The sequence below is a fragment of the Carcharodon carcharias genome, chromosome 12 (genome assembly GCF_017639515.1).
Source record: "Carcharodon carcharias isolate sCarCar2 chromosome 12, sCarCar2.pri, whole genome shotgun sequence".
NCBI lineage: Eukaryota > Metazoa > Chordata > Chondrichthyes > Lamniformes > Lamnidae > Carcharodon > Carcharodon carcharias.
Window position 1 is genome coordinate 58,448,295 of NC_054478.1, and position 576,716 is coordinate 59,025,010.

A 576,716-nucleotide genomic window follows, 5' to 3' on the forward strand; every position below is an offset into this window, starting at 1 on the left:
GTGGGAATGCTGCTGTCATGGAGATGCAGTGGAGGCCCTAATAGTCAATTGCTCGCAGGAGGGTGATGACAACTTGCAGTCAGGACACTCCATAGTCTGGTTGAGGGCAGCTCGCTTGTGTTGCATTATCAGAGTCATCTCAAATACACAGCCATGAAACGCATCTGATGCTGTGCCCGTCTTCAGCACCTCATCCCTTCAGGAGCTGGTGCACAGCATCACTGGTCGCAGATGCTAGTGTGATGGGGGCCAGCCCCACCTTAAAGGTGCTGAGAGAGCACAGAATGAGACAACTCTGTGGTGCCTGCCCACTACATTCTAGCAGCAATAACCAGCACTGCCAAGGTGCAGGCATCAGTAATGTTTCCAGGGAGTGTGAGGCTGGACCATCACTGTGGCCTGAAGGCTGCACAGAGCACAGGGAAGATGCTGGGCTGAGACACCTGCCTTTTATCTTGTGCAGAAAGGTTTCACATTTAAAATAACAAGAACACTGCTCATCAGAACAAGGAGCCACAGGCAGGGTGACATTCTTAGGAGTTTATTGACAATAGTGAACCATATGTACAAGTGATCAACACCTATGCCCAGGCTATGTAGCTACTTTTATCTGCCGCTACGTCTTGGTGCTTCCTGGACATCCACAGCGGAGGTGGAGGCAGCCTGCTGACTGCAATGCCCTGTCTGTGATGACTTTGGGTGTCCACTGGAGGGCCGAGCCTTGGAGGGCCCCAGCCTGCTTTCGGCAGCCTGCTGTGAAGCAGTGGCACCCTCCTCGGTCTGTGAAGTTGGAGCTGCAGAGGTCACAGGAAGATGGTATTTCGATGGGCCAGTCACTCTCAGAGTTACCTGGGTGGATGGCCCCGGAGTGTGCACCTGCTGATCCTCCTCCCTACGGGTGCCCGAGGGCCCCTGGCTGATTCGGTGAGCAGAAGAAGTAGCGGGAGTGAAATCGAGCTGCCCAGAACCCCTCTCGCATTCACACTGTTGGGAGGCCAACAATGGCATCAGCAATGGAGTTAAGCCTGTGCAGCAGTGCAGGAGTGACGTCCTGGACCAAGGTCTCCATGGTGGCCGCCATCCTGCCAGTGTTGACCTTGGTGCATTGTAATGCCAGTGTTATCACCTCAGCCTGAAGACAGACAGACTCCTCTATCGTGCCTTGCAATCTGAGGAGTGCAGCAGACATCCCTTCCTGCTGTTCCCTAGCTTGCCTTTGCAGCTTCAGTAACTGTGACATGACCAAGTCCAGAGACTCAGCATCTGACTTGGACTCAGCAATTTTCTGGCCTCCAGCAGTCCTCCAAGTGCCGGGGACTTAGGAAGTCACTGCCTCCACCTGCTGTGGATCAGAAAGTGCAATGTGCTCTCCAGATTGTGATCCCGAGGCTACTCTAAAGCTAGGTCCCACTGAGGTGTGTGTCTCTGCGCCAGTGGATGGTGTGGGTGAGTGCTGTGACGGGACTTCAGGGAGGGGCCTTCAGATTCTTCTTCAAAGGTTTCTTCGGGGCTTGATTGGAGACTCTGGGTCATGGACTCTGTTGGCTGTTTGACAGATGTGCCTGCAAAAGCAAGGAGAGATAATTAGTGCATGGCAGTGGCCTGTGAAAGAGGACACATCATTCATGACATTGTTGTCTGATGGATGTTGCACTGCTGGATCTTCACATGGTAGAGCAGCGCCGACCTCACGGTCAGCACAGGACCAGTCCCAGTCATTGCCGGCCAGCTGGATGGCTCAGTTTTCAAATTCTATCAGAACTTTGATCTCTGACATCCCTCCACCTGTCTGCAACATTTCCCTCCGGTTGTGAGCCACTTTTTCCTGGCACAGACAGAGATTGAGGAAGTGTATCAGGACGCCATCCAGGCCAGGTGGTAAGTATGCCTGGCGTATGTGAGTGGTGAGTGGTCCCATGGATGGGATGAGGACAATGACAGTGCGTGTGAAAAAAGTGAATGGTGATGTCACTTGCACTGGCAGTGAGTGTGGGCCCTGTGGATGTGTGGTGGGTTTGTGAGTGTGTGAGTTGAGAGTGATGAAAAAAGTGACTTACCCTGGTGGTACAGAGATCATTCAACCATTTGCAGCACTGGCTGGCTGTCCTCCTCCGCAGGGCATTTGCGCTGACCGCCGCTGCCACCGCCTCCTAAGCCAGGTTGGTGACTTAACTGCCCATCCTGCGGCGAGAACAGGGGTAAAGCACATCCCAGCAGGCCTCCATGGCATCCAGAAGTCGCTCGAGGGACCTGTTGTTGAAGCAGGGAGCTGCAGTCTTTTTTCTTTTACTGGCCATGTCTCCTGGGCAGCAGTGGTGATCTGGCGGCGATGAGCGCTTTGCTGGCAGCTGACTTTTAAAGATGGTGGCCAGCGTGATGCAACAGCGGGGTGATGACGTGCAGGCGAATGAGAGCCCGCTCGCAAGAAACGGCGTGTTTCGTGGGAATGAATAATGAGGCCGGCTCGGTATGATACGGCGTGCAAACCCTCCATTTTCGTCGGCGGGTAGGACTCCATTAGACCTGCTGAGTTTTTGCAGCATTTTCTGTTTTTGTTTCTGGACTCCATCTTACCCGCCCGCTCCCACACTTAGTGCAATTCTGGGAAAATTCTGCCCATTAAGAGGGATTTTCTGGTCCCGCCTGCCATGGGGCCGGAAATTTCTGCCTGAAGTCAACGGGCCTCTAACTGGTCTGTCAAATTTTTTGTCCCGCTGCGATGGGCCATTGAAGCTGTGATGTCAGAGACTTGGCGTAGATGAGGTAGTATGTAAATATATGAATGTAAAAAAATATTGACAAAGGCTTGGGGGAAGGTCTAGTATTAGGGTTCATAAGGGGTTAATGTGTGGGACTGTATAAATAGCACCTCCCATAGTGATGACATAAGAGAAAACATGAACAGGAGTTAAGGGGGAAGAATATTCATGGCTTCAGCAGTGCAACACCTAGTCGTGGATACCTATACATAGTTTAGTTTTATATAATAACCCAGTTATTGTTTGGACATTTCAACATCTCTGTAATCATTCCAATGCTAGGGGAACCAATGTACAACACCTGCCAACACCACCCCGCTTTTGGCCCCAGCTTGGCTCTCAGCCCTGGTCTTCCCACTGTCCAGCATCAGTGACTCACACAATGGATGCAGCACCGAGAAGATAGCCCAGCGCAGGATGGCACTTGGCAGGCTGCACATGGGAGCAGCAGCTACTGGCGGTGTGGTCTCTTCTCCCAATAACAGAAAGTGACTAAATGGCAGATCAGAATTGGCAGCGGATGAGAGGAGGACTGAGTGATGGCTGTGATGGAACAGGTGGAGGGTGGAAAAAAAGTAAAAGGGCGGAATTCCAGGATCTAAAAGTCGAAATTCTGCTAAACAGCAGAAATCTCTCATCGCTGCTGATTGGTAAACAGCAATCTTTTGAATATAAGTCCTGAATGGCACTAATCCCAGAACTCAACAGATGAAGGTGGTCTGGACATTGTTTTCCACAAAATACCTTTTGTTTTTTTTGCCATCTGCATTTCCTCCTCCTCATTAATGTTGTGTGTTTTCTGTAGAAGGAGTGAGTGATGTTGGCACACCATTCCATAATGGAAAGGGGTACGTTCAGAAGATGCTAACCTCAGCATAGCGCTGCATCTTTCTGCATTGCAGAAACAACAACTTTCTGATCATAAATTCTGTGTTGACCTATTCCACCATGTCGTCCTATGCAGTTCCACCTTTTGAAAAGGATGCACCTTCAGCTCAAAGACTGCTTCAACCCTCCTTAGTCTCTCATCCCTGATTATTACCTACAGAGCTCTGTCCATATAAAAGTAGCATTCCTCCATTCTCCCTGAATCCTAGAAATCTCCTGGAACGTTATCATAAAATGATTGCCAAACAGTGAACTTCACCAACACAAGAAGTAGAAATGCTCCTTTAAGTTACAGCTGATGTTTTTTCATGTTGAGGGAAATGCTGTGAGGTGAACTCTCCCAATCATTATTGGATTGTAGGAAAACACATTGCAGAAACTAACAGGTACATAGGAGCAGTATGCCAATCAGCCCAGCAAGCCTGCTCCACCATTCAATACAATCATGGCTGATCATCCACTTCAATGCCCTTTTCCCACACTATCCCCATATCCCTTTATGTCACTGGTATTTAGAAATCTATCAATCTCTGCTTTAAACATACTCAATGACTAAGCTTCCATAGTCCTCTGGGGTAGAGAATTCCAAAGATTCACAATGTTCTGAGCAAAAAAAAGAATTCTTCTCATCTCGGTCCTAAACAGCTTCCCCCTTTTTTGAAATTGTGTGCCCTGGTTCTAGACTCCCCAACCAGAGGAAACACCTTATCTGAATCTACCCTGTTTATCCCTATAAGGATTTTGTAGGTTTCAATGAGATCACCTCTCATTCTTTGAAACTCTAGAGAATACAAGGCCAGTTTCCCCCATGTCTCTTCATAGGCCAGTCCTGTCATCCTAGGAACAAGTCTGGTGAACCTTCATTGAACTCTCCCTATGGCATTTTCCTAAGATAAGGGGACCAAACTGCACACAGTACTCCAGGTGCGGTCTAACCAAGGTTCTACACAATTGAAGCAAGACTTCACTACTCCTGTACTCAAATCCTCTTGCGATAAAGGCTATCATACCATTCATCTTCCTATTTGCTTGCCGCATCTGCATGTTCCTCCTACTTAAGTAGATAACTTCACATTTTTTCACATGATATTCCATCTGCTGTGTTCTTGCCCACTAAGTCTATCCAAGTCCCTTTGAAGCATCTTTGCATCTTCCTCATAACTAACATTTCCACCTAACTTTGTGTCATCTACGAACTTGGAAATATTATATTTGGTCCCCACATCTAAATCATTGATATATATTGTGAACAACTGAGGCCCAAGTACTCATCCTTGTGGTACCCCACTAGTCACAGTCAGCCAACATGAGAATGACCCGTTCTACTCCTACTCTGTTTTCTGCCTGTTAACCAATTCTTTATCCATGCCAGTATACTACGTACTATCCCACGTGCATCAATTTTGAGAATCAACTTCCTGTGGGGGACTTTATCGAAAGTCTTCTGAAAATCCAGGGACACTACATCCACCAACTCCCCTTTATCAATTCTGTTAGTAACATTCTCAAAAAATTCCAACAGATTTATCAAACATGATTTCCCACTCATAAATCCATATTGACTATGCCCAAGCAGATCATTATTATCCAAGTGTCCATTTATCACATCCTTCATAATAGATTCCAGCATTTCCCATACTGCTGATGTAACAGGTCTGTAGTTCCCCTTTTGTTCTCTCCCTCCGTTCTCAAATAATGGGGTAACATTTGCTACCTTCAAATCTGCAGGAACCATTCCAGAATCTATAGAATTTTGGAAGATGATCACCAATGCATCCACGATCTCCACAGCTACCTCTTTCAACACTCTTGAATGTGGAATATCAGGTCCCGCGGGGTTATCAGCCTTTAGGCCCATTAATTTCTCCAATACAACCCTCTTACTAATATTAACTTCCTTCAATTCCTCATTCACCCTGGTCCCTGGAATCTCTAATTCTGGAAGATTTCTTGTATTTTCCTCAGTGAAGACGGGCACAAAGTAATCATTTAGCTTCTGCGCTACCATTTCTCTATTCCCTATTCCTGACTCTGCAATGGACTATAATGTAATAAACAGCCGCTGATTCGTCCTATAAATAGTTCGCTATTAAAAGCAAATATCTATATTACCTTAAAGCAATGGGACAATAGTATTATTCATAAGCAAATGGAAATGATGAAACTGCTTTGATTTGATGAAGGCCCCGCCCCCAGCCGGTGGGACCTGCCTTTCCGCCATTTTGTAATCCTGGGAGTCGGTGAAAACCTGTCAGCTGGAAAATGTCCGCGGGTCAGGGCGGAGCGCGAGGGAGATATATATATATATAAAATATAGACAGACGGAGAGACAGAGTGTCAGAATGAGGGATTTTACATCTATATATATATATATATCTAGGGATAGAGAGTCAGTATGAGGGAGAGAGGCGGGACGGGGCCGAGGTCGGTTTGAGATGCCCTCGGCTCTGGGCTCACCCACCGTGTGAAGATGGCCGAGTGTGGGCCGGTGTTTGTGAGGTTTTTGTGCCGGGGGGTGGGGGGAGATCCAGGAGGGGTTGTCCGAGGCCGCTCCTCCGGTGTCTACTTCATCCCCGGGGCCGGGAGAAAGATATCCCGTCAGCATTGGAACCGAGGCCCGGTGAACCTGGGTCTGGAGGGCGGTGAGCGGCTCCTGCCTGGGCCTGACTCCTCCCGGTGATTTAAAACCGAGGAAATGAGGCTGTGCGGGCCTGGGACTGGGGTGTTCAGCTGCTGGAAGAGGGCCTGACCGCTGAGCCCCCCCGGATGTGGGGGCGCTGGGCACCAGAGCTTTTGTATTTAGGCAAAGCCCAGGACCACACTTAGTGCCAGGCTGGGAAATGGCAGTCAACGTGGTTATTCTCAGGAGTTGTGTCCACGGTAAGTAAGGTTAGCTATTAAACTGGAGTGAGTAAAATGTAAGTTTAATATCTTGGCTGTGGGTTACACTGGAATCAGTATTTATTGACTATTTGAGGGCATTAAATCACTTAATTCCGAAGCCGGAGTGTTGCCCAGGAGCTTTCCACGTGGCTAACTGGGAATCACACACCATCCAGGGCATTTTATCTCTACGCTGGGTGTGTGTGTTGGGGGGGGGGGAGTGTGGAATGCATGTGCACTTTAATCTTTTTGTGCTTTTTTTTTGGTAAAATGAAAATCTATGGGAGTACTTTTTGATAGTGGGTTTTTTGGTTGAAACTATTTTGCCAATGCTACTTCACATGCTTGTAGTAACTTTTCTTGAAATGCGCATGCAAAGCATTTTCTACTAAAAGTGTAGCCGTGGCCACCGAGTCAGCAATTGCTGTCGGACAACGCTTTTACTCCAGTGCCATGACTACAGTGGTATTTATTCCACATTACTGATTTATCTACAATGGCATTGTGTACCAAATGGATAATTTTAGTCCAACCCATCTGATGACAAACTGACGCGGTCGGATCAGTGAAAAGGTTTCAAGCTGATCTATTAAATGGGAAGTAACTGGGCAGGTTATGTTTAAGAAAGTGTCTTGGGTATGAGTTTAAGGGGATGCAGGAATGATCTAATAGGTTTTGTTTTCATATTCTTATACTTAGCAAGCTGAGGAATTGGGAGGTGCAAAACTAAGGTATTGGTGGTTGACTATTTGTTATTTGAGTGTCTAAGCTGTAAGTAACTTCATTGTCTTCTGTGGGTGCTCTCATGACTGAAGTGTCTGATACAAAATTGGGTTGGATATCCACAGAACTGACAGTTAATGTTGGTGCTTGGGTGAGATTCTGCAGCTGTGCCACATCTGGCCTTCCCTGGCCATGATGGATGTTTCAAGTTTGCCAAAGATAGTTCTTAAAGCATGCAGAACCAAATTTATTGAATCTTGTTTCCCTGAATGAGGGTATGGATGCTTGGAAGTATAGTTTAGCTATCTAATCATTGCTAGTTGCAAATGTTAACTGGAACCCTCCAGTCTAAGACTGACTTGCGAATAGTAACAAGTTTGCATCATACGTGGAGGGAAGATAAAATGGAAGATACCTACGACTGGCCATGTTTTGTTCCGTAGACTGGCTGGTATACACTAATTCCAACAAATTCAGTCTTCATGAGCTGCAGTTGTTTCGATTTTAAATAATGTTAGTAGCATTCATTAAAGGGATTGAGCAGAACAACACCCTTCAAAGGCATTTTCTGCAATCTACCTCTTTCAGTTTCTTTGGTCACACCCCATACCTTCCACTTTTGCATCAACACCTTCAATCAGTTTTTGTAGCTTTGAGGATATTTGTTACATGAAAGGGGCTATATATGTGAACAAATATATATGAATGATAATACAATGCACTGGGGAATAAAAAAAATTAAACTTCCTTAAGCCCTCTGTGCCTTTCCTCCTCTAAATTTCTCCTTAAAACCTTTTTTGAGCAAGTTTTTGTTCAACTGCCATAATATTTCCTTATGTAGCCTTAATGTCAAATTTTGTTTGTTCCTGTGAAATGCCCTGGGATGCTTTATTACATTAACGATGCTATATAAATGCTTGTTGTAATAAATTGTAGTCATTTGTCTGTAAGAGTATTGCAAGGTATATTCAGGCTTTTTACATTTTATTTTAGTGTCTGAAGTCACATTTTGAAAATTAGTGTCTTGGCTTTACTGAAAAGGACTTCCCTCTTGTGATATAAGCCAAACTTTGGTAAGATTCATTTTCTGTGTAGCAATTGTGATTTTTGATAATACAGTTCTTAATTCAGGCAAGCAATTGAATCTAGCACAATTTACTGAGTCACGTAATGGAATTAAGCAATCTTTTAAAGCTGTACAATTGTACTGGTGTACATGGCTAAAGTTTTTCCGTTCTAATTAGGACGTGTCTTGGTTGGACTATTTTATAGTTACTAATTATAAGAATTTAATCCATTATTCCTCTTTAAGCAGTGCTTTTGAGGGCACTTTAAGACTGTTATTAAGGATCCTCCCACAAAGGCATGCTTGTATTGTTTTGCTTGCAAGCTTGTAAGAAACGGAGGAATATTAAGTGAATAGATGCTTTTATAATGGACTATATTTTTGTAAATAGTTCATCCTAGTGCATATTCATACACTTATAAAAACGCTTGGAATAATTAGTTTAAGATGAATATTCTCCTATTTTACAGGTGCAGATGTAAAATCGGAGTCATTACCTTTAATGAAATGAACCCTGAAAAGTCTACTCATTATTTTGGTATTTGCACAGAAAAGCATGATGTTTGGAGAATGTAGGCTTCACTCTCGTAACTTCTCAGGCACTAAACATCTGTTTCATGACAAGAGATTTATATCTTGAAGAAACTTAGCATTTTTGCGTTTTGATGTGAATTGCAATATAATTGCATTCTGGAAAAATAATGGATTTTTAAAGCTATAATTTGTAATATCAGTTGAAATAATGCTCTTTGTTGGATTCTATTATGCCTGCCTGTCTAAAATAAACTACTGCAAACATTTTTCTTAAGTGGTGTAATAATTACCTGCAGATAATTCTAAATCATTTATGTATACATTTAAAAAATATTCTATAGTTTATTTTAGGGAAAAATTCTTTTCCAAATATACAAATGAACATTATTAATATCAGTTTCTTGTATAATACTTTGCTAGGTAAAGTATATGAAGGAACATTAAGACATTTGACAAAGTACCACATAATCGGCTTGTCAGCAAAGTTGAAACTTGTGGAATAAAAGTGACAGTGGAAGCATGGATATTAAATTGGCTCGGTGACAGGAAATAGTAGTGGTGAATGGTTGTTTTGGACTGGGGAAAGGTATACAGTGGGAGTCCTCAGGTTGGTGCCAGGACAATTATTTTTCTTGATTTATGTAAATGACCAAGACTTGAGTGTACAGGGCACAATTTCAAAATTTGTAAGTAACAATTTGTAAATATTGTAAACTGAGGAGGATAGTGATAGACTTAAAGAAGGCATAGCTGGTGGGATGAGTGTACATGTGGCAGATAAAATTTAATGTAAAGTAGTGAAATGATACGTTTCGGTAGTAAGAATGAAGACAGTATATTCTAAAGGCTACAATTTTAAAGGGAGCGAAGGAACAATGGGACCTGGTATATGCTCTTTTGTAACCAATGAAATTAACAAACTAATAACCAAATTAACAACCCCTTAAAGGGGACCTAGTGTTATATGTGCACAAACTATTGAAAAAGGATGCACAGTTTGAGAAAGTGGTTAATAGGACATACAGGATCTTGAGCTTCAGGCATAGAGTATGAAAGCAAGGAAGTTATGATTAACCTTTAAAATGGGCTTGGTCTCAATTGAAGTATTGCATTCAATTCTGGGTGTGAAACAGATCTGTTTCAATACAATATGTGGCCCTCAGGTGCCTCATTACACTCACAATTACAGGTTATATTTACAATATTCATTTCATGTTAAACTTACAGCCTAATAGGTTTACATGTTTTCCAGCCCCTCAGTATACTATGGCAGGAGGACCTTGGACAATGACCTTTTCCCATTGAGCCTTTGTGGTGGCTGGCCAAGTTTTAATCCATCCCCCAACATGGAGCCCTGGATCTTGGAATTTGCCAGTCTGCAACACCTAGTTGTTGACAGTTCTTCGTACTTGGGATTGGTCAGCAAGTGCTGCCCAATCACAGAATCGTGGTTCATTTACACTTGTTAGAAGTGATATATATTCATACACTGGGACCTGTTACCTGCAACCAAAAGAAATATGTTCAAGCCTTGTGCTTTTTTTGAATTACCCAGGCACTCAACAGAGCCTATAGTTCCCCAATGCTATTTCCATGACAACACCTTGGCCAATCAGAGTTGACTTGCTAACCAATCAGTACCATTTTCTTCTGTAGTATAAATTATGATTGTTTGAAATTTGACATTCTTATAACATCCCTACAAGCGTGAAAAGAAAAGCTTCTGCAACATGTCTCTCTTCAGCAATATTCAAGTTCTGTGTTAACAAGTGACTGTTTTGGAGGAGACTTGGAGATAGTTGGATCTGAAAATAGGCTCATTCACCTGGTATCAAGTTACACACATGTTTTGTGCAGTCTCATTAGAATACACCAGAACCTAAAATGGCTGTAAATTAGCGTAAACAATTGGGGCCTAAGGATAGAGCTAAATTCTCATTATATACTTTAAATATGAATTAAGTTTCAACTCCATTCAGACATGTTCATGAATCAGCAGTCAGGAAAGCATCTCAATTTTAATATGACTCCACAAACATGGATTCAAAGAAACCAAAAATACAACATATCCTCAGGGTTTTTTCTTTAAATCGCTCAATATTGCAACAAAACACCAGAAAAAAGCCTTGATTGTCATGTGCAAAAATTTGTTTGCAAAGTTAACACTCCACAAATTTATGGTCATCCAAAACTTTCCTGCCTGTGTCTGAACTCAAGTGCTGTTCCCCTATCTTCCCTGTGCTTTCTGACCTAAATTGGCTCCCAGTCAATCAATGTCTTTGGTTCAAAATTCTTATCCTTATTTTCAAACCCATCCATGGCCTTGCCCCTCCCTATCTCTGTAATCTCCAACCCCGCAACCCTCCCAAGATATGTTGCTCCTCTCATTCTGGCCTTTTGTATTACCATAATTGCTCCATCTCTGGTAGTCATGCCTTCAATTACCTAGGACACAGGCTGTTGAACTTCGACACTACACATCTCTGTCTCTATACTTTTCTTGCCTCCACGTCATAAAACCTACCTCTTTGACCAGCTTTTGGCCAACTGACCTGATAGCTCCTTGTGTGGATAGATGTCATACTTTGTTTTATAATGCTTATGAAGCATTTTGGGATATTTCATTGTGTTAGAGGTGCTATATAAATATAAGCTGCTGTTAAGAAAAATTGTAGGAATTTATGTATAAGGTTCTATAACTTCAAGAATTAAATGATGAAATGTGCTTGTGACATGAAAGGAAAAACAGCATGATATCTGTAATCAGCTTAAATAAAGGACCAGAAAGAGCATTGATTGGAATCATCAAATCAAGTGATGATTGAAGAATATATTCTGTGGAGAATCTGAGTGAAGATCATGGGTAGAAATTGTCAGTTTTTATGCTATGGAGGATGTAGAATAGGAAACAAAGATTTTGTATTGTCTAGTTCGGCCTAAGCAGCTGGGTACTATATGAAGATACTAAGCATTGATATTGAACAGTTGATAATGAAAGCCTTAGAAGAATTCCCATGCAGTGCAGAGAATGATGTCCACCTGTTCTTGTTTTGGATTTTCATGTTGGTGACAAAATTGACTCAGTGGCAGAAGGCAAATGGCTATGGTCAGTGGGTGCTTTTGTAACTGGAAGGATGTTCCGGTGGCCACTGCAGGGCTCAATACTGGGTAATTTATTGTTCATGGTGTGTATCAATGATTTACAGTAGGAGGCATGATTAAGAAGTCTGTAGATAATACAAAAATTAGCCATGTGGTTGATAGAAAGCTGTAGATTGCAGGAAAATACCAATGGATAGTCAGGTGGGCAAAAAAATGACAAATGAAATTCAATCCAGAGAAGTATGAGGAAATGCATTTAGGAAGGACAAACAAGGTAAGGGAATACAGAATGAATGATAGGATTCTTGATAATCTACACCCCAGGAAGTGGCCATGGGAATAGAGGATACGTTGGTTGTCATCTTCCAAAATTCTGTAGATTCTGGAACAGTTCCCGTAGATTGAAAGGTGGCAAATGTAACCCCACTGTGTAAAAAAGGAGGGATGGAGAAAACATGGAATTACAGACCGGTTAGCCTAACATCAGTAATAGGGAAAATGCTCGTCCACTCTAAAGTTGTGATAACACTTAGAAAATATCAACAGGATTAGACAAAGTCAGCATGGCTTTTTGAAAGGGAAATCATGTTTGACAAACCTATTGGAGTTTTTTGAGGATGTAACTAGTAGAATAGGTAAGGGAGAACCAGTGGATGTGGTGTAGTTGGATTTTCAGAAAGCTTTTGATAAAGACCCACATAAGAGGTTAGTGTGCAAAATTGAAGCACATGGGATTGGGGGTAATATATTGGCGTGGATTGAAAATTACATGGCCCTGGGGTTTATGACAGGGAACCAATAGGAGAAGATGCCAAGAGACAGGAATGTGCTACTGAGCTGAAGACACTGCTACTGGAATCTTCTAAGTATCAGAGTATCTCTTGTCTCAAGGGCATCCAGACCCTCCCATGACCAGTTTGCACAGCTGTCTGGTGTAGCTCACCCTCCTCATCAAGAGTTATTATCAGAGGACAAGGCTGTCTCCATCAATCCCTCCTCTGACAGACCAATGGTCTACTCAATGAAGGCCTGGGCATAGCATAGCAATCATGCCCACGTTCAGGCTCTGTCCATGGATCCTTTACTAGAGTCATCAGCCATATTTTTAACCGGTATCCTTTATCACCGAGCAGCAAGCCATCCAAAGCTTCTGGGCTGGTAAACGTCCCTGGCACCTGGAAGTGTCTAAAGGTGTATGCGTCATAGCTACTTCCTGGGTAACAAACATTATTCTTTGATTATGATCACATACTATCTGAACAATGATGGAGTTCATCTGTTAATGAATACTCCGGCTGCCCAGTTGGTACTTTTATGCCTAAATGTGTGCAATTACTCCTTGTATCAGCTATTGGTGCAAAGCCTCTGGCTCTTTCCACTTGACTTGCGTTGTCATGTAAAAGAGATATACTGATGGGCACAGCTTATTATGGCATCAGTGAAGACCTTAATCCAGTGATGTTCTGCAGGCTGGATGATGCCACTAAGGTCTTTACATGCTACCCGGAATGACCCAGAGGCAAAGTAATTCAATGCCACAATCACTTTTAAGGCCAGGGGTATCAGGTAGCCACACAATTCAAAGCTATCTCACCGGTAAGTATGTCACAAAAAAATGTGACAATCTCTTGATAGACAAAGGCGGTGGAAACAGCAGAGATGGCGGCATAGTGATATACAGTCGGGAAGGATTGCCCTGGGAGTCAACATTGACTCCGGACCCCATAGAATTTCATGGAATCAAGTTAAACATGGGCAAGGAAATCTCCTGCTAATTACCACATTCCACACCCCACTCCATCAGCTGGAGAAAACCACTTGCAGGAAGCATTGAAGGTGGTAAGGGCGCAGAATGTACTCTGGGCCACGGACTTCAATTTCCGTCACCAAGAGTGGCTGAGTCCTAAAGGACATGGCTGCTATACTGGGTCTGCAGCTGTTGGTGAGGGAGCCAACGAGAGAAAAACATACTTGACCTCACCAACCTGCCTGCCACAGGTGCAACTGTCCATGACAGGAATGACCACCCCGTAGTCCTTATGGAGACAAAGTCCCGTCTTCACATTGAGAATACCCTCTTTCGTGTTGTGAGCCACTACCACCATGCTAAATGAGATAAGAGTCCAAACAGATCTAGCAACTCAAGCCTAGGCAACCATGAGGCACTATGGGCCATCATCAACAGCAGAATTGTACTCAATCACAATCTGTAACCTCATGGCTTGACATAAACCCCAAACTACCTTTACCACCAAGCCAGGGGATCAACCCTGGTTCAATGAGGAGTGCAGGAGGGCGTGCCAGGAGCAGCACTAGGCATACCTAAAAAAGAGGTATCACGATGAAGCTAAACACAAGACTACTTGTGGGCCAAACAGCATAAGTAGCAAGTGATAGAGCTAAGCGATTCCACAACCAACGGATCATATCTAAGCTCCGCAGTCTTGTCACATCCAATCGCGAAAAGTGGTGGACAATTAAATAACTCACTGGAGGAGGCTCCACAAATATTCCCATCCTCAATGATGGGAGAGCCCACCATATCAGTGCAAAAAACAAAGCTGAAGTATTTCCAACAATCTTCAGCCAGAAGTGCTGAGTCCATGTCCAAATGCAGCAAGACCTGGACAATATGCAGGCTTGGGCGGAAAACTGGTAATATTTGCGCCACACAGTGCCAAGCAATGACCATCTCCAACAAGAGAAAACCTAAGCATTGGCTCTTGACATTCAATGATATTACCGTTGCTGAATCCCCCTCTATCAACATCCTGGGGGTTACACCAGAAACCAAAATGGACTAGCCATGTAAATACTGTGGCTACAAGATCAGGTAAGAGGCTAGGAATCCTGCAGCAAGTAACTCACCTCCTGACTCCCCAAAGCCTGTCCACCATCTACAAGGCACAAGTCAGGAGTGTGATGGAATACTCTCCACTTGCCTGAGTACAGCTCCAACAACACTCAAGAAGCCTGACACCGGCCAGGACAAAGCAGCCCACTTGATTGGCACCCCATTCACTCCTACCACTGATGCAGCAGTATGTACCATCTACAAGATGCACTGCAGCAACTCACCAATGTTCCTTAGATAGCACCTTCCAAACTCACAACCACTATCATTTAGAAGGACAAGGGCAGAAGACACATGGGAACAACCTGGAGGTTCCCCTCCAAGCCATTCACCCCAGGGCCTGAATTGGAAATATATTGCTGTTCCTTCACTGTCGCTGGGTCAAGATCCTGGAACTTTCTTCCTTAAAGCACTGTGGGTGTACCTACACCATATGGACTGCAGCGGTTCAAGAAGGCAGCTCACTGTCACCATCTCATGGGCAATAAATGCTGGCCTAGCCAGCGACGCCTGCACCTCATGAATCAATAAAAAAAGTCTTCAGAGGTACTGTTGTTCCATCATCTGCAGATAAGACATCCTGACCCTGTACTCCCAGGTGGCAGGGTCGGGCCTTTGCCTACCTGCTGCTGCAGTCCCTGTTCTGCAGCAAGTTGTCCACCTTTCTGCACCTCATAGTGTAGCTGACTCTGGCCTCCGCCTCCTCACTGGAATGGTGCCTGCAACAGAATGGACATTTCCCATATCAGACAACAATTTGCAGCACAAATGGTGCAGTGCTCAATGTTGATCAGGATATTTCCTTTTTGACCCCTTTCCTGAGGAAATGTCCTGATGCAGATGGAAATGTTATGAAAACCAAAATTTGCAAACAAACTGGAAAAATCAGATTGGCAGTAGTAACCTGGATGAGGAGATCTTAGAATGCTTTCAAGTTAGTTTCTTAGAGCAGCATGTTCTGGAACCAACCAGAGAGCAAGTTATGTTAACCTTGGTATTGTATAACATGACAGGATTAATTAACGACCTCAGAGTAAAGGCACCGCTAGGTAGCAGCAACCATAATGTGATTGAATTTTACATCAACATAAAAGGGAGAAGAGTGGGTCTAAGACTAGTATCTGAAACTTCAATAAGGGCAACTATGTGGGGATGAAAGCTGAGCTGGTTGAAGTGAACTGGGAAACTAGGCTAGAGGATAGATCAATAAAGAAACAATGACAGATATTTAGGGGATATTTCAGAGTATTCAGAATAAGTACATTCCTACTATAAAGAAAAATTCTAAGGAAAGGTTGGAAAGATTGGGCTTGTTTCCACTGGAGTTTAGAAGAGTGAGGGGTGATTGATTGAAGTATACAAGATCCTGGACGGCCCTGACAAGGTAGATGTCAAAAAGATGTTTCCTCTCCCTTCCAGAGCCAGGGGGCAGTGTTAGAAAATTAGGCGTCTCTCTTTTAGGACAGAGATAAGGAGAATTTTTTTCTCTCAGAGGGTTGTGCGTCTTTGGAATTCTCTGCCTCAGAAGGTGGTGCAGACAGCATATTTAAGGCAGAGGTAGATAGATTCTTGTTAGGCAAGGGAATCAAAGTTTATCGGGGTTAGATGGAAATATGGAAATCAAAACACAAGAAGATCAGCCATGATCTTATTGAAGGGCGGAGCAGGCTCGAGGGGCCGAATGGTCTACTCCTATTTCTTATGTTCTTATGCAACACTGCCCAAGACTCACAGATTAAAGTCAGGCATAGTCCCACTTGCAGCCTTTATATCCTTCTTTTCAACAGTCCCTTAAAAAATAGTTTCTCCCACCGACTTTCTCATGCACCCACAGCATTACGGCACGGGCAATGTTTTTATTCCAGTCAACCGGCTTCCAAGTAAACTTCGTTGCTAGTTAACGAGGTTTTTAAAAATTGCGGGCAATCTGCCAATTTTGGCGTCCGCCATCCTACTGTATTTTGGGCTCGGCGGGCGCGTGCGATTGGCGGGCCTGGGAGCGGACCGTCCCCCAACCGCGATCGATGCCCACCCGCAATTTCACACTGGCTGGCCAATTAACAGCCAACCAGCATGAAACATGCCCTGAGAAAGGCTCAGCTCAGCACCACTGGTGGGAGTGGGTAGAGGGCAAGTGCCAACGTCACTGTGGGTGCTGATGAGCACTTCCACTGAGCTCCCTGAAGGCAGATAGGTGCCTCAGGGAGCTGCAGACCTCCAATTAATAAAAGAAAGCACAAAAATGCTGCAAAAATGTCCATGCAGCATAATTAGGGACCTGAAAGCATAGCTAATTTTAAAAAAAGCCCCCAGATATTTGTTTTTATTTTAAATCCTAACAGAGATTTCATCCCGCCCTTGGATGAGATTTCATCAAGAATGTGAAGGCCACCTGGCCGATTGGCCCATCCACCAACTGTAAGGTTGGACAGGCCATGAAACATCGCTGACAATCAGACCATTAATGAGCTTAATTGCCTGCTTAACTGTCGATGGGTGCACGCAAAAGTCGAAAGCGTGCCCACCTGCCGAGCAAAATATCGTGCAAGTGCACAATGACGTCGGGGCGCTCACCCGATGCCATCTCGCACTAATTTACATCAATTTGCCCACAGGACATAAAATTCTAGCCATGGTGGATCAGTGTGACGACATCAGGTTCCTGGCCCTACATTATCACACCAGATTTTACACATCCTTGGGAGGACAGCATGCCGAAAGTTAATCCAGACCCTAAACAAAAGCCTCATGGGTAAAATTTTCACCTCGGCAAGCGGGCACGAGGTCGACCCACTTGAGTGTGAAATGACCCGTGTTGACATCGGACGAGTGTCCCGACATCAATGTGCAGTCGCTTGATAGTTTGCTGGGCATGTGCGCGCGGGAATCGGCAGCATGCCCACCAACAATTATAAGACCTGTTAATGCCATTAAAGTATCAATTAACTTAAATTTTCTGTTGTCCGTCCAACCTTAAGGTTGGCCGGCAGGCGAAAAAGCCAAGGAGCCTTTGCAATTTTTTTGGAAACCTCATTCACGGGTGGGACGAGGGTTCCAACATCAAATAAAATTAAAACAGTTTCAATTTCACCCATAGCATGACAACCTCTGTCACATGAGGGGACATGTTTCATAGCATTTTTCAAATTTTTTGTTTTGAAAAGGCTTCATTTCCCTGAGGCAGCACTGATGCTGCCGCTTGCGTTTCACGCTTAATTGACCCACCAGCATGAAATCGCCTTCCAGCCTTGATCGCGGCAGCAGCCAGCTTCCCAACTGCCACCACCCACCAAGACAAATTTCTGTCCCTTGAAATCTATATGCACATCAAGGGAATCTCTTTATTATCATTTATTTATAATGTCACTATTAGCACATCCTTTAGCTAATATCACCACCGTCAACACCACTTTGTCCAGAAGGCATTTGACAAGGTGCCGCACAGGAGGCTGTTCAGTAAGATAAGAGCCCATGGTGTTAGAGGCAAGGTACTAGCATGGATAGAAGATTGGCTGTCTGGCAGGAGGCAGAGAGTGGGGATAAGGGGGTCCTTCTCAGGATGGCGGCTGGTGACTAGTGGAGTTCCACAGGGGTCAGTGTTGGGACCACAACTTTTCATTTTATACATTAATGGTCGAGATGAAGGAACTGAGGGCATTCTGGCTAAGTTTGCAGATGATACAAAGATAGGTGGAGGGACAGGTAGTATTGAGGAGGTGGGGAGGCTGCACAGGGATTTGGACAGGTTAGGAGAATGGGCAAAGAAGTGGCAGATAGAATACAACATGGGGAAATGTGAGGTCATGCACTTTGGTAGGAAGAATAGAGGCATAGACTATTTTCTAAATGGGGAGAGAATTCAGAAATCTGGAGTGTAAACAGACTTGAGAGTCCTAGTCCAGGATTCTCCTAATGTTAACTTGCAGGTTGAGTCGGTAGTTAGGAAGGCAAATGCAATGATGGCATTTATTTCAAGAGGACTAGAATATAAAAGCAGGGATGTGCTGCTGAGGCTTTATAAGGCTCTGGTCAGGCCACATTTAGAATATTATGAGCAATTTTGGGCCCCGTATCTCAGGAAGGATGCGCTGGCCCTGGAGGGGGTCCAGAGGAGGTTCACGAGAACGATCCCAGGAATGAAAGGCTTAACATATGAGGAACGTTTGAGGACTCTGGGTCTATACTCGATGGAGTTTAGAAGGATGAAGGGGGATCTGATTGAAACTTACAGAATACTGAAAGGCCTGGATAGAGTGGACGTGGGGAAGATGTTTCCATTAGTAGGAGAGACTAGGACCCGAGGGCACAGCCTCAGAGTAAAGGGAAGACCTTTTAGAACAGAGATTAGGAGAAATTTCTTTAGCCAGAGAGTGGTGAATCTGTGGAATTCATTGCCACAGAAGGCTGTGGAGACCAGGTCATTGAGTGTATTTAAGACCGAGATAGATAGGTTCTTGATTGGTAAGGGGATCAAAGGTTACGAGAAGTCGGGAGAATGGGGTTGAGAAACTTATCAGCTATGATTGAATGGCGGAGCAGACTCAATGGGCCAAATGGCCTAATTTCAGCTCCTATGTCTTATGGTCCTTTTGTCTATGACATCTTTGGCAATCTCTTCTTTGCCTCCACCTATCGCTGGCCCTCTATCCAGCTCTAACTGTCCCATTCCCCTCAACCAGCTCATATTCCACCTCATTTCTATTTTTACTTAGTTCTGTTGAAGGGTCATAGGGACTCGAAACATTAACTGTTTTCCTCTCCGCAGATGCTGTCAGACCTTTTGAGTTTTTCCAGCTATTCTTGTTTTTGTTTCAGATTTCCAGCATCCGCAGTATTTTGCTTTTATCTTTATTATTCAGTGCTGTTAATTCCTTCAGTTTCCAACCCTGTTCCTCTTAATGAAAACCCCCTCTCTGCTCTACCAAGCAGAAAATACTGCATAGACATGTGTCAGCTTGCACACCGAACATAATTCCTCTCCCTGGACACTGAATCCGGGTAACTCAGAGCCCCACCCACCGCTCACTGTCCCACCCCCACCGCCGCCACGCTCACAGCCCCGCTCCAGCCTGCCCCGCCCCCTCACAGCCCCGCCCTCTCCCGCTCACTGCCCCACCGCGATCACAGCCCCGCCCTCACCCGCTCACTGGCCCGCCCCACTCACTGCGCCACCCCCTTGCCCTCACTGCCCTGTTCCCCGCCCTCATCCTCTCTCTGCCCTGTCCCTCGCTGCCCCACCCTCATCAGCTAACGGTCCCGCCCCGCGAGACCGCCTCGCCTCTGTTTACAGTTCGGAACTTCCAGTTACACTTTGACCTATGCCGGAGTTTATTACCGGCAGTACTGTAGTGGGTTATACCACCATGAAACCATGGGGTTTATAGAAACACCATGCAAACTTCAGAGGCATTAACGCCGACCTGATTAAAGATGAATTAGATTTCCACATGATTGCTTGTGTTGTTTTAACAGGAGTAAGACAGTGAGAGGACTGCCTTGCACCTACCCCCCCCCCCCCCCCCACAGATTTCACAGACTTGGTACCTTCCAGTGGAGGCGCGCCGTTGAAATTTGAAAACAGGAGAGAGCGCGAGAAGGAGAATCACTGAGAGGTGAGGAGAGTAGGGGGGGGAAAAGAGGGAGGAAGGGGAAGAGGCATTGAGGGAGAGGAGAGGGGGTGGGACAAGAGTGTTGAATTTGTACTCTGAAAATTGAATTTGAGCATTGTACTCCTCCATGGCTCACAAAAACAATCTGTGCTGCTGCTGCTCCTGGAACCCCTCTGCTTGTGTTCCCAACTCTGCAGTTCATTTTGCTGATGACATCTGCAACCTGATTTTCTGTTCCACCTGGGGAGTTGGGTCAAAATGCACTCATTCTTGACACCCTTCACCACCCCCCCCCCCCCCACCATTTTTTCAATGTTTTTAAAAATTACATTCATTCATGGGATGTGGGTGTTGTTGGCTACGCCAGCATGTCTTGCCCATCCTTTACAGCCCTTGAGAAGGTGGTGGTGAACCACCTTTTTGAGTCGCTGCTGCCCTTGCAGGTTCACCCTGGTGCTGTTAGGGCGGGAGTTCCAGGCTTTTGACCCAGTGACACTGAAGGAATGGTGGGGAAATATTTCTAAGTCAGGATGGTGTGTGTAACTCAGAGGGGAACTTGCAGGTGGTGGTGTTCCCATGCATTTGCTGTCCTTGCTCTTTGAGATGATAGCTGTTGAGGGTTTGGAAGGTGATGTCAAAGGAGCCTTGGTAAATAGATGGTACACACTGGTGGTGAAGGTAGTGAATGGGGTGCCAATCAAGCAGGCTACTTTGTCCTGGATAGTGTCAAGCTTCTTGAGCATTGTAGAAGCTGCACTCATTAGGCAAGTGGAGAGTATTCCATCACACTCCTGACTTGTGCCTTGGAGATGATGGACAGGCTTTAGGGAGTCAGGAGGTGAGTTAGTCATAGCAGAATTTCGCAGTCTCTGACCTGCTCTTGTAGCCAAAGTATTTAAATGCCTGTTCCAGTTCAGTTTCTGGTCAGAACTCCCAGTATGTTGATAGTGGGGGATCCAGTGATGGTGATGCCAGTTGAATGTCATGGGGAGATGGTTAGATTCTCTCTTGCTGAAGATCATCATTGCCTTGGTACTTTTTTTGGCTCAAATGTTATTTAGCACAATCAGCCCAAGCCTGAATGTTGTCCAGGCCTTGATGCATATGGACACTGACTGCTTCAGTATCTGAGGAGCCATGAATGGTGCTGAGCATTGTTAATCATCAACAACCATCCCGACTTCTGATATTATATTGGAGGGAAAGTCATTGATGAAGCAGCTAAGATGGTTGGACCTAGGACACTACCCTGAGGAACTCCTGCAGCAATGTCCTGGGACTGAGATGGTTTACCTCCAACAACCAGAACCATCTTTCTTTGTGCTGGGTATGACTCCAACTAGCAGAGAGTTTTCCCCCTGATTCCATTGACCCCAGTTTTGCTATGGGTCCTTGATGCCACACTTAGTGAAATGCTGCCTTCACGTCAAGGGCAGTCACTCTCACCTCATCTCTTAAGGTCAGTTGTTTTGTCCATATTTGGACCAAGACTATAATGAGGTCAGGAGCTGAGCGGCCCTGACGGAACTCAAACTGAGCTCTGCATTAAGACTGATGTCCAAAATTAAAATGGGTTGCATTATGGGGAAAGATTACTGATGCACAAGGGAGAAGTACATCCCAGGGCCTCTTCTGTATGATTCCAGATCACTCCTGTACTAATAAATCAGTGTGCTTGGCAATATTAATTGTCTTAATCACCCATGTTCTAAAGTATCTGACTCTGAGTAATGTCATAAGAAGTTTGCCAATGTTTTTGCAACAAATGACTTTGAACAGAGCATTCTTTCTTAAGGAACTTTGGAAAGGGGACATGTCTTCACAAGGTATCTTGATCAGGAGCGGAAACTCCAATGTGTTGCTTCAGGGAGTTGTAAATGTGCTGAACAACGCAAGTGCATAGGATCTAATTTGATTTGTGTGCATAATTTTGCAGGTATCTGAACTAATGGTTGTTATTGGTATGTTTTCTATTTATGATCCTTTAATAACCCATCTTTTATCTTGCCTTGCTTTACAATTAAATGATTAAAGCAACACATTGAACCTGTTTTTAATTTATTTAAAGCAGATTATAAGACCAAGTAACACAGCACTATGTCAAACCTCTAAATTCTGCACGGTTTGCCATGCATAGGGGACAGTATAACATCTTAGGAAGGGATCAGTCATTTCCCACAGGAATTGTCTTTTATTGATTGAAAAAATGCTCAGTTCTTTCTGAAGTTGTTTGACAAATCTCAAGTTCTATAGGAGACCCCTATTGAAATGCCATTTTAAGAACGTAAATAAATGCCTACAGATTGACTTTACTGCCAAGAAAAAGTCTTATCTGAATTAATCCTCATGTTGTGAGGGTTAGGTAAGGATTATATTGATTCTGGAATAGTTACTTTAGTCTGTCAGCTGAAAGGTACACTCCCAGTTGTTATGTGTTCACCAACAGTGTTGCAGTCCTGAAAGTTTTAAGCTTCACCAGGCTACCCAAGGTGCGTGAGTGTGCTGGTGATCTGTCTAATGTTTATTCTTGAACTGCATTTCAGTTCCTGCGAGAAATCAGTTGTATAACATCTAAACAAATGACCACAAAGGAGGAGGTACTGTGATCACTTAGGCAGGAATGATTCCTCATCTTTTGGTTTGAACACATATAGTAACCATCATTCTACTCACTTGCCTAAAGGTAAATTTTCTCATTTTATGCCTAAGAAAGGGTCAGGCTTTTTGCTGTTGGATCTTTCATGCCCAGCCCCTGCAAAACCTGGCCATTTTTGCAGGTGAGTCCTTTACATAAATGATGCAAAGCATTAAATCCCAAAATGGATACTTTTCACTGGATTGGTTCATAATATTATGATATGGCTTGCATTACTCCAGCTGAAAATCTAGAGAAAATAATTTTATGAAATGTATAATTTTGTGTTTTCCCTATTCTCTTCATTACCATTCATTGCCTCACCGCAAAAGTATATAATAATCATCCCTCATTATATCAAAGGTGGAAAAGGTTTAGTTAAGTCTTTTTAAAATGTTTCACAGTAACAAATTATACCTTGTGTAGCTATGAAATTGCTTTCACCCTCCAAGATTAAGCTTTTAACTGAATTCTTTTAAAGCGTATTGATACCAATGTTTTTTCTAGGTTATTGTAATAGGGTGAGCGATCTGGTAACTGCGTCTGTATATCTTAATGTGTATGGACTCAATAATTATTTAATTCCCTTTTATTGTGTGCAGGTGTGAAGCATTTTTAACATTGTGAATAATTTGCTATAGATCGATGGATATCTTCAAAGAAGATGCACAGTGTCAGCTAAATGAAAAGCTAAACGAAACCAGGATCAAATTTTTGAGTTTGTGGGAAAATTATAACCCAGCAGGATTTAAACAGAGATACAGAGAATCTTTAAAAATCACAGAAGGTATGTTTATAGATTGTAATTTTATCTGCTACTTATGAAATTAAACTGTGTAATTACAAATTTTGTGAAATCTGTAACTGAAATGAAGGTGAATAGAAAAGGAGAGTGTTCTATACGCATAAATGTAGCATTTATGCTGCTTTCAAATCGGTTTATCTGTTTTTTTAAAAAAAACTTATGGACTTTACTGGGAGAAAGTTAGAGACTTCCGCAATGTTATCTCCCTCTGTGTAAAGAAATTCCTAACTTCCCCTCTTTTTCTGATGTGTTCCTTAAATTATCAGTGTTGACCTGATCATTGTCTTTCATGAACTCGAAGATTCTGTTGAGTTCAAACAAAAGCTGATATGATAAATGTTTTGGTTCAGCCTAAGTAACTGAGGAGTTTGGAGGGGTAGGGGGGTGGAGTTGAGTTAGTGGTGCAGGTTATGGAATTTGTGCTGGGAGCTGAACTTGATGCCTTTGGCCTTTCCAATGCTTAGCTGGAGGATCTTTTAGTTCATCAAAGATTAGTTAATGAATAAGCAGTTTGGTAGCACCACAGCAGTGAAGATGTAGAGCTGTGTGGTAATTGGTGTACAACGGAAGCTGACCCTATGTCTGGGTATGATGCCACTGCCACTGAGCGGCAACATGTTGATGAGGAAGAGGATAGGGCCAAGGATTGGGACTGTAAAGGTGATGGAGTGGGAAGAGAGTTGACCTTGTTATGTGCATTCTATTTCTGGTCACTCACCTCAGGTTTCTGGTTATATTTTCAATGAACTTGTTTCACGGAAGTAAATATTGTTAGCTCGAGGCTAATCGTTTTAGTAGCCATTGTTAACCATGTTTGCGATTGGTTAATGTACTTACAAAATATTTATCAATGTATCAAACAACAATGCAAAAGTGCGTTTTGAAAACCTTGTAATAGAGTATTGTGTTAACAACAAAAGACAATGGTAAGTTAAGAGGCACAATGGCCTTCAAATTGCAGTTATCTGATCATATATACACTTGCGTATGGTTTGCTGGTTTTAAAGTGTCTCTTATATGAACATCTAAAATGTATATTTAGCACCTAGGGTTAAACTCCATTATCACATGGAAGCATACAAAAATTAAGTTGTGAAGCTCTCTGTCAAAAGCTCAGATTGGGTTTGTTGCAATATTTAAATGATCTTGTTTGAATTTATGGTACTGCCACTTTAGTACAGTATTAAATCTATAATTTTCAAATGGCTAATTTCTAAGAGTCAATTTGCTATCTTTAGAGAAATATCATAATTGTTAATACTTTTACAGGAAAATGCTTAGAAATATATGAAGAGGAGAAACAGATGTGTGAAAAAATCCAATTAACCAAAAAAGGTATTTGTTAATATACTACTTTACTGCAATTCTATACTTCAGCTGAAACAACTCACCACTAATAGGAAATGTCACTTTTCTTGCAGTTATTGCTGAGCAGAAAGCATTCATAGAACAAACACGCTTAAATATGGAAAGTGTCAACAAAAATTTTGAAAATATTGAAAGACAAAAGCAGGAAGTATCAGAAAAGATTAAGAAGCTGAAAGAAGGACTTCTCACAAAACAGGAATGTATGTATAATGTGATTCGTTCAGGGAGAAGAAAGGGTAACCTGATTACTTTTTATAAAATCATAAGAAATAGGAGTAGTCCATGAGGCCCCTCGAGCCTGCTCCACCATTCAAAACAATCATGGCTGATCAGCCTCAACTCCACTTTCCTGCCTGCTCCCCATATCCCTTGATTACCTGAGAGATCTCAGCCTTAAATATATACAGCAATGGAGCTTTCACAACCCTCTAGGGCTGAACTTTTGATTTCAAAGATTCACACTATTTCGATGAAGTAATTCCTCAGCCAATGTAATCAACCACTCAGTGTCTACCCTGTCCAGCCCCTTCAGAATCTCGTGTTTCAGTTAGATCATGATTCACCTTCTAAATGCCAGAGACCATAGGTCCAATTTACTCAGCCTCTCAACATAGGGCAACCCTTTTAACCTAGGAGCCACACTAGTTAAAATTTACTGTACTGCCTCCAAGGCAAGTACATCCTTCCTTAGATATTGAACCAAAACTATGCACAGTCCTCCAGGTGTGTATCACCAAAGCCCCATATAATTGTAGCAAGATACTTGAACCTAATGTTGGTTTAGACACCAAATGGATAAATTGGTCCCAGTTGCATATGCAATAGTATATATTGTATAAGATATTAAATTGTTGGTTATCATGAATTTAGTGAAGTTTGCTCTTCTAATAATTCATAAATAATTGGAACTACTTGATTCTTTAAAATTGCTGGGGTTTTTTTAGTCATGAAAATAATTAGTTCTTCCTCCATAAACAGTAATTTCTACACAAAAGCAAGAAAATAAAGCAAAGCTGAAAGAATTAAATACATCTGCAGAAATGTTTAAGAAGCGGATGGGACTGGAAATTAGGAAGGTGCACGGTAAGAACAAGGAATTTTTTTTAAAGACTTGAACTTTGAGTTGCAAAGTTGACAGTTTTCTTTAAAACTTGTGCAGATTTTAAAAAGTAAAATATTTTTGCCTAGTGTTTTGTGCACAAAAATGCTGCATCCATATACTTCTAATATCTTTAAACATTTGCCTCGATCAGCTGTTTTCTACTTTATACATTTAGCCTAATTTAATCCATTGTTTTCTAACTCGGGCATGATGTGAGATAGGATGTGACTCTTTGGATTGAATTTTGAATTGTTCTTTATGATATGTTATTTGAGTTTTGTGATGTAAAACTAATTTAATGGTTCTTCAAAAGGGGAGCAACTGCAATTTATCTTCAAATGCATCAGCCATAAAAATCCCAAGCAGCCATTTACATTTCTGCTGAAAATCAGTGAAGAAGGAAATTATGAAGGTATGGCATTTTGAAAACTGAGATGTAGGACGTTTCTAAGAGCATAAGCATGCAATGAGACAATAATTTGAGCCCTCCATAAGCCATGACTTTAATCCTACTTACTTATCTTTTGAGGAAAAGTTCTGCGTAAATGCTTCCTGATCTCCAAAAGTAACTAGCTCCATTCTTGCTCTGTTGAGCTCCAGATAACACTACCCTGTCTTTTTTTACCTCAACAGTACTAGAACCAGGTATTCCTTGGAATATTTGATGTTTGCAGCCTGTACCTAAACGATGACCAACACAGCTACATATTTATCTAGCATCTTGCCCTCGGCAGCTTTTGCTGTATGTTTGTTCTTAATGTTAACCACTTTGTAGATGTGAAAGTGAGGAGATTTCATCCAATGTTTAACAATGTTAACTTCAACCAGTGATGTCTATAATATGTTCATCATCTGTTGCACCTGTGCCATCTATATCTCTATGGATAGTTCAACTGACCTCCAACCAAGTGCTGAAGTTGATCAAAAGACATGTATTGGAGCATTTATTTGTACTAAGGCTTCTGGCTCAAAGTTTGGCAGTTAACCTCATCAGTGGAAATGTGATCATACACATGCACGTGGTGGGGGGTAGATTAAAGGTCCTTGTAAAGATGGGGCGGGGGGGCGTTGGTGAGTATACATGCTTTGAACATTGCACTCCTTAATGATCTGTGTTCTGATGCTTCTGGGATGCACTGGAATTTTCAATTGGAGGACAAGATGATGGGGAGGGGGTGGGTGGGAAAGAGTTAGGAACCCACTCACTTCCAATTGATGGCCTGTTAAAGCTCCATGAAGAGCTTGTTAGCAGGCCAGAAGGCTATTTTCAACTTTTAATTTACCAGCATGAAGAATGTGGTGCGTGTGATGCAGAGATGTCGGGTTCAATGCAAGGAACATGTAAGTATTTTTTATGATGAAAAATCATAACCACTAGGGTTTTCAATGAGAGATCGGTGCAGTATGTTTTTATTGGCTGTTTGCCATTTTTCTGTGCAGAAAAGCTGCTGGCCCTTCAATGTTCTGACTTCTCTCTTCTGCAAGACATAGTTGCTGTCTGCTTTTGACAATTGTGCTCTGCAGACAACATTGTTAATTGGGTGCCTAGCTTGCCTCTGGCCCAATTAGGGCATTTATATTCAGACATAGTGTCAAATGAGCGGTACAGATGTGACATCAAACCCTTGGTCTCTGGATTTATACCTATTGCCCATCCATAGCTGCCTTGAGAACATAGTGTGGACTGTAGCCATGTGCAGGCTAGACTGAATAAGAGTTGTTCCTTCCCTTTGAAGAACATTATGAACCAATTGGGTGTTTTCAACAATCCACAGCTTCATGGTAATTGTTAAAAATTATGGTGCTAGTCCACGCATTTTTTGAATTTACTTTCACATCTTGCATTGATAAACGATGACCAACATAGCTACATATTTATCTAGCATCTTGCCCTCGGCAGCTTTTGCTGTATGTTTGTTCTTAATGTTAACCACTTTGTAGATGTGAAAGTGAGGAGATTTCATCCAATGTTTAACAATGTTAATTTCAACCAGTGATGTCTAGATAAGATGCTAGACAGATAAGAGGCAAGATGCTAGATAAATATGTAGCTGTGTTGGTCATCGTTTATTAACGCAAGATGTGAAAGTAAATTCAAAAAATGCGTGGACTAGCACCATAATTCTTAACAATTACCATGAAGCTGTGGATTGTTGAACTCATGATCTTTGGGCTTTGGTCCAGTGATCCATACAGAAAAAAGTCCTAAAATGTTGAATGTACAACAATATTATGGATAGTATGTTACTTGAATGTATCAATTTTAGCTAACTAATTGTTAATTTAGCTAATTGTTTTCCTTTGCATTTTCAGTCACGTCATGTGAACCACCATTGGAATGTATGCCTTTGTTGCAGGAAAAACTCAAAGAAACCAACAATTTCTCTGCATTTCTTGCAAATGTCAGAAAAGCTTTTACAACATTAGTATAGTTCCAGATTGTATTCCTGGTTTTTGTATTTAGTATAGCATTTTCCCTTGCTGTTTAAATGTTTTCTTATCTTATGAACCTATGTTAGTAACTGGCTATGTAATATATTGGTTTTCTAATTGTAGTCTTTTTTTTAAAAAAAGAAAAACTTGTTCATATCTGTTTCTCTTAGACTGCTGCCAGAATTATTTTGTTTGTTATACATGGGCATAAATTAACATCATGAAATGTTCCTATTAAGAACATAAGAAGTAGGAGTGGGTCATTTGGCCCTTTGAACTTGCTCTGCCATTCAGTAAGATCATGGCTGATCTGATTGTGGCCTTAACTCCCATCCCCTGATAACCTTTGATTCCCTTGTAGATCAAGAATCTGTCTGTCTAGTTCAGCCTTGAGTTCAGTCATTGTTTCTGACCTGAACACAAGATGCCTCCTGTATAATAACTGTACTATAGTTATGATTAATAAACATTTTCATCAGCATTTTATGTACAAGGTGTTATTTAATTTTTCAAAATAAACAGGTTTCATTAGAATATTGGTAACATAATGATAGAAATAGTCAGGCTCTTGGTTTCATTCTTCACTAATTTCTGAGCCACTGCTTGGCATCCATTTATATGTGCCCTGTAGGGCAGATTGGGATATTTTATTAAGTTAATGGTGTCACACAAATGTAATTTGTTTAGGTGCTGTGGATAGTGGTGTTGAAGTAGCAATTAGATATTCCATAAGAAGCTAGAAATACCACATCTGGATCAAGCATGAAATAACTTTCTGTAGGCTGTTCTTCTTAGGTATTGAAGACATACGGCTGGAATCAGGTTACTTACTATACTATTTCCACAAGAATGTAAATGATATTGTAATGTTTTTAATTGTAGTTATGAGCTTAAATTATTATTGGCTTTGGTCCTCACTTTAAGTCACCCTGCTTTCAGTTGTCTCATCTGCTTACATATGCAAAAACATTTATGCAGGTTACTTATGTTTTGTTTCGACAGTAGGAGTTGTTGAATGATGCCCAAATAACTTCCAATTGATTAAAATTGTGTAACTGAGCACAAAAAAAGCTGCTTCCAAGTAAACAGTATTAATGGAGTGATATTTCTCTTAAGCGTAAATCTTATTTTGTGATTGGCCTTGGATAAAACAACCATCAAGAACGGATTGACATGTTTTTAAAGCATTTTAACGGCTTTGTGTGTTTAAAAAAAAAAGACACTCAGCTTATAAGTCACTGCCAGGTAAAGATTTGCACTAATCCTGCTGTCCTTCTACTTAAGAACCATGGGTTCATGAATTCAGAGTAGGCATATGTTAGTAATGGACCATTATTTACTGTAAAAGTAACTGAGGCTAAAAGCACTCGCTATCATTCATGTACAATTTTCACAGCAACTTCAGCTAAGCACTGACATTGACATGGTTAAATGTGAAAATTCGTGATGCACCGCTCCTCAGTAAGCTCCTCAAAAACATCTTGCTGTCTGCTCCTCCATTCAAATATGTTGAATAGCATAATATTATACTGTACTTCCATGGTAAATACAGACTAAACATGCCACAAAGTTAGGGCTTGTCAATTTCAGTCTAAATACCTTTTTAATTGCATGATAAGTCTACTGACAAAGTACTACTGCTACTGAAAATTAACTTTTACAGTTGTCTAATTCATTCAGAATTTAATTGGAGATTTTTTCTCTCAATCCAATCTTTTTTGCTTTCAGACTGCACTGCCCTTCAATCTGATTGGTTAAGGAGGTGCAGTTGCTTGCCCTGTTTATATAGATCCCACATGTCCTGTAGAGGATGCTGTTTCCCTCTTCCATTTACAGTAACACCAATGTAAAAGCGTGTAGAAATTGAAAGGCAAATCTGTTCGCTGGCTCCAGTAAATTCTGGCCCATTAATGTGTTTACTTTTTAGTACACATGCATAAATTATGTCAGCATATTCATAATGTTATAAAGGTCTTTGTCCAAAATATGAATCAACTTTTTGACTAGTGCAAATCCACAACATTGTATTGAAATTTAATTCTTCAGCGTCTTTTCAGCATTTTGCCAAGCCACCTTGTCTTTATCCAAAAATCAGTGACACCAAGGGTTTGCATTTTATGCCTCCGCTGAGCTGTTTTTTCTCACTTGGAGTAATTCTTCTACATAGGTAGCTGGGAAAATGCCCTTCTTTCCTCGCAAGCTGCCAAACCACCATCCAGTCACATCCTTTTTGTGAATAATAAGTATGTCACCTACAGTAGAAAAAGAAATTGAAAGTCAATTTGTATCCAAGAAAATAGTATTTTATGGTTATTGATTTTTGCAGTACTCCTGTGATGGTTGCTGCTGCCCAGTGCTGTTGCTTCCATTACTGCATAAACTGTGATCAACTAACTGTAAATGCAGAGGTCTTTCTCAATGCTATTGTGGGTGAAGGTGCACTTTGCTGTTGGAGACATCAAGAAATGATCAGTTTAATTAGAATCACATAGAAGTTACAGAAACTTGTTAATCCCAGCCATGTACCAGTGATAAGAGCCCTTACCTTGCTGCATGTTAAGTTCATCATCTCTGGCAGCCTGATAGTCGTACAGAGCTTTACATGTTCCAATTTCCTGAATAGGATTGGCTACTGTAGAATGAAATAAGAATGTTTTAAAATAAATTTAAAAGGTATCAATATATGAACAAATAAATGAATGTTTCTCCTTGGCCTATAAAGCTACTTGTTTAAATTGTCATGTTTGGATCAGACTTCACACAACAAGTAGAAATCGTCGCAATTTAGTTCCATCAAAAGGGTCTCAAATGTAGCATGCATTTTACCACAAAATCACAGGCCACACAACTCTTCTATTCAAAGCCCTTCTGGCAGCATTCACATTCTACCCATTGTAAATCTTTGGGGTGTGAAACTAGCCTTTGAGCATTTTAGTGCTGCTAACCATGACTTGGCAGCACGTTTTCAACTGTCCTCCATTTTCTTTTTCATTGACTGCCAATTTGCAATGAGCACATTTCAAGCTACTGATAAAATTCAATTTCATCCCCTTCACCTCGTCAAGTGAGACTGACAATTAACAGGAAAACATCATCCTGCATAAGGTGTGATGGTATCCTAAACTTCGAACTATCTTGGAACATATTCCCAAGTGTCTGATTCTGCTTACTATACAGAAATTTGATAGTATCTTATTGCTTTCCTTCTCTTTTAGCCTGATGATGGAGTCGGGGGAGGCAGGATCTTTTAACTGGACATGTTAATTGCGAGCTATGAAATTGATACTTTATTGACCAATACAGAGCAATATCATAGCTATCACATCTCATGAATATGCCCATAAGTGAGGATGCTTGGATAAGTGCTGAAATTATAAATTACCTCAGGTCACCCTATACATGGCAACCTAATATTTTGTTTACATAACTCACTACCTGCAAACATACTTCACTATAATTGATAAAAATTTTCTTAATGATGTCATAACATTTTTCTTATATTGCTGAAAAGGGAGACATGCTGTCGAAGCTTTTTGCCTTGCTGCGGCTGAGGGTTGACAAATCTCCAGGTCCAAATGGACTTCACCCTAAGGTCTTGAAAGAAGTGGCAAGTGAGATAGTTTATGCATTGGTTTTAATTTTCCAAAATTCCGCAAATTTGGGGAAGGTTCATTAGATTGGAAAATAGCAAATATAACTCCTTTAGTCAAAAAGGGAGGGAGACAAAGCAGGAAACTACAGGCCAGTTAGCCTAATATCTGTCACAGGGAAAATGTTATAAGCTATTATTAAAGATGTTATAGCAGGGCACTTAGAAAAATTCAGGGCAGAGTCAACATGGTTTTGTAGAAGGGAAATCATGTTTAACCAATTTATTGGCATTCTTTGAAGGAGTCATGTGGTGTGGATAAAGAGGTGGATGTACTGTGCTGAGATTTCCAGAAGGCATTTATTAAGGTGCCACATCAAAGGTTATTGCAGAAAATAAAAGTTCATGGCGTAGGGGTAACATATGGCAAGGATAAAAGATTAGCTAGCTAACAAGAAGCAAATTTGGCATAAATGGGTCTTTTTCTGGTTGCCAGATAAGTGATGAGTGGTGTGCCACAAGGATCAGTGCTGTCTACTGTTATATGTGATTTTGGGAAGCACTTGCTGACCAATCCTGAATGTGCTAATAGCTACACTAACAACCAATTTAAGATAATCAGCTGAGCTCATAGTGTGGCTCATCGACGCATTTTTGTATTTGTCCTGATGAGTGCAAAATGAAACATCTCTCTTTTCAGCAATATTCAAATCACTGTTTGCATAAAACTGATCAGAAGAATCTTGCAATCATTTAGACCAAAATTAACTTCTTTACCCAAATTACGATAGCCCGCTGAGCTTGCATCCTCTTCTGATTGCTCCACTCCCAGCTCTGAATGATTTGAATTAATTGTATGATTACTGTATATGGGTTCAGATATCTGCTGGGAGCTGTGTCTGTGGTGATCTCTTCTGCTATTTGAAGATAACGAGTTTGTCAAAGTTCTGTGAGCCTGCACATTTTTTATTTTCGTAGGACGTGATACCTGCACCAAACTGTGATGATGATCCTGCCAAATTAAAGTTAATAATTAAAAATGATTAAAAGTTATTAAATCAACTGAGGAGCTTTGTGTGTGACATCACATGTTGTCCATTATTATGCAACCCAATGCATTTCTGTGGGATATCTTATGGTTCAGATCTACTGTTCCCTCAAGCACTTTGATTTGGTAAAGAAATTATGATGCTTAAAGTTCCCTACTGAAAAGATACAGTGTTACACTGAGAGAATGGTCCCCAGGACTGCGGTTCCAAAAGAGCCAGAAATGATCTTTACAACTTCCCAGCATATTTCCAATAACATCGTCAGATACTGGCTACAATAACTGCATGAAAGTAACTGTCTCCCCAGAAATGTAACAACTTTGTGTTGATATGATTCTGATCTGTCTGCTACCATCCCACTTCTGCAAAAAAATTCTAAATTATTTCTCTTCATTAATAGTTAAGTCCTTTCTGCAATGCCTCAATATCCTTCTTGTACTATATTGATCATTTCCGCCAACTCCAGCATGATGCCTCCACCAAACACATCTTCCCTTCACCCCCACCACCCCTCCGGTGGCATTCCATAGGGATCATTCCTTCGGTGACATCCTGGTCCACTCCTCCATCACCCCCTACTCTTCAACTCCCACCTATGGCACTTCCCCACGCAAAAGATGCAACACCTGCCCCTTCACTTCCTCTCTCCTCACCGTCCAAGGGCCCAAACACTCCTTTCAAATGAAGCAGCATTTCACTTGCATTTCCCCCAACTTAGTCTACTGCATTCGTTGCTCCCAATGCGGTCTCCTCTACATTGGAGAGACCAAATGTAAACTGGGCGACTGCTTTGCAGAACACCTGTGGTCTGTCCCTAGGATTTAAACTGTATCCCCCTGACTATACACCCCAAGATTCAGTTAGCTTTCCTTAATGCTGCACACTGATTTTGACTTGAATGAGTTTCCACTAGTATTCCCAGCTTCCTCTCCTGTGTTGTGCCCTGTAGCTTAAAATTAGTTTATATTCTCACTGTTTATTTCTCTTTTCTCTTTGATTAACTTACAACTGTCCACATTAAATAATATTTCACATTTATTGACCCACTTATTCAGATCTTACAAATACATCAAAAATCAACAGGCAAGAAAAGATCAGCTGGTCGATCAAGCCTGCCTCACACCATAATAGCTGGACCATCAGGGATAAAATCTTTCCCACTGCCCTGCACCAACTAACCCCACCCCCAAAAGCCATGCAATCTTACATGAAAGAAAATTTTTTAAAAATCCTTTTGTATCTGGTTTTGCCTCTTCCGCATCGTTTGAAACCCTCATTCCCAATTTGATAGCATTTTCAAACTTAGACTAGTTTCCATCCCAGGCTCCAACTCATTTATATATTCTAAATAGCACTGGTCCAAGCACTAGTTAATTAATTATACATTTGAATTATTTTACAGGCTTCCTGATACTTATGTTTTTAAGCACAAAAAATGAATTACCAGCAAAGTGAGAATCTAATGCTAAAAGAAAATTCAGAAAATATTTTGATTTGACAACTTTGACCAGACCCTCAAAGGAAAATGTAGGTTAGTCAATTATACTGAATAATTAATTATTTTATCAATTAAATGTAGCTAAAATTCACTTTTCAATTTACTTGTCAAAAAGAACCTATACAAATATCTTGTGGCATGATAGCTTTGCTAAGTAGAGAAATTAAGAGACAAGTACTCTGAAAGTCTAAGCACAGTGCATTTAACTTAAAACTTGGGATGCACCTTATCTTTCCATTTAATGATGCTGTCACTTAATGGATGGGATGGTTTGGGATTTCCTTCTAATTCCGCCACAGCTGATGTAATTTTGTAGAAATTTAATTCCAAGAGAATCAATTTCAGTGTTGCCTAGGAATAGAAGTTAGAATATTATAATTCTTAAAATGGAAAAATGATGTACAACAATTATAACATTGGCATGATCTCATTTTCTGATCTCAAATTTGTGATGAACTGATTTCTGATATCCATTTTAATTTAACCACATTCTTCTGAAGAAAACAATTGCTACGATGCTACTTTTTAAATTCAAGATATATTCCCATCATAACCATGAAATGGTTTCTCATCACATCAACTATGCAATTAGAGTGTAGGGTATAAGTTTTTTGAAATGAAGGGAGGTACACAATGCTGTTCCCCAGGGTGCAGTACTAGGACCAATAATGTTTTTATATACATTAATGAGTTGCACCAGAGGCACAGGCACAACTTTGAAGCTTGCCAATGACACAAAACTTGGAGGTACAGTAAACAATAAGAAATATAGTAATAGATTTCAAGAGGACAGACAGACTGGTGGAATGGGCGGACATATGACAGATGATATTCAACACAAAAGCATGAGGTGTGTCACGACTCACTGGGGATAGTGCGCTGTGATGTCAAGCCCCACTGTTCCATGAGCCATGACAAATGTGAGAAGTTTGATTAGACCATCAGATTGTCCCAATTCTAACTGTTTAATTTATGTTAACAATACAAGCACCATGTTTGTAAACTTAATAAGTAAATAACTGTTTATTAAACACATTGTTTGTAACCAGTGGCAGAAAGAGAAATATGAAGTGCTAACTTTTAACTCTATAACTTAAACTCTACCCCTTTTTAACCCCTAAACACAAACAGACACACACATATAAGACACACAAACATGGATTTTATGGGTGAGATAAAACAGTTCAATAGCACCAATCCGGAGCACAGGATTAGATGGGTTAACTTTGATTGGTTTCTTCCAAATTCCTTGCAGGTTGTTGTGGCTCACACGAGGTGGTCTCCCAGCACTTGCAGCCTGTGGTTCTCTGGTTGAAACTTGCTTTTAATGTCTCTACCTGTGATTTTTCCCCTTTTCCTCCTGACGGGCTTCTCAAAGAAAGCAGGGGTAGCATTTTCCCCCCGTCACGGGGGTTGCGCAGGTGCATGTGCGCAAAAGACAGCACGGATCTCCCTGAGGCAAAGTGCTGCCTCAGGGAGCTCGGCTCAAGTTTGAAAACTTTATTAAAGGGAGAAAAAAGTATTCCTGACCTATCCCCTCATGTGCTACTGTCACATGAGCAGGGACATGTCAATTACTTTTATTTAAAAATTGTACATACATTTTAAATCCCTCATGAAACCTCATCCCGCCTGTGGATAAGGTTTCATGTTTTTTCTGAAGGGCGCCTGGGCTCTTTGTCTGCCCGCCAACCTTAAGATAGGATGGGCAAGTCCACTAATTGGGTTAATTGGTTTTTTTAAAGGCCTTAAGTGGCCGTTGACAGGTCAGCGGGCTTGCAGCTGACTCGGCTGCGAGCCCGCCAAACTGAAAATCTAAATGACTCCTGGTGACGTCGGGACACATGCTCGACGTCACCAAGCAACATTTTGTGCGTCGGTGAGCGGGCCCTGTCCCCCAATCGCCGACAGGAAAATGCTACCCCAGGATAAGGCAATGTAAGGAATACCTAGCTAGCTACTATGGCAGGATTACTGGAGTCTTACAAAATACAGGCTAGGAGCTGATCTACTGCACTATCCTCACATATAACCTGGCCACCTGGTCAGGAGTCAATCAAAACACATCGCTACACAGGTCCCTCTTAAACCAGGTCTCCTTTCCAGCACCATTCTGTCCAACCTGGCACACACTGTTCCAGGAAATGGCAACATTGTATATTTTCTTCTTCCTGCTCCAGTGAAGATCTCTTTTAAACTGCAGCCATGGTATTTTTTTTAAAGCCACAATCCAAGAAAAAATAAAAATGTTCTTTACAGGTGATATAATTTGATAGAAAGGATGAGAGAATACAAGCTAAATGTGCAATTTTAAAAGGGCACAAGAACCTGGGGATATTTGTGTACAAATCTTTGAAGGTGGCAGGTCAAGTTTAACAAAGCAGTTAATAAAGCTTTTGATCCTGGGCTTTATTAATGGAGCCATGGGATAAAAGAACCAAGAACTTATGCTAAAATTACATAAAACACTAATTCAGCCTCAGATGGAGTAGCGTATCCGATTCTGAACACCACATTTTAGGAAGGAGGTGCAAGTTTGAGAGATAGTCCAGAGGGATTTACTAGAATGATTCCAGGGATGAGAGATTACAGTTACATGGATAGACTGGAAAAGCTACAGCAGCGAAGGTTAAGAGGAGATTTGATTGGTATGTTTTCCTGCAATATCTAGATAGAGAAAATAAAGAGAAAATGTTTAAAGTGCTTCTAATAGTTGAAGGGTCGATAAATGGAGTGCACATATTTAAGGTGGTCAATAAAAGAAGCAGACACAACATGAGGAAAGAAGTGTTTACATGAATGGGTAAGATTTGGAACACAATGTCTGACAGAAATAGTTGTTTTATAGTACAGAACTTCTGAAAAAAGATTTTTTGTCGGAGCTTTTCAACTTGCACTCATCAGCACAATTTGCAAGAAAATACCAATGTCACGGGAAGCAACACATTTATACTGGATGAGAAGAGAGTGCTAATTGGTTAGCAAGTGACAAAGCCTTTAGCAATCAGAGTCCACTTGCCACACTCTTCTCATACAGTATAAATATGTTGCTTCCCCTGCGAATTCCTCTTGCGAATTGTGCTGATGAGTGCAAGATGAAAAGCTTAAACACAAAATGTCTCTTTTTTCAGCGATACTCAATGTCTGATAGGGTAGTGGATATAAATTCAATAGCAGCTTTCAAAAGGGAAATGGATAAATACTTGAAGGGGAAAACATACAGCAACATGGGAAAGAGCTGGGAAGTGGGACAAACTGGATTACTCTTCAAAAGAGCTGGTGCAGATTCAATGGGCCAAATGGCCTCCTGTGTTGTATTATTGGACTCACTGGCATGAAGCAGACCAAGCCTTCCTGGAAGTGGTAGTCTCACTCTGCTTCCCTCAGTTTAGACTTTGACATCTGACCTACTCTGAATTTAGCAATTTGGACTTCACACCAACAGTAAATTTGTGGAGTGTGAATGGATTGTCAACTTTACAGTTCTTAGGGAAATGTAGGGCCCAATTTTAACTTTAAATAAATGAATGGGATTTGAGTGAGTAATATCACATTAGGGGCAGAATATTCTGCCTGTCAGGCGGGCCCGACCCAATCTCCGGGGGGCGGGGAGCTGATCCCCGCCGGAGAAGCAGGCCCCACCACCATTTTACGTGGGCGGGCCAGTTAAGACCCGCTCAGCGTGACGTCCGGCGGGAAGCACTATGCGCTTCCTGTGCGGGCAGGGGGGATTCCCCAGAAGCGAGAGTGCGCTCTTTCACGCATGAGATGAGACATGTACATAATTTACACTATAACTTTATTAAACTTTTTAAAACCCTACCTGAAACCTCATCCCTCCGGTGGATGAGGTTTCATGCTTTTTCTACTTACCGCCATGGCTCCTGGCCGACCCGCCAACCTTAAGGTTGGACGGGCAGGTCCTTTAATTGTTTAAATGATCCTGTCAATGGCCTCAATTGGCCATTGACAGGTCGGTGGGCCCGCAGCTGATTTTGCTGTGTCCCCGCCTTCCTGAAAATTTAAATGGGGCGGGATAACGTCGGGGGTTCCGCCCAACGTCATCCCGCATCATTTTATGCGTCGGCAAGCAGGCCCCGCCCCCCCGCTCGCCGACGGCAAAACTCTGCCCAGGAGTAAGTAAACAGAATCAAAAATTAAAACCATTTCAAAATAGGGTATTTTGGACTTGTGAAAAAACACAATTTTCCCAATATTTACTAGAAGGCCTACATTTTTCCTTCACCTATAATTATCTTTTATCCAATAATTATATAGTGTTATTCACTCTGTTAAGTCTTGGAACCACTTAGTCTAACTTTTATTGAAACGCCAACATGATAGTAAGTGATTTACCTCATCCAGCATTGAAAAAGTTTTTTCTTCAGTCTGTGGATCTGAAAATGATGGACTTTTTAAACTTGTTCTAATCATCTTCTCTAACCCTGAAAAAGCAACCAAAATATTTCTTATTAGAGTTTTAAAGCTAACGTATTCACATTAAATTAGGTTGTCTTTTTACAGAAAATTTAAGGTGCAACCCTACCTTCTTTATCCTTATTTACTTTGGTTATATCATCTTGAAGTCTTTGTAGTTTCAGCGCTAGTGCAGTCTTCCTTCTTTCCTTATCCATTGTGTTCTTGCTATCTTCTTCCTGTTAGAAGGAGAAAGATCGCACCTTTCACCAGCTCCAGGACATCCCAAAGCGTTTTACAGCCAATGATATATAGCCACTATTATAATATTAGAAATGCAATGGCACTGTATTCAATTTTGTGTTCAAATGCTCCTTCAAATTTTCTGAATGCAGATCACTTCTAAATCAGTAATAGGAATGTAGGCAAAGGCTCCCAATTGAAATATTGATTTATGTTTCTGCTGCTAACTGACTTGTTGCATGCTTCCAGCACTTCCATTATCTAACATATTCTAACTCCTGTTAACATTATTTTGAATCTTTGTTTACATAAAACTATAGGGCAACTTGCAAGCATTTGATATTTTGCTTTTGGTACTATACTAACATACAAATGAACAGTGAAGTATTTAATAACTTAAAATTATAGCATTTAAATATCTACTTACATAATAATCTGTAAGCAGAAATTCTATTTTGTTTTCATCTGATAAAATAGATGTGTTGTCCAGCAATGTCTGGATATCTTCCTCAATGTTGACATTTTGTACAGCTTCATGAATTTGCTTTTGACGCTAAAGATAACAAAAATGTATTTCATTCCATTATATAAACTCAGATTTAAAAATACTTGAGCATCAATATTGCTTAACAAGAGTCCTTCATTTAATTATTGGAATGAAGTGTACTGATGGCACAATTCTTACTTCTATGAGTGTTCTTCCAAAACAAGTGATGTGGTCGCTGTATTTATTCAAGATATCACATAGCAACTTTATTTTTTCTTCTTCCAAATTATGTATTACCTGTTAGAAAGCAGAAAATAACCATGAATAAACAATGCTCTGGGACACTTATATGTAAATCCAACGGATAAAGACACAGAATCTGATGGCATTTCCATATTAATTAACCTGATGAAACAACTGAGGACAGGTTTAAATTGTGGAACAAAGGAACAGTACTATAACAATGAGCTATACCAGATGTTTCCAGTTATATATTGCTGGCTATAGTAACAGATAATCACAGCTATGTATGTATTTTGGAGTTATTCATCTCCTTGAGATTAAATTAAAGAAATCCTCCACTTCAACAAAGCATTTAAAGAAAAAAAACCTTTGCCAGTTTAGGTCATCCAAACACCATTCTCTGACTTAGATGACCTGGATATCTGACTTGGAAATTGATATTTGGTTTGGTTTTTTGCTGCTACCATATTAAAGAAGAATAATTTGAAGACACTCAGGTGACATGTTTACAGGCCTCTACTAATACCTCTCCATATCTGCCACTAAGAGATATACAAGAACAACATAGGTTATGACATAAATAGCAAAATTTCATCCTCCAACCAGCTGCAGTTATTTTCCAGATACATTGAGCTGAATAATGAAGAAACTCACCTCGTGATTAATATTGTCATAGAGTTATAAATACAGCACAGAAACAGGCCCTTCAGCCTATCGTGTCCATGCTGGTCATCAAGCATCTATCTATTCTAATCCCATTTTCTAACACTTAGCCCATAGCCCTGTATGCTATGGCGCTTCAAGTGCTCACCTAAATACTTCTTAAATGTTGTGAGGGTTCCTGCCTCTACCATCCCCTCAGGCAATGTGTTCCAGATTCCAATCACCCTCTGGTCGAAAAAAAACTTCCTCAAATCCCATCTAAACCTCCTGCCCCTTATCTTAAATCGATGCCCCCTGCTTATTGACACCTCTGCTAAAGGGAAAAGTTTCTTCCTATCTACCCTCTCTATGCCCCTCCTAATTTTGTGTACCTCTATCAGGTCCTCTTCTCTGTTCTAAGGAAAACAACCCTAGCCTATCCAGTCTCTCTTCATAGCTGAAACGCTCCAGCCCAGGCAACATCCTGGTGAATCTCCTCTGCACCCTCTCCAGTGCAGTCACGTCCTTTCTATTGTGTGATGACCAGGACTGCACACAGTACTCCAGCTGTGGCCTAACTAGTGTTATGTTTGCCATTTCACTTCATTGTCTCTGGGTCAAAATCCTGGAGCTCCATACCTAGCAGCATTGTAGAAATGATTTCACCACGGGGCTACTGCAGTTCAAGAAGAAAGCTTACCACTACTTCCTCAAGGCCAACTAAGGGTAGGCAATAAATACATACGAGCATACGAATTAAGAGCAGGAGTAGACCATTTGGCCTCTCGAGGCTGCTATTCCTTTTGATAAGATCACAGCTGACCTGATTGTGGCCTCAACTCTAATTTTCTGTCTATTCCCTTTACCCTTTGGTTCCCTTGTCAATCAAGAATCTACCTAACTCAGTTTCAAAAATATTCAGTGACCCTACTTCTACTGATCTCTGGCGAAGAGAATTCCACAGGCTAATGACCCTCAGAGAGAAAAAAAAATCTCCTCATCTCCATCTTAAATGGAAGACCCCTTTTTAATGCTATGTTTAAATGCCAGCTCTGCCAGTGATGTCCATTTCCCAAGATGTAATTTTAATAAGATTCCCTTTGCTGTATTTTATTAGTGCTGTGTCTGATAGTTCGTACCCCACCTAAGCTGTATGTTTTTCCTTTTTCAGATTATTTGGCTTTTCAATTAGCATTTTAGTGGCTAAAATATATGTGCATTTCAGATCAAGCCAAATTTAGCAAATATTTTCTTGGTGAATAAACATGTTTCCTGATAATTATATGAAGGGACAAATCTGCAGTGAACAAGAAGTGGGAAACTGACTGTTTTCTGTGGCTAACAACCTATTAGCTAAATTACTGTTTCAAAAATTGCACACTTAATCCAAAGTTGCATTTTTAATAGCAAATCACTAGTGATGGAGATGAAAGAGTTTGTTAAAAGGAGCTGAATTCTATGCTGGGGGTTCCGCCCCACCCAAGCCACAGACAAAAGTTGGGAGCAAGCCCACCCCTAGTTAGCCAGTTCACCTTGCAGATATTTAACAGCCATTGGGCCATTAACTGGCTTGAAGTGAGACTTTTGCCCTCTTCGGGGAGAAAGTCCTGCCTCCAAGAGTTACTAGTCGAAGAATAGCCAACAGTTCTCTGGTCCCAGCAGTGCCACCTGGAGTGGCAACCACTGCTGGGACTGCAATAAGCCCCAAGGGAAGCATGTTGCAATGGAGCCGGACCTGAGGTGAGACTGAGGTTTTGCCAGGGCCAAGCCTGGCAGACTCTGGTAAGGGGGGGTAAGGAGGAGTGTGGGTGGCTATGGTGGACAGGGCAGAGGAGAAGGGAAACATGTTTTGGGGGGGGGGGGGGGGGGGGGGGGTACATTAGCGGGGACTCTCATTGGCCCAGCCATCAGTACACTAGGTTTCATTGAACTGTCTGTTCTCTTGGCTTCAGCCTCCTCCACTGCAGGTAAAATCCCAGCAGCGGTGGAAGGAGGCCCTTAACTGGCCATAATTGCTCCATGGACAAGCGGGCTGCCCAACGCCTTACCTGATGCTGCTAAAAGTGTGGTGGGGGTGGTTAGGCACCGGGAACAGTGACGCTGGTTTGTCAACCAATTTACAGCCACCATCCCCCCACCCTATCGCCTGCCATCCCACCCCCAGGAGCCTGTAAAATTTAGCCCAAGGAATTTTTGGCTCATGTTTATGTAGCACTTTCTATCACAAAGTTAGCAACATTTGATGCTAGATCTGAAAGAAGTGAACTTCTACCTCAAATTATAAGAAGCAGCTTCTTTTGGTTTCTAAAAATACTCTATATAAATCATGCAAACCTTTAAGATAGTTTTCTACAAATACCTTTAACTTGCCTGATAAGACTGCTCAAACATGGACTCCCACTTTAGTCTGACGTCCTCACCAGCCCTATTTAGTTCATAGTACTGTTGATCAATTTTTGTCAGTATCTCTGTTGACTTTTTCAGTTTATTCAGCAGCTATAGGATCAAACCATTAACAACAAACATTGGTTACAACAAACATTGCTTACAAAATAGGTTACAACAGCCCAATGTATAAAAAATATACCTTCACTGGATAGTAACTCACATTAGAGCATATATGGTATCAAGTCTGTCAGGTTAGGTGAATGATTAATTATACTAAAGATAAAACAAATCAGGGTTCTGATTAAAGGTCATACACCAGAAATGTTAACTCTCACTATGGGTGTTGCCAGAACTGTTGAGTATTTCCGGTATTTTCTGTTTCTATTTCAAATTTCCAGCATCCACAGTAATTTGCTTTTGTATAAAATAAAGAGAACTCGTTGACATTAAATACATGCCTGTAGGCTTACAGAATCCTGCACTACAGAGTTGATTCCCTATAGTCAATTCCTGATCTTCGCTTGGTGATTAGGGGTAAGAGTTAAGCTTCATCCTGAGGGGAGTGTTGGAAGAGTAAGCCACTCCATTCTCATAGAACTGGTGGTAAAGAGCTACTAGAAATGCAATCCCAATCTATGAACTTCACATGCAAATGTTTAAAGCACCCATACTACATTCATGTGTACACTACTTTTATGCATGCATTAGACTGTTTTAAAATAACTGGGTTAACACCAGCACAAAACCAGCACATACACATTTGCCAATAGGAATTTCTACTCCATAAACTGTCAATGTCCCAGGCTGGCTGTCTTGTACTGTGGAATGCACTGCATGACATGAAGGGAAATCTAATAAAGAGAAAAAAATACAACAAATAGGGGAAGACAACTGGCAAAAAATATATATGTTGTGCCATAATCTTGTTAACGCTAGCTTTATGAATTGGTAGAACTGAAAGACGAGTAATGAAGTCCTGATAACAGGGTTTTACAAAAATATACAAACATCAAACACAGTTTAGTATTAAGCATAGGAACAGGATAAGAATCAGCAGTTGCAAACAAAACACAAGTGAAGGAAGAGATCATGGTTACTTTCAGATATTATGTCTTTCAAAAATTCTGCTCTCTATTGTACGTCTTATTAAGAAATCAATAATTCTGCACAAACATCTTCCTGAAATTACACTTGATTTTGTTCCAATTACTCCAGAGTTGAGATTTAGGAGAAAATAGGCAAAAAGGACAAATTGCATTGAAAACATCTGGATTCACATGCTGTTTTGTGAATGGTTCCATTATTAACAATGGATCACAGAATCTTATCTTGCTGGTTAATATCCCTGGTCTTAACTCAACTAGTATAAGTGCTATATATATATATATATTTACATACATTCATGTATATCACTTTTCCACTGGATGCACTATTCATACAAAGGAAGATTGAACTGAATAATAAATAAGTATTTAAGATAAAAAAGCATATTTCATGGTTGCATTCATGGATTGTCTAAATATTGTCATACTCAGGCTTACACCATGAGTAAAGGACACTATTTTATAAGCATTGTTTACTTGTTTTAATCTTATGGGAACTTTAGGGAACATATATGAAGTGGCGAATGATGTGAAAAGACTACACTCTGAAACACCATGGAATGAAAATGGAGCTGGAGAGTTACAGAAAGACACCTGTTATCACCTCCTATGCAAAAGAGCTTCACAGAAGACAGACAAAATGGGAAGACAAAAGCCATCATAAATATAAAACAAAAGAATCTAAGAGAGTGAAGTTATGAGAGATTATTAGTGATGGCAATAATATAAATCTGTAATAATGTAAAACAGGGGTGGGGGGGGGTCTCTGAGATCTGGAAGAAAAGTCATATTCAACACAAAACATTAACTCTGTTTCTCTCTCCATAGATGCTGCCAGACCTGCTGAGTATTTTCAGCGCTTTCTGTTTTTATTTGAGAGAGATCTGGACTAGTTTCACTTTCCCAAGTGATCACATGGTTCTGGACAGGTAGGAATAGCTGTATTGTGATCCACTAGGGATAACAACTATATGGGCCAAGCTAAATGGATCAATAGGACTATGTTGCTTCCATACGTTTGAAATTCCTGTAAATGATTCTGAAGTGAACTACATTCTTGTGGTGGCTCTGATGTATATTGAGGTACCTTGAATAATTTTTTTGCACTTTAATGGTGTTAAAAAAATTGACTGTACCATTCGTTATTTGGTTCTCCCCACCTCCCCTCCCATTTGTTGAACCCAACAGGACCTTACCTATAATGTCTAATGCGACATAACCCATCACTGTCAATTTAGTAATGAGTAACCAAAACGACTGAAGAGAATGAAAATCAGCACAAAGATGAATAGCCTAAAATCTTTAATGACAGGATAGAGGAAATATTATAGCTGTTCAATGTTAAAGGGCCTAACGTACTGCCAGCCTATAACCAAATGTTAAGCATATACTTTCAATAAAATATTTTAATTTCAGTGCAGCTCACTTAAGATCAAACAGCAGTGCTACTATGAAAGTAAGCTATTTTAAATACTCCAGTCTGAACAACCTTTCTTTTCTCTTTCTCAGATACTATTTGTTTGTTGTTTTCCACTAAGTCAAAGACAGCTTCATGGTCCTTGGTTGATTTCATCAATTTCTTTTTACTCTGTAATCCAAAAGTATTGCAACAAATTATAATCTGAATTAGAAAGTGTTAAATAACCAAGATTTCCTATGTGATAATATTTGATAAAGCAAGAAAATCACACGTTTTTAAAAATATTTTTAATGCCTTTGAACCCAAAATCAAGGTAGATATGCAATACATTATCTATCTAAAACTATACTACCGGTTTGTAAGCAAAACAATTTCAGTAAAATTATTTCTGCGCTTTTACAAGATATGCTAAAAAATTAGTAAAATGATTTTCAAATATTGTGCTTTAACATTGAATAGACAGTCTAGAGTACAATATTAGCAATGCTAAATTCTACCTTAATTTGTTGACTCCAGTTGTCTATAACAAGCTTTGAAGACTTTTCGACTGCACTATCCACCTGATGCACAAGTGTAAGATTGAACAGAATAGGAAATATTATGTAAAAGTAAAAAAAATAGATTTATCTAAAATACAGAAAAATTATGTTATTTTTGTAGAATGCACAATACATACTGACTTTCTCCTTTTAGTGTGCTCATTCAGCATTTGACGGATTGGTTTAATGGCTTCTTGCTGAATGGTACTGGCTAATTTCCTGTTTAAAAAATAAAACAGGAAAAAATTAAAAAATAATTATTACATGTGGATTTCAATGGACATTTGAAAAATATATCATGCTGCAACATTGTTTTTCTATGGATATTATCACCAAAAGTACTTATAAAATGTGAAAAATTGCACCTGTAAAGTGTTCTTCAGAATGCTTTGGGAGATGTAGCTACTTAACAGAGAGTAGAGGGATTTAGGGGAACCAGAGGATAGCAAAGATAGGTAAAGCTTTTCAGGAGGTTTTTGAAGACAAGGGAGGGAGGAATCCTGAGTGGCTTTAGAAGAGTTTTCTAGGCATTGAAAGGAGCAAAGGGATTTAGGTCAAAACAAAAACAGAATTACCTGGAAAAACTCAGCAGGTCTGGCAGCATCGGCGGAGAAGAAAAGAGTTGACGTTTCGAGTCCTCATGACCCTTCGACAGTTCTGTCGAAGGGTCATGAGGACTCGAAACGTCAACTCTTTTCTTCTCCGCCGATGCTGCCAGACCTGCTGAGTTTTTCCAGGTAATTCTGTTTTTGTTTTGGATTTCCAGCATCCGCAGTTTTTTTGTTTTTTTCAAAGGGATTTAGGTGTTCATTATTCAAACTATTAAAAATTAGCATACAGAAACAAAATGTAATCAAAAAGATTAGTGGTATGTTTGCCTTCACCTCAAGGGAGCTGAAATACAACAGTGAGGACATGAGACTTGGTCAGACCCCATCTGAAGTACTGCATTCAGTTCTGGGCACCAAACTCAGCAAGGACATAATAGTATTGAAGATGGTATGAGGCAGATTCACCAGAATAATACTGGAACAGAAAGGCTTTACTTATGAAGGCAAGTTACATAAACTGGATTTGTATTCCTTAGAGTTCAGAAGATTGAGGGCTTATCAAATTGAGGTGTTTAAAACAATAAAAAGATTCAATAGGATAAACACAGAAAAACTATTTCCTCTGGTAGGAGAACCTAGATCAAGAGGATTTTTTTTTAAATTGAAGCTTGGCCAGTTATGAGTGAAATCAGGAAGCACTTGTTAACACAAAGGGTAGTGGAAATCTGAACTCTCTTCCCCAAAGGCTCTGGATTCTGGGCCAATTGGAAGTTAACACTGAGATTGATAAATATTTGTTAGGTAAAGCTATCAAGGATGTGGAGAAAATGTGGAAAAATAGAGCTGAGGTAGAGATCAGCCATGATGTGATAGAATGGCAGAGTGGATTCAAGGTGTTGAATGGCCTCCTCCTGTTCCTGTTATGGCTGCAGTCAGCCTCTGATGGTGGAACAGAAGAAATGGTATAGCACACATTAATCAAGTTGGAGGAAATTAGTACACCACCATTTAAGACTGAAGAAAACATCCCAGATAGGGTGGAGTGAGGCCATGGAGAAATACTATAATAGTGATGTTGGCAGAGAGGTTGAGTAGGGTGGCTTAGGATACATGTAGAAGCTTACTTTATGGTTATGGCTATTAGAGAGTAGATGATGACGGGGTACTTTGGGCACACCATGATTGACTATATAGGACATGAGAAGATAAATTATTTGAGGAAACACACAGTAGTGGCTACATCTGAACCAGGACAAGAATGCTGATGCAGACAGGTGCCATATAGTTTAATTCCAGAAGAGGCAGTATAATGGAATGAAATGATCAAGAGTTTCTGAGGCAGCAGCAAGAGTGAGTAAGAGAAATGGGCACATGAAGCTGCAGTCTTAATCTCACAGACTGCCACCAGTGTCTTTCGCCAGGCTGGTCAGACAGGTTGAAGTGCAATTCCTTTTATAATTAAAGCATGTTTGCCACAAAGGATATTATTTACAAGCAGGAGCTGACTGATTCAACATTACTCAAAGAGTTTGATGAATCTGTAAACGTGCTGCACAACTTGGCATCATGTTCTTAGCATTCAATCAAACAATGTCAAATCCTCCAAACACCTTCATTCTCATGTTTCATGCTGTGGGCTTAACCTGATTCTGCATTGCTTACTCTGCTGAAGATGACTGTGAGACTGGTTCGGTTTTAAGTAACGTAGCTGCCATGAACACATATAAGATATACAGTGAAGGGACTTCAGGCAGTACACAGACAGGGATTGTGACAGCATCATCCAGGCTGCAGAAAAGTGATATGGTTAGATTTTGATCAGTTTTGAGAATAGGTTCCACTGGGAAAATCTACATTGTAACAGCCAGCACAATCCTGATAAAGTGCTGCCGAGGGAAGATAAAGCATCCATTCGATTTAACTGGAAATCAGTTGTTAAAAACCTCACCTGCACGGAAGAAGAGAACAGAAAATGGTAGCCCCACGATGCCAATCTAAGCTTTCAATTGCTGCATTCTAGATAGTCAGAGATTATGATATTGAAAAAAATATATTTCCAAATAAAAAAAGCCACCCACTTGCAACTAATAGATGCCAAACAGTTAAATGTTATAGTTAACAAAGTTTCTAAATTCTAAATTTTGCAAGGCATGAAATGCTGCAGGGGTTATATCAATAATTCATAACAAACGAACAGGCAAAAAACAGCTTAGATAAAAGGATTTTCTATGCAGGACCAAAAGGAGCAGAAAATGGCACAGACCTGATTTTAGCCAGATTTGCCACCTTGTCAATGAAAGTCACTCAAGTCCTCGGATTCTGGAAATGTTTTTTTTTAGTAGTTTTTGAATTTTCTTCTAATATTCCTCAGCAAATGAATAGGGTCTCTAAAAACTAAGCTGACTTCCGGCAGGTACACATGCCCAGTGTGAGCAGTTACTGGCTCAGTGGTAGCATTCCTGCCTCTGAGTCAGAAGGGACCAACTTCAGACAGCCCTGGAACCCCAGCTCTGGATGCTGGTTGAGGTCCAGTGGTGCTACATATATCTGGTGGGTTTGTGTGTCCTGCCCCATCATAAAGTGCAGTTGGGGTTCTTTAACCTTGGTGGCAGCCCATCCAGCAGAAGGCATAACAAGGATAAAAACCATGAGGAAGGAAAAGGCAAAGCTGTTCTTCTCTAGACAGAGGCTCAGGAATCTCATGGGCTGAAATTTCACCCCGTTGGGGGTGAAGTTGAAGGGTGGGCGCACACAGGCGCACTTCTGATCAGCGTCCCCATGGGCGGGCCAATTAAGGCTTGCCCAGCGTGATGTCCGCACAGAAGCGCTATGCGCTTCCTGTTTGGGCGGGGAGAATCCGAAAATCGAGAGTGCACTCTTTCGCGCATGCGCACTAAAGAGCGCACTCATCTCCCTGAGGCTAAGTGAAGCCTCAGGGAGATCGACTCTAAATGTTAAAAACCTAAAAATAGAAAAATAAAATTTCCCTAACATGTCCCCTCATGTGACAATGGCACATGACTTGGGACATGTCCATAATTTTTACAGAAAGTTTATTAAAATTTTTAAAAACCGATATGAAACCTCATCCCGCCCTTGGATGAGGTTTCATGCTTTTTTTAAGTTCGTGCTGGGGCTCCTGGCCTGCCCGCCAACCTTAAGGTTGGACGGACAGGTCCTTTAATTACTTAACTGACTTGGTCAATGGCCTCAATTGGCCAATGACAGGTCGACGGGCGCACAGTTGATTTCGCTGTGCCCCCGCCTATCTGAAAATTTAAATAGGGTGTGGTGAGGTCGAGAATTCTGCTCGACATCACCGCACGTCATTTTACGCATCGGCAAGCAGACCCCACCTCTGCTCGCCGACTCGTAAAATCCTGCCCCATGTGCGTTGAGTTACGACCTGCCCTGTTGAACAGATCTCTAAAATCTTTGACCATTACAGTCTCAGCTATTAGCATTATACAAAACACAGCTGGATAAAGTATAATAAAAATCCTTCAATGCTCAACTTCACACAATAGTCAAGTAGACATGGTTCCAAACTATTTCTATGACATAGTGGCTCTGATTCATCCCACGCAATCAACCTATACACCCACCCGTGCAAATCCGCTGTAAATGTCATTTCTTGAGAGACGCAGTTCCACCCATCAAAAATAGGGCTGCAAAGAAAAATGATTGTTAAATAATTAATAACATGAAGTTATCAATAAGTATATTGAAAATAAACTTTGTTAAAAACAATCATTTTTGACTGTCCAAAATTACTCTGATAAAAATATAGTTGAAGGATGGCAAATATTTTTCAAATGTCACTTTGCTGAGGTGGTGGAAATGTATAATCGCTACAGAAACTTCAACAATTGAAGATCACAAAATATGTGGACTCAAAGATATAGGTTTCCATGGAGACTGTAACACAATCAGTTCTTTATTTTTGCTGCCAATTTTCTCCCTTCACTGTCACTCCTAATGACATTGACTCCCAGCTGGGATACAATTCCTTGAATGCCAGTTACCATCTGGACATTATTCATGTGTGAATCCTGCCACTGAGGACTAACAGGCTATTTAAACACACACAACTTCATCGCCAAGTCCGACCCAGGCCTCACTTGATGTTTGCAACTCCATATGTTCAGCAGGGGCTGCTGTACAGTGATCAAGAATAGTAAACCTGGCTCTTTTTCCCTTCCTATCTAGAGGTGCTGTGTGATTCAGCAACTGTACATAACCTCACTGAACAACTAGCAGATTTGAATATTAATGCTTAACCATTTGTAAATGAGTATATACTTTATACATACAGAGTTCCATTTCATGACATGCCACTGGAACTAAAAGTGACCACATTAAGATTGCAATAGCTAAGACATATCTATGGGACGCTACAAATTGTCTGGCTTAGCAGTTCAGAATCAATATTTTATGGCTTAAGAAACAGCTCCTAGAAATTGAACAAAATACTATGGAGCTGATTTACGAAGTTGATGAATGACCTGGCCCACTAATACTAGGCAGAAAAGCACCACTGTCCATTCAATATTTGCTTGCCGCAAAATAGGAGGGGCGGGGGGTGGGGTGGGAGCAGCGCTTAATGCTACTTTGTACTTTAATCTCAAATCAAGGTGGATTGGTGTTAAATGACATTTTTATTTTTGTATGTTAATTCAGAGCAATGTTTGAGCCAAGAGCAAACCGAAATTTTTTTTTTCTCTGAAGTACAATAGTAACTAATGTTTTTGTCTTGTCCCCATTAAGGCGGGAGGTGGGGGAGCAGGGGGAGTCATTAACTGTACATTTGTAGTAATCCTGCAATTCCTGGCTCCACATTCAGGCAAGTATTATTTTAAAAAGTTTAATTTTTGGTAGCAGCCTCTAGTGGTCCCTAAAAGGATCAGATTTCCTTGAACATCACCTGATGCTGGCTATGTTCAAGGCTGCCCAATTTTACAACAGGGGCTACAAACAGGTGTTTGCGTATACCTCGAGCACAGACTCCTGGGTGCTTAGGTATCAGTTTTCATCTGAAAAATGATGTGGTATGAATTTTTTAGATTATGGCTTCTACATTGACTTTCAGTAAAGAATGAAATAACCCCTTTTAAATGCGTCAGTCGCAAGAAATGTGGCATTATAATTAGCTCAGAAAATGCCTGTTTTAAGAGCCATTATTCTGATTGAAGAGAGACTGAAGGAGGAAAGCCACTGGTAATTGTTTTGATATTTGAGAGCATTAGCACCACCTGTCCCATACCTTTGTTGAAGGAGTACATGAAATTACAAAAAAAAGTCAATTCAATCTAGACACTGGTCATAAGACACTTATGACCGGACTGGGGGAGTGTGCAGTTGACGTAACCCCACTACGATGCAGGTCGCATTATTAGTTTAAAAGTTTAATTCACTCACCAAAATACCACAAGCACGCACACATGGGGGACGGACACACACACACACACACACACACACACACACACACAGACACACACACACACACACACACACACGGTCTCTGCAGAGACGGGAAACTGAAGAGTAGACTTCATGAAAAAAAGGATAAAGCTCGCAGGGTTTTGATACTGTTGATCTGGGGTCCCCTTGTGTGAAGACAAGATTACAAATCCCAATAGAGGCCTGGAGGTTCTCACCAATGGAGCTTTGATGTGGAGAAAATAGTGCTGGACCAATCTTTCTGGTCTCAGCCGCTCGGGTTTCCAAAGACAGGCCAGTTCCATTGAGATAAGGACTCCTAGCTGGATCCTGATAACCACTCTACTTCAGGCAAGGCAAGCAGAATGTGAGCTGGCCAGCTTTTTGTCTTCTCAGTTCAGTCTCCAACCGAATTGAAAAAACAAGTTCAAAACTTAAAACTCTTCTGTTTCATGTGAGTTCCAGTAAATTACCAGCCATTGCCTTTAAACCAATTTCCATCAGTTAAAATAACTGCAGTGCAAACCAGCAAACAGCACTCCCCCAACAAGTGCCATACTGGTCAGCTTAATTCTTAGAAAAGGCTCCCAACCCAAAGGTGAACTTACGAACTTTTTGTAAAAATAAAAATCCAGGTCAGCTTCCAAGTGTCCAGATAATGCAGTGTCCTTCCATATTTTTTTAAATAGTCTTTGAAGACACGCATCTAACACACAATCTACCCTGCAAAGTCCTCCTCACTAACATTGAGGGAATTGTGCAAAAATTGGAAGAGCCGTTCTACAAGTCAAGTCAGGCCACAACCCAACAAGATTATACTAAGAGAATCATAATCTCAGCTCAATCACAGGCTTCTTCATCACCATCCCTGGGTATTACCTGTCCTAACAGCAAGACAGATCTATCTGAGGTGGCAGCACAGTGGTGTACAGTTGGGAGGGAGTGGCTCTGGGAGTCATTGAATCTGGACACCATGCTCAGTTAGGGTTTTGTCAGGACAGTTCAGACTCAGACCTCATTACAGCCTTGGTCTAAACATGGACAAAACAGCTGAATTCTAGAGGTGAGGTAAGAGAGGCTGCCTTTGATATCAAGGCAGCATTTGACCAAATATGGCATCAAGAAACACTAGCAAAACTGAAGTTAATGAGAAGCTGGGGGGAAACTCTCCAATGGCTCGAGTAATGCCTAGCACAAAGAAGTATAGTTGTAAATATATGAGGCCAATCATCTCAGCAGAAGGACATTGCTACAGGAGTTCCTCAGGCATTGCCTTAAGCACAACCATCTTTAGCTATTTCATCAATGGCCTTTGCTCCATTATAAGGACAGAGGTGGCGACATTTGCTAATAATGGCACAATTTTCAGTACCATTTGCATCTCCTCAGATACTGAAGCAGCCCATGCCTGCATGCAGAAAAATCTGGTCAACGTTTAGGTTGCTGATAAGTGGAAAGTAACATTCATGCCACACAACTGCCAGGCAATGATCAACTCCAACAAGAGAGGGTATATCCACCAACCCCTAGACATTCAAACACTGAATGCCCTGCCATCAACATTCATTGACCAGAATCTTAACTGACCATAAATACTGAGGATACAAGAGAAGGTTAACAGCTGGGAATTCTGCATCAAGTAACTCACCTTCTGATTCCCTAAAGCCTGCCCACCATCTAAAAGGCATATGTCTGATGGAATAGTCTCCACTTGCCTGGATGCATGCAGCTCAAGTAACACTGACGAAACTTAGCAATATCCAGAACAAAGCATCCGGTTGGGTTAATACCCCATTCACCACCTTAAACATTCACTCCCTCACTATTGGCACACCATAGCCACAAGTGTCCCGTATACAAGATATACTGCAGCAACTTAAAGGTTCCTTCGATAGCATCTTCCAAACTTGTGACTTCTACCACCCAGAAAGGCAAGGCAGCAGACATATGGGAACACTACCACCTGTAATTTCCCCTCCAAGTCACACACCATCCTGAATTGGAAATAAATGGCTGTTCCTTCATTGCCATTAAGCCAAAACCCTGGAACAGGAATCCTGGAACCTAACAGCACTGTGACAGCATTGAAACCACTTGGACTGCAGTGGTTTAAGAAGGCAGCTCACCGCCACCTTCTCAAAGGCAATTAAGACAGACAACAAATACAGCCTTGCCAGTGACCCCCACAAGCTATGAATGAATAAAAACACCTAAACAAATTCCTACAAAGAACATTGCCATTGCCTAAATAACAAAACCTTTTCTTAAGTACTATTGAGGTTACAAGTAACATCACAGAAATAGCTGTAAATCATGAAATGGAAGGTAGGGAAGAACTGAAGGAAATTACAATCTCCAGGGATGTGGTACTGGGAAAATTGTTGGAGCTGCGGGCTGATAAGTTTCTGGATCCTGATGGACTTCATCCAAGGGCCTTAAAAGAAGTGGCTACTGACCTAGTTGATGCATTGGTTTTAATTTTCCAAAATTCACTAGATTCAGGTGACATTCTATCAGATTGGAAAATAGCGAATGCAACTCCTTTATTCAAAAAGGGAGGGAGACAGAAAACAGGAAACTACAGGTCAGCTAGCTTAACATCCGTCATAGGGAAAATGTTACAAGCTATTATTAAAGATGTCACAGCAGGGCACTTAGATAAATTCAAAGTAATCAGGCAGAGTCAACATGGTTTTGAGGGGAAAATCATGTTTAACCAATTTATTAGCGTTCTTTGAAGAAGTAACATGTGCTGTGGATAAAGGGAACTGGTGAATGTACTGTATTTAGATTTCTAGAAGGCATTTGATAAGATGCCGCATCAAAGGTTATTGCAGAAAATAAAAGCTCATGGTGTAGGGGGTAACATATTGGCAAGGTTATAAGATTGGCTAGCTAACAGGAAGCAGACAGTATGCATTCTGGCTGGCAGATGTAACAAGTTGTGTGCCTCAGGGCTCAGTGCTAGGGCCTCAACTTTTTGCAATCTATATAAATGATTTGGATGAAGGGACAGAAGGTATGTTTGCTGAATTTGCTGATAACACAAAGATAGGTAGGAAAATAAGTTATGAAGAGGACATAAGGAGTTGGTGAATTGCATGGACAATGGGACGTAGATAAAGTGAGTGGGCAAAGATTTGGGAAATGGAATATAATGTAGGAAAATGTGAAATTGTCCATTTTGGTTGGAAGAGTAAAAAGAAGCATATTATCTGAAGGGTGAGAAGTTGCACAGCTCAGAGATAGAGGGATCTGGGTGTCCTAGTGCATGAATTGCAAAAGGTTAACATGTAGGTACAGCAAGTAATTAGGAAAACCAATAGAATTCTATTGTTTATTACAAGGGGAATTGAATAAAAAAGTAAAGATGTAATGCTTAAGCAATACCGAGCAGTGAAGAGACCACATCTGGATCCTGAAGCACCATGTCATTGCCCACTGGGGCAGCATCATGACTTCCATTCCTCCCTCTAGAGGGACTGTGCACAGATATCTCCCTGACTCTTGACACCAACTCCTGCACTCAGTGCAGTGCCCTTTACCCTGTGCCACCAACTCTACACATGCATCCCCCCAATGTGTTGGTATCTGAATTGGAGTTTGAGGTTGTTTGATGTGATGCTGCCTCCTCGGACAGCTCTTTCTCCTCCCAATGGCCGAGGGATGATCAGGCCTCAGGGTTGAACAAGCAGATCTAGGATCTGTGTGAGACAACAAAGGAGTTTTTTTTAGGTATAGCTCTTCTCATTACGAAATCACACTGAATCATGCCACTGCCATAACCATTTCCACTCTGTCCAATGCAACCCCATCCTTGCACTCTCTCATGCCAAAATCCTCTTGTGCTCAGTGAAGTGACAACATGATCTCCGCATTACTACCATGTTCCAAGGTGCATTTACCACCACCTTTTATCACTTGCTATTGGTGATTCACCATCACCAACAGACAGCTGCTCAAGAATACTGGCAGTCTCCATGGCCATTGTTCAGCTGAGCGAATTGTTGTCAGCCAGGTTGACCCACCCCCAGTCCAGACCATCTCCTTGGCATTGTTTGCCCTCTTCGACTGCAATGACAACATGATTTCATGTTAAAGACAAAATACTGCGGATGCTGGAACTCTGAAACAAAAACAAAAAATGCTGGATAAACTCAGCAGGTCTGACAGCATCTGTGGAGAAAAAGACAGAGTCCATATGACTCGAAAAGTTGTCCAACCCATCTCACGCACCTCTGCCCTCACACCTTCCTCTCCCTCCCAGCACCATGATAGGATCCCCCTTTTCCTCACTTTTCACCCCATCAGCCTCCGCATTCAAAGGATCATCCTCCGCCATTTCTGCCAACTCCAGCATGATGCCACCAGCAAACACATCTTCCCTTCAACTGTCCCCCCCCACCTCTAACTGTTAGCATTCTGTAGGAACCCTTTCCTCTGGGACACCCTGGTCCACTCCTCCAACACCTCCAACACCTCAACCCCCTGCCACAGCACCATCCCATGCAATCGCAGAAGGTGCAACACCTGCCCTTTACTTCCCCCCTCCTCACCATCCAAGGGCCTAAACACTCCTTTCAGGGGAAGCAGAGCTTCACTTGCACCTCCTTCAATTTGGCCTACTGCATTTGCTGCTCCCAATGCAGTCTCCTTTACATTGGAGAGACCAAATGCAGACTGGGTGACCACTTTGTGGAACACCTTTGGTCTGTCTGCAAGCATGGCCCAGACCTTCCTGTCGCTTGTCAATTCAACACACCACCCTGCTCTCAAGTCCACATGTCCATCCTTGGCCTGCGGCAATGTTCCAGTGAAGCTCAATGCAAACTGGAGGAACAGCACCTCATCTTCCAACTAGGCACTTTACAGCCTTCCGGACTTAACACTGAGTTCAACAACTTCAGACCATGAACTTTGTCCTCCATCCCTACCCCTTTCTGATCCTCCCCCTTATTTCTTATTCATTTTTATTTTTTAATTTTTATTTATTTTTTCCCCACTTATTTTCATCATTATTATTTCTAAAATTTATTTCAATTTTATTCATTGTTTTGTCCCCAGCTTTTAGCCTTTTTGATTTTTTTTTCCACCACCATTCCCTCCACTCATCCCACCCCTAATCGGACCATCTGTCATTTTCCAGAGTGCTTACCCTGGTCCTGCCATTAACACATTCTGCTTTCTACTCTTAATGTCACCATTAGCACTTCCTTTAGCCAGCACCACCACTATTAACAACCCTTTGACCTTTTGTTTATGACATCTTTTGCAACCTCTCCTTTGCCTCCACTTATCACTGACCTTCTATCCAGTTTCACTTGTCCCGCTGCCGCCACCGCCCCCCCCCACCCCCCAAACAGTATACATTTCACCACATACCACATTTCTACTTCCCTTCAGCTCTGAAGAGTCAAACAGACTCGAAACGTTAACTTTGTCTTTCTCTTCACAGCTGCTGTCAGACATGCTGAGTTTTTGTTTTATGATTTTATGTTAGCCTGATATATTGTGCGTGCAGGGATCTGTCATTACCGTGTCCGTGCATCACAGTGCTCATTCACATCTGTTCTGTGAGCAGCTTACACATACAAGCCTCAATGCTGTAGCAGAGGTATGTGCCAGGTCTCACACCTTAGCTGAGCATGCAGATGTGACCCTTCCCTTGGAGTTGTGTGCGGATGAGCTAAGCTTGCCAGAAGGCAGCAGGTCGATGAATCCATGGATGCTGATGGTCTCCTGCTGTGCTCACCACAGCCACAATTTGAATCCAGACCTTCTTTCTGGTGGCTGGTGGATTATGCTAGCCAAAAGGGTACGGGATTGGGAGCCCATAAACCAGAGTGGATGTGGAAAGGATGTTTCCTCTTGAGAGAATCTAGAGCTCAGGGTCACTGCTTCAAAATAAGGGGTTGCCCATGACGAGGAAAAAACTCTCTCCCTCAGAGGCATTCTCTTCCTCAAAATGTGGTTATGGCAGAGTCCTTGATTTTTTTAAGGGAGAGGTAGATGGATTCTTGATAAAGCAAGGGGGTGAAAGGTTATCGGGAGTAGGCAGGAATGTGAAGTTGAGATTAAACTCAGATCAGCCATGATCTTATTGAATGACAGAGCAGGCTTGAAGGGCTGAGTGGACTACTGCTCCTAATTCATATGTCTATATGTGGGACTGCTTTCCTCCTTTGGGCCCCATCGCCTAAAACTTGCAGGTTGTAATCTTAGAAACATGGAGCAGCTGGGTCCATCCCTTTCCCTGTCTCATGTGTGTGACATTCTAACAATACAAGTGTATGGCAAAAAGGGTCATGAGCCATTTCGATTAGAATGCTCTCATTCATTTTCTTGTGCTTGCATACAGTAACCATTTTCAACATATCATCAGTGATTACTGTTAAGGTATGGTGACAAAAATAGTTCTGCAAAAGTGCTTGGCACCATGTGTGCTATGGCTGCGGCTGCAAGGTAGCATGCTGTGTTCCACAACCACTGGCAGCCCTACTGGTTTACTCCTCTTAGTCACACTGTTATGCTATGATAGTGTGTATCTGTGAGGGACCTGGACAAGGCTCAACTGTGTGAGTGCATCCTGATAGATGGGTGGTAAGAGGGAAAGATGATGGAATAATGTCCATGGTACTGTTCAACATTCATCCACTGAAGCACAGCAGCTAACTACATTACAGCAGAATATCTGTACAGGTAGTGGTGCCAAACATGCCATCTCCATAGCTGAGTCTTGCAATTCCACTCCATGATTTCAGTGCTTCAGTAAAGCCCACTTTGAATAGCCAGCAATAATGATAACTTTTTCCCCTGGGAAAGCCGATGATGCACCATCCAATCCAGGTGCAACACCTAACAGTTGGACAACATTTATAGAGTTCCCACTCACCTGACAAGTCAACGACATCTCCTTTGAGGCACAGGGACTTCACTACCCTCTTCTGACCTCTCAAATGGGCCTTCCTGAAGGTCCACTTTTTATCTGCGCCCAAGACACCACACCCACACAGGACTCACCTCTGACCCCTCACTACCTCAGGGGTCGCTGCCCCAACTTATAAAACAGCCCATCCATCCCTAGACCGAAAATCAGATGTTTGGAGCCACATTTATAGAAGTGGGGTTCATGGAGATGGGAATTCTCCCAACTCTGCACGTCCAATGCACGGACGAAAATCTAGGCCATAGTATCTGTTCCATGCGTTGGCTAAAATGTCTTCTGTCTGAATCCTTTGCCCATAAAGGAATGTCAGAGTCAATGATCCAGAGGTCACATGACTATGGCAAGCTGAAGTATATTACGTGCACAGTGCACAAACACAAGGGCATTTCTCCAAACATTGCTCTAAACTGTTTTTACCAAGTATCTCATCCATTTTCCCACTACCCTTTTGAAGTCAAAACATTTTTCTGATCTTTGGATCTTGTTAGTTTTGCACTTCTACCCTCTTGCCCTATACACACAAGTCAAAAAAACTTGTTAACACCCATATATTCTATTTTACAGATCCAGATAACATCCCCCTCAATAATTTTATCTGTGAAAACAGGTTCAGTCATGCAAGTGCCTCCTAAGGATTTAAGTCCTGGGTCTTAGAACTATGACAAAAACAGAATTACCTGGAAAAACTCAGCAGGTCTGGCAGCATCGGCGGAGAAGAAAAGAGTTGACGTTTCGAGTCCTCATGACCCTTCGACAGAACTGAGTGAATCCAAGAAAGGGGTGAAATATAAGCTGGTTTAAGGTATGTGGGGCGGTGGGGGGGGGGGGTTTGGGTGTGGGGAGAGAAGTGGAGGGGGTTGGTGTGGTTGTAGGGACAAACAAGCAGTGATAGAAGCAGATCATCAAAAGATGTCACAGACAACAGAACAAAAGAACACATAGGTGTTAAAGTTGGTGATATTATCTAAACGAATGTGCTAATTAAGAATGGATGGTAGGGCACTCAAGGTATAGCTCTAGTGGGGGTGGGGGGAGCATAAAAGATTTAAAAATAATGGAAATAGGTGGGAAAAGAAAAATCTATATAATTTATTGGAAAAAACAAAAGGAAGGGGGAAACATAAAGGGTGTGGGGATGCAGGAGGGAGCTCAAGACCTAAAGTTGTTGAATCCAATATTCAGTTCGGAAGGCTGTAAAGTGCCTAGTCGGAAGATGAGGTGTTGTTCCTCCAGTTTGCGTTGGGCTTCACTGGAAAAATGCAGCAAGCCAAGGACAGACATGTGGGCAAGAGAGCAGGGTGGAGTGTTAAAATGGCAAGCGACAGGGAGGTTTGGGTCATTCTTGCAGACAGACCGTAGGTGTTCTGCAAAGCGGTCGCCCAGTTTACGTTTGGTCTCTCCAATGTAGAGGAGACCACATTGGGAGCAACGAATGCAGTAGACTAAGTTGGGGGAAATGCAAGTGAAATGCTGCTTCACTTGAAAGGAGTGTTTGGGCCCTCGGACGGTGAGGAGAGAGGAAGTGAAGGGGCAGGTGTTACATCTTTTGCGTGGGCATGGGATGGTGCCATAGGAGGGGGTTGAGGAGTAGGGGGTGATGGAGGAGTGGACCAGGGTGTCCCGGAGGGAACGATCCCTATGGAATGCCGATAGGGGGGGGTGAAGGGAAGATGTGTTTGGTGGTGGCATCATGCTGGAGTTGGCGGAAATGGCGGAGGATGACCCTTTGAATGCGGAGGCTGGTGGGGTGATAAGTGAGGACAAGGGGGACCCTATCATGTTTCTGGGAGGGAGGAGAAGGCGTGAGGGCGGATGTGCGGGAGATAGGACGGACACGGTTGAGGACCCTGTCAACGACCGTGGGTGGAAAGCCCCAGTTAAGGAAGAAGGAGGACATGTCAGAGGAACTGTTTTTGAAGGTAGCATCATCGGAACAGATGCGACAGAGGCGAAGGAACTGAGAGAATGGGATGGAGTCCTTACAGGAAGCGGGGTGTGAGGAGCTGTAGTCGAGGTAGCTGTGGGAGTCGGTAGGCTTGTAATGGATACTGGTGGACAGTCTATCACCAGAGATTGAGACAGAGGTCAAGGAAGGGAAGGGAAGTGTCAGAGATGGACCACGTGAAAATGATGGAGGGGTGGAGACTGGAAGCTAAATTTATAAATTTTTCCAAGTCCCGATGAGAGCATGAAACAGCACCGATGTAATCATCGATGTACCGGAGAAAGAGTTGTGGAAGGGGGCCGGAGTAGGACTGGAACAAGGAATGTTCCACATAACCCATAAAAAGACAGGCATAGCTGGGGCCCATGCGGGTACCCATAGCCACACCTTTTATTTGGAGGAAGTGAGAGGAGTTGAAGGAGAAATTGTTCAGTGTGAGAACAAGTTCAGCCAGACAGAGGAGAGTAGTGGTTTTCCGCCAACTCCAGAATGATGCCACCACCAAACACATCTTCCCTTCACCCCCCCTATCGGCATTCCGTAGGGATCGTTCCCTCCGGGACACCCTGGTCCACTCCTCCATCACCCCCTACTCCTCAACCCCCTCCTATGGCACCACCCCATGCCCACGCAAAAGATGTAACACCTGCCCCTTCACTTCCTCTCTCCTCACCGTCTAAGGGCCCAAACACTCCTTTCAAGTGAAGCAGCATTTCACTTGCATTTCCCCCAACTTAGTCTACTGCATTCGTTGCTCCCAATGTGGTCTCCTCTACATTGGAGAGACCAAACGTAAACTGGGCAACCGCTTTGCAGAACGCCTATGGTCTGTCTGCAAGAATGACCCAAACCTCCCTGTCGCTTGCCATTTTAACACTCCACCCTGCTCTCTTGCCCACATGTCTGTCCTTGGCTTGCTGCATTGTTCCAGCGAAGCCTAATGCAAACTGGAGAAACAACACCTCATCTTCCGACTAGGCACTTTACAGCCTTCCGGACTGAATACTGAATTCAACAACTTTAGCTCTTGAGCTCCCTCCTGCATCCCCACACCCTTTCTGTTTCTTCCCCCTTCCTTCTGTTTTTTCCAATAAATTATATAGATTTTTCTTTTCCCACCTATTTCCATTATTTTTAAATCTTTTATGCTCCCCCCACCCCTACTAGAGCTATACCTTGAGCGCCCTACCATCCATTCTTAATTAGCACATTCGTTTAGATAATATCACCAACTTCAACACCTATGTGTTCTTTTGTTCTGTTGTCTGTGACATCTTTTGATGATCTGCTTCTATCACTGCTTGTTTGTCCCTACAACCACACCAACCCCCTCCACTTCTCTCCCCACACCCAAACTACCCCCCCCCCCCCCCCCCCCCCCCCATGTCTGCCAGTGACCCCTGAATAAAAAAAACCATGTTGCAGTTCCAGGGAAACTTACACCTTGTTATCTCTGAGGAGCAACTAACGACCACCTCCAAACAGTACAGCCCAACTTCAAAGGGCTGAAGGCCATTAGTATTTGAGAACCTAGTATGGCCAGCGGAGACGGAACGGCTACTAAGACAATGGCCTCCCAAACATACCTTTTAACCCATAATTCATATCAGCCTGGAACATAAAGCCAATTTCCAGACACTGCATAAACATCATTCATTTTATTTTACAGTTTATATTTTTACAGAAAGCCGTTTCTCCAAGTTGTATCTAAATTGTGTGAACAGATCTTGACTAAAATCCAGAAATTCACTGGCCCCAGGTGGTACTTTTTACATTTGTCATCCTTCTTTTGACAAGACAATTTTCAATTCAGTAACTAAGACCTTCTTTACAAGTCATATACATAGACACTGACTTATCAAGTGTGCTCTCCAAATTTAAGAAAAGTATCATGATGAACCCCGACCCTGCATTCCCAGCAGGAAGTGGTGAGTGTCAGATGTACATTTCTGCAAATCCCATGTGCATAACCTATGATTTTCTCTCTATTAACGTAATGAATGGAAAATCATGGACTAGATGCCCAAGATTTCCAAAAAGTTCATTCACCGTGAAGATCATTTCCTGCTGAGAGCACTGAATCATGGAATCACCCCTTGTATCCTTGGTTTAGTTATTTCCCCAAAGAATTCTAGTAGATTACTGAGGCATGGCCTATTACTTTGAAATCAATGAAGTCTATTTCTTATGGTGTTTGTTCTTTTGAAATGAGCATTGATTCTATGTCCTGTAATACTAGTAATCCTTTTTTCTCTACTTCCAGATTTTAGACTAACTACTCTATTCTGCAATTCTGTTTTTTTTTAATAAGTTAATATTTTCTATTCTCCAGTCCAAAGGTAGAGCACTTGTTTTTCGACAGATCTTCTAAAAATATTAATGGTGTCTTTGCCTGAGGATAAAGAAAGCTTTGACACTAAAATAGATACTTGGCGTCATTAATTAAATGAGTTTCTCTGCTTGTCTAGTACTTATCATTTGGTGTTCTCATCACTGTGGCCTGGGTTTGTGTCCTGGGTCAGGGACTTTGAAATTCTCAATTTAAAGTTAATGAGCATTTAGAAATACTAATCAAAGAAAGTAAGCATGGATTTATGAAAGGCAAGTTGTGCTTAACAAAGTTAATGGTTCAAAATTTGCTGAGAAAATGATGGCGTGTGAACAACGCACGTCATTATTAATGTGAAAATTGGCCAGTAACTTGTGGCGAGGAAGAGAAACATTGTCCCAGATGCCTGTTGTCCCTGCTGCCTCATTATCAGCTCACGCTGCCAGCAAATACAAGCTTGTACACATTTAGCTTTGAACAAGTCTAAATAACAGGGCACACCCTGCTCCAGCAAAATCTGAGCCAATACTTTTTTTTTTAAAAGTAGTGACTGACTGAAACAATAAAGGGATGCAGTAGATGCAGTGGGTAAAGATTTTCATACAACATTCATAAGCGGCATGTTAAAAAAAAGGCATATGTTATGAGGTAGCGTAGACAGAAAATTGGCTGATGGTTGGCAAACAAAGAGCTACAATAAACATTATTGCTCAGATCGGTGAAAAGTTGAAAATAGTGTACATCAGGGTCTTGGTGTATGAAGATGATTTGGACTTGGCTATACTGAATAAAAGCAGAGGCTGTGGGGAACAAGAGAGGCAACAGGATTAATTTTGATTTTTTCTAGCAAAGAGCTGGCACAGAAATGACAGGTATAGATTTAAAGCAACTGGCAGTAGGATTAGAAGACAGTTGAGAAGAAAACATTTTACCAGGGGTCTTAAGGATCTGGAACTCACTACCTGAAAAGGTGATGGAGGCAAAAATCCTCAAGGCATTTAACAAATACCTAGATATTAATTTGAAGTGCCAAAACCTACAGGAACCAACCAAGAGTTGGCAAGTGGGATTAGACAGATAGCGTTTATTCGTCTGGCACAGACAGGATGGGCCAAACATGGCTTCCTTCTCTGCCACAACTTTTCCATGGCTCCATGTTAATGAAAAAAATTACGAGGTTTTCAGGCTTTGCACCAGCACCTCTTAAAAAAAATTTATAATTTTCTAAATTACCATTTCGATATCTGAGTCTTTCACCCATATAAACCAGACTTAAATCACCCAGGACACATCAATAATCTCTCCATTCAAGTCAGGTGTTTTTTTATCCTTATTATTTAAACACAAAATCTTATATTTCAGGTATGTTACTTACTTTTTTATGATGTTGGTGGATGCTTTGGTAATTTTGCTTGCCAGTCTGAGGAGTCCTTTGGCGTACTTCTTTTCTAGGTCAGCTCTTAAAAAAATACAATTAAACCGTTATGTGATGTATAGTAGAATTGTTAAAACTAGAGTGCTACACAGTTTTCCTTTTTTTTTTGGTGCCTGTTTATTGATGCATGCTTTTTAAAACTGCAATGCTACACAACTGCCTTTTTTGATGCAGCAGCCTGTGCAATAAAAAGCTTTTGCCTGCAGTAAACTATTGAATTTGTATATCTGTCATACCTGATAGGAGCAGACATCTGAATTTAAATTGTCTCCCAAATTACATTACAGCAAAAAAAAATTCTTCCCAAGAAACATGCTCCACCACAAGTCTCCAGGATTCTCAGTTATTGCATCCTGTATAATTATACACTGGAGAGAGTCCAGCTACAGGAAGTGGAGGAAGTATCATGGGAAAGGGAGGAGAATCTGGATGGAGATAATGATCAGCAAAAGAATGAGGATGGCTAAGGAAGCCACCTTGTCGCTGATCCAAGAAATGTCAGAAATGCTCTGATGTACGAGAAAAAGAAATGAAATCTAAGCAAATTCATAGACACACCCAAACCCCTATATTTATTATCCGCATCATTTCCCTATCTCAAATTAAAAATTTCTGTAATTTTCCAAGCATACCAAGGTCTATCATATTCTAATCTCTGGTATCTGTGTTAACAAGGAGCGAAAAAGTTAAAAATACAATTTATTACAACATATCATGCATAAGCTACATATGATCTTCAAAATAACACCATTGTGCTTCCCTCTTGTATCTCTACATGCTCAACCACCAGTCTCTAAGCAAGAACATCCAGGTGCTACTTGAGCCTCCAAAAACATGCCTTAAACAGCTGCTGGTTTCACATTGGGCCACATAGAATTGGGATGGTTGTCGTATCCAGGAACCACTGTCCTAAGAGAGATCAATGCCAGATTGCATCTCCAAATCAGACACCAGTCCTACTGATTTAAACCAGCATGTTAAAGCATCTGGGGGTGGGTCCTACTGGACCTGCAGTCCTGAGAAGATGTTAGATTCTGACAGGTTAATCATGCCTGGTACATTCTCTGAGGGGCCAACGGAGCAGCTGAAAAAGATTGAATAGTCTCAATCAAGGGACAGAACCCTCTGTGGTTGCTTTTCATCCAGTTCAGTGAGGCCAATTGCCTGGCTCCATTCTTACCTATCTAGTAGTAGGAATCCATTACCACTCCTGCACCCTAACTTCTGACAACCCCCAAAAGACTATCCTTGGTTTCCTCCTATTTCTCATCTACATGCTGCCTCTCAGCGCCATCACCTGGAAACACAATGCCAGGTTCCACAAATAGCTGACACCACCCAGCTCTACCTCATCGCCGCCTCTCTTGACCCCCTCCACTACCTCTAAATTGTCAGAGAGTTTGTCTGACATTCAGTTCTAGAGGAAGAGAAATTTCCTCCAATTATATATTGGGAAGGCTAAAACCATTGTCTTTGATCCCAGCCACCAACTGTCTCTGACAACTGTCTGAAGCTGAATTAGGTTGCTCAGAACCTTGGTGTCATGTTTGAGCCTGAGATAAGTTTCCAACCAGATATTCACATCATCACTAAGATGCCAATTTCCACCTCAGTAGCATTGCCTGACTCCATCACTGCCTCAGCTCACCAACTGCTGAAACACTAATCCTTGCCTTTCTGACCTCTGGACTTGACCATTCTAATGCAGTCCTGGTCAACCTCGCACTTTCTACTTCCACAAACTTGAAATCATCCAAAACTCATGTCCTAACTTGCACCAATCCATTCGCCCATCACCCCTCTACTCGCTGATGTACATTAGGAGCCAGATAAACAACGTCAATTTTAAAATTCTCATCTTCATTTTCAAATCCTTCCATGACCTTGCTCCTCCCAAACTGCTCCTAATTCTTATGCTCTCTGTATCTCTGTATTCTCCTCTAGCCCCACAACTTTCCAAGATACCTGTGCTCCTCTAATTCCAGCCTCTTGAGAATTCCTTATTTTAATCATCCCACCATTGACAGCCGCAACCTAAGCTCTGGAGTTCCTCCCCTACACCGCTCTGCCTCTTGACCTCAGTTTCCTCCTTAAGACCTAGCTCTTTGACCAAGCTTTTGGTCATCTGACTTAATATCTCCTTATGAGGCTCAGTGTCGTATCCTGTTTTATAATGGCCCCAAGAATCACCTTGGGATGCTCAAAGCACTATATAAATACAAGTTGTTGTTTTTATTGTAAGGTTTCATGGAAACTGGAACTAACATTACTCCGGAAGCCTTGTTTGTGGTGATGGCCTGTCAACTTTTTTGTAGCTGCCACCCTCTCCAGGGACTTCTGAAGAGATAGAAACTCTCCCTGATGGCAGACTTCAACAGCTAAGCAGATAGATGTAGCACCTTCTGGGAATCAGTCCCATACCTGCTTGTGCATGAGTGCGATGCTCTGTTTGCATCCTTTGAAAGCATGGTCCACGAGATTTATGTTTACATACAAAAACTCCTCAGCCAAGGCTTTACATACTTGGATCCTCAGATCAGAGACAACATTGTCTTCTTCATCCATCCTCCCTTCCCCTGACCACTAATGTATTGTGTATCACACAGTGCTGTCCCATCCCGATGCCTCTGGCTGCCTATTTCTGGACTGATGCTTGGGGCTGATGGAATGAATGGCTGGTGGGCGATGGGGTGTGGGTAGAGAACTAGCTGGAGCAAAATGATTGCTCTTCTTTCACTTTTTGCTGCAACGAGAATGCAGGTGACGTTAAGAGTCTCTCTGCTCATGTGGGAATTTGGCAGAGGACAGAATAACTGCATGATTACTGGAAGACTCAGGACTGTGGATGACTCATGACGAGGGTAGGATTGATATTTAAAGTTTCAGTGGTGAGCATGGGAAGGGGGAATTGGTAATTATGCAATCTCTTTCAGTGTTGTCAGACTGCTAATTGTATGTGTGAGAAAAAGTGTTTTACAATGGCCTGACTGCTTGGCCTAAAAAGTGGTTATGGTACTGGGTTTGTAACCCCAAGATCAAGAGTTCAAATCTCACAATGGCAAACTATGAAACAATGTAACTTCATCTGAATAGGAACAGATGGAAACATGTTTGTACTCGAAAGAGTTACAATGGCCTGACTGACAGTACATGCAACTCTAAGGCACTGGTTGCACCAGCATAACCATAAGGCAAATGGTATATTTTATGCTGCCTATCCTGTTCAAGTTATTTTATTTTATCCTGCATTATATTGTTGATCTGGGGGTTGGGGTAGCGGCACTCACCACTTCATTCTCTTTCTCCCTCTACTGTACTGTTTGAATTGTTGAAATTTTCCTTATAAGCTGTTTTAATACCTGTAGCACCATGTTGATTCCCACCTTGACGGGTGATTGAGGCCAATCACTAACTGGTCTCTAGCATGACTCTGTTGACAACTATGCAAATATTATGATCCTGGTAAATTTGTTAATGCTGGAAATGTGGCTCAGAGGTGGGTAGACATGCATGGCCACTACACTTCTGCCAGTGCAATGGAACAGAGGGAAACCCCTAGGTCTCTATACAGAATGGAAAAGTCATTCCCAATCAATCCTGTAAGTGCCCCTCATTAAATGAATTTTAAACCTCAATCACCCCTTATCTTTCTCTCCTCCAGTTTCCATCCTGAGGATCTATAACTGAATCAAATGAGGTCTGTTCAGTGCTCTCTACAAATAGTAGAAGTAATCCCTTTCTTTTATATTCAAAACTTATGAATCCAGTACTTCATTAATCTGCTTGATTGCATTTTACATATCCGAGTTAATTTATGTACCTCATCCCTTAAACCCAATATTCATTTATTCCACTCGTGTTTCACCATTTATCCCCATCTGCTATTCCATTCGAAGTGTACTACTTCATATATCAAGTTGTTGAACTGGATCTGTCCACTGCTTTGCCCAATTGCTTAATCTGCTTTAGGCACTTTTATAGTTTTGTGCTCTCTCATTTGCTGTTCATGATACCATTCTAGCATAGTAGATATACTCCCCTTTATTCACCAATCCTGACCACCCCCTGAGCAAGGCGACTGTTAATAATATTTTTAAAAATACCTCTGAGCACAGGCTGTTTCCCTGGCCTCTACCCTCCAGTGGCGCCCTTCCTGGAGGCTGGTATGGCTCATCTCAGCCAGCAAACCAGCCTCCATTGTGAGGTTGGGCCCTTAAGGACCCAGGAACTCTCAGTGTAGGCTATCTCAACTTGCAGTCCCACCTGTCTAATATGCTTAGCCTTGTAAGCAGCAGAGAAATGCCAACTGAGATTTCCCAGCTAAGATCAGGATCCAGTTTGTCTAGCCTCTGTCTGACCTGTTCCATCAAAGTCCATAAGAAATTTGATCCCCTGTTTCCCCATCCATGCCACTACTTTATGTACTTCAATTTTAGATAACATCAGTCCCTTAACAAATATCTTCCGTAAATTCACATATGCATCATTCATTGATCCTTCTCTATTGCCGCCTCAGTGATTCTGTTAAATAATTCTATTAGGTTAATTAGGAATGGCCTAGCTTTAATTGTACAAAACTAACACTCATTAATGAGCTGTGAAAAATAGTCAGGGTAAGTCTCATTTCATGCCTTTCTGTTGCTAAAACTTAATCTCCCCAGCTGCTGCTGGCCTTCGCTTCCCAAGTTCAGTACCTTAGATTCCAAGTGCTGTGAACTAAAACTCTTGGAGAGCAGTGTGGAGATTTAGTACGCAATCCCCTTAAGAAGCAGGCTCAGGAACTTTGTGATTATATCATTTTCCTAGGGTGCAAACCGACAGATTTTAAAATCCGGTGGTATCTTAAAAGGGCAGTGATTGGGTGTCTGGGACCTCATAGCTGGGTTGCATGTTCTGATATGTCAATTTTATCATGGAAAATCTGCTACTGGCATGATTTTTAAAAAATCATTCAGGGGATGTGAGCTTCGCTATCTGGGCCAGCATTCATTGCCCATCCCTAGTTGCCCTTGAGAGGATGGTGGTGAGCTGCCTTCTTGAACCGCTGAAGTCCATGTGGTCTAGGTACACCCACAGTGCTGTTAGGAAGAGGGGTTCCAGGGTTTTGACCCAGTCACAGTGAAGGAATGGCGACATATTTCCAAGTCAGGATGGTGAGTGACTTGGAGGGAAACTTATAGGTGGTGGTGTTCCCATCTATCTGCTGCCCTTGTCCTTCTAGATGGTAGTGGTCATAGGTTTGGAAGGTGCTGTCGAAGGAGCCTTGGAGAAATAATCTTATCTGTTCGTTTTTGTTCTTCATGGATTATCTACTACAAAGGTGTTCAAGTTATTACGCTGGCATCGGGGTTTCAGGATTGTTGCTGACCTCTACATTTTACTTCTTGGTTTATTAGCCACTAACTCAGGGGTGGAGAATAGAGGTCAGTGCTGTCTGGCAATTTGAGTGTTCCTGAAATTCACCTCTGATGAGAGAACCATTAATAACTCCATGATAGTTATGCCTCATAGAATGTTTTGCTGACAGAAAGAATATTTTAACAATACAAAGAACAACATAAGGCAAAAGCATTTTAGCAATACGCAAACCTCTTCAGCAGGAAGAACTCTTCAGTGAAGAGGAATATGTTTTCTGATATTTTGGTGACTGAAGAACATGATTATGATTTGAAAATTGTTTCCATGCAAAAAGCATGTAAACAAACAAAAACACTTCTGTGATGGAGAAATATTTCAGGGAAAGAACATTCAAGTGAGAGAAGCATGTTTGACTAATACAGGAATTTTCCAATAACAGACAAGTGTTTCAGCCACAGGAGAACCTACCAAGGATAGGAAGTGCATCTCACTAATAGAAAGGTTACTTCAAGGATAGGAAGAAACTGAGTACATTTTAATAACTGTTAATTTTCTTGTCTTTAACCCTACATCATAAAAAATTGATGGCTGCAGGTTTAAAATCTGTTTTTATTAACAATTTTTAACATTATTTACATTAACCTTTTCAATACTTGCTTTCTAGCATTGACATTATGATTTGAATGTGTTTGGTGTAAGCACACATAACCAATGTCTTATTTAATAATTCTGTGAGCCAGAACAAATACTAATCACAGTTAAATATATACTAAATCACACTGCTTTGTGAATACACTATGATGCATTGAACAATATAATTAGACTGAACCAATAATAATGACGTAGCTACTGTGTTTAAAATTACTCAAGCGGATACTGGTAATCCTTTTATTCAGCAATTATTAGCTATTTAATTATTTTTTCTCACCCACCTGAATATCTAAGTAATCTAGGTGGTGCCCCACAGCGTCTTATTGTGTTTTAATGCTTATTATTTATCTCATTGAAGAATAATAGGATTCACATACACAAGATCATACTTTGTATTGCAGTAATATGGATTGGCATTGGCAGACATAAAACCTCTTTTCAATGTTCAGAAAAAGTGACCATAGGTCAACTTTTACAATAGAATTACTTTGTGAGTTTTGTAAAGATATTCATCAAATTTATTGTACCTCTGCTGAAGGACAGATATGAGTTCTTTGCAGTAATTGTCACCATTTTTGGCAAACTTCTTGATATGTTGATATATTCGATCATACTGAAACCAACAATATGACAGTTAAAATTCACATATATTCATCTTTTCACCAAAATAAATGGAAATGTAAAATTTTACACAAGTCAGGACTAAGGTTGTCAGAAAAGAATAAAGGAGGCATATGAATCCAATTTATATCATTTATTTCTCATGAAGAATTTACTGAGTACCTACTTACAATATTGTCATTTGAAACATAGGAATAGCAGTAGGACATTCAGTGTCTTGAACCTGTTCCACCATTCAATAGGATTATAGCTGATATGTATTTCAATTCCATTTACCTGCTTTGATCCATAAACATTGATACCCTTACCTTATAAAACTCTATGGCTAGTTTTCAATTGAGCCAGCATCCACAGCCTTTTGCAGGAGAGAATTCTACATTTCCACTGCCCTTTGTGCAGAAAAGTTCATCCTAATTTCATTCCTGAATGATCTAGCTTTAATTTTAAAATTAGGTCCCCTTGTTCTGGATTCACCCACAGAGGAAATACCTTCTTTGTATCTACTGTATCAAATCCTTTTTATCATTTAAAGCACTTCAGTTAGATCATTCCTCAATTTGCTAAATTTGAAGGAATATAAATTAAATTCAGTCAACCTGTCCATATAATTTATCCTCGAGCCCAGTACAATTCAAGTGAATCTGTGCTGTACCCCCTCACCTATGTTACCCACCACAAGTGCAATACTCCAAATGGGGACAGATTCAAACTCTGTACAATTGGAGCATCACTCCACTTTTTTTCCAATCCACAAAAGATAAAAGTGAACATTCCATTAGCCTTCACAATTAATTTTTGTACCTGTGCACTACTTTTTTGGGATTTGTGCACCTATAAACTCAAATCCCTTTGCTCCCCCCCAGTTTAGTCTTTTGCCATCAAGAACATTTTCCAATTTGTCTTGGATCCAAAGTAGATTAGCTTACATATCCCCATATTGAACATCATCTGTCACAGTTTTGCCCACTTAATTATTCTGCATGTGCCCTTTGTAACCTCCAGCTCCCATCTACACAATTTACAGCTACTCCTAACTAATTCATCTGCAAATTTGGATATATAACTCTCTATTCCTGTACTTAAGTCATTGTTAAGTATAATGAAAAAGTGATGCCCTGGCACAGATCCTTGGGAAGCAACAAGCAAGAGTTTTATTTAACCTGTTACGAAAGTATAATAATTTTCATAATATTTTTCTGTAAAAATATTTTTGTTGTAAAGGAGGTTTTATGGGTGTGAGTATAGATGGTTCTGTTTGTGTGATTTAATTACCTTGGAGTCAGTCAGGTAGACTGCAAGCTTGAAATTATCAAAAGAAGCTAGGTGTAGAAATGTACTTGAAATGCTAATGAGTAAAGGGATGCTATCTTAGCATGTAAGGTATGGAGGGAATTTGCATTTTTAGATAAATTAAGGGATTATTTGGATTCCAAAGGGATGTTAGTCTGTTTCAAACTAGCCAGATAAGCAAGGCTAAGGAGTGTGTGAAACACCCTTCAGGAAAACTCCAGACATTTGTGCATAAGTCTGCTGTGTCCAGTAATTGAAGTTGGAAAAAAAGTATTTGGAATTCCACTGTCAAGTCACTGTGTTAACTGGCTGGGTTTTTAAAAAAAAATCTAAAACCCATTTTGGACTGTTGCCTTAAAGAGGGTGGGTAACTGGGAGTCAGATTAATTAGGAATTTTAGGAGTTGTTATAGTATTATGTAATTGTAGTCTTACGTATGTGCTTGAAATTTTTTATTGTGTTAATAAATATTTTAATTTAATCTTTAAAATCTCTAAAGGTCTTAGTGGACTAATTACTTCTGAATTCAGTGCACGCATCTTCTTGTAACAAATACAAATTGCAAAACTGTTATGATAGCATGGCCAAGTTTCCCTTGTGGATTTGATCTGCCTGGCACACATCATCTGCCACATCATAACAAATAGCAAAAAGCAGTGGATTTGGGAGGTTATTGTATTAAAAAAATCAGAATCCCAATCCCAATCTCCTCCAACCAGCTCACTTCTAGTTTTAACAGGGGCTGTCAGCCTTATTTTGACGCGTGGCTTCAAATTTAAAATCAGGCCAGCTGGATTTCCTGAATCTTGGTAATCCTGGCAGCTGAAGTAACATGAGGCCTACTGGATCCAGGACCCCGTGCCTTTTTGCCTAACCGTTGGAATTAACTTACTTGCCTCAGCAATCCCCCAACCCTTCTTACCTTTCACTGACCTCCCCAACTACAGGCCAATTAGCCTAACATTTGTCATAGGGAAATTGCTAGAATCCATTATTAAGGAGGTTATAGCTGGATACTTAAAACGACAGTGTGATCAGACCAAATCAACATGGCTTTATGACAGGGAAATAGTGTTTAACTAATTTATTAGAGATTTTTGAGGAAGCAGAAAGTAACGTGTTGGAACTCGTACACATGGTGTACTTAGATTTCCAAAAGGTACTTATAAGGTGCTACATCAAATGTTACTATATAAAATAAGAGAACATGGTGTAGGGGGTAACATATTAGCATGGATAAAGGATTGGTTAGCTAACAGGAAGCAGAGGGTAGGGATAAATGAGTCATTTCAGGTTGGCAAGCTTGTAACTAGTGGAATGCCACATGGATCAATGCTGGGGCCTCAACTATTTACAACCTTCATCAATGATTTAGATGAAGGGACCAAATGTATTGTAGCTAAATTTGCCAATGACACCAAGATAGGTAGGAAAGTAAGTTTTCAAGTACAGGTAGAGAGCGTGCAAAGGTTTCCCGACCTCAATCCAGCTTCCCAGTTCCTTGCCCATTTCCAAGCAAAATTCAGCCCCAATTTCACATTCAGTCAAAAAGAATACATTTTCCCTGCTGTCTCCTACCTCTGAACCAATTATCAAATCATGTGCCAAAGTAATCTCCAATCCCATGCACTCTCATTTTTGCTAATACTCTCTTAGGCTGAACCTTATGAAGTGCCTAGAATTCCACACAGACAATACCTATAGACGTTTCCTTTTACATCTTTTAGTAAACCGTTCAAAGAAAAAAACAAGATTAGTTAGACATGACCTACTCTTCACAAATCAGTGCTGATTCTTCGATCAGTTTATACTTGTTTCAATTGCACAGTCAGTCTCAGTAACCTCCCTCACAGCTCATGTTGAACTGACAGGGCTGGAGTTTCCTGGTTTCTCCCTCACCTAAGCAATGGGTTCGCTGAATAAATTCTCCAATTTAACGTGCTGGCCCTCAAGTTCATTCCATACCGAATCCGTTCAGGCAATACTGAATTACCTCACAATTTATTAATTTGATTATATTCCACATCAAAGACCGCATACACATTTTCCTTAATTGTGTTCGGAATACAGTTAACACTTGCACAAAAAAAACACCAGTAGTCACACTAATGTACCTTTTGAAGAAGAATGTCGTAAATATCAAAATTTAAAATAAGCAGTGAAAGTCAAGTTACACAAAAAATAAAGTTCTCGTCCTGATAAACTCTTTGATAAACACTTTCTTTCTCAAACTAAGTAGCATGTCTTTAAATGTTTTTATTTTCAACTGTATTAGCAACAAGCTTGAACAAGGAGTACTGAAAAGAAAGTTTTCTTACTGTACACCCGCTCACTGGATCTCTCATTTTGCCTTTCTTCAGGGATCTCACGTACCAGGAAAATGAGTGGCGCTTTCGAGTTTGCACTTGTACTTTGAGCAGTCATCTGATAATGTAGCAGCAAAGACAAACACGTATCCCTTGGGTCCTAATGCCCATATATTAAAAAGCACTGCCAAAAACAAAATGAGCACAATCTCTTTAGATCTTCGTTTACAGGAGTTGTGCAGAAAGTGCATTGAAGTCAGAGATTTACCGGAGGCCTTTGCATATCAGGAGATGCCACAGTAAATAGTAACTCTCACTGTTCCAAATGTCACTTTCATCGACTTGAACGAAAGAGAACACAAAGACGGGTCAGGGGCGTTTCCATTTTATTTAATATATCAGTGACTAATTTTCTTTATAGCAATCCCCTCATCAGACGAAGTTGTTGCAAATGGTAGTGCAATGATTCATTGATTTATACATATGTTACCTATAAGAAGATTCTCAAAATTGTGCGAAGATCTGAATTCAAGTCAGCCATTTCAAATGTCAATGAGGGAGTGACCTTGGACGATTAAAGTATAAGTGAAAGGTAAATTTCACGTGGCACAGTGTCCCTTTCTGGTTTGAATTACTCATGGGAATGCAATAGTTTATAAATGGGTGTACACCTCTATTAAATGAAATATTAGAACAAGATTAGATATGCATGCAAATATATGCTGCACTGAAATGCTAAAAGTTATTGTCATGCTTTTATTCAGCAAGATATAGGTCAAGCCAAGCATGCAATCATGATTGATAAATAAAGTAGCATAATACAGGTACAATAATCTAAATAGAGGTGACAGCTTTGAGAAACAATAAAATTGGCAATTCCTACAAGGAATGGCAACATGTAAGCCCTCCCATTTCATTTTCCATGTATGCTGCAAGTAATCTACCCAAATTTAAAAATCATCTGAACAGGTAAAATCTTATGGAAATTGGAATCAGAAGGGAGGATGGTCATTGAACTCCAAAGTGCTGTGGGAGCAGAGCACGTTGGTGTAAACTGTTGCCGGCAGTTATCAGCCTGAACTTCAATAATTCACAAAGGGAAATATTTAGTTTCTGGTATGAATATTGAACTTGTTGAGAATATCTAGTATATAGAATGCTCTTACTCACATTTCTATGTTCACATTTGCAATAGACTTTGTGTAAGAATGAAATCTGATCCTTGGGTTCACTCAAAGTATTTTCTGAAATGTTTTTTCAATTGTAATTTTAATCCTAATAACTGAAAACTCTGTTAAAATAAAAGTTTAAACAAATCAAAATATTTAAAAAGTGCATATTTCATAATAACATTATGAAATGCATCCACTTATTTGTCTTTTAATGCTTTCATTAATATTTTTATTTGCAGTTGTCAGCTTCTCCCAAAAACTTAGCCTTTGACTTAAAATTATAGTCTAGAGCTGTGATCTGTAAACTGAATTTATATTGTGCCATGTACCCAATTTCCAAATAATTATTTGCACCATTCAATCTACAGTATTGATGGAATATTTTTCTTCAGTTTCTATCACTTTCTGCTTGATCCTCAGCAGCCCATTTTACACTGTGGCTGGTTTCCTGTGCACTGGAGCTGATGATTCACTATTGCCCATTTTTCACTCTCACCAAAGACCCATTTCACCCTTGTTCCTCCGGATGAAGACACTACTGCGGCAAGATATAACCGGAGAGAATGATGAGCAAAGATCCATCTCTCTCAAGAAGGCAGAGAAATTGCTGTCCTTGGCTGAGTTCTCAGAGGTCCAGCCTTTAAGAAATCTATGAAGCTGAAGCATAGATATGATGTATGGGTATGGAAACAGTTTCTTCTCTGGTGGGACAGAAAAGTTGGAGGATTCCACAACTCACATCTAAGATACAATGCCAGAATATGACACTTGTGAGGAGAGGAATGATGGCTGTGACAGTCCAGGAGAACAATGCAACCTGAAGACATCAGGAAAAGTTTTATGTACAAACACTTGTCATGGTAATAAGAAATATCCACTGTAGTAGGTTCCATGGAAGGGTCAAGGTGATAGTTAACATTCAGTTCATTTGTGATTTTTTACGAAGACTAGCACAGGCATAATGGACTGAATAGCTTCCATCCATGTTGTAACTTCTATGACTTTTTTTTAAAGCTCCCAAATTTTTAAAATCGTATTTTAAGAAACTAAAGTTTCACAACCCGGATCACACCAAAATTGTTGGTAAAGAGGAGATTTAATTCTTGTAGAAATAAGTAAAGGGCATATTTGTAAGCTTAGAGTGCTTCCATGGGCAACCAGGGAATAATATGTTTGGCCTCAAATATCATTAGTTGTACCTGACTAATGTAGATGTGTTTAAAGAACCTGTTTGTACTGAACTACTTATCAACTATATCTGGCATTCCATTTCCTTTAAAAACTAACAAACACTGCATATGTAAATTTGAAAGATTTTACTGAGCAGATAAGTATCATGGTATTTATTTTTTGCTGATAATAGCACATTTAACACTTGTACTTTTAATGTATCACTGCATTCTTGTCAGTGTGAATGTTAAGTACTGCAAAATTATACACCACAGGCTTGCAGGAAACATAGAAGTCAGGATATGTTACTTGTTATTATGTAAATGTCTAATTTTGAGCACTGTTTTTGGATGTTTTTCAATTAAAAAGTGTATTAGTCCTGTGAATCATCAATAATGTTGTTCCCTACTTGTTTTCTGTTTCCCTACACCAAGGCTGGAATTTCCCATTGAATCGAATGGAAATATGTAATTAACAGCTAAGGACTCATTTCCTGAAATTATTTCTTTATGATTCGAAGTCCAACTTGTACTTCCTGTTGACAGTTTGCATCGCATTCTCTAAAGCAATCATTTTATTTTTATTCTGAAAATATTTTGTTTTTTCCTCTTGACTTGAACTTTTGAATTTCATCATGGTGAGCAAATTATCATCATTATATTCATCCTGCTCTCTTTGACTGTAATCTGCATATCTTTGTGCATTCCCACAATATTGAAAATAAACTGAGAAGGCCCTTTTTACTGACAAAACTAAGCAATACCAGCTTGTCAATTATTTAGCAGAATGAAATCATTCAATGCAAAGGAGATTGTGTTGAACAGAATTGAAAATAACTTTCTTTGAAATTGATAGACTGAGAAAAGCAAAGAAAAAACAAAATTTGTGCCGGATGTTGATAATTTTAGCTGTACCATATTAACATAAAAAGTTAACGTGTTTGGATGAAATTGATTTGCTTGCAAGTTAATACAGATAGCTTCTCTCCATCAATTGAGGTGCCGCTCTGGGGCAGAATAGACATACCTCACTGGTCCTGGTCCACTATACCAGCCTTGAAATTATGAGAGGTTGGCTACTTGACATCTACAGTGGTATTGTGCCAAACTAGGGCAAAGTTTTGCCTAGGACGGCTCAGCTGCAAAATCAGAATGTTAATTCGTTTCAGCCAGGGGAAAGCCATGCTATGTGAGTGCTTCTACTGTAAACAAAGCTTGAGTATGAATAGAACATTGGACACCTGGCCCTTGCAGGTGTTCCTTGTGCCTGCTGTCTAAAGGATGTAAATACTGGGAGTGATATTGGAGGTGTGCCCTCTGCAGCTGAATCCAGGTTCTGGTAAATGGAAGGTCAAGCAATAGGAGGTAGTGGAATGAATAACTAAACAATATTCTAGCCCTGCCCTTCCAGTGCTGTTGAAAAACTGTTGGGTTGGCCAGGAAATCTGGCTTTATTAAAAACCTAAATGGCTTCATTAAAATGGTAGACAAAATAGTTTCATACAAACTCATTAAGGGTGGAGGATTCCCAGGCAAGGGGAGGTAGTTTAGGTGTGTATTGGGAGTTAATAGGTTCTCTAAGAGTGACATGTCAAGATCCCAAAATCATCCCACCCTTTTTTTAAAGTAAGCAAGCACAAAGACTGCACCTGGTCACTGAGTGCAGCTAGTCACAGAGTTTGAGCTTGTCACGGAAGAGGTGCAGGGAGGGAGGAGGTGCTATTCACATAAGCAGCTACCTTAACTTTGAGCTGAAAAGAGCACAGAGAGCAGCTGACCAGTTTAAAAGTTATAGGGGGCTCAGTCTGTGGACGGGTCGCATTGTAAGAAAAATTCAAAGTGCGGCATCACGGGAAATAAGTAAGAAATAGGCTGTTGAATATTTTGCTCATTTGTCTTCTTTTTTATTCATTCATGGGATGTGGGCTTCGCTGGCTGGGCCAGCATTTATTACCCATCCCTAATTGCCCTTGAGAAGGTGGTGGTGAGCTGCATTCTTGAATCACTGCAGTCCATGTGATGTGAGTACACCTACAGTGCTGTTAGGAAGGGAGTTCCAGGATTTTGACCCAGCGACAGTGAAGGAACGGCGATATATTTCCAAGTCAGGATGGTGAGTGGCTTGGAGGGGAACTTCCAGGTGGTGGTGTATCTGTTGCCCTTGTCCTTCTGGGTGGCAATGGTCATGGATTTGAAAGGTGCTGTCTAAGGAGCCTTGGTGAATTCCTGCTGTGCATCTTGTACACACTGCTGTTGCTGTGTGTCGGTGGTGGAGAGAGTGAGTGTTTGTGGATGTGGTGCCAATCAAATGGACTGCTTTGTCCTGGATGGTGTCCAGCTTCTTCAGTGTTGTAGGAACTGTATTCATCCAGGCAAGTGGGGAGTAATCCATCACATTCCTGACTTGTGCCTTGTAGATGGTGGGCAGGCTTTGTGGAGTCAGGAGGCAAGTTACTCATCGCACAATTCCTAGCCCCTGACCTGCTGTTGTAGCCACAGTATTTATATGGCTAGTCCAGTTCAGTTTCTGGTCAATGGTAACCCCCAGGATGCTGATAGTGGGGTATTCAGTGATGGTAATGCCATTGAACATCAGGGGGTGATAGTTGGATTCTCTCTTGTTGGAGATGGTCATTGCCTGACATTTGTGTGGCACGAATGTTACTTGCCACTTGTCAGCCCAAGCCAGGTCGTGCTGCATTTGGACATGGACTGCTTCAGTATCTGAGGAGTCGCAAAAGATGCTGAACATTGTGCAATCATCAGTGAACCTCCCCACTTCTGACCTTATGATGGAAGGAAGGTCATTGATGAAGCAGCTGAAGATGCTTGGGCGTAGGACACTGTCCTGAGGAACTCCTGCAGTGATGTCCTGAAACTGAGATGCCTGACCTCCAGCAACCACAACCATCTTCCTTTGTGCCAGACATGACTCCAACCAGCAGAGAGTTTTCCCCCTGATTCCCATTGACTCCAGTTTTGTTAGGGCTCCTTGATGCCATACGCAGTCAAATGCTGCCTTGACATCAAGGGCAGTCACTCTCACCTCACCTCGGGAGTTCAGCTCTTTTGCCCATGTTTGAACCAAGGCTGTAATGAGGTCAGGAGCTGAGTGGCCCTGGCAGAACCCAAACTGGGCATCAGTGAGCAGGTTATTGCTAAGCAAGTGCTGCTTGATAGCACTGTTGATGACCCCTTCCATTACTTTACTGATGATCGAGAGTAGACTGATGACTGGTAATTGGCCATGTTGGATTTGTCCTGCTTTTTGTGTACACGACATACCTGGGCAATTTTCCACATAGCCGGGTGGACGCCAATGTAGTAGCTGTACTGGAACAGCTTGGATAGGGGTGCAGCAAGTTCTGGAGCACAAGTCTTCAGTACTATTGCCGGAATGTAGTCAGGGCCCACAGCCGTTTGCAGTATCGAGTGCTTTCAGCCGTTTCTTGATCTTTCAAAACTCAAAAGTTTCTTATCTTTCAAAACTCAGGTAATTTAGTCATAATTGTAAGGTTTTATTAATAGTTGTAAGGTTTATTAGCAGTAGTAATGTTTATTAGGAGCAATAGAGTCTAGGTTTCCAGTCTCCAGGTTTATAATTAATAGCCTGTAAAATTAAGACATGGCAGGGCAGCTCAGCCACATGAAATGCCTGTCTTGTGACAAGCAGAATGTTGTGGACACTTCCTGTAGTCTAAGCAACCACATGCGGATGACTCAGCTACACATGAGGGGAGAAAGAAGAGTGGAAGAGCAATAGTGGTAGGGGATTCAACAGTTAGGGGAACCTACAGACATTTCTGTAGCTGTAGACATGACTCCAGTATGGCATGTTGCCCCCCCACTTAGGAGGACCGGTATCAATATCCTCACTGGGACATTTGCTAGTACTGTTGGGAGGGGTTAATCTAGCTTGGCAGGAGGATGAGATTTAGAGAGGGAGTTCATTTAGGAGAGAAACAAATCTGTTAATGGTAGGAAGAAAAGTAAACAAAATTGGAAGGCAGCGGAAACAGAGACCAGCATCAAATGGGGTCAAAATACAGAAAAATGTTAAAGAGGCTAATTAATCACTCCCACTCCCAAGACAACAATAATCCATAGAGCAGTATTTTTCACTCGGCATGCAGGCACGTGCCTGACACAGCCAAGCATGAAATAAAGCGCGTTGACGTCAGCTGAGCATGCCGACGTCAACACGAACTCTCACCATAGTTTGGTCGGCGTTCGCACGCCTATTAAGGCCATTAAGTTAACAATTGTGCTGAATTATTCACTGCCCATTCAATCTAGCTGTTGGTGGGCAGACGAAATGGCCAAGCAGCCTTCACATTTTTTTAGGAAACCTCATCCACGAGGCAGATGAAGTTTCCTAAAGCAAATAAAAATTTTACACTTGAATTAAAAACATGTTCCTGTTAATGTGACAGAGTCACATGAGGGGACATGTTTTATGATATTCTTATTTTCTTCATGAGCTTTTTTAAATGGCGCTTATCTCCCTGAGGCAGCTCCATGCCTCAGGGAGATTGAAGAACTCTTTCGTGCACATGTGTGAAGTTTGCGCTAGGCCCACTTGCCCCCCTCCCCCTGCCCGCACAGCAGCGCTGAGCACTGCCACTCGTGTTCCATGCTGAGCGGGACTTAATTGGCCCACCTGCGTAAAATCATGATGCGCTGCCAATCGTGGGTGGTGGTCGGCTTCCCAACTGCCCCCGCCGAGCACCCTCGTCAAGGGCAAAATTCTCCCCATAGACTTTAAACAGCCACCAGGCAAAGCACATTTGACCTTATGAATTCAGAATGAGGTTCCTTTCAATTTGTTTCCTTTGCAGACACAGTTGTTGGCTTGCAGTCTGATTAGATCTTAAATGCTTCTGACTTACACACACAAACTCCTTTCTGTTTATACCCAGCTTTTCCTTTAAATGTAAATTTTCTATTGTATTACTGGGTTTTTAATTTTACCTCTCTTAACAATAATATCCTTTCATTCCACCAATTTTATTAGTCATATAAACACATTGCTTGGCATCTCCCAGCTAGGTGCAAGATTTTATCAATTCTTTTGAATGGTTTATTCAACAAATGCAAATTTACACTTTATCTTCTTACATTTATCTAATTGACATCTCAAAACTACTGTACATCAAAGCACCCAGACCAGCTGGCTTTAATCCAATTAAGACGCACACAGCCACAAACATAGACACAGATCCCACTACAATTCTATTTAAAAAATAATTTCCAGTAACAATATAAACATTAATATCTCCTCACAACATGCCCCCACACCCACCCTGGGCTACCTCCCTTTCCTAGTACAGTCCTCGCCCTGTAGACTCTTCCCTTGTCTGAGGCCATTTCTCTCTCTTCCCCAAGCAAGTCCTAGCCTTGCAACCATTGAAAAGCTGGTCTGGTAGGTAGAGACCTGCCTGTGAGTCCCGCTAAAAGTGGTATGGTGGTGTTTGTGAAGCCTGGTGCTGCCAGTGCTGCCCGAAGCAAGGTAGGCAAACAAACCTCGAAGTCCTGAGCAAAGTGCAGCTTGCCACGTGCAGGTTGCTGATGTACAGTTATGAAACATTTGCATGCCAATATGCCCGGATGATCCAGCATTGCGGGATGATTCCAGCGGGCTGAGCTTATAATGATATGCAAATACCTTACAATAAGGGTCTCAGCGATCGACGGCAGGAAAATTGGCCCGCCATTGATGGGCAGAGCGGATGATTGCAATCTGGTTTCACGACATCTTGAAGCTGATTTTTGGCCTCCTCCCCATATCGTCCGCTTACGCCACTGAACATGCACAACGCCAGCGGGCATGGAAAATTCTGCACTGTGTGTCTTCACGAAGGAAGATATCAAAAACCTCCCAGAAATACTAGAGAACCAAGGGACTAGTGGGAAATTAGACACTGAAAGAATTGGAAAAAAAAGTAAAAGTTATGCTAGAGAAATTAATAGGACTGAGAGTTGATAAATCCCCTGGGCATGACGATCTACATCCCAGAATATTGAAAGAGGTAGTTGAAGTGATAGTGGATGCATTGGTGGTCATCATCCAGAATTCTTTATATTGTGGAATGATTCCTGCAAATTGGAAGGTAGCAAATGTCAGCCCATTATTTAAGAAAGGATGGAGAGAGAAAACAGGGAACTACAGACCTGTTAGCTTGACATCAGTACTGGGAAAATGGTAGAATCTATTATAGAGGCTGTGATAACTGAACACAGAGTCAACATGGATTTATGAAAGGCAAATCATGTTTAACAAACCTGTTGGGAGTTTTTTGAGGATGTAACAAGCAGAATAGGTAAGGGGGAACAGTGTATGTGGTGTATTTGGATTTTCAGAAGACTTTTGATAAGGTCCCTTACAAGAGGTTGGTAAACAAAATTAGAGCACATGGGATTCAGAGTAATATACTGGCATGGACTGAGAATTGGTTAATGGGTAGGAAACAGACAGTTGGAATAAACAGGTCATTCTCAGGATGGAAGGCTGTGACTAGTGGGGTACCGTAAGGATCAGTGCTTGGTCCCCAGATTTTCACAATATATATCAATGATTTGGAGGTGGGGATTAAATATAATATTTCCAAGTTTGCTAAAGACACCAAAACTAGGTGGGAATGTGAGTTGTTAGCTGAATGCAAAGTGACTTCAAGGGAATTTAGATAGGCTAAGTGAATGGGCAAGAACATGGCAGATGGAATATGATGTGAAGTTATCCAGTTGGTTAAGAAAAACAGAAATGCAGATTGTTTCTTAAATGGTGAGAGATTGGGAATTATTGATGTCCAAAGGGATCTTGGTGCTCATGAGCCACTGAAAGCTAGCATGCAGGTGCAGCAAGCAATTATGGAGATAAATGGTATGTTGGCCTTTATAGCAAGAGGATTTGAGTACAGGAGTAAAGAAGTCTTGCTGCAATTGTATAGAAACTTGGTGAAACTGCACCTGGACTATTACATAAAATTTTAGTCTCCTTATCTAAGGAAGGATATAGCTGCCAAAAAGGGAGTGCAACGAAGGTTCTCCAGACTGATCCCTGGGATGGCAGGATTGTCCTATGTGGCGAGATTGAGGAGACAGGCCCTGTATTCACTAGGGTTTAGAATAATGAGAGGCATTCTCATTGAAACATACTAAATTCTTACAAGGCTCGACAAGATAGATGCAGGATGTTTTCCCTGGCTGGAAGCTGTCTAGAACCAGGGGATATAGTCCCAGAATAAGAGGTAGGCCATTTAGGACTGAAATGAGGAGGAATTTCTTCACGAAGAGGCTGGTGAATCTTTGGAATTCTATACCACAGATGACTGTGGAACTCAGTCATTGAATATGTTCTAAAAGGAGATTGATAGATTTCTAGATAGTAAAAGTAACAATGGATATGGTGATATTGTGGGAAAATGGCATTGAGGTAGAAGATAAGCCATGATCTAATTGAATGCTGGAGCAGTTTGAGAGACTGAGTAGCCTATTCCTGCTCCTATTTCCTAAGTTCCTATGTTCTTTTTCCAGGTTTCATGCGGCAGGTTTAAAGGCAAGCAAGAAACCCATGCAGCGGTCATGTAAGTAATCAAAATGATCAGATAGTTCATTTAGTACTGTTTTGACTCCCCAACTTATCCACAACTTGCTGGGGTCACTGAAGTAAATGCGTAGCGAGAAGAGTTTTTTCAATGAAACTGACAAGGTGGAAAGGCTTTGGTCAGTGAAAATGAAGAGTTCCAGCCACGGTCATTGCGAGGCTGCTGTTTGAAGCACTTCTTCTCTCTGAGCGTGCTCTCACTGCTTGACAGGGGATTGGAAGCATCCAGCAAGGCACTCCACCTGTCTAGCACTCAACTCAGCTTCAGCTGCACTCCCCTGCTGCCAGCCTTCAACATAGCATGGGGGCAGATTATGCAGCTCCACCTTCCACCTTTGGTGAGGGGCAAGAGCAGAAGTCACACCGTCGTCAATAGCAGCAGAAAGAGCAACACCAGCTGCATTTTCATCATCTTCAGGCCCCTCCATAGGACAGAGGGGATGGACACCAAAGTCCTGCTGAATGGAGGTGAATGCCAACCCCCTCGCCTCACTCTGGGTCTACATGTAGAAGATTTGATTTAGTCAGTGGTCAGGGACAGGAGAGTGTGACTGAAGCTGAAACAGGTAAGGGGACCCAGTGGGTAGGAGCTTGTCAGCCTCTGCAATTGTCCAACAGGTTTGAGGCTCCTTCAGCTTGTTTGGATGAAATTTGGGGCTGCAGGGTGGATAAGCTGGCTGACCATGGCACAGTGGTACAGGAAACCATTCAAGTTGGGGGAGCAAAAAGAAATGTAATGGTAGTAGGACACAGGAGAGTGAGGGGGATTGTCACTGCTCTCTGCAGCAAAGGGCGAGACTCCAGAAGGCTGTGTTGCCTGCCTGGTGCCAGGATTTGGAACGTTTGCTCAGGGCTGGAGAGGAACTTACAATGGGAGGGGGAGGGATGATCCAGTTGTCATGGTCCCTGATTGGCCAGGAAACGTGGAGGCAGACCTGAATGTTAATAGCTATAGGACATTTAGGGAGGACAGGAAGTGAGGAAAGATGGAGGGGTGGCTATGTTAGTTAATATGGTATTAGCACAATAGAGAGGGATAACCTAAGTACAGGAAACCAGGATGTGGAAACAGTTTGGGTGCAGGTGAGAAATGGTAAAGGCAAGAAGTCACTTGTGGGAGTTGTGTGCAGGCCCTCTATTAGTAACTACATGGTAGGGTGGAGCAAAAAAGAAGAAATAATCAAGCTTATCAGAAAGACACGATGATAACCATGGGAGATTTTAAACTACATATAGACTGGAAAAGTCAAATGGGCAAAGGTAGCCTGGAGGAGGAGTTCACAGAATGTTTCCGGGATAGTTTCTTAGAACAGGATGTTCTGGAGCCAACCAGAGAACAGGCTATACTAGACCTAGCAATGAGATGGGATTAATTAATGATTTCATAGTGAAGGCGTCCCTAGTTGGCAATGACCATAATATGCTTATATTTTATATACAGTTTAAGGGAGAGAGAGGAGTAGGTCTGAGACTATGTTTTTAAACTTAAATAAGGGCAATTATGAGAGCATGAAAGCAAAGCTGGCTGAAGTGGATTGGCAAATTATGTTAAGGGGTAGTTCAATAGAAATGCAATGGCAAACATTTAAGGGCATATTTCAGTATACACAAAATAGATATGCCATTTGTGGTTAACTAGGAAGGTTAAAGATAGTATCAGACTTAAAGAAAAAGTATATAATTGTGCAAAGATAAATGGAAGGCCAGAAGATTGGACAGAATATAACAGCAAAGGATGACTAAAAGATTAATAAGAAGGGAAAAATTGGAGTATGAGAGAAAGCTAACTAGAAATATGAAAGCAGATAGTGAGCTTCTATAAATATTTTAAAAAGAAACGCGTTAACAAATTTGGCCCTATAGAAAATTGGAGAATTGATAATGGAAAACAGGGAAATGATAGATGAATTTAACAGGGATTTTGCATCAGCTTTCCCTATAGAGAATGCAAGTAACATCCCAGAAGCAGCTATAAATCAGGAAATGGAATGGAGGGAGGAACTCAGGAAAATTATAATCGCTGGAGAAGTGATACTGAATAAATTGTTGGAGCTACAGGCCAACAAGTGCCCGGGTCCTGATAGACTTCATCTTAGAGTCTTAAAGGAAGTGGCTAGTGTGATAGTTGATGCATTGGTTTTAATTTCCTGAAACTCCCTAGATTCGGGGAAGGTCACATTAGATTGGAAAATAGCAATTATAACTCTTTTATTCAAAAAGGGAAGGAGACAGAAAGTAGGAAACTACAGGCAAGTTAACTTAACACCTGTCATAGGGAAAATGATAGAAGCTATTTCTAACAAAACTGAAGCTAAAGCAGGGCATTTGAATGAGATCAAGGTAATCAGGCAGAGTCAACATGGTTTTGTGAAAGGGAAATCATGTTTAACTAACTTATTGGCATTCTTTGACAAAGTAACGTGCTGTTGATAAAAGGGAACCAGTGGATGTACTGTACTCAGATTTTCAGAAGGCATTTGATAAAGCAGAAAATAAAAGCCCAGTGTTTGGGGAGTGACATATCAGCATGGACAGAAGATTGGCTGGCTAACAAGAAGCCGAGACTAGGCATAAATGGATTTTTTTCAGGTTGACAAGATGAAGCAAGTGGTGTGCCACAAGGATCAGTGCTGGGATCTCAACTATTTGCAATTTATATAAATGACTTGGATGAAGGGATGGATGGGATGGTTGCCAAATTTGCTGATGACACAAAAATAGGTAGGAAAGTAAGTTATGAGGAGGACAAAAGGAGACTACAAAAAGATTTAAATAGGTTAAGTGAGTGGGCAAAGATCTAGCAAATGGAGTATAATGTGGGAAAATGTGAAATTGTCCATTTTGGCAGAAAGAATAAAAGAGAAGCATCTTATCTAAATGGTGAGAGATTGCAAAGCTCTGAGATGTAGAGGGATCTGGGTGTCTTAGTGCATGAATCACAAAAGACTAGCATGCAGGTACAGCAAGTAATTAGGAAAGCTAATAGAATGCTATCATTTATTGTGAGGGGAATTGAATACAAAAGTAGGGAGGTTATGCTTCAGTTATACAGAGCACCACGTGAGACCACATCTGGAGTACTGTGTACAATTTTGGTCGCCTTATTTAAGGAAGGATGCCAATGCATTAGAAGCAATTCAGAGAAGGTTTACCGGACTAATACCTGGGAGGAGCGGGTTGTCTTATGAGGAAAGGTTGAGTGGCTTGTATCCACTGGAGTTTAGAAGAGTGAGAGGCAACTTGACTGAAACATTTAAGGTCCTGAGAGGTCTTGACAGGGTGGATGCGGACAGGATATTTCCTCTTGTAAGAGAACCTAGAACTAGAGGTCACTGTTTAAAAATAAGGAGTCGACAATTTAAAACGGAGATGAAGCCAATTTTTTTCTAGCAGAGGGTCGTGAATCTTCGAATTCTCTTCCTGAAAAGGTGGTGGAAGTAGAATATTTTGAATATTTTTAAGGCAGAGGTGGATAGATTCTTGGTAAGCCAGGATGTGATAGGTTATCGACGGTAGGCGGGATGTAGATTTGAGGTTACTATCAGACCAGCCATGATCTTATTAAATGGCAGAGCAGGCTTGAGGGGCCAAATGACCTGCTCCTGCTCCTTGTTCGTTGTTTGTTTGCTAATACCATGGCTCAATTAAAGAGTTTTGGCACAGCCTACTCCAGCTGTCAAAAAATGTTCCAACCCACAAATAGTCCAGGTCTTTGGCCATGAATTAAGTTGGCAAATTTTTACTCCAAATGTCTGTAAACTAATCTCAGTTTTCAAGATAAGGCCATTTGTTACAAATTGTTAATTCTGGTGGGACAGATGAGTTTTCCTCAGTTAAAGACAAGTTGGAATGCTAAAGGAGTTGATCTATTTTACTGCAGGCTTTTATTTCAGATTTCCAACATTCGCAGTATTTTGCTTTTATTATACTCCATGCTTTTGTTATGGTTGTTCCTAATGTGACTGGACATGCCTATGTTGAAGAGCAACACACCATAGAGCACTACTGGTCTTCTTTTCTTAAGTTATTTTATCATGCATAAAGCACTATAGCGATGAAGGAGCTAGAGTAGATATGAAGGAACTTATCAAATAGGTGACAGGTTTTCTTAGTCCAATAACCTGGTCTGCAGGAAGAATCGGTAGAGTCACAAAAGCTAGAAGCCATGATATTTCATAAATTCAGAATTATGAGCACATATCCAGAGGATTTCTAAACCTATGAGATTTTTTTTGTATTCTGAGCAAATACTGGAACATCACAGTTTTTCACTATCAATCACAAAAAAGTAAGTCATTTAAAGATTTGGTCAGTGAAGTTTTATATTATACAGGAATCATCAATCATCTTGCCAGAATAGAAAAAAAAATGACATCACCATCGTTTCTTTTAGCAGCATTTTTGTCAGTTTAGTGGATTAACCTGACCAACTTGAATTTGAATATTTATAGATCTATCTTTCCAATCTTTTTAACATTCTTTACATTCTCCATCTTTAGGTTATGAGCTAAGCAGCATGAGTCCTGTAGGTGAAAGCACTAATCTCAAGTGCATATTCAAATATTTTTTAATTGTGATGAGAGTTTCTGAATCTACCACCCTTTCATTGGCAAGTTTGAGAAGCCCACCACCGTCTCATTGAAAACATTTCTCCTCAACTCTTCTCCATTCCTTTTACCAATTACTTTAAATCCATGGCCTCTCCCCATGCCTTAACAAGGCCTTTAATTAATGGCAGGCGTGGGCCTAAGTATCTTAATGCTGCACGCTGATGTCGGGATGCTCGTGCAACATCAGCACATGACATTTTATACGCTGACAGGCGGGCTCCGCCACCCACCCGTCAGCCAGAAGATTCTGCCCTATATGTTTCAATGAGGTTGCCTCTCATTCGTCTAAACTCCAATGAGTACAGGCCCAACTTACTCAACCTTTCCTCATAAGAAAATACCTCCATACCTGGGATCAACTTAGTTAACCTTCTCTGGACTGCCTCCCATGCCTGTATATCATTCCTTAGACAAGGGGACAAAACTGTTTACGGTTTTCTAGGTGTGGTCTAATTAGTACCTTGTATAGTTTTAGCAAGGCTTCCCTATTTTTATACTCCATTCCCTTTGAAATAAAGGCCAACATACCATTTGCCTTCCCTATTACCTGTTGAACTTTTATGTTAACTTTTTGGGATTCATGCACAAGGACACCCAAATCCCCTTGTGTTGCAGCTTTATTCAGTCTTCCCACATTTAGGTAATATTCAGCTCCTCTATATTTACTGGCAAAGTGCATAATCTCACATTTTCCCACATTATATTCCATCTGCCATGTTTTTGCCCTCTCACTGAACCTGCCTATATCCCTCTGTAGACTCTTTGTGTCATCCTCACCACTTGCCTTCCCACCTATTTTTATGTCATCTGCAAACTTGACGATAGTATATTAATTTCCCTCATCCAAACCCATTAATATATATTATGAATAACTCTGGCCCCGGCACTGATCCTTGTGGCACTCCACAAGTTACAGGTTGCGACCCTGAAAATACCCCACATATCCCAACAATCTGCCTTCTATTAGTTAGCCGGCCCTCTATTCTTGCTAATATGCCACCCCCAACACTATGGGCTCTTATCTTATTAAGTAGCCTTATGTGTGCCTTATTGAATGCCTTTTGGAAATCCAAATATATTACATCTACTGGTTCCCCTTTATCTATCCTGCTTGTTACCTCCTCAAAGAATTCTAATAAATTTGTCAGGTATGATTTCCCCTTCATGAAGCCATGCTGATTCTGCTTGATTATATTAAGCATTTCTAAATGCTCTGCTATTACATCCTTTATAGTAGACTCTAACATTTTTCTAATGACTGATGTTAAGCTAACTGGCCGATAGTTACCTGCTTTTTGTCTCCCTCCCTTTTTGAATAAGGGTGTTACATTGGTAGTTTTTCAATCTTATGGGACTTTTCCATAATCTAAGGATTCTTGGAAGATTACTACCAGTGCATCCACTATCTTTGCAGCTATTGCCTTTAATATCCTAGGATGTGACCCATCAGGCCCAGGTGACTTATCGGCCTTTAGCCCCATTAGTTTCCCTAGTACTTTTTCTCTAGTGATAGTTATTGTATTTATTTTCTCCCCTTCTTTTGCCCCATGATTATTTAGTATTTTTTGGTGTTCTGTTAGTGTCTTCTAGCGTGAAGACTGATGCAAATTATTTATTCAACTGCTCTGCCATTTCCTGGTTCCTCGTTATTATTTCCCCAGCCTCATTCTCTAAGGGGCCTATATTGACTTTGGCCTCTCTTTTCTTTTTTATATATTTAAAGAAGCTCTTACTGTCCAACTTAATATTACTTGCTAGTTTACCCTCAAAGTTTATTTTCTCCCTCTTTATTATTTCACAATATTAGTGGTGTACTCTACTGCCAGCCTGTAACCAGTAGAATATAAATGCTCAATACTGTAAGATATCATAAGCATGTTTCCTAAAAGTTTTCTTCATTGTGCACGGGCTATTTATTTCAATGTGCAGTACCTTCAAATTTTTGTGCATGACCATGCATACTCAGCTAAGGTTGCCAACTCTCCTGGAATGGCAGGGAGACTACCAGATTCACCATCACTCTTCCAGCAGCTATTAAAAGCAACCCAGGACCTTTTAAAATGATAATCCTGTGATTCCATTCTGTAATTCATAGTCCCTGGCCACAGTCCATTGATGAATATTAATGATTGCAGCTACACAGGCGCAGCATGATGACAAAGAATGTAACTGATGTGACCGTGCATGTGTACTGCACTCACGAATGTTGCTGCTGCCGCTGCCTGTTCCTTTCCTGCTGGTGCTTTCTGAGTCTTGGGTTGATCTCGAGAGAGATCGAGAGAACTAAGAAGGAGTCAGGAGGTAAAGGAGCAAACAATTAAGCTTGGGGCAACTACCTGAGCTTTCAACTGCCCCTGCCTGGAAAATTCATACCACCAGTAGCCAGCCTGGAAAGCTTTATACTCAGCTGAAAGGAAGTCCCTGGACTCAAGCTAAGAGGGAGAGTGCTGCTGCCTGCATGCTGCTGGGCTAGAAAACTTGCATTGATTAGAAAGGCCTATAAGGGTCACTTGTTTCAAGACATTGTAATCAGCGAAGCTGCTGATTTAGTAACATTTTGTTTCTGAGGTTACATTCATTTTGTTGAAAAAATGTTCAACTTGGGGTAACTTGTCGGGGCCTAGGACTGAGGTGAAATGGCTGTGACCAAGTGAGAAATGACAACCTAGGCTCTACTTAAAATCTGGGCCTTTCCTGCACCTGTATCAGTCCTTAAGATTTGAGTGCATTACTTGAACCCCGAAGAGACAGTGGATGGCAGAGTCACTTTTTCAGTCTCGTTTCATTTGTTTTCTTATAACCTTGGGATGTTGAACACCACTCATGTTAGAAGTCAGAATTAAACATTTAAATGACCCCAATGTGGTTGTTATGGAAGACAGAAAGGAGAAACCATAAAGAGAAATAAATGTCAACAAACTGAATCTGTGAGAGTGGCCAAGGGATATCAGTGGGGATGAGAAATTGGACCAGTGAAGAAATTCACTCACTTGCACCACACCACCATGATGTCACTTCCGCTGACATCTCCCGAAATATGTCTAGCCAGAGTTGGCAAGCCTATACACAGTACCTTACATGGAACTATTTTTGAGCAGCCTGTGTGGTGCTTTCCATCTGCGCATCTAAGGATGTATAAAGCTTAGGGAGATCGCTGCTCATAAGTGCCAGTTGTATAGTTGGCTGAAGCACCGTATATTTTTACTTGCTTGATACTGCCTCAGGACCAGTTCCATAACATGCCGTATCTGAATTCTGATGAATGGTCATAGACCTGAAACATATTCGGCCTGATTTTTATGGGAATCAAGCAAGTCTTGCTGCCGGGACTGAAAATTGGTCCTGAGCCCATGTGGAAGAACAGTGAACACGGGCTGGGTATTACCAGCAGCAGCCAAATAAGCGGCCGATGTCACTACTGGAACCACCATCCAGTTGAGGATGGTGGTGCACCTCCCATAACTACCGGTGGTCTTGGTAAGCAGCGCCATTGATGGAGGTGACCGTTGCTGAGGCTGCAGGGAGAGGAGGGAGGCACCTCCACATTGAGGCATCCTCGAAGGCAAGGTTTTTTTTTACAGTGCTGGGGCCAGGCAGGCCCCAGGGATTGGAGGGATGCACTCTATTGTAGCTGCACCGGATTTGTTGGGGTGGCCATTGCTGCCAGCTGACCTCTTCCATGGGTCATTGCGCACCACGAAAGGGAGGCCCACTCCCAGGAATCTACTGAGTCACTGCTACCTGGTGGTCTTCCCAAATGGTGGGGGCCCATTCTGACGTCAGTAAAATACCAGCAGAGGTGAGAGGAGGCCAATAGTTGCCCAATTAGTTGGTTTAATTGGCTGCCTGCCTCTGGGTAGTGAATGGCTGTGTGTAGGTGTTCCTACCATGAAGAATATCCAACATCAGCAGGAAGATGTTGGGTTCCAGTCCGATGCCTTATGTCATCATTATATAAAGCCTGTCTTTAGAGGCCTGTTAAAATTCAGCCCAATAACTATGTTTCTCTCTCCATGGATGCTCCCAGACCTGCTGAACACTTCCAGCTTTTTCTGATTTTATTTCAAAACATTCTGTTTGGTTAAATGGGCCATTGACAACTTGGAAAGCTGTTGAATCCAGTTTTCCCTTTTCATGAGTAGAGCTAAATGGTACAAGGTAGCATTACAGTGCTGGCTGAACTTTTTTATCCCCAATTCCTAGAACTTTTACAAAATGTGATAAAAGCAAAATGAATCATGCATAGCTAGAAGGTTACTAGATGTTTAATTATCAGAGCTCCTTAAGCTGTGAACTAAGTAGAGAACTGTAGAGAAAGTTCCTGTATATTATTGATAATTTGTCATTATTACACAGTGATGATCTAAGCTTTCTCAGTTAACCTTTTTAGGCGTGTACTTTATTTTATTTATTATTACTGATAAATGTAACTTGCAGTTAGTTTGCTTTTGTAATCAATTGCTGGATAGTTTTATATTGACAATATTGACAATATTGGCATTCTGTGATGTGTCTCGTACAAACCCTGTTTTTCCTATCCTGTTTCTTTTGGTGCTGTTACTGAAATTCGTATTACACAATGCAGTCTTAGGAGCAATTTTCAATAGTCTATTCAGGAGCTAAAGAACCTCCGAGGTGGAATCTTGAATGGAAACGACAGTTTAGCCCATATTTAGTGAAAAGTAAAAGGAGTTGAAACTTGCGCTGGGAATGGCTGCCTGGAGGTGCGTTCATAGACTGATTGCTACTCGCCTTGCAGCGCTCATTAATGAGGCTGCATGGCATTTTGAAAGGGCATGACCTGACATGCCTCCCTGACAACAACCAACTAATTGGGCGTAAACAAGTTGTTACTGAGGATTTGGGGTGCTGTCACATTTCACTGTTCACTTACTGTTGGATGTTTGAAGAGGTCTTTTGAAACATGTCAGGACACTTTCTGAGGCAATGGGCTGAATCATCTTCTGGGCTTGGCAAAACCCGACCTGTGTACTTTCGCAGGTCAAAAACTGCAGACCCGACCCATGTATGACTTGACATGCCATTTTTGTCTTCACACACTGGGGTTGGGTTTGAACCAGAGCAGCAGGAGTGTGGATTTGGAGGTGGGATAGCTAGAAGGCCTGCCTTGGTTCTCCAACATGGCACCCCAGCCCCCAGCAGTGTTTAAAGAACCCCTAAACCTCACCCCTCACCTCCCTCACTCCCATTCACCCCCATGTCAGCCCATGCCCCCTCAGATTACCCATACTACCTCATGCCAACCTATTCCCCGATGTATCCTCCATGCCCTGTCAGATTGCCCTATGTAAAGATTGCAAATAGCCTTGTTTAATCTGAGATGGAAGTTGGAAAGGGGAATGAATTCTGTGACTAGGGTACAGAGTTTGTGATCGGAGCCAAAAACAATGGCCTTAATCCTCTCATATTTAACTGGAGAAAATGGCAGCTCATCCAAGAAAGCTGGACAAGCAATTGAAACAGTGTGTAATTTCTGTGGGTACCAACATTCAAAGGGATGTGCAGGGTGTTAGAGCAGTCCAGGAATCTGTCCTCCAACAGATTACACCAGCCCAAGGGGAGCAATGGTTCCATGGAGCTCAAGCCTGCTATCCCTTCTTAGGATGACCGCATTTGTCCTCCCACCTTTCCCACTCCACCAGTGCCCATGCTGTTACTTGTTAGTCAGCCAGCCAGCCTAGATTGCTGCTGCCCATGCCAAGGTTGTACAGTGTGAAGCCAGGCCCTCTAGGCCCTGAGCTACTCAAGGCTATCCTTGAAGGCCATCTTAAGTTTTACCCACTAAAAATCAACAGTCTTTCACTACTTAGGCTGTAGCTAGTGGGGTAGCACTGTGTTAGGAGCACCAAGCCAGGCAAAAGCACAATGGAGACAGACACTGAGAGAATGCACAAGGGTGATTAGTTGACTTTTGTATGCAATATGGCATAGTTTACAATTTGCTTTGGAATGTTCATTGTAGTATAAGGGCTATCAGCAGAGCAAGGGTTAATGTGGGACTGGAGAACAGCACCACCTGAAGTATGATATATAGAGTCACAGGATAGTAGACTGTAGGCAGAATTGTCTGCCCCCATTGACAGTGACGATCATGGTGGGTCAGCGAGGACAACATGGCGGGAAGGTCAAACATTGGTTTCAGCTCGCCCTGAGACCAGTGTGCCATCATCTGTTCCGCCCATCAATGGCAGGCTGCCTTTTCACTGTCCAACATTGGAAATGTAATTTCAATGCATCTGCATCTCATCATCTTGTCTGCCCCACCCCACCACGTCGAATTTACCTCCCACGTTGGCGTGACTTCAGAACGACGTGATTCACAACGGCATTTAAAAGGTGTGCACCTGGCGAGCTGAATTACGAGGGAAACTCGGAGGTGAGTGCAGACTAATGTTGCGCAGTGCTCATGAGGGTCACCTGTTTGACTTCAAGAAAGAGATGCTGTGCATTCAGGCAAGGGCACAGGCAAGTCGGGACAAGGGCAGCACTGTGGTTGGGGTGAGGTGTGGGAGTGGGTGGGGGAGGCAGCAGCTCTGATGGTAGTGCACAAGCACATGTGGCGGGGGGAGGGAAGCAGTCACGCATTAGGAAAACCTTCTATAAAGTGAGCATTCTTCCGCAGCTGAGACAGTTCAGGCGCAGCTACATTGACATACTTGGAGTTGGGCCTCTTACTTATCTGCCCAATCAAGCAACGCAGAGGCATGAAAGTGCCACCAAATGCTCTAGAACATTTTACCCCTTGGGTGCAGACTGCAAATTAATGAGCGTTTTAGGGGGCTGAAGAACAATTGGATGACTGCACACATTGTACAATCTCCTTGTGAAAGCTGGCCTTGGGGCAGTCACTGATGGAGGCGCTCACCACCCTCTTGCAATGGTTTGGACTAGTCTCCTTCATGGTTCAAACTAACAGCGCAGCCTTGCAACGTCAGTTAGGAGAATACCTGTGCCTGAGCTGAGAGCACAGCATGCAGTCCAGTGGGCAAAGCTGCCACCAATCGGTCAGGTAGAGTGAGGTGGAGGTTGATGGGGTTTCAGACAGCCATGCAGCGCACTGAACTCTGGCTATCCAAGTGGTGGCCAGCACTCTCCAGGATGCATTAAGGGGCCTTGAGACTGAGCTGGAGCCGCACACATAATCATGAGAGGTCCCTAGGAGGCCCATGCTAACCCGTGCACCTTTCTCTTTCATCCTGCAGGAGCAGTACATCGGGAGCATGAAGCATGGTGACCTAGCTGTATGCTTCGTGGCGTACAGAGACCAGAGACGAAGGAGAAAAGGGCGACGTGGTGCCTGGTTGGGCAGAGGGAGGAGTAGCACCCTCAAGATGAAGGGGCGGCTGGAGTTCCTGCACACGCCACTGAAGGGCCACAGTGAACTGTCATGGGTCATCGCCTAGCTAGACCAGGGTCTATAGACGGCGCTTGTCATTCCTTCAGATGACCAAGAACCAGCGTTGCCGAAAACTATGCACATCCAGGGAACAAGACCATCACATATGCCACATGCTGAAGGATTTGGCGCCACGTGGACTTGGGGGCATCCACTGCCAATTGCCGTGAAAGTGACCGTGATGCTCAATTTTTACACCAGTGGCTCCTTCCAGGACTCCACAGGTGACTTCTGTGGGATTTTGCAAGCCTCCACACACAAATGCATTCAGGAGGTCACAGACGTCATCTTGATGAAGGCACGCAACGTTGAGCATTTTGACCGGGATCAGACAAGCCAGGATGCAAGAATGCTGAGATTTGCGCAGATCTCTGTTTTCCCACAGATGCAGGGTGCCATCGACTGCACTCACATGGTGCTTAGATCTCCATGGCAACAAACTGTGCAGAATCTGAACCGCAAGGGCATCGCTGAATGTTCAGCTGGTTTGTGACCACAGCAAATGCATCCTGCAGGTCTGTGCACGATTCCATGGGAGCATCCACGTCTCCTACATTCTCAGTCAGTCTTAGATCCCTGCATCTTCCAGGGTCCACAGAGGCTGCAGGGTTTGGTCCTTGGGGACAATGCTATCCACAGAGAACATGGCTGAAGATGCCCCGTGCAGTGGCCTCAGACTGCAGCAGAGAGAAAGTACACGAAGGCTCGTGCTGCAACTCATACTTTGGCAGAGCAAACTGTTGCAATGTTGAAAATTAGGTTCCAGTGCCTGTACCAGTTTGGTGGAACCCTGCAATACAGCCCACAGAGGGTGTCATGCACCATCGTCACCTGCTACACCGTACAAAACCTGGAACTGCAAAAAGGGTAGGGGAGCTGCTTAAGGAGGAAATGGAGGAGCTGCACACTTCCTCCAATGAGGAGGACGTCGATGGGGATGAGGATGATGAGGTAATTGGATTGTCTAAATGAGGCAGGCATGCTCGGGTGGCCCCCATAGCTGCTAGATTCATGGAGGATGATGACGACACCAAAGATCCTCACATTGCCTCTGTGAATGTTTGACTCCTGTCTGGTTGATGGCAGTGCACATACCCTCTATGATAAGGCTCCTATCATGGAGATGCAGCAGAGGCCCTAATAGTCATTTGATTCCAGGAGAATAATGATGACATGCGGTGAAGACAATTCATAGATCCTCACACAGCTTTTGCGAATGTCTGACTCCTGTCTGGCAGATGGCAGATCGCTTGCACTCTGTGAACAGAGTCATATAATGGAGATGCAAACTTTAACTTCTCCGGATCCTATGGCATCCTTTGTGAACTGAACCCTTCAGGATGACATGGTCACCAGACACAGATGCTGATGAGATGGGGGCTAGCCACACCAAAAGGCATTGAGAGCACACAGAGAAAATGACAGAACTCTGTGCCATCAGCCCAGGACATTCTGGCAGTATTATTAAGCCCCATCGAGGTGCAGGTATGACTGATGTGACCAGTGACTGTGAAGGCACACCATCAGTGTGCTGGGAAGGTTGCACAAAGCACAGGGAAGAGGCCCTGGACTGAGACACCCACCTTTATCTTGTGCAGGAACCAAACTTTCACTTCAGACTGACACAAACACTGCTTATCATAACAAGGAGCCGTTGACAGGGTGACATTGTTGGGAATTTATTCACAATAGTCAACATTATGTACAAGTGATTAACACACATGCCCACACAGTGAAACTACATTTTCCTAACCTTCCTAACCCTGCCTCTTGTCTTGGTGCTCCCCTGATAACCACAACAGAAGTGGAGGCAGCCAGTTGACTGCTACGCCCTGACTGTGATGGCCTTGGCGGGCATGCTCTGGAGGGCTGAGACCTGGAGGGCCCCAGCCTGATTTCAGGGTCCTGCTGTGTCGCAGTGGCACCCTCTTTGGCCTATGGAGCTAGAGCTGCTGGGGTCACAGAAAGAGGGGATTCAAATGGGCTGAATACTCCTGGAGTCACAAGTGGATGGGTCTGGAGTGCGTAACTGCTGACCTCTCTCCCCTATGGGTGCCTGAGGGCCTTGGCTAACACCTTGAGGAGAAGGGGAAGCTGGAGTGAGATTGGACTGCCTCGCTTTCCTCTCACATTGACACTATTGGAGGCCAACTATGGGCATCAGCGATGGAGTTCAGCCTGCGCAGCAGCCCAGTCCTGGACCAAGGTCTCCATGGTTCCCGCCATCCTAGCAATGTTGACCTCAATGCATTGGCATGCTGGGACTATCACCTCAGCCTGAAAACATATGGAGTCTTCCATCATGCCTTGCAATCTGAGGAGTGCAGCGGACATCCCTTCCTGATTTTCCCGAGTTTGTCTTTGCAGCTTCAGCAACTGAGGTATGACCGAGTCCAGGGACTCCTCTTCTAACTCAGACTCAGCAGATTTCTGGCCTCCAGCAGTCCTCTGAGTGCCAGAAAACTGGACCAGACGGTGCGATGTACTCACCAGATTGTGACTCTGAGGCTATTCTAGAACTAGATTCTACTGAGGTGTATGACTCTGCACTGGCGCAGGGTGTCGGTGAGCACTGTAACACATCTTCAATTAGGGTGTCAGCGGATTCTTCTTCTGAGGTGTCTTTAGGGGTGAGTCGAGGACCTGGCTGAGGGAACTCCTCGGCTGCTTCCTAGATGTGCCTGCAAAAGCAAGGGGAGATAATTAGTGTCTGACAGAGGACTACAGAATAGGGGAACTCATCACAGCATGGTTGTCTGATGGATGTTGCACTGCTGCATCCTCATTTGGTTGAGCACAACCAACTTCACCGTCAGCACAGGACAGGTCCAGATTGTTGCCAGCCAGCTGGATGACTCTATTTTCAAAGTCTGTGAGGACCTTGATGCCAAGCATTCCCCCACCAGCCTCCAAACTCTCTGTTTTGTTGTGTGCCAACTTCTCCTGCATGAAGACAGATGGAGACAGTGTAAGCAGGCTCCTGCCAGGCCAGATAAGGAGGATGCCTGGCATGTGTGGGCGGTGAGTGGTGCCTTGGACAGGGTGAGGACACGATCTGCAGGGCAGATGAAGGTGTGTGTGAGAGAGTTAATGGTGATGTCCTGTGAACTGGCAATGCATGGGATCCCTGTGGATGTGTGATGGGCTTGTAAGCGCACGAGTTGAGAGTGATGAGAAGAGTCGCTTACCTCTTTTGGCACTGAGTGGCTTCCCTCTCTTGTAGGACATTGGCGCTAACCACCACTGCCACCGCCTCCCATGCTGAATTGGTGGCTTGGCTTTCTGGTCTTCCCCCAGAATGGGGGTAGGGGCCTCCACTGCATCCAGCAGGTGCCCCAGAAAGGCATCACTAAATTTGGGGGCTGCTATCTTCTTTGCCTTGGGGGCCAGTCTGGAGCAGTCCTGGGCTGAAGACATGAAGTAGGCATGCGCTCTAATGTGCTTAAAATATGGCGCCCGGAGCGAGGAAGCTCTGAGGTCATGGTGTGATGAACAATCCTGAGCCCGCCCGCCAGCAATCCAGCATGTTCACCGTGAATAACTAATTAATGAGGTGGGACACACTGGGAGTGGGATGATACAGCACAAAAAGCCGCCATTGTAGCTGGCAGGTAAAACATCCTTTTTCCCATCTGCTACCACACTTTGTGCAAATCTGGAACAATTCCACCCTGTGTGTGTGGCAGAGTCTGAAAGGAGCCAGCATGGAGATAGCACCCATGCAGGCTGTACCTTGGAGATGTATATAGTTATGGATTGCCAATGAACAGTTTATGTTTAACCATACAAGCCTCCAGGCTTCTTAGTGAGACATGAAACAATGTTACAACATTTATTATGTGGTGGTTTTTATTTTGCATTGCGGCCAAAACAATTATGTGACATTCAGTACCAGTGGGAAGGTAAACTACATCTCAGAGTTTACATGCGATGGCCACAAAACAATTTGCAGGCAGTCAATTGCAAACTGCACTGTGGGGAAGCCTACAGTCCTAGTGAAGCTGCATGCTCAACCCACCCACTTCTCTCTGGTGAGAGAGAATGAACTGATGTTAACATCCCTCTAAGAGATAGCATCAGTGACCTCCCTCATGCAATCATGGAGGACAATCTGTGAGATGTTACAAATATTTCCAGCAACAGCCTGAAAGGAGCCATAGAAACTCAACACAATCACTTTCACAACCACTGGCAATGCTTTCTTTGTCCTGCTCTGAGGCTGTGGCAAGTAACTGATTTCAGTGGGGACCTCACACATTGTTCCTTGCTGATGTTTATGTGGGAGAGTTGCGACTTGAGCACAGTGTGTGGATATAGCTGTCTCCTGAGAACTTTTTTCTTTTCTCCTCCTTCTTCTAGTAACTTGTCCTGCTCTTTGACACCTCTACTCAATCTCCCAGTCATGCTCTATTCCACGAGGAATGTCTACTAATCCACACATGTCTGAGAGCATCTGGTTTGTACCAAAGCCTTGAATTCAACAAAATGTAATTCAGCACCTGCCACACCACTCCCTGTAGCCTTTTGAAATTTGAAACAACTATTGAAAGCACCAAACAGTTGTAGTATTATTGCAACAGTCATCAAAAATCGACCAGCAAGTAGCCAGTGACCAGCTGGTGATTCATTTAAACAATGCTGGTGAGTTCCTCATTTCTCCTTATGAAGCTTTCAAGTGGGTGCACTTAAAAGTGTGAGTTAGCTGGAACATTGGGTTCCAAAATGGCAAAATTGACATTAAATCAGCATCACACACTGACTAATGTCACAATCTGCCTGTTTTTCATATTTCCAGTGGTTAATCAATGTGTGTGACATAATATCCAAACCAAGATGACACTGACATGGATGGCATCACAAGTGCGCAGGCAGACACTACTTTGGAACTCTGCATTAAGGACATTAATTGCGCCCAAAAAACAGGTGCTACTGAGCCCAGTTTTTTGCCTAGTTATCTGGTTGGCACCTCCTGGCAAATTCAAATTATGGTAATTGCCAAGTAGAACCAAATTTGTGGCTAAATCTGGACTTTGAAATAAGCTAGTTTTATCAGGGCTGCACCATTTAGTGTTTGTTTGCACCCTATGGTCAAAATGGTCAACCCTGTGTGTTTAAACTTCAAAGGTTGCAAAATGCAAAAATCACTGAAGTGGCTCTGAGAAGCTTTGAAACCTACAGGCTTCTGCTTTGCAAAAAAAAACACTAATTAGGAGGAAAGGAGACAAATTCCACAGGACCAAATGGCCAAAGACTGCTGAGGCAGTTAGAAAGGACAGGACACATCAGAGGCACACAAAGCCTCTAGAGGGCCCGCGACCAGTTACACTGGGAATGCACATTCCAATTATTCATAAAACCAAATGAGATAATTGTACCTGGTTTTAATCATGGATAAACTGAAAGCAAATGGACAACTGTCCATCACTGAGATCTACTTACTAATGAGAACTAGCAATGACAGAGACAAGGGGTTGATTGGACAAAATAGGACTCTTCTCTAACTGGTACTTATGTTCCAACTTACGTTCCAAGCAAGACCCATATAAAAATAAGACATTGGGGCAGGTCTGGCACTGCAGCGAATGAGAGCCTAATAAAGCTACTGCCAGAGGAGAACATCGCACAACAAGAATAATCCAAGTGTCACGTGAGAGCTGATCATATTGCTTCCTTGATATTGATAGTTTGGTTTAAATGCTGTATGGATTGTTTGATGCTGTCCTTAAGCTTATTTAAATTGTTTTGATGCTGTGTACAATGTTAAATGATTAAAGTAACTTTACTTAACATATAGAGGATTGTAATATGCCTTTAAGGGATAGCAGCATGCAATCACTAGAAGGGAAGCATGTCATGTAATCCAGCTTCAGTTTCACTTTGACCTGTGAGCAAAATGCAGCACACACAGCCCTGCTGCTGATGCCTTCAAGCTTTATACCCATGTGCCAATTTACACAATCCCATATAAGTGATTACCTTTATATCATTATAAAAAAACACATGGTGTTCAGTGGTGACCAAACACCGGGGCAGCAAGATTAAGAACACATAGGACATGGTGAATGGCTTCAGATTATGCCAAATGGCATGAGACAACCCTTGACGTTTTGGTCAGACCGCAGCGTTGGAGACTATTGAAATCACAGCATGGTGACTGCACATAAAAGCTTTGGAGATACAGAGCAGAGATATTGTTCTACAAAGAGCTGGTAAGCAGGTGGACCCCTTGTGGTGAGTGGGGGACAGCATGTCAAGAGGACCAACACTGGGTTAACTCAGTCAGGGAAGGTGAGTAACCAGGGCGTGGACAATATCGATAGCGAGTGAAGGAGAGTCAAAAAAAAAAACAAAACAAACAAAACCGTCATAAAATTGGACCGGAGCAGGTTGCGATTGTAAAGGGTGATGTTGAGACTTGCTGAACAATTAATTGAATAAAACAAGGAGGAAGGTCAAATGGGTGTTCTTAAAATGCCCACAAAATTCCCCAGCTTGAATTGGGATGCAGCTGACCTACTACCCAAATTCAAAATGTGTAAGCAGCGTACAGAGCTATAGGGCAGAATTTTTAGGTTGGCAGGCAGGTGCAATTGGCGGGTCTGGGATCAGCTGGGGAACGAACTGCTGACCGTGATTTGAGCTGGCTGGCCACTTAAATGCCCACCAGCGTGAAGCGCACATTGAAATGCTCAGTGCTGCTGGGGTGGTGGTGGGAGGAGGGCAGACGCTAATGTAAGTGTGGGCGAGCGCTGATGAAAGCTCCCTGAAGGCAGAGAGCTGTCTCAGAGAGCTGAAGACTTGAAAACAATTTAATAAAGTTTTAAAAATCAGGAGAAAAATGTCCAAGCGTCACAATCAGTCACCTGAACATATACATGATAAAAATGCTGCCCATAGATTTTTATTTTTTAAATTTAATAACGGAAACCTCATCCCACCCTTGGATGAGGTTTCATGAAAAATGCAAAGTTTGTCTGGTCGATTCACCCATTCGCCAACCTTCAGGTTGGACTGACCATGAGAAATTGGAGACAACTTCAACTTTAATTACACTAATCGGCCTTTTAATTGTCGGCGGGCGTGCTTCTGACTTTTGCGTGCACCTGCCAACCGACATATTGTGCGAGTGTGGGACGATGTCAGGACATTCAGGCGAGCATCCTGATGCCATCCCATGTGGTTTTGCATCCGATCGGGTCGGGCACCTGCCCACACGCTGACCTAAAAATTCTGCCCATGGTTTCTTGTTTCAGGTGTGCCTGAATCAGGCAAGCAAGCCATTAAATTATTAAATTTGCCTAGTAATTGAGAATGAAGGTATACACAGGCTGGATCCCCAAAAGATATGGACTACATTAGAAAATCAGCTCAGAATCAGTTTAAGCTTCCGTAATCATCAACTAGAGTTCACGCCATTTCAGCAACAGCCTACAGAATCAATAGACTGCTTCATCAGTAGATATAGAGAAAAAGGTATGTACTGTGATTTTTTCAAACATAGAGCTAGCAGACAGAATTGTTGACTTGGTGATCACATCAACTTCCATGGAGGCATTCCAGAAATATCTGCTAGACAAGCCCAAAATATATAGCATCGAAGAACTACTCAAGAATGGACATAAGTACAAAGCAATCCTCTCAGGTTTATGAAGCTTACACATCCTAAGCACAACCCCAATTGTTGACACACTTACTAGAATACCCAAACATAGCTTTCACAACTGCATATAAGTAACGGCAAGGTGACAGTATGGTGGGTGAATCAGAGCCTGCCCACCATCGAAACAGCATGTTTCCCAGGAATGCATAATTTATGAGGTGGGTTTGGGATGATATGACATGAGAAGCTGTCATTGCGCCCAGTGGGTAAAATGTCATTTTACCCACCCGCTACCACACTTAGTGCAAATATGGGATGCCTTGCCTCTAAAGTGCAAGTACAATTAATCTTCTTGGGTGCCACTGATGTTCTACATCATGGAGACTAAAGTCCTGGCGATTGCAGGTCTACCAGCATGCCGTGACTTCGCTCTAATGACAATTTATGGAATCAGTCAGACCTCATATGGCAGATCAACCTCAGAATCTACTCCTATCGCTTTGGTTCATAACATCGAAATATCCAGCATGTTTCAACAAAATTGGCAATTTCAAGGGAACTGCAACATTACACTTGCAGGAGAATGAAAATTCGTCAATTGATCCACCATGAGTGCAGCATCCACTTATGAGACAAAGTGAACGTCGAACTAGGCAAAATGCAAAAAGCCTGAATCATCAGAACAAGAATACACAGATTGGTGCAGTTCAAGCACTTGCGTCATAATGAAGGACAGATCATTGAGAGTATGCCTCGATCCATGACATTTAAGCAAAGCTTTGAAATATTGCTCTTACAAAATACCCACATTAGAAGATTTGTAGATGCAAAATTATTTTCGAAGCTTGATGCCAAGTATGGCTATTGGTCAGTACATCTCATGGAAAAGTCCCAAGAACTTTCCTAGCTCATTAAGACAATACTGTACTCAATGACTTCCGTCTGCACTATCTGTTAGCCAGGATCTCTTTCAAGTTCACATGGACTGCATTACATGCACTGTGCCAGGGTGCATCTGTATTGTCGCCGATGACATTGCTGAAGAGTAAAGCAAGAATGTAACCATAACCTGCACTTATTGATGTGAGAGACACGTAATGAAAGATTGGTGTTCAACAGTTTGATTTTTTTTTTATTCACTGGATGTGGGCATCACTGGCCCACATTTATAGCCCACTGGCCAGCATTTATTGCCCTCATTCAGAGTTTTTAAGAGTCAACCACATTGCTGTGGGTCTGGAGTCACATGTAGGCCAGAGCAGGTAAGGACAGCAGATTTCCTTCCCTAAAGGACATTAGTGAACCAGATGGTTTTTTTACAACAATTGACAATGGTTTCATGATCATTAGATTTTTAAATTCCAGTTGTTTGTTGAATTCAAATTTCATTAGCGGGATTCAAACCAGGGTACCCAGAGCATTATGCTGGGTCTCTGGGATGCTAGTCCAGTGACAAAACCATTATGCTACTGCCTCCCCAAAGGAAGCAGATCAATTTTTTTGGCTCTACTTTTCCAGTGCTGGCATATGCTCTGGTCCAAATAAAATAGAAGGTAATAAAGCCATCCCAACTCCTCAAGGACAATCTTCGAAGATGTCTAGGTCTCTCTAATTTCTTGTCTTCATACATTCCCAATTTTGTTCAAAAACCTTCATCGCTAAGGGGATTGTTGAGAAAGGATGTGCCTTTCCTGTGGCACAGAGACCACGAATACTTCTTCGAAGTGCTGAAACAGTCATTATCAGAGGCATCAACATTGCAATTTTATAATCCTAGCGAGATAACTACCCTGGAGATAGATGCCTCACAGAAAAGTCTGAAAACATGCATATTACAAAAAGGCAAACTGATTGGATTTGCTTCAAAACCTCTGTCCATAACACAATCCAATTAACCCAACATTGGGAGGGAAACATTAGCTTTAGTGTTTGGAATCGTGCTTTTTCATACCTATCTATCTGGCAAAAGATTGATGGTAGAGGCTGACCACAAGCCACTAGAGATGATTTGGTGAAAACCATTGACCAACACTCCACCCAGATTGCAATGTCTCTTGATAAAGATTCAAGGTTATGACTGTGAGATTACATACAAACCAGGTAACTTGATAGTCATACCAGATACACTTAGCAGATTGCCTAACCCAGCAAAAAACAGAAACTATACCCTTGAGGCTACAAGTTGACTTCATTGACATTGAACTTGAAGATGTTCTCCAAATTGATCTGGTATATTTTGCACAACGAAGATGCTAGCAGTTACAAGAAGAAACAGTGCAAGATTCTATAGAATAGAAACTGTGGAAAACCATCATCAAAGAATGGCCTGATTCAATTCAGCATGTTCATGAACATGTAAGACCATTTTGGCCTTACTGAGACAAGCTAGGCATCTCCAGGGCAGTCATTTTTAAAGGCAGGCATGTCATCATACTGGAATCTTGGCGACCTGATATGCTTCAACAGTTTCATCACTCGCACGTGGGCATAGATCAGATGAGAAGACTCACAAGAGAGACAGTCTGTTAGCCAGGTATGAACAATGACATTGAAGTCGTCATCAAGAAGTGCAAGGCATGTCAAGAGTATATGCCAAGTCAGCACAAAGAACTACTCATTCCACATGAAGTTCCTACTCATCCTTGGTGCAAAATCACATCCGGCCTTTTTCACGTCAATGGCACTGACTTCATCGTCACCTGCTTTACCAAGTTCCCCATTATTCAGCAATTATACCAATATGTCAAGCACAACTGTCACACTCAAGTGCTATTTTCAATTTATTTGGTGTGCCAAGAGAGATCATTATGGATAGTGGTCCTCAATTCATTGGTAAACCTTTTCAGGATATGTGTGAGAAGTGGAATATCAATCACAATACTTCTCCTCATTACTCTAGATCTAACAGCCTAGCTGAATAAATGATATGTATAGTGTAACCCAATTGTTAAATGTTGACAGACCAAATAGGATCTACACTTTGCAATGTTATACCTGAAAGCGACACATTTAAGTGCAACTATTCTATCACTGCCAGAGTTCATGTTTGGCAGACCACTGCATACCAATTTACCTACTCTAACACATTCTACTCTCTCAGAAACTAAACAGCAACTCTTAAAACTACAAGAAGAGATGACCATATGTATGATAAAAACAAGGGTACAGGATTGTTAGGCAACATGTTTGCATCCAGTATCCCACAGAAGGTACGTGGCAACCAGCTGAGATGACAAGGATTTTTTCAGAACATTGGTCCTATGAAGTCATTACACACAAAACATAATGGTGAGGCATAACCAAGGGCACATCAGATCCATTCTAGTTTCTCAACCATCGTGCAGTCCTATTGCATCTGGGACAAGATCCAAAATGCAACCACGAACAACACCCAAGAATGAAAATCCCACAGATCTTTGGAAGGGGGAAGCATCTTTAAAAATAAAGGGGGTGTTGTAAAATGCCTTTAAGGGTAGCAACATGCCATCACGAGAAGAGAAGTGTGTCATGTGATCCAGCCTCAGTTTCACTTTGGTCAGTGAGCAGAACACAGCACAGACAGCCGTACTCCTGATGTCTTCAAACTTTATGCCCATGTATATCTGTTCTCATGTGCCTAGTCTTAATAAATGAACCGATAACATGTTTCCATAATCCTTTATGAGTGATTGGTGCCTTTGTGTCATTATAAAAATGTGACATAGAATAATGTGGCTTTCTTTGGCTGGCTACTCCTCACTCTGCGGCAAAGTCAAGAAAAGTACCAGGAACTGCACCAACCATTGTACATGGCCTTTTTTGACCCCTGAAAGCCTTTGATTCCATCAACTGTGAAAGCTTATGGAATTTCCTCCCCAAATTTGGTTGCCCTGAGAAATTTCGCACCATCCTCCTCCTACTCCACGATGATATACAAGCTGCAATCCTCAATAATGGAACCATCACAAATCCTATCTCAGCAAAAACTGGGGTCAAACAAAGCTGTGTCATTGCACCAACCCTCTTCTCCACTTTCCTCACTGTAATACTGCACCTCACCTCCAATGTCCCAGCTCAGCCTTTGGCTAATTAAGGTAACGAGTATTTGAGGACCAAGGTCTAAAGCCCGAGACTAAGGTAATCGTTTACCAGGCAGCAATGTTCACTTCACTGCTATGTGCTTCGACGGCATGGGCAACCTACAACAGACATCGCAAAGCATTGGAGAATTATCACCAGTGTTGCCTTCATGTGAAACTCAAATCTGATGGCAAGAGAGGCAGTTCAACAGCAGCATCCTCCCCCAAGCCAACTTGACCAGCATTGAGGTGCTAATCACTCAAAACCAGCTCCATTGGACAGTACATCTGACACCAGTCTACCGAAGCAATTGCTCTACTTGGAACTCAGTTGCGGCAGGAGAGTCCTAGGCTAATGACTGAAACGCTTTAGGGATGTCCTTAAAGAATCCCTGAAGATGTCAAACTCACTAATGACTTATGGGAGACCCTGACCTGTAACCAATGACCTGTAAAGTGGAGAAAGCTCATTCGGGAGGGCACCAAATACATCAAAATATTTCATTGGGAATGTTCAGAGGCGAAGTCAAGGTGTTGGAGGGAGTGAACAAACCTCCAAACAACTTATCTACATGGTCCTTCAAGCACAGCTACCATATGTGGTAGAGTCTGCAGGTCATGCCTTAGACTTATCAGTTATTTCAGAATGCATCAAACTGTAGTGGACACAAGTCATCCTCGATTCTGAGGGACTGCTTAAGAAGAAGACTGTTCAGATCCATGAATCACTGGAATATCTGAATTCCTACATTTAGGAATAGTAGGTCATTTAGTTCCTTGAGCCTATTCTGCTGCTCAGTGAGATAGTGGCTGACCTGTGCCTTTGCTCCATAACCCTTGATATCCTTACCAAACAAAAATCTATCAATCTCAGTTTTGGTAGCTCCAAAGAAGTGAGAAGCAAGTCCAATTGAGTCTGCCTTTGACAACATTGCTTTCCATTCTTCTCCATTTTGAACTTACTGATCCTCGAAAACATTAGCCTTCTTTGCCCCTCCATGGATGTGCCAATAATCATTACCTGATTAAAATGAGAACCAAATAAGTGCACCTTTTCTTTATGATGCTAAACTCCAGGAGTAACAAAGCATGAAATAAGTGCATATTTTATTTTATTACAACAAAATACAAAGAGAACACATACTAGCCTATTTCACCCGATCACTGCTGTCTCTGGATAGCTACACATGCCTTTCTTTCTATTCTAGTGCTTGTTGTTGGGACAAACTGAGGGCCAGTATCAATAAAGGTGGTTATTTCCAGCCTAGCAAAGAACAAAATAGTGACATTTTGCATTGATGTTGCACAGAAAGAAGGTTTTTTATTTATCAGTGTCACAAATTCAAAGGTGATTGGTTTGTTCCACAGAAAGGTATTCAAAGTAATCTTGCTATATAGTTTAGCACTTTGCCTCAGGCATTCATTTTTTTCTTTACTTTCAATGGGGACAAAATGGCCTTTGTAAATATCATAGTAATCTGAAAGGAAATAATTAAAAACACAAAAAAAGCACAGAACATATCATTACCGCTGGCTAAACCACAGTACTCGAGAGCTGGAAGTGGCCTACAGTATGTGACAGGGCACAAATTACAGCAGATTGAGCTGTGCATAACATAATTAATCCAAAATGGCTTTTACTCTTCCCAATGAATAAGTAGTAGAGTAAACCAATGAGAAATTCCCTTTTTCCACAAATCTCAAACATATAAAAATAAATAATGTAATATACAAAGACAATACATATGAAAATACCATTCCCATTGAGTTGGACTACGTATACACACATAGCATGCCTACATGTACATAATGTTTATTGTCATTCGTTCTCATACAGAAAATGGCAGTGCACTGTCAGAATGTTTGATATTTCTAAACTTTCATCTGATACTGAGATAGATGATAAAATGCATTCAATAACACATTTTGTGAAATAATTCCAGAATCAAATTTTCAGGTTGTCCGTGCCTTACATACAATTAATAGGGTTGCAACACTATATAAGTACTTCCCACTCAAATTGCTAATGTTCTTCTGAATAAACACCACCGCTTAAGTATCCATTTGTCCCATTGGTGGTGCTGTTATGTCCACTTTTTGAAGTAGAAGGTGGTGAATCTTCTTCATCGGAGCTGGTTTCAATGTCACTTCGGTCATCCTTTGATACCTGACATTCAAATTGGGAAAATAAGTTAGCGATCACAGCAAACAGAACAAGTTTTGTTACTGAAAGAAACCGCAAAGCAGACATGCAAACCAAAAGCACATTCAGGAAGCTCAATTTAACATGGAAGCTGAGAGGAATGGGTTAGATCAAGGTTGTACGGAATTGTTAAGCATGAAGTTAAGATTTATGAACATTGATTTAAAGAGAAAATAAATGAGAGTTAAGAGGCTATAATCTAACAGGAAAATAAAAATAAGAGCTTACAAAGCTGGCAGTCAGGCTCCGATGATTAGGATGGGGGGTCATGGAGCACCAGTGGCACTCTTGCTGTGAGAGTAGTCATCGTTTCAGGGACGGCCCTCTGTGGCCTAAGGACAGAAACTGCCTCTGGAACTTTTTGGGAGGTGGCCATGGTTTAGCTAGCTGTTTCCCCAACTGGCGGCAGGCCCTTCTGACATGGGCAAAAGGCCTGCGGACCTAAGAAATAGCTCGTAATTGGCGCCCTGGCTGAGACAGCAACTTTCCCGCCTTTGGCAATGTGCCATGGGCCCCCCTCCTGTTACCTCCTCCTGCCATTTTGCTAGCCCTCCTGCCTCCCAGCCAAATGCCAATGGGCAAGGAAAATTCTGCTTGCTGCAGATCATCTGCATGAAAAGCATTTTGATAGAATTTGCTGTATAAACTTACATAATCTGTGATTTGACAGTGCAAATTCATGATTATCTGTCATCAATTGAATCTCAATCTGGACCTCAAGTGGCAGATATATAAATGAGGTACAAAAATTACAGTTGAGAAGTGATTTTAAATGATATTAACAGAAGAATGCTTAATGTTTTTGAATGGTATTCCTCTGTTTGTAATGCTAATACAGGTGTTGATCTTTTTATTTTTATACCTCTGTTAAATAACAAATAGAGTTCTGTCATGTGGGTGCCTAGAAATAATTAATAATGGCCTTCTTCCTTTTCAGGTTGAATATTCAATAAAAGTAGCAAGACAGAACAAAATATTAACAGCTCTTATGCGGCAGCTTTAACCTCACCAGCCTGGTTAGGCCTTCCATTGAAGTCAATGGAAATTAAAATTGAGCTGGATGCATCAATATTCCATCAGGCGGTTTGATTATATTACTCAATTTGTCTTTTCTCCAAATCAGACATTGCTATTGCTCCTGTAATTGCTTTTGTCCAATTGAAAATTTATTCTTCAGTTTCTGAACGAACTTTTCTAACAATCTAAAAGATCTCAGGCCTTGATGAAACCAAAATAGGATTTTCTTCAAATGTTATAAGAAAAATAAGTAGAATAAAGTACCAGCCAGATAATATTGGAAATATATAGCATGTCACCATGTGATATTTTAAGGTTTTGGGCATGATCCATTAAACTTTATTCGATCTTGGAATTACTGGCTGATTAATTTTGTGTTTCAAGCATTTTCTACCTTTTAAATAGATTCTGAGATCTTTAGCATTCACTGCATTCTTTTATACCTGGAGTACTCAGATTCTCACCATGCTGAAACATTTCAGCAATTTGGACAAGGTTTGCTAAGTATATCCTGTGGCACCCAATATCTTTCCTGCAGAGGCTGTGTTAGCAATTAAAGAAGCAATTAAAATCCAAACTGCAGCAAGCAGAGCTTTTAATTATGACATTGCTGTCAGTGCAGGGTCACCTGTAACCTTCATACTCAGAACAACTCCATGTTGACTACTTATTCTTGAAATGAATATATTTAGCATGCAAAGAATGAATCACATTTAAAATGAAATGTGGCATCTGTGAGAGCATTGAGATAGATCGCATCAAGGATTATGGGAAAGGAGTGAAAGTATTATTCCAATGGTTAGGAAATACTTTTGTTGAGTTTAACCTGTGAAAGTTACATGCAAAGGATTCCACTTCCCAGCCTTTCAAGTGTGCACGAGGAAGAGATTAAACAGGCAGAATAAGAGAAAACATGGTACGGTGTGACATCCTGTGTTCCAACTATGTTCAAAGTTAATGAGCTACAATAACAATACTGGCTATTAATGTACTACAGGATTTTATGCTCCGCTACCAGCTTTGAAGGCAGCTGGCCTTCCCACCACCTAGCCACCTGCCTCCGATTTGTCTGAAATTTTACGGGAGGTGAGGGAAGCATTAATATTGTAGGTGAGCTCCCCCAGCCCCAACTTATTAGCCGGGGTCACGTGGACCATGGGGACCACGGCACCCTGTAAAATCCAGCCCATAATTTCCCGGTTGGGTGCAATGACTTCTCCTCAGCTATTATAGATAGGAACAAATAACAGGAATTGCCATTCACTTAAATCATGGCTGATCTGTATCTTAACAGCGACTACCCACCTTGGTTCTGCAACACTCAATACTCTAGGTGGACTCTTGTGTAACCCTTCCCACCCTTCCCTTTGCCCCACCATTGGTGGCTGTATTTTCAGTTATGCGGGCCCCACGTTCCCTCAACTCTTCAGCCTCAACACCTCCCTCTCCTCCATTAGGAGCCTCCTTAAAACTAAGCTCCCTGACCAAGGTCTTTTCATCTGATTACATCTTTGTGAAGCGCCTTCATTTTTTTGTTTGTTAAAGGCTCCAAACAAACGTAAGATGCTTTTCTCTTTGTTGATGATCAATTGGTCAGAACTGGAGCCTTTTGCTAGTCAATCTAATTCTAATTTTAGTCTGCACATAATATGTAAAATGAATACAAACACATGTCGTTAACAACATAGTTTAGTTGTGTGCTGTCAACAATTTTGGAAATGTGAAGGAGTTACATATTACAATTAGTGTCACTAAAACTTTAATTATTTGTCTGAGCAATCTCTCTGTTTTGTTTTGTTTTGTTAGACGATTTACTGATTTGATCTTTCTCTAACATTGCCAAGATCCAAAATGAACAGCTGGGCTATCTCATTTGGTACACTGAGTACAGCTGCACAGTGAGCTGGAGATCATATTTAAAAACATAAGCTTTACCCGGCTGTTAAAAAAATTCAATTATGATGCTGGAGAATCAGAATGGTAAATATCTGAACAAAAATATTTTAATTTAGCACTTTTTATAGCTCACAATTTCTTTCAAACAAAAGAACATTCCCCAGGCAAGAAGGGAGGTAAGAGGGTTTCAGTGAAAGAGAAATAGGTTGTCTTTGGGAAAACATAGCCCCGATATTTACAGGGGGTGATAGAGGGGGAGCATGGTTGTGGCAGTGCGAGGTGGGGTGAAGTCCAGGAATGTGGGTGTGCTGCCAAATTTAACAGCAGGATTTCAATGTCATTATTTTATGCTGCTTCCCGTTCAGCTGCTGGCCAAATTGACAGACTGGCCAGCTGCCAGGTGTAAAGACCAATGGTAGAAGGACACAGCTGGGGATTATCGGGGATGTTCCACACCGATTCAAAAGATTGGTTCTTGGTAGGAGGAGCTTGGAGCACAGCATTCGGGAGGGAGGAAGGCAAAGATTGGGGATCGGTTAACCACAGCAAAAGCAAGAGGCTGTAGCCGGCAAACAATTTGACAGAGGGTCTGGAGGGAAGTGCTCCTGCTCTTCCTGGCTCACAGGCAGTGGTATAAAAATAATAACTTAAGCATAATCCACAACTACCGTTTCTATTTATCTGCTGGAGTTCTCTTGGGAAACCTTGCTGCCTAGTGTTTCAGTTGTACATTTGATTTCTGACTACAGACTTGAAGATCAGTTGCAAAACTCCTATTTGCTAGGGCTCCAATGCATTCACGGTACCACAGCATGAGTCAAATTTTGTTCTACTCTCCAGACAAAATCGCATAAGTTAGCTTTCAGATGACTGGAAGTAACTGAGTTACAAAGGTAGTAACTTTATTGAATACCAGGGAAAAATATATTGTAACATATAGCAGGTCTCCTTCGCAGATTTAAGAGATTTCTAGCATCCACAGTATTTTGCTATTGTGTTAAGGAGAACATACCTTTCCTTTAGCAATAGCTCTGCAAGTGATCCTTATGATGAGATATGACCAGAAGCTATGCAACAGCTGAAGCAGCAACAAAAGCAAGTTGAAGATCCACCATGATGGATATGGACCAACAATCTCCCAGCTTTCAAATAAGGTAGTATTTAATATCCTGAAACAAAATACACTTTGTTAGCAGAGAATGCATTTATAAATCTAGTTGCAAATACACAGAGTATGGCTATTTAAATGTTTACTTTGGAAAAAAATCTAATACACCATTGTCTTCAAGAGCACATTATCAATAAGCTCATCACTTTGTACAATACAGCTAGCACAACAAACCATTAATAGCAGCTTGCTTTATCTCCTGTCTCTCAGAGTCAGTGTCAATGCTAGCTATATATTTGCTCTGCAGAATATATAATTGCTTCTAGCCTTTTATTGAGTTATAATTTGTTTGCTATTCATTGGACTCTACCAGTCCAATAAATTACTTTTTGTAAAGCTTTTGGCGAGTAGAAATTCTTTATTTTTTCATTTATGGGATGTGGGTGTCATTGGCTAGGCCAGCATTTATTGCCCATTCCTAATTGCCCTTGGCAAGGTGGTGGTGAGCTGCTTTCTTGAACCACTGTAGTCCCTGTGCTGTAGGTACACCACGGTGCTGTTAGGGAGGGAGAACCAGGATTTTGACCTAGCGACAGTGAAGGAAGAGGAATATATTTCCAAGTCAGGATGGTGACTGGCTTGGAGGAGAACTTCCAGGTGGTGGTATATGTCTGTTGCCTTTGTCCTTGTAGATAGTAGTGGTCGTGGGTTTGGAAGATGCTGTCTAAGGAGGCTTGGTGAGTTCCTGCAGTGCATCTTGTAGATGGTACACACTGCTGCTCCTGTGTATTGACGGTGGAGGGAGTGAATGTTTGTGGATGGAATGTCAATCAATTGGGCTGCTTTGTCCTGGATGGTGTCAAGTTTCTTGAGTGTTGTTGGAGCTGTACTCATCCAGGCAAGTGGAGAGTATTCCATCAAACTCCTGACTTGTGCCTTGTAGATGGTGGGCAGGCTTTGGAGAGTCAGGTGGTGAGTTACTTGCTGCAGGATTCCTAGTCTCTGACCTGCTCTTGTAGCCACAGTATTTATATGGCTAGTCCAGTTCAGTTTCTGGTCAATGGTAACCCCCCCCCCCGCTGTTGATAGTGGGGGATTCAGTGATGGTAATGCCATTGAATGGCAAGGGACAATGGTTAGATTCTCTCTTGTTGGAGATGGTCATTGCCTGGCACTTGTGTGGCATGAATGTTACTTGCCACTTGTCAGCCCAAAACTGGATATTGTCCAGGTCTTGCTGCGTTTGGACACAGGCTGCTTCAGTATCTGAGGAGTCACAAATGGTGCTGAACATTGTGCAATCATTATCCAAGTTCCCCACTTCTGACCTTATGATGGAAGGAAGGTCATTGATGAAGCAACAGGAGATGGTTAAGCCTAGGACGCTACCCTGAGGAACTTCTGCAGTCATGTCCTGGGACTGTGATGATTGACCTCCAACAACCACAACCATCTCCCTTTGTATTAGGTATGAATCTAACCAGCGGAGTCCTCTGATTCAGTTTTGACTTCAGTTTTGCTGGGGCTCCTTGATGCCAAATGTTGTCTCGACGTCAATGGCAGCCAGTCTCACCTCACCTCTGGACTTTAGCTCTTTTGTCCATGTTTGAATCAAGACTGTAAGAGGTCAGGAGCTGAGTGGCCATGGTGGAACCCAAACTGAGCATCAGTGAGCAGGTTATTGCTAAACAAGTGCCGCTTGATAGCACTGTTGATGACCCCTTCCACCACTTTACTGATGATCAAAAATAGACTGATGGGGCGGTAATTGATCAGGTTGGATTTGTCCTGCATTTTGTGTACAGGACATACCTGGGCAATTTTCCACTTTGCCCGGTAGATCACTGAATCGCAGAATCACACAGTGCAGAAGAGGCCCCTCGGCCCAGTGAGTCTGCACCGACATGTGAGAAACACCTGACCTACCTACCTAATCCCATTTACCAATGCTTGGCCCATAGCTTTGAATGTTATGACGTGCCAAAAGTGCTCATCCTGGTGCTTTTTAAAGGATGTGAGGCAACCCGCCTCCACCATCCTCCCAGGCAGCGCATTCCAGACAGTCACCACCCTCTGAATTAAAAAGCTTTTCCTCACATTCCCCCTAAACCTCCTGCCTCTCACCTTGAACTTATGTCCCCTCGTGGCTAACCGTTCAACTAAGGGGAACAGCTGCTTCCTATCCACCCTGTCCATGCCCCTCATAATCTTGTACACCTCAATCAGGTTGCCCCTCAGTCTTCTCTGCTCCAACGAAAACAACCCAAGTCTATCCAATCTCTCTTCATAACTTAAATGTTTCATCCCAGGCAACATCCTAGTGAGTCTCCTCTGCACCCCCTCCAGTGCAATCACATCCTTCCTATAATGTGGCGACCAGAGCTGCACACAGTATTCCAGCTGCGGCCTCACCAAAGTTCTATACAATTACAACATGATCTCCCTACTTTTGTAATCTATGCCTCGATTGATAAAGGCAAGTGTCCCATATGCCTTTTTCATCGCCCCACTAACATGCCCCTCCGCCTTCAGAGATCTATGGACACACACACCAAGGTCCCTTTGTTCATCAGAACTTCCTAGTGTCATGTTGTTAATTGAATGCTTCCTTGTCAAATTACTCCTTCCAAAGTGTATCACCTCACACTTTTAAGGGTTAAATCTGCCACTTATCTGCCCATTCCACCATCCCGTCCATATATTCTTGTAGCCCAAGACGCTCAACCTCACTGTTAACCATCCGGCCAATCTTTGTATCATCCGCAAACTTACTAATCCCATCCCCCACATAGTCATCTATGTTGTTTATATAAATGATGAATAATAAGGGACCCAGCACAGATTCCATCACTAAAGCATCCTTCTGTCATCACCCTCTGCCAACTACAACTAAGCCAATTTTGAATCCACCTTATCAAATTACCCTGTATCCCATGTGCATTTGCCTTCTTTAGAAGTCTCCCATGTGGGACCTTGTCAAAGGCTTTGCTGAAATCCATATAAACTACATCAACTGCACTACCCTCATCTACACACCTGGTCACCTCCTCAAAAAATTCAATCAAATTTGTTAGGCATGACCTCCCTCTGACAAAGCCACGCTGAATATCCCTGATCAAACATTGTCTCTCCAAGTGGAGATAGATTCTCTCCTTCAGAATTTTATCCAATAGTTTCCCCACCACTGACATGAGACTCACTGGCTTATAGTTCCCTGGCTTATCTCTACAACCCTTCTTAAACAGCAGAACCACATTAGCTGTTCTCCAGTCCTCTGGCATCTCCCCCGTGGCCAGAGAGGAATTAAAAATTTGGGTCAGAGCCCCTGCGATCTCCACCCTTACCTCCCTCAGCAGCCTGGGACACAAATCATCCGGACCTGGAGGTTTGTCCACTTTTAAGCCTGCCAACATCTCCAATACCTTGTCACTGCCTATATCAATTTGCTCAAGAACCTCGCAGTCTCTCTCCCCGAGTTCGATATCTTCATCCTCATTCTCTTGGGTGAAGATGGATGTGAAGTATTCATTCAACACTCTATCGATGTCCTCTGGCTCCACCCACAGGGCCCTACTCTTTCCCTGGTTATCCTCTTCCCATTGATATACTTATAGAATATCTTGGGATTTTCTCTACTTTTACCAGCCAGAGCTTTCTCATATCCCCTCTTTGCTCTCCTAATTGCTTTCTTAAGCTCCACTCTGCACTTTCAGTACTCCACTAATGCCTCTGCTGATTTGCTTCCCTTGTACCTGCTAAAAGCCTCTCTTTTCCTTCTCATCGTATCCTGAATATCTCTGGTCATCCATGGTTCTCTGGGTTTGTTACTCCTTCCTATCATCCTAGAGGAACATGTTGAGCCTGTACCTTCCCCATTTTCTTTTTGAACGCCCCCCACTGCTCCTCTGTAGGTTTCCCCACAAGTAGCTGTTCCCAGTCTACCCTGGCCAGATCCTGACTTATTTTACTAAAATCCCCTCTCACCCAATCCAAATAATTTTTTTGCAACTTGTCTATTTCTTTGGAAAAACTCAGCAGGTCTGGCAGCATCGGCGGAGAAGAAAAGAGTTGACGTTTCGAGTCCTCATGACCCTTCGACAGAACTTGCGTTCGAGTCCAAGAAAGAGTTGAAATATAAGCTGGTTTAAGGTGATAGACTGTCCACCAATATCCATTACAAACCCACTGACTCCCACAGCTATCTCGACTACAGCTCCTCACACCCCGCTTCCTGTAAGGACTCCATCCCATTCTCTCAGTTCCTTCGCCTCCGTCGCATCTGTTCCGATGATGCTACATTCAAAAACAGTTCCTCTGACATGTCCTCCTTCTTCCTTAACCGAGGTTTTCCACCCACGGTCGTTGACAGGGCCCTCAACCGTGTCCGGCCCATCTCCCGCGCATCCGCCCTCACGCCTTCTCCTCCCTCCCAGAAACATGATAGGGTCCCCCTTGTCCTCACTTATCACCCCACCAGCCTCCGCATTCAAAGGATCATCCTCCGCCATTTCCGCCAACTCCAGCATGATGCCACCACCAAACACATCTTCCCTTCACCCCCCTTATCGGCATTCCGTAGGGATCGCTCCCTCCGGGACACCCTGGTCCACTCCTCCATCACCCCCTACTCCTCAACCCCCTCCTATGGCACCACCCCATGCCCACGCAAAAGATGCAACACCTGCCCCTTCACTTCCTCTCTCCTCACCGTCCAAGGACCCAAACACTCCTTTCAAGTGAAGCAGCATTTCACTTGCATTTCCCCCAACTTAGTCTACTGCATTCGTTGCTCCCAATGTGGTCTCCTCTACATTGGAGAGACCAAACGTAAACTGGGCGACCGCTTTGCAGAACACCTGCGGTCTGTCCGCAAGAATGACCCAAACCTCCCTGTCGCTTGCCATTTCAACACTCCACCCTGCTCTCTTGCCCACATGTCTGTCCTTGGCTTGTTGCCTTGTTCCAGTGAAGCCCAACGCAAACTGGAGGAACAACACCTCATCTTCCGACTAGGGACTTTACAGCCTTCCGGACTGAATATTGAATTCAACAACTTTAGGTCGTAAGCTCCCTCCCCCATCCCCACCCCCTTTCTGTTTCCCCCTTCCCCCTTTTTTTTTCCAATAAATTATAAAGATTTTCCTTTTCCCACCTATTTCCATTATATAATTAAAAAAAAAACCCCCACTAGAGCTATACCTTGAGTGCCCTACCATCCATTCTTAATTAGCACATTCGTTTAGATAATATCACCAACTTTAATTTTAACACCTATGTGTTCTATTGTACTATTGTCGTTGACATCTTTTGATGATCTGCTTCTATCACTGCTTGTTTGTCCCTACAACCACACCACCCCCCCCCTACCTCTTTGTCTCTCTATCTCTCCGCCCCCCACACACACACCTTAAACCAGCTTATATTTCAACTCTTTCTTGGACTCGAACGCAAGTTCTGTCGAAGGGTCATGAGGACTCGAAACGTCAACTCTTTTCTTCTCCGCCGATGCTGCCAGACCTGCTGAGTTTTTCCAGGTAATTCTGTTTTTGTTTTGGATTTCCAGCATCCGCAGTTTTTTTGTTTTTATATTTGTCTATTTCTTTGTCCATTACAAGCTTAAATTGTAAAATGTTGTGGTCGCTATCACTAAAATGCTTTCCCACCACCACCTCAGCCATCTGTCTGGCTTTATTCCCCAGAATTAGGTCCAGCACTACACCGTCCCTTGTTTGACCCTCTACATATTGACCTAAAAAGTTCTCCTGTACACATTTCAAGAAATCCACTCCATCCAAGATAGACACTATGTCTATCCCAAGTAATGTTGGGAAAGTTGAAATCACCTAATATAATTACCCTATTGTTACTGTTTTTACACACCTCCGCAAATTGTGCACAAGTTTACTCCTCAATTTCCCGCTAACAATATGGCTGTCCCTTTTTTATTCCTAAGCTCTACCCACAAAGCTTCATTCGATGCCCCCTCCAAGATATCATCTCTCTTTATTGCAGTAACTGACTCCTTAACTAATCATGCAATGCCTCCTCCTCTTTTACCGCCTCCTCTGTCTCGCCTGAAGATTCTATATCCTGGAATGTTGATCTGCCAATCCTGCCCCTCCCTCAACCAGGTCTCAGTGATAGCTACACAGTTCCACATGTTAATCCTCACCTTTAACTCATCCATTTTACCTGTAATACTGCTGGCATTAAAGTAGAGGCCATCCAGACTTGCCTTACTCCCTTGAAATTAATGCAGCTGTACTCTCTCTGACTTGATTGTTTTACTGTATTATGATGTGTCCCTATTCTGCTAACATGTGTCCCTTCCCCCTGCCAAATTGGTTTAAACTCCTCCCAACAGCACTAGCAAACTCGCCTGCAAGGATGTTAGTCCCGCTCTGGTTCAGATGTAGACCGCCCCGCTTGTACAGGTCTCACCTTCCCCAGAAATGGTCCCAGTGATCCAGGAATCTAAAACCCTCTATCTTGCACCAACTCTTAAGCCACATATTCATCTGCGCTATTCTCCTATTTTTGAGCTCGCTAGCACGTGGCACTGGGAGTAATCCAGAGATTACAACCCGAGAGGTCTTGCTTTTTAGTTTACTGCCTAACTCTCTGAAATCTTGATGCAAGATCTCATCCCTCTAGATGCCAGTGTTGTAGCTGTCATGGAATAGTTTGGCTAGGGGGGGCTGTTAGTTCTGGAGCACAAATCTTCAGTACTATTGCAAGAATGTTGTCAGTGCCCATAGGCATTACAGTATCCAATGCCTTCAGCCGTTTCTTGATATCATGTGGAGTGAATTGAATTGACTGAAGCCAGCAAAAATGATTTACAAAATACAATTAACAAGTTTGGGGTTACTAAAATCAGATTCTTGCTGGGCAAGAATCTGTGTCCTGAAAGGGAAGTCAATCTATCTGGAAATACCATGGATAGGACAATATTAAAATAATTTTAAATTGCAGATGAGAGACAGCAACATAACTTCTGGTTAATTACTTTTAATTTGAACTTGCAGATATAAATATGTAAATCTTTCCTGTGAAACAAGGTGCTAAATACATTTATTTGCAGTTAATAGAATTAGATTTGTTGTTCTGAAAATAAATGGTGCAATGCCTGTGCTCCAAACTGCTTAATACATTACCTCCTGGCCAGAGCATCATTAACAATGGTTTCTCTACCTGTAGCTGCCTCCTCGTCTCCCTAGGATCTTTCCTCGGTCTCTTGTCCATCCTCATACTGTCTATTGAAGGCATGAGAGGCAAAATGGTCCATGTGCGAAATAGGCTTGCAGTGAATTTTCAGCCAATTTTTCACTGCATCAGTTTTATTATCCATTGGCTTGGAAAATATTGCCAAGATTTTTAATTTCAATTCAAATAAAAGCAACAGTGAAACTAGGAAACGAGTCTCCAAAAAGAGTTTGAACTATTGTCAAATTGCTTATTCAATATCCAAAATTTGGATAAGCCAAAATTTTCTTCAGCTAAACACTCAAAAGGTTTAAGCCGTTGTTCCAAATTAAATTTCATACATTTTCCATTGATTCTATCTTCTCCAGCCACTGTTGTAGATGAACTAGGCTATGTGCAACCTCAGTATCCTATTTGATGCTAACCTGAGCTTTCAAGCCCACATGTTCTCCATCATATAGATCGTCTAATCCACCTCTGTTAAACTGGATATATCGACCCCTAACATAGCTCAATTGCTGCAGTCACTGGCATCCATGCCTTTGTCATCTCCAAACTCTCTTGGTCATCCTCTCATCTTCTGTGAAGCTCAGTTCATCCAAAGCTCAGCTGTTCCTATTCCTTCCTACTCCTATTCCTTCCTGCTCCAGGTCCCAATAAACCATCATCCCATACCTCGCTGACCTACATAGCTACTATCCATACAATGTCTTAATTTTAAAATTCTCACCGTCACTTTTGAATCCCTTCATAACTTTACCACCACATCCCTCCTTCTTTGTAACAATGCCATGGAACTCTCAGTCCTCTTACTCTGGCCTATTGTTCCTCCACCCATGGAGTCTTACCATTGCAGTCATGCTTTGCAGTGCCTCAGTCCTACAGTCTGAAATTCCCTCTCTGCTGTTCATTTTAAGAGTCAACCACATTGCTGTGGGTCTGGAGGCTAGACCAGGTAAAGGTGACAGATTTCTTTCCCTGAAGAGGATTAGTGAACCAGATTTTATGACAATCAGCAATGGTTTCGTAGTTATCATCGATTTATTTTTAAGTGAATTCAAATTTCACCATCTGCTGTGGTGGGATTAGAACCTGCGTCCCCAGAGCATTACCCTGGGTCTCTGGGATACTAGTCCAGTGACAATACCACTATACCATCACCACCATCTTACCCTTCTTTAGATTCTAAATAAACCATTCAGGATTATTATAGAATAGACGGGAATTAACAATAATTATCATCCTACATTATTTACTGAAATGCCCAAAGTTGAGTCTAGAGGTAACTAAGGCAGAGATGAAGGTTTCAGGAGCACATGAGCTGAAGTGTCGCAGAGTCGAGTGATAGAGAACTGTATATAAGTGGCCCTGTGGTTTGTGGTCAAAAGCTCATCTCGGGATCAAATGTGACACCAAGGTTGTGAACAGTCTCGCTCAGCTTCAGGAAGTTGCCAGGAAGAGGGATGGAATTGTGATTGAGGGAGTGGAAAGTTTGGTTGTTACCAAACGCAATGGCTTCAAGCTTTCCAATGTTTAGCTGGAGGTAATTTCTGCTCATCCAGAACTGGATGTCGGACAAGCAGTCTGACAGTTTAGAGATAGTGGAGCGGCTAAGAGAGCTGGTTATCACCAGTACAAAAACAGAATTACCTGGAAAAACTCAGCAGGTTTGGCAGCATCGGCGGAGAAGAAAAGAGTTGACGTTTCGAGGCCTCATGACCCTTCGACAGAACTAGGTGAATCCCAGGAAGGGGTGAGATATAAGCTGGTTTAAGGTGGTGGTGGTGGTGGTGGTGGTGGTGGTGGGGGTGGGGGGGTGGGGGGGTGGTGTGTGTGTGTGTGTGTGATTTGGGTGTGGGGAGAGACGTGGAGGGGGGGTGTGGTTGTAGGCAAAAGCAGTGATAGAAGCAGATCATCAAAACATGTCACAGACAGCAGAACAAAAGAACACATAGGTGTCAAAGTTGGTGATATTATCTAAACGAATGTGCTAATTAAGAATGGATGGTAGGGCACTCAAGATAAAGCTCTAGTGGGGGTGGGGGGAGCATAAAAGATTTAAAAATATTTAAAAATAATGGAAATAGGTGGGAAAAAGAAAAATCTATATAATTTATTGGAAAAAAACAAAAGCAAGGGGGAAGAAACAGAAAGGGGGTGGGGATGGAGGAGGGAAGTCAAGACCTAAAGTTGTTGAATTCAATATTCAGTCCAGAAGGCTGTAAAGTGCCTAGTCGGAAGATGAGGTGTTGTTCCTCCAGTTTGCGTTGGGCTTCACTGGAACAATGCAGCAAGCCAAGGACAGACATGTGGGCAAGAGAGCAGGGTGGAGTGTTGAAATGGCAAGCGACAGGGAGGTTTGGGTCATTCTTGCGGACAGACCGCAGTTGTTCTGCAAAGCGGTCGCCCAGTTTACGTTTGGTCTCTCCAATGTAGTGGAGACCGCATTGGGAGCAACAAATGCAGTAGACTAAGTTGGGGGAAATGCAAGTGAAATGTTGCTTCACTTGAAAGGAGTGTTTGGGCCCTTGGACGGTGAGGAGAGAGGAAGTGAAGGGGCAGGTGTTACATCTTTTGCGTGGGCATGGGGTGGTGCCATAGATGGGGGTTGGGGAGTAGGGGATGATGGAGGAGTGGACCAGGGTGTCTCGGAGGGAACGATCCCTACGGAATGCCGACAGTGGGGGTGAAGGGAAGATGTGTTTGGTAGTGGCATCATGCTGGAGTAGGCGGAAATGGCGGAGGATGATCCTTTGAATGCGGAAGCTGGTGGGGTGATAAGTGAGGACAAGGGGGACCCTATCATGTTTCTGGGAGGAAGGAGAAGGCGTGAGGGCGGATGCCTACAAGACACCCTGGTCCACTCCTCCATCACCCTCTACTCCCCAACCCCGACCTATGGCACCACCCCATGCCCACGCAAAAGATGTAACACCTGCCCCTTCACTTCCTCTCTCCTCACCGTCCAAGGGCCCAAACACTCCTTTCAAGTGAAGCAACATTTCACTTGCATTTCCCCCAACTTAGTCTACTGCATTCGTTGCTCCCAATGCGGTCTCCTCTACATTGGAGAGACCAAACGTAAACTGGGCGACCATTTTGCAGAACACCTGCGGTCTGTCTGCAAGAGTGACCCAAACCTCCCTGTCACTTGCCATTTCAACACTCCACCCTGCTCTCTTGCCCACATGTCTGTCCTTGGCTTGCTGCATTGTTCCAGTGAAGCCCAACGCAAACTGGAGGAACAACACCTCATCTTCCGACTAGGCACTTTACAGCCTTCTGGACTGAATATTGAATTCAACAACTTTAGGTCTTAAGCTCCCACCTCCATCCCCACCCCCTTTCTATTTCTTCCCCCTTCCTTTGTTTTTTTCCAATAAATTATATAGATTTCTCTTTTTCCCACCTATTTCCATTATTTTTAAATATTTTTAAATCTTTTATGCTCCCCCCACCCCCACTAGAGCTATACCTTGAGTGCCCTACCATCCATTCTTAATTAACACATTTGTTTAGATAATATCACCAACTTCGACACCTATGTGTTCTTTTGTTCTGCTGTCTGTGACATCTTTTGATGATCTGCTTCTATCACTGCTTTTGCCTACACCCACACCACCCCCCTCCACTTCTCTCCCCCACCCAACCCCACCGGCCAAAACCCCCCCCCCCCCCACCCCCCCCCCCCCTCCCCCCTCCACCACCCCCACACTCCCACCACCTTAAACCAGCTTATATCTCACCCCTTCCTGGGATTCACCTAGTTCTGTCGAAGGGTCATGAGGACTCGAAACATCAACTCTTTTCTTCTCCGCCGATGCTGCCAGACCTGCTGAGTTTTTCCAGGTAATTCTGTTTTTGTTTTGGATTTCCAGCATCCGCAGTTCTTTGTTTTTATCTCTGTGGTTATCACCAGTATGCTGGCGCCGTGTTTTTGGATGATGTCACTGATGGGCAGCATGTAGGTGAGGAATAGCAAGGGCACAAGGAGAGATCTTCAGGATAATGATTGACTAGGGCTAATAGTGTGGGGGCAGGAATAGAAGCCATTGCAAGTGATACTCTCACCATGACTATATAGAAAGAGATGAAACCAGGTGATTACAATCCTAGCCAGCTGGATGATAGTGGAGGGATTCAAAAATGGAGTTCCAAAAAAGATGACCATGGATTTAGGAAGAGACATCAGGTTCAAGGATTTTGGAAAGGAAAGGGAGGTTGGAGATGTGGCAATAATTAGCAAGAATTCAAGGGGTCAAGGGTTGGCTTTTTGAGATGGATGATGATGGCAGATTAGGAGAGAGGAATAGTACCTGAAGAGAGAGAAAAGTTAACAATATTCTAACATGGGGACAAGGGACAGAAGTTGGATAGTAGCAGCTTTTTGGGGACAGGATGAAGAGAACAGGAGGTGGGTCTCATGTACAAGATGAGCTAATGAGAGAGCATAGGAGACATAGGAGAGAAGCTGGAGAAAGATAGGATTTCAGGGTTAAGGCAAGGGGAACTTTGGAGGAAATTTAATGCACTGGGCTAGTGAAAGGGAGGAGAGCAGCAGTGGTAGCTGATCAGATCATCTCAATCGCTGTGACAAGGAGCGCCTGCACTTACTGTTGCAGTTGAGGCTGGAGGAGACAGGAATGAGGGTTTAAGAAGATGATTTTTAATAAAGAAGAGAAGCTGGGGGCTGGTTTTGTATCCCAGGATGTTGCTGCAGGATGAAGACTGCGTTCCTAGGGCTTAAGGGAGCAGAAATGAAGGCCATAACTCGGAAACTGTCACATTAAGAGAGACAGTAATGGTTTTAATAGGGATTAGGGCATTAAAGCTGGAGATGAGTGTGAGGTTGAGTGTACTGGAGCTGCAGAAATATCATAATGAATGGAACCCGCAGAGTAAGAAGGATCTTTGCGAGCACAACTGTAAGCGAATAGGAACAGAGTTTATTTCTGGGCCAGGCACAGAAGGAAGCACAGTCAGGAGGGCGAAGGAGAATGTGGGTGTAGAACAATATGAGGAAGAGTTCAGATATGGCCTTATCTTGATTGATATGATGTGAGTAGCGAGGCCACATAAAATAGTAAGGTGAAGGGGATAGCCATGAATATGGGTTGGGGAGTTAACATAGAGGGCTCAGATTAGGGAGGATAGGAACTCAGGGGAGAGAACATAAGATAGAGGTTGAAATCTCTGAGAATGAGAACTCGCTCAATGCAGAGGCTGTGAGAAGAAAGCAGCGATGATATCGTGGTGACAAAATTTTATGATGCTCATTTGGGTGGTACAGCATGAGGATTTTCAATGAGGGATGAGAGAGGTGGAACAAGATGAGATGCTCAAAAGTGGAGCAAGTGCCAGAAGAGTAGGGGTTAAAGATATGATTTTGTGAAAAAAAGCCACTGCAACATCTGGGCAGGGCAAGTGGTGAAAGGTGTAGCCAGGCAAGGGTGGGGGGGAGGGTGGGGCATCGGTCAGGGGAAAGGTGGCATCACCCAACCCTCTGCCAAGTTTCTGTTAATGCCATGATATCGGTGCAATCATCCACAATTAGCTCATGGCAAGGGCCTTGTTTACAAGTAAACAGACAATGTGAAGGGAGAGGTGGGGAGGGGCAGAGAGAGCTGATCGATTGACAGAGCCACAGGATCAGCACTGGGAGGAATGATAAAAACAAAATACTATGGATGCTGGAAATCTGAAATAAAAACAGAAAATACCAGAAAAACTCATCAGGTCTGGCATCATTTGTGGAGAGAGAAAAAGAGTTAAAATTTTGAGTCCGTATGACTGCAGAAGGGTGAGTTTCTGCAGTGGCAGCATGGGAGGGAAACAGGGCACCCCGATGTCCCTCCAGATGCTCCTTTCCCTCAATGAGTCAGGCCAGGGCCCTCGGGCACCCAAAGGGAGGAGGAATGGCAGCTGGACACCCCTGGGTCATCCAGTCAGAAAGCTCAGAGGCTGTCCACTCCCTCAGAGTCCTCTTTACCTGTGAGCCCCTCAGCCTCATCCTGTCACTGCAGAGGGAACAGTCGATCCACGAGTGATTCAGGGGGGAGAAGTGTGTGTGTGTGTGACAGGGCCTTTTGGATCCTCGTGCATGCATCCTTCCCGTATCACGCTCATCTCAATGTCCTGAGCATTTTCAATGCTGCCTGCTGGGGTTCACTTTCAGTTGTCCATCTGAGCTAACCTGCAACTCCACCCACCCACTGATCACACTCCCATGCAGCACCTGATCTCGCCCATCACGACTCTCATTTCACTTTTGATTTGGATAGCATGGTGCTAATCCTGTTTTACTTTTGTTCCCCCGTCTTTTACCCTCTCCTAGTCACCAATTTCATTTCCCCCATCACAGTTGACCCCCCGACATCATCTGGCACCACCCCTCCATGACCAACCAGCTACAACCCTTTCCCTTTGGGGATGTCCTGGTGAACGTGCCCATTCCCTTCCTTCCCGAAAATCCCATCCCCAACTACATTAAGCTCTCCGGCCTCCTCCTTCCCACCCCAGGATCCATGTCTGCCTTCGGGTCCCCACCAACTACACTCAATGTCCCTTCTACTGCTGCCGTCAAACCCTCACCCTCCCACCCTACCACCTCATTCTGCCCTCGGTCATTCTCACCATTTCCTCTTTTCATGCCCACCTTCAACTCGCTCTCCAGGAGGCAGTCGTGAACCCTACAGACTCCTCCCTTGCATGTTCACCTGGACAGCCCCCCCATCCAGACTCCTTCCCTCCTCTGCACCCCTTCCTCCACCCCTCTTCCCCCGGAACCCAGGAACACCGGGGAGGTGGTGACACAGTGGTATTATCACTGATTAATATTCCAGAGGCCCGGGATAATGCTCTGGCAACCTGAGTTCAAATCACGCCATGGCAGATGGTGAAATTTGAATTCAATCAAAATCTGGAATTAAAAGTCTGATGATGACCATGAAAATATTGTTGATTAACGTAAAAACCCACCTGGTTCACTAATGCACTTTAGGGAAGGAAATCTGCTGTCCTTACCATGTGACTCCAGACCCACAACAATGTGGTTGACTCTTACATGTCCTCTGAGCAAGGGCAATTAGCGATAAATGCTGGTCTAGCCAGCAATGCCCACATCCCATGAATGAATATAAAAAAACATATCCCCCCCCCTGAACTCCTTCCCCTCCAGTCCTTGCTCCTCTGCCCTGCTTAGCCTCCCCCCACCTCCCCCCCACTTCTTGACACCTCAGACACCCCTACTTCTCCCCTCTCAGCACTGCTTCCTCCCCATGGACTCCTTCCCTTACACGTCCCACTCCCCAGGTGTCATCTTCTCCTCTGTACTCCCATCACTCCCAACTTCTGCCCCAACACCTTCCTTCCCCCCTTCCAACCTCACCCCCACTGACACCTTCATTCGCTCCCTCTCAAACTTATCTCCCCACAACCACCCCCCACACCCACCTACACCTTTTCCTCTCCCAGTCAACCCAGCCAAATCTTCTCCCAACCCCTCGACCATCATCCGTTGTGAGCATCAACAGTGACTTTCCAACTTCCAGGAGCCAGGGGTCGGGTGGGGCGGATCAGTCCAGCAGGCAGGCTTTAATAATATGCAGATGTATTACCATGAGGTTTCCAATGTCTGACGGTGGGGAACGTGACCCGTGATCGATGGACTGAGCGGACGATCGCAAACTGGCTTCACAAAGTTGTGAAACTGACTTTTGGCCTTCTTGTCATATTGTCCGCTCATGCCACCGAACACACCCAATGTCAGCGGGCAGGGACAATTTCATCTAATAGGTGGGAGTCCACAGTTAAAATCAGAAGTTTTGTGGTGGGATAAAGCTGACGTACATAGACCAGATGATGTCAGCATGGAGCATCAATGAACTGTAGTCCAAGCTTGGAAATAGATGTGTCAGGCGAGTGAACTCCCGGAGCTATGTGAAGGCCAGAGGTTCGGAGCACACTGATGCAGGAATTTTTTACAGGAATGAAGATCCAGGAGGTGTGCAGGATGGTTAAGGGCAGGAAAAAATGATAGCAAAGGTGGACATTATCAAAAAATCCAGAAGGGGTGTAGGAATGTGCTTCAGCTCAAGAGAGTGAATCTCTGGCCAGTTACCAGATTGTAGCTGAAGCTGAAAAACCAGTGGAACCAACAGACCAGTCACAGGCTCAGCAGGAAACAGCTACAGTGGGGGGATGGGCTGCAAACTGATCAAAATTACTTTAAAATTTAAGCAACAGAGCAGCTACACAGCAGCTGTGCCTTAAGATGTATTCCAGTGCAGGAACAAACTCCTGCTGTCTTCAGAAATCCAAGAATTTTGAGGTCAAATCTGAGAAAAGATTGTGTTCGATAAGAAAGGCAGACAGCAGATATGATCATGGATGGGCGGTGACGGTTTCAATTTGTAGTTAACTTGCATTTGGGCTGAAATACCCCCCTTTTAGAGCCAAGACAACTTGGAAAATGGAAGAAAGGAGATTGGGGCCCCCCCATCAGGGGCAGGAAGGGCAATGGATGGTCGTAGATAGCCAAAGATAGAGGTGCATGCAGTAAGGAGCTCTCTAAAGAGTTGACTACTCAGCAGTCGTCTTGACAGATGTCAAGAAATTGTTGCCAAGGAGATCCTCTGAACTCCATGAAAACAACTAGGGCACCGCTGCTCTGGTTTCAGCACCACCTCCCCACACAACTCTAAACTTCCTTCCGAGAATGGAATTCCTCTGGACCTATCCTCCAACTACAGGTATTATGACGGTTTAGAGCTGGCAGGCCACCCTTTCTCTACGACAGCCAGCCAGATCTACGTTGATGAGTCCCAAACCTCAAAATGCACCAGGTGTGCCATTTATACTATCCCAGGACAGCAGGCCTACATGCTTCGTAAATACTTAAAGTCTATCCCCTTATTCTGGCATGCAATTCCTGTCAATGCTTTCAGTTCTAAATTTGCTTGGTAGTACACAATCTGAGTGTTGCTGAAAAAAGAGACATGCTGTCAAAGCTTTTCGTCTTGCACTCAACAGATTGAATCACAAGAATACCAAATTTCAAAGGGAACAACAGTTAAAGTTGCATGAGGAAAGGGTGCTGATTGGTTGACAAGTGGACTCTGATTGGTAGAGGTATTACCATAGAAAATGCACTATCCCCCAAGTTTTTATTTAAATTCAAACCAGGTAAGTTGACTCTGGTTGGTCAAGGTATTGCCCTAGGGATTGCACCAGGGATCAGTTTCCCCCAAGCTCGACATATTGCCATGGGGAATGCACCAGGGATCAGTTTTCCCCAAGCTTTTGTTGTGTTGAAAAAGGCACAATGCCTGGACATGTTCTTTTTGCTTCCAACAGACAGGGTCCTGTATATGAATATATGTAGCTTCTAATAAGCATAAGTGAGCCACATTATGAGCCCGACTGATAATCTTAAATGATCTGTTAGTGTAATTGTTAGCACAATTGGGATTATTTTTGTGCTCCAATCCCGAAATCACAGAATAATGTTGGATACCACGTTCTGAGTTTTGCAAGCGTAGGTTGGTTCAGAACGATCATTATCTGGCCTATTATGAACAACCAAAGAGATACGCTGTTTGATACGCTCCACCAGACATTGGGACATATGGCCTACAAGCCTTGCATCACATTGGCACTAAAATTCATATACCACACTACTTGTTTGTGTGGTAGGCAGAACATCCTTTTGGCTTGACAGTAGTATCCTGTTACAGGAGAATACCACTCATCTTGCTACTGCATAGTAGCAGCATGAAATGGCTAGCTACACCTGTTGCTCAAATGTTTGAGACATTTACCCTTCCAGGGTAATCTGAGGTAGGCTGGGCACTTTTCAGGACCAAGCGTGGTGGCTTTAGGTCCATTGATGAGATTGCGTGATACAAAGCAAGCAATGATCTGATTGGGATAGTCATTATCCAGCAGGATAGCTGCGATACGCCCTATTTCAGCAAGGCATTTTAAATGCATTCTCCTAGGAAACTTTGTTTTGAAGGCCACGAGGCAGGGGAGTGCGCTGGTGATAAGGGTGTAAAACGTCTGCAGCAATCCTTGAAGAATTAATCAGCTTTATCCTACAAATTACTGATGGCTTTTTAATGAATAATCTCTCTTCATCTGGCTAGAATTAAATAGTAAGGAGCATGGTGCAACTTGATGCAAAGAAGAGAATATAAACAACAGAAGCAGAAATAGCCCATTTGCCCCTTGGACTGCTCTGTGTGATCTTTTTCAAACTATGCATTTCCATTTACTCAAAATTTATCAATCATTTCTGGATACTTTCTTTTGAAAGACTCAACTTGTAATGGGAAGGTTGTGAGCCTCCTGATTAATTTGTGGCAGTAGATACCACAATCGAATCTACCATATCTATTACAAAATGAAACATTTTGTCTCTCCATTTTATAAATACTCTATACTCTTTTGCTTTGTATGCATCTAAAGGAACCAATTGGCTGAAATACTTGGAAAGAATGGGTTAACTCTGCATGCAGTTGCATGCTCTGGGTGCTACTGTGAAGCAAATTTGTGGTTTTTTTCCTCAACTCCAGTGTTAACTGGAATTTTTTTCCACCATAATTTTCCCCGCAGGTAAGTTAACTTTGAAATTGGGCTTGAAGTTTAAATTTCACTTTTTAAGTTTATATGCATCAATAGCAACCCTTTGGATATTCTTGTTTCTCTTGTCCTTTTGTTGGTTATCAGGAATTTCAGTTGGGAATTCAACACTCCTTACCCCCACAGATTGTTGTGCTGACTGTCATGGCTTCTGCTTGTGGCCTGGTCTGCCTCTGCTCTACCTCCTTAAAGTTACTTGAGCCACCTCTCAGTGAACGCTGATCCATTGTGTGCCTACAGTTGCCTGCCATGTCATTCAGTTTTATTATTTGTGGCGTCAGTCTGGCTTTCTGTCTATCTCCCTGTCTACTCCCAACTTTAACACATTAGCCGGAACTTTTCGCCTCCATTGGCATCGGGCGTCATGGGTGGCACGATATGGCAAGAAGGCCAAAAATCAGTTTTACGCCATTGTGAAACCAGTTTGTGATTGTCTGCTCTGCCTGACAATGGTGGGCCGCATTTCCCGCCGCTGGAAATGTCACTTTAATGCATTTGCTTCTAATTATAAGCCTTGCTCGCCGGAATCATATCCCCACGCTGGATCATCTGGCAACATCGGCATGATTGCACGCAGACATGTTTCACAACGGTACATAAGCAACAGGAACCTGGTGAGCTGCACTTCACTTGGGACTTTGAGGTTTGTTTGCCTTCCTTGCTTCGGGCAGCAGTCACAGTTATTGGTGCCAGTGCCTCCACGGCATCCAAATTGGGAGCATAGGGATGTGTCACTCAATCGGGTGGGGGCAGGGGGGTGGTGCACTCTTCTTGGCTTTTGGGGCCATGTCTTCGGCAGTGCCCTCCTGGGCTGCAAGCATTGAGAAGTGTGCACGCAGCTGCAGTTTATATAAGGCACCCTGCATGAGGAAGCGGCGAGGTAACGGCATAGTGGGCAAATTGGAGGCCGCCCACCAGCGAGATGGTGTGTTTCCTGCTGCATAATTGATGAGGAGGGAATGGGATTTTATGGCACAAAAAGCTGCCACTGCGGCCAACGGGTAAAACATCAATTTTCCTGCCCGATGTTGCACTTAATGCAAATTTGGGATGATTCCGCCCATTGTCTAATATCTTGTAGCATGCAGGCCATTGCCGGCCTCACTTATGAAATTGTTGCCTGCTTTTGACCTGAGTGTCCTTCAGCAATAGGCCAACTATCCTCCATCCTCTATCTGTATTTGACCAGAAAATTAAACTTAGTTTTGATTCTCCATATGTAATCACAGGAGATTGACTACTAATGTTTTATTTTTGCCAAATCAAAAAATCCCAAATAATCCCTGTTTCATGGCAAATTAATAATAGAAATTGATTTTGACATTTCCTAGGGTAATGTTCTGTGATTTTGAATAAATTGCGCTGGGGAAAATTATGCTGACCATAGTAAACAGCTATTCTTGGTAGATGTACATGATCCACTGAAATCTTGGCCACGCCTCTGTTTGCAGTACTAGCATCACCTTTCAGCACCCGCTCCCTCCCATCCCCAGCATTATCTTTATGGAATTTTACAGCCCTTCCAAAAGCAGGGGGGCAGGAGGAAATTGGGTTCCATGTGGCAGCGCTCTGCCCATCACCAATGCACCTCCACTGGCATTTTACCTGCAGTGAAGGAGGTACTGGGCAACTTGCCCCTGGGCCAGTTGAGGCCATTAAGTACCCAATTAATAGCTACTTAAGGGTCTCCCCCCACTGCTACTGGTATTTTACAAGGGGCAGGAGGTATCCACTCAATGTGCTGTGGTCACCAGGTGAAACCTGATGGCTTTTTGCAGGTGGAGGGGATTTTCCCTTCTATTGGGGCACCAGGTATCCTTCTTTCCTCTCTCACCCCCGACGTAATGCACTTTGGAACGTCTTGTGGTTGTGAAAGACAATATATGAATGCCAATCTTTCCTTTTCTCCATGTGACATCTAGCTCTTGCCTGCATCTCTGCTCCTGTCAATGAGTTCTGTTGCCGTTCCTGCCAATTTCAGGAGGGAAACAGAATTTCCAAATGCTAACAAGACCCAGAATTTAAATTGCCTGGAAATCTTGTTCACTCTCCATGGTTCACCCCACACCCTGCACACCCTGAAAGTACTGAGTTAAAATTGGGGCTTACGTGTCAGAACTTGACCTCTTCTTCTCCTGCTCACCTCACAGAAAACGTTAATTGTGACTGTCTTCTATTTGAAAAGCCCTCAGTCTTCACTTTCATTTGGAAGAGAATACATTTATGAGTATTTCAAGTGTCATGGAGGCTATCACTCCAGTAGAATTATAAAGTGATTAATGGAGCTCCTTTCTGTTGCACACAGGCTCTGGACATTTGAATCCCCAGTGATTTATCAACTCCAACATCAATGTTCAGTTTTTCAAACAAGCTCTTTGAACTACTTGAACATCATTATCCTCCAGGATGCTTATTTCGCCATCACAATCCTAAGTTTCCATACACTTTTTTTTTAAATACAAGACCATTATCTACAAGGAAATATTAGTGACCTCTAAGTCTTTCCAATTGTGTATGCTCTAAAATCATGTAACTATTGATGGTTACATAAAGAGTTACAGACTTGATTTGGGATTTGACAGCACAAAGTCTGATTTGTAGCATTGATTTTTCAATCACTGTCTTTACTAACATTAAACAAACTGTTCTTTAAGCTCCCAAGGTTTTTGTTCTGATAGTGTTATGCTTGAAGGACTGTTTCAGCATTGAATAAATCCATGGGGCATCACAAATTCTTTCACAAAAAACTCCACAAGAACACAAAATAATTGTGATCACACAGCTTTAAGGATATACATATGCAATTAATTTACAGTAAAAGTTTCAATCATTGCACTTACAATATTCACAGAATTTTGAAATTCCAAATTTGAAATAAACCATCATGTTTTGAATTTTAAGTTCTAGTCTCTGCATGTGCTGCATTTCAATAGGATTCATTTGCCCCCAAAGCTTTACTTAATCAACTTGGTAATGTCTGCACCAAGCTAATAGTTAATAGTTTGAAGCTAAAATCATGCTGAAAAAATGCTGCAGCTTTTTAAATTTTCACTAAAAATCACTATAAAGTGTAATGCAATGTATGTGAAAATAAATGGCCAGCAGTAAGTTAGAGCAGAAAATCAATTGAACATTTCTAACAATGTCATAAATGTCAGTGGAGGCGAATGTTGAATTGCTGTTATAAATTCTCTGACAGCTATTTTTGTTCTTTATTGTGCTTCATTGAACAGAACAATCTCAAGGCTGGAAGCCTCAAAATTGCCGGCCAGAACTCTGGATGACCACCTCAGGGTCTTGTCAAAGATAACGGCCGCTGCTACACCTGCGTAAATGAAGTGGCAACTGTGGTTGCTGAAGCAAATTAAAACTGACATTAGCATGTTCATATATCTTTTTAAAATGCTTTTAAAGGTAAATTTGGATTTCATTATGTGGTGAGAGGAACTACAGCATTCAAGACTACAACCGATTTCAAGGCAAATTAGTCTAAGTCAAATACCACTGAGGTCACACAAATAAAGCGAACATTGTTTTTCTTCAGTAAAAAGAGTCCTTTGGCACTCTTACACATAATAGGATGTATTTGAATAAAGCATAGGTTATTCAAAAGGTAAATTTTAATGGAGTACAATTGACACATTATTAATTTAGTTGCCATTTGCTTGGACGCTTCCATGACCCACAGATTATATACAACAGATACTTTCTTGTCAGCTACTTCATTCAATCTAAAATCAGTGATAGGAGAGAACAAAAAAAGCATGAAAAGAAAATAGCAAAAGCAAAAGAACACAGCAAATTGGGTTAGGAAAACAAGATCAACAACTTGCAGTAAAGAAAAATGCCCTTGTTTAACAGAAATGCAGTCAGAGAAAAAATTGATGCTGAGACAAAAAAAAAGTATTGACAGGCTGAGAAGAGAAATGAAGGTAAGGGGGCAGCAGTAGGAGGAGGGGTGGGGAAAGAAGCTTGAATTGAAACATTTCCTGGATACATACAAGTAAAAATATGCCAAGAATTATGTTTACACTTAAAGTAACAGAAAACAGAGAATGTTTACAGCAAATGGGAGCACCTTTGATGACCTGCCTTCCCACCAGTAACATGAAAATTCAGATCATTTCCTATTTCATTCTGAATTTATACAACAGAGATGAAGTATTTGAAAGATACTGCAAGGCAACAAGGCATCTGAACAGTATCTTCTCATCAGTGAGACCCTAACACTAACACCAGTCTCAATTGACATTTGATTCAGGCTTCTCTTTGTTGCATAATTTGCTAGTTTTGGGTTGGGCTACCTGGGGCTAAGTGGGGATAACCTGGTCAAGGAAAGGGGTGTGTCCTTTTTACAAGAGTCATTCCATGTAGTTAATCAACTGTAGTACAGCAATGGGGTAACAATGTTCATAGTAATTTTTAGATTCATGGATCATCCCCCAATAGAGTAAGTAATTTGGAAATAAAATATTTAAAGAAAGAATATGTCAGCTATTTAGAGAAATAGCCACAACAGGAAAATAGCAGTTTGCAAAACAAAATAGTACTTCATAATCATAATTTTTAATAATCCTCAATGGGTTAGGAACAGTAGATATTTTATTAATATTTTATTCCAATTCAACCTCAGGAGTTATGTCGTAGAGGTGCCCCATTTCTGCTGTAATTACATTCTTATTGTGCTTGAAAAAGTGCGAACAGGGAAGTTGTTGTTAAATAAATTGAGCTATCTGATTGATAGTTTACTCACCATATTGGGTAAAGGCCAAGCCTTGTACTAATGAAGAGTAAGCCGAACATTACAAACAGAAGGTCACACAGTCTTTGACACTTGGCGTAGTTTGCCATTTTAGCTGCCTGTGAATTAAAAAACACTGGGTTTGGATTTTCAATGTCTGATTAATATTAGCATGTCTTTAATATGCTACTATCCAGAAGAACTTTGATCTAGATCAAAAGTGATCCAACAATTCATTAACCTGTTTCTAGTCACAAATAATACTACTGTACCAGGAACATTAAATACAAGGAATCAAAATACTTGAAGTATTTTCTCACCTAATTAGGATCTGCGCACCTTTCTCGTTTATGCAGTTACTGACATGTTGATTTGTGTTTAATTAGTTAAGTTCAGCAAATGGAAATAATGCCAATGAAATACAAAAAAAATCAAGAAGCTAGCTAGTACATAAACATTTTTAAAAAGAGCAATAAATCATTCATGTGCTTGACAACTGGCAGACCAATTAGTCTATGGATAACTCCATTCATGACATCAAATTAATAATTAACAATCATTTAAAAAAAATCTACAGACAAAGGAACATCTTCTGTGGAGCCTATTTAAGGCAATTGTCTTGTAATAACAAATCTAGTTGAAAAACGCAATCTGCCATAAGTGAAGAAACTGACAAAATAATTATCAAGTGTGTTGTTTTTGAAATTTTGCATGTCTATTTGTAATGAGCACATGGGTTGAATCTTCCTCGGCTCGCAAATTGCAAACTTGACCCTTGTGTGATTTCACATGCCATTTTTGACTTTTCACACTGGGGTCACGTGCGCAGTGCAGTTTGCAAGCTGCGAACCAGTGTGGGAGGAATACGGGTGTGGAGGCAGGCCAGTTTGAAAGGCTGCCTTGGTTCTCCAACACAGTATCTCAGCTCTCAACATTGTTTTTAAAGGCCCCCTAAACCTCACCCTCACCTTCCTGGTCCCCACCCACCCCCAAGCCAGCCCATGCTCCCTCAAATTGCCCATGCCGCTTTTATTTCCCTGCATATATCCTCCATGCCCCCTCCGATCACCCATGCCACTTCTATATCCCCATGTATCATCATAGCCACTCACCCAGTATGTGCCATGTAGAGTCCTCAGTTTCCATGCAATATCAATAGAAATATTTCATACTCCTTAATCTCTCATTGTCTAATAAAAGCCTTCATATCACTGACTCTGAGAAAAATGCATTCTGCATGTGTAAAAAATAAACTGAAATACTTGTAATCTATTTAGCTTGCATCAAAAAAGCAGGAACCACATCAAAGGAATAATCTGTTACTACAAATTCATGGAAGTGTCACATTCATTCTCAGGTGAATGGAACACTTACTGAGCTGGAACATATTAGCACTGGAAACTCAGCCAAACATTCGTAATGGCCACAGCTTTCTAAACAATAGACTTGTCTCTGGGAAGGAGAGAACAGCAAGTGCTCATTTCAATTTCAAAGCAGTGTGCCTGTCAATCAATGTAAGGTAACAGGTGGTTAGATTTATTCAACTGTCAAAAGCAGCTTTTTAAAAAATTAGCAAGAGCCATTTAGATCACAGAAGAAAAGATGACAGCATAGGCTGATGGGCCATTTTGTAACATTTTTGCATTGTAGCATTTTTTCCATTGGAAAAGCACTGTGATGCATGTAAACAAATACACAATGGGCAGGATTTTTAGTTCGGTGGGTTTGTGCTATCAGCAGGCTTGGGAGCAGCCAAGGAAAGGACCTCTAACCACTATCGGCCCCCGACCGCAATTTCACGCTGGCTGGCCCACTAAAGGCCAGCCAATGTGAAAGGTGCACTGAAATGCTCAGCACCATCGGGATGGGGGTAGGAGGAGGGCAGGCGCTGACATAACGCGGGCACGGGAGAGCAAAGAACAAAAGCTCCCTGAAGGCAGAGAGCTGCCTCAGGGAGCTGGAGCATTTAAAAGCAATCAATAAAGATTTTACATCCAGAAAAAATGTCCACACATCAGAATCAGTCACCTGAACATATAGATAATGAAAATTCTTTCCAAGCATTTTAAGTTATTTTATTTAATAATGAAAACCTTATCCTGCCCCTGGATGAGATTTCAACAAAGGGTGGAAGGGTAGAACAGAGGTTGGACATGGGAAGCAAGCTAAAGGGGGGATGGGGGGGACGCTGCCCAGGGAAGGGAGATGTTGTCTGTGGCAGGGAAGGAGGCAGCGAGGAAATGTGAGGGTGCAGTGACATAGGATGGAGGGAAGGGCCTTGCTTGTTGGGTCTGGGGGTCATGTGGTTGGGTGGGAGAGGGTTTTTCTGGTCAGAGATGGTGATAGAGACGTGGTCCTAGAGGGCGATGTTGAGGCTATCTACAGTGGGGTCCTGGGGGTTGAACTGAGGGTACTGGGCAACAGAGGGAACAGTCACAGTGAGAGATGAGAAGTGGGATGTGGCAGGATGGCAGGCCCTGGGTGATAGTTGGGTAGCTGAAGGTTTCATGGGAGTGTCACAGAAATGGACAAAACAGGTGGCTTGGATATTGGGAGGGGTCAGGGTCAAAGTGAACATGGGGATGGTAACTGGTGTTGGCACAAAGGGGAGAGAAGGCACGTGGAGGGTGATGATTATAGGTATAAAGCTAACCGGGGAAAGTTCAAGGGGGACAGAGGGGAGAAGAATGGTTACATTGGGTGGATCAAGGGGATTGGGGGAAGCTGGTGGGTGACAAGGGGAGGACAGAAGGTGGTGGCGCAAGTCTTGAATGTCACAAATACCATTTTGGGATTCTCAGCCACGCAACGCTGTCGCTCTGAAATTGCGATCCCTCGAAGTGGACGGAAGGTCTATTCAGATGGGGGAAATTCAAGGTGAGCACAATTGGCTGACTAAAGGGATACCCTAATAATCATGAGAACCATGCTCAGTTACGTTCTCCTCTGTGGGTGAAGCCCACACAGCAGCAGGGCTGTTCCTGACTCATGGGTCTCATAACATTGAGATCCTAGCAAAATCAGGAGCTGCCGTTCATTCCATGCCATTTGTCATCTGCTGTCAGAGGAATGAAGGGAGGGAGGGTGATGGATGCCTCCAAGGGGCACGATGGTGGATGGCAGCAAACTCACGATTCCAAAGCTCCATCCTCCCAGGTGATGAATAAGGGCTCATACAGTAAGTTTTCCTACACTGCCAAGGCAATGGTCTCTCTATAGTCTCAAGGGTAGTGGAGGCAAGCTGAATTGTGTTTGAGGGAGGGTGCTAGCACATGGATGTCATTACCCCAGTCAAAAAGCAATGTCTCCATGTACTGTCATGTATGAACTGCAGGAACACTCATTTCTGTTCCTCCAGAATGTCCTTCATCTGTAAAAGGTGGGATGGGGATGCCATGTCTAGATGGAAGCCAGACACAGGGCTTAGCACTGGCTGGGTGGCTCTGAAATAAGGGCAAATCTGAAAAGAATATGCGCACTAGATTGATTATTGCAATTCGTTCACAGATCCACTGAGGCCTAGATGATACAGACTCCAGGTAACCCTGCCTTTGTACTGGCTCTCACCCAGAAGAGGAAAAGGTACCAGCCCAGGTTGATACAGGGCTATGTGGCCTTGAGAGCTCCCTGGCAAAAGCCAGTCACATCCATCAATACAAAACCTTTCCATTCTTTGAAAGTGCAGCTTGTACGTGACTACAGAAGGCAAATCCCGCATGATTGCTCAGTTCCTAGGGACCTCTCATGACACATAAATTTTGACCCACTTCCAGGTACTGCACATTTTTGAAGGGCCTCAGCGATTGCAGGGCTGGCTCTTTGGGGACAATGGATACTCCTAGAAGACCTGGCTGATGACAGCAGTTTGTTGTCTGCAGGATGCTGCTGAGGAGAGCTATAATGTCGCACATGCCTCCACAGGGCAAACTGAGCAGACAAAAGGCCTCCTAAAGATAAGGTTCAGAAGATTGTACCACTCAAGCGGGGCTCTCCAAAACTCACCACAAGGCTTGTCCCGGATCACTGTCATCTGCTGCGTCCTGCACAACCTCATGCCACAAAGAGGGGATGTGTTGGTTGAGGGAGACATGGAGAACTGTGATGTCTCCTCTGATGAGGTGGATTGTAAAGGTGATGGCGCTGACGAGGGCCAGGATGTTGCAGAGCCATCTGCAGAGGCCATTGCAAAGGTACAATGTGGCAGAGAGGCCTGTGGCTATCTAATAGCTAACAGATTCCAGGCAGAGTAAGCTGCTGAGACATTTCCTTTACTATTTGGTTTTCTGACCTCTGCTGACTGGAAGGCCCCAGCTCCTTTCTGGTTTCAGACATAATACTTAGCTCTAATTTATGAGCTGAATTAAATTTCACTACTTAACATCTGCCCTACTGATGGTTTGTTCCTTTGCATGTGCCAAACTGTGCTCATATACAGAGCCCTGTCGCTAAATGTGCACATTAGAATTCACAAAGCACTCTGTTCCACTGAGACCTCGGGCACCTATAAGTAGAATTGAGATTTTTCCCATGCCCTAACAAAGTTTGTATGCACGGCAACTTGAAAGAAATATCAAATCTTGCCTTGGCAGGGATGCACTCATTTTACCCTCACAGCTGCTGCTGATGGGGGAGCAGACTTTGCAGAGAGTTCTTTCAGGTGAAACCAGATATATGGGTCCACAGGGAGGAGCAGCATGGGAGCACCATTTGGCCCCTTGAGTTCACTCCTCCATGCCAATTGATCAGTGAAGATCATGTTCCTGCCCCCGATCACCATTTGTCCATTGTAAACACATATCCCTTGACATCTTTCTCATGCCAAAAAGCTTTGAGTTTACTTTGGAGTCCACTCACTGAGACTGCCCCACCTGCACTATGGGTTGCTGAGTAGCAAGCACTCCGGACTCTCCAGCTGCAGAAACTCCTACAAGTCTCAGTCCTAGATGGCCTTAGTTTTAGTGCGAGACTGTGATCTGTCATTGTGGACACCCCAGCCACGGTGGCCCAAGCCTAGAGGATCCAAGCCTGCTAAGGGCCTCCTGCTCAGGTGCAGGTGCACCCTCCTCAGCCTTATCTGCTGGAGGTGATGGGGTCACTGGCAGATGGGTGGTAGAGCAGCAGAGAACCCTTGGGATACCCTGAAATAAAGCCCTGGGGTACCTGGCTGGCGTTTCTCCTCCTCGTGAGTGCTTGATGGCACCTACCTGATTCCTTGAGGAGAAGGGGCACTTGGAGGGAGGTTGAGGTGCCCCGTCCCCCTCTCGTCTAACCACTGCTGCACTGCACACATGGCCACAGCGAAAAAGTGCAGGTCTAAGCACATATCCGGCAGCTCCTGTGCATTCTGCTGGGCCTGGGTCTCCAAGGTGGCCACTACCCTTTCCAAGGAGGAGCCAAGCGCTCACATGCCAGAGCCACAACATCCTCAGAAGCAGCACGCACGGACTCCTCCAACCTTCGGTCCTGTCTGCGCTTGGCCTCATGCATCACTGCCTAATGTTCCCTTGCCTGTCACTGCATCTCCATCAGGTCTCTTGTGGCTGAGTCCAGAAGCTCATCATCTACATAGGGCTGAGCTGGGGCCTGATCTTCAGCAGTTCTCCAAGCATCAGAGACCTCAGCTGTCACTTTCTCCACCAGCTGTGGACCCGTATTAGATTTTGATCCTGAGCTTAGTCTAGAATGTGCACCCACTCAGGTGAATGTATCTGCCCTGGTGGAGGGTGCAGGTGAACACCGTGAAGATGCATCCTCTGAGGCATCATTCTCAGAGGTGGGGTTGGAGATGGAGCTGTGACTGGTCTCTGTTATGGGACTCTCCCTTTTCTTACAGGTACCAGAAACGGGGAAAAGAAAGATTTAGTGGATGCCTAAGCAGGCTCCTTAATTAAAGCAATTTGTTATTCTGTAGGTGCATCTGACAACTGCAGAGTGGAGGCTTCCACATTGGCTTCCTGGGAGAGTCCTATCTCGTTTTCCACAAAGGCATGGTCCTGCTCCTCCCCAGCTATCTTGGTAGCCCTGCTCCTCAAAATGAAGAGGACTTGAATGTCCGGAATGCCGCCTCTAGTCTTGTCCTGTTCCTTCTTACTGTAGGTGTTCATGCCTTGCAGACAGATAGAAAGATTGAGTGTCATCCCAAAGAGTGCATGAGCAGTTTAGGAGCAGGCATGCCCAAGACAGCTCCTGAGCCCTCCCCAATAAGTGATTAACAAACAGGATGTCCTGCAACTGATAGAACATTGAGAGCATGAAGTGAATGGCACACATGGAGCGCACATGTCCCATCTGCTGCTGAGTCCTGCAACTCAAACTCCTGTCTGACATCCCTGTGCACTCACACACTTATACTGCCTGATGTCCTTATGAGTGTCAGTTTGCAGTGAGTAGACGGTGCCACTTACCCTGCCAGAACACCGGCCAATGCAAGCAAGATTGCGCGCGGTCAGCCCTCCTGCCCCTGCCCCACAGCAGGAATCACTCCCACTTCCGCACCTGCCACCGAACTTGGACTCCAGAATGGAAGTTTCCGGCCTATGATTTTTAACTGTGAGATAAAGTGGGGCTGAACAACTTCCCCAACTAAATCATTGCTTTTTTTTAAAACAGCTTTTTCCAAAAGCATAAATAGAGAGAAGCAAACTGACCTGTTTAAGTTAATCACATTGCTTTACATACCAACATTAGGAGCAGGAGTAGGCAACTTGGCCCCTCAAGCCTTCTCCGCCATTCAATTACTTTAATGTATTAAAAACAATTTGGTGAATCTTTATGTTTGGCATTGAGGCAGGGTTTTTAGCCTCACTGGGGTCAGGAACGGATGTGGGCTGGCACAGAATTTCATGGTGCTGACCTGTGTACTGGTTCCCTGGCTCCATCCTGTCCCTAGACAGAATTTTTCCATCGGCATGCAGGGGGAGGATGGGGGTGGGGGGGGGGGGGGGGGGGGGGGGGGGGGGGGGGGGTGGTGGCAGGACCCACATGCCGATGCGTAAAATGACACGGGGTGACGTCGGGCAGAACTCCCGACATCATTTACGTTTTCAGGTCGGCAGGCGCACAGCCAAATCGGCTGCGCATCCGCCAACCTGTCAACGGCCAATTGAGGCCATTAAGAAACCAATTCAGCTTATTAATGGATCTGCCCATCCAACCTTAAGGGCTTGTAAAAAACATGAAACCTCATCTACGGGTGGGATGAGACTTCATGAAGGTTTTTAAATTTTAATGAAAGATTGCAATAAGAATTATGGACATGTCCCAACTCATGTGACAGTATGTGGCGGATGTCACGCTGGGTGGGCCTTGATTGGCCCGCCCATGTAAAATGGCGGCGCGCCCCCAACCAGGGCTGCCGACCTGGAGCCTGCCTGCTCGTGCCCGCTCCTGCTCTTCCCCCCCCAACAGGGGGATAATTTTTCCCCTAGGCCAGCAGCAGGTAGAGCATTCAGCTAATTAAAATTCTATTGAGGGAGCTCAACTGGGATTTTTCAGTCAGTCTCCAAGTCTCCATTGGGGTTGGGGAGCAGTATAGCTGCTTGAACGCGGCTTCCAGATGGCAGACTGGGGGACCAGCGCTCCAAGCTCTCTCTGCGTTTCTGGGTTCAGCAGCAGCCACAGGCTGCCCTGTGGAGGGGCTTCCCTCCACAGTGATGCCAGGCTGCTCAATCGTTTTTTAAATATGATTTATATTTTAAAGAAGCCTCCATTTTGGACGCCAGCGCTCTCACCTACCTGTGATAGTGTCCTACCACTGCTTTTAAGTTAGTAGACCTCTGATTGGCCCTCTAGCTTCAAGAGCCCATCTGACGTCCCTAATTGGATGTCAAGCCTGCTCTCTGGCCAGTAATTGCTCAAACTGGGAAAATCACAGGTAATTGTTTCCCACATATTGTGGACTACTGACCTCCATTTGAGCATTATGGCAGGGTTCAGAAGCCAGCAGGAAAATCCTGCCCTGATGTAGGTGCTAGGAAACGGAACATTCTTCCTCTTTTACAGCCAGTACAGGCCTTCCAGTTGAACAGGGCACGGGTCAGAAACAGAGTAAAAATCTCTCTAATTGCTTCAATAATCTGCTTTTACCTTGTAATAGAACTGTACCTGTATTGAACTTTCCACTTCTGATATCCTTCTTATTCTGTCCCATTTGGACTGTTAACTTGCAGAACATTATATTATTGGCGACTTTATGCTGTGAAACTGCATAAACTTAGCTTAAACAAAAACAGAATTACCTGGAAAAACTCAGCAGGTCTGGCAGCATCGGCTCTTCTCCGCCGATGCTGCCAGACCTGCTGAGTTTTTCCAGGTAATTCTGTTTTTGTTTTGGATTTCCAGCATCCGCAGTTTTTTTGTTTTTTTTTAAACTTAGCTTACTTTGTTTTCCTTCAGGTATCAAACAAGGAGACTTTCATTCCATCAGTATGGGCTAAACTTAAAACCAAAAACCTAAGATAAACAGATAGCTTGCTAGCACAGTTCTTTTGAGCTTAAGTTTTTTAAACAAGTCCTTAAAGTCCGAGTTTCTCTTTATCAAATATATTCAATATGCCACATAATTTCCATTCATTGTAATTATTAAGATCAGGTTCTAAAACCTTTGACCTAACCTTTGATCAGTTGGACCCTCTAACATTCATTTTTGTTGTAATTGTGTTATTTCTTGGAGAACATCTGCTTTCCTACCCTCAACCTGAATCAGATAATGCATGTTTCCCTGGTGACTCAGCTCAAGGCAGCAAGGAGCTGAGCCACAGAGATCAAGAATGTGGTGGGTTTGATTCCCTGGTCTGTATTGAATTAACTGGTTCCATCCAGAGGGGTTGCTGAAATGCTACAACTGATCTCTGAACTACTGCAGTACAAAGTTGGCAATTGGTCAGTGTTCCTGCTCCCAATCTTCCGGCTGTTAGTGCATGTGTGCATATGTTGGGATGAGGTTAGGATCAGAACATGGTCGGCATTCATTATTTAGGCAAGTGAACAAAGTATGACTGCTTAAGCAATGGCAACTTGTGCCTTACCAAGGAGATACTACCTTCAGGACAAGAGGAAGAGAGAACATTAGTTTGGAAGAAAGAAAACATTAAACATCAATTTCTAATTACTTCTTGTATCTAAATTGAGAGTGTCTTATCAGTACAATTAACAAGATTAATTTAGCTGATTTCTTATATTGGATAACTCATTAAGGGTAAAGGTCAAGCAAAGGCAGATGGTAACTCAATAGGAAGGAGCTTATCTACAGTGCATTGAGAGGTTCGAAAGGCAGACAATAATGGGTCGGAGAAAAGTAAAAAAAAGAGTGGGACTATTCTAAAAAAATTTTGTAATGTCTCTCTTTGCTGTTTCATGTCGCGTTATCAGTGCAGATCCTCTGAAAATCTTTTCTCTAAAGTGATGCGTGATGCTGTCCAATTACATTGCTATAAGGAATCATTAAAGGTGATGAACACTTTCCTTACCTCTAACAGAAAATCAGATGCATCATGAAGACACATGACCAGTGTTCCTACACGCACCATATTGTTGACATATGAAAATGTTATAAGTGCTATTGTTGCAAGGTGATGCACAAACATAATGGCAAAGTCCTAAAACAAGAAGAAACAGCTAGGTAACAGTTTAATGCAAACTTCACATCAACTCTCCAATACACTACATGGTGTACACTTACAAACGTAATATGAAAATGCTAACGTAAGATCAGACTTTCAAAATTCATTTTTGGCTGAGTATCTGTTAGAAAATAATGTTTAATGAAAGTCTACACTGATTACAAACTGTCCTACATGGCACTCTTCAACTTTTCTCAAAAAAATTAATTGATGAAACTTCATTGTTTTAATATTAAAGATTAATTGCACATGGCGTGTGAATTGATAAGGAAAACACAACAAGGAGACTAATGTGCTAACTAAATTGTTCTAAGTTTCATCATGTGCCATACATATAATACTGAAGAAATCTTCAATTTCAGTATATCTTCAAAGGATACTAAATTATATAACTGGGCTGATCTTATCCCAATGTCTCAACACCAGCAGGAAAGTAGTGTGTACAAATTTGTCCTGGGTAGTTTTAAACGGCAACATGTTTCACTGTGTTTAAAAAAGAAATTAGCTTCCATATTAAAGCCATTGTATAATGAGTAAGTGAGTGGTGGCCTTAATCTTTTTATTCATTTATGGGATGTGGGTGTCGCAGGCTCGGCCAGCATTTATTGTCCATCCCTAACTGCCCTTGAGAAAGTGATGGTGAGCTACTTCTTGAACCGCTGCAGTCCCTGTGGTGTAGGTACACCCACAGTGCTGTTAGGGAAGGAGTTCCAGGATTTTGACCCAGCGACAATGAAGGAACAGCGATATATTTCCAAGTCAGAATGGTGAATGGCTTGGAGGGGAACTTCCAGGTGGTGGTGTTCCCATGTGATTGCTGCCCTTGTCCTTCTAGATGTTAGCGGTTGTGGGTTTGGAAGGTGCTGTTTAAGGAGCCTTGGCGAGTTCCTGCAGTACATCTTGTAGATGGTACACACTGCTGCTACTGTGCATCGATGGTGGAGGGAGTGAATGTTTATGGATAGCGTGTCAATCAAATGGGCCATGTGTATCATGAATAATGAAGTGTAGGATCCTCTGCTTGATATTATACTTTGTGTATTTAGTTGTTCTCACTTATTAAACCCCTTGGTTTCACAACCTAATTCTCAGTCTCACTGCAAGTGTGCTCAGTTCATCTTTCAAGGAGAGGAGAACCATGTGGCCGTGTCATAGTCCAGTAGTCAGTTTACTGAGTAAAAATTCTTTGTTGTTTCTCGCTATAATTTCTCAGGATGCTGGGCATAAAAAAAACAGGTACACTCTAAACTGAGGAGACATGATGCCTAATAATGAGAGGACAGCAGGCTGTGCACGGTGCACAAGCAGTTTTATCACTTGGCTTTGTGATATTGCGAGCAATGGAGATCAGAACTCTACTCATTCTCCCAACCTCAGTGTAATACTTATCCTCTCCATTTAGTTTCTCTTTTTTTTAGTATTTTATAACCAGAAAGGGCGTTTTATTCAGAAAAAAATACAATATCCATTTTCACCTAGGTAGTTTTCTTTAGCTTTATCTTTTTCTATGGCATGCACTCATTCCAAAGATAGAAACATAAAAAATAGGAGCAGGAGGAGGTCAGTTGGCCCTTTGAGCCCACTCCACCATTTAATATGATCATGGCTGATCCTCTATCTCAACGCCATACTCCTGCTCGCTCCTCATACCCCTTGATGCCTTTAGAGTCTAGAAATCTATTTCCTTCTTAAATATATTCAGTGACTTGGCATCCACAGCCCTCTGTGGTAGGGAATTCCACAGGTTCGCTACCCTCTGAATGAAGAAGTTTCTCTTCATCTCAGTTCTAAATGGCCTATCCCGTATCCTGAGGCTGTGACCCCTTGTTCTAGAGCCCCCCAATCAGAGAAAACATCATCCCTGCATCCAGTCTGTCCAGCCCTGTCAGAATTTTATATGTTTCAATGAAATCCCCTCTCATTCTTCTAAATTCCAGTGAATACAGGCTTAGTCGACCAAATCTCTAATCATATGACAATCCTGTCATCCCAGGAATCAGTCTGATGAACCTTCACTGCACTCCCTCTATAGCAAATAAATCCTTTCTTAGGTAAGTACACCAAAACTGCACACAATACTCCAGGTGTGGACTCACCAAGGCCCTGTACAGCTTCAGTAAGACATCCTTAATCCTGCACTCAAGTCCTCTCGCAATGAAGGCCAACATACCATTTGCCTTCTTAACTGCCTGCTGCACCTGCATATTTGCTTTCAATGATTGGTGTACAAGGATACCTAGGTCCCTTCATACATCAACATTTCACAATTTACCACTATTTAAATAATACTCCGCTATTCTGTTTTTCCTACCAAGATGGATAACTTCACAATTACCCATGTTATACTGCATCTGCCATGTATTTGCCCATTCACTCAATTTGTCTAACTCACCTTGAAGCTTCCTAACATCCTCTTCACCATTCACATTCCCAGCTATTTTTGTGTCATCAGCAAACTTGGCAATATTATATTTGGTTCCCTCATCCAAATCATTGATATATATTGTGAATAGCTGGGGCCCAAGCACTGATCCCTGTGGTAACCCATTAGTCACCACCTGCCATTCCAAAAAAGACCCATTTATTCTTACTCTGAGAAATCAATTTCTAGTCAAAAAATAGAAACGGTGAAAAGATATTAGTGAAAAAATTGAGCAGTCAATCAGGCATTGCGATTTTCTATAACATTTTAGTATCAGTCATGTGCCATCCATTAAATAGGTGTACAAGCAGTTGTATAACTTAAAATCCAATGGAAACAACATTTTCTAAAGTCTAGTTCTATATCTTAAGCCTTGAAAAAAATGTAAAGGATCTTGTTTGATTAAAGCAATGCATTGGAATGTTCTACAATATTATGCTTGGCTGTTTGGAAAAAGTACAGCATTTGGATATCTATTACCAGTGACTGCAATAGAAGGTTATTCTGATAGCATTAGATGAAGAGGGATGGAAGAAGGATCAGGTGAAGCATAAACACTAATGTGGACCGGTTGAGCCAAATGGGCTGTTTCTGAACAGTACGTTCTACTAACCATTTCTCAATCCATGCCAATATATTACCCCCAATCCCATGTGCTTTAATTTTGCACACTAACCTCTTATGTGGGACTTTATCAAAAACTTCCTGAAAATCCAAATACACAACATCCACTGGTTCTCCCTTATCTATTCTGCTAGTTATGTCCTCAAAAAGCTCCAATAAGTTTGTTAAACATGATTTCACATTCATAAATCCAGATTGACTTTATCAAATTCTGTTAATATTTTCTAAGTGTCCTGTTATCACACCCTTTGTAATAGACTCTAGCATTTTACCTTACTATTGATGTTAGGCCAACTGGTCTGTAATTCCGTTTCACCCTCCCTCATTTTTTAAATAGTGGAGTTACATTTGCCACCCTCCAATCAGCTGGGACTATTTCAGAATCTAAAGAATTTTGGAAGGTGACAACTGACGCATCTATTATTTCCATAGCCACCTCCTTTAGTACCCTGGGATGTAGATCATCAGGCCCTGGGGATTTATCGGTTTTCAGTCCCATTAATTTCCCCAGCACTATTTTTTTAATAATGCTAATTTCTTTCAATTCCTCCTCCTCACTAGACTCTTGGTTCCCTCGCATTTCTGGGAAGTAAATTGTGTCTTCCTCATGAAGATAGAACTAAAATAGTTGTTTAATTGCTCAGATATTTCCTTGTTCTCTGGAGTGTGGCTTTGGGCTGCATTAGAATGCATAAGTTGGCATTTGGTGAGAGAGGGAGTTCGGTGAAGAGGGAACCAGGTGTTCCTTTCATTTTCTTTAGAAAGAAGAGCCTTGGTAAGGTAGATTTGGTGAGTATTTCTTCTATCTTTAACATTCTTTAAACTGGAGGAAGTAAAAGTAAAGGGAGTAATTTAAGGATGAGTCATGGCAGGGCAGCTCGGCCAAGTGGACTGCTCCTCCTGTGTGATGTGGGAAGTCAGGGACACTTCCAGTGTCCAGGGTGACCACATGTGCAGCATGTGTCTCCAGCTGTAGCTACTCAAAATCCACATTTCAAATCTGAAGCTACAGCTGAAGTCACTGTGGAGCATCCGCAAGGATGAGATCTTTGTGGATAGCACGTACAGTGAGGTGGTCACACCACAGGTAAAGAGTGCACAGGCAAGAAGGGAATGGGCTACTGCCAGAGAGAGTAAAAGCATTAGGAGGTAGTGAGGAATCCTCTGATCCATCTCGCTCTCTAACAGATTTTCCATTTTGGATACTGCTGGGGAGTTGGTTTCTCAGGGAATGTAGCAAGAGCCAAGTCCATGGCACCATGAGTGGCTTAGCTGCACAGGGTGGGAGAGAAAAAAGAGCAGGGGAACAATAGTAATAGGGGATTCTATCTTAAGGGTAACCGATCGATGTTTCTGTTATGCAAATGTGACACCAGCATGGTATGTTGCCTCTCTGGTGCTAGGGTCAAGAATGTCACTGAGTGGCTACAGGACATTCTGAAGGGGAAGGGTGAACAGCCAGAAGTCCATATTGGTAAAAACGACATACGTAAAAAGGGGGGTGAAGTCCTGAAAGCAGAATATAGGGAGCGAGGAAATAAATTAAAAAGCACGCCTCAGGAATACTCCCAGTGCCATGTGCTAGCGAGATCAGGAATAGAAGAATAGACCAGATGAATGCATGGCTGGTGTAGGATGGAGGGACTTAGATTCCTGAGGCACTGGGGAAGATGAGACCTGTACAAGCTGGATGGGTTGCACCCCAGTCAGACCGGGACCAATATCTTGGCAGGGGTATTCGTTAGTACTGTGGGGGAGGGTTTAAACTACAGTGGCCATGGGATGGGAACCTGAGCAGGGAGATACAAAAGAAGGAAACAAAGATAAAAATGAAGGACAGAAAAATAGAAAGCAAAACTGAAAGGCAGAGAAAACAAGGGCTGGCAGCAATGGGGCTATAGTACAAAAAAATGTGTAACAATGTTAAAAAGGCAAGGTTAAAAGCACTGTATCTGAATGCACGGAGCATTCGCAATTAGGTAGATGAATTAACAGTGCAAATAGATGTAAACAGGTATGAAATGATTGCGATTACAGAGACGAGGTTGCAGGATGGCCAAGACCGGGAACTGAATATCCAAGGGTACTCGATATTTAGGAAGGACAGGCAAAAAGGCAAAGGAAGTGGGGTGGCATTGTTAGTTAAGGATGAAATCAGTGCAATAGTGAGAGAGGGTATTGGCTCAGAAAATCGAGATGTAGAATCAGTGTGCGTGGAGCTAAGAAGCAACAAGGGGCAGAAAACAGTAGTGGGAGTTGTCTATGGGCCTCAAAAAAGTAGTGCTAAGGTAGGGGGTGGCATTAAACAGGAAATTAGAGATGCATGTAGCAAGGGTGCTATAGTAATCATGGGTGAATTTAATATATATATAGACTGGGCAAATCAAATTAACAATAATACTGTGGCAGATGAATTCCTGGAGTGTGTAGCAATGGTGTTAATGTCAAGGAACCAACTAGGGAACGGGCTATCCTAGATTTGTTATTGTGCAATGAGAAAGGGTTAATTAATAATCTTGTTGTGTGGGATCCTTTAGGGAACAGTGGCCATAACATGATAGAATTCTTCATTAAGATGGAAAGTGAAATAGTCCGATCCAAAACTAGGGTCCTAAATTTAAACAAAGGAAACTACCAAGATATGAGGTGTGAGTTGGCTAAGATAGATCGGGGCACTTCATTAAAAGGCATGATGGTGTATAGGCAATGGTTAATATTTAAGAAATGAATGTATGCATTGCAACAATCATGCACTCCTTTCTAGCACAAAAACACAACTGGAAAGGCGGCCCAACCATGTGTAACAAAAGATATTAAGGATCATATTAGATCCAAAGAGGAGTCATATAAAGTTGCTAGAAAATGTGGCCAGCCTGAGGATTGGGAGCAGTTTAGAATTCAGCAAAGGAGGACCAAGAGATTGATTAAGAGTGGAAAAACAGATTGTGAGAGTAAACTTTCAAGGAACTTAAAAGCGGACTGTAAAAGCTCCTATAAATATGTAAAAAGAAACAAGCAAGCATTTCCATAGAGGCTGGAGACTTCAAATTCCCTTTAAAATGCAATAGAGCAGATTTTCATGCCCTGCTTCTGAAGTTATTGGAACACCTGGAGACAACCAGAAAGATTAAAAATGGATTCAGAAATTGTCTGGCTCCCTTATGGGCATGTGATCCTCTCACCCAATTTTTTTCAATGTTTTATGTTTTATCTAACCTCAAATTTTGAGTGGCAATTTAAGTTTGTGCATCTGTTTTCCATTTTTGGCAAGACTGAGCTTTAGGTTTTCTGCACATGCACGGACAAGTGCACATGTGCAGAGGGTGTTGGCAGCCATCTTGACTTGGCAGAAGACACAGGGTGGGCAGCAACAATGAACTTGAGATTTTTCACAATTTACCCCACTGCCTTTCCTGGGGAGGGGGGTGGAGGGGGGGGGGGTGGTGGTGTTCAAATTCACCCTCCTGCTCCTATGGCTATGAGAGCATCAAGTGAGTGGTGGCATGTGGCCTGAATCTCAAAATCTTCAGGAAAATAATTCACCCAAATTAACCGTCTTGCTTAAGGAGTCAAGCAGAACAAGGCTGGGGTCATGGGAGACTGTCCTGGGCAGTCTTCTTAGGACAGCTGAATGGGTAAGCTATGTGTGTAAGGGGAAGCTTGGTATTAGAAATATGCCCATAGTTTGTGCCTTACTACCCAATATTAACAATGAGCCCTACCACTTTGGACAGTGCTGCAGGACACCATTGACTGCAATCTTGATGTAACGGGCAGGATTTTAAAAATTCATTTATGGGATGTGGGTGTCACAGGCTAGGCCAGCATTCATTGCCCATCCCTAATTGCTCTTGAGAAGGTGTTAGTGAGCTGCCTTCTTGTACTGCTGCAGCAGTTCATATGATAGGAACACCCACAGTGCTGTTAGGTAAGGAGTTCCAGGAATTTGACCCAGTGACAGTGAAGGAACAGCGATATATTTCCAAGTCAAGGTGGTGAGAGGCTTGGAGAGGATCTTCCAGGTGGTGGTGTTCCCATGTGTTTGCTGCCCGTGTCCAGGCAAGGAGGGTGTATTCCATCACACTCCTGACTTTTGCCTTCTGGAAGGTGGACAGGCTTTGGGAGTCAGGTCAGTTACTCACTGTAGGGTTCCTAGCCTGTGAACTGCTCTTGTAGCCACAATATTTATATGGCGAGTCCAGTTCAGTTTCTGGTCAATAACACCCAGGATGTTGATAGTGGGGGATTCAGCGATGGTAATGCCATTGAATGTCAAGGGGCATTGGTTAGATTCTCTCTTATAGGATCATGACTCAAGGGATGTGGCACTCCAGGCTTTGAAGCTATGAATTCTGTTCTTAATTTTCTGCTTTCAATTTAAATTCAGGGTAATAGAAGCATGGAAATCTTTATGTTGGATATATACCTAGTGGAATTGAAGAGGTATGAAATGTTTATTGCTTGGTGTGATGGCCACTCTAAATGTGCCTCACAACTTAAGTAACGTATTTACCAAATATTTTACAAATATATTACCAAGTGAATTATAAAAATTACATGTTGAATAATATGTGCTCGACAAATTAAATAGTAATGCTGGTGATTTATTTTGGATGCAAGGGTGGCATCCTGCCAAACAAACAACAGGAAGATGTTATTTGTTTGGCCGATGCCAAATCACATCCAAAATAAATTCATCAAGCTTTCCTGAACATGGTATTAGGTAAGTAGAAGATTCACTGTGCACAAACAGAACATGAAGAGAGATCTTTATCTGCAGCATCTCTCACAATCCATCGCATGCCTTCAAGCCATGGTTGAAGATCCCATCTGTTCATTTGGTGTAGCAATGTCATAAGTCTTTTTAGTAAACATGTTTATAATTGCTACCTAGTTCATGAAGGAAATACTTCCCCATAAATATTTAGAAAAAAAAAAACATTTGGAGAATTTTCATCTTTCATAGAATGCAGCGAGCCATTCCTGAGCTAGCAACCTCAGTATATGAAGGTAACAAATAGCCTCAAATAAGTCATAAGTCAAAGAAAATCTGATATTATGCTGGCATCACACATACTATTAAATAACATTTGTACTCAATGGGGCCCTTTCTCTCCTCAGTCTATTGCACAAGTCCTGACATAAAGTTTAGGAGGTAGAAAGTGATTCTTGTTCTTCGGAGTGAAATGCCTCATGTCCGATCTGACCCTGCATGACAGGCACTGCTGTCTTGGTAAAGGATGTTCTGAGGTGTCATAGACAGTTGTCAACAACAGGCATTAGTGACCCAAAGGTGAACTTAATTTTGCTGGCTGTTGCAATATGCCTTTCAGGGGTAGCAGCATGCCATCACTAGGAAGGAAGTGAGACTCAATTTCATTTTGGCCCGTGAGCAGAACACAGCAGACACATCATGCTGCTGATGTCTTCAAGCTCTCTACCCATGTGTATGTGTTCTCATGTGCCTTGTTTAAATAAATTAACCCACAACATGTTTAAACAATGAGTGATTGGTGCTTTTATATCATTATAAAAAACACAAAATGGTGTTCGGCGGTGTTCAAGCAGTGAGGCAGCAAGATTAAGCACAAGTACGACATGGTGAACAACCTTAGCGCATGCTACATGGCATGAGATGACCCTTGACATTTTGGTTGGATCACAATGAGTTTGCGGTGTTGGAGAGCCTTGATATCGCAGTGTGGTGACAGCACAGAAAAGATCTGAAGACACAGTGCTGTTATAGGCTCAGATAAAGAGCTGGTAAGCAGACAAATCCTTTGAGGTTGCAGTGCATAGCCTGTCTGCTCAGTGAGTGAGACAACACGTTGAGAGGACCAGCACCATGTTAGCTCAGTCAGGAAAGGTGAGTGATCAGGGCATGGACCAGATCAATAGCAAGCGAGGGAGAGCCAAACAAAGAATAGAAACAAACAAAACTGTCATAAAATCAGGCCAGAGAAGGTTGCAATTACAAAAGGTGGATTTCAGGAGTTGCTGAACAATTAATTGAATAAGACAAGAGGAAGGTCAAAGGGATATTGTCAAAATGTCCACAAAATTCCCCAGCTTGAATTGGGATGTAACTAACCTACTATCCAAATTCAAAATGTTTAAACAGTGTACAGAGTTACAGTTTCTTGATTCAGGTATTTCTGAACTAGACAAAAAAGCCATAAAAATTCGCCTAGCAATTGGGAATGAAGGTCTACACAGGAAGAACACGTCAGGATTAACAGCAGAAGAGCTAAAGGATCCCTAAAAGTTATGGGACAAGATTTTGAGGTCATCGGCAGGCATGGTGGGTAGGCCCAGGAATGGCCGGTAAATGGTCCTCCGCTCACGTTCGGCCCCTGACCATGATTTCATGCTGGGCGGGCCTTAAATACAGCTCATCACTGGTTGGGAAGGCCCAAGCGGGGATGGGTCCAATGGTGACTCGGCGACCGGTTTAAAAATGGCCCAAGCAGCAATGGAAGACCATCTCCTCTGTGTCTTTGTCATGAAGCTATTAATGTATATAATATTATTGGAAAATATTTTTCTTTTATAATAGAGCTTTAGCCTGTGGGTGTGTCTTAATTGATTAAAGCCAGCGAGTCTGGGTGCTTTGATGTGTACTAGTTTTGATATGTAAGAGAGATAGAGCATATTTGCATTTTTTGAATAGAGCATTCAAGAAGTGTGGTGAAAACTAACACCTATCTAGCAAATACGAAGCAATATGCTTATATTACTAATACAATTGGTGCTATGAAAGAGGTTTTATTATTAGTAGCGGCTGGTGATATAATGAGAATTTATATTCAATGAGAGGTGGTGGGTATAACTTCAGCAGTTTTCAGGTGTGCAGAGCAGAGGCAATGTAAGATCAAAAGGCAGCTGCAAGCCTCCAACTGTCTCCGCAGGAACCAAAGTGAAAAGAATCTCATTTTGAATCCATTAGGTGAAAATGCCTTGCCTGGTGTTTGGTTAAGTCTATGGGTTGCTGTTGCCTTAATGGAGATTAGTTTGGGAATTTGTTAAAAGTTATGATAGTAGTAATTTGAAACCACGTATATATATATTTTAACGTGTGTAAATAAAATGTTTCATTTAGTTTAATGTAAAACCTCGAGAACTGGTGGTCTGATTCCTGAATTTAGAGTTACATCGCAAACATAACCCATAAAATTATGGGTAATGGCAGTTGTTTAAAGATTCCCTCTGGGAATTTTAAATAACTCAGCTGTACCAACTGGTACATAAAAATTGGGTGCTCGTCCTGGATAAATTATATTTCTAATTCCTTGATTGGTTTGGAATTGGTGAATCTTAAAGGTTACGAGCACAAGGGGCACTTTGAATTCAGGGCCAAGATCTTTAGGTCGGCTCGTCGACGCATAAAATGATGTAAGATGATGTCGGGCGGAACTCCTGACGTCACCCCGTGTTATTTCAATTTTCAGGTTGGCAGGGGCGCAACCAAATCAGCACTGTGCCCGTTGACCTGTCAAAATTAAGCTCATTAATGGGCCTGCCCGTCCAACCTTAAGGTTGGTGGGCAGGCAGGGAGCCCTGGCGGGCTTCAGAAAAAATATGAAACCTCCTCCACGGGCGGGATGAGGTTTCATGAAGGTTTTTAAAAATTCAATAAAGGTTAGAGTTAAAGTGATGGACATGTCAGGGAAATTTTGTTTCTGCTCCTTGACCACTTTTAAATTTGGAGCTGATCTCCCTGAGGCACCACTTAGCCTCAGGGAGATGCGTGTGACTCTCGGCTGAGGGATTTCCCACGTTCCCCCCCACCCCTACCAACTCCCACCCGCACATAGCGCTTCCTGGCGGATGTCACGCTGGGCGGGCCATAATTGGCCCGCCCACAGCAAATGGCGGCGCGCCCCCAACCAATCGGAGGTGCACCCGCATGCACCCGCTCCTGATGGGGGAAAATTCTTCCTCAAGAATTGGTAAGACTTGTCTGGGAGTAGAAGAGATAACTGATTGGGTTGGAGAAAATAACCAAAAGTAAGTTAACGGAGCTGGCAGATAAGTTAAAATTGGGGTTGCCTGAGGGTGCTAGGAAATCAGATATAGTTAAAAGTATAGCACAGCATCTATAGTTGGAAGTGAAACCTGACACTAGTGAGACACAGCTGGAAGCAGTGAGACTTCAAATACAAATGAAGACCCGTGAATTTGAACAAGCAAAGGAACTGAAAAAGCTTGAATTTGAAGCAAAGGACAGAGAACTGGCTTTTAAAAGGGAATTAGAAATTGTGAAGATAGAGAAAGAGGAAAGAGAGAGAGAGAGAGAATTCCAACTGCAAATATTGGCAATTAGAAAAGAGAGGCCAGTAGATGAGGAAGGATTTATCTCTAGAGTAGAACCGAGTGGGGATATGTTTAAATTTATACAAGCTCTTCCAAAGTTTGAGGAAAAAGATATTGAAGCATTCATTATTTCATTTGAGAAGCTAGCTAAACAGATGGAATGGCCACAGGAAAGCTGGATATTATTATTAGGGCACTTGAAGTATATGCTTTACTTTCAGAAGAAATGTCAGTGAAAAAAGCTATTTTGGTTCCTGAAGCATACAGGCAGAAAACAGCCTGGGCAAACTTATGCTGAGTTTGAAAGAGTAAAACAAAATAATTTTGACCAGTGGATACGGGCGTTAAAAATGGAGGCAACCCATGTAGCTCTTAGGGAAGTCATTCTTTTGGAAAAATTTAAAGATTCAATCCTTTCGGTAGTGAGAACTCATGTGGAGGAACAGAGGGTTAATTCTGTAAGACAAGCAGCAGAAATAATTGATGATTATGAATTAGTTCATAGAGCTAAACCTTTTTTCCATCACCCTTTCAAATTGGAAAAGGATAAAAAGTGGGATAGTGAAAGGAAGACAGATAGTCAGAGAAGAGAAGAAGTAGCTGGAAGTTCCCAGGAAGTTTTTTTCTCAGAATAAAAGGGAAGATGCTGAAGGTAGAAGTGACATTTGAAAATTGAAGTGTTTTCATTGTAATAAAGCGGGGCACATGAAGTCAATGTGTTGGAGATTGCAGGAACAATCTGTAAGAATTGTCGAGGTGCAGAAACGCTCTGGAAGTAAAAGTACTGTGGATTCTGAGGTTCAGGGACAGAAGAAACCAATGGTTTGTGTACAGGTGAAACAGGGAGAATCAGTGAAAGGTAAAGAAGTGGGAATATGTTCACAGTTTACTCAAGAGAATTCTGAAGAGCCAGTTGCAGAAATGTTTAATGACTTTGTACGTGAAGGGAAAATCTTTCCATGCGTACAGGGTGAAGTAGGTAAAGATTTTAAAATTTTAAGAGACACAGGGGCTAGTCAATCCTTAACGTTGTGGGATAGTGATATTTATTGTTCAAAGGGAGTGTTGCAAGAGAAGGTAATAATATGTGGGGTTTATGGCAATGCTAAATCTATTCCGTTGGGGAAGGTAAAATTAAAGAGCCAATGGGAGAATAGTGAAGTTGTAGTTGGAGTGGTGGGAAAATTGCTCATTGCAGGGGTTCAACTTATTCTGGATAATGATATAATTGGATCGCAAATGTGGGTGATGCCTGTGGTAGTTAAGCAGCCTGTGGAAGTGTTTTCAACAGAGGTGTTACAGAAGGAACTTCCTGGATTGTTTCCTGATTGTGTTATAATGAGGTCAAAGGTTCATTGGGAAGAAGAAAACAAACAAGATAAGCCGGCAGTGCAAAGGCAAGAAGAAAGTGTTGAAATCCAATTAGCTGGCACTGTATTTGATAACATTGTTCAAGAGGAAGGAGGGCAGGACAGTTCAGTTGAAATGTGTAACTCAAAGAGGTTAGTGGAGTTACAGAAAAATGATTTGCAATTAAAACAGCTATATCAGAAAGCTTATTTAGAAACTGAAGCAAAATGTATTCCAGAATGTTATTATCTTCAGGAAGATATCCTGATGAGAAAATAGCGGTTGGATCACGTCTTAGCAAAAGAAAATTGGAGGGAGGTGCATCAGATTGTTATCTCATTAGGGTATAGAAATGAGATTCTGAGGATTGTTCATGAAATTCCAATGGGGGGACATTTAGGAATTAGGAAAACACAACAAACGATACAGAGGTTTTTTTTTTGGCCAGGATGTAGTCAAATTTTGTAGAACCTATTATACATGACAAATAACAGGAAAACCACAAGCAGTGATTAAGCTGGCGCCTTTAATCACAATGCCAGCATTTGAAGAACCTTTTACTCGGGTCATGATTGATTGTGCAGGACATCTCCCTAAGACTAAAAGTGGAAATCAGTTCTTATTGACAATAATGGATGTGCCTACCAGGTTTCCTAAAGTGATACCTTTAAGAAATATTACAGCTATGAAGATTGTGGAGGAGTTAATTAAATTTTTTACAAGATATGGTTTACCTAAAGAAATATAATCAGATCAGGAGTCAAATTTCATGTCACAGCTGCTTAAGGAAGTTATGAACAGTTTGGGGATAAAACAGTTTAAGTCAACAGCTTATCATGCAGAGTCACAAGGAGCTTTGGAAAGATGGCATCAAACTTTAAAAACTATAAGAACATACTGACATGATTATGCACAGGATTGGGGTATAGGAATTCTATTTTTGTTATTTGCTATTAGAGATGCTTCTAATGCATTGACTGGTTTTAGCCCTTTTAAACTAGTTCATGGTCATGAAGTAAGGGGGCCACTGAAATTAATTCATGAGAAAATGGTGGGTTAAAATTCAGAAACTGCTCTCCTGGATTACATATCAAATTTCAGGGAAAGATTGAACAGAGCATGTGAGCTGACTTGGAAACATTTAAAGATATCACAGCAAGTGATGAAAGTGAAAGCAGATAAGGAGGTTAAAATTCGCAGTTTTGTTCCTGGAGCAAAAGTACTAGTTTTGTTACCAGTTACTAGGTGAGTCATTAAATGCAAGATTTAGTGGGCCTTTTAAGATTGAAAAGAAATTGAATGAAGTAAATTATTTAAACATACTCCAGATAGAAGAAATAAGCATAGGGTGTATCATGTAAATATGCTTAAAAGGTACTTTGACCAGGAAGAAGAACAAAAGGAGATATTAGTAATATTAGTAATCGTGGATGATAAGAAAGAGGTAGAAGTGCAAGACTCTGAAATTGATTTTCCTCTAAATAAATTGGATAATGAGGGGGTGCTTGAAAATTTAAATTAAGTTACCTTCCAGCAAATGTCAAAGCTATTGGAAAAGCTATTGCAGTCACATAAACCTATTTGTGGAATTAAGTTGGAAAAGACACATTTAGCTTTACATGATGTACTTATAGGGAGTATCATCTTAAATAAGGCAACAATCTTATAGATTAAATCTAGCACAATTATCACAAGTACAAAAAGAAATTGATTTCATGCTTCAAAATAATATCATTGAGTCTAGTTGTAGTAACGAGTTCACCTATCGTACTGGTACCAAAACCGAATGGAACACAAAAACTGTATGTGGACTATCAAAAGTTGAATGCAGTGACAAAAACAGATTCATATCCCATACCCCAGTTGGAGGATTGCATTGAGAAAGTGGGACAATCAAAATTTATCACAAAAAGTGACTTGCTAGAAGGATATTGGCAGGTACTGTTATTGGAGAGAGCAAAGGAGATGTCAGCTTTCGTAATGCCAAATTTCAAAAGTTAGGGAGTCGACTGCGGCTGGAGATGCCAGGCAGAAGAGCAGGTCGGGTGGGCACTCGGGCCCCGCTTTTTGGATGAGTGCTCACCATCCTGCTGGAGGTGGCTACCAGGAGGGACACCCTTGTCTTCAGAGATGGGAGGAAGAGGCCACAGCGCCTCACCAAGAGACATGGGAGGAGGTGACAGCACTGGTGAGAAGTCATGACATGGTGCGGCGCACATGGGTGCAGTGTCAGGAACACTCCAATGACCTGCTGCACTCAGTAAGTTTGAGTACTGTGTTCGCATGGGTCAGTGTGCAGAAGTGTTAAGGTGTGGCCATCCCCCCATGGACCTCAGGGGTGTTAGACCCTGAGTGCCAACTGTCAGTGACACCAAAGCTTGCCAAGAGGGTAAGCCCTGGCTGCTTGGACTGAGTGCCATGTGGCTCGAGGGCTGTGATTCTGATGTGCCCTATGAGATGTTCCTCAGCTGGGGTTGGCTAGGCTGCAATGGTGCTGCAGGTAGAGAGTGGACTAATAAATGCTCCTCTGTCCTTTCAGGAGAAGAGCTCACGTACAGGTGGAGGCCCGCCCAACTTCCTGCTGCTTGGCAGGTTCAGCTAGGGCACCCTTGATATTGAGAGTCGGCATGCTTCCCGTGTAACCGGGTGTGGAGAGGCAGGGGTGCCAGATGAAGGTAAGCGTGCAGTGCACAGAGGTGAGAGTTTCGGATTATGCAACCTTTCTAGTGTAGCCCCTTCATTGATGGGAGCCTCAAACCTGGAGCCCCCATCGATCATTGAAAGATAATGGCACTGTCTCATTGTCTCACTGGGGTGCTTGGCATGCACAGTGACAGTGTGATGACTTTAACTAATGACATGTCCTTGTTCTCCCTTTTAGTTTCAGCAGCAAGCAATCACTCTGTGGACCCCAAAGAGCCACCGCTGAGGCCGGAGGACCACCGGGCTTCACTTGCACCTGCATCACACCCGCTCTCTGAAACAGGCACCAGCACAGGTACCAGCACCTCTGTGGGCATTAGATCGGCAGCTAGAATGTCAGTGCACATTGGTGAGGGCACTTCACACGCACTTGAGGAGCAGGAGGAGGCAGAGAGTGCCCAGGGCGACAGCAGCCAGAGCTCTGCTGGGGACCAGGGCAATGCTCAGTCAAAGGTAGATGATGAGCCTCTGGAGTCGTCCATTAGGTGGATGTCCAGCGAGATGTGTGCGAGGATCTGGCAGAGATCCATGAGGGTATGCGTGCCATGTGGTGTAGTCAATGCGGAACGTGAGCACTGTGTTGACCCTCATGGCCGAGTGCACTGCCTCCTCCATCGAAAGAGTAGTGACTCTCATGGAAAGGCAGCTCTGGGAACAGAATCAGGGGTTCCTGGGGTTGTGTTTGTACCTGCAAGCCCTCACTCAAGCACTAACCTCAGGTGGTCAATGCCAGTGTGGGAGATGGATGAGCACCCAGTATCCCAGCTAGGTACCCGTACATAAATGGTGAGCAGGAGGTCCAGAGCGATCTCAACATTAACGCATGAGCTGCTAGTTGTCTCTGCAGGGTCCTCTCAGGGTGCTCTGGATGATGGCAGCAGCTCTTCTGCCCCTCCGCCAGTGGCCATCGCATCTGAAGAGGCTGCAGCAACTGGGGAGGTGGCAGCCATGGCACTGTCCACTCCTTCCCATGTGGAGCTAGCACAGGCTCTGCTGGCCAGAGGACAAACGCCAAGGTCATCAAAGCCAACAAGAAAGCAGAGTCAGCAGGCTGCCTCCAATGGGGGTGGGGTGGTTGTGTGGGGCACCAAGACATAGCACTCGCAAACGAAAGTTAAAGGCACCATGAGCACAAGAGGGACAATTCACAGGTGATTTTCGGGTAATGTATGTTTGGTTTATCTTTACTGGTCTGGGAATGAAGACCAGAGAAGGTTACGTACTTTTTTTTTGCTTTGTCAAAATGAGATGAATTTTTTTTTTGTCATAATGGCCTGACTATGCTTCACCTTTTTTTTTTGGTGCAGGGTACACCAGTATGTAATACTGGACATGAGTGACTCTAAACTCTATTGCACAGGCACTGAGTAGACTTTGGGTTCAAATAAAAGGATCATTTCAGACAGCCAGGATGGAGGTGGCAGCTCTGGCATGTGGTTGAAGCTGATTTTTGGTAGCCTAGCTGAAGGACCATTAGATCAAGGTGTCCCTGCCTCCCTAGAGGTTACTGAGGTCTGCCTCCATATCCTCAGCATTCTCCTCACTGTGCTCCTCTTCCGACTCACTGCTGGACTTATCATCTGTGGCCTCTGCAGCTGCGTCAAAATCCTCTTCCTTCTGTGGGCCCCCCCTTGCCAGTGCCAGATTGTGGAGAGCGCAGCATGCACGACTATTGGTGACACCCACTCTGGGAGATAATGTAGTGCTCCACCTGAATGGTCCAGGGATCGGAAGTGCATCTTGAGGAGACCTATGGTCCTTTCTACCACTGCCCTTATGGAACCATGACTTGTATTGTAACGTTTCTCTGCCTTTGTTCTTGGGTGGCACAGAGGCATCATGAGCCACCTCTTCAACGGATAGCCCTTGTCACCCAGCAGCCATCCATCCAGTCACGCTGGAACACCGAAGAGCATCAGAACCTGGGAATGTCTCAGGATATGGATGGGAGCTGCCTGGGTACCTTGCACAGACTTGCAGAATATTCATTTTGTGGTCACACGCTATCTGCACGTTCATGGAGTGGAATCCCTTCCTGTTGACGAAGGCACCCGGCTGACCCGCTGGTGCCTTGATGGCCACATGTGTGCAGTCAATTGCAACCCGGGTGCGGGCAAACCCAGCAATCTCCGAAAAACCCTCTGGCTTGCTCAGCCTGGCTGGCCTCGTCCGTATGACAAAGAATAAAGGTCAGTACCCACCTGAGCAAAGCTTCTGTTAACAGCTTGACGCAACTGTGGACAGCTGATTGAGACACTCCACAAAGATCCCCCACTGATACCTGGAAAGTGCCGAACGCATAGAAGTTGACGTCCGCTGTTACCCTCAGAGCCACTGGCATGGGGTGTCCACCCACACAGTCGGATCTGATATCAGGCTCAATCATCTAGCAAATAGAGGTCACAGTCTCCCTTGAGAGACGGAGCCTCCTTCAGCATTGCACCTCATTCATATTGAGGTAGCTGCATCGCCGCCTGAAAACCCTGGCAGTAGGATGTCTTCTGCTGCCCCTTCCACCTTGCACTTCCTGCTGATCCTGCACCCCTTGTGCCAGCGCCTCTCCTTCCAAGAATCGCTCCACTGGATGCTGCATTGGGACACTGGCCTCCTCTCCCTTCTGCCCTTCTCTTCCTCCTCAGAGGAGGTGCCACCAGCAGAGACCACAATCCCCATTACCAGGGTAAGAGAAGGCTGTCAGACACCTGGAAGGGTCCATGTGGTCTGAATCTTCCGGGGGCCTTGGAGACACCAAGGAGTCCTTAAATGAAGCCTGCAAATGCTAAGAATGAAGCCCTGACCAGAGATGAAGCTGCCAAGTACCACTAAGTCATCAGCAGTAAACTATGTACCAAACTCACCCATTTTACCACTTTTTTTTAAAATTGTTGGCTGGCTGCCTGCCCGTTTTGCCCATGCGATGAGTGCAAAATTACATGGAAAACAAAAAATTACTGTCAATTGGCTTTTTAATGGCTTTAAGTGGCCTCTTAATTAATGGCAGGTGCGGCTCCGGCACCTACTTGTGTCCACTGACCGAAATATTGCACGAGTGCATGATGATGTCGGGACACTCACCCGACATCATCGCATGCTATTTTATGCTCGATCAGGTTGGGCACGTGCCTGCCCACGTGACGTAAAATTCTGCCCCATTGACTATATTGGAAGACTGGCTCAGTATCAGGTTAAACTTCTGTGCTCATTGACTAGAGTGCTTGTCATTTTGACAACAGCCTACAGAACTCATAGACCACTTTGTCAGCTGATGCAGAGAAAAGGGTATGTACTGTGATTTTTCAAATGTAAAACTAGCAGACAGAAATGTTAAGTTGGTGATCGTATCAACTCCCGTGGAAGCATTCCAGAGAGATCTGCTAGACAAGCTCAAAACATATAGTATCAAAGAACTACCCAAGGATGGACTTAAGTATAAAGTGATCCTTGCAGGTTGACGAAGCTTATAGGTCCTAACTACAACCCCAATTGCCATACATAGCAACACATGTGGAAGGTGTGGCCTTCTGCATGCACCAAGGAAATTCCCAGCTTTTAATCAATTTTGTAAGGCATGTGGCACAAAGGGCCACTGGCAGCAGCTGTGCACTAAAGCCAGGGAAAGACCAACAGTTCACTAATTCCATGTGCAGGATCCATAGTTCTGGAGTGCAAGTACAATCAAACCTCCTGGGGGGCCATGAATGTTCTGATTGTCGGTCTACCGGCATGCTGTGACCACATATTAGTGACAATCCATGGAATCAGTCAGGCCTCATACAGCTGGTCAACCTCAGAAACTGCTTCTATCACCTCAGTTCACGACTTAACACCAAAATATCCAGAATGTTTCGACAAAATTGGCAGTTTCAAGGGAGTTGAAACATTACACTTGCAGGAGAAAGCAAGTCTGTCAATTGACCTGGTACATTTTGCACAATGCCAGCAGCTACAAGAAGAAATGGCGAAAGATTCTACATTACAGAAACTGCGGAAAACCATCATCCAAAGATGACCTGATTCAAATCAGCGTGTCCACGAACACGTGAGACCATTTTGATCTTATCGGGACAAATAGGCATCTCCAGGGCAGTCATTTTTCAACGTGGTCAGGTCACCATACAGGAATCTTTGCGACCTGATATTCATCAACTTCTTCATTTACAAATGGGCATAGATTGGATGAGAAGACACCCAAGAGAGAAACAGTATACTGGCCAGGTATGAACAATGACATTGAAGTCATCATCAAGAAATGTGAGGCATGCCAGGAGCATATGCCAAGTCAGCAAAAAACACCCTTTATTCCACATGAAGTTTCTACCCATCCTTGGTCCAAAATTACATCCAACCTCTTTCATGTCCATGGCAGTGACTTCACTGTCTTCACCGACTATTTTACCAAGTATCCCATTGTTCAACAATAGTACAATATGTTAAGCACAGCTGTCAGGCACATTCTAAGTAGTATTTTCAGGTTATTTGGTGTGCCTAGAGAAATCATTAAGGATAAAGGTCCGCAGTTTATTGGCAAGCCAATTCAGGATATGTGCAAGAAGTGGAATATCGATCACACTGCTTCTTCCCTTCATTACCCTTGACCTAATGGCCTAGCTGAGCAAATGATTTACATGATGAAATCCCGAATTCTCAAATTTAGGCAGGCAAAGCAAGATCTACACATTACAATGTGTAAAGAACATATCTTTTTTATTTCTGTTGGACTGTGGACTAAAATTACAATGGCTGCAGTTTGAAAGACATGTCTACTGGAACGGTGTGAGGGATATATAAAATGTTGCTGTCCTGGAATAGAGTGTGCCATGAAAGACAGGATGGTGCCAAGGAAGAGTCCAGTCTATTGGGGAACTGCCTGGCAACAACATTTTAATTGGTCCCTGACCAGGTGACCAGGGTTTGGGTGAGGGCAGTGCAGCAGAATAGCTCCTAGCCTGCAAAGAAAAAGAACTAAAACCTCTTGTTCCTGTGTATGTCAGATTCCAGTAATTCTACAATACTAGCTAGTTGGCTTTTTGTCCTCAAGTCCTCTATAACTTGCTCCCTCTCTGTAAACCCCTATCAAGAGGCAAAGGGGAAAATTACTGTTAGGGACATTGAAAGGCAACTGCTCAACCAATTAACTAAAAACTGAAAGTGCTGGGAAGACCACCTTGTGTCATCAACAAAGAACTGAAACTGGAAGACATTGACCAAAATCAACCCATTGAATCCTGTACTCTGGAATTGGTGCTATTGAACTGTTTTATCCCACCCTTAAAATCCATGTTTTTGTGTGTCTTATGTGTCTTGTATGTGTGTGCATAGGGATTTAAGAAGGGGTAGAGTTTAGGTTATAGATTTAGAAATTAGCAATTCATATTTCTTTCTTTTGTCACTGGTTAAAGACAATTTGAACAATAAGCAGTTATTCACTTATTAAGTTTACAAACTTGGTGCCAGTATTCTGTTAACCTAGATTAAACAATTAGGTCCTTTGATCAAACTTTTCACATTTGGCACAGCTCGGGAAGCAGCGGGGCTTGATACTGCAGCACACTATCCCCAGTGAGTCGTGACAAATGTTACATCTGAGAGCAACGCCTTTAAGTGCAACTATTCCATCACTGGTAGAGCTCTTTGTCAAACCAATGAGTACCAATTTACTTACTCTTACCCATTTTACTCTCTTAGAAAATAGGGAGTAATTTTAAAACTGCAAGACAAGATGACCAATGTGCATGATAAAAAACACAGGTACAGAATTGCCAAGTTTGAAATTGGGGAATCAAGTTCTTATCCAGGAGCCCACAGAAGGCACGTGGCAATCAGCCGAGGTGATGAGAACCAGGGTCCTAGAAAGTTATTATACATAAAAATGCAATGGTGAGGCATAATTGAGAAGTAATCAAATCCATTCCAGCTCCTTAACCACAGTACAGTCGTACTGCATCTAGGGCAAGGCACTAAATGCAACCAGGAACAGCATCCAAGAATGGCAACCTCCACAGATCACTGTGAGCAATTAAAGAAACGTCCAGACAAGGTTACCATCACAAGATTTGGGCGCACCAGCAGGTTACCTCTACACTTTAAAGACTCACAGATTCATCATTTCTATAAATTTACATAATGGTAACTAAACATCAACATGTATTGTAAATAATTCTACTTCTTTGGAAGAGGGAAAGTATCTTTAAAAAGGGGGATGTTGTAATATGCCTCTAAGGGATAGCAGCATGCCATCACTAGAAGGGAAGTGTATGATGTGATCCAGTCTCAGTTTCACTTTGGCCTTTGAGCAGAACATAGCAGACACAGCCCTGCTGCTGGTGTCTTCAAGCTTTCTATCCATGTATAAATGTTCTCATGTGCCTAGTTTAAATAAATGAGCCCACAACATGTTCACAGAATCCCTTATGAGTGCTTTTATATCATTATAAAAATACGACACGGACAAGCTGCCTGGAGATGCACAGCAAGTATGGAAAGCTCACTGTACTATTAAAATGAGGACCGAGGACCAATATTGATCTTGTTTTGGGAATATATATTCCAGCACAAGGATCATTTGCTGCACCTAATCTGGGTCAGCCTAACGATGCTATCAAATTTTAACCCCATGATTTATTTTCTTTGGGCAGAAGAGATATAATTGATAAATGCAAAAAGAAATCATCGCATTGCAGCTTTGGGTGTGTTTGCACTACAACTGCAGTGATTGTGTGAAGTGGTTTCGCTTCACTGTGATGCCCCAATAACAGCATAAATATAGCATGACCACACTGATAGGCAGGAAGATTGTCTGGAGAGCGTTTGCTTCTGAGTCAGTTTATATTTTTACACCTAATGCACATTATGCAATTTTAGAGTTAATGTGAAGCCAAAACCACTTTGCACCAATGCTAAATCTGTAAGGTCAATTGACTCTTAAAATAATGCGTCTTCAAAATCAATCGAAAAAAAGTTCTCTTTTTATAAGAGCTCATTATTTTCAAGTGCTGTTGAAATACTTTTTTAATTAATGCAAATTATATAGTTAATGCCAATTTAGGTAATTAATTGAGTTTACCTTGATCATCGACCTTCCTATATTAATTAGAATTTCTACTATTGTTGCTTTAAAACCTTGTTGGTGCATAAACAACTAAAGTATTCGTGCTCACTGAAGTAATTAAGTAATTCCCGAGTGCATTAATATTTAAAAGACAATTAAAAGAATTTTCCCCGCAATGCATCAAAAATACCCCATTAAATTAACTGTTAGAACTGCAATTGGAATGTGAAGGACTCTAGAGTATAGAAATTAAGCAAGAGATAGGAACAGAGAGCAAGCAACATACTGTATTTGACTGGTGTGCAGTGATGAAAGTCTCCACAGTGAACAATTTATGGATGGAAGAACTAAAGGGAAAAAACACAAACACAATGTACATACAATCAGCAGGCACTGTACAAGGAGGGTACCATGAAATGTAACAAAAAATCAAGTACTGTAGGCCTCAGTCTGACTGTATAAACAATTCATTATATGAACTCTTCAAAGAAAGAAAGAATTCCTCATACATCTCAAAGGTGGCATGATACATTAATAATGGGTTTAGTGCAGAGATTTATTGCAGTCTCAGAATGAGTCAGAAGATGGAGCAATGAGCCCTGCCAAAAGGAGAACACACTGAGATCACAAATACATCAGTCCAACTTTCCGACAGCTTTCAAAGTGCTTCTGTTTACATAAGGATCATGAGACCCTCTTTTAAAGGCAAATAATATTTAGTATATTAAATATTCACCGTTTTAACCTTATCATAAAATAGTTAATTTAATTGCATTTTCGTCATTATAATATATATTTTCAGGTAGGAATATAGTTCATGATTAATTATCATTTGTACAGCTGGACCTCCTCGTTAAATTTAATAAATACTTGGGCCTGAATTTTCAGGTCGGCGGGCCCGGGATTGGCCGGGAAATGAACCGCCAACCATGATCGGCCCTTGACCGCAATTTCATGCTGGCTGGCCAATTAACAGTCAGCCAGCGTGAAATATGCACTGTAAAGCTCAACACAGCCGGGGTGGGGACGGGAAGAGAGTGGATGAAAACACGGGCGCGGGGCAGCGCTGACAGAATGCTCCCTGAAGGCAGAGAACTGCCTCACGGAGCTGAAGACTTGAAACAGCAAAAATAAGGCTTCAAAATCTGAAAAAAGTGTCCATGCATCATAATCAGTCACCAGAAAATTTAGCTTATGAAAATGCTGTCCACACAAATTGATTTACATTTCATTTCATCATGGAAATCTCATCCGCCCATGGATGAGGTTTTTTGAAAAGTGCAAAGGCTGCCTGGCCATTTCGCCTGCCTGCCACCCATAAGGTTGGACAGACTATGTAAAATAGCAGGAAACTGCACCATTAATGGGCTTAATTGCCCTCTTAATTGTTGGCAGGCACGCTTCCAACTTTTGCATGTGCCCGCCAGCCAAAATATCGAGTAAACGCCTGATCAACGTAAAATGCTGCCCTTGGGTTTTATTGATGGAAATGGACATTCCCTTGGACATACAAGCAAGTCAAAGAGCGCATTTCAGAGATTGGCCTATATTACTGACAATTAGAAATACTGAGCTTGAGTCTCTACTTGTTAGCAGTTTTAATGGATGCTTGTTGCTAATACAAAGGACTAATAGTCAAGCACAAATTGCTATTATATTTTAGTATCCACAAACTGGGATTGGCATTTATTTCCATTGCAATGACAACCCAGTATTTTCAAAACCATGTGACCAGGCAACCAGAACAGAAACCATTCTAATTGTACTCTGACAGCATGTTTGGGAGTATATGAGCAGAATTTTGCCGTCGGCGAGCGGGGGCGGGGCCTGCGCGCCGACGCATAAAATGATGCGGCATGACATTGGGCGGAACCCCCGACGTCATCCTGCCCCATTTAAATTTTCAGAAAGGCGGGGGCACAGCAAAATCAGCTGTGCGTCCGCTGACCTGTCAATGGCCAATGGAGACCATTGACAAGGTCATTTAACCAACTAAAGGACCTGCCCGTCCAACCTTAAGGTTAGTGGGCAGACCAGAAGCCCCGGCGGCAAATAGAAAAAACATGAAACCTCATCCATCGGAGGCATGAGGTTTCATGCAGGGTTCTAAAAAATTTAATAAAGTTTTACTGTAATTTATGAACATGTCCCATCTCATGTGACATTGTCACATGAGGGGGACATGTTAGGGAATTTTTTTTTCTATCCTTAATCTTTTTAAAAGTGGAAGCAATCTCCCTGAGGCAGCACTTAACATCAGGGAGATGTGTGCTCTTTCATGCGCATGCGCAAAAGAGCGCACTCTCGCTTTTGGAGAATCCCCCCCCCACACCCCCCCACCCCCCCCCGCACCTGCACAGGTAGCGCATAGCGCTTCCCGCCGGATGTCACGCTGGGCAGGCCTTAATTGGCCCACCCACTTAAAATGGTGGCTCGGCCCGCTTCACCGGCGGGGATCAGCTCCCCGCCTCCCCACCGGTGATTGTAAACTAGATTCGAAATTGGCTGTGTGGGAGAAGACAGAGAGTGATAGTGGATGATTGCTTCTCAGACTGGAGGTCTGTGACTTGTGGTGTGCCTCAGGGATCTGTGCTGGGACTATTGCTATTTGTTGTCTATATCAATGATTTGGATGATAATGCGGTAAATTGGATCAGCAAGTTTGCTGATGACACTAAGATAGGAGGCGTTTTGGACAGCAAAGAAGGCTTTCAAAGCTTGCAGAGGGATCTAGACCAAGTGGAAAAATGGGCCAAAAAATGGCAGATGGAATTTAATGCAGAAAAGTGTGAGGTGTTGCATTTTGGAAGGACAAACCAAGGAAGGACATACACAGTAAATGGTAGGGCACTGAGGAGTGCGGAGGAACAAAGGGATCTGGGAGTTCAGATACATAATTCCCTGAAAGTGGTGTCACAGGTAGACAGGGTTGTAAAGAAAGCTTTTGGCATACTGGTCTTCATAAATCAAAGTATTAAGTATAGGAGTTGGGATGTTATGGTGAGGTTGTATAAGACATTGGTGAGGCCAACGTTGGAGTATTGTGTTAAAAACAAAAAAACTGCGGATGCTGGAAATCCAAAACAAAAACAGAATTACCTGGAAAAACTCAGCAGGTCTGGCAGCATCGGCGGAGAAGAAAAGAGTTGACGTTTGGAGTATTGTGTGCAGTTCTGGTCACCTAAATACAGGAAGGATATCAGTAATATTGAGAGAGTGCAGAGAAGATTTACTAGGATGTTGCTGAGTCTTAAGGAGTTGAGTTACAGGGAAAGATTAAACAGGTTAAGACTTTATTCCTTGCAGCATAGAAGAATGAGGGGAGATTTAATAGAAGTTTACAAAATTATGAGGGGTATAGACAGAGTAAATGCGAGTAGGCTCTTACCACTTAGATTAGGAGAAATAAACACGAGAGGACATGGCTTTAGGGTGAAAGGGGAAAGGTTTAGGGGGAACATTAGGGGGAACATTAGGGGGAACTTCTTCACTCAGAGAGTGGTGAGAGTGTGAAACAAGCTACCAACTGACGTGGTAAATGCGGGCTCACTCTTAAGTTTTAAGAATAAGTTAGACAGATACATGGATGGGAGAGGTCTCTAGGTGCAGGTCAATGGGACTAGCGGAATAATATTTCGGCACAGACTAGAAGGGCCGAATGGCCTGTTTTCTGTGCTGTAGTGTTCTATGGTTCCACGGTTCTATGTTTCACGCTGTTAGCATGGAAAATTTAAGTTTACATCTTTTTTAAGATAAATTAACTACTGCAGAAAGAATGACTCCTGCCCTGTCAAAGACCAGAATTATTTCACAAAAGATGATGTTTTAAATATTTTTTAAAATAAAGGCTAATGTTATGGTGCTTTCACTATCTCATCAAAGGCTTTGCTGTGCACTATTATTGATGTCCCTATGCCATCTAGTCTTAGATGTTTCCAGAACAGTGAAATCTATTGCTCCACAATATGTCAAACTTGAATTTCTTTGCCCATCTAAGACTGGATGGGAAAACCCACACCACTCCTAAAACATAAATGAGTTTAAAGAATAGTATGTTGTTTTCATTTTTAAAAGAAGTATTTTCCATTCCCTTTTTTCAATAATCTCCTCTGTCAATGTCCTCTTTTCCTGGGAGTCTCTGCTGCTTTTCAGATCCAAGGACACTGGCACCGTCTAGCAGCGTGCACAAATGGCCATTTTTCACATGAGTTTTGATGACGGCGGTCATGCAATGTCAGAAGGAGGAACCCCAGTTAACTCTCCACTCACTCACCCAGGAGTGCTGAAGCCAACTGTTACCATCCCTAATGCCATCCTTGCTGCGACTAAAATCAAATTTTAGACTTTCCTGATCTGTATAGGTCAGCTACTCATTGGAAAATAAATTGTTGAGCCTTCAAGGGGCTCCTAAAAGTAGTTTGCTCTGCTGCTGAAGATAGAAAGTCAAGCCCAATGTGTCTTATTATCACTGACTGCTGGGGGGAGGGGGATGGAGGCTTTCGAATTCCTATGATTTCTGTTTCAGTGTTTGAAGTAAGCAGATAACACATAAGCATAAAGCTGGACATGATTAAACATAGGCCGGGATTTTTTGGCCTAGCCGTGGACGGTCCTGACAACTGGTGGAGCTGGAAAATCCTGGCCACAGCGACAAGAGAATAAATATATCAATGTGGTTATTCTCTGGGACTTTTATTCACAAAAATGAGGGCATAACTTTAAAATGAAATTATGTTCACCTACTTTGTAAATATAACTGAAATCAGTTTTTGAATTAAGTATAAATGCAATATAAAACATGAAAAAGCATTGCCAAGCCTACAGTATCCAGTATTAACATAATAGCAAGAAAGAAAGGTTTGAAATAATTACAGTATTTTACACTAGTGCATGCAAACAAATGATATTAAAAGATAAGAAATGGTGCAGAGCAGCCAAGCATGATTAAGTGTGACTTCACCAAGCTGCAAGTTTGCGATAAAGTTTTCAACAGTGGGAGGAAATGAAACACACTGTGATGGTCTTTGAGAAAAGCCCACATATGTGTCCATTATTTTTAAACAAAGTTATTTCAGTTTGAATGAACTTGGAATTTCAAATAGATTTATTTTGTTCTTTTATATCCCACCTGCTATCTTTGATGTTTATGGTATAATTATCTCCAAAATTACTCTTGGGACCTGATGGGGCAGATGTTGTTCCAGATTCTATTTGACTTCCTGTTTAATGATAACTTTCACAATACAGTACTAACAAATTGTAATGAAGCCCTGGAAGAAGTCAAGTCATTGTCTTTTCTTGAGATATGGAGAAAAACCTTGATCAAATTGTTGAAATATCAAATAGGTATATTATTTAATCTCACCTTGCTTTCACTCTGTTATATTTCTCATTGCAAACATAAACCTAATGCCAGGATCAGTGCAAAGCATTTGATTTTTTTAAGTATCCCAATTTCTGGCTGTTTGCAAAACATTTATCACAATATTTCTCAATGAGTTTGAAAATGATGTACATTAGTCTGAAACTAGAGTATTAAACTTAAATAAAACGTAGGCATTGAGGGGTAGTTGGCTAAGGAAGATTGGGAAATTAGCTTAAAAGGTATGATGGTAGATAAACAATAGCAACCATTTAAAGAAATATTTCATAATTCGAATTTTTTTATTCTTTCGCAGGATGTGGACATTGATGACATGGCAGTATTCATTATCCATCCTTAATTGCCCTTGAGAAGGTGGCATTGAGCCACCTTCTTGAAGGGCTGCAATCCATTTGGAGGGGTACACGTAGTGCTACTCGGAAGGGAGTTCCAGGGTTTTGATCCAGCCACTGTCAAGGAACGGTGGTATAGTTCCAAGTCCGGATGGTGTGTGGCTTGGAGGGGAACTTGCAGGTGTTCCCATGCATCTGCTGCCCTTGTCCTTCTAGCTGGTGGCAGTCACTGGTTTGGAAGATGCTGTTGATGAAGCCTTGGTGAGTTGACACATTACACTGCTATCACTGTGTGTCGATGGTGGAGGGAGTGAATGTTGAAGGTGGTGGATGGAGTGCCAATCAAATGGGTTGCTTTGTCCAGATGGTATCGAGCTTCGAGTGTTGTTGGAGCTGCACTCATCCAGGCAAACAGAGGGTATTCAATCATACTCCTGACTTGTACTTTGTAGATGGTGGATAGGCTTTGGGGAGTCAGGAGGTGAGTTATTCATTGCAGAATTCCCAGCCTCTGACTTGCTCTTACAGCCACAAAATTTATGTGGCTGGTCCAGTTCAGTTTCTGGTCAATGCTAACCCCCAGGATATTGACAGTGGGGGATTCAGTGATCATAATACCATTGTATGTCAAGGGGAAATGGTCAGATTCTCTCTCGTCGGAGATGTTCATTGCTTGGCACATGTGTGGCGTGAATGTTCCTTGACACTTATCAGCTCAAGCCTGAATGTTATTCAGATCTTGCTGCATATTGTCATGGACTGCTTCCGCATCTGAGGAGTCACAAATGCAACAGAACATTGTGTAATCATTGGCGAACATCCCCACTTCAATCCTTATGACTGAGAGGAGGCCATTGATGAAGCAGCTGGGGATGGTTGGGCTGAGGACATTACCCTGAGGAATTCCTGCAGCGATGTCCCAAGATTGACATGATTGACCTTCAACAACCACAACTATCTAACTTTGTGCTAGGTATGGCTTCAACCAGTGATGAGTTTTCCCTGATTCCCTTTGACTTCAGTTTTGCTAGTGCTCTTTGATGCACTTGGTCAAATGCTGCTTGATGACAAAAGTAGTCACTCTGACCTCACCTCTTGAGCTTAGCTCTTTTGTCCATGTTTGGACCAAGGCTGTAATGAGGTCAGAAGCTGAGTGGCCCTGGTGGAACCCAATCTGTGCATCTTTGAGCAGGTTACTGCTGTGTAATTGCCATTTGATAGCACTGTTGATGACTCCTTCTATCACTTTGAGAGTAGACTGATGGGATGATGATTGAGCGGGTTGAATTTGTTCTGCTTTTTGCAGTATGCAGTACCTTCAGCTATTTCTTGATGTCACATGGAGTGAATCAAATGGCCTGAAAACTGACATCTGTGATGCTGGGGACCTCCGGAGGAGGCCGAGATGGATCATCCACCTGGCACTTCCGGCTGAAGATTGTTGCAAATGTTTCAGCCTTACCTTTTGCACAGATGTACTGGGCTCCCCTGATCATTGAGGGTGGGGATTGCTTAGCTCTGTTTATCACTTGCTGCTTCTGCTGTTTGGCATGCAAGTAGTCCTGTGTTATAGCTTCACCAGGTTGACACCTCATTTTTAGGTATGCCTGGTGCTGCTCCTGGCATGCTCTCCTGCATTCTTCATTGAACCAGGGTTGATTCCCTAGCTTCATGGTAATAATATAGTTGGGGATATGCTGGGCCATGAGGTTACGGATTGTGGGTGAATACAATTCTGCTAGTGCCGATGGTCCACATTGCTTCATGCATGCCCAGTTTTGAGTTGTTAGGTCTGTTTGAAATCTATCCCGTTTAGCATAGTTATAGTGCCACGCAATATGATGGAGGGTATCCTCATTGTGAAGACAGGACTTTGTCTCAACAAGAACAATGCAGTAGTCATGTCTAACCATACTGTCATGCACAGATTCAACTGTGACAGATAGACTGATGAGAGCAAGGTCGAGTAGGTTTTTTCCTCCTGCTGGTTCCCTCATCACCTGCCATGGATCCAGTCCAGTGGCCATGTCCTTCAGGATTCAGCCAGCTCAGTCAGTGGTGGTGCTGCTGAGCCATTCTTGGATATGGACATTGAAGTGTCCCAAACAAAGTACACTCTGTGCCCTTGCCACTCTCAGTGCTTCTTCATCAGCTGATATGAATGTAAACTAGCAAAAAATATAAAAATGGACTGTAAAAGCTTCTATAGGTACGTAAAAAGGAAATGTTTGACTAAGACAAATGTAGGTCCATTACAGGCAGAGTCAGGAGAATGTATAATGGAGAATAGAGAAATGGGAGAGAAACTAAATGATTACTTTGTGTCTGTCTTCACTGAGGAACATACAACAAATCTCTCAGATATGGAGATCCAAGGAACTAGGGAGAAAGAAGAATTGAAGGAAATTTGTATTAGTAAGAAGGTTGTATTGGAGAAATTGGGCTGGAGGTTGATAAGTCCCTGGGACCTGATGACCTACATTCCAGAGTGTTGAAAGAGGTAACTATGGAGATAGTGGATGCATTGGTGATCTTCTTCCAAAATTCTGTGGATTCTGGAATGGTACCTGCAGATTGGAAGATAGCAAATGTCACCCCACTATTGAAGAAAGGTGGTGGGGGAGGGAGAGAAAACAAGGAACCTGTTAGCCTTATATCAGTAGTAGGGAAAATGTTATAATCTATTATAAAGGATGTGATAAATGGACACTTGGATAATAATGATCTGATTGGGAAGAGCCAACACATATTTGTGAATGGCAAATCATGTTTGATGAATCTGCTGGAGTTCTTTGAGGATGTTGCTAACATAGTGTACTTGGATTTTCAGAAGGCTTTTGATAAAGTCCCCTACAGGAGGTTGATTAGAAAAATTAAGGCACATGGGATATGAGGTAATATCCCATACTGGCATGGATTAAGGATTGATTAACAGGCAGAAAACAGACAGTAGAAATAAATGGGTCATTCTCGCATTGGCTGGGTGTGACTAGTTGGGATACTGCAGGGATTAGTACTCGTGCCCCAGCTGTTCACAACATGCATCAATGATTTGGGTGTGGGGACCAAATGTAATATTTCCAAGTTCATGCATGACACAAAGCTAGATGGAATTGTGTGTTGTGTGGAAGATGCAAAGCAGCTTCAAAAGGATTTGGTCAGACTTATTGAGTGGGCAAGAACATGGGAGATGGAATGTAATGTGGAAAAATGTGAGGTTATCCAGTTTGGTAGGAGGAATAGAAGCGCAGACTATTTCTCAAATGGTAAGAGATTAGAAAGTGTAGATATACAAAAGGATCTGGGTGTCCATATCAATAAGTCACTGAAGGCTAACATGCAGGTGCAGCAAGCAAATAGGAAGGTATGTTGGCCTTTATTGCAAAAGGGTTTGAATATAAAAGTAGTGAAGTCTTGCTTCAATTATATAGAGCCTTGGTTAGATTGCACCTGGAGTACTGTGTGCAGTTTTGGTCCCCATGCCTTAGGTAGGATATTATTGGCATTGAGGGAGCGCAACGAAGGTTCAGCGGACTTATTCCTAGGATGGTGGGGCTGTCCTATGAAGAGAGATTGGGGTGATCTCATTGAAACCTATAAAATATTTAAAGGGGTAGACAGAGTAGATGCAGAAAAGATGTTTCTCCTGGTTGGGGAGTTTAGAAACATGTAAACTAGGAGCAGGAGTAACCCCTTCGAGCCTGCTCCGCCATTCAATATGATCATGGCTGATCCTCTATCTCAACGCCATATTCTTGCTTTCTCTCCATACCCTTAAATGCCCCTAATATCCAAAAATTTATCAATTCCTTTCTTGAATATACTCAGTGACCCGGCCTCCACAGCCTTGTGGTAGAGAACTCCACAGGTTGACCACCCTCTGAGTGAAGACATTTTTCTTCATCTCAGTCCTAAATGACCTGCCCCGTATCCTGAGACCGTGGCTCCTGGTTCTATATTCCCCAACCAGGGGAAACATCCTCCCTGCATCTAGTCTGTCTAGCTCTGTTAGAATTTTATATCTTTCATTCAGATCCCCTCTCATTCTTCTAAACTCTAATGAATAAAGGTCCAGTCAAACCAATCTCTCCTCACACGACAGTCCTGCCATCCCCAATATCAGTCTAGTGAACCTTTGCTGCAGTCCCTCTATGGCGTGTATATCCTTTCTTAGGTAGGGAGACCAAAACTGCACGTAATACTCCAGGTGTGGTCTCACCAAGGCCCTGTATAACTGCAGTAAGACATCCCTATTTATGAACTCAAATCCTTTTGCAATGAAGGCCAACATACCATTTGCTTTCCTAATTGATTGCTGCACCTGCCTATTTACTTCCATTGGCTAGTGTACAAGGACACCCAGATCCCTTTCTACATCCACATTTCCCAATATATCACCATTTAAATAATAATCTGCCTTTCTGTATTTCACACCGAAGCGTATAACTTCACATTTATCCAGTTATACTGCACCTGCCATGTGTTTGCCCACACACACAACTAGTCTAAATCGCCCTGAAGACTCCTTGCATCCTCCTCACAATCCCGCCCAGTTTTGTATCATCAGAAAACTTTGAAATATTGCATTTGGTTCCCTCATCCAAATCATTTATATATATCATGGATAGCTGGGGCCCAAGCACAGATCCTTGTGGTACACCATTAGTCACTGCCTGCCACCCAGAAAAAGTCCCATTTATTCCCACTCTCTGTTTCTGGCCTGCTAACCAATTCTCAATCCATGCCAATATATTACCCCCAATCCCATGTGCTTTAATTTTGCCCACTAGCCTCTTATGTGGGACCTTATCAAAAGCCTTCTTGAAATCCAAATACACCACATCCATTGACTCTCCTTTATTTATTCTACTAGTTACACCCTCAAAAAACTCCAGAAGATTAGTTAAGCATGATTTCCCTTTCATAAACCCATGCTGACATTGTCTAACCCCACTAATGCTTACCAAGTGTTCTGCTACCATGTCTTTTATAAAAGACTCTAGCATTTGCCCCACTACTGATGTCAGGCTAACTGGTCTACAATTTACTGATTTTTCTCTCCCTCCTTTTTAAAATAGTGGGGTTACATTTGCCACCCTCCAATCTGTAGGTACTGCTCCAGAGTCTATAGAATTTTGGAAGATGACCACCAATGCATCCAATATTTCCAGGGCCACTTCCTTTAGTACTCTGTGATGTAGATTATCAGGCTCTGGGGATTTTTCAGCCTTTAACCTTATTAATTTCTCTAGCACCATTTTTTTTACTAATACTGATTTTCTTCAATTCCTCCCTCTCACTAGACCCTTGGTTGCCTAACATTTCTGGGAAATTATTTGTGTCCTCTTTTGTGAAGACAGAACAAAAATATGTGTTCAATCCTTCTGCCATTTCTTTGTTCCCCATTATAATTTTGCCGTTTCTGGCTGTCAGGGACCTATGTTTGCCTTCACTAATCTTTTTCTCTTCACATATTCATAGAAGCTTTTACAGTCAGTTTTTATGTTTCTTGCAAGTTTACTTCCCCTTCTTGATCAATCTTTTTGTCCACTTTTGCTGAATTCTAAACTGGTCCCAATCCTCAAGCTTGCTGATTTTTCTGGCAATTTTATAAGTCTCCTCTTTGGATCCAATACTATCCCTAATTTCTCTTGTAAGCCATGGTGACCCACCTTTCCTATTTTATTTCTGCGTCAAGAACTAGGGACACTATTTCAAAATAATGGAGAAGCCTCTTGGTACCTAGATAAGAAGAATTTTTTTTTTACTCAGCGGGTTGTTAATCTTGGGAATTCTCTACCCCAGAGTGCTGTGAAAGCTCAGTCACTGAGTATGTTTAAAGTAGAGATTGACAATCCCAATATCATGCCGCCCACTCTTGACTTCAATGGCAGTGAATGGGAAGAGGTTTGGATCCATTGGGATTGTGTACAGTGAGAGTGAATGGGAAGGGGTTTGGGTCCATTGGGATTGTGTACAGTGGAAGTGAATGGGAAGGGGGTTTAGATCCATTGGGATTGTGTAGAGTGGGAGTGAACGGGAAGGGGTTTAGGGCCATTGGGATTGTGTACAATGCGAGTGATTTCTAAATACCAATGATGTAAAGGGATATGGGGTTAATGTGGGGGAAAAGGCATTGAAGTTGATGATCAGCCATGGTCATATTGAATGACAGAGAGGGCTCAATAGGCTGAATGGCCTATTCCTGTTCCTATGGTCCTGAGGGGTGGGGGGGGCAATCAGATGGAGACTTCCTGATGTCAGGTGACTTCATGGGGTCTGGAGTCAACGTTGAGGACTTCTAGGACAACTCCCTCCCAACTGTATACCGCTGTGCTGCCGCTACCAACGAGACAGACTCAAGGATGGTGATCTGTGTGGGACATTGTCTGTAACATATGGTTCCGTGAGTATGCCTAAGTCAGTCTGTTGCTGGCTAGTCTGTGAGACAGCTCTCTCAATTTTGACACAAATCCCCAGATGTTAGTAAGAAGGACTTTGTGGGGTTGACAGGGTTGGTTGTGCCATTGTCATTTCCAGTTCCTCGGTTGATGCCGGGTGGTCTGTCCAGTTTCACTCCTTTTAGACTTTGTAGTTGTACAACTGAGTGGCTTTCTAGGCCACTTCAGAGTCAACTACATTGCTATGGGTCTGCAGTCACATGTACGGCAGACAAGGTCAGCAGATTTCCTTCCCTAAAAAGCGTTAGTGAACCAGATGTGTATTTATGACAATCGCTTCATGGAGACTAGCTTTTTTTAAAAATTCCACATTTATTAGTTGAATATAGTTTCCACCAGCTGACATGGTGGGATTTGAACCCGTGCCTTCAGAGCATTAGCCTCGGCCTTTGGATTACCAATCCAGTGATGTTACCGCCCAGATGGAGGTAGGAATCTGGAACTCACTGCCTGAAAGGGTGGGAGAGGCAGAAACCCTCATAACACTTAAGAAGTATTTGGATGTGCACTTGCGATGCCGTGGCATACAAGGCTATGGGCCTAGTGCTGGAAAATGGGATTAGAATAGTTAGGTACTTGTTTGACAGGCACCAACTCGATGGGCCCAAGGGCCTTTTTCTGTGCTGTAGACCTCTATGACTATATGACTCTATTTTTTTTTTACCTGTCCAGTAGGAAACACAAAAACATCTGAAATAATGGGTAATGGAGGGTCTAAATTCAGATTTTGGAATCATCTCATTGGATTTAATAAAATGATGACATGAGAATGTAGGAACAAAAGGCCAGTTAGCCGATATCAATCATCAGGAAAATGTTGGAATCCATTATTATAGATGTGGTAACATGACACTTATTAAATTATTTAATTAGGCAGAGTTAGCTTGGCTTTATGAAAGGGAAATCACATCTGGCAAATCTATTAAACCTTTTTGAGGATGTAACATGCAGAATAGATAAAGGGGAACCAATGTAGTATATTTGGATTTTCAAAAGCCACGCAATAGGGTGTTACGCAAAGGTTGTTACAGATTGTAAGGATTCAGGGTGTTGCAAATAATATATTAGCATGGAAGGAAGATTGGTGAAAGGACTAAAATCAGACAGTAGGAATTAAGAGACATTTTTAGGTTTGCAGGCTGTTACCAGTGGAGTGCTGTAAGGGTCAGAGCTGGAGCCTCAGTTATTTACAATATATGTTAATGGCTTAGATAAAGGCACTGAGTATATATCCATGCTTGCTGCTGAGGCAAAGTTAGGTGGGAAAGTAAATTAAGAGGAGCACATAGAGGTCTAAATTTTTTGCAATGACAGAGAGGGTTTCCGGCTTAGCTAAAATGGCGCCAGAGGCCCAACTCTGGATGTTCCGCCCCCAAACCTGACACCCATTATTTTCACTAGGTGCAGGGGGTTAGGGAGAGGGAAACAGGGGCAGGTGATAGTTCATGGAGTCAACTCCACACATAAAAGTGCAGCTGTCATTAAACAGATCCAATTTTCGGTAGCGGGATGTCTAAAACATGACTTGTGGGCTTTACACTTTTCAAGAGAAGATGCAAACTTACTGGAATTATTTGGTGAGGAAGGGCATCCTTTTAGAGAGGTAAGGTACCCTTTTGGATAGGTCCAGGGACACCGTTAGGACAGGTCAAGTGCCCTTTGGGGGTGTGGGGGGGGTCAAGTGCCCTTTGAGATTGTTAAAAGTAGACATGAAGGTGAATAAACTCAATGGAACTGTCAAGCTGTCAAGATATTTAAATCCATTTATAACTGTCAAGCTTTCAAGGCATTTAAATCTTCTGGCCCGGTGAATTAAAAAAAGTCAGAAGTTTATAAAAAAGATCAGTATTTGCTATTGCATTTTGTCTATTGACATAAGCTTGAGGATTATTATTATAGAAGTTGTGAATCAAGACTGATTCTACAACCTATCATTGTGACAGTGGAGTATCTGTCAGTTCACAACTTCAAGTGCTTATAAAATCTTTGCTATGGGGCTACAAATAGAAATGCTTGTTTGAATAAGGGATTAAGTAGTTGAAGGAATTTAAATGTAGTGAATGGATTTTAATCAATAAGAATTTTTTAAAAATAGCAATGTCTTCAATAGACACATAGAACTTCATTTCATCTCAGCATGCATCCTGAGGTCTGCCCATTGTGATACAGGGTGAGTTAGCATGGAAGGTGAAAGGGCAAAGGGTGGTGGGTGGTCATGAGCTGGCACTAAGTGACCATAGGATTATAAAGGGCCATTGGGGTCAGTAGAGGGGCTTAGGATAGCATGGGGGCATGAGGGGTCATGGGATTTCAGTAGAAGGGCATATGTTGGCATGGAGGGCATGAGGGGCTATGGGGAGTGAGTGACGACATGAGGTGGCATGGGTTGTCATGGGTGGAAATGAGGAGTGTGTGGAGAATGAGGGGTGAGGGCTAAAGGACTGGTTTTTGCTTTCTTGTTTTTTCATGGCTGGGGCAAAGTGCCGGAGTAACGAGGCTGATCTTTCGGATAGTCTGCCTACGCATGTGGCAACTCCCTTGGATGCCATGGTAATGTTTCCAGGGTCGGCGGGTCAACTCCCCCCCAGGAATGAAAATCAGATCACCCGGGGCACTTTCTACTGGGTCGGGTCTGTGGAGTTGGGAATTTTGTCGACTCTGCGCTCCTGACTTGAGAGCGAAAATTCAGGCCTCAGTCTGCAATGGAATGTAGACAGGTTAAGTGAGTGCAAGGAGGTGGCAAATGGAGTATAATGTTGGAAACTGTGAGGTTACTCACTTTGGTAGGACAAATGAAAAAGCAGGATATTTTTAAATTATAAGAAACTAGAAAATGTTGGTGTTCAGAAGGACTTCAGTACCCTTGTACATGAAACACAGGAAGCTAACCTGCAGGTGCAGCAACCAATGAGGAAGGCAAATTGTTTGTTGGCCTTTTCAGCTGTACAGCTCTACAGCTGTACAGGGCATTGGTGAGACTGCACCTGGAGTACTCTGCACAGTTTTTATCTCCTTACTTAAGGAGGGATACACTTGCATTGGAAACAGTTCAGAGGAATTGGTTCACTTATGAAGAAAGGTTGAGCAGGTTGGGGGCCTATACTCATTGAAGTTTAGAAGAATGAGAGATGATCTTTCGGAAACAAAAGTTTCTGAGGGAGCTTGGCAGGGTAGATATTGAGGTGCTTCACTTCTCAGGGGAATCAAGAACTAGGGGACACAGTTTCAAAATAAAGGGACTCACATTTAACATAGAAACATAGGCCAGAATTTTGGTCGGGCACCGAACGAGCGTAAAATGATGTGCAATGACATCGGGCAAGCGTCCCGACATCATCACGCACTCGTCCAATATTTCAGTCGGCAGGCACGCGCAGGAGAAAGCAGCACACCCGCTGACAATTAAAAGGCCTATTAGGGCCATTAAAGAGGTAATTGAATTAAATTTTTTGCTGCCCATCCAACCTTACGGTTGGCAGGCAGGCGAGAAAGCCAAGCGGCGTTTGGATTTTTGCGAAACCTCATCCACGGACAGGATGAGGTTTTGATCCGTCGTGAAAAAAAACAAATTTTCAAACTAATTTCTAACAGGTCCCTGCTCATGTGACAGCATCACATGAGGGGACATGTTGTTAACATTTTTAAAATCTTTCTTTCCTCTTTTAGGAGATCTTGGTCTCCCTGAGGCAGCACTGCAGCACACATTTCATAACTGGCCCGCTAGTGTTAAATTGCAGTCAGGCCCCGATCACAGGCGGCGTTCAGTTTCCCAATCACTCCTGCTCCCCACCACCAGCCCAATGAGGGCAAAATCCTGGCCGTAGAAAAATAGGAGCAGGAGTAGATCACTCGACCCTTCGAGCCTGCTCTGCCATTCAATATGTTCATGGCTGATCCTCTATCTCAACACTGTACTCCTATGCTCTTCCCATACCCTTTGACGCCTTTCAAGTCTAGAAATCTATTTCCCTCTTCAATATATTCAGTGACTTGGCCTCCATAGCCCTCTGTGATAGAGAATTCCATAGGTTCACCACCCTCAGAGTGAAGAAGTTTCTCCTCATCGCAGTCCTGAATGGTCTACCCCATATTCTTTGATTGCGACCCCTTGTTCTAGACCACCCCAGCCAGAGGAAATATCATCTCTGCATCCAGTTGTCCAGCCCTGTCAGAATTTTATATGTTAGTGAGATCTCCTCTCATTCTTCTAAACGCCAGTGAATACAGGCCTAGTCGGCCCAATCTCTCCTCATACAACAATCCTGCCATACCAGTAATCAGTCTGGTGAATATTTGCTACACTCCCTCAATGGCAAGTATATCCTTTCATAGGTAAGGAGACCATAACTACACACAATACTCAAGGTCTGGTCTCACCAAGTCTCTGTACAGCTGCAATAAGACATCCTTGCTCCTGTACTCAAGCCCTCTCGCAATGAAGGCCAACATACGATATGCCTTCTTAACTGCTTGCTGCACTTGCATGAGACAGAGATGAGGATGAATTTCTTCTCTCAGAGGGTCACTGGTCTTTGGAATTCTCTTCCCCAGGGAGTAGTGGAGGCTGGGTCACTGAAGATATTCAAGGATGAAGATGGAATTGTCCCAGATTTGCATCAAGTGTAGTAGTGAGCAGGAAAGAGGACGTTTTACTTGCTGGCCATAATGGTGGCTTTTCACGCTGTATCGTCCCAGTCCTGAGCAACCTGCCTCATTAATAATGCATTCCTGAGAAACATACTGATTGTTACTAGGGGGGCCTCTGATTCGCTCACCCCACTATCACCTCAGGCCTTCAATAATCCGGACTTCATATCTGATGGGCGCTCCTACACAGAGCTAGCGCACTCTAAGGGATTGGAAGCTGCTGGAAAGTCATGGCTGTAAAGGAAGGAAACATACTGCCACCAAATTTAATGACGCCTCCCTCAGGTACATAGCTGATGCTATGGAGACCTGCTGTGAAGTTCTTTACCCCCAACTCTGGGTAAAGGCGAGCAAGTAAGGTCACCAATCCAGCATGGGAGGTGGTGGCCAGCGCCAACACCCTGCAAAAGAGGACAGCCACCCAGAGCAGAAAGAGGATGAATGGTCTCTTCCGTTCCGCTGGGGTAAGTCACTCTTTTCATCACTCTCAACTCACACTCACAAACAAACCCATCACACATTGACAGGGATCTCTCACTGCCAGCTCAAGGGACATCACTGTTTATTCTCTCACACAGCTTCATCTGCCCTGCAAGTCCTGTCCTCATCCCATCCCACTCACCACCTACACATGCTAGGTATCCTTATCATCTGGTCTGCCTGGCCTCCTGCTTACACTCTCTCCATCTGTCTTCATGCAGGACAAGCTAGCACACAACAAAAGGGAGAGCAGACCGGTGGAGGAATGCCTGACTTTGAAAATAGAATCATCCAGCTGGCCAGCAATGACCTGGACCGTTCCTGTGCTGACGGTGAGGTCGGCGGTGCTCAACCAAGTGAGGATCCAGCAGTGCAACATTCATCAGACAGCCATGATATGAGTCAGTTCCCCTGTTTCACAGTCCCCTGCCGTGCACTAATTTTCTCTCCTTGCTTTCACAGACACATCTGAGAGGCAGCCGAGGAGGTTCACAAGCCAAGTCCTTGACTCATGCCCCGAAACAACTCGGAAAAAGAATTTGATGACACCCTAATAGAAGATCCACCATAGCGCTCACCCACACCCTCCATCAGCGTTGATAGACACCTCGGTGGAACCTGGTTCAAGAGTAGCCCTGGGGTCACAATCTGGTGAGCACATCGCGCTGTCTGATCCACAGCAGGTGGCAGCGGGGACTTCCCAGCTTTAGGTACCTGGTGGACTGCTGGAGGCCAGAAATTTTCTGAGTCTGAGTCAGATGATGAGCCTCTGGACTCGGTCATACCTCAGCTGCTGAAATTGCAAAGGCAAGATCAGGAACATCAGGAAGGGATGTCAGCTGCACTCCTCAGATCGCAAGGCCTGATGGAGGAGTTCATCTGCCTTCAGTCTGGGGTGGTAGCGCTGCATGCCAATGCACTGAGGTCAACACTGGTAGGCAACCGCCATGGAGACATTGGTCCAGGGCGTCTGTACTGCTCCATGGGCTAAACTCCATCTGAAGCCATAGTTGGCCTCCAACAGTGTCAAAACAAGAGGGGTGCAGGCCAGCTTGATCTCACTCCACCTTCCCCTTTTCCTCAAGGAGTCAGCTGGGGGCCCTCAGGCACTCATAGGGAGGAGGGTCATAGGTGTACGCCATGGGGCCTTCCAACCAGGTGACTCCAGAATGTCTGGCCCATCTGAATCCCCTCTTTCTGTGACCCCACCAACTCTAGCTCCACAGGCTGAGAAGGGTGCCACTGCCACACGCAGGATCCCGAAAGCAAGCCGGGGCCCTCCAGGTCTCAGCCCTCCAGCGGACACCCGCCTTGGTCATCACAGACAGGGCTACTGGTCATCAGACTGCCTCCACCTCTACTGTGGATGTCAGGGGAGCACCAAGACACAGCAGCAGGGTTAAGAAGGTTACAAGATGTAGTTGCACAGCCTGGGCACGGGTATTACTCACTTGTATTTAACGTTCACTATTGTAAAGAAACTCCCAAGAATTTCTTTTTGCCTATGGCTCCTTGTTGTGATGAGCAGTGTTCGTGTCACTCAGATGTGAAACCTTGGACCCTGCACAAGATAAACACAGGTGTCTCAGTTGAGGGCCTTTCCCCTGTGCAGTGTGTAGCCCATGGAGCAGTGCAGATGCCCTGGACCAATGTCTCTGTGGCGGTTGCCTACCAGTGTTGACCTCAGTGCGTTGGCATGCAGCGCTACCACCTCAGAATGAAGGCAGATGGACTCCTCCATCGGGCCTTGCAATCTGAGGAGTGCCGCCGACATCCCTTCCTGATGTTCCTGATGATCCGGCTTCACACTCATTGGACATATTAGCGATGCCTGCATCTCGATGGTGCTTAACCTTGCTGCCAGAATGTCATGAGCAGGCGTCACAGATTTCCGTCATTCACTCTGTGTGCTCTCAGCACCTTTGAGGCGTGGCTGGCCCCCCCATCTCTTCAGCATCTGTGACCGGTGATGCTGTGCTCCTGAAGGGGTCAGGTGCTGAAAGCGGATAAAGGATCAGGTGCATTCGAAGTTTCACAGCTGCGACTCCATGATATGACCCTGATCACAGAGCGCAAGCGAGCTTCCCTCAGCCACACAGGAGTCAGAAGTTCATAGAGGCAATGAGAAGGCCTATGGAGTGTCCTCACTGCATTACGTCATGATCCTCCTAGAATCTAGAGACTTTTAGGGCCTCCGCTGCGTATCCATGACATGGGCCTGAGCACCGAGGGTGTGTGCGCTACCCTCGGCCACACAGGAGTCAAACGTTCACAGATGCAAGGTGAGTACGTCAGGACTGTCCTCACTGCATCTTTCCATCTTCTTCCATGAAGCTTGCAGCTACAAGGGCCTCTCAAGCGCGCCTGCCTCGTTTGGCCAGTGCCGGCATCCTTGCCTTCAAGGACATCATCAACTTCATCTCCTTCGATGTCTTCCTCATCGGAGGATACGTGCAGTTCCTCCATCTCCTCCTCAGCCAGGTCCTCCCCCCTTTGGAGCGCCAGGCTGTGGAGCATGCAGCAAGCAAGGATGATGCATGACACCCTCTGGGGACTGTATTGCGGTGCTCCACTGGACCTGTTGAGGCACAGGAACCTCATCTTCAATATGTCTATCATTTGCTCCACCAAAGTCTGGGTCACAGCATCAGCCTCCTTGTAACTCTCTGGTGTACTCTCCGTGATCCTAATGTTCTCCTCCTGCAGGATCAAAGAGAGAGACGTGTGGGTTAGCAAATCTGTCCTGAAAACCTCTGTTGGTTGAGTCTGAAGGCCCATTCATGCATAAAGGAAAGTGCTGGCCACCACTTGGATGGCTAGTGTAGTGCACTCATTGGCTGTCCATACCCAGCCATATCTGCCCCACTCCACCTGACCGATTGGCGGTAGCTTTGGCCATTGAACTGCATGCTATGCTCTCAGCTCAGGCACAGGCATTCTCCTAACCTGCACTGCAAGGCTGTGCTGTTAGCTTGAACCATGATGGATACTGGTCCAAATCTTAACAAAGACATTGCAAGGGGCTGTGAGTGCCTCCACCAGTGACTCTGCCATGTCCACTTCTTGCAACTTGCCCAGTCGGCCAATTGCTCTGCTGACGCATGCAGCCTGCACCCGAGGGATGAAAAATTCTGGAGCATATGGTGGCACTTTCATGCTTTTGCATTGCTTGAGTGGGCAGAAAAGCTTCAGAGGCCTGGCTTCAAGCAAGTCACTGGAGCTGCTGCTGAACGGTCTCAGCTGCAAAAGGATGCTCACTTTTGACAAGCTTTTCCAAGTACGTGGCCACTTCCCTCACCTCCCCCCCACCGGCGCCCCACTACCACCTCCAACCCCTGGCATGTGCTTGAGTATTTCCTTCAGTCTCTGCTGCCTTCCACCCCAACCCCCATCCTCGATCTGACTTGCACTGGAGCCCTTGCCCCGGCACCGAACTGAAAGCTAGCTGGGAAAAAGCGACTTGCTTGTGTTACCCGCGAATGCATGGTGCCTCTTCCTTGCTGTTATACGGGCATTGCTCGTGACCGCTGCGCAAGATTGCACGCACTTACCTCTGACTTCCTGTTGAAGTGCAGGTCACCAGGTACTGTCGTGAAGCACACTGTTCTGAAGTCACGCCAATGTGGGTGGTAAATTTGACATAGTGGAATGATTCTGGTGAGCAGGGCTTATAATTAGATGCAAATGTATTAAAATGATGTTCCCAACATGCGGCAGGAAGATTGAACCTCCATGGGGGATCCCGAAATATAACAAAGTTACATCTCGGGTGAGAAGGAACCCTGTTCTGAAGTCTGGCACCAACACCGCCCCCCCCCACCCCCCCCACCCCGCCCCACCCCCCCCAACCACCATGGCGCCCGATGCCAATGGGGTCAGAAAATTCCAGCCTGAGTTAGGCAGATTTTTGATTTAAAAGGCAGTCAAGTGCTGTTGAGGGCAGGCATGTAAGCGGAGTTAAGGCCACAATCATATCAGCCATGATAGTATTGAATCGCTATGTAGGCCTGAGGGGCTGAATGGCTGATTCCTGCTCCTATTTCTTATGATTTTAAATACTCAGTATTATTCTATGATGAGAAGCAGCTAATGTAGTTTAAAAGGTATTTCCATCTAACATTTTCTTCATTTTAATTGAACAGGGTCTCCTTATTGGTTTTCCCAGGGTTAGCAACATTCCATGACATTACCCAGTTTTTACCATTGCATCATTGTGACACGAGAGTTTTTTATTCTGGTTATGCATTCCATGAAGGTTGACATGATTACAGCCAACTGAATAGTCAATAGCCATGGTATGAACTACACACCACACCATAAAACATTAATACTTGTCCTGTTTGAGAAAGATTTCTCCAGAAAATTTCACTGTACAGATGGTTACAAATCACAGTGGATACAGTTATGTCATTTTTCCGAAGTACCTCTCACAACTAGGGAGCTGTGATGACAACAACGTATATTAAAATGATAGCTTGTTTGATGTCCCAAACATTTTGCAGAATCAAATCAAGGCAGAAATGGGGGAGGTAACCAAAGTTACGGTCAAAGATGTAGTTTTGAGAAAGCTTTTGAAGAAGGGAGAGGAATAAGAAGGCAGTGGAGTTTAGGGACAGCGTACCAAAATGCTGAAGGTTCTGTGACCAATAGTGGAAAAGGAAGCATGCAAAGGAGGCTGAAGACATAGGAGTGATGGGTGCATGTGAATGCATAGGCTGGAGGAGCTTGGCTGGAGGGCAGCTGGTGCAAAAATATGGATTTTGAAATGTAATACATCAGGAAGAAGAGGCCAGTGGATGTTAGTGAGTACAGGGCAATTGGACAGATGAAGTTATGCAGGATAGGATGTGTGCATCCACGTTATAAATGAGCTTGGAGGAGTAGGACTTGGGTCTTGCAGGAGGGCATTAGAGTAATCATGCTGGAAGTGATGAAAGCATGAACAAAGGTTTCAACAACAGTGTGGATGAGGTAAGGGTGGATGTATGTAGTTGGGGGTGCTGAGCTGTGGGATTTGAATGTTAGTTCAGGGTCAACCAAAATCTCAAGGGCAGAATTTTACGGCCCTGTTTCGGCGGGGACGGGGCTGTAAAATGCGGCGAGACATCCTAAACCTCATTGGCTTCAGCGGGAACGTAAAATCCCGCTGCCGTAAAATTGCGCCCCAAGTTTGCACAATGTTGAGATTCAGCCTAATGGGTAGCTAAGAGGAATATAATTAGAAGCAAGGGTGCACAGAATTTGCTGGAATCAAATGGCTGACTTTGGTCTTGCTAATGCTGATTGGAGGCGGTTACTAGACATTCACAACGTGATGTTAAACATACAGTAGAAGTCACAAATATAAGGGATGTACCAGAGATGTATAGCTGGATGCCACTGGCATGCAAATGTAAGCTGAACCAGCATTTACGGATGATATTGCCAACAGGCATCATGTAGACAAGCAAAGGATCAAGAACGGAAACTCAGGGTACACTGGAGAGGAAAAATCACTGTAGAAGATCTGACAGCCACATTGGGACAGGTTGGAGTAGAACTGGCTGAAGAAGTATTATGGAGGTGGAGTATGGAGGCGAGATGCTAGAGAACAACTTGATGGTTAATTGTGTTGAATGCCATGAGAGTTCAAGGAATATAATGTGATATAGCGAACCATGGTTGTAATTCAGAGTACAGAGAAAACAGTAACTATATCAACAAATTTTCTAACATTGTAAACCATGGTATAGAGTAATTAATGTACCATTCTGCAACTTAAAAGGCAGGCAGGTGATCTGTTCCAGGGACTCTGCCTGTGTCTCTTAATAACCTGATGCTAATGTCCGGGGGAACACTCAGTACTAATTTGACATTGTGGAAAGGACCTGATCTTCTTTTGGCACCTTAACCTGATACCCCAAGCAAATTTAGGAATGTGACATGTAGTAAACATAGGCAAGATGTATCTCTTTGGGGTTGCACATAGGTACATAGATGGTGTGTGCCAGTAGCCTGTTTTGGATCAGGCTCTAAGGAACTAAGCTGCCAATAAACTTATGATGGCAGAAATTGAGTATACCCTAGGCATTGAACATTTTATAACAACCTGTTCCAAAGATGGTTTAAGAAGCACAGAAAAGGTTTAAGTTAGTCAGGCCACACAGCAAGCATGAACTTTGATAATCTTTTAAATGAAAACCAAATCAACAAAATTGGGATAAATCAGGCACAGCCCCTAATTCAGGTCAGCTGTAAAACCAAGAACAAAGTTTAAAGGAAACTTACAAACTTTAAATCAAAATGTGATTAAAGGGGTCAACAAAACACCCCAGTCCCCGCGGTGCCCACCGAGCACGGAAGGCATGAACTTTGATGGAGCAGAAACGTCTGTGCTAAGCCAATGAATTTTAACAATCAGGCTTAAGTGAATCATAAGTTAATTCAGCATTCAACAAGATGAAAATGTCAATTCAATTTACATAATTTGTAACACCTGCTGAATTACCTTATGGGTGGTGTGCTATTTAGATTTATGCTAGAAGCTGGGAAATAGTCAATGAGTGAAGAAGAGTCTTATGGACTCGAAACGTTAGCTCTGTTTCTATCTCCACAGGTGCTGCCAGATTGCTGAGTTTTTCCAGCATTTTCAGATTTTTTTTAATATTAGTCAATAAGTATATTGCCTACAATGTACTGTCATTTTTAAGATGGGCAAGTTTGCTGCTTCTCAGGCGAACATAGCTGGAAACCTCTGCAGCCCAGTTAATGAGTTTCTGACCAATGAAATGGGTTAGGGATGCAGAATTTCTCAGCATGTGCTCCTGGTGTGTGGAAGGAGCAGTGAAGTGAAACATTTGCCAGAGAATTTACAGTAAGTGTGATAAAGCTGACACATGATTAAAAACTTAAAATGTGCAAGCAGGAGAAATGGATAGCTAATCCTACAATATTATCTACATGATATTATCATGTATCAGCATCTAGCATTGTCATATAAATACTTTGAGTGATCAGTGGTTGAGAACTACAGAATATAATACTGCTGAATATAAAAAGGAATGATTGAGTAGCGTTAGACTAAGTTTGATTTTAAGTCAGTCATTGAACAACGTATCATTATAAAGCATGTATTTACTGCAGGTATTGATCAAGGTAAGGTACATTGACAGGAACGTTATCATACTAGCAAATGTTAATTTAGCTCTTCCTGTCACGTTTCAATCTTTCTTAAATGCTACTTATTTCCTCTGCTGACCTGAAGGATAGTGCTATTTGCAGTCAACATAGTTTTCTACATTGTATAATCAATAATTGTTACAAATCCTCCAACAACATTGCTTTAATAGTTCTCAAACACTTAAATTCAGCATAACCAATAAAAATGGTGAAATTTCCAGGTGTGAAGGGCACAAAGTTTTTATGAAACCTGGTTGACACACCAGGCCATTGACATCTTGGTTGACAGCTGGGTGCCCCACAGGGTTCCTATATATTTTGCTGGTTGCTGCCTTTAATAGTCTACTCCAGGTTAAGCATCATCCTGTATCATTAATTATTACATAAAAGTAAGATATTGCCGTTATAAATGGATACTAAGAAGTTTCAATTCACTGCTTATCAAAAACCTATCATTGTTTCTTCTACTCACAGCGTATCCTACGGCTTGTCCCATGCTGACAGCCACAACCTGACTTCTGCTGGCAATCACAGGATGCCATCACCATTCAGGCTGTGTTAGGAATTGGAGTGGGCTGGAGATTCAGTTCAGTTGCAGCTGCCGCCAAGAGTCACATTGGGTTGGTGCTGCAAGTGCAAATTGGTTCACCGATCCCAGTTTAAAGCTGGTGAAGTTCACAGCTACATCTGTCAGTTCTCCTGTCAGGTTTTGTACGTATTCTACCCTAAGTAAAGCTGCAAGATTTGTTCCAGATTGTCCTTTATCAAAGATTTTACAGCACTTAAAATGTAAATCTTTTATTTTGTGATAATAATACGATATTACTGTTTTTATTTGTTTAATTATGTCTACCCTATTGTATTTTATCCAATTGAGGAAATTATAGTCCTAATGGAGTAACAGAACAAACAACTTAATACATTTAAAAATTACAATAAGGCAGCAAATAAACAAAAATAACTATACAATTGTTATTCATTGGAGTTTTCATAATATCAGTGTAAATCACTTCTTGTTCACATAAATTCTTGTGTGGTAAGAATTCTGTTCAAACTATGTTTCATTCAACATAATCGCCTGAATTTTTCAGGTGGCGGGGTCTTGTTTCCCGCCATCTGAAGAGTCAGCAGGGAACACAACCCACCCTCTCCAACTACCCTGCAGCCAAGTTACACTCCAATGGGTGTTGACTGGCAGAAGGCGAGACTTCCACCACCACCCCCTCCTCCGCCCACTCAGAAGTCCCGCCTTAGAGAGCTACTGGCCAATCAGATTGACCAGCAGCTCTCCAGTTCCCGCAGTGACAGAAAAGTGCTGCAATGGATAGAAAAGGAAGTTCAAGAAGACGTTGGAGACTAAGTCTGGGAACCGGAAGCCCAGATAAATTGAAGGGGTCCCAGGGCGGGTAGAGAAAGGGATGGGAGGGAAGGCAAAGGGGGGCAATTGGGGTCTTGGGGGAGAGGTTGGGGGGGATGGAGTGGGGGAGGTCCGGAGACCACCAGACCTTAAGCGGGGTGGGGTGGGGTGGGGTGGGGGGTGGGGATGGTGCCAGACTTCAGAACAGGGTTCCTTCTCACCCGAGATGTAACTTTGTTATATTTCGGGATCCCCCATGGAGGTTCAATCTTCCCGCCAGCTTAAAAAGTTGACGTTGTGTGCGAAATAGTCCTTAAGTGGCCATTAACTGGCCACATAAGGGCCTCAGTTCGGGCAAGGGTGGGCTTCCTGCCTGGGACCTTGCCTGCCCCAGTGCAAAAACCACTGTGTGGTCAGGGCATGGAGGTAATCCCGTCCCTTCAATTTCATGCTCTGCTCCCGACTAAAAACCCGTTGGTGGGGGATTGCAAAATTCTGGCCAATCAATTTAAAGTAATGCTGGAAAGAGACCAGAAACTATCAAAGTTAAAAATGCTCAACTGGACAAGAGTTAATATCAGTGATTTCACAAGTACAGGTAGATTGGAAAAGGCAATTCCAGGGTAAAGCAGTAACAAAATAATGGAGGGCATTTTCAGGGAACAGTTCAGGTACAAACTAGGCATATTTGTTCAAAGGGAACAAAAAAAAATACAAGATGGGCCGAATGGCCTCCTTCTGTGCTGTAACTTTTCTTTTCTATGGAGAATACAGAAAATCTAAAGCTAATGTGCCCTGAATGATAAAGGCGATAATAGTTAAAAAAAGGCAGAAACAGGGGCCATATAACAAATATCAGGGATAAGGTTTAGTTAATAACCAGAAAGATTATGGAAAGCACAGGAGGGAATTCAAAGAAATTTAATATGGGAAACAAAGAGAGTTTACAAGAAAAGATTAGCAACAACATTAAAATTAGCTCAAACACTTTATAAATACAAAGTGCAATCAGATAGCTACGAAAAGGTCGGGCCTATGAAGAACCTAAGGGGAAATCTTCCTCTAGAGGCAGAGGACTCTATATAAGAAATGCTTATTTTGCATTCGTCTTCAAAAAGGAAGTGGATGATGTGAAGGTAACACTAAAAGAGGAGAGGGGGATTATGGACTGAAAAATAATAGAGTAAGTGCAACAAAAAGACTATTATTACTGAAAGTTGCTAAGTCAGCAGATGGAATAAATCCTATGTTGCTGAAAGAAGCAAAGGTAAAAATAATAGAGGCATTGGTCACAATCTTTCAAACTTCGTTTGATACAGGAGTATTGCCAGAGGACTGGCAATAGAACTATTCAGGAAAGGGAATAGGGAAGAACCTGCAGGCCAGTCTACCTAACATCAATTGGTAAGTTATTAGAAACATTATTATGGAAAAAATAAAATTTCATTCAGAAAGACGTGGGTTAATGAAGGAGAGACAGCATCAATGTTTTAAAGGTAAATCATGTTGACTAACTTGATTGAATCCTTTGATGAGGTAACAGAAAAAGTTGATCAAGATAGTGCAGTGGATGTCAATATGGACTTTTGGAAGATATTCAACTAAGTACTACATTGGAGGTTTATTGTGAAAATGGAAGATCACGGAATTAAGGAGAAAGTGGTGGTGTGGATTCAAATTGGCTCAGTGATAAGAAGCAAAGACTGGTGACAAACGGATGTTTTTCAGACTGCGAGGGAACAGCACTGCAAGCCCCCCTAAGGGTTAGCTTTGAATTAACTGCTCTTCATAATTTTAGTAATGACCTAGGTTCGGGCGGAGAGAGCAACTTTACAAAGTTTTCAGATAATACGAAACTTGGCAAAGTAGTAGATTATAATGCACATAGCTCTAGGCTTCAGCATGACATGGTTAGGATTGTGAATTGGACAGAGGTATGGCAGAGGAGTTCAATACAGAGAAGTGTATAGTAATTAACTTTGGGAGAACTAATGTGGCAAAATACTGAAGCTTCTTTCCTAAAAGCACTGTGGCTGTACCTACACCACATGGATTGCAACAGTTCAAGAAGCCAGCTCACCACCACCTTCTTAAGGGCAGTTAGGGATGGACAATAAATGCTGGCCCTGCCAGCAATGCCCACATCCCATGAATGAATGAATATTAAAAAAAGACAATAAACTATAAATGGCACAATACAGAAAAGTGTGGATGAGCAGACAGATCTTGGATGGAATCTTATCACTTTAATTCTTGGTGGAGTGTCGGGATCATTTTTAGGTCCGGAACTCAAACATGAGAATAGTGGGCCTTCTGCTTGTTCTTTCTGGGAGATGAACAATTAGGAAAGTTGGGCAGGATGATGTGGCCATTTTGCCAGAGGAATGATTTATCTTTAAAGGGGCCATGGCATGTTGCAGAGAAGCTTGCCAACAGTTGTGTTTTTTAGGCTGCAGCACCCACAGGAATGGAGGGGAAGCCTGGGAAGGTTGCTCCCTAGGTCCCCCATTCTTACTTGGATGTGCAGCTGAGAGGCTGCAGTGAGGTGAGCTATCCAAAGGACATGAGGAAGTGTCTAAGGAATTGGGAAGCTACAGTATGCTCCCCCCAATCTGAAGACCATGTACCAAGAAGATCTAGGGCCTCAGGAGGATGGGAAAGGTGAATGGCATATCAAGTTCTGCTGCCCAAGCCCAACACACTGAATTGCCCAGCAATCTCGTCCACAATGCACTGGAGATCAACACAGCTTACAGCTCCACTCATTCCTCTCCCTGCAGATACCTTACATTCCCATCTGAGCAGGCAAGACTCGCACTCATCCTTGCGCTCATGCCTCACAGTAACCCTCCACAAATGGTGACCTTCTTGCTTCTGCACACAAACTATTATGAACAGTCACACATCTCTACTTTCTCTCATTGCAGAAGAGAACACACAACTTGGTGAGAGGCAGAGGTACGTGGCTGAAGGAGGCAGGGGAGGGGTTAGGCCTCCTATCTCAGTCACCTTGTCGCTGGTAATGTGTGTCCTCCCTGCGAGCCTAGCACCAGGAAGATGCAGATGTTATCTGTGACCAGGAAGGGCCAACCCCTTTTCTCTGTAGACATGCATTTGGCTGAGAAGAAAGCAATTAGTGCTTCTGCTCGTGTTACTCCTGCTGCAGTTGGAGCACCTAGCAGTGGTAAGCCCCCTGCCCTAGATCCTCTGCAAGCGTGGCCAGTGGAGCAATATTAGTTGCTCCCAGGCTGCTCTGAACGCTAGTGGTAGGGAAGTGCAACTGAGGATGGTTGCAATGCTGGTGTCTTCTAAGGAGCTGGCAATCACCTGTCACACAGTGATAGCATTCTCTGACAAATGCAGTACTTATCAAAGCAACCTTTCAACTGGCCATATCTGCAGCTCTTCAGTGTAGCCGATCAAAGCCCAACACAACTTTTCAATTACACTGAGGAAGTCTCTTCCACTGTGCTCCCATGTTCTCTATGTTGCAGACACAGCATGGGACTGTTGGGAAAGAGGGAATCTATATACAAAATCCCTCTGAAGTGCCTGCTTAACAACTTTGATTGCCTTCCCTCAGCTGTGGGGGTTCCCAGATTCATCTCCTGTCCAATCCAGGGAAGATAGAAGGAGATGAAAGCATGTCAGGATACTGGAACGGTATTTTGTGCACTTTCCCAGTCCTCTTCCCCATCTCCATCAGCCGGGGAAAATTCCACCCCCTCCCACCCTTGGTGTCTATTTATACACATCCTTATAAGTAGAAGGGCAAGTTGATATGTTAGCTGTAAAAAGAATGTGGGTTACTAAGGTTTTTAAGTAAAGGAGTAGAATTTAGCAACAAAGGCATCATGCTAGAAATTTATAAATCACTCAGTAGGCTGCAGCTGGAGTATTGTAGACAATTCTGGGCACCACACTTCATGAAAGATGTGATGGCATTAGGGTGGGTACAGAGATGGGTTTTCATGATGTTCCTCAGGATGAGGAACTCAATTGTGAAAAGAGTTGGAAAAGTCAGAGTATCGTTGGAAGCTAGAAGGTTAAGAGGTGACCTAATGAGGGATTTCGATAGAGGAAATAATGAAAAAATATTCCCTTTAGTAATTGGGCGTAAAACTAGAGGTCATGGATTCAAAATCATTGGCAAAAGATCGAGATGGACGGTGAGAAGAAATTTTTTCACTCAGTTGTTGGGATCTAGAACATTCTAACTGAAAAGGTGGTGGAAGTGGAAATCATAAATAATTTAAATGGGAGTTGGACAGGTACTTCAGGATGAGGACCTTAACGGGGTTATGGACAAAAAGCAGGGATTGCAGGACTAAAAACAACTGGTCTTTCAAAGAGACAACACAGCCATGACGGGAAAGATGGTCTCCTTCTGAGTTGCATGGTTGTTTGAATCGATGATTCATGTGCAATGTTCTTACCTTTCTTTTGATATCAGTAAACTGAGAGAACATTAAAGACCAGTAGAATGCCAGCTCCATGATGTAATAGTAATGGAGATCAGAGGTTAGAATCTGTAAAAAAAAAGGAAAAGCTGTTAATATGTAGTACTTAATGGATGTATCAGGGTCAGCAATGCAATCCAATAAATAGCTCTACAATTAGGGCTGACTGCAAATTTCTTGAGTGACAATCTCTTACTTGGGTCAGGGTCAGTCTTATGAGCACAGATATTTAGCACTTCACGATATTGGCTATTGTGTTTTGACATTATTATGGTGTATTTATATAGTTCAAGAAAATCAGTGAATTTGCAGTATGATGACGGACTGAAGCATGTTTCCGCTGACATTTCATGTGACAAATCTATAACTTGCTTTATCAAATAGGAATAAACATAACTGAATTTTAAAAATATTATTTATGACTTCTGCTGATTAAAGTTGTGCTAAGGTTCACTCGCCATATTGGAAAAATTGCTTTCCTAGAACACTGAGTGAAAGCATTTCCCAAGTTGGAGAAATGTGTCATGAGAAAAAAATATTTACTAGGGCAGTGTGAATGGGAAAAAGTTGAGATCACCTTAGCAAAGACAATAGCATGAAAGCAAAATGTTTTTGACATTTTCAATTTGAATGAAACATTTAAAAGGAGCACTATTAATTCAGTATTGCCCCATTTTATATAGGAAAATCATACTCACTAATACCTGGTTAACAACTTAAAAAATAAACCCAGTTTGTTACCTGCAAAAAGATTTCAAAGAATTTTAACGTGGTCGAGTATATGAGCTTAGCTGTGGGTGGGTTGAAAGCTAGGCAAAATGCAGGCACACTAGGAAACTGGCTCTAACCTTGTAACTTCTCCATTCCATTCCAGCATGATATAGGCTGTATGGTACACAAGCCCCATCAGAAGAGCTGTCAATTCCAATGTTAGTCAATTACAGTGATATCAACATGGGTCTTGCACTTTACCTATGGCTTCATGGGTTTCCTAAGCACCCTGGAACTCGTTACTAAAAGTAAGTGAGAAGACAGTGGCAATCAAGGGGACTGAAGTCATGACAGGGGCGTATGTCAGTGTCTACTCAGTACTCATGCTGCTTTCTTTGTTGCTTGCGTGAAAGAGCTCTTCACAGTACTTGTGTTGAGAGGTGACTTCACACACTTTGGAAGTGTCGTCTACAATTTGGAGGTTTGATCTGCTGGATTGTGGAGCTCTGATCTCTGGGTGTAGCAGTGTTATTTTGGACCTCAGATGAGGACCAAGGTAACCAGCAGAAGCAGCAGGACCTGCACAAACAACAGCCTGCTGCTCAGAGATCTTCAGCTCCGAAGGAGGGTGGGCATGAGCAGATGGGGGCAGCATGCAGGAGGCCATTACCAGCACACTTGAGAGGTGAGTCACCAGATGAACATCCAGCTCATTGCCTTACTGGCCAAACCAAAATTTGAGTATCTAAGCTGGTACAGGGCATGCATTAGTCCTGTGATGGTCCAGAGTGTATGACTTCCTCTGGAGAATGATCACTGCTGTCCATGATGTGAACCACCACCTGTGGGATGTGTGAAGGCCCCATGGGAGATATAAGATGTTAATGAGTATTATCAAGGTAAGAATACTAGAAATTATCAAATTATCTGCACATTATCATATTTCACTCGCTGTTGACATCAAGTCAACATGATTGTGTTGTATGCTCTGCAGCACTTGTTAGCTGTGAGATCCACTTGCAGTTCTCTGTCTCTCCTCTGTGTTCTGTACTCTCCTCTCCTGCAGGGAGGGAAAGAAGAGGAATATGGAGAGAGTAATGGCATGTGTTCACCCAATGGATGCAGAACATTTGTTAACAATGAGAAATAGGCATGATATTGCATAAGGGTGAGGGTCAGAGTCAATAGTGAATGGTCAGATGAGAATGTGAGTAAGTGCATTGACAGAGAGGGCTGAGTTTACATGCAAGATAAGTTGGTGTGAGGAGTGATGTGCTTTCGAAGGCTGAGTGAGGGGGTTGAGCTAATATGCAGGGTGTTGCTAAATATGACGTGTTAATCACCTTTCCTATGCTACTTTGGTCATTGAACCACTTTTTGTATCGCATCCAAGAGCATTGCACCATGATTCTGCTGCCAACCTATTGTGCAACCACTGCCGATGCCTCCTCAGTGCCCTCAGCTGGCTTCTTCCTCCTGTTGCTGGGGAACAGCATTTCAATGTAGGCCCTCACAGTCTGGAGCAGCAAATCCAGGGAGGCTTCGCTATAATGGGCTACAGCCTTGGACCTTTTAGATTCCATTCAGGCATAAAAGTGTCTTTGGCTCCTGATCCCAAATTCCTTCAAATTGTATGTTTGGGCTGTCCCTTTAAATTGTGGAGTTGATATCACATCATGCGGATCTTCCTGCAGGCACATATTGATCAGGAATCTGGAAATCATATGGTAATGCAGTGAATGTTCAAAAAGCCACTGCAGTGTCTTCCACGTTTTCTGCATGTTCCCGGACCCTGACTCCTACTGCGTCGTAAACATAAAATTGCTCTGCTCATGTCAGGTCTCCCACCACCCCTCACTCCTGGTCTATTCCATAATATAATCCCAAGTGACCCTGAACAGCCCCAATGGAAATAATGGCAGGGGTTGGGCGGGGCGGGGGGCAGAACTATACATCAGCCTGGGGGTTAATTTAGATAATGCAGACAATGCAAAACTGGGTGGAATAGTTAAATTTGAGGAAACAGCAGCTCATTTTCTACAAAATGAAATGGACAAAATGTGTAATGGGAGTCAAACATTAACAGATGAAGGTTAATATGAACAGATGTGAGGCATTACATTAGGGCCGAAGAAATGAGCAATATTGGTACTCCAGGAACATGTTAAAATTGCTAAAGGTGGAACTAATAGAGAACTAGGAACTTTGGTAGATTGAATGCTTGACATTTTCTCCAAATGCAAAGCAACAATCAATAAAATGAACAGACTTCTGAACAATGTAGCCAATAGCCAGATGCTCAAACTGCACAGTGCTATGACTGATTACATCTTGAGTACTCTGTCCAATTCTAGTGATATAAGGTAGATATTCCAATACTGGTGATATAACAGTACATAGAAGAACATGAGGCTATTCTCTAGTCTTACATATTGAAGTTTTGAGGAAAAACTGGAGAATCTTAAGGATGTCAGTCTTGAAAATAAGTCTCTGAAATGTCATCTCAGAGGTATACAAGGCAGTCACTGGTATGGAGATATGCAAATCCAGAAGATCATTTTAAACTAAAATGCAGCAGTAGAACAAGGGCCCAGTATCAACCAGTATACATTAGTTTAGGATTGATTATCATAAAATCCTTAACACAAAAGGACCTAAATTTGAAAATGAGAGCAAAGTGATCAAAACTTTCAGTTGTCCACCTGTTCTTATGGGCACACAGGCCACACTAAATTTGTCCTGTGTCTGTTTAGCATGAAATCAGTGAGCTGTCAGTGATCTTCACTAACAGTTCTCCTAACAGAGGAGGTGTGGGAAATCGAACATCAAAAGCATAAGCTAAAGAGGAGGTGCGCTGCGGCTACAAACATTTTCATCTGAAAATTCTTAAAGTTTTTCTGAAGATGCAACTAGTAGGGGAGATAAAGGGGTGCTATGTTCTCCTTTTCTTTGACATAAATGTAGCAAACATGCACAATGATTGGTGGGTTCTTTATTCGAAGACTATATACAGATAGAGTTAACTGGGAGATTATTATACATGCATCTCACTCCTAGGCCTACTGCTGATAGTCTGACTACAAATCATGGGACTACTACATCATATCCTGTTGATTGACAGCAGTTTAAGATACACACCCTCAAAGGTGCACACACATCATATTACAATACCTTCTTTTTCTCTAACTAAGGTTTACCCTTAAAGAATCAAACTATTTACATGGCAGAAAAAGAAAATAACATTTTGTCTGCATGTACACAAAGCAATAAAAATTTACAAGTTTCTGCTTATCCATCCAGCTTTTGTTATGAGGACCTTTGCTGAAGGCTGCTGTTCATTTTCAGAATGCTGGTCAGTGTTGCTTTGTTTGTGTTGTGTCTTAAATCGTGTTCTGATCACAATATGACTGCTCGGTGCTTCTGATTGTGGTATTGTTCTGATTTGGCATCTGTTTTGTCGCACTGTCATGTCATTTGGTGTTCGTACTTGATATAATTTTGGTTCTGGGCATATGCTGACAATTTCTCCTGGATTGCAGGTGCCATCAGTTGGGTGATGTACTCAAATTTTCTGCCCAAAGTTCAGGTTGGGTAATTCGTTACCTGCATGCCAGTCATGGGCATCTTTCATCTTCCCCTGTTTTTTGAGTAGTTCATCATGTACTCCTGGGAATATCGATGGGTGATGACTCAGGAGGTCTATCTGCACATGCCTGCTGAATAGTAATTTTGCAGGATAAAATTCACAAATTCGGAATGGGTTCAAACATTGTCGTGCAGTCTGTTGGCTGATGATCTGCACTGTAGAGTTAGGTGACTTTTCCTAGTGTAAAAATGGGGTTTTCGATGGTGCCTCCTGGGGTCTTCCGTCTTCATCATTGTCTTGACGATACCATGTGTGGTGACCAATGACAGGTTCTTGCATGCCAGTAGGCCTGCGATCACTAGACCTGTGGTGTCCACAACATAAAATATTTGGAGTGACCAGGGTGAGTTTTTGTAATGATACTTGAGTGTATGGGTCCCAGGTACTGAACCTCCAAGCCATTGTATGTGGTGAGTTTGGCTTTGATTGGTTGAATCATCGTTGCCATTTCTGTGGATTCATACATTTTATTGTACAAAATGGAGGGATGTTTGCACCTGCACCAGTATCTAGTTTTGCATACAGATTATGCTGATCCTTCATCTGTGGACATATCATCTGGATAGTGGCAAAGGTTTCTATTGGTATCACTGTGCCAATACATTCTTTGATGTTCACCGTGCTGAATGTCCGACCACCTTATGCATCGATGGTGTAGTCATCCTCATCACTTAAATATACAGCTTTGCTAGCCATTTTGTGGATCTTGTCTTTATGCTGCTTGGTACACAGTCTTGGTTAGTTAGAATGCAGTATCTGTCTGGTCTCTTGTTGTCGCTTCTCATGATGTCGAACCACTTATTTTGGCCTTTGTTTTCTGTATTGGTGCTTCTAATGTTCCTCCAGGGTCTGGTAACTGTAGGGCTCCTTCTGCTCCTCAAATGTCTGCAATGTGAGCGAAATCCTAACGGTGTCACGACTTATGCATGTCACGCTTGTCAAGACATGTTCTGGACCGGTGTGTTTACCCACAGACATGGTCAGTAAATTTGACATGGGGAGATGATTCTGGTGAGCAGGTAAGATGATGAGGAGCAAATGCATTGAAAATAGGCTCCTGGTATTGGACGGTGGGAAAGGCGGTCTGCCATTGAAGGGCAGAGCTGACAATCACAAACTGGTTTCACAATGACGTAAAACCTTGGCCTTCACACCATATTGTCCACTCACACCCGCCTTGACGCCTGACGCCAACAGGGGTGGAAAATTCCATCCTAAGTTCTACGCACAAAACCGTGATTTTCGTGCAAAATGGAGCTGCCTGCTTCAAAGGGAAAGTGAAACAGTGAGAAAGCTTTTTTACAGTCTACTTCTAGCTGTTAGGAGCAGCCCTGCGTAACCTGTAACCTCAGCCCTTCTGTTCCCCACTTCTCATCACCCTTCTCGAATTATTGAAGCACACTTCAGTACCTCCTTGTACTGCTGCTCCCCTTCTCTGCAAGTTTCTTGTCATCTTGTGCAATTTATTAAACAGATAGGCTTTTCTTTTCAGCCCAGCTTCAGCAGTAATGAATTCTCCTGTCTGTGGTGTTCTACTTAAACTGAAACACCTGCAGTCGGCTATTTAATTTCTGTTCCTGCTTAAACTTCACAGCAGATAAAATTTTACTATCTAAGCTCTCCCAAATGCTAACCACTTACCAAGACCCAATACCTATTGGGTGAGCGAGGTACGATCCCAGATTAGAGTTACAGTGTGTAGAACCCCTACAAAGCTGCAGAACCCTTACATGCAGTGAGTCTGGTTAGTTTTTTCACTTTCCCACCAGCTCTTTTCTTCAGTTGCGTGTGAAGGATTGAAGCTTGTATATTTGTTCAGTCAGATCTTCAAAAACCATGCTGCCACCATGTTATGTTCTGCTTGTTTTCGACATAAATATATCAGTTATATACAAGGATATGGGTTCTTTCTTTGAAGATAAGACTATATTCAGGTAGATTTACTGGGAGGCTAAGTTTGGTACATCTGATCTCTGCCTGCTACTTGCCGACTGCCGACAAGCCATGGGACTTCATATCCTGCTGAGGTGGGTTATTATTGACAGCTGTTTATGATGTACTCCCTTAAAGATGCATGCACATCCTATCACAACAGAGATAACCAGTAAATGATTTCCAAAAGGCACTCAAGGCAATCATATTAAAGCTTAATACACAAGGTAGGGGCTTATGGAGTTGAAGGTAATATATTAGGGTAGAGGATTGGTTAATAGACAGAAAGTAAAGAGTAGCGATGAATGGGACATTTTCAAGACAGGATGTGACTAATGGAGTGGTGTAAGAATCAGTGCTGGGGCCTCACCTATTTACAATCTACATTAATGACATGGGCAGGGACTGATAGTAATGTATCCAAGTTTGCTGTAGGCTGTGAAGAGAACACAAAGCGGCTGCAGAGAGATAGAGACAGGTTACTTGAGGGGGCAGCAAGGTGGCAGATGGAGTATAATGTGAAAAAGTGTGAGGTTATTCACATTAGTAGTAAGAATAGAAAAGCGGTCCTGCATTATACCTGTAACCTCAGTCCTTCTCTTCCCCACTGCCAATCACTCTCCTCGAATGACTGAAGCATATGTTAATATCTCTTTTTGCTACTGCTCCGCTTGTCTGCAATTATCTTGTAATCTTGTGCAATTTATTAAACATATATTAAAACAGAAATTGACAATTAGGCATTGTAACTGTTAATGGATTAGGGTCATTCCAGGCAAGCTTGAGCTATTGTAAATAATGTGTATTAGAGGCTGAGACATCCTCTCCATTTTCTTGAATGCAAAGTAGTGTAGTTCTGCTTTGAATAAATTATTAACTCTTATCAGCAAGTGTTGCTATGGAAGTTTTATCAATATGTTATTATTCATACTTGAAAGGGTACTTAGCTCCTGTTTTATGTACTTTTTAAATATTTTTTCAAAGTGAATCAAACATTGCTACGTTTTTTTCTCTATCATAGTTTTTACTTTGAGTATTACAGTGTAAGACAGATATTAAGCTAAGTAAAATAAGCAAATAGTGCATACTGCTTAACCAGATAAAACTCGTACAAGTATCACAAGTCTGCTCAATGTGCACTTTAATATCTTAATTCAAATAATGTACTGCCCCCAGTCATTGTATACCAGCCAAAATTGTAGTCTGATAAAACATTTAGCTTTCACATTCTGATGTATGTACTAACTAGCAATCACAGTCTTGGAATTTTTAATGACCCCTTTGTAAGATGGGGCAGTATCTCATTGCACAGAATGTAATTACTTTAAATTTTATTTTTTTTAAAATTGGCTGTTTCAAAGAATAACAGCTTGAGGAATCTGTTACACTGTCACAACGATGCGCAATAAAAAAATTACAAATGATCCATGGATGTTATAATCATAACTTGTTACTGAATTACCAAATAGAGCAGAATTCACGATGGCAGCTCTCTGCTGCAAATATTAGTGTAATATCAATGATTTACCATGAAACTTTGCCTATGTAGCATATATTTCAGGCACAATAAATGAAATAATTTACTGGAATGAACTCAGACTCTTGATCAGACCATAAAAAAGTAATAAATGATCATTCTTTTTGGTGCTTCCCTGTATGTTGTTCCCGTAAGATTCCGGTAGACGAGTTTATCAAAGGCAAACTATGTTCTGACTGTAAACTGGGACTAAAAAGCTTTATTTTTATTGCCCTGACCATATACTAGTTGATGAGAGATTATCATCAGTACAGTTGTAAAGCAAAGATTTATAATATTCATGTGAATACAATAAGAGAGGATCAATGTTTTGACTATGAAATAATTTCAGGGTGAAATAAATGGTGCAAGAGGATGGCAGAAACTGGTCATACTATTTACTAAATCATGTTTCTCAAGTAATAGCTGGGACCATCAGCATTTCATATAGTCTTTCACTTCCTGCCTTTGCGGTTCCCATTCAATGCTTAGAAGGCCAGGGAAAAAAGGAATCCATTCCCAAGGCGATCCTGGGCCTCTGGTGGGTTCATTACCAACAAGAGCCACTGCCTCCCTGGTGGTCCTGCCAATCAATGAGGAGCTGCCAGCCTCTAATGGGTTCTCAACAGAACCGCAACCCTTCCTCCTTCCTCAATCAGAAACTGAATGCCTCTGAACAATGGACCACCGTGTCCCACCCCACCGGAAAGCTGTAAGTAACCCCGACAAGATTGGTATAATCCCGGCGGAACCATCTGAAGTTAGCAATTTAAACTGCATTTTCAAATGGTTCCCAGTGCAGCGCAATTGTCCGGAAGAAGTGTGCATTTCTGGGCAATTGCCATGAAAACCTTTACCTGGGGACTTCCCAGAGGGATTCCCAAGCGTATCTTCGGGGTACCCCACAATCCAACACTGGGGAGCTCGGAAGTTACGGACCATTATGTATGAACAGGGTTTGCAATAACAAGGCTCACCTATGATTTTTATACATATATTGCTTCTTTTAAATAAAGGCAGTATACTTTGTACATAATGCAGAAAAGCTGATGACACTGTTCATGACACTACATTTCAGTTAGCCAAAATAACAATGCCTAAAAGAGGTACATGTTGTATCTCAGTTAATGTGTTACCTGGTAGGGATAGCTGTACCAACAGTGCCTTGTTTCCCATAACCAAGGAGCCTATGGAAAAAACAGAATAAATCTTAAGAAACAATAACAATGCTGCATCAATCTTTGGCCATAAATACATATAATGAGTTGTAAATGTCAATCTCTTAAAAAATCTATGGTAAGGGGGAATGCATGCCTCTCTTTTTCTAACCTTTTTTTAAACTAGACATTTGCCTTACTTGCTTCACTGTCTCCTATTTGAAGAAGTTACTTTGATTCCCCACTTACAGCTCCCATTTGGGTTTCCTGCTAATTATCAAAGTAAGAGATAATTACATTTACTGTATTTGAGCCGATGGACCCAAACTCCTTAGATAAATGGAACTGCTCTGCAGCATTTACAGCGCAGTCTGTTTCATTTATTGAGCATTTCCACTTGTTTAAAGATGATTGAATAACATTTCCACTCAAGTTGTGTAAGTCTAACTCGCTCAAACTGGAGAATCTGTAGCAAGGTCTGGGCTTGGAATGGGAGCAAAAGCGCAAAACAGTATTGAGAAGTAGTCAGAAGTATGGAAAAACATGAAAATCAACAGGAAATGTGTAGAAAGGAGAAAAGTCCATATTTTCTTGATGCACTTTCATACAAATCTAAAAGCACATGACCGTGAGATGAAAACATCCTACTGCCGTTTCCATATTTATCTGTGCCATTTTTCAGTGCCACATTTTTTTTTCTTCACCTTGTTTGGTGTGATTTCTATCAATGCTGCTCCACAATCAGTGACAGGTACAGTAGTTCTGTTGAAGGGTCATGAGGACTCGAAACGTCAACTCTTTTCTTCTCTGCCGATGCTGCCAGACCTGCTGAGTTTTTCCAGGTAATTCTGTTTTTGTTTTGGATTTCCAGCATCCGCAGTTTTTTGTTTTTATAACAGTGGTGAGGCTGCTGTTTCAATGCCTTCTCCCCTTAAAATTAGAATACTCACTGCTGCATTACACTCCATCTAGTGGTTCCGCCATGAACTGGCACATTGTGTTCAGCAAGTGTTCAGGTGTTCAGGTTCTACTTGAGGCTGGCTTCAAACTCCAAGACTTGCAAATTGTGATTTGAATGAACAATTGATAGAGCTACTGAGTCAAAAAAATGCATTTACAGATTCACTAAAACATTGTTGTAAGAAAAAAAACTTCTCAAGTGCATTACAACGTGGCTAATTTCATTTCAAAAGTAATTTATTGGCTGTAAAGCACTTTGAGATGTCTGACGATCATGAAAAGAGCTATATAAATGCAAGTCTTCCTTTTCTCTTTTTAAATAAGAGGGGGGCCTTACAGCTTTGCACAAAAAAAAACCTAGCTGGGTTTCACAGGTTCAGAGTTTTGACTTAAATCCTGAAGCACAGTTAGTCACTCCCATAAACAGTCTTAATATTTTGTCTTTTGGGACATGACCTACTTGTCCAATTTCTAACTATACAATAGCATAACAATAGCATATCCCTGTAACGTGAATCAGATATTCAGATCTTTCACAAAAGCAAAATACCGTGGATGCTGGAAATTGAAAATAAAAACAGAAAACACTGGGCATACTCAGCTGGCCTGACAGCATTTGTGGAGAGAAAAACAGAGTTAATGGGCAGAATTTTCTGCCTACTGGGCGGGCGAGCCCGACCTGATCTCTGGAGGGCGGGGAGCCGATCCCCGCCGGAGAAGCGGGCCCTGCTGTCATTTTAAGTGGGCGGGCCAATTAAGGCGCTGCTCCCTGTGCGGGCGGGGAGGATTCCCCAAATGCGAGAGTGCGCTCTTTCACGCATGCGCATGAAAGAACGCACGTCTCCCTGAGACTAAATGCAGCCTCAGGGAGATCGCTGACAGTTGTATAAACAATAAAAATAGAAAAAAAAAATCCTTAACACGTCCCCCTCATGTGACAATGTCATACGAGATAGGACATGTTAATAAATTTCACTAAAACTTTATTCAGCTTTTTAAATCCCTACATGAAACCTCATCCCACCGATGGATGAGGTTTCATGTTTTCTCTAATCCCCGCTGGGGCTCCTGGCCTGCCCACCAACCTTAAGGTTGGGCGGACAGGTCCTTTAATTGTTTTAATGATCCTGTCAATGGCTTCAATTGGCCATTGACAGGTCAGCGGGCCCGCAGCTGATTTTGCTGCACCCCCGCCTTCTTGAAAATTTAAATTGGGTTCCCCCCAACGTCATCCCGCATCATTTTGTGCGTCGGCGAGCGGGCCCCGCCCCCTGCTCATCGACGGCAAAATTCAGCCCAATGTTTCAGGTCAATGACCTTTCATCAGAACTAGGAAAAGTTAGAGATGTAACAGGTTTTGAGCAAATGAAGGGGGTTGGAGAAGGGTGGCAAAAAGAACAAAAGAAAATGCCTCTGATAGGGTAACAGGGGAGGATGATAGGCTTCCCCTTGTCCTCAACTTCCATCTCAACAGCCTCTGTAGTCAATGGGCCATGTTCTGTTATTTCTATTTTCTCTCCACAAATGCTGTCAGCGTGATGCCACCACCAAGCACATCCTCCCCTCTCCTCCTCCTTCAGAATTCCAGGGAGCATTCCCTCTGTGACACTCTGGTCCACTCCTCAATCATCTCCAAAGTCAGAACCCTTCCCATGGTATTCTTCCATGAAAGCACAGGAAATGTAGCTCCTACGCCACCATCCAAGGCCCCAAACACTCCTTCCAAGTGAAGCAATGATTTGCCTGTACTTCTTTCAATTTATTTTACTGTATCTGCTGTTCATAATGCGGTCTCTTCTATATTGGGGGGATTAAACGCAGACTGAGTGACCATTTTGTGGAACACCTCTGTTCAGTCTGTAAGCATGACCCTAATTTTTGGTTGCCTGTCATTTTAATTCCCCACCTTCTTCCCACTCTGACCTCTCTGTCCTCAGCCTCCTGCAGCGTCCCAGTGAAGCTCAATGTCATCTTGAAGAACAGCACCCCATCTTTTGATTCGGCACTTTACAGCCTTCTGGATTCAAGATTGAGTTTAACCATTTCAGATGGCAACCTCTGCCCCTATTTTGCCTCCTTTTCCTTTGCTAGTTTTGCTTTTTCTATATTTTTTGCAGCTGTTCATGATAGTGCCATTCACACCTCCTCTAGATACATCTTTTGTTTCTTTACTTATCCCATTACCACTCCCTTTGACTTTGAACCATCAATATTCTTGTCATTTAATTTCTTCGGCCTCCCACGCTATCACAGACCTTCACTTCTGTTCAGTTTCCCATCCTTACCCCCTTTCCTGCATTGTTTGTTTGTAATTCATATCTTTCACATTTCACCTTCTTCAATCTCTTTGAACGTGCAGCAAGAAAATATTTGGTGGAATAGGGCAAGATACAAATCATGAAGCATCCATGATCACTCAGTCCATTCAGGACAACATAATGCAAGGCTATCAATGGACCATTTCATTTGACTTGGACAAAATTGATCCTGACTGCCCGCTTGCATGATGGAACATTGCCCAAACTTACCTTTACAGATTTCACTTTGAAGACCTAACTGACTAATTGTATCACTTGCTTAATAATTTTGTATAGAGGGTGGGTGAGGCCAAAAATAATTTCATGGTCTGAAAGTGTCAGTAGTCATCAGAAGGAAAACCAGGTGTTCGTAGGTAGAATGGCAAAAAATAAAAATTCACAGGTGCAGAAATCGCTGGTCAAACCCTTCAGGTTCCAAAACCCCTCATTACCATCTGTTTCAGCTGATCAGGTAGCTGCTTTGCCTAATACAGCTCAACCTGTTAACCACCGTACATTAGGAGGATAGAACTACCAAACCCAGAATTGCAGTGCCACAAGCCCTCAGGCTGACAAGTAAATGAGATCAGTCAGCACTTGGTGGGCAGATAATAGGAACATTCAGAATGTGCACAGGGAACTCGGGAGAAGTGTTTTAATGACAGAAATTGGAAAGAAACAGCTTCTGGCAATTATACTGCCTGAGAAGATTTCCTGTGCCATTTTTGCACTGCAAATGTGCTAAAAACAGCCAGGAAATTCACTTTTAGCATAAAATTACAAGAATTCCAGATCATGCTGTGATGCTGTGCCAATGTATCTGTTAAGTTACAGTATTAGAAAGACAAATAAACAAATCCTGAATCCAGTTGCTATTAGTCATGAGTGTATAAAATTACCCCTAATTTGGCACTAATCTCTCTTAAAGCTGCCACAGGATGGTTGGTGTGGGAAATGAGAAGCCACCTTACTAAGATGGTTTGCATTGCTCTTCTGAGGTTGGGCCTGAGGCAGGTTGGTGCTAATGCTGGAATTCAGAAACAGGGAAAGGTTCCATTCCACAGCACTAACAAGTCTCAACTTAATCAGTTCAAAATTCTCTCACGTACACACATACTCTCTCTCTCTCACTTACTTGCACCACTCAAGCCTGTAGGCACCATAACTCCAGTCAGAGTGTGGCAGCTAAGCTTTTGACTTTGACCTTTTAAGGGGCCAAGAGGACACCGGTGGCTGCTTTTTAGCAGAGGGTGAATTTCCCTTCTGATCTCAGACACTTCCACTGCAGTATCCAACCTCCTTCATGGGCAGATGCCCAAAGTGTGCCCAGGGAGGGCAAATGCTCATCTAAGACATGTTTGTCAGGGTCGATACCAGAGGTCTTGGGCAAGCACATCCCTCACATTATACTAGGCTGCAGCTACTGCATACTTTCAGCCCCATAATTTTTTTTTCCCTAACAAATGGCTAATTTGTGGCATCTATCTAAAAGCAAAACTCTTAATATGTTAACGTTCCATTAAAGTAATAAATAATGTGGTGCAGTTTCTATATGTTAACTGTATTTTACTAAAGCACCATTTGCATCATACTTCCATGAACTTCCAGTAGGATATTATCCCCCAATACTTTAGGTGCTAAAGAGCCTTTGAGGTGGACAACATACGGTCTTGAGGTGAGATGCCAGTTCAGCCTGTTTTTAACACAGGTCATCATTGTGATAAAGGAGTTGTAATGTGTGCTAGGAATAGCTCCCCTGAATATTGTTAAGGTTCTGATTGACAATTAATTTTTCTGTTAGCACTTATTAAAGAGGCTGCAAGCCATTTTACAGGCTTGTGAAATAATGAGCAACCTCTCCTGATAGCAACCAGTTGCATGAATAGGAGTAAAGAAGGTGTCGCAGAAGATTTTGAGTGTTACTTAAAGCCATGCTCAGCTTTCACTTGCTGCTGAAGATCAACTGCCTAAATTGTATTTGATGAGGACTTTTGAGACACACTGGGAGACTTTCTGGTATACTTTGTTAAGACATCACCAACATATGATATTTTTTCCTCGAAATTCTCTAAAGACTTCACCTAAAGAGAGTGAATGAAGTATCTTATTGGAGATCGTATACGATTCGCCTGGAGAAAGGCAGTTCTTGGTCGTGGACATCTTGCTATGTGGTCTGGGGGAGGAATGGAAGGAGGAGATGAGGCCAGGCCAGGCAGAGTAACACCAGCTTCTGGAGAGAGTCATGCAGTCAACTAGGGCTCCAGAATCATTCTACGCCTATCACAAATATGTAGTTTTGATATTGTAGATTCTTGTAAAACAGCTAATATTCCTTTATAAATGACACAAGCCAGCCTTAAAATAGCTGACAAAAGGCACCTGACCTTTTTCAACAGCAAGGTGGTCAAGCTCTATAAGGCTCCAAGTGGTTTGCAGGTAGACATCTCAAGACATGTGAAGACTTCTGAAAATTCAATTTTTAAAAAATTCATTCATGGTATGCACACAAAAGGGTGTTGACGGTGGTGATATTATCTAAGGAATGTGATTCACATTCCTGCGATAATATCACCACCGTCAACATCCCTTTGTCCTTTTGTCTATGACATCTTTGGCAATCTCTTCTTTGCCTTCACCTATCATTGGCCCCCTATCGAGCTCTACCTGTCCCACCCCTCTCTACCAGCTTAAATTTCACCACATCTCTCTATTTCCTTAGTTCTGGTGAAGGGTCATACAGACTCAAAACGTCAACTGTATTCCTCTCCACAGATGTTGTTGGACCTGCTGAGTTTTTCCAGGTACTTTTGTTTTTGTTCCCCAGAGCATTACTCTGCATCTCTGGAATACTAGTCAGTGATAATACCCTATGCCACCACTTACCCTTTGCATTTCCACAAAGATAAACAGAAACTCACTGTGGCTTCACTGGAAGTGTGAATAGGTCTTTCATATCTCCTCAAAACTGGGAGAATGGGAACCATTCAAGTTAATGGCTCAGACATTTAAAAAGTCTAATTACCTTGACCAAAAAGATAATGGAAGGGACTATGCCTCCCCCAGACTGGGGCTAACACAATACCTAAAATGGAAGCATGATTCAATAGTTTGGGATAGCAGCCATTTTAAGTTGGCTGTATTTGCTGCCAACTCGGAGCATGCACAATTGCACCAACATGATGTCATTGTGAGTCACAAGATCCATTTGCTGGTGACGTCTGTGTACATCACACTCCTGATTTCACTGTTTTTCAGTGAAGGCCCCTATTGTACTTGCAGCCATTCAAATTTAAATTGTCTAGTCTTAGCTAAAAACTTCGAACAATTTACTTATGGGATTCTAATTTCCATCTGATTCCTAACAGCAATGCAGTCGCAATCTGCCCTCTCACGCATCACAAGAGGCTGACAAATAAAATGCAAGCAAAGACAGAACCCAGGGTTATTTTCCCTCGCAAACACCAAAATGCCTATTTTTTTCTTGTTAAGTGTAATGATACACTACACTGCTCTGATTGTGCTACATATGTACGTGTATTGTGAGTTTCTTTTTCTTCGTTATTTGAAACAAAAATAAGGCATAATACATGAGAAATGGGTTGAGCGCTGGACTGATTTCCATGCATATGTGGCAAAGTACAGTCTTAAACACCCTGGTGTACACACACACGCACACGCACACACACACCAGAAACTGTGCCAGAGGGACAAGGTCAGGAGCCAGAAGATACGAGAAGGAGAACGTTGAGGAGGAAGACAAAGGAGGAGCCTGGTGGAGCATCTGAGTGTTGCAGGCAGACGACTCACATCTAATGAAATGCACTTATGAGCCACATCCTTCACCATCAGACTCCGGAGTACCGGTTACCACATGCCTTACCTTCCATGACTGAGGACCAATCAGGGAGCTTACCATTGGCACTTAACTTTTTCAATCTCTTCCCCATGAACACTGCAATAAAAGAGACCACAAATTCCACCACTATCCAATCACCATGCTCACCCTTTATCTATAGTAAAACAAATATTAACCCGGCATACTCAATAGCACTTAAAAATCTTAAATTATTCATCTTGCTGTTTACCCTTAGTGGCTATCTAAAAGTGGTCTTCCTTACTTTGGTGCTTCTATGAAGTGCATCTCCAGCACATGAGGTAGACAGCTGCTGAGATTCTGAAGACACTGTTCAGATGACATCCTGTGATGCCTTCGAGAGGCTGTAGGTGTGATGGCCTCACATGCGGCTACGCCATCTCAGCATGGGCTTCAGCAGCCTGAGCCACCTGTTTGACAGGCAACTGTAAGAGTAAGTGGTAGCAGGAGGCGTAACAACTCTGGCATCCAGGGACAGGCCAGGAAGTTCCTGCTCTGAGATTCTCATGCAGCCACAACTTCAAGGTGTCTGTTCAGCCAGCCTGCTGGGGGGCTGATCTTTGGGAATTGGAGATTTCTGCGGGCCTTTTAACTGAGAAGCCCAGAGTCACCCTGGCAGATGCCTGAGCTTCAATTGCAGCACTTCACATTCCAAGGAAGATGCAAGTAGTGCAATGAAAGCTGTTTTGGCTTCCATTATAACACTTTGTTTCATGCAAGCTGTTTGGCACTTTATGAAAGTTGCAATGACTTCAGTAGAAGCTGCAACCTCAGTCAAGTGCTACATGAATTTAGGGTTCACAGGTCATTGGGTGGAACTGACTAGCCTCTCCATACTGTACAGGATGGGTTCCAGGCTCTGCATCAAGCCATGGAGCAAGCTGGAGGTTGACTCTCCATTTGCTCAACCCCAGCCACAACCTGTAAGCTTTCCGACAGGATGTTCATTGCACCAAACATTTGGTTTATCAGATCCATCAGCCTTTTTCTGAAGCTTGGTCCTATGAGGTCCTCATCTAATTACTCCACAGCATCCTGTAAGGTAATCTCTGTGGTGTTTCTTCCACCCAGTTTGGTTGCTGCCCACTAGTGCCCATTGCCTGCATTACACATGGTGCTGGTCTCTGAGCTGGTGCCTGCGAAAGTGGTAGCAATTGATCAGTGCATCCTTCCTTTTCCCTCTCTTCTTCTTTGGGGGATGGGGGAGTGAAGTGGATCTTCCATTTCCTCTGGATGGCTAGTTACTGAGGTGGATCTTATATCTGGGAGTTGGCAGTGATAATATTGGAAAAGTTAACGTGGGTTAGTAGGATGTGTATGGTGAGGCCATATGGATCTTGGGAGTGAGGAGTGCTTTGGGTGATTGTGGATCTTTAAGGAAGCTGAAGTATACATATATCTCAAAGTGCTTTGTTCCCTGCACTGCCTGTGCCCATGGCCTCTCCCATTCCCCTCACGATCATGTCCAGCACTGCCTCCTCAAGGGGAATGATACAGTTGTGCTTCCCTTTCCCCTGTCAGATCCTGCAGGTGCCTTACTTTGTCCAGCAAAAGAGTTGTGGTTGATGAGTGTACTGACAGGTATGTTTGTGTGTGATGCCTCACATACTTGAAGAGCTGTGCGACATGTTTGAGGTCTGAATAGTGCCCTTGCAATGGTGTGGGGTGTGTGAATGTCAGTGTAGAGTTAGATGAAGTGTGTTGATATTGTGATGCTGGCGCAATTCTTGAGCAGTGTGTTTGTGAGATGGTTTGATTCACATCATACCACTCATATCTAATGGGCCATCTCTTCCCACATCTGCTACATTAGCTACCTTTGTGGCCTCCCTTGGTTCCTAAGTCATTCTAAAATATTCCATCGTCTGTCTGGCACTACACTCCACAACTTTAGTAGAAGTGGGTGCTTGAAGTCTGAATATACTATACAAAGAAGATTGCTTTCAATTGGTGCTTGAGCATAAGTATGCAGGTGCCCATTTAAACACATCCAGGTACATTTAAATTGTGGTAATCATCAATTAGCATCAAAACTGCAAGCTAAAAGCAGAATTTCAAAGAGGTGTGTCAAACTAGCAGAGCACTATTTGCATCTGTTTTCCCCCTTTCCCCAAAATAACCCTGTAATATTTTATGAGTATCTACCTAAGATAGCAAAAGCAATATATTTTTTAAAGCACACTCAGCAAAGCAACTCAGAAATGCTCTGTCATTTTAGGAGAAAGTACACTGAATAAAGTATTTACTGAACTGAGGGCCCTGCATTAATTCCATGGGCCATAAAAGCCAGCATACTGACAGAAGCAGAAACATATTGAACAGTAGTGAACACTGGTTATTACTCACACCTTCTTAAAATCTGTTTGAGATGTTTTAAAAATTGGCAGTCCTTACACAAGTAGTTGATTATTTTGACAGCTGTAGAATTATAAAAGCAAAGTTTACTTACATTGATATTTGAAAATTTTGCAGTCTGTTTGCCTATTAATCTAAACCAGTAATGCAACCCTATGTAGCATATCCTTGTTTTTAAGTAGGTTATGATCTGATTTAGACAATATGAACCATGGATAATGGGAACCTTGTTCACTAGTTCTATTGTTTCTTAGTAATGCATTCATTAGTAATTGTAAATACATTTACATACAGCAAATTAGAGAAGGTGCAGAAAAGATTCACGTGAATGGTTCCAGGGACTAGCAACTTGAGTTGCATGGGTAGATTAGAGAAGCTGGGGGTGCTCTATGTAAAGAAGTGAAGGTTAAAAGGAGATTTGATAGAGTTGTTGAAAATCATGAGGAACCTGGGCAGAGAAAATAGGAAGAAACTGTTTCCATTGGTGGATGGATTGAAAACCAGAGCACACCGATTTAAGGTGATTAGCAAAGGCGACTTGAGGGAAAACACTTTTATGCAGCGAGTGGTTGGGATCTGGAATACACTGTCTGAGATTGTGGTGGAGGCAGGGTCAATCGCAGCCTTCAAAAGAGAATTGGATAATTACCTGAAAAACAAATTCAGGCCTGCAAGGAAAAGGTGGGGGTGTTGGACTAGGTGAGTTGCTCTTGCAAAAAGTGGCACAAACATTATGAGCTGAATGTTGTCCTTCTGTGCTGTAAACATTCTATGATTTTATTTTATATACTGTTGCACTTTTTTTTAAATGAGAGCTGCTACTGCACAGAGAGCTGGTAAGTGAGGGAATTTTAAGGGTTAATTTCTATCCAAAGTCTAGCTTTTTTCTTCAACCTAGCAATAATCTAAAAATACTCCTTAAGTTAAGAGAAGTTAAGTTTATTCCAGCCTTAAACAGAGATATACAAGCTCTCTGAGAGCAGCTGCAGCTAGTTAATTAGGTAACTAGCTTAAACTAGATTTTCATAAACTTGAATCAGTTGTTTGTCAGAAAGTATAAAATCAGGGCCTCCTCAGTGCTATTTGGTCTGCAATGAGAGCTGTTTTAAGTGTAACAGAGTGTCAAGCTTGGAGTTTGGTGAGTGAGTGAGTTAGGTGAGGGGGGGAGGTTCTCCTTTAACCTAAAAATATGTTCTTCCACCCAGACTTGGCATCATTGTAACGTCAACCTTTCAAAGCAAATAAGCAAGCTTTGGGACTCTCATGAGCTTCATCTAAAGTACAGCGCATTAGTCCCTATAGAAACCACAGCATCAGCAACAGCATCATGGCATTTCTAATGCTATCTAACTTTAATTAGACCCTTTGTACTTCATGTGCATATTAATTAGAAGTCAATTCTCATTAAAATTCAGTTGAAGGCCATCAACTGACTCTCAGCTGAGAACCAATTGGATTTACAAGATAGTACATAAAATGCCAGGTAAATGAAGGAAGCCTGGGCAATGAAGATTATTCCTTTCAGCTATCATAAGTAAATCTTTCTAAGTTTTCTGTTTAATTTGGAGTGTATTTGATTCATAGCTAACCAAATTAAACTCAGTTACTATGCAAGAGTCTTGCAAAGAACAATGTTTATTTATATGTCCCAACTAAAAGAGAAACTGAATCCCCTTCTCATTCTTGCCTTTTTTTTTGTAGAATGTTTTAATTTCAGTGCTTTTTAAAAGATAAATTTGAATTTAAATTTTGATTTACGTTAAAATCTCTTCCCCTCACTCACCCCATCCTCCGCATCCCGGGGAAGAATTTTCCCCCAATCGGGGGGGGGGGGGGGGTAATTCAGGAGCAGGCGCGCCTCCCATCGGCGCTGTGCCGCCATTTTATGTGTGACTTTAAGCGCTCCCTGTGTGGGCGGGGGTGGATTCCCTAAGCCAGGAGTGCGCTCTTTCACGCATGCGCACGAAAGAGCACACCTCTCCCTAAGGCTAAGTGCTGCCTCAGGGAGATCGGCGCCAAATTCAAAAATGTGAAATATTGACAAATAGAATTTCCCTGACATGTCCCCTCATGTGACATTGCCACATGAGTTGGGACATATCCATCACTTTTAATTCAACTTTTATTAAATTTTTAAAAACCTACATGAAACCTCATCCCACCTGCTTTCTCTGAAACCCGCCAGGGCTCCCGGCCTGCCTGCCAACCTTAAGGTTGGGCGGGCAGGCTCTTTAACTACTTCAATTAGTTTTTAAATGGCCTCAATAGGCCTTTGACAGGTCGGTGGGTCCACAGCTGATTTGGCTGCGTCCCTGCCGACCTGAAAATTTAAATGACGCGGGGTGACGTCGGGAGTTCCGCCCAACGTCATCCCGCCTCATTTTACATGTCGGCGAGCAGGCCCTGAACAAAATATCCTGCCCCCTGTTTCTATATTCATACATGGCAAAGTGGCTGGGATGAGTCTGGCAGTGCAATGCAGCTGAATTAACATATATAGCTGAAAGAGCAAGATTAATGAGTTGATTTGGGTAATTGATTATCCACTGATTCTGCTCCCTTGTAATGTGTAGCTCCTGGCAATGGCAACTTAAAACTCAGGTCAACCTTCTGTGATCGACTTGGCAATCTAACCCTTGAACCTGATAGGTCTGCAGTACATTGGGACATTGTTAACAATTAACAGGCATCCTTACTCTCTAATGGAACCTGGTGCGGTAGATCTGCCACTATGGGCCAGGATTCTTGCCACTCAATTCCAGGTATCACTTAAAGTCAGTATCCTAACAAGTACAGTAGTCCTCACCACACCGAAACTCTGATTCACTGTGAAATTAGGCACATTAAATTCCACCAATATGTCTACAAACTGTGAGGGTCCCTAAGCTTTAGTTCTGCAAAACAATGTCTCTGAGCTTGGATCAGTGTGATGTGACCCTATAAAGTGAGACTGTGCACTCCATGTTGGGCAACCAGAAGTGGTACAAGTGAGTGTAATTTCTCAGTAACTGGCTTTGGAGGCTTTTAACAGATTGTAGACTGTAATGTTTCATGTCTGGAATCTCGAAATCTGGAAACATCAGGGGCTACATTTTCTTCCCTATGTCTGTGTCAGAATGGAGGCAAGTGGGGTTTAGAATGGCAGCTGGTACCTGATTCTGGGATTCCTGCCTGCATTTCTGTCATATGGGATTTTTATGGCCCTGGATTAAGGATGTGGGTAGGGAGCTTGCACAAAGCAATCCTGCCGTTGCCTACTCAATTGCAGGGGTGGGCATTTTAGGTGCCTCGCTATTTTCATGAAGTCAGGTCCACTTTGTTAGGAGATGCCACGGCACCTCAGAGAGGTTGTAAACCTTGAGGACGCCTGGTATGGAGTCTGGAACGTTTCGAAGAGAAAGTTTAATAGGTCTTGCTAACTTCCACTGTCATAATTAGATACTATATGACAGGTTAAAGATGTCTTAATGCAGTGATTGATCATAGGGATTTGCCTAGCATTGTGTAATTGTTCACATGTATTTTCTCCAGTACAGAAAGGGCTTTTATGTATTTAACATTATTGAGACTCATATATTAAAATGCAATCTGGACCCTGTGCTTTTTATCATAATATTGATTTAAAGTTCAGACATCTGTTGAACCTATGAAGCAATCTTCCAATATCCACTACGGGCAGAACTTATGACCCCCATTATAATACTGGGAAATCTTTGAATGCTCATAACACAGTCAATATAAACAAACCTCGCCATTCAAAATCATCTTGAAAAAAGGCTGATCTTATTAATTGTTCATAAAGCTGTCAAAATAAACAAACAGGCATTCAAAAAAATTAATTGAAACATAATCCTCTCCACAGCTCATAAAACTGTCAATCAAATAAAGTTCACAATCCCCTTGACAGCTGTGTAAACAACTCCTACAGAGCTGTATCCAATGAGTTTCCATTGTACAAGTGTATCAACAAAGGCATAAAGTGAATACTTAAAACCTTTGAAGCAAGCTAAACAGATGGCCATCTGTTGGACAACTTCAGAGGTTGAGCAGATGACCAACCTGTCAATTAAAGAAGTCAGCAGTTTGTTGAGCCAGGTAAGGAACGTGTTCCAATTGCGCCTAATGAAAGAAATCAAGAATGTTAATTGATCAAAGGAAAAGGGATATAACGTGACCAAAAAAATGGTAAGCCTGAGGATTTGGAGGATTTTTGAATTGTGTGAAGGAGGACCAAGGAAAGGATCAAGAAAGAGAAAATAGAATATGAGAGTAAATGAGCGAAAACATTAAAAAAGGACCGTAAAAGCTTTTATATGCAAAAAGGGAAAGATTAGCAAAAACAAGTGTGGGTCCATTACAAGTGGAGTCAGGAGAATTTATAATGGGGAATAAGGAAATTCCAGAAACTAAACAGATACATTGTGCACAACTTCACTAAAAACCTCCCACAAACAATGGAGAATCAAGGGACCAGTGTAAACGAGGAACTGCAAGATATTAAAATTAGTAAAGAAAAATTGAGAAATTAATGGGACTTAAAGTAGATAAATCCCCTGGACCTGATGATCTACATCTCAGAGTGTTGAAAGAGATGGCTGTAGAGATGATAGCTGCAGTGGTGGTCATCTTTCAAAATTCTATAGACTCTGAAATGATTGTTGCAGATTGGAAGATGGAAGATGTAACCCCACTATTTAAGAACGGAGGGAGAGAGAAAACGGAGAACTACAGACTTGGTAGCATAACATCAGTAGGAAAATGCTGCAGTCTATAATAAAGGATAACAGTCCTTAAAAAATAACGGCAGGGTTGAGCAGATTCAACATGGATTTATGAAAGAGAAATCATATTTAACAGACCTGTGGGAGTTTTTTGCGGATGTAGCTAGCGGAATAGATAAGGGGGAAACCAATGGATGTGGTATATTTAGATTTTCAGAAAGCTTTTTATAAGGTTTTACACAACAAGTTAGTAAACAAAATTAGGGTACATGGGATTGTGAGGAATATACTGATTAATGGACAGAAAACAGAGTAGGAATAAATGGGGCATTTTCTAGTTGGCAGGCTATCACTACTGGGGTATCACAAGGATCAATGCTTGGGCCCCAGCAATTCACAATCTATATGCATGATCTGGATATCAGGATTAAATGTAATATTTCCAAGTTTGCAGATGCCACAAAACTAGGTGGAAGTGTGACTTCTGAGCAGGATGCAAAGATGCTTCAAGGGGTTTGGAGAAGCTGAGTGAGTGGGAAAAACTTGGCAGAATGGAATACAATGTCGTGAAATGTGAGATTATCTGCTTTTGGTGGGAAAACAAGAATACAGAGTAATTCTTAAATGGTGAGAGGATGCAAAATGTTGATGTTCAAAGGGACTTGGGTGTTCTTGATCATGAGTCACTGAAGGCTAACATGCAGGTACAGCAAGCAATTAAGAAGGCAAATGGTATGCTGGCCTTTATTACAAGAGGATTTGAGTATAGGAGTAAAAATGTCTTACTGCACTTATATGGAGCCTTGGTGGGACACAGCTGGAGTTTTGGTGCAGTTTGGTCTCCTTACCTATACTTGTTATAGAGAGCGTGCAGCGAAACTAATTTCTGGGATGGAGGGATTGTCCTATGCAGGAAGTTTAAATTTATTCTCTGGAGTTTAAGAGAATCAGAGGCGATCTCATTCAAACATCCAAAATTCTTACAGGGTTCGACAGGGTGGATGCAGGAAGGCGTGTCCCCTGGCTGTGGGGTCTAGAACCAGGGGCCACAATCACAGAATAAGGGACATGCCATTTAGGACTGAGATGAGGAGGAACCTTTTCACTCGGAGGTGGTGAATCTTTGGAACTTTCTGCCCCAAACGACTGTGGAAGTTCTTACGTTGAGAACGTTCAAGACCGAGATCAATAGATTTTTACATGTTGCAAACATCAAGGGTTATGGGGATAGGGCAGGAAAATGGTGTTGAAGTAGAAGACCAGCCACGATCTCATTGAATGGCTCAAAGGGCTGAATGGCCTACTCCTGTTTCTTATGTTCTTATAACAGGTTCTTATAAACTGCCAACTCAACAGCAAGCTTAGGTTGACTTGCATCCATGGCCCCATTGCCCCAGAAATGTCTTTATGTCCTCAGGAAACAAGTGCTGAGGAGAAGGTTTGAGCAGAAAAACTGGTGAGAGAAAAATACATTACAATCAGACTGTTAAGTATCCTATTGCTTCACATAATATTTCAATTTCTTATTCAAAGTAAATAGTTAGCATCTTAAATTGGTGCCTTCCATGGTCTTAGTTTGTCAACTGGGAATCAAAGCAATTTCAATAAAAAGGGGCAGGATTTTACGTCCTACGGCTGGACTCGTGCCCGACCTGATCGAGCATAAAATAGCGTGTGATGGCGTCGGACGAGTGTCCCGATGTCATCGCGCACTCACGTGATATTTCAGTAGGCAGCCCACCCGCTGACAATTGAGAGGCCTATCAAGGCCTTAATCAATTAATTTAAACCTGTTTTTTGCTGCCCATCCAACCTTATGGTTGGCAGGCGGGCGAATCAGACAGACGGCCTTTTGATTTTTTAGCAAACTTCATCCACAGGTGTGATGGGATTTCCATAATTAAATAAAAAATAAATATAAACCTTTGGGAAGGATTTTTATTCTGCTGATGTTAATGTGAGTGAGTCCTATGTGGGGACATTTTTTCCAGGTTTTAAAAATCTTCATTTTTGATTTTAAAATTGTTCAGCTCCCTGAGAGAGCTCCCGGCCTTCAGGGGAGCTTTCAGTGTGCGCTCCCTGCGCAGGTGCAGACTTTTGCACTCGCACTCCTCCCGCCCTCACCCTGGCAGCACTGAGGTTCTCAGCGCGCGTTTCACACTGGCTGCCCGTTAATTGGCCAGTCAACGTGAAATCACAGTCTTAAGTCAGTCTCTCTCCGTTATTGATAGTGAGCATCAATTAACAAGTGTACATGAAGGCGAGCAATTCAAGTTTACTTGAATAGTGAACTCAAAGGGCAGAAATTTTCACTTGGTGGCCGGGTGCGCCCGATCTGCTCGAGCGTGAAATGATGCAGGTTGATGTCGGCTGAGCGTGCCAATGTCAACGCACAGTCGTGCAATAGTTCTGCCGTGGGTCCACCGACAATTAAAAGGCCTGTTAAGGCCGTTAAATAATAAATTAAATTAAATTGGTCGTTGCCCTTCCAACCTAATGGCGGGCGGGCGGGCGAAAAACCAAGTGGCCTTTGCATTTTTTTGGAATCCTCATCCATGGGTGGGATGAGGTTTCCAAAAGCAAATAATAATAAAATAGAAGTTTTATAGTTTAATTAATAACATGTCCCTGTTCATGTGACAGAGTCACATGAGGGGACATGTGTTATTACATTTTTATTTTCCTCATTTTCTTTTTTTAACAGCGCTTCACCTCCCTAAAGCAGGTCTGTGCCTGAGGGAGATTATGCTGTGCTCACTCGCGTGCATGCGCGAAGTGTGCGCTTGGCCCAGTCACCCTCACCACCCAGGCACTGGCAGCACTCAGCGCCGCCGCTTGTGTTTCACGCTGGGCAGGCCTTAATTGGCCCGCCAGCAGGAGATTGCAGTCTGGTCCTGATCGTGGGCAGCAGTCGGCTTCCCGACTGCCCCCACCAAGCCTGCCCGCCAAGGGCAAAATTCTGCCCATGAACCCAAGGCACAAAACTGGCGACAAGGATGAACATAGCAAAAAATAGCACCCTGAGTAAGAATCCACAAGACAGGTAAGCAGAACATTAGAAACAGTATCTACATTTCAGTTGTAAAATAGACGGCAATCAGAGCAGAAAGCAGTGCTGCAGTTTAACATTTGAGAAAAAAAACCCTGCAGAATCACAATCGCAGGTATCCCACCAAAACTCAAAGAGCGTGAAATCCAGCACAGAAAAGACGACAGCTGCAGACACGGAGTTGAAAAAAAAGGTGACTGATCTTAAAGCAGCAATACATTTAAAGAGGTACATGCAAGAAAAATGGCTTTGTACAGAAAATTATAAGAGACCCCAGAGAGAGGGCAGCTCCGCAGAAGGCAAATCACGAATCGTTCGACGGCAGTCAAGAAAGCCACGGTAAGCCAAACACCTGAATTCATCATCAACTGGGAAGCCCATCAAAAGCGCAGTCCCCTCGCAGTCATTCACAATGCCGCAGTTCAGGTGTGTCGATCCTTTCAACCCCATTTCAGATGACTGGTCTCGGTGTGTCGAACGCCTAGTATTCTTTTTTACCACTTATGACATCACGGGGGAGGAAAAGAAGAGGGCAATTCTTTTGTCCGCATGCAGGAGCAAACTGTACGGACTGATCCACAGCCTCGTGTCACCTAACATGTCTGACTTGAAGACTTTTGACAAGTTAATAAAAACTGTACAAAATCACCTGAGATCAAAGCCCTCAGTTACTATGCAGCACTTCAAGTGCAATTCAAGGAATAGGCTTCCAGGGGAGACAATAGCCATTCTAAAGGCATTAACTGAACATTGCAAATTCGGAACATCCATTAATGATATGTTGAGGGCCCGACTTCAATGCGGGATTGGAGATGATACTATTCTAAGATGTTTGCTAGCCGAAGCTAATCTAGACTCAATAAGGCAAGAGAATTAGCCACAGCCATGGAGAGTGCTGTTAGAAATTCAGAAGCTATAAGAGAGGCACAAAATGACACCATCCATCTGGTAGGGTGGGACAGACCGGCAATGAAATTGGACCCCACAGAAAGGTGGGAAGCACCCCTTATATACAGATCAGTAAAAAACAGCAGTACCACAGTCAAAACCCACAAAATGAATGAGAGAAGTGCAACCAGGCATCTAGTGGATGATCGACAATTCAAGCAAGTCAAATGCTTTTCCTGTGGTCACATAATTTTCTATGGGCACATAAGGCAGAGATAGCCTGAGACAGCATTTTAAAGACAAAGGGAGAAATCGTGAAATATGTCTCATGGAAGAAATAGAATCAGACATTCATTCAATATATAACCTGAAAGTGGGTAGAACAGAGCCAATCCAAGTAGTCATTATAGTCAATGGACAAACCATTAAGATGGAAGTTGATACTGCAGCGTCCATGTCCATCATTGGAGAATAGACATTCAGATACTTGAATAAAAGAACCCATCCTTTATGATTGGAAGTTTCAGACACTAAACTGAGAACGTACACAGGTGAAGAAATATGTCTGAAAGGGATTTGTCAAGGTGCAGTATGAGGAACAGTCTGCAAAATTGCCCCATTTGTAATGTCAGGCAGGGGACTGAGTCTCTTTGGAAAGAACTGGCTGGGAAAGATAAACCTTGAGAGTCTGCTAAGTTCCCAACTGGAAACCAGGAGCACTACTACAGAAAAAATGAGTGCGCAAAGACCCAACAGGAGAAGCCTGTAGAAGTGTTCCACTGGGTCAGAGTTCAAGCTGAAGTCAGCATCTTTCAAAACAAAAAAGAAAACCTATTAAAGGGCTTTTGTGCTACAAAATTCAATCACCTTGCAATGTGTGCCGCTGGAAAGATATGAAGGAGAAAAGGGAAAGTTAACTTGTCTCTGGCCGAGTTAAGAAACAAATTGGCTGAGAAGGGGCAATGATATGAGATTCTGTATGAAACTATTAGTGAGAATAGGAAAGAATTGAAAAGCTGAAGCAGCAGTTGTGTAAGAACTGGAAGGCTCTGAGTTCTCAGAAGAGCTGTCAGAAAACCCAACTGAGTCTAGTCCAGCCAATAGAGAAATTAAAGAGAAGACCAAGATACAGGCCAGTGCAACCAAGAAAAGGACACGCAGGAAGAAAAAGAGCAATTATTGGCAATCCTCAAAGAACAACAAAAAATGTTTTTCTCGCTGTTGTTGAACTGCGATGCTCAAAACGTCTGAGAACGCTTCCTGAGAGACTTGATTTGTAAATAGCTATTACTGTAAATTGTTTGCATGTTAAGTTTGTCAATTGTATTTTTTAAGTAAAGGGGGAGGGATGTGGTAAAGTGGAGTACCATGTACCTTTAAGAGAATGCAAGTGGACTAACCATGTGACAATACTGACCTATCAATGTACAGCGTGGCCTACTAGTTAACTGTAAGTCTAGAGTTGGAGATGGTTGGGGGAGCACACAGAGATTTAGTACTCTGCCTTCTGTTGCAATAAACAATCATGGTTTGTTCTTAAGTCAGTCTCTCTACGTTGTTGATAGTGAGCATCAACTAACAAGTGTACACAAAGGCGTGCAATTCGAGTCTACTTAACTAGTGAACTCATGGACTCAAGACATAAAACAAAGCTTATAGATGCTTTCAGTATAACAGAACGAATGGTGACTTGGGAATTATTGTGCTTTGTAGCCGACAATAATGAGACTCACTAATGTTAAAGCTGTCATGTGCCGCATACATAGTCATTTAAAGTACAGAGTTGAAATGCCTGATAATGAAGGTATGTATGGGGATCTGTTTCAAAGGTATTCACATTTCTGTGTGTAACTGGAACATCACAAATACTGTGAGGTAGAAATTGGACCTTGTGGTGCCCATTTTACTCATGCACAATGAGTGCAACAAGAACCTATTTCTGGGACTTATGCCCAAAGGACACATGAAAGACCATTGACTTGATAATGGGTCTGGCCATTGTACAAATGTATCTGGTGCAGTTTAGAACAGCTGTCAGGCCCTTAAATATATTGATGAAGGGTCTAATGCTTGTTTCAGGCCCCCTCTGGAAATTGGGATATTGCAGAGCAGAGTAGGCCTGCTCCATTCAAGATTATTCAGTGTCTGCTGAGACCTTAAGCGTTGGCTGCCAACAAAAGGGAAAATAAAAAAAAACAGTAGAAGTTTTGCTGTGGAGCCTGGAGGAGAAAAGCAGCTCCCTAAATTCCAGATTATTTTGATCGGAACCACCCATTCCCACTTCCCTCTATCTTCCAGGACTTCTCAAATCGGTGGTAGCAAGGCCAGCAGTCTGATTTTTATTTTCTTCCAAATGGGCAATCTGCCAGTGGAGACACACGTGGTGCCTCGGGCCTCACAGTCCAGGTGCATATTGCAGCAGCATCACTGTCTTCATGTCCAAAACTAGGTGTTGTCAAAGCCCTACCTGTGTTCATATGTAATATTGGTATGATTTGGCCATATAAGTGTCTGATTCATTGGCCAGGATACACTGGCACTGCAAAATGTGAAAGATTTGCATGAACAAAATCCTATGACAGAAACAATGTTTAAAGTGGTAAAAGCATTATTAAGTTATGGAGGATAGAAGCACGTCAAATACTAAATAGAAATAAATAAAGCAGCTAGCGATTCCTAGTAGAATGGTTACATAAAATCTAATTCCACAGGACACAGACCATATCAACAGCTCAATCTGGTTGAATTCGAACATGTGTTCTAAGGGAGTGCTGCTTCATTATGTATGTTGTATTGATCCTTAGCTACTGAGTGGTTGTCAGTGTGGAAATGAAGTGATCCTGAGGGGTATAAACAAAGGTCGATGTGTTATTATCTGCCAAGGTCTTCAGTTCTTATGTGGACATCCAATTCTAGTGTTTCAGTAGTATAAAGGCATTTTCTTTAAGCCCCATTGTTTCCAAATTATTCAAAACTTCTATTGTTCCATTAAAACTTCAGTCCAAGCAATATTTTTCTTAGTTTTTAACTAACTTTACAGTGTTGTTTTTCAAAATCATTACAACATGAAGAGACATATAGGGTTGAGTTTTCCCTCAGGGCCAGGTTCAGAGATACTGAACCTGGCCCTGGGGGTTACAGTCACCCATCGTGATTTTTATGGGGGTATCCCTTAATTGGCATTGGCGGAGCCTCTACAGGGTGGCATGTGGTTGCCCCTGAACCCAGGCAGACTGGAAGAGCCTCTAGGCCTGTTTGGAATGCTGCCTCCGCCACACCCCCCCACCCTGGCCCGCCACCAGGCACCCACCTCCAGGCACGGAACCTGGCCACTGGCTCCCACTGCCTGTAGGGACCTGGAGGTCCATTGGAAAATTCCAGTTGGTCTCCTTTTATTGGCCTCAAGTGGCTCTTAATGAACTTGATTTTCTACCTGATATGTGCAGGTGACTAACCCAAACCACACCCCCCCCCACCACCCCCCCACCACTCACACAATGTCACCTCTGCAAAATTGGCCTGGAGGCAGGATAGAGCTGGGAAGCTGGCAGGATAGAGCTGGGAAGCTGGCAGGCCTTTTTTAAGCTCTTGCCACTGGCATTGGCAGGGTGCAAAAACCCAACCCATAGGGTGCAATCCTAATCTTCAGGATAAGTGCGATTGGACGGAGGTTAACATTTCACAAGCGGGAAATGTGACCATAACGCAAATTGCATTTATATTGTGCCTTTAAAAAAATCCCAAGGTATATTGCATAAAAATTGACACTGAGCCCTATAAGATGATGTTAGGGCAGGTGACCAAAAATTAACTCAAGGAGGTAAGTTTTAAGTATTGTCTTAAAGGAAGAAAAAGAAGTAGAGAGGCAAAGAGGTTTAAGGGGAAATATTCCAGAGCTTATGTAGTTTTGATGATGAAGTGGACATGTGGCGAGAGGTTCATTTTAGGGAGAAACAGGACACCAAGGTTGCAAGTTGTCTGCTTCAGCATCAAACAGTGGCCAGGGAGAGAGATGGAGTTACTGGATAGGGAATGGAGTTTGTGGCAAGAACTGAAGACAATGATTTCTGTCTTCCCAATATTTGGCTGGATGAAGTTCCTGCCCATCCAGATGTCAGCAATGCATTGTGAAAAAACAGAGATATTGGAGGGGTCGAGAGTGGTGGTGAGATGGAGCTGGGTGTCATCAGCGTACATTTGGCACCTGATGTTGTACTTTAAGATGATGTCACTGAAGAGTAGTGTTATATGCGAAACAGGAGTGAACCAAGGATAGATCCTTGCAGGGGCTCCAGAGGCAACAGTGTCAGATGGGAAGAGAAACCACTACAAGTGATTCTCTGACTACAGCTTGATAGATAAAAATGGAACCAGGTGAGGGTAGTCCCATCCAGCTGAACTACAGAGCAGAGGCACTGGAGCAGGCTGGTGTGATTAAACATGTCAAAAGTTGTAGGCAAGATGGAACAGATAGGGAGGAATACTTTACTATGATCACAGTCACAAAAATGTTCAGGTTTGCATCCCGTGGACTTAAAGGTCACCCCAGGGGGAATGCGCAGGGTGAGTGATGGTGACAAGGGCATCAAAAATGAAACAAAAACAAAAAAAGCTAGAAAAACTCAGCAGATCTGACAGCATCTGCGGAGAGAAAGGCAGTTAACCTTTTGAGTCTGTAAGACTCTTCTTCAGATGCTGTCAGACCTGCGGAGTTTTTCCAGAATTTTATGTTTTTGTTTCAGATTTCTAACATCCACAGTATTTTGCCTTCATCAAAAATGAAGCTGAGCATGTGACTGCACAGGTTGGTAGCTGCAGACAATTGGGAATTTGGGAAGTGTTAGCTCCAATTTCTAGTTTTAACTGAGATGGTTGGGGGTTGGGATTTGGTGGGGGGTAGGGGGAGCCCAGACAACAGGTAGAATTTTACATCAGCGGGATTTTTCGGTCCCACCGAAGACAATGGGCTTTTGAATGACTTGCTGCATTTTATGGCCCCTCTCCTGCTGAGACAGTGTCGTAAAATTCCACCCAACAAACCTGCTCTTTGGAGATGAGTCCTTAGTTTAAATATTTTAATGAGGCTAGGTGCCTCACTTTTTCCCTGAGTTTCTGATTCAATGCTAGTGGGCTGGGTTTTTCAGGCCTCGGGAAATGCGAAAGCTGAAGGAAGGGATAGATTCAACAAGCCTTGTCAGTACTGTTTGTGGGCCAAGAGGAACAAGCGTGCTATTGCGGGATCAAGAAAGCAAATCTGTAAATCTAAATACATTAATGTCCACTCCACTGCTGAGATTGTACCCTTCACCCCACCCTACCTCCACTGAGATCAACCCGTGCCTTTAACTGGCCCCCCGCGATTGAACCCTCCACCTCAACTCCCAATGCCAACCCCCACCCCACCCCCACTGCTCATGACCAACCTGATGTCCAATCCACCTACCTCTCCTAACCAATCTCATTGGGCTATTCCACCACCCTAACCAGCACCCCTACCCCCACCCCACCACCAAACCAACTACCCCCAGCCCTACCAATGTCCTTCAACCCACAATTTTTTTCCTCTCCGCTCCTCAGCTGCAGCCTGGTGCCAAAGCCCTTCCCACCCAACAGCCAGCCAATCTTTTCATCTGGTGACGTAGGAGCTGGGAAACTGAATCCAAAAATTTGGATCAGGTCCTACTGTTAAATTTGGCAGCACCCCGGGATGCCCTTTTTTCCCAACTTTCCCAGCTGCTAAACTTTCCCGCACCTGCACCAACCTGGTCGGTACCAGGGATACATACACTGAGTGGTCTTTCAGTTGGTTTATGGTAGATTCCTCTTTAGATAGAACGGAATACTCTCTCAAAGAAACTCAATATGATCTGCAATAGTCAAGTTAAATTAATCCATTCAGATATCATTGGGAGTTATTCATCAACTTAAAGGTCTGAAGCCAGAAGCTCAGTGATTACATCCACATTTGCCTCAGGTACTTTACCAGTGATCCTCTGAGTTTAGTATAATCATGAAGGATTTTACACAACACAGCGTGGCACAGAGGCACAGGAGCAGAGAAAAACTGCTTTTACCAAACTGAGTCAGAAGCAAATTACATAATTATATTACAATCTGTATAAAATGCCAAAGGATTTCTTTCATTTAGATATAATGAATGTAACAGAGCTCCAAACCCTATGTTGTCTAGGAATGGACATTTATTCTGAAAGACCCAAAGTATCAAGTGCAGCAGCACAAACAATATATCCTCAAACTATCCCTTTAATGAAGCCTGATGGAGCCTGCAGGCATCCATCCCTGTTTTATTAAAGTCAGCTTGATCATTTGCGTTGTGGGTTGAGCAGTTATTCCTTATCGTTTATCACTTTCACACAAGCAGCCATTAAATGTGTTAGGACTGGGATCTCAGCAGCTGAGCAAGTGTTGACATAATCAGCCTCCTCGCGCAACTGCCTGATCTGTACACCATTAAATCTCTCTGCTGCTACAAATTGATTTGAAGATTCCTCTCGTTGCTTTCCAACCCCTGCATGGACTCCCCCATCACATGTTCAAGGATCTCCTCTAGCCATACATTATTGCCAGAAGTTTGGTCTGCACACTGGCTGACATGATTAGAAGCTACTGCTTCAGCCATTACACCCCTGCTTTCTGGACTACTCCACCTTGTTGACCCACCCCCAGTTTCAAAGATATCCTTTATCTCATTTTTGTCAGCCACCTTGAAGGACGCTTTGAGATGTACATTTGTGAAGAAAGCAATAGAAATCCAAGTTGTAAACCCAAATGCAAAAAAACCCCTCTGGATTCTAAAGAAGTTGCGGTAACACAAAAATACATACAGAACTAATTTGCAGTTAATTTCACCTTTATCTTTTATGAAGCAGTTGCCCATTTACCCTTGTCAGAATGCAGATCCTGGCTGAATGCATCTACTCTGAACCCCAGTGTCATTTCAGAACTGGAAAATCTACAATTGATACAATCTTCTCAGTCTGCCAGTTGCAAGAGAAATATCGTGAACAAAGAAAACCACCATATATTGCCTTCATCAATCTCACCAAGGCATTCAACAATGTGAGCAAAGGGCAGAAGGGATATTTAAGCTGATTGGAGAAAATTGGCTGCTGCTGAAGCTGCACAATGTGATTCGTCTATTTCCATGACAGCATGATGAGTAAGGTCAGCTACGAGGGGGCAACACCCAAACCCTTCGAGATCTGCAGTGCGGTCGAACAGCACTGTGTTCTGACACCAACGCTTTTTGGCATATTCTCTTCTGCTGTCATATGCCTTCAGGTTATCTACAGAGAGTGTCTGCTTACATATCAGAACTGTTAGAAAGCTGTTCAACCTTGCTTGTCTGAGATCCAAGACAATGATGCATCAAGTGCTCATCAGATAATTGCTCTATGCTGATGATACCATACTAACATCCCATACCGAGGGGTACCTTCATCGGCAAATGGACAGACTTTCTCACACCTGTAAAGGGCCTAGGTTTGACCATCAGCATCAAGAAGACAAATGTCACTGTCCAGGATGTGTCACCTGTCAGCATTGACCATGTGACATTGGAGGTTGTTGATAGCTTCATATATCTAGGCTCCGCAATCACCAGAAAGCTGTCACTTGATGCTGAAATCACACATTGCAAAAGCTGCACTGTTAAGTCCAAACTGAGTAAGAGAGTGTGGAACAAAAGCTACTTGACTGAGAACACCAAACTGCAAGGCTACCAAGCCTGCGTCCTCAGTGCACTCCTCAATGGTGGGACCTGGACAACATACGCTGGGCAGTATAAATGGCTGAACAGTTCCTACCTTTTCTATCTTGGATGTATCCTCAGCATCTCTTGGCAGGTCAAGGTCACAAATTCAGAGGTCCTGGAGCGTGCTAGTTCCATCAATACACAATCATTCCTAAACCAACAACATTTACTCCGGCTCAGCCATGTTCATTGCATGTATGATGGAGTCTACTCAAAGACCTTCTGTACAGTGAACTGGCCACTGGGTCCTAACATCCTGGGTGTCCATGCCTCCACTACACCTGTAAGTGAGATATGAAGATGATGGACATTGACACTGACAATTGGGAGACAGTGACTGATGGCCACGACCTCTGGAGGCTGAGTATTTGGAAGGGCATTGGAAGAGGCGAGCAGAAACAAAAAGCTCAGCTTGTTGAGAAGGCCCAGAGAAATTAGAGGCCAGCAAATGGTGCACCTTCTCAGCCCACTGTCTTCCTCTGTAGCAAATGCAGCACAGACTGCCATGCCAGAGCAGGGTTCCTGAGCCACACCAGGCGATGCTTAACACAGAACTGACCACCACAGCGCAAGCCATCATATTGTAAGACAGAAGGCTGTCTTAACTATCTTTGACGTACATTGATTTGAATTTCATAGAATAATTTAAATTTCACAATTAAATGATGCTTTAAATGTAAAAGACCTGTAAAAGTTGGAGAACAATGACAAAAGCCAAGGTAACATTTATGCAATATAAAAGTGCATCTTTATTGAAGAACTAAGTTACCCTTTCTCTCTGTGCCTTATATAGATATTCCATACTGCTTCACTGATTGTATATTGATGAATTTAAAGATAAAAATTGCTTTACTAGTTTTCTGATTATAAATCAAGTATTTTATTTCTGCCAACATATTAATGTGGAAATGAGAAAAACTATTCAGCCCATCTCTGATGCTTTGCTGTTCAAACACATGTACACGACTGTTATGATCCCAGCTGATGTTAATACTGGACAAGTCAGATCCCAGAGTGATCCTAACTTTTTTTTCAAGGAACCGTGGAGGTCAATTACTGAACACATTCATACAAGTCTGCCAGTATACTGCTAACACAAAGAATAAAACCTTTATTAAACAAGAAAAAATGAATTATGTTACACTAGACAAAAAGGTTGAAAAGAAGTCAATGCAGATATTAGAAAATGATTCAAACTCACACTATTGCTTTTATCCTAGCAACCCTTACAGACACAAAAACCCAATGAAGATTTACACTATCTCAGCACCAAGGTTTCTGCTTTGTGTTTTCCTGACTCTGTGTGTCTCTGCGCCACTGTCACTAAGCAACAGCTCAGTTTTTTCTACTTTATATTTTTATTAATTTCACTAAATTACTAACCCCTTGGTAACCTATCTCTTCACTTCAAGAGTTGTAAAACCTCAATAAAAATGTATGTTAAAAAAACAAGGCCCCAGACGTCCTGGCATCAGCTGGTGAATTTTCACCTGAACTTTTTGTTATTTTTGTATTTTACTTAAATTGATTGTAAACTTACTTTAATTCAGCTTCTAGCTGTGACAGGAGTTGACTGAAAATAATCATTAATAATAGTTTGCAGGAAGGTGTGAAGAACTAGCAAACATTCAAAGTGAAAAATATCTGAAGGCCACGGGAAAGAGTGGGAAGAGTGGAGACTATAGTTTGATAGCTCTCGAGGGCTGAGTGGCTGCCTCCTGTGTCATTGTATTCTTTCTGTGGTTTCAGACGGCCAGCGTGCCCCTGTCGGTTTCTGTGTTTGTGTGCAGACTTTCAATGTCCATTATTTTAAAAATGAAACTAAAACCAGGTTTCACATTTCTTAACACCCAAATACAAAATATAAATTCAACTTAAACCAAATATTGTTCCTAATACGGCACACTGAGGCTAATTTAATATAACTGCTTATAATATTACACATAATATGACAAGCTTATAATATTACACATACCTTTTATGACATTACCACTAATTTCTCAGTCACATTTATAATATCTGCATTTGTTTGTGATGAAACAATGAAAGACTCACTACAAACCTATTTCTGTATTGCCATTACTGGTCTGTAATAGCTTCAAATAATTGACGATTTTAATATTAAATGTTATAGTTCTGATGGAGCAGAAAGATGAGATACCAATCTCCATCGAACAGAAAAATACCTGGCTGAAAACAGAGCCACCACAGAGATCACTTGGAGACACAACAATGCCCCCAATTTCTTCTCTTCACTTCTGGACTAGATACCTCATGGGTCTCAACATTTACAGGACACAATGTTCACAGCAGGGTTGAGGGATGGGGGTGGGGAGGTGGGTGTGCGCTGTGCAGGACATGTCATTTGTATGCCTGGCATCAGTCTCTTAAGGAAATTCTGCTGCTTGGAACTCGGTCATAGCTGCAGACTCCCAGGGGGATGGTAAAAATGCTTTAGGAATGTTCTCAAATCATCCCTGAAGAGGTTAAACACCCCCATTGACTCATGGAGGTCCCTGGCCTGTGACTGACCAAAATGGAGAAGGTTCACTCTGGAAGGCACCAAACACATAGGGATGCTTCATTGGGAACACGCGACAGTGAGGTTGAGGCATTGGAGAGAGTGCACAAACTTCCAAATAACTCATCTGATGCTAGGTTTTCTCTTCCATAGCTCAGGTTTGCTGAGGGCACCTTTCATGCTTCCTTTCACTGGCTTAAATAACAAACTCATCGCACCCCATGGATCAAACCTGCAACCTTTTTAGTTATATGCCTCATTTCTAGATCATGTGGTTCATTTACCAAATAATATTCTAAGAGATTCTTCTCTGACTAGCAGCATCTTCAACAAACTACCTTTTCACTTAGAAAATGGAGCTTTGTCTTCTAAGCTATGCGATAGTCTATGCTTTATTGTTGCAGAATTTACAGAGTTATTTATATTGAAAGCACTTTCCCTCAAACACATCTGCTGGCTCAATGAGTTTATATATTAAGAGCACAGGTAAACCAGCATGGGGCAGTTTTAGTTCCTGTTTTGTCCTGTTAGTTGGACAAACCAGGACAACAAGGCTATTGGAGCACTCCTGGGTTAGGGAAGAGGAAAATCTGAAACAACATTCCAACTTTTGATGCCTATCCAGTCATCCCTTTTGGAAATGCATTTTGGTGAATGTCAGAATAGGATCCATCTCAGCTGTGATAACTGCTGCAGTTGTTTAGCCTACAAACAGGAACACATGCATTGCGTAGTCAAGTTGCAGTTCTTGGGTATCGGGAAGAAGAAAGGCACAGGAGTAAGGCTGTGGTAAGATGAGGGGGGTGGTGGGGGGACGAGCAAAAGATGCATGCTTACGCCATCTGCAGCTTGTACATGAGGGGAGATTGTGGGCTGTGGAGTAAGTGCAATGTGAGAAGAAAGGTTAGATATGAGGATACTGCCATCTTTGATGGTTTTAGCCTGGCCGCTTGCCTCGAGTCCAATGATAGTAACTGCCATCTTTTCCATCGGGGTATGGATATGCAGTCACACCTGTCTCCCACTGATTTTCTCCTGCTGCCTCTGGTTATGCACCACATTGTCCTGCAAGAGAGAGGAAAATGTGCCAGTGAGTTTGATGCAAAGTGTTTGAGTGATGTAGCTGTCATGGTTGAATAGCTGACAGCATGTGTGAGGGTGAGGCGAAGCTATAAATAAAATATAAGCTAGAGATTGTTGGTGGGTGAATGATGGGGATGTGGTGCATTGAGCAGTGTGTGAGGCTAGTGGTGGAGCTGGTGGGCTATGGCATTTGAAGATACAATCACTGACTTAGCCACGTGTGTGAGGTTGTTGAAGTTTTTGTGGCACTGCATCCAGCTCCTCAGGGCTTGACTCCTGCCATTGACCGTCATGAACATCTGGTCCTACAGCCTTCACAAATTTTGTCTGGAGGGGTTCCTGAGCATTTATGTGACTAGATCACATCTCTCCTCCTCTCCACCTCCTGCAGTAAAGGCTGCAGGACAGCACCAGCAAATCTTGGAGCCCACACTCTGGCATGTTGTGTCTTCGCCAGGTCAAAATTACTTTTGGTACAACTTTCAGCACTTGCTCCAGCTCACAGTGTCTCCCCTTTAAGAGGATCAGGCTTGCTTTAAGTAGTTCAGGCCAGTTTTAACTCATGTTAGCCAGTCATAATTTTACACTCCCCTGCTCAGGCGCACAGTCACTATACAGCACGCACAGCACTGTCTGCTTGCTACAACAATTTAAATTAGCATGCAGCACAAACTTTGCATCAGAAGCAATGGACATGGAATAATCCTCTGTCCCCACTCCCACACCCTTTTTCAGGCCTTGTCCAATTTTGCACTCTATCAAATACTAAACATGTCCCACAGCTCTGCAAAAAATTTACAAAACAAGATCTTGCAAATAGAATAAAGAATGCACTGCTAACCTGTCTATTTTTGCTGTTGTTTGAAGGAGCAATGCTAACAGGAAACCTAGATATTGCTTGATATAAAATGTAAAAACTTTCTTTCGATTACTAATGTTTCTCACAACGCATATGCAAAAACTGAGTCCAAGAAATAGGACAAAAGACTGCAATCCTTAAACTGGCTTATAAAGGTGTTCATGGTTGGAACAGACTTATATAAATGCTGCAGTTGTGAGTTCCTGAGTGTTTACTGAGTGCTGATGGAAGCAAGATTTGATTTCAATAAAATGCAAATTTTGGAGATTCGCCTCCTAACTAAAGTGAACAGTTCTTTTTGAACCTGGAATGATGATGCTGATACTAAAGTATTAATTATAAACTATTATATAAAAAAATGAGAAAAATAAAATACACTGTCCATATACTTGTTCTTATATAAATTACAGTTTCCAGGATACCATAAGCTTGTATTCATTGCCATTCTGCCGTAATTGATTCTTTGTTGTTTTCCTCAAAGCATTCTATGACAGCTTGACATGCTGCTGCTAGGGAACAAATTGGTGCACATTTAGAAAATAACTTCTATTATTTTGTTGACAGCAGTGTCAAATAACTGTCTTCTTGATCAGAACAAATGCAAACTTATTTTGCAAAATAAAAATAGGTTCACTTTTAAGCTAAAATCCAAAAGAATAACTTCACATAAACAATATTTCCACAGAACTTGAAGCCAGGGAGTCATCTCCAAGAATAAGCTCCACGTAACTTCTGAATTTAAATTAATCTGGATCATTGTAACCTGGATTTATTCTAAAAAAAAACTGTTGACCCAAATTAGTGATGCATAATCATGCTGTAAGACATTGATATACAAACACAATGAGGTCGATTTTAACTCTCAGCAGGTTTCGAGAGGGAAACCACATTGGAAATCAGTTGGTTCTGACTCAGCTGGCAGCAGATTTGAACTGCCAGGCATCATAACCATGCTGCTGGACCATTTTCCGCCTGGAATGGGCAAGAAGCAGTTGCCGGGCTTTAGAAATTCAAGTGGCCCATGGTTGGTTATTGGCACTGAGCTAAGCATAAGGAAGCAGAGCTAAAGAATATCTTGGGAGAAAAAGGAAAGCACAAACTTTTGCTGACTCAGCAATGTTTAAAGGACTGCAGCTTGTCTGTATAAGAGAATTGCTTGTAATTTGTCACCAAAGGTTGGAAACAAATTTGGCATTGTCATATTTACTGTGATGAAGGTTCTAAAGGCTCCTGCCTTCAGCGATGGTTTGTCAAAGGCAATGCAGCAAGACCTTCAATGAAGCATGGTAAGCCTATTGGATACATTTCCCAGGTGCAAGTCCCATGGATGAAGGTTGCTGACAGAGTGAATGCAATATCCCACATCTACTACACCTAGCAGCAAAAAAGGAAAAGGTTCAGTGGCATCAGGATAATATCAAACTAAATGCAATGACCTTTGTATACACAAAACCTCTTCCTTCATACAGGGCATAATGCTCATCATTTGCACCCTCAAAAGAATACGCTGCAATGCATGAACAGAGCATTGACTATTTTTAATTACAACATCCCCTTACTTAACACAAACTGTACAGTACATTTGCACTGGAGGAAAATACCACCTTACATGTAATTCTTCACACGTAATCCACAAAAGTTTATTGACAGAAAAAACATGATGTAAACTAGTACAAGATAGCCTGACACGGGAAGAAAGCTGGTCAGGACAGAAATGCTATTTGGGTTCTTCAAAGGTTTGATAGCATCTTGATAAATGCACACTTGTTTACAGACCAAAGTTATTCAAAGCTACGAGAAAGGAATCAAGATAGGCTGTGTAATACTTTTGGTTTTAAGGAGAATCTGAGGTTACCAGTATTGCTACTATTTATCAGTGCAATTTCAGTGATTTATTGGTGGAATTAAGTTCCTTCCACCACAATCTTTCCCCTATGATTCCCTTCCCCACCCTTGGGGCAGAATTTTCAGGTTGGGCCCGGCCCACTCGCTGATGCGTAAAATGATGTGCGGTGATGTTGGACATGTGTCCGGTCGTCACCGCATGTCATTTAGATTGTCAGTTCAGCGGGCACATGCCTCAGGGAGATTTCTGCGCTCTTTTGTGCGCATGCCCCGAATCAGAGAATTCCCCCCACCCCGTCTGCACAGGGAGCGCACAACGCTTCCAGGTGTGCCGATCGGGTTCGTGCTCACTCCCACCGGCCCCTGCACAACCCCCCCCGACGGGGGTGAAGCTCAGCCATTGGTTTCCCCTCCCCTGCTCGTGGTTAGCCTCCTGGTTCTGTGAATTTTCACAAAGTAGCTGTTTGCGCAATACCAAGTGCAAAAGATAGTCAATATCAGAGAACCCAATCTTTATGAGGAACAAACAATAACACTTGCAGATGTCATGTAATCTGATGTCATGTGATCAATCCTCTAGCAATGCTTCTGACCAGGTTTTGGCATTCCGAGATGATTTCCTCCATCTACGTAGCCTAGCAGCGGAATGTTGGTAAGGCATGGACTGGTCAGGTTGCTTTTTTCAAGCTTTTAACATATCTACTTTCTGCAGCCAGACATCACCACAGCAACAGCAATAATGAATATAGCACTAATGTAACAAGCATCTAAAGATGATTCAGTTACAGGCATGAAGAAAAGGGACAATGAACCAAGAAAAAGGAGATGAGGATGGACAGTTGAAAGTTTTGCTGAAGAGATAGATTTTGAGAAAATTTTTAAAGCTGGAGAGGAAGAGGAGATTGGGAGGAAACCACGAGGAAATCAAGAAAGAAGGACATTCAGTCACCATGATGGGGTGAAGGGAGATGGGATTCACCAAAGGCTGGAGTCTGCGGGATGGAGTACCCAACATTATAGTTGAGACTGAAGATCAAAACTTGGGTCAGAACCCTGATTCCATCAGGATTCCATTCTGTTCTTTTAGCTCCAGTAATTTCTGGTGGGGGGTTGGGCACTGAGAGATCTTCGGCAAACCCCTTTCATATATGTCAAAGAGGTATGTCCTGTGTACTATCCTGAGAATTCTTCCCCGTACATCACAACACCACAATGGAGTTCTCAGCAGCTGATGTCCCAGAAAAGGCCCTGGGAGGGATTTGATGAGCTTTAATGTCTTAATTTAGGTTCCTTTTAGAGCCAGAGCTATTAGGCATTTGGAAGGACTACAGGGTCATTCTTGCACAGCACCTTTTGGTCGCTCCACTGCCAAGAGGCATTAACAGCCTATCTTAGCAACGCAGCTGAACTGATTGTGCAATTTGGGATAGGGTTTGTGGCTTTGAGTATCGGTGTAATTTTGATTCACTCTGTAACAATTTACTGGTGGAATGGTCCAATTGGAACTTTGGCCCTGTAATGCTCGGGGTGAGGAGGAGCAGGTAAACTGAAGGAGATTGCAGAGCTCGGTAAGTTGAGGCCACAGAGGATTTAAAGATGACCACCGGAATTTTCACCAGATGTCATCAGGCCTCATTTTAATCGCATTGACCCATGTGATCCCAGTGGTGTCAGGCAACCTGCCCCAATTCGAAAGCAGAATCTCCAGTAGGTTCATTGCTCATTTAAAGTATAAATTTATGGCTGGCATTTCATTCCATTCATATTGTCTTTGAGAAGATTGTGGTTGGTCTTCTTCTTCAACTGCTGTAGTCGTTACAATATATTAGTTCTCTCATAATGCTGTTGGGTAGGCAGTTTCAGGGTTTTGGCCAAATGACGATGAAGGAATGGCAACATATGTTCAACTTGGGATGGTGTGTGACTCAGAGAGGAACTTGGAAGAGACAATGGTCCCTTGCACTTGCTGTTCTTATCTCTCTAGGTCGTTGGGTTGAGGGTTTGGTAGGTGCTGCTGAAAAATCCATGGCAGCTGACTGCATCCCGCAGATACTTTCCACCTCTGCCATGGTACGCTGGTGGTCAATGAGGTAGATGTTTAGGCTACAGCATGAAGTGCTGATTAAGCGGACTGCTTTGTCCTGAATGGTTTCAGTTAGACAGGAGAAAGTACAGTTTTATCAAATAGAATGGATGATCCAAACCTCAGTGATTGGTACCCAAAAGTTGTTCACAAATAGACAAGCTGACTGATTTCTCTGCATCCCTTTTTGTTCCACAGTTCGTTCACAGAAAGCTGTGCTCTGGGAACATGGTTTAAAATCCCACCGTGGCATTTTGTGGAATTTAAATTCAATTAATAATTAATCATTCTGGAATTATTTGGTAAATTTTGACCATGAAACCATTGTTGATCATCATAAAAACCCATCTGATTTGCTAATGTCCTTGATGGAAGGAAATCTGCTATCCTTACCTGGTCTGACCTACATATGACTCCAGACACACAGCAATATGGTTGACTCTTAAATGCCCTCTGAAATGGCCGAGCAAGCCATTCAGTTGTATCAAACTGCTACAAAGTTTAAAAGGAATGAAAGCGGATGGACCACCTAGCATCGATCTAGGTACCAGAAACCACAACAGTACACCCAGTCTTGTCAACCCTGCAAAGTCCTCCTTACGGACAAATGGGGGCTTGTGCCAAAATTAGGAGAGCCGTCTCACAGACTAGTCAAGCAACAGCCTGACATAGTCATACTCACAGAATCATAGGTTACAGACAATGGTCATAATTTCCCTTCCCTGTTGGGTGTCATGGCGGGCACAGGCAGACAATATGGCGGGAAGACCTAAAACCGGTCTTATGCTGTCGTGAAACCAGTTTGCAATTGTCTGCTCCGCCCATCAATGGCGGGCCGTGTTTCCCACCACCGCCATCTGGAACCTAATTTCAATACTTCGGCATTTCATTAAAAGTCCTGCTCGCTGGAATCATTCTCCCACGCTGGATCATCCAGGCTCTTCAGCGTGATTGCACCTTGCTTGTTTCCTGTGGCTGCGTAATTAATGAGGTGGGGAGCAAACGATATGGCACAAAAAACAACAGGTAAAACATCTTTTTGCATGCCCACCACTGCACTTAGTGCAAATCTTGGACGATTCTGCCCAATGTCCTAGACATCACCTTCACCATCCCTGGGTATGCCCTGTCCCACTAACAGGACAGATCCACCAGAGGTGGCAGCACAGTGGTATACAGTTGACAGGTAGTTCCTCTGGGAGTCCTCCACATCGACTCCGAATCCAATGAAGTCTCATGGCATCAGGCCAAACATGGGCAAGGAAACCTCCTGCTGGTCACCACCTGTTCCACCCCCCACACCCCCACCCCTCCACCTGCCCCACCCCCCGTGCCCCAGCTGATGAATCAATACTTCTCTATGTTGAACACCACTTGGTAGAAGCACTGAAGGTGGAAAGGGCACAGAATGTACTCTGGGTAGGTCTTCAATGTCCATCACCAAGAGTGGCTTGGTAACAACACTTCTGGCACAGCAGGCCAAATCCTAAAGGAAATAGCAGCTAGACTGGGTTAGTGGCAACAATCTTCAACCAGAAGTGCTAAATGGATGATAGGTCTCGGCCTCTTCCTGAGGTCCCCTGCATCACAGATGCCAGTCTTCAGCCAATTCAATTCACTCCACATGATATCCAAGAAATGGCTGAAGGCACTGGATACTTCAAAGGCTATGGGCCCTGACAACATTCCAGCAATAGTACTGAAGACTTCTGCTCCAGGACTAGCCACGCCCCTAGCCAAGCCATTCCAGTATAGCTACATGGCATCTACCATGTGGAAAATTGGCCAGGTATGTCCTATACAAAAAGCAGGATAAATCGAACACGGCTAATTACCGCCCCATCAGTTTACTCTCAAACATCAGCAAAGTGATGGAAGGTGACGTTGACAGTGCTATCAAGCAGCACATACTCAACAATAACCTGCTCACTGATCCTCACTTTGGGTACTGCCAGGGCCACTCAGCTTCTGAATTCATTACAGCCTTGGTCCAAACATGGATAAAAGAGTTGAACTCAAGAGGTGAGCATTTGACCGAGAGTGGCATCAAAGAACCCTAGCAAAACTGGAGTCAATGGGAATAAGGGGGAAAATTCTCCACTGGTTAGAGTCATTCCTAGCAAAAAGAAGGTGGTTACGGTTGTGGGAGGTCAATCTTCTCAGACCCGGGACATCACTGCAAGAGTTCCTCCGGGTAGTGTCCTAGGCCCAACCATCTTGAGCTGCTTCATCAATGACCTCCTCTCCATCATGAGGTCAGAAGTGGGGATGTTCTCTGATGTGATTGCACAATATTTGGCACCATTTGTAATCCCTCAGATACTGAAGCAGTTCCTGCCCATATGCAGCAGGACCTGGACAACATTCAGGCTTGGGCTGATAAGTGGCAAGTAACATTCACGCCACACAGGTGCCAGGCAATGACCATCTCCAACAAGAGAGAATCCAACCATCTTATCTTGCCATTCAATGGCATTATCATCACAAAATCCACCACTAGCAACATCCTGGGGTTACCATTGCCAGAAACTGAACTAGTCTAGATATATAAGTACTGTGGCTACAAGAGCAGGTCAGAGGCTAGGATTCCCGCAGTGAGTAACTCACTTCTTGACTCCCCAAAGCCTGGCCACCATCTACAACGCACAAGTTGGGAGTGTGATGGAATACTCTCCACTTGCCTGGATGAGTGCAGCTCTAACAACGCTCAAGAAGCTCGACACCATTCAGGTCAAAGCAGCTGCTTGATTGGCACCCCATCCACCACCTTCAACATTCACTCGCTCCACCATTGACGCAAGTGGCAGCAGTGTGTACCATCTACATGATGCATAGCAGTAACTCACCAATGCTCCTTCAACAGCACCTTCCAAACCTACAACATCTAGAAGGACAAAGGCAGCAGATGCATGGGAACACCACCGCCTGCAAGCTCCCCTCCAAACCACATACCATCCTGACTTGGAACGATATCACTGTTCTTCCACTGTTGCTGGGTCAAAATCCTGGAACACCTTCCCTGTGGGTGTACCAACACCATATGGACTGCAGCGGTTCAAGAAGGCTTAAGGGCGGTTAGGGATGGGCAATAAATGCTGGCCTAGCCAGTGATGCCCACATCCCGTGAATGAATAAAAAAAGTACCAGAATCACCTCTTACAAGTTCGGGGACAAGATCCAAGCTAGTTTATTAGATTGAAAGCAAAGATTTAAATAATTAAACCAACTGATACCAAATATAATGAGAGCAATAGGCCAGTGTCAAATCTTGGAGAATAAAAACAAAATATTACTAAACAATTTATGTTATTTTAGTTAAATGCAGCTATTCCAAACTAGTGAACAAAACATGATAAAATATCATGATGGCATTCCGACCATTGCTGCTGTTCGGCGATCTGAAGGAGTTCACAGTTGTCGCAAGTGGAACTGTCATAAATTATACAATACAAGGTATGTGGTTTATGACTATAAAAATTCCAGTACGATATTAAAGTGTGCTTTGCTCCAGATTAATGTTACAAAGTATTTTATTGCAGTATGCATGTCTGTTTCAACTTCCAGGTTAAAGCTTCACAGAGTGACCTTAGATGTCATAGAGCCTGGAGTAAATGGGAGGGGTTAGTGGTGATGAGGAACAATGTTACACTGGATAGAGTTCACCACAAATGGATCTACAGAAGATACAGAGATACTACTAAATAAACGAGCACTGAGGACAGACGGTAGAAATTTAAAGTACATCTTTCTTTCAAAAAGAGTAGAAATATCTGAATTCTCATCCTATCACCAAGGGTTGTCTGGTGAAATAATGATTCTTTCTGTATAATACAGTATATTGGGGAGGCGAGGTGCATATGTTACAACAATAACTTGCATTGATTTTAATGACTTTTAAAGTCGTAAAACATCCAATGCGCTTCACAGGAGTATAAACAGATAAACATTAATTTCAGTTAAGCTATTTTACTAGAATCTGATCCTCTGTATTTCTGTGCTTTGTCAGTATCGTTATGGATTTTGCTGTGAAAGAGTGGCACTGCAGTTTTCAGGAGGCACACGAGGAGGATGAATAAAATTACACTTAAAAATAAAGTCGAAATTTCGACACATTCCTTTGGCATTCAATGGAAAGTTATAAACATAAGAAATAAGAGCGGGAGTAGGCCATTCAGCCCTTCGAGCCCATTCCACCATTCAATGAGATCATTGGTACTTTGGTAACTGCATGATTACATCACTGATTTCTGATCTTACCCATGATTCTTTGGGAAATGGGTCTTTCTTTGACTGGTAGTTTTCAGAACTATGACTAATAGTTTTAAAGCAGCGTTTTCAAAATGCACACAGCTATCACATAGGCCAGAATATTGTTGTCGGCGTGTGGGAGTGGGCCCGACACGTCGACGCACAAAATACGTCAAGACCGTAAAAGAACCAATTAAAGTTGTTTGCAACACTGCCCATCCAAACCTTAAGGTTGGCAGGTGGGCGGAAAGCCCAAGCGGCCTTCGCGTTTTTTAGGAAACCTCATCCACGGGTGGGATGAGGTTTCTTAAAGCTTTTATTAATTAAATGAAAAAAAATTCCTAAATATAAAAACATGTCCCATCTCATGTGAGAGTGTCACATGAGAAGATGTTTAAATAATTTTGCATTTTATTTGTAACAAAATTTTTTTCATCAACTTAATCTCCCTGAGCAGCTCTGTGCCTCAGGGAGATTGCTGCGCTCTTTTGCGAAAGAGCGCAGGCCCAAACTCTTCCTCCTCCCCCTGACTGCACAGGTAGTGTTGGCTAGAATGTCAGTGCATAGCATTGAGGGCAATTCACACTCGCTTGAGGATCAGGCAGAGGCAGAGTGTGCCGAGGGCACCGGCAGTCAGAGGACTGCTGGAGACCAGGACGATGCTCAGTCAAGGGCTGATGATGAGCCTCTGGAGTCATCCATTAGGTGGCAGATGCTGGATGTCCAGCGAAATGTGTGGGAGGATCTGGTGGAGATCCAGGAGAGCGTGCATGACATGGTCTCTCTTGTGGAGGAATCTATGTGGAGCATGAGCAATGCGTTGACCCTCATGGCCGAGTGCACAACCTCCTCCATGGAGAGAGTGATGACTCTCATGGAGAAGCAACTCTAGGGACAGAATCAAGGGTTCCTGGGGTTGCACTCTGACCTGCAATCCCTCACACAGGCAACATCAGGAGGTCAGTGTCAGTGTGGAAGATGGATGAGGCACCTAGTATCCCAGCTAGGTGCCTGTCCATCAATGGTGAGCAGAGAGGGTCCAGAGCGACCTCATACTGGTACAAGCTGCTTGTCGTCTCTGCATGCTCCTCTCAGGGCGCTCTGGATGATAACAGCAGCTCCTCTGCTCCTCTGCCAGTGACCATGGCATCTGATGAGGCTGCAATGACCGGGGAGATGCCAGCCATGGCACTGACCACTCCCTCTCAGGTGGGGCCTGCACAGGCTCTGCAGGCCAGAGGACAACCGCCAAGGTCATCGTGGCCAAGAAGACACTGCCAGTGAGGTGGGTGGCAAGAAGACACAGCACTTGCAAACATAAGTTTAAGGCACCTTGAGCACAAGAAGGACTGTTCACAGGTAATCTTCTGTTCTGCCATATTTTATGAATATGTTTTCATGTTGTGACCATTAACACCTTATATTGTTATGTTAATTTGATCTGAGTGTCAACATGACATAAATTTTGCTTTGGTCTTAATGTCGTTTTGTAGGTGCAGGACACACCAGTATGTAACGCTGGACGTGAGTGGCTCTAAACTTTATTACACAGGCACTGAGTGGACTTTGGGTTCAAAGGAAAGGGTCATTTCAAACATCCTGGCATGAGGTGGAAGCAGATCTTTGGCAGTCAAGCTGAAGGAACATTGGATCAAGGTGTCCCTGGTGTCCCTGCCTCCCTGAAGCATACAGAGGTCTGCTTCCATGCCCTCAGCATTCTCCTCACCGTGCTCCTCTTCTGACTCATCACTGGATTCATCATCCGTGGCTTGTGGAGCTGCCTCAAGATCATCTTCCTCCAATGGGTTCCCCCTTGGGTTGCGGAGAGCACAGTACGCAACCACTATCAGTGACAACCACTCTGGAGGGTATTGTAGTGCATTCCAAGAACAGTCCAGGCATTGGAAGCGCATCTTCAGAAGACCTATGCTCCTCTCTATCACTGCCCTTGTGGAGGCATGATTCCTATTAGAACGCTGCTCTGCCTCTGTTCTTGGGTGGTGGAGAGGCGTCTTAAGCCACCTTTTCAATGGGATAGCCCTTGTCACCCAGCAGCCATCCATCCAGTCGGGCTGGAGCAGTGACCAGCCTTGGCACCTGTGAGTGCCTCAGGATGTAAGCGTCATGGGAGCCGCCAGGGTACCTTGCACAGACTTGCAGAATCTGTGTCTTGTGGTTACAAACTATCTGGATGTTCATCAAGTGGAAGCCCTTCCTGTTGACAAAGGCACCCGGCTGACACGCTACCGTCTTGCTGGCCACATGTGTGTAGTCGATGGCACCCTGGCTGTGGGGGAACCCAGCAATCACTGCAAACCTTCTGGCTCGCTCAGCCAGGCTGGCCTCATCCGTACGGAAATGAATAAATGTCACTACCCGCCTGAAGAGAGCATCAGTCACCAGTTTGACACAACTGTGGACAGCTGATTGGGGCATTCTACAAAGATCCCCTGCTGAGCCTGTAAAGGACCGGAGGTATAGAGGTTGAGGGCCACTGTGACCTTCAGAGCCTCTGGCATGGGGTGTCCACCCACACAGTCGGAGCTGATCTCAGGCCCAATCATCTGACAAATGGAGGTCATGGTATCTTTTGAGAGGTGGAGCCTCCTTCAGCTTTGCACCTTGGACATGTTGAGGTAGCTGCATCACCACCTGTAAACTCTGGCAGCACGATAGTGGCATCTTCTGTGGCCCCTTACGCCTTGGACTACCTCCTAGCCTTGCACCCCTTGTGCCTGCACCTCTCCTCCCACAGGTTGCTCTCCTGGATGCTGCATTGGGACACCTGGCCTCCTGTCCCTTCTGCCCCTCTCTTCCTCCTCAGGTGGGGTGTCACCAGTGGAGACCACAATTTACCAAGGCGCCTTAGACAGCACCTACCAAACCCATGACCACTACCATCTAGAAGAATAAAGGCAGCAGATAAATGGGAACACCATCACCTAGAAGTTCTCCTCCAAGTCACTCACCATCCTGATTTGGAAATATATCGCCATTCCTTCACTATCGCTGGGTCAAAATCCTGGAACTCCCTTCCTAACAGCACTGTAGGTGTACCTACACCACATGGACTGCAGCAGTTCAAGAAGGCAGCTCACCACCACTTTCTGAGGGGAAACTAAGAATGGGCAATAAATGCTGGCCCAGCCAGTGAAGCCCACATCCCATGAATGAATTTAAAAAAACAGGGTAACAGAAGGCTGTCTGGTGCCTGGAAGGGTCCACACAGTCAAAATCCTTTGGGGGGGGTGGGGGGGAGGCCTTGGATACACCAATGAGTCATGAAATGAAGCCTAGAAATGCTAAGAATGAAGCTCCAAACAGAGAAGGAGCTGTCAAGTTCAAATAAGCAACCAGCAGCAAACCATCTCCTGAACTCTTCACTATTCATAATGCTGCAGATCCATTTTTATCCCGCTCTTGGATGAGGTTTCGTTAAAAGTGGATTGCCTACCTGCCCGTGCGACAAGTGCAAAATTGCACAGGCAATGTAAAATCTGGATCAATTGCCTTTTTAATGGCCTTAAGTGGCCCGTTAATTGTTGGCGGACATGGCTCCGACACCTGTGCGAGCCTGCCAACCTGAAGATGGTTCACATGTGGGATGACATCGGGACGCTCGCCCATCTTCATCTTGCGTGCCGACGTTATCTTGCGTTATTTTATGTCCGTTCGGGTGGGGCACACGACCACCCATGAGACATAAAATTCTGGCCTATGTCTTTTTTCTCTGCACTGTCCATAGTTACATTGTCTGTTCAACGTCTGATTAGCATATAGCCCCACTGTTAAAGTCCATTAACATTCTCAAGACCAGCAGCATGTTGTTTACAATGACAATGAAGCATTCATCTTCAGGCCTGTTTCTGGGCATTATTCACATATCATAAATTCTCCATTCCTTCATGCATTTTAAATAGTAAACAGATATGAGCATAAAGCAGTGTTCTTTATGTTATGTTTCCATCAACCTTTGTCATTAAAATTAGTAAATGGGATAAAAGAACATGTTTCAACATGGTAAGTCTTACCTTCTTCAGGAACCTTACACCATAGGAAAATATGTAAAGGTAAAATGTAAACTTCCACCTGTAGAGGAAGAAAACATACAATAATCATAATGGAGCAGTTACTCATTGCAATTTATATCAGAGATTTACAAAATCAACAACAGTAACGTTAGAAGAACATGCAACAGTTATGAAAGTCAAGATTTGCTGCAGAACAAATCTGAAAAAAGCTCGAAGTTCAGAGTGGGCATAGGTTTTGTGCAAATATATATCAGGAGTAGCAAGCTTGGTTTTCTGAGTTGTTGACCAATAATGAACAGGGCACTGTATTCCTTGTTGTGAATGACCATTGGTCTGAGTTCTGGGTGCAGGTATGTTGAAATGACACTGGAATCTTCCTGCTTTCACTTAACAAATTTACTACTTCTTAGCTTGACTCACAGATGAAACACTCATAGCAGCTTCAACCTGTCTGATAGTAATGTAAACTGTATAGTAATATAAACATCAAAAAAAGAAATTTAATTAGTTTAAAAAAAAACTTGTTAGTTAATGCTATTACAGTCCTTTTTCTAGTAGTATAAATTTGTTCAGGAATAAACCTTTGCCTGTCATGTGGTACAATGGTATAAAGCTTAATTTGGCAATGCAATGTTGGCAGCTAGAATTGGCAAGATATAAGGGAGCTAAATTAGATTTCACGCTGCCTGCTCATTTCAAGTATTTCAATGCCCAGCCAGCGTTTACCACACTGTTGATTGGTTGGATACATCAGCAGAGGGCCAGTATCGTAAGCGGCTAGCATTACTTAAGGCAAGCTTGCACTGCTTAAAGCTAGCCTGCACCTCTTAAAGGGGAGATGCATTTTGGCTGGAGCAGGTGCTGGCAGTCATGCAGGAAGTGATATTGACATGGGAAATATTGAAGAATGACACAATGTAAGGTAGAATGGGCTCCAAGGCTCTTGGAAACTGCCCTGGAGGTCTCGGTGAACTAGGTGGAAAGGAGGAATGATGAACTGTATTCATGGAAGGTGAGGAAGCCCTCCAGACACTGAGAAGGCAGTGAGAGCAAGTAGCCATGGAGGTCAATGCCTGGATCAAGCCCTGAGGACATGAATGCAGTGATGCAAGAATTTCAATGATCTTACAGGAGTATCTTCAAATGCTACATCCTACTATCTGCACCAGTTGACTCAGCCACTACTAAATTCACCACACCCCCATTACGCACAAAAATCTCTATCAATCAGGCCACAAATCTGACATTCATATGCTAGCTATTCAACCAGGCTGCATGGCACTCAGTGACACATTCCGTTCTCTCTTGAAGGACAAGGTGCTGCATAACTGGAGATAGCAGGAACTAAGTGGAGGTGGAGAGATGCCCTTGCGTATCTCAATGTTCACGGAGGAGATGATTATTGGATGCCCATTGCTGAGACTGTGGCAAGCAGCAGGACTGAAACCACTGAAAATGACAATATTCTCATACCTAATCCTTTTTTTTAAGTCAGGAAAACTGTGGTGAAGTGATAATGTTACTAGACTAGTAATCTAGAGGCCCAGACCAATGCCCTAGTGCAAAAATAAAAGATAAAAGCACAAAAACTGTGGATGCTGGAAATCCAAAACAAAAATAAAAATACCTGGAAAAACTCAGCAGGTCTGGCAGCATCTGTGGAGAGGAACACAGTTAACGTTTCAAGTCCGAATGACCCTTCAACAGTGGGCTCAAATCCCACTGCAGCTAGTGGAATTTAAATTTGATTAATACATTTTTAAAAATCTGGAATTGAAAGCTAGTCTCAGTAATAGTGCCACAAAACTATAATTGATTGTTGTGAAAATCCTTCTATTACACTATAGTTCTTTAGGGGAGGAAATCTTTACCTGGCCTGGTCTTTACCTGTGACTCCAGGAATGTGGTCAGGGCTAAAAGTAAGCTTTATGGTCTGGTATCGCATTCCGGTAAGAAAGAGGCTGTGCATTTTCACATTTCCAAGTATCTCCATTTGTAACTGTTGATTTGTATTTCTGATTGGGTTGAATAGATATAAGTGAAGGAGCGTTTTTTGACTTGTACTGCTGCACAATTTGTACTTTCATTATTAAACAATCAGAGGAATTGCCATGAGAAATCAAAGTTTTAGGAGATTTCTGCAGGAACATCAGGATGCCAAGGTCACAGAACAGTAAGAGGAAGAGGTGTTTATGATTCCATTGAAGGCTCCCATTTTGATTTGGCCAATCACCTCAGTGTCTGAAGCCCCCTCTCTCTCTCACACATTCACTCTCATCAGCTTCTTCTGGAGCTGAACTAAGGGAGTTTTCAACACAGTTGGTTCTGGTATACTGTGCTGATCCTGGTGACATCCCCAGCTGTTCCTTTCCCAGTTATTCCCTTGTGAAGTGCAGTACAGATCAGCTGTCTTTCTGACTTTTCAGTGAGTGACCAAATGAATGACTCCCGGCAGCAACACAAACAGCACTAATCGGATGTGAAAGGCTCTGATTCTGTGCTTTCTGATTTGGGAGTTTTATTTAATGATTATCACTGTTTGACTGGAGTGGAGGTGGCAAAAAGGGTTGCAATACGGCCATACTGGTAAGAAATTTACGTTACTTTGACCCCCGAATATGGTTGAACATTAACTGCCCTCTGAAATAGCCTAACAAGCCACCCAGTTCAAGTACAATTAGGGAAGGGCAACATGTGCCAGCGACACCCACATCCCATGAAAAGAGTAAAAAAAAATCCACCTCACCCTTGTCCCAAACTCCCTTCTGCAAATGGTATAAATATGCACCTCATATTTTTCACCACTTCCCCACACCATAATATTGCCTTTCTGACTTGCTCCCTTCAGATACCTAGGAAGTGCAACCTGGTCAGGCAGTGGAGTAACAAGAAGATAGTGATGACCAAGCCGCATGTGTCTTTCAATTTTGCACACACAACCACCAGCTCAGATACCAATGCCTGCTGCCCTTTCACCCCTGCCACTCTGCCAGTGCCCTTGCTGTTGTCTGTCAGCTCGCCAGCCTAGACTATTGCTGTCCATGCTGAGATAGTGCAGTTCACAGCAGGGCCTTCGAGAAGCACTGGGACATGCAAAGGCACACAGAAGACAGGCACTAAGGGAATGCACAAGGGTAATTATTGACTTCTGTAAACAATATGGCATGATTTCATTTATAAATCTGGTTTGGAATGTTTATTTTGTGGCGGGTTTTATTTTGTATTTCGGTGAAGTGGATGCTGTGACGGTCAGTGACGGAGCAGAGATAAGGGGCAGAATTTTTCGCTCGGTATGCGGGCATGTGCCCGAGACGTTTGAGCAAAAAATAACAAATGATGGCATTGGGCATACATCCTGATGTGCACTCGCAAAATATTTTGGTCAACGGGAGCTAGAGCCATGGCTCCTATTAATTAAGAGGCCGGTAAGGTCATTAAAAAGTTAACTGACGCCGATTTTTCATTGTCCATGTGATTTCATGCTCGTCACACTGGCTAAACAGGCATGTGGTCTGCTGACAATTTCAAAAAGCTCATCCAGGGACTGGATAAAAAGGGTCAGCAACATTGCCAGTGTGAGTAGTGAGGAGTTTGATAGAGAGTTTACTGCTGGTGACTTATTGGTATATGGCAGCTTCATCTCTGTTTGGGGCTTCATTGTTAGCATTTCCAGGCTTCAATTCAGGTCTCCTTGGTGTCTCCAAGGACCCTGGAGAATTCAGACCATGTGGACCCTTCCAGTATCAGACAGCCTTCTGTTACCATGGTAATGGGGATTGTGGTCTTTGCTGGTGGCACTTCCTCTGAGGAGGAAGGGAGAGGAGGCCAGGTGTCCCAATGCAGCTTCCAGGGGAGGGACCTGTGGGAGGAGAGGCGCAGGCACAGGGGGTGCAGGGCCAGCCAGCAGTCCAAGGCGTTAGGGGCCGCAGAAGACGCCACTATCCTGCCGCCAGGGTTTACAGGCGGCGATGCAGCTACCTCAAAACGTAAGAAATTCAATGCCGAAGGAGGCTCCGCCTGTCCATGGAGACTGTGACCTCCATTTGTCAGATGATTGGGCCTGAAATCAGCTCCAGATGTGTGGGTGGACATCCCATGCCAGTGGCTCTGAAGGTCACAGTGGCCCTCAACATTTATGCACCTGACTCTTTCCAGGGCTCAGCAGGGGATCTGTGTGAAGTCTCCAAATCAGTTGTCCATAGCTGCATCAAGCTGGTGACAGAGCTCTGTTCAGGCAGGTATTGACTTTCATTCATTTCCATACGGACGAGGCCAGCCAGGCTGAGCGAGCCAGAGGCTATGCCGCGATTGCTAAGTTTGCCTACACCCAGGCTGCAATCAACTGCACACATATGACCATCAAGGTGCCAGTGGGTGAGCCCGGTGCCTTCATCAGCAGGAAGGGCTTCCACTCCATGAACGTGCAGATAGTGCGTGACTATAGGATGCAGATTCTGCAAGTCTGTGCAAGATACCCTGGCAGCTCCCATGACGCTTACATCCTGAAACACTCCCAGGTGCCGAGGCTCTTCAGTGCTCCAGCCCGACTGGATGGATGGCTGCTGGGTGATAAGGGCTATCCATTGAAAAGGTGGCTTATGACACCTCTCTGCCACCCAAGAACAGAGGTAGAGCAGCGGTATAACAGGACCCATGCCTCCACAAAGAGGCACAAAAGAGCCTACCACAAGAAAGCACCATAGGTCTTTTGAAGATTCACTTCCAATGCCTGGACCATTCAGGGGGAACACTACAATACCCCCCAGAGCTGGTTTCACTGATTGTGGTTACATGCTGCGCTCTGCACAATCTGGCACTGGCAAGGGGGGACCCACTGGAGGAAGAGGATCTTGAGGCAGCTCCACAGGCCACAGATGACGAATTCAGTAGTGAGTCAGAAGATGAGCATGGTGAGGAGAATGCTGAGGGCATGGAGGCAGGCCTCTGTAACCTCTAGGGAAACAGGGAAACCAGGGACACCTTGATCCAATTTACTTTCTGCTAAGCTGCCAAATAAGCACTACCACCTCATGCCAGGGCTGCCGCCTCCACCCCAGATATCTGAAAAGACCCTTTCCTTTGACTCCAAAGTCTACTCAGTGCCTGTGCAATAAAGTTTCGAGCCACTCACATCCATCATTACATACTGGCATACCCTGCACCACATTAAATAAAGAAGTTGAAGCATACTCAGGCCATTATGACAAAAGGAAATTTATCTCATGTTGACAGTCAAAACAAATTAACAGAGCCTTCTCCGGTCTTCAACCCCAAACCAGTTAAAATAAACAAAACATTGCACAACAGAAGATCATCCATGACCAGGCCCTTTTGTGCTCATGGTGCCTTAAAGTTACATTTGCAAGTGCTACATCTTGGTGCTCCCCTCTCGCTGGCACTGGCATTGGAGACAGCCTGCTGACTCTGCTGTCTCATTGGCCTTGATGACCTCGGCAGTCATCCTCTGCCCAGTAAAGCCTCTGCTGGCCCCGCCTGGGAGGGAGGGGCCAGTGCCACACATAGCATCCTTCCAGTTGCCACAGCCTTATCAGATGCCACGGTCACTGGCAGAAGGGTGGAGGAACTACTGTCATCACCCAGGGCGCCCTGAGAGGAGCCCGCAGCGACAAGACAGCTCATGCGCCAATGTGAGGTTGCTCTGGACCTCCCTGCTTACCAATGATGGACGGGCACCTAGTTGGGATACTGGGTGCCTCATCCATCTCCCACACAGACACTGACCACCTGAGATCAGTGCCTGTGTGAGGGCCCGCAGGTCTGAGCGCAACCCCAGGAACCCCTGATTCTGTTCCTGGAGCTGCCTCTCCATGAGAGTTGCCACTCTCTCAATGGAGGAGGCAGTGTATTCGGCCATGAGTGCTCATACTCCGCATGGTCTCCTCCATAATGGAGACCATGGCACACATACCCGCATGGATCTCTGCCAGATCCTCCCACACATCTCACTGGATATACAGCATCTGCCACCTAATGGACGACTCCAGAGGCTCATCATCTGCCTTCAACTGAGCATCGTTCTGGTCTCCAGCAGTCCTCCAACAGCCGGTACTCTCTGCCTCCACGTGTACCTCAAGCGAGTCCCCTCACTACTGTGCACCGACATTCTAGACGAAGATCTAACACCCATCAAGGTTCTGGTATCTGTGTTGGTGCTTAGTTCAGAGAGCAGGTGTGACGTAGGTGCATGTGGAGCCTGGCGGTCCTCTGACATCAGGGGTAGGTTTTGGGGTCCTGCGATTGGGTGCGTGGTGGAAAACCTAAGGGAGGACAATGACATGTTAAAGTCATCACACTGTTACTGTGAATGCCAGGCACCCTGGTGAGACCATTGAGATCTGCATCATGGTGCCATTGTCTTTCAATGATCAATGGGGAATCTCGTTTTGACGCTCCCATCAATTCTGAGATTACACAAGGATGTTTGCACCATCCGAAACTCTCACCTCTGTGCACTACACTCTTACCTCTATTTGACACTCCAGCGTCTGCCCAATCGTTTGGCCGAGGTGTGTGGCCCCTCTCCAGCTCCAAGGCGTCCTGCTCGTATCTGGATAGGATTAGGAGGTTTGGGGGCCTCCACAAATCTGTGACCTTTCAATCTTCTTATGGGTCATCATCTCCTGAATGAACAGAGGCCCAATGATTAGTTCACTCTCTACCTGCAGCGCCATTGCAGCCTGGCCAACCCCACCTGAGGAGCACCTTGCAGGGCATATCTGAGTTGTGGCCCTCGAGCCGCAAGGCACTCAGTCCAAGCAGCCAGGGCTCACCCCCTTGGCCAGCTCCTGCGGCATTGATAGTTGGCACTCAGACTCTAACACCCCGGAGCTCCAAGGGGGCATGGCCAGCCCTTAACAGTTCAACACACTGATCTATGCCAAAATGGTACTCACCCTTCCTGAGCACAGCAGGTCAGTAAGCCCCTTGCGACACTGGATCCAGGTGCGCCGCACAACATCATGGCTCCTGACCAGCGCTGCTACCTCCTCCCAAGCTCTTTCTGTAAGGTGCGGAGGCCTCCTCCTTCCATCATTAGGGACAAGGGTGCCCCTCCTGGCAGCCACCTCCTTCAGGAGGACCGTGAGGCACTCATCAGAAAACCAGGAAGCCGAGTGCCCACCCTACCTGCTCTCTCGCTTGGCGTCTGCAGCCGCACTGGTATCCATAATTTTTAATCTCCTGCTGACAACACTGAAGATGTCTTTGTTGCCGGCAGCTTTCCAAGACCTAACTGTGCCGGTTTTAAAGCCAACAGGCCCCTGCCTCTGCCTTCCCAACAATTGGGGAGCTGCCATTCACGCTCAGCGGGCCTTAACTGGCCCGCCAGTTTGAAATCATGGTCGAGGGCCGATCGCAGGCAGTGGCCCATTTCCTGGCCACTCCCAGACCCACCAACTATGCCCGCACGCTCAAAATCCTTCCCAAGGTGTGGGGATGTTGATGAATGGGAAAATAAGGCTGTGGCTATTGCTATTACTGTCAGATGAATTCTTCCCGAAAGCCCAGCTAGAAAGGGGCAGTCTAGGTTTCTCCTCCAATCTTCCTCCTCATGTTCCTGCTTCTTAGCTGCTCACTACTTAGCTTGTGGCAAGGGCTGTGCCCTTATGATGTTGAGGGTGTGCAGCATGCAGCAGCCCATCGTGAGTCCTGACACCTGCTCTCTTGAATGCTGCAGGGTTTCTCCAAAACAGTCCAGGCAATGGAAACATTTTTTCAGCTTACCATTTGTCTGCTCTATTACCTTTCGTGAGGCAGTGTGGCTTTCATTATATGCTCAGGAGTGCATGGGCTGCGCACCGGCATCAGTAATCATCTGGCCAGTAGACGGCCCTTGTCACCCACTAACCACCCTTTGGTTTTGCATGGTGGCTTGGATACAGCTGGCATGGGCTGCAAGTGTTGGGTAGAAAGCAAGTCATTAAAAACTCTTTCAACAATTGCCATATCACACCCTGTAGTATTTTGCAACTTTAAGGAACCATAGAAATCACCAAACAATTGCAGAATGATAGCAACAGCTGGAAGAAATCAAGCAGCAACAAATCTGTAACAGTTGTTGATCCCTTTAACCAGTTCGGGCTGGGGCTCCTTTCCTGCTACTGAACACATGTTCAGCTGTGTAAAATTTAAAGTAGGATATAGACTGGGGCATTGAGCTCTAAAACAGCACCGCTGGCGTCAAATCTGTGATGCATGTCAATTGGCATCATGATCTAACTGCTTTATATAACGCTGGTCAATTCTCACCGTGTGCAGCATGCCCTCACCAAAATGGCTCGGGATTTTGAAAGGTTCGCGGGGTCGGGACCCAGTGTGCGGGCTGTAAAAATCACAGTCTTGGAGGTCATCAGCATCCTGCTTCTCTGGGACAAATTTGAATTTTCAATGGGCTGGCGTTGGGGAGAAGAGAAGGCCCTCAAGGAGCTTGTTGGGGGGGGGGGTCTATCTGGAATGCAGTGAAATTTTCAAAACTTTTCGTGGTGATTCTGAAGAGTCTGGTGCACACTAGTGTCAGTTTCACCACGGGGCCTGAGTAAGCTTCTTTGGAGATGGTTTTGAGAGGAATTCGTGGGACCAGTTAGTACTGACATGAGGGCTTGCCCTTACCTTGTTGTGGAAAGTCGCTGTCTGTCTCATTTGACCTCCTGGCCTTCCAAAGAGATGTCTGCTGAAATCGACAAGGTTGCAGCAGCTCCTAACATGGCTGCTGCCACCTTTGCGGCTGGAACAAGGTAGGCAGCTCCTGCCTCATGAAGGTGCTCAATGCACAACTTGTCTGCTGGCCAATTGGCCATTTGAACTTGAAGACAGCTCAGGACATGGGATCAGGGCCCCAAATTCACCTGTGTGTCAGGTTTCAAATTCCAGATTGAAAATCTGGCCCTTGTGCGTGGGTGTGCCTTGGACGATATTTTAAAGCCCTAAGGGTACCCAAAAAATGGACACATGTGATCCCACTTTCTCACTCATTGTTTTAAATAGCAAAACTGTAACACAAATATCATTTACAGTAAAATTAAGACAGCGGCATGTTTTAAGGGTCAGGCATCATTCACAAATTGCTGCTTTGTCACAATTCAGGAATTCTTCAAGGTTTTCGAGTTAGTTACAGTCTTGCCACAAAATCTCAGTTAGTTTTCTTAATCAGTAAAAATTCCTGTGCTATGTACAGATCCAAACAAAATAAACTGCAAATGAAGTGCATCAGCAAAATTCAAATGGAGCCGCTTATATATTTTGTAATGAAAGTATTTAAAAGTCATGGTGGGAGTTTATGGGGGAGGTATTGATTTTGCTTGTTTGGTTGAAGCTCTGGTATGATGGCTCTTTCAGAAACCATTTTGTATCTGCCTTAACCATAATCCTTTTTCCTGGGTCAGGACTCATTGCAGGTGCATGCTGAGCACGTGGTGGGGTTCCTGCCATTTAGAAAGGGCATCTCAGTTCAAAGGCATAGAACGCTGGTGATGCAATGTGGGGATGCAAGTGTATCACTGGAAGAGGCAGCAAGTGATCTTAAAGAAGGAGAAGGACCCTGAAGACTGGAAGGTGGGCTTGGTAATGCCACTACCATCCCTCCTGACCCAACACCCCCAGAATGATACCACAGAGAGCCAGGCAGAGGACCAACTGGAGTGGGAAGAGAGATATAAGTCAAATTGAGGGGGGATAAAGCAGGGAGATGTGCAGGGTTAGGAGGCAGGAGACTGCGCCTTGGGGCGGAGAGGAAGAATTGGGGGCTTGGGCACATGGCAGAGGAAGAGAGTGGGCACTAACCTAACACTGCCGCTTTTTTCTCTAGTTTAAATTGAACTGCGTACCTGTTATTCTTTCTTTAAGACACTATGATAGATCATGTGGTACACATTAGCCTTGTCGATTGGCTGGGAGATTGCTGCTAAAATTGGCAGAAGGAAAATCTAAAGGTTCCCACGCGTGCCTTTAAATTAATAAACAGAAGTATTACTGGTAAGTATTTAATAATCAAACACAGTCTGAAAAACTAGGATCAACTTTACATGAGGCCTATGAAAAATCAGGGATTTTTTGGTCAAAGGTCATGAGGGTTGACTTTAATATGTATGGTATCTAAATATCTGGATTTTCATGCCTCTTGTGCTATAACTATGTGCTGCAAAGTTTGGCTAAAATAGACGAAAGTGAAACTACTGGACCTAGAAATACATTACTTAAGCAACTTTAACAGTGCACTGTAAGGAAGAGCACAGACAGAGCCGCCTCTAGGGTATGTCAAATCGGGGCTACCCAACCCCATGCTTTGGGGGACCTCACGCTTCAACATCGTGGTGACAGATGTAATACATCTTGTAGTACTTACCAGCTGATTCGCTGTCTCTTGCACCCCATACTCAAAATGAGTGTTTACTGGTGGATATATGTGAATAAACAAAGCAGGTATCCCCTCTCCAAACCTCATAAAAGGGTGGAAGAGAAAGCAGATTAAATCGAAATGAACTGGGATAAATCCCTGTCAAGACAGCAGATCGGGCAAGGAAGAGCTGTGTGAGCCCAGCATCGTCTGTCACCTTTGGAGATGACCTCAGCGGCAACGATGGAGCAGCTTTTATTCCAACTCTCATTTACCACAGGGGGACAAGATGGAGTTTCCAAACTAGTTATCTTCTCTAAAGCCAGCGTATAGTGCACAGCATCCAACCTGCAGGGTAAGTCACTCACTTGCTGTGTTTATTTTCGGTCCCAAGCAATTGAAACCCTCAGCTTTTTATTTTACTTTTCTTCCAGTACGCATTTGCAACTAACATTTGCTTAATGTTGGAAGATGGACAGTCATTTTTCTTTAAAAAGTTGAGGACTGCAATACCGGTATTTACAGAGGTGGGAGAGGGCAGAAGCAACGGCAAGATTTGATTAAAGAAGGGTAAGATTTTTAAAATAGAGGCATTGCTGGACTGGGACATATACAGGTAAGCAAGCACAAGAGTAATGAATGTGCAGGATTTGGTACATGTTAGGAAACAGACAGAAGAGTGTTGGAGGAGTTAAAGTTTATGGAGGGCGTCAGGAGAGCATTGCAATAGTCGAATCTGGAGCTAACAAAGGCATGATAACTTATTCATGTAAAGTAAAGTAATTTCAATCTTGAATTCATTTTACATTTTTACTTAAACATTTGTAATGTTCAGCAAGTTAACAGGAAACCACAGGGTACATTTTATGTGGCAGCAGTGGGGGGCCTATTGCCCCCCCCCCCCCCCCCCCCCCCCCCCCCCCCCCCCCACCGCCACCACCCCCGCCACCCCCACCCACACCCACATGTACTTTTTGTATAGTTTACAAACAAAACTCCAAAAACATATGCAATTTAAGTAATATCAGTAAAAATATTTCACTGGCAGGAACACAAATGATCAGAACATTTGGAGGCTAAAACATGTGTGGCCCTGAAGTAAGATGTGGTGAGATGTAAAGTATTATAAATTCCTAAGGACAACCTTTAACTTTACTCAAGGAAGCACAATGTTTCCATTATATAATGCATCATCTCAAACTGAAAAGCAGATTGAAGCTGATACTAATCAGTAGGTCTCCCTTGCACAACACAACGTGGTTTCTCCTTCCTAGCTATAATCATTTCTAACAAGTACAGCTTGCAATTAAATGTCAAGCTATTTAACTTTTTCAAAGCAGACGATTAAGACAAGTGTCATTATATCACAGCAGTATCTAATGTTTGTTTCCCTACTTATGACCTATTTGGCAATCAAATCACACTCTTACCAGGAGCACAAGTCTAAATATGTCTCCAAGTAATATGTCTGGTAATAGAATTGTGTGCTGAGATACTTTAAGATCAAAATATATTACAGAAGTAAAATATGGTGCTACAGTTATTAATGAAGGGAAGATCTTGTGCTGCAGTGGGTAATGTCTGCCTCTGAGCCAGAAACTCTAGGCTCAAGTTCCACTCCAGGACTTGATGGCTAAGCAAATCATGTTCATAGTGCGATCAAACAGGTTGAGCAGCAACTTGTAAATCCTTCCAACATATGCCAATGGCAGCAGTAAAAGCAGGAGAGATTCCTGGTCAGCTATGTGATGGAAAGAAAATTGGAGCCCCTGTCATTCATAGCTCTGGACTACAACATGCATGTAAAAGTGCATGCTGCCACTGCCACAACAATTCGTATTCCATGAGGGTTGGTTGGCTGGACAGCTGGTGTGGACCAGAGTGACGCCAACAGTATGGGATTCAATCCCCATTCCCACTGGGGTAGATTCAGGACCTGCCTCCTTGCTCTACACATGGTAGAGATCACGGCGCTGTGGGTCAGACCTGCCTTCATCCAGAGAACTGAAGAAGAAGTTGTTAACAAAACCTGAAAGTACATACTACTGTAGCATCCTATATATATTTATGTATAATTGTGCTTGTAATTGAGGGTAATTATAGCTACATCACTGTATCTACATAGATGAAATTAGGTGACCTATTAGATCGATGCCAATAAATAGACCTCTTAGAATTTAGTAACATTCAAAACCACATTTGAATATATTACTATAATATTGTTACCAGTGTAACAATGAAAACAAACTCAGAGAGTAAATTATTATGCTGCCTTTAACTCAGCAGCAGTGATACCTGCCACTCAAACACCTTGGTAACATCGGAGCAGCTGAAATTAGCATCAAACAAAAATGCTTAAGCTGTGGTGCAATTAAATGTAGAAGGAACAAACTGGAATTATGTAATATACAGAAAATCCTACAAGAAAAAGGACCAGGAAAATGAAGTCAAGAAAAATCTAATTAAAACTAAAGGCACAAAAGGAAAGAAAGAATATCAAACTGCAGAAAATATGTTAATTCACAATATAATATGCATGCAATGCTTAAATATTGGGCAGCTCAAAAATTGTGATGGGAAATTTAATTGGGAGGGGGGATGTAAGGAGAAACTAAATGTTGACAAATTGCATTATCAACCTTTATGGAAGACAAGGTTGGGGATTTTTGTGAGTTGGGTATCATCAGTGTGGAAATATTGCTCTAAATGGTTTTAATTACTATTATAACAAAGCACCAGGGTAAACAATGTAGATTCAATGGAAGGACAACAAGATTTCATTATGATTTAACTGAAATTTTTAAATGCCTTCTAGATTTGTCAGAAATTCTTGAGTATTGGAAAATGCCAAACTTAATTCTCATTTAAAAATGGTGAAAAACCTCAAAATTGATAGTGATAACCTACTGCACCTCCTGACCCCTTTCAGCTTAACGGTCCTGATATCAACTGTCAGATTTCCATCAGGCATACTCTGCTCCTATGGCTGTGTTCATAGACAACTAAATCATTCAATAAATAGCCACGATGAAACTTGATAATGCAACATGGGAGAGAAAAGAAAAACATCAACAGATAGTAGGAAAACGAAGTGATGAGAGGAAGACACTCCAGTTTGAACTGAATCAGTTCTCTTTGAGTTAGATTTACAATAACCCACCAAATACCATTGGCCTAGCAAGTACACAGTGTTCATTAGAAACTGGCACTCAACTAGCTTTTTAAAAATCATATAGTTACACTACTTCATGAAATAAAAGGAACACCAATCCAGAACCTGGTGTCAATGTTCTGTACTGTAAGAAATTTAATGATAGTGACAGAAGAAATAGCATTTCAACAAAGAGGCTTATTCTGGTAATTACAAGTGTGAGTGCAAAAGTATCTCCAGTATATTATTAGTTCAATAATATTTACTGATTTAAATAACTTAAATGTGACAGTAATAGTTCTTTTCCACTGGGTTGCAGTGAACTGCTTTCGAATAAAAAGGCAAATTTGATGCACTGCTTTAAGAAATTCCTAGCACAGTATTCCTAGTCTGAACCAAATGAATTATTCATATTTCTAGCCATTGAGCACAGACTTACTGCTAAATCAATAAAAAAAAACGATATATGTTGTTATCTTTATTGTCAAAAAGCACAGTATTTCGAGCATGGTACAAAGTTTATTTTGCAGAAGGAAATTAATAAGATTGATTAAAATGAGTTCATGTGCAAAATTCTATCAAGGTGAAGTAGGTTTGTGTTCAGGTGCGAGCGGGGGTCAAAGCCCTGAGAAGTGGAGTTGTGTTGGAAACCTGACATGGTCCCAACCATTTCCAGGTTTAACTGGGGCTGGTTTGGAGATGAGCAGGAAACCCCTATGCAACTGCTGGGTTCAGCATGGGAATAGGCAATCAGTTGTGAATGTCACCCAATCGTCTGGCTTTAACAGCCAGTGTGCTGGTTTCCCAAGCTGTACGGAATTTAGGATTAACAAGGCAAATGTATAGTGAGGAGTTACTGTTCAATGAAACTGACAGGCTCGAAAGTCTTTGAAGAGTAAAATTGCCTATGTTAAAGGCTTGTGCTCACAACATTTTTTATGACAGCTTGATTTCACTGCATCAAAGGTGATTTCCAACTTTTCAAAAGTCATTTCACCTACCATGGACTCTCCTCACCCTGATCTGTACTGCCTTGCTGTCAGCCTTTACTGCAACATGGGGGCAGCTTATGTGGCTATAGCATGGACCTCTGATAAGGAATGAGAGGAGCAGCAGCACCACTATCAACAGCATCAGGACCCACACCAACAGATGCAGCACTAGCAGCAACAAAACCAACAGGACTGCCTTCCCTTCAGCTACATGGTGCTCCATAATGGATGGACACACAACACTAGCTTGAAGGAGGTGATAAGCCTAGTAAAGGGCATATAGAAGAGGGTCAGGTGGGCACTATGGCCAGTGGCCTTCAAATTCATAACAGCCCTGAATTTCTTCACTTCTGACTCCTTCCAGGAATAGACGATGTGTCCCCCTCGAGCCTGCTCCATCATTCAACACAATCATGGCTGATCTTCTGCTTCAACTCCATTTTCCTGCATCAATCCCCTTGATTCTCTGAGAGAGCAAACATCTGTCTACCTCAGCCTTAAATATACTCAACTATGGAGCATTCACAAGCCACTGGGATAGACAATTCCAAAGATTCACAACTCTCTGAGTGAACTCTACCCATCTCAGTCCTAGATGATCGGCCCCTTAACCTGCGAATGTGCCCTGTGTTCTAGATTCCCCAGCCGGGGAAAGCAACCTCTCAGTGTCTACTCTGTCAAGCCCCCTCCCAATCTTATATGTTTCAATGAAATTACCTCTCATTGTTCGAAACTTTGTGGAAAATAGGCCCAATTTACTCTGTCTTTCACCTTTGGACAAACCTCTCATCCCAGGAACCAATATAGTAAATATTCACTGTCCTGCCTCCAATACAAGTATATCTGTTCCAAGTGGTGGATGAAGTGCTCTCAAGCCTTTATACATCAAGGATGATATCAAAGGTCTCATGATTGTGGCAAGCCTTTGGCCAAACTGCACAAAGGCACTTTTCCAAACATTCCCCCTCATATAAAAAAATAACCTGCATAAGCTATAACTTACAGTTACAAGTCAGGTACACAAATGGTCTACAATGAAAATCATCAGGCATGTGCAGAAAGCTGGTCATACTAGTCTGATCCACTTTCGTCTGTCCCTACACATGCATTGCACACATAAGCCTTAAAGCATTCAGATTTTCTAATGGTATGCGTGTGGGTTATTATTGGCCATGCATCTGGTGTCTGCTCATTCCTGGAGTGATGTTGCCTAATTGGGGAATGTTGCTGCTATGGTGAGTGTTGCTGCTGTGGTAATTGTTGCTGCTGATCCAATGCCTTTGTTGGGGAACAGTTAACCTCTAGAACTGATGTTCATTCAGTTCGTTGTGTGGTTGGTGAACTCACATCTTCATCTTCAGCTGTCTGCTGTGAAAGATCAGTTTCTCCATTCCACGTATATGTCTGCGGTTATGATGATATATCTGGTTGTTCACTTTCACTGTGTATGATCAAGGTTACAACTTCTCTAAGTTCTCAAGTTATCAAGGGGCTGACTTTTGTTGACAGCATTGAATGTTGCACTCTGCCCAGCTCTCCAATTCTCAGCTCTGGCAATGATTTGGCAGCTTTATCTAAGTGAAATTTGGTTTCCTGTTGTTTCACTTTGATTTTGTCACTCATGCCTATTGCTACTTCTGACTTCAGTAGTGTTTTAGCTATTGGCAGAGTAGTTTGGGTGTGGTGTGACATTAGTCACGGAACTGGACTGCTTCCCATGCCCTCAGTTGGTGTGTTTCTCCACTCTAGAATTGCCTTTACACAACCGTGCTGGATCTACTCGATTTTTTGATGACCCCTTTTGCAATTTTCACTGCTGCTTCAGCCTTTCCATTGACTGGGCAAAATGTGAGGATTAAGTGTAGTGCTGAACTTCCCAATCTTTTATGAAGTGCCTGAATTCTTCATTTGTGAACTGAGAGCCATTGTTACCCATCACACTTTCAGGAATTCGGTAACTACTGAAGTGTGCTTTCAGGCATTCTATGATCTCACTGATGATGGTTGATGTCAGCTTGTTTAACTCACACTAGTCTGAATAGTTGTTAATGGTGACGAGATAGCCAGATCCAAAGAGAGTGAAGAGATCTCTTCCAAGGTTCATCCATAGTCTGTCTGGAATGGCATGAGCCATGAGCAGCTCTTTAGCTTGCTTAGAACAAAGCAGCCCACTTGTTTGGCACCACATCCACAAAAATTCATGCCCTCCATCACAGATACACAGTAGCAGCAGTGCGTACCAACTACAAGATGCACTGCAGGAACTCACCAAGCCTCCTTAGATAGCACCTTCCAAATCCACAACCACTACCACCTAGAAGACAAGGGCAGGATACACATACCACCACCTGGAAGTTCCCCTCCAAGACACACACCATCCTATCTTGGAAATATATCATCATTCCTTCCCTGTCGCTGGGTCAAAATCTCGAAACTCCCTTCCTATCAGCACTATAGGTATACCTATATCAAAGGAACTGCAGTGGTTCAAGAAGGCAGCTCACCACCACCATCTCAAGGGCAATTAGGGGTGAGCAATAGATGCTGGCCCAGCCAGCGATGCCCATATCTCTTGAATGAATTTAGAAAAGGCTTGATGTTTATTACAAACGTTGCATTGACTGATATGGTCCTTGACCTCATTGCTCATGTTGGCCAGTAAAGCACTTCCCTTGCCTTCCTCAGGCTAGACTTGATGGCTTGCATTGATGCGCTTCAGCATCTCTTTCCTCATCTCCTGAGGGTTGATGACTCTAGTTCCTTTGCACAAGATGCCATCTTGGGCAATCATTTCATCCGTACATGCTTAGTACTCTTATAATAGGTGTATAGATGGTAACCAGCCATCCCTTCATCACCAAATCCTGCAGCACTAGGAGAGTTGCATGTCATTGGGTAGTTTGCTTGATCTGAGTAAGACACTTGTCTGTCAGATTCAATGTTTCTGCCGGGTTTACGAGTTCCAGGGAATGTCATGCTGTTGCTTCTCGTTGAATTTGGAGGATTTCACAGTCAGTAGTACCATTATCAACTTTCTTCAAAGAGAGTGCAGCTTTTGACAGCATGTAGGCAATGTACATCTGCTTCCCTTGCTTGTACTTCCAAATGATATCTCTGCAAACGAAGTAAAACCCTTTATAGATACTTTGGAGCAGATAGAAGTGGTTTAAGAAGATGCTTTGAAGTGGCTTGTGATCAGATTCTACCATCACTTTGTCTCTCCCAAACAGGTACTGACTAAAATGCTCAAAAGCAAAGACGATAGCCAGGCACTCTTCCTTAATCTGGGTGTAGCATCATTCTGTTTGCATTAATGCTCTGGATGCAAACGGAACTGGTTGCCCTTGCTCAAAAGGGTTGCTCCAAGTCCTGTCTCACACGGCAGGTGACCTCATCGTTAACATCATGTACCTCAGCAATTATGTTGTCAACACTAGTTGTTTAAAGTGAGTGAAAGTGGCTTCTTGTTCTGTGCCCCCAGTACTACTGAACATCCTTTGCAGTGAGCTTGTGTAGAGATTCACAGTCCAATGAAAAATTGGGCAAGAACTTTGCTAGGTAGTTCACAAATCCAACGAATCGTTGCACTGCCTTCAAATCTGTTGGCTGCTGCATTTCTGCTACAGCTCACACCTTATCAGGATCAGGGCAAACTCCTTTTGCTGTCAGTACTTGACCTATGTACTTGAATGCCATCTTCTTCAGTTGCAGTTTTTTTTATTCCGCTTCAGGTTTATCAGGTGAGCTCTCTCTAGCGATCTGACTGGATTCTGATCATGGCCTGTGATGGATTCTTCCATCGTATCTCCAAATACATAGACTAGAAGATAATTAACAATCACTTCCACTCCTGGAAGATCACTGACTTTCATCATGGATGGACATCTGTGCAGGGAGATTTGCTAGTGCTGTTGGGGACGGTTTAAACTAGATTGGCAGGGGGGTGGGAACCTTCGAGGGAGCTCAGATTGGAGGGAAGCAAAACAAGTAACAGGAAGTAGGAAAGTGGAAATTGAAATTAGAAGGCAGATGAGGTAAAGGCAGGCATCAAACAGGATCAGAATGTGGAATAATGTTAAAAAGACAAGGTTAAGGGCACTCTGTCTGAATGCATGCAACATTCACAATAAGGTAGATGATTGGAAGGCACAAACAGAGGATATGATTTAATTGCCATTTTAGAGATGTGGTTACAAGATGACCAAGACTGGGAACTGAATATTCAAGGATATTCGTCATTTAGGGAGGATAGACAAAAAGGAAAAGGAGGTGTTGTAGTGCTGTTAATTAGGGTCATGATCTGTACATGAGTGAAAGAGGATCTTAGATCGAAAGATCAAGATGTAGAATCAGTTTGGGTAGAGCTAAGTGCAGAAAACAGTGGTGGGAATTGTTTATAGCCAACAAATTGTAGTGCTAACATTGGGCACAATGTAAATCAGGAAATTAGAGCTGCATGTAGCATTGGAAATACAGTAATAACAGGTGATTTCAATTTACATACAGACTGGGTAAACTGAATTAGCACTAATGCTGTGGGGGATAAATTACTGGAGTATGTACGAGGTGGGTTTCTGGAGCAATATATTGAAGCACCAGCTAGGAATCAGGCCATTTTAGATTTAGTATTAAGTAATGAGAAAGGACTAATTAATAGCCTTCCCATAAAGGAGCCTTTAGGAAATAGTGACCATAATATGATAGAATTTTACATTAAGTGTGATACAGTTCATTCTGAAACTAGGGTATTAAATCTGAACAAAGGAAGCAATAAAGGTTTGAGAGGCAAGTTGGCTATGGTGATTGGGAAAATACACTAAAAACATTAACTGTAGATAGGCAATGGCTAGTATTTAAAGATGTATGACACAGTCTACAACAAATATACATTCCACTAAGACACAAAAACCCAACAGGAAAGGTGAATCAATTGTGGCTAACAAAAGATGAAAATGATTGTAGTAGATCAAAGGAAGTGACTAATAAATTTGCCAGAATAAGTGGTAGGCCCGAGGATTGGGAGTAACTTAGAAACCAGCAAAGAAAGACCAAGGGCGGGATATTCCCGTCGACGAGCAGGGGGCATGGCCCGCTCGCTGATGCATAAAAGTGACACACGGTGACATCTCCCAACGTCACCATGCCACAATTAAATTATCCAGCAAAATCAGGCCATTGACAGAGTCATTTAGCCAATTAGCTAATTAATGGACCTGCCCGTCCAACCTTAAGATTGGCGGGCAGGCCAAGAGCTCCGGTGGGAATTAGAAAAAGCATGAAACCTCATCCACGGGCAGGATGAGGTTTCGTGTAGGTTTTCAAAACTTTTATTAAAGCTTTTGTAAAAATTATTTTCATGTCCCAACTCATGTGACAGTGTCACATGAGGGGACATGTAAGGATTTTTTTTTTCCATTTTTAATATTTGTCACAGAACAGCCAACCTCCCTGAGGCAGCTGGGTGCGTTCTTTCATGTTGCATGCGCGAAAGAGCGCACTCTCGATTTTGGGATTCCCCCCGTCCGCACAGGGACGCTTCTGTGCGCACATTGCGCTGGGTGGGCCTTAATTGGCCCGCCCACGTAAAATGGCGCCATGCCCCCATTGGGGGCGCCGATTGGAAGCGCGCCTGTGCGTGCCTGCCATTCAACTTCGCTCCCGATGGGGGGAAAATCCTGTCCCAAGAAACTGATAAAGAAAGGGGAATAGAGGATATGAATGTAAGCTAGCGAGAAACATAAAGGTGGACTATAAAACTTCTTTAGATATGTGAAAAGGGAAAGATTAGCTACGACATATGTAGGTCTATTACAGGTGAAGACAGGAGAATTTCCTGACACCATGTTCCAAGTGATAGACGAAATGGCTTCTGCCAAGCCTTTCTACACCAAGGATGATATCAGAGGTCATATGACTATGGGAAGTCTGTGGTTACACTGCAGAAAGGCAATTTTCCAAACCGTATCTCCCCTTAACTACGAAGACCAAAACTGCACACAAGACTATTTAACATGGGTGACCATTGGAGGAACACAAGAGTCCTTCAGTGGGCCCAATATTTATAATCCAGTTGGACTCAGTTAAGAGACACACTCAGGTGTAGTCTCACTAAAGTCCTGTGCAATTGTAGAAAGACTTCCTTGTTCTTGTACTCCAATCTCCATGCAATGAAGGCCAATATGCCATTTGCTTTCTTAATCGCTTCCTGTGGCTGCATACTAACTTCCTGTCTTCCTTGTACAAGTACATCCAAGACCCTCTGAACATAAACATTTAGAAGTTTTACGCCTTTTAAAAAATACACCATTTTTGTATTCTTACTGCCAAAGTGAATAACCTCACACTTCACCACATTATACATCATCTGGCACGTTGTTGCCCATTTGCTTAACCTGCCTGTACTTCTTTGCAGCCTTTTTGTATCCCCCACACAGCTTTACATCATCATTACTCTCGGTCTCTATAGTAGTGTTTCCTCAATAATAAACAAACAACTTAACAATGAGAAATCCGCTAATTCAAAACAAGTGTAGCTGTTCTCTAGGGCAAGAAAAATTATTTTTACTGAAAAAATTGCAGTTCTTATGTCAAGATTATCAATAAATGATGGAAGACAGAACCAATGTGTTGTTTTAGTTAAAATTACCTCCATGATCATACTATAAAATGAAGAATAATTATGGATCTAAACTTGAAACAGTGCAGCTTTCAGCGAGTGAAAAGTGCTGCCGAGGCTCAAAGAATTTTTCACAGAATGTTACCGTTCAAGGTTTGTGTAGCACAATAATATATTGATGAAACAGTAAAGTCTGTAGACAACCACTGTGATTAGAAAGAATAAGAAAAATTTTAAATAGAAATATCTGACTGTGTTTTGTTCTCATGAATCATTCAGTAAAAAGCAATAATTGTCCTTTATAAATGTATAACTGTTTTGTTTTGACAATGGCGTTAAATCACCAAAGAGTTTGCATATATTTTAAATGGATCACCATGCATAAACATATTGCTTAAACTAAATTTATGTTTATTGGAAACTTTCATCACACCAGACTCTTTTCCACATTTGCTCATGTTTAAATTTTATTTTTCTCATTCCAAGTTGCATTGTCTCATTGCAATCCACAAAAAAAAAATCTGTCTTTCAGGAAGTCATCAATTTAATGGGACCATTTAACTTGGGTGAAAATCCGTTCTGCTGAATCTCTGCCGATTTTGCTCTCCCCATGCATTTACATAACAGGAGATTCATAATAATGTGTGAAATAAGACTGAGTGCCAGTATTTCGATATACATCTAGTTTTCTTATGTTCTAGCATGCACTGAGGGTATCAATTTATAATGGATTTCCAGGGTTGCTTGGCACTAAGTAGTGTATAGGGGTTAATTTAAAGTGTGTAACAATAAAATTCATTTTAAAGTTTTAATGCCATTTCTGCACTGTTTTTCTTTTGTTTTCTTTTTATGTTCCATTTTTCTTTGAACTGTGTAGAATGCTAAAACACTGGTAGGTATAAAAAACAGAATATAATTGCATTAAAAGCAGTTCAGAGAAGGTTCACTCAGCTGATTCCTGGGATGAAGGGATTAGTTTACGAGGAAAGGTTGAACAGGTTGGGTTGACATTGGAGTTTGGAAGAATGCGAGGTAATCTTATTGAAACATATAATATTCTGAGGGGACTTGACAGGATAGATACCTGTTAGGATGTTTCCCTTTGTGGGGGAGACTAGAACTAGAGGACATCATCTAAAAATTGGGGCCTCCTATTTAAGACTGAGATTTGGAGAAGTTTTTCTCTCTGAGAGGGTCATTAGTCTGTAGAATTCTCTCTCCGCCCCCCGCCCCCCCCCCCCCCGCCTCCGGCAGAAAGCAGTGGGGACTGGGTCACTGAATATATTCAAGGCTGAGTTAGCTATATCTTTGATCAACAAGGAGGCAGACAGGAAGGTGGAGTTAAGGTCATAATCAGATCAGATCAGTCTGAATGACGGAGCAGGCTCGAGGGGCCGTACAGTCTACTCCTGTTCCTAATTCTTGTGTTCTTGTGTTGTGTATTAATGTTTCAATTCATCTGCTTGACTGACCCATTTTGATCCAAAAATGTGATTTTTTTTCATAGGAGACAAACTCTGCTGGGCTTTGTTAACACATTAATACTGTTTAGAAGCTGAAAACAGAAGCCACCTTATGTATACAAACATGGAGCAGAGTAACCATTTATTAATCTGTATTCATGTACGACATTTATTCCGTCTTTAACTATCAATATACTGCAACAACACCATGACATTTTTCACACAATAAAAACATATTCAAATTCCCATCTCCTTCCTACTCTATTAACTTCTGTAAAACAGATTTACTTTCTATTCTTACGCTTGAAGCTGGAGATTAAGAAGAAGCTATCTCGGCCACCATCTTGCACTGAAATCAGTACAATTAACAGCATGTTTTATAGCATTACTCATCTGCACACTTCCCGTCATCTACAGGCAACTACCCAACTAACTCTATTTTGTCAGACTGCTTGGCCAACGTCAAGTCATGGATCAGACACAACTTCCTTTGGCTGAAAATTGAGAAGATCAAAGCAGCTACTTTCAATCCCTAGCATAAACAATGCCCTCTTGCCATAGGCTCCCACCCTCTTCCTAATTCACTTGCTTTGGTTGAACCTGACTGTGTAAAACTTGGGCATCCTAATCAACACAGTCAAATTATCAAGCTCCATAGTCTATCTCTCACAAACATTGCTCATTTCCACTTCTGCAATAAAGCCCATCCCCTCCTCTTCTCAGCACCTCCACCACTGAATCTTCATAAACTGACATACCCTTTTCCTGCACTAATTCCTGCCAGCCCATCATTATCTTACCCTGCTTTTGTGCCTTGGCTGTCACCCAAGTCATCTTCCATTTTATCTGGCAATTGAAAATGCACCATGCCCACAGGAGCACAATATAAAAATCTCGAGATAGGAGGGAAAAATGATGCAATGTATCCTCCATCCTGATGGACACGTGTGTGGCTGCACCAAGCCTTGGTATGCAAACATCAAATGCCACTATGTATTGTCCCAGTTTTGCAAAGGATCTGGCCATGCTGCTGTGGAATGTTCTATTCAGTTGGATTGTGCCATTCCACCTGTCCCTTGTGGAAATGTTTGTTCAGAAAAACACCATTGACCACAAGTCCATCAGGCAGTGGTCTGCACTGTAAAGTCATCAAAGTCCTGCAGGATAAGGAGACAATGGATCGGGTTGGGTGGTTCCTTGAGCAAACTGTCAAAGTCATTTGGCAGAATGCCTCATCACGAGAATGTTAAAACAAGCACCAAGACATAGCTTTGTTGGTGGTGAGATGGCCATACCCATCAAATCCTTCACGTACACACAGAGTCACTGCAAGCTGTGCTTGAGATGGCTTTGGTGGGGAAGGGACTGTCACCCATTTCCTTCTGGAATGTGTCTTTGCAATAATGTCTGGAAAAGGATGTAGTGGTTTTTGTGATTGTTCCCGTTGAGCAGCTCTCTAATGCTGAACTCTGTGCTCTATGGGCTGTTCTCAATGATGCACACCGGGGCAAACATCAATTGCTGATGGAAGACCATCAACCTGGTGAAAGACACTCCTTGGTCTGCCTGAAACTTGTTGGTGTTCCAGTGCGAGGTGCTGCCCATGAGTGAGTATTGTAGACAGGTACATTCCAGGTCCAGGACTACGTGCTGAGGGGCACACTAAAATTTGGGACAGCTGCTGGAAGGGCTCAATGAGGAATGGCCACAGTCTAGAGTCCTCTTGAAATAGTACACTGAGAGGCTGAAACCCATGTAAAACCCTTTGGGCCATATACGCCAGAAAATATTTTAAATGAAATGTCAATAAATTATAAATACAACATTTACAATTGTAAATACTAGCTTAGCATACCAGGTACTGTACTCAGAGAAATTAATATGCACTGCACATTATGCAATGTCAATTAACTGTTCTGCAATGTACTTTTACAAATTTTATGAATAAAGTGCATTTTTTGAAAAAAAATCACTCTCCTCTATGCTGACCTACTTTGAGTCCTAATTCATTAAATTCAAAACATTCATCAAAAATCACTGTGGTTTTCCTCACCCTATCTCTGCAATATCTTACTGCCTTATGATCTCTCCCATACCCTTCAGTTCTCTGTCTCTGCTCTTTAGTACATCCCCATACATTTCTAACACCTTCCGTAGGCCCTATTGTCTGGAACTCTGCCTTTCCACCTTTTCTCCATCTTGACAAGCCTCCTCAAAATCCATCTTTTTGACCAAGCCTTTAGTCACCCCGCTGAATCACTGCCTCCATCGGCTTGCCATCCATTCCCATGTCTATTTCCAAATATGAAGTGACTTGAGTATTTTTTACATTAAAGATGCAATGGAAATGCAAGTCATGCTTTATTTTACTATGAGTTATTACAGATGCAAAACAGTTTCACTATCTCAGCGCTGAATCGTCTGTGCCCGCTAGCAGCGGGTGTGTTTGATGGCGTGAGTGGACAATATGGTGAGAAGGTCAAAAATCGGTTTCACGACTTCATGAAACCAGTTTGTGTTCGGCCACTCAGATTGTCGATTGCGGGCCGTGTTTTCTGCTATCGGACATCGGGAACCTCATTGTAATACATCAGCATATCATTATAAGGTTTAGCCCTCCTGCTGGATCATCCACCCACATCAGCGTGATTGCACACCAATGTGTTTCACAACATCATGTGTAAGGAGTGCATTTTGCGGGCTGCACTTTGAAGGGAAATCGGTGATAAGTGCATAATAATGTTACACAGCACTCAAGAGGGTCGCCTGTTGGGCTTCAAAGTTGAGGCGCATTGGGGAGGGGGGGGTGCAAAGACTGCCCTGAGGTTGAAGCAAATTGGGGGGGTGGTGCAATGGCTGCCTTACGGTTGAGACAACTTTGGTGGGGGGGGGCAGGCAAAGGATGGGGGTGGGGGGCCAAGGCTGCCCTGCAGTTGAAGGTAGTGCACAAGCACATGAGGGGTTGTGGGGGAGGGGTGTGGTGGACTGGGGAAGCAGCCACGCATTAGGCACACTTTGTGTAAAGTGACCATGCTCTGCAGCTGAGACAGCTCAGGTGCAGCAACACTGATATGGTTGGAGTCAGGTCTCTAGCCCCCTCTAGCCCTCTAGCTGCCCACTCAAGCAACACAGGGGCATGAAAGTGCCACCAATTGCTCCAGAGCTTTTCACCCCTAAGGCACAGACTGCAAACTAATGAGCATTTTAGTGGACTGCAGAACAGTTGGACAACTTAGTATATTCTACAATCGCCTTGCTAAAGCTGGCCTTAGAGCAGTCACTGCTGAAGGCGCTCACAATCCCTTGCAATGTCATCATCCTAGTTTAGGCCAGTCTCCCCCTTTACAAGGTGGTGCTGGCTGTACAGCTGGTTGAGGAGGAGATGCTGGAGTTCTCCTCTGATCAGGAGGACGTCGACGGGGATGAGGGTGAGAAGGTCCTCAAAGGTGATGGTGACGGCAATGAAGCCCTCACACAGGCTAAATGAGGTGTGTGCACTTGGGAAGCCTTCATAGCTGCTAGATTTGTGAAGGATGATGATGCATGCAGTGAGGAGACACCATAGATCCTCACAGAGCATCTATGAACGGTTGACTCCAGTCTGGCTTAAGGCAGCACACATAACCTCTGTGATAATACTCCTGTCATGGAGACACAGTGGAGGCCCTAATAGTCGCTCCATTGCAGGGAGGATGATGATGACATGCAGTGAGCACACGCCATAGATCTTCACACAGCCTCTGAAAATGTCTGACTCCTGTCTGGCCAAGGACAGCTCACTTGTGCCCTATGATCAGGGTCATATCATAGAGACGCAGCCATGAAACTTTAAAAGCATCTGATCCTTTGTCTGCCTCCAGCACCAGAGCCTTTCAGGAGCACAGCGTCAGTGATCACAGATGCTGAAAAGGTGGGGGCCAACCCCACTTTAAAGGTGCTGAGAACAAACAGTGAGAATAACAAAATTCTGTGACACCTGCCCACGGCATTCTGGCAGCAATGACAAGCACCATCGAGGTGCAGCATCAGTAATGTGTCCAAGGAGTGTGAGGTCAAACCATCACTTTGGTCTGAAGGCTGCACAAAGCATAAGAAAGAGGCCTTGGACTGAGACACCTGCCTTTATCTTGTGCAGGAAGGTTTCACATCTGAGTGACACAAACACTGCTCATCAGAAAAAGGAGCCATAGGTAGGGATACACTCTTGGGAGTTTATTGACAATGGTAAACATTATGGTCAAGTGATTAACACCCATGCCCAGGCTGTGCAACTACACCTTCTTAACCTTCCTAACCCTGTTGCTACATCTTGGTGCTCCCCGGACATCCACAGTAGAGGTGGAGGCAGCCTGCTGACTGCCATGCCCTCTCTGTGATGACTTTGGCGGGCGCCCTCTGGAGAGCCAAGACCCTGGCCTGCTTTCAGGGGCCTGCTGTGTGGCAGTGGCACCCTCCTTGAGCTGTAGAGCCGGAGCTGCTGAGGTCACAGGCATGGGGGATTAGGATGGGCTGGGCACTCCCAGGCTTCAAAGAAATCTGTCATTGGGAAAATGTTGGAGTTTACTATAAAGGGTGTGATGGCAGAGCATTTAGAAATACATAATATCATCAAGCAGAGTCAGCATGGCTTCATGAAGGGAAAATCATGCCTAACAAATTTATTGGAATTCTTTGAGGAGGTAACAAGCAGGATAGATAAAGGGAACCAATAGATGTAATATACTTGGATTTCCTAAAGGCGTTCGATAAGGTACCGTACATAAGGCTACTTAATAAGATAAGAGCCCAAGGTGTTGGGGGTAGTATATTAGCATGGATAGATGATTGGCTAACTAATAGAAGACAGAGAGTTGGGATAACGGGGGCATTTTCAGAATAGCAACCCCTGTAACTAGTGGAGTGTCACAGGGAACAGTGCTGGGGCCACAATTATTTACAATATATATTAATGACTTGGATGAGGGAAGTGAATGTACTATCACCAAGTTTGCAGATAACACAAAAATGGTGTGCTGAGGATGACACAAAGAGTCTACAGAGGAATATAGACAGGTTAAATGAGTGGGCATAAACATGGCTGATGGAAAATAATGTGGGAAATGTGAGATTATGCAACTTACATAGGAAGAATAGAGGAGCTGAGTACTATTTCATTGGAGAAAAACTGAAGAAAGTTGCAGCCCAGAGGGATTTTAGGGTCCTCATGCATGAATCACAAAAAGCTAGTTTACAAGTTCAGCAGGTAATAGGGAAGGCAAATGGAATGTTGGCCTTTATTTCAAAGGGAATGGCGTATAAAAATAAGGAAGCCTTGCTAAAACTATACAAGGCGCTAGTTAGACCACACCTAGAATACTGTGAACAGTTTTGGTCCCCTTATCTTAGGAAAGATATATTGGCATTGGAGGCAGTCCAGAGAAGGTTCACTAGGTTAATCCCGGGTATGGAGGGATTTTCTTATGAGGAGAGGATGAGTAGTTTGGGCCTGTAATCGTTGGAATTTAGAAGAATGAGAAGCAACCTTATTGAAACATAAGGTTCTTAGGGGGCTTGTCAGGGTAAATGTTGAAAGGTTGTTTCCCCTTGTGGAAGAGTCTAGGACCAGAAGGCATAATCTTAGAGTAAGGGGGTCAGCTATTTAAGACAGAGATGAGGAGGAATTTCTTCTCTCAGAGGGTAGTGAATCTGTGGAATTCTTTACCACAGAGGGCTGTAGAGGTTGGGTCATTAAGTATATTCAAGGCTGAGATAGACAGATTTTTAATTGGTAAGGGAATCAAGGGTTATGAGGAAAAGGCAGGAAATTGGAGTTGAGGATTATTAGATCAGACAAGATCTCATTGAATGTTGGAGCAGGCTCGATGGGCTGAATGGCCTAATTCTGCTCCTACATCTTATGGTTTTATGGCCTTATGGTCACCTGGGTGGATGGCTCTGGGGTGTGCACCTGCTGATCCTCCTCCTTATGGGTGGCCAAGGGCCCCTAGCAGACTCCTTGAACAGGAGGGGTAGTTGGAGTGAGATCGAGCTGCCCCACGCCTGTCTTGTATACACACTGTTGGAGGCCAAGTATGGCATCAGTGATGGAGTTCAACCTATGCAGCAGTGTAGGAGTGACATCCTGAACCAAGGTCTCCATGGCGGAAGCCATCCTACCAGGGTTGACCTCAGTGCATTGGCATGCCGGCGCTATCACCTCCCCTGAAGGCGGACAGGCTCCTCCATCATGCCTTGCAATATGAGGAGTGCAGCAGACATCCCTTCCTGATGCTCCTAAGCTTGCCTTTGCAGCTCCAGCAACTGTGACATGGTTGAGTCCAGGGGCTCGTCATCTGACTCAAACTCAGCAAATTTCTGGCCTCCAGGAGTCCTCCAAGTGGAGGACACCAGTGAAGACCCTGCTGCTGCCTGCTGTGGATCAGGCAGTGTGATGTGATCACTAGATTGTGATCCTGATGCTTTTCTAAAGCTAGGTCCCACCAAGGTGTGTCTCTCTGCGTTGGTGGAGGGTGTGGGTGAGCGCTGTGACAGAACTTCAAGGAAGGTGCCTTCAGATTCCTCATCAGAGGTTTCTTCCTGGCTTGATTGGAAGTCCTGGATCATGGACACTGTTGGCAGTTTGGCAGATGTACCTGTGAAAGCCAGGAGAGATAATTAATGCATGGCAGTGGCCTGTGAAGCAGGACACGTCACGCACAGCATGGTTGTCTGATGGATGTTGCACTGTTGGATTCTCACTTGGTAGAGCAGCGCTGACCTCATTGTCAGCACAGGACCAGTCCAGATCCTCACCAGTCAGCTGGGTGGCTGTGTTTTCAAAGTCCATGAGGACCTTCATTTCAGGCATTCCTCCACCGGTAAGTGACCTCTGCCTCTTGTATGCCAGCTTGTTCTGCATAAATAGAGGTGGAGAGAGTGTAAGCAGGATGCCTGCCAGACCAGATGATAAGTATGCCTGGTGTGTGTGGTGGTGAGTGATCCCATGGATGGGATGAGGACAATGAAGGTGAGTGTGAAAGAGTGAATGGTGATGTCCCTTGAACTGGCAGTGAGTGAGATCCCTGTGGATGTGTGATGGTTTTGTAAGTGTGTGAGTTGAGAGTGATGGGAAGAGTGACTATACCCTGGTGGAACGAAGGAGATCATTCATCCTCTTGCGACACTGGGTAGCTGTCCTCTTTTGCAGGGCATTGGCGCTGACCACCGCTGCCACCGCCTCCCAAGCCAGGGGTAGAGGACATCAAGGCGAGCCTCCACTGTATCCAATAGGCATTTGAGGGGGCTACAGTCTTCTTACCTTTCGGGGCCATGTGTTCTTTGCAGCAGTGGTGGGCTGGGAGCATTGAAAGGTGTACACACAGCTGGACATTAAATATGGCGCCTGGCATGAAAAATGCCAAGGTGGTGGAATGGTGGGCAAATGAGAGCCCGCCCGCTATGGAAACAGCGTGTTTATTGGGAATGCATAATTAATACAGTGAGATAGGGATGATACGGCGTGAGGAACTGCCATTGTGGTCGCACTTACTACAAATCTGGGACGATTGCCCCGTCAATGTTTTCATGTGAAGCAACTTTCGTCTTTTTCCAAAAACTTGCTTAATCTAAAACATCTTAATATAAATTCTTAAAATAAGCGTATAATTTTGAGACCCTTAACACAGATATATTCTCAGCTTCAGTTCTTATTGGGTTAGCCATCTTGCGATAGATTTTTTTCCTTAATTCTATTGTGTCATGGAGATTTAAATTTAAATCAACACCATGATAAATTATTAGAGCATATTCTTTATGGAGCATTAACGGAGGCAGTTCTGAGCACTGATTGCAGCAGGGCATTACTCCCAGTCCACAGGAATAAATTATATAAATGAAACACTGATGTTGAAAGGCTTTCAAAAATCCTCACTGCCACACTGTAGTCGTCATTTATACCTTGTATGGTTTTGCACTTACTGGGCAGAATTTAATGCTGCCCTCGGGAGGGGGCTAGGAGGTGGGTGGGGGCCACAGAATCAGGAGAGAGGATGTTAAAGGGAGGGGGCGGGGGGAGGGGGCAGGAAAGGTCAGAGACGGTCCACTTAAGGATTTATCCCGTCACCACTGGTATATGGGCAGGCTGTATGCCATGTGGGGAGGCCACCCAATATAAGTTGGCAGCCTTCTTGCAGGCACAGGCACCCTTTGGCCCATTGAGGGTCTTTCCCAACCCTAATGGCAAGGGCCACCCTGGCAAAAAAAACCCTGCCATCTACAAGGACCCCCACCCCTTGCCAAGGCCAGCCCGACTGATAATGGCAAGCTCCACAAACCTACCTTAATTCTGGGGCCTCCTCGGTCTTCGCTGCTCGAGGCCTGCTGCAGTCCCAGCAGTGGTCACTGCTCCCAGTGACTCAAAAAATGCTGCCTTTACTTTGAAATTTGAGGAGTGTGGGCTCAAAAGTGTTAATAAGTTTGGCAACTGCAACCAATACGTTATTTTTAAACAACAGATAGTGCGATTTAGTTGTCAGTAAATGAAGGGAATAACATCTGGAACTTAACCACTGACTTTCGCAATATAGAGATAAAACAAGATCACAATGAAATTGTCAGAATGGAACTTGCCCAGCAGTTGCTATTAAAGATGTTGATATTTTGATACTGATAATTTTAGAGATACTGATATTTTTAGAGATACTGATATTTTGATTTTGATATATTTTTTTGTTTGTTTCTTTGATCCACTTTTTGAAATGATGTATGTACTGGTTTTGTTTGTAGAAGTCATACCAAACGTCGTGTTAGAGACTGAACAATGTATTTTTAGTATAACACAAAATGGTTGCTTGGTGGACTGAGAGCTGATGAGAAGAGGGTTAGGTTGAGGACAGACAATGACCAGAAGAGAGAGAACATGCCCAGACATGTAAGCAGAAACTAGTCAGACTGCACCCACACACAACCTTGGAGCAAAGGACCAGCCCAGCATGGTTCGAATGCTACAATCAGGATGTGGGCAGTTGTGATGACCCCCAAGGACCCATCATCTCATTGGAGGGTAAATTGAGGCTGAAAGCACTGTGCCAAGGAGAAAGCGACATCACTGAGAATATAGTATGCAGGTCCGACAGAAGGGTATAAGAGCCGAATGTTCAGGAAACTCGGAGGAGAGGATAACCTGGTCAGCTATCAATGTAAGTTACAGAACAGGACGGCTCAGCCACCTGATCTTGTCTGTCTCTCAAGAAGCCAGCCAACCAGATTGTGGGTATACATCAGCAGATATTTGTATCAGTATTGTTGCATTGATATTGATTAATATGCTAAGGGATTTAGGTTAATAAAAGTGTTACTTGTAATGCAAACAAAGTGTACATGAGTCATTGATATCCAGAGTAGACTTCCAAACCACAAGGGTTAAGTAGCTGACCCACGGAAGGACATAGCATACAGGATGAAACCAATGCAAAATTAACCGGCAATGCCTGCGTGGGAAAGACTCTGAGATTGTTATTGTGTTGAATTACTTTCTTCTGACTCACTGCATTTGGAGCCCAGCAACACATGGAGCTCATTCTTTCCAGCATGGAAGTGATGGCGAACTCCATTGTCTGCACTTACAGATCCAGCCATGATGCAGCATCTGATAGCCGATGTTTTAGCTTCCATTGCAGAACAAGCAGAAGCCACGCAACATCTGAGTGCTGCGGTGGAAGCACAGACAGAGGTCATGAGATTTCAGTTTGTTGTCAGGCAAACCCAGCTTGGTGCCATACAAAGATGAAACAATGGAATGCGGTGAGAGGGAGAAATAAAAGATAAGAATAAGAGCCAAAGCCAAATGGAGAGGTACACAAAAAACAACAAGGGAAAGCCGAAGAGGGGCACGGAGAAATAAAGTGAAAGACATTGAGTGAGAGAGAAAGTGAATTAGAAAACGTGTGACAAGCAATGACAATTACAGAAACATAGAACTATATATTATAGAGATATATTTGTTTTTAATGCCTTTTGTAAATAATGGCATGGGGATTTAACTTAGTAAAGATATAGGACTGTAGTTTAATTTGCCTGGAATATCCCTGGCGATGTAAAGTGCTTCACTTGTTTATTTGTCCCACTGTTTATATCAGTGAGTGTTGGGTGATCTTGAATGTATCTATGGAATAGATTTACATGTGTTTGCTCCCATTGGGTGGGAAGTGGTCAGTGCACTCACCCATTGGAAGCAGTTGGAGGCCTAATCAATCTCAATCATGGAGCTCAACTCACCCAATTTAGCTAAAGATCCATGAGGAGTGCCATGAAAGGTTTAGCATTGGGATGCCAACCTGAATATCAGTGGAAATGGGGGCGGATGGGGTAAGACCTGGTATTTTAATTGTGCTGCCATCCTGTTCCTACCTGCCAAAAGGGTTGACGAGCGTCTCATATAACTCATTCTGGTACCTACATTTTGTAGATGATGAGGACCCTTCACATTCTCTGCATGTTTCAAAGCACTACATAATCAATGAATCACTTTTTGAAGTGCTATCACTATGGTTATGTCAGAAAACAACAAATGCTGCCTACACTGTTATTAGATCGGCAAGTAAAAGTGAATTAAGTGCATATCAAATGAAACATATGCTTTCCATCCATTTTAGTCAATAGTGCAAAACATAGCCCTATAAATGATTAAACTTACAAGGTTCCTTGTCATCTCAACCAGAGCTGCAGGGCATGGCCAATAGATACGTAACTGCCTAAGATACAATTATCATGTCAAAAGTTTACAGAAGATAAATTAGTCAGTAATGAAATGCAATTTTTTTCTTCTAAACATGACCAACAATGCGACTGATAATTGAGTGAAACATTTGTGTTGCATTTCTAAGTAAAGAAAGGAGAATGAGCATATTTACGTAGCACCTTTCATGGCCTCAGAAAACATCAAAGTGCACGAGAGCCAATGAAGTACTTTTGAAGTATAATCACTTTTATAATTTAGGAAAACCCAGCAGTCGATTTGTACAGAGCATGGTCCCACAAGCAGCAATAAAAAAGTGACCAGATTTTGGATACACTTAAAATAGAAATTTTAGCTATAAAATAAACATTCAATCCTCACTTTGGACTGGGGGCAGGGTAGCAATCAATGAGGGGGGCCTTTGGAGGGTCGTATGTCCTCATTTAGGACATTATAAAAATGATAGTCACTGCTATTAATTATTTTCACGGATTGGCCATCTCTTACAGTTGAGGAATAAGTTCAAAACAAAGAGCAATGCTTTGTGGTAGTTATATAAGCACTAAAAAAAGATGTGTCAGGCTCCCAATAGAATCTCATTCTTAACTGACTTCACTGATTTCACTTTTCAAAGCTGCTTTTCAATTTACTAATTATTCATATTAAAGTGTTTTTGAAATGCTTTAAAAAAAACCTGCTTGTGAAAGTCAGCAGTTCATTTTAAGTCATTTAATTTATTGACTGAATAATTCATAACATTAGGGCAAAAGGGCTTTTACATCTTCCTCATTTGAGGATTGCTAGTTAAGCAATATTTTCAATAGATTAATGAATAAGCTGCATTCAATGTACTTCTTGAAAACCCCACAAACCACACTATACAAATAGGACTGCTGAAAATATCTGCTTTATTAAAATTAACTGCTCAAATATAAACGCTGGTGTAAGGTTATTACACTGACTATTACAGTGCCTTTATCAAATGAAGATTTTATAATACTGGAGGCCTGCACAGCTAGATGAATTGCAGTAAGAAACTAAGCCATATCAATCATAACATCTGCTGGTGTCATACTTGGACTGCAGCTCCCAAAAGTATTATTTCTCCACTACTGTATCATAAAAAAATTATGGATTACTGTGTTTTCTACTGGGCAAAAAAGTACATCAATCTGAACTATGTAACACACTGCTTGAGATCTGTATGATTGGAATGTACATCTGTTATCAGCTCACGCTTACCTATTTCTAATGCCAAGTTTAAATTGCTCTGTAAGTAATGGTATGACGCATCTGGCTGGGCTTATGCCCTGTCGGGGCTGACAAAATGATTAGGTTAGCAACAATTTCAGAATTTGTTGTGTGATATGTTAGCCCCTACTCCACTTCTGTCACCAGAAATAGAATAAATTTCAAATCTCTAAAACATATTCTAAGAAACCATAAATCATGTGAAGTGACAATGCCACAAATGGGTTCTAATACTTCTGTACTATACAGGCAACTTAAAGTATTTTTTCAACAGCATATATAACTTAAAATATATTGAGATAAATATCTGTATGTATTAAATATCTTCATCACTAGCGACAGACTATATGTTCTTTTACTCACATTCTATGGGTCTCCTAATCTTCATGAGGTCTCTCCTAACTGATACAGTGAGGTAGACCAAAGTGATCAACTTCTCCAGCATATCACAGGATTTGGAAAAAAGGCAGGTTAAATGGAGTTCTTATGTTGCTGTTTTCACAACGCAATTGGTTGGACAGACTTATTTAAAAGCAAATTTAGGAAAGCAGGAATCTGTCCAGAGGTTTATTAGATTGAGACAAAAGTATTATTTTTTATTCATTCATGGGATGTGGGATTTGCTGGCTAGGCCAGTATTTATTGCCCATCCAAAGTTGCCCTTGAGAAGCTGGTGAGCTGCCTTCCAGAACCGTTGCAGTTCATGTGGTGTAGGTACACCCACAGTGCTGTTAGGGAGGGAGTTCAAGGATTTTGACCCAGCAACAGTGAAGGAACAGCGATATACTTCCAATTCAGTATCATGGGTGACTTGGAAGGCACATTTCCCTTGCAAGGATGAATCAGGAGCGGGTTGTCTACCACATGGCATTAGACAACCAACGTAAGAGATCTGGTGTTGTAAAAGTAGAAAAATGGCTTTAAGAGTTCAAACGAAAGTAATTGTTATTAGGGTAGATGGTGATGAATATTGTAAGTTCCCAAGTTTTTGCACTTCTTTAAACAGTGTCGTGTGAAGGGTTAGCTATGTAATTCATAATATGGAAAGTAAAGTTGATCAGGGAAGAAAAGGGAATGTGGCTAGCCTGTTTACTTTGCTTGTTATTATTGATTCATTGAACACTGGGGCACTGATCTGTCAGTGAGAGGTTTGGCAATTAGTACCTGTTTCATCTTCTTCCATGTGGCTCTAGGCATCTTGTTCCAGTTGTCTTCTATAGGGATCGTTTGGTAAATCTCATTAAGGAAGTTTTGAAAAGTCTGTTTTTTTGAACTGTGTTCTTTTCTCTTGTAACATTTGGCAATGTACTTCCCCATCTTTTTCTAGGTCTATCAGTGCATTTACCTAAAAGTCAACTTGTTGAGCCAAGGACTTTCCCACATACCCCCTACTCTTTCACTCTTCTGCAGCAATCTGCATTCAAACTTTTAAAGATGGCACTCTAATTTTACATGAGAACCACCAAATATGGTGAGATTAATCACACTGAGTCTACAGAACAGTAACAGGCCATTTAGCCCAACAATAGTTTATGCTAGCATTTATGCTCCAAATGACCGTCCTCATAATGCTACAGAGCACTGGTGATCTAAAGACTCAACTCAATGTTGGAGATCTGGAACAATTCAGATCCCTGTATTTTTGTGGTCTGTGAAATTTACTCTGAAGTAGTCTTCTGATCACCTTTCTTATACCAATTGGTATTGTATGTCTATATAAAGTCAGCTGCCTCCTTTCAAGGTTAGAGGTCAAACTTTGTCCAGTCTTCCTCATTGCTCAACACGCTGAAAATAATGGTGGTTTATTTTCTCTGACCTACCATTATGGTTTCATTATCTATGTTCGAGAATTCAAGATGTGATCTGATCAGAATACTGTGGGGCTTGAACATGACTTCCGCTGATCTGTACACTACTTTTTTGGCTATATAAGTCAACAATTCTATTTACAATGTTGATTCATTTTCTGCAACAATTATACACATTGAGCAACAATTCTACTAAAATTTCATGGGCAGAATTTTACGGGCGTGCACCCGGCCTGATCAGGCATAAAATAGCGCGCAATGATGTCGGGTGAGCATCCCGACGTCATCGCGCACTCGCGCGATATTCAGGTCAGCAGGTGCACACGAGAATCGGCAGCATGCTCACCAACAATTAAGAGGCCTATTAAGGCCATTAATCAATTAATTAAAAGCTATTTTTCGCTGACCGTCCAACCTTTTGGTTGGCGGGCAGGTCAATCAGCCAGGCGGCCTTTGCATTTTTGAGGAAACCTCATCCACAGCGGGATGAGGTTTCCACATTACTTTTAAAAAAATAAAAATGCTTTGACAGAATTTTTACTGCGTCTTTTATCATGTGAGTGAGTCCTATGTGGGGACATGTTTTTCTCATTTTCAAAATCTTTATTCTTGATTTTAAAATTCTCCAGCTCTCTGAGGCAGTGCGTTCTCCCCCCACACACTTTGCAGTCGGGGGCCAATTGCGGGCAGCGGGCGGTTTCCTGGTCACTCCTGGGCCTGCCCGCCACGCCCGCCCGACAACCCAAAAATCCTGCCCCATACCTTTCAAGTATTTACAATTTCATTTGTTCCCAATTTACTGACTAATTGTGCTCCCCTTTTTTCTTCCATTGAACACTACTTTACAGCTGTCCACATTAAATTTCATCTACTATTGCTCTACTCACTAACATATTTCATCTTACAGTTCCTGAGATTCAGAAATTCCTCCTAGTTTGGTATTGTATGTGAACTTGTTCAGCTTGCATTAGGTTTCTGAATCCAAGCCATTGTTATAATTTACAAAACAGTGCACTTCCTTCCGAGCCCAAAAGTTACAAGTCCCTGCTACTTCGTGTCCTTTAGTTAATTGCTTGTCTACTCCCAAGATTTAGCCTACCATTTTAAGTATAAGTTATTGCCTTTTAAATAATTATCTTTTGTGCTACAGTATTTGTCAAAAGGTTTTTTTTAGATGAGAAGGGTCATGTTGTAGGGTTGTAGTGACTGAAATATCATTTCCATAATAAAGTCAAGGAGGTTGGGCCATTAGAATCTTCTCCTTCTGAATCAATGCAGGCTGCTGTTTCCTACATTGTGATTATATAAATAATTTACATCTGATACCTTATTCCTAAAGAAAAACACAGGCCGGAATTTTCCAGCCCAGTTGGCATCAGGCGTCATGGCGGGCAGGCAGGGAACGATATGGGAAGAAGGCCAAAAATCTGTTTCACACAGTTGTGAAACCAGTTTGCGATCGTCCGCTCCACCCATCAATGGTGGGCTGCATTTCTCACCACCGCATATCAGAAACTTAGGGCGGAATTTTACCCTTGGTGTGAGGGGTCGGTGGGGGTGGTCGGGGAGCCGACCGCCACCCACAATCAGCAGCGCTCCATGAATTTAAGCAGGGGGCCAATTAAGGCCCACCCAGCGTGATACACAGCCTGGAATGTGTGCGAAGGGGCGGGCGGGGGCATGATGTCCGCCAGGTCCAATCAACCCGGTAGCCGATTCAAATGCGGCCTCAGCAGCCTCTGGAAAGCTGCCACTGAAGGATGCAGAAGTGTTGCAGATGGACACCGTAGCGGGTGGACACGGCAGGTAGGAGGGCAGGTTGGCGGTGCAGTTAGCCACACATTTCTCCTGGAGGAGGTGGCAGCGAGGAGAGAAAGGCTTGTCCCCAGGGACGGGAGGGGGAGGCCCCGCCACTTCATTAAAAAGGCCTGGGAGGAGGTGGCATCCGAGGTCAGCAGCAACGTTGTGGTGAGGCTCACATGGGTGCAGTGCCGGAAGTGCTTTAACAACCTCCTGTGATCGGGAAGGGTGAGTACCGTGTTGGCATGGGTCACTTTGCAGAACAGGTGAGAGCTGCCCATCCCCCCAAGGACCTCAGGGGTGTTACAGTCTGATTGGCAAATGTCAATGAGGCAGAATCTGGCCAAGAGGGTGAGCCCTGGCTGTTTGGACTGAGTGCCTTGAGGCTCCAGGGTCACGAATGTGCTGAGTCCTGTGAGGTGTTCCTCAGGTGGGGTTGGCCAGGCGGAATGGCACTGCAGGTAGAGGGTGGACTAATCAATGCTCCTCTGTCCTTTCAGGAGAAAACATCCCATAACAATGCAGGGAGGTTGCAGACTGAAGGGGGACCCCCACACCACCTCATCCTCTCATGATAAGAGCAGGGGGCCCTGGAGCTGGAGAGGCTCCATGAATCTTGGTCAAGCAGCCGTGCTAAGGTAGGGGTGCCAGGGGGAAGTAAGAGTGCAGTGCACTGGGATAAGAATGTCGGTTATTGCTACCATTCCAGTGTACTCTCTACATTGATGTGAGCCTTGAACCTGCAATCCCCTTTGATAATCAAAAGACAAGGGCATCATGGTGCATTTCTCTGTCTCATCAGGGTGTCGGGCATGCACACTGATAGCCTAATGAGTTAAACTAATGACATGTCCTTCTTCTCCCTTTTAGGCTCACCAGTAGTTTGTTATGAGGAGCCTGAAGGCCCACCCCTGACCCCTGAGGACCACCATGCTCAGCACGCACCTGCGTCACACCCTCTCTGTCAAGCAGGTACCAGCACTGATACCAGCACCTCGGTGGACATAATATCGCCATGTAGTCTATCGCTGAGGGCATTTCACACTCAATTGATGTGCAGACAGAGGCAGAGAATGCCCAGGGCATCGGCAGTCGGAGGACTGATGGGGACCAGGGCAATGCTCAGTTGATGGCTGATGATGAGCTTCTGGAGTCGTCCCTGAGGTAGCAGATGCTGGATGTCCAGCAGGTGTACGGGAGGGCCTGGCGGAGATACATGAGGGAATGCGTGCCATGGTGTCTGTTCTGGAGGAGTCCATGTGGAGCATAAGCACAGCATTGACTCTCATGGCCGAGCACAATGTCTCCTCCATGGAGACAGTGGCAACTCTCATGGGAGAGGATCCTCCAGGGATTCAAACAGGGATTTCTGGGGATGCGCTCGGACCTGCAAGCCCTCACACCGGCAATGACCTCAGCTGGTCAGTGTCAGTGTGGGAGATGGATTGGGCACCCAGTATCCCAGCTAGATGCCCATCCATCAATAGTGAGCAGGGAGGTCCAAAGCAACCTCACTTGGCACATGAGCTGTCTGTGGTCTCGGCGGGCTCCTCTCAGGGCATTCTGGATGATGGCAGCAGCTCCTCTGCCTCTCTGCCAGTGACCATGGCATCTGATGAGGCTGCACCAGCTGGAGAGATGCCAGCCATGGCACTGGCTGCTTAAATGCCCTCTGAACAAGGATGATTAGGGATGGGCAATAAATGCTGACCTAGCCAGTGATGTCCACATCTAATGAATTAAGAAAAGTGCGCAACTAAAGTTTAAACATGGCGCCCTGCATGAGGAAAAGCTGAGGTAACGGCATGATGAGCAAATTGGAGGCTGCCCACCAGTGAGACAGCATGTTTCTGTGGCTGCTTAATTACAGAAGCGGGAATGGGATGAAATGGCGTAAAAAGCTAAAATGACTTTTTTCCTGCCTGCTACTGCACTCTGTGTAAATCTGGGATGATTCTGCACACATGCTTTCAAAGCTTCTCATCTTGCATTTACCAGGACAGAAGCAAGAATGCCAAATTTCAGAGGGAACAACAATTTAAATCACAAGAGAAAAGGGTGTTCATTTGTTAGCAAGACAGCTTGGATTGTTCGAGGCTTTGCCATACCTATCCTTGCAAAGCTTAGAACATAATGACTAACGCTAGATATTATTCTGCAACTGGGCAGCACTTGCTGAACAATCCTGAGTGTGCTAAGAATTTACACTAACAACCGATTAAAGAGTATCAGTCAGGCTCACGATATAACTCACTTTTGCTTGCTAGAAGCTAAATATATTCATATGCAGGGACCTATCCTCTGCAGGCAAAAGGAATATGTCCAGGCATTGCATCTATTTTGAATAAACAGAAGTATGGGGGCCTATAGCTGCCAGTGCATTTGCCATTGTAACACCTCAACTAATCGGGGTCGATATGCATACCAATCAGCACCCCCATTTCTCATGCAGTATAAATCATTGTTCCCTTTGAAACTTGTCATTCTTGCATCTGTCCTGATGAGTGCAAGATAAAAATCTTCGTCAGCATGTGTCTTTTTTCAGGAATACTCAAGTTCTATGCTAGCAAGCCACTTCTCTATTCCGTTAGTTTAGCCTATATTAACAATTCACATCATGTTAGTTTCTTTACCACTGCATTTTCCAAAATAGCAATCTCAGTGAAACAAGAGTACTCATTTGATTTTTATACTTTATATCCCACAGCAAAATCAAAACTGCATTGGTAACATAGGTTAATACCTCCAATGCTGAAAGCAGAAGAGTAACTAACAAAATAACTAACTTAATCACAGCAAATGAATCCCCTTTTAATACTGTCAGATTACAAACTCTCTTTAATTCTAATGAAGTAAAACACAACAGATTAAATCCGTACATGCTCTCACAAAATTTGGTAAGGGTGCTGGGCTTCTCCTGGTTCCTTCGCTGTCGAAACCAACGCTGAATTGTGCGGACATCCCAATCCAGTTGTTTGGAAAGCCCTTCCAGTCTCTTCTCATCCGGATGCTAAAAAGAAGAAATCAGCCAATTAATAAATTCTTCTTCAACAACAATGACAACTTACATTAATATAGCACCTTTAGCATCGAAAAAAATCCCAAGATGCTTCACAGAGGCGCCATCAGAAAAATAGGCACTCAGACAAAGGGAAATGTAAGAAAGATTAAGGGGGGTTTAATCAAGGCCTTAAAGGAGGAGAGTGAAATGGAGAAGTTTATAGAATGTCACTGTGTGGTTTCTTTTCACTCCCATTTTCTTGAAATGAAAATGAAATGCCAATATCTTTTGGTTTCATAAGTTGTTTATTTCTGATTAGCTCCTATTTAAATTACTCTAAATTCCATGCATTATTAAACAGAAAATTAGTACAACTTAAAATCATGCTGCATCTTTTATGTAGAGGTAGAATGTTAAGGATTCCCACCAAAACAACAATTTCCAAAAATAACAGGAATCCTAGCTGGAAGGGTGTAATCCACATCTGAGAGTGTAAAAGTACATTTTCTAGCTGCATTATCAACATTGCTGCTCTGAGAGGGGTTTTGGCACTATCATGGCACCTATCGATCAAAATGGGTGGATTTATGAAGATCATGAGGGAGTAGTGCAGCTGTTTCCCATCCTTTTTAAAATGCACTTTTCCTTTTGAATAGTGTTCACATCACCATGGAGAGTGGTAATGCTACAGATATTCCTGTCAAAGTAACAACGAGGCTAATGTCTTTCTCTATTATCAATATGAAAATGCTACAGCAACTTCAGGTGAGGGGTACAAAAACAAAAATAGCTGGAAAAACTCAGCAGGTCTGACAGCATCTGCGGAGAGGAACAGAGTTAATGTTTTGAGTCCGAATGACTCTTCATCAGAACTAAAGAAACATAGAAATGTGGTGAAATATAAGCTGGCTGAGGGGTTGGGACAGGTAGAGCTGGATAGAGGACCAGTGACAGGTGGAGGCAAAGAAGAGATTGCCAAAGATGTTCAAGACAAAAGGACAAAGAGGTGTTGATGGTGGTGATATTATCTAAGGAATGTGCTAATGGGGACATGAAGGGTAGAAAGCAGGACAAGCAAGTGAAAGATGGCGCTAGCCGGGGTGGGGTGGGGGGAAGGGATCAAAATGGGCTAAAAGGTGGAGATAAAACAATAGATCGAAATAAATTTTTAAAAAGGTGGGAAAAGAAAAATATATTTAAAAAATATAAATTATTGGAAAAGGGGGAATCGGAAAGGGGGTGGGATGGAGGACAGAGTTCATGATCTGAAGTTGTTCAACTCAACGTTAAGTCTGGAAGGCTGTAAAGTGCCTAATTGGAAGATGAGGTACTGTTCCTCCAGTTTGCGTTGAGCTTCACTGGAACATTGCAGCAGGCCAAAGACGGACATGTGGGCTTGAGAGCAGGGTGGTGTACTGAAATGGCAAGCGACAGGGAGATCTGGGTCATGCTTGTGGACAGACCGAAGGTGTTCCGCAAAGTGGTCACCCAGTCTGCGTTTGGTCTCTCCAATGTAGAGCAGACCACATTGGGAGCAGCAAATGCAGTAGACTAAATTGAGGGAAGTGCAAGTGAAATGCTGCTTCACTTGAAAGGAGTGTTTGAGCCCTTGGACGGTGAGGAGGGGGGAAGTAAAGGGGCAGGTGTAACACCTTCTGCAGTTGCATGGGAAGGTGCCGTGGGAGGGGGTTGAGGTGTAGGGGGCAATGGAGGAATGGACCAGGGTGTCCCGGAGGGAATGATCCCTGTGGAATGCCACCGGGGGGGCGGTGAAGGGAAGGTGTGTTTGGTAGTGGCATCATGCTGGAGTTGGCGGAAATGGCGGATGATGATCCTTTGAATGCAGTGGTTGGTAGGGTGATAAGTGAGGACAAGGGGGACCCTATCATGGTTCTGGGAGGGAGAGGAAGGAGTGAGGGCGGATTCGGAAGAAATGAGCCGGACACGGTTGTGGGCCCTGTCAACCACCGTGGGTGGAAAACCTCGGTTAAGGTGGAAGGAAGACATGTCAGAGGAAATGTATTAGAAAGTGGCATCATCAGAACAGATGCGATGGAGGCAAAGGAACTGAGAGAATGGGATGGAGTCCTTACAGGAAGCAAGGTGTGAGGAGCTGTAGTCGAGGTAGCTGTGGGAGTCGGTGGGCTTGTAATGAATATTGGTGGGCAGTCTATCACCAGAGATTGAGACAGAGAGGTCAAGGTAGAGGATGGAAGTGTCAGTGATGGACCATGTGAAAATGATGGTGAGGGGTAAATGTGTGGTTAAAATTCAAAACTCCATGTCCACTCTGCTATTAGCTAGGAAAGGAAAGGCACATAGCTGCCTGCCTCACCAGTGAAATGCATTGAAAGGTGTGAAATTCCTGTAGTTGCACAGTACAGATGAACTAAACTCATTTAAAAAGTTGTCAGTGTTTACTTGCACCACAAGTGGGTTGGACTAGATTTCTGATTGTTGCCCTCAAAGAACAAGGCACATCTGAGAGAGTTTTCTGGAGTACATAATTTGATGCTGTCTCCTGCAGTGTCATCAAGGTATTGCATTGTGCAATTTGATCTAGTCATTGTCAGGCACACTCCAAAGCTCACAGTGATAACACTACTGCTTTCAGAGGCTCACCCTCCCCTGTTTGGAGTAAACAGAGCACCCACCGTACCGGGTTCAGATAACGTGAAGCACTGACACCTCTGAGTTCAGGTCGCTCACAGTCCTGATATCAGGTAGGGAGGGGTGAGGAATGGAAAGATTTCAACATTAGGAGGGGAACTTTAAAATTCTGATGTTGCTCAGTGGTGAGCCAATGTAGGCCAGCGAGCATAAGGTGATGAGTGAACAGGACTTGCTGCAAGTTAGGATACATGCAACCAGGTTTTAGATGAGCTCAAGTTCATTAAGGGTGGAAGATGGGCCAACACTGGAATGGTGAAGTCTGGCCAATAACATATAAATGCAACATAATGCGTGTTTGTAGTAACATAAAATGTGTTCTCATTTTTAGGAGGACACCCTCAGCTTCTCCGTCTATGCACATACCTGAAATCTTTCTTTCTTGGAACCATTCTACTATATTTCCTTTGTACCCTCTCTGAAGCCTTGACATCCTTCCTAAAGTGTGGTGCCCAGAATAAACCACAGTGCTCCAGCTGAGGTTTAGCATAACTTCCTTGCTTTTGTATTCTATGGGCAGAATTTTCTGCCTGTCGGGTGGGCGGGCCCGACCCAATCTCCGGCGGGTGGGGAGCCAATCCCCGCTAGAGAAGCGGGCCCTGTCGCCATTTGACATGGGCGGGCCAATTAAGGCCCACCCAGCGTGACACCCGGTGGGAAGTGTTATGCGGTCCCTGTGCGGGCGGGGGGGTGATTCCCCAAAAGTGAGAGTGTGCTCTTTTGTGCATGCGCATGAAAGAACGCACATCTCCCTGAGGCTAAGTTTAGCCTCAGGGAGATCTCTGACACTGTTACAAATATTAAAAATAGAAAAGAAATTCCCCAATACGTCCTCCTCATGTGACAATATCACATGAGATGGGACATGTTCATAATTTACATAATAACTTTATTAAACTTTTTAAAACTCTGCATGAAACATCATCCCGCTGCAGGATGAGGTTTCATGTTTTCCCTATTTGCCGCCGGGGTTCCTGGCCGACCTGCCAACCTTAAGGTTGGACGGGCAGGACCTTTAATTGTTTAAATGACCCTGTCAATGGCCTCAATTGGCCATTGACAGGTCGGCAGGTGGACAGCTGATTTTGCTGCGCCCCCGCCTTCCTGAAGATTTAAATGGGCTGGGATGACATCGGGGGTTCTGCCCAACGTCATCCCGCGTCATTTTACGGGTCAGCAAGTGGGCCCCGCCCCCTGCTCGCCTACGGCAAAGTTCTGCCCTATGTTTCTAATATGAAAGCCAAGGATCCGGTTATCCTTTTTATAGCCTTCGCTGCTTATCCTGCCACCTTCAGGTCACTCGTTTCTTGCTGCCCATTTTAAAAATGTATCATTTACTTTATATTGCCTCTCCTCATTCTGCCTACTTCTCCACCATCATCCCCTTCCCACCCCCACAACACCCCCAACACCCTCATCTCCGAGTTCCTAACTGTGTTTTCCACCCCACCCCCTGAGTTCCTGGCTGTGTTCCTAAGCACTTCCCCTGAAATCCAAGCCTTCTTCCTCCCTCCTACCCCTACTATTTTCAGGCTTTCTTCCTCCCACCACTACTCCAAGTTCCTAGCCGCCCCACACCCACCATCTAAGTTCCTGGCTTTGTTCCTTTTCCAAGTTCCAAGCCTTCTTCCCCATAGCCTCAAGTTCCAGGCCACCCCCTCTTCCACTTTTTAGCTAATGAAGTAATTTTGAATTGTAGTCACTTTTATAATAAAGTAACTTTTTAACAATGCGATAGCTATTAACTATTACCTTTCTGGCACTGAAAAGTGTGGAGTCTCATTCCTTCAGGTTTTAATGCTGTTAAGAGATTATAAAAGTGTCTAATTTAGAATTTTTTTCCACTTTCCTTTCTGTCTTTTCCTTCTCCCTCTGTCTCAATTTCAAAGTTTGCAGATGATACAAAGCTTGGGAGTGTTGTGAACTGTGAGGAAGATGGCGTAGAACTTCAAGAGGAGAAAAACAAGTTGGTGGAGTGAGCAGATAGGTGGCAGATGAAGTTCAATGCAGAGGAGTGTGAGGTGATGCATTTTGGTAGGAAGAACATGGACAGGCAATATAAAATAAGAGTTAGAATTTTGAAGGGAGTGCAGAAGCAGAAAGACTTGGGCATATATATTCATAGATCTTTGAAAGTGGCAGGGCAGGTGGAGAGAGCAGTTAATAACGCATATAGTATCCTGGACTTTATTAGTAGGGGCATAGAGTACAAAAGGAGGGAGGTTATGCTGAATTTATATAAGGCCCTCGTTAGGCCTCAGCTGGAATACTGTGTACAGCTCTGGGCACCATATTATAGGAAGGATGTGAACACATTGGAGAGAATGCAGAAGAGGGTTTACAAGAATGGTCCCAGGGAAGGGAAACTTCAGCTATAAGGATCGATTGGAGAAGCTGGGACTGTCTTCCTTGGAGAGGAGGAGGCTGAGAGGAGACTTGATAGAAGTTTTCAAAATCATAAGGGGGGCTGGACAGAGTAGATAGGGAGAAACTAATACACAATTTCCTTTTTCTATGGACACCACACATTACTTGTGCACCTTTATCACTGAACAATTACTATCTACAAGCTATGCTGAACACCACTTGGAAGAAGCAGTGAAGGCAGCAAGAACACAGAATGTACTGTAGACTGTGGCATATAAGTTGACACACTGTATCAGACAACCCCATATTTTCTGGCACCAAAAATCATGTTTAGGCCTATATTTGATGTATAAGTTGACACCTTACCCCTACCCCTACCCCACGTTTTTCTGCTAAGAAATTCTATACTCACATGAGTAGTTGGCCTCATTTTTTCACCACAGGATGGGATTTACTTAACCCTACAAGTCAGCTCATGGTACTAAGCAGGTTGATACAGTCCATGTTGCCAAGAAGATGTGCAGGAATTTAAGACACCCCCACACAGCACAGGCTGCGAGTGGCGAACGACAAACAGAAATGGGTTCTCCAGCAAAAAGACTGAAGTAAGAAGTCAGTTTCAAGCTAAAAGCCATGACATTTGCTAACTCATTAAATAAGGCTGCAGCGACGGAATTCAGTGAAAAACTGGTGCGAGAATAGAAGAAAAAGCAATCTGCCTGAAGAAGATATCCAAGGCCTAATGTGCCATGAGAACAGGGACCAGCTACTGGCCTGACCTTGAGAAGCATGTATCAGAATCAATCCTTGAAAATCATCAGAATGGTTTCATCATCACCAGAACTGCAATGCTTACATATGCACTTAAATGGGCCAAATCAAACCCTGAGTCCAGCAAAGATTCACAGCAACAGCTAGCTGGTGCAGCCACTATATGGAATGAAAATGTCTAGTGTTGTGGCAGAAGGCCAAGATTGCTCAGAGACTACAAAAGACCTCTCTGCCAAAATTATTAGTTTCCAGTGATTCATCATCAGACAGCAGCAAAAACAGGGCATCCATGTGGCGATGTGGGCCATCAGTAATTACATTAAGCCTCAATCTGTACCTCATGGCCAAATATATCCCCCACTCTATCATAGTCAACAAGCTGGGTGACCAACAATGGTTTAATGAGGAGTACAGGAGGGCATGCCAGGAGCAGCACCAGACATACCTAAAAATGAGGTATCAATCTGATGAAACCACAACTCAGGACATAGACAGAGCTAAGTGATCCCAGAACCAACGGATCAGATCAAGCTCTGCAGCATGGCCACCATCCAGTTGTGAGCAATGGTGGATAATTAAACAACTTACAGGAGGAGGGGACTCCACAAACCTGAATGATGGGGAAGCCCAGCACATCTGTGAAAAGAACAAGCTAAAGCATTTGCAGCCATCTCCAGCCACAAGTGGCAAGTGGATCTATCCCAGCCAGCTCTAGAGGTATCCATCACCATAGATGCCAATCTTCAGGCAATTTGATTTCCTGTGAGTGAGTAATATGGCTGAAGGCACTGGATATAGCAATGGCTATGGTCCCTAGCTGTAATGCTCACGGCTCATGCTCCAGAACTATCTGTGCCCTTGGTCAAGCTGTTCCAATGCAGCTACAACACTGGCATCTACCCGACAATGTGTAAAATTTCTCAGGCATATCCTGTCCTTAAAAAAATGGACAAATCCAAGCTGGTTAATTATAATTGTCGTGAAAATATAATAATTTTCATAATATTATTGTGATTTATTGTAAAAATAGGTTAATATGGGGTTTGTATTAGTTTCTCTGTGTGCGCTTGTATGTGGGGGGATTTTAATTGAATTGCGGACAGCTAGTCTGGAGCTTTTGAGTTATAAAAAGAGAAGCTGGGTTTGAAATGCTAAATATGTAAACATGGCTGAATTTTTAGGATGTGAGGTGTGAGGAACATTTGCATTTTTAGATAAACCAGAATCATGAATCTCAAAGAGATGGTAAGGTGTTACACTTGCAACAGAGGTTAAGCCAAACAGTGTGTTTATTTTTCCCTGAAATTACTGATAATATGAGTACTAGGGAAGTACTATGGAAAAAGTAAAGTTGCAAAGACATATTGGGACAATGGAATTTACATTAAAACAACCTGTATAAAGGAGATGAGGTTATGTGTAAGGGGAAGGATTTCTAAGAGCTTACAAGTGTGAAAAGACACCAGCTCCAGTGCATCAAGTTGCTGCCTACAGGAACCAAAGCTAAGGAAACTCATTGTGAATATCACTATCTAGGATATTGTGTGCTTTGCCTGGGTCTGTTGAAATCTATCTTATTTTACTGTTGCCTTAATGGAGGTGTAACTGGGAGCTTGATTAATTAGACGATTTAGGAGTTATTTGCAATTTGTAGACCTATGTGCTTAAAATCTTTTCTTCTATTAATAAATGTTTATTTAGTTTTGTAAAAAAAAAACTCTAAGACTCAGTGGTCTTATTACTACTGAATTCAAGGCACACATCTTGAAATAAAAATACAAATTGCAAAACAGTTGTGGCAGCTGTTTCAAGTTTCCTTCTGAGATTTGAGCAGCTTGGCATTTACCATTCGCTGTGCCATAACACAGTGTTATCAAGCAGCACTTACTCAGCAATAACCTGTTCACCGATGCTCGGTTTGGGTTTCCCAGGGCCACTCAGCTTCAGCCCTCATTACAGCCCTGGACAGAAGAACTGAATTTCAGAGGTGAAGTGAGACTGACTGCCCTTGACATCAAGGTAGCATTTGACCAAGTGTAGAACACCAAGGAGCCCTTGCACAAAGGAAGATGGCTGTGGTTGTTAGAAGCCAATCATCTCAGCCCCTGGACATCATTGTAGGAGTCCCTCAGGCTTGTGCCATGGGTCCAGCCATCTTCAACTACTTCATCAATGAAATCATCCTCCACCATAAGGTCAAAAGCGGGGATGCTGCTGATGTTTGCACAGTGTTCAGTATCATGTGTAATTCCTCAGATACTCCAGCAGTCCATGTCCACATGCAGCAAGAACTGGACAACATTCAGGCTTGGACTGCTAGGTGGAAAGTAACATTTGGACTGCCCAAATGCTAGACAATGACCATCTCCATCAAGAAAGAACCTAATCATCTCCTCTTGACATTCAATGCTGAAAGCCCCACTCACATTCTGTGAGTTACCACAGATCAGAATTTGAACTTGATCAGCCATATAAATACTGTGGCTACAAGAGCAGGTCAGAGGCTGGGAATCTGTAGTGATTAGCTCACCTGCTGACTCCCCGAAGCCTCTCCCCATCTACAAGGCACAAGTCAGAAGTATTAAAGGATACTGTCCACTCACCTGGATGAGCACAGTTCCAATAACACTCAAAGAACTTAACACCATCCAAGACAAAGCAGCCTGATTGATTTGAACCTTAAACATTCACTCCGTCTACCACTGATGCACTTTGGCAGCTGCTTGTACCTACTACATGATGCATTGCAACAATTCACCAAGTCACCTTCAACAGCACCTTCCAATCATGCAGCCTCTAATACTTAGAAGAACAAGGGCAGCAAGCTCCTCTCCAAGTCACACCCCATCCTGACTTGGAAATATATCACTGTTCCCTCACTGTCACTGGGTGAAAACTCTGGAACTTGCTCCCTAACACAACTCTAGGTGTACCTAGACAACATGGACTGCAATGGTTCTAAAAGACAGTTCAGCACCAAGTTACTAAGGGCATTTAGTGATGGGCAATACATGTTGGCCATCCTCATGATGCCCTTTGCCCGTGTAAGCCTCACTGGCAATGTCAGCGTGTATTGCCCATCCCATGAATGAATAAAAAAAAATGTATTAGATCAGCTCCCAGTGAATTAAAGGAATGGGATTAGCTCCAAGTGAATTTGTGGGCGCTTTATAAAAAAGATTTGGTTCAAGCCATAATTACACAGAACTGGGAACTCTGGCCAGCCCACCTACTGGCTTCAATTCAGCAATGAATTTTCAGGGAGTGGCTGCTGATACAGAGCTGGGCTGGAGATCAATGGAGACAAGAATTCAAAGGTCTGTGTTCAAATATTTGCAGAGTAGGAGTAGTAAAGCAATCGCCTTGTAATGCATGGCTCTACCAGGGCACGACTGATATTCTGGAGTAGTTTTGATTGCCTATGAGGAATTTACCAGATATTTTTTCCACAAATTGAACTGAATTTTTAGCTCAATTTTACCACTGGGTGAGGTGAGAAGTCTACATATTGTAATGAAGAAGGTTGTGTGGGCCAGGCTGGATGGAACAGAGCGTCTTTTTGTGTCTGTCTTTATCTGCACATTTCAAGAGCCAAGCTATTCCAAAGATTTAAATGTGATGATTAACATCTGGAAATAAATGTGGAGGGAATACTAACTGCATGTTTGCTGATTTATGCATAGGTCATAGCAAAAAAGAAGGACGAGAGATGAATCCTCCACTGGGAGGTTACAGAGTGGAAATTGTTCCTTGGTTCAGCTTCTGCCTGGCTGAATTCTCTACACCACATATCAGGGCAGACCCAGAGATTACCCCTAGACCGCATATGCAAATGTACAAAGAAGGCAAGGAAAGACTAACAGGCCCAGCAAAAAGACAGCATAACTTCATTATCTGCCATGTCACTTCCAAGTAAAGCTGTCTCTTGAAGCATACCAAGAAAACTAGCCCATTCAGGGCATATTCTGTGGAATTCCACTCCAGCTCCCTGAAATTTCTGCAGACACACATCATAATCTAAACAATAAACTTGCTGGCCGGAATCGGTTGCGCACTTGCTGAACTGCCAAAGGCCTATTAAGGCCATTTAAAAATTAATTAAATTTATTAACTGAGCTGCCCATCCAACCTTAAGGTTGGCCGGCAGGTGAAGAGCCCAGGCAGCCTTCGCATTTATCATGAAACCTCATCCATGGGTGGGATGAGGTTTCATGAAGGGTTTATAAATTAAATATATTTTTAATTAAAATTAATTGACATGTTCCAGCTCACTTAACTCTATCACATGAGGGGACATGTCTTAATTTTTTTTTCTTCATTAAAATTTTTAAAAATCAAACTAATCTCCCTGAGGCAGCTCTGTCCCTGTGCCTCTGGGAGATTTCTGCGCACTTCCTTTCACGCGCATGCGCGAAAGGGCGCAGGCCCTGAATCAACCTACTCTCCCCGCCCATACAGGGAGCGCTCAGCGCTTCCGGGTGCGTGTCACGGTGGGCAGGCCTTAATTGGTCCGCCCATGCAAAATGGCAGCACCCAGCTGATCGCGGGTGGCGATCGGCTGCGCACCCGCCCGTGCCCATTCCCGCTCAATTCTCCCCCTTGTAACTGGACATATTCTCTCAGAAACTTATCAAGTTTCCTTTTAAAGAACACAACTTACTTACATTTATTCCTGAAAATGATGACTCTATGACAAGTCATACCATCTGGTATCTATAGGCATGGCTTCCAGTCCTTCTTCATTTCCCTTTGGTAGTCCTACCAATACTGCAACAACAAGTTAATTTTGATAGTGCCTTTAATGCAATAAGAAGTTCCAAGGAACATTAGCCAAGAACCAAGCTTCACAGGAACATTACAAAACAACATTTGACCTTGAGTGCCTATGGAGATAATGGTCCTGATTTTCCTGTCAAACTAATGGTGATGGCAATTGCGCTGCAACTTTAGGCGAGAAAGAGATGTATGCTTAAATTCAAAAATCCACTAGTTGCTGTCTGAATTGCACTACTCCACTGGTAGCTTCACAAAAATGGCATCTGGTTGTCTGCCACATTACTGACATGCCTTGAGTGGCATGAAGTTGCAGTACTTGCACAATAGACATGAACTAAAACTGCCACAGAAAGTTGTCTTTTTCATTCCAGTTTAATTGCCCTAGTAACAATGTAATAACTATTAATTGCTGCCAATCAGCCCCTCTGGCAATTAAAATTAACTACTGCAAGTGGATTCTTACTTTACAACAATAATTTGTATTTTTATAGAGCCTTTAATATCATAGGAGCATTACTGAACAAAATTTGACACATAAGGAGAGATATGGGCAGATGGCTAATAGCTTTGTCAAAGTGGTGTGTTTTGAGGGGCATCTTAAAGAAGGAAATAGAGGTAGAGAGGGAACTTCAGATCTATACCCCTAGGCAACTGAAGGCTCAGCAACCAATGGTGGAGCTCTTTAAATTCTTTGATGGGATGTGGGCATCACTGGGAAGGCCAACATTTGTTGCCCATCTCTAATTGCCCTTAAACAGGCCATTTCAGAGGGGAGTTAAGCGTCAACTACATTTCTGTGGGTCTGGAGCCACATTTAGGCCAGATCAGGTAAGGACAGCAGATTTATTTTTCCCTCAAGGACATTAGTGAACCAGATAGGTTTTTACAACAATCAGTGATAGTTTTGTGGCACCATTATTGAGACTTGCTTTCAATTCCAAATTTAATTAATGCAATTCAAACTCCATCAGCTATGGTGGGATGACAATTTTAAAATGGAGTCATTGCTTAACTAAGTGATGAGCATAGGAATGGGTGAATGGGACTTGGTGGAGTTAGAACATGGGCAGCTCAGTTTTGGATGGCCTCAGATTTGCAGGTGGTAGAGTGTGGGAGGCTGACTAGAGTGCATTGGGATTCAAGTCTGGAGGTAGCAAAGGCATGAATGACAGTTTCAGCGGAGATGAGATGAGGCGGGTGGAGTCAGGTGGTTACAGAGGCAAAAACAGACAGTCTTAGTGATGGCATGGAAATGTGGCTGAAAGCTCACCTCGAGGTCTGATATGGCACCGAGGTTCAACCTCAGACAGTTGCCAGCTAGGGAGTAGAGTGTGTGGCAAAGACCAAAGTCAATTGCATCAGTCTTCCCAATATTTATTTGGAGGAAATTTCAGGTTCTAATTATTGGATATTTTAAAATGTGAAATTCAAAATTTAATTTTCTTTTACTTTTCGTTGTCTTTTTTTCTCACTCTTAATCCAATCTCTCCTTTCCTCTCTTTCTGTACTTGATTTGACATTGAATTTATCCACCTTAATATACACTTCTCAGTCCTTGCAGTGTGAATTTCACAATCCTTCAATCGGATTGGTTAAGGAAATACACTATTGTTTGCCCTATTCACCCAGAGCCAGGTGCCTGATTTGCCTCATTGCAACATTACCAGGTTGGACTTTCAGCAATTTGCCATGGAAAAATTCTAAAAACTTAAAAAAAATCTGACTAACAGAAGTCTGTAATTCTGACCAATGGCAGACACTATTAACTTCGCTCCCACAGCAAAATCCAGCCCAATATTGGAGAAAGGAATAAGATTGCTGAGACATTTTGGGTCTTTTCATCTTTATTTTTATTTACCAAGGTAATTTTGAGATTGATTTACATTTAAGAGTTGTGTTTTAAAACAAATTGACTTTGCAGTTTAAAAATGAAAGTCCATTGGCTACAGGCATTGCAGTATGTGTTTTTGTCTTAGGGCAAAATTTTCCAGTCCCACCAGTGGCAGAAATTGTGGTGGGCGGGGGCAGTAAATTTGGCGTGAATGAAAAAGGCAGTTTCCTGCCATCCGAAAATGAATTTGTACTTTTGTCCTCCCGAATTTGACAGCCAGTTAAAGGCAAGTTGAGTTTCCCACTGAGTAATGTCGAGAACCACAATTGCATCTCATGAATGATCAATGAAAGGCCAACTCGCCGAAATTACATTCCCCCTCCAAATTAAGTGCCCGGCCAGTGGACAATTAGATTGATGTGATTTACAATTGTATATAAGTGGCGCCTGGCGAGCTTCAGTTCATCCATAACTTGGAGGTCAGTAGACGCTGCTTTTGCCTTCCTTTAATTGTGAAATATCGGATGCCTGTAGCACAAGCTGTGCCATGTTGGGCACGGGGGCCATGTCCAGTGGGGAGGTTGAGAGGGAGGCAGGAATGGGGAGGGGGGATGGAACTCAAGAGGGGAGGGGTGAGACGGAGGCAGGACTGAGGGGGCGAAAACATGCGAGGACAAGGTGAGAAGGTGGCAGGACTTGTGGGAGGGAAACGATCAGGGAGGGGTAAGATGGAGACAGGGCTGGGTGGGGAGCACGGTAGGGGAGGGGTGAGATAGAGACAGGAACTATTGTGATGGGAACGTGGCAGGGTGAGACAAGGGTGGTCGAGGAACAGAGAGGAAGAGTGAAAGACTTTCCAGGGTCAAGAGTCAAAGACTGTCCTGGGGTTGAGGACATACTGTCAGGGCATATATCAGAGACGGTCCTGGGGCTGAGGCCACACTGTTATACGTACATACGAATTAGAAGCAGGAGTAGGTCATTCGGCCCCTCAAACCTGCTCCATCATTCCATAAAATCATGGCTGATCTAATTGTGGCCTCAACTCTGTACTCCACCTACCCAATAACCTTTGACTCCCTTGTTAGTCAAGAATCTATCTATCTATGCCTTAAAAATATTAATTGACCCTGCCATCGCCGGTCTCTGGGGAAGGGAGTTCAACAAAATCACGACCCTCTGAAAAAAGAAAATTCTTCTCACCTCCATGGTGAGACCCCTTATTTTTAAACTGTGTCCCCTAGTTCTAGTCTCCCCTACATGGGGAAACATACTTTCAGCATCCACCCTGTCCAGTCCCCTCAGGATCTTAAATGTTACAGTAAGATAACTTCTCAATCTTCTAAACTCCAGTGATACAGGCCAACCTTGTCCAATTTCCTCGTAAAATAAACCCCCATCCCAGTTATCAGTCGAGTGAACCATGCCTGAATTGCTTCTAATGCATTTATATCCTTTCTTAAATAAGGAGACTGAAACTGTGCACAGTACTCTAGATGTGGACTCAACAACTGCAGCAAAACATCCTGACTTTTATATTCCATTTCTCTTGCAATAAACAACAACATTCCATTTGCTTTCCTAATCACTTGCAGTACCTGCATTCTAACTTTCCCTAATTCATTTATCAGGACGTCCAGATCCCTCTGTACCACAGAATTCTGTAAGGTCTCTCCATTGAAATAATATGCTGCTTTTTTATTCTTCCTGCCAAAATAGACAAGTTCTCCATTCAAGAGGAACTGCCATTGATTGTTTAATTGTATCACAAGGAAGAGTGGAGAATGCAGGCTGCAGGCAACGCTGTCTTGTTAATAGCTATGATTAGAATGAGGAGAAGAAGGGCCTATTGCTGATTGACACAACTCCAGGAAGACCATTGCCCTGATGATCAAGATCCAGAGGGGCCTAAGGAAGTTCCAGAGGCTGACGAGGGGCCAAATCCATGGATCCATTTGGCGTGACAAAGGGTCTATGGAAGACTTAGCTCAAATATGGCGATGAGTGAAAGAGTGTTGCAGGCATCGTTTCTTGCCTAGAGATATGGTTACTCATAATTGCCACCTTCTTCATGAGGAACTCATGTCGCAAGGACTTGGAGGGCATCCCATGTCAGTTGCTTTGAAGATAACTGCCGCGCTGAGTTTTTTGCCAGCAGATCCTTCCAGGGCTCCACTGGTAACCTATGCAGAATCTCAATATCAGCGACACCCATCTGCATGAAGGAGGTGACAGATGCCCTTTTCAATAAAGCTCACCATTACATTCAGTTTCACATGGACAACGCAAGCCAGGATGCCAGAGCAGTTGGATTCGCTGTGATCTCAGGTTTCCCGTAAGTTTAGGGTGCCATTGACTGCACACATGTGGCTCTGAGAGCTCCCCGGCAGCAGCCTGATAGATTCATAAATAGAAAGGGATTTCACTTTCTGAGCGTTCAGCTAACTTGTGATCACAGAAAGCAGGTCCTGCATGTTTCTGCTAGGTACCCAGAGAGCTCTCACAACTCTTCCATTTTGAGCCACTCGCAGGTGCCACAGATATTTGAGGGACCTCAGCGCTTAAAGGATTGGCTCCTCAGTGACAAGGGCAAAGCAGAAGACATGGCTAATGATGCCCACGTGTCAGCCACAGGGTGCATCTGAGGAGAGATACAAATGCGGCACATTCCGCCACAAAGTCCTTAATAGAGCGAACTATTGGCCTCCTAAAGATGCATTTGCGATGTCTGGTGAGGCTCTCCAATACTCACCAAAGAGAGCATCCCACAACATCGTTACTTGCTGTGCCCTGCAGAACCTTGCAGGGGAGTGTGTTACCTGATGGTGACATTGAGCAACTAGACATCTCCTTGATCGAAGAGGACATGGAAAGGGATGACTCTGAAGAGGGTGAGGACTCAGATGAACCATATGAGGATGCCAATGCACAGGCACACTGCAGCAGCTGTGCCTGTGACAAACTTATAGCTACAAGATTCCAGGAGGAATAAGGCGATGCCAAGTTTTCATAATCAAAATTCTCTTCAACCTTTGATGCAGGGGATGCAACAGCACTTTCATTCTCAGCGTGAACATCTCAGGAAAGGAGAGAAATCACACAATGATGATGGAAGTATCATTAGTCACCTTCTGCCCTAACAATGGGGTCATCCTTGGAAGGTTTAGTGGCCTTGGCAACATGTGGCTGCAGTGGAATGTGATTATCACTCTATTAACACACATCCTTAAGCAACTCTACATGATAGTCCTTTCAACCATGACATCAACCAAGTCAGTGGGCATGGCAGCTTTCAAGCGGCTGGAAAGCCAATGCGCACATGGATGCCCTCATGTCACTCTGAGAGTTTAGTAAGTCATCTCAAACAAAAAAAAGCAATTGTCAATGGTATGGGCTTGGGTGTCTCAAGAGGGACCAGTATCTGCAGTACTCCATCTCTCCAATATCCAGACTCTCATGGATGCATAATGCAGAGGCATCATCTTGCTAGTGACCCCCAATCAACTTTCACACATCAGGATGCAGTAACCTGTAACTCTACATCATGCACCCAAAGCTGCAAGGTTTGTTTGCATTGTCCTCACAGAGAGTGCATCACCAGGACAATGGTTTGATTAGTTACAAACACTCAGACTCTGTATTTGTTGGAAGCTTCCCAAGTTTCTGGTCTGGCCAAGCTTTGCATTTAGTGGGAAAGGTGGCCCAGTCAGTATTGACCCAGCAGTCAACGACAACATTTCCTTTCATATACCCTGCTGAGGACCTTTTTTAAAATTATTCATTCACAAGACGTGGGCTTTGCTGACCATTTATTGTCCATCCCTAGTTGCTCTTGAGAAGGTGGGGGTGAGCTGCCTTCTTGAACTGCTGCAGTCCATATGGTGTAGGCACACCCACAGTGCTGTAGGAAGGGAGTTCCAGGATTTTGACCCAGCGAGTGAAGGAACGACTATAGATTTCCAAGTCAGGACGGTGAGTGACTTGGAGGGGAACTTGCAGGTGGAAGTGTTCCCATCTACCTGTTGCCCTTATCCTTCTGGATTGTGATGGTCGTAGGTTTGGAAGGTGCTGTCTAAGGAGCCTTGGTGAATTCCTGCAGTGCATCTTGTAGATGGTACACACTGCATCAGTGGTGGAGGGAGTGAATGTTTATGGATGTGGTGCCAATCAAGCAGGCTGCTTTGTCCTGGACAGTGTCAAGCTTCCTGAGTGCTGTGGGAGATTTTCAAAAGCATCACTTACAGAGCATGACAGTCCTCGACATTGTCCAGCTCACAACGGTCAAACCTTTCTATATACCTGTCATGAAGGTATATTAATGTCTACAATGTTATTGGAAGTTATTGTTAAATTGGAATTGTAGTGTGGTCTGTGTCTATGTGTTTGTCTGTGTGTGCCTTAATTGGATTAAAGCCAGCTAGTCTGGGTGCTTTGATGTATAGTAGCTTGAGATGTTAATTAGATAAACGTAGGAAGGAGAAGGTAAAGTGTAAATTTGCATTTATTAAATGAATCATTCAAAAGGATGGGTAAAATCTTGCACCTAGATGGAAGACACCAAGCAATGTGTTTATATTACTAATAAAATTGGATTATTGATAGGAGAGGTATTTTTTTTAAAACCTAGTAATACAATGGAAAATTTACATTCAAAGGAAAATCTAGGTATAAACAGAAAGGGGTTTGTGCATATGAGTCAGAGGCATTTAAGATCTAACCAGCCTGTAAGCCTACAATTGTGTCTGCAAAGAAAACAAATTGAAAGGAACCTCATTTTGAATTCGTAAGGTCAAATGTACTTTGCCTGGTGTCTGGTTAAGTCTATGGGTTATTGTTGCCTCAGTGAAGATCCACCTGGGAGTGATTAATTTGGGGATTTGTTTAAAAATTATTATGGTAGTAATTTGTAGACATGTGTATGTGTTTAATTTGTTGTTAAATTAATAAATGTTTAATTTAGTTTTATATAAAAAAAAACTTTCGGGGCTTGGTGGTTTAATTCCTGAATTCAGAGCTGCATCTCAAACATACCAATTGAAAATATAGGTTAAGACAGTTGTTCAAGTTTCCCTCTGGGATTTAAATAACTCAGCCTTTATCAACTGCTGTGTCACAACAATACCCTAAGTCAGTGTGTGCACTGTCACACAATGAATTCCATATCAAATTGTGCACTGTCACTTTACACAAGGATCGTGTAAAGCACCGCAAAACAGCCATCCAGGAGCCAAATAAGATCCTCACAGGTAAGGAGATGGCTTCATCAAGATGAGCACATGCCTCTGACATCAGACTCATACCCTTCTTGCGGACATATGTAATGTTCCTGAGTGATCCTTACTTCCCTAGTTCAGCATCAGGCATGCGAAGAGTGGGAATTCAGAATGGAATGACGAAGGTAGAGGTGCCCCATCCTCCTCTCATCTAACCACTGCAGGAATGCACCCATGGTTAGAGCAATGGTGTGCAGGTCTGAGTGCAAATCCAGCAGAAATTGCTGGACTGCGGTCTCCAAGGTCACTGTCGCCCTTCCAAAGGAGACTTCAATGCGCTTACATGCTGATAGAACATCAGATAGAACGTGGACAGACTCCTCCATCTTTTGTTCCAGTCTGCTGACAATCTCTGACAACTCACCCTGAGGCTCCCCTGCCTGCCTCTGCATCTCCAACATGTCTCTTAGGTCCGATTCCAGACACAGTTCTCAGAGTGTCAGAGACCTCGGCTGTCACTCATGTCAGCAAGGCGATCACCACATTGTGAACCTGAGCCTACTCTAGAACTAGGTCCCACTGAGGTGGGTCTATCTGCAATGGTGGAGGGCGCAGATGAACACAGTGACCGTTCTTCCTCAGTGGATACATCTGCTTCCTCCTCAGAGGTGGTCTGGGGGCTGGAGTTAGGTTGTCTGCAGAAGGACATTCTTTGCCTTTTCTTGCTGGAAGCTGGAATAGAGAGAAGAGAGGATTAATGATTGACTAGGCAGGCCCTGCATCATAGATCACTCACAGTCACTGTCCATATGTTGTCGATGTACACTGGATGCACCCTCACTGTTAGGGGCCACCTCGCCTTCCGTGCAGGAATGATCCCTATCCTCCCCAGCCAACTCTGCAGCCTGTTCCTCAAATTGGGAGAGCGTCCTCAACTAAAGGGCTCCCCCTCTGGTCCTGGCTCTCTTCCATTTGTTATGGGGGATCATGTCCTGCATAAAGACAGATGGATTAGCCGTGAGCACTATGGATGGAAAAGCAGTTCAGAAGCATGCATGCCTGTTGTGTAAGAACTTACATGAGATGATGATCTTAAAGTGGCTGGCAGATAATCAGCGCTGATGTCCCATCTACTAGTCATGCGTGACATCCTTGTGGGCTCCAACCCTTTGACTGCCTGATGCCCTTATGCGAATGTGAGTTTGGAGTGAGTAGAAGTTTCAATTACCCTGGTGGAGTACAGCAGATCATTCATCCTTTTATGGCTCTGCTTTTCTGTTTGCCGTGGGGGCTAACCCCTCCCGCTGACCTCCCCCTAGGATGACGTGGTGAGGTGCTCCTGCTCCAATCCTGAGCAAAGAGGACCTCCTCCTTTTCCTGGACAGCCTGGAGGGGAATCGCCAGGAGGCTTTGCTGAAACTTGGCGGTGATGATTTGGTTCTTCTCGGCACCATGGATACACGATGACAGAATACCTGACCTGCAGTGAGTGAATACCTGTCCGGGTGCCATTTAAATATGGCTCCAAAATTTTTGACCTCGTGAGATAACAGCAGAGCAGACGAATGCCTGCCTGCTCCACCACGAGGTCTGTCAAGCTTCACGCTGATACATAATTAATGAGCTGAAAAGCGGAAGATCACGTGCGTTCAGCCGACCCGCCGCCCAGCAGGAATCAGGCCACACTTACCTGCCTGCCATCAGACTTATTTGAAATTAATTTTTCAATACAGAATGAATAAATTAATTGGAAAGACTCAATTGTGTTACAGCCAACATTACAAATACCTTGTAGATATTTCTGGCATTTTGTTTTACATTTTGTGATGCACATTTTAGAGCAGAATAGTATTACAGTATGGTCTTTAAACCTTAGGACCTGGGTTTTGCCCAAATCAATAGGATCAAAGCTTCTCCTTGTTATCACCTGTACAAATCACATGGAATAGATTTGGGAAATCCCAATCCAGTTCCTGGAAGCATGGATCAAAAGATCCTAAGAAATAGGAGCAAGAGTAGGCTAATCAGCCCCTAGAGCCTGCTCCACCATTCAATAAGATCATGGCTGCTCAGATCATGGCCTTAACACCACTTTTCTGCCTGCCTCCCTCCCCATAATCCCCCTTGCAGATTAAAAATTGATTATATATATCAACATGGCTACTTCCTAAAATTTTCAAAGTTGGACAAAGACTTTAAAAAGTCTAAAACTATGTCTGCCTATAGTCTTGAAGAAAAGAAACTTTCTGGCAATATCTGAGAAGCTGACACATAGTTATCTCTGAAGAGATGCTAATGACTCCTGTGGCTGCAGAGATCAAATTCAAAGGGAATTATACAAAGGCCATCTACATTTCCTAAGCCAGGCCTGGCCAATGGAGACTACCAGTCTGCTAGGACAAAGGATCCTGCAAGCTCCTTTGAAATTCTGAGTGGTTGGGAAATATGCCACTATTTATAAAGAGGAAAATTTAAATCAAAACACTTTTCTGTTTATGGATGAATGATGAGAGGAGACATCAGGGCTATTTAAATTAAACCCAGTTCTGTCTGTAACACCTAGCCTCCGTTGCTCTCTGCGGAAAAGAATTCCAAAGACTAACAACCCTCTAAGAGAAGAAATTCCTCCTCATCTCCGTCTTAAATGGGAGACCCCTTATTTTGAAACTGTGCTTCCTAATTTATCTGTCCACAAGAGGAAACATTCACTTAACGTCTATCCTGTCAAACCCCCCCAGAATCCTATATGTATCAATAAAATCACATCTTATTCATCTAAACTCCAATTAGCAAAGGCCCAACCTGCTCAACCTTTCCTCATAAGACAACCCCTTTGTCCCAGGAATCAGTCTAGTGGAACTTCTCTGAACCGATTCCAATGCAAGTATTTTCCCTCTCAAGTAAGGTGACCAAAACTGTACAAAGTACTCCAGCTGCGGTCTCACCAATGCACTGTACAGTTGTAGTTTTATACAGTTGTTTGTTTTCTCTCCCTTGCAATAAATGCCAATAGTCCATTAGCCTTCTTAATTACTTGCTGTACCTGCTTGCTATTTCTTGTGATTCATGTACAAGGACATCGAGATCTCTGGTCCTGGACCGCAATCCAGGATTGGTTCAAATTTGGCATTTCACGGGCCTCAAATTATAGCAGCATGATTGTAACTGCAATAAATGAAAACCATCACCCTCTGCAGTAGGATGTGCTGATCCCAGTTTGAAATTAAGGCACATTGTTATCCTTTCTACGGACTGACCTCCGTTGGAGGAGTTGTGCGGGGGTGGGTGGGAGCGAGCGCAAAACTGATCAGCATCCCCGATCGGGTGCACACCGCCATTTTACATGGGCAGGCCAATTAAGGCTCGCCCAGCGTGATGCACACCCGGAGGCGCTGTGCGCTCCCTGTGTGGGTGGTGGTGGGGGGTGAGGGGGGGATTCCCTGAGTCGGGGCCTGCGCTCTTTCCTGCATGCGCGTGGAAGAACGCAGAAATCTCCCTGGGGCATGGAGGTGCCTCAGGGAGATTAGTTTAAGTTCTGAAAAATTTAGTAACGGAAAAAAAAATTAAGGACATGTTCCTTCATATGAAACTGTCACATGAGCTGGGACACGTCCATTAACTTTTTCAAACATTTTTATTTCATTAATAAACCCTTCATGAAATCTCAACCCACCCGTGGATGAGGTTTCATGAAAAATGCAAAGGCCGCCTGGGCTCTTCGCCTGCCCGTCAACCTTAAGGTTGGACACGCAGCATTCGAAACAACTTTAATTAGTTTCTGAAAGGTTTTAATAGGCGCGGCTGCGCGCCCACCGAGCTGACAATCTAAACGACGCACAGTGATGTCGGGAAATTATTCTCACTCACTAACTTTCCAGAACCGCTTCATCCAATTCAGAGTCAGGGGGAGTTGGAGCCTATCACAACAGGCAATGGGCACTTGGCGGGGTACACCCAGGTAGTACATCACAGCACACACACACACACACACACAAACACACACACACACACACAGACACACACACACACACACACACACACAGGCTGGGGGGAGATTTACTGTAGCCAATCCACCCAACCAGCACGTCTCTGGATGGTGGGAGGGAACGGGAGCACCCAGCAGAAACCTCTGCAGACAAGGGGAGAATGTGCAAACTCCACACAGACAGACACCCGAAGTCAGGATCAAACCCAGGCCCCTGGAGCTGTGAGGCAGCAGCGCTAACTACTGCGGCACCGTGCCACCTCTATCAAATTATTAATATGTAAAATGTCATTTGTAATCATTTGTGCTCATAATTATTTGTTGATTCAAGTTATATTCTTTTCATTGATTCCTTAGTAAAAAAGGTACAAACGTTTAATGGTCTCAGTGAACATAACATGCTCTAGAATATAATTCCCATCTGAGTCACTAATATCATCTAGTGAATGAAATCTGCCATCCTTTCCTGGTCAGGCCTACATGTAACTCCAGCAATGTGGTTGACTATTAACTGCTCTCTGAAATGGCCTAGCTAGTAACTCAGTTCAAATGCAATTAGGGATGGGCAACAAATGCTGGCCTTACCGGTGACACCCGCATCCCATGCAAGAATATAAAATATTAATTTGTCATTTGATCTTTTCCCAAGTTTTCTGCTTTGATTTTTTGATTTGTTTGGAAATCGCTAATTTTGATCAATATACTATCCTCTATTAAATCCAATAATAACTCAATAAATCAACAAATGAAGACAATTTGGTTCTCATTATCCACTACAAAAGGCACAAATTTAAACCATTCAGATAAAATAAAACCCAGCTCTTCTATCTCTAGAAACCACTGACAAACTGCTGTTAAAGAAACAGACTCAGCGTAATGATTTGGTTTCAACAGCAGAAGAAAGTTACTTTGAATACTCAAAGATGCATACTAAAAGCCTTTACAAAAGAAGATAAAAATCTAGAAAGATAGTTTAATTGCAGTCAAAATAGTTACTAATAGTTCACTTTTCATTCTAGCACACACTAAAATATACCATCTGTCTTTGTGGGAACATTTAACAAAACTTGTGAATGACTAGTGTCATTGATGAATGTGAAGACAGCTTTGTACTATAGATTCATGTCCCATAAGGAATGAGACTATCACAAACAAATTTAGAATCTTGAAACTCCTGGGACTGATTTTGAATCTTGGTCTTGCATGTGAGTGATTAGTAGTTTGCACAATCTGCACGACCAAATGTTTAATTCTTTACCTTTATATGCATTAGAAGTATGAATTTGATATATCAAATTAGCATTCAATCTCTGTACAATGGAATTGCATTTCACCAAGTGAATTAACTGAAATTTTAATATTTTCATTAAATTATCATTACAACAGCTCGCTCCTTTACCTAATGGTTTGTGGTCAAAAATCTAAACTTCCTCTTGCTTTGTGTATTGGCGGCATTGTAAACTAATGGTCACAAAGGGAGGCACCAAAGGGGTGCATGACAGCAACCCCCCACCCCCCGCCCCTACACAACCTTCAGAAATGATAAAGTGTTTATTTCAGAAGAAAATCTTCTTGTGATCCTTTGCATCCAAGAAAGGTGCAAGCAAGTGCAACAGTATTTTATAAGATCAATGTGATCATAAAGTGAAGACCACTGAAGAGTATTGAAATGCTGAACAGGAAAGCTGCTGTTAACCATTGAAAGACCAGCATACGACCAAATCAAAAAGTTACATACAAATGAACAGTTTTCCTTAGAAAGGAAGAAGGAAAATGTGAGAAACAAATTAACTGGATGGCAAATTGATTATTTAAGGAACCACCCAAGATTGAAACAGGATTGATTGGACAAAAGAAAAATGAGAAAAATAGGAAGAAAAATAGAAACCCACCCACCAGTACCTATCTGTCCCCAGCCCATCTCTCCACTCTTTGACTCCTCTCTTCTACATCCAGCTTATCCTTCCCCATAAAAACAAAAAACTGCGGATGCTGGAAATCCAAAACAAAAACAGAATTACCTGGAAAAACTCAGCAGGTCTGGCAGCAACGGCGGAGAAGAAAAGAGTTGACGTTTCGAGTCCTCATGACCCTTCAACAGAACTAAGTAGAAATAGGCTGAATGCTCTCATCTGTTCCACCAGGGTAAGTCAACCACCTCATCACTCTCAACTCATACACTCACAAATCCATCACACATCCACAGAGACAACGCCACTAACTCTCACACATACACTTATATCTCCATCAGGCTCATTTCCTCTGGAGGTTGCATCCTCATCCCATCCGTATCTCCACTCATCACACAAACATTCCATGAAGTGACATGCGTCCTGCTCACTCTCTCTCCATCTGTTTTCATGCAGGAGAAGCTGGCTCACAATAGCAGGGACAGGTCCCAGGCCAGGGGTGGAGAGGCCCATATCAGACCCCTCAGTCGCTTTGAAAAGCATGCCATCGCGCTGACTGATGAGGACATGGACCATGTCATCAGCATCATTAAGGTTGGGAGCAAACACCCACCAGAGGATCCTGCACCACATCATCCCTCTTCCAACACAGCTGTGAGTGCACTCTCTCCTACTTTTGACTCTGCTGCCATGCACTACTTATCTCTACTTTGGTTCACAGGGAGCTCTACCAAGAGACCAACGCCCACAGCCAGCCTTTCCCTTAGCTCCATCCAGATCCTCACCTCCAGCCTAGAGAACACCTCCTCCATTGGAGATCTGGAACTAAGCAGCCTGGAAGATCCATCACACCGCTTACCCACACCCCCCACCAGCGCAGAGACACGCACCTCAGTGGGACCTAGATCGAGAGCAGACTTGGGTTCACAATCTGGTGGTCACTGCACGGACACATGTCCACAGCAGGAGGAGGCAGGGTCAGACGAGTTCTCCAACACTTGGAAGACTGCTGAGGAAGAGGCACCTGTGAAGTCAGTCTGAAGACGAGCCTCTGGATTTGGCCTTCCAACTCATCGTGGAGAGTCAGCAGAAGGTGGGGGAAGATCACGCAGAGCTTCTGGAAGCCCTCAGCAGAGTGACATATAAGTCAGAGGAGTGTGTCTGCCTGCTCTCTGATGAAGTGGTGCCCACATCTGCATGCATGGAGGTAGACGCCAAGGAGACCCTGGTCCAGCAGAATGCGGAGATGCGCACAAGACCTGCCCTCCATTGCGGTAGCCAAGGGTGGGTTCCTGCAATGGCAATGCGAAAGGGAAATGGGGTACCCCAACATCCCTCCAGGGCCCTCGGACACCCGAAGGGAGGAGGAGAGGCGGCTGTGCACCCCTGGGTCATCCACTCAGGAATCTCAGAGGCTGTCCACTCTCTCCTCTCCATGTCCCCTTTGCCTGTGACCCCCTCAACCTCATCCTCTATCACTACAGAGGGAGCAGCTGGCCGACAGGACAGCCAAAACAAGCTGGGGCCTTCAAGCTCTCAGTTCTCCAGAGTACATACGGCAAAGTCATGGAGGCAACAGGGCCAACCATTGCACAAGCTGTCTCCACCCCTGCTGCGGGTGTCAGGGCAGCAACCAGGAGAAGTCACAGGCATAGAAAAGTTAAGAAATTCTGATCACAAGTGGTTGGATGGGCGAGCACATTTTGTCACTTTATAATCAGAAAATGTATTCACTTTCACTGAATAATGTGTAATGTTATCTTTCAACTTTATTGATAGGCTTTGCGAGTCCTCCCACTGTATCCCCAGACACTAGCAGTTCAGCTGCATGCAGTCAGACCATGAGTGATTCTGGAGGGAGATGTGTGTGTGTGTGGCAGGGTCTTTCAGAGCCTCATGCAAGCACTCTCCCAATTACGCGGAGCTTTGATCCATCACTCTCATCTCACTATCCTAAATATGTTCAATGCTGCCTGCTGGGGTTCTCTTTCAGTTGTCCATCTGAGCTGACCTGCATCTCCGCCCACTCACTGATCACACTCCCATGCAGCACCTGTACCCATACAACATGAGGCTCCGCTCACTTATGATTTTGGTAACCATGGTCATGGTCCAGTATATTGTCAGGTCTCCCATCCTATCCCCTCCCCAAGTCACCCATGTCGTTTCCCCTTTTACTGTCGACCCCTGTGGCATCACCTTCCACCTCCCCACTGTCATCTACCAACCCAAACCCTGTCTTTCCAGGATGTACAGGTGAACATGCATGTTCCCTACTTTCCTGAGAATCTCATCCCCATCCACACTGACCCCCCCAACCTCTTCCCTTCCACCCCCTGGGTCTGTGCCTGCCTCCAGCCACCCTCATTGTCCCTTCTACCACCATCAACACACACTCGCCCTCCCACCATAGCAGCTCCCTCTGCCCCTTCTCATATTCACTATCCCCTCCTACCATACCCACGCTCTGTTCGCTCCTTTGCATGTTCACCTGGTCATCCCGCCCAACCCCCCTTACTCTCTCCTCCACCCTTATTTTCTCCTCCCATGGACAACTTGCTCCACTATTACACCCTTCTCTCCCCGGACACCATCCTCCCCTCCATCCCGGACACTTTCCATCCACCGAACTCCCTCCTCCCCCCGAATACTTTCTCCCCTCTGAAGTCCCTCCTCCCCCCAGGCAAATTCCACCCACTGAGCTCCCTCTTGCCGCCACCACCAACCCACCGCCCCCCCCCCCACCCCCCCCCCCACCACCCCACCCCCCCCACCTCCACCCCCCGCCCCACCCCACCTCCCCCCGGACACCTTCCTCTCTCCGAACTCCTGCCATCCTCAGGACTCCCTCACCCCTCTGAATTTACTCCCTTACACCTTCCTCCTCCCCTTACACCTATCTCCCCTATTTGCCACACTCTCCCCAACTACACCCTCCTACACTGTACTCCCTTCTCCCCACTCCCAGCCTCAACCCCACCAACACATTCATTCCCGCACCCAATCCCACAACGGCTCCAGCAGCTTCTTCCCCTCAGTGGTCTGTGATCTGAGCAAGGCCCTGACATTAAATCCTGACTTCTGCAGGTCACACTTGCCCAGACGTGTTCTGGGCAGGCATGTTTTCCTACTGGCATAACAGAAAATTGGGTGTGGGGGGCAGGGGGGGTGGGGATGATTCCTGTCAGGCCTTACTTTGCATCCCAGAATCGGGTTCATGCTGGCCTCCATCAGATGATCCCACTGTGCTTTCACACCAGCGTGAAACCGATTTCTGCTCCTCATGCTGAATTGTCCCCTATCCGCCCGCCATGATGCCTGGCGCTAACAGAGCCAGAAAATTCTATCTTGCTGAGAGTTGGCGCGGAGCTGCGGGAGACAGCCAGGAGCTGAGGGCCACACTGTTTCACCAATTCAGCTGCAATGGGGGAGGAAAAAAAGAAACTGTGACATCACAGAAAGCTCATAAGTTGATTGTCCGGTAAGCGCTCAATCTAGGCGACAGTGTGTGAAAAACCAACTTAGGACACGCGAGTTAAGGTAGATTTATAAGTAAAAGATAGATCTATAAATAAAAAGAACTAAAACTTTATAATAAAAAAAGCAAAACTTTAAAACTTAAAAATTACATTAAAACAATAAAAATAAAAAAGCAATAAAAATAAAATAATTAAAACATCTAAAACACATGCATCTTTAGTCAAAAAGCTTATAACTTTTAGTAGTTAGTGGTTCTAGCATTCAATAAGCACAGTAAATTGTAGCATACATAGGAAGAAAGTAATTAAAGTAAATTAACTAAATAACATAAGTTAGAATGGTGGGACAGGTGTTATGTTGCAGCTGTGGAATGTGGGATTTCTTTTGGACACCTAAGGAATCCATGACAAACACGTCTGCACGAAGCATAGGCAGCTAGGAATTACAGATCAGGATTATTATCTGGAAGCTAAACTGCAGACACTGTGCAACATAAGAGAGGACGAGAAATACTTGGATACTTTGTTCCGGAAGATGATCACACCTCTTAGAATAGAGTCATCTGTTTTGGTCAGCAGTGAGGGACAGGAAGATGTGACTGTCAGTGAGGCAGGTAATGGGACTGAGCAGACAGTAGTGGAGGAGCCTCAGGCTTTGCAATTGTCAAACAGGTTTGAGGTGCTTCCAACCTGTGTGGACGAAAACGAGGTCTGCAAAGTGGAAGAGCAGGCTGGCCATGGCACCGTGGTACAGGGAGCCATTCAAGTCGGTGGGGGGGGCAAAAAGGAATGTAGTGGTAGTAGGGGGTGGTAGTGAAGGGGTTGACACAATTCTCTTCAACGAAGAGCGAGAGTCCAGACGGCTATGTGGCCTGCCTAATGCCAGGGTTCTGGACATCTGTTCAGAGCTAGAGTGGAACTTGCAGTGCAAGTTCTTATGAGGAAGGGTTGGACAGACTGGGCTTGTTTCCACTGGAGTTTAGAGCAGTGAGGGGTGATTTAATTGAAGTATATAAGATCCTGAATGGTCTTGACAAGGTGGACATGGAAAAGATGTTTCCTCTTGTGGGTGAGTCCAGAACTAAAGGGGCACGGTTTTAAAATTAGGGGTCGCCCTTTTAGGACAGATGTGAGGAGATTTTTTTTCTTCCAGAGGGTTGTAGGACTTTTGAACCCTCTGCTCAGAAGACAGTGGAGGCAGGGTCATTGAATATTCTTAAGGCAGAACTAGCAAGATTCTTGTTAGGCAAGGGAATCAAAGGTTATCGGGGTAGACGGGAATGTGGAATTCGAAACACAAGCAGATCACCCATTATCTTATCCAATGGTGGAGCAGGTTCAAGGGATCCAATGGCCTGCTCCTGTGGAACATTCCTTAGCCCTGTTAAGATCATCATGTGCTATACAGTCCTGTCTGTCAACCTTTTTGCCTGGCCTGCATGTGGTCACCTTTTCACCATCAGCTAGCACCCCACCACTTTCCCCTGTCTTTACGTCTGCTTAAAACAGTGTATCCACTATCTGTGAGTTTGCTGCATTGTTTTTAATAAACAAAAAATTTCCACGAAGAAAATTTAATTTATAAAATGCTCAAAAGTTCATATTCTTGATGCTGCCAGATGTGCTGAGTATTTCCAGCATTTTGTTTTTATTTACCTACAGAATCCTCCTTCAGCAATCTGCCACAAAAGGACCTCAGTATGTACCTATTTTGACCACTTATTCAAGTGGATTTCCTTTTATTCATTCATTGGATGTGGGCATTATTGGCAAGATCACCATTTATTGCCCACTCATAATTTCCCTTGAGCCGCCTTCCTGAACCATTGCAGTCTGCGTGTTGTAGATACTCTCACTGTGCTATTAGATGTAGAGTTTCAGGATTTTGACTCAACGGCAATATATTTCCAAGTCAGAATGATGTGTGACTTGGGGCAGAATTTTACAGTCTCCGCCAATGTGTTTGCAGGTGAAGGGCCCGTAAAATTCCTCAGGGGGCCTTCCCACTGCACTCCCTCCAAACTGTCCACAATTTTACGCTGTGTAGGTGAGGCCTAGGGTAGCCCGCACACCTTCATCCTAATTGAGGCCTCTAAGAGCCAATTATGCCCAACATAAGGCAATTTCCTGCCCGGCCTCAATTTTGAGGCTGCCAGGAGGCATTCAACAGTGCAGGAAGCCTGACAATCACCCTGCTCATGTCTCAGTTGTAAAGGAGAGGTCACCTCCCTCACAAGCCCCCTTTCCACATCAGGTGCCTGCCCCAAGGTTGGAAGCTTCCCCTCCCCACCTGCAGGTGCTCCCGCACCCACCCCCAGCCTCTCCACCAAGACCTCCACCCCCTTGCGCCTCACCTCCTCTGTGTTTGAAAGTGCTGGTGAGGAAGCCGAGGCAAGTGGCTGTAGTGCATCTTATAAATGGTACACATTGTACCCACAGTGAGCCAGTGGTGGAGGGAGTTAATTCTTAAAGTGGTGGGTGAATGCCTTTTGTCCTGAACAGCATCAAGCTTCCTGAGCAATGTTGGGGCTGCACTCATCCAGGCAAGTGGGGAGCATTCCATCACTCCTGACATTGTCTTGTAGATGGTGGAAAGGCTTTGGGAAGCACAGGAGTGAGCTACTCACTACAAAATACCCAGCTTCTGACCTCTTCTGTAACTGTCATATGGTTGGTCCAGTAAAATTTCTGGCCAATGGTAACCCCCAGGATATTGATGGTGGCAGGGGCGGGGTGGGTGTGGGGGGGCGGGCGGGGGGTGGTACTGATTGAAGATAATGCCTTTGAATATCAAGGGTGGGCGGTTAGACTCTCTCTTGCTGGAGATTGTTATTGCCCGGCAAAATGTGACATAAGTAAGTATTACTTGCCACTTATCAGCACAAGTCTGAATGTTGCTCCAGTCTTGCTGCATGCCAGTAGGGCTGCTTTGTTATTTGTGGAGTTGCAAATGGAACTGAACATTGTGTAATCTTCAACAAATATTCCCACTTCTGAGTTTATGATGGAGGGAAGGGCATTGACAAAGCACGAAGATGGTAGGGCCGAGGACACTGCCTTGAGGAACTCTGCAGTGATGTCCTGGGACTGGGCTGATTGGCCTCCAACAAACAAACAGCCATCTCCTTTTGTTCTAGCTATGTGTGACTCTAGCCAGTGGTGAGTATTCTCCCTGATTCTTATGCAATCCACTTTACTGGGATTCCTTAATGTCACACTTGGTCAAAAGCTGCCTTAATGTCAAGGTCAGTCACTCTCACCTCAAGATTTCAACTTTTCTTTTTGGTCAAAGCAAGAGTCTAGTGTCAAGTGGTCCTGGCAGAACACAAGCTGTGCATTAGTGAGCAGGTTATTGATGACTAGATGCCACTTGATAACACTTTTGACAACACCTTCCATTACTTTGCTGATTATTGAGAATAGACTGATGCACAGTAACTGGCTGCATTGGATTTGTCTTTTTTTGTGTACTGGATATACCTGTGCAATTTTTCATACTGTCAGGGTAGACACCGGTTTTGTCACTGTAGTGGAACAGCTTGGCTAGGGGCTTGGAAAATTCTGGAGTACAAGCTTTCAATACTATAGCTGGGATGTTGTCAGGGCTCATAGCCTTTACAGTGTCCAGTGCCTTCAGCCATTTCTAGATACTGAATGGAGTGAACCGAATTGGCTGAATATTGGCGTCTATGATGTTGGGGACCTCAGGAGGAGGTCAAGATGGACCATTCACTTCGTAATTCTGGCTGAAGATGGTTGCAAATGCTTCGGTCTTGTCTTTTGCGCTGACATGTTGGGCTCCCACATCAATGAAGATGTTCATGACTGGAAGCAGCAGGACTGCAGAGCTTTGAAATGATCTGTTGGTTGTGGAGTCACTTAATTCTGTCTTTGTCATGCTACCATGCGACTTCATAACTTCACCACTTTGGCACCTCATTTTCATTTATGTCTAGTGCTCATGCTGGCATGCTCTTCTACCCTTTTCATTGAACCAGGGTTGATCCTCTTGTGCGATGGTAATGGTGGAGTGGGGGATATTTCAGGCCAGGAAATTACAGATTCTGCTGCTGATGACCCACACAACCTCATGGATGCCCAGTTTTGAGTTGCTAGATCTTTTCTAAATCTACTGCTTTAGCATGGTATTAGTGCCACACAACATGGTGGAAGGTATCTTCAAGAGTGAAGACAGGACGTTATTTCCATGAGGAACGTACAGTGGTTACCACAATCAGATAAGCTTTTACAACAATTTGGTAGATTCATGCTCATTATTATTGATAGCAGCTTTTTATTCCAGATTTATTTGGTTACATAATTTAAATTTCCTGTTTCCACGGTGGGGTTTGAACTCATGTCCAGGACCCTGGAATATGTAATCATACGGAAACGTAATTGCTATGCTACTGTGCCCTAATTCCACTACTTAATTACTTACTTTTTTGAACTTGAACTTAAAGGGACAAAACAGCTTTCTTTTTGTAGATGAACAACATAACTGTGCTCCAGTTGCATGGGATAGAATTTTTCAGGGTTCTCCAATCTTCCCCCCTTTACATCAGTGCAAGGTCAGCTGAAACCCTGAAGAAATGGCCTCAAAAGGCTGTTTGCATAGTTTCCTGGGCTTTCTATTGATCTTTCACTGAAGTGATGCCAGGAGATCAGGAGAGCTCCTGCAGCAATGACTGTGGGCTAAGTCACAATACCCAAGCATTTTAATTCACTGTCAGGATACAGGATTCCTATCTGAACTGGTGTCCCTCTGGAAGGTCAGCACAAGGTAAGTTTTAAAAGAACTCAGATTTGAACTGAGGATTTTACACAGCAATTCACATAGTTTCCAAAATAATATCGATAAGCCATGTCCCCTGGTGTTACAATCATCCATGAAATCTCCAGTCATTATTCCAAGTTTGAAATAGGACATTTTTGGTTCCACACATTTCGCTATGAAATACCTTTAAATTGTTGTTTCCAGTGAAGAGTGAGATTAGGTTCAAGGATGAAAACAATCTAGCATTTTTCCCCTTTTACAATTTGAGTTGAAACCTCAGTAAACCAGGACACTGTGAAGTTGTCCCATACACAACCCCAAATGGGCAAACTCCCAAAAATCTGTCTAGGTTGAACTGCTAAACTTCCAGCAACAAGAAGATCAACATTTGGTGGCAACTCCTGGGACATGGAGTTTTTCCAAAAGGAACAGATGGGAAAGCCATTTTTCACTTTCCAACCCTTGAGAGGCAGTAATTTCAGAAGAGCTACAAAACTGGTTGGAGGTTTCCTATATCTGAGTACACTAAAACAATTGACATTCAATAACCCAATAGAGATGACAATGTACCTCTGGGAGCACTGATCTCATGATGGCCAAAATTAAGTGAACTGCCATGCTCCAGCCTAAGTGTCACTGCTGCCGTCACCACCTAGGCTTGCTTTAAGTACAACCATAGCACCACTCAGTGCTTGGTGGACAGATTAGAATAAGATAAAAGCATACTGGAGTAGAACAACTTGAGAATAAGCAAATTTATTGGAGATAAAAAGGACCACTTGGGCTTTGGTTTAAATATAACTTTTTTTATGGTAACGGCTCAGCTTCAGTTTTTAGGCTCCCTTCTGCACTGAACACAGCCCTGCAAAACGTAGTTGGGCTCTGTAACCTCAATTTTTTTTTACTCAGACACTGCGACAGTAGGCCTGGACATGATTTCACTCAACCAATGTGAAATTGCTTGACACCAATGTAATTTCTGGGCTCAGCCTAATTGACATAATCAGGGGTAATCTTTAGGAGTCTGAAACACCACAGGTTGGGAGTTTGCCCATTTGGGGTTGTGTATGGTGTGGGGGACAAGAGTTAATGTGCATCTGTATGAGTTAAAAAGCCTTTAGCAGATTCAAATGTCAGGTAACCATGGAAATAGAATTACACAGAACATCAGAAGGGCCTGCTATCCTTGCAGGAAGAAAGAAAGCCTCAGGTTCTCCAATGCAGCTGCAAAAGTGCTTCTGGATGAGGTTAGGCAGAGGAACGTGGTCCTATTTGTGATAAAGGCTTCTAAAGTAAGGTGCTGAGAATTTGTGCAAGGTGTTTTCAATGGCAAGTTAAGAGGAGCCAACCACTTTCCAAAAATGTACATCATAAGCATGTCTGCAATTTACAACGAGGCCTCAAATGTTGATAGAGTTCTCGATTTGTTTTCCATCAGCAGGTCATTGCTCTTTATATCACCAGCCATCATTTGGAAATGTTTGTTCAATCGATCTTATATAATTAATCCCACTATAAGCCACACACGGCATTTAATTAAAATAGAAAGCGTTGGAAAAACTCAGCAAGTCTGGCAGCATCCGTGGAGAAAGGAACAAAGTTAACGGGCTGCATCTTCTGGTCGGCGAGCAAGGGGCAGGGCCCGCTCGCCAACGTGTAAAATGACACGGGGTGACGTTGGGTGTGCATCCCAAATCAGCTGCCGGCCCGCCAAACTGTCAAAGGCCTATTAAAAAAGTAATTAAGCTGATTAATGGACTTGCCCATCCAGCCTTAAGGTTGGCGGGCAGGCAAAGAGCCCAGGCGGCCTTCAGAAAAAACATGAAACCTCTTCCATGGGCGGGATGAGGTTTCATGAGGGATTTAAAATTTATGTGAAATGTCTAAATAAAGAAAATTGAGGGGACATGTCAGGAATTTTTTTTCTGCCTTTGGTGAAATTTTGAATCTTGAGCCGATCTCCCTGAGGCAGCACTTTGCCTCAGGGAGATCTGTGCACTCTCTCGCGCGCATGTGCAAAAGAGTGCACTCCCAGCTCAGGGAAACCTCCCTGCTTGCACAGGGAGAGCACAGCACTTCTGAGCGGACTTCACGCTGGGCAGGCCTTAATTGGCATGCCCATGTAAAATAGGGCCGCGCCCCCAAGTGGGGGTGCAAATCGGAAACCCGCCCACTTGCGCCCGCTCCCGCACAACCCCCCCAACGGGGGGAAAATGCTGCCCAACATTTCAAGTGTAATACAACTTCTTCGGAACTGAGTTTATTTCTCCATAGATACTGCCAGACTTGCTGAGTTTTTCCAGTATTTTCTGTATTTCAGGTCTCCAGTATCTACTTTTATTTTAGCATGGAATTTAATTGCTTGGTACATGCGAACACCTGGATTTGCTGCAAGTCGAAAAGCAATTTTCAGTTCTTGCAATCTTTTTTAAAGAAGATATCCACAGCACATGAAAGTGCAACAGGATGCAGACTTCCAAATCTCCAAGCTCTCACCTTGTACAACAAGAGCTCACATTCATATAGTAACTTTAATGTAGAAAAACATCTCAAGGCACTTTATAGACAAATGAAGAAAATAAATGGGCACCATGCCAAAGAAAATGCCATTCTTACTGGTGACCAAAACTTTGGTGTAATGAGGGTTCTAAGGAGGTGGAAATTTAGTGGGATTCACAGATGGGATCCCAGGAGATCAGCAATAAACAGCTGAAGACCCATCTGCATATGAAAGATGAAGGGAAGGGATTAAAAGAGGCCAGAGACAGAGGACTGGAGAGTTCTGGAACGGGAGGTTGCAATGCTGGAAGTGACAGAGAGAGAGAGAGGTGTGAGGCCACAGAGGATTTTAAACACAAGGATGAGAACTTTAAATTTTAGAATTTGGGGTACTAAGATCAAGAGTAGGTGAGCGAGGACAGAGGTGACAGATGAGCAGCACTTTGTGTGGAATAAGGTATGGGCAGCAATGTTTTGGATGAACTGATGTTTATGGAAAGTGGAGGATAGGAAAGCAGTCTGGAGAACATGGAATATTCAAATACAGAGGCGACAATGACATGAATGAAAATTTCAGCGGCAGATTGGCTGAGATAGGGGAAGATATAGTCAATTTTATGGAAGTAGAAGTAGCTGGTGTTTGTTATGGAGAGTAAATGGGATTGGAATTTCAGCTCACCCTCATTCAGACTCCAAGGGTTGTAAACTATCTGGTTCAGCCTGTGGCAGTAACATAGGAGATCGCCAGAACATTTGGGGAAGGTTCAAATTTTATTAGTCTATCAACGTATAAAATGACAGAAGTCCAATGGTAGACATTCAATAAAGTATTTAATATAAAATAGAACCAGTTCATACATCAAAGAGGGAAAAACATTATTTACTGAAAAAAAAGCCATGGCTGACTAGAGTTAAGAAACAAGTTGGATCTACGTTTGAAGTGTCATTAGCCAACAAAGCTTTGGAACAAAAGCTGGAAATTGGGTTTAAGTCAGGTAGCTAGCTTCTTCACAGTTGGCACAGACACCATGGACTGTATGGCCATCTTCTGTGCTATAAATTTCTATGACTCAATTACTTGGAACATAAAACTAAAAGGAAAATATATAAAAATGACAAAAACAGCACAGATCCTGACAACTGGAAAGATACAAAGAACAGCAAAGGGTGACAAAACAGATAGTAAGGGCTACAAAAAGGGAAGATGAAAAGAAATTTGCAAGGGATATCAAAATCAACACAAATATTTTTTACAATAATATTAGGAAAAAGAGGGTGGTCAGGAGCAATGTGATGATAGTAATATTGTCAACGAAAATAAGGAAATGGCAGACATGTTGAATAATTTACATAAGTATTTACAATACAGGAAGAGATCAGCATGCTGGAAAACACAAGGAAGCTAATATTGATTCAGGCTCAGCGACTCACCAAATGAACATAAACAAGATAACAGTAATGAAGAAAATAATGGCACCACAAAGTGACACGTCCCCAGAACCAATTGGTTTCCATCTCAGGATTTTAAAGGAAGTGGGTGAAAACATTGCAGATGCCCAAGCTATAAGTTTACAAAGCTCTCCTGAATGTGAACTATTCCTTTAGATTGGAAAGTTGTGCTTGTCGCTTCATTATTTAAGAAAGTTGAGGGAGGAAAACCAGGAAATTATAGACCAAACATTTATTGTCGGGAAATGCCTAGCCTATAATTAAGGAAAGTGTGAATGAACACTTTAGCTGATCAGAGAGAGACAGCATGGATTCATAAAGGGTAGGGCATGCTTAAATACCTGATTGAATTTTTTGAGCAGGTGACTGAAGGTGATTCAGACTTCCAGAAGACATTTGATGAAGTCCCTCATAAGAAACTGTTAACTAAAGCTGAAGCCATGTAACTGAAGACAAACCTAGTTTGGAAATTGGCTGAGCAACATGAGAGAGTAGGGATAACAGACAGGTCCTCTAATTGGCAGGGTGTGAATAGTGGTGTCCTACAATGATCTGTGTTTAGGCCTCAACTATTCACCATGTTTGTTCATGATTTGATGTTGAAATAGAAAGCCACATATCCAAATTTGCCGACAACACAAAGATAGGCAGCATTGTAAGCATTATGGATGGAAGCATAAAGTTAAGTGAATGGGCAAAACTGGTAAATCACTATCAATGTTGGCAAGTGTGAAGTCATCCGGTATCATCCTAAAAGTGATAGAACAGGGCACTTTATAAATGGTGAAATGCTAGAATTAGGCCCAAAGAGACATGGGGTCCAGCTCTATACATCATTAAAATATCATGAACAGCTACAGAAAATAATCAAAAAGGCTAAAGGAATGCTGGCCTTATATCTAGGGGACAATATATAAGGGCATGGAAGTCATGTTTTTGCTATACAAAACCCTGGTTAGACCACACCTGGAGTACTGTGAGCAGTTCTGGGTGCCACACCTGAGGAAGGATCTCTTGGTCCTGGAGGGAGTGCAACATATGTTTAACAAAATGGTAGCTGGACTCCAAGGGTTAAATTACGAGGAGGATTGCACAGGTTTGTACTTCCTGGAACTTGGACAGTTAAGGGGTGACTTGATCGAAATTTAAGATATTAAGGGGAATAGATAAGGTGGATAGTGAGAAACTATTTCTACCATTTGGGGGAGTTTTGGACTTGGGGGCATAGTCTAAAAATTAGAACTAGACCTTTCAGGAGTAAAATTAGGAAACACTTCTACGTACACAGGGTGATAGAAGTTTGTTACTCTCGTCCACAACCGGCAATTAATGCTGGATCAACTGTAAATTTTAAATCTGAGATTGATAGGTTTTTGTTATCCAAAGTTAAGAGAAATGGTGCAAAAGCAGGTATATAATGTTCAGTCACATATCAGCCATAATTTCATTGAATGATGGCTTACTCTTGTTCCTGTGTTCCTTTGACAGGGACTGAAGACTATGGCTTCTCAAGGTTCAGCTCAAGGGAACTGCAGCTCTTCCAAGATTGGCAATCTGACTGGACAGAGGCTGTAGAAAGGCTGAGAAAGGTAGAGCGAGATTCCATCAGCATCCAGGCCAATGGGCTATGTCGCCAAAATATAGCACATGGATAAGGAAGAGAAGATTCCCTGAGAGTTGTTCTCTAAAATTTGCACCAAAAGAGTTGAAAATGAGAGCATAACACAACATAGCAACAGAACAAAGACATATAAAGGGCTGTGGAAGATAAATAGCAAAAAATTACAGAAAAAGAGATAGAGAATAATGACAAGGAGCGAGCAGAAAGTCAACACTCGCTGCAAGAAGCAGAAATCATTCACCAAGCTCTAATCAGCAGCGTTGTCCTACTTTAATATTTAATTAATTGTTTTTTTTTCAAGAATAGCAATTCTTTGATCACACTGCTTATGTAAAAACCGGAATTTTCAGCTCGGCGGGTGGGCGCGATCGGCGGGCATGGGAGTGGTCGGGAAATGGACCGCCGACCACAATCAGACCCCAATCCGTGATTTCATGCTGGCCAGTCAATTAACAGCCATTAGCATGAAGCACACGCTGATATAATCAGCGCTGCCTGGGAGTGGGAGGGGGGTGCGAGCGCTGAAGTCGCGCAGGCGCAGGTGAGTGTGGAATGAAAGCTCCCTGAAGGCAAAGAGTTGCCTCAGGAAGCTGAAGGATTTAAAAACAAAAAATAAAGATCTTAAAATCTGGAAAAAAATGCCCACATATCAGAAACAGTCACCTGAACATATACAACATGAAAATTCGGTCCAAACATTTTTTTACATAAACCTCATCCTGCCCTTGGATGAGGTTTCCTGAAAACTGCAAAGGCCGCCTGGGCCATTTGCTCGCCCGCCAACCATAACATTGGACAGGCAATGGAAAAGCCCAGTGAATTGCGCTACTAATGGACTTAATAGCCCTCTTAATTGTCAGCAGACGTGCTTCAGAATTTAGTGCATGCCCGCTGACCGAAATACCGTGGGAGTGCGCGATGATGTCGGAATGCTCACCTGACGTCATCATGCACTGTTTTACGCTCGAGTGTGTCGGGCATGTGCCCACGCACTGAGTAAAAAAATTCTGCTCCTGGGTTTGAAATTAGATTGCACTGCACTTGCTTTGCATGTATAAAAGAGGCAGCTTTAGGTCTAATATGATGGGTGGTTTGAATGCACTCAGTCTGTGTTGGAAATATATCATGTGTCATATTGTAAAAGCTGTTTCATAGGTATCCATAGTGGCACCTAATATAGCTGTTAGTTGCTTTGTACATACAAATAGGGAACAAAATGTCTGTTTGATGCTGCCATTGCCACATTTAATTGTACATGACCATAGCAAGCTGTGGTTAGCTTCTTCAGGTGCATTCAAGGTTTGTCAGCCAAACCTGCAGTCCTTAAAGGGACCACTACAGGCTGCCATTTGAAAAATAAGTTTGATTTTTTTTTACTTACTTTGTTGTGGAACAGTGAATAGCAGGAGCGATGGCCACTGTTCAACCCTCATTCCCCTTCCACCCCAAACTCCCCAGATCCTCATCACAACCTCTGTCTGTGTTGGACGATCTAGCTGCCTCCAGGGACTGGCAAGCTGCAGCTGGAGCCATAACTGGCACCTGCAGCTTGTAGCACAGCCAAAGCAGTTGACTGACCAAATTGTCATGGTCCTGTCACCAGCCCAATTCAGCACCTGCAGCATCAGCTGCACTAGGATCCATTCTAATTCAGGCATGATTCATCTTGCGGCCCAGTAACTTGGAAAGAAAACAATGAATGGAAAGTGGAAGGCGTTTTAATGAAGATAATAAGTGAGGTGTAATGTATATTTAATAGAATTTATCAAGGGAATAGGCAATATGACACATGAACTAGTGTACTTGGCATTTCTCCTCTCCTTTTTCCTCTATATTACTGGAAACAGTAGCGGTGAAGAATTTCTGAAAGGTTTGCTTTGATCTTGCTTGTGATTTGGCTAGTTGTTTATCATGACATGTGGCAGACCCAGATGGTCTTGCCTGTGTGCCAGGAATAGAAAGTCCTATCCAGACTACGAGAAGCTGTTGGTTTCAGGGATGACTCCAGAGACAGCCCCAGACAAGGGGTTGGTAACAATAAGCGTTTCTGGCCTCATGCCCCTGCTGAAAGCTGATCAGTCACAGTTACTGCTCTGCTCGAGCACAGACTAGTGCACGGCATTAAGCTCTCTGAACCTCTTAGATTTCTCTGAAATTTGTTTCCAAGCAGATGGTTATCACACCATGAATTGAGGACCTCAACAGCATCAACAGGAGCATTCCTGAGAGATGTTCCGAATGCACTCACTGACCAAGTGCCTGAAATCTCCTTTACTGAAGACTCACCATAACAGAACATAGATTCCTTGTTTTATGATAATGTCCAACAGGATAGTCAAAACTGTAAACTGAAAACCCAGTTCACATTATAATCTGTAAAAATACAAATATCCATTCATCCCTACGCCATATGAACTGGTGTGTTACAGTTCATTCAGAGATTCTGAGTTGCTCTGGCAACATGTACTTTTACATGCATGTTGTAGTCTGGAGCTACATTCTTTCCATCACATGGCTGACCAGGAATCACTCCTGCTCTTACTGCGTGCCACTGGAAGGATTTGCAGGTTGATGCTCAACCTATTTAGCCATGTTACAAATGCACTTTCCTTGGCCATCAAGTCATGAGTGGCGACTCAAACCCAGAGCTTCTAACTCAGAGGCAGGGCTGCTACCCACTGTGCCACAGGACCTCCTGCCTATAACATATCCTTCATTTAAATTGCTAGTCTCTGGAGGTTAGAATCACCAAGCCATTCAACAAGGCTTGTGATGGTGCCAAGCTTCCACTTAGCAGTCCTTGTTCAGCCACTCCTGCCCCTTCCATGAGAAGTAACTCACCTTGTAATTCCACCTTCTAAATCTGTGAAATCCAGCACTATACAAGTCTCTGGACAAGTGTCTGCTTTAAATGATAATGATGCTGAGTGATATACTGATGTTTGAAACTGAGAGGGCCAGCTTGCTGCTCTTACAATTTGAACAATGCCTGCAACAAGAAAAAGGCACACAAAAATCAATGTTCATAGGTAGGAATGTTGTTATCAGACAGAAATTACAATGTACGTTTTGCTGTACTAGACACTCCTTTATATTGTTGGGAGACATTTGCACAAAGAAGGTGGGTGATCATATATTATACAAAACTGGAGGGGATTCCTATCTTCCAACTCATGCTTCATTCTTTTACGTATATTTTTCCAGCTGACTTCCTTGCTAATGTCTTAAAATAAATCAAAAGATTTGGCCTGTTAAATCCCTCCACCCATCTGTTGAAGGCAGCCTTTTCTCTGTTAGAAGAATATAAATATATAAATTAATAAGCGAAGACTTTATGCTATGCACTTTAAGCAGCAACAGTTATATGTGAAGCTTAGCTGTATATAGAGTATCCTGCTGACATGTGCAGAAACATTTGACCGCTAACCAAATACTTGGTAAGAAATAGATTGCTTTTCAAATATCTTTCCAGCCTCACCTGCTAGATGACCTCCTATCGACATTATGTGATGGCTTTCCACACCTGCTTGACCATTGGGATATTGGTGGCTTCTTTTTCCTCAACTCCATAGAGCGCAGTCACCCATTTAAGACAGAGATGAGAAGTTTTATTTTTCTCTCAGAAGGTGGTGAGCCTTTGGCACTCCCTTCCTCAAAAGGCAGTGGAAGCAGAATCTTTGAATGTTTTCAAGGCAAAGGTGGATAGATTCTTGATAAACAAGTGGTGAAAGGTTATTGGGGGTAGGCGAGAGGCTCCAGTCAGATCAACTATGATTTTGCTGAAAAGCCGAGTGGCCTACTCCTGCTCCTAACTCATATGTTCACATGTATGTTCATATGTACAATGCCCTAGCATGATCCACAAATCTTGACCAGTAAATCTTAGTTTATGCCTTCTGTACTCCATTTCTTGGAAAAATATAACCACTTCATAGCTGGATGTGGCTGTTTACTTAGTTAAGCAACGTTATTTCTCATGCTTTCTGACTGGCTATTCAATTGCGCATTATTTTTAGCATTCCCCATGCATCTGAGCTTCCAAAACATGTCCAGTAAATCTTTGGATTCAAATAACTGCATTAAGACAAATGGGAAAATCTTTTAACAGTAGAAGTAAATTGTGTTACATACATAGGTTGCTGCATCTCTGTGAAGTCCACAATGCCAACATATAAAAGTGATTAATTCTACTGGCTAGCTTCAGATATAATTACTTAAGTATTATTAATAGATTGTTCAAGACTGGCTGAAATTACTATCATAAATGCTCCAGGATTTCTTGTATTTCAGAAAAAAAACACATCTTCTGTATTAAGGCCATTTTAAAGTAACATTTTCTAAATTCTATGAGATAAGACACAACAAAGAACACTACACATAGTAACATTTGCTGTGTGTTCAGAGAGAGATGGGGAGTGTCAGGTTTATCTTGCCTTTTACCTTTTCTTGGCTCACATAAATCAACCTTGACCACAGCTGTGGAGAAGACCACACAGTCCAAGCTATCTCCAATTGAAGGAGGACAGCATGGAGGAAGAAACCAACAGTGAAATCAAAGAAAGATAAAGATAATATTTACAAGAATGAAGTTTGAAAATTTGCTAAATTGTCCTTTTTGCACACTTTCACTTCTACTGAATAGTATATACTTGCCTTAGTGATTGCAGTGAAGACTTTTTCCAGGATAGCATTTGGCTGAGCTTTTTGTGGTCCATTTGCTTGAATTTTGAGGCCTAAAGCACACGGTTTGGCAATGAACCTGTGAAAATACAGATATTATGAAATGACTTGTTAAGTCAGGGGAGATGGTTGTGTAGGGGTAATGTCACTGGATTAGTAATCCAGAGGCCCAAGTTAATGCTCGGAGGACAGGGGTCAAATCCCATGGGAGCAGCTGGTGGAATGTAAATTCAACTCGTTAAGAAATCTGTAATTGAATCTTGTTTTGGTAATGGTGACTTTGGAACTATCATTAATCGTTGTAAAAACTCATCTGGTTCACTGATGCCCTTTAGGAAAACTGCAATGGTTCAAGAGGTTGGCTCACCATGGCCTTCTCAAGTACAAGTAGAGACAGGCAATAAATGCTGGCCTAGCCAGAGATGCCCACATCTCATGAAAGAATAAAAAGGGACACACTAAGTTAGAACACAAGCTGCTTACAAATTAAGCCTGTCTTATGATAATGGGTTACAAACAACAAATCAATATAACCTTACATTTATCTTTTAGTGAATTCTGCTGGGGTTCTAGAATATTCTATTTACGGATTGCTGAAAAGAAATATGTTGCCAAAGCTTTTTGCCTTGCACTCATCAGGACAAAATGTAAGAATGCCAAATTTCAAACGATCATAACTATTTATACTGCAGAAGAAAAGGCTGCTGATTGGTTGGCAAGTTGACTCTGATCGGCTGAGGCATTGCCATGGAGAAAGCAACAAGGTTCTCAAGCTACCAGGTAATTCAAAGAAGGCGCAAGGCTTGAACATATTCCTTTTGCTTGCAGAGAATGGGTCCCTGCATATGTTACTTCTATTAAGCATAAATGAGCCATGTTATGTGCTCAACTGATTATCTTAAATTGGTTGTTAGTGCACTCAGGGTTGTTCAGCAAGTGCTGCCCAAGCGCTAAATCACATTTAACAGTATATGTTTTGCTTCAGGTCTATGTCTACCAACAGCCAATCAGAGTCAACTTGCCAACAAATCAGCACACTTTTCTCCTGTGACATAAATTGTTGTGATTGTTTGAAATTTGGCAGTCTTGCATTTCTCCTGATGGGTGCAAAAGGAAAAGCTATAGCAACATGTCTCTCTTTTCAGCAATATTCAAGTTTGTACTGCCAAACAACTATTACCATGCCAAATATGGCACTGCTATTTTTCAGATAATTGACAATGAAATCAATTTATTAGAATTTTCCTTAGGCTTGGGTATCATGGATTGCTAGATCAAATCTTATTAGTTACTATTTGGGAAATTATTGAAAAATATCAACATGAACTGTAAAGAAGAAATTAATTCATGAAAGATATTTAGAGTGCCACAGTCAAATAATAAGTTTCAAGCCTGTCTGGAGTACAGGAGTAGGGATGCCCTGCTGCAATTATACAGCGCCTTGGTCAGACCACACCTGGAATATTGTATGCAGTTTTGGTCTCCTTATCTGAGGAAGGATGTTCTTGCTATAGAGGGAGTGCAGCGAAGGTTTACCAGACTGATTCCTGGAATGGCAGAACTGACATATGAGGAAAGATTGAGTTGGCTAGGATTATATTCACTGGAGTTCAGAAGAATGAGGGGGGCTCTCATAGAAACCTATAAAATCCTAACCGGACTAGACAAGGTAGATGCAGGAAGGATGTTCCCAATGGTGGGGGAGCCCAGCACCATGGGCCACAGTCTGAGGATAAAGAGTAGACCATTTAGGACTGAGATGAGGAGAAATTTCTTCACCCAGAGAGTGGTGAGCCTGTGGAATTTGCTACCACAGAAAGTAGTTGAGATCAAAACATTGTATGTTTTCAAGAAGGAGTTAGGTATAGCTCTTGGGGCGAAAGGGATCAAATGATATGGGGAGAAATTGGGAGCAGGCTATTAAATTAGATGATGAGCCATGATCATGATGAATGGCGGAGTAGGCTCAAAGGGCCGAATGGCCTACTCCTGCTCCTATTTTCTATGTTTCTATGGATGACATTATCAGAGACATGGGTAAAAATCAAATCTGGTTGGAGCACAAAATGGGAGGCAGTAGATTGGACAGCTGTTACACCCCATGTAATTTTCCTTTCCATTAATGGGAAACTCCATTGCAAATTTAACTGGGGCACGTGAATTCTGGACCCTGGGTCTGAAATGTGTGCTGGACCTCATTTCAAAGCAGTCACCATGGCCAGCTAAAATAAAGTGACCTATCAATTTAGATATGGCTCAAACTCCTATGCAAACTCTGCAAAACTAAATTGGTTATTGGTGTTCTTGTTATTAACCTATAAAATGGGTGCAATAATGATAAATTTAGAAAACAATTAAAATTAGCAATGTTCCCATAGTTGTAGGTGCTTGTAAAAAATTTAAAATTAATCCAAGCAATGGTTCAATTCTAATCAGTTGGTTTACTTTGCATTTATAAGGCTGGTCATCAATCACTAATACAGTGTTACTGTCACTTCATCGATATGTATTTACTCACATAGCTATAGCGATAAGAACATGATTATGCATAATTATTTGTGACAGGCAACTAGCCTTCCAAGAACAATATAAGTGAAGACTTACTGTCTTTGTTCAGTATTTGAACTGAAGTTGAGTGGAGGGAGAAAAGAATAGAGGATATGTTGATTGGGTGAGATGCAGTAAATGCCGTATATATAGGTGTACTTACAGTAGATGGTGGCTCATCAGCACCTTCTCAAGGGGAATTAGGGATGGATATTAAACGTTGACCATGCCAGCGATGCCAACACCCCATGAAAGAATTAAAAAACGAAGCCCTTATGAAATATAAGTACCAGCATAGGCTGGCTGGGCTGGTTGTGTACACAAGAACACAACAAATTGGAGCAGGAGTAGACCATATGGCCTGTCAAGCTTGCTCTGCCATTCAATACTATCATGGCTGATCTTGGGCTTCAACTCCATTTTCGTGCCCCTCCCCAAATTCCTTAATTCCCTGAGAGACCAAAATCTGTCTATCATAGCGTTAAATGTAATGAATTATAAACAGAGTTCAGATATATCTCGATATGGCTTACAATGAACAATGTAAATGCAATGATTCTGTGTATTAAGTTTGTCCTAGTATTTAAGAAACACAAATTCACTACATTGTTAATTTGTGTGAAGCTATTTGGAGTCAGTATTGTTGATAGTTTCTCAAAGGTTGCCATAAAACTAACCCTCCTAGCAGCCTTTATTTATAATACATTTCTAATACATCGTTCTAAGATTTCAGAATGATATATAAGAAAGAAGTGCTTCTTAAGCATGTCTTTAAATGATTACAATGCTAGCAGAGACCCACAAAACATTTGTGTTCAAATTAGTACTTTTATTGCAACAGTACAGGATTTCAAATCTTTCACCAAAGACTAACAGAATAAAAAGTTCTCACTCTGGAGAAAGCTACATAACGCTGTCCAGGTGTAATCATAGGCCTAGCAATATAAATACCAATCTTGCAGAGTCCCACCTTGTGGTTTGTTTACAGTCATAGTATATGAAAGCCTAATTGGAAACTGTGTTCTCCTGTGTTGAAAAGGCAGGCTTATGTCTGATGGACTCAATATTACTCGAGGAATAAACAGTGGACAGAACCTTCGTCCCAACTTCACCACGCGTCATTCTGACCTACCGTTCAGTGGGTGCACACCGGAATCAGCTGTGCGCCCGCCAAACTGTCAAAGGCCTGTTGAAGCCGTTAATAATCTAATTAAAGTAATTGTCAGGGCTGCCTGTCCAACCTTAAGGTTAGTGGGCAGGCAAAGAGCACAGGCAGCCTTCGCATTTTTCATGGAACCTCATCCACGTGCGGGATGAGGTTTCATGAAGGGTTTATAATTTAAATAAAAATTTTTATTAAAATTCATAAACATGTCCCAGCTCATGTGACACTGTCACATGAGGGGACATGCCTGAATAATTTTTTTAAATTCTTTTATTCAATTTTTCATGATTAAATGAATCGCCCTGAGGCAACTCCATGCCTCAGGGAGATATCTGCGCTCTTTCATGCGGTGTGTGAAAAACAGCACAGGCTCCAACTCCCTTTTCTCCCCCTGCTCGCACAGGTAGCACTGAGCACTTCCGGGTGCGTGTCTCGCTGGGCAGGCCTTAATTGGTTCGCCCACATAAAATGGCGGCACACGGCCGATCGCAGGCGGCGATCGGCTCCACATCCGCCCCCGCCCGCTCCTGACTGGCCCACGCAACAGGGAGAAAATTCTCCCCAATATCTCCTTGAAATTTGCTGTTATAATTTCAGCATCTATCAAAGAAAACAGATTCCTAACTACTGTTCTTGTTCCATGACAAAGTACTTGTTCAGGATTCAAGTTTCACAGCAACATTATATGTGCCTCTTCCTTGAGTCTAAGTTTGTACAGTGGCATGCTAATTGGAGTTAGACTATGTAGAAACAGTGGAAGGTATAGACTGATATCTTCTTCATCTATAAAATTAACATATTAAAATTCTTTTAATTCACCTGACAGCTTTTATACAACTGTTTCATTCAAATCTAGTGAATCATTTTAGCACAAAGAATATCTTTCAAATATTAAGTTGTTTCGAATAATTGCCCCCCCCCCACACGACCATCATCCCATGCCTTCTCATCCACCTCTCTCATACCACCCCTCCCATGCCATCCCTTTCTTCCAATCCCATCCCATACAATTTCATCCATCCTGTCCCTCTCTTGTCATTCTCATTCTATTCCTTTCATCCCTTCCATGCCATCCCAATGCTGCTCTCAACATGTCCATCCCCCCCAATCAATCCCATTCCGCCCTTCATGGAAACAATCTCTCCAGCCAGGGTAACTTCATTGCTGGGCTCCTCTTACCATCAGCTGTTTTTGTTCTCCATCATCCACTCACCACCTCACTGCCCCACCAACCCTTGCCAGCCACTCCTGTATCAGGTGCTCCAGCTCTCCAGTTGGCCACATGTCTCCACGTGCACAAGGCACTGCCCACTAAATAAATCCATTGACAGATGGACCCCTTAAACTGACCAATCAAAGCAGTCGGACAGGCAAAAATAGAGTGTTATATTACAGATATATCTGCTATAGTTAAACTTGCATTTCCCTCTTTTCATTTAGGGTACAGTACGATTTATTTTCAATCATACTGTGTATGAAATGTTCTCATTGTTTAAAAATGCTTTTTAGTATAACCTCTATGTACAAACTAACTTAAAATTGTCAGTCGAAGCTCACATTTACTTTGTTCAGTTCAATGCAGGTTAATTTTTTTATATTGCTGAATATTTATTTGTTTTCTCAATGCTATTTGGGAAAACTACTTTTTGTTAAAATACTAAAAATTGCCAATCCAATGACAGCTTAGGAGTGGCACTAAACAGAGTTTTAAAAGGGACAATTAAGAAACGCTACAATGTAATAAATGACTCAAAGCTGAAGCTACAAGTTTGATTTGTGAAACCAGGTTACAAAGCCAGTGCCAATGGAACACATGTTAGAGCTGATAGCTAGTGTTAGTTGTGATAATATTCAGCCAAAAGGGACAACCCAATTACTGTGAAACTTCTAAACATGCATTTTTTTCTACAGGAACATCATTAAAAAAAAACGACTTAACCCTTAAACTTATAGCACCAAGTACCTGCTTAACTTTAGACATTTTAGGTTAAGACTAAAAATAAAAAAATAAGAGTGACAAAAGTGGGAGGGTATTCGCACTGATTTCATAAGCATCTGTAACAGTACAGGGAGAATGAATAGAGAATAAATTGTGACTAAAAGCAGCAAGAAGTACTGTGGGTGGAATGAGTAATGAAGGATGTGAAAGTCAAATTCCTTTTGTACTTCTCAACAAAAGAAAACAGAAAATATGCCGTGGCATGATAAGGGAAGCTTAAATATTATGGTGAGGAGCCCAACCTAAATGAATTGTGATTTATTACAGATAAAAACGGGATATTAAGCTGATTCTCACTTCAAAATTGCCTCTACATTTGTAAATACTCACAATCTAGTTTCCATAAATGACATCTAATCTACATAACTTTAATAAACTCTGAATGACCTCTACACATTTAATAACAGAGGAAATAAATAAATATAGGAGACAAATCCAAAGCATTGATATTAAAGACCAGTGCATAAAATAGTTTGTTGCGATGGGAAGATACTTTAAGTAGTCATTATAACTAGGCAGTAATATCATGGTATTATTTATATATGTACATGTGTGTGTCTGTGTGTACATTGAGATTGCTCAGCATATAAATCAGCCTGCAAAAAGTTGGCAGAGAAAATGCAGCCAAAAAAAGTTATATGAAGGTACGGGAATCCATGGTAGATGTTACGATGAATTGACAGAACTGAATTTAGAAAATAATAATATTTCTTAAATAGGTGAGGTGTACAATAATTTCTGATTAATCTATGCAGAGAAACTGAAAGAATGCGTTTATTTTTCTTCTTTATCTTGGTGGCATTTTGTGCTGAAACACTAGGGTCTGAATTTTTCAGGCGGTGGACTGGCCGCTTGGCCTTTTTGCCTGCCCATCAGCCGTTAGGTTGGTCAGGAAGCATTAACACTTACAATGATTACTTTGTTAATGGCCTTAATAGGCCATTTACATTTCGGCAGGCGCGCAGCCGACTCCAGCATGCGTCTGCTGAACCAAGTATCGCGGGACTGCGCGATGACATCCGGACATACACCCAACATCATCACATGTCATTTTATGCATCAGGTTTTCTGGCCCGCCCCTGCAGCCGACTGAAAAATCCTGCCCTAGGACATGGAACACATTCCCATTTCAGGTATCCACTGTAGAATTTTCCCTGTGGACTTCTGAAACCCGTCATCAGGCTAGAATATGGGTCAGATGACTGCACTGCATGGGAAACAGTCATTCATTATGATTTTCCCTGGGGCGGTCAATTCATGGCCAGACAGTGAGTTCGCTGTCCAACTAAGGATAATGGGTGAGCTCTCTAAGCTGGAGGGATAACCAGAGGCCTTCCAGCTTCAATGGGGCAGCAGGATGCAATGGAAGGGAAGTGAGAGTGCTTCAAAATGGAGGCGTCCTCTCTCCAATTCTTTTTACACTAAAAAAATGGCTTTTGCAGCCGGGCCACTGTTGTGATATCATTTTAGGGCAAATGCAAATGTGCAAGAAACTAGAGGTAGAATTTTCAGGTCAGCAGGTGGCCACGATTGGCAGGCCCAGGAGTGGCTGGGGAATGGACCACTGAACGCGATCAGACCCTGACCACGATTTCAGGCTGGCCAGCCATATAACAGCCAGCCAGCCTGAAACGCACACCGAAATGCTCAGCACTGCCGGGGTGGGTGCAGGAGGAGGGTGAGCGCTGAAGTCTGTGTGGGCGTGGGGGAACGCAGAATGAAAGCTCCCTGAAGGCAGAGAGATGCCTCAGGGAGCTGAAGGATTTAAAGCCAATCATTAAGGATTTGAAACTGCAGAAAAAATGTCCACACATCAGATTCACTCACACGAAAATATTAATGATGAAAATTCTTTCCAAACATTTTTCTTTTTCTTTTAATTAATAGCGGAAACCTCATCCCGCTCTTGGATGAGGTTTCATCAAAAAGGCAAAGTCCACCTGGCAGATTCGCCCGCCCGCCAACCATAACGTTGGACGGGCAGTGAAAAATCGGCATCAATTGCTACTTTAATAGCCTTAATAGGCCTCCTAATTGCCAGCAAGCACACTGCCAACTCTCGCCCATGCCCACCAGCCAAAATATTACGCAAGTGCGCGATGATGTCGGGACGCTTGCCCGGCGTTATCGCACGCTATTTCACGCTCGAGCATGTCAGCCGCATTCCTGAGCGAGCAGAGAATTCTACCCCAGGATGTAGAGCAGCATTTGAGCAGCGGCAGTGCTAGTCTTGTGAATAATGATTGCTGAACCCATAAAGGAGGTCTGTCTACTGGGCCACCCTGTAACGCACTCTAAAATTAAACCAAGCCTATATACAGTTTACCACTCCTGGTGTGGGATTGGTGAATTTGTGTAAAGCAGACATAGAAACACAAAAGCCACCACTGTGGGGAAGGCGGATGGAGAGGCAGGGGTTACAATCTATAGAGCAGCCTGCAGCTGCTGCTGCACTCGGGCAGGAGGGGTCTCTAGGCCTACCTGTAGTGCCAGCACACCTGTCTGTTACTGGGAAGCAGCATCTCAGTAAGTAAGCTGACCCCTGCTGCCTGTGGTAACATGGAGGCCGCCTAGAAAATCCCTTAATTACTTGAACCTATCACCACCAATGCCCTATCCTACATCTGCAAAAATGGCCCATCCTGCCTTTAATCCCAATCCCAATCCCAACAGGGACTAAAAATCAAGTCCTCAGTGTCAGCATCAATCCTTCATAGCACCTTGCTGCAATAACATGCATTAATTGCAGCCTCAGAAAAACGCACTCTGATGTATCAGTAAGACTTGTTTTACATTTCACTATCAGCCTAAAAACCTTGGGCAGAATTTTGCCCTTGACAGGCGGGTGGGCCTGACCCACTTGGTGGCGGGTGGACAGCCGATTGCTGCTGCCGAAACAGGTTGCACCGCCATTTTGCACGGGCGGGCCAATTAAGGCCTGCCCAGTGGGTTAGCGACTCCCGTGTAGAACAGGAAAATAGTCGTGGAGGCGGGTGTGCTCAGGCCACCAGTTCCAATGGGGAACTGGCAGTCTGTATAAACAGTGGCCAGGCAGCCTGCTTGAGGCAGTGCACCATGGCCACTCGGGGAGAGAGAGAGGCTGCTCTCACAGGACAGGAGCAGGAGCAGGAGGAGGGGGGCAGGCTGCAGGAGAGGCCAGCAGGGGGCCAGTGTGCCCTTCGCTTCTCCGATGCATGCCTTGCTGTCTTCCTCCAAGAGGTGTCCAGCCGTCAGGATATTTTGTATTCGGAGGAGGAGGGCCCCCCATGTCACCAGGCAGGTGTAGGAGGAGGTGGGTGACGCAGTAAGTACCCATGATGATGTGTGGCTCACAGGGACGCAATGCCGCAAACGATTCAATGATTTGCTGCGCTCTGGAAGGGTGAGTACCATGTCGGCCTTGGCCATTTTACCCAGCAGGTAGCCTTAGCCTTTGAGCGCCCCCCCCACGCCCCCTCCCACGTCTTAGTGTAGTAGCATTGGGCATTTGGTGCACGCTGGGTGGGCAAACAGATTGTGACCACGCTTACATCAGCCTTAATGGTTGATGAGAAGATGGGTTCTCCCCACAGCATATGTTGGTGTTTGTCGCATTTGAGTAATCTGGGGGCAACCTGCAGGGGAGGCAGCTAGACACATACTCAGAACTCCAACACATCTCTTATTTACTGTGATGAGATGGTGGAAGGGGAGCCTCAAGGTGTCCTGGCCAAGAGCCATCTGCTGACCTCGGCGCCACACCTAGCTGCGCCTCCTTGCCATGGGCGCTAAGACCCATGTGTTATTCAAAGTGATGGACGCTGAATGTGTCCAAGGCTGTTGGGGGAGGGGGTTGAGACCAGCCATACTATCTTCTGGGGACTGATCACCAGTAACATAGACAGGAGCCGCTGGAGGCCTCAGATGGGCCACTGTGGTTGGGGTGCGGCAAGCGTGTGCAGAGTACATGAGCGATCAGCCCCAATAAATCCTCTTCTCTGTTCTGCAGGCAAAAACTGAGCACAATCAAAGGGAACACCAGAGGACTGGTGGTGGGCATGCCCTGCTCCAGTGCCTCACGACCTTCAAGGAGCAGGCCATGGAGCTGGGGAGGAGGCAGGCGGCCAGGTCGGCAGGTGTCGGCGAGGCTGGGGTGCAGCGGCCAGGTATTTGAGGTCCATAGTCCCATCCACTCTGTCTCCCCACCATCCAAACCACTGATGCTTGCTGCAATCGTTAATGCAGCAACACTGCTCATTCACAGACTGATACAGTCAGACGTGTGGGTCATACACAAAGCCTTATCCCATTTGTGACCACTATCCCCATGGCCTAACATGCCATGGCATTGCTGCTGCACAGCCAAAGACATTTTGCATCTTAGGGGGGGTTGGAACCTCCACCACCCTTTCAGCCAGTGCGCCCCACATTACTCTGTCCAAAAGGTGCTCAGCACCTCAGCTGTGAACCTCATGGCACTCAACTTAAATAAATGCCACCACGTTACTCATCCCTGCACCAAGGGAAAATGTTACTTTCTGTCTACCCGTTGCCCCTCATAACGGTATGAAGGTCAATAATGTGACCTGTCAATCTCCTGTGATCCACGGCAAATGTCACAAGTGTTTGCAATGTTTCCTCAGCACCACAACTATCCAGTGCAGCATGCATCCAGGTCAGGTACCGCTGCCCTCTCCCCACTCCAATGGCACATAACATGCCATGTGGCATTCCTGAGGCCGTCTGACCAGCCTATCTGTATGCGTGTCTAATGTTTGGGCCTCCTCTTGACTCTTTCCACCCCACCAATGTTTGTCTCCTTAGGGTCTTGAAGGGTGAGCGACTTATGTGGCTGGGGGGTGAAAGGGATGAAAGATTGAACTGACTGTACGCCAACTGATGCACTGTCCTTGTTGTTAATTTCAGCATCACCACCACATGGCCATGCCCAACGACACCGCAGCCCCCCCTCCACACCTGAGGGCCAAGATATGCAACTTGCAGCACATCATTTCAGCCAGCCAGGCACCAGCGCAGACACAAACACATTGGTGGGAAATTTAACATCAGCTAGTGTCCCGGGTCACAGTGGAGAGGGCACTTCACAATCGCTGAAGGAGATGGTAGGGACAGAGAGTGTCGATGGCGCCAGCAGCAGGAGGGCTGCAGGAGTCCAGGCACATGCTGAGTCCGGCACTTATGACGTGCCTCTGGAGTTATCACCAATGCAGCAGTTGCAGGACAAGTGGCAGGAATCACGTTTGCATCTGGCAGGGTTGCATGAGGGTATGCTTCAGTTGGTCTCTGCGATGGAGGAGTCCAGGCAGAGTGCAAGTGAAGGCATGAACATCAGGACAAAGCTTCACGCTTCCTCCACTGAGAGATTGGCAACTCTCATGGAGAGGGGCTTCAATCGGATAGAGACTCTTCTGATTGGGTTACGCTCTGACCTGCAAGCCCTCACATCGGTGGTCATTCCCAATGTGAGAGATGTTCTGGGCACCAAGTGTCAGCGTTCGGTTCATCTGCGGTGAGCAGGGAGGTTCAATGAGACTCACATCAGCGCAGCAGCTGCCTGTCATCGCTGCGAGCTCCTCTCAGGGCGCTCCGGATGAGGGCAGCAGCTCCTCTGCCCCTCTGCCAGTCAACGTTGCATCCATTGAGGCTGCGACAACTGGGGAGGTGCCAGTTCTGGAACTGGCCACTCCCTCCCTTCACAGGCTCCACAGGCCAGAGGACGTCTGCCAAGGTCATCGAGGCCAACAGGACAGCAGAGTCAGCAGGCTGTCTCACAAGCCACTCTGAGCAATGGGGCAGCATCTAGATGTAGCACTCGCAAACGAAAGCTTAAGGCGTGTTAGGCACTCCACAGGTATGTCATTGGTGATTTTGTGTTGGCCTCAGATTAGGGAACAAATACTTATGTTTGTCATAGAGACATTTCTGTTTTATGTTGGACAGAATGAAGTCCACTTTTCTGACCATGGCTGAGGGTGTTTCCTTCGTGCTGCATTTGTACTTTTCACAGACATCTCATGAGTGTTTGAGTGGACATTGATGTTTCTGTACTAAGCCCTTAGTTGCAGCCGATGAGTTGGAAGATGTAGCACCTAAGTGCCACATGTGGAAGCGCCAAGCAATGCTGGTCCTGCTGATCGATGTATGTGGAGCTAGCTGAAGGTTCGTTGGATTAAATTGTCCCGGGTGTCCCTGCCTCCTTGGTGTAAAAGCGGGTCGGTGTGCTGCCCCTCATCATCGCCCTGTGCTTCCTCATCCTCTGAGCCACTGCTTGATTCATCATGTGCAGCCTCATCCACTGCGTCAAGGTCTTCATCGTCAACTGCGTCCCCCCTTTCCAGCGCAACACTGTGCAGAGCACGGCACGCTACCACTATCATAGAGACGCAATCTGGGGGGTACTGGAGTGCACCCCCTGAGCGGTCCAGGCAACGGAAGTGCATCTTGAAAAGACCGATGGCTCTCTCCACCACAGCCCTTGTGGTGCCAAGGCTCCTATTGTACCGCTGCTCAGCTTCTGTTCTTGGATGGCGGAGAGGTGGCATGAGCCACCTTCTGAGGAGATAGCCCTTGTCACCCAGCAGCCAGCCATCCAGCTGGGCTGGAGCACTGAAGAGCCCCGGCACCTGGGAGTGTCTGAGGAGGTAGGCATCGTGGGAGCTGCCTGGGTACCTTGCACAGACTTGTAGAATCAGCATCCTGCGATCACACACTATCTGCACGTTCATGGAGTGGAAGCCCTTCCTGTTGACGAAGGCACCGGGCTCACCTGCTGGCGCCGTGATGGCCACATGTGTACAGTGTATTGCACCCTGGATGCGGGGGAAGCCAGCAATGGCCGCGAAGCCTCTGGCTCGCTGTGCCTGGCTGGCCTGGTCACAGCGGAAGTGGATGAAGGCCAATGCCTTGTCTGAACAGAGCGTCTGTAAACTGCTTGACACAAGTGTGCACAGCTGATTGGGAGACACCACAAAGATAACCCACTGAGCCCTGGAAGGAGCCAGAGGCATAGAAGTGGAGGGCAATTGTGAGCTTCAGAGCCGCTGGCATGGGGTGTCCACCCACACAGTTTGGGGAGATCTCAGGGCCAATCACCTGACAGATATAGTTAACTGTTTCCCTTGACAGTCAGAGCCTCCTTCGGCACTGCATCTCAGTCATATTGAGGTAGCTGCTCCGCCGCCTGTATACCCTGGCAGCAGGATAGTGGCGTCTTCCCCCTTTACAACTTCTTGGCCCTGTGCCCCTTGTGTCTGCGCCTGGCCTCCCAAAGGTGGCTCCCCTGGAGGCTGATTGTCCAGTCCTGGCCTCCTCCTTATTCTATCCCTCCCTTCTTCCTCAGAGGAGCTGCCTCCAGTGGAGATGTCAGAACCCATACCCCCAGGCTAAATGGAGGCCTCTGGAAAGCTGCAGGCCCGAGAAAGATAACTGTCTGCAGACTGGTTTCAAAGTACACAATAAGCTCCTGGAAATCAATGTGAACTGCTAACAATCATACAGGCAAGTTTAAAACACTTTCTGCATTAAATACTTCATGAAAATCATGAACAAACCCTCTGAGTCCACATATCCCACCAATGCATGAGTTTTAATAAAAAATCTCCTACCTGCCTGCCCGTTGGGCCCGTGCGCCGAGCCAAAGTTCACACAGGCCCCTCAAAGTCATTGACGATTAGCAAGTTAAGGGCCTTAATGAGGCCTTTAATTAATGGCGGGCCTGTGTCCCGCTGCTGTGCACGCCTGCCGACCGAAATATCGCAATGCCGCACACTGACGTTGAGACGCTCGCGTGACATCAGCGCGCGACATTTTAAGCACTGACATGCAGGCTCTGCCACCCGCATGTCAGCCAGAGAATCCTGCCCCTTGAAAAATTTCCTATCAGTGCCAAAATAAAGGCAGTTTTGTACCATGTGTCTGCTCCCACTGGAGACTACTCATTCTTATATTACATGGGACCCTTACAACCACCGGACAAAGAAAACCTTCATCCCACTATTCAGAGCTGGAATGAACTGAAGCCGTTGGATGAAAAAACAGCGTGCTAATGCTTTACACCATCCAATCCTTCTGTAAGTTATTTTTAAACACCAGTAGTCTTGTATTCCACATTTTTATCATTAAATGGGGCTTGTGTTTTGGCTGCTAACTGTATGCAACAAACCTAAGTAAAAAGGTATACAAATTATGGCCAGAATTTTGACATCGGTGTGTGGGGGCGGGTCCGACACGCCGAAGGGTAAAATGACGTTTAGATCTTTCGTTCTGCAGGCGTGTGCCCGCCAAACTATCAAAGGCCTGACAAGGCCATTAGGGAAGTAATTAAGATAATTAACAGCACTGCCCATCCAACCTTAAGTTTGACGGGCAGGCAAAGAGCACAAGCGGCCTTCACGTTTTTCAGGAAACCTCATCCACGGGCAGGATGAGGTTTCCTGAAGGTTTAATAAAATCAATAAATAAATTCTGATAAATTGACAAACATGACCCAGCTCATGTGACACTGTCTTTTATCTTTATTAAAAAATTTCAATATGAACTTAATCGCCCTGAGGCAGCTCTGTGCCTCAGGGAGATTTCTACGCTCTATCATGCACATGTGCGAAAGAGTGCAGGCCTCGACTGTCCCTCTTCCCCCAGCTTGCACAGGTAGCGGAGCACTACCAGCTGTGCATCATGCTGGGCAGTGCTTAACTGGCCTGCCCACGTAAAATGGCAGCGTGCAGCCAATCGCAGGCGGCGATCAGCTTCATGTCCACCTGCACCCGACTGACCCACCCAACATTCAGAAAATTCTCTCCCATAAATTGTTGCAGTGATTGCAAGGGTATAACGTAAAGGAGCGTTCCTGAACTTTTTGTGCTGGGTTTCCTTGGCTTATTCATGCCCCATACCCATCCCTTTCTCTTACAAAAATAAATGTCGGTGAAATTAGCCTATACCAGTGATGCAAAATGAGGCTGATGAGGTCTCCCCTAATGCTGCCTGCACTCACTGCAGTGGGCCTGGAAGACACCCTTCCACTAACTGCCCCCAGCTATGGTCTCACTCTGCATTTCCTCCAAATGTACACACCAACCCTTATCTGAACCTCAGGCTGCCTGGTTAACAATGCAGCTGCACTTAATGGATGCCACCTCTGACCAACACTCACCTGCCACTGAGCTCTTGCCTCCTTTGAGCATCTAAGCACCCCAGAAAAAATTTAGAAGACACTGCAAAATCACCCTCAATTGGCTGCTTGACAGCCCCAATTGCCTGCCCACTGCCATCTTGCACATTCCCGATCCTGCTGCCTGCCTGCCTGCCCTGGAAAATTTGCCCGGCAGCAGGAAGATGTTGGAGATCCACTCTGACGCAGCTCCCCCCTGTTTTATCGTCCCCCTATCTCCAAGCCCATCATCAAGGTGCCAATAAAATTCCGCCTGATGATTCAGTGCTTGGCCTTGCGCTCCCAGTATCTCTGTTGCTTTGCTGAAATCAACATGGTTGAATCAATAATGCTCAGGAAAGCAAAGCTTTATAAACTGTTCTGTATTCATATAAAAATTGTTACATATTGACTTACTAGGCATTTCCAAGCTGGAGATACTTCTTTAAAATCCATATAATAATATCCAAAATAATATATTTTTGATCAATGCTCCAGGTTCTATCACTACAAATGACCACAGATACTAATCTGAATGGGGTCAGCCTCCTTTCAAATAGAACCTCCCATCTGGCCTATTGAGGAGTGGGAGCTAATGCGCTGCAGGAATTAAAGGGCTCAAGCAGTTTGAACAGCCAGACAACCAGGAGTCGAGAACAGTGCAGGGTCCTTGGGAGAGCAATGTAGAGACAATGAAAGAAGGTGATCAGGGTGTTCAGCATTAGCCATCCCATCTGTGCTGTGATGCAAAAACCTGAAAGGCTTTACCAGGTCAGGCAAGGTGAAAGGAGCATGCCGCACTTTGCAAGAACGGACAGTACTAAGCTTTTTCATTGTTTATAATGACTGCCCATTAAACTGTGTTAAATTGCTTGAATCAAGTAGACTGCTTCACTAACCTCCTTCAATGCCAAATGAACTATCCACTTATGGAACCTTCTGCCCTCAGTTTTCTTCAGGAGTTGTTCCTTTCTAGTCCTTTCTTCAGCCAGTGAAACATTCATGAGTACAACTGAGAATCTTGGGAGCAATTCTTGCTGCAACAAATTCAGACATTCTTACGCTTGTGATTCCAGCTGCAAAAGGTTTCTATTTTCCTCTCCCTTCTCACCTCACTCACCCATACCCACCTCTCCCCCTCCCACCCCGAACTAGTGGAATGGTATTATTTCTCACAACCACCCTGCATAGTCCTGGGAGGAAATTTAAGCAGGTGAGCACTGAAGGCAGAGCAATGGGCTTAAGTCTTGTACGTTGCAAAGTGATAACAGTAATGTATTTCAAAGATTTTTTTAAAATTATGATCAGGAACTTAAAGGATAAGACCATTAAGGCCTTTCCCTTGACAATTTCTTTAATTCTATGAATACAACAGTCTAAAGTTATTCAGGAACACTAGACTCGAATATTATTGAAGAATAAAGCTTATTGACACTTCTATTATGAATGGGTTGCACAAGTGTTATCATTTTGATGTTGGATGGAAGAAGGAAATGTAAACATTGAGGAACTATCTGACCAACACATGTTTTCCAGTTTTCTACTCATTTTTTCCCCTCTGTCCCGATCCTGCGGACATTAACTCCTTGCTGGAGTATGATTCCAAGGTTTCCAGGCACACTCCAGTACTTTTTAAGGCGATCATCAGTTGTAAAGAAATAAAGGAAGAACTTATAGCATCTTTCACTGCATCAGGACATCCAAAAATGCTTCACTACTAATGAATTGGTTTAAAAAAAAAGATTTATGTGTAATGAAAGGAAATAAAGCAGCTAATCTGTGCACATCAAGGCCCCCAAAAAAACAGCAATGGCCAATAAAATGGTTTTAATGTTGATGGTTGGGAAATAAATGTTGGCCATGCACCAGGAGAACTCTCCTGCTCTTCTTCAATTTGTGCCTTAGTTATATACACCTGAGGCAGACAGGAATTTAGTTCAAAAGATAAAAACAAAAAACTGCGGATGCTGGAAATCCAAAACAAAAACAGAATTACCTGGAAAAACTCAGCATGTCTGGCAGCATCGGCAGAGAAGAAAAGAGTTGACGTTTCGAGTCCTCATGACCCTTCAACAGAACTGAGTGAATATTAGGAGAGGGGTGAAATATAAGCTGGTTTAAGGTCGGGGGGGGGGAGAGAACTGGCGGGGGGGGGTATGCTTGTAGGGACAAGCAAGCAGTGATAGGAGCAGATAATCAAAAGATGTCACAGACAAAGGAACAAAGAGGTGTTGAAGGTGGTGATATTATCTAAACGAATGTGCTAATTAAGAATGGATGGCAGGGCATTCAAGGTACAGCTCTAGTGGGGGTTGGGTGGAAAGGCTAGCAGAGCATAAAAGATTTAAAATTAATGGAAATAGGTGGGAAAAGAAAAATCTATATAATTTATTGGAAAAAAACAAAAGGAAGAGGGAAGAAACAGAAAGTGGGTGCGGATGGAGGAGGGATTTCAAGATCTAAAGTTGTTGAACTCAATATTCAGTCTGGAAGGCTGTAAAGTGCCTAGTCGGAAGATGAGGTGCTGTTCCTCCAGTTTGCGTTGGGCTTCACTGGAACAATGCAGCAAGCCAAGGACAGACATGTGGGCAAGAGAGCAGGGTGGAATGTTAAAATGGCAAGCGACAGGGAGGTTTGGGTCTTTCTTGCGGACAGACCGCAGGTGTTCTGCAAAGCGGTCGCCCAGTTTACGTTTGGTCTCTCCAATGTAGAGGAGACCGCATTGGGAGCAACGAATGCAGTAGACTAAGTTGGGGGAAATGCAAGTGAAATGCTGCTTCACTTGAAAGGAGTGTTTGGGCCCTTGGACGGTGAGGAGAGAGGAAGTGAAGGGGCAGGTGTTGCATCTTTTGCATGGGCATGGGGAGGTGCCATAGGTAGGGGTTGAGGAGTTGGGGGTGATGGAGGGGTGGACCAGGGTGTCCCGGTGGGAATGATCCCTACAGAATGCTGCCGGGGGAGGTGAAGGGAAGATGTGTTTGGTGGTGGCGTCATGCTGGAGTTGGCAGAAATGGCGGAGGATGATCCTTTGAATGGGGAGGCTGGTGGGGTGATAAGTGAGGACAAGGGGGACCCCAGCATGTTTCTGGGAGGGAGGAGAATCCGGGAGGAACAGCACCTCATCTTCCGACTAGGCACTTTACAGCCTTCCAGACTGAATATTGAATTCAACAACTTTAGATCTTGAACTCCCTCCCCCATCCCCACCCCCTTTCCATTTCTTCCCCCTTCCTTTTGTTTTTTCCAATCATTTATATAGATTTTTCTTTTCCCACCTATTTCCATTAATTTTAAATCTTTTATGCCCTGCTAGTCTTTCCACCCCACCCCTACTAGACCTATACCTTGAGTGCCCTGCCATCCATTCTTAATTAGCACATTCGTTTAGATAATATCACCACCTACAACACCTCTTTGTTCCTTTGTCTGTGACATCTTTTGATTATCTGCTCCTATCACTGCTTGCTTGTCCCTACAACCACCCCCCTCCCGCCACTTCTCTCCCCGCCACGACCACCCCACCTTAAACCAGCTTATATCTCACCCCTCTCCTAATATTCATTCAGTTCTGTTGAAGGGTCATGAGGACTCCAAACGTCAACTCTTTTCTTCTCCGCCAATGCTGCCAGACCTGCTGAGTTTTTCCAGGTAATTCTGTTTTTGTTTAGGAATTTAATTCACCTTATCATCCAAAAGACAGCACCTCAGACAGTGTAACACTCCCTCAGTACTGTACTGAGGCAGCTAAGACTATTTGCTCAAGTCCTGGAGTGGGACTTGAACCCATGACCTTTTGACTCTTAAGCAATAGTGCCAAAACTGAACCAAGGCTGACACCTAACTTATATGTGAGCCCAGATACTGGGGCCATTTTAGTGTTGGGGATGTGGGAGGGAACTACAATTAAACTCGAATCTCACCTAATATCCAAATACTCATAATCCTAGCAGATGTCATCAGTAACAATCTGAAACAAGGATCTTGACCATTTTTCCTCTCCCTATCTGAGGATCACCTCAGTTAATAAATTGTCCTTACATCTACTCCAACTGAAACCAGCTAATCCAGCAGATATCAGGAATTAAATCTGGGACGTGCTCAGTCTTTATGGTTTAACTGTTCATTTAAAATTAACCTGTCGACTCAATGGGACTACGTTCTTATTCAATCCGATTCTGAGCTATTTCCATTCCTATTCGAGAGAAGCAGTTCACAGGCTCCAACATTTGAAAGGGTTGGTGATTCAACTGTAGACTTTTGATTGGTGATTTGAGTTTACTAAATTTGATTTGTGGTTGAAACTCTCAAAAATGAAACTGAGATTACACAAAAATATTGTGCTAGCAAAGAGACCCATCCTACTCATTTGGATAAGGGTGACTTATGCTATTCTTTTATGTTCTAGCTTATCAGTTGGATTGTACTGATACTGTGGTATTAATGTTGCTTTCTTTCGTAAGCAATATGTTGTTTTAGCTGAGAAAATAAAGTCATGTTGCCAATATACACAGAGTAAAATTGGACTTTACCAGCAGTGTGAAAGGGGTTCATAACAATTCAATGGCCCACTTTATATTGCACCGTGTCCAAATTGCAAATTGTGTCCTCTTTGATCTGCTATGTACTGTATCTAAACAAACTGGATATCTGTGGCATTATGAATCGCAGATGTAAAGTTGAGATAGTCACATTTTTTCAGCTATTAATTCGTCAGGTTTTATTTTATTCTAACACAATAAACCTTGTGCTGAAACAGTCAATTTAGTTAAACATATACTGATCATTCACAGAATTACACGGGCCTGAATTTTGCACTTATCGGACGCAGGTGATCGGTGGACCCAGAAGTGGATGTGGAATCTGCTCCCAGCTGAAATCGGGGAAGAAATGCAGTTATACGTTGGCTGGCCAATTAACTGGCAGCCAGCATGAAATGCTCAGAGAGGAGTTTAGTGCTGCCGGCAGCTGGGGTGAAAGCGGTGATGGGAAGAGGGTGAGTGCCAAGACAAGTGAGGGTGCAAGTGGGCAGTATACAACAAGCTCCCTGAAGCCCTACAACTGCCGTGTTGCTGCCTCAGGGAACTGCAGTATTGTTCAAAAGATCTTTGGACACAAAAAATGTCACAAAGTACTGACAGCAATACTCCTGACTCCTCAACCTTCAAACACCTTCTGGTCATTTTATCCCGCCCTAATCGAGAATGGTGCAAAAACATGAATGCTGCCTGGACGATTGGCCACTAAAAATCCCAGTTGATTGGGGCTTTTACTGGCTTAATCAGAACTTTAATTGTCGAAGGGCACACTTTCGACTCCCGCGTGTGCCCATTGACCTTGATATGGCGCAATGCCGCTATGACATTGGGACGCCCACCTGATGTTTTCTCGCACAGTTTCATGCTAGTTCGGATCAGCCGCGCATCCGATTGTAACACATAAAATTCCAGTCATAGCATATCCAGCTCAGAAACAGGCCAGTCAGCCCAATAAACACCACGCTGGTGTTTATGCAATGCTTCAGTCCCCTGCCATGATTCCTCATCTAATTCTAACAGCATAACACTCTATCCCTTCTCTCTCGTATGCATATTTATCTTCCTCTTAAATGCGCTGTACTATTCACCTCAAATACTCCTTATTATAGCAAGTTCCACATTTTCATCACTTTCTGGATAAAGAAGCTTCTTCTGAATTTCCTATTTGAATTTTTTGGTGACTATCTTACATTGATGGCCCCTAGTCCTGCTCTTCCCTGCAAGTGAAAATATTGGGGTGGAATCTTCTGGACTTAGTCCCTGACAGAATGGCAAAACCATTTTCAATCCAGAGTAATGGGCGGGTTTAATCTTAGTTCTTTAACGCAGCCATGACTTTAGCATTTCGCTTTCAGGTTGGCTGACCAATTAGAGATAGCATGTGGGATGACATGTTCACTCTTTCAAAGGAAGGATTTCTAACTAAATGGACCCCAGTATGGGTTAGAATGGCTCATCAGCATTTGGATTTTTGAGGCTGCAGTAATCACAGGAATGGAGTGGGAACCTGGGAAGGCTTCTCCCTGGGTCTCTCACTCTTAGCTGAAGGTCCTGCCGTTGGATGTGAGGAGCTGCTGGAGGCGAGCTCTCCCAAGGATGGGGGAAGAGGACAACATTCCAACCCAGTGGGCATGGATGGAAATGACCAAGGAGCTCAACAGCTGGAGTGTGGTACCTCCAACCTGGAGACAGTGTATCAAGAGGATGCTGGAGGACAGGAGAGGTGAGTGGTGCCAAGCCTCACACTCTGACTTATCCAGCTTTTTCCTGCTCAGTATTTCTCAGAACGACACACCTTGCAGCTACACTCATTGCTCTTTCTCCAGGCGCCTCACATCCCCATCTGAACAGCCAACATTCACACTCAGACTCTCACACCAATGCCTCACGGTCACCCTCCACAAATGGTGCCCATCCCTCCTCTTCACACGAGGCATTACAAACACTCACAACTCTCTGCTTTCTCTGCTTGCAAAAGACAGCACATAACTTGGAGAAAGGCAGAGATCCAGATGTGGAGAAGGGCAGTGGCCCTACAGTGACAGATACTTCATTGGCCACTGGCAATATGTGCCCACCTACTCTATTGGAAAGGTGGTCTTGTTTCAGGAGGCTGCAGGTGCCAGGAGCGACCTGCCATGAAAGCCTGAGCTTTCTGAGGCACTGGTGCTCTGACATGTTGAGAGAGCTGATCCTCTGCCCATCGACCCAGTTTTGGGGTGTCACTTTTTCCAGCTGGATCATGGTGTCCATCCCTTCTGTCCTGTGGAGGGGCATGTGGGTAAGATGAACACAGCTGATATTGCTCCAGCTGCTGTTGTTGCTATTGGTTGTGGTGTATCTTCTGTCTATGCCCCTCAACAGAGGTGATATGTGGAGCTGCTTAAGCTGTTCCAATGCAATGGTGAAAGCTGGCATCAGAGAGGTGCAGCTGAAGGTGAGTGAAGTGCTAGGCAGGTGAAGTGCCTTCCAACAAGTTGGCAATCACTTACCAAGCAGTGAAAGCACTCTCTGAGAGAAGAAGCACTATGAACAACAGTCTCACAATGGCCATATTGGAGCTCTTCAGTGTAATTGATCAAAGCCTTGCCAGGTGCTCAGTTTCACTGACGAAGCTCCTCTCACTGTGCATTTGCCTCAGTAACAATGGCGAGTTGCTGACAGATTGGGAAACAGATCTATGGGCAGAATTTTGCCCTTGGTGGGCGTGAGGGCCCCACCGGCTCGGCAGCGGGCGGACAGCCGACCCCTGCCACCAAAACGGGGCCCGCTGCCATTTTGAGTGGGCGGGCCAATTAAGGCCCACCCAGCGGCCTGCCCAACAGGAAGCGCTATGCACTTCCTGTGAGGCGGGGGGGATGGAATCCCCAGCTGTCAAAGTGTGCTCTTTCGTGCATGCACGCGAAAGAGTGCACTGCTCCCTGAGACAAAGTGCTGTCTCAGGAAGATTAGTGACAGTGTTCAAAAGTTAAAAAATAGAGAAATAAAAATATTATTAACATGTCCCCCTCATGTGACAATGTCACACAAGATGGGACATGTTAATAAAAACGACATAAACTTTATTACACTTTTTAAAAACGGACATGAAACCTCATCTCGCCAGTGGATGAGGTTTCATGTATCATCAGAAGCCCACTGGGGCTCCTGGCCTGCCCGCCAGCCTTAAGGTTGGACGGGCAGGTCTTTAATAATCTTAATTAGCCTGTTAATGGCCTCAATTGGCCATTGGCAGGTCGGCGGACGGACAGCTAATTTCGCTGTCCGCACGCCTGAATATTTAAAGCGACCGGGATGACTTCAGGGGTTCCTCCCGACATCATCCCGCGTCATTTTGCCGTCGGCGATCAGGCCCTGCGCCCAAATCGCCAACAGGAAAGTTCTGGCCTATGGCTGGGAATCCAGAAATGAGGGTTAAAGCAGTTCTTAATTGGTTGCTTTATTACCTTAATAACTTACCTGACAGATCCAAAGGGAATTTTGTTCACTTCAATCTCATCCTACAGAAACCCAGAAAAGGACAAGTTGATGCCACGCCCACCAAGGGCAAAATTCTGCCCATAGAATCTGTTTCCCAATCTGTCAGCAACACGCCATTGTCACTAAGACAAATGCACAGTGAGAGGAGCTTCGTCAGTGAAACTGAGGACCTGGCAAGGCTTTGATCAATTACACTGAAGAGCTCCAACATGGCCATTGTGAGACTGTTGTTCATAGTGCTTCTCTCAGAGATTTAGATCCATGTCAATGTCAACTCTCTGCACACATGCAAACCTGTCTCCCCACACCTAGGAAAATTCCCCCATTATCTTTGTGTCTATTCTATCAAAATCTTTTGTAATTTTAAAGAAATCTATTAGGTCACCCCAGCCTTCTCTTTTCAAATGAAAAGAAACCCAGCCTGTTCATCCTTCCCTGATAGGTATAACCTTGCAGTTCTGGTATCATCCTTATTCCTCCATATCCTTTTCATCATATGGTGATATTTTACACAGTACTTCAAGCAAAGTCTAACCAAGGTTCAGTACAAGTTTAGCATAAGTTATCTACATTTCGATTCCATCCCTCTAGAAATAAATACTAGTGCGTGGTTTGCATTTGTTTTATTATCTTATTAACCTGTGCCAATATTGTCAGTAACCTGTGTATTTGCATTCCCGAATCCCTGTGCTCCTCTGCCCATTTAGATTCATATCTATATTGAAAATTATTTTCCAGCTATATGCCCATTCTGCAAATTTATTAACACTCTTTTGTAATTCATTGCAGTACTCCTCAGTACTGCCTTCTCCACCCATCCCTCCCACACTACATCTCCCCCACCCCCCTCCATCAGATTGTTCACAAATTCAGAAACATTTTTAAAAATTATTTGATGGGATGTGGGCATCACTGACAAGGTCAGCATCTGTTGCCCGTTTCTAACTGCCGTTGAACAGAGTGGCTAACTCGGCCATTTCAAAGGGGACAGTTAAAAGACAACCCCATTTCTGTGGATCAAGAGTCACATGGAAGCCAGTCCCGTTATGGATGCCAGATTTTCCTAAATGGGAGATTAGAGAACCAGATGGGCATTTATGACAATCAATGATAGCTTTATGGTCACCATTATTGAAATTATCTTTCAATTCCAGCTAGCTTTAAATTCTACCAGTTGCTATGGGGCGATTGAACCCATGTCCCCAGAGTATTAACCTGTGTCTCTAGATTACTAGTCCAATGACATTACTACCATGCTGCCACCTCTCCCAATTGAGCATTTACAGTTTAAGATCAGGGTTAAAACATACCATTTCCTTTCTACTTTTAATCCAATTACATTCCTAATCTGATCAACAATCTATCTCATTCATGTCTAAGATGCTCAGTGCACCTAATTACAGGTGAAGACTACATTACAAAATAATTCTTCAGCCATTAACACTATTCTGTATATGAAATTAGTTCACAGATCACCCATGATCTCTCTGAATGAAGGTACAGGCCTGAGGGGCTGATGGCCTACTTCAGTTCCCATGTTCCTACAAAAAAGCATTGCTTGAGATCTTTTAATTGAAATACAGGTTGCATTGTTAATTAAAGCAATATTCCTGGACTCACTAAATAGATATTTACTTTGTCATGTCCTAAAGTCCAGTTAAGAGGGAGGGCAGTCAATTTCTCCCCAGGTTTCTGCCAATAGCATTCTGATTGCTAGCATATGTGGAACATGGCGCCTGATTTCCCCTTTTCTTTTACATGAACATGTCCATCTGTTGCACCAATGACTCCATGAAGAGAAGGGCATATGAAGAAGGCAACTGAGTTAATGAACTGGATTTAATTCAGCCCTTCCCGGTAAACATGGCAGCTGGTCCCACGTAATCGCAGGAGAGATCACACTTCAGTAACCCAAAGGTGGGAAAATCGCTCATGATTGAGTTGGAGGCCGGAACAGGCCAATGGGGGAAACTCACCTGCTTTTCTTAGGTTGTCAATTAGGCTCATTATTGGACCAATTGACATCAATTATCCCTAAGCCCACCGGAATTTACTGCCTCCTGAAGGCCGCCAAGCCGGCAGCCTTCTGGGCTGGGGACGCAGAACGTCCATCTTTCAAAGGCACTTAGTGCACAATCAAGGGACCCAGCATCAGCCAGGGAGGCAGCTGAAAACCATCCCTTGCCCTTGCCTCCAATCCCCCTACCCCACCACCCCCATTACACCCCTCTCCACGGTCTCCAGCCACCCTCAGCCACTTGTGGACTGGGTCCCTCGGTGATCCTAGGCCTCTCCCTGGGTGCATTACCAACAGCAGTCATTGTTTCCAGTGTCGTTGCCTGTCAGTCTCTGATTACTGGCAGCTCTTGGCAGGCAGGATTTCCATCCTGGGTTCCTGAATCCTGAAGAAGCCTGACAGACACTTAATCTGATCGGGCTTCCTCCTCAGAAGCGATGTGCATTTCCCACTGGACCAACCGGTGGGCAGGACTGATGTCATGAACGTTAGGATCCAGCCCAACATTTCAGGTCAATGGCCTTTCATCAGAACTGGGAAAAGTTAGAGATCTCTCTAACACATCTCTAACGTTTTCCAGTTTTGATGAAAAATCATTGACTTGTAATGTTAACTCTGTTTCTCTCCACAGATGCTTCCAGACCTGCTGAGTATTTCCAGGATTTTCAGTTTCTTTCTCAGATTTCAATCATCTGCAGGATTTTGCTTTTGAGTACATGAGGAATCACTGTAGTAACCATTCATCATTACCCCCCAAACCCTTTCAGTTATAATATTGCAGATTCACTTTCAAAATGAAAAAATACAATGAACGAAAGGGGGAGAAAAGCATAACAGAAAATTAATAGATAGTTTTTTCAAAGTTATTTGTCGTATAAAAGTCACTGTATAAGCAGAACATTCTTTGGCAACTAATAAGTATTCAACTCTAATATGTTGCAGTTATATAAAAAGTGTTTATTCTAAAAATCGAGTGATGATTGTTTCATCTGAGATTTATTTTGAAATTGATGATTAATTTTTATAAAGAAAGTAAGGCAGAATTTGACATTAGTTGGGAGTTGTGTCACTGGTGTAATTAGATTGACTGCAGTTGACTGTAAGGTTGGCTTTTATTCACCTTCCATTATCATACCCAGTGCAATTATTGAAACAAATATTTATTTATTTGCATGCTCCCATGGCTGACATGATTACACACTCTGGCCAAGTTGTTTCACCAAGTTAACATTAAACAATGATGACTGCATGCAGTGCCAGTAAATTCTGAGCCACTTCCCCACCTACAGAATAGGCACCTTTCTAGCCTCTAGTCTTTCTGTGCCTTACTTTATTTCCAAGTTACGCCAACATAAAAATAAGTAGTATAAAAAAACTTTGCCACTGTACCTCAGCAAGGTAACGGAATCCAAGTTTTCTAACTGAACTGTTTAAATTCACATTTAGTTCTTAAATCCCCATCCTGCCCAGAGTCTATTGTCTGCTAAATTACATCACATTACTTGACAGTTCAATTCTCTAAAGACACATGAGGCAGACAAAGCACACATGCTTATATCTGTTTCCATGGCTAGCCAGAGGCTTTAGCTTGAGGGGCGCCACTCCATATCGAGCATGGCCGACCAGGAGAGTCTCCCGCTCTTACCACCTGCCATATATGTATTGGAGGGATGTATAAGTTGATAATCAACCTTTCTGGCCACATTATGAATGCACCTTTCATGGTATCAAGTCCCAGAGTGGAACCCAAAACCAGAGCTTCCGATTCAGAGGCAGGGACACCACCCACTGTGCCATAAGACCCCCCCAAAAGTCAAATAGGACAACAATTCACAAATCATATTCAGTGATATTGTTGAAATAGTACTTCTCACAGTACAAAGTGTAATTGCAAAAAAATAATAATTTTGCTTTCCATTTTAAATACACTTACTGTGAAATATGCAGCTGCCGTCTATCTCTTCTGTTGCAAGGTGCATTCCTGTGTGGTGGTGCCATATTGCAGTTCACTCAGGGAGTCCAAGTTGCTGTGACAACATGCAGTTTTACATGCATGTTGAAACCTGGACCTATGGATAGTGATGGCAGAGGCTCCACATGCTTTCTATCACATAGCTGACCAGGAATCTCCCGCTCTCACCACCTACCATTGGCATGTGTTAGAAAGGTTTGCAGGTTGATACTCAACCTTTTTGGCCACGTTACGAACATATCTTCTTTGGTCATCAAGTCCTGGGATAAGACTCAAACCCAAAGCTGCCAGCTCAGAGACAGGAACCACTAACCATTCCACAACAAAATCTCCTAATTCCTATGTACGTAGTAAGTGTATGTAACTAATTTTACTCCAGAATGATGTGTTGCACATTACTGGGCTCCACTATACTTTAGGAATTATACCAAGGGCAGAATTTTTCGTCCCATGGGCAGGCGAGTGCCCGACTCAAACAGGAGGAAAATGGTACACAATGACGTCAGTTGAGCATCCCGATGTCATTGTGCACTCGCATGATTTTTTTGCTTTGTGTGTGCAGCAGGTGCCAGAGTGGAGCCCACCGTTATTTAACAGGCCACTTAAGGCCCTTAACAGTGACTGTGATTTTACGTTGCCTGCACAATTTTCTGCGCGTCGCATGGGCAAAATGGGCCGACGGCCAGCCAAAATTTTCATAAGCCTTATCCAAGGGTGGTATAGAAACGGTCAGCAGCATTGCCAGTGTGAGTAGTGAGGAGGTTTGGAGATAGTTTGTAGCTGGTTGCTTATTGGTACTTGGAAGTTTCATCTCTGTTTGGGGCTTCATTCTTAGCATTTCCAGGCCTCATTTCAGGACCCATTGCTGTCTGCCAGGCCCCTGGAGGATTCAGAACGTGTGGACCCTTCAGGTATCAGACAGCCTTCTTTTCCCTGGTAACAGGGATTGTGGTCTTCGCTGGTGGCACCTCCTCTGAGGAGGAAGAGAGGGGCAGAAGGGAGAGGAGGCCAGGTGTCCCAATGCAGCTTCCAGGGGAGGGACCTGTGGGAGGAGAGGCGCAGGCACAAGGGGCACAGGGCCAGCAAGTAGTCCAACATGGAGGGGGCCGCAGAAGATGCCACTATCCTGCTGCCAGGGTTTACAGGCGGTGATGCAGCTACCTCAATATGTCCGAGGTGCAATGCCAAAGGAGGATCCATCTCTCCAGGGAGACGATGACCTCCATTTGCCATATGGTTGGGCCTGAGATCAGCTCCGACAGTGTGGGTGGACACCCTATGCCAGTGGCTCTGAAGGTCACAGTGGTCCTCAGCTTCTATGCCTCCAACTCTTTCCAGGGCTCAGTGGGGAATCTTTGTAGAGTCTCCCAATCAGCTGTCCACAGTTGCGTCAAGCTGGTGGCTGATGCTCTGTTCAGGCAGGTACTGACCTTTATTCTTTACAGTACGGCCGAAGTGAGCCAGAGGCTTTGCAGCGATTGCTGGGTTCCCCCACGTCTAGGGTACAATAGAATGCACACATGTGGCCATCAAGGCGCCAGCAGGTGAGCCCGGTGCCTTCATCAACAGGAAGGGCTTCCACTCCATGAACGTGCAGATAGTGTGTGACCATAGAATGCAGATTCTGCAAGTCTGTGCAAGATACCCTGGCAGCTCCCATGACATGTACATCCTGAGACACTCCCAGGTGCTGAGGCTCTTCAGCGCTCCAGCCCAACTGGACAGATGGCTGCTGGGTGACAAGGGCTATCCGCTGAAGAGTTGGCTCATGAGGCCTCTCCGCCACCCAAGAACAGAGGCAGAACAGCGTTATAATACGAGTCATGCCTCCACAAGGGCAGTGATAGAGAGGACCTTTCAAGATGCACTTCCGATGCCTGGACTGCTCAGCGGGTGCACTACAATACCCCCCAGAGCGGCTGTCACTAATAGTTGTTACATGCTGTGCTCTCCACAATCTGGCACTGGCAAGAGGGGACCACTGGAGGAGGAGGATCTTGACGCAGCTGCACAGGCCACAGATGATGAGTCCCGTGGTGAGTCCGAAGTGAGCACAGTGAGGAGAACGCTGAGGGCATGGAGCCAGATCCTGGTATCTTTCAAGGAGGCAAGGACACCAGGGATGCCTTGATCCAATGCTCCTTTAGCTAGGCTACCAAAGATCAGTTTCAAACGCATGCCAGGGCTGCCTCCTCTATCTCGGATGTCTGAAAGGACCCTTTCATTTGAACACAAAGAACACTCAGTACCTGTGCAATAAAGTTTAGAGCCACTTATGTCCAGCATTATATACTGTCATACACTGCAACAATAAAATATAAAGGTGAAGTATACTCAGGCCATCACGACAAAAATGAAATTTATCTCATTTTGATAATTCCAAATTATTTACATAAACTTCTCTGATCTTCATTCCCAGACCAGTATAGATAAAGTAAACATAAATGAACATAAAATCACCCGAAAAGTCCCTCTTGTGCTCATGGTGCCTTTAACTTATGTTTGTGAGTGCTACATCTTGGTGCTCCCCACTCACTGGCAGGGGCATTGGAGACAGCCTGCCGACTCTGGTGTCTTGTTGGCCTTGATGACCTCAGCAGTCATCCTCTGGCCAATGAAGCCTGTGCTGGCCCCACCTGGGAGGGAGCAGCCAGTGCCACGGCAGGCACCTCCCCAGTTATCGCAGCCTCATCAGATGCCACGGTCACTGTTGGAGGGGCAGAGGAGCTGCTGCCATCATCCAGAACACCCTCAGAGGAGCCTGCAGAGATGACAGGCAGCTTATACACCAATGTAAGGTCACTCTGGACCTCCCTGCTCACCACTGATGGATGGGCACCTAGCTGGGATACTGGGTGCCTCATCCATCTCCCACACTGACACTGACCACCTGAAGTCAGTGCCTGTGTGAGGGCTTGCAGGGCTGAGCGCAACTCTAGGAGACCCGTATTCTGTCCCTGAAGCTGCTTCTCCATGAGTGTCGCCACTCTCTCACTGGAGGAGGCAGTGTGCTCACCCATGTCAATCAATGCAGTGCTCACATTCCGCATGGACTCCTCCATCACTGAGACCATGGCATGCAGACCCTCATGGATCTCTGCCAGAACCTCCCGCACGTCTCACTGGATATCCAGCATCTGCTGCCTAATGGACGACTCCAGAGGCTCATCATCAGTCTTCGACTGAGCACCGTCCTGGTCCCCAGCAGTCCTCTGACTGCTGCGCACTGGGCACACTCTGCCTCCGCCTGCACCTCAAGTGAGTGTGAAAGGCCTTCACCAATGTGCACCAAGATATTAGCCGCCGCTCTAATGCTCACCGAAATGCTGGTATCTGCGCTGGTGCCTGATTCAGAGAGCGGGTGTGACATTGGTGAAAATGATACGCAGTGGTCCTCCAGTGTCGGCGGGGGGCCCTTCGGGGTCTGCAGATCGGGCGCCTGCTGGCAACCTAAAGGGGAAAAGAAGGACATGTTATTAGTTAAGGTCATCACACCGTCACTGTGCATGCCAGGTACCCTGGTGAGATAATGGAGATCTACATCATGCTGCCATCGTCTTTCAATGATCAATGGAGAATCCAGGTTCGAGGCTCCCATCAATGAGGAGACTACATTAGAATGGTTACACAATCCAAAAGTCTCACCTCTGTGCACTGCACTCTTACGTTCAACTGGCACCCCCGCTTCTCCGCGCCTGGTTGCATGGTGTGTCGGCTCTCCAGCTCCAGAGTGTCCTGCTTAAACCGGGAGTGCAGCAGCAGGCAGGACAGACCTCCGCCTGTACATGCCCTCTCAGCTTGGTTATGGCTTAGTCTTCTCCTGAAAGGGCAGGGGAACACTCTCTACCTGCAGCACCATTGCAGCCTGGCCAACCCCAGCTGAGGAACACCTCATAGGCCATATCTGAATCGTGGCCCTCAAGCTGTAAGGCACTCAGTCCAAGCAGCCAGGGCTCACCCCCTTGACCAGCTCCAGCATCATTGACAGTTGGCACTCAGACTCTAACACCCCTGAACTCCACGGGGGTATGGCCACACCTTAACACTCCTGCACACTGATCCATGCCAACACGGTACTTGCCCTTCCTGAGCGCAGCAGGTCATTGATGCACTTCCAGTACTGCACTCATGTGCGCCACACCACATCATGGCTTCTCACCTGGGCTGTCACCTCCTCCCATGCCCTCTCGGTGAGGTGCAGTGGCCTCTTCCGCCCATCTCTGGGAGCAAGAGTGTCCCTCCTGGCAGGCATTACTTCAGAAATGCAGGGGGAGCTGGCAAGTGCCCACCCGACTTGCCCTCCCGCCTAGTATTTGCAGCCGCACTCGACTCCATCATTACAGCAGCAGACAGACGTCCTTCCCTGGCAGCCTTTCTGGGGCTGTCTGGGTCATTTGTAAACCGGCCGCCAGTTGCCATTGGACCCGGTGGCCGACAGGCCCCTGCCCCTGCTCAGCCCTCCGCAGCCAGTGCAGAGCCGTGTTTCACGCTGGGTGGGCCTTAATTGGCTTCCCCAGTGTGAAATCACGGCGGGGCCCGATCGCGGCCAGCAGTCGGTTTCACGGCTGTTCCCGGACCCACCCAACAAGGGGAAAATCCTGCCCCAAGAGTTTCAGGGTAAGCATAAGTAAATGTCACTTCCCTCTCTGGTCCATCTCTATTGTTCAAATCAACATTTGAAAGGGGTTTAAATTTGTATATTATCAAAATATTGATGAATGATAGCATGAGGCACTGTCAGGTTAACTGCACGAAGGACTGGAAACAGAACTGAAAATCTAAATGATGCGTGGTGACACTGGGACACATGCCCGACGTCACCCAGCATCATTTTACGCCTCGGTGAGCAGGCCCCGACCCCACTCGCCGAGCCAAAAATTCTCCCCACTATAGCTGGTTTTATGCAGCTGCCAAAGACCAATTCCATCCACACAGGGTCAAAAACTTCCAGGAATGGGTAAAGAGCTAGCTTAAACTGTAAAGACCTGTCTTCATGCACTAAAGAAGGATACATAATAAATGAATTCCATTATAAAAATGTAACACTGCCTGCTGTTGTGATCTGTAAGCTGTCAGCCTGGTTTTTGATGCCTTTTCAACTTCGTCTTGTTTCAGTCTTGTCTCAGTGGTGGCACTCTTGTCTCAGAGGCAGAAGGTTGTGGGTTCAAGCCCCACTCCAGAGACAGACGCATATAACCTACGAGACACTCCAGTGCATTTCTGGAGGATTGTTGCACAGTTGGAGTCTATCCTATCAGGTCAATTCAAAAGAGCCCATGGCAATATTTGAGGAAGAGTAGAAGAGTTTTCTTGGTGTCTTGGCCTGCATTTATCCCACAGCCCCCATCGCTGAAACAGATTGTCAGACCATTTATCTCAGTGATATTATGAAGCTCAAACCAGCTGTCCTCTCTGAGCATATCATTGGTCCTCCTACCCCTGCCATTCCTTCAGTGTCCTTGCCATTGCCTGTCAGCCAGCCACCTCTCACTGCCCATACCAAGATGGTGCGGTCTACAGTCAGACATTCAAAGGCCAGAGCTGCTTGAGGTCATCCTCCAAGGCTTTCTGCAGTCTCCCCCAATGATGATCAGCAGGGTAGTATTGTGGAGGAACACTAGACCAGTCAAAGACTGACAGGTGAAAGGCACAAAGAGAAAGCACAAAGATAAGCAGTTAATTTTGTATGCAATATGACATGCTTTCATTAATAAATTTGATGTGGAATGTTTTTGTGATTTTTTTTGGTTTCTTTAAAATATTGAGTATAGAAGTTGGGATGTCCTGGTGAGGTTGTATAAGACATTGGTGAGGCCAACTTTGGAGTATTGTGTGCAGTTCTGGTTGCCTAACTACAGAAAGAATATCAATAAGATTGAGAGAGTGCAGAGAAGAGTTACTAGGATCTTAAGGAGTTGAGTTACAGGGAAAGATTAAACAGGTTAGGACTTTATTCCTTGGAACATAGAAGAATGAGGGGAGATATGATAGAAGTTTACAAAATTATGAGGGGTATAGACAGAGTAAATGCAAATAGGCTCTTTCCACTTAGATTAGGAGAGATAAACACGAGAGGACATGGCTTTAGGGTGAAAGGGGAAAGGTTTAGGGGGAACATTAGGGGGAACTTCTTCACTCAGAGAGTGGTGAGAGTGTGGAATGAGCTACCATCTGACGTGGTAAATGCGGGCTCACTTAAGTTTTAAGAATAAATTAGATAGATACGTGGATGGGAGAGGTCTGGAGGTTTATGGACTAGGTGCAGGTCAATGGGACTAGCGGAATAATATTTCGGCACAGACTAGAAGGGCCGAATGGCCTGTTTTCTGTGCTGTAGTCTTCTATGGTTCTATGTTCCATGGTTCTACATTGTGGTCAAGCGGATACTGTGGGAATGATGGTGAAAGGGAAATTGGGATTGAGCCTAATGGTATTGCACTTGAATTAGCTCTTCATCGATAGCTCAGGAAAAAAGGGGTTGTCTAGACTGCCTCTATCCTTCTCATCGTCCACTTCATCCTTGCCTTCCTCCTTCTCTTCTCTTCTTTCTCCTCCTCGTCGTGCTCCAGCTCCCCAGCAACTCAACATGCAGCGGCTGGCAAGGGCTGTGGCCTCACAATACTAAGGTTGTAAAGCAAGAGACAGACCACCAGGAACCCTGACACCCACTCTGTCGAGCAGCACGTGATTCTCCCATGCGATCTAGGCAGCTGAGCCATTGTTTCAGCATGTGAATTGTCAGTTATATCACATTTTGTGTGGTGTTAGGAACAATACATGACTTTAAGTGTAATTTATATTTAAATGTTAAGAAAGGTGGAGCATTTAGTTTCATTTAGCTTTTTTGTGACCTTGGCGCCAGGAATTCTGGAGGGCCTCCTAGCAAAAAGGTCAGCTTTTCTGGATTTGCTTGTGTACATGCATTTTTAATGAGGTTTTACACCCGTTGAAGTGAAGAGATGGGTTACAAAGGGGTTAGGTAGTTTAGTGATTTTAGGGAAAAACACAAAGCAGAAAAAGCTGTGCTGTTACCTAGCGACAGGGGTTCAGTGACACACAGAGACACAGGGAAAGACATAAGAGAAATTCAGAGTGTGTATGTCAGAGAGTGAAGACAGGAGTTCTAAGCTCTCTGATAAGAAATATTGCAAGGTTGCTGGGGGACTGAGTTTAATGAGATCATGTTTGCTCTGCTGTTGAAGTAATAGTGAGTTTAGAATGCAGTTTTGGGTGTCTCAAGAGAGAGATACCAACTGGGGAAAAATCATCTAGTGAATGCTCAGAAATCCGCTGGAAGAAAACCATTTGCAATTGGCCAGCCCAAGCAAGAAGCCTTGGTGTTAAGATAATGGTAAATCTTCACTGGAGTTTTGTGTCTGTAAGGGTATTGCTGGGATAAAATGGATAGTATGAGTTTGAATCATTTGCTTGTGTTTGTATTGAGATCTTTCCAACCTCTATGTCTGGTGTAATATAGTTCATTTTTCCTTGTTTAATAAATGTTTATTCTTTATGTTAAAGGTTCATCAGTAAACACCTATGAATTTGTTCACTAACTTTCCTCCATGGTTTCTAAACAATAAACAAAATTAGGATCCATCAAGCCAGGCTTCACCCTGAAATCTGACTGGTCCAGTATTAACCTCAGCTGGGATCGTAACAGTAGCAGCATGGCTTTCATTGTGTGTGCTGTACATGTAAGTATGTGTATTGCACAGCGGTGTAATCAACTATGGTCAGAAGATAGCCCATGTCGCCTAGCCCTTTGAGTTCCAATGATGGCTCAAGTGTAGCTGGCACAGCAACCAGCTGCAGAGTGACAGCATCATGACTCGTACCATGGTATTTGGCACTGACCTCATGATACATTCCCTATAGTCACATTCAAGCATTACGCTGAGGGACATGACAGAGTTGACATACGGTGCCCGCAATTTGTGTGCAGCCAATGGCACCTTATATCGTGGAAAGCCTGCAATCTTGATGAAACTGGATGTTCACCCCACCTGCTATTCTCTGGCAAAAGAGGATGAAATCTGGTTAGGTCTCTTTGAATAGTGCATCTCAGTAACTTGCCTCATGTAACAGTGGATGGCAAACTGTGAGATGTTACAAATATCTCCATATCCAGCCTGGCTGGAGCCAGGTGCATATAAGTTCATCACGATGGTCACCCTCAGAGCCATGGGCAATGTAGTCTGCTCTGAGACTTCGCTTGGGACTAAAGCAGCTAGCAAATTTCAGTGTGAACGTCCTTATTAAAGTACAGTTGTCGCACACCTTGCTCCTTGCTGAGTTTAAAATAGGAAAATTGTACCCTGAGCAACCATGGCAGATATGCACCACCCCCCCCCCCAACTATTGTGACACCTTCTCCCCTTCTCCTCCCTCTTCCATCAGCTTGTCCTGCTCTTTGAGGCCTCCACTGATTCTGCCAGCCATGCTGTATTCCAAGGGGAATGCCTACTATTTCACACATGTCTGGGAACAGCTTGTTTTTACAGAGGATTTGAAGTCAGCAAAAAGTCTTTCAGCACCTGCCACATCAGTGCTTGTAGATTCCTGCAACTTGAAAGAATTCCGCAAAGTAACAAACACTTGCAGGAGAACAGCAGAAAAAAATATCAACTAGCAAGTAACCTGTAAATGGCTGATGGCCCCTTTAAATAGCACGCTTTGGGTGTCCTTCCTATTGATTAATATGTGTTCAGCTGTGCGAGGTTAGGAGAGATAAATATCCCATGTGATTGACCCAATGTATTTTTTAGAAATAAATTTATCTCATGTCCTTTGTTTCGGGATATCATCAAAGGATTTTGAATAATTCATTTGTGGTTGATTTTTTGCCGGTCAGCAAGGAGAATACACTAAATCAATCCAAAAGCAAAACACTGGGATGCTGGAAATCTAAAATAAAAACAGAAAATGCTGGAAATACTGCAGAGAGAGAGAAAGTTAACGCTTCAGGTGGATGACCTTTCTTCAGAACTCTGAACCTGAAGCATTGGTTTTTGATCCCAATATGGGTGTAGGCATGGAGGCAGACAGGTGCCGAAAATCCCACTGCCAACCAAAAGTTACACCATTTTTTTCTAAACCAGAAACAAAATAATGCAGCTATTGGGGATCAAAATTAAAATAGATAATGCTAGAAACACTCAGCAGAAGCCTGGAGGCAACCTGGCAGTTTAAAAGCTGTTCATCTCTAACATTATCCACCTTTGATGAAAGGTCATTGACCTGAAATGTAGCCCTGATACTTACAGGGGAACCCAGAAATCCCAAGGGCAGGGTGGTTTCACTGAATTTAACAGCAGGATCTCATCATCATTTTGTAATTCCTTTTTCTGTCCAGCTGTATTGACAGGCTGGTCAGCAGCTGGATGGGAAAGCCAGCTGGATGGGAAAGCCAGTGGTGGAAGGCCGCAGCTAGGTATCGTTGACGTCAGTTCCCAGTAAGCAGGGAATATCCAGTGTCGGTGGTTAGCTCAAAGCCCAGTAATTGTGAGGAAGGGGAGTCAGCAGATCGCAGAGTGGGGCTGGTGGGGGGGGGGGGAGAGGAGGGTGGGAAGAGGTCAGTAGATCACAGGGCACTGGAGGCATGTCACTAGATTACAGAGCAGTCAGGCTGGATGTGGGTCAGTAGATCACACAGCAGTCAGGGTGTAGGTGAGTCAGTAGATCACAGGGAACTGGGGGGGTGTCACCAGATCACAGAGCAGTAGGGTCGGAGGTGGGTCAGCAGATCACAGGGCACTGTGGATGTGTCACCAGATCACAGGGCAGTGGCGGGGGGGAGGGGGCGGTGTCACCAGATCACAGAACAGTCGGGGTGGATGTGGGTCAGTAGATCACAGAGCAGTTGGGGTGGAGGTGGGTGAGTGGATCACAGGGCATTGGGGGAGGGCTGTCAGCAGATGAAGTGCCTGAGGGAAAGGGGTTTAGCAGATCCAGGAAAGGGAGAAGGATGTCAGCAGATTGTAGGGTTTTATGGGTGTGTGTGTGTGGCGGGGAGGGGGGGCAGTGGGTTGGCAAATCAGAGGGTGTCAAGAAATAATGGGGGGAGAAGGATTTAAGTAGATCAAGGCACTGGAGCATGCAGGGATCGTTACTCTTTTACTGCTGTTTGGAACAATATTCACAGACTGAATCCCCTGTGGCAATTGAACAGATTACAGCACTCTGGCCCACCACTGTCTTTTATTGAACACAAACAACAGAAAACTTTGAAATACAGAACTTAATATTGCTTTATAAAATTTAATATGTCCAAAGCACACAATCAGATATTGTGCTTTATAGAAAGTTGCTCCCAAGGAATCTTTATGAAGGTTTTTATAAACCTTCTACAAATATTGCAAGAAAATCTTCCCCTTATGTAACCAACTTAAATCCCATGCCGAAAATGCTTGTGAATTATGCTGCTTGTCTTTTTCACTGTAATTTCAGTAAGTTATAGCATTCCCATTTCTATTCTTTCCCCATTCCTGGATCTGCCAAACCTCTTTCCATTGGATATTTGATCTGCCAACAGCCCTCCCCCACTGCCCAGTGATCTACTGACCCACCCCCACCCTGTCCAGTGTAAAATTGATACTATTCGTCTAGGTTCTGGAACCTTATATTCATCGCGGGATCAGAACTGTGCTGTATAGAGTAAACATTAGAACAAGCTTTATCTCCTGTTCTTGTTCAAGAACAGATGAGGTGGTCTACCATGTTATGTTGAGATATGTCACGCACCTTTGTTACTCCTAGGCTCAATCATTCCAATGCTCTCCTGACTGGACTCCCTCCTACCACTCTCCCTAAATTTGAGTTCCTCCACAACTTTGTTGCCGTCAAATGTTGTCAAATTTGTCAATTTTTTTAATTCCTTTTTCTGACCAGCTACTTTGGCAGGCTGGTCAACAACTGGATGGGAAAGCCAGTGATAGAAGGCCACAGATAGGAACCTTTGGCGACAATCCCCAGTAATCAGGAAATATCACGGGTCAGTGGTTGACTCAAAGCCCAACGATTGTGGGGAAGAGCGGTGTCAGCAGATCACAGGCTGGTGGAGGTTGGGGTGGGGAGTCAGCAGATCACAGGATGGTGGGAGTCGGGGGGAGTCAGCAGATCACAGGCTGGTGGAGGTTGGGGGGGGAGTCAGCAGATCACAGGATGGTGGGGGTGGGGTGGAGTCAGTAGATCACAGGGTGGTGAGGGTGGGAATGGGAATCAGTAGATCACAGGGTGGAAGGAGTCAGTAGATCACAGGGTGGTGGGGGTGTGTCAGCAGATCACAGGGAGGAGGTAAAAAATTGGCAGCCTTATTTTCAAATCGCTCAATGGCCTCATCCCTTCCTATCTTACTAATGACCACCAGCCCTACAGTCCTACCCTCTGTCGATGGTCACCTTGACTTGGCGGAGAGCCTTGTGCAATTCTTGTTCCTGGTAGGGCCACTCATGGTGACAAAGTCAGGGGGAGGTGCCAGACAAAATGCTGTCCACAAAGTCCTCAACAGCAGAACAGGTGAAGGAAGACTGTGTGTCTCACCAGCTGTGAAGGCAGAAGAAGCTGCAGCGACAAGGTGGTCTCAAGTCATCATGATTCAACACATCACTGAAACCTGACCACCAACCTGTCAAGATCGTGTAGACAATGATAGCACCCCAAGGTCCCCACATTAAACAAAGTCATGCACAGGCTTCTACCAGGGTCCATTTACCAAATCCTATGGCCATGGAGAATTGGCGATAGGGGCAGCACTCTGAGCCAAAGAGACCCTAGTAAAGAAACTGCACAAACGCGACACGTGTCTGAAGATTGCTGGACACCTGCATTGGGACAGAGGTGTTATTGTGCAGCAGCATCTGTGACTTAGCAATCCTTTCAGGATATCCTCTGCTCACCCCAATTTGGAAATGGGCTAGAAGAGGTGCCTTAAAAATATGCTTGCTCACTTTTCTCGTGGCTGGAGACCAGGGGCGGGATCGTCCCAGATTTGCACTAAGTGCGATAACGGGCTGGTAAAACTTTGTTTTACCTGCCGGCCGCAATGGCGGCCTTTCATACCATCTTATCCCAAAAACTGCTGCATTAATTATGCATTCCCGGGAAACATGCCGTTTCCATGGCTCTCATTCGCCCGCCACACCATCACCTCACCGCTTTATCACACCGGGCACCATGTTTAAAATCCAGCCGCATGCACACCTCTCAGTGCTTCCAGCCTATGACTTGCTGCATGGAACAGGATGGCCCCAAAAGGCGAGAAGACTGCAGCCTCCAGGTTTAATGGTGCGTCCCTCGAGCGCCTTTTGGACACAGTGGAAGTCCTCTTCTTCAGAGTGTCATAAGGGCTCGAAACGCTAACTCTGTTTTCTTTCTCTCCACAGATGCTGTTAGACCTGCTGAGTTTTCCCAGCATTTTCTGTTTTTGTTTCCGATTTCTAGCATCCACAGTATTTTACTTTTAACTACTTATCTCTACTATGGTTCAGAGGGAGCTCTGCCAAGCGACCGACACCTTCAGCCAGCCAATCCCTCAGCTCCATCTAAGTCCTCGCCTCCAGGCAAGAGGACACCTCCTTCAATGAAGAGCTGGAACTAAGCAGTTTGGAAGACCTTTCATAGTGCTTACCCACACCCTGCACCTGCGTAGGGACACACACCTTGGTGGGACCTAGATCTAAAGCAGGCTCAGGTTCACAATCTGGTGGTTACCACGTGGACACGTGTCCGCAGCAGGAGGTGGCAGGTTCGTGTGAGCTCCCCGGCACTCGAAGGACTGCTGGGGATCAGGCATCCGAGGTCCGAGTCAGATAACGAACCTCTAGATTTGGCCTTCCATGGAGAGTCAGCAGAAGGCATGGGAATATCACGCAGAGCTGTTGGAAGCCCTCAACAGAGTGGCACGCAAGGGTGGACGATCAAGCGGAGAGGGGATGAGTCCAGCGGCTGGCCTTATAATGATATGCTAATGTTTACAACGTGGTCCCCAATGTCTGATGGCAGGGAACGCAGCCCGCCATTGATGGGCTGAGCGGATGATCACAAACTGGTTTCATGCTGTTGTGAAAGCAATTTTTGGCCTTCTTGTCACATTGTCCACTCACGGCACAAACACCTGACACCAGCGGACACGGACAATTCCACTCCAGACCCTGTAGGATCATCATCTTTGCAGTCATAGAAAAAAAACTTTAAATCTTGCAACTTGGAATGTTAGAACGCTCATGAATAATCTCAAGAGTGGCCATCTGGAAAGATGAACTACAATTGTATCACGTGAGCTATCAAGACTCCAAACTGACATCACGGCCCTCAGTGAGACCTTCCTAGGGAAGGGCAGCTGAAGGAGCAAGCAGAGAGATACACCTCCTACTGGAAATTAAAGGCTGACAGAGACCCTCGTGTCTGCAAAGTTGGCTTTGCTATCTGGTTCTTGGATGTGCTGCCAGAACTGTCCAGTTGTATAAAAGAAAGACTCATAAAACTTCACCTACAGCTCAGCTGTAATCAATATGTCGCCATCATCGGCACTTATGCCCCAGCCCTTGACTCTAATGAAGATACTACGGAAAAGTTCTATTCTGACCTTGTTGAAGCCCTCACTGCCATCCCAAAAGAGGGAAAGATCATCCTTCTGGGGAACTTTAATGACAGGATCGGCTGTTACCCTGGTCATTAGGGAGGGACCATTGGGAAAAACGGGGTGGAAAAGCCAATGCAAATGGCAACGTTCTTCTGCTAATGTGTGCTCACCAGTGGCTTCATCATAACAAACACCTTCCTTCACCTGAAGGACAAATGCTAAACCACATGGAGGCATTCCATATCAAAAAATTGGCAAACCCTGGATTATGCCATTGTTCGAGGCAAGGATCTAAGTGATTTCTGTATCACTCAACTCCTGCAGGGGACTGATGTCTCCTGGATAGATCATTGCCTTGTTCAATTGATGATGAACATCCACCCAGCACCAAGAGATCACAAGAACCAAAAATTCAAGAAGGAGAAGATCAATGTCTCAGCCCTAAAGCACCCCGACCAAAGGGAGAATCCCAAGTACACCTCACAGCCAATCTGGAAAATCTTCACACATCCAATTTAATTTCAGTGCCTCAGCGGAATCAAATACAGCCAAGTCCCGCTATTCGTGTCGTCCTTGTTCATATTTCACTTACCCGCATCAAGCATTGTGAGCAGTGTTCGCTCATCAGCATTTTCTTCTCCCGTTCTCCTCTATCCCCGGGGAGACAGCAGCCATGGCAGTGCAGATGCTGGAATGGTCGCAGCTGAAGTGCAGCCCAAACAAAGGGATTAACCCGGAAATGTCCATAAGTGGTCTAACGGAAGGAAAACAACAAAGCCTGTGGCCCAGTAGTATTCCAGCTGAGGTCTTCAAAGCTGTTGAACTCACCCTACTGATTTGGGAGGGAAAATAATTCTCCCCCAACTTCAGGAATGCAACAATTGTAACAATCTTTAAGAAGGGAGATAAATGATGCTGTGGACACTATTGTAGTGTTTCCCTCTTGTCCATAGCAGAGAAAATCTTGACACACATTCTCCTGAATCACCTACTTCCAGTGGCTGTGGAAATCCTCCCAGAAACAGCGTAGCTCTAGAACTTCCAGAGGAACCTCTGACATGGTCTTTGTCACACACATCCAAGAATAATGTTGAGAAAAGTACAAGGAATCCTTCATTACATTCATCGACATGACCAAAACATTTGACTCACTAATTATTCGGCCCTGCGGATCGTGCTGCAGAAATTTGGATGTCCAAGAATCTTCATCACAATCCTGAAACTGCTTCATGATGATATGACTGCAACTGTCTTACATGGGAGATCTGAAACAGTCCCCTTTAAAATCCAGACCGGTGTCAAGCAAGACAGCCCACTAACTCTTTATGTCTACCTGAGAGTGGCTGTTTATCTCATCAAAGATCAACTGCCCTCTGCTGTGTGTATTGAATTCCATCTAAATGGAAAACTCTTTAATCTCAGTCACCTCTGTGCTAAAATTAAACTGACAGTTTGTGGATGGCCTCAGTGTTATTGCTCACTCTGCAATGATCTGTAAACCCTCTCGATCTTTTCAATTCTGCATACAGAAGACTTGGCCTGATCTTGAATGTTGCCAAAACAAAACTTATATATCAATCCACACCTGGTCAGCCAAATATTCCACCTCCCACATATGTTGAAGGAGAGACTGTGGAATATGTTGAGCACTTCCCATGTGTTGGAAGCCATCTCTCTCAAAAGACCACCATTGACAAGGAGATCCAACATTGGATCAGCTGCGCCAACCCAGCCTTCTACAAACAATGGCAGAAAGTCAACAAAAGTCTAATGTACAGAGCAGTTGTCATCACCATACTTCTGTACTGCAGTGAGACCTGGGCTGTATCTCAGGGACACATAAGAGTTCTGGAGAAATTCCATCTGCAATGCCTCCACCAGATCCTCCAGATTCAATGGGAGGACGGTCAAACAAACATCAGTGTCCCTCTTGAAGCAAGCTCCATAAGCATTCAGGCAAAACTCCTGCAAAGCCAACTACGATGAACTGGACACAGATGGCTGAAAAGGATCTCCCCTGCCAGGTCCCATTTTCTCAGCTTTCAAATGGCCAGTATTCCAGGGAAGGACAAAGAAAACACTACAAAGAAACTCTGAAGCTCTCCTTGAAGCATGGCAGCATTGACTGCTACCAAAGGGAGTAAATCCTGCACTCCATATGCCACTACCTTGTGGGACATCCTTCCCCATGTGCCCAAAGAACTGTGGGTTGAGAAGCGACCTGTTCAGTCACATGAAGACCCATGGCAGAAACTTGCAACCCTGAGTAGACGTCATCATTGAATCGAGGGACAGCTGATGAAGACAGTCATGGTCATGGCTCATGCAAGTCCTTGGCTTGTGATTGGCCTAAATGGAAAAGGTTTATTCAGGGAAGCACTAAGCAAATTGAGAGGTTTCATCCAGAACATGCAGATGTGAAGTTGAGACATCCTATAGAACACACAAATCTTCTAACAACTCATTTACCCAAACCTCCAAACACCACTTTCCTACATTTGGCACAGTCTGTGGATCGTGCATTGGACTTATCAGTCATGTCAAAATCCATCGAACCAGAGGGGCTTCCTAAGAAGAAGAATTAGGACATCCTCCAGCCCTACAACTCTCTGAGATCTCTGCATTCCTCCAACTCTCTGTCTTGCACTGTCCCTAAGGCCCTACTGGCTGTGCGCTAAGATCCGAAATTCTCACCCTCTCTCTCCTCCTTTGGGACACTCCTTGAAATTCACCTCTTTGATAAAGCTTTTGGTCATCTGTTCCAATATTTCCTTATGTAGCTTGGTGTCAATTGATGTTTGATAACACTCCTGTGAAGTGCCTTTTAGCTTAAAAGTGCTATATAAATGTAAGTTTTTCTGTTGTATGTCAAAATTGTGATTCTGCATTTTAGTTGATAATTTGAGGAACTTAATGTATATCAGAAGCCAACATCCCAGGAGCTCCAACGAATGTCCCTTAATTTAAATAGCCCAAGTGGGGCCCCACCCCTGAAGGAGCACATCTCAGCCACACACCTGCTAGAGTAGACTGGAAACCTTGATGCAGTCAGGCGGTTCGAGGGAGGGTGGCGTTGCTGTCACAGAAAGACGAAAAGGTTCCTCCTCGGCCTTCTTTGTACAGGAATTAAGACATGCAATCGTTGAATCAGAAATCTCCCCTTTGGGGATTCTGGACAAAACTCAAGCCTAAACCCACTGCAGAGCATCACTTCTGCCACCAATGCAGTTCTGATTGCATCTTATACTGGGGCCTTCAGAATGAAAGCCTTAATCACTGATCTCACTATCTACTACATTGTTTGTTTAGAAACTCCAGGGGAAGCCCAGGGGAAGCCTGGGATTGGTATAATATCTCACCACACTCCTGACAGAATACAATGGAATTGCGCCATAGTTACTTCACATTTTTTTGTTAATAAATCAATATGATCAAACAAATAGGTTTGAAAACTCTGTGGTAAAACAATTTGAGGAAGAAGCTGTTCACTAATTGTCTGGCTCCTTGAAGTTGTAGATGAACATTTTCTCCAGTTTAACAATCACCAAAGTTTCTGAACATTAGCCTCAGTCTATCTTCATCCCAGCTGCTCACTCAGCACAGACATGATGGTGAACAAATTTGGTATTCTGCTTGATCCATTGTTGAGCTTCAAGCTAATATTCCAGCTAAGCACCAAGATTGCCCACATCCACTCCCACAATATCACTCCACAACTACTGAAATCCTCATTTCAGCTTTCATCACCTATCAGCTCAACCAATTAAATAATCATTTTGCCAGCTTCCCAAGTTGTGCCAACACAAAATATAACTCATTCAAACCTTCACTGCTTGGATCTTATTCTGTAATATATTTCTCCCTTCTTATCCCTGCCCTTGCTGATCTCTACTCACCCCCCATCATCACACTGAATTTATATGATGTCCTTGTATACCAGAACTTCCATAGCCTCCCACAACCCAATCTGTGTGTACTAAAACATGCCCTTTCCTGTTTTGGCTCTGGCCTCCTTTGTAAACCTTACTCCACATTCAGTAACAGAGCCTCCAACCATCCTGGCCCCACACACTTAAAGCTTCTCCCTAAATCCCTCAGCCTTGCTAGCATTCTCCCTTAATTCAAAATCTACCTCTTTGAATATATCTTTGGTTAGCTTCCTAACTCTTATTCTAACCCACTCTGTGTCATATTTTATATTGTAAATTACTTTGGGATGCTTTATTATATCAAAATGTGCTTTTAATTCATTCTGAGCTGCTTATAATGTTACTGAGCAGCCATAAATTTTGAACTGAGTATTACCTCTCACTGGACAGCAAGCAAACTGTTCAAAACCATTTAACAACAGCAAATGAATGTATCGTGTTCTACATTTTTGCTTTCTTTCTGACTCTCCTGGTAGTTTATGGTCACTGATGGTCTAAGGGGTGATTGGTACAGCTGGGGGCTGCTAATCAAATTTTGTCGATCGAGCAAGAGAAATCCCTCCCTAAAATTTTTCTCTTAACCCTTATTTTATGCCGTAAAAACGGTCAAGGTGAGGTTCAATTTCTGGCCTGAATTTTCCTAATTTATATATAAACTCTACAAGTCACAGACAAAAAGATTTGACCCTACATTACATTTTGACAGTTTTCTAAAAAATATGTAGTTGAAGTCATTGCAAGCCACAAACTGTAATCACTTTGTAACTCTAGTTCTTGTTTTGCTTGTGGCCAAACTCTTGCCTCCTTTCTCACAACTTTCAGATTGCTTATGGATGATTAAACTTATGTGTTACTTGATAATTCATTCTGCTGCTACTGGCTACTGACATAAAGAGGATCATTACTAAAGCTCAGACCAAACTACTATAACCCCAGATACAAAATTAATAGTATTGTACATTATAGCCTGGACATTAACAGGGGCAGGTTACGTAAGTCGGGTCGGGGGTGGGGGGGATTTTCAAATACAAGCCTCAATGTCCCTGCTATTGTGGTGTTTTACCCCCACAGCATGTGTACTTCATACATGACAGTTCCCTGCTCAGATGTCAGCCCAACTGATAGGCTTGGCTTTCAATTAGGCAGGAAGGACTCTAGAGCATGCTGCAGGAGCAGTTAGCTCTAATCCAAAATCCAGGGGGCAGGGAGATGGTGGTCTGGTAGGGTTGAGGGGAGTCTGATTCCCGAGCTCAGGAGTGGGAGAGACTGACCCCTGGCCCCAGGAGTTCTGATGAGGAGGATGGAGCTTGAGGGACTGAGAGGAAGCATTTTGTTCTTCCTGGTCCACAAGCAGTGCTGTAAAGGCATTTATCTTCTCCCCGAAAACATCCTCGCTTTCCTTTAGCTGCCAAGTTTCCCGAGGCCTGGAAATGCCAGGCAGCCACTGCTAATCCCACAAAGCAGGATAAATCAGACACTGCCAGTCTCATTAAAACATTTAAATTGCCAACCTGGGAGTTTGTTGACTGCTTACTTTTTATCACGTCTCTGTTAAACACAGACATGAACAGGTTGGAGGCAGGTTAGGGCCAGGTTTTGGGGTTTTTTTAATTTTAAACATCTGACCTGATCCCAACTCATTCATTTTTGAGTGTTAAAATTCACCCTTATGTTTCTGACTGTACAATTTTCCTTTCAAAAAGTGATTTATTGGAGAATGTTCAATGCAAAGGAATGCACGAGTCCTGTTAATCACCCAAACATCCTGAAACACATTTTGGTATACAAATGACATAGGATAATATTTAAATGTGATGACCAATTGAGAAGTTTGGAGCACAGCCTGAAAACATAAGCCATTACACAACTTCACATGTCAACAGATCAAGGATAATATTTTGGTATTTTAACTGCTAATGGGAAGAAGAATTTTATAGTATGAGTCAAGCATATTGGATATAATAAATTTGGCTTACTGTACTCTCCATAACCTTGTTCTATCTGTCTACCATTAATATTTTTGAATACTCAATTGTTGAAAGACCAGCTTCTGTATTGTCTTCTTTTAATTAGGAACCTTTTGCTGATCTTTACAGCTGGAGTCACAATGTTTAGTCAGCTGGTGATGTTCTCACAGGCTTCGAGATTTATATGTGGATTGAGGGGTTGTTTGCCTCAGTGGAATATCATTGACTCTTTTATCATTAATTCTTTCATGATGATGATGGAATCCACAGTATCATTAAACAAACATTACTGGACCATAGTGCTACAGTTTCCAATCAAGCCACCAAGAGTCAAGAGGTTCATTTTCTGCTTGTTCAGTTGTTAATTTGTAATAATTACAGTTGCAGTTTGATCAGTTAACTGACTTTGTAAACATTAACTATAACTAGGCTGTTCAAAAGAAAATGCAGCACCCATAAATTCAACTACAATAACTTGAATTTGCATAGCCTCTTTAAGGTAGGAAAATATTCCAAGGTACCTCCCTGGTGCAAAATAAGGCAAACATTGACAATAAACCAATGATGGAAATATTAGCGCAGGTGACTAAAAGTTTGGTTAAAGAGATAACTTTAGGAGGGTCATAAAGGAGGAGAGGGATGGAGGGACAAGGAGATTTAGGAATGGAATTTCAGACTTTGAAAACTAGATGTCTGAAGGCATGGCTGCCAATGGTGAGGTAAAGGGGTTGAGGGATGTTCAAAATTCCTGAGTTGGAGGAAAGACAAATTTTTGGGAAGTTCAGGCTGAGAGATTTGAAGATCAGGATAAGAATAGAGGGATTCCGGGAACTCAATTACGTCACGCTCAATTATACTCAAAGCATGTTAGTTATATAGTGTCACTGCTAACAATACTGTATTAATAGAATTTTGTTTGTATGAAATATGTAAACACCATGGAAATGCATGTAAATTAATGCAGAAAAAGGTTACTTTATAAACAGAGATTTTCTACAACAGCGGCTATTGTTCGCAGATTTTACTTTTCTTCTTGTTATGTATGCATTCAGAAGGTTAACGCACTTGTGGCATTTCCACATTTGTTTTCAATTGTGTTGTGAAAAATATGCTTAATTCCTCTTGAGGGGTCTCTAGAAAAATTGGTCTTCACTTCACCAGCCGTCTGATTCCTACTCTTGAAGGATACCATGAGAACAAGAGTCAAAATATAACTGTGTTCTTAACCAACCAAGCATATATTTGTAGTCAGCCTCATCTTAGTGTAATGTTTGGAAGGGATAGTACTGCACATGCCTAATACTGTCATCCATGAAGTATTATGAGGAACTCATCTGTCAAAGTTCTCACCAACACTGCCTAAAGCAAAGTTTGGTATTGGAAGATTGTGATGATAATAACAACCCTGAATAACAGGCAAAATCTAGCGAAACTCCGGGGAGCAGGAAGCAAGACAGGCAGAGACACTTGGGGTGGAATCGTCCCAGATTTGCACAAAGTGCGGAAGCGGGCGGAAAAAGGACATTTTACCCGCTGGCACAATGGTGGGTTTTTGCACCGTATTGTCCCATTCCCGGTGCATCCCGCCTCATTAACAATGCATTCCCGGAAAACATGCTGGATTGCTGGCGGGGTGGCCTCTGCTCCGCCGTCACCTCAGGCCATCGGTAGTCCGCTTGCTATATTTAAAGGGTGCCCCTGCACAGGACTAGCACTCTCTAAGGGTTTGGAAGCTGCTACAAAGTCATGGCTGCCAAAGGGAGGAAACATGCTGCCTCCAAATTTAGAGAATTCTCCCTAGAGCACCTACTGGACGTAATGGAGACCTTCCATGAAGTCCTCCACCCTTCTCTGGGCAAAGACCAGCAAGCAAGGTGACAAATCCAGCATGAGAGGCGCTGGCAGCATGGTCAGCGCCAACGCCCTGCAAAAGAGGCCAGCAACCCAGTGCTGAAAGTGGATGAATGATCTCCTCTGTTTCGCAAGGGTAAGTCTTCCTATCACTCTCAACTCACACACTCACAAACCCATCACACATTCACAGGGATCTCATGCACTGCCAGTTCAAGGGACATCACCATTCACTCTCTCACACACACCTTCATTTGACTTGCAGATCGTGCCCTCATCCCATCTATGGCATCACTCACCATCCACACTTGCCAGGCATCCTTACCATCTAGCCTGGCAGAGGTCCTGCTTACACTCTCTCCATCTGTCTTCATGCAGGACAAGCTGGCACACAACAAAAGGGAGAAGTCACAGACTGGTTGGGGGAATGCCTAACATCAAGGTCCGCGCAGATTTTGAAAATAGAGCCATCCAACTAGCCGGCGACAATCTGGACCATTTCTGTGCTGACCATGAGGTCAGCAGTGCTCAACCAAGTGAGTATCCAGCATTGCAACATCCATCAGACAACAATGCTGTGAGTGAGTTTCCCTGTTCCGCAGTCCCTTGCCATGCATTAATCATCTCTTTGCTTTCACAGGCATGTCTGGGAAGCAGCCAAGGGGGCCCACGAGCCGAGTCCTCGACTCAAGCCCCAAAGACACCTCAGAGGAGGGATCTGATGACACCCTAGTTGAAGACCCATCATAGCACTCACCCACACCCTCCACCAGCGCAGAGACAGACACCCTGGTGGGACCTAGTACTAGAGTAGCTTCAGAGTCACAATCTGGTGAGCACATCGCACCTTCTGATCCGCAGCAAGAGGAGGCAGGGACTTCCCAGGTTTCCCACACTCAGTGGACTACTGGAGGCCAGAAATCTGCTGAGTCCAAGTCAGATGAGGAGCCTCTGGACTTATTCATACCTCAATTGCTGGAGCTGCAAAGCTAAGCTCAGGAACATCAGGAAGGGATGTCCGCTGCACTCCTCAGATTGCAAGGAGGAGTCCACCTGCCTTCAGGTTGTGTTGATAGCGCCGGCATACCAACGCACTGAGGTCAACAATGGTAGGATGGCAGCCGCCATTGAGACCTTGGCCCAGGACATCGGTCCTGCACTGCTGCATGGGCTAAACTCCATTGCTGATGCCATTGTTGCCCTCCAACAGTGTCAACACCAGAGGGTGCAGGGCAGTTTGATCTCAATCCAGCTTCCCCTTCTCCTCAAGGAGTCATCCAGGGGCCCTCGGGCCACCCACCCAGCTGACACCAGGAGTGTCCGGCCCAAAAGGAGGGGGAGGGAGTTAAAATGGAACACAGGATTTATCCATTCCTTTCCCACTGCAATCTGAAAAATGGTAATTTTAAAATGGATGACAGGGACTCCCATCCCTAGCCAGCAGATTCCTCTTCAAATGCAAGGATCAGGCTCCAATGATGCCATTGCGACCTGATTGAGAATTTAGCATTGTATGGAGGAGCAGTTATTTCTGCGTGACTTACCTGACTATCGGGGACCGTTCCCATGGCTCCCAGCAGCAGCCTTCTTTCAGGTGGGTTTGATCTTGAATATGAAATTGAGACCAAGGGGCTAAAATTTCATCATTCCTAATTCCCAACAATACATCAGCCTCACCCCCTAACTAAAATCAAGGCCTAAATATTTGCACCGTATTACTGGCTTTTTGCACCTTAACCCTGCACATAGTTATGGCATTTGCAAATTCTATTAGTGGCTATGTAGGTTATTCAATTATCCAAGCATATTTATGCTATAATTTCTAAACAGTGATTTTAACGAATATTCAGTGGTGTATAAATATTTGAGACCAAAAACTGCAGGATGATATTCTGCTACTTCACAACAATCAATCCAAAATTCACAGTATATCATCAAACAATCACATTAACAAGGCTTAAATTTTGATGATCATATGTTATTAACATAATCGAGATAAAGTTTTAATGCAAACTAAATACAAAACTGATTATTAATTTGCAGCTAATATTCCACTGCTGGTATTTTTTTTTGCTGGGGCGGGGGGGGGCTGGATTGAAGGATATTTTTCTCTAATGCAGTAAAGCATAGTGAAGACTAGTTGAACAAACAATCTAAACATATCCAAAGCTCTGTGGGACTGTACAAAGTTGCAGAGTTCGTTAAGACATTGTTACTAATTTTGTCAAAACCTGGACAAAATGAACGTTGGCAACATTTGAGACTTTTTAATTGATACAAGATTTCAACAGATAAACGTTTTCATTACAACAACAACACATAGCACCTTTAACATAATGAAACGTCCCAAGGAGCATTTTAAAGCAAAGTATGACACTGAGCCACAAGATGAGATAATAGCAAAATACTGCGGATGCTGGAAATCTGAAACAAAAACAAAAATAGCTGGAAAAATTCAGCAGGTCTGACAGCATCTGCGGAGAGGAACACAGTTAACGTTTTGAGTCCGTATGACTCTTCATCAGAATAAAGAAATATAGAAATGTGGTGAAATATAAGATGGTAGAGTGGAGGTAGGACAGGTAGAGCTGGATAGAGGGCCAGTGATAGGTGGAGGCAAAGAAGAGATTGCCAAAGATGTCGTAGACAAAAGGACAAAGGGGTGTTGACGGTGGTGATATTATCTAAGGAATGTGCTAAGTGAAATATTAGGTCAGCGGACCAAAACCTTGGTCAAAGAGGTAGGTTTTAAGAAGTGCCTTAAAGGAGGCAAGGGAGGAAGGGTGTAGGAAGGCAATTCCAGAGCTTGGGGTCTTGGCAAATGAAGGCACTACCAATGGTGGAGCATATAAGATTAGGAATACACAAGAGGCCAGAATTAGAGGAGCACAGGGTTGTGAGGCTGGAGGAGATAACAGAGATAGGGAGGTGGAAGGCCATGGAGGGATTTGAAAACAAGGATGAGAATTTTAAAAAGTAAGACATTGCTTGACTGGGAGCCAGTGTAGGCCAGCTAGCACAGAGGTGATAGAGGGACAGGACTTGCAGTGAAGAAAGACACAGGCAGCAGAGTTTTGGATGACTTCAGGTTTACGGAGAGTAGAAAGTAAGAGCAAGGATTGCATTAGAATAGTTGAATTAACAAAGTCATGAATAAGCAGTTGAGCTGAGACAGGGTCGAAGTCGACCAATGATACGGAGGTGGAAATAGGCGGTCTTAGAACTGGCATGAATATGAGGTTGGGAGCTCACCTCAGGATCAAATGTGACACCAAGGTTGTGAGTAGATTGGCTTAATCCCAGGATGTTGCTGGGGAGGGATGGAGTTGACAGTTAGGGAACAGAGTTTAGACCAGGGACCGATAACAATGGCTTCTCAATATTAAATTGGTGGAAAATTCTGCTTATCCTGTACTGGATGTTGGATAAGCAGTTTGATAATTTAGCAACAGTAGGTGTGTCGAGAGAGGTGGTGGTGAGATAGAGCTGGGTGTCACCAGCATACATATGAAAACTAATACTGTACTTTTGGACAGTTTTGTCGAGAGGCCACGGTGTGGGAGCAGGAAGAGAAGTCATTGCAAGTGATTCTCTGACTATGATTAGATAGATAAGAATGGAGCCTCGTGAGAGCAGTCCCACCCAGCTGGACGACAGTGCACAAGCCTTGGAGGAGGATAGTGTGCTCAACCATGTCAAAGGCTGCAGACAGGTTGAGAAGTTCAAGGAGGGAAAGTTTACCTTTGTCATAGTCACACACTATGTCATTTGTGGCTTTGACAAGAGTCGTTCCAGTACTGTGGCAGTGGCGGAAACCTGATTGGAGGAATTCAAGCGTGGAATTCCAGGCAAGATAAGAATGAATTTAGGAGATGACATTCAAGGGCATTGAAAGGGGAAGGGAGGTTGGAGATGGAACAGTGGTTCACAAGGACCATGGGGTAAGGGTTGGTTATTTTGATGAGTAGGGTGATGATGGCAGATGATAAAAGACAGAGGAACAACATCTGGGGCAGGATTTTATGTTCCGGGGGCAGGGACATGCCTGACCCAATCGGGCGTAAAATAGTGCGCGATGACGTCGGACGAGCAACTCGCGCGATTTTTCAGTCGGCAGGCGCGCACAAGAGTCAGCAGTGCACCCACCAACAATTAAGAGGCCTGTTAAGGCTCTTACTCAAGTAACTGAAAGCAATTTTTCGCTGTCCATCCAACCTTACAGTTGGTTGACTGGCGAATTGACTAGGGGGCCTTTGGATTTTTTATGAAATCACTTCCACAGGTAAGATAATGTTTCCAACAATAATTAAAAAATAAAATCTTTTAGACATAATTTTTATTATATTTCTCTTATTGTTACTGAGTTCTATGTCAGGACATGTTTTTAACATTTTTAAAATCTTTCTTTGTGATTGTACAATTCTTCAGCTCCCTGAGGCAGCTCCCTGCCCTCAGGGAACTTTCAGTGTGCGCTTCCCTGCACATGTGCAGACTTTTGCCCTCGTATTCCTCCCACCCCTACCCCGGCAGCGCTGAGCTCCTCAGCGCGTCTTTCATGCTGGCCGGCCGGCCGGCCATTAATTGGCCAGCCAGTGTGAAATCGCAGTCAGGGCCTGAGCGCGGGCAGCGGACCGTTTTGCAGCCGCTCGCAGGCTTGCCACCGAGCACAATGACGACTGGGAAATCCTGCCCCTGAAGAGAGGGGACCATTTACAATATCAGCCAACATGGGGGCCAGGAGGGGAAGTTGGCTGAACAGCAGTTTAGTGGGAAAAGGAGTGAGAGAAAGGTAGGTGAATCTCATTGACAAGATGAACTCAGAGAGGGCTTGCAGAGAGATAGAAAAGAAACTAGAGAAAGATGCGAGATCAGGGCTAGGGCAAGGAGGAGCATTAAAGAAAGTTTGACCAAGTGTGCTTGAAGGGATATAGCAGAGACAGCTGATTGTATTATCTCCATCTTTCCATCTTAGTGACAAAGAGGTCCAAGAGCTTCTCGCAATTGTTGGTGGGGGTGAGGCTGGAGGGGTCAGGAGGTTAAGAAGATGATCTGCAGTCGAGCAAAGGAACAGGGGTTATCTTTGCACTCCAGGCTGATCCTCAAATAGTAACCAGTTTTAGCAGGGAGTAGGGCCTGATAGTGTTTTAAGCAGTCCAGCCAGATCATTTATTTCATATTATTCTTTTTTTTTTTGTAAATTTGCTTTGTGATTTGCTAAAATGATTCAAAAAATATGTAACTGAGCAAAGAAGTTACTTCCTGACTCCATACATTAAACAGGTTGCTTTCAGTTTGTCAAGAATTAGTCAAAGATATAGAAGATTAATTGTTACTGTAGCAGATTATAAATATATATGAAGAATGAACAGAAATATTTTGCAGATTAAAAATGTTATTTGTATATCCAAGTTAACCTAATCTTTTGGATACATTGTACTATATACTCAGTAAAACGAGATGGACATAATGACTCTACATTTATTGTCTTTGGTGAATTTATTGGAAGCCCTTTGGAAGGTGCTACAGCGAAATGGATGCCAAGCTAAATTTGCAAACATCATCTGTCTTCTACATGATAATATACAAAGAACAGTACTATGCAATGGTTCCACTACAGACCCCCTCCCTATCAAAAAGGGTGTCAAACAGGGATATGTCATTGCACCAACATTATTCTCAATCTTATCTGAAGCAACACTGCAGCTTAATGCTGACAGGCTCCCCCCATAAATGTAATAACTTATCACACTGATGGCAAACTCTGCAACCTCAACCGGCGAAAGGCCAAACCCAAGACAACAGCCACTTCTGTAACAGAACTACGATATGCTGATGATACCCATGTTCATGCTCACTCTGAAGAAGAAGTGCAACAGATAGTTGATACATTTGCCTAGGCAGAGCATGGGATTTACTCTGAACACCAGAAAGACCAAAGTCCTCTAGTAACCCACACAAATTGTATGACATTCAATGCCTTTAACTGAGATTCGTGTTGAAAAATGTCCCTCTCTTCCCATAATTTGGAAACTACCTAACCTGAAAAGCTAACATTGGAGGTACACCACTGAATCCAATGGGCTAGCTCATTGGAGTATGCACTCAAGTTTTCAAGAATTGAGATATCAGACCCACAATAAACTCAATGGGCTGTGGTTCTCCGCACACTTCTCTACCCTGCTGGAACATGGACAATTTATGTCAAGGCACTGGAACAACATTGTCAACACTGTCTTAGTAGGAACTTGTGAATCAAGGGGGAGGATAAAAGAACAAACATAAGCATCCTCCAAGACACAGATATGCTAAGTGTAGAAGTCATGATAGTCTCACATCAGCTGAAATGGGCTCAAGCCTATCCTGATTCAGAGCTATACCAGGGAGCCCATCCACACAGGGGCCAAAGGAAACATTTCAAAGACAATCTCAAAGCCTCCATAAAGATTTTTGCTCTATTAACATCAACGCATGGGCAACAGATGCCCAATCTTGACTAAAATAGCTATCCATTATCAAAAATGATGTCAAGATTTTCCAATCAACAAGAGCAGCCTCTGAGAGAGAATGGCAAGAGTGACAGAAGGTGGTAACTTCTTGAGCTAACAATAAGCATCACCTCTACCAGCTGATGACCAATGTCCTCACGGTAGAAGAGCGTTCATAAGCCACCTGTGAATCCACAGCCAACGCTGAAATCTTGCTTCCGCCCAACTATCTGCAAAGAAGAATCATTCTCGACACAAGGGATTGCCAATGATGATGATGTAAAATTAACAATTCTATGCACCCAACATCATTGCGATCTCCTCCCTCAACTTACTTCACAGAAAATGGTACCATTCACTGATGGCCAGATAAATCCTTTTCAAGGGTGCAAGTTTTGTAGGAAGTTACTATGATACATTCATCTTCATGAGTTATGCCCTTCCCAAGCTCTTCAAGCAAGAGAACCAAGTGAATGGATGCCTTGTGGGTGACTAGTCGTACCCTTGCTGCCATGACTAATGACCCCGTGAAGATCTGCAAGAAAAACAGCTGGGGAGCATTACATTGAAGCTAATGCCTTTACCAAGGAGATTACCTAGGTGACCATCCTGACTTTAAGGAATGCCTTAGCTACCTTAATCGGATGGTCTCTGCAATATGCTGCACAGTTGTAACTTACTGTGCCCTACATAACACTGTAATTCAAAAAATCATGGCTACCAATGTTACTGGGGAGCCTCAGATGCTCTGGAGATGGAGTAGCATGGATCAAGGCATTAGGGGGACTGCCAATAGGGCACCTATCAGTGAAAGCTGCAGGAGCATCAGAACTCACCACTTTCATAACCTATTTTGTTTTACCAATGTCATTGTGCTTTCTCCTTAATCTTCGAATGCATTATTAATTCCTCTCCAATACTCATCCTGAAACATCACATCACATCAAACGTTTTGGGTCTTAGATGACCATATTTATCATCTGATTGTATGGTGGTAATTTTAAGTCCTAAAAGTGGGTTGGTTTGATTCGGGTGAGAGTTTAAAAAGGTAAAAATTTGAATCAGCAACCAAGCTGCCTCAAAATCACCCACTTCCAGTTTTAACATTAACCTTGGAGAAAAAAGTATCATCTGTGTCTCTTTTAATGGGGAGATTTCACAGATTTCAAATAATCCTTTTGTCTGCAATGATACAAGGTACATAGTCCTGAAAATGAGGACTGTGGACTCCAAAGCCACAGCTGTCATTTGTCTCACATCCTCCAAAGCAGAACAAAAACAGAATTACCTGGAAAAACTCAGCAGGTCTGGCAGCATCGGTGGAGAAGAAAATAGTTGACGTTTCGAGTCCTCATGACCCTTCAACAGAACTAGGAATCTCAGAGTTCACACATAGATGTGATGTTTCTCCAACGGTGTATGTTGCAGGTGAGTTCTCATCAGATTTGGGACCTGCAATTCCACAGCCGTCTCTATAATCTCTTCTGGAACAATGCCACATCCAACTGCTCACTCTTCTGGGTTCCTCATGCTCTGTTAATCACTCAATGCCAAATCCACACTGAAATTATCTGATCTCCCTTGGCTGCAAGTTCTGAGCTGGGTAGGGGGAAGTCACACAGCAAGAGGGGTCGGGGTGAGATAGAGGGGGTTGTGGTAGGCCTTGACCTCAATATCATCGTCTTCGTCATCAACACAGTTCACGAGGGAAAAAATTCCTTTCTCCTACAGCTCCTCCTCCTGATCATCATCTGCTTCTTCCTCATCATTACCTCCTGCCCTTGCTGCTATGAAAGACCGTTGGGTTATTGAGATTTTTCTGACACTGAGATGCCAATCAGTGCCACTATCAAATTACTCTATGTGGCACTTCTTTTTTTTGAAACTTCTTACAATGGAAACACAGCATTTTTCTCCTCTTTGCTGTATTTAATTTTGGAGCATCTGGTCAGTCTCATTAAATTTGTGTGTTCTTCTTGACCACTTATTTGCAAAGCAGCCTATTCCCTTTTTTGTGCGCATCTGCCAGATCATTGATTTGAAGACATGCACTGCAACAACTCCTCAAGGGCAGCCCCTTCTAAACCCACAACCTCTACCTCTAAAGAACAAAGGCTGAAGGTGCTTATGAACACCACCATCTGCAAGTGCCCCTCCAAGTCAATTACTACCCTGACTTGGAAACATCCAGACTTGTACTGATTAGTGACAAGTAACATTTGTGCCACAAAAGTGCCAGGCAATGACCATCTCCTACAAGGGAGAATCTAACCATTGCCCCTTGATATTCAATGGCATGACCATTACAGGACTATTGAATTCCCCCATCAATATCCTGGGGGTTACCATTGACCAGAACCTTAGCTGGACCAGTCACATAAATACTGTGACCAAAAGAGCAGGCTACAGTCTGGGAATTTTGTGGTGAGTAACTCAACTTGCGACTCCCCAAAGCCTGTCTAACATCAAAAAGGCACAAGTCAGAAGTCTGATAGAATACTCTCCACTTGCCTGGATGAGTGTAGCTCCAACAACACTAAAGAAGCTTGACACTGTCCAGGACAAAGCAGCCTGTTTGATTGGTACCTTGAACATTCCCTCCCTCCGCCACCAGCTTGTGCGTATCACCTACAAGATGTACTGCAGCAACTCACAAGGTTCCTTCAACAGCATCTTCCATACCTCTAGCTTCCACCATCTAAAAGGACAAAGGCAGCAGGAACATTGGAACACCACCACCTGAAAGTTCCCCTTCAAGTCACTCACCATCCTGACTTGGAAATACATCACTTCCTTCACTGTCGCTGGGTCAAAACCCTGGAACTCCCTTCCTTACATCACCATAGGTGTAACTACACCACATGAATACCAGAGGTTTAGGAAAGTAGCTCACCATCACCTTCTCTTGGAGATGGACAATAAATGTTGGCCTTACCAATGATGCCCACATCCAATGATGAACTAAAAAAGAAAAAAGCCACTTATGGTGACTGTCGAGGCTGGGCAGCAATTGTCGGTTCAAGCCCCATTTTAGAAACACAAAACCAGTGTAAATGGCTCTGCAGCATTTCAGGGCAATTGCAGGGTAAATATTTCTTGCTTTTGCTTGTTCAATCAACATATTACTACATCCTGCTTGTAGTGCTTTCTGTTCCAACTTCCTAAACTAACTTTATACTTAAACATTTTCTTTTGCAGTTTCCTAAAATGGTAGCTGAGCTTCAGGCTTACCCAAAGTCAAACTTTGCCTGGTCCTTGTCAAGTGTGTTCTTGTCAATTGTGATAAGTGTGAAATTGTTTAGATTTGTTTTGCACTGATAAGCCTCTCACAATGACTATAACTGCCCATGGCTATATTCAGAGATATCCACCTCCTGCTCCATAACTCCGAGCATTAATACTTCAAGGTTAAAAAGGTCACTGTTCCTGAGCACTTCTGAGAAAGAAATCAAAGTATACAGAATACAAACATTAATCAAAAGCCCGTTTTACTCACTCATGGTAATGAGTTCTATTTTCTTCCTACTTAGGTGTCAAATGTCCATAATTAGTCAAATCTAGCCCAAATCCAAGGTTCACCATCATATTGCATTGTGCTCTATAGATTGCACATGTATATACTACAACTTCAAAATCTTCATGGAAGAATATCAGGGATTGGATAAACACATACCAGCAAGGTTATGTAATGCCCTTCCAACAAAATAGGGTTTAGAATGTTACAAAATTAAAAATTGATACCCCTTTCATAGAAGGTTGCCAAAAATTGCATGCCCATAAGCTGTGTACTCACGGGTACATTTTATTTTCCAAAATTTAAGTGCAAATTAAATTCTCTCTATCACAATGCTCCCAAACATAAATGGCGATAATCGAATCAACCACAACTATTATGACAGGATAATTATAGTCAAGTATGCAAAATCAGTGTTCCTATCTGAAAAGGCATATGTCGTATTTTTGCATACATGGCGAGATTTTCATTCATTCAAAACCCACTCAATTGCACAGAGTTAAAGAGCACCTCTATATATTTTGTGTACCTGCACTGTGTTTTTATTAATAGAGACAGGTCAGCCTGAAGCTGATATAATCTGAACTGGGTAAGAATCAGACATTCGCCAGCTAATCTTAAATTGCTCAATTTACGCAGTTGAGATTTTCAATTGAATTTAGATCTTCAAAAACCTTTTGACCTTTAGACCTTTTGAGCTACAACCTGTCAAAAGTGCTTTTTTCTAACTGGCTAAAACTAATTTAGCCAATTCAGCTAAGTATATACAAGTATTAACAACAATTGAAATACACAATTCACCTGCCCTGATTTTTGGGCAAGGGGCTGTGATTCACAATGTGCCCACACCCAATGGAATAAAGAAGGTAAGACACAAAATGTGTCTACCCACCTTATTTCACCGATAGTGGCATGGCTTCGATCAGCTCCCACGTAGACCCAGCCTCCATTACTCTGTTGGCATCCTCTGCACACTGCAGCAAACCAAGCAGGGTTATGAAGAAATCATGTGTTCCAGGCTGTCTGCCCTTTTTAAGGACACAGTCCCTATAAAAGGAAAAATGGAGCATGCTATTGGAAAATCACATATTGGCACTGAGGAAGAAGGAGGGTGGCACACCAGGGGACAGAGAAGGCTCCCTGCTTTAGTGATAATGCCCTAGATGCACTGTGCAGAAAGATGGAGTTTGCCCACCAAGGGGGCCATGGGGTGCAGGCAGTCTTCATAACCTCTGTAGGGAATGAGAGCAAAGCATGAGGGTGGTTAATGCCCAGAATACGACTCCCAGAACCTGACAGCTATGCTAGAAGAAGTTGAATAAGCTCACTCAGGTGGTCAATGTGAATGAATAGACCAGCACATCACATCCCTAACCATCACATCACCTTCCCGAAACAATGATCAATGTACCCCATCATTGGCCCAGCAACATGTCCTGGCACACACCCTAACATTCCTATACTACACTGCAACACACACGCACGCGCACACACACACGTACGTACGTACATATGTAATCGGCCAGATTAGATTTGTCCTGCTGTTTGTGGAGAGGGCATACCTGCACTATTTTCCAATTGTCAGGTAAATGCATATGATAAAGCTGTACTGGAACAGCTTGGTTAAGGGCCCAGCCAGTTCTGCAGCACAAGTCTCCAGTACTCCAGCTGGGATGTTGTCAGGTACCACGGCCTTTGCTTTATCCAGTGCCTTCAGCTATTTCTGGACATCATTTGCAGTGAATCAAATGATCTGAAAACCGACAACTATGGTAACGGGGGCCTCAGGAGGAGGCCAAGATGGATCGTCCACCCGACACTCGTGGTTGAAGATGGTTGCAAATACTTCAGCCTTATCTTTTGTACTGATGTGTTGGATTCCCCATCACTGACGATAGGGGTGTTTTTGGAGCTTCTTCCTCAGATTAGTTGTTTAACTGTCCACCACCATTCACAACTGAATGTGGCAGGGCTCACGAGTTTGGTTCTGATCTGTTTTGCTCTGCCTATAGCATGCTGCTTCCACTGTTTATATGTAAGTAGACTTGTGTTGTAGCTTCACCTCGATGACAACTCATTTTTAGGCATGCCTGGTGTTGCTCCTGGCATGCTCTCCTACATCTCCATTGAACCATTTTTGGTCACCTGGTTTTCTGGCTATGGTAGAGTGGGGAATATGCCGGGCAATGCGGTTACAGATTGTGGTTGAATACAAATCTGCTGCTGAGGCCCATAGTGCCTCATGGTTGCCCAATTTTAAGCTGCTAGATCTGTTCTGAGTTTATCCCATTTAGCACGGTGGTAGTGCTACACAATACGACAGGGGGTGGCCTGAGTGTGAAGACAAGACTTTGTCTCCACAAGGACTGTGCGGTGATCGCTCCTATTCAATATTGTCATGCAGAGATGCATCTGAGACAGGTAGACTGGTGGAAGTGAGGCCAACTAGGATTTTTCCTTTTGTTGGTTCTCTCACCACCATATCTAAGCAGTCTGACAGATATGTGCTTCAGAAGTCAGCCAACTTGGTCAGTAGAGGTGGAACTTAGCCCATCTTGTTTCATCCATGTGATGTTCAACATGAAGAAGCACTAATTTGTCAGCTGAAAGAGGGTGGTTGGTCGTAATCAGCAGGAGTTTCCTTGTCTTCATCTGACCTGATGCAATGAGACTCCATGCGGTCCAGAGGCAATGCTGAGGACTCTCAGGGCCAATGGGAAGGACATAGCCAGGGATAATGATGGAGGCGTCTGGGACATTTGCTCTAAGGTGTGATTTCATGAGCATGCCTATGTCAAGCTGTTACTCAACTACTCTGATGGATAGTTCTCCCAATTTTGGCACAAGACGTTGGTGAGGTGGAATTTACAGGGTTAACTGAACATTTGGATCCTTCAGACTGGGCCATTTCCAGTGACTTGGTGAATCTTAGGTAGTCCATCTGATGTTAATCTTTTTTGACTTCTCTGTTGTGGTTTGATACAACTGAGTAGCTTGCCAGAAAATTTCAGAGGACAGTTAGTCGATCACAATCCTGTAGGTCTGGAGTCACACGTAGGCCAGATTGAGTGAGGACAGCTATTTCCTCCCTGAAGGGCATTAGTGAACTAGACAGCTTTTAACAATGATCTAGTAGTTTCATGATAATTATGAATGAGACTAGGATTTTATCCCCGATTTATTAATTTATTGAATTTAAGTTCTACCAGTTGTTATGGTAGGATTAAAACTCATTTCTCTGCAGTATTAGTCCAGGCCACTGGATTACTAATCTAGTAACATTACCACTATGATGCTGCCCCCTGCCAATAGAGTGACCCTGGATCACCTGCTTTATACCCTTTCCACCCTTCCCTCATCCCTCTGTTCTCCTTATGCTTTTGTGATTTCACATAGTCAAGAACTGCCAGCTACTCAGGTGAAAGGGTGAGAGAAAGAGCACGTTAGTAGGGAAGAAGTACCATTACTTGAACTTACACCCTCAGCCATCAGTTCAGTTACTAGCACTGTGCGTACATTTGAATCTAATTTAGAGTCAGGATCTACGGGTGGTGATGTTCTGGTCATAAATGGGCTACAGCCAGGGCAGATTATTCCAAGTATGAGCTCACCGGAGGGTGTGATTGCAGGCAAGTTCTGCTACAGGGCACTCAGGTGACCAGCGCAAGCTTGCACACCTACTCAGACACATACTGGAGTACCAATCCCAAGCTGATTTTTCAATGTACTGAAGGTCTGCTTCATACTATCCCTGGCAGTTTCATGGCTATCGTTAATTGCCCACTGTCCTCATATATAGAAGTTTGTATGTTGGGGAAGCAGTTATAGCTCAATGTCGAGGTTAACAATTCATTCAATGGCTTCAGCTGATGCAGTGTGAATAGTCGTGATCCTGCCAGGAATGGATCTCACAGGGCAGAGGTTCAGTATATAGGTGATGGTCTGACCTGGATGACCACAGACACAGTTTGAACTGTTCCTCATGTTCCACTTGTTGAGCAAGTGGCCACATCTCCCCAGACCTGTCCCCAAGCAGTTGAGGGTTGCCTAGATTTTCTGTGGAAGGTTGAAACCTGGAACTTCACCACTTGGGTCAGTGATGCAGTCAACCAGAAGGTGCACTATCAAGAGGTGGGTTGTCATCAATTTTGGAGAAAGACTTCAATCTTCACAAAGTCTTCGACCTTGAGAGCCAGAATACTAATGCTATCAAGAATGTGACTGATCCCTGGCCACTGGGCTCCCAGTCCAAGCAATAAAAACCCACTGTCCTTGTGTGGCTGAGTGTGGGAGGGAAATCATGAGCTATGTGTGCAGGGGGTAGTCTTTGTCCCCAGTCTGCCTCCTGGAGATGGCAGTAGCTGTTCCCAAGGTAGCGGGCATTCTCTATGTATGGTCACACATGGCACATTAATTGGGAGGTGGTTCCTACACCCCACCCCGTTGGCACAGGCAAAGCCACATAAGTGTAGTCAATAGCTCCCTGCGCTACCAGGAATCCCACTATCCTGGCAAACCCACCTGGTCTCTCCTCCCACTTCTCCCTGCTAAGGAAAAAAATTATGTATTTAGCTCTCTTGGCATAGATGGCCTCTGTACCCTTCTGAAGGCATCGACGGAGTGTGAACTGTAAGATTTTGGAAGTGTTGTCCGCTCTCACTTGGAAAATTCCAGATGCATAAAAGTTCAATGCAACTGTGACCTGTACGGCCATTGGCAGCACTACCCTTGCCCTGGTGAAGTTACAGGTCATATTGAAGGAGATACCACAGTTCTGTGTCCAGTTCCACATTGAACCTGAGTTACCTCAGGCACTGCTCATGTATTAGTGGAAATAAGAGAAGTGCTCTTGTAAAACCAGCAGTGGTTCTGTGGAGAGGCCTCCTCTTGCTTCCTCTTTGCAGAGCTTCCCCTCTCCACAGCCTCTGTTCCATTTGTTGGTCATGTTGCAGCCCCAGAGGCACTACAGCCACAACCTCCATACCTTGCACAATGTTGTGCTCTGGCCTCTCTGCATGTGTACAGCATCACATCACAAAGCTTCTAAATACAAGTCACAGCACTTCCACTAACTTTGCAGTAGCAGAAGTAAGTCAAAAGCACCTCACTTGCAAGTTGGATGTTTGGTCCTTTAAATAACACTAGTTTGGGGTAGGGCTATGTGTGATTAGTACAGGCAATCAGTGTAAGTGAGCAGACCAAGTTTCTGAAACATGCAATAGCTGATTGGCGCCATGACTGACCCTTTTCTGACGCTTCCAGCACATGCATGGCTCACCCGCTGTAGTCCCCCGCCCAGCATTGGGTAGCACAGAGGCTGTGTTAGAATAAGTAAGAAGCTTGGCTCACACCGTTCCTGGCTTTCAGATCGTCTGTAACATATGGAACCCAATTTCATAGCCCATGTTCTTTCCCAAAGCACATTTGAAACGTTTCCGAATTTAAATAAATGTAATAGAATATCCTTTTTGTGGCTCTAAAATATATCTGTTCTATAACAATGCTGCCTTCACTCTTCATTAATATACTCGAGTATGGCTTTTCTGATGCAAGCATTCCCGGTGAGTATGGCGCAGAGTGGGCCAACTGCCTAACTGCTTCTGTAAAGTCCATTCCACTCTAGTTTGACCCTCACAACATATTCACAGTGAGTTACCATCCACACAATAAGCAATTACTAGAACACCACAAGCAGGGTGGTTGGATTTTCTATACTGCTGCAGTTATTTAAAGTATACAGCAGATAATCAAAGGGAAATAAACATTTAAAGGTAATTGACCATTGAGAATTCAGTCAACAATCAATTTATCCACAATTGATGGAGCATGAACTCAACTGCAAATCCACACACCCATTTTACAGATGTTGTATTGAAAGGGGTTTTCAATGTTTAGCACCCCAAGTACCCTCCCCAGGACAGTTCAGCACAGTAGGCCATTGAGGAGTTGGAAGCCACAGCTCATGTTATCTGCAATATCCAGGTTGTTTATGGGACCAGAAATTAAATACAAAGGAAGTCAGCAAACATGAAAAAATACCAAGGTAAAGCAACCCAATAGTTGCCTACTTCAAGTAGATCACCCAAATATGCACACCACAAATTTTTCCAATCAACTAGTTCTACATTGACTACTGTGCTATACAAAGCATAGAGACAACCTTATTGTTCTGTTGAAGGGTCATGAGGATTTGAAACGTCAACTCTTTTCTTCTCCGCCGATGCTGCCAGACCTGTTGAGTTTTTCCAGGTAATTCTGCTTTTGTTTTGGATTTCCAGCATCCGCAGTTTTTTGTTTTTATATCTTATTGTTCTTTGGTTGTTTATATGGCATTACTTCGACAGCACACATATTCAGCTACAATTTACAACTGGAATTTTCATCATATTTATATCTTACAAAGAGTCTCCAAAAGTCTTTCTTACACAACCTATCGGGATGATACCAATCTATTACACCCATAGACACAGCCAAATCAGCACCGTCACTTACAACGTGTTTCCATGTAAGCATCCCTTGAAAGGTATCCTGAAGTCAGCACTCTAATTAATGCACCTCTTCTGTTCGTGATCCAGCCAGAAGTTAAAGTGCCCAAGGAAATCAGCACTTCATAGCAGCAGCATTAGTTAAGTATCAGCATAGACACATCAAGCCATAGGAGTTAAGTAGTGACCCTGAGATCTGCTCTCAGTTAGATTACTGCACTTTCTAAGGGAATGCTCAGCAGCTGAAGAATGGCCGCATCAGGCATGAATGATGCCATTGTCTCTTAAAATCTGAGCACAGTTGGATTAGAGATTCTTTGGCCCTAAATCTCCAAGGGGAATGTGTGTGTTATCTGCCATACCTTTGGTGTACTACCATGACTCTGGTGGGAGAACAGCATAATGGCAAAAATTCTGAGAGTCCTTAAAAGACCAATGATAGGCTGGAACAGTGACTCCCTTATTGAGAAGTTCTTGCTTCTGATCCTCAGTCAGGTGCTGGTACAGTCAATGAGTAGAGGCGTACACACCTGCACAAGGGCATATGTGGTGTGTGGTGGAGTATTAATGGTTCAGTATACACAGTACTCCGATAAAGAAAGACGGGATAAGCCCTTCATAGCAGCTTACCAGTGAGCCAGTTTTGGTGCACGTTTTCTTTTCATATTTACTGCCTGCTACAGCAATTTGCACAGATCTTTCTGGCTGTAGTTCCATAACTTTGTGAATTTCTGCTGGGAGGTGAGACCCAGAATGGAGCCACAAGATAATTATGAATCAGAAAGGCCATTTGGTCTATTTTAGTCCATCCAACCAGAGAGATCCTAGAGCACATCATCTTGTTACTCCACCAGTTCAGCAATTACAAAGTCCTACTGTCCGCAGGGGTTATGTTCCCGCGATAGCTCACAAACAGCAAAATCGCAAAGGGGGGACATGTTTTTGAATGCAATTCAATTAGATCTGTTCCAGCCATGTGAGGGCAATACTGGATACTTCAGCAAAAATGTGGTGCAGTACTCATATAGGACAGACGGGGGAGCCTCTGAGCATCGTGTCATCTCTTTGGGCAAGAGATTATTAAAGCATGCAACGTGCATGGATTCCTCGAATTCTTTCTAAAGGGTTAGTTAAGAATTACACAGATGGGAAAACTGGGGGACAGGTTTATAAAACATATGGGCATAGAATTAGGTTAGATGCTAGAGAATGGCGCCGTTATTGTAGCTCTGGACACTCGTCATGGCTGCCGTCTCCCCAGGAAAGGAAGAGAAAGAAGAAACTGCAGATAAGCAAACATTGCTCACGCAATGGACGATGCTGTCTACAAAGTAAAAAGCATGCGTAAGTGAATTTGCAAACAAGGGATCACAAACGGTGGGACTTTACTGTTGTTTTGTCCTTTTCAAAGGCTTTAGGATTTTGCCTCTATTGTTCTATCTGGAAGTCCACTGCATATACTGATCACTCCTTCAGTGATCACTTGTTCAAGTGACTGTTAATTTTGTCCTAGTTTATCATTTCTTAAAGCTTTCCCACTACTGAAGTTAAACTGCTGGTTTGTTGCTCCTGAGCTTATCCTTGTACCCTTTTTTGAATAAAGGTGTAACATTGACAATCTCTAGTCCTCTGGTACCACCCCTGTATCTAGTAAGGACTGGAAGGTTATGGTTTCCACAATTTCCTCCCTGATTTAGTATCCACAAATGCATCAGGATGAAGGTCAATTGGGTCAGGACTTTACAATCACCAGTGGACATAACAGTGATTGGGATTTTTGTTTCACTAAAATATACTTTATTCATAAAAAAATTGAAAAAATTGCATACCATAACAGTTCAAAATGGACATTATCAAAAGAGCAATATAATTCAAGTTCTTCCCATACAGCACGTGGCACTCTGAGGTGCCTCAATACAACAGCAATTACATGTGATATTTACAATTTACATTCTGTAACAAAAATACTGCCCAAGGGGTTTTACAGAGTTTCCAGCCCCTCAGTGTACTATGGCAGGTGACCTTAGACAATGATCTTTCCTCATTGAGCCTTTGTGACAGCTGCTCTAAGCTTTAATGTGTCCCTCAGCCTGCAGTTCCTTGACCTAAGAATGTGCCAATCTGCAACACTCAGTCATGGACAACACTTTGCACTAGAAGACCAATAAGTTTCAGGCAGACCAAAGAGCATCTTTCACCAAGTTGATGGGCCTCCAGCAGCAGGTGATGTAGGGTGTAACTGGAGATGGCGGTGTAGTGGAGGAGAGAGGCTAGTGGGTGGTAGTGGTGGGTGGTAGTGGTGACTGCCAGAGGCTATGTTCTTTGGAAGTTGAAGTAATGCTCCTATTGGCTCCACATTTAGGTAAGTATATTAAGTATATTTTAAAAATGTAATCTCATTCGTTGTGACATAAGAACTACCTATTAGGCCACAGGTAGACCTGGTTGTCCTGAATGCAGTTGGTGCTGGCTGCTTCAGAGCAAACTAACCTTGCAATGGTGTCCCCAACCAGGCATTATGCCCCTTATTTAGATTTGTAAAGGGCCTAACCCCATTTTTGAGGAGTAACAGCACAATGATCTTTTTGACCCTCATGGTGTTATTATGATCCTAGACCAGACCCCCAAGTTTTTGGTAAGATCCGGTTAGGGACCAATAAACATTTTCTTTAAAGTAGACAAAGTCTGAGATTCAAAACACTTGCTAAGAGAATAAAGCCACATGAGTCCATGGATTTTAAACAAACAAAAATCATTTTTACTATACAAGGTCAAAAGGATAAAACAATTTACAATATCCATCCAATACTTTAAGTTCTGGGTTAATATGAGGTACATGTGGATTAACAGGCAAACTGTGGTAGAACAGACTGTACAAAAAATAGCGAATATGACCAAGACAGATCCCATGGATTTCTCAGCAACCCACCCAGTTGTCAGTAAACACTGTGAGTCAACCAATCTCGTTGAAACTCTGTCTCCCTCATGAGGGACTCAAACTTTTCAATTTCGAGGACGAAGCCTCTGAATTCCCTCAAAGCTGCTCTAACTTGGACAGCCTCAATGACTGCACACCTCCAAGGGTCTCAGTCTCATCTCCTGAGGCTCCTTCCCCCTGAATTTTCAAGTCTACACTCCAGCCTTTACTTACTGCTGCAATTTCAACTCTTTAATAGCCGGCCAGTTTCCCTGGGCTGACACGGCCCCTGGATTTCACCAAGTTCCAATCTCTCCAGCTACACCAAGCTATTAAAGGCTTCCTGAGTCCTAACCCTTTCCAGCAGAGCGCCAGTGACCTTCTGTCACCTTCTCTGCTCCCCGGAACTTCTCCTGAGCCCTGACGGCACAGAGCTATCGAAAGGCTCCTGGGACTTCTCCTGAAATTCTTCTAGAAATTCAGCAGACAAATGGCCTCCTATGCTTTGAATAAAGCAGAAATTGCATGCTTATTATGAGCCAGATATACACTGTACACTGTTATAAATACCTAGTTCATGGTTCATAGTAATATTTTAAAGGCAGTTTTTAGTTCTGGGAAAATTAAAGTTTAACAGTAGGAAATAGGAAAAATGCAACTAAAGCAGCTTGAAGACTGTTACACTTAAAAGGTCGGGGCCGTATTGACTTAACAGCTAGAAAGGTAAGATCATAAAACAACAGGTGGGTTTACTTAGCTGGAGAATTGGAGATGAGGTGTATACACTACTTGCAAAGAAATGCAGACCAGAGAATTGTTTTGTTTTTGGAGTTAAAGGTACAACTAATTTAAAAGCATTCATTAAGCCTCGGAAGGCTACGTCATCATGGTGATGGGTGGAGCTTATCACAGAGCCAGCTAGCAGCAAACCTTTTGCAGCCTGGACCTGCTAACAGCAGCACCTTTTCCGTAATGGCCTTTTCGCATGCTGCAGACCGCTCACTCCCCCAGCAAACACACAGATAAATGGAAACCCTAGAACTTTGTTAAGCTCCATCCATCTCCATGATGATGTAATCTTCCAGGGCTCACTGAATGTTTTAAATTAATTATATGATAGGGGAAGAAAATAGAGTCGTTCTGAGAAGATGAACTGAAGAGTGCTGATTGGCCTTCCCAAACCATTTTTATTTTGTGATTTGTTGCTATTTATTTTTGGGCCATCATGCATCAGTATTTTGGATTGCTCTTCCACCAGCTCGCCCCACCTCCTGCCATCCTTAGAGAATTTCCTTGACAAGATAGAATTAACAAGTACATATTGCTGCTAGCTGTAACTCAGTGGTAGCAGTTTTGCATCAGACTCAGAAGGTTGTGGGTTCAAATTCCAGTGACTTGAGCACAAAATCTAGGCTGACACTCTAGTGCAGTACTGACGGTGTGCTGCATTGCCAAAGGTTCTGTTTTTCAAATGAGATGTTAAGTGGGGCTTTGTTTTCCCTCTCAGGCGGATGTAAAAGATCCCATGGCATTTTTTTTTAAGCTGAGCAGGGGTGTTCCCCTTGATGCCCTAGTCAATATTTATCCATCAACCAACAGCACTAAAACAGATTATCTTATCATAATCACATTGCTGTTTATGGACTTTTGACTGCTGCTGTGTTACAACAGTAACTACACTTGTAAAAACACTTCATTGGCTGTAGAGTACTTTGAGGTGTTCGAAAATCATGAAAGGCATTCTAAGTGCGTCTCTCTTTTTTTCTTTTCCTTTGGTTTCTACTTGAGAAACATAACATGGGATTGTTTCCAGCACACCTGTCCCAGCTAAAATGTCAGGGGTTTGGGGGGGGTGGGGTTTTGAGGTGGGGAGCTTACCCATGATCCTGATGGCTGCCCCACAGCAATGTACCACTGGGAACAGCTTTACTTGCTTTAAGGCGTGACTTCCACTCCTCTCTTGTTATGAAGTCCCATCTTTGCTGCCGGCCAATTTGATAGCACACATCTCCGTGGTCCCAGCAGCATCACTGGGAGGAATGCTTGGACTACAGGCCAAGCAGCTCAGGTAAGTCTGGTGTCGGGGGTCTCGCCCAGACCTGTCCCGATCTGGCAGGATGAGGAAGGAGGCTGTACATAATCAGTATGATGAGCTAGGCACCAAGTTAAGAAGCAGAACCTCACAGATAATAATTTCTGGATTATTACCTGAGCCATGTGAAAATTAACATAGGACAAATAAGATTAGAAAATTGAATGCGTGGGCTCAAAGACTGGTATGGGAGAAGTGGGTTCTGGTTCGTGGAGCACTGGGGATTATTGGGGAAAGTAGGATTTGTACCGTTGGGACAGTCTACACCTGAACCATGCTGGGGCTGGTGTCCTCCCGAGCCGCATAACTGGGGAAGTAGAGAGGTTTTTAAATTGAATAGTGGGGGCAGGGGATCAAATTTGGGAAGATGTAGTAAACCAAAGAGTGGAGACAAGGCAAGAGAGAAAGTATTAATATGGGAAATGATAAACAGACTGTGACTGGGAGGGTCAGAGGGCACAATTCTAAGTGTAAATCAGCAGATAAGGCTAGATGCTACAAAAATAATAAAAGGACAAAACTAAGGGCTCTGTATCTAAAAACATGTAGCATTCAAAACAAAACAGATGAACTAATAGCATAGATAGAAATAAATAAATACAATCTGATAACCATTACAGATGCATTACAGGATGACATAGATTGGGACCTGAATATTTGCTGAACATTTAGGATGACAGGAAATTAGGAACAGGTGGAGAGGTGTCTCTGTTAATTAATGATTGTATGAGCACATTAGAGAGGGATGAACTAAGTTCAGGAAATCAGGATGTAGAAGCAGTTTGGGTTGAGATGAGAAATGATAATTGCAAGAAGTCACTTGTGGGAGTGGTGTACAGGCTCCCTAATTGTAACTACATGGCAGGACAGGGTATAAAAGAACAGATAATTTGCCAGAAAGGTACAGCAATAATCATGGGGATTTTAATCTACATATAGACTGGAAAAATCAGATGGACAAAGGTAGCATAGATGTGGAGTTCATAGAATATTTTCAGGATAGTTGCATGAAATTGCAAGTACTGGAGCCAACTGGAGACCAGGCTATACTAGACCTGGTATTGAGCGATGAGTTTGGATTAACCTCATAGTGATGGCACCCCTAGGTAGCAGCAATCATAACGTTTTACATTCATTTTGAGGAAAAAATGAGTGCGTCCAAAACTAGCATCTTAAACCTAAATAAGGGTAATTATGAGGGAATGAAAGTAGAGCTGGCTAAAGTGAACTGGCAAATGAAGTTAAGGGATATGTCAATAGAAGTTCAGTGGCAGACATTTAAAGGGACATTTCAGAATACACAGAACAGATACATTCCAATGAGAAAGAAAAATTCCAAGGGGAGGGCCCACCATCCGTGGTTAACTAAAAATGTTAAAGACAGTATCAAACTTAAAGAAAAAGCATATAATTACGCAAAGATGGGTGGCAGGCCAGGAGAGTGGAAAGAATATAAAGAAAAGCAAAGAATGACAAAAAGATTAAAAAAGGAAGGAAAAAATGGGGTAAGATGGAGAATAAGAGTTTCTATAGATATTTAAATAAGAAAAAAGTTAACAAAGTGAGTGTTGGTCCTATAGAAAGTGCATTTGGGGAATTGATAATGGAAAGTAGGGAGATGGTGGATTAAATAGGTATTTTGCTTTGGTCTTCAATATCAAGGACATAAGTAACATCCCAGAAATAGCTAGAAATCAGGAACTGGAAGGGAGGGAGGAACTTGGGGAAAATGACAATCAGTAGGGAAGTAGTATTAAGCAAATTGTTGGGGCTGTGGGTTGACAAATCCCCAGGTCCGGATGGACTTCACCTTAAGGTCTTGAAAGAAATGGCTAGTGAGATAGTTGATGCATTGGTTTTAATTTTCCAAAATTCCCTAGATTCAGGGAAGGTTCCATTAGATTGAAGGATAGCAAATGTAACTCCTTTATTCAAAAAAGGGAGGGAGACAGAAAGCAGGAAACTACAGGCCAGTCAGCTTAACATCTGTCATAGGGAAAATGTTAGCAGCTATTATGAAAGATGTTATGGCAGGGCATTTAGAAAAATCCAAGGCAATCAGGCAGAATCAACATGGTTTTGTGAAAGTAAAATCATGTTTAATCTATTTATTGGAGTTTTTTAAAGGAGTCACATGTGCTGTGCATAAAGGCATGGACAGTACTTAGATTTCCAGAAGACATTTGACAAAGTGCCACAGCAAAGATTATTGCAGAAAATAAAAGTTCATGGTGTATGGGTAACATATTGGCATGGATAGAAGATTGGCTAGCTAACAAGAAGAAGAGAGTTGGCATAAATGGCTCTTTTTCTGGTTGCCAGGATGTAACGAGTGATGTGCCACAGGGATCAGTGCTGGAGCCTCAACTTTTTACAATTTATATAAATAACTTGGATGAAGGGCCTGAAGGTATGGTTGCTAAATTTGCTGATGATACAAAGATAGGTAGGAAAGTAAATTATGAAGAGAACATAAGGAGGCTACAAAGTGACATAGATAGCTTAAGTGAGTGGGCAAAGATCTAGCAAATGGAGTATAATGTGGGCAAACGTGAAATTGTTCATTTTGGCAAGAAGAATAAAAAAGAAGTTTATTATCTAAATGGTGAGAGATTGCAGAGCTCAGAGATTCAGAGGGATCTGGCTATCCTAGAGCATGAATCACACAAAAGGTTAGTATGTATATACAGCAGGTAATTAGGAAAGCTAATAGAATGTTATTATTTATTGTGAGGGGGATTGATTACAAAAGTAGGGAAGTTATGCTTCAGTTGTACAGGGCACTGGTGAGACCACATCCGGAATATTGTGTGCAGTGCTGGTCTTCTTATTTAAAGAATAATGTAAATGCATTAGAAGCAGTTCAAAGAAGGTTTACTAGACTAATACCAGGAATGGGCAGATTGTCATATGAGGAAAGGCTGGGCAGGTTTGACTTGTATCCACTGGAATTTAGAAGAGTAAGAGGCGACTTAATTGAAACCTTTAAGATCTTGAGGGTCTTGACAGGGTGGATGTGGAAATGTGGAGAATCTAGAACTAAGGGTCACTATTTGAAAATATTTAAGACAGAAATGAGGAGAAATTTTTTCTCTAAGAGGGTTGTGAGTCTTTGGAACTCTCTTCCTCAAAAGACGATGGAAGCAAGGTCTTGCAATACTTTTAAGGCAGAGCTGCATAGATTCTTGACTAACAAGGGGGTGACAGTTTCTCATGGGTAGGCAGGAATGTGGGGTTGAAGTTACATTCGAATCAGCCATGATCTTATTGAATGGTGGAGCAGACTCAAGGGGCCAAGTAACTTACTCCTACTCTGAATTCGAATGGGTTAAAATGTCGGGGTGGATGACCTTGATGAGGGGGGGAACCTGGAATCAGAACAGGGGCCCTGTTAAGGCCCCCCTTGCCCAACATCAGCCGGCACAGCTAAAGCTGCCAAGCTTACTGCATGGCATTGACCCCCTCCCTCTACATAACAGGGATGGAGAGAAGATCAGAGGGTAAGTCAACTTTAAGCTCTTTTATGTATCTTTCCGGAATTGAGATCTTATGGGACAATGTAAGTTAGAAAAACTTTGGAAGGAGAGAACATTCATTTTTAAATTATCTGTTCCCATCATGACAACTTACTTGTCTTTGTTAATGACTAGTTTCTATAAAGCCAGTTTGTTTTACAATGTCCATGCAAGTAATTTTCTTCAAATAATATCTTTCTCAATTGCCGTGACAACTCAAAATTTCCATATGAACAGAAAACAGCATTAACATTATCATGTCATTTAAAAACTTTAGAATTATATCAGTGGTACATTTGTTGGATATCTTTATTCTCTAGATATTTCTGGCTTCTACGTTTAGAATTGTTCTCTTAGGTGAGCTCCAGCTCCCTGTGTCTCAGAGTGCTTCGATTTGCCACATCTAAACAATTTTAGCAATGTGTCCAAGGAACAGAAAACATTATTAGTTTTACCCCATGCTTTCAATTGAACCTCTCTGTCTTTGAGAGGTAATAAAATAATGCCACACTGGACTTTTATTTGGACTTTAAATGCTGAACAAAGTTATTAACAGTGAAAATGAATAATAATCATAACATAATTTAGTACAACAGGAGGCAGTTTAACCTATCACATCTACACTGGCTCTTTGCTGCAGCATTTCAAGACTCATTCTATTTCCCCATTATCTCCCAGTATTCTCATAACTTTGTGTATTTCAACTATCAATCCACTTTTTTTCTTATAAGATGCAATGGTCTTTGCTTCAACTATTCCATGAAATAAATTATTCCAAGTCCCAAAATTGTATCGACTTAGACTTGTCATTTAAATTACATATTTGAACCCCCAGGTCTCTCAGTGCAGCCATATCCCTTGGCATCTTTCTGTTATTGTGTTAGGGGAGATGGTGGTGGTGTAGTGGTACTTTCACTAGACTAGTGAAATGCTCCAGGATGTGGGTTCAAATCCCACCATAGTATGGTAAATTTGGAATTAAAAGTGTAATGATGACTATGAAACCATTCTCAATTGCTGTAAAAGCCCATCTGGTTCACTAATGCCCTTTTCTGAAGGAAATCTGTTGACCTACATGTGATTCTAGGCCAATGGAGCTGACTTTTGAGGTCTCATGGCATCAGGCAAAACATACTTATTTCCAGATACTGCCCACAATCACCAACCCTGCTCACCCTCACCCAAGCTGATGAATCAGTGCTCCTCTATGTTGAACAACACTTGGAGAGTTAGATGGATTATTGGTTGACAAGGGAGTCAAAGCTTATCGGGGGTAGTTGGGGAAGCAGAGTTGAGGTCACAATCAGACCAGCCATGAACTTATTGAATGGTGGAGCAGGCTCAAGGGGCCGAATGGCCTACTCCTGCTCTTAATATGTATGTATGGAGGAAGCACTGAGGGTGGCAAGCACGCAGAATGTATTCTGGGTCAGGGACTTCAATATCCATTAAGAAGTGTACCTCAGCAGCACCATTACTGCCTGCGTGGGTCAATGCTAAACAACATTGATGATAGACAGGGTCTGTGGCATGTGGTGAGGGAAATATATACTTGACCTCATTCTCACCAACCTGCCTGCTGCAGATGCATCTGTACATGACAATATAGGTGGGACTGACCACCACACGGTTCTTGTGGAGATGCACCACAGGCACTGCAACGGTTCAAGAAGGCAGCTCACCACCACCTTCTCAAGGGTAACTAGGGATTGGCAATAAATGCTGGCCTAGCCAGTGATGCCCACATCATGCAAATTCATTTTTTTGAAATTTTAAAAAGGAGTCCCATCTTCACATTGAGGATACCCTCCATCATGTTGCATGGCACTACCATTGTGCTAAATGGGATAGAATTCGAACAGATCTAACAACTCAAGACTGGACACCCATGAAACACTGAGGGCCATCAGCAACTGCAGATTTGTCCTTAACCACAATCCGTAAACTCATGGCCCAGCGTATCCCCCACTCCATCATTACCGCCAAGCCAGGGGATCAACACTGGTTCAATGAAGAGTGCAGAAAGGCATGCCAGGAGTAGCATCAAGCACACGTACAAATGAGGTGTCAGCTGGTGAAGCTACAACTCAGGATTACTTGTGTGCCAAACAATATAAGCAGTATGTTTGGACAGAGCTAAGGGATCCCACAACCAACGTATCAAATCTAAGCTCTAGAGTCCTGGCACATCCAGTCATAAATGGTGGCAGGCAATTAAACAACTCACTGGAGGAGGATGCTCCACAAATAACCCTATCCTCAATGATGAGGGAGCCAAGCACAACAGTGCCAGAAGTGGATGATTCATTTCAGCCTCCTCCGGAGTTCCTCAGCATCACAGATGCCAGTCGTCAGCCAATTCTATTCACTCCATGTGACATCAAGAAACGGCTGAAGGCACTGGATACTTCAAAGGCTATGGGCCTTGACAATATTCCAGCAATAGCACTGAAGATTTGTGCTCCTGACCTTGGCGTGCCCATAGCCAAGCTGCTCCAGTGCAGCCAAGACACTGGCATCTACCCAGCAATGTGGAAAATTGCTCAGGCGTGTCCTGTACACAAAAAGCGGGACAAATCCGACCCAGCCAATTACCACCTCATCAGTCTACTCAATCAGCAGTAAAGTGATGGAAGGGGTCATCAACAGTGCTATCAAGTGGCACTTGCTTAGCAATAACCTGCTCACTGATGCTCAGCTTGGGTTACACCGGGATCACTCAGCTCATGACTTCATTACAGCCTTGATTCAAACATGGACAAAATAGATGAACTCCAGAGGTAAGGTGAGAGTGACTGTCCTTGATATCAAGGCAGCATTTGACTGACGAGCCCTAGCAAAGCTGGAGTCAATGGGAATCGGGGGAGAAAACTCTCTGTTGGTTAGAGGAAGATGGTTGTGGTTGTTAGAGAAGCATCATCTCAGTTCCAGGACATCACTGCAGGAGTTCCTCAGGGTAGTGTCCTAGGCCCAACCATCTTCAGCTGCTTCGTCAATGACCTTCCTTCCATCATAAGGTCAAACATGGGGATGTTTGCTGATGGTTGCACAATGTTCAGCACTATTCACGACTCCTCGGATACTGAAGCAGTCCACGTCCTAATGCAGCAAGACCTGGACATATCCAGGCTTGGGCTGATAAGTAGCAAATAAAGTTTGCTCCACACAAATGTCAAGCAGCGACCATCTCCAACAAGAGAAAATCTAACCATCGCCCCTTGACATTCAATGGCATTACTATCACTGAATACCCCAATATCAACATCCTGGGGCTTACCATTGACCAGAAATTGAACTGGACTAGCCATATAAGTGCTGTGGCTACAAGAGCAGGTGAGAAGCTAGGAATCCTGTGGTGAGTAACTCACTTCCTGATTCCCCAAAGCCTGTCCATCATCTACAAAGCACAAGTCAGGAGTGTGATGAAATACTCTCCACTTGCCTGGATGAGTGCAGTTCCAACAATACTCAAGAAGCTTGACACCATCCATGACAAAACAGCCTGCTTGATTGGCACCCCATCCACAATCATTCACTCCCTTCAGCAGTAATGCACAGTGGCACCATCTACAAGATGCACTACAGGACCTCACTGAGGCTGCTGAGATGCACCTTCCAATCCCATGACTGCTACCAACTGGAAGGACAAGGGCAGCAGATGGGAATACCAACATCTGCAAGCTCCCCTCCAAGTCACACACCATCCTGACCTGGAAACGTATCACTGTTCCTTCACTGTCACTGGGTCAAAATCCTGGAATTCCCTCCCTATAGCACTGTGGGTGTACCAACACAACACACAGATTACAGCAGTTCAAGAAGGCAGCTCACCATCACCTTTTCAAGGGCACTTACAGATGAGCAATAAATGCTGGCCTAGCCAGTGACGTCTACATCCTATGAATGAATAAAAAGAACGTGCTAGTCATGTTTTTCCTCCTAGAGTGTATTAGCTCAAAATTCTCAAATTAATTTGTCTTCTATTTCTGCCCATTCCATTAACTTGTCTATGTGCTCCTTAAGTATTTTACTATCCTGCTCAATGTTTGCTAAGCCCCCTGTTTTGTGGCATCACCAAATTTCAAGATTATTTTTCCTAATAAACCATTTCAAATCATCTATACATGCAGAAAAGTTAAACTACCTCCAACCCCTCCTATCTGAGAAGCACCAGAGTTGACCAATAAAATTGCTGACTAGCCACAGTTATAGTTACAACAACATTTCTTTACCCTATGCACTAATTTTAGAAGAAAACCCCTTACATATACTCACACATTACAAATAAATGTGGTTCCAAGCATGCACAACAATTTAGTATAATGAGTAGAATGGGCATATATTCTGAGTTTAAAAAAAATGAGAGGCAATCTAAGTGAAACTTATAAAATCTTTGCGGGTTTGACAGGTTGGATTCTGAGAGGTTTCCACTGGCTGGAGAATCTAGAATTAGGAGACATAAGGCAAGATTTTTCGCTCGTGCGTGTCGGGTGCAAAAGCGTGTTGACGTCGGCCAAGTGTGCCAACATCAACACGCACTCTCATGATATTTCGCTAGGCAGGCCGGTGATGAAGATGGAGGCGTGCCCGCCATTAATTAAGTGGCCAGTTAAGGCCCTTGAGATACCAATTGTCTCTGACTGTATTTAGCCCGTGCGATTTTTCAGGCCATCACATGGACAAAACGGGCAGGTGGGCAGGCCATAAGTCGCAAAAGCTCATCCACAGGCTGGATAAGAGTGGTCAATGGCCTTGTCAAAGCAATTAGTGAGGAGTTCAGGATATCACTTGCTGCTGCTTGCTTCTGTGAACAGGTCAGCTTCATTTAGCTTCAGAGCTGCATTCAGAGAAGTTAAAGGCTTCAATTCAGGACTCAGGAGGATTCACACCACGTGGGGCCTTCCAGTTATCAGACAGCCTTCCCTTACCCTGATAATGGGGATTGTGGTCTCCCCTGGAGGCACGTCCGAGGAGAAGGAAGAGGGGGCCATAAGGGGGAGGAGGCCAGAAGACCATATTCGGCTTCCAGGGGAGCGACCTGTGGGAGGAGAGGTGCAGGCATAAGGGGCTCAGGGCCAATAGGAAGTCCAAGACGGAAGGGGACGCAGAAGACGCTAATATCCTCCTGCCAAGGTTTACAGGCAATGATGCAGCTACCTAAGTATGTCTGAGGTGCAGTGCCGAAGGAGGCTCCGTCTCTCAAGGGAGATAGTGACCTCCATTTGTTAGAAGATCGGCCCTGAGATCAGCTCCGACTGTGTGGGTGGACAGCCATGCCAGTGGCTCTGAAGGTCACAGTGGCCCTCAACTTCTATGCCTCTGGCTCCTTCCAGGGGTCAGTGGGGGATCTTTGTGGATTCTCTCAATCAGCTGTCCAGAGTTGCGCCAAACTGGTGACAGACGCTCTGTTCAAACATGCATTGACTTTCATTCATTACAGTATGGAAGAAACCAGTCAGGCAGAGCAAGCCAGAGGCTTCGCAGCAATTGTAGGGTTCCCCCGCGTCCAGGGTGGAATTGACTGCACACATGTAGCCATCAAGGCACCAGCGGGTGAGCTGGCAGCCTTCGTCAACAGGAAGGGCTTCTACCCCATGAACGTGCAGATAGTGTGACCACAGGATGCAGATTCTGCAAGTCTGTGCAAGGTACCCAGGCAGCTCTCATGATGCTTACATCCTGAGACACTCCCAGGTGTTGAGGCTCTTCAGCGCTCCAGCCCAACTGAATGGATGGCTGCTGCATGACAAGGGCTATCCCCTCAAAAGGTGGCTCATGACGCCTTTCTGCCATCCAAGAACAGAGGCCAAGCAGCGGTACAATAGGAGGCATGCCTCCACAAGGGCTGTGGTAGCGAGAACCATCGGTCTTCTCAAGATGCGCTTCCATTGCCCTGGACCGCTCGGGAGGGCGCAGTGCAATACCCCCCACATTGTGTGTCACTGATAGTGGTTGCATGCTGTGCTCTCCACGATCTGGCACTGGAAAGGGGGATGCAGTGGAGGAAGAAAATCTTGACAAAGCTGCACAGGCAACAGATGATGAGTCCAGTAGTGAGTCTGAGGACGAGCATGGTCAGAGAACGCTGAGGGCATAGACACTGATCTCGGTAACCTCCAGGGAGGCTTTGATCCAAAGCTCCTTCAGCTAATAAATAAATAAGGACCACCAACACATGCCAGGACTGCAGGCTTCATATGTGATCCCTGACAGGACCAGTTCCTTGGTCAACAACATACATTATGTGCCATTGCAATAAAGTTTAAGGAGTCACACGTTCAGCAAAACATCATGGCTTACCCTGCACCTACAGAACAAATGAAGCATCCAGAGGCCAGTTGCACAAAAAAATATATTTACTGGTGACTGGCAAACATTGCAGAAGTTAACATTGACTGGTGTTTTACATCACAACATTAAAAAACGAAATGAAAAATGGGGGAAAAATGATCAGGCATGTTGTGTTTGAGGTGCTTTAGGTTTTCACTTGCGGGTGCTATGTCTAGATGCTCCCCCCTTGCTGGCACTGGCATTGGAGACAGCCTGATGACCTTGGCGGGTGTTCTCTGGCTTGCTGAGCCTGTGATGGCCCCGCCTGGGAGGGAGCAGTTAGTGCCACGGCTGGTATCTCCTCAGTCGCCGCAGCCTCATTGGATGCCATGGTCACTGGCAGAGGGGCAAAAGAACTGCTGCCATCATCCAGAGTGCCCCGAGAGGAGCCTGCAGAGACGACAGGCAGCTTGTGCACCAACATGAGGTCACTTTGGACCTCCCTGACCACCAGTGATGGATGGGCACCTAGCTGAGGTCATTGCCAGTCCGAGCACATCCCCAAGAATCCTTGATTGAGTCCCTGGAGGAGCCTCTCCATGAGAGTCGCCACTCTCTCCATGGAGGAGGCATTGCGCTCAGCCATGAGGGTCAATGCAGTGCTTTTGCTCCACAGGGACACCTCCACAATGGACACCATGGCACACATTCCTTCATGTATCCCTGCCAGTTCCTCCCACACATCCCGTTGGATATCCAGCATCTGCTGCCTCAGGGACAACTCCAGAGGCCCATCATCAGCAGTCGACTGAGCATTGTCCTGGTCCCCAGGCATCCTCCGACTGCCGGTACCCTGGGCACTCTCTGCCTCTGCCTGCACCTCAAGCGAGTGTGAAGTGCCCTCACCAATGTGCACCAAGACATTAGACGGCGATCTTATGCCTACCGAGGTGCTGGTATCCGTGCTGGTGCCTGCTTGACAGAGAGGGTGTGACGCAGGTGCGTGCTGAGCATGGTGGTCCTCAGCAGTCAGGGGTGGGCCTTCAGGCTCCTCATAACAAACTACTGGTGAGCCTAAAAGGGAGAAGGAGGACATGTTATTAGATTAACTCATTAGGGTATCAGTGTGCATGCCTGACACCCTGATGAGACAGAGATATGCATCACGGTGCCCAAGTCTTTTCATTATCAATGAGGATTCCAGGTTTGAGGCTCACATCAATATATAGACTACACTGGAATGGGTGCAAAAACCCACATTCTCACCTCAGTGCACTGCACTCTTACTTCCCTCTGGCACCCCAACCTTACCGCAGCTGCTTGACCGAGGTGCATGGTGCCTTTCCAGATCCAGGGCCTTCTGCTCATATCGACTGAGGATTAGGAGGTATGGGGGTCCCCCGCCAATCCGCGACCTGTCGGTATTGTTATGGAATGTTTTCTCCTGATAGGGTAGAGGAGCATTGATTAGTCCACTCTCTTCCTGCAGCACCATTGCAGCCTGGCCAACCCCACCTGAGGAACACCTCACAGGGCTCAGCACATTCATGACCAGGGAGCCGCAAGGCACTCAGTCCAAACAGCCAGGGCTCAGCCCCTTGGCCAGTTGCTGCCTCATTGACATTTGCCAATCAGACTGTAACACCCCTGAGGTCGACGAGGGGATGGGCAGCTCTTACCTGTTCTGCAAAGTGACCCATGCCAACACAGTACTCACCCTTCCCGATCACAGGAGATCATAAAGCGCTTCTGGCACTGCACCCATGTGAGCCTCACCACACCGTGGCTGCTGACCCTGGATGCCACCACCTCCCAGGCCTTTTTAGTGAAGTGGGGGGCCTCCTCCTCCTGTCCCTGGGGACAAGTGTTTCTCTCCTCACTGCCACCTCCTCCAGGAGGACAGCGAGGCACTTATCTGAGAAATGCATGGCTAACTGCACCGCCGACCTGCCCTCCTACCTGCCGTGTCCACCCGCTATTGTCTCCAATCACAACACTTGCGCATCCTTCAGCGGCAGCTTTCCAGGGGCTGCCGTGGCTGCATTTGAATCGGCCGCCGGATCGCCATTGGACCCGGCGAACATTAAGCCCCTGTCCCCGCCCCCCCTTCACGCTCATTCACAGGCCGCGTCTCAAGCTGGGTCAGCCTTAATTGGCCCACACACGTAAAATCACGGTGCACTGCCGATCGCAGGGGGCGGTGGGGATCCCGCACGCCAAAGGAAAAATTCTGCCCATAGTCTCAGGATAAGGGGTCAACCATTTAGGACTAAAATGAGGAGAAATTTCTTCACTCAAGAGATTTGTGAATATTTTGAATATTCTATCCTAGAAGGGTGCATTGCTCAGGTAATGAGTATATTGAAGACAGAGAACAATAGATTTTTGGACATTAAGCAAATATGGGATAGGCTGGGATAATCATTTTGAGGTTATAAAAAAGCCAAGATCTTACTGAATGGCAGAGCAGGCTTGAGGGGCTCTATGGCCAACTCCTATTTCTTATGTGATTATCTTATCTAGAACACTTGCAAAGTTGTTTATATTCTTACCATTTTACCAACAAACATACAAAAAGGTTAACCTCCTCATACGTACTCTGTGCAAATATGAATATTGAGATCACATCCCTAATGACAATGTATATGTTAATTTGTTATTTACTAATCAGAAATGCAATTAGCTACATCTAGGTACCCAAATAGCCACATGTAATTAGTAGATAATCTATTAGACAGCATTGCCTTAACTCTTTGTTTCCTGTCTGTCAACTAATATTCTATATATGCGAATACACTTTTATAGCAAGCCTCGTGAGACACCTTATTGAACACCTCAAAATCCTTAAAAATCTACCATGTTACCTTTATCTGTTCAATCAGTCATTTCTTCAAAAAAATCCATTAAATTAATCTAATACTATTTGCCTTTAACAGCACACACTGGCTATCTTTGCTTAACCCATTCATTTTTAAGTGGTTATAATATTTACCTTGAACGTTATGTTCTAATAGTAGTCCTACAATTGACATTGGACAGCTTGGTTTATAGTTATGGTTTGTTCTGTTGCCACTTCATGAAACAAGCATTTTTACAACTGCTATTAAACCTCATTTTTTATTCACTGATGGGATGTGAGTGCCACTGGTAAAGCCACCATTAATTGCTTATCCTTAATTGCCATTGGGAAGGTGGTGATGAGCCGCTTTCTCTAACCGCAGCAGTCCTTATGGTGCAGGTCATCCCACAGCACTATTAGGGAGTGAGTTCAAGGATTTTGACCCAGTGACAGTGAAGGTATGGCAATAAAGTTCCAAGTCAGGATGGTATGTAACTTGGAGGGGAACTTGTAGGTGGTGGTATTCCCATGCATCTGCTGCCCTTGTCCTTCTAGGTGCTGAAGGTTGTGGTTTTGGAAGGTGCTGTCAAAGAAGCCTTGATGAATTGCTGTTGTGCACCTTTTAGATGGTACACACTGCTGCCACTGTGCATTGATGGTGGAGGGAATGAATTTTTAAGGTGCTGGATGGGGTGCCAATCAAGGCTGCTTTGTCCTGGATGGTGTCGAGCTTCTTGAGTGTTGTTGGAGCTGCAATCATCCATGCCAATGGTGAGTACTCTATCACACTCCTGACTTGTGCCTTGTCGATGGTGGGCATGCTTTCGGGAGTCAGGAGGTGAGTTACCCACCACAGAATTCCCAGTCTCTGATCTGCTCTTGCAACCACAGTATTTACGTGGCTGGTCCAGTTAAGTTTCTGGCCAATTGTCACCCCCAGGATGTTAATGATAGGTGGGGCCAATGATGGAAATGCTGTTGAATTTCAAGAAGAGATGGTGAGATTCTCCCTTGTTGGAGATGGTCATTGGCTAGCAATTGTGTGGTGCGAATGTTAACTTTGTCTGTGTTACAGGTACTCATGTGGTGGAAAATAATAAATGGGATGAATTTTTTCAATTCTGGCAACAATAGGCTTGCACTGGCCCAAATCCCAAGCATACAGATGCACATAGGGCAGAGGTGCGCCACACCAAATTTCTGACAGAAGCTATTTAACTAGGTTGTCTGGGTTCTTTATCCATGACGTCAAGGCTAGACTTCAAAAATTTGGATGCAGGTGGATCTCTTAAAGGGTTACAGATCACCATATCAGGTGATGTTATACTGACAACAGAAAAGATGCCTAATTGTTCATAATGGCACAGCAGAGATTTTTGAATAATACAACTCCCTTTGATATCGAAGTTATGAGGATTCAGTCATAGAAAGTGCACCTGTGAAGATAAGTGGTCCTATTTGGTGTTATAGGCCACCCTTCACCACTGAAAGGCCAGTTGCATGGAAAGAGCTCAGTGCTCAAGTTGGGGCATCTAGCTCCATCATACCTGGCTGTAAATGAAGGAAATATTTCCTGCTCACAGGAACAAGGCAAAGGTGAATGTTCTCCTCAGTTGAATGTACATTTCTTAGTTAGGTAATCAAACGCCAAACAAACCTCAGTTGGAAACTTAACAACTGTATGAGGCACCATATTTGGCACTGTGCACAATCTGTTGCACATGGTCTTCCATTGTGTCCAAACTGTAAGACATACTTTAGATGGAAATGGTAGATATAGGATTGCAAATAAATGGCCAGACTTCCAGCCCAAAGGCTTCCTTTGCTGTTTGGGATGGGGGTTGGGGGTGGGGGGCTGGGCGGTGGGCGCAGACTTAGGGTCAGTTTAACAGCCATGGATCTGGGGATTATTTAAGTTGTGCTGAGAGCTATCAGGGTGAATTTTCCCAGTCCTTTGGAGATGGGCAGGGATGCGGGATGGCTGGCAATGTAATGGGGGAGGCATAGGTCGGTGAGCCTGATGTGTTTCTGCCAACTTATTACCAACCTAGGGAATCTCAGCAGCTCAGCTGCCTGCCAGGCAGCCAACTGAGCCAATTAAGTGCCGCATTAAGAGTCACTTTTTGCCCCTGCTGGTATTTTTCCCATGTTAGGCAGGCTCAACACCAGCAGGCGAACCCTGGCAACCTCCCAGTGGGTTCCCAGAGGGATGCCACTTTGAGGGCAGCTCAATGGCCCAAGGAGGGGCCCTTCTGTTTGCAACAGCCATCCCTGCAACTAAGGTACCACCACTGCAATTTGCCCCCTCCCCCTGATTTCCACCCCCCTCCCACCCCCACCACCCCTGCCCCCAGCTTGTGGGGAAAAAAACTTATTTGATCTTCAGGGGTGCTGCCAAGTTTCTGGCCCTTTGATTGGACAGAAACTCAGGGAGGCAAGCCAACATCCTCAATTGGACAGTTGTCCCAGCAATGGCTGCTAATTGCCCACTGCTGGTCAAATGGCCAGGGTCCCACTGAGAGTTCAGGTCCCCCTTTTACCCCGATGGTGGTATTTCTTCGATGTCGAGAAAATTCAGCCCATCCACCTAGTGCTTCTTTTCCTTTGCAGAATTTGAACAATGTGGACTGCCCATTCCTGGAAAATGGCCACCAAAGTAGATGACAGTGTTTCTGTGATCTACTGAACACCAACTGAATGAACCTTTCTCTTCATGAAGGTATCAGGGACATGAGGAACCTTGACAGATACATGGGTACCAGCTGCAACTTCTTGCACCCAAGAGAAATCTGTGTCCTGTCCATCTAACATTTCTTCCCTACTGAACATGTTGCCCACTTTTTATGAGTGAGTTCACACTGTAATTCGAGCCTCAACCAGGACCAGGAAAATTGGTCACAAGATTATTAATGATCTTACTTGATGAAATTAGAAGGCTAATGTATCCCAGAAAGACTTCCAGCAAAGTCAGAAAACCCAGAAACAACAGCCAGAACAATCTAACATTCATTCAATGACCTCATTGATGTATAGTGAGCCCTGCATCCCACAAAGGAATGTATCTTTTACTCAAATCCACACAAAATGCACTCAAGGATTGACTACTTAGTCCTGATGCATATGTACCTTCTCCTGACATGGAGCCCATAACCATCTCTAACGTGCACCAATTACCCTCCAATTAATGCTCACTACTTTACCAACCCACCAACACCACTGCTGGATTTTTTGTGGTGTATTTCAGACAGTAACCTATAAGAACTACTGCCCTGCTCTGGGTCGGAATTTGAAGGATAAGCTAAACCGAAATCTTAATTTACAGAATTGTCAAACAATCTCAACATGGTAATATAATGGATGAACATCAATATTCACTTTACATTAAAATGTATTGTCAAAATCCTTAGTCCACTTGTAATTAGAAGTATTCACCTCTCATTATCTTTACTATAGCTACAAGTACAAGTATTAGTTGTAAACATTCTAAAGGAATAAGGTAGGATCTTTTCAAAAATGCTTCAGTAGAAATAATAACCAATACACTAATATAAAAAGAATGTAGCTATGTAATTCAACTTTTAGAAAATCTGCAACTTGGCCTCTGTATTAGAAATTTACCCCTGTTAATAATCAGCCAGGTCATTGTTTTACAATAACTGAATAAATCAACTTCTGTTCTTATTCCATGAGATTAGAGGAATTTCTGTTATTTTTACTGGCGTTTTGGAGATAATTTTCTGCAATTATGTCCTTTGATCTATGTCAACTGCAACTTATTGACTTTGATCATTTTAAGCTTATGAAAGCAAAATCTCAAAGTGGGGATGACACTTAATATATGAGTACATCAAATCATAAAGTACAAAATGGTAAAAAAAATCTTTATCATATTTAATCCTTTGGTTCCAATAGTTTTGAATATATTTAATTTCAAAGTGTTAATGATTGACAGAAGCAGCAATTGAATGGTGCATGACGGTTAAAATCTGCAACTACATGAATGAACTTTTGGAAAATTTTCAGTTAATTCACGTCCTTGAAAATACTTCTCAATTAGTAATCTGCCACTGATTGACAGTCAATGAGCAAGTCAAGTTCCATTTTTATGAAATGTAATTTTGGAAGTTTTACCAGTATTTTGGGGATAGCTTTTCAGGATCCTGCTCACTAATAACTAGACCAATTGCTTTTTATTATTGAGTAAATTAAACTATGTTTTGACTGTACGGGAACCGTGTAAGGAAATACTTCTGACACACTAAATTCCAGTCCCCTACAGACAGAGACTGAAGACTTAAGTAAGTAAATTTCAAAGGACTACAGAAGTAAATCCTTTCTCTACCTTTGCACCTTATATTAAAAAGCATTCAACATTATCTACAGTTTATGACCTGAACTTTATCTTTGGCAGGCACGCGCAATCGGCAGGCCTGGGATCGGCTGGGAAACAGACCGCCGACCGCGATCGGCCCCCAACCGCAATTTCACACTGGCTGGCCCCGCACGCTGAAAAGCCCAGCACTGCTGGGATGGGGTGGGCAAAGACATCACCACAAGCGGAGGTGAGCGCTGAAAGAGAACTCCCTGAATGCAGACAGCTGCCTCCAAGAGCTGCAGACCTTCAAATGATTAAATAAAGGTTTAAAAAGCTGCAAAAAAAAATCCATGCATCACAATCAAGCCCCTGTAAATATACCTCAGAAAAATGCTGTCCACAGATATTTATTTTTATTTTATTTCATAACAGAGATTTCCTCCCGCCTTTGGATGAGCTTTGATGAAAAATGTAAAGACCACCTGGCCGATTCGCCCGAGTGCCAACTGTTAAGGTTGGACAGGCCCCGAAAACTCGGAGACGAATGTGCGATTTATTAACTTAATTGCCCTCTTAATTGTCAACAGGTGCACTTCCAACTTTTGCGCACACATGTCAAACGAAATATCATGTGAGTGCGCTATGACGTCGGGACCCTCGCCTGGCGTCACCTCATGCAATTTTATGCCCAATCAAGTCAGGTATGCGCCCGCACATGGGAAGTAAAATTCTGCCCTATGTCTATACATTGTGTTACCTAACATTCCATAAGACGTAGGAGCAGAAGTACGCCATTCAGCACATGGAGTCTGCTCTACAATTCAATGAGTTCATGGCTGATCTGATACCCTCAACTTCACTTTCCTGCCTTTCTCCCATAACCCTTGATTCCCTTACTGATTAAAAATCTGTTGATCTCAGCCTTGAATATACTTAATGATCCAGCCTCTACAGCCATCGACGGTAAAGAATTCCACAGATTGACCACCTTCTGAGAGAAAAAATTCCTCTTCATCTCTGTTTTAAATGGTTGCCCCTTACTCTGAGATTATGCCCTCTGGTCCTAGACTCTCTCAAAAGGAGAAACAGCCTCCTCGCATCTATCCTGTCAAGCCCCCTAAGAATCTTATAAGGCCGCCTCTCATTCTTGTAAACTTCAATGAGTACAAGTCCAACCTATTCAACCTCCCCTCAAAAGAAAATCCCTCCATACCCGGATCAACCTAGTGAACCTTCTCTGGACTGCCTCCAATGCCGGTATATTTTTCCTTAGATACCGGGAACAAAATTGTTCACGATATTCTAGGTGTGGTCTAACTAGTGCCTTGTATAGCTTTAGCAAGACTTGCCTATTTTTATACTCCATTCCCTTTGAAATAAAGGCTAACATTCCATTTTGCCTTCCCTATCACCTGTTGAACTTGTATGTTAGCTTTTTGGGATTCATGCACAAAGACTCCCAAATCTCTTTGTGCTGCAGCCTTCTGCAGTCTTTCTCCATTTAAATAATATTCAGTTCCTCTATTCTTCCTGTCAAAGTGCATAACCTCACATTTTCCCGCATTATATTCCAGCTGCCAAATTTTGCCCACTCACTTAACCTGTCTCTGTCCCTCTGTAGATTCCTTGGGCAGAATTTTGCCAGCGGCAAGCAGGGGGTGGGGCCTGCTCGCCGACGCAGGATGACATTGGGCAGCATCCCCGACGTTATCCCACCCCATTTAAATTTTCAGGAAGGCAGGGGAGCAGCAAAATCAGCGGTGGGCCTGTCGACCTGTCAATGGCCAATTGAGGCCATTGACAGGATCATTTAAACAAATAAAGGACCTGCCCGTCCAACCTTAAGGTTAGCGGGTCAGCCTGGAGCCCCGGCGGCAAATAGAGAAAACACAAAACCTCATCCAGCGGAGGGATGAGGTTTCATGCAGGGTTTTAAGAATTTTAATAAAGTTATTATGTATATTATGAACATGTCCCATCTCATCACATGAGGAGGACGTGTTAGGGATTTTTTTTTTCAATTTTTAATATTATTCAAAGCGGAAGCGATCTCCCTGAGGCAGCACTTAGCCTCAGGGAGATGTGCACTCTTTCATGCGCATGCGCGAAGGAGTGCACTCTCGCATTTAGAGAATCCCCCCCGCCTGCGCATAGTGCTTCCCAGCGGACGTCACACTGGGTGGGCCTTAATTGGCCCACCCAAGTAAAATGGCGGCGCGGCCCACTTCTCCGGCAGGGATCGGCTCCTTGTCCATTGGAGATTGGGTCAGGCCCGCCTGCCCGACAGGCAGAAAATTCTGCCCCTTGTGTCATCCTCACCATTTGCCTTCCCACCTATTTTTGTGTCATCCCCAAATTTGGCAATAGTACATTCATTTCCCTCATCTAAGTAATTCATATATATTGTAAATAATTGAGGGCCCCAGCACTGGTCCCTGTGGCACTCCACTAGTTACAGGTTGCCATCCTGAAAATGCTCCCCTTATCCCAACCCTCTGTCTTTTATTAGTTAGCCAATCCTCTATCCATGTTAATATACTACCCTGAACACGATGGGCTCTTATCTTATTAAATAGCCTTATGTGTGGTACTTTATCGAATGATTCCCATCAGACCATCTACATTTTAATAATGTCATTAAGCATTTCAGGAATTTACACCACTCAAGTCTTCAATCAACTTTTTTCTGTGTATGTGATCAATTAAAACATAGTAAAGTCCCGCTGTTTGTGGGGGTTATGTTCCTGTGAAATCACAAAGGGGGAGCATGCTTTCAAATGGGACTCAATTAGATAGTTTCCAGCTGTGTGAGGGCAGCATTGTTTTCGGCAGTTACAGTCTACACTCTACACTATTCATCAAAGCTATTAGACCTGCTGTGTATACTCTACATTTTTGTTTTTTGTCTCTGATTTCCAGCACTGGCAGTTTTATTTGCAAGCATTTAAAAATTGCAGTCAACGAAAAAGGGAAAATCCCAGGACCAACAAGGTGTAAAATATATCCCGGAAAATTTCTCTCCGATTTCTCTCCCTCAGATCACTGAAACCAGCCAAGGAGGTCACATGAACTGAGGATTACAAAGATTTATAAAGACACTTACATTCAGTATTATGTGATTTCTGTCCTTGACAGGAACTAACCCAGGTGCCTCTGAAAGTAGAGTCAGCACCTACCACACCAGCCTGTATTATATTCCAGATGCTCACTACACTCTGAGAAAAGACAAATCACCTCATAACAGCCTATTCCTACTCTCCCATAGTTTAAACTCGTGTTTACTGCTTCTCCCAAATCCGTTAACCAGGAACAAGCTATAAAATTACATTGTGAGACAAATCTGATTTGCGCATTTGCAAACAGCTATTGTAAAATAAAAGGTCTTTTGCAAAATTCGTACAATTCAAAGGCAGATAAGTGAACACTGCTCATGCGATGGGCAATGCAGTGTACAAAGTACAAAGCACAGCTACGTGAAACCACGAACAAGGAAGTCACGAAAGGTGGGAGTTTACTGTAAGCACCAATTTCAGGTTCCCACACACTAATTTAGTGAGCAATATTGAAAACAACTGCTTCCAAATGTATTGAGCAAGTAAGTAAACATCCATCCTAACATGGAATTAATGTAATTTCCTTGAAGTGGCATTGATATCATTTTCCATTTAGAAGTTTAAAGAATTCACATTATATTCAACAGAAATTCACAATTTTTAGTTATTTCTAATTGGGAAGCACTTAAGAAAAACAAGTGACCTTGTTGAATGCAATTGGCTAAATATATTAAGAATACAGCTACCAATCATTTTAGAGTTACACATACCAATGCCATATCACATTTGCCTCAAGTGCTGAAGGTTGGAATGCAGAGGGTAAGCATTCTATTTCAGTTCCTTCTCATGCAACTGAACATCAACATTTTCCCATATACTGGTAGTTTCATGATAGAACATGGAAATACATATATATGACACTGTGTTCTGAAACACTAAAGTGTGGAGCATTATAAAATTATTAGAAATTAGTTCCAAAACCTCAATAATTTTAATTACCAAGTATAGTGGTGAACTGAGGTTTTTTTGATTGGAGAGAAGTATACAGTGGGATACTATTGAGGTCAGTATTAGTAACATTGCTTTTCTTGTTATACATAACCTGGAATTGGGTATATAGTGTACAATTTGGAAGCTCACGTGTGATAGACTTAGAAGGCTTCTTGTGTCTAGAGACAGGAGGCAGATGAAGCACACACTTGTGTCAGTTTCCGCAGCTCACTTTTTCCTGGATCAGTTTGCTAGCCTGCAGCCAGAGGCTATAGCTTGAAGGGTGCCATTCCATATAGAGCATGTCTGACCACAAGACTCTCCCACACATACTGCCTGCTGTAGGTACATTGGAAGGATTTTCAAGTTTGATAATCAACCTGTTTGGCCACATTATGAATGCACCTTCTGTGGCCATCAAGTTCTGGAGTGGGACACAAAGGCAGAACTTCCGCTTCAAAGGCAGGGACGCTATCCACTATGCCACATAACTTTCTTTCATAGATATAAAGCTTGAAAATGCAGTAAACAATTACTACATTTTGTAATGGTGGACTTCAGCTGGACTTAATCAAATTGATGAATTGGGCAGATGGGTGGCAGATGCAATTTAATGCAGAAAAGTGTAAGGTGATGCACCTTAAGAGGAATAACTTGAAGAGACAGTATAAAATGACAAGAAGATGCAAGAGCAGAGTGACCTGGGGGTACATGTTCACAAACCTTTGAAGGTGGCAGGCCACGTTGATAAGACAGTTAAGAAAACCTATAAGATACTTGACTTTCTAAACAGGGCACTGAATACAAAAACAAGGAAGTCATTATAAACCTTTACAAATCAATGATAACACCTCAGCTGGACTGTTATGTACAGTTCTGGGCACCATTTCAAGGATATAAAGACAGTAGACAAGGTATAAAAGAGGTTTACTGGAATGTGATCAAGAATAAGGGAATTCAGTTATGTGAACAGATTGGAGAAATTGACACTGCTGTCCTTCAAGCACAGATGATAATAGAAGTATTCAAAATCCTAAAAGATTTTGATAAAACAAGTAGGGAGAAAGTGTTTCTACTGACGAGTGGTCATTGATTCAAAATGATTGGCAAAAGAACTAGAGGGGAAATGAGAAGTAATTTCTTCACACGGGGTTGTTAAGATTTAGAACGTGCTACCTGAAAGGGCAATGGAAGCACACGCCACAGGAACCTTCAAAAGGCAACTGGACGTGCACTTGTAAAGGGTTATCTTGCAGGGTTATGAAGAAATGCTTGGGTGTGGGATTAAATTATACAGCTCTTTGCAAAGAGCTGGCACAGGTACGGCAGGCTGAATAGTTTTCTTCTGTGCTGTCCAATTTTATGATTCCAAGATCTGCAAATCTAAAATAGTCAGTGGTGTGTGGAGGGTGTGGTGGTGCCGGGGGTTTGGGAGGGGCAGGAGGTGGTGGGGAGGAGGTGAAGAGATATCCTTTACGCAGTAGCATAAATAAAGCAAGAAGATATCCACAATTTTGCAAACAGTTCAAAGACAGAAAATGAAGGAAATTGTCCTACCAGGTTTATATCATTGCTAACACTTAAATTCAAAATAAACTGTTTTCATGTCAGATTTATTTTACAGAACAGGATGATAGCTTGACGATTACTCAGACTGAAGTAAAACTTCATGGTGGAGATGCACACTGCAGATGCTATGAGAAATAGAGCTGATGGATCAGAAAGTACGAGTTAGTTAAATATAAAAGTTACCATAGAATTAAAGAATCGAATCAATACAGGGCTTGTATTAAATTATTGGTGTCTGCTACCTAAACTAAAAGCTGGATACAGCTTCTTAAAAATTAGTTTTTATTGTATGTCATCTAACATCTTAAAATTTCTTATTCTGCATTTGTACAAATAAGTATATCTTAACATGCTTTGCAGGCTTAATAGTTTTGGCTGTCAAAACTCAACTTTAACTTTTTTTAAGGCCTTCTTCAGTGTTGCAACTTTACAAATCATATCAATTGTCCACATCGAAGGAGGAACAATACCTATCATTAAGAGCCTAACAATGGACCAGGAAAGTTGATCTGAATATGATAGAAGTGATTTCTTTAAAAGGTGGCTCACTGCAGCACGTCTTGTCTTGAAAAGCTAGTGTTATGTGGTGATGACAACTACATATTGCTTTATTGGGCTAGACTGCCACTGGTGTAGCCAATATTAAAGACAACTCTTTGTTCAGAGCTATAAGATCATAACAGGTGGGCGACATCCTGCATTGCAAACTTACATCACCAACCACAACCTGGTAACTGAGCCAGTGGTGAAGTCTCAGGTTTCAACGTTCCACATTCTGGACAATCCTCAACCGCTTGATGACGGGCCGGGGGAGATGTGGCCACTTGCTCCACAGGTGGAACATGAGGAACAGCTCAAACTGTGACTGTGGTCATCCAAATCAGACCATCGGCCATGTGCTGAACCTCTTCCCTGTGAGATCCATTCCTGGCGGGATCAGCTGAAGCCCCTGAATGGACTGTTAACCTGATGTCGAATTAAAACTGCTTCCCAGCCGTACGAATAAGAGAAAAAAAATGAATCCCAAGGAGAATATTTTGCTCAACTCCCTGTACAATCGATACATCTCCGACTTTCCCGAATGAGAACTAACGGTGCTTCTCTAAGCCCAAAGAACAATGCTGGACCTGGCTTCCTAACGCTATCTCCGTCGGAGTGAGGTCCACAGGCGGCTTGTGACTATCATTTCGCCTTATGCAAACTGAATACTTTGCACACATTGCACCCGCCTGGCTAAGTGGGGCAAAGTGTTGGTTATCTCCCTTGCACAAAAGTAAATCCTGAGCAAACTGCTTGGTTCCGGGACTCGGCTGCTGACTGGAAGGAGAAGTGTTTATTGATCAATGAAATATCACCCAGTCGACATGTAGCAAGTTTAAAAGAGCTTGCTTCGCCCCGTTACCCACCACTCGCTGTATGAAATAGCCACATTGCAATTCAATACACTTATTAAAACCCCACCATCTCAGATGACTGATCGTGGCACAATACAATAATATGTAATATTCTGTGGGATATTTATTAAAACAAGGCCAGTTTACATATTGCATTAGAAAGCCAGGCCTATACTCGGAGATCTGAAGCAACTGAGACGAGTCTGTGTTCCCTACCTTTCGAAAATCAGTCGAACCATAAAAATGCAGAAAGCCAGAGGAAAGGCCAGGTATAGGTCTTCCGCCTGCGGGAAAGTGGCTTCGTCCGTGTTTTTCAGATCTGCCCAGGTTACGTTGTGGGGCAGCCAAAACCTCTCGTTCCAGAACCAGGCTAGGATACCTGCCATGTTCAGTGTTTGGACTGTTCGAGTTGGGGACGATTGAATGGCTTGTGGCTGCAGCTGCTGAGCGCTGCCTGGATCTCCCCTTATTCTATGTGTGTGTGTGTCTCTCTCTCTCTGCTTGATGAAATCGGCCTGACTGAGTCGGTCTTGCAGATAGACTACAGATTCCCCTTCTCCCTTTCTCTCGTCTCTGCTCTCGCTCTGCCTCACACACACACACACTGTCGCCTACCTCCAATGGGAAGTGTCACACACCATCCACTCTACACCAAGTGATTGGCTCCCACAACTGTCGCACTCTATCCACCGCAGCAAAAGGGAAAGTGTACCTACGGGTCAAAGTCAATGCATCATGTTACAGATGATTAAAGGAGATTGTTTTAAGTAATAAATAATAACAAAATGTGACCTTCCAGTTCACTATGCAAGACTGGCAGCGATAAAGATGGGAAAATAAACTAATAACTGTCCCTTAATGTTTATATTTATAAAAGCCTATTAATTTTACCATAACAATTATAGCCAAATCTTGATCACTATAATGGGATGAATAAGACGAGTAACAATACTGTATGTTTACGGAAAAAAATCTCAACAATCCAATTCAAATAAATAGCATATTACAAGCTTTTAAAATTTGTGCAATGTTCTTTTCTTCACATTAATGAAAACATTTTTCCGATCTTTTGTTTCCCGCTCATTATTCCTAAGATAATTTTAGGAGTATATTTTGGCTCATCAATGTCTGACTATATTTTGTCCAGTATTGGATTTTTAAAACATTTACTTTTGACAATGAAGGATATATGAGATTATATTTAGATGGTTGTTAATTATATTTAATTTAATGTAATGTTAATTTAGTGTAATGTATTGTAGTGTAATGCATATTCGTATTAACCAGCTTGCTAGACATTCCCTTCAGTGCAGATGTGACTGCATTTCAAAACAAAAGCAGTTGCTTAGCTGTGAAAAAAGAAAGACTTGCATTTATATAGCGCCTTTCATGACTTTAGGACATTCCAGAGCACTTACAGACAATGAAGTACTTTGAAGTATAGAAAATGTGGTATTGTTGGAAATCCAGTGGCCAATTTATGCAAGCAAGGCCTCACCAACAGCAATGAGATAATGACCAGTTAATCTGTTTTAGTGACATGGAGGGATAAATATTAGCCAGAACACCTGGGAGAACTCCTCCGTTCTTTTTCAAGATAGGATATTTTACATCACCTGAAATGGCAGATCAAGCCTCAGTTTAACATCTTCTTCAAAGGAGAGTACCTCCCATGGTGCAGAACTCCCTCATTACTGAACTGAGTTGCCAGTCTAAATGTTGTACTCAAGTCTGTGGAATGGGCCTTGAACCCACAACTTTTTGACTCAGAATTAAGAATACTACCACTGAACCTGTTACCAGGGAGTCATGACTGTGATTTTGGCAAATGAAGCACTTTGGGATGTTCTGTGATCATGAAAGTACTCTATGAATGCAAAATCGTTTTACAATATGTATAAAAAGGTCAGGTGAATACACTGACAATTGTTTCTTTTTGATAGTCAGCACCTGGGATATAAGCAATTCATTAGCATTCAACTTTGACAATTACACCTTCACTGATCTAATTATACTGCTGTAAAGTCATAGAGTCAAAGAGGTCTACAGCACAGAAAAAGGCCCTTTGGCCCATCGAGTCTGCGCCAGTCAAACAAGTACCTAACTATTCTAATCATATTTTCCAGTACTAGGCACAAAGCTTTGTATGCCATGGCATCGCAAGTGCACATCCAAATACTTCTTAAATGTTATGAGGGTTTCTGCCTCTACTACCCTTTCAGGCAGTGAGTTCCAGATTCCCACCACCCTCTGGGTGAAAAAATTCTTCCTCACATCCCCTCTAAACCTCCTGCTGCTCACCTTAAATCTATGCCCCCTGGTTATTGACCCCTCCACCAAGAGGAAAAGTTCCTTCCTGTCTATCCTATCTATGCCCCTCATAATTTTATACACCTCAATCATGACCCCCTCAATCTCCTCTGTTCCAGGGAAAATAACCCCACTCTATCCAATCTCTCCTCATAACTAAATGCTCATGCCTTCCAGACTTACTTGCTCTCTCTTCTAATTTTGGCTGTGCATCTCCCCCTGCTGAACCTCCTCTCAGGATCCCAACCCCCTGCCAAGTTAGTTTAAGCCCTCCCCAACAGCACTAGCAAATCTCTCCGCAATGATGTTGGTCCCATTCTGGTTCAGGTGCAACTTGTACAGGGCCCACCGCCCCCAGAAATGGTCCCAATGTCCCAGAAATCTAAAGCCCTCCCTCCTGCACCATCTCTCCAACCACGCCTTCATCTGGACTAACCTCCTATTTCTACACTCACTAGCATATGGCACTGGAAGTAATCCAGAGATTATTACCTTTGAGGTCCTGATTTTTAATCTGCTTCCTAGCTCCCTAAATTCTGCTTACAGGACCTCATCCCTCTATCTACCTATGTCGTTGGTCCCAATATGTACCATGATCTCTGTCTGTTTGCCCTCCCCCTTTAGAATGCCCTGCAGCCGTTCAGTGACATCCTTGACCCTGGTACCAGGGAGGTGGCACCCCCCCCCCCCCCCCACCCCCCGGTGCAGCTGAGCCACTCACAGTGCCATGAGTGTGGCTGCACTCCCCAGAGGAACCATCTCTCTCACCATTTTCCAACACAGAAAAGCAGTTCTCAAGTGAGATGCACCCTGGGGATTTCCTGACTACCTGCTTGACACCTTTCTTCTGACTGATGGTCACCCATTCCCTCTCTGTCTGCACTTCCGTTTATGTAACCAATTGGACAGTTTGGTGACTGTAATCAATTGGACAATATTGAAGACCTAAGGTCAATCTCAATGCACATCTCAGTATTGTTTCTGAGCAGTTTGCATTTGAACGAGGCCAGGGTGCCATATAGGCAAAGCATATTCAACAAAGGATGGATGTAGACAGGGTAGGTCAACAACAGGCATGGACAAGGAGTCCAAAAGGGATGAAGGATCTGAGAATAAACATCTGTTGATTAATATACTGTCCACTTAGTCAGGCTGGTGCGAGATAAGTAGGCACAAAACCCACCAACTTTGTGGGATTCCTGCTAAATCAGAAAATTCAAACCATTGGCAATCTTCTTTTTAAACATACTGCCATTTGCAACTCAATGCCTAAAAACACTGGCTGCACAGTTTTATTGGTGGTTCATGAAAAAAAGGTGCTAAACTAATGAAAATCACTTTTATAATGCCATGATTTAATTTTGCCCTCATTTACCTGAATCAGTTTCCTAATTGCTTCTTTAATCCAAGAGGCACAATTGCATAAAAATTGGACCAGAAAGAAATGAGCAGAAATCAAGAAATCGGATTTTCGACACTAAAATTACAGAGATGTCAGGGCAGCTGGGAGCCTGGTTGTAGGTCATCCAAGAAATTTCATACACCACCCCTCCCACCAGCCCCCCCACCCCCCCATCCACCAACTCCCGCCTACCGCCTGCAAACCCGCCAAGAGGAGAATGTAAAAATCTGGCCCTGATTGCTTAGCATATTTACCAATACCATTATTTTGTTTGATGTAAGTTAGACTGCAATTCAATCTTTGGGCAACAAACTTGTTTCTCGAATAAAATGCCATTATTATTACTATTAAAAATATTACCCTCTGTAACGATGTCACAGTGACAAGGCTGAAGAGTTACTATGAGTTTGATACAGTTAACTACTTCATAGGCTTTGTTTCAGGCCCCCCTACAGGTGGATTTGAAGCTGGGGGGCTCGTAAAATACAGAGCGTGGCCTGCCTGCTGCCTACATGCCTGCCCCCAACCTGTCTCAGAATTTGCAGGGGATGATGGAGGTGCCAACTGAGGTCCTAAATCACCAGTTAATGGCCACTTAAGGATCTTATCCCAGCCCCACTGCTATTTTACCTGTGGCAGGGATAGGCCCACAGGAAATGGATAGATAGGGCAGCATTATCTGCACTAGTTAGAGTTGGGTAAGGTGGGGGGACGGATTTCCTGTAGGGGTACTTTGTGCCCATCGAAGCAATTCCCATGGTCAAACTTCCCCCTCCACCCTCACCACCTGTCCTTTCAGATGCAGCATTCCACCCCTCTCACCCCCTTGCCAGGCCTGTCTACCTCGCCTTGGCGACACCCCAGGCTTACCATGGTATCCAGGCTTAATCAGCTCCTCTTCTTCAGGATTGCCTGTAATCCCAGCAGTGGCCACAGCTCAAACCTGGCACTGCTAGGACAACAGAACTACCAGCTACTTTCTTAGGTGAGATTTCTGCCGGAAGTTTCTAACCCCTTTGGCATCAGGCATCATGGCGGGCAGGGAGGTGAACAATATGGCGAGAAGGCCAAAAGTCAGTTTCATGACGTTGCGAAACCAGTTTGTGATCATCCGCTCTACCCCTCAATGGTTTACCAATGCCGCACATCGGGAGCGTAATTTCAATACTTTAGCTTCTCATTAAAAGCCCAACTTGCCGGAATCACCACGCCCCATGTTGGATTATCCGGGCACATCGGCATGATTGCATGCCGGTGTGTTTCACAACTGTACATAAGCAACATGTACCTGGTGAGCTGCACTTCACTTGGGATTTCGAGGTTTGTTTGCCTACCTTGCTTCGGGCAGCACTCGCGGTCATCAGCGCCAGGCTTTGCAGGGTTGCACCACATCACTTAAGGGGGACTCACAGGGCAGGTCTCTACCTACCAGACCAGCTGTAAAGCAGGGGTGACTATTCAATGGCTGCAGGGCTAGGGCTTGCTTGGGGAAAGGGAAGAAGTGGCCTCAGTCAAGAGGGAAGATGCTGCAGGGCAAGGGCTGTACTGGGGAAGCAGGCTATCCCAGGGTCTATGTGGAGGTACATGTTGATCTGAGCAAGTAGCCTCAAGATGGTGAGGCTGAGGAGGCAGTCGTCAAAGGAGATGAGGCCATATGGAGATGTTAGTGTGTATGAGGGAATGGGTGGCAATATCCCTTGAGCTGGCAGTGAGTGAGATGTCAGTGAATGTGCGATGGGCTTGAGTGTGTGAGTTTAGGGTGATGAGACAGTTGCCTTACCTTGGCGGCACGGATGAGATCATTCATTTATTTTCTTGACTGGATGGCCGACCTCTTGTGTGCAGCATTGGCACTGACCACCTCTGCCACCACCACCAAAGCCAGAATGGTGAGCCTGAAAGACCTCCTGCGGCCACAGAGGGGGTAGAGGAATTGCAACTGGCCTCCATGGCTCTCCAAAAGTGTCTCAGGGATGCTTCTTTGAATCGGGGTGCTGCACTCTTCTTGGCATTTGGGGCCATGTCTTCACCAGAGCAGTCCTGGGCTGCAAGCATTGAGAAGAGTGCACATGGCTGCAGTTTAAATATGGCACCCCGCGTGATGAAGCGGCGTGGTGGGCAAATCAGAGGCTGCACAGCGAGACGGTGTGTTCCCTGCAGTTGCATAATTAATGAGGCGGGAATGGGATGGTACGGTGCGAAACCTGCCCTTGCAGCCAGTCGGTAAAATGACTTTTTTCCCACAGTTACCGCACCTTGTACAAATTTGGAAAAATTCTGCTCTTCGACCCAAAGTAGGGATGGAAATCTCACCTTGCAGCAATTAATGCAGGGCAGCCAGTAGTGTCATGGATGGGCTCCCCCCATCTCCCGGTTTCTTAGCCAGAGGGGGCTGGGACCTTGACACCCCATAAAATCCAGCCCCTTTTTTTTGCCCTTTTTTGATTATTTAGCCTCCGGAATCTCCAAAGGATCTGTCCTTCGCTCCCTTATTTTGCTCAGTTACATGCTGCCCTTCAGCAATATCATCTATAAGCATAAGATGTTACTGACCACAATTAGGTGCTACCTCTCCACTACTTCCATTGATCACCTTTATGCTGTCAGACTTCTTGTCTGATATTAAGGCATGGATGAGTCAAAATTCCCTCCATTTGAACACCAAGGAAGACTTCCCCAACACTTAGAATTTAAAGTACACATTCTTATCTTCAACTTCCTTCGTTGCTCACCCTCCCCTACTTTCTGTTTCAAATCAATTTATAGGACAGGAGAAAACTATTTAACCCATAGTTATTATGCTAACTCTTTATCTAACTATTTTACTATAATCCCTTATCTTTCTCTGAAACTTCCTCCATCCTTAATCCCTGTTCTAAAGTCCTTAATTCCTCACTCTGGCATTTTGTGCATCTCACCATCTTTCTATCTGCCATTCGGTAGAGCCTTCAACCACTTTGGCTTTATCACCTGGACTTCCTTCTCTAAACCCCACCACCTACTCACATATCTGTCCATCCTGCTTCTTAATTCTAACTTTTGGCAACCGTTCATAACTTTCTCTCTATGCTTTGGTGTTTATTCATTTATCTATTTTATCTACTTTTTCATCCTGAAATGGAACTTGGGATGTTTTCTACATTACACACTGAATAAATGCAATTCAGTGTTAAACTTTTTTTGTATGGCTAACATTTAATGTGTGCTAGGAAAATGCCTATTTGATGAATAAGAAATCTTCCTAATGAAAAGATACCTTTTATAATGAGGATCATCAGTTAAACTGTATGTAGATGTGATTATCTTGAATGCACTAGAGTTGGCACCAGCTGTGCACACAGCAGGTCAATTATATAAAAGGACTACTGAAATAGATGCCAGGTTTCCTATTTGCCTATGCAAGAAACCTAATGCTTGTTTCAGGTTTGGGCACTGGACAGATACATTTCAGCTGTTGCAATATAGCAGAAAGCACACTTCACCAACCATATTGAATGCTTTAGTGCCTGTTTTATGCCGGTGAAACAGGCACTGTGACAATGAATTTCTACACCAGTTTATCTCAGTAGTTGTGCCTTTGAAAATCATACAAACACAGAATCATTACAGCAGAGAAGAAGGCCATTTAGCCCATCATGTCCTTGCCAGCTCTCCTAAGAGGCAATTCATGTACAGCCAGTATCCACCACACACCCTCCCTTCCACAGACTGCCCTCTCCCCACATCCCTACACATTCCTCCTTTTCAGATATTTAAGAAGTGTAGAAAAACTTATGGCACAGAAGAAGGCCACTGTCCATTGTGTCTGAGCTGGCCGAAAAATGAGCCACCCAGCCTAATACCATTGTCCAGCACTTGGTCCCTAGCCCTGGAGGTTACAGGACTTCAGATACATACCTAAGCACCTTTTAGATGAGTTCAGGGTTTCTGCCTTTCAGGCAATGAGTTCCTGACCTCCACTACCCTCTGGGTGAAAAAGAAAGTTTCCTCATATCCTGTCTAATCCTTCTACCAACCATTTTAAATCTATATCCCTTAGTAATTGACCTCTCTACTAATGGATATAAACTCAATACCAATGTGCAAAAGGCAGTAAATAAACCTGGCAAACAGGCAAGAGACCCTCCGCTGCCTCTGAATACCTTAGTGTCTTCCACATAAAATAATACCTGAGGCAGTGGCTTAGTGGTATTGTCACTAGAACGGAAACCCAGGAGTAATACTCTGGGGACCTGGGTGTGAATCCCACCATGGCAGATGGTGGAATTTGAAACCCATAAAAACCCATCTGGCTCACTAATGTCCATTAGGAAAAGAAATCTGTTGTTCTTACCTGGTCTGGCCCATATGTGACTCCACACCCACAGCAAAGTGGTTGACTCTTAAATGCCCTCTGAACAAGGGCAATAATTGCTGGCTGAGCCAGCAAGCCTGCATCCTAGGAATGAATTTTTTAAAAATTGTAATGGTTCTAGTGTGAATTCGATGAAGGAATGGAACAGGCCTGGAGCATTATGGATTTCCGTGTCATCAACAAGTCAAAATATATATTGCCCAAAATAACATCCATAGGGGAGTATACTAGACAAAGCATTATGCATGGATTGAACAGAACGACTTTAGTTCTGTAGCATAGGTAAGTGGCAAAGATAACCTATGATATTCAGTATACGTTAACTGTTTCTCTATCCGCAGATGCCGTCTGACCAGCTCAGTGTTTGAAGCAATTTTTGTTTTACTTACTGATACACATGCCTGGTTACATGTCCCTCTCCAAATAGTTTTTTTAGATTGCTTTACATTTATTACATTATTTCTTAACTAGTTCAGTTTATCATTTAGCTATCTTGCTTTATCATTCAATTCTCCTGCTAATTTTCAATTTAATTAGATTTTCATCTAATTCTTCCCTTCCTGTTTTCAATGGATGGCTTAATTCATCAATCAACTTATCTTGCTCGTCTGCTTTGTTTTGTTTTCACTCAGCTCAATCTTCAAGTCATTTGTTTCATTTCTCCTTTTATTTCCTTCAGTTTTTTTGCTGTCACTAATTTCTTAGTTTCCTTTTTCAGAAATGCTTTTCCTTTATTTGTTCATTGTTATATTTAAGTAGTAAATAATCTATTTGTGCCTTAGTTATCCCTGCATTTTTGTGTTCCCCTGCAAGTTTACTTAGCTTGTTTTCCTTTAGTTTAATTGGGCCTTGGGGATTTAGGGGAGACTTGGATCAGAGATATTAAGCAAATGCATCATGATTGTGCCTTGATTAGTTCATCTCTTAATATGAATTGGACTTTGCCTTTAGCCTTAAGCAATGGTACATCTTTCTGTCTATCCCAAATCTTATCGGGTGTTGTAACATAGGTGACTATTAACTTCAGCAAGGATCACTTCCACCAGTTCTGTATCCTAAATACCAGAGTTGTATTATTATTATTCTTACAGAATTCCATTAAATTTTATATCCTTAAATACCTAGTCTCTTATTTGATTTTTTCATTCTTTTTCAATGTTTTAAAATGCTTGGATTCACTGCTCAGCTTTATTCAAGCTCTCATTCAGAATTGGGCTGTTATTTTTTTTGTTCTGACCTCTGCTGTCTCTCACATCAGAAAAAAGTCCAGTTGTAGTTTATTGGTGTTTTGTAGAAAATAATTTAAATTCTCTTTTGATTTGTGGGAAAGCTTATCGAGTACATTTTGCAATCGTAACATGCAAATTTTAGCTCTGTTTTTTGATGCCATTTTAATTGATTAAATCCTGGATTTGAAGGAAGCCAGCCATTGCTGAAAATTAATGAGCTCACTTGTCTTGACTGTTGAAGTCAATGGGGAAGATGATACACTGTTTAGTCCTCATGAATGAATAGGGAATCAGAGACCTGCTGAATGTAACTGATTGGGAAATGTTGTTGATATCCCTCATAGCAGACCAGAATAAACTAGTGGCAGAGAAATTAAAAATGGTGGTGACTTTGAAAGCCAAAGCTAGTCTCCTGTTCCAGCAGGAAGCAGAGATCTGCAACTGCATGGATCTCTAAAAGTGAAGTTGTGTTTAACTAACTTGCTAGAGTTTTTTGAAGAGGTAACAGAAAAGGTTGATGAGGGTAATGCTTTTGATGTGGTGTACATGGACTTTGAAAAGGCATTTGACAGAGTGCCACACAACTGACTTGTGAGAAAAGTCATTGCTCGTGGAATAAAAGGGACAGTAGCAATGTATACAAAATTGGCTGAAAAATAGGAAGCAGAGAGTCATGGTCAATGGATATTCTTCGGTCTGGAGGAACGTTTGTAGTGGAGTTCCCCAGGGGTCAGCATTGGGACCCTTGCTGTTCCTGATATAAATTAATGATCTGATAATGCAGAAGAGGTTTACAAGAATGGTTCCAGGGATGAGAAACTTCAGCTATGAGGTTAGATTGGAGAGGTTGGGACTGTTCTCCGTGAGAGAAGAAGGCTGAGAGGAGATTTGATAGAGATGTTCAAAATCATGAGGGGGCTGGACAGAGTAGATAGGAAGAAGCCGTTCCCACTTGTAAAATGATCAAGAACAAGAGGGCATAGATTTAAAGTGATTTGCAAAAGAAGCAAGTGTGATGTGAGAAAAAACTTTTTCACACAACAAGTGGTTCGGGCCTGGAATGCACTGCCTGGAAGTGTGGTGGAGGCAGGCTCAGCTGAGGCATTCAAGAGGACATTAGATGATTATTTGAATAGAAACAACGTGCAAGGGTACAGGGAAAAGGCAAGGCAATGGCACTAGATCATAACGCTCATTTGGAAAGCCAACGCAGACATGATGGGCTGAATGGCCTCCTTCTGTGCCATTAAGATTCTGTAAGATTCTGTGATTCAGTCTACTTGGAGAAATACAGTTTCCTGATGCACTGTTCTTCAAGTAGAACCAAAAAAGTGGTACTTGACCAGTGTACCTTGTCTTACCTGTTGTCTTCTAATAGACCCAGCTATTGCTGACTCTATACCTAAAATAACCCTTTATTTAATGGAAACCAACAATAATAGCACCCATGATAAGCAGAACGAGCCTATTGAGAGTAACTAAGGCAAAAAATGTAAGAAATAAGCAATCTGGAAGCTTGGAGTTCTCCTGGCAATCCAAACAGGCCAGTGATACTAGGTAGCATTCTCAATTTCCCTGGCTCCATAGAACTTTGCTGAGCTGCCTTTAACTGACACAGATGACAGAAGATGCTATCTCTTCACATGGAGAGAAAGAAAGCTCCTAATGCTGAATATCAAACATTGTTCTGTGCTAGGATCACAGTGTGTTGGAATGTATATATATCTGAAACTTATTGGATTCAATTCTTCAAATTCATCTTGGGTGGTTATTACCATCTTTACCTCTAAGGTCAAAAATCTTAATGATGTGCTGTCATTATCAGCTGTACCTTGATTTGAGGATGATGCCTACTCAGGGTTGTGAGTTTCTGCCATGGATCTTCATGTATCAGAGCAGGCTGATTCTTGATCCATAGATATTTGAGCCCATGGGCAGGTCATCCATTATGAGGTAATGGGGTCTGGAGTGAAAGATTTGGTTCCTTTTATTTCCTTCTCTGCTGCTTGCCACTGCTCTGCTTCATTAGAAAGATGTTGGGATTCAAAGCATGATGCAGTTTGATGGACAAGTTATCAGCATTCTGAATGATTGGTAGCGAGCTCCTCCCGGTCATTAACACCAATGCCGCCATTCTGCAAGTACAGCTTCAGAGTGTCTTTGAAGCATTTTCTTTGCCCTCCCCTTGTAGGTTGGCCATTTGAGAGTTGAGAAAACAGGACCTTGTGAGGGAGACAGTTTTTGGCCATCCAGACAGTGTCCAGTCTATCAGAGTTGATTTTCCATGAAAGCTTGTGGACCTGGCTTCAAAAAGGGCACTTGCATTTAGTCAATGATCCTTCGATTGAATCCAAAGGATGTGGCAGAGGCAATGTGATGGAATCTCTCTAGCGCTCTCTTGTGCCACTGATACATAACCCAGGACTCGCTGCAGTACATGAGTGTGGTGATGACAACTATCTGTATATTAGGACTTTTGCTGATTTGCAGAGGTCTTTGTTGTCAAACACTAACCTACTGCAGTTTGTAGAAGGTTGAATTGGCACAGCTGACCCAGCATTGGATCTCCTCATCAATGGTCTTTTGATAGAGATGGCTGCATATGTATGAAAAGTGCTCAATGTATTCAACATATATGGGAGGGGGTATATTTAGCTGACCTGTTGTGTGTTAATATATGAGTTTTGCTTTGGTAAAATTCAAGGACAGCTTTGTATGCAGAATTGAAGCAATTGAGAGTGGCTTATATATCTAATGCAGAGTGGGCAATAGCACTGCTTCTTCTTTGCATCTTTCTTTCTCATGAGACAATGGTTTTGCACCATGGTGGCGAACTCTGTGTTAAGCATCACCTGGTGTGCCTCAGGACACCCACTCTGGCAATGGTAGTCCCTGCCACATTTGCTGCAGGAGAAGGCAGTGGGCTGAGAAGGCGCAAGATTTTCTGGACTCTATTTTCTCTGCACCCTCTTCTCAGCCAGCTGAGCTATTCATTTCTGTTCACCTCTTCCAATGTCCCTCCAAACAGTCAGCCTACATGGCCTTTGATGACTATCTCCCAGTTCTCAGCGTCATTGTCCACCATCTTCATATCTCGCTTACAGGTGCTCTTGTAACAGAAGTCGGGGCACCCAGGAGGTCATGACACAGTAGCCATTTCATCACAGGACATATTTGACCATCATCCATCCGATGAACTTGGCTAACCAGCACAGACATCTTTGGCTTAGCAATGAGTATATGCTGATAGAATTAGCAGACTTCAGCACCTCTGAGTAGGTGACCATGTCCTATGATGTGATGCCGAGGATACACCTGAGATGATGGAGGTGGAAACTGTTCAGCCTTTTTTCCTGCCTAGAGGTTTGTTTAGGACTCACCACTGTAGAGGAGTGCACTGAGGGTTGAGGCTTGGTAAACTCACAGTTTGATGTTCTCAGTCAGGTTGCTGTTGTTCCACACTCTCTTATCCAGCATGAACATAACAGCTGCAGCTTTTGCAATGCATGTGCTGATTTCAGTATCAAGTGTCAGATTGCTGGTGGTTGTAAAGCCTAAGTATGTGCAGCTATCAGCAACATCCTGTGTAACATGGTCAATGCTACTAGACTGCAGTATGCAATGTCGTGGACCATGACATTTGTCTACCTGATGCTGATGGTCAAACCAAGCATTTTACAGGCACAAGAGAGAATGCCCCTTTGTCACTGAAGGTGTTCCAGCATCGTCAGCATAGACCAACTCTCTTTTGACTTGGACCTCAAGCGGGCTAGAATGAACAGCTTTCTGTCAACTCTGTTATGGTAATGACACTGCATTAATCTGCAAACTGTAGATCATGTGTATCTATGATGTTTAGTTTAGTTTTGGCATGGAGGCAATTGAGGTTAAGGAGTTTTCCATCAAGACTGTATTTAATACTGACACCGGGGGGCGGGGGGGGCAGGTAATTGTTGATGAGTTGGATAGCCACTGTCAGGTACACTGTAAGAAGGATGGGGGCTATCTTTCTTGATCCCAGTCTAGATTTTGAAGATGGCTGTTTCAGGTCTCCCATAAAAGGCAGTTGCAGTCATATCATCATGAAGCAACTGCAGGATTATGAGGAAGTTTCTTGGATAATCAAGTTGTTGGAGCACAGCCCACAAAGCCTTGCAACTGAGTCAAATACTTTGGTCAAGTCAATGAATATAATTAAGAGTTCCTGGTGTTGTTCACACTTGACATTTTTCTTGGATTTACCTGGCAGCAAAGGCCATGGGTGGAATTGTCCCAGATTTGCACAAAGTGTGGTAGCAGGCCGCAATGGTGGGATTTTGTGCTATATTGTCCCATTCCCACCTCATTAACTATGCAGCCACAGGAAACATGCCATCTCCTGGCAGGTGGCCTGCGATTTGCCCACCATGTCATTACGTCACTTGCTTCCTCATGCAGCACATTATATTTAAACTGCAGCCACACACACACTTTTCAATGCTTGCGGCCCAGGACTGCTCCGGTGAAGACATGGCCCCAAAAGCCAATTAGTGTGCAGCTCATCCTCCGCCGAGTCAGTGACGCATCCCTGGGACACCTATATCCAACACCCCCTTCCCCACTCCATTCAGTGATGCATCCCTGAAACACCTGCTGGACATCATGGAGGCCTGTCACGATGACCTCTAGCCCGTCTCTGGCTGCAGGAGGCCCCATCATTGTCAATACTCTAGTTTGGGAGGCAGTGGTGGAGGTGGTCAGTGCCAGTGCGGACACAAGAGGTCGGCCATCCAATGCAGAAAACGGATGAATGATCTCATCCGTGCTGCCAGGGTAAGGCAACCATCCCATCACTCTAAACTCACACTCACAAGGCCATCACACATTCACTAGCATCTCACACACTGCCAGCTCAAAGGACATCACCGCTCATTCTCTCACACACACCCTCACATCTCCACCTGGCCTCATTTCCTTTTGAGATTGCCCCTCCTGAGCCCCCATCATCTTGAGGCCACTTGCACAGATCAACTTGTACTTCCACATACCCTGGGATACCTCCTTCCCCAGTACAGCCATCACCCTGAAGCCTCTTCCCTTGCCTGAGGCCACTTGCCCCCCTTCCCCAAGCAAGCCTTAGCCCTGCATCTGTTGAAAAGTCACCTCGACCTTACACTGGTCTATTAGGTAGACACCTGCCCGTGAGCCCCCTAAAAGTGATGTGCTGCCTGTGAAGCCTGGCACTGATGACCGTGAGTGCTGCCTGAAGCAAGGTGGGTAAACAAACCTTGAAGTCTCAAGCAAAGTGCAGCTTGCCTGGCGCATGTTGCTTATGTACAGTTGTGAACCATGTCATGCCCAGATGATCCAGCGTTGGGGGATGATTCTGGCGAGCAGGGAGATGCTAAAGTATTGAAATAAGATCCCCGACATGCAGCACCATTGATAGGTGGAGCGGACAATCACAAACTGCTTTAATGACAACGTGAAACAGATTTTTGGGCATCTCACCAAAAATATCCCTCTCCCCCCTCCACTCGCCATGACAACCAATGCCAAGGGGCTGGAAAATTTCTGCCTATATGTTGTGTGCTATACCACATTGCTACAAATCTTAACACACCATAAACTGTGACACATTACATGTCAGGAGCTACCCTGATGACTCAGCAAGTAAAAACACTAGTTAGATCTTGAATGGTGTTAGATTCAGTCTCCAGTATGAGCAGAGATATTTCATTTTGGACAAGATATTAGATATGCAACAATTATCCTCTGTAATTGCACTGTAAGTTCCTTTCAGCCAACTATCGAAAAATTGCTGTGTGCTCTACAAAGCATCTGAGTCCTGTGTAAGCCAAACAACTGTGTATTTCTTTGACCAATTAAATTGAAAAATGAGCAGCACAGGATCTGAATCGGGAAGTATCAGTTCCAGTGAACGTCAATGCTGGTCAGATGGTGAGATACTGTTATTGCACAGCTTCTGAAGGAATCGTTCAAACAGTATCTTCCCAATTTACGTGTTTAATGGCTCACGTGTAGTGATGGAGGTGGTTATTTATTTTACACATTAGTTTTTTTAATATTCTTTCACAGGATGTGGGCAGTGCTGGTTAGGCCAGCAGTTGTTGCCCATCCCTAATCGCCTTTGAGAAGGTGATGGCATGAAAACGTTTGTGGCTTCGCCATTGTTTTTACTGTAAAATCTGATCCATTGTGTAACTTTTTATTTTCTTGCAGATACTCATTGTTGAAAATTTCTTGTCTGTATTATTATTTCAAATTCAACAAAATGCAAGTGAACATTTTATTGTATTTATGTGAAGTTGGCTTTTTCTTTTCAATGGTATGCTTTTGTGAATTTCTTCTGAGCTTTCCCTGTGTTGCATTGTAATTTTGATTGAAATTTGTTAAAATATCAAAGAAATTCTCACCGAATTACAGTGGCTATATTAAGCTCACTGTGCAATTAATCCTGCCTTTTGTGTGTATTTGGTCTGCATCCTTTTCATCCATGAACTAATAGAATAACAGAAGCCAAGTTACCGATATATGCAGTTACTCTACATTGCTGCTCTTCATTAACTATCTGGAGTAATGCTTGAGTGAAGCATGGACATCATTGCCAGTTTTCGCTTTGCTTCTGGAAGATAGTGCTCATGCTGTTTTGTGTGTTGAAATGCATGCAAAAGGCCAGGTGAGAATTTGAACTTGCAACCACAATACTGATAGTAGTGTTTTACCAGTTAATCATTTGTTCATCTGTTTCAATGTCCTTTTAGTGCATGCTGCTAAAAATAAATTAACTTATGAAAATTATCATGCACATGGTGAAATTTTAGCTACCATAGTTCGGTTGGTAGCATTCTTGCTTCTAAGTCAGAAAGTTATGGATTCAAGTCCTACTCCAGCACCTTAGCACAAAAAACTAGGTTGACACTTCAGTGCAGTACTGAAGGAGTGCTCCTCTCCTCTGTTGAAGGTACCATCTTTCAGATGAGATGTTATCTGAGGCCTTGTCTGCTCTCTCAGACAAATCTAAATGATTCCATGGCCCTATGCAAAGAAGGGCAGGTGAAATATTCCCAGTGTCCTGGCCAATATCTATCTGTAAACCAATATCATGAAAACAGATTATCTGGCCATTATCACATTGCTGTTTGTGGGAGCTGTCTGTGCCCAAATTGGCTGCTGCTTTTCCTACATTACAATAATGACTAGATTTCAAAAGTACTTCTTTATTATAAAATGCTTTGGGATACGTGCCACAAAAGGCACTATATGAATGCATGTCTTTCTTATTCTGTTTCTCTTAATGACATTGGTTACCGGATAACTATTGGCCAGGACACTGGGGATAACTTGCCTGCCCTTTTTTGATTAGAACCGTGGGATCATTTGCTTCCATTATAAATATACAAGAATTTTAGCAGTCGCAGGATATTACTCAATTGCTAAAATATTGATTGATATTGCCTTCAAACTGCAATGAATTGTATAATGGTGACTCAGTATAGCATTATAGTAAAATGGTTCAAAATTGACATTTGTAAAGTGATTTTTTAAAGTATTTATAACAATTTCAGAGATTGGGTAGCAGAATATTTAATAGAAAGACCACTGAACTAAAGTACATGGCATGTTTTGCACCCATTAATTTTAACTTACAATAAGAAATTTATGATGCTTCCTGAAGCATTACATACCTTTTAATTGTGTATTTTTGAAGGTAAATTGCTATTAGTTTCCAGAAGAATTTCCCATGCAGTTTCAGCTGTTGTTTCACCTCCACAACCATCTGATGTAGGGGATCATAATGTTAACATTAATACCCAGAAAAAAGAAGGATTTAAATTCATAATGAAACATTAATAGAGATTTTATTTAAATACTTCTTCACACTTGTTACTATAATTAGATTTTTGTTTAACTCCCTAAATTTAATAGCTTGGTGAGACTTCACCAAATTTGACAATTTGTATGGTGCTTCATAAACCTAGTTCATAGAGGCTATTTTTGTACTCCTGTGCAAAACAAAGAACGTTGCATAATGTAATAACATCAAAATCAGTGTTATCACTGACTCTCACCTCTACTGTAAATCTGTCATCTTCAGTTTATGTAAACTTAAAACCCACAGTAAATAATTGAAATGTCAAGTGTAGCTTCATTATGCAGAAGATGTCCCAGACTGCTGAGGGAGGCAAGAGAGGAGATCACAGGAGCTCTGACCCGAATTTTTAATTCGTCTCTGGCCACGGGGGAGGTGCCAGAGGAATGGCGAACAGCTAATGTGGTTCTGCTACTTAAGAAGGGTTGTAGAGATAAGCCAGGGAACTACAGGCCAGTAAGTCTCACATCAGTGGTAGGGAAACTATTGGAGAAAGTTCTGAAGGAGAGTACTTGGAGAAGCAAGGTTTGATCAGGGATAGTCAGCATGGCTTTGTCAAAGGGAGGTCAGGCCTAACAAATTTGATTGAATTTTTTGAGGAGGTGACCAGGTGTGTAGATGAAGGTAGTGCAGTTGATGTCGTTTATATGGGTTTCAGCAAAGCCTTTGATAAGGTCCCACATGGGAGACTTATAAAGAAGGCAAATGCACATGGATTAGGGTAATTTGATAAGGTGGATTCAAAATTGGCTTAGTTGTAGGAGGCAGAGAGTGATGACAGAAGGATGTTTTAGTGACTGGAAGCCAGTGTCCAGTGGTGTACCACAGGGATCTGTGCTCGGTCCCCTATTATTTGTCATTTATATAAACAACATAGATGACTATGTAGGGGGTAGGATTAGTAAATTTGTGGATGACACAAAGATTGGCTGAGTGGTTAACAGTGAGGTTGAGTGTCTTGGGCTACAGGAAGATATAGACGGGATAGTCAAATGGGCAGATAAGTGGCAGATGGAATTTAACCCTGAAAAGTGTGAGGTGATATACTTTGGAAGGAGTAATTTGAAAAGGAATTATTCAATGAATGGCATGGCACTAGGAAGTTCTGAGGAACAAAGGGACCTTGGCATATGTGTCCATAGATCTCTGAAGGCAGAGGGGCATGTTAGTGGGGTGGTGAAAAAGGCATATGGGACACTTGCCTTTATCAATCGAGGCATAGATTACAAAAGTAGGGAGGTCATGTTGGAGTTGTATAGAACCTTAGTGAGGCCATAGCTGGAGTACTGTGTGCAGTTCTGGTCACCACATTATAGGAAGGATGTGATTGCATTGGAGGGGTTGCAGAGGAGATTCATCAGGATGTTGCCTGGGATGAAACATTTAAGTCATGAAGAGAGGTTGGATAGACTTGGGTTGTTTTCGTTGGAGCAGAAAAGACTGAGGGGCGACCTGATCAAAGTGTACAAGATTATGAGGGGCATGGACAGGGTGGATAGGGAGCAGCTGTTCACCATGGTTGAAGGGTTATTCACAAGGGGGCATTACTTCAAGGTGAGGGGCAGGAGGTTTAGGGGGGGTATGTGAGGAAAAACCTTTTTACCCAGAGGGTGATGACGGTCTGGAATGCACTGCCTGGGGGGATGGTGGAGGCGGGTTGCCTCACATCCTTTAAAAAGTACCTGGATGAGCACTTGGCACGTCATAACATTCAAGGCTATGGGCCAAGTGCTGGTAAGTGGGATTAGGTAGGTAGGTCAGGTGTTTCTCATGTGTCAGTGCAAACTCGATGGGCCGAAGGGCCTCTTCTGCACTGTGATTCTGTGATTCTGTGCAATTCTGTGATCAGCTGGCAGTAATTTTGACAATGTATTTATGATTTTTGTCTTCTTGTGAAGTTCAGGGCTAAAGACGCATACAAGATCCATTACTTACTGGTAAAAGTATTACTTTGGGTCACTTTAGATTGATTGCTAATCTACTACTCTGAGGATTTTTTTGATGGTTGTTCGTCTCATTCAGAAAAGTTATGAACAGTTCATTCTGAGATTTTGATGTGTTCATCACATATCTAGTAATCCTATTAAAATGAATAAGATTTGAACTGAGTGCGAAATAACAACATTGCTTAGACTTCCATGATGACTAGAAGTTTTGGGAAGTGAAAAATTTCACACTGGGGCAGTTGGGTTTGCTTATCTAAGTTTGGGGCTAAGACACAATGCAGCACCCATTTTTAGGTGTCAGATGGTCTCCTAAATCTTCATCATTGTAGGCCTGATGCACACATTCATTACAAGCTGGAAGCATGACACTTGCCAACCGTATTGGTAAAGGACAAAATAATTGCTGTGAAGTGCCTGTGGCTGAAAGAAACGTTAAGTACTTTGCTAATGCATATAAGGGCATTACTTCCTGTTTGTTGCAAGATTATATTACTGAGTCAATTAGTGTTGGCTGCACAGAAGGAAACCAGGTCTACATGTGCCCTCTCCTACTGATCACTGACTCTATCCCCTGGAAATGCCACTGCTATCCCTTCTTGCCTCTCCCTTCTCCTTCCACAGTCCTCAATTTCAAATGCTGTCCCCTATTTAGTGCTACCCGCTGACCAAATTGCAGTTCAAACTCCCTTTTAAGCATTTACTTTACGGCCACTGCTGGCATCGCAAAAGGCTGCCCTTTATTACCTGCAGTTTGTCACCTTGATGGTGATGAGGCCCATTGCTCATTTTCAGTGCTCCTTGGGCCTCTGCATTCAACGTGCCCTGTGCTCAAATTTCTAGGTTATTGTTTAGTCAAACAGTAAATTATTTTAACCAATGTATATTTGAAATAAGAATATGTGATACCACATAAAGTAACATAAGTGGAAAAAAATATTCAATTTCCCAGAAGTGACACAGCACATGCAGATCTAAAACAACATGCTGATCTGAATTTTCCATTAGCTGTAATAGTAATGTCAAACATTTAAATGGAAATGCTTTGAATATACTATTAAGGATTCTAGTGCAACATTTTCAGTAAGTATAAGGGGGATTTTACAATGGTATAGTCGATGATCACAGCACTGATATCAATTCTAATGATATCAATTCTCTTGCTATACATAGTCTTGGAGCAGACTGTTAGGTATATTATTTCAGAAACAAAAAACTAGAGAAACAATTACTTTTCATTGTAATTCCACTAAGAACATTGTAGGTGTATAATTTTCAAAGGGAAGCTCCTAAGACTATGATTTCATCAGTAGATGAAAAAATAGCTTTCTGTAACAACAAACCTGCAGCGATTAATGATTTTTGATGCTACCAGTGTGCTAATAAGCCAATTTGCCTGTGTAACTGTCATTGTTTGTTAATATAGTGGTGGACAGCACCATATCTATAAATCATAATCAAATGGTAATTGGGAAAAGACTGATATACTGGGTAGGGTCTATATACATTGATAGCGTCAATAATGGACCATTTCAAACAGATTTATGATGGTAGGAAAAGGAGGCAACAAAAATAGAAATTTGTCATAGAAAGACTGAATTTCATGCAAACTGCCCAGAAGACCTGACTAAAGGTTGAGAAGAAGCTTGATAAAGAAATACACAATAGTAATTCCTGAATATTATTGTAAAGTAGCAGCACCGGACATAAATGGCCATAAAGGCAAGTAGTGGTTGTAGCAGTATTATCAGATGTGTGTAAATAAAACAGGCTTTAATGATACTGAAAAGGATATAGCAAGACAAGTGGTAGAAGTGGCAAAAATGCAAATTACATGTGCTGGTCCCAATAAGCAAGAAATGGGAACAAAATATTTTCAAGGTGAAAGAATACTGTCTGAATTTCCAATTCTGTTGCGTTTAAGGGCAAAACTAACAAACAGCATGAGACACAGTCTGCAACCACAGAAAAGCTCATTACATGTGAACAAGAAATAATATATTGGGGGGAAAAGCTTTGAAAGGGTGCACAGTATTATTGGCATGCATCACATATTTTACAATTTGTTTAATTATTGTGTCCATGTCCATTTTATGCAACTGGATAATATTCTAAGTAATAAACATCCAATAACCAAAAAGTTAGTTGTGGCTACGATGCTCATAATGTCAATCCACTTCTTCACAGAAAAAGATGAGCATCCACTAAGGAAGATGAATGTAGAAATATTGAAGAGAAGGAACAAGCTGATGCATTGAGTATTGGTAATGATTCAGTAGTATCCCTGATTTAATCACTCCATGCCTTCAGTTGCCTAGGCACTAAGCTATGGGATGTCCTTCTTAAACCTCTCTGCCTCGATAACACTCTCCTCCTTGAAGGAACTCCTTAAAACCTAGCTCTTTGACCAAGTTTTTGGTCACCTGTCTTAATGTCTCCTTATGTGGCTCAGTGTCAAATTTTGTTTGAAAATCCTCCTATGAGGACCACCTGATGGAGGTATAAAGGCGCTATCCTACAATGCATCTTGTACTGTTTTTCTACATTAAAGATGCCATATAAATTCAAGGTGTTTTGTTGTTGCTATCCAATAGAAACTGATAGAAAAATCAAAGTCATGTAGTTTCACAAAGACACCTTTGCTTTGGGTATGGCCTACTGTCACTTGTGCAGGACTATGTGATGACATAGCACTGCCATCTACAGGAGAATTAAGCACCTGCTATTGTGCTATTCCAAGCATGGTTAATTTGAGACAATTGTTGACTGCATTGCAGTCTGTCATTGAGTACTTGCCAACAATTCTGGCACTTGCAGTGGAGATTTCAATTGGGCAAGCCATAAACATAACTGAAGTGCTATGGATAGAGTTATTGCTAACTTTACCATTTTTGGACAATGATGATAAGCAGCCAGAGGGAGTTTGAGATTTTCGCCTCCCACTTCTCTGTACTCATCCAGACCAACGCATATTCTGAGATGCCTTCCTGGAGTAGCACAATAACATTTGTTTGGTCTCTGCAGGAGACAGTTTCATTTCATCACATACCCCTGCAAAAGTGACAGGCAGTACTTCTAATAATAATTTTAGCAAAGGAATTAGCATTTACTGACGCAGATAGAGCATCTTTTGTGTCCCATGTGGGTTACTCATTAGCTATGTAGCAATCCACCAGTGTTTCTCACCTAGAGCAGCATTTAGTATTCAAGCACAAGCAACACAGAGGAGGTCATGACCACAAAGAACAATATTGATAGGATAAGCCACCAAGCTCACACACTATAGACATTGAAGAACTTAATAAAATTATATCAAGTTAATTTATCTCACAATCTCTCATTCTTTCATTGTGCAGAAAAGAAAGCATCAAATATATAAAAGTCAAACTAAGCATCTGACTTCTGTGGATACTTGGATGGTTCCTCCGGTATAGTTTAGGACCTTGGCTATTTCTCTGTCACTGGTAGCACATGGCATACCTGTATCTACAGACTGACATGGGTCAGGGCAGCACATCTCAGTCCAATCACTTTGGTGAGTTTGTTTCTGTGACATAGCCATGTAGTTGAATCTACTGCATTACAATTTACTGTCTGAGGTTGCACCTGCTGGGTCATGCGCATCATACGTCCTCTACACTCTCGATTAACACTTATATCCTCCTTTTGTACCACTAAAATTCACCTGCCATTGCCTGTTGAACAATGTTCTTTGTAGAATACTTGAAATACTATTCATTTCTTTCAACGCTTGAAGAAGCTTCCTTTTCAATGACCTCACTAGGGCAGGGTGCATGGAGTCACCTGAGAACAGGGTCTAGAGGAAAATCAGATGGGAAAAATTATATATCTATAAAGCATCTTACTTGGTTTTTCATCCATATATTTAAATACAAGAGACAGAAAGAAAACAATAAGGCTTTCATGTCCTCAGGGCATTCCAGTCACTATGATATTTAGTCCTGAATGTAATGCTCGGAAAATAGGCAGACATTAGACCATAATTAAAAGATATCTACTTTTCCATTAAAATTAGTAATGACATTAAATGTCTTCTGTAATATTATTGAAAAAGAGTAGTTCATCTAAAGTGGCTGTTTCCCTTTAAAATGCATGCAATTATTTATGAAATCTTGAACTCTGCTTTCTTTGCACATGAACAACAAATTACATACTAACTCCGCAACCAAATGTGTTGAAGAAAATGTCATGCATAGGATAAGGGAAATCATATATAAACATTAAAACAACTAATGCTACAAGGCAGCATTTATATGTCATCTCATAGTTTCAGCTCTCAGTATAGCAGGAACTTGCTCTAAGGTGCATTATTCACCACAAAAGCTATCAGAGTGGCTTGAAGAAGTGGCATTTTTGTGATCACTTCTTTGTAATTCATTTTCAAACAGAGCCTTGTTGGTGAGAACTCCTCTTCAGATTCCGCTGAACAGTTGGATCTTCCATAACATTTCCAATTGCTGCCTGAATTATGAGGCCTTTTTACAAAATAAAAGTTGGTTATCAGGAAGATGTTTGTGGATGTTGGAGTCCAATTATTTCAGTCCTAGGAGTTCCTTAATGTGGTCTTCTAGGCCCAACCAGCTTCCGACCTTCCCTCCATCATATGGTCAGAAGGGGGGATGCTCGCTGATGATTGCATAATGATCAATGCCGTTCATGACTCCTCAGATAATGAAGTAGTCTGTGCTTGCATGCAGCAAGACCTGGGCAACATTCATGCTTGGGCTGATAGGTGGCAACTAACAGCTGTGCCACGCCTCACAAATGCCAAGCAATGACCATCTCCAACAAGAAAGAATTTAACCACCATTCCTTGAGATTCAACAGCATTACCATTGCTGAATCCTCTACTGGCAACATCCTGTGGGCCACCATTGACCAGAAGCCAGTTAAATACTGTGACTACAAGATAAGGTCAGAGATTGCGAATTCTGCAGTGAGTAACTCACTTCCTGACTCCCCCAAGCCTGTCTATTACCTGCATGGCAAAAGTCAGGAGTTGTAATGATGGAGTGATCCACCATCAGCACACTCTTGCAGCAGTGTATATCATCTACACGAGTCACTGCAGCAAATTGCCAACTGTCCTTTGCTAGCACCTTCTAAACCTGTGACATCTACCACTTATAAAGGACAAAGGCAGCCAGTGTATGGGAGCACCACTACCTGCAGGTTCCCCTCCAAGTCACACACGAAGCTGACCTGGAAATTTATCACTGTTCCTTCACCATCACTGGATCAAAAACATGGAACCCTCACCCTCAAAGCAGTGTGGTATACCTAAACGACATGGACTGCAGCGATTCAAAAAGGTAGCTCACCGCCACCTTTCAAGGACAATTAGGAATGGGCAATGAATGCTCCCTTGTCAACAATGCTCACATTTCATGAACGAAAAAAATGATAAAAAATGTTCCTTGATCGTTCAACAGGTTCAATTTGTGGAATCTATTTCTAACTGTTGAACTCAAGAGTTATTTGGGTATGATGTTTGCTATCAGTATTAAAATTCTAACCTTTCTCCCATTTATCAACACTCCCCCCACCCCCACCCCCCACTCCCCACCTAATGCTGGGTTTAATACAATTAATTTTGGATTTATATCCTCCTGATCTTTCAGTTTGAACATGAAAGTGAAGATGAAGTTTACTGTCATCAATTCCATATTGCAGTTTTATGCTTTAAATAAATATGTTCTCTTGCTCTTGGACATTCAATCACATTGGATTCTGGCCCACTGGTGAATGAATTGCCAATAGATAGCTGGGTTGAGTCTTCAACAAAAACATTTTGTTTATTAGTATCCAAAACATGCTTTAAGAATATCAGCCCACTCCTTTTTATCTGTAGTGGTTGAACGTTTATCTTGAACGTTGCCAGGAATATTAATGTAGTCACTTGGTAATACAGAACTTGAGTATTGCAGAAAAAAGTGACATGCTGTTGAAGCTTTTCATCTTGCGCTCATCAGGACAGATGCAAGAATGCCAAATTTCAAAGTGAACAACAATTCATGCTGCATGAGAAAAAGGACTTGCCAACCAATCATTTCTCATACAATATAAATTGTTGTTTCCTTTGAAATTTAGCATTTTTGTATCTGTCCTGATGAATGCAAGATGAAAAGCTTTGACAGCATGTCTCTTTTTCCAGCAGTCCTCAAATATTAATATATTCTAGACGGGCACCGACCAAAATGATAGCACAATGGATCTAAGGCCTTGGTTATCCTAAGCGAAGTGTCAGCAATTTCTAAAATGTAGCGTATCAGAAGATATGTAATCAATTTTTCTTGATCAATTTTAAACTTGCAAAAGTAATTTTGTGCTGTCAATCATAGCTCAGTTGGTAATGTTCTTGCCTCTGAGTCCCACTCCAGGGTTTGAACCCAAAAATCAAAGCTGACTGTCCAAAGCAATAAGGAGGGAGTGCTGTCTTTTGGATGAGACATTAAGCTAAGGTCCCACCTGCCCTCTCAGGTGGATCCCATGGCACTTGATGGATGGTTGCAAGACCATGCAGACCCGCAGCTTAGAGAGAACACTGACCACAGGACAGCACTACAGGAGTTCCTCAGGGTAGTGTCCTAGGCCTAAGCATCTTCAGCTGCTTCAGCAATGACCTTCCCCCCATCATAAGGTCAGAAGTGGGGATGTTTGCTGATGATTGTACAGAGTTCAATTTCATTCATGGCTCCTCAGGTACTGAAGCAGTCCACATCCATATGCAGTAAGACCTGGATGACATTCAGGCTTGGATTGTTAAATGGCAAGTAACATTCTCACCGTACAAGTGCCAGGCAATGACTATCTCCAACAAGAGATAATCTACACATCTCCTCTTGACACTCAGTGGCATTACAATCACTGAATCTCCTCTATCAGCATCCTGAGGGTTACTATTGACCAGAAACTGAACTAGAACAGCATTCTGTGGCTACAAGAGCAGGTTAGAGGCTGGGAATTCTGCAAAAAGTAATATACTTCCTGACTCCCCAAAGCCTGTCCACCACAAGGTCTGCGTCAGGAATGTGTTGGACTACCCTCCACTTGCCTGGATGAGTGCAGCTCCAACAACACTCAAGAAGCTGGACACCATCCAGGACAAAGCAGTCCGCTTGATTGGCAACCCATCCACAAACATTTATTCCCTCCATCGCCACCTGCTCGATCAGAATCCCATCCAGCAACTTAAACATTCACTTCCTCCACCATTGATGCACACTGGTAGCAGTGTGTACCATCCACAATATGCACAACAACAATTCATCAAGGCTTCTTCGACAGCACCTTCCAAACCTGCGACGTCTACAGCCTAGAAGGGCAAGGGCAGTAGCCTTATGGAAACACCACCACCTGTAAGTTCCCCTCCAAGTCGTAGACCATCCTGACTTGGAACTATATCAATGTCCTTTCCCTGTCACTGGGTCAAAATCCTGGAACTCCCTTCCTAAAGGCAATATGGGTGTTTCTACACATGTGGACAGCAGTGCTTCAAGAAGGCAGCTCACCACCACATTCTCAATGGCAATTCAGGATGGGCAACAGATGCTGGCCTAGCCAGTGATGCCCACATCCCATGAAAGAATAAAAAATAATATTCTGTGGATACTTAGAGAGATGAAAATTAATTTGAAAATTAGGACTAACAATTTTAAAGGAAATCAAGGAATACCATGTAAATAGTGAGGTGAAAAGGGTGATTCATAAGTGTGAAAGGAAGTATGAAACCAGCTAGTAGCTAATAAAAAGAAAACAGAAAATAAGGGTTTTTATAACAGCTGGAACCACAATTTACTTTTATAAAAGGCATTCAATGTAGAAAATGTCCAAAGATATTTCATAGAGGTATACGGAAAATAATAGATGATAAATTAAGTAAGTAGATAATAGAAGAGGTATTTTGATGAAGAATGGGTTTAAAGGGAACCTTAATGGAAGAGAGTGAGGTATGAAGATGAAGAGAATTAGTAAGGGAATTCTAGAATGTGGGGAGCAGATATGGCTGCCCAAATAAGAATGTATGCACATAAGAAATCGGAGCAGGAATAGATTATACACCCCTTGAGCCTGCTCTTTTATTCAATATGATCATGGCTGATTTCTGCCTCAACTCCACTTTCCAGCACACTCCCATATCCCTTGATTCCTGAGAGGCTAAAAGTTTGATTATCTCAGCCTTGAACATACACAAGGATGAAGCATTCACACCCTTTGAAGTAGAGAACTCCAAAGATTTAAAATCCTCTGAATGAAGAAATTTCTTCTCACCTCAATGATTGACATCTTACCCTGAGACTGTATCCCTGTTTTGGAGATACCCCAGACAGGGAAACAATCTCTCAGTGATAACTCTGATACACCCCTTCTGAATCTTGTATGTTTCAATGAGGTCACCTCTCATTAATCTAAACTCCAGAGAATTTAGGCCCAATTTACTCAGCCTCTCAAGCCAGGAACCAATTTAGGGAACCTTCACTGCACTGCCTCCAGTGCAACCAAAGCTGCACATATTACTCCAGATGTTGTCTCATCGAAACCTTATACAATTACAGAAAGACTTCCTTATTCTTGTACTCTAATGCCCTTGCAATACAGCCAAACAGGTTTTTTGACTTCCTAACTGCTTGTTGTATCCATATGCTAATTTTCTGTGTTCGCTGCACTGGTACACCCAAGTCTTTCTGAACATCAAAAATTAAAAGTTTTGTGCCTTTCAAAGACTAATCTGCTTTTCCAATGGTTATACCCAAGTGAATTATTTCACATTTCCCTACATTATATTCTACCTGTCACCATGTTGTCCACACTTAAGCTGCCTATGTCTCTTTACAGCCTCTTTGTGTCCTCCTCACAGTTTACAATCCCACCTAGCTTTGTACTGTCAGCAAACCTGGATACATTATTCTTGGTTGTTTCATCTGACATGAATATAGATGGGCCATGCCGCACTCCATTTGTCACAGCCTGCAACTTGCAAATGCCCTGCTTATCCCTTCTTGCTGCTTCCTGTCTGTTAACCAATCCTACATCCATGCTCATACATTACCCCTAGCTTCTTGAGCCCTCATCTTGCATACTAACCTTTAGTGTGGCTTTATCAAATGCCTTTTGGAAATCCAAGTATATATTTACTGGTTCTCCTTTATTTACTCTATAGTTACGTCCTCAAAAAGCTCTTAACAAACTTGCCAAATGTGTTTCCCTTTTATAAACCACGTTGACTCTGTCTGATCGTAATATGATTTTCTAAGTGCATTGATAAGACTTCCTTAAAAATAGATCCCAATATTTTCCTGATGACTGGTGTCAGGCTAACTGTCCTGTGGTTCCCTGCTTTCACTCGCCCTCCTTTCTTGAATAGCAGTGTTACATTTGCTAACTTCCAATCCACTCTAGAATCAACCAGTGTATCCAATATCCCTGCAGCAACCTCTTTTAGAACCCAAGATATAGGCCATCAGGTCCTGGGGATCTTTTGGCTTTGAGTATCTGTAGTTTTTCCAACACAAAAATAAAAAATGCTGGAAAAGCTCAGTAGGTCTGACAGCATCTGTGGAGAGAAAGACAGGGTTAACGTTTCGAGTCTGCAAAAGCTTCAAAGCCCATGGTCACTGCTGCATAGAACAGATTCTATTATTTTAAAAAATTCTTTCCTGGAATGTGGTGTTGCTGACAAGGCCAGCATTTGTTGCCCAAACCTAATTGCACTTAAAAGTCAATCACATTGCTGTGAGTCTGGAGTCACATGTAGGCCAGATTTCCATCCCTAAAGGACATTAGTGAACCAGATGGGTTTTCACAACAATTGATGGTTTCACAGTCAGATAACTGAATTGAGCTTTGAATTCCAGATTTTATTAATTGAATTTAAATTCCATTAGTTGCAGTAGCGGGATTTGAACACACATAGCTAGAGCATTAGTCTATGTTCCTAGATTACTAATCTAGTGATATTACCAGTGTACCACCATCTCACCCAACTCACCATTGCTTGACTGTAGTGTCCCCTATTACCACCACATTCCTTTTCACTCCCCTCACCTGAATGGTCTCCAGCACCATGGTGCCATGGTCAGCCCTTGTTCTCATCCACACAGGCAGAAAGTACCTTGTATCTGTTAGCAAAAGACAGGGCCAATGTTCCTCCATCATTACATCCTGGATCTCCATATATGCCTGGCTTGCAGTCACATCATCCTGCCCCTGATCATCAGCCACCTCTAAAGTTCTACTTAACCGAAGGGGTGTGACTGCCTCCTGAAACACAGGCCGGAATTTTACGGCATCGAGCATCATGGCGGGCGAGGGGGGCGGGGGACCTACGTGGTGAGAAGGCCAAAAATTGGTTTCACAATGTCATGAAACCAGTTTGCATTCATCCATTCCACCGTCAATGGCGGGCACATCTCCCACCGCCACACGTTGGAAACCTATTTCAATACTTTAGCATCTCATTATAAGCCTTGGTCGATGGAACCATCCCCTCACGCTGGATCATCTGGGCACGTCGGCGTGTGCAATTGTACATAAGCGAATTGCACCTGGAGAGCTGCACTTTGCTCAGGATTTTGAGGTTTGTTTGTCCACCTTCTTCAGGTGGCACTCACAGCCATCAGTGCCAGGCTTTACAGTCAGCACTTTTCGTGGGGCAAATCACTTTTAGGGCGACTCACAGACAAGTCTCTATGTACAAGACCAGCCATAAGGCGGAGGTGGCTTTTCAACGGCTGCAGAGCTAGGGCTTGCTAGGGGAAGGGGGAGAAGTGGCTTCAGGAAAGAAACAAGAATGCAGGGCAAGGGATGTACTGGGAAAGGGATTATCTCAGGGTGTGTGTGTGGGGGCAGTGCTGATCTGTGCAAGTGGCCTCAGGATGGTGGGGGCTGAGGAGGCAGTCTCCAGAAGAGATAAGGCCAGATGGAAATGTGAGGGTGAGTGCGAGAGAGTGAGTAATGATGTCCCTTGAGCTGGCAGTGAGTGAGATGACAGTGAATGTATGATGTGCTTGTGAGTGTATGAATTGAGAGTGATAAAATGAGATCATTCTAGCGGCACAGATGAGATCATTCTAGTGGCACAGATGAGATCATTCATCCATTTTCCACATTGGATGGCCGACCTCTTGTGTGCAGCATTGGAACTGACCACTGCTGCCACCGCGTCCCAAGCTGGAGTGGTGATACTGATTGGCCTCCTGTGGCCAGAGCCAGGGTAGAGGCCATTGCGGTGGGCCTCCACAGTGTCCAGAAGATGTCCTAGGGATGCGTCACTGAATCGGGGGCCTGCACTCTTCTTGGCTTTTGGGGCCATGTCTTCACCAGAGCAGTCTTGGACTACAAGCATTGAGAAGTGTGTGTGTGTGGCTACAGTTTAAATATAGTGTCCAGCGTGAGGAAGCAGTGAGGTAACGACGTGGCGAGCAAATCAGAGGCTGCCTGCCAGTAAGATGGGTTGTTTCCTGTGGCTGCATATTAATAAGGTGGGAATGGGATGATACGGCCCAAAATCCTACCTGGTACTGCACTTTATGCAAATCTGGGACAATTCCGCCCAGAGTGTCTAGGTAACTTTCCTCCCCCTTGATGCCCCGCAAAGTCTGCAGCTCAGACTCCAGCTCAACAAATCTGAATTGAAGTTTTTTGAACAGCAGACGCTTACCACAGATGTAGTTATCTCGGTTTGCAAAGCTGGTCAGAATCTCTCACATGCTGCAATTACTGCAAACCACCTGCCATGTCCACCAACGCTGTCTACTTACTTAAACTTGTTAGAATTATTGTTCATGAATCATAAAATGTTAGCATGCAGGTACAGCAAGTAATGCGGAAGGCAAATACAATGTTGGCCTTTATTGCAAAGGGGATGGAACATAAAAATGGGGAAGTCTTGCTGCAACTGCATGTGGATTTTCAAACTTTCAGTTTGATAAGGTTTCTCAAGTGAAAATTTATGCATGTGGTCCAAGAGGAAATGTGGCTGCATGGATAGAAAATTGTTTGGAGGACAGGGAACAGGGTTGGATTAATGGTAGTTCTTCAGACTGGAAAATTGTTGAAACTCGTATATGCTGGTGTCAGTATTTGTCCATTTTTGTTGGTATGTATATATACTATATGTACATATACACATGCACATAGAAATAGAGATATTTTGTATTTGAGCACAGGTAACTACAGAGTTCCATATTGTGTACATTGCTGCCATGCTTAGTATAGAGAGAAAAGGGTTAGCGAGTATCATACTTATACTCTTAATGAAGATTTAATTTCATAAATAATTTTCCAATTATGTTGAAAACCTCACTCCTTGCTCTATTTTTAGTTTATATTCTTTTAATTGAAAGCGTACTGCAGTTAGTTTATAAATTGAAAGTACACTTTGATAAATCTCTTTGGACTGCTTCTTTAAATCTGCAACTTGCAGGAACTGTAGATTATTTGTTGGGACCTGCTTGCAACATGCTAGTTATTGATTCCTGTCTTTGAGTGTCCGCAGCTGTTTACCTGTAACAAAATAATATAGGGAACCATCCATGAATGTTCACTTTTTATTAAGTCTATGAATTAAGTAATTTTGTGTGGCCACACTAAGTTTCAAAGTACTCAGTGAATAACCACATTTTGTAAATGTTTTCCTACTGCCAAGTTGAACGATATTTTTGAAATTAGCTAGATGTAAATTCAATTCACAATACACAGCAACATTTCTTCAAATTGAAAAGTGAAAGAATGCCATTGACATTTAACGCATTTGACAAGATTTAAACAAAAAACCTTTCATAACCGCCTAAAAATCTGGAATCATCTCTTCTGTCAAGGAATAAGAACATAAAATGCTGGAAAAACTCAGCAGGTCCGGCAGCATCTGTGGAGAGAGAAACAGAGTTTTCGAGTCTGTATGACTCTTCTTCAGAGCTGAAGAGAGGTAGAAACGTGATGGATTTTATACTGTTGAAGTGGAGCAAAATAGCTCAAGACTAGGACTAGGTGGGAGCTCAAGAGAGTGTTTTTTACTCATCTATGGGATGTGGGCAGCTCTGGCTAGGCTAACATTTATTGCCCATCACTAATTGTCCTTGAGAAGGTGGCAGTGAGCTGCCTTCTTGAATCACTGCAGTCCCTGTGGTGTAGGTACATCCACAGTGCTGTTAGGGAGGGAGTTCAGGGATTTTGACCCAGCGACAGTGAAGGAACGTGATACATTTCCAAGTCAGGATGGTGTGTGGCATGGAAGGGAACTTCCAGGTGGTGGCCTTCCCATTTCTGCTGCCCTTGTCCTTCTAGATGGTAGCAATCATGGATTTAAAAGGTGCTGTCTGAGGAGCCTTAGTGAGTTTCTGCTGTGCATCTTGGAGGTGGTACACACTGCTGCCACTGTTGATCGGTGGCGGAGGAAGTGAATGTTTGTGGATGCGGTGCCAAACAAGTAAGTTGCTTTGTCCAGGACGGTGTCGAGCTTCTTGAGTGTTGTTGGAGCTGCACTCATCCAGGCAAGTGGAGAATATTCCATCACACTCCAAACTTGTGCTTTGTAGACGGTGGACAAGTTTTGCGGAGTCAGAAGGTGGTTTTTTCAGCGCAGGATTCCTAGTCTCTGACCTGCTATTGTAGCCACATTGTTTACATGGCTAGTTGAGTCAGTTTCTGGTCAATGGTAACCCCCAGGATATTGATAGTGTGGGATTCAGCAATGGTAATGCCATTGAATGTCAAGGGGCAATGTTTATATTCTGGCTTGTTGGAAATGGTCATTGCCTGGCATCTGTGTGGTGCAAATGTTACTTGCCAGTTGTCAGCCCAAGCCGGAATAATGTCTAAGTTATGCTGCATTTGGACATGGACTGCTTCATATCTGAGGAATTGATGAACATTGTGCAAACATCAGCGAACATCACCACTTCTGACCTTATGATGGAAGGAAAGTCATTGATGAAGAAGCTGAACATGATTGGGCTTAGGACACTATCCTGAGGAACTCCTGCAGTGATGTCCTGGAACTGAGGTGACTGACCTCCAAGAAACACAGCCATCTTTCTTTGTGCTGGGTATGACTCCAACCAGGGGAGAGTTTTCCCCTTGAGTCCCATTGACTGCAGTTTTTTCAGGGGTCCTTGATACCACACTTGATCAAATGCTACCTTGATGTCAAGGGCAGTCACTCTCACCTCACCTCGGGAGTTCAGCTCTTTAGTCCATGTTTGACCAAGGCTGTAATGGGGTCAGGAGCTGAGTGGCTCTGGTGGAACCCAAACTGAGCATCAGTGAGCAGGTTATTTCTAAGCAAGTGCCGCTTGATAGCACTGTTGATAACTCCTTCCATCACTTTACTGATGATGAAGAGTAGACTGATGAGGTGGTAATTGGCCGGGTTGAATTTGTCCTGCTTTTTGTGCAGAGAACATACCTGGGCAATTTTCCACATAGCCGGGTAGATGCCAGTGTTGTAACCATACTGGAACAGCTTGGCTAGGGGTGTGGCAAGCTCTGGTGCACAAATCTTCAGTAATATTGCCGGAATATTGTCATGGCCCATAGCCTTGCAGCACCCAGTGCCTTCAGCTGTCTCTTGATATCACGTGGAGTAAATCAAAATGGCTGAAGACATGCATCTGTGATCCTGAGGACCTCAGGAGGAGGCCAAGATGGATCATCCACTAGGCACTTCTGGCTGAAGATTGTTGTAAATGCTTCAGCCTCATCTTTTGCACTGATGCACTGGACTACCCCATCATTGAGGATCATTTGGGCTGGGTGACCGCTTTGTGGAACACCTTCGCTCAGTCCACAAGCATGGCCCCAACTTTCCTGTCACTTGCTATTTCAATTCACCAAATTGTTCTTGTGCACACATTTTCATCCTTGGCCTGCTGCAATGTTCCAGTGAAGCCCAGTCCAAACTGGAGGAACAGCACCTCATCTTCCGATAAGGCACTTTTCAGCCTTCCAGAGTTAACATTGAGTTCAACAAATTCATACCACAAACTCTGCTCTCAAATTTATCATTTTTTTCTATTTTTTCCCCAACTCCCTCCCCCCACAGGGTCCCTTGTAACTTGTTCTTATGTTTCACTTTTAGAGAGTGCTGACCCTTATTCTGCTATTAACACATTCTGTTGTCCAACTTTTATGCCACTATCAGCACCTTCTTTAGTCTTTAGCACTACCATTAACACTCCCTTTATCTTGTGTCCATGACATCTTTGAGCTCCCACCTATCCCTGACCTTCTATTTTGCCCCACCTGCTTCACCCCACTTCAACATTTCTACCTCTCTTCAGCTCTGAAGAAGAGTCATATGGTCTCGTAACATTAACCCTGTTTCTCTCTCCACAGATGCCGCCAGGTTGGCTAAGTTTTTCCCATATTTTCTGTTTTTATTTCAGATTTCTATCCACAGTATTTTGCTTTTATTCTAATGTCAAGGATTTTGTTTTGGAATGTTGGCATGACAAAGATATACAGTTTTCATTGCCACCTGGCTACTTTTCAATAGATATTATGAATTTACAGCATAAAATAGTTTTATGATTATATCACAGGCACATTAGACAATGAAATGCACATTGGGTTGTGTCAAAGGTCTTGAGCTTTGCAGCAGTAAGATTTATATGTTATTTTGAATGTTGAAATAGTACATGCTTGCTGGGAAAAAAATGAAAATGCTAGAAATAGTCGGCTTGTTCACATTTGAAGAAGATAAATAGACCCCATTATCATAACTGTCCTTAGCAAAAGTCTTTATCCAAAATATTTGTTTAACTAGACCCACTGTAATGTTTCAGCATTTTCTGTTTATAATTCACATATATGGCATTTGCAATGCTACTTCTTCTTATCTGTTGGGAGTGAAGTTAAAAATAAGTTTGTGATTTAGTAAACTTATCAAAAGGAGGACTTAAGAATAATGCCCAAAACTGCCTTAGCATTTAACACTTGTACATTTTGGAGCTGTCATCTTCAAAACATATCTGCAGCTAGAAAGAGAGATGTGGCATTGCTTCACCTAATCAAACACCCCTTTTCCCCGTTGCTTGCAGATGGTTCAAAGAATAGATGCAAGTGTTCTTGGATCAAATCTGAAAAACAGTATAAAACTTTTTAAAAATCTATTTCATATAAGATTTAAAACAAAACACAGTGACAAAGGAACCTCAGAGCTCCCGGGCTGCTGTTATTTAAAACTGAGAATCTCAGAATGTTTTAGTTTTTCAGACCAACTCTTAAAACAGGGTTTTGGGAGTCAGTTTAAAACAAGTCCAGAGATATCAAGAAAGCCTTAAGTGTTTTCGAAAAAATGCTGTATTCATATAATCTATACTTAAATGTAACTGCTTCAAGTAAGGACAAAAGTCATTTGGTAGTACAGAATTTGAGTATTGCTAAAAAAAAAGAGACATGTTATCAAAGTTTTTGTCTTACACTCAGCAGGATAGCTCACAAGACATGGCCAACAGTAACAGGGGAACAACAGTTGATACTGCATGAGAAGAGAGCGCTGATTGGTTGGCAAGTGGTCTCTGATTGATGGAGGTGTTGCCACGGAGAATGGAGCAGTTAACTGCCCAGCTTTGTTGAAATTCAAAATCCCAGTGCGTGAAAACTCAAAATATAGAGCCCAACATTAGATGTGATTCTGCAATTGGATAACAACTGCTAAACAATCCTGATTGTGCTAAGAATTACATTGAAAACCAATTTAAGATTGCCACTTGTGGCTCACTTAAGCATGCTAGAAGCCACATATATTCACCCACAGGGCCTTGTCCTTTGCAGACAGAAGGAATATGCCCACACATTGTGCCATTTTTAACTAAACGAAAGCTTAGGGATAAGTCATTCCCTGGTTCATTCCCCAGGGTAATGCCTTCTACAAACATTCACTCTCTCTACCACCAATGAACAGGAGCAGCAGTGTGAACTATCTACAAGATGTACTGCAGTAACTCACCAAAGCTCCTTAGGCAGGACATTCAAAACATACAATCACTACCATCTAGAAGGACAAGAGCAGCAGATACATGGGGACACCACCAACTGGAAGTTCCCTTCCAAGCCACTCACCATCCTGACTTGGAAATATATCACCATTCCTCACTGTCACTGAGTCAAAATCCTGGAACTCCCTACCTACACCACATGGACTGCAGCAGTTCAAGAAGGCAGCTAACCACAACCTTCTCAAGGGCAATTAGGGATGGGCAAAAAATGCTGGCCTAACCAGTGATGCCCACATCCCGTAAATAAATTTTAAAAGAATTAGATTCAAAACCTGCCCATTTTGAATCGAATGACAGTTGGAAAAACAAGCTTGAAAAAATCAATAGGGAATATGTCTCAGGGCAAGTGGGGAGAGTTCGGCACAACAATTTTGGGCCGATTTAAAGGGCACCCTATTAATTTCCTGCTCAAACCATGGAGACCATGGTTCAGCTGAATGCTGGACCCAAGGTTCAAATGCACAATGAACAAGCTTTGCTCCTTCACTATTGGTGCACATTCAGACAAGAATCTATTAGGTTTGGTCCTGCAGTGCATTTGGCATTAATCGCCATCTGATCCTTACAGAGGCATCTGAAAAAGGAAAGAGGATAAAACAATCAGGGCCAAAACTGCTACACAGAAGCTAAATGTACCCTAAAACATTCAATGTTCCCAGTGTACTGGTCATGGAATACAAGGCACCATGCTGACAGTCATGACATAAGTGCAAGAATTAGTTATTGATAGTTTGGCGCAACCAAGGGTCTACAGAAGACAGAGCTCATACATGGAGATGAGTGAAAGACAGTGTTGCAGGCACCTTCACTTGTCTAGGGATGTGGTAGCTCATATTTGTCACATTCTCCGTGAGGGATTCATGCTGCACGAACTTGGAGGGCATCCCATGCTGGTTGCTTAGAAGGTAACTGCTGCACTACAGCGGTTACCTTCTACCACAAGGACATTAATAGAGCCAACTATTGTCCTCCTGAAGATGCATTTCCAATGTTTGGACTGGTCAAGTCGGGTTGTCCAATACTCACCACACATCATTGTTGTTTGCTACATCCTGCACAACCTTGCGCTGCAAAGTGGGGAATGTGTTGCCTGCAGGAGACATTGAGGAGCTAGAAGTCTCCTCAGATGAGGGGGACATGGAAAGGGATAACTCTGAAGAGGGTGAGGACTCAAATGAACCACATGAGGATGCCATTGCACGGGCACACTGCAGCAGACGTGCCTGTGACAACCTCATAGCTACACGAATCCAGGAGGAATAAGGTGAGGACTCATTTTCATAATTGAAGCTCTATTCAACCTTTGATGCAGGGGATGCAGCATCACCTTCATTCTTAGCTTAAACATTTCAGGACAGATCAGAAATCTCACAATGATCATGGGAGTAGCATTAATCACCTTCTGTGCTAAAGTTGGGGGTCATCCTTGGAAGGCATAGTAGCCTTGGCAATATCTGGCACCAAGGAATGTGAAAAGCACTCCCTTAGCACACGTTCTTAAGCAACTCCACATAGAATAGTCCTTTCAACAATGGCGTCACCAGGTCAGTGGGCATGGCAGCTTTCAAATGGATGAAAAGCTAATGCACACATAGATACACTCATGTCAGCATGACACCAGTTTAGTAAGGCAGCCCAAACACAAAAAAATCATTCTTCATGCTTGCACTTGGATGTCTCAAGAAGGACCAGCATCCGGAGTACTCCATCTCTCCAATCCCTAGCTCTCATGGATGCAAAATGCAGAGGCATCATCTTGCCACTGATCCCTAATTGCTCTTCACACCTCAGGACGCAGTAACCTGTAACTCTACATCATGCACCCAAAGCTGCGAGGTTTGTTTACATTGTCCTCACAGAGAGTGCCTCACCAGGGCAATGGTTTGAATAGTTACAAACACTCAGACTCTGTATTCATTGGAAGTCTCCCAAGTTTCTGTCCTTGATGACCTTTACATTAGAGAAACATGGCTCAGTCTGTATTATCACAGCAGTCAATGATAAAATCTTCCTTTCATAGACCCTGCTGAGGGCTTAGGAGATGTGCAAAAACATCGCTTTCAGTGCATGGCAGTCCTCGATATTGTCCAGCTCACAATGGCCAGTCCTTGCTATATACCTTAAGTCAATGAGTGTACTGTTACACGCTGAACTCCATATTGAGTTGAGGCTGTGCCTTTACTCAAGGGTCATGTAAAGCACCACCAAGCAGCTGTCCAGGAGCAAAATAAGATCCTCACAGGTAAAGAGACAGCTTCATCAGGATGAGCACACACTTCTGACATCATGCACTCATACCCCTCCTGCAGACATTTGTAATGTTCCCAGGTGATCCCTACTGCCCTAGTTAGTATTGTGCATGGGAAGGGTAGGAACTAAGAATGGGATGACGTTCAGCCTTAAACACAGAGACGATAATAAACTGCGGAGAAGCATAGGAGCCTATGGTGCTCGACGTTTGATTCTAATTTTATCAAATCCTCACTCTCATTGAGTAAATACTATTGCAAAGTACATATTGGAGAACGATTATAATGCTCTTCATGACAAATAATTGTGCCATCCGTAAACAACAAACATCACAGTGACAGCCACAAGATAAGCACTAACCTTGATGAGCAATTCTCCTGAGCCCAATTAATGTCTGCCTGAGATTTAAGCCTGACAGCTGTATTGAACAGCATCATTGTCACATCTGATGTGCCTTTGCTGATGTCGCAGCTGTGGAAATAAAGGCTACTCATTATGATGAGGTTGTGTGAGAGTTAATGCAACTGAGGATCCAGATGGGAGTTTTTTGAGGGGTACGGGTGGGGAGGCATACATGGTTGACCCTTGAATAAATGCAAGATACTGAATCACATTGAATATCATTGAATCCATGAAATTTGGAGAATGCAAAATATATTCACAGAAATGAAAATTATATACAATGCATACCACCAGTATACATTCAAAACTTGTTAATTTTTCTTACCCAACTGTTACATCTAGGTGCAGCCTCGACATCTGCAGCTTCAGCCTGCTAAGGGTGTCCTGCTGTTGGGCAGGTGCACCCTCCTTAGCACCCGCCCTGCTGGACTTGATGGGGTCACTGGTAGAGGGGAGTTAGAGCAGCAGGGCACCCTTGTGCCTGGCTGCTGGCCCTCCTCCCATTGTGTGCCAGAGGGCTCCTCCCTGAACCCTTGAGGAAAATGGGCACTTGGAGAAGGTCAAGATGCCCCACCACCCTCTCACCTAGCCACTGCTGGAACACATCCATGGCTAGAGCGATGGTGTGCAGGTCTGAGTGCAAATCCAGCAGAAGGTGCTGGACCTGGTTCTCCAAGGCAGCCACCACCTTTCCAATGGAGACTTTGATGTGCTTGTATGCTGGAGCGATGATGTCAGACAGACATAGATGGACTCCTCCATCCTTTGTTCCAGTATATCGATGGTCTCTGAGAACTCTGTCTGGTGTTCTCCTGCCTGTCTCTGAATCTCCAGCAATTCTCTTAGGGCCGTTTCCAGAGGCTCATCATTGAACTTGGCCTCAGTGGGGCCTGGTCTCTAGCAGTCCTCCGGGTCTCAGAGACCTCAGCAGCTCCCCCTGCCTTGCCTGCTGTGGATCCTTGTCAGAGAAGTGATCACCAGATTGTGAACCCGAACCTACTCCAGAGCTAGGTCCCACTGAGGTGCATCTATCGGCCCTCGTGGACAGTACAGGTGAATACAGTGAATGCAGTGCTTTATCAGATGGTAGGTCTGCTTCCTCCTCAGAGGTGACCTGGGGGCTGGAGCTAAATCATCTGGAGGAGGACATCCTCTCTCTTTTCTTGGTATCTGGAATAGAGATAGAGGTAAGAGAGAATGAGTGATTAACTAAGCAGGCTCATACATTAAAAATCATTCATAATCATTGTCCATCTGTTGCCGATGTTTACTGGATGGCCCTTCACTAGCTTGCTGAGGGTGGCTGATCTTGCTTTCCATGCAGGAATGATCCCTATCCTCTCCAGCCAGCTCTGCCACCTGTTCCTTGAATGGTAAGAGGGTCCTCAACTCCAGGATTACCCCTCAGGCCTTCATGCTCTCCCTTTTTTTATGAGAGATCTTGTCCTGCATAAAGACAGATGGATCAACTATAAGCACAATGGATGAAAGGGCAGTTCAGAAGCATGCATGCCTGTGTGTCTTCTGGCACTCCCCCAGTAAGAAATGAAGCTGCTGTGTGTACAGGACCTTACATGAAATGGCAAGCTTTATGTGGCTGGCAGACAATCGTTCCTGACGGCCCATCTGTGTAATATCCCTCTGGGCTCTAATCCTTAGACTGCCTGACGCGCTTGTGAGACTGTGAGTTTGGAGTGAGTAGAACTTTCACTTACCTTGGCGGAACGCATCAGAAAATTCATCCTTTAGCAGCACTGCATGGCGGTCCTTTCTTGTTTGCCACAGGCGCTAACCTTCCCGGCAGCCTCCTCCCAGGCCGGCATGGTCAGGTGGGAAGACCTTCTATTCCTAGCGCAAGGAAAGAGGACCTCCTGCCTTTCCTAGGCAGCCTGGAATCACCAGGTTGAAACGTTATGCTGACAGTTTGGTTCTCCTCAGCACCATGGTCTCCCAGTGCAACGGGACACCTGGCCTGCTGCGAGCGAATGTCCATCCGGGTGCAGTTTAAACATGGTGCCAGGATCTTCAACCCCATGGGGAATCCCTGCCCCCACCACGAGATTTGCTAAGCTCCTCGCTGATGGGTAATTAATGAACTGAAAAGCAGAAGATTGTGCGGGTTCATCCGTCTGCTACCATGCGAGAATCATGCCAACTTTCCGGTCCGGTACTGCACTTAGTCTACAGAATGGAACATTCCACTTGTTGCTCCAGACATAGGTACATAATACCTTCATCTTGAGCTTAAGTGGGAGAATGAACAGAGGCCACTCACAGCAGACAGGATGCTAGAAGATGGCAGGGTGTGAGGGGTTGGGGGTGGGAGGAGGGGTCTCAGCAGGATGCCAAAGGCTAGATTTTCATGGAGGTGGCAGGAAGATCAAGTTAGGAAAATTCATGACTTAAAGGAGTGCTCTGTTGCAGAGTGTAATAGTGCAACATTGTTTTCACAGAGCACAATGCTACAGAATGGAATTGCTGCGAGTTTGGAGAGAAGGGAGTTTGGTGAGGTGGGGAAGAGAGGTGCTCTTTTCTTTTTTTTTTCTCTATCTTTTTCAGCCTGCAGGAGACCAGGAGTTGAAAAACTGCATGAGAGGGCTGAGTTTTGAAAATATCCAGGAGTGGCATCACAGGAGGAACACAAGTTCATCAGTTGGTGAGCAACTGCTGTTAGGAAGGGTCTTCAAGTAGATGAAAATTGGAAAACCATATTCTTCTCAAAAGATGAACCTACTTAGATTTCAGTAAAAAACATAAGCAAGAGGGAAGTAAAGTTAAGTCAAGGCCAGGTAAAATAAAGCATTATAAGTAAACCAAAATAACATTAACACAACAGAAGTTAATTGAAGCAATAGCAGGACAGCTCAGTTGTGTATAATGTGTGTCCTGTAATATGAGGGAAGTCATGGATGCTACCTGTGTCCAAGAAGATCACATGTGCAGGAAGTGTCACCAGATGCAGAACCTTGAGCTCTGGGTTTCAGAGCTTGACTGGTGGCTGGAGTCACTGTGATGTATCCACAAGACTGACAGCTATGTGGATAGCACGCTCAGCGAGGTGGTCATACCGCAGGTTAGGAGCCAGGAGGCAGAAAGGGAATGGGTGACCGCCAGGCAGTCCACGAGAACCAGGCAGGTATTGCAGGAGTCCCCTGGGGTCTTGCTCACCAATTGGTTTTCTGTTTTGGATACTGGTGAGGGTGTTGGTTCCTCAGAGGAGTGCAGTAAGATCCAGGTTTGTGGCATCACAGGAGGCTTTGCTGTGCAGGAGGGGAGGAAGAAGAGGGGAGGAGTAGTAGTGATAGGGGATGTGTTAGTTGGGGAACAGGCAGGTGTTTCTGTGGGTGTAGACGTGACTCCAGGATGGTATGTTGCTTCCCTGGTGCCAGGATCAAGGATGTCACAAAGCAGCTGCAGGATATTCTCTCGGTGGAGGGTGCTCAACCAGAGGTCGTGGTTCATGTTGGTACCAATGACCTAGGTAGGAAAGGAGATGAGGTCCAAAAAGCAGATTTCAGGGAGCTTGGAAGGAGAATGAAAAACAGGACCTCTAATGCAGTAATCTCAGGATTGCTCCCAGTCCCATGTGCAAGTGAGTATAGAAATAGGGGAATAGAGTGATTGAGCACATGGCTGGAAAGCTGGTGTAGGAGGGATGGCATCAGATTTCTGAGGCACTGGGACTAGTTCTGGGAAAGGTGGGACCTGTACAAGCCAGCCAGTCTACACCTGAACAGGATTGTCATGAACATCCTTACAGGGAGAATTGCTAGTGCTGTTTGGGGGGTAAAACTAGATTGGCAGAGGTTGGGAACCTGAGCCAAATTCAGAGAAGAGAATGGGAAATGCAGAATTAGTGATTAACTCCAAAAGACAGAAGAAGCAAAGGTTAAAAAGTGTAGAGCACAGGAATTAGGCAGTGTTAAAAGGTATTTGTAAAGGCAAGGAGCAAAGCAAATAAAGCTGATGAGCTGAGGGCTCAGATAGACACATGGCTATGGAAACCTGGCTTAAAGAGGGGCAAAAATGGCAGCTCAGCATCCCTGGATATAGAGTTTTCAGTCAGGACAGAGATGGAAATGAAAAAGGTGGGGGTGTGGCATTATGGGTTGAAGAAACAGTTACAGCTGTTGGAAGGGATGATATACTAAATGAAGCATCAAATGAGACCATATGGGTTGAGCTCAGAAATAAAAAAGGGACAGCCACATTGCTAGGAGTGTACTATAGACCCCAAATAGTAGAAGGAAGTTAGGGGGGCAAATATGTAAACAGATTTCTGAGTGCAAAAACAATAGGGTAGTATTAGTTGGAGACTTCAACTATCCTAATAGCAATTGGGATATAAACAGTGTGAAGGGCACAGAGGGCACAAAATTCTTGAACTGCTTCCAAGAGAATTTTTTCAGCCAGCATGTAACAAGCTCAACAAGAGGGGGTTCAATTCTAGGTTCAGTCTTAGGAAATGAAGCAGGGCAAGTATGGATGAAGTAGCAGTGGGGAACCATTTTAGAGATAGTGACCATAATATAATTAAATTTAGCATCATTATGGAAAAGGACAAAGAACGAACAGGAGTAAAAATTCTAAATTGGGGGAAGACAAATTTTACAAAGCTGAGAGGTGAACTGGTGAAAGTGGACTGGGTACAAGAAGGGAAAACAGTGCCAAATCAGCAGGAGGTATTCAAAAACGAGATTCTACGGGCACAGTGTAGACATGTCACCACAAAGAAAAAAGGTGATGCTGCAAAATCTAGAGCCCCATGGTTATCCAGAATCATACAGAGTAAGATAAAATAGAAAAAGAGAGCTTATGACAGTCACAAAAAGCTTAATACTTGTTGGATCCCTAGTCACCAGTTTGTTGGGACTTATGCATCCTGGTTGCATGCCTGTTGTGGGATGGCCAAGTTGGTGCAATAGACAGAATTGATCCGTAAGCACTTCTTAGGTGGAACACATTCAGTTTTTTACAAAGGTACTCAGCAACTACACTTGTGTGCTTTCAACTCAAACCCTATCTCCATACTACCGACTACTAACTACAGATTACTGACTACAGAGGTAGCCCATGCTACTCCTCTATTGGATACTAAGATCATGTGATCTTCCTTTATAACATCCTTCTTAAAGGTATACTACACATAAAACCATAATTACCACAATACTTTAGAAAGCCTAGAGGAGTATAGAAAGTACAGGAGTGAATTAAAAAAGGAAATTAGGAAAGCAAAGAGATTAAATGAAAAAATATTGGCAGGTAAGATCAAAGAAAGCCCAAAGATGTTTTACCAGTACATTAGGAGCAAGAGGATAACTCAGGAAAGGATAGGGCTTATCAGAGATGGCAATTTGTGCGTTGATGATGAAGATGTGTGCAGAGTTCTCAATGAGTACTTTGTCGCTGTCTTCACTAAGGAGAAGGATGTGCAGACATTCCAGTAAAGTAGGAATGAGTGTGAAATATTAGATACAATAGTCATAATGAAAGAGGAAGTACTGGAGGGACTGGCATCCTTCAAGGTGGATAAGTCATCAGGGGTGGATGGATTGTATTCCAGGGGGTTAAAGGAAGCCAGGGAGGAAATAGTGGATGCTCTGAAGATCATTTTCAAATCCTCACTCGATACTGTCGAGGTACCAGAGGATTGGATTATTAAAAGTTTAAAAAGTAAGTGTTGTTATTTTAGACTGTTCCAATTTAGACTGCCTAATACTGGAACCCAAAGTGCCCTTTTAAACTGTTTCAGTTCGACAAAGGTGCAACCTTCAGTCAAAGACTCAGACACCACATCAGTAAATAGTATTGAAGTTTATTGATTATAAGCAAGTTTTAGAAACTTATCAACTAACTAACACAGTCAGAATAGAGGTAAAGTATACTTGTCAATGAAACTCTACCAACTCCAATCCAAGAGAAGTGGACCACAATTTGAAATCCTCAGGCTGCCAGAGAAATATTCACTGCCTCTGAGAAGAACTACACCTTCCTGGGATTTCCACTGGCAGGGAATCCATTGCCGAACCAGCCCCAGCACTAACTACTCACCTGCCCTGAAGTTTATTGGAAAAGACCTTCATGCTGATGAGATACTTAACTATCCCCAAAGATCTAAACCAGTTCTTCCACACTTGATGTGCTCAAAGATGATTCCCACAACCCTTTTTTGATACTCAAAAGATGTTGTAAGTCCACCTTAGCCAAGTTGTTTGAAATGGCTAATTGGCCTATATTTGTCAATAATGTGATAAGAGTTAACTCTGTTGGTTCTAGCCAATTATGGACATTTCCTTAAACTTAGGACAATGCCTTTCTTTAAATTATGCCTCTTATCTTGATGCCTTGACAGGAGTCCCATTCATTAAGACAGACTCAGCAACCAAGGACAGTGTGGGTTCCTGATAGGGAGAGAGTCCAAGACTTATGCCATTTCTTTCCCAGCTGTTACAGCACTTTTATTTTCTCATAAGAAAAGCAAATGGAGAAATACAGAAAAAATATAAAGTGACTTCTGATTAACTATTGATTATTAACTACTTATCCTTCAATTGTACCTTAATTATGGTACACTATCAATCATCTGTTGCTAATCAGTGGCTGCTTTGTAATGCTGGGTTAGTTTTTTGTAAGAGGTTAACCACATCAAAATGGCTTATCTGTGTTAGCACAAAATGGTGTTTAACTGTGTTAGCTTATTACATTGAAAATAACTTAAATTAACTTGAAAACATTTGGGTTACGCTAAAATCTAGAACCCAGACTTACTTACACAGAAGATTGGTGGTCTGTGAATGTTGTACCAATAGTTCAAAAGGGTGTGAGGAATAGGCCAGAAAATTATGGGCCAGTCAGTCTGACTTCAGTGTTGGGAAAATTATTGGGATCAATTCTGAGAGACAGGATAAACCATCACTTAGAAAGGCACTGATTGATCAGGGATAATCCGTATGGTTTTGTTAGAGGAAGATCGTGTCTTACTAACTTAACAGAATTTTCTGAAGAAGTAAAAAGGAAAGTGTTGCAGTGGATGTTGTCTACATGGATTTTAGTAAAGCAGTTGACAAGGTCCCACATGGCAGGCTGGTCAGAAAATTGAGATCCCGTGGGATACAGGAAAAGGTGGCGAGTTGGATCCAAAATTGGCTAGTGACAGGAAACAAAGGGTAACGGCCGATGGATGTTTTTGCGAGTGGAAAATGGTTTCCAGTGGCATTCCACAGGACTCGGTGTTGGGACCATTGCTGTTTGTCGTATACATTAATGATTTGGACTTAAATGTGGCAGGCATGATGGTGAAATTTGCAGGTGACACAAAAGTTGGCCGCGTAGTTGATAATAAAGAGGATAGCTGTTGTCTCCAGAATTATATCAATGGTTTGGATGAGTGAGAGGAGAAGTGGCAAATGGAATTCAACCCAGAGAAATGTGAAGCAATGCATTTGGGAATGGCAAACAAAGCAAGGGAATACTCAATAAACGGAAAGTTATTGAGAGGCCTTGGAGTGCATGTCCACAGGTCCTTGAAGGTGGCAGGACAGGTGGATAAGGTAGTAAAGAAAGCATATGAAATGCTTTCCTTTATTAGATGAGGTATTGAATACAAAAGCAGGGACGTGATGTTGGAACTGTATAAAACACTGGTTCAGTCACAGATGGAATTTTGTGTACAGTACTAGTCATCACTTACAGGAAGAACACATTTGCTCTGGAAAGAGTAGAGGGTAGATTTAGAAGAATGTTGCCAAGGCTTGAAATTGGCAACTATGAAGAAAGATTGGATAGGATAGGGTTGTTTTCCTTAGAGCATAGGAGGCTGAGGGGTGACTTAATTGAGGTGTACAAAATTATGAGGAGCTATATAGGATAGACAGGAAAGACCTGTTTCCCCTAGCTAAGGGCTCAATTACTTGGGGCATAGATTTAAGGTGATTGGTAGAAGATTGGAGAGGGCATGAGGAAAAACATTTTCACCCAGAGAGTGGTGGGCATCTGGAATTCATTGCCTAAATTGGCAGTTGAGGCTGAAATGCTCAACTCATTTATAAGGTATCTGGATATGCACCTGAAGTGCTGTAACCTGCAAGGCTATGGACCATGTGCTAGAAAGTGGGATTAAAATGTGTGGCTAGTTACTTTTTTCTTGTTTTATGGGCAACACATTCACAATGACGTTTTCTGACACTATTTCTGCGCCTTATCTTTTCTACGGCTCTATGGTTCTTATAAAAGCCCCCATGGGGAGGTGGGGTTGGGATGGAACTGGGCCTCCCACCTCCAAAGGCAGGCCCAAGGTGGTTGGATGACAAAGCCAGCAGGCTAGAATGCCTGCCTCTGTTTACTGGGACAAGGGTAGTTTTAATGATAAACGTTGAGCCCTCAGACCTTCACCACTCACTCCCCCAGCCCCTTACATGCCCCCATTCCCCCTTCATGTCCCCTCATATGCCCTCCATATCTCCATGTACCCTCCATGCCCCCATTGCACTTCATGCCACCTCCATACTCTGCATATTCACCATGCCTCATCCATTTCCCCTCAGACCCCCTTATCCTCATGTCTTTTCCATGCCCCCCATATATTCACCATAGTCACTCATGCAGTGTCCAGTATGAGCAGAGCTCTGGAACCATGTCTTTGAAATTGACATTAAAAAATTAAACTTCTAACAATCTCAAAGGGCAGTCATTCAAATGCACTTCATACTGAAAAAACACATATTCAAGAAAGTCATTCAAAAATGTAAATACCGTCAAGTGGTCAATATAGTGGTAAAAGCAAACATTGATTCAGAAACCACATTGAAAACAAATAATCTTTTAATAACCTCTTAAATCTGTCAATCAAACTGTGAACATAACCTCCTGCTGAGACAAATGGATCTGTAGGTTTTGAAACTCAACTAAGCATTCATAATAGGTTTAGCTGTCATAACAAATAACTACAGCCTCAGAGCATATTGAATCTGAAATAAAAAATAGATTTGTTTTTCACTAAGCTACACCAGATGGCTTGTCAAGCAGTACACCCAGGAGCAGGTGTCTGTTTTTTTTCTCTAAGTGAAAACTGCAGACCAATTTTTATTGAATTTTCAAGGGCTGTGAATTTTGAAAACACTTCAGATCATTTACACTAGCAATCCCAGCCACTATTTTCTTCAGTTTTGAGTACATAACAGCTTTCTTCCCAATGCACCTCAACACATCAACTTACCTTTGGTGGACAGAGCCCTATAATCAATCACTGCAATAAAAACACATCTAACTTATAATACAGCAACTAATTATTGAAACTTAAAGAACAGATTTTTTTTTCGTTTTTCAAAGCCTGTCAATGAAAGACTTCTTGGTACTGGAGCCCCCCAATACTTCTTAGATGCCAGGAACCATGTATCCTGACAGAAGGGGTCCAACTCAACAAAGATTGCGGGGCAGGGAGTGTTTGGACTGCTCAACCCCGCAATGGGATCAGCAAGGTTGGGAATGATGCATGAAGGTAAGAAATATGCAGCCTTCTCCTGCAGCAGCCAAACTTGCTGGAAACAGAAATGGGATGGGAATCTTGGAATTATGTCCTGCCACTCCATTTTTAAAAGGCTTTCAGATTGACTCGCCCCAACAAAAATTAGGGCCCAGATATGCAGAGTATTTTCAGGGAGCAGATCTGTTGGAGAACATATTGGAGGAGTGCTGTGATGCCTTGGAAGCTCCTTTGTACCCTTGTACCCTATAGCAGCACAATAATGTTGGGTGGATCCTGCTTGTGCTGTGATGGAATCTTAGACAATGGCTGTCAGATGCTATATCATTGTCAAGACAGCGACTCAGCATTCGAGTGATAGATTCTCCAGAAAAGTTTGGGCTTGTCCATTTCACTGTAAGTAAAATATTAACTGTGTGATAAGCCTTAATTACTGTCAAACAATGCATGGTATCTCATTCCTTCAGATTTTTAATTCTTGTTGGAGGTTAAAAATTATATATTTTTAACTATTTCTTTTATCTCTTTTATCTCTCATTCTCTCTCTTAATTCCATAGATTTTTTTCCCATTTCTTCATTTTGCTTTCTGTATTGGATTTGGCTTTAATGAACTATTCTAACTCACACTTCTTGGTTCAGACTCTGCCTGCCTCAATAAGGGTTCTTCAATCTGATTTGCTGAGTTAGACAAGCTTTTGGTCTACAAAGGGTTCAAAGGTCAGCTTCATAAGCAGGAAGCGCAGTTGAGGCCAAGATCAAATTGGCCTTGATCTTACTGAATGACAGAGTAGGCTCGAGGTGGGGTTCTCCTATTTCTTATTTTCCTAGGAAGATTCTTAAGGTGAGCATTTGGCTGCTGTGATCACACAGGTCCCAGATGCTCTGCAGATGTTGCTACACCAAATTGGCTTTCCAATCACAGCAAGTTCCAGTGTAATACTAGTTTTAGAGTTTGATTTTAACCCAATCAAAAACCCACCATTTACACAGTTAAAATTGGCCTCATAAAGTCTGTGGACATGCTAAGTGTAATGAATAGCTGGTGCCATTTATTCATCACTGACCATAAAACCCATCCCACTGAAAATTTTGAAGGGTTCTATTTTGCTTACACTTTATATAGCCATCAGGACTTTGTGATGAAAATATACTAAATATTCAATACAAGCCATGTACATTATGTATAAATTGTCACAACTGTTTTATATTTTCAGTTGCTCCTGCTGTTTCAATTTAGGTTGAAGTAAAAGTGCTTTCCAATATTGTTATCATTTTTGCCTTGTGGATTTGTATTTTCCTCTGCTTTTATCTGTATTGATTATTATTTGGATTGACACACATACTGTAATGTAGTTGCTCATTGTGTCTATATAATACTACAGAAAGTGACCGTGATAGAAAAATCATAATATACTACTAGGATACTATGCAATGTGTGTATTGAAACAGATTGGATTTGAAATGGTAAGAGGTATGTGAATGTAAAATGTGTTTGATAATTTTATTTTACCATATCTTTATGGAGCAATTTAAAAAAGAGACATGCTGTCAAAGCTTTTCATCTTGCACTCTTCAAGACAGTTGCAAGAATGCCAAATTATAAAGAGAGCAACAATTTATATTGCATGAGAAAAGGTGCTGATTGATTGGCAAATCGACTCTAATTGATTGAGGCATTGCCATGGAGAATGCACCAGGGAACTATTGTTCCCTCATGCACCAGACAGATCCCTGCATATAAATATATTACCTTCTAGCAAACATTCAGTGAGCCATATGGCAAGACTGATTGATCATCTTAAATTGGTTGTAAATGTTATTTTTAGCAATCTCGGGATTGTTCAGCAGGTGCTGTTCAATTGCAAATTGCATCTAACATTCGCCAAAATCTTCTGGTCTCCAGATCAACAAAGACTGGATGTTTGACTGAGATGCATGCTGGGACCCTGTGGAAGTCCTGACATGCTGACCTATATGGGAATTACCTGGTAGGTTTCAACTTCCAGTGGGCAATTCCCCGGCTTTGCAGGACCCACCGCGAATGTCTCTGACTCAGCTAGAGTTGGAGGCTTCAGACAGTACCAATGCCAATTTCTGAATAGTTACCCAGGAAATGTTAGACAAATCGTCCCAGATTTGCACAAAGTGCAGCACTGGTCGGGGAAAAAAGTTGTTTTACCTGCCAGCCGCAAAGGAGGGTTTTCGTGCCTTTTCTGCCTCATTAACTTTGCAGCCACAAGAAACATGCCATCTCGCTGACAGGCAGCCTCCAATTTGCCCACCATGCCATTACCTCACCACTTCTGCATGCAGAGGCCATATTTAAAATGCAACTGCGCGCACACTCTCAATGCTTGCAGCCTAGGACTGCTCCAGTGAAGACATGGCCCCAAAAGCCAAGAAGAGTACAACCCCCAATTCAGTGATGCATCTCTGGGCCCCCAACCTGGGCGCCAAGGAGGCCTGCCATAATGTCCTCTACCCCTGCTCTGGCTGCAGGAGCCCATCAGTCTCACTACTCTAGCTTGGGAGGCGGTGGCAGAGGTGGTCAATGCTAATGCTGCACACAAGTGGTTGGCCATCCAGTGCAGAAAACAGATGAATGATCTCATCTGTGCTGCCAGGGTAAGGCAACCATCTCATCACTCTAAACTCACATGCTCAAAAGGCCATCACACAATCACTGGCATTTCACTCACTGCCAGCTCAAGGGACACAAACACCATCACATCTCCATCTGTCGTCATCTCCTCTGGAGACTGCCTTTTCAGCCCTCACCATCTTGAGGCCACTTGCACAGATCAACACATGCTACCACACTCACCCTGGGATACCCCACTTCCCCAATACATCCCTCACCCTGCAGCCTCTTCGCTTGCCTGAGGCCACTTTTCTCCCTTCCCCAAGCAAACCCTGGCCCTGCAGCTGTTGAAAAGCCACCCCCGCCTTATGGCTGGTCTGGTTGGCAGAGACCTGCCATGAGCTCCCCTGAAAGTGGCGATGCCTGTGAAATTTGGTGCTGATGACCAAGAGTGCTGCCCGAAGCAAGGTAGGCAAACAAACCTCGAAGTCTGCATTGAAGTGCAGCTCGCCGGATACACGTTGTTTATGTACAATTGTGAAACATGTCGGCATGATGTGCTCGGATGATCCAGCGGTGGGGGGGAGCTGATTCCAGCTAGCAGAGCTTATGATGAAATGCTAAAGTATTGAAATTAGGTTCCCAACATGGGGCAGTGGGAAACACAGCCCATCACTGAGGGGTGGAGCGGACGATCGCAAGCTGGTTTCACAACAGCATGAAACCAATATTTGGCCTTCTTGCCATATTGTGCCCCCCCTCCCCACCTGCCATGATGCCCGATGCCAACAGGGCAGGAAAATTCCAGCCCTAGACTAACACCTGGATAACTACAGAACTGACATCCCAATCAACGCCCCTCCCACCCCCCCAACAGCTGACTATCCTCCTGAGCCCCCAACTACTCCTTAACCTCTGAATACCCCTGACAAACCATGTACCCCCTGACATCCAACTACCTCCCTGAACCCACCGACTACACCCGTCCCAACCCGATTACCCCTTACCTGATCCATCCACCTCCCACCAACTGAACACCCCCGGACTCAATCCAACTATTCCCCTGACCCAATCTGTATACCCCCTCACCCCCTGACTACCTAACCAACCACCCCCAACCACCTGATTACCCCAACCCTGCCTGGCTACCCTCCTGACCTGACCCAACTACCCACCCGACCACCTCACTACTCCCCAGATCTGACTACCACCTCACCCACCTGCCACCTTAACCACCTACTTCCTCACCCACCTGCCACCTCAGCCACCTGCCACTTCAGTCACCTGCCACCTCGCCCACCTACCTCTTCGCCCACCTATCAACTCACTTACCTACCACCTCACCCTTCTACCCACTTACCCACCTATCCACCTCACCTACCTTCCTATCTCACCCAATCACCCACTTCATCCACCTACCCCCTAACGACCTACTCACTTACCCACCCTACCAAACTCTACCCACCTCAACCACTTACCTACCTCACCCACCTAACCCGCGATATGTTCTGAGATCAGAACATCATGCCTAACATCAGATGTGAATCTGTGATTGGGCAGCACTTGCTGAACAATCCCAAGTGAGTTAAGGATTATGCTAACAGCCAATTTAAGATTATCTGTCGGGCTCTCAATGTGGCTCCCTTATGCTTGCCAACCATAAAGCTAAATATATTCATATGCATGATGTGTCCTCTCCACGCAAAAAAGGAACAAGTCCAGGTATTGCACCTTTTTAAAAATTAAACAAAAGCATGGAGGACAATAGTTCCCTTGTTCATCCTCCATGGCAATGCCTCAGCCAATCTAAATTGGCTTGCCAACCAATCGGCCTCCTTTTCTTACGCAGTATACATTGTTGCTCCCTTTGAAATTTGGCATTCTTGCATCCGTCTTCATGAGTGAAAGATAAGAAGCTTTGACAATATGTCTTTCTTCAATAATACTCAAGTGACTATATTTTTTAAATGATCTAAGAAAATAGACCTTGATCAAAATATTTAATTTTAAAGTTGTAGACATATTTGATATTATATACAAGAGAATAATGAAACATTAAGACAGCATGCTTTAGGGTATAACTATTTTCTTTATTGTAGCACATTATTTGTACTGTCCCTCAGTTTGAATCCTAATTTAAAAGCAAATGTGTTCCATGATATTATTTAGAGTGCTGGCTGAGTGGCTGGGAATAGTAGGGGGGATCTTTTGTATCTTAATTTTCTGTCTTTCCAGCAGAGGGAGTAAGTGATCTCTTGAGATAGTGATTTTTAAAATGAACTGTGGATCTTAAAAGGATATTAAGAGGATAGTATTTTTTTGAAAGCCTGGATACTTTCCTGTCAGGAAGAGCACTGATTTGTACAATAATGCATAATGAACTAATTAAATGATGACATTTATATGTACTTCAGTGGTTGTAATATGGAAATGGTGTATTGGTTTGTAATTTTAATATAATTTTAATTCAACATCACCCTTCCATTTTCCTTTAATATCCTGCCCACCACTTTCTTGTTACCTGCTGAATTTGTTTGTCTATTTTTGTTATTACATGATTGTTACATGTTTGCGCATTTTTAATTGGATATGAATTTTTTGATGTAAGTCACACTGCAATTTAGCCTACAGGCTGCAAACGTGTTTCTGGAATAAAGTATTATTAATATTATTATTATTACTATGACACAGAGACCACAAAAATATAAATCAAACAGCTAAATATTTTAGCAGTCTTCTGAAATCACTTTCATTACAAAAGCTGTTGGTCTCAAAAAGATTTCATTTTCATCTTTAAAGGTGTTTAATAGTATTAGATTTAAAATTTTTTGAAGGGACATGGAAAATATTTAGGCATGTTTTCAACTGTAAGAGTATCATTTTCATCACAGTAAAGAAAGAAAAGCTTGCGTTTATATAATGCCGTCATGACCAGAGGTGCTAAAGTGCTTTACAGCTCATGAAGTACTTTTGAATTGAAATCACTGTTGTACAGTAGAAAGGAAGACAGTTAATTTACACACAGCAAACTCCTTCCAACGCCAACGTGATAACAATCCGATGATTTATTTTTCTGATTATGATTAAGGAATAAATGTTGTCCAGGACATCAGGGATAATTTCCCCGCTCTCCCTCGAAATAGTGCCATGGGATCTTTGAAGTCAACCCGAGAAAGCAGATGGGGCCTCATTTTAACATCTCATCTGAAAGAGTAAGAGAATCCAAAAGTTGTTTTTTACCCCTTTCCCCATTAGTGTTGCACTTCCTCAACTTTACCCTTAATGTGTAAAATCCCACACATAGATTCAAATCTCAATTTAAAAAATGACTTAAGGTACCTTCTCATTTTCACAATCATATTAAAATCTACATACAACATGTATGGCTTCAGGATTTTCCTGTCTTGCTTTGCACTTAGACAGGAGTGCTGAATGGATGATCCATTTCTGCCTCCTCTGGAGGTCCCCAGCATCACAGATTCCAGTCTTCAGCCAATTCGATTCACTCCATGTGATATCAGGAAATGGCTGAAGGCACTGGATACTGCAAAGGCTACAGGCCCTGACAACATTCCAGCAACAGTACTGAAGGCTGTGCTCCAGAAATAGTCATGTCCCTAGGCAAGCTGTTCCAGTACAGCTATAACATTGGCATCTACCCAGAAATGTGGAAAATTGCTCAAGTATATCCTGTATACAAAAAGCAGGACAAATCCAAGCTGGCCAATTACTGCCCCATCAGTCGACTCTCAATCATCAGGAAAGCGATGGAAGGGGTCATCGACAGTGCTACCAAGCAACACTTAGTCAGCAATAACCTGGTCACCGGTTCCAGCAGGGCCACTCGGTTCCTGTCCTCATTATAGCCTTGGTCCAGACATGGACAAATAAGCTGAACTTAAAAGGTGAAGTGAGAGTGATTGCCCTTGACATCAAGGTACCGAAGCAGTCCTTGTTAATATACAATTGCCAAGCAATGATGATCTCCAACAAGAGTGAATCTAACCATCTCCCCTTGAAATTTAATGACATTGCAATCGCTGAAAACCCCACTATCACATCCTGAGGGTTAACAGAAACTGAACTGGACCAGCCATATAAATACAGTAGCTATAAGAGCAAGCCAGAGGCAGGCAATTCTGCAGAAAGTACCTCACCTCCTGACTTCCGAAAACATGCCCACCATCTACAAGGAGCAAGCCAGGAGTGTGATGGAGTACACTCCACTTGCCTAGATGAGTGTAGCTCCAACAATAATCAAGAAGCTTGACACCATCCAGGACAAAGCAGCCTGCTTGACTGGCACCCCGTGCATCACTTTCAACATTTGCTCTCTCCACCACCGACGCACAGTGGCAGCTTTGTGTGCCATCTACAAGATGCACTGCAGCAACTCACCAAGGATCCTTTGACAGCAACTTCCAAACCCGCAACCTCTACCACTTCGAAGGACTAGGGCAGCCAATACATAGGAACACCCCCACCTTCATTTTCCCCTCCAAGCCACACACCTCCAAGCCACACTGCCGTTTCTTCACTGTCGCTGGGTCAAAATCCTGGAAGTCCATTCATAACAGCACTGTAGGCATGCCTATATCATGTGGACCGCAGCAGTTCAAGAAGGTGGCCCACCAGCACCTTCTCAAGGGCAAGCAGGGATGGGCAATAAATGCCGGCCTGTTCAGTACGCCCACCCCCTTGAAAAATATTTTTAAAGCTTGGAGATTATTTTCAATTATGAAAGCTGTAACAATTTTAATTACTGTCCTGAATATGTAAGACAATAATGGAATCTGGAATCTAATTTTAATTTTTTTAGAGTTCTATTTGATTAAAGCTATTTGATATTTTATGAGGATTGAATGAAAATGTAGATAGACTAAGATGTAGAAAGTTATTCAGGGTCAGTTCATCTCTTGAAATGAAGAGAATCGATCTCATTTATCAAATGAGAAGAGAAATCATTTTTGGGTAGAATATTTGAATTTTATTTTTCAACACTAAGCATAAGTTCTGACAATTTCCCACTTGCTTGTTAGGGGACTACTTTGAATAGGTCACATTTTTTCCTGGACTTTCTTTAGCCTTTATCAAACCAAACAATAAAAGGACCGTAATTCCAGAATTTTGTATGCTATAACATTATTGCAGTCATTTCCACTTAGTGTAGGTCATATCCATTTGTCCTTTCTCATTCGGTATCTGAATACTTAAAATACTCATGCATAATACAAGAGACAATGATATATATGCCAGTTTGCATCACCTATTCAATCTTTTTTCCTTTCAAATGGAGTTAACCCATAAGGTCCAAGAGGAAGTAAGCTGGCATGTGGAGGAGCTCCTTTCAGAGAACCAGGAGCAATAGCCAAAGAAACATATCCGCCAATATTAATTTCTGTCCCCTATACACATCTGGTATCCAAAGACGCCCATTGTTCTGAGATATTGAAATACATAACTTGTGTTATTGAGGCAGGAGAGACGTTCCCAGTCTCTTGTCTCAATTTCTTGTTAACACAACTCTGAGTCCTAGAGATAACAGAGTTCTGAGTAAGTTGGAGCTGGTGTAAGGTGGAACTGGAGAAGCCTTAACATGAGCTTGTCATGATTAATTTATTCTTGGTGTATGTGTGTATGTATATGGATGCTCTTGATTCATGAGTTAACTGTGGGCTAAGATTGTGACCTTAACTCACTTTCCTGCCTATGCCCATCACCCTTTAATCCCCTATAATTCAAGAATCATTCTATGTGATACCACTGTTGCTGAGATGGTTGCTGACATTAAAGATGGCTGCTGAGATCGCTCTGCGCATGCGCAGTAGTTTGCACATGTCATTCCTTAGTGTCCTGGGTGGAAACCTGCCAGTATCGATTTGTGTATGGTTCAGGGAGTGATGGGAGTGGGTGTGTCTCAGTGTCTCAGGGCATGATGGAGGGTCTTAGTGTCTTGGGGAGTGATGGAGGCATGATGGGGTCCTGAAGCCTGCGGGGGGGACAGGGGGTGTGGAGGCTGTCTCCTTCCTAACAAAGGCATCGGTTTCCTTGGCCCTGAGACCCCAGATCCACCGCCACCTTTGCCTGAGTACAAGCCCAGCGCTGCTGCAAAGATTGCACAACATCTGGCTCCGCTCTACTCCCTCCACCACTGCTGCAACCTCCCTGGCAAGAAACACAACAACAATGGCTTTAGCCACAGCCTTGCCATGCTGACCAGTCTCTCCCATTGCTCCGGATCCAACAACTGCTCGACTAGATTACATTCACATTGCAATCATTGTTTTTAGAAGCTGCCATTAGCAGGCTGGGAACACTCCGGTGTTTGTTTCCCTTACTTCGTTGTAAGTAATTGAGCAGTGCCATTTTTCTTACAGGCAGATGCATGTCCAGCAATGATGTACCACTGGAATGCATTGCTTTTGCGCATGTGCAAGCATTCACCACCTAGTGGTAGTGCAGTGGTGTTAGACGCAGCCTTCATGAAACTGTCTATCTCAGCCTTGAATATATTCAATGACTCATCCTCCATAGCCCTCTGGGGAGGAAAATTCCAAAGATTAAAGACCCTCAGAGAGATGAAATTCCTCCTCATTTTCCTCTTAAATGAGCAACCCCTTATTCTGAAGCTATGCTCCCTAGTTCTAGATTCCTCATGAGGGGAAGCATCCTCTCAACATCTACCTTGTTGACACCCCTCAGAACATTATGTTTCAATAAGATCACCTCTCATTCTTCTAAACTGCAATGGTAAAGGTCCAACTGGCTCAACCTTTCCTCATAGGACAACTCTTTCAACCCAGGAATAAATCCAGTGAACCTCCTCTGCATTGCCTTCAATGCAGGTATATCCCTCCTTAAATAAAGAGACCAAAACTGTGCACCATATTTTAGGTGTATTCTCACCAATGTCCTGTACAGTGTAACAAGGATTCCTGATTTTTATATTCCATCTCCCTTGCAATAAAGGCTAACCTTTGTCTTACTACTTACTTCTTGCATTTGTGTTTCATGACAATGCCATAGTGGTAATGTTACTGGTCTAGTGATCCAAAGACCCAGGGTAATGCTCTGGGAACACCATGGCAGCTGATGGAATTTAAATTCAATTAATGAATGAATCTGGAATTAAAAACTAGCCTCAGTAATGGTGACCATGAAACTATGGCCAGGATTTTACAGCCCTGCCATGGCATGTCTCCACCAGGCAGATGTGGCAAGCCATTTAAATATCCATTCAGTTTGGCGTGACTGTAATATCCTGCCAGGTGGGAGTGGCCATAAAATTCTGGCCCATGAGATTGTCCTAAAAATCTACCTGGTTCACTAATGCCCTTAAGAAAGGGAAATCTGCCATCCTCACCCAGCCTGTCCTACATGTGACTCCAGAACAACAGCAACATCTTTGACTCCTAAGCACCCCTGAAATAGCCTAGAAAGCCATTTCTAGCTGTACCAAACCACGTCAGAAAAGTTGAAAAGGAATAAAACTGGACAGGTCACACAACATTAACCTAAGCACCAGAAAAAAATAACAGCATAAACTGCCCAGTTGACTCTGTAAAGTTCTTATTACTAACATCTAGCGGCTTGTGCCACAATTGGGAGAACTGTTCTACAGACAAGTCAAGCAACAATTTGACATATTCAGATGCACCGAGTCATACTTTACAGACAATGGCCCAGACTCAACATCACCATTCCTTGGTATGTCCTGTGGTGGGACAGACTCACTAGAGATGGCAGGCAGCAAAGCATTCTGCAGCCAGTAGGATGTTACCCTAGGAGTCTGAAACATTGAGTCTGGACCCCCTGAAGTCTCTTGGCATCAGAACAAAATTAGGCAATGAAAACCCCTGCCAATTACCACTTTCTGCACTCCCTCAGCTAATGAATTAATACTGCTCCATGTTGACCACCACTGAGGGTAGCAAGGGCACAGAATGTACTCTGGGTGGGGGACTGGAATGTCCATCACCAAGTGAGGCTTGGTAACATCACTATTGGCTGAGCTGCCTGAGCCCTGAAGGACACAGCTGCCAAATAAGACCTGCGGCAGGTGGTAAGACAATCAACCAGAGATAAAGGCCTACCTGACCTCATCCTCACCAATTTACCTGTGGCAGATGTATCTATCTATGACAGTATTGGTAATAGTGATCACTTCACAGTCCTTGTGGATGGAAAGTCCTATCTTTACAATGAGGATACTATTGATCATGTAGTGTGGTACTTCCACTGTATTGCATGGGATAGCTTCAGAAAAGATTTAGTAGCTCAAAACTGGGCATCCATGAGGCACGTTGGGCCATCAGCAGCAGCAGAATTCTATTCAATCACAAGCTTATCTGGCATATCCCTCACTCTCCCATTATCATTAAGCCAGGAAATCAATCCTGGTTCAATGAGCAGTACGTAAGACCATGCCAGGAACAGTAGCAGATACATCTAAGTATGAGATACCCACCTAGTGAAGCTACAACATAGGCCTATGTGCAAGCTAAACAATAGAAGCAGTATGCAATGGACAAGTCTAGGCATTCCTACAACCATTGGATCAAATCTAAGCTCTGCTATCTGCCACATCCAATCATGAATGGTGGTGGACAATTAAACAACCAGCAGAAGGAGGGGGCTCCACAAATATCCCCATTCTCAATGATAGTGAAATCCAGCACATCAGTGCAAAAGATAAGGCTGAAGCATCTGCTTGCAACCATCTTCAGCCATATGTGCCAAGTGGATCATTCATCTCTGTCTCCTCTTGAGGCTCCCAACATCACAGATGCCAGTCTTCAGCCAATTCGATTCAGTGCCATGAAATCAAGAAATGGAATACTCACTGGACATTGCAAAGGCTATGGGCCCTGACAACATCCTGGCAGTAATACTGAAGACTTACCATTGAACTAGCTGCAAAGTGATGGAAGGTGTCATCAACAGTGCTATCAAGTGGCACTTACACAGTAACAATCTGCTCACTGATGCTCAGTTTGGGTACTGTCATGGTCACGCAGCTTTTGACTTCATTACGGCCTTGGTTCAAACATGAACAAAAGAGCTGAACTCCAGAGTGAGGTGAGAGTGATTGCCCTTGACATCAAGGCAGCATTTAATCATTTAATCGAGCGTGTCATCAAAGAGCCCTAGCAAAACTAGAGTCAATAGGAATCAAGGGGAAAACTCTCCACTGGTTGGAGGGGGAGGCAATGGCTTAGTGGTATTGTAGCTGGACTGGTAATTCAGAGACCCTGCATAATGCTCCAGGGACCTGGGTTTGAATCCCACCGCAGCAGATGGTGGAATTTGAATTCAAAAAAATCTGGAATTAAAAGTCAAATGATGACCATGAAGCCATTGTCAATTCTTGTAAAAACCCATCTGGTTCACTAATGTCCTCTAGGGAAGGAAATCTCTTATTCTTACCTGGTCTGGACTACAAGTAACTCAGACCCACAGCAATGTGGTTGACTGCCCTCTGAAATGGCCTAGCAAGCCACTCAAACTGCTACAAAGTCACAAAAAAGGAATGAAATCAGACTGACCACCCAGCATCAACCTAGGCACCAGAAATGACAACAGCAACCTCAGCCCTGTTGACCTTGGGGGTCCTCCACGACTCCAGACCCCATGAACTCTCATGGCATCAGGTCAAAAATGGGCAAGGAAACCTCCTGCTGGTTACCATGTATTGTCCTCCCTCAGCTGATGAATCAGTGCTCCTCCATGCTGAAAACCACTTGGAGGGTGGCAGGGATGCAGAATGTACTCTGGGTGGGGGACTTCAATGCCCATCACCAAGTGTGGCTCGGTAGCACCACTACTGGCCGAGTCCTAAAGGACATAGCTGCCAGACTGAGTCTGCGGCATGTGGCGAGGGAAAAACATACTTGACCTCATCCTCACCAAACTGCCTGCCGCAGATGCATCTGTGCATGACAGTATTGGTAGGAATGACCACCGCACAGTCATTCTGGAGATGAAATCCCACCTTCACATTGAGGATACCCTCCATTGTGTTGTGTGGCACAATCACCATGCTAAATGGGTAGATTTCGAACAGATCTAGCAACTCAAGATTGGGCATCCATGAGGCAGCAGCAGAATTGTACTCAAACAAAATCTATAACCTCATGGCCTGGCATATCCTCCACTCTACCATTACCATCAAGTCAGGGGATCAACCATGGTTCAATGAAGGAACGTGGAGGGCATGGCAGGAGCAGCACCAGGCAATTCTAAAAATGAGGTGTCAACCTGGTGAAACTATGACACAGGACTACTTGGACTCCAAACAGCATGAGCAGCAAGTGATAGTCAGAGCTAAGCGATCCCACAGCCAACAGATCAGATCCAAGCTCTGCAGTCCTGCCACATCCAGTCATGAATGGTGGTGGAAAATTAAACAACTCACTGGAGGAGGTGGCTCCACAAATATCCCCATCCTCAATGATGAGGAGCCCAGCACATCAGTGCAAAAGATAAGGCTGAAACATTTGCTACAATCTTCAGCCAGAAGTACCGAGTGGATGATCCATCTCAGCCTTCTATGGAGCTTCCCAGCATCACGGATGTCAGTCTTCAGCCAATTCAATTCACTCCATGTGAGATGAATAAACGGTTGAAGGCACTGGATGCTGCAATGGCTATGGGTCCTGACAAAATTCCGACAATAGTACGGAAGACTTATGCTCCAGAATTTGCTGCACTCCTAGCCAAGCTGTTTCAGTACAGCTACGACACTGGCATTTACCCAGCAATGTGGAAAACTGCCCAGGTATGTCCTGTCCACAAAAAGCAGGACAATTCCAACACAGCCAATTACCGCCCCATCAGTCTACACTCGATCATCAGTAAAGTAACGGAAGGGATCCTCAACAGTGCTATCAAGCGCCACTTGCTTAGCAATAACATGCTCACTGACACCCAATTTGGGTTCTGTCAGGGCCACTCAGCTCCTGACCTCATTACAGCCTTGGTTCAAACATGGACAAAAGAGCTGAACTCCTACAGTGAGGTGAGAATGACTGCCCTTGACATCAAGGATGCATTTGACCAAGTGTGGCATCAAGGAGCCCTAGTAAAATTGGAGTCAATGGGAATCAGAAGGAACACTCTCCACTGTTTGTAGTCATACCTAGCACAAAAGAAGATGGTTGCGGTTGTTAGAGATCAGTCATCTCACTCCAGGACATCACTGCAGGGGTTCCTCAGGGGAGTGTCCTAGGCCCAACCATCTTTAGCTGCTTCATCAATGACCTTCCTTCCACCATAAGGTCAGAAGCGGGAATGTTCACTGATGATGCACAATGATCAGCACCATTCACAACTCCTCAGATACTGAAGCAGTCCATGCCCAAATGCAACAAGAGCTGGACAATATCCAGGCACGGGTTGACAAGTGGCAAGTAACATTCATGCCACACAAGTGTCGGGCAATGACCATCTCCAATAGGAGAGAATCCAACCATCGCCTCTTGATGTTCAATGACATTACCATCACTGAATCCTCCACTATCAACATCCTGGGTGTTACCATTGACCAGAAACTGAACTTAACTAGCCATATAAATACTGTGGCTACAAGAGCAATAGTGCGATGAGTAACTCATGTCCTGACTCCCCAAAGCCTGTTCACCATCTACAAGGCGCAAGTCAGGAGTGTGATGGAATACTCGCCACTTGCCTGGATGAGTACAGCTCCCACAACACTCAAGAAGCTTGACACCATCCAAGACAAAGCAGCCTGTTTGATTGGCACCACATCCACAAACATTCACTCCCTCCACCACTGATGCACAGTAGCAACAGTGTGTACCATCTACAACATGCACTGCATGAATTCACCAAGACTCCTTCAACAGCACCTTCCAAATCCACAACCATTACCATTCAGAAGGACAAGGGTAGCAGATACCCACCACCACCTGCAACTTTTCCTCCAAGCCACTCGCCCTCTTGACTTGGAAATATATTGCTGTCCCTTCACTGTCGGTTGAGTCAAAATCCTGGAACTCCCTTCCTAACAGCACTGTGGCTGTATCTACACCACATGGACAGCAACGGTTCGAGAAGTCAGTTCAACCACCATCTTCTCAAGGACAATTTGAGATGGGCAATAAATACTGGCCCAGCCAGTGAAACCTACATCCTGTGAATGAATAAAAAAAAGTCATACCTAGCGCAATGGAAGATGGCTACCCAAGCCCTGTCCAACATTGAGAACACACAGGTCAGGAATGGAATACTCCCCACTTGCCTTGGTGAGTGCAGCTCCAACATCCAAGAAATTCACCCATCCACCACCTTAAACAGTCACACCCTCCACCACTGGCACATAGTACCAACAATGTTGCTGGGTCAAAATTCTGGAATTCTCTTCCTAACAGCATTATGGGTGTAGCTATACCAGATGGACTGCAGCGGTTCAAGAACACAGCTCACCAGCAACTTCACAAAGGCAATTATGGTTGGGCAACAAATGTTGGCTTTCCCAATGATGCTCACATCCCATGAAAGAACTTAGAAAAATACAAGGACACCCAATGCTCTCATACTGCAGCATTTTGTAGTTCCTCTCCATTTAAACAATATTTAAGCTATGGTCCATGTAGGACTTTTAAAGGTATTAAACAAGTTTCAGTATTCAGTTTGTTACTTATGCTATTTCCAACTTATGAATATTGTAAGTTTCTGTAATTTGAACTTTGAGAAAAAATTGAATCACTGAAGGAATCACAGAATCACGGAAAGGTTACAGCACAGATAGAGGCTATTTGGCTTGTTGTGTCCCCACCGGGTCTCTGCATGTGCAATTCAGTTAGTCTCACTCCCCTGCTCTTTTCCTACTGCCATGTAAATCTTTTCTTACCAGGTGCTTAACCAATTAATTTTCTAAAGCCATGATTGAAATTGCCTCCACCATATTCTCAGCAGTGCATTCCAGTTGCTAACCACTTGCTGTGTAAAACTGTTTTCCTCATATCTCCTTTGGTTCTTTTATCAGTCACCTTAAATCAGTGTCCTCTGGTTCTTGACCCTTCTGCCAAAGAAAACAGCTTTTCTGTAAATATTTTGGCTCGACCACTCATGATTTTGAACACTTCTACCAAATCTCCTCTCAGCTTTCTTTTCTCTAAGGAAAGCAGCCCCAGCTTGTCCAATCTATTCACATAACTGAATTCCTTCACCCCTAGATCCAATCTGGTTAATCTTTTCTGCACACTATTTAAAACCCTTCTCCTTCCTAAGGTGGAGTGCCCTATATTGGATACAATACTCCCACTGAGGCTGAACCAATGTTTTATAAAAGCTCATCACAATCACCTTGCATTTGTACACCATGCCTCTATTTATAAAGCCCAGGATTCAGTACTTATTTTGAATTAAACTTTGTCAACCTGCCCTGCAACCTTCAACAATTTACGCACAGGTATCCGCAGGTCTCTCTGTTCCTGAACTGCCTTTAGAGCTGTACTCTTTAATTTATCTTGCCTCTTTTCATTCCTCCTACCAAAATGAATTACTTCACACTTCTCTGCATTAAATTCCTTCAGTCGCATGTTCACCCATTCCACTTGCCTGTCCAGAACTTCTTGAAGTCTAATTTTATCCTCCTCGCAGTTTGCAAAATTTCCAAGTTTTGTGTCATTTGAAAATTTTGAGGTTCTGCCCTGTACACACAGCTCTATGGCTGAGGTTTTCTGCTCCGGGCCTAAGACCGGTGGTGGGGGGGGTGGGAAGTGGGAGTATTAGCTCCGCGGAGCCCATCAGGAAATTGCACCAAATTGCACAATGCTGGGTTCAGTAGCTTTGCAGTCGAAGATTTCCCAACCTTGTTGGCGGCAGGGTGGGCCTCGTATTTAAAAGGTGCTCGGACAACTGCAACTTTATCCCACTCTGAACTGCGGTCCAGGAAAATGGCTTGGAGACCCCGGGCAGCACCAGCGTCAAGATTCAGCAGTGCAACCCTGGAAGTACTGTTGAATGCAGTGGAGGGCAGGAGGGACATCCTCTACTCCAGGGATGGAAGGAGGAGGCCCACCTGACTCACCAACCCTGCATGGCAGGCAGTCACCAGGGTGGTGAGTGCGGACAGTACACACTAGAAGTCAGTCCCTCAGTGCAGGAAAAGGATGAATAACTTCATCCATGACCCTGATCCAGGGGAAGTGAACCCTCTCCTGCTCAAACTTACCTCACAGGGTGGGAACCGGGACATGGGCCTCGGTGGCCAGGCCACCATCTGTGCTGCATAAAGAATTTTTCAACATGGTGGGTTGATGCCTCATAGCCATACTGCAGTCCACATAGCCTGCAGGTAGAGAGACAACTGTGGGTCCTTGACCCCGCCACATAGAGAGCTCATATTGTGGAAGGTGGGAGTTGGGAGGGCTGGCGGGGGGGGGGGTTCTGGTGTAGAGGCCACTAGCAAGCACAGCTGATGCCATGCCTCCTCATGCCTTACCCTTTGATCTACATGAGCTCACTGTTCTGGAGGGTGCTGCCTAAGAACCCTAGTGGACTAATGCAGTGCACCTTCACATGGTATACTGCATGGTATGAGTTGCTGCTCTCGACTGGCAGCATGTGAATGCCGCTTGCACCCCAAATACACTCAAAACATCATCGTTCCTTGTGCAGGGCAAGTTGGGGTGCAACAAGGGTGAGAGAGAGAGGACAGGAGGGGGCATGGCCCAACTCAGGCAGCTCACGACATACTGAAAATAGGGAGGATCGGGACCGGGCATGTAGAGTTGGCGAGTTAGGCGTCCAGCTCCATCCAGTTAGGAACAATGCTTCATGTCTCTACCTGGAAACCTAAGTGTCATGCATGGTGCTATGTTGGAGACAGCCCATGCAGTCATTCACTCTCTCCTCTCACAATTACAGGTGCCAGCAAGAAGTGGATAAGGCCCAGGACCCTGAACCCAACTCCACCACCAGCTCCAGCCCACAGAGGAACAAGGATGATGAGGGCGACAACGAGTTGCACAGCAGTCATCTGCAACTTCCACCAGCCCAGGATCATACACCTCGGTGGGTACGAGAACTCGTTCAGACAGGGTCTCACATTCTGGTGGTCACCACACGGACACATTTCCACAGCCAGGGGAGGAAGGGGTAGCCATGCTCACTGGCATTCGGAGCACTGATAGGGAAGTGGCCCTCTGCAAAGTCCAAGTCAGATGACGAGCCTCTGGGAGTGGTCCGAGTCAAGGTGCTTGAGATGCAGCAAGAGGCAGGGGAACATCAGGCAGAGGTGTCGGAGGCATTCAACAGAATGGCACAAGAGGTGGAGGAGTCCATCTGCCTGCTCTCTGATGAAGTCCTACCAACGTGTGTCTCCATGACAGATGTCATGGAGACCCTTGTCCAGCAGAACGTCCCGTTTCTGATGGAGCTGCATGCAGACCTTCACTACATTGTAGTTTCCATGGGCAAGGTTTTCCAGTGGCTACATGATTGTGGGACAGGGCACCTCGACCTCCATCCAGGTACCCCTTTCCCTCAAGGAATCAGGGAGAGCCCTTGGGCACCCAAAGGGAAGAGGAGCAGCAGGCGGACATCCCCGGGACCTGCACTCAGCACCCTTGGAGGGTGTGCTACCCTTCGGATTCCCTTTTGTCTGTGACCCCACCAGCTTTGACCTCTTCACTCCAGATGGTACACCTGCACCACATCAGAAGACCCAAAGTAAGCTGGGATCATCCAGGCCTCAAGGACACAGAGGACACCTGCCAAAGTCATCAAGGACAAGGGGGCATGTTTGTCAGCGGGTTGCCTTCACTCCTGCTGCAGAGATGGGAGTAGCATCAAGGCGTAGTGGCAGGCTAAGAAAAATTAAGAAGTTCTGATTCACATGTAGTTGTGCAGGTTCACTATCATTGTTCAATGTTGATGCACTTATCTAAATACATGGTCATTTACACTTGTAGAAGGCCTGCTGTCTTTTCATTGCATTTCCTAGGCATCAAACCTGTGTGCACCCCTTATATTCAGGGTATAACCAGGCTGTGTCTAAGTTCCTGGAAGCATACGTGCGCAGGGAGGTGTCGATCTTTGCCAGGGCCCTTGCCAGCCACGTGCAAGAAGCTTCCCATGCACGCTCTTCCTTTGCCATTCCACCCTCCTCAATCCCCAAGCCTTTGCTTCAGCAGAATTACATGCTGGGGTTGCCCTCCAGTTGTCCAGTTGAGCTGACCTGCAGCTCCGCCTGCCCCATGAACCAACTCTCATCCAGAATCTCGACATCTCCACCAGAAGGCGCTGGATAGTTGTGAGCAGCCATGATGCGAGTCACTTTTGAGGTACAATCCTATTCCTTTCACCCTCCCCTTATTATTCACATACCCGCAACACCACTCCCCCCACCCCCCCGCCCCCCCCACCACCCCACCCATAACCATTGACCCCCTCCTGGCATTATCTTTGACGTCCCCATAGTCACTCTGGAACACTTCCCCCTGTAACCCCCCATCATCCTTTGTCCAGTGTAGGATAATGGTTAACGTTACCATCCTGTTCCTTCCTAAGTAGCCCAGCACAGTAACTGTAGAGCTGTCCCCCCACCACCTCATCCTGCTGACCCCCAGAATCTGTATTCATTTCCATCTGCCCTCAGCACCCCTGCACCCACCACCACAGGACCCTCACCCTCCCTCCCTATAGGATCCCACTGCCCCATTTAACTATAACCATCCATTCATATCACCAAATCCCTCAGCATCCCCCCCAGGACTTAGCAGTAGACATCACAGACAACTCCCTCTGAACCCCTTCCTCCCCTTCAATGCCCGCTTACACCTGCACACCCTCCCCCCACTGCCCATTCACACCTGCACACCACCACCTCCACCCCACTGCCCATACTCAACCACAACCCTACCCACTCTCCCACTCCATAAACCACCTCACCTTCCTAGAACCCTGCAAATTTTCATTCTTTCCCTCACTTACGACCCCCAATGCCCACAACCCCCCTCTAGGCCTCCACACCCACCTCATCTCTTCTTCCCTCTCCTCCCCATCTTCTTGCCCCCACAGCAGGAGGACCATCACTGTGCCATACAACCTCGTGCTACTTCTCACCTGTAGCAAAGTTCACCCAATCGCTGCCATAGCTTCTAGTAGAGTCTACCCAAGTGATGGCCTATCTAATTGATGGACCATATAAGGCTCAGGAAACCAGCAGCTTCAGAATCCTCCATCTTTTCCAGAGTCTGTGAGCTGTACCAGGCCTGAATCCAGGTAAAACCTGACATGTGCATGCCATGTTGGTCCGGGTGTGTTCTGGACTGGCACAATTTCAATGCAGAGGAGGGGTGGGTTGGTTGGATGGGAGGTGGAATTCCAGTCGTGGGTTAATTTGAATCTGTCAATGGGATGCAAAAGGGCTTCCTGATAGCCTGTAACGGGATTGACAACATGCCATTTTCCTGCCACAATGGTCAGCACTGCAAGCTCCCATTGTGAAACCCCATTGTTGGGAAACCGATTTTCATGTTCCCACAGGTTTGTCTGCTCCAGCCCGCCACAACGCCCGCCAGTGGCAGGGGAGGGTGGGGTGGGGGGGATATTGTGCCCAAAGTCATTAATATATACAAAGAAAAACAGTGTTCCTAGAATCAATTCCTGGGGAATCCGAGTATCTACCTTTCTCCAGTGGAGAAAGAGTATTTGCCATCCATACTATAACTTTCCCTTTAATTCCATGGCCTTCAATTTTGCTGGAAAGTCTATTATTTGACACTTTATCAAATGCCTTTTGGGAATCCATGTACAGCACATCAATCACAATACTCTCATGATCCATTGCTGTTACCTTAACAACAAACTCAATCAAGTCAGTTAAACATGATTTGCCTTTGCAAATCTGTGCTGGTTTTGTTTAATTAATTTGCACTTGTCTAAGTGACTGTTAACTTTGTCCCACGTTATCACCTCTAAAAGCTTTCCTGCCACTGAGGTTAAACAAACTGGTCTGCAGTAACTGGGTTTATCCTTATACCTTTTTTTGAACAAGAGTGTAACATTTGCAATTCTCCAGTCATCTGGTACCATCCCTGTATCCAAGGAGGTTTGGAAAATTATGTCCACTTTCTCTGCAATTTCCACCTTGGTTCCCTCAGCTTCCTCGATGCTTCCCATTCAGTCTTGGTGACTTATCAACTTTAAGTACAACATCTCCTCTTTATCAATTTTAGTTCCTCCACTATCTCAACTGCCTTCTCTTTCACTGTGACTTTGACAGCATCAACTTCCTTGGTAAAGAGAGATGCAACCCCATTATTTATATGCCTTAGCCATGCCCTCTGCCTCCATGATAGATTCCTACTTTGGTCGTTAATCTTCCCCATACCTCCTCTGACTATCTTTTTACTATTTATATGCTTTTAGAAGACTTTTGGATTGCCTTTTATGTTAGCTGCTAGTCTCTTCTCATACACCCTCTTGACCTCTCTTATTTGCTTTTTCACTTACCCTCTGAACTTTCCATATTTTGTTTGGTTCCCACTTGCATTATCGACTTCATATCTGTAATACATTATCTTTTTCTGCTTCATCTTACTCTCTAGTTCTCTAGCCATCCAGGAAGCAGTAACTTTGGTTGCCCTACTTCCCCCCTTGTGGGAATGGAGCTTGACCGTTTGACTGCCTTTAGAAGCAGCCAATTGTTCCATTACAGTTTTGTCTGCCAATCGTTGATTCCAATTTAAATAGGACAGACTCATTCTCACCCCATTGAACGTGACCCTCTTCCAATTTAGCATTTTTACTTTAGAATGCTCTTTGCCCTTTTCCATGGCTAACCAAACCTATGATCTCAATGTCTCAGGAATTTAAGCCTTCCTCCTGCACAATATCTCTAGCCACACTCTATTTTCCTATTTCTACACTCACTAGCAGCGTAGCACAAAACGTAATCTGGAGGACCTACTTGTTAGTTTTTTTCCTAGCCCCTTAAAATCTGCCTGCAGGAACTCATACATATGTTATTGGTACTGATATGGACCATCAGGATGTTCATCCCTCAGGGTGCTTTGCTACTGCATCCTTGATCCTGGCACCTGGGGACAATATACCATCCTGGATTCATGTCTGTGGCCTCAGAAACCTCTGTCTTTTCTCCTAACTATAGAATCCCCTGCCATTATCACCTTCCTAATCTTCCTTCTGCTCTCCTATACCACTGAGTCACCTGTGATACAGTTGACTTGGCTCTGGCTGCACTCCCCAGTATTCAAAACTGAATACTAGATTGCACAGTGCAAGATGACTGCTTACTGGGTTGGGTTTGGATATGTGGCGCCAATGGTGTCAGGATGCTAGGTTATGTTAGAACTGGTAACATGCCTTCTAACATCTGACCTGTTATTTGGAAATATGGCAGGGTTTGGCACCTGTCAAATCACTCACGACCCCAAGAATTTATGGTTGTCTATGATTTTACTTTAAGAGCGAAATGCACTTCAGAGACGCTTGCACTAACTGCCTGGACCTTCTTGACTGCCTGGCAGTCATTCATTCCCTCTCTGCCTGCAAATCCTTAAGCTGTTGTGTGATCATATCCAGAAACTCTCAGACTCGCGGATGCACCACAGTGACACTCACTGCTGCTCAATCTCTGAAACCAAATGCTCAAGCTTCCCCAGTCAAAGACGTCTGCTGCACATGTGGCTGACCAAAACATGAAAAGCACCCAGTGTTTCAACATGGAGCAGCATGTGCACTCTGTGGAACTGAGGTGCCCTGCCATGCCTCTGCAAATCTGACTAATTAAACTTAATTGAAATAAACTAAAAACTTATTAAAGACATTAAAAAACCCACCATCTAGTCACCAATCAGCACCTTCCTTCATGTTGACAACATATTTAGTTATTTTTCTACCTTGATCCCAATGCTCATGCTCACTCTGCTCTACTGCTCTGTCCTCAAACTCCTTCAGTTCTGTGCTCTTTACCTCTGGATTCTCCAAACAAACGACCAACCATCTACCTGTTGTCCTGTAATGCCACTCCTTGATTTTTTGCTGATTTATTCTCGTAGTGCTTGTAGGGAGTGGTGGTGTGTGTCAGCTTCACCTCTGACTTCTGACCGGTCCGAATCGCTCCCACTCCCTGGGTTCTAGACCTTGGACTTAATTGGGGATTGTGACAAATTGCAGCAGACAACTGGTTTTGGTGCAAGAAAAAAACTGTGTTTACTGAAGTCACAGATGAATTTATAACATTAGGATTACACTGAGATGATACAGATCTACAAAGTACACTTAGTTAAGAATGGGGAACACACGGCATAATGAGGGAAAATCATGCTACTAATCCCCTTACCCTTGTCGCACCCCCAAAACCTAACTAAATTGAACTAGGAGAAGTCAGGGATCATGCTCACCAACCAGGGTTCCTTGACAGTTCGAAATCCAGCCAGGTAAGCCAGTTGCCGTTTTGGGGTACGCTCTTTGTGTCCTCTGGGGCCTGCCATCCCCATGTGGTCCTGGTATGTGGAATCTGCGAAGGTTCTTCCGTTGGGTAGAGGGTGCGGTTGTGGGTGGTCGATCTTTGTGGAGGGCTGCGGTTGGAGCCTTGTTGTCTTATGTTGAGCCTGCCACCCTATGCCCCTCACCATGATGTTGCCTGTGGGCCTGCAAACCTCCAAATCTCCTCCCTCTGCTTGGCTCAGCTCCCTGCTTAAAACTCTACTTCAACTGCTCCCAACAGCTCACTGCCTAAAACTGTTTCCCCTTCATAACTGGTGGCCCAGTTACACAGTTTTTTTTTTAAATTTCTTATCTCAATCCAAATCAAGGTTAGTTCTTTGTCTGATTTTGGTGGGCTTCCCCAGGTGATTGTTATCTCATTGTTTTTAATGGGTTCGCATGATGTTTATCATTGTCTTCCTGTCCCTGTAACTAGTCTTGAACTGAAAGCTATTGTAAATGTGGAATATTGATGGGTTTGCATAAATGCATTGATTGCAGCCTTCCTGCCTTAGTAGTTAGTAGCGATTATTTATGCAAGATGAAGTCTTTCTCTGGGTTGATTGTTTTAAAGGGAAGAATGCATATTCTGTCTCCTCTCATCCTGGCCTCCTGTCTGCAGGGTTCTACACTTAACCCAGCAGTTGGGTCCTCTGCCATAAAAGTCCAAAAGTCATATCCTTGTTGATGATATGAAAAATGTGGGAATTTTGAGAACCCTTCATGCTCCTGCTGCTACCACTTTTACCTGTTGGACTCCAGCACTATTTCCCTCAGGCTTGGTGTCTCTCAGAAAATGAGTTATGATGCTAATGCTTTTATAGCACTCTGAAGGGGAAATCATGTGCACCTTTATTGGAATAGAATTCAATTCCCTTAATGTGTTGTTGATAATGTAACTACTTTGGAATATTTCCATGAGCCAGAGAGGAGGTATTTCCGGATTTCAAATTTTAACCAAATATCTCATGCAGCATTAAATATTAAGCTGCAATTAGATTACAAATTTATTATTGATGTGAAGTGTGGTTGCAGGGTTGGGGGGCTAGGGGTACTTTGGCTGGCGATGATCACATGGAAGATGGAATAAATTCATGGATTTTAAAGATGAAGGAGTTGATTTTGACTTTTGAGCAACCAATCAATGAACCTTGCTGGCTGATTGTCTGCATCCTCGGTGAAGAGGCTGCAATTTTGAGGCACTGGCCTCACTTATGAACTCCAACCATTTCCAACCTAAAATAGGACTGGGGTCCTAGGATCCCAATTAACATATTGAAAGCAGCCAATCACAAGAAACAGACATGCATTTTCAACACTGACTGGTAAATTTCTTTTAAAATAGTGCTGGCCACAATGTTATAGTTAACAGAATGGGAAGGCTACAATTCCCATATTAAGGCTGCTAATGACAGACAAAACAAATTAAAATTCACCCCTAAGGTTTTGATGCCAATGAAGTGTGGAATAGAGAACCAAAGGCGATCGGACCAGACCAGAGCAGTGAATGTACAGAATTTTGTGTGGTTAGATTGTACGTGAAAGACTTCTGGATAAGTTGTCATTGGGATGAGGTCAGGTGGAACTGGGAAAGCCAACAAAGAAGGCAATAGAGAAATCAAGCCTGAGAATTAGCTCATCATGCATAATGCCATTTCAACCCAGGTCTCCCTGTTGCTTGCCATTACAACACACCACCCTGCTCTCATGTCCACATGTCTGTCCTTGGCCTGCTGCAATGTTCCAGTGAAGCTCAACTCAAACTGGAGGAACAGCACCTCATCTTCCAATTAGCCTCTTTACAGCCTTCTGGACTTAACATTGAGCTGAACAACTTCAGACCATGAACTCTCTCCTCCATCCTCATCCCTGTTTGATCCACTTTTTTTCAAATACTTATTTTTAAATGTTTATATATATATTTTTCCCACCTATTTATTTCTATTTTTAATAAATTTATTTCCATTCATTATTTTATCCCCACCTTTTAGCCTGTTTCAACCTTTACTCCCACACCACCCCTCCCCCACCCCACCCCTACTAGAGCCATCTGTCACTTGCTCATCCAGCTTTCTATTCTTAATGTCACCATTAGCACCTCCTTTAACCAGTATCACCGCCATTGACACCCCTTCGATCTTTTGTTTATGACATATTTTGCAATCTCTCCTTTGCCTCCACTTATCACTGGCCTTCTATCCAGCTTCACCTGTCACACCCACCTTAAACAGTATATATTTCACCACATTTCTCCTCTTTAGCTCTGAATAAGAGTCATACAGACTCGAAGCGTTAACTCTGTCTCTCTCTCCACAGGTGCTGTCAGACCTGCTGAGATTTTCCAGCAATTTTTATTCTTGTTTCAGATTTCCAGCATCCACAGTAATTTGCTTTTACCCTATGTGTAATACATTCTTAGGCGGGTTGAGTGTGCATTAAAATGGGTAGTTATTTTTTTAGTTTATAGAATATTTATTTGAAATTGGTGGTTGAGTGAATGAGGGAAAATTACTTTTTAACATATGCTACTTTCGTAAAACATCTGCCGTTTTTCTACAGGATTTTATAAAACTCTCTTTTAAAAGTGATAAAGGGTAACTTTCTGACTTCATGCTCCAGTGGAAAAGCTTGCCCAATGGAAACATATTGGAAATCTGGCACTCTCCAATCCTTCAAAACTCTGTGCCTAATTCTCCCGGGGTTGATTTTAACTTGTTTTGCCTGCCATTAATGAGTTGGTAATGGCCATTTACGCTGCTTGCCTGTTCAGCATTTTGTAAATTTCTGGTTAATAGGGGAAACAATGAGAAAAATTTTTTCAGGGAATAGGTTGATGAGAAAGTCGGGGTGAACAGACCATTCAGGAGTCCCCACACAGTACGTAGTTGTGTGTTATTGATGTCAGTGATCAATTCCTTCTCCTGAAGCCCAACTTGATTGAGAGCTGGGCTTTCCATCAGGCGGGCAGCTGATCACTGCCAGCCACACTAACACATAAATCCATGCCAGAGATGGGAGTCAACCGGATTCGGGATGGTAGTGGTGTTGGGGATGGGGATGTGATAAGCAAGGGGAGGCCAAGGCAACAGAAGGAACGGTAATTGGGAGGGGGTTCACAGGATTGGGTGGGAGGGGGTGACCTAAGTGCAGCAATGGGGGGTGGGTGGGTAATCACTGGGGGGAGAAGTTGGAGACCTTAGGACTTGGGGGAAGGCCTTTTGGTTGGGTGGGGGCTGGCAATCGTGGAGGTGTTTTAGGCAGGCACCTGGATGCAGGAGATCAGTGTGAAGGTGCTTACCTCCTTAATCTGCCTAGTCCTCTCCTTATGGAAGCTGGCAGGATCCCCCACAGCTTTTGAAACCCAGCTGGCAGCCAATTTCAAAAGCTGAGTGACAATGAGGCGCTCAGTCTCATTATCATACGTAAAGCTGCGACTCACCTCTGACAGTTGCCTGCCATCTTTAATCATATATGAACCAGGTACCGTGAGATTCTCATGCACTGGTGACTATATCATGAAGATATGACATCAATACAAAAAGTTATAATATAACAAGTATTCACAACAAATATGCCACTGAGTTCATCTCTAAATTTGAACCCATTGTTGGGAATGCAAAATTTCAGCTCCCACCTAATTCAGGTGGGAATTAACACCCATCACGTTTCCAGCTCCTGCAGGCCCCATAAAGCCCCTCATTTGTGACTGTCTTCCTCAAAGATAGCATCCAATTTCTTTGCATTCACCACTTAGACATCATTATCACTAATATTCAAGTCACCAGTTTTAATAGGCAACCACAACAAAATTACTTTTGAGTTTAACCTTATACAAGAATGTAAATCGTATAAACAACTCCCAATTCTGAATTAAATGGCTGAGAATAAATTAAACAACTCCGTCTCGTTAATATCTGCCACAGGACTCTGACATTTACACCTAACAGTTTGAAATAACTGAACAATTTTCAAAGGCAACAATCCCATTTGAAGCAGAGTGAAGTACAGTCATTTGCTTTGAGTCCTTTTTTCGAAGAACTGTGCTTATATCATTGGTAAAAATTGCAACAGCACAAGTTTCACACTTTTTGATATGTACACATTTCTGCTACTTGACATGAGCTTTTCCCAGCAGAGGTACACAGACCTTTAGCCTCTGCTGTAGCTGTGGAATAATGCTACATGTATGCCATATTTTTTATTGGTTGTAATAAAAAGTTATTTCAAGGATTATTGGGAGGAGAGTCTTCAGAATACAATGTATCCACTGAAGTCATGGCTTCTGACCCCTTTATACAACCCGAAAGCACAAACAAAATAGACTTTACTATAACAAAATCAGAAAAATAAAACAATTTATAATAGCCACACAGGCAACAGGAAATGGTTATGGGTTGAAGACCCATTCCAGAACTTCAGCAACTAAAGTCAGCCAGTACAGTAATGAAGGTGTGCTAATGTTGGTGTTGTCATCTTTCAGATGGTATAGTAAACTGATACACTATTTGAAAATGATTAGTTGTTGGTCTGGCTCCCTTGTCAACATCAACTAATTCACCATAAAACAGAATTAGCTGGTTATTCATAGTGTATGTGGGACTTAGAATCATAGCACAGAATTTTATGCCTCACAGGCGGGTGCGCGCCCAACCCGATCAGGCGTAAAATTGCGTGAGAAGACATTGGGTGAGCATCCCGACATCATCCCGCATGCACACAATCTATAGGTCGGCGGGTGCGCGTGGGTGTTACAGCTGCGCCCACATTCAATTAAAAGGCCATTTAAGGCTATTAAAAACCCAATTGATCCAGATTTTACATTGCCTGTGCAATTTCTCGCTGGTCACATGGGCAAAACGGGCAGGCAGGAAGCCCACATTTGCAAAACCTCATCCAAGGGTGGGATAAAAAGGGTCGGCAGCATTGCCAGTGTGAGTAGTGAGGAGTTTAGGAGATAGTTTGCTGCCGGTTGCTGATGTGAACTTGACAGCTTCATCTCATTTCTTCATTCTTAGCATTCCCAGGCTTCATTTCAGGACTCATTGGTGTCTCCAAGGCCCCTGGAGAATTTTGACCGTATGGACCTGTTGGATCCTGGTCACCAGTTTGTTGAGACTTATGGATCCAGGTTGCATGCTTGATTTGGGATGGCTGAGTTGGTAAAATAGTACCCAGGCAGCTCCCATGACACTTATATCCTCAGACGCTCACAGATGCCGAGGCTCTTCAGTGCTCCAGCCCGACTGGATGGATAGCTGCTGGACGACAAGAGCTATCCATTGAAAAGGTGGCTTATGACACCTCTTCGCCATCCAAGGACGGAGGCAGAGCAGCTTTATGATAGGAGTCAGGCCTCCACAAGGGTCATAGGTCTTCTGAAGACGCGCTTCCAATGCCTGGACCATTCAGGGGATGCACTACAATAGCCCCCCGATTGATGTCACTGATAGTCATTGCATGCTGCACTTTCCACAATCTGGCACTGGCAAGGGGGGAACTACTGGAGGAATAGGATATTGACGCAGCTCCACAGGCCACAGAGGATGAATCCAGTAGTGAGTCAGAAGAGGAGAGCAGTGAGGAGAATGCTGAGGGTGTGGAGGCAGGCCTCTGTGTCCTTCAGGGAGGCAGGGACACCGGGAATGCCTTCATCCAACACTCCTTCAGCTAGGCTGCCAAAGATCTGCTTCCACCTCATGCTAGGGCCTCCATTCTGGGTTCTGAAATAATCCTTTCATTTTAACCCAAAGTCCACTCAGTGCCTGCGCAATAAAGTTAAGAGCCGTTTGCATCCAGCATTACAGACTGGTGTACCCTGCACCAAAAAAAAGTTGAAGCATCCCGAGGCCATTATGACAAAAACAAAATTTATGTAATTTTCACACTCAAAACAATTTAACATTACCATCTCTGGTGTTCATTTACACACCAGTAAACGTATAAACAAAATATTACAGAACAGAAGATCACCTGTGATCAGTCCCTCTTGTTCTCATGGTGCCTTAAACTCACGGTTACAAATGCCGTGTCTTGGTTCTCCCCCCTCGCTGGCACTGGCATTGGAGACAGCCTGCTGACTCTGCTGTCTTGTTGGCCTTGATGACCTTGGCAGTCATCTTCTGGCCAGTGGAGCCTGTGCTGGCCCCGCCTGGGTGGGAGCATCCAGTGCTATGGCTGGCATCGCCTCAGTCATTGCAGCCTCATCAGATGCCATGGTCACTGGCAGAGGGGTGGAGAAGCTGCTGCCATCATCCGGAGTGCCCTGAGAGGAACCCACAGAGATGACAAGCAGGTCGTGCGCTAACGTGAGGTCGCTCTGGATCTCCCTGCTCAAAAATGATGGACGGGCACCTAGCTGGGATAATGGGTGCCTCATCCATCTCCCACACTGTCACTGACCACCTGAGGTCATTGCCCATGTGAGGGCTTGCAGGTACATGCACAACCTCAGGAACCCCTGATTCTGTCCCTAGAGCCACCTCTCCATGAGAGTCGCCACTCTCTCAATGGAGAAGGCAGTGCACTCGGCGATGTTGGCCAACCCATTGCTCATGCTCAGCATGGACCCCTCCACAGCAGAGACAATGGCATGCATACCCTCGTGGATGTCCGCCAGATCCTTCCGCATATCCCGCTGGACATCCAGCATCTGCTACCTAATGGACAACTCCAGTGGCTCATCATCTGCTTTCGACTCAGCATTGTCCTGGTCTACAGCAGTCCTCCAACTGCTGGCGCCCTGGGCACTCTCTGCCTCCGTCTGCACCTCAAGCGAGTGTGAAGTGCCCTCACCACTGTGCACTGACAATCTAGCCAAAGGTATAATGTCCACCAAGGTGCTGGCATTTGCGTTGGTGCCTGGTTCAGAGAGCGGGTATGAAGCAGCTGCATGTGAAGCCCAGCGGTCCACTGGCATCAGGGGCGGCTCTTCGGGGTACTGCGAACAAGTGCCTGCTGGTGATTCTAAGGGAGAACAACGACATGTCATTAGTTTAAGTCAGCACAATTTCACTGTGTATGCCAGGCACCCTGGTGAGACAATGGAGATCTGCATCAAGGTGTCATTGTCTTTCAATGATCGATAGGGATTCTACTTTTGAGACGCCCATCAATTAAGAGACTACACAAGAACTTTTGCACCATCCGAAACCCTCACCTCTGTGCACTGCACTCTTATCTTTGTCTGACACCCCAGCCTCTCCATGACCGGCTGAACAAGATGCATGGCAGCTCTCCAGCTTCAAGGTATCCTGCTCAAACCTGGTCAATATTAGGAGGTTTGGGGGTATCTGCCTGTCCGTGACCTCTCAATGTTGTTAGGGGTCGTCTTCTCCTGAAAGCACAGAGGAGCATTGATTAGTCCACTCTCTACCTGCAGCGCCACTGCACCCACCTGAGGAACACCTTGCAGGGCACATCCAAGTCATGGCCCGCGAGCCTCAAGGCACTCAGTCCCAGCAGCCAGGGCTCACCCCCTTGGCCAGCTCTGGCTTCATTGAAAGTTGGCACTCAGGCTCTCACACTCCAGAGCTCCACAGAAGGACAGCCAGCCCTTAACACTTCTCCACACTGATCCATGCCAACATGGCACTCGCCCTTCCCGAGCACAGGTCATTGAACCTTTTGCAACACTGCACCCATGAATGCTGCACAACGTTGTGGCTGCTGATGTCAGCTGCCAAAATCCCGCAGGCTTTTTTTTCTGGTGGGGTGGCCTCCTCCTTCCATCTCTGGGAACGAGGGTGTCCATCCTGGCAGCCACCTCCTCCAAGAACACCACGAGGCAGTCGTCTGAAAAACGGTGGTGGGTTGAGTGCCCAGCCAACATGCCCACCCGCCTGGCATCTCCAGCCGCTTTGAGGCAAGAGTGTCACTCTCCAGAACACAGAATGTATGATTCTTCCCTGGCAGCCTTCAAGGAGCTTCCTGTGCCGTTTTTAAACCACCCGCTGAGCCACCATTGGACCCAGCGCCTGACAGGCCCCCGCCCGCTCCTTCCCAAGATGTGTTTCACGCCGGCCAGCGTGAAATCGCGGTTGGGGGCCTGTTTCCCGACCGGACCCAGGACCATTGATCGCGCGCACCCGCCAAGGGAAAATTCAGGCCATAGGAATAGTGACAGATTGGCTGCCACATTTGTCTACAAATCAACACTTGAGAAATGAATTGATTGACTACAAACCACTTCAGCATGTTTTGAGGACTTTAAGGGCACAAAATAAATTCATTTTTGCTTTTACCTACTGGAAAGAATTTTACCAGCTCCATGAGGGTGGGAATGAAGGTCGGAGGGGCAGGCCCGCATCAGTCAGGATCCCCAATCATGTTCAGTACAAATCAGGCTAGTTAGGCCGAGAAGGCCGTTAGCTTTGGTTTTTCCAGGTGTAAGGGGTCATCAACAGTACACACGTGGGCAATAAGGCCCTCTCACAACAGCAGGTGCCTTCATGTTCAGAAAGGGCTTTTACTCGCTTAGTGTTTCAGTTGTGTGTGACCACAGTAAGCACTTCATACAGGTGTGTGTGAGGTTTTAAGGAATTTGCAACAACTTCTACTTAAGCCAGCCCCAATTGCCTCAGCTCTTCACATGAGCAATCCTGGGGGCATGGTGTATCCACTGAAGCCATGGCTTTTGACCCCTGTACACAATCGTAACACACAGGCAGGAGACAAATACATCCGCTGCCACATGAATACAAGGGCCACCAATGAGCAGATTTTTTGAAGGTGAGGTTTCAATGCCTCAATAGATCTGGGACGCTCGACAATAGGTACCCTCAAAGGAACCCTGCATCATTGTAATTTGCTATGCATTGCACAATTACAGCAGGGAGTAGCGCTGGAGCCAGAGGAATTAAGACATTAAATGATCTGCATCCTCAGAGGAGGAGGATGATCATGAGGCATCTAAAAAGGTGCCACTTGATAAAGGTGACGCTTAGGGGACAAGACAGAGGAAACCGGCACGTATGGCAAGGAGATGCACAACTCTCTTATGAGCAGGCGTTTTATTAGATCCCAAGTGGAAGGGGATGATGAGCCAGCATATTTCCTCCCAGAGTCTTGTGTTATTGACCTGTCATAGGAGATCCTCATTATCTATGTGTTCCTGTGACTGCAGGCCATCATTAAAATAGGCTCTCTCAACTACCTAAGCTTTATTGAACACACCATCAATTGTTTAATCATCTGCAAATGCCGAATGCTGTAGGAAATAAATGTATGAATCATTTCAAATCATAGTTCAAAAAATATTCTCTTTCATTAATTAAAATTCAAGTACGCGTCTGAGAAATTAATATTAAACTGGTCTATGCATCTAGGTGCATTCTTACAGAAACTTCTACACAGTGCTCCCCTTGTTCTTTGAGTTGATGTGGAAGCAGGCTGCTGCCTTTATGGCTTGGTGCATTAGATTGCAGTGGTTTTCGTCCTCATGGTGCCTAAATTCTACTGGGGCCTGGCACTTTTGGGTACACCTGCACCTGTACTGGGGCTGACTGAGTCATCAGAGTGGTATCCAACAATTGTGTGACAGTGATGAAGTATCTTCAGTGGTTGAAGTGCCCTGAGAGGGCACTCGTTGCCTGAAACTTGCTCATCCTCTGCCCTTTGAGGCCTCACATAAATTCCTGTGATCACCTGGAATGATTGATCTTCTGGCAATGGAGAGATACGTGCCTGATCCATCTCACTCACCCATCGCTCCACTAACTTAGTAGAATCAAAGAAAATTTACAGCATGGAAAGAGGCCACTTGGCCTATTGTGTCTGCACCAGCTAAAAAATGAGCCAGACAGCCTAACCCCCTTTCCAGCATTTGGTCCATAGCCCTGCAAGTTATGACACTTGAGGTGCTTATCCAGACATCTTTTAAATGGGTTTAGGGTTTCTGCTTCTACCACCCTTTCAGGCAGTGAGTTCCAGACCCCCACATCCTTATCTCTTCTCTAATGCTTCTACCAATCAATTTAAATCTATGCCCCCTAGTCACTGACCTAAAGTAAATAGGCCTTTCCCATCCACTCTATCCAGGCCCCTCACAGTTTTTTACATCTCAATCAAATCTCCCCTCAGCCTCCTCTGTTCCAAGGAGAACAACCCCAGCCTATCTAATCCTTCTCCATAACTGCAATTTACATTCTCATAAATCTCCTCTATACCTTCTCTAATATAATTACATCCTTTCTTGAGTATTGTTGAAAAAATTACATGTTGTCTAAGCTTTTTCTCTTGCACTCATCAGGACAATCACAAGAATACCAATGTTAAGGGAACAACAATTTATACTTCATGAGAAGATAGTGCTGATTGGTTGGCAAGTGGATTCTGATTGGTAGAGGCTTTGCCATGGAGAATGTTCCAGTTAATTGATGACTGACAGTTAACTGCCAGGCAGTCCACTTGTCAACCAATCAGTACTCTTTTCTTATGAAATATAAATTGGTGTTCTCTTATATTTGGTATCTTGCAATTGTCCTGATGAAAAGCTAATGCAAGATGAAAAGCTTCGACAACATGTCTTTTTACAACAATACTCAAGTTCTGTACTACCAAAGTACTATTTCCATCCTTTCTCTAATAAGGTGACCAGAACGGCACACAATACTCATGATGTAGTCTAACCAATGTTTTATATAATTCCAGCATTATCTCCCTCCTCTTATATTATATACCTTGGCTAATACATGAAAGGGTTCCATATGCCTTCTTACCCACCTTATCAACCTGTCCTGCTACCTTCAGAGATCTGCAAATTTCACTCCAAGGTCCTTCACTTCCTCTACACATCTCATTATTCTCCCATTTATTCTATAATCCTTTGCCTCCACAAATGCATCACCTCACTCTTCTCTGGGTTTAATTCCATTTGCCGTTTTTCTGCCCACATGATCAGTCCACTGATATCTTTCTGCAGTCTACAGCAGTCCTCCTCACTATCAACCACACGGACATCTTTTTAGTCCTCTGCAAACTTCTTGATCATTCCCCTACATTTACATCCAAATCATTAATATATACCGCAAAAAGCAGGGGGCCTAGTACTTAGCCCTGCAGAACCCTACTGGAAACAGCCTTCCAGCCACAAAAACATCCATCAACAATTACCCTTTGTTTCCTGCCATTGAACCAATTTTGTATCCAGCTTGCTACATTCCCCTGGATCCCATGGGTTCTTTTTTAACCAGCCTGCCATGTGGGACCTTGTCAAAAGCCTGGCTGAAATCCATGTATATCACATCAATTGCACTACCCTCATCAATTCTCCTGATTACTTCATCAAAAATTCAAACAAATTAGTCAGACATGACCTTCCCTTAACAAATCTATGCTGACTGTACTTGATTAATCCATATCTTTCTAAGTGACAGTTTATCTTTTTTTTTCAATAATTTGCCCACTACTGAGATCAAACTGACTGGGCTAAGATCTGGTTAGGGTCTAACAGTATTTTGTTTAATGTAGATAAAGTTTCAGATTCAAGACACTTACTAAGTGAATAAAGCCATACGATTCCACTGGTTTTGAACACACAAAAATAAACTTTACTATGCAAGTTCAGAAAGATAAAACAATTTACAATATCTATCTAATATTCTAACATTCAGGGTAAGTATGAGGTAAAGGTAAATTAACAGGTGAACTGTGGTCAGACACACCACACTATGCAATAAATGATAAATGCGACTAAACCCAATTCCATGGATTTCTCAACAATCCACATGGATGTTTGTCACATTGTGAGCCAACCAACCTCACTGAGACTTCATCTTTCTCACAAGGGTTTCCAATCTCCACATTTGAAGATTTCACGTAGGAATTCTCTCCAAACATCCCTCCCACTTGGATAACTTCAACAATGATCCACCTCATAGAGTTTCAATCACGCCTTCCGAGATTCTTTTCCATTGGATCTCTGAGCACAATCAAGCTTCACCTTTTAAGAGCAATTTCAGATCTTTGGCTATGTCAAGCAAAATACCACTGCTCCAAAGAGGTACCTTTGCCCCAGCGGCCCACAGCACAGGGTCACCAACCTTCAGCTGCCTCCTCGGATCTTCAGAGCTACGTTCGTGCCCACTTTACTTAAAGTCTGATCCCTATAGCTGTTTCTTGAATTTGGAGTCTATTATCCTGCTACTTTCTTTAATTTCACTTAACGGGTCCTCTTCCTCTCCCCTATCTTCATCCTTTACCTGGGACAACATTTGGGACCTCTCCCTGTCTCCCTCTTGTGTCCTGTTCCCTGGGACACCTATACTATAATAGCACTCCATATTACATCATCTGCCTTGCCTTTTTGTACCATTCTGTTTCTTTTCTGTGTAAGCATGCAGAGCCGGTCCTTGGCCTGAAGTGCATAAAAAAACCAAACTATGTACGTACGGCCATTTCCTGGCCGGCGCACGCACAGGAAGCCTGAGGGTCATCGGGAACTGAAGTTTCCAACTGACAAACTAAAGAAGGTAAGTATTTGAGTTTCTTAACAATTAGCAAACCTCCAATGACCCAGCACCAAACCTGCGTCCAGCGAGGATTGGAAAATGATGATCAGACCCTCTGCAATCTCCCCACTGGCTTCTTTTAAAAGCCTGGGGTACATTTCATCCGGCCCAGGTGATTGATCCACTTTGAAAGGTGCTAATCCCCTTAATACTTCTTCTCTCCCTGTGTTTTTTCCAATACTTCACACTCCTCCTCCTTAACTACAATATCTGCACTGCCCCCCTCTTTTGTGAAGACAGATGCTAAGTATTTATTAAGAACCATGCCCACATCCTCCACCTCCACACATAGGTTACTTTTTTGGTCTTTTATGGGCTCTACTCTTTTCTTAGTTATTCTCTTATTCTTAACACATTGATGAAATATCTTTGGGCTCTGCTTGATTTTGCTTGGTAATATTCTTTCACCTCCTCACCTTGATTTCATAGTTTCCTTGAGATTCCACCGCTCCACTTTCTAGACTCCCTTTGGCTTTCTGTAGTAGTGAGTTCTTGGTGTCTGACACACCACAAAAAGCAGCGGACCTAGTACTGAGTACTGAGTACGAATACCTCACCATGCTGTGGATGGCTCCTTACAACCCCTGCATCCAGTTTGAGCTGTGTTCCAAGTGTCTCTCCATGAGGGTTGCCACTCTTTCATTGGAGGATGCCATGCATTTACACATCAGATATTTGGAACCACTCATCTCATGGATGGATTCCTCCATTGTTTGTACATGGGACTTTCACTGCCTCTGGGAACTTTGGCATTTCCTCATATAGTAGCAGTATGAGTTGGAGCCTTTGCTGCTTGGCTTATGACACCTGAGGCTTACCATCTACATGGAGCTGAGCATTGCTGGGCATCTCTTCACAACTCTGAGGGGAAGTTGCCACAACTGCCACTGCCTCTGCTATCCCCTCTTGCACATATGTGGAGTTCTCACCAGATAGTGGCACCAATTCTACATGTGTACCAGAGCCCACTAAAGTCCTTGTTTGTGTGCTCATGGAGGATGTGCAGGAATGAAGTGGTGCAGTGTCTTCCAATGGCATTATATTCTGTGAGCTTTCCAGCATTCGTCCGTCCTTCACCTGATGATGGACTTGGTGGAGATAAAATATTAAAGTGTAACAGTTAGTTCTACAACGATGCCTCCATCCTTTTCTTGGTGCAAAGCTTCTGATGGCATTGAAGGCCTTCACATGTGCCCAGTGACATACATAGGAAATGTTGGATGCAACACATAATTAGGAACTCTCCATACCTTCTATACCAGCCTCACCCTCAGCAACAGGCTGCCCTACGCTAACCTATCTAATTTCCAAAGCTGCCTCCTCACTGGGTGTCAAGTTAATGATAATGGCTATCCCATCTCCATTCTGCTGGTGGTACCTTGTATTCTGAGCGTGCTTATCCTGTAAACATGATATTGGGCAACGTCAGTGCTGTCACATGGCACCCATGTGCTGCTTAATCTAAGGCGATGTAAACATTCAGTGCCATGCCTAAGGTATAGCCTGGTGAGGTGGCCATTCAGCCATCTCATTGCAGCTTTCACCCATGCCTGAGCATGGATATGTGGTACATAGTGACTGGACACCTCATTGCCATCATTGGTGGTTGATATTGCCCCATCCATGGGTGCACAACCTGGCCACTGATTTCATGGGCACCTTTTACTTAATGCTGGGCTTCCTTATGTCAGCTGCTACCCACCTTTCCAGACTGAAGCAGGTCATTAAGTGCTTCCTGCACTGGACCCAGGTCCGAGCCATAACTCCTTACTTGATCACTACTTTGGTTACATCCATCCATGTCCTCTTGGTTATGGCTGGTGACCTGCTCCTTCCATCTAATGGAAAAAGGACCTGTCTCCTTTCATGGACTGCTTCTGCAAGAGACTCAAGGGAGGCATTTCTGAAGCTTTGGACAATCCTTACTTTCCTTGCCTCCCTCTCAGCACTACCTTCTAAGTTGTCCACCACCCCCCCATCTGTCTTCTGGCTGCAACTGCTTGAATGCTGCACAGGCTCTTGTTAAATTGTAACTACATGCAGCCTGCCGCATTAGGACCTGCTTGCCAACATTAATTGGATGGCCTCTCCACTGGCAGCCCATTAATTTGCTGCTCTTTGGAAAATGCAGGGGGAAATCCCGCCACCTGCCCGTGTGTGTTGCCGACCAAATGCCAGGGTCTCGACGGAATCAGTAAAATACTGCCCATGTGTCTGATGCTGCCAGCCAATGCCACAACTGAAAAAGTTTCCTAGCATAATGCAGCTACAATTATGGTCTGTAGCTCTACCTCTATAAAGGTAGGCCATTGAAAGTACAAGTGAAGACCATTATATTTAAACAATTCACTTTTTAAGTGACAGGCTGTGGCACAAACTGTATTCCTTCTTGTGATTTACTAGTAACTATCAATGTAAGTAGGCACAATTCTCTTGATATACAGTAGAATATTTATTTTTTCCTGCCTTCAAGTGTTAGTGGATTTCTGCTTCGGCTACTATAAATATATCAAATTTAAGCGATAAAGATCCTTACATAACTAGATATTTTTCTACTGTTGGTGTGATGGAATACATTTATTTTCATTTCAGGGTTTTGAAGGTCATAAACAAAAATGACTTTTTTCTGGCTGGGGGTATGTAACTTATATTAATAAATTGCATTGCCTTCAGGGTGTTTTTGCTTCAGCGATGCGGTTCATAAGTATACAGCTTTGATGGGATTAGCGGTACTGATATATGATGCATAGCTCATATTGCCCTCTGCATGAATGGGATTATTATTTTCAGGAAATTGTTTGGAGTTAATTAAACATGGAATTAAAAAATTATTTCTCTCAATGGTAATTGTGGACTGCAATGTAATAAGATGTAATTTAAGCAAAGATGTCTGCAATGCATCAGTTTAGCTTTATTTCCAATCTTCATCTGAAACATTCAAGATTTTGTTTTTGGCTTACATTACATTTCAAATTGTCCAACAATATTAACGGCATGTTGTTTTGAATTTATGTACTCTTTGAGCTATTATGTGTCATCAGTGGAGTTGTACTTAAAATGGCTGAGCAAAATTTGTAAGTGTATGTTGCAAATCAATTGATACATTGTGATTACATTAGAATTGTAAAACTGACTATTTTAATTATATGTTGCTCAATTAAATTTTAATTGTATGCATCATATTTATCCTTACAATAGCAATTGCGGAAAGAGGTTAAGAGATAAGGTTGTGTTTACTCCAGGGAAAGGTGGGTATCAAGTTCAACTATTTTAAAATGTATGCAATATTATGTTTACAATTGGCTATGGTAAATAACTTTGAATGACCAGTGGTATTATTGGACCGATGTCCCCCTAAAATGCAACATTTTATCCAGCTGATAGTTGCAGAAAGAAATGTTTTGACTTTTGGGAAGGAATTTAACCAATGTGCAAATTGAGATAATGCTGGCTTAATCCTTGATTAAGTTTAATTCAAATTCTGGTGGGTGGTTTTCAGCCTTTTTAAAAGTGATCATTATGTGGAACCATTCTCTGCAGAAGTGTCATTTCATTAGAGGAAGGTTTTTATTTGCGCCTTGCTCATCTTTATTTAATACTTCATAAGAACATTGCAAGAAGGTTTTTTGAAAATCATGTACAATAAAATGTTTATAATCTGGCATACACAGAAAATGCGTGGTGCTGGTTAATCAACAATGCTGGTTAACTGAGTGTTCTGTTTACCAATGGAATACAATGCAATGCTTGTAGAATGAACTTTCAAAGAACAAAGTATAAAATAATATTCAGGTAATCAGGAAGTAAGGAACAATATTCTTTTTCTTTCTAACCTTCATAACACCAGAGGTTTATTTTTCAGGATAGAATGAAAAGGCAATTGTATATTGTTAAAAAAAGTCTCAAATTTTTCTTTTTACTGTTTGCATTTAATCTATGAATTATCTAAAATTATGACTCCTTGTCCATCTCCAATATAGAGATGGATGATGTGCAGTATACCAGAGTTGGAAGAGTATAGGTTACCTAGCAGAACATAGGGCTGGAAAGGGTTGCAGAGAGCATGGCATGAAGCGGAAGGAGGATTTAAAGTTGATGGTAGTGGGAAGTGATGGAACCCATGGGCTTACAGAATATGATATAAACAGAAGATCTTTGGATGATTTGAAGTTTATGTAAACTGAAACTGATTCTAGTGAGAGTGACTTGCAGGTTTGAAATTGGTATTGGTGATTCTGCAAGTTCAATTGGTGCATGCTGCATTTACACCATAAGGAAGCCTGGCATTTGGGGAAAATCTCATGCTTGTTTCTCATGCCTCTCACTGTCAATAGAGAAGCAGATGTAAGAACTTTTAGCAGTGTAGAGAACCTCAGTGATCTTCTCATACATCAGTGTAGTGTGAACTGGAGGATGTTGCTAATGTCCTCTGTTGTAGCTGAAAGGATCCTGTGACATTAACGTTGAGGGATGTCCTTCATAGCCACAGGCAGTGCTATCTATGATCTAGTTTGAGGATGACATAACTCAGTAACAACATTCTTGGCAAAGCGAAGATGCTTCATACATTGATCCTCAGTGAACTGGAGTTAGAAAAACTGCTACCTGAAGACCCTTTTTAATCTTTAAAAATAAGAAAAAATATAAATATAAGGATTTGTGACTTTAGTATTTGTTTTGATTTCAATTACAGCCTCAAATACTCAGTACACCTAAAATGTCAAGATAAACTTGAAAAAAGATTACTATTATTGATTTGCAAGGAGAGAATATTTTGTTTTAAATGAAGCACTTTCTTCAGTTCTCTTCCCAACGGCAGGTCCAACACACAATCTCCACCACAAGTAGGGAAATGAGGCAGCTCCCAAATCCAACACTGCCAGAATGGGGATTGAATCCCATGCTGTTGGCACCAACCAACTGACCTGCCAAGGAGACTGAGTTGCTATGACAACATATACTTTTACATGCATGATGTAGCCTGGAGCTATGGATAGTAGAGGCTTCCATTTTTTTTTCCCATTTTATGGTTGCTATTGACAAATGCTGGAAGGATTTTCAAGTTGATACTCAACCTGCCTGGCCATATTATGAATGTATCTTCATTGGCCATCAAGTCCTGGGGCTTGAACCCAGAGTTTCTGGCTTAGAGGCAGGGATGGTACCCACTGCGCCACAGGACCTCCCCTAATAAAGCATTGTGTTTCTGGAATGAGGTTGATGGCTGTAAAGAAGCAGATATGATTGGTGTATGTGCTTTAAATGCATTCAAAATGTTCAGCATGTTATTTATGAAGAGCAAAAAAAAAATTAAATAAACACAACCTCTGATTAGTGAATGTAAATTAATTAATGAACACAAAGTAATGTTCTTCATAGATAATATAAAATAGCAGCAAAGATTAACATTGTATTGATACAAAAAGCTAAAGGATGAGAGCAGTTATTAGTATATCACAGATAACAATATCAGGTCATCATCTTTTAAGTAACTGCAGAGATTAAAATGTGTACTGAAGAGTGTTAATCTAGGTCATATGAAGTTTTCAATGCATTGCTTCTACATGAATAGAGATGTATTGTATTTAAAATTAGAGTCTGTTTTTAGTTTTCAGCCTCTGGCTGTGGTGGCAATGAGATCCCGGATGAGGTCAAACTGATCAGATTTGCTCATTGGAGTGTCACCTAGTCACTTGACCCAAATTGAATGCAAGTACTGACTGGAAGCTGGTTCATCACAAACCTAAAAGGGGCTGAGAAATTGATGGCTGTGTGATTACTTCTAGTGACTAAATTCCCTTTAATTAACCATAAAACTCATTCAACAAATGCTTACTTGTAGAATAAATTATATCAGAGTCCTTCAGTGCTGATAATTATGGATGCATAATTTTTAAAATTTGCTCTTGCATGTGCTTAGAAATATGTTAACAGACTTTGAAAGAGAATGTTTACTGGAAACATGTTTTTGTCTTTCACTTAGCCACATGCCCTTAGAGATTACAACAAAATATGGGACATGTCATAGTCCCAGGATGTATTTGAGGGCAACAAGGGAATAATAGTGTTTTCAAGCACAAAATAGTTTAGTTCAGTCTAAGTCAGCCAACATTTAGGTTTTTTTTAGGCTAAACAAACATTTAGCTTTTAAATCGTATTCTCTTTAACTGTATCAGTAAGGGGATAGGGATTACTATTGTGTCTGATTATGTCTTAGTCTTGCTGCTGCCATGTCACATTAAAGTTTGCATTCATGATCACTTATCATACCATTTAACAGTAATGTTCTGCATTTGATAGCTGAAATAATATTAAGCAGTTTGTTTAGCTTCTTGAGAATGCATCATATTATAAGTGTATCACAATTAACAGATATTTGAGCATTATTGGGAATGGTTCTTGAAAAAATCAGGTTTCAATTTCATGAATTCTTGTATTTATATTAGTGATCTGCTTATAATGCCAAAAAAGCCCTCTTTTACATTTAATACAATTTTTGTTGCCTCAATATTTAAACCTATTGTTATGCAATTTGTGAATTGCGATCTTACAGTCTACTGCAGGGTATTTCTGTAACATTTCAGAGTCAGTGATCCACCATTGCATCAGCCAAGTCCCTGATACACTGTTTACCAGAGCAGGCTCACTCATTTTATTCCCCATGGATGCTGTTGCTCAAAACAAGGGGACATTGGGCTTTTTCAAAGTTGTAGGCTTCCCCAGACTGCATAAACCATTTACTGCATTAATTTAAAGAACTGGATATCACTTCTTGAATTCACAGAGCTGCTATGTAGCCAGAGGCATAAGATTCTGCATGTTGAGGCAAGGTACCCTGGCAGTTGTCATCATGCATTTATGAGGAGACAGTCATATACACAAGTTTTTCTGAATTCTGCATGAATAAATCTTGTCAATAGATGCAGCATGTTTTTTGGAGATATCCAGAGAGTGCCATACGCATGGATTCCCTTGTTCCATTATCATTAATTTAATTGTAGCTTTCAAAAGGGAATTTGATAAGAAGCTGAAAGGAAAGATTTTACAGGGTCACAAGGAGAGGGCCGTGGAGTGGAACTATTTGCTCTTGCAGAGAGCCAGCACGGACTTGACTGATTGAATGGCCTACTCTGTGCTGTAATTATCCTATGACTCCATGATTATTCATTTAAATGCAAGGCCAATGAGATCTGTACCTTAAAGATCCAGCACCAAAGTTTGGTGCCTCTGTGCCTTCTAATCAGAGATAATGTTATCTTTTTTCTCCATCCAACTTCTCCTCATATGATCCATTTTCTAGCAGTATTCTGAAGCCCTTGTACATTTGTCTCAGCTAGTGCTTGTAAGTAATTGAATGGAATGATAGTGTGGGAGTTGGCAAGTAGGCAGGGCAGCAGCCAGATTTAGATGAATCTTACTTCCTCCATGTCATCAGACACATTTGGCTGTGCTTCAACTAGATGAAGAATAGATTAAAGTAAGATTATCTAAAGCCAATCAACAATGAGCTACATGAAGGTTTCACAGTACCATGTTATCATAGGAGACTAAGCAGGTGTCCAAGTTGTCTGCTGAAGCCTCAACAGACTATAATGTTAAATTTACATACAAATCTGTTTATGTAATCTGCATGTGAATTTTTTTCATCTCCAACTCCTTCCAGCACCAAACAACCTATGATTGCTTCCTCCCCAGATGAGGTAAATTTGCATATATTTGTCACCTCTTCCCCATTGTACTTCTGCTCCTTTGCATTTAGGACCAATTATTCCTGCAATATTAGACTTGATTTTATTGACCCAATTGGGGTCTTGCCCACAGGTCGGAGAACCAGCGGGCAACCCCCATCAATTCCATGGGGGAAGCCTGATGGTATTTAAGTGCCCTTCAGGCATTAATTCTTAAATTAATTAATTATTAATGATCATAATTAATTAACCTAATTGACATCCCGCCAAAGGTGGCCAGGAATCCTGTGTCAGCCTCTTCTGCCTTCTGACTTAATCGAGAGAAGTTTAGTCATGTTGGGAGACTGCCATGGGGTCTCTCCTGTGATTAAGTGGGCCTGGCTACCATGTTTCCTGTCTTGACATGCTGTATTAAATCGAGCCTTTAGATACAGCTTGGTTACCATAACAGTTTCATTCTGTTCATTTGAGAATTTGGAAGGGCATTGTTATGATCAGGTGAGGAGGGGTCGAATGGCTCCCCTCTTTTCCCACTCCTCGTTTGACTGGAACAGGGCTTTTGTAAAAAGGACATACCTGGCAATTTAATGAGTGTTTAACTATTTACGCACTGTGATCATAAAAGAACAAATCGTACATGTTTTTGAGTTTAACAAAGAAAAAGGTTAGCTAATCTTGCAAGCTAGGGTGGAGAGAGAGGGAGGGAGGCAGGACCCCACTCAAGCCTTCTCTCGTCAGCATCTCAACTGCATGTCCTCTTACCGAAGACAAAGCAGAAGCTTAAACACACAAAGGGTGGGTCTGTCACATGACCATTAGCCAGTGATTTAACACAGCTGCTACTAGTGTATTCCCCCTTGTAACTTAATCAGTTCATGTCGGGGAACCATCTCTTTCAGCCAGTGTCCCGCTGTTCAAGTGATTGAGTTTAAGGCATTCCCATTGTAGATTGATGAGATCATGTCTGGGAACCCACCCCCCACCAGGGCCAAGGTCCCATTGTCTAAACGATTAGGTTTAAAGGGGCGTCTCCACCAGTTGAATACCTCAGGTAATTGCCTTATTGCCTTGCTAATGGGGGCAAGATATGTGCTTCACTCATATTCCCCTGATCATTGACCTTGACGGATCTTTGCAGACATGGGCCTGAATTTTGCGCTTGTCGGGCGCAGGCGATCAGCAGGCCTGGAAGCACACATGAAACGCACTTCTGCTTGTAATGGTCCCCCGGCCGCAATTTTACACTGGCTGGCCAATTAGCCAGTGTGAAACGCACCCAGAGAAAGGCTCGCGCACTGCTGTTGAGGGTGGGAAGAGGGTGGACGCCAACGTCGCTGCAGGTGCTGGTGAGCGCTTCCAGTGAACTCCCTGAAGGTGGAAAGATGCTTTAGGGAGCTGCAGACCTCCAAATAATAAAAGGAAACCCAAAAATGCTGCAAAAGAATGTCCATGCAGCACAATCAAACACCTGAAAGCAGACCTCATAAAAAAAAAGTCCCCAGGTATTTATTTTAATTTTAAATCCTAACAGAGATTTCATCCTGCCCTTGGATAAGGGTTCATCAAAAATGTAAAGCCTACCTAGTTGATTGGCCCAGCTGCCAACTGTAAGGTTGGATGGGGCATGAAAAAATCGCTAACAATTGGGCTGTTAATGGGCTTAATTGCCCTTTTAATTGTCAGTGGGCGCTCTCCCAACTTTTGTGCGCACTCGCTGAGCGAACTATTGCGCGAGTACACGATGACATCGGGATGCTCGTCGACATCATCTTGCATAATTTCTTGCCTGTTCAGGTCGGGCGTGTGACTGCCCATGGGTGTAAAATTCTAGCCATGATGTTTCCATCTCAATAGATTGGAATTTGGGAAGGTACAGTGATGCAAATTGGGTAGCCATCTTTGGCTACAGGCTCAAGTCACCTTTGGTTTCTGCTTTTGAAAGTTCAATTCAGGTTTCAGCCGGTGGATTAATAATCATTATTTGACATACAGCATGTTTTTGTGACACCATTAAGTGACTGTTTTCAAACTAGACAGTACATAATGGTGGCACATGGAGGCTGGCAGTGACTCTGTGTGTCAGTGTCCTACCCTGTTTGTTTTCAATAAAACCTCTCTCTCAGCATAGGTGAAGCGAGATGCTATCCTTCTTGCAGACCTTTTGCCTTCTGTGGCTTTTAATCTTCTCTGTTACACTGTTTACGTTGACTACTCCTTTTTCAGTTACCTAAGAACACAAGAAATAGGAACAGGGGTAGGACATTTAGCCCCTCATGCCTGCCCCACCGGTCAATAATATCATGGTGAATTTGATTGTGGCCTTAACTCCACTTTCCTACATTTTCCTCAGAACCCTTAATTCCCTTGTCAATCAAAAATCTGTCTAACTCAACCTTGAATATATTCAATAACCCAGCCTCCATTGCTCACTTTGCACAGCATTCTGCAGTCTCGTTCCACTTTAATGATATTCTGCTTTTCTATTCTTCCTGCCAAAGTGGACAACCTCACAATTTCTCACATTATACTTCAATTGCCAATGTTTTGCCCACTCACTTAACCTATATATACCCCGTTGCAGACTCTTTGTATCCTCCTCACGGCTTGCATTCCTACCTAACTTTATATCTTAAAAAAATGTGGCTACAATACAGTCAGTCCCTTCATCCAAGTCATTAAGGTAGGACATAAAATAGGTGAGGCCGCAGTACTAATCCCTATGGCATTCTACTAGTTACAGTTTGCCAGTCTGAAATTGACCCATTTATGCCAACTCCCTGTTTTTTGTTAGTTAGCAAAACTCTATCTATGCTAATATATCGGCCACAACATCATAAGCTCTTATCTGATGTTGTAAGCTTTTATGTGGCATCTTATTGAATGCCTTTTGGAACTCAAAATACACTACATCTACAGATTCCCCTTTATCCACCCTGCTTGTTACACCCTCAAAGGGCTCTAATAAATTTGACAAACACTATTGCCCTTTCACAAAGCTATGATGATACTTCCTGATTGTATTATGATTCTCTAAATATCCTGCGACTACCTCCTTAATAATAGATTAAGACATTTACACAATGACAGATGTTAGACTAACTGCTCTGTAGTTTCTTGCTTTCTATCTCCTTCCTTTCCTGAATAGGAGTTTTTTTTTGCAATCATCTGGGACCTTTCCAGGATCTAGGGAATTTTGAAAGATTACATCCAATGCATCTATTATCTCTACAGCTGCTTCCTTTAACACCTAGAATACAGGTCATCAGGTCCAGGGGTCCTGTTAGCTTTTAACCCCATTAGCTTTCCTCGTTGTCTCTAGTGAACATGACTATTTTAAGCTCCTTGTTCCCTTTTGCCTTTGTTTTTTCTACTACTCCTGGGATGCTTTCTGTGTCTGCCACAGTTCAAAGTCTCTGGCACTTACTTGTTTCACATTATTAATTCTCCAGCCTCACCCTCTAAGTGACCAATGTGTACTTTAGTTATTCTTTTTCTTTTTATATATTGTAGAAGTTTTTACTGTCTGTTTTTGTATTTCTTGCTGGTTTTCTTTCATACCCCAATTTCTGCCTCTATTATTTTTTAGACATCCTTTGCTGGTTTCTAAAATGCTCCCAATCTTCTGGGCTACCACTAATCTTTGCAGAATTGTACATCTTTTTCTTCAATTAACTTCTTCAGTTAGTCACAGATGATGCATCCTTCTCATATGCCTTTCTTAATGGAAAGATCCCTTCATTGAGAGTTATGTAATATCTCATAGAAAGTCTACCATTGCTTCTCTACCAGCTTTCCTTTAAACCTATTTTCCCATTCAACTTTAGCCAACTCTGTCTTCATGCCCTTTTAATTTCCTTTATTAAGTTTAAGACACTAGTTTCAGACCCAATTTTCTCACTCTTAAACTGGATGTGAAATTTTATCACGCTATGATAATGTTGATCTAGAGGATCCTCTACTATGAGGTCATTAATTAATCCTGTTTGATTACACATTACCAGATCTAAAAAAGACTGTTCCCTGGTTGGTTCTAGCTTGTTTTGTCCAAGAAACTGTCCCGAACACATTCTTGTGAATTAATTCTCCAAATTACTTTTGCTAATTTGATATATCTAATCTATATGAAGATTAAAATCTCCCACTATTATTTTACCACCTTTCTTTTATGCCTCCATAGTTTATTGATTTAAACTTTATCCTACAGTGTAGGTACAATCAGAGGGTTATAAATCACTTGCACCAGCTACTTATTTCCTTTTCTTATCTCTACCCAAACTGATTTATATATTGATCCTCTGAACCAAGATTGTTTCTCACTATTGTACTGATCTCATGATTAATTAACAGAGCCACCTCATCGCCTTTTCTTTTCTTCCTATCCTCCCAAAAGGATATCTTTGAATATTCAGATCTCAGCTGTGGCCACTTTGCAACAATGAGCAGAATTTTCTCAGATTTGCACTAAGTGCGGTAGCAGGTGGGTAAAACAATGTTTTCCTCATTGGCCTCAATGGCGGGTTTTCACACTGTATCATCCCAAACCTGCCTCACTATTTATGCGCTCCCAGGAAACATGCTGTTTCCATGGTGGGTGGGCTCTCATTCACTCACCAGCCATCACCCTGCCACCTCATCATGCTGGGCGCTGTGTTTAAAGTCCAAACACAAACACAGCGCTCATTGTTTCCAGCTCACCACTGCTGCATGGAGGATGTGGCAAGCAAAGGAAAAAATACCACAGCCCCCCACTCCAATGACGGGTCGCTCGAGCGACTCCTGGATTCTGTGGAGGCCCACTGGGATGTCCTGTACCCACTCCCTGGCCACATGATGGGCAGCAAAGTGACCAATCCAGCTTGGGAGGCAGTGACAATGGTGGTCACCGCCAATGCCCTTCAGAAGAGGACAGCTACCCGGTGCCGCTAGAGGGTGAATGATCTCCTCCGTTCCACCAGAATAAGTCACTCTTCTCACACTCTCAACTCACACGTTCACAAGCCCAGCACACATCCTCAGGGCCCTCACTCACTGCCAGTTCAAGGAACATCACCATTCACTCTTTCACACACACACCGTCATTGTCCTCATCCCGTCCATGGGACCACTCACCACCCACACAGGCCAGGCATACTTTTCATCAGGCCTGGCAGGTATCTTCCTTACACTTGCTCCATCTCTATCCATGCAGAACAAGCTGGTACACAACAAGAGAGAGAGGTTGCTGACTGATGGCAGAATGCCAGAAATCAAGGTCCTCACAGTTTTTGAAAACAGAGCCATCCAGCTGTCCAGCCATGATCTGAACTAATCCTGTGTTGATGGCAAGGTCGGCGTTGCTCTACCAAGTGAGTATCCAGCAGTGCAACATCCATCAGACAACCGTGTTGTGAATGATGTGTCCTCTTCCACAGGCCACTGCCATGCAATAATTATCTCTCCTTACTTTTGCAGGCACATCTGCCAAACAGCCGAGGGACTCCATGACCCACAGCCTCCAATCAAACCCCGAAGAAACCTTTGGAGACGAGTCTGGAGGCACTCTCCCTGACGTCCCTTCACAGCACTCACCCACACCAATGCAGAGAGACACGCCTCAGCACGACCTAACTTTAGAGTAGCGAGGGGATCACAATCTGGTGAGCACATCACACTGTCTGATCCACAGCAGGCGGAGGCAGGGACTTCCCAGGTGTCCGGCAAACGGAGGACTGCTGGAGGCCAGAATATTGCTAAGTCCAAGTCAGATGATGAGCCTCTGGACTCGGTTATGTCACAGATGCTAGAGCTGTAAAGGCAAGCTCAGGAATATCAGGAAGGGATTTCCACTGCAGTCCTCAGATTGCAAGGCATGATAGAGGAGTCTGTCTGTCTTCAGCCTGAGGTGATAGCGCTGGCATCCCAACACACTGAGGTCAACACTGATAGGGTGGTGGTCACCATGGAAACAATGGCCCAGGGCCTCGCTCCTTCACTGCTGCGCGGGCTCAACTCCATCGCTGATGACATAGTTGGCTTCCAACAGTGTGCACATGAGAGAGGAGCCAGGCAGCTTGATCTCACTCCAGCTAGCCCTGCTTCTCAAGGAGTCAGCCTTGGGCCCCGCGCACCCCCCTAACACCATTTGCCTCTGAGGCTGGACAGCAGTTGTCCCCAAACACCCCCCAGCCCACCCACCCCGACAACAGTCACCTCTGTGGCAGGGCAGAACTTCACCCCGATCCCCCGATGCCCCTGAAGCCTGCAAAGCAATATGTGACCCTGGTGAGCTCTGCAGAACAATGTTCTTCACCCACCTCCAATTCCCCCAAAGTGAAGGCTGCCAAGTGCACTTTGCCTGTGTGTTGTTGTGAAACGCGTCGATGTGCTTTTCCACTGCCGTGGATGGACGATTGGCGGGGGGTCCAAGAGCCTGGCGGGATGGCTTTTTAATGATATGCTGATGCATTACCATGAGCTCCCCCATGACCGTTGGTGGGGGAAGTGGCCCGCAGTCGGCAGGTTGAGCAGACCATCGTGACCTATTGTCCGCGCATGCCACCTATCATGCCCTCTACCAGCGGGCACAGAAATTCTACCCAATGTGTCTATAATGGCTATCATATCATGCTCATTTATTTCTATTTATAATTTTTTAAAAAATCATTTATGGGATGTGGGCATCTCTGGCTAGGCCTGTATTTATTGCCCTTCCCTAATTACCCTTCAGAAGATGGTGGTGAGCTCCCTCCTTGAACTGCTGCAGTCCCTGTGATGTAGGTACACCCACAGTGCTGTTAGGGAGGGAGTTCCAGGATTTTGTCCCAGCGACAGTGAGGGAACGATGATATTTTTCCAAGTCAGGATGGTGAGTGGCTTGCAGGGGAACTTCCAGGTGATGGTGTTGTGCTATCAATTCATTCAACTTGTTACAAATGCGAGATGCAACCAGATGAAGAACCTTTAATTCCATATTTTTTAAGCAATTTTCCCTATTCTGACCTTATTTGTTGGTGCATTCTTGTTTGTATGCTGTGTCCCTTCCTGTCACACTCTGGTTATCATTCCATGCATCACTACCTTGCACTACAGCCTTGTCCTTTCTCTTTAACTTGCCAAATCTCCCTTCACACAAACCCTACTCCCACCCCCCCCCCCCCCCCCCCCCCCAACCCTGCCCCAATATTTAGTTTAAAGCCCTCTCTGCACCCCTAATTGCATGATTTGCCTGTACACTGGTCCCAGCCTGGTTCAGTTGAAGGCCATCCTGATGGTACAACATCTTCTTTCCCCCGTACCAGTGCTTCATGAAATGAAACCCATTTCTCCTACATCAATCTTTGAGCCATTCTCTAATCTTATTTACCCTATGTCAATTTTTTTGTGACTCAGGTAATAATCCATAAATTATGTTTCCACATATTACAGCTGCAACACCCCACTTTCACTGCGATATGTATTATGTCTAATTTCACTAATCAGATTTCAAGTTTAGAAATATACTTAACTATTGTCTATAGTTCTACCAAGTAATTTAATTAGTGAAGCTATAAACTTAATGCAATACTTACATCTCCCCAGTAATGGTTTATCTACTGCCTGTGTTTAGAGGGATAAAATCTTAAAAATCTCTACAATCACCTATCTGCTCACCCAGTTAAAGCCTTGAACTTTCATCAAGCTTCTGGAGGCTGAAAAAAATATAAAAGTCAGCATTTCCTCCTCCCTTTGTATTGAGTTCTTATCTGCACCAAATTCCCAAGTAGGCACCTGTACCTCAGGCTTCTCCACATTCTGTGCTGCAGTGTTGGGCTAGTGGAAAGGAGGGATACAACAGAGGCAATTGATTCAATTGTCTCAATCCTAGTGACAAAGAAGTCCATGAGCTCCTCACATTTGTTGTTTGAAGTGAGGGTGAAGGAGACAAGGCAAAGGAGTTTAACATGATGGTTTGCACCAGAGAAAATTAACTGAGGATTGATTATCTTTGCATTCTAGAATGATCCTGGAATAGCGAGCAGTCATAGTGGTTGACAGCAGGGCCCAATAGTGTTTTACGTGGGCCAGCCAAATCCAACGGTAGATGGATAAACCAGTTCTCCACCATATCCTTTCAAATCTGCATCCTTTGAACTTAAGGGAGCATAGCAAGAGGAAAGGCCTGGTTGAGAGAGAGTAATGTTTTTATCGGGACTAGGACATCAAAGGTAGAGGTGTGGATGTGGTTAAGTGAATCAGCTGCTGCAGAAATGTTGTGGCAAACAGAAGACCAAAGGCTAGATAATTGGGATCTTAAAGTGCAGTTGCAAGTGGATTTCTGGTGCCAATGTCTGCACCTGCATGATGGAAATGTTGTGGGGGATACAGCAGGCCACCACAAACTTGGAAACTCACCCATTGTTCTGGCAGGCTCTGCTGAGTGGTCCATGCATTGGAATAGTTGCTTGAGCATGCCAATGGTCAACTCAACTATTCTCATTATATGCACGTTGTCCGTGCATGCTTGGGTCATGGGTGGGAGTAATGACCCATGGGTGCAGAGGGCAACCTTTATAGCCCAGCTGCCAACATCTGGTTCTCCTTGGAGATGGCAGGAAGGCCCACTGCATTAGAATGAAGATATTGTTGCTGCTGCCACATACCAAGCTTTCGCTGACCTGATGTACTGTATATGGTTGTACAGCAACTGCATTTTTATGGAATAGTAGCCCTTGTGATTCCTACACTCCTCCATGTTGACAAGGGACCTGCAGAGACATGAGACCAACTGATAACTCCCTGCACAATTGGGAATTCTACTATTCTGACATGCCTTCTTACCCGGCTGAGCATGAAAATGATGCATTTGCCTCGCATAGCAGATACCACCTACATGCGTTCTCAGATGCATCCATGGATGGCATTCTGGGAGATATTGGACACATTCACTGCTTCCATCTGGAAGGCTAGCGCCCCGTCCTGCAACGGGAGCTACACAGACTGCATCAGAAGTTTAGTGCCCCATTTTCTGCCTTCAGGGCTTCCATAGAGCCAGCACCAGTGGTAATATGGAGCCCAATTTCACAGCCACTATCTTTTAAAGGAAAAGTAGGAGGACATTTTGAAGTAGAGGTAGTAGGATTAATTTTGGATTGCTCCAAAGTACCAGCTCAGTAATTTCAGTTTATTTTTAATTAGTCGTTCATGACAAGACCATCATTTATTGGCCATCTTTAAGTTGCTCTTGAGAAGGTGGTGATGTGACAACATATTGAACTGCTGAGGTTTGTGTGGTAAATGTACTCACACACTGCTGTTAAGTAGGAAGTTTCAGGATTTTAACCCAGTGATGATGAAAGAACAGCAATATTCTTGCAAGTCTCGATGATGAGTAAACTGAAGGTTAGGGTGTTCCAATGTGCCTACTTATTCTGGCCCTTCCAGGAGATAGAGGCTGTGGGTTTCTCAGTTGCTGCAGTGCATCTTGTAGATGGTATACACTGCTGTCACTATGCACCAATGGCAGAGAGGGAGGATCTTTAAGGTGCAGTAGGGTTGCCAGTCAAATGGATTACTTGATCCTTGGTGGTGCTGAACTTCTTGAGTGTTGTTGCAGTTCCACTCTTCCAGACAAGTGGAGAGTATTCCTCCCCTGACTTGTGCCTTGTAGCTTGTGGAAAATCATAGGGGAGTTTGGAAAGGAGGCACTTGTCTCAGAGTACCCAACCTCAAACCTGCTTTTGGAGCCACAATATTTATGTGACCCCATCCCCTCAACATATTGATGGTTGGAGAATTTGATAACAGTGCCACTGAATATTAAGGGGAGGTGGTTATACCACAGAATTACAGAATTTTAACGGCACAGAAGGGGGCCATTTGGCCCATTATGTCTGCACCGGCTTTCCAAATGAGCATTATGATCTAGTGCCATTGCCCTGCCTTTTCTCTGTACCCTTGAACATTATACTCTCTTAAAAACAGAAAATGCTGGAAATCTCAGCAGGTCTGGCATCATCTGTGGAGAGAGAAACAGAGTTAAAGTTTCAAGTCCAATACGGTTCTTCTTCAGAAGAGTTTTTTCATAACTTTCTGTTTTTATTTCAGATTTCCAACATTCACAGTATTTTGCTTTTATTTTGGTGGTTATACTGTCTTGTCAGGAGTGGCCATTATCTGGCATTTATGTGGTGCACACATTTCCTAAAACTGATCAGCCAAAGCCTGGATGTTGTGCAGGTCTAGCTGCAACTTTCAGCATTTGTCGCCCATGCCTAAATCTCTTGAGAACAGTTAAGAATCAACCACATTGCTGAGATCTGGAGTTACAGGTAGGCCAGACCAGTTGAGGACAGCAGATTTCCTTCCCTAAAAGACATTTGTGAACCAGATGGATTTTTACAACAATTTGGTGATATTTTCATGGTCACCTAAGATTGGCTTTCAATTCCAGATTTTTGTGTAATTAACTGAATTGAAATTCCACCAGGTGCAGGGATGGGATTTGAATCCATGTCCCCAGAGCATAAACCTGGGCCTCTGAGTTACTAGTCCAGCGACATTATCATTATATTGCTGTCTCAATTCAATGGGCAGGATTTTACCATTGGCGAGCGGGGGCGGGGCCTGTTCACCAATGCATAAAATGACGCAGGATGACGTTGAGCGGAACCCCCGACGTCACCACACCCCATTTAAATTTTCAGGAAGGCAAGAGCACAGCAAAATCAGCTGCGCGCCCACCTACCTGTCAATGGCCAGGTGGGATGAAGTCTTATGTAGGGTTTTAAAAATTTTAATAAAGTTTTGTTGGAAATTATGAACATGTCCCAACTCATGTGACATTATCACATGAGGGGACATGTAAGGGAATTTTTTTTCTTCTATTTTTAATATTTTTGCACATAGAATGGATATCCTTGAGGCTGCACTTAGCCTCAGGGAAATGAGTGTGCTCTTTCATGCGCATGTTCGAAAGAGCGCACTCTCGGTTTTAGGCATTCCCCCCAGCCTGCACAGGGAACGCACGGCCCACGTAAAATGGTGCTGCACCTCTGATCGGGGGCGCCGATCGGAAGCATGCCCACATGCGCCCGCCCATCAACTTCCCCCACAACGGGAGGAAAATTCAGCCTAATGTCCTGGGTCTTCAAAGGAGTGGCAATCATCGTCGGATTGCCGCTCTGCTTGAACTTTGCTCTGACCTGCAGCTAGACCACACTTCTTACCGGCTCTTCTGAGCTTGGCTTTACCAGAAATACTGAGCACAGCATCCTTCCAAGAGCTCCGCCACAATGCTCTGGACATATAGAGTTGAGGGGAGACAGGACACACCCATGTTTATGGCACCAGCTACCGTACAATATGTTTAAAGATCCAGTGTGAATGTTAATTAATAGGTGAATGGTTGAATGGGTAGGCTGATAGAATGGGAAGGGTAATTGGTTAGGGTCGGTGAGGTGAGTTTATTTTAATCTATTCTTTCATGGGGTGTGGGCATCGCTGGCTAGGCCAGCATTTATTTCCCAACTCTAATTGCCCTTGAGAAGGTGATGGTGAGCCACCATCTTGAACCACTGCAGTCCATGTGGTATAGGTACACCCACAGTGCTGTTAGGGAGGGAGTTCTGGGATTTTGACCCAGCAATGGTGAAGGAATGGCGATGTAGTTCCAAGTCAGGATTGTGAGAGGTTTGGAGGGCAGCTTGCAGATTGTGGTGATCCCATGTATATGCTGCCTTTGTCCTTCTAGATGGTAAAGGTTGCGGGTTTGGAAAGTGCTGTCGAAGGAGTCTTGGTGAGTTGCTGCAGTGAACCTTATAGATGGTACACACTGCTGTCAGTAGTCAGTGATGGAATGTTTAAGCTGGTGGATAGGTACCAAGCAAATGGGCTGCTTTGTCTTGGATTATGTCAAACTTCTTGAGTGTTGTTGGAGCTGCAATCATCCAGCAAATGGAGAGTATTCCATCACACTCCTGACTTGTGCCTTGTGATGGTGAACAGGCTTTGGGGAGTCAGGAGGTTAGTTACGCACCACAGAATTCCCAGCCTCTGACATGATCTTGTAGCCACAATATTTATGTGGCTGGTTCAGTTCAGTTTCTGGTCAATGGTAACCCCATAATGTTAATAAAGGAGGATTCAGTGATAACAATGCCATTAAATGTCAAGGGGAGATGGTTAGATTCTCTCTTGTTGGGGATGGCTATTGCTTGGCAGTTAAGTGGCAAGTAACGTTCACACCATACATCAGCCCAAGCTTGAATGTTATCCAGGACTTGCTGCATATGGACACAGACTGCTTCAGTATATGAGGAGTTGTGAATGGTGCTGAACATTGTTCAATCGTCAGTGAACATCTCTGCTTTTGATCTTATGATGGAGGGAAAGTCATTGATGAAGCAACTGCAGATGATAGGGTCTAGGTCACCACCCTGAGGAACTCCTGCAGTGATGTCCTGGGACTGAAATGATTGCCATCCAACAATGACAACCAACTTCCTTTGTGCTAGGTATGGCTCCAACTAGTGGAGAGTTTTACCCCAATTCCAACTGGCTTAAGTTTTGCTAGGGTTCCTTGATGCAACACTTAGTCAAATGTTGCCTTTATGTCAAAGGCAGTTATTCTGATCTCACCTCTTGAGCTCAGCTCTTATGTCAATGTTTGGACTAAGGCTGTAATGAGGTCAGGAGCTGATTGGCCTGGCAGAAGCTAAACTGTGCATCAGTGAGCAGATTACTCCTGAGTAAGTGCTTCTTGATATTACTGTCGACAGCCCTGTCCATCACTTTGCTGATGTTCGAGAGTAGACTGATAGAGCAGTAATTGGCCAGGTTGGATTTGTCCTGCTTTCTGTGGACAGGACACACCTGGGAAAATTTCCACATTGCCGGGTAAATGCTAGTGTTGTAGCTGTACAGGAACAACTTGGATAGGATGCAGCTAATTCTCGAGAACAAGTCTTCAATACTATTGCTGTAAAGTTGTTAGGGCACATAGCCTTTTTAGTATCCTTTGTAGATGGGTATGGTGTGCGGGGTGGCAGGTGGGTAATGTGGCTGGTGACAGAGGTGGTAGGTCAGTGAGTTGGCAGGTGGATAAAATGGCAGGTGAGTGAGGTGGTAACTGGGTAAGGTGTCAGGTGGGTGCAGTGATGGGTGGTTGGGGTGGCAGGTGGTTAGGGTGGCAGATGGGTGGGGTGGCAGGTGGATGAAGTGGTAGGTGGTAAGTGGGTATGGTGGCATTTGGTAATTGGGTGACGTGGCAGATGTGTAGGGTGACAGGTAGGAGTGTCGGTAGGTAGAGTGGCAGATGGGTATGGGTAGCTGAATCGGGGTAGTAACGTTGGGAGCTAGTCAGGTTGGGTAGGGCTGATATTCAGGTCTGGTTGGGGGTGGTTGGGAGGTTGGGGTGTAGTGTAGTTGGGAGGGGGTAGTTGGGTGGTGTCAGGGGTTAGATGCTAAAGAAAGGTGGTTGGGGGTGGTCAGGGGGTCAAGTCAGGTTGTGGGAGTAGTCAAGGATCAGTGTGAGTATTTGGGGGTCCAGTTGTGTATTAAAACTAACCTAGGACTTAGACTAGGGGCAGAGATTTTTGTGTCCGTTGGTGGTGGACATGTTTGGCGGTGTGAGCGAACAATATGGTAAGGTGGCCAAAAATTGGTTTCACAATATTGTGAAACCAGTTTGCAATTATCCACTCTGCCCGTCAATGGCGGGCCACGTTTCCCACCGTCAGACATCAGGAACTTCATTGTAATACATCTGCACATCATTATAAGCCCAGCTTGCTGAGATCATCCTTCCACGTTGGATCATCTGAGCACATTGGCATGTATAAGCAGCATGCAACTGGCGAGCTGCATTTCGTTTGGGACTTTTGAGGTTTGTTTGCCTACCTTGCTTAGGGCAGCACTCGTGGTCATCAGCGCCAGGCTTCGCAGACAGCACATCACTTATTGGGGGGGGGGGCTCACGGGCAGGTCTCTACCTACCAGACCAGCTGTAAGGCAGGGGTGGCTTTTCAACGGCTGCAGAGGTAGGGCTTGCTTGGGGCAGGCAGAGAAGTGACCTCAGACAAGGGAAGAGGTTTCAGGGTGAGGGCTGTACTGGAGAAGTGGGGTATTGCAGGGTGTGTGTGGGGACACAAGTTGATCTGTGCAAGTGGCCTCAAGATGGTGAGGGCTGAGGAGACAGTCTTCAGAGGAGACCTGGCCAGATGTAGATATGAGGGTGTGTGTCAGAGTGAGGAGTGGTGATGACCCTTGGGCTGGCAGTGAGTGAGTTGCCAGTGAATGTGTGATGGGCTTGAGTGTGTGAGTTTCGAGCGATGAGATGGTTGCCTTACCCTGGCGGCATGGATAAAATCATTCATCCTCTTTCTGCATTGGATGGCCAACCTCTTCTGTGCAGCTTTGGCATTGATCAACACTGCCATTGCCTACCAAGACAGTGTGGTGACATGATGGGCTTCCAAGGCATCCAAAAGGCATTCCAGGATCACATCACTGAATTAGGGGTTGTGGGGGAGGAGTGGTGGTGGGGGGGGGGGTGGGGGGGGAGAGAGAGAGAGAGAGGCTGAAGTCTTCTTGCCTTTCAGTGCCATGTCTTCTGTGCAGCAGTCCAGGGCTGTAAACACTTGGAGGTGTGCTTACAGCTGCATTTTATATATGGCGCTCAGCGTGAGGAAGCGGTGAAGTGACAGCGTGACCGGCAAATGAGGTCCCGCCTGCCATCAAACGGTGTGTTTCCTGGGGACGCATGATTAAGGAGGCGAGATTGGGATGATAAGACGTGAAAAGCTGCCATTGTGGGCAGCAGTTAAAACGTTCTTTTATCCACCCGCTACTGCACTTAGTGCAAATTTGGGATGATTCCACCCTGTGTCTTTTTCTGTCTACCATTTCCTGGGTAACTATTGAGATGAGTACATCGGAGCTATCCCAAGCTTCCAACTCTAACTCAAAGTCAGAGACATTCACTGAGGGTCCTGGGGAGCAAAGGAATTTCCCATTGAAAGTTCATAATTACCGGGCAATTCCCATGGAGGTCTGCGTGTCAGGACTTCCATAGGGTCACGACGTGCATCTTGGGTCGTATGTCCTGATAATCCAGAGACTGGAATATTTGGGCCAATGTGTTACTGTACTGTTCTCTTGTTGATAACTTGTGCACTATGGATTTCCTGTGTATCACTCCTGAGTGTAGCCCAAATAGAGACAATAGTTGTGCAGCATTTCATTACTGCAGATTGCAAAATCGCGTACTGTGAACCAGGAATAGCCTGTTCTATGTTGGCTATGATTCTTCATGCTTAGGGCAGTTTTTCCATCATTATGTCCAGCAACTCCATTTTAACTCCATTATTGCCTTGTTTCCACCAGGCTGAGGGAGTTAAAACTTCCCCCCATCCCTGTAATATATGAAGTGCAAGGGAGATGGTAGTATAGTGGTAATGTCACTGGATTAGCAGCCCAGACGGCTAGGCAGATACTCAGGGGAAACAGATTCATATCCCACCATGGGAACTGGTGAAATTTAAAATTCAATTAAAAACACCCTGATCCATAGGGAAACCAGTAATAAACAAATAATTCATTTAATTGTGTTCTTTGATTACAAGCAACACATATATATAACTGCTTTAAAAAAAGTCAGTAGACTTGACTAATATACATTGCAGGCTAATACCTGTCACATCAAAACAAAAGATTGAAATATACTTGTTGCACAGAAAATGCAGTTGTTACTGTAACTGGCATTCAATAGTGTCTTCTGACTCATTTTATAAAACTGCTTGCAAATAGGTATATAAACATACAAAGATTTGGCTTTTTGAGTGACATTACCCATAGCGTAGTATTTCATTTGATATGCAATACTATTATAAAGTTCCTAAACATTTATGCATAATAGCTATGTTACTTGATTTGTATGGTGCTTCCACACCATTTAGATGGAGAATTTATTATGTAGCAAATATTTACTCAGTTGTGAGTTAGACCTGAAACTATGAGCATGGATGTTACTGCAAGTAACCCTTTGATGCGCTGATATCAAATTTCGCTTGCTTTAATCTTATTGGCAATATTTATCTATTTTATTTTAATTGGATTAATAGCTATGCTAAAATAGCACAGGGAAGGGAATTTAACAAAACAATGTATTAAGCATTTGCACAGTAATGCCACTGAGTCATTTCCAGGCTACAACTTCATAGGTGCGTTTAGCTGATTAAAAGTGTAGCTTATCTATATTCTTCCATTAATTGAAATGGGAAGCTCACATATCTGGGAAAGAAAGCAATGCTCTTAGCACCCTTGCTAAAATACAGGAAGGCATACAAATCAACTTGAAGAGTGGGTGGATAAATGACAAATTAAATTCAATATAGAGGTGTGTGGGATGGTTTATTTGGCTGGATCAGCTAAGAAACTATATGCAGCAGAGGAGCAAGGGGACTTGTGAATAAAGAAACATAAATTGCTAAAAGTAGCAACACAAATTGATAAGGCCATAAAGAGTGCAAACAACGCACCAAGATTCAATCCTAGAGGGTTAGAATGCAGAAGCAGGGAGGTAATATTAAATTTATATAGAGCCTTTGGCCATTTGCTGTACTGTGCACAGTTCTCAGCTCCTTACCAGAAAGTATACTGAGGACCTGTAGGTAGAGCAAGAAATACTTGTAAGGGTGCTACCGGATTCCAGGTAATGCAACAACCAGGAATGCTGAGCAGGCTGAGGCTCTTTCATCTGAAAAATGGGTGACTAAGAGGAAATCTGATAGACATCTTTAAAATTATGAATGGGTTTAATAGCAAATTGTTTCTACTTGTGGGTGCTCCAAAGCAAAGGTGCATAAAAAGATGGTCACCAACAGATCAGAAAGAAGTTAGGAGAAATTCCTTTGTGCAAGGGACTGTAGAACTCACTGTCACGAGAACTTTTTGAAACATTCATTCATTCAAGGGGAGGTTTGGTGCATAGATAAGGGAAAAGGAAATAAAGGGATAAGGGGCAGAAGAAAAGGGGTAATTTGGATTTGACACGTGGAGTATAGTTTCTGTACTGTAGATTCAATGCAAGCTCATAGCTGCAACTAAGTGCAGAGCAAAATATACGTTTTCTCTAGCTAAGAAAACGATGAGCATATGAACCTTTTTTTTTTACTGATCCACTTTTAAGGCACAGAGAAAAAGCGGGAAAATGGAATTAGAATCGATAGGTCAGGTGTGATACCAGTGCCAACACAGCTATAATAGGCCCATTCTTACTGAAACATTCTACCATTAAGACGACCAAAATTGAAAACTGTATGCAGAATAAGATCTTTTCTCCAAAATAAAGTTAAAGGTGGTAAATTCATGCATGTAAAATTATCATAATATAATAACACTTTAAAAAATTCTTAAATCAGAAAGTTTTAAAACCTTTACTTTTGATTTATCACTTTTACCATTATTTGGCTGTTCTTTATGGCAAAGTTGTTACTAATTATTTTATTTTTATATTACTGAACTTATAGATATTACTTGAGTAGCCTCTTGTATTTCTATTGATCTGCCCTCCATTCCTGAACTGCAATCCCAAATGAGAGAGACTTTTCTCAGCAAGTTTAGCCACAGAATGTTAAGGTTTAGCCTCATCATATGATTTATGCAAGTTTATCCAACATATGGGCCTATAAATTGTATCAAAGTGGGATCTGGGTGTAGCACACATGCCTAAACAGGTTAATGGCATGATCATGTCAAATTGGTCTTCTCAACTTCTATATTACCAGTGCCTGGTACTATTCCCAATCTTGGCTTTGGAGGCAGCTTGCCAGTTGTGGGCATGGAGGGAAGAGAGTGAGGAGTGAAATTGGCTGCAAAAACAGAATTACCTGGAAAAACTCAGCAGGTCTGGCAGCATCGGCGGAGAAGAAAAGAGTTGACGTTTCGAGTCCTCATGACCCTTCGACAGTGAAATTGGCTAGCTGGGATGCAGACCGAGGGCCTAAGATAAGTCTTAGGGAAGGTAAATGTGTGGCAGAGGTGGAAGGTGCACAAGCTAGTAACAGCCTTAAGTTTGCATATAGAGCCAGGAGAAACACTCTTTCACCTCTTTTAGACGCAAACAAAGTTTCAAACTTGTCTTTTGGGTGGTGACTTCCAGTTTCCCTTTAAGGACCTCTGGCTTAGCTACTCTGACCATAGTTTGCATGTGTGCTGTGATCACACAAAGCCTAAAACAGGAATTAGGCTTGTGAATTAAATAGGCACACTATCTTGGGCCTGGCAGTTCCCGTTTCTTTGCACAAAAAATGGAGACTGCATCATTAGATTTCTAGACGATTTTTTTTGCACTGCAAAATCAACTCTTACCACTCAACAAATGATATTAACAGCCACCATGAGGCAGTCACTACCAAGACAAGTTATATAACCAAAGGCACTAAGGGTAGAGTTTTCAGGTCGGTGAGTGGGGGTGGGACCCACTCGCCGACGCGTATAATGACGCGCGGTGATGTCAGGAGGTTGTGAGCCTGCCGAACTGTCAAAGGCCTATTAAAGCCTGTTAAAAATGAATTGAAATACTTGAATGAGCTGCCCGGGGACGGGGTGAGATTTCATGAGTGTTTAAAAATTCAATAAAAATTTTCAAAAAATTCATTGACATGTCCCAGCTCATGTGACACTGCCACATAAGGGGACATGTTTTAAAAGCTTTTTAATTTTTTAAGTTTAAAGTTTTTAATTTCTTTATTTTGATGTTTAAAACTTAAACAAATTTCCCTGAGGCACAGAGGTCCCTCAGGGAGACATCTCCGCTCTTTCGCATGCAGGCCCTGACTCAGTGAATCTGCCCCTCCCCCTCGCCCATCGCCTGCATAGGGAGCGCTGAGCGCTTCCAGGTGAGCTTCACGCTGGGCGGGCCTTAATTGGCCCACCCACATAAAATGACTGTGAGGCCCTGATGGGGTTCGCACCCCTCCCCGCATAATCCCACCAATGGGGGGAAATTTCTGCCCTAAGGGTTAATTGATACTCATCAATATTTCCTTTAAAGCAGTATTCATTGCAGCATTGTATATATCTGCTGCTTTGAATAGAAAAACAAATCTAGTTTCTCATCTTGCTCTGGATTTGTCATTTTAAGCATGTTCTAGATCTGAAGTTTATATATGTTTATCCACTTATGCTTACATTATCCTTTTAACATTTTAAGACTAAAGCTGGATCATCCCTCATTTAATCATCTTTTGGCCAGTTAAAACTAATTACATTTCACAAGCCTTTCCTCATAATGCAAGGCACAGAATGATCCTTATTGATTTTTTGCAACCTTTCTGAACACGCTACACCATGATTAATCATAATGCCCCACTAAAGATTAAATATTCATCCTATTTTGTAAATTCAGTATATTTTTGTAAAAGCAGTGAGGCAGCCTGTGATCATCGTTATTATGGAGCAAATCCAATAGCAACTTCTGGACTATGCATGTGCGCAGTCAAATGTGGAAATCTGGAATTTGCTGTTTCACCACAGGCTGTGCTATAACAGAGCCTTGCTGTAGGCATTGAAATACATGAAATGCAATGATGTTGGGGTACTCGACCACTTGTTATCCATTCAATATGCCAGAAAAAGTTAGGACTGGAGCATTCAGAAGCAAGTAAATTTGCAACAGATTGATAAGTGGCAATTACAGCGAAACTACCTCTTTCACTAAAACTTTAATTTTAAAGTGTGTGTGAACTCACTCCTCCAGAAGTTAATTGGTGTTGGCAAATAAAAAAATAGAATTAAAATAAGTAAATAAAATAATTACTTCACCAGAGAATTGAATTTATACAAATCTAAATTTTAGGCATTAAACAAACCATTTGCAGCCAAATCAACTTTATGTGATTTTTAAAAAAATGAACACAAAATAAAGCATTCAGTGAACATTTTCAGTTTGTTTCTCTTTTAAAACAGTGAAAAACAGTAACAGCTCTATTTTACATTTGAGAAAACGCATACTGATTGTAGGCTTACAGTGTCCTATGAAGATACAACACCATTTTACAGCAATCGGCGTTCAATTAGTTCTACATTTGTTCAACTCCAGTTTTTGCATTTGAATCTAATTTAGTTCACATAACAAAAAGATGCAATCAAACGCAAACTCACATTTCAACCACACCTACTCTGAACACTGAAAAGTTCCTGAAATGTTTACTGAATTATTATTTATTGAACCATTAAAATCTGTGCTATCAGTTTTTCATTAGACAGCTTGGCAGAGGAGACAATAGTGATATCATAATGGGAAGACATTCGACTGTCTCACTTTTGTATGCACAAACATGTAAGAGTTTCTTATATATTTGAATGCCAATTGATAAGTTTGATTTCAACCTTGAATCATTTAAACAGTCCTTAATTTGACGTGACAGACAAAATACACGGTTGCAAATGTCTGAATCCTCAACTATACCATAAATAAATTGTCAGCACAATTTTAATGTTGGACAAAGTTAATATGCTCAATATTTACATACATACATACAATATAACTACTAAAATTACCCAATAATATGTTACCTAATCCACACTTAAAAAGACACTTATTTTCACACTATTTACGATAACTAAATATGTTGCTAAAATCAAATGCATTAAAATACAAATTTCTTATTTACCTTCATCAAATTATAATCTGACATATTTTGGCAGAACTATATCCAGTACCTGCTGTAGGGTAGATAAGATAATGCATTCAAGGTAACCAGATGCAGCCTTCTTAAAGAAAAATATTAATTCTTATATATAATGAGTGAAATAAAGATGGATATTATGCAAGCTAAGCAAGTCACATTGTACTGGATGGTTTGACCAGTGCCACTTTATTTGAGTTCTGTAATCCTAAACTAAACTTGACCTTTCATCCCTCTTCTCTGGTCTGTGTTCTGCTTATTTGATTTAATTTATATGAAATACTTAATTTACCAAAAGGCAAATTGAAGTTGAAAATCTTGACGTTTGCACATTCCTCTTAAGCAAGTAACACAATTATATGAGCAATAAATGTACAATAAATATCGCTTTTAGCAATAGTACTGTTCATCCCTTGATATTTATTATGTCAATACACAATCAATTTTAAATGAACTAAAACATACATCAAATTTATGTTTTACTCAAAGTATACAATCCTACAAACGAGAGCATTTCAATTAATTACTGTTTATGATAGTAATTGCAGTCATTAACTGTTAGGTTAAACTATTCAGTATTTATACCTGTGACAGTGGGTGTCATAATGAGCAGTTTAAGCTACTTTTCTGCTGTAAAAACATGTTCACTGCCTTTCATAGTGAATTGACATAGATCGTTGATTGGGGATTGAGTGACAAGTAGAAGCATTTGTAAATCATTTATATATGAATTTAGTATATTTAGCATCGAAGATGTTTTTTGCTTGACATCTCATTCCAAATCCTCTGCATTTCTTCGGGAGATATCTGGTGCACTGTAATTAGTCTACGATACCTGCACAGACTGTATGAAACCTTCCAGTGATTGAAACCACTATTCTGAAAGGGATGAATGCCAAGCTTCCGCAGGCATAGTCCAACATAGACATCCTCAAGATGCAGCATCCTAGTGTGAAGAGATGTCTTGTAAATAGCTTCAGCCACATCTGTAGAAAATACATACCCAGTGCCTGAACAGAATGGTGGGTAATTGTTGTCAGGGTATAAATCTCTAGGCATATACCACTTGCTGCGAATGTCTCTTATAGGTCCACCATTAATGACATAGCCAGTAAAATACCTTCTCCGAGGCTTTGTGTTTGGCTTAAGTAATTTATAGATCAAATTGTCCATATTAACAAAAATATCACTATCAGTTTTCATTACATACTTTGCTTTTGAACAAAAGTTGGCTATCCACTTCACGCCCATTAAAGTTTTCAGAGTAAGATTATGGTAGGAATCCAAAAAGTCCTCCACAATGATGTCATGAAAAATTTGGCTCTCCTGTTCCACCATCTCATTCAAAACATTGTCTGTGTTTTTTCCAAGCAGAAATAAAGTGATCACTTGTATTCCTTTGAAGTTGTTTTCATCTCCCCATGTTTCCCTTATGGCCTGTCGTGCATCAAACTCTTTGTGTGTTGTGCTTACAAGAATCACTAAGAATGGGCTAAATTGCTCACATTTGTTAGGCTCATTAATAAGGTAATTGAAATTATGTGGATTCAGTGACCGAGTTCGAATGTTAGTAAAGCTGAAATTTTTTCTCTCAACTGTAAGACGGGCAAATGAACTGTGCCCAACATAAGAGGAAGAGGGACGAGTTGCACTCAAGTACCAAAGAGCACTTGCCCAGCAAACAACTGTTAAAATATATAAACATGAGACCTTAGAAGCCATTTTGATGTTCCTTTTATGTTACATCACGTCACATGTAAGCGAACATTGCTGCAGAATCAAATTGTTGATTTTTGAGGCATCTGCCATTGTGTACAATAAGCTCATGAAAATTCAACAATTCTGTAAAAGCAGAAATCCTTGCTGATTCTTTGTAAGGTCACTCTCTTCATGGCTAATTGGCGTAGTTTCACAGATATCTGAAAAAAATATAAAAAAAAATTAATATGCAACTTTACAACACAACCAGCTGGAAACTAATGGTACTACTGTTTAAGTTCCATAACTTAGTTAATACACCTTTTTGAAATTGTTGCATTATTAAAGTAATGTAACTAGGCAGCATCAAATTAAGAAATTTGAAGATTGTACTGTGAAAAGCAAACAAAGTTGCTGGCTATGGTAATTCAACTTCCTTGTACCAAAAGAAAGAATGTTCCCTCCGCCAGGAAGTACTGTACTTTTACCTAGATGTCAACATGTAGTAAAGGGTAGGACTCATCCTGTTATATATGTTATTCTGTAATATAAATCAGAGCCAGTGTGCTCTCTTGGACTAGTTTGATCACCTAATGGGGTCAGAGAGAAAATTTCCAGGTTAGTTTCCCTACTTGACCATTTCATTTTTTTTGGCCTCTTCAGGAGATTACATAGCTGCAGTTGGGTGGAGAATGGTATGTATTGTGATGCATAAGGCATTATTAATGGTGTGGGACAGGCTGAATTGACATTTTCTATCCAGCATTTTCATATATTTGCATATTACTATGTATCACTACCTCCTTAGTAGCATATCTTTGCTACTCAGAAAATACTGTCTCCACTTCATTTTTACAATACATGTTAAAATAATCTGCCCTAGTGTTCATGAACATTCCTGTTCTTCTTAGACATTTGTGTTGAAGTATGCACTACATGGTAAATACGTCACCAGTGGGATGTAAAACAGGCCAACAATTCATGATCACTCCACACTAGCACAAAGGCAAAATCTACCCAAATAGATTCTAAAAGTTACCTTACTTGTAAATTACACAGGTGCAAAGAAACTTATTCCAAATAAGCAATTAAATGACTTGCATTGATACAGTGCCTTTCATGATCTCAAGACATCCCAAAGTGGTTTCCAACCAACACAGTACTTTGGAGCTATAGTCACTACTGGCGAGTGTGAACAAGTGTAAAAGCCAATGTGGAAACAGTAAGGAACCACTAATAGCAATATGACAAAATCTTTAAAAAATCAATTTTTGGTGGTTTTGCTTGAGGGTTAAATATTTGCTAGGCTACTGGGAGAACTCCTCTGCTCTTCTTCAAATAATATGGGATCCTTTACATTTACCCGAACAGGAAGATGAACGTTTGCTTAATGTCCCAGCTGAAAGTGTAGCATCCACTCACTACTGCACAGAAATAATGATCAAATTCCCTTAATATGGTTCTGTCCCTTTTCCATTTTAGTCAATGAATACTCATCTCCTGGCCGTACTGTTGGGAAATGGATTCACCAACTGGGTTTTTCTTTAAAAATATGGAAAGACATTGCATTATCTGGACATTTGGATGCTGACCTGGAGTTTTTCATTTAAAAAGGGTTCATAAGTTCACTTTGCAACTCTCAACAAGCATGCATTTTCCAAGAAATCACCTGACCAGCATAGTACTGGAGGAAGAGCTGTTTGTTTGTTTTGAGCAGCAATCACTAATTGATGGGGGGAAAAACTGCTAAAGGCACAGGCAAATGATTTACTGGAAATCACATGGTACAAACAAGCTTTAAGTTTTGAACCTGTTTTGTAAATTCAGTCTTGCTGGGGAATAAGCTGAGCAGGAAGGCTACCCAACTGACTCTCTCTCTCTCTGCCTTGGCTGAAATGGTGTGTGTGGTTATAAGCCTGTAGCCAGACAACCTTCATCTGAGCGTAACTTGTCTGCATTTTGGACCTGCAAAGCTGAGACAGGAAGAATTGGTCCACCTCTATATTCGCCTCCATACTGAAGCTCCATTGGTGAGAACCTCCATTTACTGGGACCAGTGGCCTGTCTTCACATGAGGGAGTTCCAGATTGACAGTGTCAAACTTCTGCAAACTTTATCCTTTTCTTATAACATTTATTCCCAACCTCTGCATGAAGCTACTTGTGTGTCCTTTGTTTGTCTGTGTGTGTCTGTGCTATGGAGTTTTTAAGAAGCCATAGATAGTTAAACTTCCAGATTACAATTATGTGTTAACCAGTTCTTGCAACTTGTTAAAAAGTTTAGCTTTATAATAAATCAATCATCCTGAGTTTATTGAAAGAAGCCTGGTTAATGTCTGTTCTATTCTAGGTACCAGTAATGAAGGTAAATAATTGGCCATTTTGGTGAGTAAAATTAAACTTTTAAACTAATGGTATGACCTGCGGAGCAGTGTGCACTCCTCCCATCCCAATCATAACAATACATATTTCATTATATATTATTTTATATTTATTCATTCGAGATCAATACTTCCAGTTTATTTTTCCAAATCCTTCTGAATGTTGTTAACAGTTTTTAAACTGGTAAACTGACTGAATAGCTTGGAATATTATTGAGTTTTAGAATTTTCTTATCTATATTTTGCAAATTGTGTAATCCATACAGAATAGTCAGTTATTAAGGCAAAATCTTTTTCCATTTTTCATCTATTTTTGATCACCAAGTCAATTTTCAATATCGAGGTGATATATTGACTGCCAGGAAGTTCCTGCTGCAGATGTTACACCTTAGACAGTGTGAACGATGATACCTTCACAGTGATTTTTTTTAAATAAACTGTTAAATGTTGACATCATTATGTCACCAATTCTTTAAATATGCATTTCCATTTATAAACCTGGTAATGAGATAAACTAACCATTGACCAGAATAGGATGTCCTTTAGGTGATGATTCATTTTCATTTCTGTCAATAAATCTACCTGTCAATGCATATGAAACCCCCATAAGTAACTGGAGACTATTATATTGTTCTAAATAGTTGGTTTATGCCAGCCCAACCTTGCTTTTTTAATTTATTATATTTTCCTTGGTAATGTTCTCTGCTCCCTGCTCTGCGAAAGGTGTTAACTACTTGCTGGCATGAGGTTGATCTTCTGGTATGTTTCCCACATGATGACAATTGATGTGATGCCTTGACAATTGGAGTGTTAGCAATGTATTTGATCAAGAGGGTATCATGCCAGAACGTTTTCAGGGAAGGACACACATTACAGGAGGAAGCAGTAGAGGACCAGCAGGAGCATACCATGGCTACATCCACTCATACAATGGAGGTGATGGTGCCCCACATTCATGGGGCCAGCAGCAACAAAGCACATAGTATCTGGTGCAGCTGACAGCACTGGGGATGACAAAGAGTTAAAGGCTTATGCCCCTTTTCAACTCCCAACTCACCCTCATCCTGAGAATTGCCATAAATTGAAAGCTACAGCTGTGTGACCAGAACCGCCTGCTTTATTCCCAATGTCTCTCCCCTACCTCAACACTACCCTTCTGCTTTTATGCTTTCAGATACCCAAGACCTGCTGCTTTGCAAGCCTCGATGCAGCTGGGTAAAAGAGAGAGTAAGCCCAGATCACTAATTAGGAAGGGCTGACACTTGATCTCACAATTCAAGACACCAACTCAGATACTGGTACTATGTGTCGCTTAGAAGTTAATTTAAGAGTCATGATCAGCATGTGGTGAGTAACTGGGCTGTAGCCAGGCTCGGCACAGTTAGCTTGTGTACCAGCTCACCAGATGGCATGGACAAACACTAGTTTTGCTGCAGGGAACTCAGATGAGGACTGGCATAGAGGAGGTGATGAAGTTGCACACTGAGATGCTATATTGGCAGACCTGCGGACACTGTTAAGGGTCATGGAGGAGTGACATGACAGAGGGCTTCATCCATCCTTTGCGCTGTAGAAGTGGTAGTCAATTCCATGACTGCACCAGCAGACCCGATCACAATAGAGTGTCTGTTAGTTGCTGTCTCATTCTCTGCTGCTGCACAGGTGAAGCCACCCAACGTTTCAGTGCTGTAGCAGAAGCTCAGACTGAGTTCATTAAATCTATGCTAGATGCCATTAAAGCCCAGCTTGCTCCCATGCAGACTCAAACTGCTGCAGCTCTCCGGGCTCAAAAGAGGCATGCAGGTTCTCTCAGCAGTCCGGCAATCTGTCCTCAAATTGCTAGGATTGTGAAGGTGATGTCCCAGGGGACTGGCAGTGGCACTGTGGGGTATGAACCCACTCTCCTCTCTCAGGATGACCAAAGGTGGTGGGTAGGACTGATAGCACAGAATAGGTGCATCATGGCTGCTGCCAGGATAGGGGCTTTTACCAAGAAGGTCTTGACATGGCCGAACATGGACTGCAGATTTACTGACTGGAAGCCCTTGTTCCTGTAGTTCTCCCTGTTGGCATGGGGAGGCCCACAGATCCACATGGATGCAGCCGATACTGCCCTGCACCATTAGGTGTTCTGCTATCTTGGCAAAGTCACGGGTCCTTCCATCCTTCTTGTCCTAATGAATGAGAAGATGATGAAGTTTTGTGTAGGTGTTTTTCAAACTGATTGGTTAAGGAGATACAAAGTTACATGTCCTGTTCACGCACATCCCAGAATTCTTGCAGAGGGCATTGTGCTGTGGACAAGTTTATCCATAATGAATGATAGGCGCAATTTGCTCATTGCTGACCCTAAATTTGAGGTCATCATGTTTCCATCAGTTTATTGATTTCTTTCAACTTAAAAATAGTCTGTTTTATTATTAAATGCTGTCATCAGATTAAACAATTGAAATAGCAATATAATTGTGTACCAACCCAAGTAACATGGTGACACTGAGCAGAATTTTACTGTGCAGAAGGGTGGGGAAGCGGTGAGTACAGGTATTAAGCAAAAAATGCGAGCATGTTGGAAACCTGACGTGATCGCACAAATTTCAGCCTTTAACAGATGCATGGGAAACCACCAGGGAGATGGTGGGTCTGTTATTTGAATTTATTAAGAGACAACTAAATGAAAGTTTCATCCAGCATTCTGGCTTTAACAACCCGCATATGGGTTTCCTGAGCTGTGAGAAACTCATCAGAATCAACGAGGCGAGGGCACAGCCCATGACCATGACTCAAGGCCCGGCTACACTTTCCTGCTAGCTAAGAGCTGGAGAGCATGTTATTGCACATCAGTGAAGTGCTGAACCAGGGCAAGGCTTTCTTTCATCCTTTTTATAGTGTGCAAGTTATTGGTTGCCTATGCATCTAATTCTCCATGCCACACTTTCCATGAAGATGAAATTCAGAGCAAAGGCCAGTGACATCAAGGCATGCATGGTACATGCAGATTCCTCCAATGTCTCTCCAAGGGTCTTCAATGCCTTTAGAAATGCTGACACATTTCCTATTGCAGCTCAAGAACTATGCCCTTAGTGGATTAACCACCCTCCACCCCAAGGCTCAGCATCCGCATCAAGCTGAGCAGTTTAGTGTGTCCAACTGCACTGCGGTCCCTGTCTCCAGCACCTGCTCATATGATATGGAACTCACCCTGTGACAACCTAGCTAATTCTTTGGAGACCCCACGGAGGTGTGTGCATCTTTGCTGGTGGAGTGTGCATGTAATGTGTTCCTCAGACTTTGCAACCACCACTGAGGTCTCTTTGGCCTCCTCTTGCATCGTACTTGATGGACCAGTGGGAGATGAAAGGCATAAATTGGAACTGACATGAGGAAAGGGTTCAAAGTCAACACAGGGCAGATGCTCATATTCCAGTTAGTGGTGACAGCAAATCTTCAAGAGTAATTGCTTTGTGCCAAGTAACAGCGTGATATCTAATTCTGTCACCAGGTATCTGGGAGATCCCCATCTCTCTATTGCAAATTGCCAGGCACTCTGCCAGCCTGCTGATTTCCATGGCCACCTCTTCTGCAGCAGTCAGAGTGGAGGGACAAACCCATTGTGTGTGTATTCCATCTTCTTGTTGTGGTGCCCTTAGTGAGAGACCTGCAATGATCCATTCTATGCCCCCTGCCAGGGTCCCTATGAGTAGAGATCCTTCCTTTTCTAGGTGTGGTTCTTCATCATGCCTGCCCTCTCTGATAGGCTGGAAAATCTGGATGTGGATTGTTAACGCCTAGGCTGAGTTAAGTAAGCATGACAAAGCCCACTCCACTAACATATACCCCACTAACAACTGGGTTTCCAATGCACTGCCGCACTCCCTACCACCCACCACCCACCCACCCCCACCCTCACTACGAGTGGGTCACTTACATAAAAATTCCATTCTGTCTCTTCTGAGACTTTAGAACTTATATGTTTGAAATCTACAATCATTAGTAACAGACACAGCTGGGTTTACTAAGACAGGACAATTTTCAACCTTCTATTATGAGTGGAATATTTGCAAGCTGCAGAATAACACTACCTGTAATAACAAACCATCAGTATTCTATGAAATGCTGACAAGCTCACCAGGTTGCTATAGAAACTGACACTAATCTTCTCATTTGTGTAGTGAAGCTGACATGGTCAGAGCCAATTATGTCTCATAGAATGATACAGCACAAAGGAGTCTTCACTTCCCTGCTCTTTCCCCACAGCCCATCATTTTTTTCCCATTCAAGTTTTTAGCCAATTCCCTTTTAGAAGTTTCTACTGAATCTGCTTTCAGTACACTTTCAAGCAGTGCATTCCAGATATAACAATTTGCTGAATCAAAAAAAGATATTCCACGCATCACCTCTGGTTCATTTGCCAATTAAAAAAATAAGTTATACAGCTGATTACATATTACAATTTATAGTTGCATAATCCCAAGGTGTTTCGTAGGAATATTATAAAACAAAATATGACACGAGCCACATAGCAAATATTAGGTCAGATGACCAAAATCTTGGTCAAAGAGGTAAGTTTTAAAATGAGGCTTAGAGGAGGAAAGTGAGGTGGAGAGGTGTAGGGAGGGAATTCCAGAGCTTAGGGCCTAAGCAAAATGAGGCACAACCACTAATGGTGGAGCAATTAAAATTGGAGATCCTCAAAGCCAGAATTAGATGAGCATAGATATCTCGGAGGGTTCCGTGGCTGAAAGAGATTAGAGAGATAGGGAAGGATGAGGACATAGAGGAATTGGAAAACAAGGAGGAGGATTTTAAAATCAAGACTAGAGGCCAATTTAGGTCAGTGAGCACAGGGGTCATAGGTGAACAGGACAGCTGTTCTGTTGGGAAGGACTCCATTCAAAATGGGCTGGGATCATGGTCCTGGTGAGTCTAACTAGGGCTTTGTAAGGGCTTTAAAATAAAAAAAGCAGGAGAGAAGGGGTCCTGTGAAGGGAAAGGAGATTTAGAAACCTAAAGAAAAAAGTTGGAGTAAGGACAGAGTGGGTCAAGAAGTTTAACAATAGTAGCGCATCAGCAAACAAAGTCCATTTAAAGAATAGTGCAAAAAAAATTAAAGACTTAATCTGAATGCAGAAAGCAATGAGTGCTTTTGTCATCTACAGACCTAGCCGAAATTATCATTCACCACCACCTCCCCCAACCCCCAATCTTAACACCAGATTTTATGGTTTCAAATGCTTCTTTGATGGATAAGTGGTCTGATAACTTAGCAAGAGTAAAGAGGTCCAGAGAGGTAGAGCTAGGTCCCATCTGCATACTAACATCGTGTTTTCCAATGATGCAACCGAAATGGGGCAGAATTTGGACGTGAAATGAGTGTGGGCCAAGGAGAGACCCATGGTTTGACATGAAAGGTAATGATGTGGGAGCAGGAAGAGAAGCCATTTCAAGTGATACTCTAGATCCAAATACATAAATAAGAATGAAACCAGGTGAGAGCAGTCCCACCCCCTACTGGATGATAGTGGAGAGACACTGGGGGAAGATGGTGCAGTCAACCGTGTCAAAGGCTGCAGACAGGCCATAAATGACAAGGAGAGATAGTTTACCATTGTCACAGTTACATAGGATGCCATTTGGCATTTTGATAAGTGCCGTTTAGGTACTGATGTGGGGTGGAAATTTGATGACAGCGATTCAAACATGGGAGTTCTAGGAAAGATGGGCATGAATTTGGAAGGTGACAACATGCTCAAGGATTTTGGAGAGGAAAGAGAAGTTGGAGATGGGGTGGCAGTTTGCAAGGGCAATATGGCTAATAGTTGCTTTTTTGTGGATGGGGGTCATGATGGCAGAATCAAAGGAGAGAACAAAACCTGAAGGGAGAGATCCATTTACAATATTGGCTAACATGGGGACCAGGAGAGTTGGGTGGTCAGCAGTTTAGTGGGGATATAGTCAAGGGAGCCAGAGGCGGATCTCATGGACAAAATGAGCTTGGTGAGGGCATGAGGGGAGATAAAAAGATAAACTAGAAGATGTGAGATCAAGGTGATGAGAGTCGGGAGCTTTAGAAGAAGTTTGGCCTGGTGGAAGTGAGGGACGTGGCAGCTGATTAGATGGTCTCAATCTTAGTGACAAAGAAGTTCATTGAGAAATTTAGGGAGGATAAGAGGACAGTGAACTTAGAGGAGCGAGAACATGAGGAGTTGAGATGGAGGTTGAAATCACTGAAGATGAGAAGTCGATTGGTGCAGGGGCTGAGGGAGGAAGGCAGTGAAGAAATCGCGGTGAGAATTTTTTTTCCCAAATCATATTTGCACGAATGATGATTTTGAATGAGGTGAGAAGGGTTGGAGCAAGGTGAGGTGCTCAAAGGATGAGAACATGCCAGAAGAGCAGGGGCTCAGGCCAAGGCACTAACTTGTCTTAAGCACCAGACTACCAAGACAACTGTCTTGATGCAATGAGTGATGGAAGATGTAGCCAGGCAGCAAAACTTAATAAACTTAAAAACATCACCCCTCTGCCAGGTTTCTGTTGAGGCCATGATGTCAACGAAATCATCTACAATAAGCTCATGGATAACAAGGACATTATTCACGAGTGGTCAGTCTGGAGGAAGATGCGTAGAGGAGTAATGAGAGCTAATGCGCTGGCTAACTCCACAGGGTCAGCAAGGGAGGGGTGGGATGGACAGGAAGGAAATTAGCAAGATTATCCCTGGTGAGGGCAATGCTAGGAAGTTGGATGAAAGAGTAAGATAGGACATTTGGGATTGCCGTTCCTATTAAGCCAGCGCCAAGTTCCTCAACCTTTTGGAGGGAAGCAAAAATTTGGTGGGTTACTCAAGGTTGCCAATTCAAGTATACTCACACTTTGATTGCACTCCAATGCAAGTGTGGTGCAGCTTTCTAGGGGAACAATAAACATCTCACTAGCAACTGTTCATCTATTCTCCAAATGTACACATGTGCCTATGTTTTACCAGGGCACTCTTCATTGCTGTTAGCATAATATATGTTTCCTGTGGCCCCAGGAATACAACATGCAACAAACAGGGAAGGATACTACCCACAAATTATCTGTGTGCTGCATGTTCACACACTACAGAGGGTGATTGCTACATTTGGGCACTTGGGTCACAAAAATGTTTTTGCATATTCCTATCTCCAGCATGTGCTCCTTTCTAATTTGCTTGCAGGAAAAGGCCACACATTACTAAATGCAGACAAGAGGTGGGTCATTGGTATATAATTAGCTCAGAAGATTTTTTCTTTTCATTTTAAACGTATTGAAAACAACACAAAAAGAGCACTTTATTGTGCTTGCACTTAATATGGTCAAAATTAGTGTAAGATATTTTCTAAAAGCATTTTCGTACAATAAAAACATTAAGGTTGCAAAGATCAATCAGTACTTTAACAGTTAAGTAATTTCATTGGTGTCAAATAAAATTAGGCTAGAGTAACTGCACCTCAACATAAAACATATAATCAAAATATGCCACTTATTTTTGCCCTAAATAGAAAATAAGATCTGAGAGCCATTTCATACGAACATAGGAGCAGGAGTAGGCCATTCAGCCCGTCAAGCCTGCTCTGCCATTCAATACTATTAAGGCTGATCATCCACTTCAATGCCTTTTCCCCACACTATCCCCATATCCTTTAACGTCATTGGTACTTAGAAATCTGTCAATCTCTGCTTTAAACATACTCAATGACTGAGCTTCCACAGCCCTCTGGGGTAGAGAATTCCAAAGATTCACAAACCACTGTGTAAAGAAAAAATTCTCCTCATCTCTGTCCTAAGTGGCTTCCTTTTTATATTAAAATTGTGTCCCCTGGTTCTATACTCCCCAACCTGGGGAAACATCTTACCTGCATCTACCCTGTCTATTCTTTTAAGTATTTTGTAGGTTTCAATGAGATCACCACTCATTCTTCAAAACTCTATGGAATGCAGGCCCACTTTCCCTAATCTCTCTTCATTGGGCTTACCTGTCATCCTGGGAACAAGTCTGATGAACCTTCGTTGCACTACCTCCAAGGCAATAATATCCTTCCTAAGGTAGGGGACCAAAACCACAGAGTATTCCAGGTGCAGTCTAACCAAAGTTCTATACAATCAAAGCAAGACTTTGTTATTCCTGTACTACTCAAAGAAGTAACCTAATTAAGGAGTTAAAATGATGCAACAGTCCTTGACAGATTCTGGATTACAACCTTGATTGCTCTGTTATTTTTAAATAATAACAGCTTTAATTCCATGTCGAGTTTTATTTGCGTTCTGGCTGTTTCTGTGCTAACCATCATTCTTGGCGCACAATGCATCTGTTTGGTGTGTTACAGTTCCTGAGTGTGAGATCTCCATCAGAGAATTAATTAAAATCTCATTTTAGGAAATTACTCAAGTGTCTGAAGGCTTGGAGAGAGTTAAAGAATAGGAAGGGAAATTGTGCGATGTCCAGTGTCCTTTACAGGCCACCAATAAGATAAACAGGGAAAGTTGTTGACAATTCAGACACACATGTTAAAAAAAATTGGGTCATCTTAACTCTCTTATTCTGAAAAATAAATTATGGAAACAAATTTATTTAGTTTTTTAGAAATTGTGGCAGAATGCAGCTATACTAAGATGTGAAACAATTGAAACAACTGTCAATTGAAATTCTAAAAAAGAACTTGCTTCTGAAATAGTATAGCTCAAAGTGTGTTATAACCAGGATGGGAGGAGGGCACGTATGATCTAGCCCCACTACTCCTTAGGCTGTACCATCAATTTAGAAGTTTAATTTTCTCACCAAAATAGCCAATGTCTATTTCCTCTACTGGTTCCCAGAATAAAAGAGTCTTCAACCAGGCCTCTTTCAATAAACTCAAAATAAATTTTGTTTTATAATAAACAAACATTTTTTTTAACAAGTTGCAAGTACTGGTTAACACACAATTGTATCAGGAAGTATAACTATCTATCTCTTCCTTAAGAAATCTTCCAGCACATACACAGACACACACACACACAAAGGACAAACAGATAGAGTTGCTCTGCAGAGGTGGGCTTTAGAGGATGAGCATTATAAAATAAAGGATAAAGTATGCAGGGTCTTGGCGCTGTCAAACTGGAGTTCCCGCATGTGAAGGCAGTTCGATGGTCCTGGTGGATATCTGGAAGTTCTCACCACTGGTCTCAACTTTGTAGGTCCAAATGCAGACCAGTTACACTCAGATGAGGGTTCTCTGGCTACAGGTTGACAGCCACACACATATTGCAGGCAAGGTAGAGAGAGAGGGAGAGAGCCAGTTAGGATAGTCTTCTTTCCTTAGCTTGTTCCCCAACAAGACTGCCTTTAATATCAGCAGGTTCACAATTTAAATTTTTGTTTCTCTCCCATTTGATTCCCAGCAAGTTACCAACTTTTGCCTTTTGTTTTTTTTCCCCATCAATTAAAGTGATTGCTGTTCAAAACAAACAACCAGAGCTTCCTTAAGTACCATAAAGGTCAGGTGATTTCTTGGAAGAGGCCTGCTTGTTGACAGTTCCAAGGTGAACTTATGACCTTTTTAAAAAAAAATCCCAGGTTAGCATCCAAATGTACAGATAATGCCCCGTCCTTCCATTTTGTAAAAGAGGAATTCAGTCGAGAGATATGATTCTGACATGCCTCCACCCTTAAGAGATAAAACACTATTTTCAAATGTGTTTCATCACAAAGCATACAGAAAAAGATATGTACAACATATAAAACAAAATTAAAACATGCACTCATTCAGCCATTCACTCCTTATACAGAATCTGTAGTTTTCTGATTTTTTTTGCTTTCCATACATTTTGTTTTGCAAAATTTACATTCTAGATAATCCATCAGTAACTATATTATTCATCCCAGCAATATGAACAATTTTTAAGTTATAAGGCTGCATTAGCAAGCTCCACCAGAACAGTCTGTCATTCTGAGTTTTCAATTTTTCCACAAAGGCCAAGGGACTATGGTCAGTATATATTAGGGTTTCTTTACAGCCATGACGGATATATACCTCAAAATGTTTAAGAGCCAGTAACAACCCCAGGGTTTAATTTTCTACCATAGAGTATCTCTTTTGATGACGATTTAATTTCTTAGACAAGTAGCCTTTTGGCTTCTCTTTGTCCGATTCATCTTCCTGCAATAAGATTGCACCCATCCCCAAGTCACAGTCATCGATTGCCATCTTGAAGGGTTTAGCAAAATTGGGGGCAGCTAACACAAGTTCATTAGTTAGGATTGCCTTCAGCTTCTCAAAAGCTGTCTGGCAGTCTCTTGACCATACCTTTGCCTTCTTTTGCTATAAATGCATTAGTGGAGAAGCTACTGTGAAGTTTGGCACAAATTAATGATAGAAGTCACACATCCCCAAAAATCTCACGATTTCTCTTTTAGTTTTAGGGATAGGGAATTCCATCGAAGCCCACACTTGCGCTGTTCTTAGCAACACTTGTCCTTGGCCTACGACGTGTCTTAAATAAGTTACTCGCGCTTTCGCGAACTCACTCTTGGCAAGGTTTATTACTAGACCCACCAACTGTAATTGACTAAATAAGGCTTCCAACTGTTTCACATGATTTTTCCCAAATGTTGTTATAAATCAGTACATCATCTAAATAAACCACACAGACAGAAACCTTGTGACTACTTTATTCATTAATCTTTGGAAAGTGGTTGGAGAATTTTTTAGCCTGAATGGCATTACTCAGCATTAGTATAGCCTGTTTGGTGTGACAAAAGCCAATATCTCCTTAGCTTGTTATATTAAAGGTACTTGCTATCCTTTCAACAACTCTATCTAAGTATGAAATTTGGCATTGCCAACCCTGAATACCATTCTCTGATCAAGGGATTGGGTAGGGATCCATTTTTGTTACTGCATTAACCCTTCTACAATCTATGCAGAATCTGGTTGACCTGATTTTAGGTTTAGGCACTAACATGACTGGAGCGCTCCAACTGCTTTGACCCGTCTCAATTAGGTGAATTTCTAGCATATATTAAATTTCTGAAACAAAAGCAGAAAACACTGGAAAAATTCAGCAGGTCTGACAGCATCTGTGGAGAAACAGTTGACGTTTCGAGTCTGTACGACCCTTGTTCAGAGCGTTTTGAGACCGCCATATGGACTCGAAACATCAACTCTGTTTCTCTCTCCACAGATACTGTCGGACCTGCTGCATTTTTCCAGCATTTTCTGTTTATGTTTCAGATTTCCAGCAACTGCAGTATTTTGCTTTTATCTTTGAATTTCTGATGTCACTTGAGTTCATTTCTCTGGACTTAAAAGAGAACGATGTTGATTTATAGGTGAAGGTTCCCTTACATCCACATCATGCATGGCTAAAGTTGTACATCCTGGTTTGTCCCTATAAATTTCTTTAAATTCTGTAAATAAACATACAAGATCCTCTCATTGTTCTAACTTTAAGTATAAAAACATGGTGTCAACTGGTCTAATATTTCAGTGTTAGCTAATCAGATAGTAGAAGGTTAGATTTGTGGGCTGCTTAAATCCTCTTCCATCTCACTCTCACTGTCTCTTTTGTCCTCCACTGTCCTTACCACCTGACATACCTGCACCTTTTTATCTTCCTCCCTACGATGGTATTGTTTCAACATATTGACATAAGAAATAAGAGTAGGCCATTCAGCCCCTCAATCCTGCCCTACAATTCAATAAGATCATGGCTGATCTGCCCCAGGCCTCAATTCCTCTTTCGTGCCAGCTCCTCATAGACCTCATCATCCTGATATTTTAAAAATCTATCTACCTACCTCCCCTTTAAATACTTTCAGTGATCTGGCCTCCACAACTCTGAGATAGAGAATTCCAGACATTCACTACCCTCTGAGAGAAGAAATTCCTTCGCATCTCAGTTTTAAAATGAGTGCCCCCTTATCCTGTAACTATGTCCCCAGTTCGAGATTCCCCAATTAGTGGAAACATCTTCTCAACATCTACCCTGTCAATCCCCCTCAGAATCTTGTACATTTCAATAAGATCACCCCTCATTCTTTTAAACTCTAATGAATAAAGACCTAACCTGTTTAGCTGTTCTTGATAAGTCAACCCCTTCATCTCAGGCATCAGCCTAGTGAATCTCTTTTGAACTTCGTCCAATACCACTATATCCTTTCTTAAATACGGGCACCAAAACTGTACACAGTACTCCAGGTGCGGCATCACCAAAGTGATGTACAGTTGTAACAAGACTTCCCTATTTTTAAACTCCAAACCCCTAGCAATACAGGCCAAAATTCCATTTTACTTCTTAATTACTTGCTGCACCTGCATGCTAACCTTTTGTGTTTCATGCACAAGAACACCCAGATCCCTCTGTGCTGCACTTTTTTGGAGACTCTCTCCATTTAAATAATAGTCTGCCTTTTGATTTTTCCTACCATGACCTCACACTTTCTTACATTAAACAACATCTGCCAAGTTTTTTGCCCACTCAACCAGTCCATATCACCTTGCAAATTCCTTATGTCCTCATCACAACATGCCCTACCACTTATTTTTATATAGTCAGCAAATTTGGATACATTACACTCTGCCCCCTCCTCCAAGTCATTAATATAGATAGTAAATAATTGAGGCCCTAGGACTGATCCTTGTGGCACTCCACTAGTTATGTCTTTCCAACCTGAAAAAGACCTATTAATCCCGGCTCTCTGTCTTCTGTGTGTTAATCAATCCTCAATTCACGCTAATACATTACCCCCAATACCGTGAGCTCTTATCTTGAGCAATAACCTTTTATGTGGCACCTTACTGAATGCCTTCTGGAAATCCAAATACAGTACGTCGCACAGTTCCCCTTTATCAGCTCTGCTTGTTATATCCTCAAAGAACTTTAGCAAATTTGTCAAACATGATTTCCCTTTCACAAAACCATGTTGACTCTGTTTGATTGCGTTAAGCTTTTCTAAATGTCCTGCTTTTTCTTTCTTAATAATGGACTCTAGCATTTTCCCCACGACAGGCATTAGACTGACTGGCCTATAGTTTCCTGCTTTGTCTCCCTCCCTTCTTGACCAGGGGCGTCACATTAGTAGTTTTCCAATCTGCTGGGACCCTCCCAGAATCCAGTGAGTTCTGGAATATTTCGACCAATGCCTCTACTATATCTGCAGCCACTTCCTTTGAAACTCTTGGATGCAGGCCATCAGGTCTGGTGACTTGTTGGCTGCTATCTGACATAGCCAATTCCTTTTCCTGCGATCTGGTGTGTCTATCAAATAATATACTTTACCAACCCGCTTGATTACCTTGCATGGACCAATGAAATGTGCTTTCAGAGGTTCTCCCTGTAAGGGCAATAACACTAATGCTTCATTACTTGGTTGTAATGTTTGGGTCACAGCTTGCATATCTGCCCATTCCTTCATCTTTGTTTGAGAAACTTTAAGATGTTATTGAGCCACTTTGCAGGCTTCAATAAGCTATTCCTGGAACATGGGCACATAATCTAACATAGAGGATTCATCCTTCACTACTAAAAATTTTTCCTTGATTAATTTCAGAAGACCTCTTATTTTATGTCCATAAATTAATTCAAAAAGGTTAACATCAGTAGATTCATTTGGTGAATCTCAGGTAGCAAATGAAAGAAACTCCGGTCCTTTGTCCAAACCATGGCAATGTTCATGACAACATGCATTAATAATCGGCTTGAGGGTTTGATGGTAGCTCTCTAAAGCTCCTGGTTTTGTAGATGATATGCTGTGGATTTTACCTGTTTTATACCCAAACTACTCATTATGTTGTGAAAAATTTTAGGCATAAAATTGGGCCGTTGATCCGACTGGATCTCCACTGGTAACCCATAGGCTTGAATTTTTCCCGCGTCGGGCAGGCTTGTCAGGAGCAGTCGCGGAGTTGACCGCCACCCACGATTGGCTCTGCACTGCCATTTTACACAGGCGGGCCAATTAAGGCTCGCCCAGTGTAAGACACAAGCGGGGGCACTACCTGTGCCGGCGGAGGGAGGAGGGAGAGTTGGGGCCAGCGCTCTTTCACGCAAGCGCACGAAAGTGCGCTTCAATTTCCCTGAGGCATGGAGCTGTGTCAGATAGATTGGAGTGCCTTTGAAATAAAGAAATAAATGGAATAAAAATTTTAATGAGACATGTCCCCTCACGTGACTGTGTCACATGATATGGGGCATGTTTTTATATTTCAGAAATTTTTAAAATTCAATTTGTGAAAGCTATAGGATGAGGTTTCCTAAAAAATGTAAAGGCTGCTTGGCCTTTTCGCCTGCCCACCAACAGTTAGGTTGAACGGGCAGCATAAATTTGAAATGAATTAGTTCCAAAATGATCTTAACAGGCCTTGTAATTATCGGTGGGTGCGCAGCCGACTCTGGTACGCGCCTGCCAAATGAAACATCACGAGACAGCGCGATGACATCAGGATGCACGCCCGACATCGTCTCGTGTCATTTTACACACCGGCATGTCGGGCCCGCTCCTGCACGCCGACTGAAAAATCCGAGCCCTAGAGTAAAAAATTTTCCACTACTACCTTAGTCTTAATTGTTCTTAATGGGATGGCCTCTGGAAATCAAGTTGTCATATCCATAATGGTAAGGATATACTGGTGTCCTGCTTTTGTTTTTGGTAACAATCCCACGCAGCCTAATAACACTCTACTAAATGGCTCCTCAAAAACTGGTGTGGGAATTAAGGGTGCCGGTTTGATTGTACGTTGTGGTTTTCCTACCATCTAACAAGTATGTCACATTTTAAAAAACTGTACCACGTCCTTATGACAAACTGGGCAGTAAAAATGTTGGTTTATCCGCACTTGAGTGTTCTGTATCACTACATGTCCTGCCATAAGAATTTCATGGGCTATCCATAATATCTCTTTACGATACTTGGGTGGTATCACTACCTGAAGAACAACCATCTGCTCTTTGTCTGCTGGTCTGTGGGGAGGTCTCCACTTCTGCATTAGTATTCCATTTTTAATGTAATAACATTCTGGAACTTCCTCTGCTTCAGTTTGGGCCGATTGCGCTATCTTACTTAATCCCAGAGGCGCTTGTTGAGCCCCAACCAGAGAAGATTTATTATACATCTCTTTGGATTATCCAAGTCCTTGAAGAAAGTTTTGGCTAACCAAATATCTGTTTGTGGTATCACTCTGACTTCCAATGATTGAATTTGCATAGCCATTGCTCAAGTCATCACACACAAAGGAAAAATTCACGGAATTTTTTCCTGTAACTGCTCCATCTCTTTAACCTCACTTGGGCTTTCTGTAATTATAGGAGAAGCTACTACCTTTGTTCCGGGGCTAAATAATTTCCCAGGAGTAAATCAGCTCCATCAATGGGTAAGTTCTGATCAACCCCTACCGTCACTGTCCCAGACATTAGATCACACTCCAGATGCACCAGGTACAAAGGTACCATTTATTAAAACTCTGGCTTTTAATGCACTCTCTGATGGAAAAGCTATGCCTTTCTCCAGCAAAATTGTTTGAGTGGCTCCTGTACCTCTTAATATAGGTTTAGCTATCTCATTTGAGGGATAAGGGGTTACTTTTTCCCTCGACAAAAATTCTTTGTAACTCTCATGTATCTTATTCACCTCTCCTGAACTCACAGCAATGTTCACACTCAGTTTCACAGCTGCTTAGCGCTACAACTGAATCAGTTGTACTTTTAGTCAGGGTTCCATTTCTTGAATCACCCTCACATACCCCAATAAGTCCCGTGGATTTTTCGGGCAACTTCCAGCAATCGTCATGAACACATCCCACTTTGTTACAATAGAAATACTTAGGTCATTGAATCCCACTTCCACTCTCAGCACCTTCCGTTCTGGTCTGAAGAGATTTTCCAGGAAATTCACAGCTGTCCCTTCTCTTCCCTGGCTATTTAGCTTCCTTTCAACCTTCCCACCTTCTATTCTAATCGGGTTTGTGGGGATAACAGAAAAAGGGTTTAGATTAATGGACCGGCTCATAATTGCCAGCCATCTCTGCTGCCTACCTAGCTGATGCAACCCTCTGGTCTTCAACATGGGTTCCAACTACTGGAGGAAGTGAATTTTTAAATTCTTCCAGGAGAATTATTTCCCTAAGTGCTTCATACATTGTCTCTACCTTTAATGCCTGTATCCAACGGTCAAAATTACTTTACCCTCCCGTATTCAATATAGGTCTGTCCAGGCTATTTCTTTACGTTCTGAAATTTCTGCCGATATGCCTCAGGGACCAACTCATACACACTAAGAATAGCCTTTTTTACTGCATCATAATCCAGAGATACCTCTTCTGAGAGTGATGCATATACCTCATGAGCTCTACCCACCAACCTACTCTGTAAGAGCAATGTCCAGATTTCTTTTGGTGATTTCATTTGTTAAACTACCTTTTCAAATGAAATAAAGAATGCCTCTACATCCCATTCCTCAAACATTGGAAGAGCTTGCACAAATTTAAACATCTCCCCACTGGGCTCTGGTTTGGAGGCAAGTTCTTCGCCAACATCTGGTGACTCTTTAAAATTCCAACCTTTTAAGCTGGTAATACCTTTCTCGCTCCTTCTCCCTTTCCTCCCCTTGCTGACTAGTCTCCTCTCTGGAGGTCAAGTATTCATATTTTCATTTCTCCTTTCCCTTGCCTTATCTCGCTCCTTTTCTCTCTCCTGCCTTTCTGCTTGCTCCCTTTGAAATGCTCTCTCTTTTTCCCTTTCCTCTCACTCCCCTGCCTTTTCCCTTGCCCGAAGTTCTGGTTCCAACTTCTTCTGTTCTAACTGAAACTGTGCTGCTGTAAACTTGTCTCCTTCTGATCCTAAAGGTTCAGCTGGTTCTTTCACTTCCATTTTCAGCATTTTGGCCTCCAATCTTTGAAGCTTTACTTTCTTAGCTCTCGCTCTAACTTCCATCTGTAACTCGTCCGCCACACTCACCAACTGAGTGATGGTTAATATCATTAAAGATTCATAATTTAGCCCAGGCTGTTTCAAAAACTCACTTGTATCAAAGGTAGACATTTTAGTTTACTAACTATAAAAGAAACTGGTCTCTGTCCTTTTACCACTAAACAATTGCTGTTATGCCACGTCCGATCACTCGCTGTCCACATTTCAAATCCAGCAAGAGCCCCTAATTTATGTTACGACTGGGATGGGAGGAGTGCATGTATGATCTAGCCCCATGACTCCACAGGCCGTACCATTAATTTAAAAGTTTAAATTTCTCACCAAAATAGACAATCATCCATTACCCCTACTGGTGCTCAGAATAAAAGAGTCTTCAACCAGGCCTCTTTCAAAAACTCAGAACGGTTGTTTATTATAAAATGAAACTTCTATTTAACAAGTTGCAAGTACTGGTTAACACACAAATATTATCGGAAGTTTAACTATCTATCATTTCCTAAAGAATTCCCCAGCATACACGTAGACAAATGAAGGACAAACAGATAGAGTCGCTCTTGCAGGGACAGGCTTTAGAGGATGGGCATTATAAAAAAGGATAAAGTTCATAGGGTCTCGAAGCTGTTGACCTGGAGTCCTCTCCAATGAAGACAGGCCACTGGTCCCGGTGGATGCTTGCAAGTTCTCACCACTGGTCTCAGCTTTGCAGGTCCAAATGCAGACCAGTTACACTCAGATGAGAGTCCTCTGGCTACAGGTTGATAGCCATACACACTTGCAGGCAAGGTACAGAAAGAGGGAGATAGCCAGTTAGGGTAGTTTTCCTTCCTCAGCTTGTTTCCCAACAAGACTGCCTTCAAAACCAGCATGTTCACAACTTAAGTTTTTTTTCTCTCTTGCATGTGATATCCAGCAAGTTATCAACCTTTTCAGTTTTTTTCTCCCTCAATTACAGTGATCGCTGTTCAAAACAAACAACCAGACCTTCCTCAAGTACCATAAAGGTCATGATTTCTTGGAAGAGGCCTGCTTATTGACAGTTCCAAGGTGAACTTATGAGCTTCTTCATAAAAAAATCCCAGGTTAGTATCCAAATGTACAGATAAGGCCCCGTCCTTCCACTTCGTAAAAGAAAATTCAGGTCTTGAGAGATATGATTCTAACAAGTGCAGAAGTCATTGGGCTCTGTTTGTATCACCCTAAGTTGTTGAAAGACATCAAGAAGGGAGATAGCAAACACAATGGCCCCAATTTTTCATTCAGCTTGAGATATGAAAATTGGGTCAGGTTGGCAGGTTAATGAATATAGCATCTCTGTTCATAAAGAGAAACAGGAACCTCTCTTCCCCTCTCACGTCACCAGTTCTCAATTATTGTCCTTGTACTCCCATGACTATCATTATTCCTCCTTCCAGCTCAGATTTGTGCATGTCAGATAAGTTTCTTCAGTCACGTTAATAATGCCTTGTCCCAGCCAGTCTCAAACTTGCTGCACTGGGTCAAGAGCACCGATATATTGGATTAATGCAGGATGAATACATCATGGCTGCCAACAGGGTATTGTGCAAACACCTGCATAATTCAAAGATGATTGTCACACACCATCTGCACACAGAGAATTAAATCCTTTCCTGTTCGGAAAAAGTTCCAGCATTTCCTTAATTTCCACATGAACATAATCAATAGCATCCTGGACTTGAGACTGACAACTAATGCAAATCATATTGACTGGTGGCATCCATGTGGACCTTGATATTCTGGCTTGCCTTGGTTAATTGAGTACCCATCATTTATTGTATGCACAACCAAAATGCCCACCACATGCCATGAACTCTGCTGCAGCCTGGAAGGACACTGAAGAAAAGTAATTTAGGGCAACCCTGATGCTGACAGTCACACTGACAGTGATAGGTTCACTAGATAGCAGAGGATGTTGTAACTTCTCCCTGCAGGAGGCTGCCTATGTCTGCTTCCATCTTCTGGGAATATCTGAGCTATTTTACATATTTCCATGTTCCTACTTCTCCATGGCGAGCTGCTGATAACTGTTTCTGGGTCCACGTGAAGGGTTCGGCCATTGGTGCTTGATCTGCCTCCTATGGGCACTCTATGCTGCAGCTACAACAGCTGCAGCATATTCTCCTTGCTGCTCTTGATGGTGCTTCTCCCCCCCACCCCCACCCACTCTGCCTACAATTGGGTTGCTGGAAACAGTCTCATGATTTTCCTCTTCAGTCCCTCCCTGAAAAATAAATTTTGCCCAAATACTTTCAAAGAACACTCACTGTTTTATCAGTACTGAAGTTGTAAATCTTTCCATACCATTCAGCCTAAGAATTTCTGTAGTACTTGTCATCATTGTTGTCTGCAAGTTCTTGACCCTTTAAATCAGGCTCTTAGCTGCTGACTCTGGTGATTACTGCTAAAGTTTACTGAGCATTGTTGTAAGGTTGTCTGGTGTCTCACTAAGAGGTCTGGAGGCTTGTATGGTGAAACATAAAACATTTATTGGTAACCCATAATTACATGCATCTCCATGGTACAGCCCTGCATGGGTGCTGTCTCCATGCTGGCTCCTTCCGGACTTTATTACACAAAACCTACTATCATATAACTCTATACATCACTGTGGATGTTACTGTTCTCCAGTGCCATGCTAACCCTTGATCTACCCGAACACCCTTATACTACACTGCCTCTCCAAGTCCTTACCCAAATATATTTACAATACAATCTTCACTGGCTACCCCTTCTCTCCCCTACAAATTTCTGACTTTATAAATTCAGTTGGTCAAGACGCTAGATAATTCTTCTAGAACCCCTCTGTGACGTTTGGAGTAATGGTAGTATCAGTTATTTTGGTTTGAGTTTGTTAGTTTGGTATTGAAGTTGTAGTATTCTGTGGGCAGAATTTTGCACTACTCTGGTGGGCTCGGTGGGTGCAAGCGGGAGCGATCGGGAAGCCGACAGCCACCTGTGATTTCACGCTGGCAGACCAATTAAGGTCCGCCCAGCGTGAATGTTGGCTACAGAACATCAGAGAAGGGGCGGGCGGGGCAGTGTTGGTCATTGATCCAATGGCGACCCGGCGGTCAGTTCAAAACAATGCAGGCAGCCCCAGGGAGGTTGCCAATGTTTGGAGTTGCTGCAGCGACATGGCTGCAAACGAAGATATAGACACCAGGTGGAAGGCAAGGTTGACTGGGTACTTGGTGCCCCTTTTTTCTGATGAGTGCCTTGCTGTTTCCTGGAGGTGGTGGCTGCCAGAAGGGACACTCTTGTCCCCAGGGATGGGAGGAGGCAACCGCACCTCACAAAGAGGTGGCAGCCCGGGTGAGCACCATAACGTGGTGCGGTGCACCAGGGTGCAGTGCCGGAAGTGCTTCAATGACCTGCTGCGCTCAGGAAGGGTGAGTACCGTGTTGACATGGGTCAATGTGTTGAATTGTTTTGGGCTGGCCGTCGCCTCTGTGGAGCTCAGGGATGGTAAGAGTCTCAGTGCTAACTGCCAATAACGCTGGAGCTGGCCAAGAGGGTGAGTGCTGGCTGCTTTGACTGAGTGTCTTATGCCTCGAGGGCCACAACTCTGATCTGCCCTGCAAGGTGCTCCTCAGGTGGGGCTGGTCAGGCTGTAATGGTGCTGCAGGTAGAGAGTGGATTACTCAATGCTCCTCTATCCTTTCAGGAGGAGAAGACACTCCATAACAATATTGAGAGATTGTGGACTCCTCATGGGCATCTGGGTGGGCATTAGTGCAGCAGCTAGTATTCGATGCACATTAGTGAGGGCACTTCACACTCACTTGAGGTGTAGGTGGAGGCAGAGAGTGCCCAGGACATCAGCAGTTGGAGGACTGCTGGAGATGAGGACGATGCTCAGTGAAAGGTTGATGAGCCTCTGGAATCGTCCATTAGGCAGCAGATGCTGGATGTCAAGTGGGGTGTGCGGGAGGATCTGGTGGAGATCCAAGAGGTTATGTGTGCCATGGATTCTGTTGTGGAGGAGTCCCTGCAAAGCATAAGCACTGCGTGACCCTCATGACCAAGCTTCACTGAGAGTGTGGTGACTCTCATAGAGATGCTGCTCCAGCAACAGTATCAGGTGTTCCTGGGGTTGTACTCAGACCTGCAGCCCTCACACAGACACTGACCTCAGGTGGTCAGTGTCCGTGTGTGAGATGGATGATGCACCCAGTATCCCAGCTAGGTGCCCATCCATCAGTGGTGTGCAGGGAGGTCCACAGAGACCTCACGGCGCACAAGCTGCTTGTTGTCTCTACGGGCTCCTCTCAGGACACTCTGGATGATGGCAGCAGCTTCTCCACCCTTCTGCCAGTGACTGTGGCATCTGATGAGGCTGCGGCGACTGGGAAAATGCTAGCTGTGGCACTAGCTGCTCCCTCCCAGCGGGGATTTACCACTGGCCAGAGGACAATTGCCAAGGTCATCAAGGCCAACAGGACAGCAGAGGAAGCAGGCTCTCTCTTATGCCGGTGCCAGCGAGGGGAAAGCACCAATAAACACAAGTTCAAAGCGCCTTAAGCACAAGAGGGGCTGGTAACGGTGATCTTTTGTTCTCACATTTTGTTTTACTTTTTTTTAATGGCGTGACCATCAACACTGGATATTGTTCTGTTCAATAATCTGTGACATTAACATTAAATTACATTTGCTTTTGTATTATTGGCCTGAGTATATTTCAGTTGTTTTGTAGGTGCAGGGTAAACCAGTATATAATGCTGGATGTGGGTGGCTTGAAACTTTATTGCACAGGCACTGAGTGTATCTTTGGGGCAAAGGGTAATTTCTGTGTTGCAGGATGGTGGCAGCGGCCCTGGCACGAGGTGCTAGGTATAAGGTAGCTCTTACTTGGCAGCCTAGCTGAAGGAGCGTTGGATCAAGGCATCCCCGGTGTCCCTGCCTCCCTGGAGGTTTCCGAGGTCTGCCTCCACACCCTCGGTGTTTTCCACACCATGTTCCTCTTCTGACTCATGATTGGGTTCATCCTCTGTGGCCTGTGCAGCTGCGTCAAGATCCTCTTCCTCCAGTGGGTCCCCTCTTAACAGTGCCAGATCGCAACAGTGGAGAGCGCAACACACAACCATTATCAGTGACACCTGCTCTGGGAGTATTATAGTGCACCCTCTGAACGATCCAGGCATCAGAAGTGCATTTTGAGAAGACTTATGGTTCTCTCCACCACCGCCCTTGTGGCATGGCTTCTGTTGACCTGCTGATGCCTAATGGTCACAGATGTGCAGTCGATGGCACCCTGATCGCAGAGGAACCCAGCGATCATTGCAAAGCCTCTGGCTCACTCAGCCTGGCTGGCCTCCTCTGTATGGAACTGAATGAAAATGGAAATGTATGGAACCAGCAACTGTGAACAGCCGATTGGGACACTCCACACAGATCCCCCACTGAACTCTGGAAAGAGCCAGAGGCAGAGGAGTTGAGGACCACTATGGCATTCAGAGCCACTGGCATGGGGTGTCCACCCACACAGTCGGAGCTAATCTCAGGCCCGATCACCTGACAAATGGAGGTCATGGTCTCCCTGGAGAGGCAGAGCCTCCTTCGGCATTACACGTTGGATGTATTGAGGTAGCTGCATCGCTGTCTGTAAACCCTAGCAGCAGGATAGTGGCGTCTTCTGTGCCCGCTTCCACCTTGGACTTCCTGTTGGCCCTGCGCCCCTTGTGCCTGCACCTCTCCTCCCACAGGTCTCTCCCTGGAAAGCTGCATAGGGAAACCTGGCTTCTCTCCCTTCAGCCCCTCTCTTCCTCCTCAGAGGAGGTGCCTCCAGCAGAGACCACAATCCCCATTATCAGGGTAATGGAAGGCTGTCAAATATCTGGAAGGGTCCACACGGTCTGAATCCTCAGGGGGCCTTGAAGACGCCAATGAGTCCTGAAACGACGCATGGAAATGCTAAGCATTAAGCCATGATCAGAGATTAAGCTTCCGAATACCAATAAGCAACCAGCAGCAAATTCTCCCTAAAACTCCTCACTGCTCACACTGGAAATGTTGCTGACCCTTTTTACCCCATCCACGGATGAGGTTCTGCAAATTGTGGGATGCCTGCCTGCCTGCTTTGCCCGTGCGATGAGTGAAAAATCATACAGGCAACCTTAAATCGCCATCAACTGGGTTGTCAAGGGCCTTAACTGGTCTCTTAATTAGTGTTGGGTACAGCTCCGACTCCTGTGTGTGCTCAGCGACCGAAATATCGCCCGAATGCATGGTGACGTCGGGATACACGCCTAACATCATTACACGTCTTTTAACAGTAGTTTGGGTGGGGTGCATGCTTGTCTGACAAGAGGAAAATTCTGCCCTGTGCTTCCAGCATTTGTATGTCTCCATTCATTTCTCTTTTTGCACTCTGTAGGGTTAAATTTCTCTTTATCAACAACCTGTCTGCAGTTTTTGGACACTATGGGTTTGTCCTTCCTTCCACAGGGAATGTTCACTCCATTCATTTCTCAAGCGGACTTGAATTTTCTTTTCCTGTGGGGTCCACCATGTTCTTCCTAGATGTTGACGTTTCAAAAATGGAACCATCATTTCCACTTGGTGTACAATTTCAACCAATATTTGTTTATTCTCTTATTTTCCAATTCTTTTTCAAGCTTATGAATCTTTTCATTCAGCTCAGCAACTACTCTGGTAAATTCAGTTGCCTTTGTTTCGGAGTTATTATTAAATCCTTGTACAAACTTAACAACTTCACCTGGGCATTTGGTTCCTTTTGGAGTCTTTCTTCTGTGGTCACCGACTGCTCCTTAGACCCATTCAATTCACTCCTTAGATCCTCAAACTGTTTCTTAGAATTTTTCTACTTTTAAAGTCTGGATTTTCTCTTCAATACTACGCACCTCATCTTTCATGTTCTCCGGATTGAATTGAAGTTCAAGGTTTTTTTTTTATCAATTTTGGTTGTTAATTCTGCATTCAACCAAATATTCTGATTTATCAGTAATTCCTTTATCGGTTCCAGGTATTGTTCACTATACATAGAGACTTCTGATACTTCAAGTTAATCCAGTTCTAATTTTTCATTAGCAAACTCATCTTCCATGTGTGAAAGTTGGTTCTCTACATTGAACAGTTTTGCCTTAGCAGAGCCTAATTCTTGTGTGCTATCTTTCAAGCTCATAATCTTTAATTGCACTTCTGCTAATCACTTCTTCGACTCAGCACGCTCTTTTGTGAGAACTTCTATATTTTCTTGGCATTTTAGGTTCTTGATTTTCATTTTGGCCATTTCATTTTTCAACAACTCAATGGTTCTCAGTAAGTTTGAGGCATCCAGAGCTTTTCCTCTAGTTCCTTGATCTCAGTGTCAGATTTACATTTTCTGATCTTATTTCTGTCTTTTGTTCCTTTGGCTGCAGAGCTTTGTCCTAGTCCTTCATTTTGGTTTCACTATTAGCCAGGTATGTCTCCGGCAAAATCTTAACTTGTTTCAGTTCTATAATTCGCTGCTTATGGTTTCATTATCTGAACATAGCTTGGAAAGTTCTGTGGCTTTTCCTTCCAATGTCTTCTCTTTTCCATTCAGTTGGTTCTTCAGCTCTTCACTCTCTTTCTTGTACCTCTTGACTTCCTCCTGGAATATAGAACATTACTGAGTTTTCTTTGCCAACTGTTTCTTCAGATCATTCAGAGTGATATGAAATCATTTTGCTTCTCTTCACTATTTGCAAGAAGGACAACCTGACCTGACAGATCCATGTAACATATTAAGATCCTTTAAAAGGTTTTCCTTTTCTCTGCGAAGCTGAATTTTCATCTCAATTTTCCTTGTAATTCAACAGAGTTGCCTTTGAGTTTTTCTGTTCAAGACAGTCTTCATTCCTTTATGCTACTGAAGGTTTATATACTCCTTTTGCATTTGATCTTGAAGGACAATCAGCTTTTCTTTGAATTGTTTAATTTTCTTGCCAATTCATGCTACACATCAGTGCATTGCTTTGACACTACTGATAGTTCCACATAGCTTTTGCTGAAGTAATATTCAACATCTTTTTTAGCTCCTTGTGTTTTTCCATAGCTATGTATTAATTCTTCAGAGTCTTTCAAGGCAACGACTTTCTTGAATACCTTTTCTGCCTGCTGTTGTGCTTGGCTGTAATTCTGATTGAGGTTCTTCAACTCAGCTTTGACATGAAAATTTTCCTGCAGAATTGTTTCATTTTCTTTTTGCAGGTTTTTTTTTCTTTTAGGTTACCTCAGATAGCTTTCCTTCATTCATAGCCATTGCTCGCTCCACACTGCCACTGCTGTTGCAGTTTGGGTAATGTGTCCATGTTTTCAAAAAGCTCTATTTTTAAGCCTATTGGCTGCTTCTCAACATCTTCTTTCTTCTGCACTAAACTTTGGCTTGTGCACCTCATTGCGCTGATGTGGTCTGTGGCCATCTTGCGTTTTACATGAGTATTGTCTCCTTCAGCCTATGGATCTCCTGTCTCCCTGGCTCAGGGGCCTTCTGTCTCCCTTGCTTTATTGGGGGTGTTCTGAACCTTCTTTTAAGGTCTGCATTCTCCACAACTTTGAGTTTAAAATATCTTTCAAAGGCTTTTGATAGTAACCAAATGTGGTTAAGTATTCATCTATACCTTGTCTTTGGTATATTTGTAGATGAAATAATCCCTAACAAGTATAAAAGTAGATTAACTTGCCCTTTTTCTGATTTCTTGCTTAATCCTGATGTACTCCTGTAAGTTAAAAACTCTCTCCTCCAAGACTCCCAACTTTGGCTCTGGTTTAGCCCTTGCCTTAGCCTAAACTGGTTTGGACGTTTTAATTTACTATCCATGGTCATTTTTACAACAGGCGAGTATCTCTTTAAATTTTTTTATCTCTTCAAGATGGCTCTGCAGCTGCTGTTTCCAAGTTATTAACTCTGCAGGAAACGTTTGAAACAAGTTGTTTGGCCAACTACATGCTTTTTTGAGCTTGTGAATCAACAGGAAGATGATTTTTTTAAACTCTGCCTGCCTTTGTAAAAAAACGTTTGTTTCCCATCAGTCCAGCTAGGCCACAATGTGTTATGATGCTGGCTGTGGACCTGCTGCTGCAGCTTTCCCGCAGCTGTGCGCTGGATGTGTTGATCCTGATTACTCCCAATTTTAAAAGATCATTTTAGTCTTTTTTATTGTATTTTGCTCACCCTTCTTGTGATTTGGCTATGTCTCTTGATTGTCTTCACTCAGGTTCCTTTCACCTGCACAGTGGATTATTTTTCTTTTCCGCCTTTTTCCTTATTTTTCTTTTTTTGAATTTTGCTCAGCCTCCTTGTGATCTGACCAGGTCCCTTGACAATGTGTTCGATCAGATCTGGCAATGGGCCTCCATGTGCCCCGGAGGAGTCCTTCAGCCTCCATGTCTGCAATTTATAGGCAATCTCCAGCTGTGTCTTCAATTTCTTTTTAGGCGATCTCCAACTGCATCTTTTACTTAGGCATAGTTCTCTCAGGTCAGGCTTCCATTTCTTTAGTTTAGCATGCTTTGAGAATCTGGGCTCATTCTCCAGTTTCACTGGCATTTTGGGGTCCATCCTTCACTGCCACCATGAGGTCTGGAGGCTTGTAATTGTTACCAATTGCATATTGGTAATCCATAACTATATACATCTCCAAGGTGTAGCCCTGCATTGGTCCTGTCTCTATGCTGGTGCCTACTAGACTCTACTACACACAGCCCTACTATCATATAACTCGCTACATGACTGTGCGGGAGGTACTATTCTCCAGTTCCACATTAGGCCTTGATCTGCCCGAATACTCTTATACTACAAGCACTGCTTCTGTTTAGCCACCAGAATAGGCACATCACTGATGGCCAGTTTGTACAAGATGATTAGCTTACCACTGTGTTCAGGCATGCACCCAGGCCACTCAAGCTGGGAACCCCAGGAAAATGGTGCTGGCAGGGATGTCAATGGAAATGAGGTGGTTAATTCAATCCTTGTGATTTCTGGTGTCCTACTGCCCTGTGTCCACTAGGCAAAAAGCATCAAAGCACACTGTCTGGCAACATCTGTGAAGAGAGAAACAGAGTTAACGTTTCAAGTCCGTATGACTCTTCTTCAGAGCTCTGAGTTTTTCCAGCATTTTCTGTTTTTATTTTAGATTTCCAGCATCCGCAGTATTTTGCTTTAATCAAAATTCACCTTCTTCCTTTCTTTGTTGACAGTTACAAAAGAAAACAAAGATTGTTTGTAGAGAATGTATTACTATATCTTGAACTCTTGGAAATTCTAAATCATGCCTTTTGAGCCTTGAAGTATTTCCTGTTTGTTTCTGGAAAATTACATTCATTAAAGATTGGGTAAGTGGACAAAACCACTAATAATGTATTTATATGTTCCGTTTCTTCAAACTGGTAGATTCAATAGTGTCAAAGTGTCTATACCAACAATTCTAACTTGTATTTATACAGTACTTTTAACATAAAACGTCCCAAGATGTTTCACAGGGGCACTATAAAACAAAATATGACAAGTCATATGACGAGATATTAATTTAGATAACTAAAAGCTTTGCCAACAAGGTAGTTTTTAAGGAGCATCTTAAATGAGGAAAATGAGGTAAAGTGGCAGAGAGCTTAGGACTGAGGCAGCTGAAGGCATGGCCACTGATGTTGGAGCGATTAAATTCGGCAACATTCAGGAGACCAGAATTTTTGGGGCGATGAGGCCAAAGAGGTTTTTGAAAACAAGAGGACAAATTTAAAATCACGGAATTACTTAACTGGAAGCCAGTGTAGGTCAGTGAGCACAGATGTGATGGCTCAACAGGACTTGGTGCAAGTAAGGACATGGGCAGCAAACTTTTGGATGACATCAAGCTTATGGAGCGTAGAATGTGATGGCAGACTGGCCACTGTGCCTTAGAACAGTGGAATCTAGAGGTAACATAGGTGAGGGTTTCAGCAACAGATGAGTTGAGCCAGGGGTGGAGACAGGTGGTATTACAGGATTGGAAGTGGGCGGTCTTAGTGATGGCAGTTGGAAGCTGAACACAGAGTTAAATATAACACTGAGGTCTATGAGGAATCTACTGCCACACTCAGCCATGTTTTTGTTTATTAATTTTAAGCAGAAAATTTAACTTAAATACTTTAAGAGAAGAACATTAAGACAAGAATTAGTTAAAGACAGGGAAATTAGTGGTGATGTGGTCAACTGATAGTTTCAAACCAGCTATACACGGGTTGTAGGAGGAGGCTGATTGCAGAATTATGTTGGGCTTAAGACCTGATTGTTCAAAAGTGTTGATGGGAATTTAGGTCACATTCTGCTGTGCCTCCCTTCCTCCAAAATTTGTTAGATTTTGCTCTCTTAATACTGTGTCGGTTCCTAGCATCCCTAATCTTATTAGACTCAGGTCCCTTCAATGATTCAGAACTGTCTTCTCAGTCCACTGGAACCCATCTCACTCTCTAGACTTGCCACACACTCCCAGATCCTAGAACCTCTCTCAGTCCTCAAGTACATAGCCTACATTCTCGGTGCTCCTTAATCCTCAATTCTCCTAGCCCCCGCCCCCAATACTTGCCTTGCAAATACATCAACTGTTAAACTACTTCTCGCCAGTTGGTGAAAGAAGGGACCAGAAGTCAATCTTTACTCAGTTTTAGTTTTATTCACAAAGTGAGACATTACAAATTTGAAGTTTCCTAACTCCACAACTCAACACGAGTGTGAATAAGTGCCTCTTTATTACTCTTTTGAGAAGAATGACAATCAAATAAACAAATGAATAGTCCCTTAAAGAGGGAAAGTATCTCTTTATACTCTTTTGAGTAATCAAATAAACAATTAAACAAATAAACAAATGAACCAATTAAAGGGGCGCTTTCAGGTTACTGCAACAAAGCAAAACAAGGGAAACTAATCAAATTTAAATAGTGTTCCTGGAGTAGATGCTGTACTCCAGCCCGTGGCATTCACCGGTTGAAGGAGGCCTCACCATGTGGACACCGCATACTCCCTCTCCAGGGGCACCTGGGCACGGTCATAACTGTGAGAGAGAGGAAGCATCTCTTTAGTTTTAACTGATACTAAAAAAAAGAGTATAATGAGCTAAAGATCAAATGATCAACCCCTTAAGGGGGCATGGCAACAAAAACAAAATTGTAAAAGGAAACTTATCAAATTTAAATTAAAATAACATTTTGGTGGAGATGACGCATTCCAGCCCCTGCTGCACCCAATGGTCACAGAAGGCCTGAAGCATACCAGTGGACACCATGTACTCCCCCTCCAGGGACATCTGATCATGGATGTAACCATGAAAGAAAGGAAATGCCTCCTTATACTTTGAGTATAACAAATAAACAAATGCACAAGTAATTATCCATTGAGTGCCCCCCCCTACATGTAGCCACTTAACCTTAATTCATACAATTAACATCAACATCCTAGGATTCTCCTTTCATTGATCCCAGATCTAAAGGTCCACCCCATTGTTTGTTGAATCTTCCTTTTTAGTGCTTCCAGAACCTAGGACCTTATTCAAAATGCTGCTTGTGCCTTTCCAAGTGCTTCCAGATGCCTGGACTGCTTCAGTGCTTGAAATCTGTCACTTTGGTAATACCATGGTATAAAATGCTTGTTCTTATAAAACTATTATACTGTGCGAGCAACACCATGGGAGATCTGCTATCATGCAAATAGATGTATGTATGAATGAAATTTTTTACCTTAACTTTGACTTCAGATTTTTCCCATAAATGATTCATGATTCATATCGCATCCTTCAGTCTGGAAGTAGCTTATCTGATGTTAAAATCCACATAAGCTGAACACAATTATGATAAGCTCTCATCACTCCTGACTGATTGAAGAAACAATCATTTGAGGAAACACTCTACATATGTGGTATTCATTAACTAAAATAAATAAGTAATTTAAATTAGAACTTAGAGAACAATCTTAGCAGTCTAAGTCATTTACCAAGAGTATTGCTGAAAAATGAGACATGTTGCCAAAGATTTTTGTCTTGGACTCTTCAGGACAAATGCAAGGATGCCAAATTTCTAATGATTGCAACACCTCAACCAGAGTCAACTTGCCAACCAATCAGCACCCTTTTTTTCCTATAATATGAATTGCTGTGATAGTTTGAAATTTGGCATTCTTGCATTTGTCCTGATGGGTGCAAGGTGAAAGGCTTCAGCAACATGTCTCTCTTTTCAGCAATATTCAAGTTCTGTACTACCAAGTAATTTTGAGTAATTATCCTATAGCAACTGAATATCTCAGAAGCCAGTGAGAGAATGCATTCAAGATTAACTTGCAAGTATATTGAGGGAGTATAAGAAGGCCTAGACAGCAAAATTTGTAAAAGCCCTAAAACAGGGGTGAATATGACAATCAGTGATTAAGTCGCACTTGTTGCTTCTGATGCAGGCACCGCACAAAATTCATTTTAAATGATTACTGCATGCAGCTAGCAGTAAGTGCACTGTGAGCAGCGTACACAACTTAAAGCTTGTCTGCATTATCTAAAGCCAGCCTGTGCCTCCAAAAGGGGTGGTGCAAGACTGTAGCAGGTGCTAGAACTGAATTCAGAAGAGAGTGAGAGCAAAAAGAGCACTGATTAATAGCTACCAACATGGCAGAGTTTTTCAAGATTTTCTGACACTGTATTGGAGGCCTTAGCCAAGAGGTCCTCCAGGCACACTCTCAGAAGGCTATCGGAACAGAAAGCTGTAATGATCAGTGCCAGGAGTGTAGCCCGGGGACCTAGATGCAGTGCTGCAAGAAGTTCAATTATTTCACATATGTGGTCACAATTAGTAAATGCATCTTCAAATGCCACACTGTACTAAATGCACCACTATTCCCATACACTGGTCAATGCACCACTCTCCCTTCACTCGACTAACTACCAACAATCACTATCAATCATGACTGAGACCTAACATTCATTTCCCTCACCTCAGTCTCACATGCTTAACACTGTTGTAAGCCCCACACCCACATTCCGCCAGCCACATCATCCAAACACACTGGACCACATCCCTCTCTCTTGTAGGATAAGTTGGCACATAACTGGAGGCAGCAGAAGCTTATAGGTGGAGACAGGCGCATCCTCTTGCCTTTAAGTCGATTAAAGAGATAGCGCTTGCCATCATTAGTGGGGTCATGACAGGCCATGGCCAGTGGCAACGCTGGACTGAAGATGCTCACATCTAATCCTCCTTCTTAGATCCCACTTCACTCTCATCCCACAATCTTTCCTGATTTATTAGTTGCTGACGGCATACGTTTCTCCACCACTTCTTCCCTTTAGCACAACCTTATTCTTGTGCCTTTCTGATGGAAGAGAATGAGGTGAAAGAGCAGGAGGTCAATCACAAGGAAGGAACAGCATCATTCCCTCTCTCAGTTGCCAGCTAAATCCTGACACTGCTTGTATTTTAGGGTAGCTTTGAAACAGGATCTATAAATGTTAAGACACCAGGCTCAAGTGGCCTGCAGTCAAGAAAGGGGACAAGGGAACACAGATTCCAGGAGAAAAGGCTATGCACAGTTCTGCTGCAGAGGACTCAGCTGACGGCTTTTCTGGTGTAGCCTATAGAAAAAGGTTGATAGGTATCCATACTAAAATGCTTGTTTGCATTAGCATGCCTGCCAGATAACTTGTGGTCACTGTCAAGGAGCTTGGAAGAGTCAAGGACTAACTTGGCACAATGCTTTGCACAGAGCTTAGAACTCCATCTGTTTTAGCATGGATGTTCCAAAAGCACTTTACAGTCAATTAAGGGTGTTTGAAATGTAGCCACTATTGTAATGTAGTCTGAGTTTGTGTGGCAGGAAGCAGAGTTTGCAGTGAGTGCAGCAACCAAACCTTGGTGATGTCTTCTGTTTATACTGCAATGAAAGCTGAAAATTAGTCATTAGGTGATGCATTATGCTCGAATCCGCAATTTGCAATGATTGAATGGGGACCTGGATTGCAATCACTGGTACCGTAGTCGGATGAGCTGACTATGGCCATTCCAAGAAAAGGGGATATGTTGCCCTTTCCACCTCCTTCTGTACCTCCTTCCCTTCCTCCCTAACTGTTTGTAATATATTTGGTGAGGTTGTGCAGCATGCAGCAGACCACAGCAAATCATGACATGCACT

The 576,716-nt window shown here is 43.3% G+C and overlaps 4 protein-coding genes and 1 long non-coding RNA gene across 16 annotated transcripts; 2 read left to right on the top strand and 3 right to left on the bottom strand.

Moving 5' to 3' along the window:
- The first annotated feature begins 5,878 nt into the window (after positions 1-5,878).
- On the top strand, positions 5,879-9,117 carry LOC121284647. The gene is made up of 3 exons (XR_005944528.1): positions 5,879-6,527; positions 8,247-8,326; positions 8,790-9,117. It is a non-coding gene; the product is annotated as an uncharacterized LOC121284647 (long non-coding RNA).
- An 11,197-nt stretch (positions 9,118-20,314) lies between these two features.
- Positions 20,315-29,240, top strand: spc25 (SPC25 component of NDC80 kinetochore complex). Its single transcript, XM_041200890.1, has 7 exons — positions 20,315-20,421; positions 23,695-23,840; positions 25,128-25,193; positions 25,280-25,426; positions 26,205-26,309; positions 26,642-26,740; positions 28,642-29,240. The coding sequence occupies exons 2-7, from the start codon at positions 23,699-23,701 to the stop codon at positions 28,758-28,760; spliced, it is 678 nt and encodes a 225-aa protein (XP_041056824.1). The 5' UTR covers positions 20,315-20,421; positions 23,695-23,698; the 3' UTR covers positions 28,761-29,240.
- A 2-nt stretch (positions 29,241-29,242) lies between these two features.
- Positions 29,243-75,526, bottom strand: nostrin (nitric oxide synthase trafficking). 7 transcript variants are annotated; one of them, XM_041200882.1, is made up of 16 exons: positions 75,262-75,526; positions 71,560-71,645; positions 64,964-65,047; positions 50,535-50,597; positions 46,516-46,597; positions 46,337-46,399; positions 45,909-46,007; positions 43,299-43,424; positions 40,242-40,340; positions 39,984-40,109; positions 39,444-39,552; positions 39,254-39,342; positions 35,123-35,248; positions 33,128-33,362; positions 31,307-31,393; positions 29,243-31,013 (listed from the first exon to the last, which is right to left on the bottom strand). In XM_041200882.1, exons 1-16 carry the CDS (start codon positions 75,286-75,288, stop codon positions 30,877-30,879), a joined length of 1,638 nt encoding a protein of 545 aa, XP_041056816.1. In that variant the 5' UTR covers positions 75,289-75,526; the 3' UTR covers positions 29,243-30,876. The 7 variants fall into 7 exon arrangements, with proteins under 7 accessions (XP_041056816.1, XP_041056821.1, XP_041056817.1 ...); XM_041200887.1 differs by having other exon boundaries at positions 71,560-71,652; positions 75,262-75,276; XM_041200883.1 differs by lacking the exon at positions 50,535-50,597.
- A 34,447-nt stretch (positions 75,527-109,973) lies between these two features.
- On the bottom strand, positions 109,974-429,103 carry cers6 (ceramide synthase 6). 6 transcript variants are annotated; one of them, XM_041201235.1, is made up of 11 exons: positions 429,019-429,103; positions 334,747-334,852; positions 292,624-292,754; positions 251,599-251,656; positions 208,990-209,040; positions 200,025-200,117; positions 147,158-147,286; positions 137,703-137,809; positions 115,007-115,163; positions 112,938-112,961; positions 109,974-111,045 (listed from the first exon to the last, which is right to left on the bottom strand). In XM_041201235.1, the coding sequence occupies exons 1-11, from the start codon at positions 429,042-429,044 to the stop codon at positions 110,902-110,904; spliced, it is 1,026 nt and encodes a 341-aa protein (XP_041057169.1). In that variant the 5' UTR covers positions 429,045-429,103; the 3' UTR covers positions 109,974-110,901. The 6 variants fall into 6 exon arrangements, with proteins under 6 accessions (XP_041057169.1, XP_041057164.1, XP_041057168.1 ...); XM_041201230.1 differs by having other exon boundaries at positions 428,620-429,089; XM_041201234.1 differs by lacking the exon at positions 147,158-147,286 and having other exon boundaries at positions 428,620-429,093.
- A 111,793-nt stretch (positions 429,104-540,896) lies between these two features.
- b3galt1b (UDP-Gal:betaGlcNAc beta 1,3-galactosyltransferase, polypeptide 1b) lies at positions 540,897-542,289 on the bottom strand. The gene has a single exon (XM_041201411.1). It carries the CDS (start codon positions 542,287-542,289, stop codon positions 541,309-541,311), a length of 981 nt encoding a protein of 326 aa, XP_041057345.1. The 3' UTR covers positions 540,897-541,308.
- Between the last annotated feature and the right edge of the window lie 34,427 nt (positions 542,290-576,716).

Bases quoted from the DNA above. Each gene is read 5' to 3' on its own strand.
- spc25 (XM_041200890.1), top strand. From the start codon at position 23,699: ATGGATATCTTCAAAGAAGATGCACAGTGTCAGCTAAATGAAAAGCTA. The intron at 25,194-25,279 runs GTATTTGTTAAT...CTTTTCTTGCAG, and splicing joins AATCCAATTAACCAAAAAAG to TTATTGCTGAGCAGAAAGCA. The intron at 26,310-26,641 runs GTAAGAACAAGG...GTTCTTCAAAAG, and splicing joins GGAAATTAGGAAGGTGCACG to GGGAGCAACTGCAATTTATC.
- nostrin (XM_041200882.1), bottom strand. From the start codon at position 75,288: ATGAGAGATCCAGTGAGCGGGTGTACA. The intron at 50,598-64,963 runs GTAAGTAACATA...TTTTCTTTGCAG, and splicing joins TCCACCAACATCATAAAAAA to CCCTATTTTTGATGGGTGGA. The intron at 35,249-39,253 runs GTAAATCACTTA...TTCTATTCCTAG, and splicing joins CTTTTTCAATGCTGGATGAG to GCAACACTGAAATTGATTCT.
- cers6 (XM_041201230.1), bottom strand. From the start codon at position 428,789: ATGGCAGGTATCCTAGCCTGGTTCTGGAACGAGAGGTTTTGGCTGCCC. The intron at 334,853-428,619 runs GTAGGGAACACA...GTATTTTCACAG, and splicing joins GTTCGACTGATTTTCGAAAG to GTTCATTGCCAAACCGTGTG. The intron at 137,810-147,157 runs GTAAGGAAAGTG...TTTAATTCACAG, and splicing joins CATCTGATTTTCTGTTAGAG to GCAGCTAAAATGGCAAACTA.
- b3galt1b (XM_041201411.1), bottom strand. From the start codon at position 542,289: ATGGCTTCTAAGGTCTCATGTTTATATATTTTAACAGTTGTTTGCTGG.